Source organism: Hippopotamus amphibius, chromosome X, assembly GCF_030028045.1.
Source record: "Hippopotamus amphibius kiboko isolate mHipAmp2 chromosome X, mHipAmp2.hap2, whole genome shotgun sequence".
Lineage (NCBI taxonomy): Eukaryota > Metazoa > Chordata > Mammalia > Artiodactyla > Hippopotamidae > Hippopotamus > Hippopotamus amphibius.
In genome coordinates, this window is record NC_080203.1 from 92723758 (window position 1) to 93300473 (window position 576716).

The following is a 576716-nucleotide window of genomic DNA, read 5'->3' on the forward strand; positions in this document are numbered from 1 at the left end:
TGTGGAATGCATCCCTCTCCACAGATGCATTAGGAATACACCAAAAGACACAATAATTCCCACAGAGAAACAGCCAAACACCAGCAAACAACCTCAGACACCAGAAAGTGCTGCAAAGATCCTGACATAATCAGTTAGGACAGAGGGAAAAAAAAAGGAGAAAGAGGAGGAGAAGAAAGGAAAGGGACAGGTCCCACACCCTAGGGTGAGGGGATCTGAAACAGAGGGGAGATTGCTGAATTCTGGGAAACATCCCTTATCTGATGGGGAAACCCCTTCTCCAACAGGGAATTTCCTTGGGTCAGTAGGGAGGCATTTACAACTGTCCAAAGAGGGTGAAGCGGCTGAGCTGTGGCAGATGGGAAAGAGTGAGAAACACATGGAGGGTCTGCACCACAGCTCAGTGTTCCTGGACTGAAACGACAATTCACAGCTGAACACAGGGTCTGGGAGCGGGAGTATGGGAACCAGAGAACTGGTTCAGGGTGAGACACATTGTTGGCAGTGGGGAGATGGGCTAAGAGGACAGGAGGGAAGAAATCCACAGCGAAGAGTGCCTACAGCAGAAAGCTGCACAGCCATAGTGGCGGCTGGCTACTGCTGACTCACAAGCATGGGGGAGGAGCTGTGCGTGTAGCCTTTCTCTCAGCACCTGCAACGGACAGAGGAAGGACCCCTGTGGGCCTGGCTAATGCACTCAGGGATAACAAAGGTCCCTGGGCAGGGATGGCCTAAAATGCCTGCAGCTGAGAGCCAAAAGCCCACAGAGTGGCCCAGCTCTGGAGACATTCTGTTTACACTTGAGCCACCGGCATCCCTCTGCAACAGGCACCGCCATGCCCGACTGAACTGCCGTGACCCAGACAGGGCAACACTGCTCACTCACTCCCAGGGGAAGCAGCCACTATTGTACCCTCTCTATCCCCACACACCAGCGCTTATAGACAAACAATAAGGGAAGCTCTGCTGGTCACAGAGTAATACAAAAAACCCAAGGCAGGTAGAAGGACACTTACAGCTGAGACCCCAAGGAAACAGAAATATTAGTATTAATTCTATTGAACTGGTCCAATCTGCGGTCAGTTCTAGTTTCTTTTTTTTTTTAATTAATCACGATCTTAGTCCTAAGGGATCCATAAGTTTTACAACATATTTTTTAATCTATTTTTTATTCTATTTTTATTTATAGTCTTTTTATATACTTCTATTTCTAGTTAAGTTTTTTGTAGTGCTGACTGTATCTCTCCTACCTTCTTTTCATCTCTTTTACACATTTCTATTTCTTTCTTTTTATTTTCATATTTCCAGTCACACTATGCTCTTCTGTTGGCCCGTCTCCTATCCTTTTTTAGTTTATTTTATCTTAATATACTTATAAGCAACATTATCGGTTTGCTCAGTCTCCTTGCTTTATTCTCCAGATGACACACTGCTTTGGTATTTATTATTAGGTTTTTGTCATTATCTTTGTTCTTAGTATAATTGTCTGACTTCATTCTGAGAATCTTCAGTCTGTCTGGTGGTACTCTAGCTCATTATTATATTTGATCCTAGCTTTCAACATCTCCCGGGATTTCTGCTTGTGTGTGTGTGCTGTTATTTTTTGTTTGTTTGTTTGTTTGATTTTGCTTTTGTTTCTGTTTTGCTCTATTTTGGTTCTGAATTTCTGTTGGTTTTCTCTTTGAATATCTGATAGCACACTGGGGTTCTTCTGTCAGGTCTTTCTAGTGTCTTATGTTCTATTGGATTCAGTATTTGTGTGTCTTATACATGTATGTGTTTCCTTGACTTAGTATTTGTTTGGCTCAACACTCTGCTATTAGTCTGGGGCTTGGACAGTCTTCTTTAAACCCCTTTATTGCTGTGACAAGCAACCTCTGAATTTTATAATACCATGAGAAAACAAAGAAACACCATGCAGGCAAAGGAAAAGGAAAAAAACCCACAAGACCAAATAAATGAAGAGGAAATAGGAAAATTGCCTGAAAAAGGATTCAGAGTAATGATAGTAAAGATGATACAAAACCTCTATTAAAAAATACAGAAAATACAAGAAACAGTTAATAAGGACTCAGAAGAACTAAAAAACAAACAAACAGCAATGGACAACAAAATAACTGAAATTAAAAAAACTCTGGATGGTATAAACAGCAGAATAACTGAGGCAGGAGAACGAATAAGTGAGTTGGAAGACAGAATGAGGGAAATAACTGCCACAGAGAAGGAAAAAGAAAAAAGAATAAAAAGAATGGAAGACCGTCTCAGAGACCTTGGTGACAACATTAAGCACACCAACATTCGAATTATAGGCATCCCAGAAGAAGAAGAAAAAGAAAGGGCCTGAGAAAATATTTGAAGAGCTTATAGTGGAAAACTTCCCCAACATGGGAAAGGAAATAATTAACCAACCCAAGAAGTGCAGAGTCCCATACAGAATAAACCCAAGGAGAAATACAATGAGGCACATATTAATCAAACTAACGAAAATTAAACACAAAGAAAACACATTAAAAGCAGCAGGAGAAAAGCAACAAATAACATAAAAGGGAAAACCCATAAAGATAACAGTTGACCTTTCTACAGAAACTCTGCAGGCTACAAGGGAATGGCAGGATATACTGAAAGTCCTGAATGAGAGAAACCTACAGCCAAGAATACTTTACCCAGCAAGAATCTCATTCCGATTCGACGGAGGAATCAAAAGCTTTCCAGACAAGCAAAAGTGAAGAGAATTCCGCACCACCAAAGAGCCTTACAACAATTGCTAAAGGAACTTTTCTAAGCAGGAAACACAAGAGAAGGAAAACAACTACAGAAACAAACCCAAAACAATTAAGAAAATGGTAATAGGAACATACAATCCTTAAATGTAAACGGATTAAATGCTCCAACCAAAAGACACAGACTGGCTGAATGGATACAAAAACAAGACCCTTCTATATGCTGCCTGCAAGAAACCCACTTCAGACCAAGGGATACATATAGACTGAAAGTAAAGAAATGGAAAAAGATATTCCATGCAAATGGAAGTCAAAAGAAAGCTGGAGTAGCAATACTCATATCAGACAAATTAGACTTTAAAGACTATTACAAGAGACAAGGAAGGACACTACATAATGATCAAGGGAACAAACCAAGAAGAACAAATAACAATTATAAATATCTATGCCCCCAACATAGGAGCACCTCAATACATAAGGCAAATGCTAACAGCCATAAAAGGGGAAATCGAAAGTGACACAATAACAGTAGGAGACTTGAACACCCCACTTACACCAATGGACAGATCATCCAAACAGAAAATAAATAAGGACACACAAGCTTTAAATGACACATTAGAACATCTCGACTTAATTGATATTTATAGGACATTCAATCCAAAAATGACAGAATGCACCTTCTCAAGTGCACATGGAACATTTTCCAGGATAGATCACATCTTGGGTCACAAATCAAGCCTCAGAAAGTTCAAGAGAATTGAAATCATATCGAGCATCTTCTCTGACCACAACGCCATGAGACCAGTATCAATTACCAGAAAAAAAACTGTAAAAAATACAAACACATGGAGGCTAAACAATACGCTATTAAACAACCAAGAAATCACTAAAGAAATCAAAGAGGAAATCAAAAAATATCGAGAAACAAACGACAATGAAAACACAACAGCACAAAACCTATGGGACAGAGCAAAAGCAGTTCTAAGAGGGAAGTTGATAGCAATACAGTCCTACCTCAAGATACAAGAAAAATATAGAATAAAAAACCTAACCTTACACCTAAAACAATTAGAGGAAGAAGAACAAGAAATCCCAAAGTGAGCAGAAGGAAAGAAATCATAAAAATCATATCAGAAATAAATGAAAAAGAAAGGAAGGAAACAATAGCTAAAATTAATATAACTAAAAGCTGGTTCTTTGAGAAGATAAACAAAATTGATAAACCATTAGCCAGACTCATCAGGAAAAAAAGGGAGAAGATGCAAATCAACAGAATTAGAAATGAAAAAGGAGAAGTAACAACTGACACCACAGAAATGCAAAAGATCATGAGAGACTACTACATGCAACTATATACCAATCAATTGGATAACCTGGAAGAAATGGATAAATTCTTAGAAAAGTACAATCTTCCAAGACTGAACCAGGAAGAAATAGAAAATATGAACAGACCAATCACAAGTACGGCAATGAGACTGTGATTAAAAATCACCCAACAAACAAAAGCCCAGGGCAGATGGCTTCACAGGCGAATTCTATCAAACATTTCGAGAAGAGCTAACAGCTATCCTTCTCAAACTCTTCCAACATATAGCAGAAGGAGGAACACTCCCAAACTCATTCTACGAGGCCACCATCACCCTGATACCAAAACCAGTCAAAGATGTTACACAAAAAAGAAAATTACAGGCCAATATCACTGATGAATATAAGTGCAAAAATCTTCAACAAAATACTAGCTAACAGAATCCAACAGCACATTAAAAAAATCATACACCATGATCAAGTGGGGTTTATCCCTGGGATGCAAGGATTCTTTAATATACGCAAATCAATCAATGTTTTACATCATATCAACAAATTGAAGGATAAAAACCGTATGATCATCTCAACAGATGCAGAAAAAGCTTTGACAAAATTCAACATCCATTTTTGATAAAAACTCTCCAGAAAGTGGGCATAGAAGGAAATTACCTCAACATAATAAAAGCCATATATGAGAAACCAAAAGCCAACATCGTTCTAAATGGGGAAAAACTGAAAGAATTCCCTCTAAGAACAGGAACAAGATAAGGGTGTCCACTCTCAACATTATTATTCAACATAGTTTTGGAAGTTTTAGCCACAGCAATTAGAAAAGAAAATGAAGTAAAAGGAATCCAAATTGGAAAAAAAAAGAAGTTAAATAGTCACTCTTTACAGATGACATGATATTATATATAGAAAACCGTAAAGACTCTACCAGAAAACTGCCAACACTAATTGATGAATTCAGTAAAGTAGCAGGATACAAAATGAATACACAGAAATCTCTTGCATTCCTATACACTAACAATGGCAGAGCAGAAAGAGAAATCAAGGAAACTCTCCCATTCACCATTGCAACAAAAAGAATAAAATACCTAGGAATAAACCTGCCTAAGTAGGCAAAAGTTCTGTATGCAGAAAATTTTAAGACACTGATGAAAGAAATTAAAGATGACACAAACAGATGGAGGGATAAACTATGTTCTTGGATTGGAAGAATCAACATTGTGAAAATGACTGTACCACTGAAAGCAATTTACAGATTCAACACAATCCCTATCAAATTACCAATGGCATTTTTCACAGAACTAGAACAAGTAATCTTACGATTTGTATGGAAACGCAAAAGACCCCAAATAGCCAAAGCAACCTTGAGAAGGAAAAATGGAGTTGGTGGAATTAGGCATCCTGACTTCAAACTATATTACAAGGCCACAGTGATGAAGACAGTTTGGTACTGGCACAAAAATAGAAAGGAAGATCAATGGAACAGAATAGAAAATTCAGAAATAAGCCCAAGCACATATGGGCACCTTATCTTTGACAAAGGAGACACGAATATACAATGGAAAAAAGACAGCCTCTTCAAGAAGTGGTGCTGGGAAAATTGGATAGTAACGTGTAAAAGAATGAAATTAGAACACTTCCTAACACCAGACACAAAAATAAACTCAACATGGATTAAAGACCTACATGTAAGGCCAGACACTATAAAACTCCGAGAGGAAAACATAGGCAGAACACTCTATGACATACATCACAGCAAGATCCTTTTTGACCCACCTCCTAGAATCGTGGAAAGAAAATCAAGAATAAACAAATGGGACCTCATGAAACTTAAAAGCTTTGCACAGTGAAAGAAACCATAAAGAAGACAAGAAGACAACCCTCAGAATGGGAGATAATACTTGCCAACGAAGCATCTGACCAAGGAGTAATCTCCAAAATATACAAGCAGCTCATGCAGCTTAATACCAAAAAAGCAAATAACCCAATCCTCAAATGGACGGAAGACCTAAATAGACACTTCTCCAAAGAAGACATACAGATGGCCAACAAACACATGAAAAGATGGTCAACATCACTAATCATCAGAGAAATGCTAGGCAAAGCTACAATGAGGTATCACCTCACACCGGTCAGAATGGCCAGCATCAAAAAATCTAGAAACAACAAATGTTGGAGAGGGTGTGGAGAAAAGGGAACTCTCCTGCACTGTTGGTGGGACTGTAAGTTGGTACAGCCACTATGGAAAACAGATTGGAGGTTCCTTAAAAAACTAAAAATAGAACTACCATATAATCCAGTAATCCCACTCCTGGGCATATACCCAGAGAAAACCGTAATCCCAAAAGAAATAGGTACCATAATGTTTATTGTAGCACTATTTACAATAGCCAGGACATGGAAGCAACCTAAATGCCCATCAACAAATGAATGGATAAAGAAGATTTGGCATATATATACAATGGAATATTACTCAGCTATAAAAAGGAATGAAATGGAGCTATATGTAATGAGAGTGAAGTAAGCCAGAAGGAGAAAAACAAATACTGTATGCTAACTCATATATATGGAATTTAAAAGAAAATGGTACTGATGAACCCAGTGACAAGACAAGAATAAGGATGCAGATGCAGAGAATGGACTGGAGGACACAAGGTTGGGGGGCCAGAGGGTGAAGTGGAAGCTGGGATCAAGTGAGAGATTAGCATAGACATATATATAGTACCAACTGTAAAATAGATAGCTAGTGGGAAGTTGCTATATAACAAAGGGATATCAACTCGATGATGGATGATGCCTTAGAGGGCCAGGATGGGGAGTGTGGGGGGAGTTGCGGGAGGGAGGGAATATGGGGATATGTTTATAAATGCAGCTGATTGACTTTGGTGTACCTCAAAAACTGGTACAAGAGTGTAAAGCAATTATATTTCAATAGAGCTAAAAAAATAATAAAAAATAAAAAATAAATACTAGCATAATATCTTTTTCTAGCATAATATTTTAAATATTAGCATAATCCAAGATTTCATCTAAATCTCCCTGCATGAGATAATCCACTCCAAATGCCTTCGACTATACTCCAAATGTGTATTATCAACCACCATTCCTCTCCTGACGTGCAGTTTCCTATTTCCACTTGCCTACAGGGCTTTCCACCTTTTTACCCACAGGCAATTTAACACACTTTAGAGTGAATTTATTACTTGTCCATTGGTTGCGCGCGCGCACACACACACACACATACTGGGGGTGGGGGGGTGGGTGAGAGAGGGAGAGAGAGAGAGGGAGGGAGGGAGGGCGAAATACACCCCTGGACTCTTCTCCATTGCTTCATTTTTATGTTGTTCAGCTCCATCATTAAGGCTTTGTTTGCACATATAACTATGTTTAGCCATTTGCCAGGAAGTAGTCCCAGAATTTTCAAGCTGTAGAGGAACTTAAGAAATCAAGTAGGTCAATCTTTTCCATTTACATAGAGGGCCAGTGATCTGCTTAATATCACACAGCAATTTAATGGCAGAATCAGCTTAAAATCCAGGCATCTCACCCTCTACCCAGTACCCTTTCCATTACATCTTTCTATTACATAACCATGCTCCCACTAACTGTAATTTCAAGGAAGAACGAGATCCCTGCCACTAGCAGTGATTTTTATCAGTATAGAAGTAAGATTATCTAACCATTCGATGTTCAAAATGGCTATTGTGTGCTGTTTGCACCAGGGGCTAGGTAATTTATGTTCTTTTGCTGTAATAATGGAAAGGATAAACTGAAGAGTGCAACAAGACATCAAGTGTGGAGTAAGTCTTGCAATGAAAATAGATCGGTTAAAGCCTAGCTCAGTGCTTGCTTTCATAAGAAGGTTGTGAGGATTTTGACTCTTTCCTTACCAAAGTGTTTTCATATGTATTATTTCATTTTAGTCTTCAACAGGCCTGGGAAGGAAGGAGGTCAGGGCTTATTAGCTGAAGTTTACAGATGAAAAAAAAAATGGGACTGAAAACAGTTAGTTCAGTGATTTACCCAAGGTCACCCATCTATTTAGTGACAAGGCCAGGGCTCACATGTGTGTCTCCTGCTTCCCAATCTCTTTCCTCTAGTCTAGACACATAATTCTAGTAGACCTTGAGTGATGACTACAGATCCTATGAAGTGAACTTTATAGTTTTAAATATGCTGAAACTGAAATATGCTAAGTTCTCCCAAGTGACAATCATGGAGATAGAAGTCTTATCTCAAGAAGAAGAAGAAAAGCTCAGTTTCAAGGTGGGACAGAGTAAATGAGTGTTATGTCATAGGTTGACATGCAATCAAGAATCAAGAAATTCAGCTGCCATTTTCTCAAATTTTCTGCTTTCAAGTAGGAGAAATGCAAACAAAAAAATGGACATGATTGAAACGATTTTTGCAGGCCTAAAAATCTAAAAGATTGAAAGTGGTTCCCCATGTGAATCATCTCTAAAGACTCCTCCTTTTTTCTTGTTTTTTAAAATTTTTTATTGGAGTATACTTGATTTACAATGTTGTGTTAGTTTCTGCTGCACAGCAAAGTGAATCAGTTATACATATCTAAGGACTTTTAAAAAGCAGGTTATAAACACTGAAACTGCAGTTTTATTAAAGAAAAGTCAGGTGAGCCTCATATACTACAGACAATCCAGAAGGCCGAGAAAAAAGGATTGGGGGAGGGAGGAGAGCTTGTGAGAGAAGTGTCAGTGGCCTGAAGGGGCACACACAGGCTGAAGTGTGTTGAAGAGGCTGTGACAGGTGGGGAAATGGAAGCAAGGAGTGACAACCTTGTCTGCCAAAAGCTGAGTGTGGAAGTAAGTGTGTCATGGTGTGTGTTCTAGATGATGAAGAAGAAACCGCACAAGAAGAAGGCAAGAGACAGAACAGGCAGGAGGGCATTGGAGAGTCCTGTGGAGTCACAACTGAGTTGTCAAAACTTTCCCTGCTACTGTGAAGCTCTTTAAACACTCACTGCCTGCATGTGGCTCCAGAGTCACCTTAGAGAGGGGTGGTAACCGTGCCCAGGTCAAGACAGAAATCAGCCCAAGATTTAGTAACAAATTCACTTTTGGAGACTATTAGTGTGGGTATGTGTTTCTTTGGTCTGTTCTAAAAGCTCAGCTCAGACACTACAGCCTCAAGCATGAACAGATGAGCAGAGATGTTCTAGCCCCTGTCTAAAAACTGATTCTTCCAAAAGGCACAACATTGTTAATTGGCCAGCTTATCAATGGATGCTCTTTCCTGTAGGTTTGTTTAGGAGTGAAAACAGTACTGCTAGTCATAAAGTTTGCTGATTCCTGGCTTGGTCATCTCAGTGGGGCAAGTGCAAGGCCGTGCCAGGAACTCCAGATGACTGGAACATACACAAGCACAGTGCTACCCATAGACGCCAGCACTGAGCCAGGGTGCGGCTGAGCCTGGGCAGGGGGCATCCTCAAAGTGCTTCTTTATTTAAACTATGCTCTGGGGCAATGTTTCATAATAACCCCACACAACTAGCTCGTACACACAGAGCAGCCTACACACACAGCGCCACTGTGTTCGCTGGCCTGCTTGCTTGACTTTCCATCCCTCTCGGCAAGGTCCACAAATTAGCAGCTTTGTAACCCTACCAGGACCCGGTTCTCGGGACCTTCAGAAGAAAAAGGCAGTCAGTGAAACATGAACGCGCTAATCGGGAAACCAGCATTTCATCCCACTCAGCCTCGCGGGCCATCCACACTAACGACTTTCACCTCCCCTCGCCTCTGCTGGCTGGAGGGGCGGGGAACCCGGCAGTAAGGAGGAGGACCAAAGGGGGGGGGGTGCTTGAATGAAACAATGTAACAATTGATGTGAAGCCTCGCCTTGCTCCCACTCCCCAGCGATCCTATAGGCGAGGTCCCAGTGACTGCCCCTCCCCATTGCTCCGTTTTCTTGTCCATTACGCGCTATCCCTCCGCCTCTCTTTCTTTCTTTTCTTTTCTTTTTTTTTCCTCCTTCTCCTTTTCCCCCCTCTCTCCCCCTCTCTCCAGCTCCGTGTCATTTCCTCCTTGCGCTCGCTCGCTGCCCGAGCGTCTCTAGCCAGGAGAGTAGGCGGAGCAGGGCGGTGCAGGGTGGCGTAGCGCTGGAGGGCGATGGTGGCGGAGCGGCTGGGGGCGGAGGCAACATAGCCCCCGCGGAAAAGGAGCCCCGCGGCGCCTGAGCCGAGCGGAGGATGGAGAACCGGCCTGGGTCCTTCCAGTACGTCCCTGTGCAGCTGCAAGGGGGGGCGCCCTGGGGCTTCACCCTTAAGGGGGGTCTGGAACACTGCGAACCGCTCACAGTGTCTAAGGTAAGAACCGGCGGCTCTGTCCCAGCGGTGCCCAACTTTGAATGGGCGAGCGGGTGCGCAAGCTGCCGTGGGACGCGGCCCTCAGACCAACTTTGAAGCTTGGCCGGGGCTGGGGATGAAAGCTCCGCCGTGGAGCATTAGCTGCACTGGGGGTTGGGGGGGGCGGTCTGGCCACCAGCCCTGGCGCGGACACCCCTTAGGGGTGGCGGGAGCGTGGGATGAAAGTGCGGCCGGCCCCGGGCTAGAGCCCCACGCACAGACACCCTCAGGAGGTCTCGGGGGCCGATTCTGCTCCTCAGCGTCGGGGCGGCTGCTCCCCTCTGTTGGAGCTGGAGGAAGTAGTGGCTGTTGGGGGTTCCTCCTTGGAAGTTCCCGCGCCCCTGCGGGACAGCGAGGGGCTGAAGGGACAGTTAGGGCGCCTTGGCAGCTTTCTTCTTGGCGTCGGCCCCTGGATCGACCCGCGGGCCATCTCGCCCCGGGCAGGTTGCGGGGCGAGGGTCCGGTGTGGGAACGGAGATGAGGCAGCGGTGGCTTTCGTCAGCCTCACTTCCCACGGCCGGACGCGCGCACATCCATTCAGCCGGCGGGGCGTTGCTGCTGCCGCTTGGGCTCGGCCTTTCGCTCTCGCCGGAGTCCTGCCCCAGCGCCGGCGAGATTTCCTGCACGTTGAGGAGCGTGGAGGAAACTTTTGCGCCATGGAACGCAGCTGTGCTGAAGCTGCCGCCGCCGCCGCCGCCAGAGTTTGTTTGTTTTAGGAGGCTGTGGTCTGGTGGAAGCCAAGTTGCAGCTGAGGACAGGGTAGAGGAGCTCTCCAGACTCCCCCCCCCCCGCCCCCCTCCCCCGAGCAAGCCATCCCTCGGTAGGGGTGAGTGTAGGGGGTGGGGGCCATGGGGGCCGTAACTAGGAAGAGATATTTGCAGGACGACTCACCTTGAGGCGCCAGATGGCCAAGGGAGCAAACTTCAAGAACATTTTCTGGCTTTGTTTGTTTGTTTTATTGTTTTTGTTTCTCTGAAATGCTTAAATCTGAAAAGCCCTTCCCCTTCCAACCCACTCAAATTGCAGTTGAGGTGGAGGACGTGGGTTTGGGCTGGAGATAGAAAGATGTGGTTTCTCTGCGGGGAACAAACGTCACTTTATTGTTTTGGCTTCTTAACATAGGTCACGTTTCAGCAGGGGGCGGCGAATGCCCCCGCCACACCCCTGCAGTAACCTGTGCCCCTTTCGACAGGCATCGGAGCTGCTGGTTAACTTGTCCTGTAGGGGGTCCTTCAGCCCTTGGGGGCCACACTCTTAGCAATCCTGGGGTGTTTCCATGGGGTGTACCAATCAGCTTGAGTGCCTGAGGTATGCTGAGTCAAAACTTTGAGGTGCCGTCAGGGAGACCTGGGATCTTTAGCTTCCTCAAACACCAATAACCAGCCCAGATCTTCACCCAGCACCCACTTTCCCCATACTAGTCATGTATTTCTGACCAGACTAAGATGGCTTTGTCACCCACTGTCACCCCCCCCACCCCCCCGGGCACTATCCCTCTCTCCCTCCAGTGTTCTCTGGAGGGAGTAATAAGATTTTTTTTTAAACACTCTCAACCCATTTGAGGAGGGGAATCCTGGCCTTCAGGAATTTCTTCTAATCAAACTTCTCCTCTCCCCCCTCTTTCCACCAAGGTCAGAACTGTCTACGCAACCCTCCATGGTCTGGCGGTTCCTCCCTTTCTTTTTGTCCTGGCACCACCCACAGACTTTCCAGTCTGCCCAGACAACCTGCCTTGGAGAGATCATTTTTCACCTCTGCCCAGGGCTGACCCATCCTGAGAGGCACCCCAGAGAGTGGTTGCTGCTGTGGTCCTGGATTGTTTTGTGAGCCAGCAGGAGAGTGGCAGGGGGTGTTACTGAGTATGGGGCAGCCAACAATTTGCGGTGTGGCTGGGGGATTATTTGAGTGTAGATGAGGGTTTCCTTGGCCAAGCTGTTGAGGAAGTGACTCGTGTGTTGAGAGGCAGGGTGCCTTTTAATGATTCCCTTTCTGCTGAATGTACAGTTGACCCCTATTATATACGAGGGCTCATTATTACACACATTAGGATATGCAGGGGGTAAAATCATTTCTGCCATCTATCCCAAATAGCTTGATTCCTTACAATAAAAGCCAGCTATATACAACCTGGTTAGTCCTATTATTATATAAAGGGGCCATGGCATTTTTGTAAAATGGTTGCCTGTATTTTTTTCTTGCCAAGATAGTATGTGACATAGTTCATTAATCCCCTTTTAATTTTTCTACCTTAGTTTTGTTTCCCCTTATGCTTCAGAACAATACAGCTTTCTGCTTGAAAATAGCCTCAGTCTGCACCCATCGGTGGGGACGAGATGGAAAGGTGTAGAAAGAGAATTGTACTGGCAGATTGAAAACTTGGGTTCTAATCCTTGCTCTGCTACTCACTAGCCCCAGGATCCTGGGTACATCACTTGCCCTCCCTGGGCTTAGGTGTCTCCATGTCTACTATGAGGTTCAAGTCTTTAAATAAGACTATGACAGTCTAGTAGCCAATCCTTTATGCTAACTCTGGCCCTTTTCTCCCTAGAAGGGTTTGAGACTGATTAAGATGACACTTTGTTCTATTTGCATACCGTGGTACAGTTTATAGTGTGTCTTCACATCCCTTTTTTCATTAGCCTCTTACAGCCGCCCTGTGAGGCAGTATTGCACTGACTTGCTTGCCTAGGTATGTCATATGGTGAGCCAGTGTTAGGCTCCAAATCTATCATATTTTTTACTACTTGGAGGGTTTCTTTAAAAAAAAAAATTATATTGAAGTATAGTTGATTTACAATTTTGTATTAGTTTCAGGTGTACAGCATAGTGATTCTTTTTTTTTCAGGTTATATTCCATTATAGAATATTACAAGCTATTGGGTATAATTCTCTGTGCTACACAGTAAATCCTTGTTGCTTATCTATTTTTATGTATAGTAGTTTGTATCTGTTACTCTCATACTCCTAACTTGTCCCTCCCCCCTCCCTATCCCCTTTGGTAACCATAAGTTTGTTTTCTATGTCTGTCAGTCTGTTTCTGTTTTGTATATAGATTCATTTGTATTATTTTTTAGGTTCCACATATAAGTGATATCACACAGTATTTGTCTTTCTCTGACTTATTTCACTAAGCACAATACTCTCTAGGTTCATCCATTTAGCTGCAAATGGCAATATTTCATTCTTTTTTACGGCTGAGTAGTATTCCATCACACACACATGCGCGCGCGCACACACACACACACCTCCCAAATCTTTATCCATTCACCTGATGATGGAAACTTGGGTTGCATCCATGTCTTGGTTATTGTAAATAGTGCTGCTAAGAACATTGGGGTACATGTGTCTTTTTGAATTAGGGTTCTTGTTTTTTCTGGCTGTATACCCAGGAGTGTAATTGCTGGATCATATGGTAGTTTTATTTATTTTTTTTAAAGGAACCTGCATACTGTTTTCCATAGTGGCTGCACCAATTTACATTCCCACCAACAGTGCACAAAGATTCCCTTTTCTCCACATCCTCTACTTGGAGAGTTTCTTGATTCTTCTGGTAGTATGGCAGTTTGTGAAGGGGCATGAGGCAATACCACTGAGGGATGTATCCAGGCTTGGCATCTCCCACCCCAGTGACCCTTTGCATGCCAGCTTGTGTTTCCACTGTAGATGAGGACTGGGTTGCAGACACTCCCTGGTGGAGTCTGGGCTCAGGGAGTAGGAGAGTATTGTTTTGGTGACTCCAAATCACTTGTGATGGTCTCAGGTCAAGCAGAGACAAAGGTAAGGTGCCAGAACCATGGTGCGAAATATTGGTGAACCTCCTTTGGTGTCATGGGAAAAAAAAAGCAAAAGCGATTTGGATCTGGTGTGGTGTACATGCTTGGAGATAGCTTGTGGAACAAGTGGAGGCATCTTGTGAATGGAGAAATTTGAGGAAAGGTGATTAGTGGGAAAAGAGTGCCTAGAGTGTGAAAGTGTATTTCATATTTGTTATGGGGGAACCTTTGGATTAGGAAATGATCAGGTTGGGGAAATCATCAACTCCTACAGGCTCCTGTGATTTCTCTGAAAGTAAGGAATTCAGCTGCCGAAGTTGTGGAGACTGGTATAGTCTTCTCCTAACAAGTGACAAAGAAAGAAGAAATGTTAAAAACAAACAACCTACAACAACAAAAAACCAACTATTACTATTGATTATCCTGAGTGTTAAGGTATGGTTTATGATTTCCGCATACAATGTGGTGTTTCCAAAGAAATGTGACCCACTAGAGAATTGGGTCCATGCCCTTGGCATTATTAATTCCTTTGGTTAGCATCTTTTACTACCCCGTTGACTCAGGGGGCCTGTCTGGATGAAGTGGAGATTCTCTTCTAATCAGATTTGGCTATTTGCTACCTAGGCGCCCCCTCTACCCCCTCTACAGTTTAGACAGTCATCCATGAAGTTGGCTCCCTGAGCTGGAAAAGATCCACTGTGGGGGATGGGTGACCTTTTCAAGGTTCTGACGCCAATGATTATGCATCAAATAGGGCCTCTCAGAGGCCTAAGAGATTCAAAATGTATCCTCCTGTGGGTGTGTGTGTGTGTGTGTGTATGTGTGTGTGTGTGTGTGTGTGTATGAGAGAGAGAGAGTTGGTAAGCTGTAGTGTAACATTCCTATACTCATTTTGAGTTCTTGGAAATGTGCCCTGAGGTTGGTTGACGGTGGAGAAAAGAAAGGGTGGAGACCAGTGTGGGGGTGCAGGAGAAGGAGGAAAATTGGGGAGGATAAGACATTGCAGAAACAGGCTCACCCTACATATTTGTCCTTTTCCTGGCCCATTTTTGGTGGCAGTCTGCATCTGGCACAGTGAAGGAAGTGGATGCTAGTTACTGCCCTAGAACAAAGTAGGGTGGGGTGGGGCAGTAGCCTGGAGGAGAAAGAAGCTTCACCTCCTCCACTTAGTGTGCACTTATGTTGCTATATTGTGTTTTCCTCTTTGGACCCAAGATTTTATTTGCCAAATGGGGGTTGTTAGACCGTCTTTATTAGCACAGATGATGCAAAAATAAGTTGGGCAAACCCTGATACTGTGTGCCATCCTTAGCCTAGGAAATGGCAGCGCATGCTCTTTAAGTTGTTTTTAGCCCCTCCCCCATCCCCACTGTGACTTTATTTCTAGAAGAAGCACACAAAGAGGCAGTTGAGATTTCAAGAGGACGTGGGTAAAGTCAGATTCAGGCTTTGTGGCTGGCAGTAGATTTGGCTGCGACTTTGAGTTCTTGTTGGGTGTAGAGGTAGTGTTATGTGAGAAATGGTAGTTCTGTGGAACCTACTTAGGTATGTTACAGGCTGGGCCCACCCCCAGACCAGGGCTTGGTATTCACAAAGGGACCTTCGTGGGGTGTGCTTCTTGATAGCTTAGTCCAGCCTGGTTACTTAGATGAATTCCCTCCTCACCTGTGCTTCTAGAATCAGCAAAGATGTCTACTGCCTCAGTTCCCCAACTGCTTCTCTCTCTCAGAAAATAGGCTTTTGGGGACATGGGGTAGGAGTCCACCTGGAGAAATACGAAGAAGATTGGAGGGAGGTAGTGAAGCAAAGAGAGTGGGTGGTATGTCTGGTAACCCTTGGCTGAGCTTTGGGTACACACTACTTTGGGGCCTGCTGGGCTGTCATAATACACCTGGTAACCGATTGCAGTCCACATGTGTGCTCCCTGAAGTGAAAAAAGGCCAAGCCTGTTTGAGGCTTTTCCTTCTCTAAAACCTCAGACAAAGAAAATAATTCAACTCCAGCTAGAAGACGCTTGAATGTTGTCCCTTAAACAGAATTCACATGATCTTGTCCCTTGCTCTCCTCCATCTCCTCCCAGGAATTTTTTTTTTAAGAGAAAAGAGATACTCAGATTTGAGGTTGATGTTTATGGAATGATTATCTGGAGGGAACATCACAGTTTTTATAGTTAGGCTCCTTCAGAACCAGAGGGCAAAAAGATGCTGACCTGTCTGAGAAAAGTTAATGAAGAACAGCAGCGATTAAGTGAAGGGCTGCTCTCACTAAGCACCCTCCTCCTCCCCACCCCTCACCAAAGGGCAGACTCAACTGAGGCCTATGAACCAAATGCTGTTCTTTGAGGTGGCTGGAATCACAGATTCTCAGAGTGAGGAGGGCCTTGTGGAAGTCACCTGGTCTTAGTCTTAACTGATCTACAAGCCTCCTGTGCAGTAGCCCTGAGCTTGTTCTCCTGTGGTCATGGGGGAGCTCATTCCCTTTTTAACCAGTCCATTTCAGTGTTGAAAAGTTTTGACTGTAGACAGCTTTTTCTCAAATTGAGCAGCAATCATTCTCCATCTACCTATTCTATATGGGTCCTAGCTCTGCCTTCTGGGACCACACAGAACAAGAATGCTTTCTCTGACTTGGGACAACCCTTGGGAGGTCTAAAGACAAAGACTATGTCCCTTTGTCTCATTTTTCTAGGCTAAAGAGCCTTAGCTCTTTCAGCTGTTCCTTATAGGATCTGAAATCCAGCCTCCTGCTCCACTCTGGATGCCCTCTAGCCTGGGCATGGTCCTCTTGAGTTAGGGAGCCCATTGAATGCAGTAACTGAGAAGAGTCTGACCAAAGTTAGGTAGGAACATTCTTTAAAAAAAAATACAGCTCAAGACCACTTTGGCTCTTTCTGGCACCCATGCCATACAAAGACTCTGTGTCAAGCAAAGCTTTTTAGTGGAAGTATCTGTGCTGCTGCTAAGCCACACCTGCCCAAGGCCTGTACATAGACACCAGGGACAACTACCTAAGAGATTTGGGAGGGGCACATCTCTGTATTTAGAATTGTATTTAGAATTGCCCCTAGCCCAGGTCAGCCTTGGAAAAAATGTTCTAAGGGAGATGATGGAGAAGACATAAGCCCTGACTTCCAGGAGTGTATATTTTTCTACAAAGTTACAGACAAGGAATTTGTATAATAGAAAAAGGAAGTGGCATTTGGCGAATAGTGTCAAAATCAGACCTCCAGAACATCGGATTGATTTGATTTGATTTTTAACAAACCGTTGGCTTGAAATTTGTAGGAATAACGTCTCTGAACTTAATTTTCCCCTTCTGGAACAAATAGAGGTCTCCAAGATTGAAGATGCTGACCATACATGACATGTAAGCAGTCTCCAACTTACAGAACCCCTCAGTAGGAATTTAGACACAGCAGTCCCCAGCCCTGTCAAATGTTTATTTCTGTGCACATTGCCACTGGCATTGGCTGCAAACCTCCTATTGTTGCTGCCATTCCTGTGTTCTGAGGTCTTCTGCCTGTACCTGGAATACCCATGAGAGTCAGTCCTGCTGGAGGTCTTGCACCCACCGCATCGCCCCTCCCCCATGCCCTCATGTCTACCAGTTTGTCACCTGAGTTGGGCCAATGTGTTTTCTTACTACTAAAGCCCTGATTGGGGAGTGTATTGAAGTGGAGCTTAATCCTCATTATCACTGAAGGATGAGAGGCCTAGAGAAGAGAGAGTTAAAGTCTAGGAAACATGTCCCCCAACACAGTTATCGATAGTGGCCGTGTTCAGAACAGTTCTGGAGAAGCCTCTTTCATCCATAGTGTATTACTGATGAAATTACAGAACCTAACTACTGTTTATAATATTCTGTCTATAGGGAACTGCATTCAAAGCTCCAAGATGCTTATTTACAAAAGATAATCTTGGAAAACAATCCATAAGTCAGGGACAACAAGTGCTCTAGATATCTCTGTTACACAGATCTAGGTGGGTTAGAGGTTTCTACTGCTGTCACTGCCCAGGTGCTCATATCCTTGATCCTTGGCCAGATCTGTGTGTACATACAGTGTATGCATTGGTAAATTTCTTTCCAAAACGGAACTCTAGGTTTACCTGAGTTATCTTGTAATCAGCAAGTGACCCTTTTATATTGCTTATGCTGGTACCTAGATCACTTTCACTCAGTTTCTGTGGAGGCAATATTTTGTTTTCTGGTGCTCCCCTGAAATACCTGCTTCAGATAGACTTCAATTAAGTCATTAATGAACAAGTTGAGATATTATTTTTCCCTCCTAAAAATTGTGTTCCAAGGTCTGGGATGGGATAGAGATTTGTCTCCTTACACCCCTTCACCCAATCCAGTGTAAACAGTCCAAGTGGAAAGATTGTCTTAGGTGTTAGTTTTGTAAGGGATGATTCGTTCTTCCTCACATCACACTGGCATGTTTACTTGGGCACATAGCCGTCCTGGCTGGGCACTGAAATTGCAAAGATCAAGATGACTTGGTTTCTCAAAGAGACTAATCCCTCCCCATTGACTTCATCTCTACTCCCTCCTCTTTCGGTGCAAGTCTGTGACTATGCCGTGCCACGGAATGAGCACTGCCTGGTTAGCAACAGAGACACATTTTCCATACATCTAGGCTACCCTTCTTTCACGTCCAGCCTTTGGTTCCCAGCCCCAACCCATCAGCACCAAGTTGCTTGAGGCCTACATTTGGGATTGTCTCATTCAAGTGCCGCTGCTTCTTTGTTTATTAATTATCTTCCCTGCCTGCTGTCCAAAACCCAGCTTATTTCTTTTTTGGTACATTGGCCCTTTTAGTCTACTGTACCAGCTCTGTCCCTCTGGCTCAGCCATGCTTCTGGTGTGGGGGTGGGCGGGGGGAGAGAAGTTTACAGAGTTAAGGTTGATAAAGTTTGAAAACACTCAGCAAATTAGTAGCTGGATTGGGGGGAACTTTTCTCATACTGTCTCTCTCTATCCTGTTTCAGTGGAGGACTGAACCTTTGTCGCATTCCTGATATTGTCTTATCAACTCACTGAGTAATCTTGGCATCTTACTTCACGTCTCTGTACCCTCCTGTTTCTTCTCAGCCTCTCCGTGGGGCAAGCTTCTGCTTTACTGAAGGGATGCTAAGGGCTCCAGGATCTTCGCTCATGGTCTAAGCTGTGGAAGTCTAAAGGCTGACTGACAGCAGGCAGTTCTTCCAGGGCTTTGCTTTTCTCCACACTCCTACTTCCTATCTTCCCAGAAGTGGCCATTTCCTGGTATGGTCTCAGGGACCGCATGCTGCATGGTCTGTTAACTTTCACTCAAGTCTTTTAATGTTACATCTGTGAGGAATGCGGGAGGTGGGACTAATTTGACAGGATCAAGGGTTAAGCCCTTGACGGACAGACCCTTTGTGGTGTCTTCTGGCCCCCATCCTAATGCCACTCAGCAGATTCCCAGCTGTATGGTCTACTCTCTTCCTGAGCCTCTGGCAGGGAAGTTTTGAATGGTTCTCCTATACTGCCTTTCACGGTCCATCGGAAATTGATTTTTCTTTTGGGGGAGGGGGTTAAAGGTGAGATGAGGTAGACCTGGGAGGAAAGCTGGTTCAACTAGTTATTCTGGAAAGGGGTTAGAGTCTCATGGCTGCTGCCTTATCTTTGCTTATGAGATGACAAGCTAAAGCCTTGTCTTTGTTGGGCTGCCTTGCTGCTTTCCATTTCTTTTGTTTGTGTTTGATGTAAGTAAAAGCTCCTCTGAAAACTTCTGTAGGTAGGCAGTTTTTGATGGCATCTTATCTCTGACTGAGAGGGTGAGTGATGATATCTTGGAGCCTCAGGGGACAGTAAGTATCAGTTCTTGACTCTCATGTTCTTTGGAGGACTTGACTGAGAATTTGGAGCTCTGTGTTAATTTAAATTTGTAAACAGGCAGAAAAATGGACCAGGCAAGGACCTGGATATTCCACTTGTGTGATTGTGCCTCACTGTATGGAGGTAATGCTGTTTGGTTGGGTCTCAGCAACCTCTTGAACCAAATGGGTGATCCAGGCCTGATACGGTGGGATAAGAGAGATAGTGGACCTGCTGTGTGGTAATACTGCTACTTCTAGGTGTTTTTACATATACTCATTTAATTTTTACAGTAACTCTTTGAGGTAGATATTGATTTCCCCATTGTGCAGATGAGGGGACTGAGGCTCAGGAGAAGTTAAGTAACAGGCTCCATGTGGACGAGCTGGCATTCAAATTGACTTCTGTCTGATTCCACATCCCAGGCTGTTTCAACACTATCATGTTTACGTAAGTGAAAGAAAGAAAGAGAGAAAAAAAGAACTGGATAAGAATATGATGGGGGGAGGGTGGGGAATGAAAGAAATGAGAGAGAGAGATATTAGAGAAATGTAGCTTACTGCAAAAACTGGTAATATTACCAATACATATGCCTGTCTAAGGGTCAAAGGAAAGGTTTTGTTTTGTTTTATTTTGTTTTAAATCTCAAATCAGGGTAAGACGTATAAGCTTGGATTCAGAAGACTTGAAGTTCAGTCTTCAGTTTGCCACTCAATATTTGTTTATGATTGGGCATGTCATTTTCCTCTGTCTCCATTTCCTCATTTGCAAAATGAAAATAATGAAACTCGCACTTTTTTTCCCAGTAGGGAGGGAGATTGATTTTATCCTTTATCTCATATAAATACTAGATGTGTATGTGATTTAAGAAAGGAAAAGCATTCTACAGGTGTCCCTTATGAATCAGAAATTCTCTTAAGGGAATTCTGAACAAAAAATGAAGTGTATGAAGTTACCAAATCTTTGGAAGTTGTATGAAATGGCAGGACATCTTTAATGTGACATTTGCTGCTGGCAGAAGTTGGAAGACCAGACATGATTTCTAGCTATTGTTTGAAGAGACAGCAATTTGAAGGGCTATGCTAAGCCTTGTTTGGCTCCTACCTAAGAGCTCTCAATTAAGTCTCCAATCAATCAGTCAGTCCACCAGTCAACACGTATTTGTTGAGCACTATGTAAAGTGCCTTACCCTAAACTAGAGAATACAAAAGATAGCCACCGTGGAAGACCTGTTCCCTGGAAATGATGGTTTTGTTGAAGAGAGGCACTACTGCAAGCCTGGGGAACAAAAACCTTAATTTAAGTGCTGAAACCATGGGCGAGGATCTAAGAGCAACATTTAAAAAAATTTATTGAAGTATAGTTGATTTACAATGTGTTAATTTCTCCTGTACAGCAAAGTGACTCGGTTATGCATATACATACATTCTTTTCATGTTCTTTTCCGTTATGGTTTATCACAGGATATTGAATATAGTTCCCTGTGCTATACAGTAGGGCCTTGTTGTTTATCCATTCTATATATAATAGTTTGCATCTGCTAATCCCAAACTCCCAACCCATCCCTCCCCCACTCCCCTCCCCCTTGGCAACCACAAGTCTGTTCTCTATGTCTGTGAGTAAAAGCAACATTTATTCAGTGAGAAGAGATTTCATTGTAGGCTGATGTGGTTAGGGATGTTTGTGGAAAAAGGAAGAATTGAAGCTAGGCCTTGAGGGCTATATAGGATTTAGGTAGGTTGGGGAGGGAGAAAGGCATTCATTCCAGTTAGTACAAGTTCTGCATGTCCTAAGGGCACAGACAGGCCACAGGCCAGTTGGTTCACCCCACAGTGAACTAAGAATATGTGCTCCCCAAGGGCTGGGTATGTGTGGTGTCTTCATTTATTCACTTATTAACCCATGCATTAAATTTATTGAGTGCCTGTTCTAGGAGATGAGCTATTCTTCCTATGGCCTGTGAAACATGCATGGAGCCCCATAAATGTCACTTTTATTTGCTTTCTAAAAATACTTTCATAGTGTGTACCTTGGACCAGGTACTGGTTTTCTATTTTAACACATATTAGCTCCTTTATCAACCCCATTTTATAGATGAGGAAATTGAGGCATAGAGAGGCTAGGTAACTTGCCAAATGTTATACTGCTTGTGTGGCTGGATAAGTGGATCAGTGGAGATCTGCTTGACTGTTGCAGAGTAGTGAGATATAAGGGTGAATGGATTTGAGCCAGTTATTCTGAAGAACTCAGAACATTGGGCTATGGGATAGATTCAGGTTGGAAGTACGTAGCCATTTTGTTGGTTTTTGAAGGATTAGAGTTAATGTATCAAAAAAAATAAAGCACCTGACACAGTACCAGCCATATAAGTGTTTCCACGAGGAAAGATCTTTCTCTGAACAATTGGAGAGGGCATAATGAAGGAATCAGTCATCTTGGCAACATGCTGACTGTTGTTAATACATTAGTAAGTTGCCAGAGGTAGTGGTAATATACAACATTTGTATCTGAAGAAATGAGGGAGAGGCAGGAGTTAGAGATGAATCCAATATTTCTAATCTAGAAGGCTCTAGGTGGTGATGGAGATTGGGAGGGCTAACCAGGTTTAGTTCAGTTTTGGATCTTCTGAGACCATAGGACCATCAAGGTAAGACGTTCCATAAGCAGTTAAGAAAAAAAAAGAATTTATTTAAGGCCACTGGCCAGTTAAAACAACAAATCATTATTTTAGGAACATAATGGTTAACACAGATGACTTACTAATCTGCTGATTGTTGTGGAAATGACTTAATTGCCAGACAATCTCATGCTGCAACAGACATTGGAACAGGCTTGCATTGTTATTTAATGGGCTTTTCTGGTCATAGTTTGGTCTTGCTATCGCTTCCAATCTTCAGGCTGCCTAGTCACCTGAGGTATTACTGGCTGAAGTTCTTTCTGCCTTAGTACTTTCAAGTGATGGGGAAGTCCAAAAATCAAACAAACAAAAAATAGAAGAAACTGTCAAAACGCCAAAGTTCAGACATGAAGCTGGAAATGTTAAAAGTTTCGAGGCTGTTAAAAAAACATCAGTTGTCTTGCCAACATGTTTAAGGATTGTTTTCTCTATATGAAAAGTAAAATATGGAGGCTTCGAAAGGCAAACTCAACTGGAGTTTCAGGTCCGGGTTGCATTTTTGTTGTTAGTAGTTTTATGCTCTCTGCATAGTGCAGTATTATTAATCTGTGGATATTATTGTTCATATTTCTGCAGTAGCATTGGTTCTTAAAATGTGACCTTTGAAAAAGCATTGTTAAACTTGCAAGTATGATTTGTTTTCAGTGGTGTCCTCACTGTACTTTCATCCTGAGTTTTATATTAAAATGAAAAAAACTAACACAACACTAATGCAACTATACTTCAATAAAAATTAATAAAAAGAAAAGGATATAGGGATTTACTTCACAAATTCGTTGGCTGCAAATCTGGCTGGAAAACATCACTTTATTATTAAGAGACTTTGGCACATTTGTAGTGATTATGTGACCCAAACCCTAGACCTGATGCCCTGTGTACTTACAGAAAATTCTCAGGAAAGCTTAACTTTGTGTACAGATGGGTGTGCCAGTCCCTTGCCTACCTCCATCTTTCTTAGATTTGCTTTCTAGATCCATTACTTTTTTTTGTACAGCATCACATGCTTTTCTGCATGGTGAAAAACTGAAATTCAGAATGTTGTATAGATGCTTGTGCCATGGAACTTGGTCTCTTCACTCCCTCCCTCCTCGTAGACAAAACTCATTTCATGCTAACAATCTAATGGGCACGTGGGTTCCTTTACCTAACTCTTCTTTCTGACCAGGTGAAATAGCTTGTAATTTATATTTGAAACTGATTTGAGTATCTAGCTGCTGGGGGTATTTTTGTGAAAAAGACTACCCAAGTGCTCTGGCTTTTGCAAGAGCCAGCTTGCCAGTTTGTTTCTGCTGTGTGAGCTCTGGTGGGAGGATGATACTTTCCCCCCCCGGATGTAAAGGGTTAAATATGTAATTTTCATGTTTTCCCGTGCCTTTGGCTGGAGAAATGCACAGTTTTCTGAAACCTGCCCAGGCCCTGCACATACTGTATCTGCTTAAGGAAGGTTTTGGCTCTTAGCCCTTCTCAGCTGCATTAGGGTTCAGGTTTCATCCTTCTCCCCTTCCAGCCACTAATAAAAGCCAAAAGAATTAAGGATCAGGGAGAGTTAATTCCCACTGCTAAGACCCAGGTGGGGCCCTTCCACCTCCCATCCCAGCTCCTAGGTTAGAGCCCTAATTTAGGGCTGAGCTCTAGTCTAAGCCTGTAAGTGACAGTGATCTGGAACAGGCCCCAGAAAAGCACTTGACAATCAGGTTTTGCCTTATGCTGGCATCTCTCTCTCTCTTTCCCCTTTCTCCCCCTCTTCCTCCCTTTCTCTCCCTCTCTCTCCCTTCTCCCTCTTTTCCCTCCAGGTCCTCTGTTGGGATCTTAGAAAAGACCAGGGGCCAAGCCAACTGATGCTATTACAGAAATGGAAATGATGTATCATAGTTCGTTTCTTCTAAACTGGGAGTTTGGGATGAAGCTTCTACTTTTTTTTTTAAGTCCCTGACCCAACTTCAGTACAACATTAGGAGTCTCATTCAGAATAAGAAATGTCATTGATATCTCTCTCACCCAGCTTAAAACAGATGCATAGTAATGAGCTCTGAAATAGTGAGCTCAGAGAGGGCAGCTTTAAAGGAGGATCCTGCCTGTCCCAAGAGCTGGGACAGGCAGGAAGAAGCATCCTTCTGGAACAACTACACTATTGTAGTGGCCTCTTCAATGGTTTCCTTCCCTTTGATCATGCCCCTCCCACTTAAAATTATTTAATGTTTCCCTGCTACCTTCAAAATAGAGCTCAAACTACTTTAGCCTAGTATACAGACCATTGTCCATTGGGCTCAAATCATACTTTCTAGCACTCCTTCCAGGACTCATTTTCAGGCAGAGTGGTTTCCTCTCCACCACCGCCACCCAACACACCTGGGAAGTTCTGGCCTCCAAATTTCCCAGTGCGATATTCCTCGAGCGGCTCAGCTTCATCTTGTCGACTCGGCCTGCTCCTCTTTTCCCTCCCCTCCCACTTGGGCCTAACCTTCAAGCCTTACTCTATGCCCCAAGTGCATTATCTCAGTCTGCTCCTGGTGGATGTAATCTCTCTGTTTTTGGAATGCTGGACTTCTGATTTTCCAGTAGAAATTTTGGGGTACTTTGACTGCCCTGTGTCTGGTTTGCTGGACCAAAATCTTCTAGAGGACAATGGCTATGTCTTCTGTATCTTTACTATCCTCAGCCTAGAGCGGAGTAGACTCTCCATAATGGTTTGCTGGAAAAGTCAAGCAAAACTTTTGTACTCAAAACTGGTCACGTCCCCTCTTCTTCCCCCCATTCCAAATGAGAAAGAGAAAGTGACATGAAGAGCTGAATATACTAGCCAAGTTTTCCCGTCTTTCTGTGAAACCTAGTAAGTGGGGTGAACCTTGAATGACACACACATGTGAGCTTGGGACAGAGGGAATGAATAGAAGGAAATAGTGGTACCGGTGGACATGGAGAGGGATCCCAGGTGTAATCCTGGGTGAGAGGGGAGAGGGCGGCAGTGGAGGCTGGGAGCGTCTACATGCTTGTCCAAGAGCTGCCTGTCGTTGGGTTTGCAGTGGTTGGGTTTCTTTCCGCTGCAGCTCTTGTGCGTGAGCTGTGTTCCTGTGGCTTGCATGTGGCAGAGGCCTGCTGGCTGATGATTACAGCATTCCCTTGCTGTTGAGAAGTGTTGCTGTGAGACTCTTAAAACAGCAGCCACCCCTCTTGTTGCTATGTGTTCAGGGAGGGTAGAGTATGAGTCTTTTGCCTGACTCAAGTGTTTCATTGCTTCAGCTGAAAGGCAATAGCTTTATGTGAACCTACTCTGTGTGTGTGTATGTGTCTGTGTGTTTTCACTTTTGCTTAAGCAAGCCCTAACGTGTTCTGTCTGACTAGCCTTGGATGTGAGTCACCGTCTGGTATTTATACCCAGTGCCTTAAGTGTCCTTATTATTTGACCATGACATTCCTTTTCTCACTGTTTTACTCAAAGCTGAGAATGCTGAAAAGGGCCAAAAGGAACCTTCTCCGTCCTCCTTCCTAATGGGGGTCTCATCTAATTGGTGGCTGTCTCTGTGGAAGTCAATTAGGTTATGTCAGCGCACTAAAGGAAACACACTGAAACTCACACTGGCAGTACGGTGACAATTTAAAATACATTGTGGGGGCTTCTCTTAATTTGTTCCTGCCCAGACTAGTGCTGGAGAGTCTGATCATTGGAGCAAACTTTAGAAACAGGCCTCGAAAGGGACCCCAGGGAAATGTTTATCCTTATCAAGATCACATAGTAAGTTTGCAAGGAGTAAAACAATCTGAGAAAGTCGTAGAGGAGATAATTCAGTCTTTGCAGGCATTGGTAGAGAAACAGAATGTTAGCTTGCTCCTCACTGCTGCTTCCATTAAGGTCCTTCCATAGCTGACAATTTTGTCTTGGGAGCATGCTCCTAGAGTGTGGGAATGGTAACCCCATCAGGGGCACTGTTGTTATCAAAAGGACAGAGCCTCAGAGAGGAAGGACATGACTGCTAGCATGGTCATTTGGAGGCCAGGCAGCCAGTAAATCATTTGAGAATGAATTAAAAGTTCAAAGGGCAAGAGGGAATGCTTTGAGTGACTGCATAGGTGCTTGAAAAATCAAAGGGATAGCTGATGTGTTTTATTTTTTGAGGGCTGGTTGGAAGGAGCAAGGGAATGGAAGTACACTGTAGGAAATTGGTGATGCGGTTTTCATGTGCTTGGGAGCCTTATCTCTGGGATGGGGATGATCAAAGCTACCATTGATTAAATGTCAGTTACATTCTGGGAATTTTATGTGCATAATCTCTAATCTTCTCATTACTACTGTAATTTAAGTGATAGGTTTCCTATTTTACAGATGAAAAAAAGAGGCTCAGAGAGGCCAAACAACCTTCTTAAAGTAACAAAGCAAGTAAGTGGTAGAGTTATGATTTGAACCCAGCTCGGCCTGACCCCAAATCCTATGATTGTCACACTATACTTTGAAATTTTCTTTCAAATCTTCTTTTTTTGTGCCTCACATTCCCAGGCTTTCCTGGGAAGCTCTTAAATATGTGGATTAGACTCTTAGGATTAAATAATATAGTGTATGAGATGTACTTAGTAGTGTTCCTATTCTAAGAGGCAGAAATCGAGGCTGAGTTTCCCAAATCCATTGGACCAGTAAGTGGCAGAGCTGGTATTCAAAATTCGGATTTTAGAGTGCCTATTCTTCCCAATGCCTGTGATGCCTCTCACACTGGGACAGGGGAAATGGTAAACAAAAAACTCTTCAATTATCTGATGGACAGTGTCTACTTGAATAATTTTTCTCTTTTCTTTTTATCTCAAACCCCAGTATATCTAAAACGGAATTTATCTTCCCCTTGCCAAACAGGCTGTGTCCTTGGCCTCCTGCCTCCCACTCAGCCAGCATTGAAATCTTGGAGTCACTGCTTATTCATCCCCTATATCCAATCAATCACCGCGTGCTGTCAGTCCTTCTTCCTTCAAAATAGCCCTCATATCTACTCCCTTCCTTTCAAATCCTGCTACTCCCACCCTCTTCCAAGCTCTTATTTATTTCTGGATTTCTGGATTCCTGGCTGGCTTCCCCACCTCTAGGCTCACCCCTTTAAAATTTACCCTCTAAGTCACTTCATCTATCTGAGAATTTTAATTTCCCTGTCTGTACAGTGAAGAAGCCGCACTGACTGGTTGATCTTTGCGGTTCTTTCCAGCTCTGACATTCTAGACCAGCAAACCCGCCATTGACACTTCTGTATTGCCCTCTCTCACTTGAATAGTTGCTCTGGCTCCATGCTCCTAGCCTTGCATAAAACTGTCCTCCATATTGTCCCTAGAGTCTTTATCTGAAATCAACTTACAGTTGAAAGGAATCTTAGAGGCCTTTCAAGTTGGCCAACGCTGACCCTACTGCCTGACTGCCATTTATAAGACCCTTGAATTTGGTTGACCAGGCTGTGCTTGAACCCTTCCATTGATGCTAAAAACTCTTTCACGAGCAGCCCTTTGCATTATCAGGTAGCTAGAGTTGTAAAAATCTCCTACCACAAATTGAGAACAATTACTCTGCCTTTATGGCACTCTATTATTCAAAACTTCCTTCATTTTGATTTAAGTACCAACCTCTCAAGTTTAGCAACCCAGGTTCTCCATAATATGTCTTCTACCTTCTCTCCTAGCCTTAAATCCTGGATACTTCCTTTACACTTCATCCAAATAAAAATAAAATGGCTAACAGTTGTTGCACCCTTACTGGATGCCAGATACTGTTCTAAGTCATTTTACATGTATTACCTTATTTAATACATACAGTAACCATATAAGTTCCTATTGTTCTTCCCCATTTTGCAGAGGAGGAAAATGAGGCATATGGAATTCTAAATGATTTACCCAGAGTCTCACAGCTAGTAAATGGTAGAGCTAGGATGTTAATTCAGAAACTTCAGAACCAATGTCCATAATCCATGCCATACACAGTAAGACCAAATATGACAACTCACAATTTCCTAAACATACCCAGTTCATCATTTTTCAACACCTTCCTAGTCCTATCTACCTGACTAAATCTTGCCTAATCTTTGAGGCTCAACACAAATTATACTTCCGTCTCATGCCATTCTACTCTATCTTCCATCCCTGCATTCTTTTTCCATTTTCCTCCCACAAAATCCTTATACTTTTCTTTACCTCTCTGCTAGAGCTCATCATGTTCTTTCTAATGAGTAGTGTGAATCTATCTTATATTCCTCATGGAGAGTTTTTTTTTCATATTTTAAGTATATGAATCTTTGCTTTCTGAATCTGGTTTCTTTCTTAGGCTCAAAATTTCATTTCTCTCATTGACCTGTGCTTTGTACATTTGTTCCTAAGTACCATCAGTGATGGAGACAAAAACCAAACAGTTCAAGCATTGCTATCTGTAGTAATATTGTATAGTATATATTGCATAGTAATGTAATTTATACATTTATTACTTTTATATTATATTTATAAAATGTAATATGAATTTTATGTATTATGTTTATCAATTATATACTATATTATATATTATGATATTAAATATTTATTTTAACTGAGAGCTGAATGAGAAGCAACCTAAAAATGGAGGAATTTTCTTAGAACCTCTGTCCCCAATATGACTGCCTTAACATTTATTACTTCTCATTTTCCCTCTTCCTAGCCCTTAACATTTTTTGCTATGCTATCTACAAACTGATATAAATTTTGCTTTTTTACATAAATGGTTGGATGGAAGGATAGATACTTTGCCACTTGATCTAGAGATTGTGAATGTGTGTGTGTGTGTGTGTATGTGTGTGTATGTGAAGTGTGGGGGGAGTAGGTTGTGGTGGTGGTGGTTGGATGGTTGGAGGTGGATGGTTCTTTGGGCATGGAAAGTTTCCTTGTCTACTGTGTTTAGAAAAGAAACTTATTTTTTTCCCCAGCTTTATTGAGATATGACTGACAAGTAGAATTGTGCACATTTAAAGTATATGATGTGATGATTTGATATATGTATACCTTTTTGGTGAGAACGCTTAAGATCTACTCACTCAGCAAAATTTTTGTCACAATGCCGTACATTAGATCCTCAGAACTCATTCATCTTATAACTGAAAGTTTGAACCCCTTGACGAACATCCCATTTCTCCCACCTCCTATCTCCTGTCAGTGACCATTCTACTCTGTTTCTATGAGTTTGACTTTTATTTTTAGATTCCACATATAAATGATACCAGACAGTATTTGTCTTTCTTTGTCTGACTTGTTTTACTTAGCATAATGCCCTCCAGGTTCCTCCACATTGTCATGACATTTTCTTTATCCATTTATCTGTCAATGGACATTTAGGTTATTTCCATATCTTAGCTATTATGGATAAGGCTACAATGAACATGGGAGTGCAAATATCTCTGTGAAGTACTGATTTTGTTTCCTTCAGATATATTCCCAGAAGTGGGATTGTTGGATCATATGGTAGTTCTGTTTTTACTTTTTTTGAGGAACCTCCATAATGTTTTCTATAATGGCTGTACCAATTTATATTTCCACCAACAGTGCACAAGGGTTCCCTTTTCTCCAGATCATTGCCAAAACTTATTATCTCTTGTCACACCTTTTCATGCACCTGCTGGTCCTTTGTATGTTCAGGTTCTTTGCCCACTTTAAATTGGGTTATTTGGTTTTTGTTTTTGTTTGTTTTTTGCTATTGAGTTGTTTGAGTTCCTTATGTATTTTAGATATTAATCCATTATCAGATATATGGTTTGCAAATATTTTCTCCTACTCTGTAGGTTGCTTTTTCACTCTGTTGATTATTCCCTTTGCTGTCCAGAAGCTTTTTAGTTTGATGTAGTCCCACTTGTTTAGTTTTGCTTTTGTTGCCTGTGCTTTTAGTGTCATTTCCATGAAATCACTGCCAAAACCAATGTCATAAAGCTTTTTCCCTATGTTTTCTTCTAGGAGTTTTATGGTTTCAGGACTTATATTTAAGTCTTTAATGCATTTTGAGTTTATTTTTGTGAGTGGTACAAGATAAGTGTTCAGTTTCATTCTTGTGCATGTGGATATTCAGTTTTACCAACAGCATTTATCAGAGAGGCTATCCTATTCCCATTATGTGTTCTTGGCACCCTTGTCAAAGATTAGTTGACTGCATGTGCTCGGATTTATTTCTGGGCCCTCTACTCTTATTCTATTGGTCTATGTTTTTATGCCAGCATCATACTGTTTGGACTACTATAGCTCTGTAATATAGTTTGAAATCAGGAAGTGCAATGCCTCCAATTTTGCTTTTCTTTCTCAAGATTGCTTTTGTTATATAGTGTCTTTTGTAGTTCCAGATGAATTTTAGGATTTTTTTTTCTATTTCTGTGAAAAATGCCACTGGAATTTTGATAGAATTTGCATTCAATTTGTAGATTGCTTTGGGTAGTATAAATGTTTTATCAAATTAATTCTTATAATCCAATAACATGGTATATCTTTCTATTTGTGTCTTCAATTTCCTTTTTTTTTTTTGGATATTCAGCTCAGTTATTCCTTTTTTTAAAAAAATTGAAGCAGAGTTGATTTACACTAGTGTTACTTTCACATGTACAGCAAGGTGATTGCACTCTCTCTCTCTCTCTCTCTCTATATATATATATATATATATATACACACACATATATACACAGATTATTTTCCATTATACATTATTACAAGGTATTGAATATAGTTCCCTGTGCTATACAATAGGTCTTTGTTGTTTACCTATTTTATATATAGTAGTGTGTGTCTGTTAATCACATACTCCTAATTTATCCCTCCTCCCCTTTTCCCTTTGGTAACCGTAAATTTGTTTTCTATGTCTGTGAGTCTGTTTCTGTTTTGTAAATAAGTTCATTTGTATTATTTTTTAGATTTCACATATAAATAATATTTGTCTTTCACTGTCTGACTTATTTCACTTAGTATGATATTCTCTAGGTCCGTCCATATTGCTGCAAAGAGCAATATTTCATTCTTCTTTATGGCTGACTAATATACCAGTGTGTGTGTGTGTGTGTGTGTATCACATCTTTTTTTTCTTTAAGAACTTCTATTGAGATACAATTGACATACCATAAACTGCATATATTTAAAGTGTACAATTTGATATTTTCTTATTAGTAATGTATATATGGCAATCCCAATCTCCCAATTTGTCCCACCCCAAACCCCACCCCCACCCCGCTTTCCCCCGTTGGTGTCCATATTTTTGTTCTCTACATCTGCTCTATTTCTGCCTTGCAAACCAGTTGATTTGTACCATTTTTCTATATTCCACATATATATGTTAATATACGATATTTGTTTTTCTCTTTCTGACTCACTTCACTCTGTCTCTAGGTCCATCCATGTCTCTACAAATGTCCCAATTTCATTCCTTTTTACAGCTGAGTAATATTCCATTGTATATATGTACCATATCTTCTTTATCCATTCATCTGTTGATGGGAACTTGAGTAGCTTCCATGTCTTGGCTATTGTAAATAGTGCTTCTATGAACATTGGAATGCGTGTATCTTTTTGAATTAGAGTTTTTGTCTTTTCCAGATATGTACTCAGGAGTGGGATTACTGGATCATGTGGTAACTCTTTTTAGTTTTTAAAGGAACCTCCATACTGTTTTCCATAGTGGCTTTACAGTTTACATTTCCACCAACAGTATAGGAGGGTTCTCTTTTCACTATTTGCATCTTCAGTTTGTTTTGTAGTTTTCAGTACATAGGTCTTTCATTTCCTTGGTTAAATTTATTCTTTTTGATGCTATTGTACATGGGATTGCTTTCTTAGTTTCTTTTTCAGATAGTTCATTGTTAATGTATAGAAACACAACTGATTTTTGTATGTTGATTTTGTGTCTTGCAGCTTTACTGAATTTTTCAGTTCTAACAGTTTTTTGCTACAGTCTTTAGGATTTTCTATATATAAGGTCAGGTCATTTGCAAACAGACAGTCTTACTTTTTCCTCTCCAATTTGGATGCCTTTTATTTCTTTTTCTTGCCCAGTTGCTGTAGCTAGGACTTCCAGTTCTATGTTGAGTAGAAGTCTTGTGAGTAAGGAACCTTGTCATGTTCCTGATCTTAGAGGATAAGCTTTTAGCTTAATATTTATTACTTCTCATCTTCCCTCTCCCTTACCCATAATATTTATTGCTATGCTATCTCCAAACCGATATGAAGTTTTATTTTTCACATGGATGTGTGGATAGATACTTCACCATTTGAACTTGTAAAACTTAGTGTGTTTGTGAGAGAGAGTATGTGTGTAAAAATAGAGATAGACATAGAGAGAGAGTGGTGGTGCTGGTGGTAGAGGGGGTGATTCTTTTTGGAATAGAAAGTTACCGTGTCTTCTGTGCTAATAAAGCCCCCTTAAAATGCTACTTCCTACAAACTTCCTCCTCCCTCTCCTCTCCTCGCTTCTTTCTTCCCTCTTCTCTATTTCTTCCCTACTTTTGGTAGTTATTGTGGTTTCCCATTTGTATTTTATAAATGATTTCCATCTGAAGTTTCTGAGTTCTCTGCTTGAGTGAGATATGCTTATCTAACATATTAGACAAGAACATGATTTACTACCCAGACAGACAGACAAATTGAATGGCTAACACATTGTTCTCTAAAGGATCAGGATACTTTTGCTAATTCCCTGTGTGTACCAATTTATTTACATTTCAGAAGTCAGAAAAATTTAAGTAGTTCCAGTTGCAGTGTTCCAGATCACTAAACATTAACTATAAATCACTAGTGGGCACTTTAAAAAATCTGTTGATGGATTGGCTTGTATTTTACATGAGTATAAGCCACCTAGCCTAAGGGTCTCTAAGTTGGTTTTGCAAGGTAAAAAATGTGCTCTTGATATCTCTCTCTGGCCCCATAATATCTTTGTCAATCCCCACCCTATCCCTGTATACCTTTCATAGGGCCCCCTTTTCTTCTCTCTCCATATTTTTCAACAGAGTCTTTAAGGGAGTCATAGACTGGTTGTGATTATTACTGAACCATATGGGAACCACACATCTTTTTTTCTTCTACTTTCTTAAATTATGGTTATGTTTTCCTAAATGATTTTTTTAAAAAATAAGACTATTTTTTAACTATTGAAGAACTTATTAGCAAGTAGCCCAGTCTTAATTTCATCATCCAATAAGGCCAAAGTTAATAACCCATCTTTTTTTTTTCTTTTCTTTTCTTTCAGCTAATACCTGAAACCTGTTCCACAGGAGGGTGATACTAGTTATTGCAGTATATATTAGTGTGCAGCCTTCATGACCCCTTATTGTTTTGACTAACAATCTTCTGGATTAGAAGGGTCTGGGAGTCATCATTTAGACTCCTTTTCCAGAATGAACTATATATTCTGTGTAAAGTTTGGTTACAAATGAAGCATACTTATTTTTATTTGGGAAATCAGTCCCTATTTTACAAGTATATTAATTATTGTGTTGAGACAAATTTGACTTGACTTTATATTTTACACCTATATTGAGCAATGTAATTGATGTATAATAAATTATACATGCATAAATGCATATAAAATTTGATGAGTTTTGACAATGCCCATGAAACTATCACCATAATAAAGATAATAAACATATGCATCACACCAAAGGTTTCTTTGTACCCCTTCATAATCCATCCCCACAACCCTCAGACAACTTCTTTCTTTCACTATAGATTAGTTAGCATTTTCTAGAATTTTATTTCAATAGAATCATTTAGTGTGTATTTTTCTGCCTGCCTTCTTTTACTCATTATAAATATTTCTACATTTTTCCATGTTCTTGCATGTATCAACAGTTTGTTCCTTTTTATTGCTGAGTAATATTCCATTGCATGAATATACCACAGTTTGCTTATCCATTCACTTGTTGCTGAACATTTGGCTTATTTCTGGCTATAATGAATAGTTTTAGCAATTATGAATAAAACTGCTATGATCATTCATGTATAAGTCTTTGTGTAAACATATACTTTCATTTATCTTGGTTAAATACAAGTGGAATGATTATGTCATTTGGTAGATATATCTTTATCATTTTTAAAAGCTGGCAAATGATTTTACAGTCTGGTTGTAAATATCTTACACCAGCAGTGTAAAAGAGTTCCATTCCATACCAACACATATTATGGTCATTTAAAAAAATTTAGCCATTCTAGTAGGCATGCATTGGTATTTCTTTGTAGTTTTAGTGATGTTAAGCATCTTTTTATGTGCTTATTTGCCATATGTATATCTTCTTTAGTGAAGTGTCTATTTAAATCTTTCGGCCGTTTTTATTGGTTTTTCTCTTCTGATATTGAGTTGTAAGAGTTCTTTATATTCTAGATACAAGCCCTTTGTTGGGTATATGCGATTTGCAAATATTTTCTCCCAATTTGTGGCTTGCCTTTCCATATCTTAACAGTGTCATTTGAAAAGTAAAAGTTTTTTTTTTTTTAAATCTATATCTCTATCACCATCTCTATCTAGATCTTTCTCTCCATCCTAGTGGGTGTGAAGTTATATCTTATTCTGGTTCTTATTTGCATTTCCCTTAATGACTAATGATATTGAGCAGCATATTTTCATGTGCTTATTGGCCATTTGTATATCTTCTTTGAAGAAATGTCTATTAAATCATCTAAATATTAAAAAAGAGAAAAGTAAAAGGTTTTAATTTTGATAAAGTCCATTTAAATATTTTTAAACATTTTATAGTTTCAACTTTTTTGTCCTGTTCAAGAAGTTTTTACCTTATCCAAGGTAACTATGATTTCTCTCCTGTATTTTCTTTTAGAAGGTATATAGTTTTAGCTTTTGCACTTGGATCTAGGATCCATTTTGTGTTAATTTTTGTAAGTTGTGTGAGATAACAGCTGAGGGGTTTTTGGTTTGCTTTTTGTTTTTGTTAATTTGTTTTGCATTTGAACATCCAGTTGTTCCAGCAACATTTATTGAAAAGATTATCCTTCTTCTGTTTAATTGCTTTGGTACCTTTGTCAAAAATCAATTGACTCTATACACATGGATGCTCTATTATGTACCTTTGACCTATATGTTTATCTTTATGCCAAAACCACATTGTTTTGATTAATGTATCTTTATAGTGTCTTGTATTCAAGTAGTGTAAGCCCTCCAACTTTATGCTTATTCAGAAGTGTTTTGGCTATTCCCAGTTGTTTGAATTTCCATATAAAGTTTAGAATCAACATGTTAATTTCTGTTTAGAAGGCATGCTGGGATTTTCATTGGGATTATGCTGTATCTATAGGTCAATTTGGGGAGAATTAACACCTTAACAATACTGACTCTTCCAGTGCAGGAACAGGGTATATCTATTAATTTAAATATTCTTTAATTTATCTCAGCCATGTTTCATAGTTTCAGTCTACACCTCTTGGAAATCTTTTGTCAAATTTATCCCTAAGTATTTCATATTTTTGATGCTATTATAAATGGTTTATATTTTAAAATTTCACTTTCTGATCCTTGATTGCTAGTAATAGAAATGTGATTGATTTATGTATATTGATTTTGTGTCATGTAACCATGCTAATCTCTTATTAAATAGCCCTTTTGTAGATTCCCTAGAATTTTCTACCTAGCTGATCTTCTCATCTATAAGTACAGATGATTTTACTTCCTTTCCTATCCATATCCAAACCTGGTTTTAACCAGCAGTGTGCGAGTTAGATGTATTATGTAACTTCTCTTAAACCTTGGTTTCCTCATCACTAATATGGAGATCATAATAGTACCTACTCATAGGGTTATTGTGAGGATTAAATGAGATAACATAGATAATATTACTAGTGCAGGACCTGGCAGAATATATAACCCCTAAATGTTCATCTTTGGGCCCTCTTCCTAGTCAACATCTGTAGTAAGTGATATTCTCCAAACATTAATTTCCCTTTTTAATATCTGTCATCAGTGAATTTATTCAAACCTAAAAAATAACCAACATTATATTGTCAGGCTGGAGGTGATATGTTTTCTAAGTATACTAATTGATAAAGTTGGACTTTGTTTTATTGGCTATAAATTTACCATTTTAAGCCTTTTCCTGGACCTTCAGCTTGATGCTGAGATGGGATAACCAGACCTGCACACAGTATCCTAAATGAGGGCAAACCATGAAGGAAGGAATTGAGGGCAGGGTGAGGTGAGGGAGTGAGGGAAGGGAACATCTCAATTTTTTTTTTCTATTCCTGACATGCTTAGACCAACACTTATTTTGACTGAAAGAACAAATTAGGCTGGTGTCTTCAGTAAACAGTCTGCAGTGATTGCCAGATCTCTTTTCTTATTTAGAGCTGATAGCTTGGAGCTTATATTCCCAGAGGCAGAACCTATACTTCCCCCTGCCAAAATAAATAAATAAATAAATAAAACAAAAAACCTAAAACAAAACCCAAACCATAAGAAGCATTAATTACCTTATACTTGTCCCTTTTGAGACTGTTATCTGGAGTAGCTGGGAGGTCTCTTAGAATACAAGTATAAGTAGCCAGGGTCAGACGAAAGCCTCCTTAGAAGTGTCCAACCACCCCTACTCATTGCACTCCCATCTCTGTCTCTCTAAGTAAGAGCACTCACTGGAAATATATGAATATTTATAGAGCGGCCTGCCAGTTCTCCCTGCTCCCCTTTAACCTGCAGTGGGCTTCAGCTCTATTTACATGACCAGCGTGGAGCAAAATAAGAATTTCGGTTTAGAAAAATGGAGATAAGACGCCTATACCAGATTGTCCTTTCATGTTAACCTCCTATTATCATCGTAGTCTAAATTAGAACCTAAAACTGTAGAATGAAGGAAATTTGCAACTTAACTCGAAATAGTTTGATGAGCCTTGTGCTAAAGAAGACGTTATATCCCAGTGATTTTGAAGTAACTCTAATAGTTGGAGGGATTGGGGGGGGTGGGGGGGTGGGGATAAGGGAAGGAGGATCATGCCCAGGCATAAGTTCAATTTGAGGCTTTACTGTGGGGAGGACGAGAGGAATCCTAGTAGCCTGGCTATTTAAGTTGCCCCCAGTGATTCTGCATATACATAGGTAGGCCCCGTCTGTCTTCTAACTTATTTTCCCTCAAACTGCCTATGCATTCAGTAAACCAAAGTTTGGCATCTCTTATGTGTATGGCTCCTATTTCTGAAACTTAGGTAATTTCCTTTTCTGCCTGTTTCTTTGGTTTGTTCTGTTTCTTTTTTTCTTTTGGGGGGGTGTTTGTTTTTGGTTTAGCAAAGTGACTGTTTGAGATGATTACTCAATTTATCTCAAGTATAGAATTAGAAATGGAGAACATGTGTGGTCCCTGACTTCAGGGAACTTTATCGCATCCCACTCCACCCTCACCAGATTTTTAGTTCATGTAAAGCAAAATGCCCTATAGTCCACAGTTGAAATTGTTACTTATGTGATCTGCTACCTTGGGCAAGTTACTCCAATTCTTTAGGCCTCATTTCCCCCATCTGTAGTGAAGAGTTAAACTAAGGATACTAAGGACCCTGTCAGCCTCAAGAATTCTGATCCTAACCTTTGTTTTCCCTTTGTGAGTGTGAGATTGGGCTTAATAAATTATTTAGAATGGTAATGATGATGGTTTATTTTCAAATTAAAAATTTGTTTTAAACTACCCATTTGAATCTTAACTCTGTTGGGAGTTTTAGCTTTGCAGGCAATCAAATAAAACTCTTATAATATCCACTATATGTTCTTGAAAAGAGGTCAAGTGAGTTAGAGATGAAATAGCTGGATCTATTTGGGGTCAACACTTTAATATTTGTCTCTATAGTCATGGTTTTTATTCATATGAAACCCTCTGGGGACACAGACTCCTGAGCTGCCACTAGCTTATATAGTCCTTTTATGCCAATTACACAAAGATGCTCCTTTCTTCAGGGGGCATTCAGCCCTGTGTAGAGGCACCAGGCTTGCCAAGTGGAGCCCAGGTTCCAATTTATTCCCTCAGCTTAGGGACCTTATGCAGTGCTTGGATGCTCTGTGATTTCATTGATAGCACTTTTCATAATGTTCAGATAGGACTCATTTTTTCTTGTTTTTCTAACTCTTTAAAATTGAGTTTTCTACTCAGATCTTATTGCTGTCACAGACTCATTTTCAGCTGCAGCATCCTTTGAGGTTACAATGCAATCTTTGTTTCTTCCTCCTCACTTTCTTATCCTTCACCTGGAATACCATATTGTTGATTCTGGGCCCCGTGACCTCTGCCCACTTTTTGGTTGAGGTTTTAAAATTATCTTATTAATTTAGGTGGCTAAAATTCTCTTACCTGTATGCACAGAGAATTCTGTGTCTGTTTTCCTGCCCTTGGTATACACAGGGCTGACTCAGTACTCTTTTGCATACTTCCTTACCCAAGGGATTTATTACTCAACAGCCATACAAAGAGATTCTCGCCTATGTGCCAAACACCATACTGGGAGCTTGCTATGCCTCTGGCCCCTGGGCCTTTTCCCTTCACAAGTTGCTGTCATTGCTTGCTATGAGTTTGGAAGGCTCCCAAAGGCCCTCACTTGCCCCATCCCCCTTCCAGTCTTTTCAGCAGGAAGAGAACGTTATACTACTTCCCTAGTTTTGGCCCTAATCCCAGGCATTATCTGCCACTGACTTCTCATAAGAACAGTGTGTGGTTTGCCTTAAGTAGTGGTGGTGGTGATGATGGTGACCAGGTGAATCTCTAGGACAGGAAACAAAAACCAGAGATAGCAATGTCCAGGACAGGAGTGTTGCAGGCACATTGTGGGCCTCTCTCTTCTTCCCATGTGTTTCATATTCTCTGATTCCCACATAGAAATATCTGCACCTAATTCCTGTCCAGGGACAGTCCAGGTAACTGGGGATACAGACAAGTTTCCATTACCCATTTCTTGGCCTGGAATACTGAGGGAGAAATCCCAGAGACCCAGGTGATTGCCTTTGGCTTACCTTCCACAGACTGTTTGCTTCATGTTTAGGTCACTGAGTGCAATATTCACAATACTGTTTTAATTATTCGTATCTGTAAACTTGTGAGCTCTTAGCCAGATCTTGCTTTTCCAAAATCTGGGTTCCCCCAATAGTCAAGCCATCAACTTTTACTTCATTCTTTACTATCTCTTAAAACCATCAACTGTGTCTTTTCTCCATACTCTTTAAAGCCCCCTGCTTATACACGTTAGAGAACATGGACTCTCAAGTCCTTCAGGCCTGAATTCAAGTTTAGCTGTGTAAACTCTGTCTTCTGTAAGACTACTGTCAATCTCATTGAAGAGGTGAGAGAATTCAGAACAACTATCCATGCTAAATTCCCAGCACACACTCCATCATGGAAATAATTTGGTAGTTATGATTATTAATGGCCTAAATTTTAAAGTAGTTATCATAATGCTCTTCTAAGGCAACATTTGTAATACCTAAAACATATAGTGGTAACTGTGGCAGATGCTGTTTAAGAGCTTCCCATTGCTTCACTCATTTAATTCTCACTGCAATCTCTTGAATATCTGTTAATGTTTCCACTTCACAGATAAGCAAATTGAGGCACATAGAGGTTAAGTGCCCAAGGTCACTCAGCTGTAAAGTAGTGGAGCCAGGCTTTTGATCTCAGGCTGGCAACCCCAGATTCCATGTTCTTAACCACTGTGCCATAGTAAATAAATTTGATCATGATTACTTTTAAATATGGCTTTTAAAGCTATTTTGAGTTGATGATCAGTTACTGAGAGCCTCCTGGATAACAGGAGTTGGGACAAAGGAAGAGAAAAATGTAAGTTACATTTTTTTGGCTGAGAAAATTTTTTTCTAGAAAAATTAAATATAATTTGTCCTTTGTCAAAATTAATTGAAGAGTAGAAAACATTACCCTTCAATTCCACTTTGTTTTTTAAAAAATTTTATTGGAGTATAGTTGATTTACAATGTTGTGTTAGTTTCAGGTGTACAGCAAAGTGATTCAGTTATACATATACATATATTCATTCTTTTGCAGATTCTTTTCCCATGTAGGTTACTACTTTTAAACAGCCTTACCATCCAAGAAAGGAAATGGACAAACACACATGAAAGAGGCCTAAGGACAGCTTGGAAAGAGTAAATACATCTGTCAATTAATTACAGCTGTCAATGCTTCACTTTACCTTGACAGCTTTAGGGCCTCCTAGGCCAGTGCATCTCAAACATTACTGTGCATGCAAATCACATGGATACTCTTAAATGCAGACTTTGATAAGTCTGGCTGGAGCCAGAGATTCTGCCTGTCTAAAAACTCCCGGTTGAGGCTGATGACCACACTTTGAGTAGAAGGGTATGACACATTGAGGGTCTACTATGTAATACAGTGTTTTCTAGTTAAGCAAAGACATGTTGAAGACTTTTAAGCTGATTATATGGGAACTAGGATGATAGTTGGAGTACTCCGTAAAAGAATTGCTTTAAAAATTGGTGTGGTATGTGAAGAGTACTTGAGAGTCTGTGGAAGTCTGAGCAAAGGTGTAATATGGTCAGAAAGGTGATTCTTGGTGCTTTGTGGAGGGTGGATAGTGGGGGCCAGAGTCTGGAGGAGATCCAGCTAGGAGACTAGTGTGGAAGTTCAGGCAATGAGAGGGTAAAGGCCTGGAGTGTGATTATGTGGAAATGGGCAGGAAGAGACAGGGACTGGATCCAAGAGAGATTGGCTCCAAGAGAGATTGATTTCTGCAAACCACCAAAAATTTAGCACACTTAGGAGCACCTCGGTAATAGCATAGAAGTGAATAGTACTCTGATGTTTGAAAAATCACTTCCACATCCATTATCTCATTTCATCAACACAGCAGCTATAGGAGATTAGTATCTCCTTTCACCCGCATTTTACAAATGAAACAGAGATAATGTAGCAGCAACTTAAACTATGTCTGAGAAAAGGCAAAACTAATTGCAAGAGAAAAGACCCTGTGAAAAGGGTCACAATTATTCATCTTGTTTCTATAAGTTGATTTTTTTCTCATTAAGAGTAATATATTTTGATTATAAAAGTACTATATATTTGAGATCATACTACATGGCTATATTGCCTGTATCCTTCCCTCAAACCTTTCCACTTAACTTATTATGGCTCTTTCTCCTTGTCATTAGGAATTTTTTTAAACTTAATTTTAGATTACTGCATAATAATAGCCCCATATGGGAACATTATAATTTAATTTACTACTTCCATGTAATTGGCCATTTAGGTTTCCAGTTGTTTTGCTATTATAAATAACATTGTGGAGAACATCTCTGTACATACATCTTGGTCCAAGCATCTGATAATTTACTTAAAGATGTATCAACTATTTAAGAAGTCTTCTACTGATTTACAACTGGCTGATTTAATGCTTGATAAAAGATTGGGTCAGCCTAGGGCTTGAGGAGGTTACCCAAGCATCTCTCATTGCCTCAGATGACATAGTGAGCTCTTGCTGGGCTGCCAGATTCAGGAACTCATGTCTTGGAAAATTCTGCTGCATTCTGGTATCATCAGTGAGCTTAGCTCTCCTCATGGTGGTCCATCGGCAACAGGTATGACTACACAATGGGCTCTATGCTGGGGTTGGAGTGAGACAGTGGGGAGAAAAGAAGTAGAAGGTCTAACTCCTGCCTGCAAGGGGCTTATCAGCTCTTTGGGGACAGACACATGGGGGGTAATTAAGGAACAGATCAAATCAAAACACTGGTGTATGTAGCTTGAAAGTCTGTAGAGAAAAGCAGATATGTTTATGCTGTTATGGGTGATTTTGTTGTCTTTTTGCTCATCTCTGTTCTCTGTGGTATCTATATGGAAGAGTCAGGAAGGCAGTGTCGTATGGTTCTGGAGGCTGAGTTGAACTGAAATTCTGTCATTTATTTCTTGTGTAACCTCAGACAAGTTATTGAACCTCTCCAAGCCTAATTTTTCGTCTGTGGATTGTGGATAATATTAAGATTTATGTACAGATTTTCTGATGTGAAGAAACAATCTAAGCCACTAAGTGCTTAGTCCTGTATCTTGCACACAGTAACGCTTATTACTTGGTAATAAGTACTACCTAGTATTCTTATTAATATTATTAATATATAATATAACAATATTAATTAATATAAATATATAGATAGTATTTAAATAAAAGGTTAAAATATATATGTAATGATATATATGTATGTGTGTAAACATATATATAGTCCTACCTATTCTGTTCTCTCTAAACATAACTATACGCACACACACACACACATCCATATTTATAGTTATATTTAGAAAGAATAGAATAGGTAGTAATTTAAAGAAGCCTGGAAATCCCATTTCGATTGGTCCTACTTCAGGAAAGAAAGTTTTCTTAGACTGCCAAGGCAAAGTTGCTGCTGCCTTCCGCTCTTGCCACTGCCGGTGTTGGGGCCTTGGTTCCTTAACTTTACAGCACTGGCACTGTTCAGTGGGATGTGTTGAAAGACTACAAGTTGTGGAGCCACAGACATCTGGGTTCAAAGCCTGGAAGTTCTCTTTCCTACCCAGGTAATTACCCTGAGTAATTTCTGTGAAGCAACGACCCTGTGTCTCAGTTTCCTCATCTGTCAGATGGCAATCATTCTTAGGTCACAAGATTGTTGTAAGGACAAGTAAATTAAGTAATAATGATTGTGGTTAGTCGATGGTTGAGTGTGAATTCTATTCTTTTCCTTTCTTATTGGAATTTCTGCCTGGCTTTTGCAACACCCCATCCTCCACCTCTTCTCCTAGCCTGGACTAAGCACCGCTCCCCTCACATCTCACACTTCAATGAGACTTTGGCTCCTAACAATATCTCCTTTGACTTGTCACCCAAGTCAGATGTTGGTCTCATAATGTAAGTAAAAATGTCCTTTTCACTAGCTATTCAGAATTTTGCTTCCCAAACTCCGTTTCTTCAACCTCCCTTTTACCTTCCCTTGTCAGCATGCCATTTATTTCTCTTTCCTTGCCTCAGACTTGCCACACCTCCAGGTCAGTTGGGGTGGGGGTCGGGGGGTTTCCCATGACTAAAGCCAAACATTTTTTCCAGCTTTGGAGTCCTTGCTCTGGCACTGTTCCTAAAAACTGAACTGTCTACTGGTTAACACCCCCTCCCCTGGCCCCACTCTCAGTATTCACACGTAGAATTCTTTTCTCCGGAGTATGATCTTTAATCCAAACTGGGCCTGCCTCTGGTCTGGCTTACTTGCTGCTGATTTTCCTTTTTCGTGCTTCTGGTCCAATAGGAACATAAGCTGCAGTAGAAAGAGCCGCTTAGATACCACTGACTCTTCTACTCAAAGCCCAGTATCATTCCTAAGGAACTAGGCTGCTAGTTAAGGCAATCAACACCACATAGCCATAAACACATTCTAGGCCCAAACAGGTATTTTCTCTGCTTTCTGGCCTAGCATTTTTGAGATCCTAACCAAGTATCCAAGAACTTGGAGCAGATCCAAAGCTGCAGTTTCAGGAGGGCGTTGGCACTGCTTGTTTACAGTTACCTCAGTTAGAGTAGTGGGAAGCAAGTGAGGAAAAAGAAAAAAGATTGTTCACATAGCGAGGGTGATTAAGATGTGAGGGTCAATTTAAGAAAAGATTATATGACAAAAATACATTTTGCCAAAATGATGTTGAAGAGATCAGACTTTGTGAGTTTTTTCAGTTATTCCTTGTATAATTCATTTGTAAAATGAATATATTGGTTGGCAGGGCCAACGCCTCCCGACAAGTTAGCTTGTTTCCTTTTTTTTTTTTCAATCAAAATGCTGTTTATTATAAAAGTAATTCTTAATCAGAGAAAATTTGGGACATAAAAAAGAAAGAGAAAGAAAACCACTCAAGGGTTGCAACCCAAATATGATCATTCCTAACAATTTACTGTAGCTACTTAGAGCCTTTTTCCTTTATGCATACGTTTAAAAAAATTTTATTTTATATTGGAGTATAGTTGATTAACAATGTTGTGTTAGTTTCAGGTGTACAGCAAAGTGATTCAGTTATACATATACATGTATCTATTCTTTTTCTAATTTTTTTCCCATTTAGGTTATTACAGAGTATTAAGCAGAGTTCCCTGTGCTATACAGTAGGTCCTTGTTGGTTATCTGTCAGCCATAAAAAAGAATGAAATTGAGTTATTTGTAATGAGGTGGATAGACCTAGAGTCTGTCATACAGAGCGAAGTAAGCCAGAAAGAGAAAAACAAATACCTTATGTTAACGCATATATATGGAATCTAAAAAAAAAAAGATGGTACTGATAAACCCAGTGACAGGGCAAGAATAAAGATGCAGATGTAGAGAACGGACTTGAGGACACAGGGTGGGGGGTGGGCAAAGGGGAAGCTGGGACGAAGCTTGTTTCCTTTTATCAGATCAAAGTTTTAGAACCTATAGTGTTTGCCTTTATGCCTTGGCTACTAGGAAGCTTGGAGCAAATTTGAATTTTCGACTGAAGTATATATCAACAAAAGGTTTTCTTCTTTTTAAAATAAAATTATCTCCCCCTCTGTTTTTTTAAACCTCTTTTAATTTTATGGTCCTGTGATATAAGAATTTCTTTGTAAGGTACTTCAAATCTTTTGGGGTGTAAGTAGGGCACCTGGAGGGTAGGGATTGTCATCCTTGATTTTTTTGCTGTCCTAGGAAATAGGCAAAAGTATAAGAGAAATTCCTCAGTCTTCCTTGGATAAGGCAACAGACCTTACAGGGAGAAGCACCCTTGTAAGCTTAGCTTAGGTGGAGAGAGGAAGCTGTGCATGGTCTTTGGTGTTTTGCTTTGCAGGAGCTCTATTCTCCAGTCCCAAGTTGGTCTTTTGCGAATTAGATGCAGATGGTTCACATGAAAAATAGCACATTTTAGACATTGTAACGGGTGCTATTGCAACCTGACACCATTCTGAGACACTAGGGAGGCTGAGGTGTCTTCTTCATCCTGAACTTTGTAATATGCAATGACAAGGAACTGGGGTCCTGGCTTCCTGTATCACCTCCAAGAATGTGGTTGTGAGTCCTCAGTTTGGGAATTCAAGGAGACAAATGACCTTCAGTTAGCACCTTGGAGGCCTCCGCCAGAAAAGGGAGCTTGTTCTGTAGACTAGACTTTCTTGTCTGTATTCTACCTCAAATTAGAGACAACATTGCTTCAGGGGACAGGTGTCACCACCAACAGGTTCTTTTTCCTAAAGCCCAACTTTTCTTCTCACCACTTTTCCTTGGATCTGCCTCATGCTCATCCCTTCTGATCCATCTTGTTCATTGTGAACTGGTCATTCCTTTTAGCTAAAACCTAATTTATTTAACAGAAAGGAAGTACCTCTCATGAAGCTGTGCAAGGAGCTTTTGTATCAGTCAGACTTGGATCAGAAACTTTGGTTTTGTCACACTGAATTAGTGGGGGCTGACCATTTGTGAACCCCATTTGCTTACCTGTAAAATGAGGTCAAGGGTACTTCTATGATAGGGTTATTATGAAGCTTAGTACATTAGGGCAAGATCTCTCATTTACTGGGCATATATAATCTTCATATCATCAATATTATCTCATGTACCCTTTAAGTCAGGTACTAAAAATAGCACACAAGACAAAAAATCATGAATTATTGGAAACTCCCCCTGAAAATCCCTTGTATTGCAGTAAAGCACTACATCTATGTATAGAACCCTAGACAGTAATTCTTTAAGTATGTGAGCCTCTGATCTGGACTAAAGAAGGAAACAGGATCCTTATTCCCCTACTGGCTTTCAAGAAGTAAGCTGGCATGAATGTGAGTTACCTATGAAGAAGACCATGTGGCAAGCAAATGAAGGCAGTCTCTAGCTGACAACCGGCAAGACTCCAAAAGCCTACAAGGAATTGAATCCTGTCAACAGTCACATGAGCTTGGAATCAGATTCTTCCCTGGTTGAGCCTCAGATGAGACCCTAGCCCTGACCAACACCTTGATTAAAGCCTTACAAACAACCCAGCTAAGCCATGCCTGGGCTCTGACCCACAGAAACTGAGAGATAATAAATGTGTGTTGTATCGAGCCAAAAGAAAATAAAAAGGAACAAATGGAAAATGTTTGTAGAGTTGTCTGGATAGTCCAACCATTTTACCTCTATGTTGACCATTACATTTCTAGTGGTTAATAGGGGAATCTGTGGAGAACTCCACAGGTTTTGTTTGTTGGATTTGTTCCTTTATGTTTTCATATTAATCCTCTATCTTAATCCAAGTTAATAGAATTGAGGTTGTGAGCATATATGTTGTATGTAAAGCACTTAGCCCAGTTTCTGTCACTACCAGTAAGAACTTAATAAAATGTTAGCTGCTATTTTCCTTAGTAGTGGCAATTATAGTAACACTTGTGAGATATGTGACAGCACCCAACACAAGGCCTGGTACATAGTCATTGCTCAGTAATGTTGGATGGTTTGGGGTAATTTAATCCATATATTTAGTATTCTTTTAAAGTATAGTAAAGAAGGATCTGGCCACCTGCTTCCTATCTTTCCAAGTTTCCTGCTATGGCCCCTTGGCCACTGGTCACATTTCATCCTGAAGTTTGTTCTCAAGTAATTCTGAAGGCCAGGAGTCTGCCTTATTCATCTTTGCACTCCCACAGTTCCTGGCACATGATAAGTACTCCGTGAAGGAATAGATGGATGGAGGAAGCAAAGGTTTAAATCAAGCAAGGACTGTCCTTGCCTTTGTTTTCCTCTTTGATTTCTTCAGTGATCTCTTGGTTATATAGTAGTGTATTGTTTAGCCTCCATGTATTTGTGTTTTTTACAGTTTTTTTTTCCTGTGATTGATTTCTGATCTCAGCGTTGTGGTCAGAAAAGATGCTTGATATGATTTCAATTTCTTAAATTTACCAAGGCTTGATTTGTGACCCAAAATGTGATCTATCCTGGCGAATGTTCTGTGTGCACTTGAGAAGAAAGTGTAATCTGCTGTTTTGGGGTGGAATGTCCTATAAATATCAATTAAATCTATCTGGTCTATTGTGTCATTTAAAGCTTGTGTTTCCTTATTAATTTTCTGTGTGCATGATCTGTCCTTTGGTGTAAGTGAGGTGTTAGAGTCCCCCACTATTATTGGGTTACTGTCAATTTCCTCTTTTATCATTGTTAGCATTTGCCTTATGTATTGAGGTGCTCCTATATTGGGTGCATATATATTTATAATTGTTATCTCCTTTTCTTGGATGGATCCCTTGATCATTATGTAGTGTCCTTCCTTGTCTCTTGCAACTTTTTAAAAAAATTTTAAAGTCTCTTTTATCTGATATGAGTATGCTACTCCAGCTTTCTTTTGATTTCTATTTGCATGGAGTATCTTTTTCCGTACCCTCACTTTGTCTGTAGGTGTCCCTAGGTCTCAAATGGGTCTCTTGTAGCATATATATGGGTCTTATTTTTGTATCCATTCAGCCAGTCTGTGTCTTTTGGTTGGAGCATTTAGTCCATTTACATTCAAGGTAATTATCGAGATGTATGTTCCTATTGCCATTTTCTTAATTGTTTTAGTTTTGTTTTTGTAGGTCCTTTTCTTCTCTTATGTTTCCCACTTAGAGAAGTTCCTTTAGCATTTGTTGTAGGGCTGGTTTGGTGGTGCTGCATTCTCTTAGCTGTTGCTTGTTTGTAAAGCTCTTGATTTCTCCGTTGAATCTGAATGGGATCTTTGCTGGGTAGAGTCTTCTTGGTTGTAGGTTCTTCCCTTTTATCACTTGAAATATATCATGCCACTCCCTTCTAGCTTGCAGAGTTTCTGCTGAGAAATCAGCTGTTAACCTTATGGGAGTTCCCTTGTATGTTATTTGTCATTTTTACCTTGTTGCTTTTAATAATTTGTCTTTAATTTTTGTCAACTTGACTACTATGTGTCTTGGCGTGTTTCTCCTTGGGTTTATCCTGCCTGGGACTATCTGCACTTCCTGGACTTGGGTGCCTATTTCCTTTCCCATGTTAGGGAAATTTTCAACTATAATCTCTTTCAATATTTTCTCGGGTCCTTTCTCTCTCTCTTCTCCTTCTGGGAAACCTATAATGCGAATGTTGGTGCATTTAATGTTGTCCCAGAGGTCTCTTAGGCTTTCTTCAGTTCTTTGCATTCTTTTTTCTTTATTCTGTTCCGTGGCAGTGATTTCCACCATTCTGTCTTCTAGGTCACTTATCCGTTCTTCTGCCTCAGTTATTCTGTTGGTTCCTTCTAGTGTATTTTTCATTTCAGTTATTGTGTTGCATATCTCTGTTTGTTCTTTAATTCTTCTAGGTCTTTGTTAAACTTTTCTTGCATCTTTTCGATCTTTGCATCTAGCGTTTTTTTCAAAGTCCTGGATCATCTTCACCATCATTATTCTGAATTCTTTTTCTGGAAGGTTGCCTATCTCCACTTCATTTAGTTGTTTTTCTGGGGTTTTATCTTGTTCCTTCATCTGGTATAAAATCCTCTGCTTTTTCATTTTCTCTATCTTTCTGTAGCTGTGGTTTTCAGTTCCACAGAACAAAATACTGCTGATACTGCTTGAAACTGCTGTCTGTCCTCTTGTGGAGGAGGCTATCTAAGAGGCTTGTGCTTGCTTCCTTATGGGAGGGGCTGGTGGTAGGTTAGGGCTGGGTGTTGCTTTGGTGGGCGGAGCTCAGTAAAACTTTAATCTACTTGTCTGCCAATGGGTGGGACTGTGTTCCCACCCTGTTGGTTGTTTGGCCTGTGGCTACCCAGTGCTGGAGCTTACAGGCTATTTGGTGGGGCTAATGGCAGACTCTGGGAGGGCTCATGCCAATGAGCACTTCCCAGAACCCCCACTGCCAGTGACCCCATCCCTGCAGTGAGCCACAGCCACTACCCACCTCTGCAGGCAACCCTCCAACACCAACAGGTAGGTCTGGTTCAGTCTCCTATGGTGTCACTGCTCCTTCCCCCTGGGTCCTGGTGTGCATGCTACTTTTTGTGTGCCCTCCAAGAGTGGAGTCTCTGTTTCCCCCAGTCCTGTGGAAGTCCTGCAATCAAATCCCACTGGCCTTCAAAGTCTGATTCTCTGGGGATTCCTCCTCCCGTTGCCAGACCCCCAGTTTGGGAAGCCTGACGTGGGGTTCAGAACCCTCACTCCAGTGGGTGGACTTCTGTGGTATACCTGTTCTCCAGTTTGTGAGTCACCCACCCAGCAGTTATGGGATTTGATTTTATCGTGATTGCGCCCCTCCTACCATCTCATTGTGGCTTCTCCTTTGTCTCTTGATGTGGGGTGTCTTTACTGGTGAGTTCCAGTGTCTTCCTGTCAATGATTGTTCAGGAGTTAGTTGTGATTCTGGTGCTCTTGCAAGAGGGAGTGAGCGCACGTCCTTCTATTCTACCATCTTGAACTGTCCCGCAGTCTGTCCTTGCCTTTGTGAGATTTTAGGGACCAGACTTCAATTTGGACTATTACTGCTTTTCCTGGGCTTTTGGTACCAGGACTTCATGGTTCTGTATATTCTCGAAATCTTGCTCTGAGCTGGCAATGGTTATACTCTTAACAGGGTCTCTCTGACATAAGTACTCAAAAATATAAAATCTGGCTTTGGTACATTGAGCACTTCAAGGGAGAGATGGCCCTTGAGAAGGAAGGTGATAGAACAGCAAATAAGAATATGAGATTTAGAGTTAAGAGGAAACCTTAGTTCAAATCTTAGTTTTGTCACTTCTAGGTTTATGACTTTGGAAAATCCTTTAAACTTTATGAGCCTCAGACTCTTTACATGTAAGATGCGGGGCAGTATTACATAACTTGTAGTGTTGTTATGAGGGTTAAAATATGATATGTGTGAAGCTGTGGTACATAACAGTTGTTCAATAAATGGTAGCTACTATTCTTGTTGCATACCATACATATTTCCTCTCCTGTTCAGGATGAATATAGATTTATTTTCCATGTCATCAAAAACAATACTGTTTATTGTTTTAATATTAACTTAGAAGATACATAAATGTTTAAAGAAGAAAATGAAAATTACCTACATTCTACCACCTAGAGATAACCAGATTGATAATTAGGTGTATGTATAGCTCACGTTTAATTTTTCTCTGTTTATACACACATATTAAAAATGAGGTCATAGAATATATATGATTTTGTAGCCCACTTTTTTATACCTGACAATACATTTCAGAAATCTTTTCCAATCTACATAATCATTTTAATGGCTTTACAGTATTATACTTTATGACTATATGAATACTATAAATATTTTAACCAGAACCACATTAATTTAATTCACTTCTAATGTTTTGCTGTTATAAACAGTGCCACAGTGGCCACTTGTGTACATACATCTTCACACACTTGTCTAATTATTTTATTAAGAGATATTCATATAAGAAGCAGAATTGCTAGGTCAGGTGGAATATACTTTAAATATCAACCCCTTCGTTAACTACAGCGCATACTGGATTACTTTGTATTAAGTGGGATAATGAATGGGAGGAAGCTTTGTAAACTGTCAAGTGCTATATAAGTACGAGTTATTACATTGCAGTTGTTATTTTTGGAGGCAGGGCAGACTTATGACCTTAAGGACCAGAAGAGAGGAGAAAGCTCAATTTCTCCCTGATTCCCATGAATCACACCTATAGGAACATGCATGCATAAGTGGGTGGTTACTGTTTATCCTTAAGGACCTATATCTTCACTCCCTCCCCCAAATTTAAAAGATGAAGAAAGCCTCTTGATATATTGAATTGAAAAAAAAATTGCTTTTAAATATGGCTCTTTTAACCAAATGTTCAGACCTATTTCTTTGCCAACCTTTAATTCTAGGACAGCACTAAAATAAAGAAGGTCTCTAAAGCTAGTTCTGCCCTGAGTTGTTCTGCTACGCACTTGAGAACCAAGCCTGAGGTCCTGCCAACTTTATTTGTGTCTGGGGGGTGGGGTGGGGGCTGTGGTGGGTATTGGGGAGAGATACTTTTTTAAAGGCAAGGTTGGCATAAAAAAGAATGAAATAATGCCATTTGCAGCATAATGGATGACCTAGAGATTATTATACTAAGTGAAGGAAGTCAGACAGAGAAAGACAAATATCATAATGATATCACTTATATGTGGAATCTAAAAAATTATATAAATGAACTTATTTACAAAAAAGAAGTAGACTCACAGACATAGAAAACTTATGGTTACCAAAGGGGAGAGTTGGGGGGGGAGAGATAAATTAGCAGTTTGTGATTAACATACACATATTACTATATATAAAATACATAAACAACAAAGACCTACTGTATAGCACAGGAAACTATATTCAACATCTTGTAATAACCTATGACGGAAAAGAATCTGAAAAAGAATATATATGTATAAAATGACTGAATCACTTTTCCTAACAACTGAAACTAACAAAACATTGTAAATTAACTGTACTTCAATTTAAAAAATGGTTAAAAAAAAAAGGCAAGGCTGGTTTGTCAGTGCCAAGCTTAAGGATCCCTAGGTCACACCTTCAGTGGAGGGACTTAACTTTGCAGCGAGCCTGACATTCCACAGAGCTAAAGCCAGCCTAGATACACTAACTTACCCACGCACTCCTGACTTCCTGTTTTTCTAGCAGCCAGAGTGCCTCTTGAGTGTAACTTTATTGTAAGCATTGTAGGGGGAAGTGTGTGTTGAGAAGTCTTGAATCTGGATCTCCTCATCTAACAGCCTGAATTCTCTCTGACTTCAAAGGCTGGGCACTCATCCAGGAATGATGCTCTTGGCCCCTGCTAGAAGGTGGGGCCAGGTGTGGGAATGCAAACAGACTGTGGGGGCCTGTAGGAGGGTAGAAGGCAGCAGGAGAATATGTGACCATGGTGGGGAGCAGATGCCTGTGTGCTTGGCCAGGCTCCACCTTATAAAGGGTGCTTCTTGCAGGAATGTTTTCAGTGATGCCTGTCAGAGATCTTGGGCTCTTTGAACCTCGAAGTCTGAATTGGGTGATGTTTGCCATAAGCAGTAATGAGCATGGAAATGATTTATTTTGGGACCTTGATTATATTACTATGAAATCACTGGCATACTGATGGGGCGCATTGATCCTCAAACTGTTTCCCGAGTTCTCACTACAAATCCATTCTCTCCAATTCCACCAAATCAGTTGCTGCTGTCTTGAAAAGCAGCCATCTGTGGGTATTTTGGACTCATTCATTCTCCTTCCTATCCAAGTCTCCAGCTCACTGAGCTGTGAACTTTCACCATCCCTCCCCAATTTGTTTACTTTCTCTTCTGACTGTAAGCAAACCTGTGTACATACCTTTTTGTGTGTTCACATGCATTTCTGAGTTGCATGCTTGCCTCCCTGAGGCTATTTGTAAGTCTGTGTGGATGTGAGTAAGCCTGCTTGTGATTAAAGAGATCTCATCTGTGTGTACCTCATCAGGAACTTTGACTGTGTGTTCAGTAGAGGCAGGACAGCAGGCAGGAGAGGTATTGCACTACAGCGGAGTGATTGGCCCTTCTTTTGGACAAGCAGGCTTGAGTCCTTAATTGAACTGTGAACAGGGAACTTATCTCCCATTGTTGGGGAAAAGTTGGAAGATTACACTGACTCTGAAAGAGAATGTCTTCATTTTTTCTAGAGCTTGTGGGGGTAGACTCAGATGACTAATGCAGGGTCTAGAGTCAAAAGGCCTCTTCTGTTCAGGAAAAATGTGGGTTTTGAGATGTGCAGGTGAGCTTAAGACAAGTGAAGGTTTTGAATGGTTCTTATGTTCCCCATCCCCCTCTAGACTCAGCCCTTTGAAGGTTCAGTCTTCCTTATTTTTGTATTTCCTCTCTAGGTCTTGTACAACACAGATGCCTGATAGTGAATTGATTAAGTCAGAGGGTAGACTACTAGGCTTACTGAGACTGTCAATGGCCCTACAGAGTCCCACATAACTCCCCAGGGAGGAAGGCTTGAGCTGGGGAGGTCTTGTTTCCAGAGCTGGCCTTAGACAAGTGTCCCGCCCTCTGCACTTATGAAGTAATTGGCAGAATGGCTAAAACAAGTGAATGATTGTGCCATAATTAGTTTATGACCTGAGGGCATGCCAGTTTGTAGCGCTGCCAGTCTGCTAGCTGCCACCAGCACAGATATGCCTCATAAAAGTATAAGCGACAAAGCTATGGTACTATTCCCTGAGCCTGCTAAGCCGAATGACTCAGGCCTATGAACTGAGAGTAACTGAGCTAGTACGTTAACATTTCCTGAGCACTGACCTTTTATATTTTCATTTTATGCAAAAGTAACCTTTATTTCTTACAGTTGTTAATCCTTGCTTTAACTTAATTGTAATATTCCTCCCTCTCCCTCTCCCCCCTTCCCTCCCTTTCTACTTTCCTTCCTCCCTTTTTGTTTTGGAAGAGGGAGCACAGTGAGGCTAGGGCAGGACAGAGCATCTGGCCTATCCTGTGACAAGAATTGAAATCATTTCCTTCTGATATGCTTAGGAAATGGCTCAGTCAATATCTCCTGCAGGTCTCACCCTCTTGGCCTGCTGCTGGTATGATTGTTGCCTAAATATTCTCTTCCAGTGTCCTAAGAGTTCAAGAAACCCAACTTTGGTCATGACAAATCTATCAACCTGCCATTCTAATTCATATAAATGTGTACCAGAGTGTTGATGCCAGACATCAGCAAATCTGGATTCTGAAAGTGTGTTTTGCTTCTGCAGTTCCATGAGCTCTTCTTTCCTTTCCTGCCCATTAACCTGCATTGTATTTTTATTTCATATGGTCAACATATGGGAATCTTTGGATCCGTTAAAGTTGAATTAAAAGTGTACACAGTTTTTGTTGCTGGCCAAAGCACTAAGCAAACTCATGTTCATAGGTAGAGAAAAAGACTTACAGATTCACTAATAATAAAGCAATTTGCAGAATGACCAAAATTAAGGAATGGCTCCTATTCAGGAATTTCTTTCAGAACTATTAGGATGGTTGCTTCTATCACACAAGCAGAATTAACACCCCAGGCGCCATCCAGGGAACAGACCCAAGGTGGGAAATTCTTCACTATTTTTTATCTTCTTGTCATCACAGCCAAGTTTTCACAGCTTAAGTTTCTTCTGAGTGTTTTGTTTTGTTGGTTGTACTAGTCAAAATGAAGATATCATTCTCTTTTAACATTGCCAGCAATCACTTTTTCCACCTGAAATGTTCTTATTTCTATTTATTTTGAATTGCCCTTAATGTGTCTATTCACTGCTTTGGTAGGACTGGTGTGTAGATCTTTCACAAAAAGGCTGTAGTATGTTTATGTTAGGGTTTGTATTTGGTCCCTGTATTGATTTCAGATTTGAAGGCTAATCATATATGGCCTTAAATAAAGCCTATGACTCACAGAGAACTGACATTTTGTTTTTACAGATTAGTTTGAGATTGGGTCCTTGATGAGAAATGTTTGCAATTGGGTCTTTGATGGTAAATATAAGACTGTAATTTTTATATGTTTGTGAAATTCAAGCACATTACGTATTATTTCAGAGCAATAGTAAGCTGTAATAAACCAAAGAAACCTCAGTTTAAATAAATGTATTTTAGTTGATAATAGGCATATGAGCATGACTCTTAATAAATGAATTTGCTATTACTTGTTCCTAAGTTTCTCTTTAATCATAACATGGCCACATGTATTCTCAAGACTTATAATTTATAGAGTCTAAGGCTATTTTTCCTCATCAGAGGTGTTTCCATATGAAAATACTTCTGGTATGAACTGAAAGAGTTTTGTTCAAAAACATAGTGTTCATGAAATGCAAACAGTTTTACTAAAGTCCTGTAATTAAGGCAAAACCATTTGCAGTAATGCCTAACTTACCCTGAAGCTCAGAACATAGCCTGGACCCCAGTAATAAGTTAAAACAAAAAGAAGAAGGCTTTGAGATCTTGAAACAGCTGTCACAAAGTCCATGGTACAGGGGAAGAGGCCCTCATGCCTTGACTTCAGAGAGACCCACTGATCCTTAATTTAATGGGAACCTGTCATTCCCTCGGTTATATCAGAACACAAGCAGTAAATTAGAATTGGGGGTAGCAGGCTGCATAGGTTTCAGGAGGTAGTTTACCCTAGAAATAGGCCCAGTGACAGTTGAGTGACTACCTAATGACCAGGATGGAGAGAACACAAAATGAAAGATCTGGCAATATGGAATAGGTAGATAGCCTTCCACAAAAAATATAAGATTGTGGTATACTGTTGTACTGATATGCCAGATTTTGCTTAGCCATTCTATTATTATTGGAGATTTAAGTTATTAAATTTTTTTCACTCTTATAAAAAGTGATACAGTAAATGGTTTCTGTACAAATTGCATTTCTTCTATTCAGAGTTATTGCTTTCTGATATGTTACTAAACATATAATAACCAGGTCAAAAAGTGTGAGTTGTTTTATAGCTGTTGCATGTTGCCAGATTGTACTCCCAAAAGATAAAACTGTGTAAGTATGCCTATTTTCTCACAGCCCTGCAGCACTGAATGTTATCATTTTTAATATTTTTGCTAGCTTAACAGTATGTATGTATACTCTCCATTTGTTTTAATTTTTATTTATTTAATGAAGCTTTATATTTCTTAATGTCATAATTTGCCATCTGTTTCCTTATTCATTTTCTTTGAAAACTTATCAAGTAAAATCTATTGACCTTCCTATATTTGTATCCATTCCTAATATTTTGGATAGTTCAACTTTATCATTTATATTTGTCACATATTTTTCCAATTTTGTTGCTTTCATTTTTATGTGTGCTTTATTATATTTCACTATGCAAAAGTGTTCTTTTTCACATTTATGTATTCAGATCCATTCATCCTGTCTCTGATGTTCCTTTCATTTTTCAATATTCAGAAATTTACCACTCCTCCACAGCTGGGACAAATATGTGATTCTGTCCTCCCACTCCCCCAGGGTGTTTTTTCTTTTTTGTGTTTAATTCTTGGACCCATCTGGAATTTATTGAAGTGTATGGCATGAGGTATGGATCTAAAGTAAAATCTCCATACTGATATCCAAATGTTTTAGCAATTCAATTTGGCAAATATTTCTTGAACTCCTCCTATGTGCTAAACATTGTGCTAAGTACCACAAGAAAGCTTTTAAAAAATGAGGCAAAGTCCATGCTTTCCAAGTATATTATCCTTTGTCTATGTCTGTCTGTCTCTTGCTCTCCCTATTTCTCTGAAGAGTGGAAGGGTGGCAGTGGAAGTAATAAGGTAGATATTTAAACAATTATAACAAAGCACAAGGAAGACTATGATATAGGTATTATTAGAGAGGTTAAAAGCAAGAAGCTATAGGAATTTAAAGGAGTGAGAGATTCCACCTGAGACAAGGAAAGGCCTCAAAGTAGAGGTGACATTTAAGAAGGGCTCAGATGGCAGGATTTCGTTCATTAAATATCACGTAGGCTGAATATCTATTCTGCTATGCCTCATGCTGGTGCTAGGGCTAGAGATGAACAAGACATAATCCCTGACCTCAAGGAACTCTCAGACTAGTAAAACAGGGTGCAGATAAAGGAAACAAACATACTAGGAGGTAGTAGAAAGGGAAGCAGATGTGGTTGGAGAAAGTTACAAGTTGGGGAATAGTGGAGTTTGAGAATGGAAAGGAAGGTTGGGGCCTGAAATGTCAAGAAGAGGCACTGATCCTTCCTTTGTTTTGGCATGGAAAAGGTTTAGAGATATGAAAGTGCCATGATCAGAGTGGATTTCTAGGCCAGTCCATTTCATTAGGAAGGCTGCTATCATTTTGGACTGTTCTCTGAAGTATGAGTGAGGTAAATGTGTGCACAATTTTGATATTTGGGCTCCTTGGCAGTATCACATCTATCAATATGTCTGATACTGCTATACAATTGACAGAATTTGTGATCTCTTTCTGATATGTTGTAGCTGGTTCCTTTTTAGTAATCCTCATTCTCTGTTTCAGGTAGTTAGGATCACCTGCCTTTTGCTTAAGTTTTTTAGGAGACATTTTAGAGTGCGTACATCAAGATGGCTAAAATGAAGTGTCTTGTGCTTGAAGGAATAAGTTCAGGTATCAGGAAGATTTGGTTATGGGAAAACAGCTCCTTCCCACCTTCTGCTGGAAAAATGAGGGGCCAGTATGCATGAAACACAAAATTAACTCTAATGTGGCTGCTCACATGAACATACACCTAATTAATTTGAGAATTGTTTTATTTCTTGTTGTGGGCGTGAAGACTACAGTGTAGAAATTAAACCATTGTAAGTGGACGCAAGCCATCTGCGAATTTGAAAATGGATTGTTTTCCGGAGGCTAAGAAAAGCCTAATCAGAGGCTTGAAAATTAGTGGTTTGGGAGCAGAACTTCAAGAGAGGCTGTGTGAGGAGCTTGACAGACCCTCTTCCTAGTGAAACAACCACTTAACTGATGAAATTACCAAAAACAACCATTTAAAGTCTCTGGAAGTTGACCTAGGGGAATTCTATATATTGAGAAACATTTTTTCAAGGAAATCTACTAGGTTTCAGTGAGAACAATGGGAGCCTAGATGTCACATCTCTCCCACCCAGCTCCATGCTATGGATGTTTTACTCTGGACAGTTGTAGCCAAAATATGGGGCTTACTTTACCCCCAGCTCCCAGTCACAGGACAGTGGTTTCACCTCAGTGTGGACAGGCTGCCAACATCTCTCTTCCCACTCTCTCAGCTTCATGTTGTGGAAGCTCTCTTTTGGGCTGGCATGGGCAAGGAGACTGGGGTCCTCCCACCCTACTTCCCATGTTTAGGACAGAGGTTCCATGCTTCAACAGGCAACCATAGAAGACCATAGGCTACCAACCTCCCACAGGTCCTGCTTGTAGGGTGGAGATTCCATACCAGGAAGGGCATACCAAGAAGATGGGGGCTCCTGTCTCCACCTTCCAGCTGTTGCTTGTAGAGTAGAGATATCACTCAGGGAGAATCAGGCCATCACCACACCCTCATTCCAGTGAAACAGTATAGAAATTCTGTGCGTGGGCCTAGGCAAGACTGGAGGGTCAGCAGCTTTAGCGCTGTTTAGGGGCCTGATTTTATTTGGAACAGAGCATAGAGGCACTCCTCCATGAAGGTGTTGTCAAAAACAATAGAGATCTTTGTGTTGAACAGCTAGTAGAAGGCTAATAGTTCCATGAAACTAGGAGCACAAATGAAATGGCAAACCAGCCAGAAGTTTAACAGAACCAGAGAGAGAAAGACTGCTAAAAAAAGAGCCCTGTTAAAATCATACTTATCCCTGGGGGTGGGGAAGGCTATGCACGTATGCTACATTGAATTCTTTCAGAAGCAACCAGAGTGGGCACTTGAGAGCTACTAGCCACTTCTTGAACATGGAGTTGACTTAAAAGCATTTACCAAGCCACACAGAGATCCATCATGAAGTTTGAAGCCTTACTGGCTCAAGGGGCATACACACAACCTCTGACCAATCACTAGCTGAACATTAAGTTATGCTGACCCAGGAGCATCTCTGAGGTAGTTAAAAACAAGCAAACAAACAAGGAGGAAAAATTGAGCAGTAACATCACACGTTATACAATACAAAGGAATTAGACTTCACAAACTTATTTCAGGCAATCTACCAGACAGCAAGGGCCATAGTGATGGTGGTCGTGGTAAGACTAATCAGAATCTAGAATTGCCACAATATATTATCTAAAATGTTCAGTTTTCAACAAAAAATTACAACTGATAAAAAGGGTGACCATTGTACAGGGAAAAAGCAGGCAATAGAGACTAACCTTTGTGGGGGGTGGGGGACGGGGCAGATGATGTACTTAGCAGACAAACACAAACACTTCAACATAGCTATTATAAATATTTTAAAGAACTAAAGGAGTCGGTTTAAAAAATGATGAAAGGAAGATAACAATGAATCAGAGAGAATATTAGTAAAGGGATATAAATTATATTTTAAAAAACAATGACATGAAACTTCTGGAGTTGAAAAGTACAATAACTGAGATGAAAAATTTACCAGAAGGGCTCAGCACTAGAATTAGTCTGGAAGAAGGCAGAATCAGTGAACCTGAAGGTAAATAATTACAGATTATACAATTTGAAGAAAAGAAAAAAAAGTGAAAATAAAAATGAACAGAGCCCCAGAAACTTATGGGACATTATTAAGTGCACCAACATACACATGATGGGAGTACAAGGAGAGGAGAGGGTGAATGGAGTAAGGAAAAATTGAAGATATAATAGGTGAAAACTTCCAAAACATTGTGAAAAACATTAGTTTACACCTGAAAAAACCACCAAGGTCTACACTTAGGCATATCATAGTTGAAATATTGAAAGCCAAAGGGAAAATGATGGAAGCAGAAAGAGAAAGAATGACTCATCATGTATAAGTGGACCTCAATAAGATCAGTAGGTGACTTTTCATCAGAAAAAAATGGAGACCGAAGGCAGAGGGATGACATATTCAAAGTGCTTAAAAGGGGAAAAAAAGAAAGAAAACAGGAATCCCATATCCAGCAGAACTTTCAAAAATGTAGGCAATATAAAGACATTCTCTGATAAACAAAGATGGAGAGAATTCATTGATAGAAGACTTGCCTTACAAGAAATATTAAAGGAAGTTCTTCAGGTAGAAAGGAAGCCACATCACACAGTAATTCAAATCCACATTAAAAAAAACAAAACAAAACAGAGTGCTGCTAGAGGTGATTGTGTAGTAACTATAAAAAGTAATATAATTGCATATTTCTTCTTATCTTTCTTTAATTGATTTAAAAAACAATAGCATTTAAGATATCTGTATAATTGAATTTTGGGGCCTGTAACATATGGAAATATACCTAACAGTGACAGCACAAAGTAGCAGGGAGGGAAGGAAGCGATAGTAGAGCAAGAAGGCAACACCAGAGAGTACCTCAAATCCACAAGAGGAAGCGAAGAGTATCATAAATGGTAAATAAGAAGCTCAGTTCAAAAAATAATAATAATAATAAACTTTACATAGTTCTTCCTTTCTTTTCCTAGTTCATTCAAATAGCATAAGTTTATGTGTTTTTTTAGTTCTTTATTGAAGTATATTTGCTTTACACTGTTGTGCCAGTTTCTGCTGTACAACAAAGTGAATCAGCTATATTTACACATATATCCCCATATCCCCTCCCTCACACCCTCCCTATCCCACCCCTCTAGGTCATCACCCATTATCAAGTTGATCTCCCTGTGTTATGCAGCAGCCTCCCACTAGCTATCTATTTTGCATTTGGTAGTGTGTATATGTCAGTGCTACTCTCTCATTTCGTCCCAGCTTAGCCTTCACCCTCCCGCCTAGTGTCCTCAAGTCCGTTCTCTACGTCTGCGTCTTCATTCTTGTCCTACCACTGGGCTCATCAGTACCATTTTTTTAGATTTCGTATATATGTGTTAGCTTATGGTATTTATTTTTCTCTTTCTGACTTACTTCACTCTGTATGACAGACTCTAGGTCCATCCACCTCACTACAAATAACTCAGTTTCATTCCTTTTTATGGTTGCATAATATTCCATTGTATATATGTGCCACATCTTCTTTATCCATTCATCTGTTGATGGACATTTAGGTTGTTTCCATGTCCTGGCTATTGCAAATAGTGCTGCAGTGAACATTGGGGTACATGTATCTTTTTGGATTATGGTTTTCTCTGGGTATGTGCCCAGTAGTGGGATTGCTGGGTCATATGGCATATGATTATTTAAAGACAATTATAACACTAATGTTGGTTTTGTAAAATGTATAGACATATATGGCATTAATAATATAAAGGAGGAGGTAGGGGATAGAGCTATAGTGAAGCAAACTTTTTATATTTTTTTGGAATTAAGCTAGTATGAAACTGGAGTATGATAAGTTGTATATTGTAATTCCTAGAACAACAAATAAGAAAATAACTTTAAGAAATAGTGAAAAATTAAATAATTTAAATGATACATTAGAAAATATCCATTTTCTAGTGATAGCATAAATGATAGAAATTTATTATCTCACAGTTCTGAAGGCTAGAAATTGAAGATCAAGGTGTCAACAGGTTTGTTTTCTCCTGAGACTTCTCTCTTTGGCTTTACTGTTCTTACATGGTCTTTCCTCTGTACACATGCATGCATTTGTTGTCTCTTTGTGTCCAAATTTCCTACTCTTATAAGGACACCAGTCATATTGGATTGGGCCCCAACCCAATGGCATCATTTTAACCTAATTACTTCTTTTAAAGGCCTTATTTCCAAATTCAGTCATATTCTGAGATACTGGGAGTTAGGTCTTCAACATATGGATTTTGGGTTGACACAATTCATCCCATAACAATGGACAAAGCTTTAAATATATTGATTGAGAAAAAGAAGAATGAAATTACTGATATCAAGAACGATGAGGGAACATCACTATTGAACTTACAGAAAAGTGAATAAAAATGGTAAGAGAAAACTATGAACAGCTGTATGCCAACAAATTTGATAACTGAGATGAAATGGAAAAATTATTGGAAAAATTTAAATTGTCATGACTACTCAAGAAGAAATAGAAAATCTGAATAGTCTTATAACCAATAAAGAGACTGGATTAGTATTTTTAAATCATCCCATAAAGAAAAGTCCAGGCCCAGGTAGCTTCACTGTTGAAGTCTACCAAACATTTAGAGAAGAGTTAATACCAATCCTTCACAAACTCTTCCAGAAAATAGAAGGGGGGACAAATTCAATACATTCTACAAGTATTGCTTTGATTCCAAAGCCAAAGATATCACAAGAAACGAAATCTAGAGACCAATATCCCTTATGTAAAAATCGAGAACAAAATACTTGCAAACTGAATCCAACAGCATATAAAAAGGACTATACATCATGACCAAGTGGGATTTATCCTAGGAATGCGAGGGTGTTTAACATCCAAAAATCAATTGATGTAAACACTGCATTAGTAGAATAAAGTACGAAAATAATATGATCAGTTCGATAGATGAAGATAAAACATTTGACAAAAATCAACACCCATTCGTGACAATGCTCAGCAAATTAGGAAGAGAAAGGAACTCATCAAGTTGAAAAAGGGCATCTATCAAAACCCTACGGTAACGTCATATTTAATAGAGAAAGACTAAATGTTTTCCCCTTAAGATGAGAAAAAGATGAGGATGTCTGCTCTCACCAGTTATATTCAACATTTTACTGGAGCTTCTAGCCAGGGCAACCAGACAAGAAAAAGTAAATCTGTCTTCATTTGTAGATGACATGACCTTATATATAGAAAACCCTAAGGAATCCACTAAAAATACTACTAGAACTAATAAACAATTCATCATGTTTGCAGAATAGAACATCAATATTAAAAGGCACTTGTATTTCTGTATAGGAACAATGAACAATCTGAAAATGAAATTTTAAAAATTTCCATTTGCAATAGCACCAAAAATAATTAGGACTATATTTGACAAAAAGTGTAAGACTTGTACACTGAAAACTATAAAACATTAGTGAAACCAATGAAATAAAACCTAAATAAATAGAAAGACATCCCATGTTAATGAATTAGAAGATGATATTGTTAAGATGTTAGGACTCACCAAATGAGTCTGATTCAAAACATTCTGATTCAAAACAATCCCTATCAAAATCCCAGGTGACCTTTTTTTTTGTCAGAAAATGGCAAGCAAATCTTAAAATTCAGATGAAAATACAAAGGACCTAGAATAGCCAAAACACATTTGAAAAAGATCAAGCTTGGAGGACCTACAATTGCTCATTCAAAACTTGCTACAAAGCCACAGTACTCAAGTCAGTGTGGTACTGGCACAAGGACAGACGTATAGATTAATGGAGATCACTTGAGATACCAGAAATAAGCCCTTACATTTTTGATCAATTGATTCTTGACAAAATTGCCAAGAGAATTCAAAGGGAAGAAGTTATGTTCAGCTAATAGAATTTAGCCAGTAGTATTGACTAAAATTGGTATTTAGCGAATAGGCTATCCACATGCAAAATAGTGAATTTGGTCCTCGACTCACACCGTACACAAAGAATTAGCTCAAAATGTATAATAGGCCCACGTATAAGACCTTAAACTATAAAACTCTTTGAAGAAAACATAGGAGTAAATCTCCATGATTTTGGATTCCACAAAGATTTTTAGACATGACCAAAAAGCACAAGTGATAAAAGAAAAAATGATAAACTGGATGTAATCAAAATTAAAATTTTTTCACTTTAAAAGATACCATCATGAAATTGAAGTGTCACCCCGAAGTCCGGGAGACTCTACCTCTAAATGATATATCTTATAAAGTATATGGATTCAGAATATATAAAGACCTCTTACAACTCAGTACTAAAAAGACAAATTACCCATTAAAAATCAGGATAAGAATTTGAATAAATATTTTTCCAAAGAATATATACAAATGACCAATAACACGTAAATGGATATGAAAATCAAAACCACGAGATAATATTTCTAACTTTTAAAATGGCTATAATAATTATTTTAAAAGACAATAACTTGGTGAGGATGTGGAGAAGTTGGAACTTCCACATACATTGCTGTTGGGAATGTAAAATGTTGCAATTCTTTGGAAAACAGTTTAGCAGTTCCACAAAATGTTAAACATGGAATTTCCATATGAATCGACAATTTTACTCCTAGATACCTATTTACCTAAGAGAATGAAAACACATCTACATCAAAACTTGTTTGTGAATATACATAATATCATTATTCACACTTGTCCCAAAGGAAAAACACCCCAAATGTCCATCAAATGATGAATGGATAAATACAATGTGGTATATCCATACAATGGAATATTGTTCAACAACGAAAATAAATGAGGCACTATTATATGCCACTATATGAATGAACCGCCAACATATTATGCTTAAGAAAAGAAATCAGACACATAAGGCCAAACTGTATGATTCCATTTGTATGGAGTGTTTTTTTTTAAAGAAAATCTATAGAGACAAAGTAATTGCTGGTTGCCTGGGGCTGGATATGGGAATGGGGACTGACTGTAAATGGCACAAGGGCTTTTAGGATGATGGACATGTTCTAAAATTAGATTGGGGTGATAGTTGCACAACTCTATAAATATGCTTAAATTCTTTAAATTGTACATTTTAAATGGGTGAATTTTGTCATATGTTAATTATATACCAACAAAGCTGTTAAATGCAGTGGTTTGAGAAAGTAATAATTGTGATGATTTTTATAAAGAATAAGATCACTAAGACAAATTATAAAATCTATTCCCAGATAAAGTATAACTCCCAAATTTCTGTTCCTATTACCTTTTCAGGACCTGTTCCATTTGTTAGTTTCCTCCACGTACCCTTTCTGTACCTTACCATGGACCACTTCCTTTGGATTCTGTGCCCCACCTTTTCATTTGCCTTGAGCCTAAATACGTAAATACCCTTCTAGAACTTCTTTCTCTCCAAGCATTATGGTTTGTACTCTCATCTCTCGCCTAAACCCCTTTTCTCCTGAAGTTTTATTTCATTTTCAAATCATGAGTGTTTTTCTCAAACTGCTGGTTCTATTTCTTTGATGAAAAGTGGTAAATAATTTCTCCTGGGTTTATACATTTGAGAGATGTTTACTAAGCACCTGCTGTGTACTTGACCATGTGATGATACTTGTGGTGGCTTATGTTGCTGATCTTTATATTTGGGGACCAATAAGAATTTTTAATGTGGCATATAAAATATTCTGTGTAGAAGTTCTAAAGAGCTATATTTCATGGCAGTTTTTGTTCAACCTATAGAAAATTCTCTATTTCAAAATGGTAAGTGTGTAATTACACACTTCTCTTAGTCCTTCTCTTAGTCTCTGAGCTGTCCCTGTGTCTTGGGGTTTAAACCAGTGATGTGCTGGTAAATAGGATCTTCAGGGAAATTAAATAAATAAAACCTGATTTGTAGAATTTGTGATTTCCATAGTGGGTGTACTCCCACCATAGTCAGTTTCAGGTTAAGATGATATTACTGAATGTAGAGGTAGGAAGTATCCAGTTTGAGCCTTCTGGGAGGCAATTGCTTAGTTCTAATCCAACCAAGAATAGCTTTCATACTGTCCCTGAAATACTACCCAACTTACTTGGAAGGATTTTGGGAAGAAGAGAATTAATGGTTCCAGAATACCAATTCTGTGCTAGGCACTGTGCCCTTTAGGTACTCCTCATAACCCTGTGAGGGAGATTACCCATTTCACAGGTGAGTAGATGGAGGCTCAAAGAGTTAAAATGGTATGCCCAAAGCCCCACAGTATACTGTAGAGCTAGAATTTGAATCCTGATCATTTTGATGCCAAATCCCATGCTACTTTCATTGTACCATAGTACCTCCTACAGCAAAGCTAGCAGTGGAGAGAACGAGACAATGTACTTTTCCAGTGGTTGTGCCCTAGATATTGTTCACCTTCTGAGGATTGGACATAAGCACATCACTTGAAGTACATTTTGCTTACTAGAGGATGTCAGGGTAATCTCTCTGTGGGCAGCAGTCAGGGAAGGTGGTGAAGACCTTGGTGTGGGGCAGGGAACTTCTAAACCCTTTGATTGATTTGAGCTACGGAGGGGCTGAATTGAATAGCCAGGAGTTCCTAACTACTCCAGGGGAGTGGCAGAGATGCTGAAGTGGCACACAATCCTTTTGGGCCTCAGGCGAGGCCTAGAATTGTCCGTTTGAGAGGTCACTGCTGCCCCTGGAGGGTAGTGGTTTTCAGATCAGGTCAGGGAACATAAATGATTGAAGCAATTTTCTGAAAACAAATCTACGTCTATTTTTTAAATTAGAAATAAAACTCCGGGGACTTCCCTGGTGGTTCAGTGGTCAAGACTTCACCTTCCAATGCAGGGGGTGAGGGTTTGATCCCTGATCAGGGAGCTAAGATCCTACATGCCTCGCGGCCAAAAAACCAAAACATAAAACAGAAGAAATATTGTAACAAATTCAATAAAGATGTTAAAAATGGCTTACATAAAAAAAATCTTAAAAAGAAAGAAATAAAACTCCATAACAGCAGGAACCTTTATCTGGTTTGTATATTGCTAGATCCCCCTTGTCTAGAACAGTGCTTGACGCTCAATATGTTGGATGGATGAGTGGATGATTTGCCTCCAGGCCTGTAGCTCTTTTCTGGACCTGGCTACTTCTTTTTTTAAAAATTAATTAATTAATTTATTTATTTATTGGCTGTGTTGGGTCTTTGTTGCTGCATGTGGGCTTTCTCTAGTTGCAGTGAGTGGTGGCTATTCTTTGTTGTGGTGCACAGGCTCCTCATTGCCATGGCTTCTCTTGTTGCAGAGTATGGGCTCTAGGCATGTGGGCTTCAGCAGTTGTGGCACATGGGCTCAATAGTTGTGGCTCACGGGCTCTAAAGTGCAGGCTCAGTAGTTGTGGCACACGGGCTTAGTTGCTCCGAGGCATGTGGGATCTTCCTGGAGCAGGGATTGAACCTATGTCCCCTGCATTGGCAGGTGGATTCTTAACCACTGTGCCACCGAGGAAGCCCCTGGCTACTTCTTGAAAGCAATTTTTTCTCAGAAATCTCTGAGAGACCAACACTGAGGCTCCTCACTTTTTGCCAGATAAGTATGTCATTAGCAATTATGTAAAGACAAACGATGTCACTTGGTGATGAGATGTGTAACATTGCTTTAGGAAGTCCTCTTCACTGTCTTTGGGTAGAATAGCTACCAATTATTGAGTGTTTATGGTATGTTAGGTAGAGATATAAGTGTTTTACATGCATTAACACATTAATTCCTCATAATGACCTTATATGAAAGAGACGCTTAATTAGGCCCATTTTATGGTTGAGGAAATGGAGGCCTGGAGAGTTTAAATAGATTGCACCACAAGGCTGTACTGCTAGTTTGAAGAAGAGCCAGTAATCAACCCCAGTCTTCCCCAACTATTAACCTTATACTTGCTCTAATATACTACATTGCCTCTTCTTCTGTGCTACTAATCATTCATTGATTCAGAGAACATTTATTAAGTCCCAAGCTCTGTTGTATGCCAGACACTTAGGCCTTCTGAAGGAAAAGGGAATCTTGCTCTGCTGAAATGTCATTAAAAACACTTAGATTTTCTAACAGCATTTCTCCCTATTTCCCATAACTATGATGCCTGGTAATGTGGAGCTACCAAGAGACATCAAATAACTTTACCTCTTCTCTTCCCAAATGATTCAGCAAGTCCCCTGGGGTAAGAGTATCTTATTTAGTACCAGAAGATGAATACACGAATACAGCCTTTCCTTTCAACAATGTTCTTTCGAAAATCCTAAATCTATTTAATGCTAGTTAAAGGGCTTTAAAGGGACACATAAGGAGTCCCAGCAATACAAGTTCCCCCTCTTTGGCTTGGAGACTCAGAAGGAGGTAGAAAGGGATTGGATTAAACCCAGGGCTGAACCAACCATTCCTTGATACCTCTGTTAAAGTTCTTGTTGCTTTTGTTGTTGTTGTTCTTTTGTTCCTTCAACAAACATTTATAGAATGTCAATGATGTGGCAAGCTTGGTTCTAGGCTGGTGCTGTCTAATACAAATATAATGAGAGCTATGTATATGCCATTGTAAATGATCAAGTAGTCACATTAAAAAAGTAAAAAGAGTGTGCAGAAAATTATAAGACACTGATGAAAGAAATCAAAGATGAAACAAATGGAGAGATATACCATGTTCTTGGATTGGAAGAATCAGCATTGCGAAAATGACTATACTACCCAAAGCAATCTACAGATTCAATGCAATACCTATCAAATTACCAATGGCATTTTTTACAGAACTAGGACAAAAAATTACACAATTTATATGGAAACACAAAAGACCCCGAATAGCCAAAGCAATCTTGAGAAGGAAAAATGGAGCTGGAGGAATCAGGCTCCCTGACTTCAGACTATACTACAAAGCTACAGTAATCAACACAGTATGGTACTGGCACAAAAACAGAAATATAGATCAATGGAACAGGATAGAAAGCCCAGACATAAACCCACACACATATGGTCAACTTATCTTTGACAAAGGAGGCAAGAATATACAATGGAGAAAAGACAGCCTCTTCAATAAGTCGTGCTGGGAAAACTGGAAAGCTACATGTAAAAGAATGAAATTAGAACACTCCCTAACACCATACACAAAAATAAACTCAAAATGGATTAAAGACCTAAATGTGAGACCAGACACTATAAAACTCTTATAGGAAAACATAGGCAGAACAATCTATGACATAAATGACAGCAGGATCCTTTTAGACCCACCTCCTAGAGTAATGGAAATAAAAACAAAAATAAACAAGTGGGACCTAATGAAACTTAAAACTTTTTGCACAGCAAAGGAAACCATAAATAAGGTGAAAACACAACCCTCAGGATGGGAGAAAATATTTGCAAATGAAGGAACCAAAATACACAAACAGCTCATGCAGCTCAATATCAAAAAACAAACAAACAAATCGCTCAATTGAAAAATGGGCAGAAGACCTAAATAGACATTTCTCCAAAGAAGACATAGAGATGGCCAAGAGGCACATGAAAAGATGCTTACCATCACTAATCATTAGAGAAATGCAAATCAAGACCACCATAAGGTATCACCTCACACCGGTCAGAATGGCCATCATCAAAAAATCTAGAAACAATAAATGTTGGAGAGGGTGTGGAGAAAAGGGAACCCTCCTGCACTGTTGGTGGGAATGTAAATTGATACAGCCACTATGGAAAACAGTATGGAGATTCCTTAAAAAACTGAAAATAGAACTGCAATATGACCCAGCAATCCCACTACTGGGCATAAACCCTGAGAAAACCATAACTCAGAAAGACACATGTACCACAATGTTCATTGCAGCACTATTTACAATAGCCAGGACATGGACGCAACCTAAATGTCCATCAACCGATGAATGGATAAAGAAGATGTGGCACATATATAAAATGGAATATTACTTAGCCATAAAAAGGAATGAAAGTGAGTTATTTGTAGTGAAGTGGATGGACCTAGAGTCTGTCATACAGAGTGAAGTAAGCCAGAAAGAGAAAAACAAATACCATAGGCTAACACATATATATGGAATCTAAAAAAAATGGTACCAATGAACACAGTGGCAGGGTACAAATAAAGACACAGTGTAGAGGGGGAATGAATTGGGAGAGTGGGATTGCCATATATACGTTACTGGGAAGAAAAAAAACACCAAATTGTACACTCTAAATATATGTAGTTTATTGTCTGTTAACTGTATTTCAATTAAAGTTCTTAAAGAAAAAGATGCTGTGTAGAGAATGAACTTGAGGACACAGGGAGGGGCAGAAGGGGAAGCTGGGATGAAGTGAGAGAGTAACATTGACATATATACACTACCAAATGTAGAATAGTTGGCTGGTGGTAAGCTGCTGCATAACACAGGGAGATCATTGATAATGACCTAGGGGGGTGGGATAGGGGATGTGGGAGGGATGCTCAAGAGGGAGAGGATATGGGGATTCAGCTGATTCAGCTGATTCACTTTATTGTACAGCGGAAACTGGCCCAACAGTGTAAAGCAATTATACTTCAATAAAGAGCTGGAAAAAAAAAAGTAAAGTAAAAAGAAATAGATGAGGGAATTCCCTGGCGGTCCAGAAGGTTTGACTCGGTGCTTTCACTGCCAAGGGCCCAGGTTCAATCCCTGGTCGAGGAACTAAGATCCTGCCAGCTGCATGGTGTGACAAAAAAAAAAAAAAAAAAAATAGGCGACATAAATTTTAATAATAATGGATGGACCTAGAAATTATCATACTAAGTGATGTAAGTCAGATAGAAAAAGACAAATATCATGTGTTATCACTTATATGTGGAATCTAAAAAAGTGATACAAAGGAACTTATGTAACAAAACAGAAACAGACTCACAGACATAGAAAACAAACTTAGGGTTACCAAAGGGTAAAGCGGGGGTAGGATAAATTAGGAGTTTGGGATTAACAAATACACACTACTATATATAAAATATATAAACAAGAGAACCTACCATATAGCACAGGAAACTATATTCAATATCTTATAATAATCTATAATGGAAAAGAATGTGAAAAAGAATATATACTGAATCACTTTGCTGTACACCTGAAACATTATAAATCAACTATACCTCAATTTAAAAATTGGAAAAAACTGGACTTCCTAGGTGATGCAGTGGTAAAGAATCCACCTGCCAATGTAGGGGACATGGGTTCGAGCCCTACTCTGGGAAGATTCCACATGCCACGGAGCAACTAAGTCTGTGAGTCACAACTGTTGAGCCCATGTGCTGCAACTACTGAAGCCCACGTGCCTAGGGCCTGTGCTCCACAACAAGAGAAGCCACTACAATGAGGAGCCTGCGCACCACAATGAAGAGTAGCCCCCACTCACAGCAACTAGAGAAAGCCTGTGTGCAGCAACGAAGACCCAAGGCAGCCAATAAATTAAATAAATAAATAATTTTTTTTAAAAATGGGAAAAAATTTTAATCATATATTTAACCAATCATATATATACCCAAAGTGTTTATATTTCAACTTGTAATCAATATAAAACATTATTAATGAAATGTTTTACATTCTCATTTTCTTATTAAGTCTTTGAAGTCTAGTGTGCATATCAAACTTACAAACACATCTCAGTTTGGATTAGTCACATTTAAGTGCTCAGTAGTCACATGTGGCTAGTGGACAGGACAGCTCAGTGCTAGGCCTTGCTGTCAGGAATACTGGAATGTATTAGACACCTTTCTGTGAGGTGATGAGGAAAGGCACATCAGCGGGAATGAGCCTGATAATAATTTGTTCAGCAGAAAGCTGTTCTTTCAATTATTACCTACATGGGCTGCAAATCATGAGGTTAGAACCCCATGTAACATTAACAGTCCTTTAAGCTCCTTTCAAGTCTTCTCCACTGCTTTTGGGAGAGTAACTCTCTTAAAACATGACATCATTTTGATTCTGCAAATATTTTCCAAGGCAGAGAGGTCACAGATCTCTAAAAAGTGGCCATGAACTGAGGCAGGAAGTGATTTAAGTTGGGAACTTCAGAGTTATCAAAGAGGAGGCCCCTGGTATTCAAGTCCTTCAAATGATCCAGGGGAAATACCAACAAAGAACTACCTATTAGCCTGGGAATTCTCTCTCTTTTCTCTGTCTTCTACCTTTCCCCATTACTTAATCTCTTCTCTCAGGACAGTCCATCTCTCAGGGGCTCCCTGTCTCTCCTCTGTGCTCTGGAGGTTATGTAACTGTATGTGTTAGCATGTGTAGTAATGTTTATGGCTGTGTGGAAGCGTGTGACTGTCTGTGGGACTGTGTCTGTGCTGTCATGACTCAGCTGTGTAAGGGATGGATGGGTGAGTTTACAGCCCCAAAAGTATATCTAGGAATAATCAAGTAAAAAACAGTCTTCCTAGTTTATGTCCTTGCAGAAGGAGACACAAATTAATGGAGGCTGAATTTAGGCCCTGAGCTCCCCTGACAATTTCTAGCGACAGACTCTGCCTGTTGTTACAGGGGCTATCTGGCACAAAGGAGGATTCAAAACTGGGATGGGTTTTTCTTCTTTGGAAGACAATATTTTAAATCTACTTTCTCACATAAAGGGCTTTTGGAGTTATTTTAGGTTTTGTGTAATCTTCCTTGATTGGTGACTTAGAAATGTGTTTTTAAAGAGAGCCCTTAGAGAAGGCAGGTTTCTTTTTTTAACTTTTTGGGTAGAAAGGAAAGAAGGGATGAGAGAGTAGTACTTTTCAGGAGGAGCTCTTCCCAGCAGGCCTTAAGCCACATCAGGGGTTGCATCATACCTCTTGTAAAGGCAATCTGGCTAATGGGGTTAATCATCTGAAAAGTAAGACAGGTGGCCATTTTCCTGCTCTGAAACAGACAATCACAGATTGTCTGTTGTCTGCTTTCCCCAGGGAGAAGATGTGGCTCTAAGCCAGTGCATCAAAAGAGAAGAAAAAAGGCACATTCCTTAGGATTAAGGTGTGGGTGAGACTTACCCTGTCTGCTCTATCAGAATAGGAAGTGCTTACGGACCACATTTCCCAGAGGGCTTAGCCTGCTATTGAAGAACTGTGTGCAGCCAGAAGTGACTAAACCTGGGTTAAAGCTAGAGGGAGATCAGACAAGGAATCCTTGTAAATATTGGGCACATAAAGCATGGAATAAAATGTTTATCCTCTATTTAGTCAAGATTTACTGACACCTGATTAGAACATTCTGTGTTATCTTCCTAGATGTTGGAATAGTAGAGATGAAAGGGAAAGGTAATTTTCACTTACAGAAATGTGCCAAGCACTTTACATATTCTTAAGGCCCTCCTATGGGGTAGATGGTCTTTTCCCTACTTTATTGATGAGGGGGCTAATACCTGTAGGATTTTATGACTTATAGTTAGTGAGGAGGAATTCAAACTTGGATATGCCTTATTCCAAAGCCCATTCTTCCCACTGCCCTATGCTGCTGTCTTAAATCTTACTGTTTAGCTAAGGAGACATGACATCTGTTCTCAAGAAATAATCAGAGAAAAGAAAGTTCTATGTTAATGATAATTAAACACTAATAATATAAAGTAGATACATCATATATTTGACATGATGAGGGACAATTCTAAGGTCAAAGCAGACCCTGTATTTCCCTTATGATGTTGGGTAGTAGGAAAGATAGACAAAGAGCTGTCAACAATACAGCCCAATGTTAGTAAAGAAAATGGCTATGGTCACCCTTCCCTGAACCATCTCAAAAACAAACCTGGAGAGTTCACAGGAGGGTGGCAGAGGAGTAAGACGTGGAGATCACCTTCCTCCCCACAAATACATCAAGAATACATCTACATGTGGAACAGCCCCTACAGAACACCTACCAAATGCTGGCAGTGGACCTCAGACTTCCAAAGTGGCAAGAAAATCCCCACGTAACTGAGCAGAGCAAAAGAAAAAAGGAAAAAAAAGATACAAAGAAATAGGGATGGGATCTACCCCTCTGGGACAGAGCTGTGAAGAAGGAAAATTACCACACACTAGGAAGCCCCCTCACTGGTGGGGTCTGGGGAAGCTTCAGAGCCTCAGAGGAGAGGGCAGCAACAGGTGCATGGAGGGCAGAGCAGAGAGATCCCTGCATGGAGGATTGGTGCTGACCAGCACTTCCCAGCCTGAGATGCTTGTCTGCTCGCCTGCTGGGGCGGGAGGGGGCTGGGTGCCAAGGTTTGGGCTTCGGAGGTCAGACCCCAGGGAGCGGACTGGTGTTGGCTGCATGAAGACAGCCTAGGGGGGCTAGTGCACCACATCTAGCTGGGATGGAGTCTGGGGGAAAGCCTGGGCCTGACAGACAGGCAGGAGACCTTTGTTTCAGGGTGCTCAAGAGGTAGCCTGCCATAGGAGCTCCATGTTCCGTGTGCTCACAGATGACAGAGCAACACCTATGCAAGCACGAACCACGGCTGTTACCTCAGAACCCAGAGGCTGCTGCTGCTGCTACCAAGGGTCCTGTGTGCAAGGCAGGTCACTGTCCACACCCTCGCGACAACCTGTGCAGCCTGCCACAGCCAAGGATCCTGTGATCCGGGGTCAACTTCCCCAGGAGAACACACGGTGCACCTCAGGCTCTTATAACTTTATGCCAGATTCTGCTGCTGCGGGCATACTCTGCACATTTCAATTGTGAGTGTGTTATCCCTCCCTCCTCTTGGCCTTAGTGAGCAGGTGAGCCCTAATCAGCCACTGTTTTTGCCCCACTTGCCTGGGAGGGGAACAGACGCCTGAGGGTGGCCCACATGCAGAGGTGGGGCTAAATCCAAAGCTGAACCCCAGGGGCTGTGTGACCAAAGAAGAAAAAGGGGGAACATTTTCTTGCAGCCACAGGAGCATACCTGAATAGACAACAAGTGTTCCTGCAATTGAGGCTGTGGACTTTGGAGGCAGCTGTGGACTTTGAGGGCAAATACACATGGGAGTAAGGCCAGATCAGAGTCTGAGCTGGCCCTACAGTTTCCACAGCAGGTCCAGAGACCTACCTAGAAGTATTAGAGGACTTCCAGGGTAAGCAGGGATTGGCTGTGGCTCACTGTGGGGGCAAAAACATGGAGAGAGAACCAAGGCCACAGGAGAATATTACCTTTTTCTTGTTGTTCTTTGTTTGTATGTTTAGTTCTTTTTGATTTGTTCTGTTGTTCTTTTTCTATTATTCTTTTAATTTTAATTTTTTATATACTCTTCTTTTCCTTTTTATGCTTTTATTGTAATATGTTTTTTATTTTACTTATTTTTTCATATCTCTTGTTTTTTGGTTTGTTTATTGGTTTGGTTGCCCTCTTCTGCTTTATTTTCACTTTTTTTTTCCTTTTTGTGAGTGAGTGGATGTATGTTTCTTTGTGAGATTTTTACTGTTTAGTTTTGCTTTTACCATTTGACTTGGGGGGCTTGTCTCTTCGTTTTTTGTTTGTTTGTTTTTCTTTTCTCTTCCTCTGTTTCTTCCACACTGGCCTGCTTGTGGGGTCTTGGTACTCTGGCCACGGGCTGGGCCTGAGCCTCCAAAGTGGGAGAGTCAAATCCAGGACATTGGACCACCAGGGAACTCCTGGCCCCATGGAATATTAGTTGATGAGAGTTTGCCCAGAGGTCTCCGTCCAAACACTAAAACCTGGCTCCACCCAAGGGCCAGCAAGTTCCAGTCCTGGAAGCCTCATGCCAAACAACTAGCAAGACAGGAACATGACCCACCCATCAGTAGACAAGCTGCCTAAAGTCATACTAACCTCAGAGACACCCCAAAACAGACCATTGGATGCAGCCCTGCCCATCAGAGGGACAAGATCCAGCCACACCCACCAGAAGACAGGCACCAGTCGCCCCCACCAGGAAGCCTACACAAGCCTCTGGACCAATCTCACCCACTGGGAACAGACAACTGAAGTAAGAGAAACTATGATCCTGCAGCCTGCAGACAGGAGACCCCAAACACAATAAGTTAAACAAAATGAGAAGACAGAGAAATATGCAGCAGATTAAGGAGCAAGGTAAAAACCCACAAGACCAAACAAATGAAAAGATAGGAAATCTACCTGAAAATAATTCAGAGTAATGATAGTAAAGATGATCCAAAATCTTGGAAATAGAATGGAGAAAATACAAGAAACATTTAACAAGGACCTAAAAGAACTAAAGAGCAAACAAACAGTGACGAACAACACTGTAACTGAAATTAAAAACACTCTAGAAGGTGTCAATAGCAGAATAACAGATGCAGAAGAAAGGATAAATGAGCTGGAAGATAGAATGACAGAAATAACTGCCATGGAGCAGAATAAAGAATGAAAAGAATAGAAGACAGTATTGGAGACCTCTGGGACAACATTAAACGCACCAACATTCGAATTATAGCAGTCCCAAAAGAAGAAGAAGAAAAGAAAGAGTCTGAGAAAATATTTGAATAGATTATACTTGAAAACTTCCCTAATATGGGAAAGGAAATAGCAAATCAAGTCCAGGAAGCACAGAGAGTCCCATAGAGGATAAACTCGGTGTGTGTCTCCCAATACAAGGAGACACACCAAGAATCAAACTATCAAAAATTAAATACAAAGAAAAAATATTAAAAGCAGCAAGAGAAAAGAAACAAATAACATACAAGGGAATCCCCATAAGGTTAACAGCTGATCTCTCATCAGAAACTCTTCAGGCCAGAAGGGAGTGAAAGGGTATATTTAAAATGATGAGAGAGAAAAACCTACCACCAAGATTACTCTATCCAGCAAAGATATTGTTCAGGTTGGACAGAGGAATCAAAAGCTTTACAGACAAGCAAAAGTTAAGAGAATTCAGCACCACCAAACCAGCTCTACAACAAATGCTAAAGGAATTTCTCTAAGTGGGAAACAAGAGAAGAAAGGGACCTACAAAAACAAAAACAGAACAATTAAGAAAATGAAAATAACTGTAAAATAGATAGCTAGTGGGAATTTGCTGTATAACAAAAGGAGTTCAACTCGAGGATGGATGATGCCTTTGAGGACTGGGACGGGGAGGGTGGGGGGGAGTCGAGGGAGGGAGGGAATATGGGGATATGTGTATAAAAACAGATGATTGAACTTGGTGTACCCCCCAAAAATATAATAAATAAATAAAGAAAAAAAAAGAAAATGAAAATAGGAAAATACATATCAATAATTACCTTAGATGTGAATGGATTAAGTGCTCCAACGAAAAGCCACAAACTGGCTGAATGGATACAAAAATAAAACCCATATATATGCTGTCTATAAGAGACCCACTTCAGACCTAGAGACACATACAGACTGGAAATGAGGGTATGGAAAAAGAAATTCCATGCAAATGGAAAGCAAAAGAATGTTGGAGTAACAATACTCATATCAGACAAAATAAACTTTAAAATAAAGACCATTACAAGAGACAAGGAAGGACACAACATAATGATAAAGCATCAATCCAAGAAGAAGATATAACAATCATAAATATTTATGCACCCAACATAGAAGCACCTCAATACATAAGGCAAATACTAACAGCCATAAAAGGGGAAATTGACAGTAACACAATAATAGTAGGGGATTTTAACACCCCCACTTACACCAATGGATAGATCATTCAAACTGAAAATAAACACAAGCTTTAAATGACACATTAGACCAGCTGAACTTAATATTTATCAGACATTCCATCCCCAAACAACAGAATACACCTTCTTCTCAAGTGCACATGGAATGTTCTCCAGGATAAATCACATCTTGGGTCACAAATCAAGCCTCAGTAAATTTAAGAAAATTGAAATCATATCAAGCATCTTTTCCGACCACAACACTATGAGACCAGATATCAATCACAGGAAAAAAAAACAGTAAAAAATGTGAACACAGGGAGGCTAAACAATACGTTATTAAACAATCAAGAAATCACTGAAGAAATCAAAGAGAAAATCGAAGAATACCTAGAAACAAAGGAAAATGAAAACATGATGACCCAAAACCTAGGGCACGCTGCAAAAGCAGTTCTAAGAGGAAAGTTTATAGCAATACAATCCTACCTCAAGAAACAAGAAAAATCTCGAATAAACAACCTAACCTTACACCTAAAACAATTAGAGTAAGAAGAAGAAGAAAAAAAAAAAAAAAACCCAAAGTGAGCAGAAGGAAAGAAATCATAAAGATCAGATCAAAAATAAACATTTCTGAAAAAGAAATGAAGGAAACAGTAGCAAAGATCAATGAAACTAAAAGCTGGTTCTTTGAGAAGATAAACAAAATTGATAAACCATTAGCCAAACTCATCAGGAAAAAAAGGGAGAAGACGCAAATCAACAAAATTAAAAATGAAAAAGAAGTAAAAACCGACACCGCAGAAATACAAAAGATCATGAGAGAGTAGTACAAGTAACTATATGCCAATAAATTGGATAACCTGGAAGAAATGGATTAATTCTTAGAAAAGCACAATCTTCCAAGACTGAACCAGGAAGAAATAGAAAATAAGAACAGACCAATCACAAGCACTGAAACTGACTAAAATTCTTCCAACAAACAGAAGTCTAGGGCCAGATGGCTTCACAGCCGAATTCTATCAAACATTTAGAGAAGAGCTAACACCTATCCTTGTCAAACTCTTCCAAAATATAGCAGAGGGAGGAACACTCCCAAACTCATTCTGAGACCACATCACCCTAATACCAAAACCAGGCAAATATGTCACAAAAAAAGAAAATCACAGGCCAATATCATTGATGAACATAAATGCAAAAATCCTCAACAAAACACTAGCAAACAGAATTCAACAGCACGTTAAAAAGATCATACACCATGATCAAGTGGGGTTTATCCCAGGAATGCCAGGATTCTTCAATATATGCAAATCAATCAATGTGATACACCATATTAACAGACTGAAAGATAAAAACGATATGATCATCTCAATAGATGCAAAAAAAGCTTTTGACAAAACTCCACAACCATTTATGATAAAAAAAAAAAAAAAGAACTCTTCAGAAAGTGGGCATAGAGGGAACCTACCTCAGCATAATAAAGACCATATATGACAAACCCACAGCCAACATCATTCTCAGTGGTGAAAGACTGAAAATATTTACTCTAAGATCAGGAACAAGACAAGAGAACCAACCCTCACCACTATTATTCAACATAGTTTTGGAAGTCCTAGCCACGGCAATCAGAGAAGAAAAAGAAATAAAAGGAATACAGATTGGAAAAGAGGAAGTAAAATTATCACTGTTTGCAGATGGCATGATACTATATATAGAAAATCCTAAAGATGCCATCAGAAAACTACTAGAGCTAATCAAAGAATTTGGTAAAGTAGCAGGATAGAAAATTAATGCACAGAAATCTCTTGCATTCCTGTACACTAACAATGAAAAGTCAGAAAGAGAAATTAATGAAATTCTCCCATTTACCATTTCAACAAGAAGAATAAAATACCTAGGAATAAACCCAGCTAAGGAGACTAAAGACATGTATGCAGAAAAGTATAAGACACTGATGAAAGAAATCAAAGACGATACAAACAGATGGAGAGATATACCATGTTCTTGGATTGGAAGAATCAACATTGTGCAAATGACTATACTACCCAAAGCAATCTACAGATTCAGTGCAATCCCTATCAAATTACCAATGGCATTTTTCACAGAAGTAGAACAAAAATTTACACAATTTATATGGAAACACAAAAGACCCCGAATAGCCAAAGCAATCTTGAGAAGGAAAAATGGAGCTGGAGGAATCAGGCTCCCAGACTATACTACAAAGCAACAGTAATCAACACAGTATGGTACTGGCACAAAAACAGAAATATAGATCAATGGAACAGGATAGAAAGCCCAGACATAAACCCACACACATATGGTCAACTTATCTTTGACAAAGGAGGCAAGAATATATAATGGAGAAAAGACAGCCTCTTCAATAAGTGGTGCTGGGAAAACTGGAAAGCTACATGTAAAAGAATGAAATTAGAACACTCCCTAACACCATACACAAAAATAAACTCAAAATGGATTAAAGACCTAAATGTGAGACCAGACACTATAAAACTTTTATAGGAAAACATAGGCAGAACAATCTATGACATAAATGACAGCAGGATCCTTTTAGACCCACCTCCTAGAGTAATGGAAATAAAAACAAAAATAAACAAGTGGGACCTAATGAAACTTAAAACTTTTTGCACAGCAAAGGAAACCATAAATAAGGTGAAAACACAACCCTCAGGATGGGAGAAAATATTTGCAAATGAAGGAACCAAAATACACAAACAGCTCATGCAGCTCAATATCAAAAAACAAACAAACAAATAGCTCAATTGAAAAAATGGGCAGAAGATCTAAATAGACATTTCTCCAAAGAAGACATAGAGATGGCCAAGAGGCACATGAAAAGATGCTTACCATCACTAATCATTAGAGAAATGCAAATCAAGACCACCATGAGGTATCACCTCACACCGGTCAGAATGGCCATCATCAAAAAATCTAGAAACAATAAATGTTGGAGAGGGTGTGGAGAAAAGGGAACCCTCCTGCACTGTTGGTGGGAATGTAAATTGATACAGCCACTATGGAAAACAGTATGGAGATTCCTTAAAAAAACTGAAAATAGAACTGCAATATGACCCAGCAATCCCACTACTGGGCATAAACCCTGAGAAAACCATAACTCAAAAAGACACATGTACCACAATGTTCATTGCAGCACTATTTACAATAGCCAGGACATGGACGCAACCTAAATGTCCATCAACTGATGAATGGATAAAGAAGATGTGGCACATATATAAAATGGAATATTACTTAGCCATAAAAAGGAATGAAAGTGAGTTATTTGTAGTGAAGTGGATGGACCTAGAGTCTGTCATACAGATTGAAGTTAAGTCAGAAAAAGAAAAACAAATACTGTATGCTAATGCACATATATGGAATCTAGAAAAATGGTGCTGATGAACAGAGTGGCAGAGCAGGGATAAAGATACAGACATAGCAAATAGACTAGATGGGGTAGGAGGGAAAGTGGGACATAGAGAGTAGCATTAACATATATACACTACCAAAAGTAAAATAGATAGGTAGTGGGAAGCTGCTGCATACACAGGGAGATAAGCTCAGTCCTTTGTGATTACCTAGAGGGGTGGGATAGGGAGGGTGGGAGGAAGTCTCAAGAGGGAACAGATATGGGGTTATGTGTATTCATATAGCTGAGTCACTTTGTTGTACTGCAGAAAGTAGCACATCATAAAGCAATTATAGTCCAATAAATATGTATTAAAAATAAACAAACAAAAAGAAACCAAACCTCAGCCAAAATTTAACAACGAACCCCAGCTCTTCTTGGTATACAGAGTATCTATCATTAGCTCCTTAACTAACATTATTTTGCCATAGTGATAGAGAAACACCCTTTTGGCAAGGCCAGGTCTGAGTTATACCAGTGGGTGAAGAAATACTAGTTCTCTATGGTTCTCCCGGGAGATATAGATGGTGATTCAATTACTGATTGTTCTTGAAGATAAAAGTTCCATTATTGTTTTGTTCTATTGTCACATCGCCCTAGATGCAACAATTTCACAGTTGATCAAAGCAGTGGTACCACATGGGTCCATCTATATTCTGAACTATGTTTAGCATAGACTACATGATTTCTATTAGAATGATAGAATTCTCTCATTGCCTCATAAGTCTTAAAACCAACTGTCTTGTAAATGAGTAAAGATGGGTTCAATTAACAGTGTTTCTAAAAATACGTTATTCTATATGTATGTCTTTATGAAAACTTGGGTGAAGATAATGACATGTCTTAAAATTTCATCCCCTTTTTATTGAGCAAGAAAGACATAATGGAGTGATATATTAAATGATGCCTTAATGGCTTCACAAGTCTTAATGGCCAACCTCTTTTAGTAACCCATTTCAGAACAATCTTGACCAATCTGTGGTTGGAGAGCTTTTATTAAATGCCCAGCACTGTACTAATACTGTCTACCATTTTCCTACTTGATCATTTGCTTGAGGGTGTTGAAGGATGATGATGAACATTATAAAGTTTCTTTCCTTATAGTCCTTAAAATAAACTGAGGTCAGTAAAGTTAGAAATAATTCAGAGACTTGACTGCTTCAGGAGAGGTATAGCCATAGAAACAGGACTTCTTGGAACCATTTTAAGAAGGAAGCTACTGACAAATTCAGTTCATCCCTTTAGGAATAACAATAATAACAATAATCCTCATTGTAATAATAGCAATGAGGATTCCTGACTGAAACCCTTTAGATACTTTCCCCTGGAAAAGCATGGGCCTTTAGTAGCTGATGTTGGCCAGGTGAGCTGGCACATGGGGCACTCCTTTCTGGTCTCTCAGTATTCGAGTCTCATCTCAGGTGTATCAGGGCCTAGATTCTAGCAAAGACTTCCATAATAATCCTTCCCTTCCTGGAAGTGCTGCCTGGAGGAGGCCAAAATAATGAGGTGGCTTCCCGTGTTTGTTGGTGGCTTATGACCAGCTCCAAGTCCCAAAGAAGTGTCTCTATTGTCCAAGACCAGTTCACTGTGGCTTTGATAACCCTCAATAGATAGATGATGGAGGTCTTCTAACAACCAGATTTCTAGTGGCAAGGGCACAGCCCTGTCTGGGGTCAGCAGTGGAAGCCAGTTCAGGGTATCAGCGATTCGTAAGCTCGCTGAAAGTCTAGTTTTTTTTTTTTTAATTTAATTTTTATTTTATATTGGAGTATAGTTGCTTTAAAGTGTTGTGTTAGTTTCAGGTGTACAGCAAAGGGGTTCACTTATACATATACATATATCCATTCTTTTTCAGCTTCTTTTCCCGTATAGGTTATTACAGAATATCGAGTATAGACTTTCCTGTGCCATACAGTAGGTCCTTGTTGATTATCTATTTTATATATAGTACTGTGTATATGTTAATCCTATAATCCCCATAGCAAGAATATCAAGAAGTTGATTCGCCACTTCCTCACACATCCTATGCCCTAAACAATCCATATCTGACAAACTATATTCTTCAAGTACGCCAAGATCTTTCCCACCACTTTGTACATGTTGTACCCTTTCTAGAATACGCCCATCTTCTTTTTACACAGTAAACTCTCAACCATTCTTCAAGGTCCTGCTCAAATGATATATTCTCTGTATATCTTTTCCTTATCCGACCATACACTTTCTGTGGTCCCACAGCCTTTTGTATAGATCTCTATTCTAGCACTGCTAATTCTGGGCAGTAAATCATCTATGAGGAGATCTCTGTTACATTGTGATCTTTTCAAAGGTGGGAATTGTATCTTTTTATCTCTGTTACTTCCATTAGCCAGAACAGAGACTGGCATTTAGCAGGCTGAACCAGGTAAATGCTGATTAAGTAACTGAATTATTTATCCAGATGTGGCTGTGGCTGCATATTTCTGAATTCTATCATCAGTAGGCTTTATTTGGTATCATACCCTGTGTATGTGTATTTCAGGGACCTCTTGTTTAATGAAATAATTAAACTTTTTGACCTTTTTGGTTTGTTTCTTTGAGTGAAAGGTACATTTGTAGCCTTCAAGTGAATTGGTCCAATGCCCAGATTCCAGTGGAATACCACTGGCTCCCTCTTGTGAGGCAGTCTCAGAATTTTTCCCGTAATTAATTTCTTAGGAGGTCTGTGGACAAGTTCATCTTAGTAGAGTTGTTCTAATGGTCTGAATGCTTCTCAGTGTTGTGAACCAACCAGTTACTTCTTGGAAAACATTAAGACCTTCACTTGACAAAGGGAAAGAAGCTGTTCTAGGAACCTTGACTAGTTCAAAAATCTGAGCACCCTGGAGGTTAAAAGGCTTCCTGGAGGTCATCTTTATAACCTAATTTCACAAAGCAGCTCGTACCAGTTTTGAGTTGCTCTCCCTTCTAGAGGTTTCTCTGTCTTTTAGAAGATTATTCCTTTTAAGGAACTAAAATCTGCCTCCAACTGGTACATACAAAATAAGTCTATACCTTCTTAATAACTAACTCCTTTTTGGGTAATTAATGACATTGGTGGATTCCTTATGACATATTTTCTAAATTCAGTTTTTTCACCTTCCTAGCTCCAGGCATCCTGGTCTAATCTCTTCCAGGTCCCTCAACTGTTTCCCATGTGTCAGATTTCTCTGAACCACTGTTTCTATAGATAATTTTCACCTTGTCACTGGCTCCAAATTTTGGAACTTGTTACATGTTATTCTTGTTAAATGTTTCCCGTTGTTCCAGCCAGACCAGATCTTTAAGATCCCATCATATGTGAGACCTACCATGTTCTAGGTGAGTCTGCTCTTTAAATTCATCAGTATAAGTGCCCAGTTATAGGACTTTGGAATAGTACCTCACCCGAAACAGTATGGTATAGTTGAATTGGAGGGCATCAGATCTGTATTCAACTTATTTAACCTCTTTGGGACTCTTTGAGTGCTAATTATCCTTCCTTAATAGGGTCATTGTCAGGATTCATGAGATACTACCTATAAAGCATTAAGCACTGTGCTTGAGCACTTAGTGGGTACACAATAGAAGCTAGTGTCCCTTTTTCCTGCCAGCTTGGCCCTGCCTACCACTGCCCTCTACTGAAGAGAGTCTGTAACTGCTTTGAACTTGCATTTCTGGTTTGAGCCAAGTAGTTCTGTTCCATTCACTCTCTTTTTAGCCCTTTAAAGAATGGCAGTCTTCTATGAGATATAACACAAGCTGATGGACTGGACTCAATTTTGAGGAGTAATCCCTGTAAAAATATTGTAGTAGATATCTTTGCCAATTTCTGACACAGCACAACTGAATTAGAGTTCTATATTGCATGGATAGCTATTGATGAGACTTTATTTTTTAAGTATTATAAGATCCCAAGGTGCTAATCATGGATGTTTGGAATATAATCCAATTTCTGTTGTTTATTGTCATGTAAACAGTAAAAATCACAGCCTGAATATGAATTTCATTCACAGGTTTTCTGGACAATATGATTCCTGTGTTCTTTCTGAGAAGGAAGATTTATAGGAATTGGTATTTCAGTTTCTCTGAAAGGATGATGTAGGTTTGCATAAGAGCAATAAAAATACAGGGATCCAAGTGGTTGTCAGTGCCACACTGGTGAAAGGTCATATCATTAGAATTATCTTCTTTGAGAGGATTTTGGGGTGTGGAGGGAAATCCCTATGCCTGGCAATCAGACATTATAGTAGAGTGAACAGAGGGTAGTCTTAGTGTCAGATCTGAGTTTGAATTCCACCTCTGCCATTCACTAGCTGTATGATCTAGGACATGTCCTTTGACCTCACCTTACCTCTGCTGTATCTTCTATAAAATGGGGAACAACTATACCAACCTCTAGGACTTTTTGTGAGTATTATAAGTGAGGTTAACAATTCTGTACCACTTAGCACAGTGCTTGGCATATGGTAGGCAAGCAAAAAATCATTGATTTTAGGATCGATTCCAGTTAAAAGCAGTTAAGCCCCTTGGAGCTGCAGTATCATTTCCCTATTGGAGAGTGAAAGGAGCAATATCATGTACATGATTTGGGGATTCAATTCCTGGGTTTACGTAGAAACTAAGCCACCCTGAGTCCTTCAGATTCTGCTAGAAGTTTATAATCATTCACCTGAAGGGCAATGGGAATACACTGGGTTGTTTAATAGCCGTTGGCGGCATGTGGGCAAAAACAGTGAGAAGAATCCTGGGGAGTAAGGTGTTGCTTGTACTCTTGCCCATAATTCTTTAAATGCGAGTGCTTGGATTTACGAACCCAAGCAGGAGTGAAATGCTGCTGCCATTTTGGGATTCTGTAAATGTGTATTCATGAAGCTGGCGAGCCAGTCACCAAAGCTCCTTTTTGGGAGGAGGGAGGTTGCTGGAATCTTTGTTTCCTGTTGAGGAATCTTGCCCTGGAGACAAAAAGAAGATCCCTAAAATACTCTGTTCACAAGAAAAGAGCAATCTGGCTGAGCTGGGTTCCTTAGTAAAGGATAAACTTCACCACCAACCAGCTTTATAAATTAAAAATAGGCACAAAAATATATCTATAGTGACCAAAAGATGATCAGGCCTGTGGAGGGGGCTAGGGGAGGGTGGATGGCAGTTCAAGGGCAGAAAGAAACTTTTGGTGTTAATGAGCTTTGACATATGTATATGCACCATCTTGGTTGTAGTGATGGCACATACATGTCAAAGCTCATCAAATAATATACTTTAAACATGTGCAATTTAATGTATTTCAACTGTAGCTTAATAAAGCTTTTACTTAAACCCAGTGCCTATAATATGTGGCACATAGTAAGCACTCGCTAAGTATGTTATTGAATTAGGATAAATATTTGTGACAGACTAACTTCAGGAATGGCTGTGTGAGAAGCTCAGCAGACCCTCTCATTAGTGAAATAACCATTAACTGGTAAAATTTTTTTATCAAAAACAACTGTTTAAAGTGTCAGAAAATTGGTTTAAGGGCATGCAACAAATTGAGAAGCATTTATTTAAGAACATTTATGGAATCTTGGTAAGAACAATTGTTATATGTGGCATTTGATCCAGGATTTGCTCCTACTTCTCCTCCTAGCTTTATATTGCAGAAAATTTATTCTAGGTGGGCACAGCCAAAAACAAAACAAAATAAACAAAACCAAAACAAACAAACAAACAAACAAAAAACAGGGTTTCTCTTCTTCACTAGCTCCTGGTTATAGGGTTTCACTCCAGGATGCGCAAGATGCTAGTGACTCTAATTCTGCCCTCTAGTTTTATGTTGTGGAAGATTTATTCTGGGTGAAAATGGCCAAGAAAATGGAGAGCTCTCATGCTCTGCCCAGCTCCCACTCCTAAGATGAAGTCTGTTTCCTAGACAGGTACAGCAAACTGTTAGTGGCAGTTGGAGAAAACCGGCAACTCCTATTTTTTCCCTCCCAGGTCCAGGGCCTGGACCCAGATGTTGTACTTGTCAGACAAGGACTTCAAGGGCTCATAGGGCAGAGGTGTCACTCCAGAAAAAGTAGGCTGCCATATCACACTTTCCTCACCTAGCTCCAGCATAGTTGCACAGCCTGTGGAGTGTGACTTTCTTTAGAACAGAGCATGAAGGAATTCATGCCTAAAGCTGTTGTTAAAAACCATAGAGATTGTGGTAGTGAAAATTAGAAAAGCAATTATATATTAGTAACAGACAGAAAAGAGCAGACCAGCCAGATATTTTGCAGAGAGACCTGGGAAAAGAAACCATCAAAATGGGCTCTGCTAAGAAGAAACTTATCTCTAGTTTGGGCTGTACACATGCTGTAGGCAGGAGCAACCCATGCAGGGGCAACCAGAAATGTTATTTGTGAACTGCTGAATTCTGTTTGAATACAGGGTAGAATCAAAACCTCCCTGAACTGTGAAGGCACTCTACAAGCCATACAAAGATACATTGGCAAAGGGTAAAAGCTTTACTGGATCTGGATGCCTAAGAAAAACCTTTGACCATTTGATCACAGGCTAAAACTAACTATGCTGAACCAGAGGTGACTCCCAGAAAGCCAGATTTAAAAATGTAACAAGGGGGAAAGTGAGCATGACGTCAGAGGTTGCACACTGCAGAGAAAATAGACTTCAGTGAGAATTAGTCCAGGCAATTGATTAAACAAATAGAGTAAAACAAAATAAAATAAAAACAGAAATAAGACCCAAGACGGGGAGATAAGCAGATTCCAAACTCCCTGACTATCCCTTACCCCATCCTTCCCCCCTGGTAACCATAAGTTTGTTCTCTAAATCTGTGAGTCTGTTTCTGTTTTGTAAATAAATTCATTTGTATCATTTATTTTTAGATTCCACATGTAAGGGCTATCATATGCTATTTCTCTTTCTCTGTCTGACTTACTTCACTCAGTATGACAATCTCTAGGTCCATACGTGTTGCTGCAAATGGTATTATTTCATTCTTCTTAATGGCTGAGTAATATTCCATTGTAGATATATACCACATCTTCTTTATCCATTCCTCTATCGATGAACATTTAGGTTGCTTGCATGGCTTGGCTATTGTAAACAGTGCTGCAGTGAACATTGGGGTGCATGTATCCTTTCAGACCATGTTTTTCTCTGGATATATGCAGGATCACGTGGTAGCTCTATTATTTAAAATATCTAGTTTGCAATAAAAATTATGAGCCTTTAATGCCCCCTCAAAAAAAAAAAAATCCAAGAAAGTGTGACCATGGAAAGGAAATAGGTCAGGTAATAGAAATTACTTTTGAGGGAGCCAAGATGTTATATTTGTCAGATAAGTACTTCAAAGCTGCTATTATAAATATATTCAAAGAACTAAAGGAAAACATGTTTTATGATCTAAAGTATATATAATGGCAATGACTAATCAAATAAAGACTATCAATGAAAAGATAGAACACATTTTAAAAAAGAACCACATGGAAATTCTGGATTATAAAAGTATAGTAACCTAAATGAAAATTTCATAAGAAAGGGTCAACAATATATTTCACATGGCAGAGGAGAGAATTAGTGAACTGGAAAACAGATCAATAGAAAGTATACATTGTGAAGAAAATAAAAACAATCAAGAAAAATGAACAGACACATGTAGAACACAATGAAGTACACCAACGTATATGTAATGGGAGTAACCAGAAGAGGAGAGAAGGGGCAGAAAAAATATTCATAGAAAAGATGGCTTAAAAGTTCCCAAATATGATGAAAGATATCTAAACACCCAAGTTCACGAACTCCAAGTAGTATAAACTAAACAGATCCACACCTAGAATATCATAGTCAAAATTTTGAAATCCAAAGCCAAAGAGAAAATCTTGCAAGCAGCAAGAGATAAAAGACTCATCACAAAAAGGAAACCAAGTAAGTTTGACAATTGACCTCTCATCAGAAACAGTGGCTATCATGTGATGAGGGGATGACATATTCAGAATGATAAAAATCAACCAATAATGCTATATCTGGAAAAACTAACTTTACATTTGTAGATTAAATAAAGATGTTCCCAGATAAAGTATATATGAGGTGAATTTGTTGCTAGCAGAGCTAGTGTACAAGCAAAAGTAAGAGAAATCCTTCAGGCTGAAAGAAAGCAATAATGGACAGTAATTTGAATCCAAATTAAAAAAAACAAAGATTGCTTATAAAATAATTATGTAGTAACTATAAAAGACAGTATAATTACATATTTCTTCTCCATATTTTCTTAGTTTATTTAAAAAACAGTAGCATACTGAAATAGCAGTGAACACACAGCACCAAGATTTTAGATTTTAGTACCATTCTCCAATAAAAGGAACCAGGAATCTTTGGAGGAATGGCTGATTCTAGGACTGGGCTAAAATATATAAGATGATGGGACTTCCCTGGTGGTGCTGTGATTAAGAATCTGCCTGCCAATGCAGGGAACATGGGTCCTATCCCTGGTCTGGGAAGATCCCACATGCCGTGCAGCAACTAAGTCCATGTGCCACAACTACTGAAGCCCACGCACCTAGAGCCTGCGCTCTGTAACAAGAGAAGCTACCACAATGAGAAGCCCGCACACCACAACGAAGAGTAGCCCCCACTCACCGCAATTAGAGAAAGCCCACACGCAGCAATGAAGACCCAACACAGCCAAAAAATAAATAAATAAATAAATTTATCTTAAAAAATATACAAGATGAGCCTGGAGAATCTTGTAATGCCAGAAAGTAAGGAAGTGTTCAAAAAAAAAAAAAAAAGCCACACACAACACATACAGACACACACATACACACAGACAATAAAGGGAGTATGTGAAAGGGACATTGGAGTCAACTGAAAGAGGTCTTAATGGCCAAAGCTGAAACATCTTGAGCAGGGGGAAAAAAAGCAGTAAAGTAGTAATGGACTACAGCCCAAGGTATAAAATAAATATCCGTTAGTCTATATTTGTATAAATAAATGATTGAGTAAATATATAAACGAGGAGAATAGACAAATCTGTCATGCAGAAGAATTCCAAATAATTTATGTTGATACTCTTCTCTCAGGTACATGGAGTATAACTCTCCACTCTTCAAGTGAGGCCTGTGTATAGTGACTTCCTTGAAAAAATACAGTATGGAAAAGGGAAAAAAAAGTAATTTATAGTGAAGAAAGCTGACAGACACTACCTCAGCCAGGTGATAAAGGTTAACATCAACAGTGTTAAGTCAGGTTGATAGTATGTCCCTTGATATGATGTGATGAAAAGGGCATTGCACTTTTTTGACCTTCCCCTCAAAAACCCATAGCCCCAGTCTAATCATGAGAAAAACGTCAAATACCAATGGAGAAATGTTCTACAAAATACCTAACCAGTACTCCTCAAAAATATCAAGGTTGTCAAAGACAAGGAGAGTATGAAAAATTGTCAAAGGAAAGAAGAGCTTAAAGAGATGTACCAACTAAATGTAATGTATCCTGAATGGCATCCTGGAACAGAAAAAGGACATTAGGTAAAAACTAATGAAATCTTGAATAGTATGGACTTTAGTTACTAATAATGTACCAATATTGGTTAATTAGTTATTACAAATGTATCATATTAATGTTATACATTAATAATAGGAAACATTGTATGTGGGGTGTATGGGAAATCTCTGTACTCTCTTTGCAATTTGTATACCTAAAACTACTCTAAAATAAAAGTTTATTTAAAAAGCAATAGCACTAACATCATACTTCATGATGATAAGCTTTCTCATTAAGATCAGAAACAAGGAACTGATGTCCCCTTTCACCACTCCTTTTCAACACTGTACTGGAAGTCCTAGATAATGCAGTAAAACAATGAAAGTTATACAGTTTGGGGTGGAAGAAAGAAAACTATTTGTTTGTAGATGACATGATGGTCTATGTCAAAAATCTGAAAGAATGGACAAAAAACCTGGGAACTAATAAGCAATTATAGCAAGGTTGCAGGATAGAAGGTTAATATAGAAAAGTAAATCACTTTCCTATATATCAGCAATAAACAAGTGAAACTTGAAATTAAAAACATAATACTATTTATATTAGCACCCCCCAAAATGAAATACTTAGGTATAAATCAAACAAAATATGTACAAGAGCTATATGAGGAAAACTACAAAAAGTCTGATGATATCGAAAAAGAACTAAATAAATTGATAGATATTCCATGTTCATGGATAGAAAGACTCAATATTGTCAATGTCATTTCTTCTTAAATTGATATATAGATTCAATGCAATCCCAATCAAAATCCCACCAAATTATTTTGTGGATATCACTTAACCAATTCTAAAGTTTATTTGGAAAGGCAATAAACCCAGAATAACAAACACAATATTGAAGGAAAATAAAGTTGGAAGACACACTACTTAAATTAAGATTTACTGTAAAGGTACAGTAATAAAAGAAGTGTGGTATTTGCAAAAGAATAGAAAATAGATCAGTGGAGCAGAATGGAGAGCCCAGAAATAGGCCGACATAAATAGAGCTCACTGATTCTTGACAAAGGAGCAAAGGCAATACAATGGAGCAAAGATAATCCTTTCAACAAATGATGTTGGAACAACTGCACATCTGCATGCAAAAAACAAAAACAAAAACAAACAAAAAAACAAGACAAAGACCTTATACCCTTCACAAAAATTAACTCAAAATAGATCATAGACTTAATGTGGAATGTAAAACTATAAAACTCCTAGAAGATAATATAGAACAAAACTTAAATGACTTTGGGTTAGATGATGAATTTTTAGATGAAACACCAAAGGCATGATCCATCAAAGAAATAATTTATAAGCTGGACTTCGTTAAAAATTAAAAACTGCTATGCAAAAGACATTATAAAGAGAATGAGAAGACAAGCCACCAGACTGGGAGAAAATATTTGCAAAAGACATCTTCTTTATCCATTAATCTATCAATGGACACTTAAGTTGCTTTCATATCTTGGTTATTGTAAATAATGCTGTAGTGAACATATCTTTTCAAATTAGTGTCTCCAATTTCTTTGAATAAATGCTCACAAGTGGAATGGCTAGATCATATGATAGTTCTATTTTTAATATTTTGAGGAACCTCCATACTGTTTTTCATAGTGGCCAAATTTACATTCATACCAAGAGTGCACAAGGGTTCCCTTTTCTCCACATCTCCTCCAACACTTTTTGATATAGCCATTCTGACAGGTGTGAGGTGATATCTCATTGTGGTCTTGATTTGCATTTTGATTTGATTGGTTATCTTAACCATTTTTCATGTGCCTGTTGGTCATATGTCTCCTTGGAAAAATGTTCAGATCCTCTGCTCATTTTTTAATCAGTTTGTTGTTGTTGTTGTTATTGTTGTTTGTATTGAGTTGTGTGAGTTCTTTATATATTTTTAATATTAACCCCTAGTGGCATATTTCATTTATAAATATCTCCTCCCATTCAGAAGACTGCTTATTTGTTTTGTTGATGGTTTCCTTCACTGTACAAAAGCTTTTTAGTTTGATATAGTCCCATGTGTTTATTTTTGCTTTGTTGCCTTTGCCTGAAGAAACAAATCCAAAAAGAAATTTCTGAGACTGGTAACAAAGAGCATAGGTCTATGATTTCTTCTGCAAATTTTATGGTTTCAGGTCTTAAATTTAAGTCTTTAATCCATTTTGAGTCTATTTTTGCATTTTGTGAAAAAAACATGCCCCATTTTCATTCTTTTGCATGTAGCTGTCCAGTTTTCACAACATCATTATTGAAGAGACTGTCTTTTTTCCCACTGTATATTCTTGCCTCCTTTGTCATAACTTAATTGCCCATTTAAGTCTGGGTTCATTTCTGGGCTCTATTCAGTTCCAGCACTCTATCTCTCTGTTTTTGTGCCAGTACCATACTGTTTTGATTACTGTAGCTCTGTAATATAGTTTGAAATCAGGGAGTGTGATACCTCCTGTTTGGTTCTTCTTTCTTAAGATTGTTTTGGTTATTAGGGGTCTTTTCTGCTTACATATAAAGTTTAGAATTACTTTTTCTAGGTCTGTGAGAAATGCCATTGGTATTTTGATAGAGAATGCATTGACTCTGTAGATTGCCTTGGTTAGTATGGTCATTTTAACAATACTAATTCTTCCAGTCCCTGAGCATGGTATATCTTTCCATGTATTTGTGTCATCTTAAATCTCTTTCATCAGTGCCTTATCATTTTCTGAGTATGTCTTTTACCTCCTTAGTTAGATTTATTCCTATGTATTTTATTCTTTTTGATGCAATTATGAATGGGATTGTTTTCTTAATTTCTGTTTCTGCTAGTTTACTTTAGTGTATAGAAAAGCATCAGATTCCTTGATATTAATTTTGCATCCTGCAACTTTACAAAATTCATTGATGAATTCTAATAGTTTTTTGGTGGTATCTATTATTTCCTATGTATAGTATCATGTCATCTGCAAACAGTGACAATTTTACTTCCTCCTTTCCAATTTGGATTCTTTTTGTTACTTTTACTTGTCTGATTGCTATGGCTATAACTTCCAATACTATATTGAATAAAAGGGGCAAGGGTGGGCATCCTAATCTTGTTCCTGATCTTAAAGGAAATGCTTTCAGCTTTTCACCATTGAGTATGATGTTAGCTGTGGGCTTGTCATATATGGCCTTTATTATGTTGAGTTATGTTTCCTCTATACCTTCTTTCTTGAGAGTTTTATCATAAGTGGATGTTGGATTTCATCAAAAGAATTTTCTGCATCTACTGAGATGATCATATGATTTTTACTCTGCAATTTGTTAATGTGGTGTATCATATTGATTGATTTGCAGACATTGCAGAGATGGACAAGCTGAATATTCATTTAATTCATTCATATCTATTTAACGCTAATTCTAAAATACATATTGAATTGCATGTACCCTGTTTAGCCAAAATAATCTTGAAAAAGAGGAACAAAGTTGGAGGACTCACACCTGTTAAATTCAAACTTAGTACAAAGCTACAGTAATTAAGACAATGTGGTACTGGCATAAGGAAAGACATATATAGATAAATGGGATAGAATTGAATGTCCAGCAATAAAACCATACATCTATGGTCAATTACCACATGATCCAGCAATTCTACTCTTAGATATCTACCCCAAAGTAATGAAATCATATATCTACACAAAAACTTGTACATGAATATTCTTAGCAGCATCATTCCTAATAATCAAAATGTAGAAATGTCCCAAATGCCCATTAATGGTGACTGGATAAACAAACTATTATACATCCATATAATGACATACTTTACTATTTGGCAATAAAGAGAATTGAAGCACTGATACATGCCACAATTTGGATGAACCTCAAAAACATGCTAAGTGAAAGAAACCAGGCACAAAAGACCATACATTTTATCATTCTATTGATAAGAAAGGAAAATCAATAGAGACACAAAGTGATTAGCGGTTGCCTAGGGCTGGGGGTGGGAACATGGACTGACTGAATATGAGCTCAAAGTTTCTTTTTTGGGGGTGTGGACATGTTCTAAAATTAGATGTGGTGATGGTTGCACAACTCTATAAATGTGCTAAAAACCTTTGAAGTATACTTAAAATGGATGGATTTTATGGTATGATAATTTTATGGTATAAGTTGTATCTCAACAAAGCTATTCATTAAAAATTATAAATAATTATTCCCCTGAATGCTACACATTGTCGCAAGCCTTCAGTTGTATTTTGTCATTATATCTCAAGGGAAATGATAGAAAGGGAGTGAGATAGAAAATAAAATAAAACCTGTTCCCCTAGTCTTTTGTTTTATTGAAGTATAGTTGATTTACAATGTTGTGTTAGTTTCAGGTGTACAGCAAAGCTATTCAGATATATATATATATATATATATATATATATATATTCTATACATTGGGTTGGCCAAAAAGTTTGTTCGTGTTTTTCTGTAACATCTTATAGGAAAAACCTGAATGAACTTTTTGGCCAACCCAATACATATGTATATATACTCTTTTTAAGATTCTTTTCCCTTATAGGTTATTACAAAATATCAAGTATAGTCCTCAGTGCTATACAGTAGGTCCTTGTTGGTTATCTATTTTCCCCTAGTCTTTTTTATGCAATCGGAATTTCAAGAATAAAGTTGTCCATGAGTAGGAATCTACTGTTCTCAGACTGGGAGAGACATACACATGACCTGGCTTCTCATCTAGGCTCTATTTCAGAATTGTACAGTTATATACACAGGGAAACCTGGGAGGTTTTTTAAGATCCTGCGGTTCTAGGGGGAGTGTGGGCTTCCCAGGAGTGCATTGTTGGCTGTCTTTACCCATAAATGCTTTTGGTTCATTTTAGTGCTTTAATTTCCATGGTTAATGGGGAGAGCCCACACCTTGTGGGCTGTGCTGGTGCTGTAGCAGCTGCTGATGACCAGAGCAAAATCAATCTGAGTGCTGATTGCAGAGGAGTCAAGGGCTGCAACTGGTTTGCACGTCAGGGGCCACATCCCTTAAGTAGGCTTTTGCCTGACTTCTATACACTTGCCCTAGCTGAAACTCCACTGCTACCCCTCCACAGCCACATTCCCTGTCCTTCCCTGAACAATGCTGTGGGCCTCCACACTGGATTTCCCTCCCTCCTCTGGACTTTTCCAGAAACATCTTTTCTGCATTGCTGCAAACTTTCATTTTCTCTTCCCTTCTGCTATTACTTAACTCAAGGACAGAGGAAATAGCTGCAGTCCAGAAAGACACACATTTAAAAAAATGAAGAAAAAGAAAGAAAGAGAAGAAGCCCCAGACCCATCCCAAATCTTTAAGAAAACAATCCCATAGGATTTGGTTTTGAATTGCCATGCAATGTGGGGAATGTGAAACATGTGTTCAACAGGGCCCTTTCTGCTTGGAGCCTACCTGACTTCTCTCTTCCCTCCCCAGTCTGCTGGGCTAGGCTAGGGTCAGGGGAACTACAAAGCTGCCACCTTAGAAGATGGAGACAAATGGCAAGACCCCAAGGGACAAAGCAAGACTTGTTACTAGTTTTGAGGCCAAAGCAACACTAGCAGTGTTTAAAGGCTGTGGGGGTAGATGCTGCAAAGCCTGGAATCCAGCCTTTGAAGTTAGACTGAGGCTGACTTTCAGTGACTGTTCTGGAGGCAGCATTTTCTGAGCTGGGCCTCCATTTGCTTCACCACCCTGACTCTCACCTTGACTATTACCACACTTTTCCTCCTTGGTCTCCCTGTAGCCAGTCAGTGCCTCTTCCAAACTGTTTGCCCACATGGCTGCCTCAGTGCTCTTTCTAAAACATAGATGTGATCTCTACTCCCTCTCATCTAGTTTTTTTTCCATCTCCTCCAAGAGGAAACCACATTCCTTAACATGATAGATGAGACCCTTTATAAACTGGCCTCAACTGCTCTAGCTTTGTGTTTCATCACCTGTACTCACTCTCAAGTAAAACCCACAAAACTATCATTTTTCTGAATGCATTTTTTTCTTTCCTTCATCAGCTCCTTTGCGTCTGCTATTCCTTCAACCATGAATGACTACCCTTTTCCTCTCTTTCTTCATTGGATGATATCTCACTCATTATTTAAGACCAAGAGCTCACTGGGAGTGGTTTTCAGCTCTTTTCTTGTTGCCAGAGCTCACTGAATATACCTAAGGAAGGCAGAGTAGTGCAACAGAAAGAGCCCAGAATATGGAGTCAGTCAGAATGTGTGATGACAGGTAAAAGACATAATTTCTCTCTGAGCTTCAGTTTCCTCACCTGTAAAACGGGAATGTGAATCCCAACAGTACAAAGTAGTTGATGTTTATAAGTGCCAAGCGTAGTACCTGGTACATGGTAGGTACTTGGGCAATGTTGCACATTGTAAAAGAGATAGAAAAATTATTCCTTCATCCTCAGTTGGGACTCTATGGAGGCATTTCCCTCTGGCAAACTAGTGGGTGGTGTTTTCTGGGACCTGCTTTACCTAGTTGTCTTCTTTGGCCACCCTCATGTCTAAAGGACTTTTTGCATGTATCCTGCCTTCTTGGGAGTAGCCATCAGCTGCTTTCCCATTCATGTCCCTTAGAAATCTAAATGGGCAGGTATGAGAGGGGAGGGTAACATTTTAGTGCCTCTTTCTTCTCTCCCTCATGTCCTACTTTGTCCTCAAGCGTCAAAGAGATTGTCAAGCAGTCACTCCATGTTGCCCTCATTCTTTCCTGCAACCTGCTCCCTAGGTTTTTTTTTGCAATTGGAATTTCAGAAATGAAATTGTCCATGAATAGGAATCTACTATTCTCCAATTGAGACGGACATACACATGAGCTCGTTTCTCATCTGGACTCTATTTCAGAAATGTACACAAGATGTCAAAAATATACCACTTGGAACCAGAGCAATATTTATTTTTTAAAAAATTAGAGGGAAAAAGTTGCCTTGCTTCAATTCCTACTGGAATGTAAAATAACTATGTGCTGATGCTGCACTTTGACAGCATTGATTTAGTTACCCTCAGGGTCACTGGATGAGTGGTGCATGGATACACACACACACACACACACACACACACACACACAAACATATATTTCAGAGTGCTTTGTTGTGAACTGGGAATTTCAGGCATTCTGATGCCAGAGTGAGGCTTTATTGGATCCAGCCATTCATTAACAACGCTTTATTAAGTGTCCCCTTGTGTGCCAAGCCTTGTGCTAGGCTGGGAGAAGAAAAGAAGCCAGGGAACCAGAAGTCACAGATGGAGAAATCAGAACACAGTTGGAGAGAATAAAGAAAGTACTAAGGCAATAATACAAACTAAATATTAAAGGAGAAGGTGTTGAGGTTACCGAACTGGAGTCCCAGGGCAGATTTCCCGGAGAGGATGGTGAGACTTGAGCAGGGCCATGTAGGATAAGGTTGGAGACTCTGAGTCATTGGCAGATGACTTAGCAATGTGCATTAGAATTAGTATTTGTTTGCAAAAAGTGGGAGCAAGAATGATCAGGAATTATTCTGAAGGAGGCCATGTAGAAGGTTGAGAGGAACAGGAGACAGAGGCAGGAGAACAGAACAGGAACAAGAGTCATAAGGCATCTTAGTCCTAGCGGTACCACTGACCCATTATAAGTGACCTTGGGCAAGTCCCTTCTCTCCGAACCTCAGTTTCCCTATCTATACATTGGAACTAAATAATACCAGTCTTACTCACCTCCCAGGACCATTGCTAAGAAAACAAATGAGATAATTGTGTGACTCTGCTTGGAAAAGTAGAGAGGATAATGCATAACATAGGTTGGTATTATGAAGGTAGATGTTTATACTGTAGCCACTCTTCTGCAGCTGGGAATAGGGTATTTAAATGAATTTTTTTGGGTAGGCCCCTTACCTGCCATAATTATAGTCTGCCAGCCACTAGTTGAGTGTGTATACTTAGGATCTGTCACACAAGTGTACATGTATATGTGTTTGTGTGTGTGTGTGTTTGTATGTATAAGCTTGCATAGGGGTAGGATGTTGGACACATGACAGCAAAAAGACTGGAGAATTTTTAGGAACAAAGGTAATATATAGAGATGGGGTTTTGTGTAAACAGCTTTGAGCCTGCTTACAGAAATACATGCCCTGTTGCCACTGCAGTAAGCCCTGCTATCTATCTTCCTTGGTGTATTGCAAAGCTTTTCTACTTATCTCCCTGACTGCATGCTGCCCCAATCCAGTCCATCCTCCATATCGCTGCTAAAGTGCTCTTTCCAAGCAACATGGAATTTCTAGGCTCCTGGATGCCCATAAGGTAACATACATGTTCATTCACATGACATTGAAGCAGGGCACTGATATAGCCACACCTCTTGTTAAAATTGTGGAATGTTTTAATACCTGCTACTCCTTTCTGTCCCCTCAAGAACCCTCCTTCTGCCCTGTTTGCCACTCCTGGACCCATTTTTAACCATCTCAAGACCCAGCAACTAAAGGGGTAGTGCCCAGCAGAGCAGGGATCCTAGAGGACACTGTTTCATGCATTGATTTGCATCTGTTCTGCTTGGTCAGTGTTATGCTTTTTAAATATTTTGAGGATTATCTCTGCATTCGTGGTTCATCTCATCCCAGGCCATCTTTCTGGCCTCATCCCTCACAAGTTCTCCCCACAGATGGCAATAACACTAAATGCACATATTCCATGTCTGGATTGATACACCTGTCTCTTTCACTATACTGGAAATTTCATGAGGGCAGAGACGGTGGTTCCGTCATGTACTCCCAAAGCCCAGCTCAGGACCTGGCACATAGTAGATACTCAATACATGCTTGTTTCTTAACATAGAGAATGCTAGTAGATGAAACTGTTCTGTTTATAATCCTGTAAACTACTCCAGGGTCCAGATCTGAAGCTGGTACAAGGCACTTTCCTGGTCTTACTATATACCTCCTGAATATTATTCACATTTCCAATATTTTTGAGTTGGAGGGGAAGAGCAAATACTATTTCCATTCTCTTATGTGAAATGGAAATATTTCAAGAGTGTGTCTTAACCACACAATGAATGCTTAATAGAATTGAGACATAAAGTCATGTCTCTGGAACTTTCCCTTACCCACAGTGCTGTAAAGCCCTTTAGGATTTGAGGGTGAAAGCTGCTGCCCTAATGTGAGTAATTGTAGACCACTGCCTTCTGGGGAGGTGTTGGCTTGCAGTCTCTCTAAGTGGGGCCCAAGGCCTATCTGTTGGAAGTGATGTAAATGTTCTTGCCCCTTGTCTCCCAGCACTGCCAGGGAAGACACCAGTTTGTGGGGTTGGGGTGGAGAATACATTACAGCTCTCTTGATTTTGTTGCCAGCTTCTGCTTCATTAACATGGCTTCATAAGTGGTGGTCTCTTGAGCAACAAGCTAACTTTTGTTTCAGGAACCTCTCTGACAACCTTTCTCTGAGTTCCATCTTCCCCACACCCACAAGAATAGTCCACTGTTGCCAGCCAAGCTGTAAGGACTGTAGAGAAGACCAGGCTGGAAGAATGGCTGGGCCCCACCTTCAAAGAACTTAGTCTTACCTAGGAAGCAAGCCTCATCCATCAGGTATGACTTAGGCTGCAAGTAACTGAAACTGACTCTAACTGGAAATTAGCTCACATAACAGGAAGTCCAGGGAAAGGGCAGGCTTCAAGATGGGTTGATTCAGCTGCTCATAATGACTGTCAGCAGGTATTAGGGTTACCTTGTTCTCGTCCAGCAGGAGAGATAAAAATCTAATAACTAGGAAGTCCAGGAAACCATGTTGGTGCCCAACATTCTCAGTTCCATCTTATAGATAATAGAGAAACATGGGCTATGGGGAAGAGTAGGGTAGTAACAGAGTACCCACTGAGTTTACATTAGCTGTGTGGCCTTGCACAAGTTCATTAACTGCTGTGAGCCAGTTCCCTTATGTGTCAAATGGCAATTGTTATATCTGACTTGCTTCCTAACAAGCTCATGATGGGGATCATGTGACATAATGCAGAAGCATTTGGTAAGCCAAATAAAATACCATGTATCTTTAAGACCTTTAAAAATTACTTTTAGCAGAGAAGATAGACATGGAACACCTACTGTGTACAAGGTACTGTTATATTACAAGGTTAAAAATAAAACTCAGTTAATATCCTCAAGTTCCCCCAAACAGTCCAACAAACATCTACTAAGCATCCATAGGTGCTGGGGAAACAGATATGAGAAAATCCTAGTCTCTGCCCTCGAGGAGTTCCCAGTAGGGCAGAGGAGACAGACCCATGAACGGCAACTTCAGTACAATGTGGTAAGTGTATGGAACAGTAGAGGTGTGTGCGGAAAGCTCTGAGACTGCATAGGAGTTACTAACCTATCCAGGCTACACAGGGAAGGGATAGGAGTAGTGTGGGAGCTTATAAAGCAATGAGAAGATAAGAAAAGAACCATCTGGCATAGATACATATATAACAAAGCCCTCAAACAGCCTTCCTACTTAATACTTGAATAGCAAACTAAGGAGTAGAGTCTGTAGAAAACAATGAGTAAACAATGGGGTGATGAATTCTTTCCTCCCTCGTCTCCATATGTTGTGGTTAACCCACATATGCTCCCTAGAGGTTCCAATGCACATCTACAATCTGAAACCTAAGCATCTCCATGCATAATGGGGCCTCAAAATGTCACGGAACACTGACTCTCACTGATAGAACAATATCCTCCTAAGTTGCTTCATGATCTGCTATACCATATCCTCTGGGGGTTGCAGAAGATTGGACCCCTAATAACTGGTTGGGGTATGCGTATCAGCTTTTTCAGAAAAGATTATTTGGCTGTAGAGTCTCACATATTCTATCATTAAAAATTATAATTCTCTATCCTATGTTGCTGTCTTAACATACCTTAAACTAAAACTGTATTCATAAAGTGTTTATGTACATTTTTAAAACAACAAAATATTCTTTAAATATAAAGCAATCTTTTAGTGTTTTCTCACATGCTGTTTTCATCAACTTTATCAGTTCCCTGAACCTGCTGGTTGTGCTGTGGGGAGAGGGTATATAAGGTGTGTAGAATCTAATACTTTCTCTGTCTGACTTACTTCACTTAGTATGATAATCTCTAGGTCCATCCATGTTGCTACAAATGGCATTATCTCATTCTTTTTTAATGAAAGATTGGCATTATTTCATTCTTTTTTATACTTACAAATGGCATTATTCATTCTTTTTTTGTAATGTTGCTTATATGTGGAATCTAAAAAATGATACAAAGGAACTTACAAAACAGAAACAGACTCACAGATATAGAAAACAAATTTATGGTTAAGGGGAAAGGGGAGGAGGGATAAATTAGGAATATGGGATTAACAGATACACACTATGATATATAAAAGAGATAAACAACAAGGACCTACTATATAGGTATATTGTAATAACCTATAATGGAAAAGAATCTGAAAAAGAAGTGTGTGTGTGTATGTGTGTATCACTTTGCTGTACACCTGAAACTAACACAACATTGTAAATCAAGTATACGTCAATAAAAATAAAAATTAAAAAAAAGGACCTAATCCTTGAACCAGACTTCAGGGTTAGATGTTGAGTCTCAGTGACAAAGCCTTACTTGTCACCACTTTCTTGTGTAGAGATGTTTGCTGCCCAAGGCTTTCTGCCTCCTAAAATGCCTTAATTAGAGCCTGATTGGATTTGACCACAAGAAAGTCTGCTGTACTTTTGGTGCATGATTTCCTGTGCTCCAGAGAGCTCTGCTGTTCAGAGTCTCATAAAGCACCCTCCTGGACAGCTTCTCAGGCCCGGGTTTCTGCTCTTTGGCTGGCTCTGTGCTTTATTAGCTCCTGAGGTACTTACCCACTTGCCTGTTCTCAAGTTAATTCTCCAGGCTCAAAGTTTGACAGTGCTTTCCTAGGGGACACAGCCAGCCTCCCTGTTGCACCAAACCAGCTGGAGGACTTGCAAAAGCCCAAAGCAACCACTTGCATGGGCCTGACCTTGAAATGGAATGCTTTACCTTTCTCACACCAATTAGTGAAGGATGGGATCTGCATTAAGGGGAAGAATGCTGAGTGAATCCTTCCAGAAAATGAACAGAAAAGACAAGCAAGAAGGGCTGGGCATGTTCTCCAAATGGTAGGGCTCCTTGTTCTGTTGGGAATCATCTCAGAGCTGGAAAAGATGCCAGAGCTGTGGGAGAGGGTGAGATAGTGAGCTAATGATCAAGCATTTTGACCTTTGGTTCAAGTGAATGTGGCAGAACTACCTTAGACCACGTTCCAACTTCACTCTTTTCCTTAAATTTTACTTTATATTCCTTTCCAAAAAAGTTGCTTTCTAGTGTTTATTTGTTTGTTTATTCATTTGAAAAAGGGAGTTTGCAAACCCAAAACATGGTTGAATGTCAAGGGAGTTGGTTAAAACAGTTGAATCCTGTGCAAACACCATAATCTAAGATCTTGGCCCAAGCTGCAAACAATTTCCAAGAAACAAAAAATGCACAGCAATTAAGTTGAAGCTAACAAAAAAGGATTTCCACGGTTGAGACCCTATGGATCCCACAGGAGAGAGGAATAAGAAGCACTTCATTGAGAGTTCCTTACTCAACATAGCTCTCATTAAGTGCTCACCAATTTAAATGTAATTTCACTAATAACCACTCTGTGAGGAAGGTGTTATTATTCTCCTTATTGAACAGATAAGAAAGCAAGTTTCAGAGAGGTGCAGTGACTTGCCCAAGGTCAAACTGCTACTAAATGATAGAGCCAGGATTTGAACTCATGCCTAACACACAGTAGAGTCTCGGCTCATGCATATTGTTTATGGAATGAGTAAATTAATGAACAGTCTTTTTGACAGTTATATGCAGGAGCAATTTTGGGGCCTGTTGGTGTGTGTTTCTGACATTTTATAACAGAATTTTTCAGACATACAGAAAAATTGAAAGAATTTTACATTGAACATTCATATACCCATCATTTAGACTCTATTATTAACGTTTTACTATTATATTTATTTGATCACATATCTGTTCATTTATTGATTCCCTCTATCCATCCATCAATCCCTGTTATTTTCTGATGAACTTCAAAGTAAATTGAAGACATCAGTACAGGTCTCTATAAACATTTCAGCATGCATATCATTTATCCTTGTTTATAGTTCTCTTTTTCTTTTGAGGTAACATTTACATACAATGAGATATACAAATCTTTAGTGTACCATTGAGTGAGTTTTTACACACCCTGCACCTGTGTATACCAAACCCCTATCAATATATAGAATGTTATCATCAACACAGAGATTTTTCTCACCTATGTTACTTTTAACTGTGCTGTACAACTTCCTTAACTGAACCAGCAACTCCATTGAAGGCCAGACATCAACTATTCTAACTGGGAGGCCGTGTTGAGATTGCTTTTCCTTCATTGACTGATGCTCTGGGGGTGAACCAGGTGGCACTTAACAAGATTTGGTCCTCAGGTCCCGTCACTTTGATAAATTTCACCTGGAAGCACTTCTTCTCCTTTCAAGCAAACATTTGTGAGTGGTTGCCCCTTGATTACAGCAATTAACTTTATCAGTTTAAACTGAAGTGAAACAATGAATAATTTGTTTTATTGTAATTTAATGTCAGTAATGTATAAGGGCCTGCTCTTTTCAGCAGGGACTCTTTCATCTGTGTTTGTTTAAAAGTAAAAATAATGCTGCTAAAGATAAAATGTTCCTGGCTTGAACCTCAAAGTGAACTCTAGTCAGTTCATTGAAACTCAGATCAGGGCTAAGAGCTGAAATATACAGAAAACACCCAAAGGAGTGTGTGGGCCTGAGTAGGATTTAAATAACAAACCCAAAGGGCCTTTGCCCTATTTGGAAAAGGCCTATTGGACCAGATAAGCAGGGTTACCTCCTTGAAACCCAGGCTTTGAGTAATTTGGTATGTATTAAGAGTCAGGCTTTTCTATGATCCGGAGATTGTGAAAGGCATTTAGACTGAATTGGCAGAAATATTGATGGGCCTACCAAACATGCCTGTGGCTTTGGTCCTTTTGGTTAATGGTACTGTTGCTAGTGGGCAATGGGATCATCACCACTAGGACTTCTGATCCTGGAATTTTCACAATTTAGAGTTTATCAGAATCACCCTGAGGGACTGAAACACAGATGGCTGAGGCCCATTCTCAGAGTTTGTGATTCAGTACACCTAGGGTGAGTTCTGAAAATCTGCATTTCTAACAAGATCCCAGGAGACCCTGCTGCTGCTGGTTCCGGGACCACACTTTGAGGATCACTGCTTGAATGAATGAATACGATCTCTTGTACAAGCCTGCATTTTTCCCCTCTATAACCTTATGGTATTATTTATAGTTGAACACTATAAATAGGAACAGGCACACCCTACACTACACCACCCTACACTACACTACCATATAGGGTGTGTGCCTGTTCCTACTAAGTTTTAGAGTTGGCGGGGGATACTAGAGAAAACATATACACTTCTTCTTTCTCCAACCTGCACAGCAGGAATTTCAGTTTGTACTGGGCTTATTATGACCCTGGCTTTTTCATAGCCCAAACTGATCTTTCTGCAGATAAGGAAAGAACTCAGGCCTCAAACCACATGGCAGAGTTTTCACTCCCTCCTGTGTTGGGACCCTTAGAAAAAGATAATATGTGACTATGGAAACCATACGTCCCAGATTTCCTAGGACAACTCTGATTTCACATATTCTATCTTCTTGTCCCCATAAATATAATTGTCAGACCATGTCCCACTTTGGGTTCAGAAAATATTGTTCCCATATGCATGTCTTAGGGGCCCTGGGGAGCCAAAAGCAAGACTTCCTTTTCTTTCTTGAGATTGTGGGGGCCAGAGCATAAAGCTTGGCTCATAGAAAGGGCTCAAGAGTTGCGGTAAATCTGAACATTTGAGATCAGCAAGAAGCTGATTGTTGCTTCTTTTTTAAAAAAAAAAAAAAACACATCTCTCAGTGATCCCTGTTACAGATCCTTGAATGTTACGAATACGAGATTCTGAGTGCCGAGAGGGACTGAATTGGATCTCTGGCTGGCTCTCTCTCCTCCTTCCCCCGCCCTCTGGAAGGACCACACAGAAATAGCCCAGACAGAAGAGCCACTCCAAAGAAGGAAATTCCACATCCTTCATTGACCGACCACTCAGTCTAATATTTACCTACTTTCTCTGGCAGAAAGTTCTTCCTTCTTGCTAACATCAGTCCCTCTCATTGTGATTTCAGTTTATTTCCCCTTGTTCTGCTTTCAATCAGAATTGAGAACAGCTGGTCCTGACCCTCTACATTCTTTATGTGCTTAAAAGTCATATTAAACCATCCTTCCTGAGCCCAGGTTTAACCATCCTTGGGGCTCCTTTATCCTTCCTGCATGTATCTGACTTGCCAACCGTTTAATCATCTTTGCCATGGGGAAGCAGCTTTGGCAGTTTGGACCAACAGTGCAGCAAAGCCTAAAGCTTTATAACTTGTGCTAATGGGCATGCTAAATGTTTAGTAGAGACTATTTTCGAGCACGCAATTGTGAACAATTTAAAGTGGACTGTACATGGAACCCATTTCCTCTCCCCGCTCCCCCAACAGGGCCTCCCCTTAGCAGCTGAAATGAGTTAGTGGCAATCAGTGCAGAGCAGGAATCCTGTGGTTTCTGCCCTTCCCTCCTGCTGGTTCTATGGCAGCTAGTCTCTTAAAATAAGCTTTCTCCTTAGTATGGCCAGTAAATGTGACTTTGGAATCAGTTGGGCAAAGGGTCTAGGAATCACATTAGCCAAAGAACAGAGGGTGCTAGTGCTGAAGCTCCACGTGAGGTTTAGGAGAGGCTGGGGGCACAGGGGTGAACAGGGATCTGTGAGAGAGATTGGATCCAGAATGTTTGCTATCTACAGGATGATTGCACCTCAGAGCTGGGCATGCCTTTTTTTGCAAGTTTACGGGGGACTTGTCTGGCGTTTGTTTGTGTTCTTGGCCTTTGTCCACTGCACCAACTCTGTGAAAGTGATGCCAGAAATCTGTGGCAGAATCCCAGCCTCAGGGCCAGTTGAGTTCCTAAAGAGAAGAGGGTGACTTGCCACACTACACAATTCTCTTTGTCAGGGGGGTTACCTGCCTCCTGCGGGATGCATTCCTGAGCTGTTCATGTGGTGTGGGAGGGCTGCTGTCTTAGAGTGGGTTCAGGGCCTCTGCTGATCAGAATGAAATAGATCTAGTTGATGGCACTGCAGAGGAAAAGTGTAGGGCCAACTGATATCTGCCCTGTTATCTTCTCACTGTTGGCTCCTCCTTTCTAATAAAACCTTAAAACCTCTCCTTTTCATAAATGCTAGCCAGGCAGTTTGTTGCAGCAAAGCTACAGGAGCAGTTAATGTATCCGGCCATAAAGAAGGAAGAGAAAGCATCAGAGAAGAAAAAAAATAAGAAGCTGGCATTTGTGTGAGGGTGTCATTGAAGGCTTCATCACAGATACGCTCAAGACCGAGGAACAGAAATTGTCTTGGGGTGGGGGTGGAGAGTGCAGTTTGATTGAAGCATTAGCTGCCTTGGCTCTAAGCCAAGGCAAATTGCCAGAGAACCATTAAACTCTTTGTAATTCCATATAATTCACAGCAGCTACAGGTAATCTGAATCAGACCTGACAAAACTTCCCTATCACTTATTATCCATTAGTGCTGAATGCATACTACAGATATTTAAACTTTTTAAAAGTTTTATCATGATGGCCATATTTTCTAAAACCCAAATCAGGAAACCTGGCTTCACAAAGGATTTTTTTTTCAGACTTGTGAATATGTTTATATGAGAAACCTCACAAAAGTATAAACACTAAATCACACTTAGTTAAACATTGAACAAATGGCCTTTGAGGAGGGAACTATAGTCACATGAAATTGGGTCAAGGCTAATTCACATTCAAACATTGGTGAGGGTCCCACACACACACACCTTTTTAGGGGTCTGAGGGAATTGGTTAACTAAGCACTAAGTCAAATTAGAATCTGGTTTATGCCTATCGTCTGGATTTGCTCTTAAAATTTTCAGGGATGGTAGACTGAAAGGGCCTGTTGTAATTTCTGTACACAGGAAGGTGGAGTAGATGTTACTTTGAATTCCCAGATGCTGGGAGCAGTTAAATCTCTCAGTGTTCATGGTCTGTTTGTGAGGGCTTGTGTGTGTTTTAAATTAACTTCCTATGGCTGGGAATGTTACAGACTAAGGAGAATCATATATGGATACAAGGTGTTGTTGCCATGCACCTAAATTTACTTAAAAGTCTCACTCTTCGCATCGAATTGAGTCTAGCATTCACCTCTGGGCACTCACCAAGAAGAGATGTTTAGCTCAAAGCATAATAATTCTGAGCCAGTAATAATAACAATGCTTTTTAAAAGGCTTGAAAACCTAAAGTGCCTCCTTAACCAGAACTCTTTGTTTTCTAGTTAAGGATCATGAGTAGCAATATACCCATGGAAAACAAAAATGCTGTGTCACAACCTTGCAGAAGAAAATATCTGAAGCCTAACAGATTCTCTATCTTGGGCAAGGCGTGTAACATCCCTGAACTGCAGTTATATGATCAGAAAAGTGGAAATAATGTTACTTGTCCAGAATCAGGCAAATGAGTGGGGTGATATTCTGAGGTCCCTTCTAATTCTAATTTCAACAAAGATTTATTGAGCAAATACTATGTTCTCAATACAGACATTTGTTTCCCTAGGTCCAGTGATAGAACTGTAAAAAGACATTGTCTGTTTCTCCCACTGTAATGCAAGTATCCTGACAGAAAGTAAACACATATAGGAATAAATAAAATAATGCAAAATGATAAATTATGTGAAGAAAATAAAACAAGGTAATGTGATGGAGAATGATGGGGATTGGGGTGGGGGAAACAAAGAAGGAATCTACTTGATGTTGGTGGTCAGGAAAGGCCTCTTTGAAGAGGCAGCATTTGGGCTGATAACTGAATGATGAAAGGAAGATCTAAAAAAGAATGTTCTCAGCAGAGAGAACAGCAAGTGCAAAGGTCCTGAGGTGAGGATTGGCTTGACCTCTCTGAAGAACAGAAAGTTTGGTATGACTGCAGTGTATGGAGGAAGTGAGGCCAAAAAGGCAGACATAGCCAGATTGTGCAGGGCTTCTAATCTGCTGCTGTTTACACTGTAAGAATCATTCCTTGGTCTCTCTGTCTGATTCAATTAGTAAACATAAGTGCCAGATGTTAATGATAGGGGTGCTTGATATTTACCCATAAAAAACCCAGGAAGAGGCAATGGCTGCGGGTGGGGGTAGTGGTTAAAACAGAGAACCAAAGCCCAAATGCTTGGGGGAGAGAGAGGTGGGGATGGCTAGGGAGGGCTGGAGAAAGTTTGGAAGGAGGAGGAAAAACACCAGAGTGACCTTGGCTATGAGAAATACCCTCAGTGCCTAGGTTTGTGGAGTCCACTCTCAAGACGGGGTCAACCATTATAGGGGAAGGGGCAGGGCTCTGCCCTTGTAGTTAAGGTTAGAAAAGTACAGGAGTGCATAGGGACAGGAGGTTAAAGTCTGGTTCTTTCTTTTCATCGAGACTTATCTTGAAAAGCAAGCCTGCTAACCTGGAGAAAGGCTTCCACACCACTTTTCCCTTATTGATTCCTCAGACCTTAAACTCAAATGCCCATTATGTCCTCCTTATTTTCTTCCCCATTGAATCTGGCATTGCAAAAGGAAATGCTCTCTGATGTAAGAGTCCCCACCCAACACTAACGCAAGAACAATTGAGTACATTTTCTGTCCCTTTTGGTTTTTTCATTTGTGGAAACTCAGTTTTGTTTTCTGTTATTTGACACATCTCACTGAGCGGGAAAGAGATGGTATGTCACTTCTCAGTCACCACGTGAACAGGACAGTAGCTTGGAACAGAACAGTATGATGGCCTACTTGTTCCCAGATTTGCAGCATTATGTGAAAGCAGCAGCAAGTGTGCCAGTTCAAATTTGGATCTATTCTAGGGTCAGTAAGGAATGGTATTGTTATTACCTTTGCAACATACATATATGCCTTGATAGGTTATTTCTGTGGGAGTTGTTTGCTTTGGTAGCAATTATGCAGAAAGATAAGAGGAAATTAAACGCCTCTTTTCCCCCCTCTTTATCTAATACTGTTCCGAGGGCTAAATGAAGACCAAAGATTCAAATCACTGCTTGGGGAAGGGAACCTAGGCAGAGGCAAACAATGTTCTGGGAGCAGAATGCAGGGGCCCAGCTGTGGACAACATAAAGCAAGCCCCAACCCCTTGGTCCATGTCTGGTAGAGGGCACATGGATGCCTAGGAAGCTGGACAAGTGGATTCCAGGCGGTAGAGCAGGCCTAGTAATTTCCAGAGGCAGCCTTTTGTCCCTTCCCTGAAGGGTGTTAATCCTTTGGTCTTTTTCCAGTCAGAAATGACTAATGTTGGATATGTGTACTCTTTAGAAACTGTCTTTAGCTTTTTGCATAATGGATTATAAATAAATGGCTTCAGGGAACCAGAAATGAGTTACTGAGTGAACGTGGCTTTGGAATGGTTCAGAGTCCAGATAGTTAATCATATCCTCTTGGGCTGGAAGGCTGTATCTAACCCATTCACATTCAGCGGAAAGTTAAAAAGACACTTTTGATCAACTTGAAGAATAGTTTTTGCATCAAAAATAGGTTGGTAATAGAGAAAGAGAGATTATATTAATCCAAGTAGAATAATTTCCATCTCTGTGTAGTAATCTGGTGATAGAAGTAACACCCACGGTACTGATGAACCCAGTGACAGGGCAAGAATAAGGATGCAGATGCAGAGAATGGACTGGAGGACATGGGGTTGGGGAGAGGGGTGGCGAAGGGGAAGCTGGGACGAAGTGAAAGAGTAGCATAGACATATTTACACTACCAACTGTAAAATAGATAGCTAGTGGGAAGTTGCTGTATAACAAAGGGAGATCAACTTGATGATCGGTGATGCCTTAGAGGGCGAAGACAGGGAGGGTGGGAGGGAGTCGCAGGAGGGAGGGGATATGGGGATATATGTATAAATACAGCTGATTCACTTTGGTGTACCTCAAAAGCTGGTACAAGAGTGTAAGGCAATTATATTCTAATAAAGAGCTTAAAAGAAACAGTAACACCCACTTTTATTTTTAATTTGGGCATTTCTTACAAGCATTCATGCACAGTTCATAAATGCCAATAGGTTAATGTGTTCTGTTTGCAGTGTTTTTATATTAGGTGGTATATAAAAGGCTGTTGCTCTTTTCAGCCCCCTAGGCTCAGCCGCTAGATTTGTGCACTATGCTCTCCTAATGCTGGAGGTGGGGTGCATCATGGACTTTCTGGTTTGTTTTAGACTGTTTTAACCCTATACAAAGGAGCTTATAGCATGGTGGTATATAGTGAACTCTTTTGCTGGTAACTGCTCCTAGAAGTCAGGAGCAAAGTCTTTAACATGCTACCACATCCTTTTGTCAAGTTTCTTCCACCCCAGTCCTCTCTGAACTCTCTCTACCACATCAGCTTTGCAAGGTTCTTTGGTTACTTGTACCACTGAAATTCATAGCTTATTAGACAGCTAAGAAGCATAGGTAATCCAGTAGGAGGCAGTAATGGTACCCGAAGAAGAGATTGTTGCCTGTGTGACAATGGCCTTAGCTAAAGTTCTACTTCTCAGAGTGAGTTGCAGGAACCCTAGGGACCATGACAAAGAGAGGTACCTGGGATAGACAGGAAGAACAGAGGTGGATTAGATAAGGGGTTGATTCCGATTTTATGATATGTCAAGATAGAAATTGGTTGGTGATTAAAAAAAAAATTTTCATTTTTACCAGCTGGCAGGTAAAGAAAACAAAGTGTTTGTCTTCATTTTTATTTCCTACTGAAATCATCCACCTTATTGGAAGGGTGGTGTGGTAGTTGGAGCAGATGAATACTGTCTCAAAGTCCAGAGGAACAATGGGCAAATTCATAAATTATAGCCCTACTGTAAAGACTTACCCTTTAAGTGAGATGTTTTTGCCTTGATTAAAGATATGAGTATGTGCAAATAGTGCCCCATCCTTGGGCCCTACCTCAAAAATATAATCTGTATAGTGTAGAGTTCTTAATTTTTAAAATTCTTTCTTAGATTAAGGAATAAGTTACATATATATAGGGTTGATCAAAAGGTTCATTCAGATGTTCCGGAAAAACCGGAACTAACTTTTTAACAAACCCAATGTGTATGTGTGTGTGTGTGTATGTGTATGGAGATGCACATATCTTAGTGAATTTTTAGATGTGTATATTTCCATATAATCAGTTTCCAGATTCGCATGTAAAACATTTCCAGCACCCCTGAAAGTTTTGCTCATGTGTCTTCACAGTCAGTACACCCTCTCAGAGGTAACTACTAGTCTGAGTTTTATCACCACAGATTAGTTTTTTAATTAATTAATTATTTAATTTGTATTTATTGGCTGCATTGGGTCTTTGTTGCTGCGCGCAGGCTTTCTGTAGTTGCGGAGAGCGGGGGCTACTCTTCGTTGCAGTGCGCAGGTTTCTTATTGTGGTGGCTTCTCTTGTTGCAGAGCACAGGCTCTAGGTGCACAGGCTTCAGTAGTTGTGGAGCATGGGCTTAGTAGTTGTGGCGTTCAGGCTTAGTTGCTCTGTGGCATGTGAGATCTTCCTGGACCAGGGATTGAACCCATGTCCCTTGCATTGCGGGGCATATTTTTTGTTTGTTTGTTTAACTGATTTTAGTTTCTCTTTTCTTAAGCCCTTTATTGGAATATAATTGCTTTACACTGTTGTGCCAGTTTTTGCTGTACAACAAAGTGAATCAGCTGCATCTACACATATATCTGCATATCCCCTCCCTCCCATGACTCCTTCCCGCCTTCCCTATCCCAGCCCTCTGAGTCATCACCCATCATGGAGTTGATCTCCCTGTGTTATGCAGCAGCTTCCCACTAGCTATGTATTTTACATTTGGTAGTGTACATATGTCAATGCTACTCTCTCACTTCATCCCAGCTTTCCCTTCACATGCTCCCCCCCCCCCGCCCCCATGTCCTCAAGTCCGTTCTCCACAGCTGCATCTTTATTCTTGCCCTGTCACTGGGTTCATCAGTACCATTTTTTTAGATTCCATATATATGTGTTAGCGTACGGTATTTGTTCTCTTTCTGACTTACTTCACTCTGTATGACAGACTCTAGGTCTATCCACCTCACTACAAATAACTCATTTTCATTCCTTTTTATGGCTCAGTAATATTCTATTGTATATATGTGTGGCAGGTGGATTCTTAACCAGTGTGCTACCAGGGAAGCCGACCATAGATTAGTTTTGTCTGTTCTTGTCCTTTAAATAAAATGGAATCATACAGTATGTATCGTTTTAGTCTGGTCTCTTTTACTCAATGCAATATTTTTGGTAAGCATCCATTTCATTGCGTGTATCAGTATTTTCTTTTTTAATGCTATGTAGTATGCTACTTTGTGTATAGGTATGTCTTGATGGGTCTGTTGTGAATAAAGCTGCTATGAATAATCAAGTCTTTTTTTGTGGATACACATGCTGCTTTCTCTTGAGGATACGTAAGTATCCTCATAGGTGCTAGACTATGTATACAGATTTCCAAGGTGGTTGTACAATTTTACACTCCCACCAGAAATGTGGAGTTCATATAGCTGTACATATCTTTTTTAGTGAAGTTCCTATTTAAGTCTTTCGCCAATTGTCAATTGGTTGTGTTTTTCTTATTGATTTGTATTTCTTTTTATATTCTGAATATGTCCTTTGTCAGATATACGTATTATGAATATGTTTCCAGTCCATAGCTTATCTTTTCACTCTTTTAGTGACATTTTAAATGAATTTTATTTTGATGAACTCCAATATAACACTATCTTTTATGATTATTGCTTTTTGTATCCTGCCCAAAAAACTTTGCCCACCTCAAGGTCATAAAGATATTCTCCTATGTTTTCCTTTAAAAGCTGTATGGTTTTAGCCCTCTCATTGAAGTCTATGATCTGGCCAAAAATTTTTTAGTACGAATTTACATCAATAAAAATGTTTTGAGCATATGTCCCCAATATACATGATTTTATTTATGGATGATATAATCTACCACCACCAATATTAAATACTAATAAGGCTTGGTTTTTTAAAAGATTAGATAAACATAAATAGAACATCCATTATCACCCTTTCCAGCCTGGGATATATAAATCCATCCTGGAGACTACTGTTCTAAACCACCAAAGGCTAAATAACATTTTTGACAAACACTGATAACATTAATGTCAGCAAAAGACTTCAGTGTCAACAAATGGCTAGAGCTGACAAAGTGTGAACAGGACCCCAATGAGCATGTTTGCTGATAATGTAAGAAACTCTGAGTTTGCTCTTGCACAGTGATGTTTGTTCTCCCTTACCTGACTTATGGAGACAGCAGGACTGATCTGACTCAGTAGGAGCAAAGACAAACTCGCTTTTGGTCGCTGATCTAGAGTACAGAGCTCTTGACTCCCTATCCCTTTCCTCATTACCAAGTTCCTAGAGCTGAGCTTGGCTCTGGACTGACTGAGTTTTTGGCAAAGATACTTAGAATCTGACTTGGGGTAATCCCTAGGGAAATTTAATGATTTGGAGCTCAGAGAGCTTTTGTTGTGAGGATTAGTAAAATAGATGGTAATTAAGCAGCTGGGGAGGAAGGAGTTATCTGTAAGGATAGGTCATACTGTGGGGCACAGCAAATTCTCTTGGTCCAAGGTCAGGAAAGCCAAAGGGCCTGATCAACAGAACTTTACATTCTGGGGCAGCCCCTTGTAGGATTCTTATCTTCTCCTTTTGTGTCCACCTCCTCAGTCTAGTTCTATATAGGAATTACTACTTAGAACCATGCCTACTTACATCCTTTTAATTGGTTGATGTTTTTGAATTCTCATTTATTTAAGAGAGAGCTTTTTGTTTTCTATTTTGCCTTTTGGGAAGCTGGGGTAAGGTAGGAAAGATGAAATTAGGAACAGCAGTTTCTTGTTTTTCACATCTGGACTATGGAATTTGGGGGGGATTTTGTAGGGAGAGAGTTGCTAAAAGAAACAAGTTAGGGCAGGCAGTTTGCTGCAACCTGGGATCAGACTGTTGAAAGCCATTGCAAAGAGATTGCAGAGGTTTCAAAGCCTGTATCTCCCTTGTCCAGGTCACTCGGATTAATCTCTCCTAGCATGATCAGATACTAAGGGATACCAATGAGGTAAGAGAGGGCAGATCAGAAACAGATAGCCCCCAACTTGTGGTCTGCTCAAGTCAAACTAAGTTTCAGAATAAGCATGGACTTTATTATTTGATGATCCTACTTCCTAATAAACTTCTCAAAGACAGATTATGTCCATCTCTACATTTTCTCTCTATTGATTCCCCAGAAAAGGCCAAATTGCTGAATTAGTGTCTGGAGTGTTACTAAAAACTTGAAAATCTTTCAAAAAGTGATAAAAAGACATTCAGAGGATATACTTATTTTTTAAAGCAATATAACTGCTGTCTTCTGGGTGGACCTTTTCCATTTATGTAGTTTTAAAAAATCAGTTCACACAATTAGCTATGTTGTTTGCCTTCTTAGACTATAGACAAGCTGGTGAAGGTAGGAGAATGGGCGGGTACAGTCATCCCTAGGTATCCATGGGGGATTGGTTCTAGGACCCCCACATGGATACCAAAATCTATGGAAGCTCAAGTACCTTAGAGGTGGCCGTCCCTATGCACAGGATTTTGCACATGTGGATTCAACCAACCAGATGAAGCCAGGATGCCGGGGGATGTGGAAGCCACGGGATGCGGAAAACGCACCGTGGCATAATTTGGCTAAAAGCTCCTAGAACTGGCCAACAAAGTTCCACTTAGTCTGGTTTTTCCAATAAATTTCCTGTAGCCAGAAGAGCTATTCACAGTCATGCCATTGACTATTTTTTTCCTTTGTTCAGATTTTATTTTATGTTCTTCAGTTGAAGTTTCATCTTTTTTCCAAACTCTTTATTGGAAAATAATTGCTTTACACTCTTGTACCAGCTTTTGAGGTACACCAAAGTGAATCAGCTGTATTTATACATATATCCCCATATCCCCTCCCTCCCGCGACTCCCTCCCACATTCCCTGTCCTGGCCCTCTAAAGCATCACCCATCATCGAGTTGATCTCCCTTTGTTATACAGCAACTTCCCGCTAGCTATCTATTTTACAGTTGGTAGTGCAAATATGTTGGTGCTACTCTCTCACTTCATCCTAGCTTCCCCATCGCCCCCGCCCCCAACCCCATGTCCTCCAGTCCATTCTCTGCATCTGCATCCTTATTCTTGCCCTTTCACTGGGTTCGTCAGTACCATTTTTTTTTTTTTTTAGATTCCATATATATGTGTTAGCCTATGGTATTTGTTTTTCTCTTTCTGGCTTACTTCACTCTGTATGACAGACTCTGGGCCTATCCACCACACTACATATAGCTCCATTTCATTCCTTTTTATAGCTGAGTAATATTCCATTGTATATATATGTCACATCTTCTTTATCCATTCATTTGTTGATGGGCATTTAGGTTGCTTCCATGTCCTGGCTATTGTAAATAGGGCTGCAATGAACATTATGGTACATGTTTCTTTTTGGATTGTGGTTTTCTCTGGGTATATGCCCAGTAGTGGGATTACTGGATCATATGGTAGTTCCATTTTTAGTTTTTCAAGGAACCTCCAAACTGTTTTCCTTAGTGGCTGTACCAACTTACATTCCCACCAACGGTGCAAGAGAGTTCCCTTTTCTCCACACCCTCTCCAACATTTATTGTTTCTAGATTTTTTGATGATGGCCCTTCTGACCTGTGTGAGGAGATACCTCATTGTGGCTTTGACTTGCATTTCTCTGATGATTAGTGATGTCGAGCATCTTTTCATGTGTTTGATGGCCATCTGTATGTATTCTCTGGAGAAATATCTATTTAGGTCTTCCGCCCATTTGTGGATTGGGCTATTTGCTTTTTTGGTATTAAGCTGCATGAGCTGCTTGTATATTTTGTAGATTACTCCTTTGTCCATTGCTTCACTGGCAAGTATTTTCTCCCATTCTGAGGGTTGTCTTCTTGTCTTGTTTGTGGTTTCATTCGCAGTGCAAAAGCTTTTAAGTTTCATTGGGTCCCATTTGTTTATTCTTGATTTTATTTCCATGATTCTAGGAGATGGGTCAAAAAGGATCTTGCTTTGATGTATGTCATAGAGTGTTCTGCCTATGTTTTCCTTTCAGAGTTTTATAGTGTCTGGCCTTACATTTAGGTCTTTAATCCATTTGGAGTTTATTTTTGTGTATGGTGTTAGGCAGTGTCCTAATTTCATTCTTTTACATGCTGCAGTCCAAATTTCCCAGCAGCGCATGTTGAAGAGCCTGTCTTTTTCAAATTGCATATTCTTGCCTCCTTTGTCAAAGATAAGGTGCCCATATGTGCTTGGGTTTACCTCTGAGTTCTCTATTCTGTTCCATTGATCTTCCTTTCTATTTTTGTGCCAGTACCATACTATCTTGATCACTGTGGCCTTGTAGTATAGTTTGAAGTCAGGAAGCCTAATTCCACCAACTCCATCTTTCCTTCTCAAGATTGCTTTGGCTATTCGGGGTCTTTTGCGTTTCCATACAAATTGTAAGATCTCTTGTTCTAGTTATGTGAAAAATACCATTGGTAATTTGATAGAGATTGCATTGAATCTGTAAATTGCTTTGGGTAGTACAGTCATTTTCACAATGTTGATTCTTCCAATCCAAGAACATGGTATGTCTCTCCATCTGTTTGTATCATCTTTGATTTCTTTCATCAGTGTCTTATAGTTTTCTGCATACAGGTCTTTTGCCTCCTTAGGCAGGTTTATTCCTAGGTATTTTATTCTTTTTGTTGCAATGGTAAATGGGAGTGTTTCCTTAATTTCTCTTTCTGCTTTTTCGTTGTTAGTGTATAGGAATGCAAGAGATTTCTATGCATTCATTTTGTATCCTGCTACTTTACTAAATTCATTGATTAGGGCTAGCAGTTTTGTGGTAGAGTCTTGAGGGTTTTCTATGTATAATATCATGTCATCTGCAAAGAGTGACAATTTTCCTTCTTCTTTTCCAATTTGGATTCGTTTTATTTCTTTTTCTTCTCTGCTTGCTGTGGCTAAAACTTCCAAAACTATGTTGAATAATAATGGTGAGAGTGGGCACCCTTGTCTTGTTCCTGTTCTTAGAGGGGATTATTTCAGTTTTTCACAATTTAGAACGATGTTAGCTTTTGGTTTCTCATATATGGCTTTTATTATGTTGAGGTAATTTCCTTATGCCCATTTTTTGGAGCTTTTTTATGATAAATGGTTGTTGAATTTTAAGCTTTTTCTGCATCTATTGAGATTACCATATGGTTTTTATCCTTCAATTTGTTAATATGATGTGTCACATTGATTGTTTTGCATATATTGAAGAATCCTTGCATTCCAGGGATAAACCCCACTTTATCATGGTGTATGATTTTTTTTAATGTGCTGTTGGATTCTGTTAGCTAGTATTTTGTTGAGGATTTTTACATCTATACTCATCAGTGATATTGCTGTGTAATTTTCTTTTTTTGTGACATCTTTGCCTGGTTTTGGTGTCAGGGTGATGGGGGCTTTCTAGAATGAGTTTGGGAGTGTTCCTCCTTCTGCGATATTTTGGAAGAGTTTGAGAAGGATAGGTGTTAGCTCTTCTCTAAATGTTTGATACAATTGGTCTGTGAAGCCATCTGGTCCTGGACTTTTGTTTGTTCAGAAATTTTTAATCACTGTCTCAATTTCCGTACTTGTGATAGGTCTGTTCATATGTTCTATTTCTTCCTGGTTCAGTCTTGGAAGATTGTATTTTTCTAAGAATGTATCCATTTCTTCCAGGTTATCCAATTTATTGGCATATAGTTTCTTGTAGTAGTCTCTCATGATCTTTTGTATTTCTGTGCTGTCCGTTGTTACTTCTCCTTTTTCATTTCTAATTCTGTTGATTTGCTCTTCTCTCTTTTTTTCCTGATGAGTCTGGCTAATGGTTTAACAATTTTGTTTATCTTCTCAAAGAACCAGCTTTTCGTTTCATTGATCTTTGCTGTTGTTTCCTTCTTTTTTTTTTTTCTTTCATTTATTTCTGCTCTGATCTTTATGATTTCTTTCATTCTGCTCACTTTGGGGCTTCTTTGTTCTCCTTTTTCTGATTGTTTTAGGTGTAAGTTTAGGTTGTTTAATTGAGATTTTTCCTGTTTCTTGAGGTAGGACTGTATTGCTATAAACTTCCCTCTTAGAACTGATTTTGCTGCGTCGCATAGGTTTTGGGTTGTTGTGTTTTCATTGTCATTTGTTTCTAGATATTTTTTGATTTCCTCTTTGATTTCTTTAGTGATTTCTTGGTTGTATAATTGTGTATTGTTTAGCCTCCATGTGTTTGTATTTTTTACAGTTTTTTTCCTGTAATTGATATCTGGTCTCATGGTGTTGTGGTCAGAGAAGATGCTTGATATCATTTCAATTTTCTTGAATTTACTGAGGCTTGATTTGTGACCCAAGATGTGATCTATCCTGGAAAATGTTCCATGTGCACTTGAGAAGAAAGTGTATTCTATCATTTTTGGATGGAATGTCCTATAAATATCAATTAAGTCGAAATGGTCTAATATGTCATTTAAAGCTTGTGTGTGCTTATTTATTTTCTGTTTGGATGATCTGTCTATTGGTGTAAGTGGTGTGTTCAAGTCTCCTACTATTATTGTGTTACTGTCGATTTCCCCTTTTATGGCTGTTAGCATTTGCCTTATGTATTGAGGGGCCGCTATGTTGGGTGCATAGATATTTACAATTGTTATATGTTCTTTCTGGATGGATCCCTTGATCATTATGTAGTGTCCTTCCTTGTCTCTTGTAATAGTCTTTACTTTCAAGTCTAATTTGTCTGATATGAGTATTGTTGATCCAGCTTTCTTTTGACTTTCATTTGCATGGAATATCTTTTCAATCCCCTTCCTTTCATTCTATATGTATCCCTTGGTCTGAAGTGGGTTTCTTGTAGGTAGAAGGGTCTTGTTTTTGTATCCATTCAGCCAGTCTGTGTCTTTTGGTTGGAGCATTTAATCCATTTTCATTTAAGGTGATTATTGACATGTGTGTTCCAATTACCATTTTCTTAATTGTTTTGGGTTTGTTTTTGTAGTTCTTTTCCTTCTCTTGTGTTTCCTGCTTAGAAAAGTTCCTTTAGCACTTGTTGTAAGGCTGGTTTGGTGGTGCTGAATTCTCTTAACTTTTGCTTACCTGTAAAGCTTTTGATTTCTCCTTTGAATCTGAATGAGATTCTTGCTGGGTAGTGTATTCTTGGCTGTAGGTTTTTCTCTTTCAGGACTTTCAGTATATCCTGCCATTCCCTTCTGGCCTGCAGAGTTTTTGCAGAAAGATCAGCTGTTATCCTTATGGGTTTTCCCTTATATGTTATTTGTTGCTTTTCTCTGGTTGCTTTTAATATTTTTTCTTTGTGTTTAATTGTCGTTAGTTTGATTAATATATGCCTCAGTGTATTTCTCCTTGGGTTTATTCTGTATGGCACTCTCTGTGCTTCTTGCACTTGATTATTTCCTTTCCTATGCTGGGGAAATTTTCCACTATAACCTCTTCAAATACTCTCTCAGACCCTTTCTTTTCTTCTTCTTCTGGGATGCCTATGATTCAAATGTTGGTGCGCTTAATGTTGTCCCCAAGGTCTCTGAGACTGTCTTCCATTCTTTTTATTCTCTTTTCTCTTTTCTGCTCTGTGGCAGTTATTTCCCGCATTCTATCTTCCAACTCACTTATTCATTCTTCTGCCTCAGTTATTCTGCTGTTTATATCATCTAGAGTATTTTTAATTTCAGTTATTGTATTGTCCATTACTGTTTGTTTGCTCTTTAGTTCTTCTGAGTCCTTGTTAACTGTTTCTTGTAATTTCTGTATTTTTTAATAGAGATTTTGTATCATCTTTACTATCATTACTCTGAATTCTTTTTCAGGCAATTTTCCTATTTCCTCTTCATTTATTTGGTCTTGTGGGTTTTTTTCCTGCTCCTTTGCCTGCAAGGTGTTTCTTTGTTTTCTCATTTTGTCAAATTTATAGGATTTTCTGTCTCCTTTCCCTGTGCTGCCTAGTAGTAATTCCTCTTGTTTCTGCCCTCTGCCCCCTGTGGTGGGGTTTGTCCAGTGTCTTGAGTAGGCTTCCTGGTGTGGGGGGTTTGGTGTCTCTTCCCAGTGTGTAGCTCTGTGTCTTTTCTCTCTGGTGAGCAGGGCCGTGTCAGGTGGTATGTTTAGAGTATCTGTGAGGTTAATATGGCTTTAGGTAGTCTGTGTGCTGATGGGTGGGTTGTGTTCCTGTCTTGTTTGTAGTTTGATGTGAGATGTCCAGCAATGGCAGTTGCAGACTGTCGAATGAAGCGAAGTCTTAGACTCTGAGGCAGGGCTCCGTGAGAGTTCTCTGCAGTTAATCTTCCCTGTGTCTGAGGACTCCTAGTAGTCTAGCATCCTGGATTCAGTGCTCCCTCCCCAGGGCCTCCTACTTGACTTCTAATGGAGTAGTCCAGACTTCAGAGGCTGCTAGTCCTGGCAATAAAGGGGTTTAAAGAAGTCTGTCCAAGCCCCAGACTGATGGCAGAGTGTTCAGTCAAGCAAATACTAAATCAAGGAAACACATACTGGTATAAGACACACAAGTACTGACTCCAGTAGAACATAAGACACTAGAAAGACCTGACAGAAGAACCCCAGTATGCCATCAGAGAATCAAAGAGAAAACTAACAGAAATTCAAAACCAAAAAAACCCACAAAAAAACAAAAACAAAACACACACACACAAACACAAATCCAAGGAGATTTTGAAAGATAGGATCAAATATAATAGAGAGCGAGAGTACCACCAGACCAGCTGAAGATTCTCAGAATGAAATCAGACAATTATACTTAGAACTAAGATAAAGACAAAACCTAATAATAAAAACCAAAGCAGTGTGTCATCTGGAGAATAAAGCAAGGAAACAGAGCAGGCTGATAATATTGGTTATAAGTATATTAAGATAAAATAAAGAAGGATAGAAGACAGGGCAACAGAAGAGCGTAGTGTGACTGGAAATATGAAAAGAAAAAGAAAAGAGAGAAAAAATAGAAATATATAAAAGATAGCGAAGGAAAGAGGGTAGAAGAGATAAAGTTAGCACAACAAAAAACTTAGAAATAGAAATATGTAAAAAGTCTAAAAATAAAAATAGAAGAAAAAATAGAATAAAAGAATAAAAAATATGTTATAACACATGTAGATCCCTTAGGACTAAGATCGTGATTAATTAACAACAGCAGCAAAAAAAAAAAAAAAAGAAAAAAAAAGAAAAACCACACAAACACATATCCAGGGAAATTTTGAAAGCTAGGATCAAATATAATAAAGAGCGAGAATACAATCAGAGAGTGAAGATTCCTAAAACAAAATGAGACAATTATAATCAGAACTAAGATAAAGACCAAACCTAATAATAAAAACCAAAGCAGTGTGTCATCTGGAGAATAAAGCAAGGAAACAGAGCCAAGCGTTAATATTGGTTATAAGTATATTAAGATAAAAGAAACTAAAAAAGAATAGAAGACAGGGCAACAGAAGAGTGTAGTGTGACTGGAAATATGAAAAGAAAAAGAAAGAAATAGAAATGCATAAAAGATAGAGAAGAAGAGAATGTAGGAGAGATACAGTCAGCACTACAAAAAAACTTAGCTAGAAATAGAGATATGTAAAAAGGCCAGTTATGTCGGGATCTTTGCAGTCCTTTCTGGTGTCCGAGGTCATTTGCTGGTGTTCAGCTGGTTCTCTGTGGGAATTATTGCACCTTTTGGTGTATTCCTGATGCATCTGTGGAGAGGGATGCATTCCACGTCCTTCTACTTCGCTGCCATCTTTCCCCAGCCCATTGACTTTTAATACTACTCTTACACTATTGTAAAGAGCATTCAGTACCTGCTGGTTATTGTTGCAGATGATATTTCTCCTGCTGATGCATTTTTTTCCCCAAGATAAACCTGGTTTAACTTTTCTTTCTTTCACTTTCTCCCTAGTTTAGTCAAAAGACCCAAGCAAGTATCTACTAGCATCTTTTATTTAGTATAAAAGCTACTAGAAAGCCAGGAAGTACTGTTAAGTCCAGTTTTCTTTGCCTTTGCTCTCAAGTGGCCAACGTGTCACTTTGTTGACAATTATTAGAGCACTTAATGCTTCATTGAAGATCCATCAAAAATTTCCAGTTCACCAGCTCATTAGCACAAAATGGGGATTCAGGAATCTCTTTCTCTCAGTGTCCCAACTGTGCTTTTATAAGTGTTCCAGCCTTGATGGACTGCTCTAAAACAGTGGATAAAGACCACAGGCATGTGAGAGATGGTTGTTGATTAGTTAGTTTTGAAGGAGTGAAACATAGGTGAAGGCAAAGCACAGTGGGATTATCTGTGTCAGCAGAATGATAATGCATGACTTTGCTAACTGTACACAGGTCACTGAATGTCAGAGCTCCACAGGTCCTCAGAGACCATGTTTTACCAGTAAGGGTAAAAGAGGCCAAGAAAGGGGAAAGGGACTTGTCCAAAGTCAATCAGCTCTTCCCAACTTTGCAGAAACCAGCTGGCTTTTGGCTATATGACCTTTATGCAATCAATTTTCAATTACTTGGGCCACTCACTGCTAGTCCAGCAATCACTTGGATAATCCAAAATGACACATAAGTTAACCATGGTTTACATTGGGCTTTGTGGTGTGTGTTTATACTGACATTCCAATGCGTCTGGGTCCAATCTGAGAATTCACAACACTTCAAATGAAACAAGAAAGCCACCCTGAAGAGCTGATTCAGGAAGAGCTGGAAAGTTGACCAGCCTTACTGAATGGACAACATCAAATGATGCTATACAGCCCTCTCAAGCAGGACATGTTATTCTCAATGTGTTTGTTGATTCACACCTCTCCTGTGCCCCAGCCAGTGTTTTGAGTGGCACAGTGGGAAGGGAAAACCAAAATCTTTTATAGAATATATATATTGTTTTTCCTCCTTCCTTCCTCCTTCCCTTCCCTTCTCCTTGCTAGAAAAGTGAACAACTGCTTTATCTTCTATATAAACAAATATGTGGTTGAGCCATTGACCTGGAGAACTGGCTGTCAGGATGCCAAACAATAAATGGAAGACATGCTGGATCCCAGGAATCTAGAGGTGGAGGGAAGAGGAGGAAGACCAGTGAGCAATACTTTTTAAAACAATCCAGAAGTTAGAAGTCTAAGAAGGAATCTGTTGTATAGTTCAGTAAATGCCCTGGGTTTGGGAAAGAGCTAGTTTGGGGTATAGTCCAAGGGCTCTTCAACCAAATGGAGTTTCATTTCCTGATCTGGACCTGTTTATACTTTGGGATTGTGCTGGGTGCCCATAATTTGCTGGTTTGTTGTCTGCAAATCCTCACACTTGTGCTAACATGGAGTTATTATTATTCATGTTCTATAGGTGATGCTGCAGGTGACTAAGAAAAGGCATGGAACAGAAAAAGGAGCATGGACAATTGGCTTGAGGCTATAGTCCAAGAAAGAGCCCCTGCAAGGACTCAGATAGTGGCAGACAAAGTGGCAGTAGGGAATGCAAAATGCTTGATCTTTTGTTGCAGCCATAATTAAACATTTTAGTTTAAAAGGTACCCCTCTTTCATTTTCTGGTCTAGAATAGACAAATCTTGTTGATATAACAAAGTGCTTAATTAACCCAAGGTGGTGCTTAATATCAATACATATTGAAGGAAAGACTTGCTATGGTTAATGGTAATATGGATAATTGAGTTATATGAATTTAAAAATGGGTAGAGTGAATTAAGACTAATGTACATCAACGGGAAAAATCTATTAGCATTCATTAGACTCTTGTTTGTGGTTCTTTGTTAGCCTAAGGAAGCCCTTTCAGCCTGCTGATGCCTATTGAAAGTCCTGTCTGATGCTGAGGGCCTTCCATAGATGCCAAAGGAATGAGTCATTCAAATAGAACTTCTGAAATTCAAATACAGCACTTTGCTTCTTTCTTTTTCTTTTTTCTTTTCTTTTCTTTCTTTTTTTTGGCAGCAGTGACTGTGAAGTAATAATGATAATGACAATGGAAATAAGAATGTGATCCTAATTAATTTGCTGAGAGTTGTTCCCCATTTACCAATATTGGCTTCTTTTGTCTTGAGAGGTGGCCCAGGTGCTGGAACAAAGGTATATATATTCAGTGTCACTTGGCTAACCTATGATTTGTCAGACAAAGGTTAATTAAAAAAAAACTGTTGGGTTAGCAGCAATAAATTTAATATCAGTCTGTGATTTAACTCAGAATTTCAATTTATTTGATGGGATTTTTAAAATCCTGAATTAACATTTGTCTCTCAACTCAGGAGGTCTCATCTGCCAAATTGCACATGAGCTGGCCAACCTAAAGCTCAGCAATATTCTAACTTACACGGTGTGGGGACAGATTGGAGGGATGCTCTAAAAGACTGAAAGAAAGATTGAAACAAGAGTAGAAGTAAATGTAAAACCACCTGCAACAAAGACCAGTCCTTAGTTGCCTCTGAGAGAAACAACCAACCAACCATCTCTTCCTGATTCCATTAGTGGGTTGAACCTTTTTCACCTGCCCATTTCCATGGACATATGGACTTTAGAAAGTAACCCACCCCTGAATCTGGGAGCCATGGGTGCTTTGTTCATTTCTGTACCTCTAGCACTTAGCATGTTCTCCCCTGCATACTAGAAATTAACCAAAGACTTGAGGATGGATTAATGGATGGATGAGATGACGCCTACCACCATGGATAGAACTGATGTTCCAAAAGGTAGAGCACACCTTTGTGATAGAAGATATGTTACATACAAAAATAGCCATAAGCAAGGATCCTTGGGCGGCATTTTGTTTTGTTTTGCTTTTGCCTACCCCAGTGGCTATTATTTCATCCTTTGCTTTCAACGCCCACCCCCCAGCCTGACTACATTCCTGCCAAGATTGCCCTTGACCAATGGAAATTCTGTAGGCTATGGTGGAACAGTGAATACCCATGTTCCCAGCTTTTGGTCAGTGCCCACTGTGTGCCAGACACTGGAAGCACTGTGCTGGGCACTTGTTGAAGAGATATATGTAAATGATCAGTTACTTTGTATCTTTTAGATTTGCAATTCTACTCACAGAAGGTTGAGCTGGAAGCCATTTTCAGGGTCTTTAGAGTCAACCCCTTGCTATAATAATTAGAGCTCACGTTTATTGAGGACTTACTGCTCCAAGACACCTCATATACTAACAACCCTGTGAGTTAGGGACGCTTATTATCTGTATTTCACATATGTGGCCATTGAGACTTGGAGATATTAGGTAACTTGCTCGGGGTCACACAGCTAGGAAGTACTAGAGCCAAGACTCACACTCAAGTTTGTCAGATTTCAGAGTCTGTCCAAAGAGAGAAAAGGATTTGCCAAAGGTCATTTTGCTGGAGCCTAGTTCTTCTGGCTCTAATTTGTGTACACAATTTGCTATTCCATGCCCATACTGTGGAGTTCCTTCAAACATTGTTTTCTTATTTAGAAGCAAATGGACTGTTGATTCCTCTAGGGCAAAGATTGCATTATGTGTTTGTTGCTTTCTTCCTCAAGGGCTTTCCCAAGCTTTGCCTTCAGTAAATAATGGCCTGTAATCAGCTTCTTAGCTGCTCCCTGGAGCATCTTGGTGCCATCCCCCAGGACTACTTGTGGCTCAGAAATTGGGAGGAGCCAGGAAGTAGAATTTGGGGGAAGGAGTCGCCTCACCACCTGCTTTCTGTTTTGTTCTCTGCAACACAGATTGAAGATGGAGGCAAGGCAGCCTTGTCCCAGAAGATGAGGACTGGTGATGAGCTGGTGAATATCAATGGCACTCCATTGTATGGCTCCCGCCAAGAGGCCCTCATCCTCATCAAAGGCTCCTTCCGGATCCTCAAGCTGATTGTCAGGAGGTAAGGTACAGAGAGCTTTGCCGTAAGGTGCAGGAGCCGCTGAAACCATTTGGTTAGTAGTAAAACCTCAATAGAGGCATGTCTCTATCAGTATCAAGGAAAGAGGTGTTTCATGTGAACAGAATTTTGCAGACAACTGAAGCAGAATGGCATAAGATAAGGGGCCTTTGGTTCAAATCCTGGCACTGTCACATACTACCCATGTTGTCTTGGATAAATTTATTTTACCTCTGCAAGACTCAGTTGCCTTATTTGCTTTTGAGAGAACTAAATGACTCAGTACACACCAAGGACCTACCTAAACCAGAGTTTTTCTGTCCCTTCCTCATAAAAGGCTGCCACTGCTGAACCACATAGATTTAAAGAGACCCTTCTCCCAGCCATGGTAGGCACTCTGGAGGTTGTGGCAAACTCTAAGATAGGAAGCCTGCCCTTGAGGAGTGTACAGTCTAACAGGGGAGAAAAGACACACATATGACAAATTAATTAACAATACATTTTTTAAAGAAAGCCATAAAGGGGATTCCACAGGGTGAAGGGTGATTGTCAAATGGATTGTTCAGGTGGAAATTGCTGTTAGAGTTCAAGAGAAAGAGAAAGCACTTCAGAAGAGATGGTTAGGATAAGACTTCATAGAGTAGGTGGAATCTAAGCTAAAAGATGGGTAGATTTTGACAAAGAAACCATCAGGAGGGGAAAGGCTTTCCAGGTAAGTAGAGTGGCATAAGCAGGAGCAAAATAAGGACATATTTGGAAGACAAGGGCAGTCACTCTACTGTTGCCGAAGCATCTGCCTATTGGTGAGCTTTTCATAGGTCACCCTTTCATTTTGCTGCTGTATCTTTGTTCTGTACTACTGGAGCTCATACTTTTCCCTTTCTATTAGTTTGTTTCCTTTATCCTATACACATGCCTAAGTTTTTCCATCTTACTATTTTTATTAGAAAAAAAATTTGTGTCTTCCTGTAATCATACTTCCCCCTCTGGCTTCTGCCCCATCTTCTTTTTGTTCATATCCAGATACCCCATTTCCTTGTTCTTTTTCTATCTCTCTTTTCATTTTTTAAAATGAGATTCCTCTACCACCTGCTCTTCCTCTGCCCATCCCTTATAGGTTGGTGTTTCCCCTAGTTCTACCCTTTCTAATTTCATTAATATGCCATGGAAAATCTCACCCAGTCCCCAAGTTTCAATTATCATCTATATGTGTATGACTGTATCTCTTATGCTCCAGACCCCTATAACAGCTTCCTACTAGACATTTATACTTAGATGTCTCAGAAGCATTTCACACACAGCATGCTCAGAACCTAATACATCATCTTCTTTTCCTCTCAAGCTCTTTATCTCAGTGACTAGGACCTCCATGCCCTTAGTCAACCAAGACAGAAGCACAGAAGCCATCTTTAATTCTTATTGTTCTCCTGCTCTATATCCAAATGACTTATCCTGAGGAGAAAATACTTAGGGGGAAAGTTTTTGAGTTAGTAGGATCCCATTGATTTATTATATTACCTGCTGGTACCTTAAGACTAAGCCAGGCATGCCTATGTACCTAGGTAAGAGGTGACATGTTAAATAATGCCTTATAGAATAGACACATTGGCATTGATTCAATATTGGATAGGTCATAATTTAGGTTTTAAATAAGGTTTCTTGAAGGGGCAGCTTGGTGAATTTGGAAGTTTTGTTTAGAAGTAGACATATGTATGCTACTTCCTAGTTCTGTCACATGGGAAATAATAGTTCCTATATAATAGGATGATGATTAAGTGAGCCAATTTATGTAAAATGCCTTTAACATAAGTTCTCAGCGAATTTCAGTCCCATTCCTCTCCCTATGGTATAACAAAAACATAACTGGAGTAACTAACCACCACTATGAAGTAAGGAAAGCATCAAACTGTATTGTGCTTTGCAACCTAACCTTCAGAAACAGGATTTTCTGGGAAACCATTAGGGGTGAAAGAGATCTGACAGGAAATAAAGCCCCTTGAGAAATACTGGTTATGAGATACCAGCACTTAGAAGGACTGTAGACACGATCCACAGTGGCTTCTGATCCAGTCATAAGAATGAGAGTGTTCAGGTGTGTCACTCACATCCTCCCTTGGTGAGCTCCACGTCCTCTTTCTCCCTGTTGTGGTGACATCTGCCACTACCAGTCACTTAGGAGTGGCTATAATTATGGCCTTGGTAGTAGGGCCCTTTGGTTTTCATGGTGTGGCGGGTCCTGTGGCTCCATAAACCTATGTTGTCTACCCTTTCAGCTTCCCCCCCTCAACCCCTATTGGAGGAGGTGGTCAATGACATAATTTATTAGATGATGCTGCCCTCTTGTGGAAAATTTAACCTTCACCTATGGACTACCCTGGGGATGCTATAGGACATTTATTCCTTTCTTAGTCCAAGTTATTCTTCTAATTTATGAGAGAACTCTTAGCACATGAAAGAAATGTGATCTCCCTGAAATTTAATATTTAGCCTAGTGTTTTATAGGAAGGTAACAAGTCTGGTTTGAGTAAAGCAATCAACTGACAAAGATTCAACACTGAGCTTTAGGTCCAGGCTTAACTGTTTTGGGATGAATATAAAGAAGGAACTTCAGAAAATGACTTATTCTGAAAAGCCAGCCCATTATTCCCCCTATATTGCTTTTTAGATAATGGTTAACTAATTCAGAAATCTAGGTATTGTCCTCAACTCTTCTCACTTGCCTCAACCCACTTAAATCCAAGTTATTCCAAATCTTGATTATTCTACTTGCTAAAAGCCTCTCTGTAGCCTTTGTATTAATCCAGTTGTTCATTATTTCTTATATGAACTATTGTAATGGTCTTCTCACTGGCTTCCAATCATTCCATTCTCCAAATAAGCATCTGATCTTGTCACTTATCTGGAAAAAAAAAAAAAACAGGACCAATAACCATACAGTCATATTAGTCCCAAGAGATTCATTTTATATTGATAGAAGATACAAACTATATTAAGGATTTGTATTCATGAAGCATTTTTTGAAAAAAATGTATCTAAATATGTAAAGAAAGAAATCTGCAATACAAGAAGAAAAATTATAGAAATATCCACATGGGAAACTTGAACATAATTTAACTATAGCAGATAAAGTAGACCTAAAATATTTACTTCAAAGGTTTGCAAACCATAATTCATAAGGTCTAATTAATACATGTCAAAAATTATATTTTATAAACAGTGAATACACTATCTTTTCAAACATTCCAATAACATTTAAAGAAATGATCATATGTCACAAAGAAAACCTTTGCAAACTCTTGCAAGTAGATGCACTTTCTCTATTCTCTGATGATAATGTAAAACTTTCATAAACTTGAAAACAAATTTAAACAAAAGTCTTCAATTGAATATTTCAGAACACATTTATATGCAAGTATTAGCTCAAAGAAACACTGGCAGACTAATAAAAAATAATAAAAGCGAGATCACGACTTAAATCTTTGAGAGCAATATTCAGGAATAAATTCATAACCTTAAATATTTCATTATTAAAAATGAAGAATGAAATTATGTGACTAAGAATCCAATATAATATGAAGCCGGGGGTAGGGTTATTTTAATGAGGGAATGAATTAAGCAGATAAGCCTCTAGCAAATTTAATCAGGAAAACAAAGATGAATTATAAATAAAATTTAAATGATAAATGGAATTTAACAACAAATACAAAGGAGATTTCTTAAATTATAGGATGCTACTAAATTGTACCTTAATAAATTTGAAAATCTCAGAGAAATTTAAAATATCTAATAAAATGATAAATGGCAAGCATTATTGAGAAGTTGCTAATTAATGGACCTGTAATTATAGAAACATTGAAAACATTTATCAAAGAGAAACTTCTAAAAATACTTTAAGGTCAGGTGTATTTATCGGTGAGTTCCTTCAAACTTTCTAGGAATAGCCGAATTCAATTCTATAGCAATGTTATGCAATTGAAAATCCTGCGGAGTTATTCACATTGGATTTGAAGGTAGCATCACTCTGATACCAAAACCTGACAAACTGCTCCAAAAAGAACATTCACAATTTGTGAACTTAGATGCAAAACCTACAAAAGAAATTCTATCAAATCTACTTCAATAATATTAGACAATAACAATTCATTGAAAATGTTGAAAGATAATTTTTAAAAAGGTAAAATCTTAATTCTCATAGTGATAGAAAAATGAACATGAAGATTTTTATTTAACACTAATGAGGAATTGTAAGGTGTTACAACCAGTTCAAAGGAGAAGTCAAAGAAGCACAAATTTAATTTAAAATTAACACTAGACCACAGTAACCAATGAGGAGCTATAAGGAGAAATATATCCCATTCACAGTAGCAACCAAACACATATAATTCTTAGGAATGACCTTAATAGGAAATATGTATGAAAGAAAGAGGTTGTATATGCTGGACATTACAAAACTGTACAGAAAGAGAAAATGTGTAGATGTTATTTTTTAATCACATGGGTAAAGTCCCAGGGCACTGTTGTAATGATAAAATTAAAAAGCAAGACACAATTTGATGGATAGTATATACACGTGCTCTGGTTTAGGCATGCTCTCCACAGACAACTTCCAAACCATTATTCCTCTCCCCTCACGCAAAAATCCCTTTAGAAATTCAAGCAAGCAGGCTTTATTATTTTCATTCCCTTACCAATGTCATCTATCAGCCTCCCACTTTCGTTTTATACTTGGCACCTGCTTTACCATCATCTTCTCTACGCCAGTTCCTGCTGTTATATTGAAAGCTTTCATTGTTCTTGTAGAGAATCACAAACTTTAGTCCTGTGGGCCCTTGATCTTAACTTCGTAGATAAACTCTTCTATATCAGCAGCTCACTCCCCTGACTGTACCATGGACCATGCCAACATTTCAGTCAGGAAATATTTATTGAATGTCTAACGTAGGCTAGCGTCTGGTGACTCAGTCATGGAATCCTGACACCTTCCAGTCTGTCTCTATTGGAGTTCCTTATCTGAATCACAGAAGAAAGAAGGTTGAGTAACTATTATCTCAATTTTCCCAAGGATGGCACATAACTAGGAGTGTGCTAGATGCATAAGAGAGAAGTTAATTCATTACATATAATGGATTCTTCAGGGCTGTGGTTCTCATTGGTGAACATCACTTAGGAACTTGTTAGAAATGCAAATTATTGGGCACTTCCATAGACCTACTGAATCAAAACTCTGAGGGTGGTACTCAGCAATATATTTTAACAAGCTTCCCAGGTGAAAAGCTTACACTTTGAGAACCACTGTCTTGAGGCCTTAGGGCTTAATTCTCAGGAATCAGTTGAGAAAGACTAAATTCAACTCTCTGATAACAACTTTACCTCCTTCTAGCTTTCACACATACCCCATTCTCTTTACAGCTGCTCTTCAATATCATCAAGGCCTCAAATATAATTTTCTCCTATTCTGTCAGTCTTCTTTTGATCACCATTGACCATGACTGTATTTACTCTACTCACTCTATTCATTTATCTGAGCAACCACATTCATTCATGGTTTTAACTACCACCTCTGTGCTCATGACTCATCTCTCTAGTTCTGATCTCTCCCCAGAGCCCATATGCACAGCAGCCTGTTAAAAATCTCTACAGGAAAACCCAACAGAAATTGAAAGGCAGTGTGTGTAAATCTGAATCATTATCTAGCTTATAAAACTCTCTCCCCTTCCAATAGCAGTTGGTGGTACTTTCATCCATCTAGCCATCCAAGTGTGAAAGCTGAGTCATTTTTACTCCTTGTTTTCTCTCACTAAGCCATGTAGATTTGACCTCTTAGACACTTCCAGAATTTATCCTCCTCCCTCTATTTCACCACTATTGCCCGTATCATCTCTCCCCTAGACTATTTCAGTAGTCTCTTGGCTATCTCAGATCTGTCTGCCAAGGTGTTGCCACAGAAATAAATCTAAAATACAGATTCAGTTATATTAACCCCCTAGAAACTTGTCGGTGGCCTTCATCGCCCAGAGGCATGGTAAATAAGACATTGTATATCTTCATCCCTACCCATACCTCCAACTTCATCTGACCCTTGTCTTTTGTACTAGAGCAATACCATTCCCTAAGAATTTCATGCTGTTTGTTACCTCTGCTTTCTACTTGGAGAATAGTTTCCCCTTTCTTTCCTTAGTTAATGCCTTCATATTAACCTTTAAGATTCAGCTCTGGGGATGTTTCTATGATACTTTCTTTGATGCCTTGTGTTGAGTTAGGTGGACTTTCTGTGGCTCCCATAGGACTCTAGTAGCGTTTATCGTATTGTATTGAAGTAATCTGTTTCTACATTTGTCTTTCCTATTAGACCAGACCAGAAGTTGGCAAACTATAGCCCATGGGCTATATCTAGCTCATCACCTGTTTTGGGGTGGCCTACTACTAAGAGTGTTTTTAAAAATGTATTTTTAAATGGTTGGGGAAAAGTAACAAAAGAAGAATAGGATTTCATGATGTGAAAATTATATGAAACTCAAATTTCAGTGTCCATAATAAAGTTTTATTGTAACAGAACCATGCCTATTCATTTATGTATTGTCTGTAGCTGCTTTAACACAATGATGGCACAACTCAGTAGTTGTGACAGAAACTGTATGACCTGAAAAGCCTAAAAAATATCACTTTGCCCTTTATAGAAAAAAATGTGCTGACCCCTGGACTAGAACAACCATTAGGGAAAGGGCTGTTTTGGATTCATTGTTGTGTCCCCAGCACCTAGTACACCTTACGGCACATAAGAAAGACTTGGGATTTTTTTTTTTTTTACACATCCTGATGTAGGGAAATAGAGAATATGATTAATTGGTCCTCTTGATAGTTTTCATGGTCACCTAAATTGGCATATGAGATTGCAGTCAGTCTCTTATGAGTATGATTATTTGTGAGCCCGTTTTTAACTGATCAACTCTGGATACACTGATCCAAGAAGCCAAAAAATCTGGTTTTTGTCCCTGTAAACCTGATGGCCAGATCTTGTACCAACATGATTAGGAAAAGGAACTACCATATTTTAGGGCTTTGTCCAGGCTACCTGCCAACCTCCCTAACCAATCTTTCTCTGTCATGATTATGCCCCCACCATCTACAATTATTAAATGGAAAGGGTTAAACTGTTAAAATTCATTAAAACTGTATTTGTCCTGTCGTGTATTAATATATCAAGGATAGGAGGAGCTTCACAGTTGACATGGTGTTAGAGAAGTCCTGGAAAGGCAAGAGATGGGAGAATCAAAGTACTATTAAAAAGCAGGGATAGGTAAACTATGGTCTGTGGCAAAATCTGGCCTGCCACCTGCTTTTGTAAATAAAGTTTTATTGGAATACAGGCATGTTCATTCGTCTACGTGTTGCTTCCATACCACAATGGCAGAGTTGAGTATTTCCATCGGAGAACATATGGCCCTCAAAACCTAAAATATTTACTACCTGGCTCTTTATAGAAAAAGTTTGCTAACTCTTGGTATAAAGCATCCTCTCAAAAGATCTTGAGTCTATCTAAAGGTTAAAAGGACTGAAAGAGAACCACTCCTGTCTACAAGTGAGACTGAATACAAAAAAAAATCACAGAATGTTTAAACCAACAAATGTGAGGCAGACTGATGAATTCCTGAGATTCAATTATTCTTTTGCATTTGGGTGATGATGTGGTTGGTAATAAGGCAAAATGAATTGTATTTGTGTTCATACAAGTATGTGTTTGCTTGCTTGCGTCCTCCTATTCAAAAGATACACAAACTAGTATATATAAAATAAACAAGGACCTACTGTATAGCACAGAGACCTACCTTCAATATTTTGTAATAACTTAAAATGGAAAAGAATTTGAAAAAAAAATATATATATATACATGTATGTTTATATGTATGTATATACACACACAAACATATATAATATATATATGTATCTGAGTCACTTTGCTGTATACCAGAATGTAACACAACATTGTAAATCAACTATACTTCAATAAAAAAGATATTTTAAAAAAATTTTTATTGGAGTATAGTTGATTTACAGTTTTGCATTAGTTTCAGGTGTACAGCAAAGTGAATTAGTTATACATATACATTAAAAAGATATTTATTGAGTGCTTCTGTAATCTAGATACTGAGCTAACTGCTGGGGATACCATAAAGAATAAAACAGACACATTCCCTGCCCATATGGAGCTTATAGTCTATTGTGTTTGACCCTGGCATGACTTTGAACAAGTTTACATAACTTCTTTTAGCCATTCTTTTCCCTCCTGTATAATGAGAATGCTAATGCCTCTTTTGCAAGTTTGTTGTAAGGATTAAATGATATTTTATATATATATATATATATATATATGTTTCCCAAGTCATTCAAAGAATATTTGTCAAGTGCCAACTTTATACTAGGCACTATTCCAGGTATTGGTGATACAGCAGTTAATACAACAGATTTAAAGAGAAAATCTTGCCCTCATGGAAACTGCATTTTGGTCAAGTACATGAAAGTACCTGAAGCAAAGTAGGCATTTGATGACTGTTCTTTTTCTTTTCCTAAATAAATAAAAAGATTGCAATCCTTATCCTTCAGTACTAATTTTAGCAGGGAGTACAATACCAGCTAAAACTTCATTACACAAATTTCCTTTCAATGGCTAGCACTTTTGACCACATAAATGAGGTGTTATCATCAATCGTAATAATGTCAACCAGAATACTCATTAGGTTGGATAGCACACATTGCGAAAAACAACTAGTTCCAAACTGGTTTATTTCTCATTCCTTGAATGTGCCTCTTTGCCTTTTTTATGTTGTTCCTTGACCTAGAAAGTTTTTCACCCCTCTCTGCTGAACCAAAGACTGGCCATAAACTAAAGTCAAGCTACAGTCAAAGGAAAATATACTGTCAGAGCTAAAAGGGGTCTCTCTAATCACTGTATTCAGCAATCCCATTTTATAGGTGAAAAAATTGATGCCCAGGGTAGGAAAAGACTCTGTGTTCACATAGCTTGTAAATGACAGAGGGAGGACTAAATCAGCAGCTTCTGCTTACCAGTCCAGCATTCTTTTCACCATTTCTGGGATGTCTCACATTTGCTACCTCCTCTAAGAAACCTTGCTGCACTTAAGGGAAACATTGTCTTCTTACACTCAAAATACATTCACGATCCTCTCCTTTACCTTATCTTTTCCCTCTGCCAACTCTTTTATGAATTGATCCACATCCAAGTGCTTCACCTCTCTCCTAGATGCAAGAGACTGCCACATCCCTCTGCCCAGGTTTACCTTCTTTCTGAGCTGCAGACTTCCATTCCAAAGTGTGTATTACCCCTCACCCAACTTCCCCCACCTAGTGTCTCTATTTCTGACAATGGCATATTTCCCACCACTGTAAGTCAAGCTTACAACTGTAGAATCCTCTTCCATTCCCTCTTTTATCCGCAACAGTCCCCAGGCCCTTTCTGAGCTTCTTCTGCAGTGTTTCTAATATCCAACTCATCTATTTCCTTTGCCTTCTTCCCACTACTGCCAGGGACTCATTACCTCTTGTCTGGATGCCCTCCAACCCATTCTCTGCAATTCTGCCAAATGAATCTCCCTAAAACACATCTCTGTATTCATTTCAATCAGCAATAATTGTGCTCTGGGTAAACCTCATGAGTTATGAGATCTCAATTGTGCTTAGCCTGGGTCATGTCATTCCCTTTCTCAAAAAAAGCCCCAATTGCCTCCAGAATTAAGTCTAGCCACTTCATTCCAGCATTGAAGACCCTATATATATGGGTTTAAAGGATTTTTTTCTCTATCCTTACCTCCCTGAAACCCAAGGGATGTGCATTTGAAAAGTTTATCTCCTCACTTGGACATACTCAGTTCTTTCAGTTGTGGCCTAGTCCTCATTCACCTCTACTTGCACCTTTGATTCCCACTCTCCTTTTTTCATGTATTGTCAGCCTGAGTCTTTGCTCTGAATCCATCCTCTATGCAAACCAGCTCAGGTCTTTCCCATCTTGAAAATAACCTTTGTCAGACCTATGTTTATCTTTAGATATTACCTTTTTTTCTTTTATAGCTAAACTACCTTGTCTACACTTACTATTCCTACTCTTCCATTTGCAAGCACAACTCATAAGAATCTAATTCTGCCCCCCACCACGTTCCTCAAGTGACTCTGGCCAGTATTACCAGTGACCTGTTAGTTATTTAAAGCAATGAACTTTTTCCCGTTCTTATCTTACTTCACCTCTGCATTAGTGTGCTAGGGCTGCCATAACAAAGTACCACAAACTGGGTACCTTAAAACAACAGAAATTCTTTCACAGTTCCAGGGGCTAGAAATCTGAAATCAAGGTGTTAACAGGGCCATGCTCTTTCTAAAGACTCTAGGAAAGAATCCTTCCTTGCCTCTTCCTAGCTTCTGGTGGTCGCCAGCAACTCTTGGTGTTCCTTGGCTTATAGACGCATCACTGTAATCTTTGCCTCCTTTTGTGTCTGTGTCTGCATCTGCATGGCCTTCTTATAAGGACACCATTTATTGAATTTATGGCTTACCTTAATCTTGTATGACCTCATCTTAACTAGTTACATCTGCAAAGGCTCTATTTCCAAATATGGTTGCATTTTGAGGTTCGGAGTGCATATTAATTTGGGGGTGACACCATTCAACCCAGTACAGCCTTTCCTCAGTACTTAATACTGTTGAACACTGCTTCCTTCTCAAAATGTCCTCTTCCTTTGGCTCCAGTAACACTATATTTCCCACAGTTTTTCTTTGTTTTCTCTTTTCTATTCCTCCACTTTCCACTTAAGTATACATTCTCCAAAATTCTACACAAGCTTCTCTACTTTTCTCACACTATACAATCTGGGAGATTTTAATTCATTCTCATGATTTTACTAAGCAAGTCTTCTAAATATCTCATTGTATCCCATACTACTCTCTCATATATCCCACTGTTTTCTGGGCATTTGTATGCCCCCACAGATATCTCAAAAACTCCACATGTATGTATTAAATTTATTAATCTCCACTTCCAGCACCTGATGAAATCTGCTTCTGTTCCTACATACCTCTATGTAAGTAAATAGTTCCCAGTGAACTCAATTTTCTCAACTACTCACTTCTGTATATAATGGACCAAGTCTTGGCAATTTTTACCTACTGAAAATTTCTCACATTTCTCCTCACTTGTGTTCACTGCAGTAGTCCCTGAACTAGTTAATCTACCTCCAGTTTTTCCATGCTGTTCATCTCCTGAATTGAATCTGTTCTCCACACTATAACCAGTCGTCTTTTTAAACTTGAATCTGGCCATGAAACCCTTACTCACCACAACCCTTCAAGGTTCCCTATTGTGTTTAAGATAAAATCCAAACTCCTTAATTTGGTTGAACAAGGACCTTTAGAATATAACCCTATTTATCTCCACACAAGCTTCCACTCTATGCTATGCCCATGTTCAACTGCATGTAGTCCCCAACTGTAACATCATCTTCTATATCTCTGTGTCTTTTCACATTCTGCTCCTTCTTCCTGGCATGATGACTGCTCCCTCCTCTTGTTTGCTTAGCTAACTCAAGACTTGACCAAGGCTTTAACCATTTGTAAGACTCTTTCCTTAGCTCTTTCATCCCTGGACTGTATTAAGTTTCCTCCCATAAACAACACCCTCTGATTTCCTTTATATATAACTGCTTATTCTATATTGTAACAGCCTGTTTACTCATCCATTTCCTCCTGTAAATTTTGGGTGGTGTCCATGTGTTATTTATCTGTACCTTTAACATAGCCATCATAGTGCCTAGCAGGGATACAAGTTCAATACTCATCAAATAGCTAATTGAATTGAATGAATGTGTGCCAAGCAAGGGCAATCAGGGTTACCAGAGTGAGGATTAAATGCTGAGAATCCTGGGTTGTCAGATTTCCAAATACTTGAAAATTAAGCTGGTGGGTTCAAGAAAATAAATATGAGTCAAAGATGAGTCCAAAGTTTCTTGCTTAATAGGCTAGATGGAGTTACAAGAACTAGGATTTATTGAGTCCCTACTAGACACTTAGCATTTGACTCAGTATTTTATATACATTATATCAGAAGGAAGGAAAATAATGAGCTCAGTTTTAGACATGCAGAGATTGAAGCATCTATAAGACCTCTTTGTAAAAATGTCCAGCAGGCAATTGTAACTATAATTTTTGGGTATGGGAAGGAAACAAAGACTCAGTAATTAGATTGAGAGTTAGTTGGGTAGATGGTAATTGAAGCCTTGAGGGAGGTGGGAGGGATCTTCCAAAAAGGGTAGTATAGAGGGGAAGGGAAGAGGACTGGACAAAATCCTAGGAGACATATACTTAAGAGCTAAGCACAGGGAGAGGAACTCTTCCTTCATTCCTTCCCTCCTCTCTCATTTCCTCCCTCCCTCTCTTCCTTCCTTTCTTTCTTCCTTTCTTCCTTCATCAGACAAATATCTACTAGGGTGATACTCTGTGCCAGGTACTCTTATAGGAACTGAGGATACAGCACTGGACAAAATAGTTCTTTCTCTCATGAAGCTGATATTCTAGTGGGGATAGAGGAATTAGACGATAATCACAAACAAGTAAACATATCATATAATATCAGTTTGTGATAAGTGCTATAAAGGAAAACAAAGAAGTGTAAGAGCATATAAAATAACTGAGTGTATGTGTGTATAATGGGGGCAGAAGAGGCTTTAGCTAGTTCGGAGAAGGCTTCTCTGAAGATATTTGAACTAAGAATTAAATGATGAGAGAGAGGCAGCTATATAAAGATCTGGGGAGAAGAGCATTCCAGGCAGAAGGATATCAAGTCTAAAGGCCCTTAAACGGGAAAATATGATGTGTTCAGGGATCAGAAAGAAAGCTACTGAAACTAGAGTGTAGCAAGCAAAGAGAAGCATGAAAGGAGATTAAGTTGAGGTAGTCAGGAACAAAATCGCATAGGGCCTTGTAAGCTCTGGTAAGGAGTTCAGATTTATTCTAATTGCAGAGCAAACCTGTTCTAAGCAGGACAGTGCTATGATTTGTTTTGCACTTGGAGATGAACACCCTGGCTGCTGTATGGAAAACAGACTGTAGGGGGCAGAGAAGAAGCAGGGAGATTTGTTAGGAGGCTAATTAATTCAGGCAAGAGGTGGTTATGGCTTGGCTTGGATTTTAGTAGTGGAAATAGTGAAAAATAGTTGGATGTGGAATTTGTTTTGGAGGACTTGCTAATGGATTAGGTTTAAATTGGGCAGTGTTGTGGTATGGAGTGCGTAGGTAAGGAATAAAAGGTTCCTTGGTTTTGGCCTGAAAACCAAGGTGGGAAAACTGAGGTGGGAAAGACTGGAAGAGGAACAAGTTTGGTGGGTGGTAAGAAGGAATAGGAAATAAATAGCTTGGTTTTGTACATGTTAAGTTTAATATGTCCATTTGGCATCTACACGCTAATATTTACTAAGAAATTAGATGAGTCAGGAAATGTCAATGTTAACTATTTAAAATTTAGAATAACCCTCTGATAATTAAAGCTTTGAGACTAGATGAAATCTCTAATGGGTTAAGTGTAAACAGCAAAGAGGGGAGGTCCTTGGACTGAGCCTTGGGGTACTCCAATATTTAGAGGTAGGGCAGATGAGAAACCAAAAAACAAAACAAACCAACCAAACAAACGGAAAACAAAAAACAAAAAGCTGAGAAGTGGCCAGTGTGGTAGGAAAAAACAAGAGAGTGGTGTCTACAACCCAAGTGAAGAAACTGATTAAAGAAAGAGGGAGTAGTCAACTGTGTCAAAGGTTGGTGAGACATTGATTTGAGAATTGTCTATTGATTTTGGCAACATGGGAGTGATCGGTAACCTTGACAATGGAATGTTGGAGATAAAAGCCTGAATGGATTGTTTCAGGAAAGAATGGGAAGTGAAGATAATGTCTTCCTAGGAGTTTAGCTGTGAAGGGGTACAGAAAAGTAGAGTATTAGCTGGAAAGGACTTGGGATCAAGAAAAAGAGATTTAATCATAAATATATGACTATTAATATTAAACATCTGACTGCTAATGGGATAATCCAGTAGTGAGGGAGAAATAGATGGTATAGAAAATAAGAGAATTTCAGCAGCAAAGTCTTTGGGAGGTCAGAGCAGAAATAGGGGATTGAACTTTGATTTTAAAAAATAAAGATAATGGTCTATATTAAGAAGAGGTAAAGCAAGGTAGGTTGGTAATGAAGTGATGGAAAGATGAGGATGTTCTCTTTTCAATACTTCTCTTTTTAAATCAAATATAAGGGGAAGCTATCAGCTAAGAGTGAGAGGAGAAAGGGGGTGTAAAAGAGAAAGAAAGGACAATCAGAGATGTAGGCAGAGACATATGAGAGAGTGGAAACTAAGGACGGGGGAGGATTTCAAGAAAGAGCAGGCCATCAATCAATAGTGTTAAATGTTCTTGCTCTGGAGTTGTATGAATATTGAAAAGAGGCTATTGGGTTTGCTAATTAGATGATTGGGGCAGAGGCCGAATTTCAGTGAAGGATAAATGGGATCTAAGGATTTGTATTTGTAAACAATATTCTTTAGAAAAGGAGGTAGGCTTCTAGAGTAATGAAAATAAAAACAAAAATAAACAAACGGGGCCTAATTAAACTTAAAAGATTTTGCACAGCAAAGGAAACCATAAACAAGATGAAAAGACAACCATCAGAATGGGAGAAAATACTTGCCAATGAAGCAATGGACAAAGGATTAATCTCCAAAATATACAAACACCTCATGCAGCTCAATATCAAAAAACAAACAGCCCAATCAAAAAATGGGCGGAAGATCTAAATAGACATTTCTCCAAAGAAGACAAAGGCCAACAAACACATGAAAAGATGCTCAAAATCACTAATTATTAGAGAAATGCAAATCAAAACTACAATGAGATATCACATCACACCGGTCAGAATGGCCATCATCAAAAAAATCTACAAACAATAAATACTAGAGAGGGTGTGGAGAAAAGGGAACCCTCCTACACTGTTGGTGGGAACGTAAATTGGTACAGCCATTATGGAGAACTGTATGGAGGTTCCTTAAAAAACTAAAAATAGAACTACCATATGACCCAGCAATTCCACTTCTGGGCATATACCTAGAGAAAACCATAATTCAAAAACACATGCACCCCAATGTTCATTGTGGCACAATTTCAACAGCTGGGACATGGAAGCAACCTAAATGTCCATCAACGGAGGAATGGATAAAGAAGATGTGGTACATATATACAATGGAATATTACTCAGCCATGAAAAAGGAATGGAATTGGGTCATTTGTAGAGACATGGATGGACCTAGAGACTGTCATACAGAGTGAAGTAAGTCAGAAAAAGAAAAACAAATGTTGTATATTAAAGCATATATGTCAAATCTAAAAAAGTGGTATAGATGATCTTATTTGCAAAGCAGAAATAGAGACACAGACATAGAGAACAAATGTATGGATACCAAGGGGGGAATGGGGGGGTGGTGGGATGAATTGGGAGATTGGGATTGACGTATATACACTATTGATACTATGTATAAAATAGATAACTGAGAACCTACTGTATAGCACAGGAAACTCTACTCAGCGCTCTGTGGTGAGCTAAATGGGAAGGAAATCCAAAAGAGTGGGGATATATGTATACATATAGCTGTTTCACTTTGCTGTACAGTAGAAACTAACACAACATTGTAAAGCAACTATACTCCAATAAAAATTTTAAAAAAAGAAAAGTAGGTAGGGGATAATAAGTTGGAGAGAAAGACTTATTTTTCTTTATTGGACTGTGAATTCCTTGAGGAAGAGGAATATGTCAGATTCACATGGTATACCCGGTGACTTGTACAGGATATGACACTGCTGATTTTCAATAAAAGTTGAGTATGTGAGTGTGAATGAATGAATTCTGTACCCAGATAGAGTCACCGAAGGATTCTAAGATGTTCTTTTGAGAAATTGGATCTGTTTTACTACCCTTAGAACAAGTGGTTGGAAAAAATAGCCAGAGAGGTGCTTCTGTACCCTAGAGGAATAGAAGAATGGAGATGACAGAGGAGGAAGTTCAAATCCAATATGTGGTGTCTGGACACCCACACCACTGCCCAGTGTATAGGTGGACACCTGGAAGATCTGACCCCAGAACTGCAAGAAATTAGATGGCGTTTTCTGCATAGGATAGGAAATACTGAGGTGGCTAGAAGTTATAATGGGGTTGCAGAGTTTCCTCTGCCGATATGAGCTTAAGAGTCAGCCAATTGACTCGTGGAGAGGGGAGGAAATAGGGTGTGATAGCCATATAGTTATATTTGAAGGATATAAATACAACAACAAATCAGGAATTGCAGAGATTGGGATCAGGGTTGATCAGAGCATAATTAGATGAAATCAAGACAAGGGCTATTTTGGCTGACTATCAGAGAAACCATCTTGACACTGAAAATTACTGGACTGTGGGCTAACCTTTGAGAGGAAATAGTGGAAACCCTGCCACTGAGTCATTTATAATTATTTATAATTAGGCAGGACAATGTAGTTGAAAAATAATGTAGCATAATACAAGGAGTGGTTTTGCTCTGTTCCCAGAGGGATGGACTGGATGTGACCTAATAGCTTTTTCCTACACTAATTTGGTTGATTGTGTCAGAGAAAAAACTGGTTGATCGTTTTGTTTTCCCGCTGTTGAGTGACTCATACTCGAGTTGACCACAGGGATATAACAAAGAGAATGTCCATTGACTAGGCAGATGACAGAATATGGAATGGGGGGCCAAGAGGTTGGAGAAGACTCAGACCTCTTCAGAACTTGAAGAGTTGGTTAGGAACCGGTAAAGATGCCTAAAGTTAAGGCGTGTTGTTTACCATTGATTTCAGGGCATGGATCCAGAGCCTGGAATATAGTATTTGATGAATAAATAGCTGATGAATTAACGAATGGCACCTTGAGAAGAACACTTGGGAACACCAGTATAATATAAGCAGTGGACTGATAGATTGAACATGTTCTTTAACATATTTGAATCAACTTTCTCATTCCTTTTCAATGGGTGCTTCTGAGGATGAAATAAGAGCATGTAGATAAGATACTTGGCATGTAGCACCTTAAAAATTATTAGCTCTCTTTCCTCTTTATTTTTCCAGACTTAGTCTCTCCCAAGTCAAACTTTCTGCTTATGTTTTACCACGTTGGGAAGAAAGAAAATTACACCTTTTCTCTTAAAAAAATCATAGATATTGATGTTAAAACAGCTTAGCTTAACATTAACCAACATAGCAGGCAATTTTAGAGCAATTTTTAAAAACAATAAACAGCTAAGGCACTACCAGGTATGATACTCCTTCACTTTGTTTTTATCAGCTCAACCCCACATCTTAATGCAAACAAAATAAAAAAGCTCTCTGGCAACATGTCCTCATCCTTAGGACTCGCTCAGTATCCAGAACACCCAGGGCTGCCTCTCTCAGTGATTAATATAATTCACACTATGTTGGCCACAGATAAGCTGTTCTGCTAGCCTTAGCTGTTGGAGCTAACCAGTGGAAGAAATTCCAAATTTACCTTTTCCACCTCCTTGCTTCCAGATTTCCTTCTATCGTTTTTTTGGTCCTTCCACACCAGACAGAATTTATAGATAAAAGAATAGCTTCATTAAAGAAGTAATACCACTAAAAGTATAAAAATCTGTTTTCTCTCTTTTCCTTAAGCAGGAGATTATTTTCTGTTTTCCTCTTTTGTATTTCTTCTCTTCCTTCCACTTTGCTGCTTTTTGAGCTGGAGTTAGGAGACAGTGGTTTAATTTGGATAAAATAACTGAGCTTAATTAATATCCCAGGGCAGGTCATTTCCTTTAGCAACACTGCCTGACACTTTTTTTTTCTCTGAAATGTTTATTCCAAGGGCTTATATCCCTTGCACAGAACAGAATGTTTTAGACAATATTAAAACATAGTTTTTGATCAGAGAGTTAAAGTGATCCGATTATAACAGCTAATGATGGGTGCAAATAATTTGGTGAGCAATCAAGGAAGTGCGATAAAATGATTAATGGATAGAAAAGTCATTCATGTAAAAGGCCTTGTAAAAGAAGCTAGATTATTCAATCCAGAGAAGATACAATTTTCAGACCCTGAGAAATAGCCACTTACCATGGATGGTTTGAAAAATGAAACAAAACCAAAAACATGCCAACTTAACTCATTCCACAACTAATTTAATGTTCATGGAGGAGTTTTGCCTTGTAAAAAATAAGCTGTGTGTTGGATTCTTTATATATTTGTTTTGCAAGACAGGAAGACATGATTTAATAATTTTTTTAAGTATTGAAAAGTATACTCTAGGAAAAAAAATCTACTTTTCTAGAATGCTGGGAATTGAGTCCCCTGGTCTCCTCTATCTACCCCCTTTTCCCTGTCAACCCTAAGACTTCCCGTCAGCTACTTTATTTTGCTTTAAAAAAAATCTACTTTCCCATGCTGTCCATACCAGAAAATACATTCTGTGACACACACAACAGGATGTCTAACTGTTTTCTTTTTCCATTAAGGACAGCACAAGAGGAAATGGCATCATTTGTAGCAGAAGGGATTTTAGCTAGGTCTTCTAGAGGACTTCCAAATTACTTTCTTTACTCAGTGATAATTTACCAAAGAAAGCTATGGAATTTTCTTTACTGACCTCAGCAGATCCTTACCTCCCCAGAGATGCCATGCTGAGACAGAATAGGAGAAGGGAGTTGGCAGCAATGGCTGAGAAATGGATGAACTACAGCCTTTTCATGTCTTTATTTTATTCAAGCCAGAGTTCTCTAAGTGTTAATGCATCAAGGGGAATCTAAACTACTTTTGTGAAGACTGAATGGCAAGCAGTCAGAAAAGAACATTTGGACTTTGCTCCGTCAATTTCTTTTTGTCCCTCACACATACACATACACCCAGCTTCCCAGTCTGTCCTTTCAATATGTAATGTAATTTATTACCATGGCTTCAACTACCTGAATACTGATGACTCTCCCGTTTACATCTCTAGCCTAGAACTATTTTCTGAATACCAGCCTCATATTTCCAGTTGTCAAAGGACATTTTTGTCTAAAAACATAGTTACCTCAACATGTATTGATATTCCCCCTCCAAAAAACAAGAACCCCTCTTCCTTTCCTGTTCCTTATTTCATTTAATAGTCCTAGTCACCACGTAGGACCTAGAGGAACATCTTGATCCTTCCTTTCTCTTAGCTACCCATTTCACTTTTATCTAATCAGTTACCAAATCCTGTTGATTCTACCTCAAATATGTTTTCTTTCACATATGCTTTCAGCCTCTTTGCACATCTTAACCATTCCCTGAACACACAGTATCTTCTTTTTTTTAAATTTGATTTAATTTTTACTTTATATTGGAGTATAGTTGATTGACAATGTTGTGTTAGTTTCAGGCATACAGCAAAGTGATTCAGTGAGATATATATATATATATATATATATATATATATATATATATATATTCTTTTTCAGATTCTTTTCCCATATAGTTATTACAGAATATTGAGTAGAGTTCCCTGTGTTATACAGTAGGTTCTTGTTGATTATTTTATATATAGTAGTGTGTATATGTTAATCCCAAACTCCTAATTTATCCCTCCCCCGCCCCCCACGTTTCCCCAAAGTAACCAAAATTTTGTTTTCGAAGTCTGCGAGTCTGTTTCTGTTTTGTAAATAAGTTCATTTGTATCATTTTTTAAAGATTCCACATATATGTGATATCATATGATATTTGTCTTTCTCTGTATGACTAACTTTACTATCTTCTAATGACTCTTTGCCATTTACAGATACTATTCTCTCTGCTTGGAATAGTCTCCCATCCCTTCTTTACCTGGTAAGCCCCTACTCACTGTAAAGGGCACCACTATATATCACAAGCCATTCCTTTTTCCCACAGGAGAGCTCATGGTTCTCTCCTCTGTGCACTTACTATATCTCATCATACCTATCAGTTTAGGTATCTCTTTTCCTACAAAACTATGAGCACCTTGAAGGCAGGGACTGCATCTTAATTGTCTTTAAAATCCAAGCACGTAATGATCTGTGATAACAATAAAGAATGAATGATGTAACCTAAATCCAGTTTATCAACTTTTCTTTTAATGGATCAATCCTTTTGGTGTCAAGCTTAAGAATTATTTGCATAATCCTAGATTCCAAAGAGTTTATCCTATTTTTTTCTAAAACACTTATGGTTTTATGCTTACATTAAATCCATGATCCATGTTGAGATCTTTTAGGTATAAGATTTATGTTAAGGTTCATAAGTCTAATTGTTATAGCACCATTTGTTGAAAAAGCTATCTTTCCTCTGTTAAATTGTTTTTGCAACTTTGTCAGAAATAAATTGGGCATATCTGTTTGGGTCTATTTCTGGATTTTCTATCTTGTTCTTAGGTCTCTGTCTTTCTAGAATAATTGTGTCTATACCTACAAAAAAATCTTGATGAGATTTTGACAGGAATTGCATTAAATTTGTATATGAATTGGGGAGAACTGACATTTTTACTATGTTGAGTCTTCTAATCCATGAACACAGTGTGTCTGTTTACTTAGATCTTTGATTTCTTTTATCAGCGTTGTTGTCATTCTCAGCATACATATCCTATACATGTTCTGTTAGATTTATTTACACCTAAGTATTTCATTTCCTTTGCAGCAATTGTAAATGACATTTTTAAAAATTTGTTTCCTCATGTCTGTTGTTATGTATAGAAATGCAATTGCTTTTTGTGTTGCTCTTATATGCCTCAAACTTGTTGAACTTAGGAGTTCTAGGAATTTCCTTTATTTGTTTTTGTTTTTAGATTCCTTGAATTTTCTACGTATGTCATCTATAAATAGGGACAGCTTTATTTCTTCCTTTCCAATTTGAATGCCTTTTTATTGCTTTTACTTACCTTATTGTGCTGGCTATAAATTCCAGTGCTATGTTGAATAAGAGTGGGGAGAGTCAATATCCTTCCCTTCTTTCTAATTTTAGGGTGAAAGCATTGTCTTTCGTTATTAAGTATGATGTTAGCAGTAGGATTTTTGTAGTTGCTATTTATCAAGTTGATGGAGTTTCCCTTTAATCTGTGTTTGCTGAGAGTTATCATGAATGGATGTTGGATTTTGTGGATTACTTTTTCTGTATGAATGTATGACTGTATGAGTTTTCTTGTTTAGCCTGTTGACATGGTATATCACATTGACTGATTTTTGAAAATATGAGGGTGAGTCAAAAATTATCCTCACTCTGGCTGTACCCTCGTAGAACCAGCTTTACATCACAGGAATAAACCCCACTTAGCCACATTATATCATTCCTTTTATATATTGCCAAATTCTATTTTCTGATATTTTGTTCAGGATTTTTTATTACATGTGTCATTATTCATGACGTCTGTAGTTTATAAATCTGTCTTTATCAGGTTTTTACATCAGTGTAATACTAGCTTCATAAAATAAATTGGGAAGCATTCCCTCCTCTTTGATTTCCTGGGAGATATTGTGTAGAATTGGTGCTAATTCTTCTTTACGCATTTGGTAGAATTCTCTAGGGAAACCTTCTAGGTCTGGGGATTTATTTAGGGAGAAATTTTATTTACAAGTTAAACTTCCTTAATAATTATGGGACTATTCAAATGATCTATTTCACATTGGGTAAGTTGTGGTGGTTTGTAGTATTCAAGGAATTTGTCCATTTCATCTAAGTTATCATATTGATGTGTGTAAAATTTTTAATAGTATTCCCTTGTTGTCTTTTATGTATATATATCTGCAAAGTCTAAGTGACAGCCTAATATTTCAGTCCTAATATTGGTAACTTGTATCTTGTGTCTTTTTTCCTTTGTCAATCTTGCTAGAGGTTTGTCAATTATATTATCCTTTGCAAAAAAAATCAGCTTTTTTACCCACTGATTTTCTCTAAATTTTAAATTTAAATTTCACTGATTTTTGCTCTTATCTTTACTATTTCTTGCCTTCTGCTTGCTTTGGTTTTCTTTCACTTTTTTTTTCTAGTTTTGACATGGGAGATTAGATTATTGATTTGAGCCTTTTTTGCTTTTCAAATATAAGCATTTAGTGCTATATATTTTTCTCAACACTACTTCATCTGTGTCACACAAATTTTGATATGCTGTATTTTCATTTTCATTTAGTTAATGTAATTTGTATTTCTCTGAGGAGTTCCTCTTTGATCCATAGATTCCTTAGAAGTATACTGTTTAGTTTCCATTTGTTTTCTTATTTATTTATTTATTTATTTATTTATTTATTTATTTATGGCTGTGTTGGGCCTTTGTTGCTGTGCACGGGCTTTTTCTAGATGTGGTGAGCGGGGGCTACTCTTTGTTGTGGTGTGTGGACTTCTCATTGTGGTGGCTTCTCTTGTTGTGGAGCACCGGCTCTAGGTACATGGCCTCAGTAGTTATGGCTTGCAGGCTCTAGAGCACAGGCTCGGTAGTTGTGGTGCACAAGCGTTGTGGCTCTGTGGCATGTGGGATCTTCCCAGCCCAGGGCTTGAACCCCTGTCCCCTGCACTGGCAGGCAGATTCTTAATCACTGAACCACCAGGGAAGTCCCTCTATTTGTTTTCTACAATATTATTCATTCCTGGTTTAATTTCACTGTGGTCAGAGAATATACTGTGTATGACTTCAGTTCTTTTAAATCTGTCCAGGTTTATTTTATAGCCCAGCATATAGTTTATCTTGGTATATGTTCCATGAACACTTGAAAATAATGTGCATCCTACTGTTGTTGGGTGAGGTAGTCTATAAATGTAGACTGGATCTTATTGGTTGATGGTAATGTTGAATTCTTTAATATCCTTGATTATTTTCTGTCTAGTTCATTAATTGCTGAGAGAGAAGTGTTGAAGTCTCCAAATATAATTATGGATTTGTCTATTTTTCCTTATTGCTCTGTCAGTTTTTGCTCATGCATTTTGCAGTTCTGTTGTTTGATAAATACACATTTAGGATTATTTCGTCTTGGTGGATTTACCCTTTTATCATTTTTCAGTGTCCTTCTCTTTCTCCAGTAATTTTCTTTTCTCTGAGACCTGCTTTATCTGTTATTAATATGGCCATTCCTTCTTTGTTTTGATTAATATTCACATAATATATTTTCCTATTGTTTTGCTTTCAACCTGCCTATATTGTTTTATTTGAAGTGAGTTTCTTTTGACAGTATGGCACTGGGTCATGTGTTTTTATGCACTCTGCCAATCTCTTATCTTTTAATTGGTGTATTTAGGCCATTTACATTTAATGTAATTATTGATATATTAGGGCTTAAGTATAACATTTTATTTTCTTTGTCTGTGTACTCTTTGTTTTTCTTACCTTACTGTGGGTTACTTAAACATTTATAAGAATTGCATTTTTATTTATCTCTAGTTTTGATGTATACCTCTTCATGTAGACTTTTTAGTGATTGCTATAGGTATTATATTATATATACATAAATAATCTCAGTCTATTGGTATTGTCATTTTATCATTTTGAGTGAAGTAAAGAAAACCTTTCTCCCTTTACAACCCTTTATCTTCCAACATTTATAATAAAATTGTCTTCAATATTTATGCTACATACATTTACAACCATATCAGACATTGCTGTAATTTTCATTTCCACCATCAAATATAATTTAGAAAACTCAAGAGGAAAAGGAAGTCTATTGTTTTTACCCATTTTTTGCCATGTTTTCTTCCTTCCTGAAATTCCAGGATTTCTTCTTTTGTAATTTCCTTTCTTTTAGAGAACTTCCTTTAGCCATTATTTTAGAGTAGGTCTGCCAGTGATGAATTCTCTTAATTTTCCTTCATCTGGGAATGTCTTGATTTCCCCTTCATTTCTAAAGGATATTTTTCTCTGGATATAGGATTCTGGTTTGATAGTTTTTTTCCTCCTGCAGTTGAAAAATATTGTGCCACTTCTTTCTGGCTGCATTGATTTATGATGAGAAATCATGTCTTTCAAATTGTTTTTCCTATACAGGTAAGGTATTATTTCTCTCTCTCTGCTTTTAAGATTTTCTTTTGTCTTTAGCTCAGACTTTTGGCTAATATGTGTCTTGGCATGAATTTCTTTGGGTTTATCCTATTGGAGTTTGTTTAGCTTCTTGAGTTTCCTGGTTTAGGTCTTTTGCCAAATATGGGGAGTTTTCAGGCGTTATTTGTTCAAGTACTTTTTTTTAGTCGTGTCATCTTTCTTCACTCTTTCTAGGACTCCAGTACTATTAATGTTAGATATTTCATTATACTCCCAGAGGTTCCTAAGTTTCTCTTTATCTTTTAAGTCTATTTTCTTCCTCTTGTTCATATTGGGTAATTTTTATTGTTCTGTCTTCAAGTTCACTGATTATTTTGTCTCCTTCATTATGCTGTTGAGACTATTCATCTAGTTTATTTTGAATATTGTATTTTTAAATTGTAAAATTTCCATTTGGTTCTTCTTTATAGCTTCTATTTCTTTGCTAAGAATTCCTATTTTTTTCATTTGTTTCATGCATGTCTATATTCGCTCATTGAAACATTTTTATTATGGCCACTTTGTCATATGATTCTGACATTTTTGTCATCTTGATATTAGTATCTTTTTAAATTGAGTTGAGATCTTCCTGTGTTCCTTGTATGACAAGTGATTTGCAATTGAAATCTAGACATTTTGAGTATTATGTTATGAAACTTTGAGTCATATTTAAACTTTCTGTTTTAGCTGGCTTCTTCTGATACCACTCTGGCCCGGGAAAGGGGTTGCTGCCTCCTTGCTACCATGTGGAGGTAGAATTCCAGGTTCCCTGTTGGAATTTACTAATACTGAGGAGAGAGGCTCCTTTCTCCTGCTAAATCTGCCCTTGGTGCTCCCCATGTGGCCTCCTCTGACACCACAGAGAGCGGAATGGCCTCCTTACTGCTGGGTGGTGGTGGAAGTTCTAACTCTCCATTAGACCTCCTCTGACACCGCCTGAATAGGGAGAGGGATTGGCTCCTTGTTACCAAAGATGGGTTTACATGCCCATGCTCCTACATGGTCTCCATTGACAATGGCGAAAGGAGTGGATAGAGGAGGGCTTGTTTTCACCCAGCACGGATGAAAGTCCTTATCCCAGAATTCAGCCTTTTCTGCTACCACCTTGGCTGTGGTGATGTCAGAAAAGACCTCATTATAGCCTGGTCAGGCTATAATGGGTGGAAGTCTAGGCTCTCCACTCAGCCTTTGTTGGCATGAGTGGAGATGGGGCAGCAGTTTTCCTGTGGTATTTGGCTGGAATAGAGCAGTTACATCTAAAAGTTTTCTGTCTTGCTAGTCTACCCCTCTCCTGGTTTTCTGAATAAGAAGAGCAGGCTTCCGTTGGGACTTATTTTGTCTGTGCCCATTAGCATTTCCAGTTTGTAGTTTCTCAGCTCCAAGCCTGGGGTATATAAGGCAAAAAGAAAACCCAGGGAACTTATGACCATATTGTTCCTTAGAAAGCAAGGTCCCTTAGTCAGTCAGCTTTTTCTTTTTCTTTCTTTCTTTTTTTAAGATTTTTTTTATGTGAACCATTTTTAAAGTCTTTACTGAATTTGTTACAATATTGCTTCTGTTTTATGTTTTGATTTTTTGGTGGAGAGGCACGTGGGATCTTAGCTCCCTGACCAGGGATCAAACCCACACCCCCTGCATTGAAAGGTGAAGTCTTAACGACTGGGCTGCCAGGGATCAAACCCACACCCCCTGCATTGAAAGGTGAAGTCTTAACGACTGGGCCGCCAGGGAAGTCCCCAGTCAGCTCTTTTAATGTAATAGCTGGCTTCTTCATTACCTTAAGATTCTTCTAATTGGATTGTTTACTTTTTACTATTTAGTTTTAAATTTTCTCTATATAGTCTAGATACCAGTCCTTTGTTGGATGTATATTTTGCAAATATTTTCTCCTAGTGAGTGGTATCAGAGGAAAACATATGAGAGTCTTATGTTTGTTTTATATATAGCGTCCAAGAATTTTTCTTGTACTTAGTGGAAGGAATAAGGAAAAGTTCATCTACTTCATTTTCATAGAAGTGGAAGTCTCAATAATGTTTTTAATCCCTCATCCTGAGATTTTTAAGCCTTACCTCCCCATATCTTCAATTAATTCAAAATTAAATAAATGCCTAAATTGAATAAATATCTTTCTTAAAAATCAAATGTCTTGCAAAAAATGAATCTAGAAACAGACCTTACACTCCTCACAAAAATTAACTCAAAATGGACCATAGACCTAAACACAAAATGTAAAACTATAAAACTCTTAGGAAATAGCAGGAGAAAATCTAGATGAATTTGGGTATGGTGAGGACTTTTAGATACAACACCAAAGTCAGGATCCATGAAAGAAATAATCGATAAGCTAGACTTCGTTAAGATTATAAACTTCTGCTCTGGGAAAGACATTTTCAAGACAAGCCACAAACTGTGAAAAAATAGGTTCAAAAATACATCTGTTATCCAAAATATTCAAAGAACTCTTAAAACACAGTAAAAAACAAACAACATAATTTAAAAATTGGCCAAAGACCTGAATAGACAGCTCATCAAAGAAGATATACAGATGGCTAATAAGCACATGAAAAGAAGTTCCATGTTATATGTCATCAAGGAAATGCAAATTATAATAACGAGCTACCACTACATACCTGTTGGAATGGTCAAAATCTGGAACACTGACAACACCAAATGCTGACAAGGATGTGGAGCAGTAGGAACTCTCACTCATTGCTGGTGGGAATGCAAGATGGTACAACCACTTTGGAATATTGTTTGGCAGTTTCTTACAAAATAAATATACTCTTACCATAAGATCCAGCCATTACTGGATCCTTGGTATTTACTCAAATGAGATGAAAACTTACGTTCACTCAAAAACATGCACCTGGATGTTTATATAAGCTTTATTCATGCTTGCCAACACTTAGAAGCAACCAAGATATCGTTCAGTAGATGAGTGGATAATTAAACCATGGTATATCCAGACAATGTAATATTATTGTGTCATATACATATGAGCTATCGAGCCATGAAAAGACATGGAAAAATTTTAAATGCACATTACTTAGTGAAATAAGCTGATCTGAAAAGGCTACATACTGTAAGATTCCAGCTATATGACATTCTTGAAAAGGCAAAACTATAAAAACAATGAAAATATCAGTGGTTGCTTAAGGTTGGGGGGAGGAAGGGAGGGATGAAAAGGCAGAACACGGGATTTTCAGGGCAGTGAAACTGTTCTGATAATACTCTAATGGTGGATACATGTCATTATGTATTTATTCAAACCCATAGAATGTACAACACCAAGAGTGAACCCTAATGTAAACCATGGACTTTGGGTGATTATGTTGTATCTAGGTAGGTTTATCAGTTGAAACAAATGTACCACTTTGGTGAAAGATGTAGATAGGAAGGTTATGCATGTGTAGGGGCAAAGGGTATATGGGAAATCTCTGTACCTTAACTGTTAATCTAAATCTATACTAAAAAATAGTCTTTTTATATTTTCTTTTTTAAAAAAATTTTATTGGAGCGTAGTTGATTTACAATGCTGTGTTAGTTTCAGGTGTACAGCCAAGTGAATCAGCTATACATATAAAAATCCAATGTCTTTTTTAAAACAGCTAAACTAAGCAAACCTTAAGCACCAAAGGTGTTTCCTTTAGCTTATGAAAGAAATATATGAATCCTGAAGGCAGTCAATATTTTTCACCAGTCCTTATTACTCAACAGCTTCTTCAAGCCCCATAAACTTGGATCCTGATGAGCATGCCAACCATGGATCTTATTGCAAGTGTCGAGATCCCTTCTGGGGATTTGTGTCTGAACTGCCAGCTCTGAACTTCAGGCCTGTTTCTATTTTGAGTGAAAGCTTCAATCTAGCAAGAGTGCATTGATTGCTTTCCAGCTAATCAAAGGGAAAGCATTGGTTGGCCATTCTGGCATCCTTGTTCAACTAAAAATGATTATGTCTCTGGCTCCTGATGTAAAGATATATTCTTCCTTTTTTTTCCTGTGATGAGGGTGCAGAATATCCTTCAATTTTGTTAAGTATGAAGTTAATGTATGCCTTTGAATAGTCTTTGAGAAGTTATGCAGGGTAGTTTTTCTCTCTAGGGGAAAGAGCAAACCATCACCTGCCCTTCTCTTTCTCTCAGTCATAAAATTTGTGTGATTTAAATTTACATACAGTGAAAGTTACTTACCTGAGGTTATCCCTCTTTGCACTTCAAGAATAGATTTCTTAAAGTACCCGTGGTCCTTCCAACAGAATGGAACATTTGAAACAAAAATTCAAAATTAGTCTTGGTACATGAATCTGTATCAAATTAGGAGAAATTTCTCTTGTGATATCCTTCTTTCTCTCTCTCTTTCTTTGTGTGTGTGTGTGTATTGTGTGTGTGTGTGAAAGAGAGAGAGAGAAAGAGAGAGAGAAATTCTTTGCTAATCTGTACTTCTTGGGCTTTAATAAAAAAAAGTTTAAGGATGAGTGGTGGGAATTCCCTGGCAGTCCAGTGGTTAGGACTCCATGCTTCCACTGCAGGGGGCCTGGGTTCAATGCCTGGTTGGGGAACTAAGATCCTGCAAGGCCAAAAAAAAAAAAAGCTGAGTGGAAAAGGGCACTCACAGAGTGATGGAGAGTATGGCTGATCTCATATATGATTCAGGATCATGATTATGATGAAGCCCTCAGAACACAAAGAATTGCTAGAAGCCCCTTTTCATGCCACAGTAAAAAAGAATTTCTTCTTTCCTCCCTAATGCTCATCAGGATAAACACTTGTAACAGCCATTGGTTTGCCATAACTGGACAGGGAAAGCTCTGTGTTGCCTGTGTATTTTTTTTAAAAATATTTATTTATTTGGTGCACCAGGTCTTAATTGCAACACGTGGGATCTTCATTGTGGCGTGTGGGGTCTTTTAGTTGTGACATGCGGGGTCTTTAGTTGTGGCATGTGAACTCTTAGTTGCGGCATGTGGGGTCTAGTTCCCTGACCAGGGATCAAACCCGGGCCCCCTGCATTGGGAGCGCAGTCTTAGCCACTGGAACACCAAGTAAGACCCATGCCTGTGTATTATATCCCAGGATCTGAGTGGCTTGCTTGGCCTGAGACCTCATGTGATCATGAGAATTTAATTAGTGATAGCACCCTTACATCTATTGAGTTATCACCAAAGTTCTACAAAGTATGTATTATCTGAGGAAACCAGGGCTCAGAATGGACATGTCAGTTGTCTTAAGCCACATAGCTAATAAGTGTCAGAGCTGGGACTTGAATCCATTCTCTGTGTGTGACTCCAGAATCCATCTCCTTTTCCTGTATTAACATTGCTGTGAATTCCAGTCATTGGGACTATCATAGTTCTACAACTCACTGAGATAGTGCCATATCGGTTCTCTACCAACTAGTTCATTTGAAAATATTCAGACCAGTAAGGGATGAACTGAGTTCTCCATAGGGATTTGGATTCAGGCTGAAGGGTTTCTCCAAGGTGACTTCCCACCTGTTTGAAGTGGTACAGTCAGAACCACGATTACTTTCAGAATTAATAGACATTCTGTAAATGTTAGTTCTGTCCCCCTATCCCAGCCTTTACTGTGGGTCAGATGCAGTGCTTGGAGCTCTCAAGTGTATCACGTCATTTAATCATCACAGCTCTCTTATGAGGTATAGAGATGAATATGTCCCCATATTGCAGATAAGGAGACGGAGGTACAAAGAAATGAAGTAACTGACATGTCCACTATCTCATACCCAGGTCCATCTGACTCCATAGTATATAGTTTGCTCTCTATAATACCTCATTTTGTTCCTACCTACCTACCTACCTACCTATTTTGCTTCTGTCTCAGTAACATTTTGAGAGGCTTTAAATTGAATATATTAGTTAATATTAGTTGATCTTCAAGAAATCCTTGTGTGACTTTAAAAATCCTTAGGCTGTGCATGCTATCTCCCTCGCCTCACACTGTTAGTATTATCCTCAGCAGTAACCGTGCACCCCAGTAGAGCCCAGAACAAAAGAAAATGTGAGTTGGTCTGAGAGGACAAATGAATCCTTCTCAGTCACTCAGGTTTAGCTTTGCCTTGACCTGAGATATTTGCTAATCTCGACAGAAGAATAATCTGAGTTACTTGGCTCTTGGATAGGGTGAGAGTTCAGGTTCTAGGCATGGGTCTGTTTGCAGCTGAACTGAAGGGTTTTGGCATCTTAATTAAGACATCCAATAGCCATCTGCTGGATGAAGGCATCTTCCTTTCTCACCTGAAGCTGGGTCAGTCTCAGTCAGTGGGAAAATGTTGCCATTTGTATTCTGCATTCCTCCTGTTTCTTTGGGTTGTGCTATGTTTAATAAAGCATGCATTACGAAATCCTGAAAAGAGAGTTTTTAATCTAGTCTTTTTCTCCCAATAAGTTTAAATTGCCATCAGTGTGTGTGTGTGTGTGTGTGTGTGTGTGTGTGTGTGTGTTTTAGACCAAATATCACTGAAGACATTGACACCTCATTACATGTAGGTTATTGCATTTGTGGAAAAAAATCTCCCTTGAGTGATATATCTACTGTGTATCATAAAAAATTAATTCACTTGATGTGAGTGTGTTTTCATTTTGGGCATCTTTAATGGGGAAATATATGCTGGTAGATTAGTTTACAGTGTTTCTAAATAATCAATCATAAACATCAATTAAAAAACAGCTAAAATGTGCATATTTGAGAGTCGATTATATGTTGATTAACCTTATGTGTGTTTGCCATAATTCTTACTGTTGCCATTTTCTTTTGCTGTCAAACAATTCAATTTTGGGACATAAGATGCATAATTATGAATGTTAATGTAGCACCCTGCTGCATCTCATCGCTATTTGCATTATGGCACACGTTTACTTCTGGGACACACAGGTACTTTCTCTCATTATTCATTGTAACTGTAATTAGACACTAATCTTGATATATAAATATATTCTTTATTTACCTATTTTGTTAGAATTTTTTCTTAAATGAAGACTATAGAAAAACCATGTTTATAACTCAACTAAGAACTGTAGGAGCCTATTTAAAAATTAAAAATGAAAGAAAGGAATCTGTGTTATGGAGGGTAGAGCAATGGACTTGGGGGTTTTCATTGTAGGCTCTAAGTACTCAGTAGAATTACTGGACAAGTTTTTAACCATCTCATAGTCTTATATTTATGAATAATTCAGGGCAGTAATTCCCACCTGACAGGGATCTGGTAAGGATTACATAGGTAATTCATGAGACTGTGCCTACAATAGTACTTCATACTGGGTAATAGATAGTGAATGTGTACTGTTTTTAATATGACATTTGAAAGTGAAAAAGAAGGTAAGCATTTTCTAAACATTAATTCACCAAATACCTCTTTAAACACCAAGTACTCATCAAGCAGTTTCATTGATTCTATAAATATTTTTGATTTGAGTGCTTAGTGTAGTAGGGCTCACAGCAGGAGTGTGATCTAGCCCTGAACTCTAGCAGAGGGAGATAAGACATATATAGGGAAAATGGTTGAGAAAGGAAGTAGGTGATTGTCAAATGAGTGATACCAGCAGCAAGTGCTTATGAAAATCAGAAAAAGAAAATCACAAGGAACTTGAACAAAAGAAGGGGAAGACAGCTCAATTCCTAAATGGTATGTGTTAAGGCATAAAGAGAAGATGGAATATGACAACCAACAGCCAACATTGTTCTAAATGGTAAAAAACTGAAAGCATTCCCTCTAAGAACAGGAATAAGACAACGGTTCCCACTCTCACCACTGTTATTCAACATAGTTTTGGAAGTGTTAGCCACAGCAACCAGAGAAGAAAATGAAATAAAAGAAATCCAAATTGGAAAAGAAGAGGTAAAATTATCACTTTTTGCAGATGACATGATATTATACATAGAAAAAGCTAAAGATGCTACCAGAAAACTGCTAGCAGTAATCGATGAATTTAGTAAAGTAGCAGGAAACAAAATTAATGCACAGAAATCTCTTGCATTCCTATACCCTAACAACAAAACAGCAGAAAGAGAAATTAAGGAAACTCTCCCATTTACCATTGCAACCAAAAGAATAAAATACCTAGGAATAAACCTGCCTAAGGAGGCAAAAGACCTATATGCATAAAATTATAAGACACTGATGAAAGAAATCAAAGATGATACAAACAGATGAAGGGACATACCATGTTCTTGGATTGGAAGAATCAAAATTATGAAAATGACTATCTTACCCAAAGCAATTTACAGATTCAATGCAATCCCTATCAAATTAACAATGGCATTTTTCACAGAACAAGGACAAGAAATGTTACAATTTGTATGGAAATGCAAAAGACCCCAAATAGACAAAGCAATTTTGAGAAGGAAAGACGGAGCTGGTGGAATCAGGCTTCCTGACTTCAAACTATACCACAAGGCTACAGTGATCAAGACAGTGTGGTAGTGGCACAAAAACAGAAAAATAGATCAGTGGAACAGAATACAGCCCAGAGATAAACCCATGCATATATGGGCACCTTATCTTTGACAAAGGAGGCAAGAATATACAATGGAAAAAAGACAGCCTCTTCAATAAGTGATGCTGGGAAAATTGGACAGCTACATGTAAAAGAATGAAATTAGAACACTTCCTAACACCATACACAAAAATAAACTCAACATGGATTAAAGACCTAAATGTAATGCCAGACACTATAAAACTCCTAGAGGAAATCATAGGCAGAACACTCTATGCCATACATCACAGCAAGATCCTTTTTGACCCACCTCCTGGAATCATGGAAAGAAAATCAAGAATAAACAAATGGGACCTCATGAAACTTAAAAGCTTTTGCACAGTGAAAGAAACCATAAACAAGATAAGAAGACAACTCTCAGAATGGGAGAAAATATTTGCCAGCGAAGCAATGAACGAAGGATTAATCTCCAAAATATACAAGCAGCTCATGCAGCTTAATACCAAAAAAAGCAAATAACCCAATCCAGAAATGGGCGGAAGACCTAAATAGACATTTCTCCAGAGAAGACATGCAGATGGCAAGCAAACACATGAGAAGATGCTCAACATCACAAATCATGAGAGAAATGCATGTCAAAGCCACAATGAGGTGTCACCTCACACCAGTCAGAAGGGCCAGCATCAAAAAATCTAGAAACAATAAATGCTGGAGAGGGTGCAGAGAAAAGGGAACGCTCCTGCACTGTTGGTGGGAATGTAAATTGGTACAGCCACTATAGAAAACAGTATGGAAGCTCCTTAAAAAACTAAAAATAGAACTACCATATGATCCAGTAATCCCACTCCTCGGCATATACCCAGAGAAAACCATAATCCAGAAAGAAACATGTACCACAATGTTCATTGTAGCACTATTTACAATAGCCAGAATATGGAAGCAACCTAAATGTCCATCAACAGATGAATGGATAAAGAAGATGTGGCACATATATACAATGGAATATTACTCAGCCATAAAAAGGAATGAAATTGAGTTATTTGTAATGAGGTGGATGGAACTAGACTCTGTCATACAGAGCGAGGTAAGCCAGAAAGAGAAAAACAGATACCATATGCTAACTCATATACATGGAATGTAAAAAAAAAAATGGTACTGATGAACCCAGTAACAGGGCCAGAATAAAGATTCAGATGTAGGGAACAGACTTGAGGACATGGACAGGGGGGCAAAGGGGAAGCTGGGACGAAGTGAGAGAGTAGCATTGACATGTATACACTACCAAATGTAAAATAGATAGCTAGTGGGAAGCTGCTGAATAACACAAGGAGATCAAACTGATGATGAGTGATGACTTAGAGGGCTAGGATAGGGAGGGTGGGAGGGAGTCATGGGAGCAGGGGGATATGAGGATATATGTACAAATATAGCTGATTCACTTTGTTGTACAGCAAAAACTGGCACAGCAGTGTGAAGCAATTCTATTCAAATAAAGAGCTTAAAAAAAGAGAGGATGGAGAGGAATATAGATATAGGTTTGAGGAATATTAAGAAAGTTTGAACCATCTCATAGAAGGCCCAGAAAAGCAAAGTTTATCTAGTAGGCAATGAGGAGTTGTTACAGGATTGTGAATAGGTGAATAAGAATGAAATTGGTATTTGTGGGAAAGTGATGGTTCGGACTGGATGTAGTGAGGCCATGTGAAATGATTGCTTGTATAAAGTAGTGACAGTAGGAATGGACAGGACGAGTTAACAGGGGAGATATTTCAAAGCCGGGGCTTGGTAAGTGATTCAGTATAAAGGCCGAGGAAGAGAAGGAAATAATGGTTACAAGGTTTGACCCAATCAGTCCTTTAAGGATTTACGACAAAACGAAAAGATAAATTAGGAAGAGCTAGGCTTGGTATCTGTTTGTTTGTTTTTTGTTTGTTTTTGTTTTTTTGTTTGTTTGTTTTAGCAGTTATTTTCTAGGTTTTTTTAAAGCTCTTTATTGGAATATAATTGCTTTACACTCTTGTACCAGTTTTTGAGGTACACAAAAGTGAATCAGCTGTATTCATACATATATCCCCATATCCCCTCTGACTTGTGACTCCCTCCCACCCTTCCTGTCCTGGCCCTCTAAAGCATCATACATCATCGAGTTGATCTACCCTTGTTATACAGCAACTTCCCACTAGCTACCTATTTTACATTTGGTGGTGTATCTATGTCTATGCTACACTCTCACTTCATCCCAGCTTCCTCTTCACCTTCACCACCCCCCCGACACCAGCCCCATGTCCTCAAGTCCATTCTCTACATCTGCATTTCCACTCTTGCCCTGTCACTGGGTTCATCACTAACATTTCTTCAGATTCCATTTATATGTGTTAGCATACAGTATTTGTTTTTCTCTTTCTGGCTTACTTCGCTCTGTACAACAGTCTTTAGGTCTATCCACCTCATTAAATATAGTTCAATTTCGTTCCTTTTTATGGCTGAGTAACATTCCATTGTATATATGTGCCACATCTTCTTTATCCATTCATCTGTTGATGGGCATTTAGGTTGCTTCCATGTCCTGGCTAATGGAAATAGTGCTGCGATGAACATTGTGGTACATGTTTCTTTCTGGATTATGGTTTTCTCTGGGTATATGCCCAGGAGTGGGATTACTGGGTCATAAGGTAGTTCAATGTTTAGTTTTTTAAGGAACCTCCAAACTGTTTTCCATAGTGGCTATACCAACTTACATTCCCACCAACAGTGCAGGAGAGTTCCCTTTTCTCCACACCCTCTCCAACATTTATTGTTTCTAGATTTTTTGATGCTGGCTATTCTGACTTGTTTGAGGTGATACCTCATTGTGGCTTTGACTTGCATTTCTCTGATGATTAGTGATGTGGAGCATCTTTTCATGTGTTTGTTGGCCATCTGTATGTCTTCTTTGGAGAAATGTCTATTTAGGTCTTCTGCCCATTTGTGGATTGGGTTATTTGCTTTTTCGGTATTAAGCTGCATGAACTGCTTATATATTTTGAAGGTTAACCCTTTGTCCATTTCTTCATTGGCAAGTATTTTCTTCCATTCTGAGGGTTGTCTTCTTGTCTTGTTTATGGTTTCTTTTGCTGTGCAAAAGCTTTTAAGTTTCATGAGGTCCTATTTGTTTATTCTTGATTTTTTTCCATGATTCTAGGAGGTGGGTCAAAAAGGATCTTGCTGTGATATATGTCATAGAGTGTTCTGCCTATGGTTTCCTCAAAGAATTTTATATTGTCTGGCCTTACATTTAGGTCTTTAATCCATTTTGAGTTTATCTTTGTGTATGGTGTTAGGAAGTGTTTTAATTTCATTCTTTTACATGTTGCTGTCCAATTTTCCCAGCACCTCTAATAGAAGAGACTGTCTTTTTTCCATTGTATATTCTTGCCTCTTTTGTCAAAGATAAGCTGCCCATATGTGTGTCGGTTTATCTCTGGGTTCTCTATTATGTTCCATTGATCTACCTTTCTATTTTTGTGCCAGTACCATACTGTCTTGATCACTGTGGCCTTGTAGTATAGTTTGAAGTCGGGAAGCGTGATTCCACCAGCTCCATCTTTCCTTCTCAAGATTGCTATGGCTGTTCTGGGTCTTTTACATTTCCATGCAAATCGTAACATTTCTTGTTCTTGTTCTGTGAAAAATGCCATTGGTATTTTGATTGGAATTGCGCTGAATCTGTAATTTGCTTTGGGTAAGATAGTCATTTTCATAATTTTGATTCTTCTAATCCAAGAACATGGTATGTCTCTCCATCTGTTTGTATCATCTTTGATTTCTTTCATCAGGGTTGTATAGTTTTCTGCGTACAGGTCTTTTGCCTCCTTAGGCAGGTTTATTCCTAGGTATTTTATTCTTTTTATTACATAGGTAAATGGGAGAGTTTCCTTAATTTCTCTTTCTGCTGTTTTGTTGTTAGTGTATAGGAATACAAGAGATTTCTGTGCATTAATTTTGTATTCTGCTACTTTACTAAATTCATCGATTACTGCTAGCAGTTTTCTGGTAGCATCTTTAGCTTTTTCTATGTATAATATCATGTCATCTGCAAAAAGTGATAACTTTACCTCTTCTTTTCCAATTTGGATTTCTTTTATTTCATTTTCTTCTCTGATTGCTGTGGCTAACACTTCCAAAACTATGCTGAATAATAGTGGTGAGAGTGGGAACCGTTGTCTTATTCCTGTTCTTAGAGGGAATGCTTTCAGTTTTTCACCATTTAGAACAATGTTGGCTGTTGGTTTGTCATATATGGCTTTAGTTGAGGTAATTTCCTTCTATGCCCATTTTCTGGAGAGTTTCTATCATAAATGGATGTTAAATTTTGTCAAAAGCTTTTTCTGCGTCTATTGGGATTATCATATGGTTTTTATCCTTCAGTTTGTTAATATGATGTGTCACATTGATTAATTTGCATATATTGAAGAATCCTTGCATTCTAGGGATAAACCCCACTTGACCATGGTGTGTGATCTTTTTAATGTGCTATTGGATTGTGTTAGCTAGTATTTTGTTGAGGATTTTTGCATCTATATTCATCAGTGATATTGGACTGTAATTTTCTTTTTTTGTGACATCTTTGCCTGGTTTTGGTATCAGGGTGATGCTGCCTTATAGAATGAGTTTGGGAGTATTCCTCCTTCTGCTCTATGTTGGAAGAGTTTGAGAAGGATATGTATTAGCTCTTCTCTAAATGTTTGATAGAATTTGCCTGTGAAGCCATCTGGCCCCAGGCTTTTGTTTGTTGGGAGATGTTTAATCACAGCCTCAATTTATGTACTTGTGATTGGTCTGTTCATATTTTCTATTTCTTCCTGGTTCAGTCTTGCAAGATTGTACTTTTCTAAGAATTTGTCCATTTCTTCCAGATTATCATATTTTTTGGCATATAGTTGTTTGTAGCAGTCTCTCATGATCTTTTGTATTTCTGTGGTGTCAGTTGTTACTTCTCCTTTTTCATTTCTAATTCTGTTGATTTGCGTCTTCTCCCTTTTTTCCCTAAGTTTGCCTAATGGCTGATTAATTTTGTTTATCTTCTCAAAGAACCAGCTTTTCGTTTCATTGATCTTTGCTATTGTTTCCTTCATTTCTTTTTCATTTATTTCTCATCTGATCTTTATGATTTCTTTCCTTCTGCTCACTTTGGGATTATTTTTTTTGTCTTTCTTTCTCTAATTGTTTTAGGTGTGAGGTTGGGTTGTTTATTCGATATTTTTCTTGTTTCTTGAGGTAGAACTGTATTGCTATAAACTTCCCTCTTAGAACTACTTTTGCTGCATCCCATAGGTTTTGGGTTGTTGTGTTTTCATTGTCATTTGTTTCTAGGTATTTTTTGATTTCCTCTTTGATTTCTTCAGTGATTTCTTGGTTGTTTAATAGAGTATTGTTTAATCTCCATGTGTTTGTATTTTTTACAGTTTTTTTTTTCAGGTAATTGATATTACTTTCATGGTGTTGTGGTCAGAGAAGATGCTTGATATAGTTTCAATTTTCTTGAATTTACTGAGGCTTTTTTGTGACCCAAGGTGTGATCTATCCTGGAAAATGTTCCATGTGCACTTGAGAAGAAAGTGTATTCTGTAGTTTTTGGATGGAATGTCCTATAAATATCAATTAAGTCAACATGATCTAAGGTGTCATTTAGAGCTTGAGTTTCCTTATTTATTTTCTGTGTGGATGATTTGTCCATTGATGTAAATGGGGTGTTAAAGTCTCCTACTATTATTGTGCTACTGTCGATTTCATCTTTTATGGCTGTTAGCATTTGCCTTATGTATTGATGGACTCCTATGTTGGGTGCATAGATATTTACAATTGTTATATGTTCTTCTTGGATGGATCCCTTGGTCATTATGTAGTGTCCTTCCTTGTCTCCTTTAATGGTCTTTACTTTAAAGTCTAATTTGTCTGATATGAGTATTGCTACTCCAGCTTTCTTTTGACTTCCATTTGCATGGAATATCTTTTTCCTTCCCCTTCCTTTCAGTCTATATGTATCCCTTGGTCTGAAGTGGGTTTCTTGTAGGCAGCATATGTATATGTCTTGTTTTTGTATCCATTCAGCCAGTCTGTGTCTTTTGGTTCAAGCATTTAATCCATTTACATTTAAGTTGATTAATGACATGTATGTTCCTATTATGATTTTCTTAATTGTTTTGGGTTTGTTTTTGTAGTTCTTTTCCTTCTGTTGTGTTTCCTGCTTAGAAAAGTTCCTTTAACAATTGTTGTAAGGCTGGTTTGGTGGTGCTGAAGTCTCTTAACTTTTGCTTGCCTGTAAAGCTTTTGATTTCTCCGTTGAATCTGAATGAGATTCTTGCTGGGTAGAGTATTCTTGGCTGTAGGTTTTTCTCTTTCAAGACTTTCGGTATATCCTGCCATTCCCTTCTGGCCTGCAGAGTTTCTGCAGAAAGATCAGCTGTTATCCTTATGGGTTTTCCCTTGTATATTATTTGTTGCTTTTCTCTGCTGCTTTTAATGTGTTTTCTTTGTGTTTAATTGTCGTTAGTTTGATTAATATGTGCCTCATTGTATTTCTCCTTGGGTTTATTCTCTATGAGACTCTCTGTGCTTCTTGGACTTGGTTAATTATTTCCTTTCCCATGTTGGGGAAGTTTTTCACTATAACCTCTTCAAATATTTTCTCAGACCCTTTCTTTTTTTCTTCTTCTTCTGGGATGGCTATGATTCGAATGTTGGTGAGCTTAATGTTGTCCCCAAGGTCTCTGAGACTGTCTTCCATTCTTTTTATTCCTTTTTCTTTTTCCTGCTCTGTGGCAGTTATTTCCCCCATTCTATCTTCCAACTCACTTATTCGTTCTTCTGCCTCAGTTATCCTGCTGTTTATACCATCTAGAGTATTTTTAATTTTGGTTATTTTGGTATCTGTTACTGTCTGTTTGCTCTTTAATTCTTCTGAGTCCTTATTAACTGTTTCTTGTATTTTCTCTCTTTTGTTATCGAGATTTCGGATCATCTTTACTATCATTTCTCTGCTTTCTTTTTCAGGCAGTTTTCCTATTTCCTCTTCATTTATTTGGTCTTGTGTATTTTTACCTTGTTCCTTCATCTCTGACGTAGTTTTTGTCATCTCATTTTCCCCCCCACTTTGAATGGGTGCGATTGTGTTCCTGTTCCAATGGGTGTTTTGCCTGAGGTTTTAAACACTGGAGTTTGTAGGCTGTTGAATATAGCTGAGTTTTGCTGTTGAGGTGTGAACCTCTGGGAGACCTCACTCTGCTGAATATTCCCTGGGATCTGGGTTTTCCTGTTAGTCCAATGTTTTGGACTCAGAGCTCCCACCTCAGGAGCTTAGGCCTGACCCTGGGCTTGTGACTCAAGATCCCACAAGCCATGTGGAGCAGGAAAACGAAATAAATTTTTTAAAAAGTAGGAGAACAGTAGAACAGTAGCAAGATAAAAAATATGATAAGAATAGGAAACTAACAGATGTGTTTTAAAAATAAAAATTAAAAAATTAAAAAAAAAGATGGAGCAACAACTGGAACGTAAAACAACTGCAGTAGCCAAAGTGAGGAGATGGGAAGAAAGAAAAAGAAAATAAAAAGCCAGAAAAGGCCTTGGCTGTGACTGCGGGGCTTAGACAAGGTGGGGGGGGAGGGTGGTTAGGCAATGGGCAGGGCCTACACTTAGAAAAGGCCCTGGGGTTGGTGGGGAATGGGGCTTAAGCCCAATGAGGCAGAGGGGCCCAGGAATGCCTCTCGTCCTGGGGGCAAAGCACCAGGTCGAGGTACCCATAAGGATCTCTTGCCTTGAGTTGGTGGGAGAAATGCTAGGCACCTCCCCTAGTCCTCCAATCTTGGAGGGTCCCTCCCCCTTGGGTTCTCTTCTTCCTCACCCCCTCCCTCTTATTCCGCTAGGACCCTCACAGCTGGAGGGGGCACTGGAAGACAGGAGACCAGACTCTGACGCCCATCTGGCCTCCCAGGGCCAACTGGGCTAGGGTAACGCCTGCGGCACTTTCCCAGATCTCCCAGTCTCATAGGGTCCCTGTCTGCCTCTCCTCCTCTCCCCTGCCCCGCCCCCAGGTCCCAAGCAGCTGGAGGGGGACCTGGAGTGTGAAAGACCAGGTCCGTGAGCCGAGCAGCCTTTCCAGGGCTAGTGGGCAGGGGAAATACCTTCCCTGCCTCCCTTGATTCTCCAATCCCAGAAGGCCCCCTCCCCTGCCCACCTCTCCTCTTCTTCCCTGCTTTCCTTCTACACTCCTAGGACCAGTGAGATCTAGAGGGGCCCCTGGAAGACCAAAGACCAGGCCTGGGGGTGCAACAGGCCTCCCGGTGCCAAGCGGGTAGGGAGATTTCCTGCAGTGTCCCCCCTGATCCCTCCGGTCCTGCAAGGTCCCCCCCACCACTGTCTGCCTCTCTTCCTCTTCTCCTCTCCTCCCTCCCTCCCACGCCTGTATGACCTGCTCAGCCGGAGAGACCGAGGAACCAGACTCAGGAGCCCAGCAAGCCTGCCGGGCTCGAGTGGGCAGGGGAGAGGTCCTCCACACCTCCCCTGGTCCTCTGCTCCTGGAACGTCCCACCACCAGTCTGCCTCTCTTCCTCTTCCCCTGCCACGCTCCAACATCCCTGGGACCAACGCGTCTGGGAGGTGACCCTGGAGAGTTGGAGGCCAGGCCCGGGAGCCCAGCAGGCTTCCTGGGCCAGTGGGCAGTGCAAATGCCTTTCGCTCCTCCCCTAATCCTCTGATCCCAGAGGGTCCCTCCCTGCTTCTGCCTCTCTTCTTTTCCCCCCACTGCTTCCCTCCTGTACCCCAGGACCAACGGCCCAGAGGGGCCTTGGAAGGTGGAGGACCCGCCCAGAAGAAATACCCGGCAGTGCCTCCCCTATTCTTCTGACCTGGAGAGATCCCTTCCCACCCCCACTGTCTGCCTCTCTCCCTCCCCCTGTCTCCTTCCCACCCATGCCCCCAGGACCCTCATGCTGGAGGGGGGCCCGGAGAGCGAAGGACCAGGCCTGGGAGCCCAGTCAGCCTTCTTGGCCAAGAAGGCAGGTGAAACGCCCTCTTGCCTCCCTGTCCCCCCGATCTCAAAGCCCCCACCCCCACCTGTCCATCTCTCCGCCTACTCGTACCTCCTCCCTCCCACACCCCCCAGGACCCAGGCAGCCCGGAGGGGTCCTTGGAGGATGGAGGACCCCACTGGGGAGCCCAGCAGGCCCCCAAGCCCGGGAGCTCAGCAGGCCTTCTGGCCTCCCAGGCAGGAGAAACCCAGTTGCGGTTTCAGATCTCCCCAGCCCCCAACGGTCTCTCCAGGCGGGAACCTCCCCCCTCACCCAGCCACCCCCCAGGGCCACCAGTCCCTTCTGGCTTCCCCTTCCCCACCCCCCTGACTTCCCCCAGGTCCTACCCAGTTGCTCCGGAGTTCCTGCTGTCTCCTTTGGCCTCAGGTCCCCCACCGGCCTCCAGCAACCTATCTATTTGTGGGTAACGCGATCTCCATGTCTTCCCAAGATGCCATCTTGACTCCGCTCTGTTTGTTTGCTTTTGTTTTGTTTTGTCTTTAGTTTGAGGGGATTGATGGGATATGTAGATATTCAGCTGGCAGTTGTAGAGCATAGGTAGATCTGGTGTGATGTTTTGGTCCAAATCAAGACCACAGATTGTCCTAGACCTATAGAATGTTACTTCTAACCTAAACTGATCTCAATTACACATAAATATCTTCTGGTGGCCACTTCATCCTAAAAATATCACCTCTCCTTAACTTTCATCCTCCTCCAATTACTAATCTCTTTTCCTTCACTGCCAGGCTTCTTAGGCACTTGAAAAGTATCTTTATACTCATTGCCTCCTTTTTCTTCTTCCCATTTTCTCACTGCAGTCTGGTTTCTCCCACTACGGGACAGTCTTCTCTATAGTTCCAAGATGAATTAGTATCCTCCAGATTGAGAAAAAAATATCAAGGAGCATCTTTTTTTCTCCGTTTCCAGTGGGCAATTTTTCAATAGCAGTTTTTCAGCAGTACAGTGGAAGGAGTGCAATGGAAGGCATATAGCCACTGGTATATAATAGCACTGGTGTCAAATCACATATCAGCTGGTTGACCTTTTGCAAATTTACCAAAATTTTCTCATCTGCAAGATGGGAATAATGGTATCTGCCTTATAGAGCTATATGAATATATGAGGTGATATGTCATTGCTTAATAAATATTGGCCCTACTGAACATTTTTCCTGTAAATTTCTTCTCTTGATTATTTTTTTAAAGTCTTTTTAAAAATTTATTTATTTATTTATTGGCTGTGTTGGGTCTTCGTTGCTGCACACGGGCTTTCTCTAGTTGCGGTGAGTGGGGGCTACTCTTCATCGTGATGCACAGGCTCCTCATTGCCGTGGCTTCTCATTGCGGAGCATGGGCCTTAGGCATGTGGGCTTCAGTAGTTGCGGCACACAGGCTCAATAGTTGTGGCTCATGGGCTTTAAAGCGCAGGCTCAACAGTTGTGGTGCACGAGCTTAGTTGCTCCGCGGCATGTGGGATTTTCCTGGAGCAGAGATTGAACCCATGTCCCCTGCATTGACAGGCAGATTCTTATCCACTGCACCACCTAGGAAGCCCCGCTTTGATTATTAAATATATCTTTCTCCTGGTTTTCTTACTACTACTTATTTTCAGCTGTCTTAATTTGTCTCTTAACTATAGGTATACATTAGAAGAGTGGTCCTCAAACTTGAGTGTGCATTAGAATCTTCTGGAGGGTTAGTTAAGGAACATATTACTCCCCGCCACCAAGTTTCTGATGTAGTCAGGTCCAAGAAGTTCTCAGGTAATGCTGGTGCTCCTGGTCTGAGGACTGAACTTTGAGAACCACTAACCTAGAGTTCAGTCTCAAATCCTCTTTCCCATCCTATGAACTTTTCTTGAGAGGCTTCGGGTATCACTGATGACTCTCAGATTTCTATATCCAGAGAAGACCACACTCCTAGACACCAGATTATTATTTTCAACTGCATGTTATACTTCGCCACCAAGTTTTCTCCCAAACACATTATAATTCAACATGCCTGAGCTGATTCTAAAGTATGTATGGAAATATAAATCTGTAAGATTAGTCAAGAAAGGTCTGAAAAAGAAGAGTAATAAGGGAGAAAGGGACCAGTCCTGTTGAAACATATTATAAAACTACAGTTATTAAAACAGTTTGGTACTACCACATGCATAGACAGATCAATGGACCATAATTGAACCTAGGAATTGATTCAAAGGCATAGTTTAGATTTTTAACATATGATTTTATTATTAAATATTAAAGGTCTTTCTAAGCAAGACACAAAGGAAGCCATAAAGGAGAAAATTGTTAAATTTGACTACATGAGAGTTAAAATTTATAGCACCACAAAAACACATAAACAGTATCCAAAGACAAAAAACTTGGAAGCAGGATTTGCATCTGATATGGGTAAGGGTTGGTTCCCTGTATATATAAAGAGCTCTTTAGATTGAGAATCACTTAGAAAAATACCAACAAACCATTATTTTAAAAAGAGGAAAAAGGACCTAAGAAACCAGCCCAGGGAAAAAGGAAATTAGCTTATAAAAATAAATAGAAAGATACTCAACAACACTCATAATTAAAGAAATATAGGTTAATTTAAGCAGCAACTCTCACCTGAAGATACAACTTTCACCAATCAGAATGGCAAAAATCAGAGCATGTAATACACATTTTTTGACAAGCATGTGGAGAAATGCATACTCTTACACCCTGCTATATACATTGCTACTCAAATTGTGATCCTTGGACCAGCAGTATCTGCATAAACTGAGAGCTGGTTACAAATGCAGCCCCATCCCAGACCTACTAAATCAGAATCTGCATTTTAATGAGATCCCTAGGTGATTTGTTTGCACATGAAAGTTTGAAAAGCACTGCTCTAATACATTTTTGGTGGAAATGCAAATTAGCTTAACCTCTTTGGATTTCAGGAGACTTTATCACAATTGAACATTCATATGCTCTGAACCAGAATTCCAGTTACAGGAATTTATCTAACAGATATAATCATATACATATGTGAAGAGATGTTCAAAGATGTTCATTGCAGCATTATTTGTATTAACCAAAAATTGGAAACAACCTTAATATTCATTAATTGCATAAAGGTTAAATAAACTATGAAAAATTCACACAAGTGCAATACTAGGTGGTTATTAAAAATTTGTGAAAAAATACATGCAAATACAAAATTATCTCCAAGATATATTGTTAAACACTAACAGCAAGATTCTGAACAGTATTCTAGTATGCTTTTTTGTGTTCTGTTATTATAATTCCCATTTTACAGATAATGTGAGGCAGAGATGTTAAATAACTAGCCCAAGGGCACACAGCTAGCAGTGGCAGATTCAAATCTAGACAGTCTGATTCTGGAGCTTATATTCTTAACACTATGCCATACTGCTGCTCAGTGATAAACAAAACCCTGTTAATGATGGTTTCCCCCAGAGTATGGGGAACTCATTTTTCATTGTATATGCCTTTGCACTGTTTGAATGGTTTTCCTTTTGCAAGTATTGCTTTAAAAAATAAAAACTTAAAAATCAACTTGTCCAAAATTGGACTAATTTCCCTCCCCAGTCTTCTTGGTGACAGGCTCAATCATTTGGTGAAGTGAGAAATCTGGCAGACGCTCTGGGCTCTTTCTTTACCCATCACATTTTGTCCAACCAGGAACCAAGATTTATTGGTTCTACTTCCTAGACCATTCTCAGACAAATCTCACATCTGCCTCGCCACTTTATGCCTGAGTCATAGATCACTTTGGACTATAACATTCAATTCCTAACTGGTCCACTTGCTTCTTTTCTCCCTAAAAATGCTAGCAGATACATCTTCCCAAAATGCAAATGTGATTCTGCCATTGTCATGTTTACAATTTTTCACTGGTTCCCCAGTGCCTGTGGGAAAAGTCTAAACTCATTAGCATGACACCCTGATCTTCTGTGTTCTGGCCCAGCCTGCCTCTCTAGCCTTACCTCCCACCACCCCTTCTCATACGCCCTACCTTCAGGACACTATTTTTTCCTCATATTTCCATGATTTTTACATGCTACTCCTTCTATAGAAGTACCTTTCATCTTGGTCAATTCCTACCCTTCCTTCAAGACCAGACCTCAAGCGTGACCTCTTTTATGTAGGTTTTTCTGGCTGCAGGCTGTTAGACAATTATGTATTCTGTACTCAGCAGGTCAAGATATCCTAAAGTACCGTGGCCTCTCAGTTTCCCACAGGAAATGTCTCCACTATCAAAGCACTCCTGTCTGGATGATGTGCATTCACAATCCTCGTGGACCCTCAACGTGGATGCAGAATCCCACAGCCTGCTTTTCTAGCTCTCCCCCCAGCTAATTCAGTCTTCTCCCCAGGTCTCCCGTAGGCCCCAGAACTCTTCTTGGTCACCCACGACATCTGGGAGACTTTGCCTTTTATTCTCAGTTTTAGATTCATCATACCTCCCCTTCCCATCCTTCTATCTCTACCTGTAGATGAGGCAGGTTAAAATAGTGGTTAAGAACATGGGCTCTGGAGCCAGACTGCCTGGGTTTAAATACCATCACTGTGACTTTGTAGTTCTCTGATCTTGGGCAAGTTACTCAACCTCTCCAACCCTCTGATTTTCCTCTCTGCACAGTGGGGATGGCAATAGTAGCACCTGCTTCATAGGGTTGTTATGGGTATTAAATGTTGCAATATTTGTAAAACATAGTAAACACTCTAAGTGCTTTTGAGATAAAAAATGCCTAAAGTATGGCGTGGAAGAATCTTCTCAAATTGGCATAGGAAACAAGCCTTTTTCTCCTTTGGAGGTCTTTTCTACTAAAGATGGCTCATTAATGTTAGGAACAAGTATTCATGAGTCATCAAGAATTCCCATCCCTTTTCAAGTCTCCTGTAATTCTGGCTTGTTTCCCCAAATGGATTGAAAGCTTCTTGAGGGCCAGGATCATAAGTGCAGCCTTTTTCACACTCCTTGGCACCTATTAAAAACATGATAGACACAGGATTTATTCCCATCACTCTTACAATTAAATCCCAAGTCCTTAAAACGACCCACTCACCTGGCCCTTAGCTCTTTCCCTAACCTCATTTCCTACCCCTCTTTGTCTTATTCATTCTGCTCCAGCCACACTGGCTTTTATGCTGTTCTTGACCATGGCGAGCTGATCCTATCTTGGAACCACTGCCCTGGGTGATGCCTCTGCCTAGAACATTCTTCCCTCATATTCACCTGGCTCCTTCCCTGACTTTAAGTCGCTGATTAAATATCACCTCCTAACACAGGCCTTCCCTGACCACACTCTCTAAAATAGAATCGGCCCTTACATAGCCCTGACAGTTTACCCCTTACCCTGCTTTCTCTGTCTTCATAGCACTTAGCACTATGTGTCATATTATATATTTATTGAATTGAGCCCCATGAGGACTATCTTGTCCATTTTATTCATTAGTTTGTCCCCGGAACCTTGAACAGTGCTTTCTTGGCTCTCAGTAACTAATGATTAAATCAGTGAATGAATGAATACATGAACGAATTCAGTGCAAGTACCTGTGTAGAAGGGAAAATACAACAAATTCTGTTCACTCCTAGAATTTTGAAAACTTTATAATTTTCAGTCCGTGATTCTGTCTTTCAGCTTTAGCATTTTCAAATTAAATCCATATCCATGTGTGGGTTTTGTTTCAGTTTTATAAACATTACCCTGACAAAAATTAAAATCCAGTATGTCAAGTCCAATCTTCAAAAAAATTACTGATTTGTTTGTTCTCCATCCCATTGGGAAGGAATGTGCATGATTGAATGTGTGTGTGTGTGTGTGTGTGTTTTTGTGTATGAGAGAGAGAAACAGTTACCTACAGTGAGGAAATTGGGTAGGAAATGGGTTGGTGAGGCGGGAGTAGGGAGTCCAGGTTCCCCAGAAGAAAAATAATTTTGTTCAAATTGCTGTATATTTTTTCTAAATTGTTGCTTCCAAATCCATTAAAAAAAACCCAACTGAAATCCAAAGAAATGAAAAGCTTGATGAACTAGAGATTTGTAAACATAAATACATCAGATCAGGGAATTTCCCAGGGGCTCATGCAGAGCATTGTAAAATCATGTGAAAGCTTGATGAAGAGAAACTTCAGCAGGGGAGACAGATATATGGCAGCTGCTTGCCAGCTCATATCTCCACTCAGCAAGCGAAGTTGTGATGTGGGGACTGCCCTCTTGGTTCTGGGATGTGCCTGACCATGAAGTAGAATGTTCCTGCCCCGGAGCCCAAATTCTATTCAAGCAGCTGCCCTCTATTGGATACAGAGCCACTGGCAGTTGAAGGGAGGTTCCCAGGCTGCCTTGGAAGACAAGACCCCACAAAAGTCAAAGCAGCAGCGGCCAGTATTTTAAAGAAGCCCTTTGAAAAACTGTTCTCAAATGTTTAGTATCATTCTTTAGAGTGATGTGTCTCGAACTTGAGTGTGCATCAGAATGCCTTGGAAGGCTTGTTAAAAATCAGATGGCTGGGCTCCACTATCAGAGTTTCTGATTCAAAAAGTCTGGAGTGGGGCCCCAGAATTTCATTTATTACAAGTTCCCAGGTGATGCTGATGCTGATCTATTTGACAAACTTTGAGAACTATTGTTTAGGGAAAAAACACAGGAATTTGGAAGCAAAGAACTTGGATTCAAGTCTTGTATCATTGACTTCACCTCCGAACCTGAGTTTTTTCTTTTCTAACATGGAGTTTATGAGGTTGTTGGAAGGATTAAATGGAATGGATGCCTATGAAAATTCTTCACGAACTGTAAATATTAGCAGTTAAATGGCTTCACAAATAGTACTTGCTGCCACCCTCCCATCAGATTTTCCTATGCTTTGTCCCCTCTCCACACAACTTTGTCCCACCAAGTCCATCAGGCACCTAGAAAAAACTAAAGCCAAGAAGGCCCTGAGTAGTAACATTTTTTTAACCCATTGGGCATGGCCTTGATGCTGACCTTGACTTGACCTCCCTTTTCCTCTCACTGGCCTCTTCTCAACTTGCTCCTTGTTCTTCCAGCCCTGGGCACCTCTCACAGCAAAGAACAGCAACTAATGCTGACATTGGGATAAAAAAACTGTCAGATGGAATTTTTTTTTAATTAGTAGAATAAACAGAGGAATCCACTGCCAAGCAGGAAACCATTTGTTGGGGAAACCATTTTGCTAGGTTGGTGGGCTCTGAGCTGGTTTCCCTGAGGGCAAAATCCAGATGTTTGAAAGAGTTAAGTGGAATCATAAGTATAATTGCAGATTCCTAACTTAGGAATGTGTTAGACAGTTGTATTAGACACTTGCCAGGGTAAATGATATGTCTGTGTAGAAGGGTGTCCTTTTTCCTTGGAAACCTTTTTTCATTCGAAAATGATACACGTGTAGTGTAGAAAATTTTGAAATTTTCTAAAGGTATAAAAAATTAAAATGACCTTTAATTCTGCCACACAGAGATAAATACTTAGTGGGGTAAGATATTAGTACATTTTCATACAGCCTTTTAATATGTGTATGCTTATACATGAATAGGTATGTATGGATATATATTTTTTGAATTGGACAGGTACTACATACAGGTTTGTATACTGTTTTTTCACTTTTGTAATGGCAGACCATTATTCCTTCATGTAGATACACAGTACTTCACCTAACTTCCTGAATGTTGAACAGTTAGGATATTCCTAATTTTATATTATAAATAACCTTGCAGTCGATGACACTTCATGTACATAAATCAATGTGTGCATCTCTAATTGCTCTCTTAGGATAGAATCCTTGGAATGGAAAGATTAGATTAAAGGGTAGGAACATTTTTAAAAACAGATATAATTCACCTACCATAAAATTCATTACTTTCAAGTATGACTCAGTGGTTTTTAGTATATTTACAAGGTTGTGTGACCACCACCACTGTCTAATTCCAGAAAAAATATACAGTGCTTCACAAATTTGCATGTCATCCTTGTGCAGGGGCCATGCTGATACTCTCTGTATTGTTCCAGTTTTAGTATACGTACAGCTAAAGCAAGCACAGTAGGAACATTTTTATATCTCTTGATAACATATGGCAAGTTTCCTTCTAACAAATGTATACCCAATCCATTCCCATCCAGCAGTGTATAAGAATGCCTCTTTCCCTGCAACTTTGCTGACACTTAGTTAAAAAAATATATTGCTAATATCATTGAAAGTGGCATTTTATTGTTTTGTCTTTTTGATTAGCTCTTCTTCCTCTATTGCTGTTCTATAGAGATATGTCATCCACCTTCTTTCCTTTGCATGCATTTACCATGGGCAGTCACATCCACTGCAACAGCGTCAGCGGCCTTCTCTCTGTGGGTAATGACCACATGTCCCTACCCTACCCTAACCTCTTTCTAGCACTGCAGCCCAGATGTCAAGCTGCTTGCTGGGCATGACTGTCTACATTATTTGACAGCATATCAAACATGCTCATGTCTAAAATCAAATTCATGTCTCCTAAAGCCAGCTCTGGCTCTCAACTTCCTTATCTAGGTTAGTGAAACCACCATTCTCCTAGGTATTTCATGGTCAGAACTCCCCTCTCTCCTCCATATTTAATTAGTACTCCAAGCTTCTTGATTCTGTCTCTTATGTTCTTTCTCACATCCTTCCCTTCTGCTTCACCCTCACTATCATTGCTCTAGTTCTACCTTGTATTATGTATGTGTCTGTCTGTGTGTGTATATATGTGTGTGTGTGTTTGTGTGTGTGTATTCTTTTTTGGGGTTTTTTACCATTATAGGTTATACAAGATATTAAATATAGTTCCCTGTACAGTAAATCCTTATTGTTCTCCTTTTTTAAACTCTCATTTTGTTAGCATTTCCTTTATGACATGATATTCTGCCCTATTTAGTTACTTAGCCATTTTTATTCATCCCCTACCACACTATAAATTTTTTGAGTACAGAAATTATATCTTCATTTTGGCATGTTTCATAGTACCTCTCCAAGCACCTCAAATGTAGATAGGAGCTCCATAAATGCTTGAATAAAAGAATGGTAAAGACTGCGAACTTTTTTTTTAAGAACTAGTAATGACTCAGTTTCGGGAATGAATTCTATGCTAAGAAGGTACAGATGCCAGATAACCCAAATGTCATGGCTTCTTCTTTTTCCCTCACTCTTCACATCCAATCTATCAACAAATACTGTAACCTATACCTCTTCAAGATATGTCTAATCAAACCTCGTTGCTCTACCCCTACTGCTTCCTCCCTAGAACAAATCACTATCATCTCTTACCTATAAGAGCATTTTTTAACTGGTTCCCTGGCTTCTACATTTGTCCTGCCTAAATCTGTCAGCCAAGTGAGATCTTTATAAAACTTAGATCATGGTAGTCCCCTGCTTAACAACCTCCAGTAACTTACTTCCCACTACACTGAGGATAAAACACAAACTTCCTGTCTTGGCCTTTGAAAACTCCATGACCTGGCCTTGGCATTTCCCCAACCTCATGTCCCTGTACAGTCTACCTTGCTCACTGTGCTCTAGCTCTGCTGAGCATTGGCCATTCCTTATTGTCATGTTTGCTCAAAGCAGAGTAAATAGGTTCTCTTGGTTCTATTGAGGTCCTCACTGTTATTGGATGTTGTCTTTGGCCTTCATGTCTTTAGTAGTGGAGATGAATCAGGGAGTGGCCAGAGCTATTCTAAAGGTTTTGAGACTTGACTTTAGGCAAAACTTTTGTGGATTCCATCATTTTCCTGAAAAATGGTACTCCAATACTGAGTTAGAGCTGAAGGAGGTATTTGTCTTAAAGGGAAAAAAAAGGAAATCTTTTATTATTCCTGTAACCTTCTTCTCAAGGGATGCTACAAATATTACTGATAGAAATTGGAGCTGGAGGACAAACACCCTCCACCTTCTTTATCATTCTGGGTGTTGGTTTAGGAAATTAAGCATCACAGCAGAAGCTGACTCAACAGATGGTGTTCTGTGAACCTACTGTCATTTTCCCTATGTGCTCCTCTGAAGTCTCCCTCAGCCCTCTGGTGTTGCACCCTTAGCTTTTGTACATACAGGGAAGAGAGAAAGCCCTCTTGTTATTCAGATTCTTGACTTGCTCCCCTTGCTTCTAGAAGGAAGCTGTGAAACATGCACTATCCACCTCCTTGCCTTTAGAGTCATTGACAAGAAACAGTCTATGATGGGTATGTGTTACCAGACTGTACATAGATAAACTAGAGTATGCTTCACAGCCCACTCTGAAGGAGAACTCCAAGCACTGTGTTTCTAAACTACTAAGCAATTTTTAGCCCCTAATATTTGCAGAGCTCTCCCACATCATTCATATGGTTTCTTCCTTCCAACCTTCTTTAGAAAAAGAGATGTCCCCGTGTTTTAAAGATTCCAATGTGAAAAAATGAAGAAATGAAAGCAAAAGGCTCTAATCAGATGAGGGTATTGCTCTTTACCTAGAAAGCCAAAAGACACTCCTTGACACACAGCACAGCATTTTAGGGAGTCTTTACTCCCATCCCAACATCCCCTTCCTTTCTTATTCACTACCCTGAGTTTCCTTTTAGCCATTAATGGGTCCTGAGGTGGAGGCTGGAGAGGGGGATCCAGCAGATTTACATGAAAGGACTTGACCTGGTTATTCTGAGAGGTGAGGGGAGGTAGAGGAAATGGGGAAACGGGGAGGCAGAACTGGCTACCAAAAGTCCCTTCTATGTAAAGTACCTATGCCTCAGATGACTCAAATTGTAGCTCCCCAACTGACAAAAAAGGCCTTGTCCTAAAAGTTCTCTTTAAAATTATACATATATATATACACACACACACATATACATAGATATACACACAGATACACACATGCTTACCCATACATGCACACAGACATATACATTCACACATTTACATAGACATACATATGCCCCCTTTGTTGAGTCTGTATAACAAAGGTCTCTGGATCAGCAGGCTCCAGGGTCCCCCAGCTAGCAGTGTGAGGGTGTGAGGAGGCCTTCAGAGCTCTGTATCCCTCTACAGTGATCAAGTGGCTTTTGCCTCCTTCTTTCAGATAAACAAGCCATGCATTGTTCTGTCCACCGGCTGTGTGCAGGCTTCTCTTCCTGCTGAGCGGGTCAGAATGAGCTTGGATTCCTTCATGTGGGGCAGGTGGAATGTGCTGTATGGGGTGGGGGAGGCTGGAATTGCCACAGAAAGTAAACAGAGCTAATCAAAGACACTCTTTTGTGCTTCTCCTTATCTAAACACTTTCAAAAGAGGAAAGAGCCTGCAGTAGGTTATGGCCCAGACCTCAGGCTAAGCACAACCCCAAGCAACAGGGGCCATATTTTCCTTCTTGCCCTGGGTTGGATCAGGGCCACGGTTCTCTTTCTGCTGGCCTCCTGCCTTCCTTCCTCCATCCAAGTAGCTGTTGAAGAGTGTGCTGGGAGTCAGGCTCAGAGACCGGTAGTGCTGTCGGAAGGTATTGGCGTGACAGCCCACCAGAGCAGCTAGAGATTGACTCCTAGAATTGGTCCACCACCCTCCCCTTACCTCTCACAACAGCCTTTACAAGGCCTCTTCTGGAAGCCAGCTTCTGACAGATCTGCCACTTCTGCCTGCATGTGCCCACCCTCCTCGTACCCATGCCAAGTTCTTATCCTCTGAGTGCTTGGCAAAGTAGCAGTCATCTTTTCTTTCCCCTGAATATAGGAGGTGATACTTCCTCATGTTGTCTGGAACTTACCTCTGCTAAGTGAGAGGGTACCTCTTTTACCCCCACCCCATCTTCCAGCTTCCTTTCTAAATCCCAAACTGGCCAAACCACTCACATTCCTCTCTTATCATCCTATGACCAAGAATTTCTTGAGTATATGCTTTCTGTGCCCATTTTCCCATCATATCACCTCCTCTGGTGACTACCCAACTCTCATACTCCCCCCTGAGCCAGTCCCAAGAACATGCTTGCGCCTTTAGTCAAAACTTCCTCAGCCCACCTGGCCACTGACAGGGCCAAACTGCTATCAAATTTTCTATTATTTATTTTGTTAGGAAATTTTTATGGACTAGGTTACTGAGTGGAAGAAGGAAGGCACTAGGCGACCAAATGAGGGAAGGCTGGGTACCCAGACCTGAATAATGACATTAGAAGGGACTGTTTATTCTGATGCTGTTTCAGACCAGGGCTTATTCCCTAGTGTACTGCTAACACTAAAGGTATTGTATCCCCTAGTGTATCATCAGAATGTGGTTATCACACCTGCAGCATCAGCATCACTCTAGAGCGTGTTAGAAAGTCAGAATCTGGAGCCCAGTCTAGAGCTACTGAATCAGAATCTGATTCAAGATGGCCAGGTGATTAGTCTGGCCACTGAAGTTTGAGAAGTGCTGCTCTAGAGAACTAGGCTTGGCTTTTGAACCTTCTCTTAATTAGTCCTTTTACTCTCCTCATCATTTTTTCAAGCCACTTGAAGTGGCTAGAAGGCATTTGTTTTCTAACCACTAACAGTACCTTGCCCATTATTATTTGGGATAGAGGATAATATTGATAACAGGTATCATTCACTGAATGCCTATCGTGTGTCAGGCATGCACTGCAGATGAGGAAATTGAGGCTCTGTGACATGAGGCCAAACATCTAGTGGGTGGGAAAGCTGAGACTCTGAGCCAGAACCACATGTGCACAAAATCCCCAAATTTCCCCCTTACAGTACTTCTAACTACCAAAGGAGGGTTTATGGGCTTACTTGGATGGCACCTGCCTTTTGTGGAACAGACAGAAGTCCACTCAAACTTCCCTAGGTGGTACAGAGGAAAGAGAGGGGAAGGAGTCTCCCAGCATGATTTTGCTAGAAAGCAAAGGCCCCGGCATACTTCTTGTCCTGAGGAAGCTCACATAAGCCCTCTCTGGGGCCAGAAATGGCTAGAATTGGGACCAGAGGCCAAGGGAAACTGGAGTGGGGATCCAGGAACATTATGACAGGAAAACCCCAACTCTAAATCCCCAAGATTTGATATTAAATTCTGAGGCCTGAGCTTGGGCTTAGGGTGTACAACAAACTCCTGTGGGGCTGCTCTGGGTTCTGGCTATTGCGTGGATCAGTGAGGACATCATGTGGACCCCCAGCCTCGGGCCTGGGACTATTACATGCCATAGCTGGATGGGTTGTTTGTGACAATGGACTTTAATGTTTTATTTTGCAGAGAGGAAACAGAAGCCCAGAGAGGGGGAGTAAATTGCCAGAGGTCAGAGCAAAATCATGGCAGAGGCAGGGATGCTGACTCCAAGCAGCACTATTCTGGAGTTGGAGTTTCTGGTGTGAAATGCAGTTTTCTTTGGGTCTACTCAGGTGCCCATGGGGCGTGTAGACCCTAAAAATAAGGCCCAGAATGGTTTGTGAGTCTTTCTATAGCAGCAGGACATTCATCTTGGGAGATCTCCAGGTTACTCGCCCCCAGCTATGTAAAATCAGCTGTAGCGCTACTTGCTTTTCTGGACCTGGAGGCTGCTCGGCCCGGCTGATCTGAGCTTTCCTTTTCTGGGGCCCAGAGGACCTGCGGAGATGGCTGGGTGGGGTCAACCCAGTCCAGGAAGCACAGGAATTCTTTTAAGTGTATGTGTCTGGGGTATTTTTCTCTCTCACTTACGTGTATTTTTAAAAATTCTTTTTAGACACCCGCTTTATCTTTCCCAAACATCATTTCCTTGCTCCTTTCCTGAGTTCTAGCAGTGGCTGGGGGCCCAGCTTCCTTATTGGCCTCTGAGCTGTGGAAGGGGGCGGGCCAGGGCTCAGAGGAGGCTGGAGTAGGGAACAGGGGGGCTGTTTATGCTGCTGGAACTGCCTTTCATCCTTCCCTTTGCCACCAGGGTGCTGGCTGGTTTCTGGAGCAGTGTCTTCACTCCTATCCAGCTCTTGACACTGGCTTTCATTCCCTAAGGCTGTGGCCTCCTCTAGGCCCAACCAGGCTGATGATCATAGCTTGCCTTCAGTACTACTCTTTTCTGTTCTTGAAACTGGGACCTGGCTGTGCCTGAGCCCCTTGGATCATACTCAGGGGCTTGGGCTGATGGTCCCTCTTCTCAAGAGGACTTAAAGGACGGCAGATGGGTTTCTGCTAAAGAAGGATCCAACCTTCATAAAGAAGCTCTGGGGGCTGGCTGGAGGGGTTGTTGAGGAGCATCTGAGCTGGCTGGATACCCAGCTCTCTCCTAAGCCATCTCCCCATCCTGAGCAACTTCCATGGTAGGTACTACTGGTAGCCATGGCCATCATGGCTGCTGCCCCCTCTTCCCTGTTCAGCTTTTCTTTCTTCAATATCCCATTTTGCTTCCTAGAAAAGGAATTTTGGGGCAGTGAATGATAGGGTGTATGTTTAATGATAGTGCCTTAGGAGAAAGGGGTTGTTGCCACCACAGCAAGGCCTGGAGCTACATGGTTGGTGGTTGGCATTTTCTTACCTCTGTGCTTATTTCTCCTTATCCTCCTTCCAACTGCCTAAGGATGGGATGGTTTAAACTTCAGGACTACTGAGACTTTCCTTTTCTGACTGCTTCTTGAAGGAGTGGCTAGGAGAATCCTTAGGTGTATAAGCTTTTTGAGATAGATCCCTCTTTGGGGAGGTGGGGTTGTGTGGTACCCTAAAAAGGGTTGGAGGACCTGAGCCTCATTCTCAATTGCTGGTTACTAGCTGTGTGTTCTTGGCAAAGCAATTCAGCTTTCTGTGCCTCTGTTTCTGCACCTGTAAAGGGGCCATAATAATAGTGCTTACCGATAAGGCTGGAGTGAGGATTGAATCAGCTAATGCTTGCAAAGTGCTCGGTGTCAGGTACATCGTAAGTACCCAATAAATGGTCCCTGTTGTTACATTTTTTTTTTAAGTTAACAGTATGTCAGACACTATGCTGAGTGATTTCACACATGGAACTGCATTTAATCCAGACTTTAACTCATGAGTAAGGGATGGTGATCGTCTCCATTTTACAGATGGAGAATCTACAACTCAGAGAAGTGACTTGCCCTAGGTCACACAGCTAAGATTGGAATGTGAGTGTGGACTAACTCCAAGTCTAGGGCTCTTCAGGAATAATAATAGGCCAAGTATCAGTCCCTATAGATAGTTTCCTCTCCTTTCCCAATCTAGAGCTAGGCGGCTCCAGTTCTGGCTCCAATTGCTCTACTGGGATTTTCCTCTCTGCAGCTTGTGCCTTTCTTCCAGTGGTCCCAAAGCCCCCACTGCCTTGCTTCTGTCTCCTTTAGTGTTGTTTCCCACTCCCGGAGAAACCCTAGAGAGAGTAGGAGCCTTTGTAAGCTATCTTTCAAAGTGTGGCAAGGGAGTGATGCTAGTGGAACCTTGACAGTAGATGGACAAATCTGGGTGGAGGTAGTCATGAACCATAGAGAAGGACAAGTCTGAGCTGACGACCCTTACTATTGTACCTACTACTTATTGACCACATGCTATGCATCAGTCCCAGATGCTTTGAGAATATTCTCTCTCATCCCCACAATAACCTAGCCAGGTAAGGATTATTGTTTTTTGTTTTTTGTTAGTTTTTTTTTTTTTTTTTTTTTTGGATAAGAAAACAAGCTCAGATGGGTTAAGTGACTTACATAGAATCATACATACAAAATGGTAGTTAGGCTAGGAACCTAGCAGATCTGTCTCACTTGTTTTTGTCTCGTTGCTTGCTGGCTTGGTATAGTTGGTAGGATGAGACTAACATACATGAAATGATGATGAGCAATATCAAACATATTATGATGGGCTAAATTGTGGGGGCTAGATTACTAAGGGCAAGCTCCCTGGAGTAGACATTACTTGAGCAGTACCTTGAAGAACAGGTGGGATTTAGAGTAACAAAATGGGAGGGGACATTCCAGGCAGAGGGAACAGTCACAGTAACAACTGAAACCCTGTTCTAGGCAGTTGACATGCATTGTCTCATTTGATTTTTTACGTCCCCATTAATTAGGTACTGTTATCCCCATTTTATTATCATGGAAGCTAGAGCTCTGTGCAGTGAAGGCACCTGTCTAAAACAACAGAGCTTATAAGTGGTGGAGCTGGGATTCCAACCAAGGTCCAGTTCCAGAGCCTGTGCTAGATTCTACTAGAAAACCAAAAGCAAAGGCACAAAGCTGGTTGCAGGGTGTGATTGGAACAGAGACATGAGAGGTTGGGCTGGGTGGGTAAAGATAGCTTTGAAAGTCTGATCTGGTTTACATTTGCTGCAGGACAGGTTAAGAAATAGGCAGCCAGTGAAGATTCTTGAATAGTAAAGTGCCACAATCCAATTGATATTTGACATGATATGATCTAAAAGCAGTGACTGGAGATGGAACAAGTTGAGACTGGCTGGCAGACTAACACAGTACTTTAAACAGAAAATGTTAAAGGCCTGGACTAGAACAGGAGCTGTGGGTGGTGGGCTTTGTGGAGGAGAAGTATGATTATATGGAAGAGTCTCAATGAAAATGGTGGCGGGGGGTGGGGAGAAATAGAAAGGGGAAAAGCCAAAGAGATACTGTAAAAGAAGACTCAGTAGAACTCAGTAAGAGATTGGATGGTTGGGGAGAAGATGGTATCAAGGCTGACTGCCTAGGTTTTAAACCCTGGACTCAGAACTTCAGGAATGCTGGATGTGGAAGAAGGGCCCAAAATAAGAGAGGTGCCATGTTCTCCACAGTATCCTCAGTACCTAAAAGTGTGGTACATAGTAGATACACATGGTACCTAATACATACTAGTACATAGTACTTCCATGAGATACTTTATAAATCATTGTTAATGGATGACTTCCAGGTAATAGCCGCTGGAGAGATTTCTAGCATCGTGGTTTTGTGTGTGAAACTCTGGAGCAGGCACCTCCCCACAAGGTCTTCTAGTGCCTTCAGCCTCCCTGCTGGGCACTCTGAAATCCATAATAGAACAGTGTGGTTAAATGTGGGCGCCTCACCTCCTTTCCTTCCCATAAATTTTAGCCACTGCTGCTGACCTGTGGCTCTGGTTCCTGACCTTTGGCAGGCAGCTTCCCCTGCCCTTCCTCTTACACCTCCTTCTCTGTGTCTGGCCTGTTACCACTCAACACATGTTTTCCCCACAAGGCCATTCTCCTCAGTACTACCTTATTAGGCCTTAGCCCTCTAGAGCTCTGAACGACTGGGATTTTCTGTGTTTCCACTGGGGCAAGGGGCATTCCCAGCTAGGATGGAATCAGCTTGAGTGTGTCTACTACTGCTCCTGGGAGGTAGAGAGCTGATTTATCCCACTCTATAACAAGTGCGTTGAAAACACTGCCCCTTATCTTAGTCAACTCTGCTCCCTCAGTGTGTCTAGTATGGAATCTGCCACAGTAAATGAATGAATAAATTAGTAAATACGCTATCATCTATTTATCTCTCCATCATCTCCTTTATTTATCATCTGTTTCTCTTACTCTGTCATTTTCTTGTTCTCTATCAACCATTTCTCTCTATGTAGTTCCCTATACTCTTTCTCAGACATTCCTTCCTTTCTGTCACTTGTTTTTCTCTGTACCTTCTCTCCGCCTTATCTCTGTTATCTGCCTGGCCCTTCTGACATCTATCTTTCTCTCCTTGTTTCCTCGCCTCGCCTCTCCTCACCTTGCCTCTCCTCCCCTCTCCTCTCCCCTCCCCTCCCCTCCTTGTTCCTCCTCTTTCCTCCTCTTCTCTCCCCTCCCCTCCCCTTCCCTCTCTCTTTCCTTCCCCCTTCCCTCCTCCCTTTATCCCCTCTCATTTTCTCCCCCTCCCTCACTGATTCTCTCTCATGTCAATTGTCTCTTTATCTTCTGGCACTACCCATGCCCCACACAGGCTCTTCCCCATCCTGTTCTTTCCCACTTGTAAGGGTGGCATCTATTCATGTGAAATATACCAGAGCACAGAGATGGTACCTATAGAAGCCAGTTAGTGCAAAGGTTGTGGCTGCAGCCTCCAGCACCAGACAGACACTGTGGTTGCATCCAGAGCCTTGGCCTCAGACCTGTTTCCCTTTATTCACCCTTGTCCTGCTGAACAGCCGGTCTCCCTTGTCAGCCTAGCACCATACCATCTACCATCTTGTTCTATTCTCCGTGGCAGGAGTTGGAGCTCCTTGCCACCCATTTGCCTACAAATTGGGGACCTCACCTCTGTGCCCATCTTATCCTTCACTCTCTGAATGCCTTTACCATGCTTTATTTGAATTAGCTCTTTCTCTCTCACTAATCTGTAAGTTCTCAAGGGCAAAGCCTATGTTTGATTGATCTCTGTATCCCCAGAGCTATGCACAGATGGTACACAGGACACATACAACAAATGCTTATCAAATGAATAAACTGAAAATTGGCAGCCAATTGGTATTGACTTGTTCAAACTTCTCAATTCCTTTCTTAGAGATAAATGGGAATATTGGCCAGATTGATTTTTTTTCTCAGAGAAACCTTAGGGTGGGCACACTGTTCATTGGGCAGCAGCACTCACTTATTCTACAAATATTTATTGAGCATCTACTATGCGTCTGGTACTGCTATACATGCTTGGGATACACCCATGAGCAAAAGAGTCCTGTGATGCTAACATTCTGTATCTCCAGGGATTGTCCTTGGGGTGAAGGAGATTTTAGTACTGGGAGCTGAGGGGGTGGCCGCTAAGATTCCTACACCAGCTCCTTGCAAGATGAAGCTTCATTTAAGGGAAAGAGCGGGTGGGGCGGAAGCTGCCTGGGAAGTGATTTCAGCTCTGATTCCCTAAGTTGACTTCCTGTCCCTTTCTTGCTGTAGGAGAAACGCCCCTGTTAGTAGGCCGCACTCATGGCATGTGGCCAAGCTGCTGGAGGGATGCCCTGAAGCGGCCACCAACATGCATTTCCCTTCTGAAGCCTTCAGCTTGTCCTGGCATTCTGGCTGCAACACAAGGTGAGTCCAGAACCTTCCCCTCAAGACAGGCTGGAGGCTAGACCACCCAGCCACTCTTTCTCCTGTACTCTAGTCCCTGTTGGAGGCCATAGAGCCCAGAGTGCTATCCCGGAAAATGGAGTGGGCTTCCAGAGTGCCTGGCTTCTGGTCCTCATCTACTGCTAACTCTCTGTGACTTTGGGACAGTCCCTTTCCTTTTAGAAAATGTTTCCTTGAAATACCGACCTCACTTGACTTGCAAGACACCACTCTCTCCTGCTTTTCACCTTATTTCCTTTGCAGTCTCTTTCCCTGGCTCCTCCGCATTGTCCTAGTCTTTGATGTCGGTGGCCCTGGGACTGGGTTCTGGCCCTCTTCTCTAGCTACAGCAACTCACAGTGACCTCATCCAGTGTTCCTCTCATCCCAGCTCTGTCACAGAACCAGAGCTTTCAGGATGGGGACCTCCCTGAATATTACAGGGTCCTCCTGCAATGAGGATCTCTCAATTTAGGGAGCTTGGGATGGTCTGTAGTTGAAACAGCTGCCCAGCAGACTCAGAGAACTTTTTCAGCAAGCCCAGAGCCAGCAAAGCTGCCGGCCTCAGCTGCCTTTTGCCTTCCCCAACAAGATCTTCCCTCTGAGAAGGGATTTCTGTGAGGAGGCTCAGGGAAGCTAAGAGCTAAGCTTGCCCCAACTTGGTGTCTTTATTTGGCATAGGAAGCCAGGGGCTCAGGGCAGAGGCAGAGGCAGTTTTGTTCTGGAAGAATACACAGAAACATATTCTGAGTTTGGCTGCTCTTTGAGTGGGGGTTTGGCTGTTTTCAACAGGAAGGGTGGTGGGGTCGGTAGCAGATCTCCCAGCCAACAAGTCCAAGTAAGTGGAGTGGCTAAGGGGCAAGGCGGAGAGCAAGAATTAGGAAAGGCTGACTTAGGGGATCTTGTGGGCTCCTGCCACCGCTCAGCTCTGGTGTTTGGAACTGTGAGCGGCCTGCAACCTCTGGGGTTCTAGTCACAGGGAGTTACTGGCATGACTTGGCTCAGTTTGGCTTTGTGTGTGGGAAATGATATTAAAAATTCAAGATTGTGTCTGAGCCTAGTCCCTTCTTTGTTCTCCCCAGTTTGGCTTTGCCATGGGGGATGAGGGCGGCCTGAGTGGGCAGGGACCACTATAGTATCATTAGTCGTAGTAGAGAGGATGCTGATAACAATAGTTACGAAAACAGCAATCAAGCGAGTGGCAGCTACCAGGTATTGAATCCTCACTAGGTGCCCCGGCTGGGACAAGAGCTTCACTTTTATTGTCTGATTTCACCCACAAAGCAAACCTCTGATACAGATATTACTGTTATTTACATTTAACACACAATGTAGCAGAAGAGCTAGGACATTAGACTCACAGATGCCTGGGTTCAAATTCCAGGTCTGCTTCTCTAGCAGCTGTGTGAGCTTGTCAGTTTATTTTCCCTCCCTCAGTTTCAGTTTTCTTATTTGTCAAGTGGAGATGATAATCTCTCCCCTTCAGTTTGAAATGAGACGTGGTAAAGTTCCTGGCACGTTGTAGGTCCTCAGTAAATGCTGAGGATTACTATTATGAAGAAAAGAGCAGGGGGACGCCTAAATTCTAGCCCTGTCTGGGCCATGAACTAGAGCTGGGCAACCTTGAGAAAATCACCTCCTCCCAATCACTTCCCTTTGCAGGGCTTGCTTGACACCAGTGATTCTCAAAAGTGTGGTCCCTGAACCAACAGCACCAGCATCACCCGGGAGCTTGTCAGAAGTAAAAATTCTCAGGATCCACCCAGACCTAAAACTCCGAGCATACGGCCTGGTCACTTGTGTTTTGATGAGCCCTCTGGGTGACTCTAATGCATGCTCAAGTTTGAGAACCACTGATTTACAAAATGGGCTGGCTGAAATTAAATCAGCCCTTTAGCGCCCCTCTCAAATGCTAATAGTCTGTGCTTGTTTCTCCTAGCAGAGAGCTATAGCTGACTCCCTGGGGACAGCAATAGGCCAGAAGCAATTCTAGACTCACTGAAGGCAGAGAAACAGAACACAACCCTCAATGGAGTTCTCACACTCTTAGTCTTTGGGATCTTGCCCTATCCTTCTTCCATGTATCATCTTGTCTCCCATTTTACCACGTTTCATTGGCACCCCAAATGTCCATCTGTTCTTCTGTTTCCCTTCCTTCCTCTTTTGCCTTATCTCCCTCTCACTTGTGGCATGGGTGCCTCTGGGTTGTCCTGCCTTCTCCATGGCAGGGCTGGCCAAGGTGGGAAAGGGATTTGGTGACATGGCTAACTAACCATAGTGTCCTGTGTCTTGCAGTGACGTGTGTGTGCAGTGGTGTCCACTCTCCCGGCACTGCAGCACTGAGAAAAGCAGCTCCATTGGCAGCATGGAGAGCCTGGAGCAACCAGGCCAAGCCATCTATGAGGGCCACCTCTTGCCCATTGACCAGAGCACATACCCCAACCAGCGTGACTCAGCCTATAGCTCCTTCTCGGCCAGCTCAAATGCCTCTGACTGTGCCCTTTCCCTCAGGCCAGAGGAGCCAGCCTCTGCAGACTGCATCATGCAAGGCCCAGGGTCAACTAAGGCCCCTAATGGCCGGCTTAATGTGGCCGAGACCTCAGGAGGAGGCCGGCGTACCAGTGGGGGCCACCTGACTCCTAACTCCCAGATGTTATCTCATCCACAGGAGGTCCACCACTCAGGGCCTGCCAAGGCTGCCAGGGGTCCACCACAACCTCCAGTGAGGCGAGACAGTCTTCAGGCCTCCAGAGCCCAACTCCTCAATGGAGAGCAGCGCAGGGCTTCTGAGCTTGTGGACTCCTTGCAACAGAATGAAAAACCTAGCTCGGACACCACACTATCCCCAAGAAACGCTAACAGGTTCTGCTGCCTCAGCGGGCAAGACCAAGTGACAAATGAGGGCCATCAGAACTGTGAGCTCAGCCAACTTCCTGAATCCAGCCAGAAGGGCTCTGAGCATCTACTGATGGAGGCCTCGGCCAAAGCTATTGGATTCCCAAAAGCATACGACAAAGCTTCCAGCATAGATTCCAGCCCACTCAACCAGGCTTCAGCAGAGCTAGCTAAGGCTTCTTCTTTTGGCAATCCTCCACACATCACAGGACATCGCCATAGTGCCCCTGAACAGCTACTAGTATCCCATTTTCAGCATGTTCACCTTGATACTAGGGACAGCAAGGGGATGGAGCTCCCAGCTGGGCAGGATGGGCAGGAGTGGACTCTATCCCCTTTGCACAGTAGCCACGCAGGCAAGAAAGGCCCATGTCCTCTTGCAGGAGGAACCCAAGACCAGTCCAGCAAAGAGAGAAAGGCCAGACCAGTGGATGACAGACCTCTGGGTTCGGGACATCAGAACCCAAGCAGTTCCCCACATGGAGAGGCTGATGCACACCTTCCAGAAAGAAGTTTCCAGGACCCAAACAGGGCAAGCAGAGCTGACAGTGAATTGGCCAGCCAGCAGTCCTTTGCATCTGGCTCCCTTGCTCAACCAACCAGGGACTGTTCTTCAACCACTAAAGGAGCTGGCAGCACAGAGGCAACTGAAGAAGGGGACAGTGAGCCCAAGGAGTGTGGCCGGGTAGGGGGTAGGCGAAATGGAGGGACCCGGGGCCGCTCGATCCAAAACCGGCGGAAGAGCGAGCGTTTTGCTACCAATCTACGTAATGAAATTCAGAGGAGGAAGGCCCAGCTTCAGAAAGGCAAGAGTCCCTTGTCTCAGCTGTGTGACACCAAGGAGCCAGTGAAAGAGACTGAGGAGCACCTAGAAAGTCCTCCACTTCCTGCCTCTAACTCATCCCTTCTATCTTCCTATAAAAAGCCACCTAGCCCCAGAGACAAGCTCTTCAACAAGAGCGTGATACTCAGGGCTTGGTCTTCAGAGTGCCTCAGCAAAGCCCCTGAGGGCCATGAATCTAGGACGGGCTTGGAAGGACGAATGAGCCCTGGCCAGAGACCCAGCCAGTCCTCTTTGAGCCTGAACACCAGGTGGAAAGCATCTGACCCATCCTCCTCAGACTCTGAAAAAACAAATGTTCACCGCGGAGTCCGTGGAGGTCACTGGAGATGGTCACCAGAGCACAACCTGCAGCCACATGTGGCACTAGCCACGGAAGGCCCTTCCAACCCAGGTGACAAAGAATTGAAGGCTTCTACTGCCCAAGCTGGGGAGGAAGCCATCCTCTTGCCCTTTGCAGACAGAAGAAAGTTCTTTGAAGAGAGCAGCAAATCCTTATCTACATCTCATTTGCCAGGTTTAACCACTCATAGCAAGTCTTTTACCCAGAGACCAAAGCCTATTGACCAAAACTTCCAGCCAATGAGCTCCAGCTATAGGGAATTGAGGCGCCATCCCATGGACCAATCATATCACTCCACAGACCAACCCTATCGTGCCACAGACCAATCATATCATTCCATGTCACCCCTTCAGTCAGAAACTCCCACTTACACAGAATGTTTTGCGAGCAAAGGTCTAGAACAATCCATGTGTTGTAAGCCACTACACTGTGGTGATTTTGATTACCGCAGGACATGCTCTTACTCCTGCAATGTCCAGGGAGCTGTAGTCCATGACCCTTGCATGTATTGTTCTGGGGAAATCTGCCCTGCTTTGCGAAAGAGAAATATGATGCCAAACTGCTACAACTGCCGGTGCCACCACCACCAGTGCATCCGGTGTTCAGCTTGCTATCATAATCCCCAGCACGGTACCCTCGAGGACAGCAGCTTGGCACCTGGAAACATTTGGAAACCCAGGAATCTAACAGTGCAGGTGAGGACTTGGTTCTTGGATGGGTGAGCTTTATTATTCTCCTTGTAGGAGACAGCTGGGTAAATCATTTGAAAATATAACAATTATAATGCCTTAAAATTATATAGTGCTGGGTCCACCAGGTGGTAACTTCCTAACCTTGTGCAAGACATCAAAATTGCAGTTACCTCATCTTTAGAGGTAGAATAAAATAACTTTTGCTTCAGGAAATGGACAGACCTGGGCTTTATATCCTGACTGTATAATTGGTATCTGAGTGACCTTAAGCAAAGTCATCCAACCACCAAAAGTTATAGTTGTGTGATTTCTTAAAGGGAAAAAGAAAATAATTTTTACCTCATAAAATGGCCAGTATTCAATAAAGTCTTATTACCTCATCTCTAAAGTGGAGGAAAATAATGGCTGCCTCATGAATTAGTTGGGTGGATCAAATGAGATTGTATAACATAGAGTGCCAGGCCCAGTGCCGGATACAAAACAGCATGTATTCCCTTCCATTTCCTGCCTTAAAACTATTTGGAGCTGCAAATTTGCAGATGTCTCCCAGGCTTTGCTTGCAGAGACCCAGGTCTAAACTGGCTGTTGCTATACCCTGGTTATGACTTACAACTCTAATACAAGCCACCACCAACCCCCAGGGTATTTCTGGAAGGACTCCCTACGCTGTTGCCAGCTCACCGCCAGATTCCTTCCCCATAGCTTTCCTAGTGCCACCTTTTGGCTGGTGCGTTCATACCAGAAGTTAGTTCCTGTGTTGATCTGCTTTTGCATAGGCCTACACTTCTGAATGACTTAGTGTATGAAGTTGCTCAGTACATATTCTTGGAAGAAACGAAACTTAGGGGTAAAAAAAGCCTTACACAAAAGAGTACATACTCTACTATTCCTTTATATAAAATTCTAAAACAGCTATTCTGTGGAAAAATTTTCAAAACTGTGGTTGCTTGTGGCAGGTGACACAGAGATTAACTGGGAAATGGCATGAGGCAACTTTGTTGGGTGATGATCTATATCTTGATAAGAGTTTGAGTTACACAGGTGGTATACATTTGTCAGAACTCAACAGATGTATACTTAATGTTTGTGCATTTCACTGGAAGTAAATTTTGCCTAAAAATTAAGCAAATATAAGCAAATATTGAACTTTGATATGTATGCTCGAGTTTTTAAAGTATGTTGATCTACACAACTTATTTTCTACTTTTCAGTGTACAAATGTTGCACATATTTTGTTGTATTTATCCTTACGATTTCATGTTTTTGATACCATTGTAGATAATATTGATTTCTTAAGGTCAAGTTTAAATTCTTTACTATTATGCAGAAATACAATTTAATTTTGTATATTGTCCTTGTATCCTTCAACCTTGCCAAACTTGCCTCTCTTGGTAGATTTTAAAAGATTTTCTACGTAAACAGTCATGTCATCTGCAAATATAAATGATTTTGTCTTCATTTCTACTGTGTATGGCTTTTACAGGAAAGGGGGGCCCTATTGCACTATTTAGGACCTCCACCCAATACAGTGTTTAGTAGAAGTGATGAGAGCAGATATTTTGCTTTGTTCCCAATTTTCCACTATTAAGTTTGATGTTAGCTGTAGATTTTTTTGTAAATGCCGTATAACAGGTTGAAGAAATTCCCTTTTACTCCTGGTTTGTTGGGAGAACTTTTATCAAGAGTGGATGCTGAATTTTTTTCAAATGCTTTTACTGTATCTATAGAGATGGTCATACACTTTTTCTCTGTTGGTCTATTAATACAGTGAATTATGTTGATTGATTTGTGAGATAAGAACCAGCCTAGCACTGCTAGAACAAATCCCACTTGGTCATGACGTCTTATCCTTTTTATATATTACCAGATTTGATTTGCTAATATTTTGTTAAGGATTTTTGTCTATGTATATTAGGGATTTTAGTCTAGTTTTCTCGTGATGTCCATGTCTGGTTTTCATATCAAGATACTGACCTTACCGAATGAATTGGGGAATGTTCTCTGCTATTTCCGGGAAGAGTTAGTATAGAATTGGTATTTTTTCCTTGAATTTTTGGTAGAATTCATCATTGAAGCCATCTGGGCCTAGAGTTCTCTTTGTGGAAAGATTTTTGATAATAAATTCAATTTATTTAATAGACATAGGGTTATCTGGGTTATCTATTTCTCCTTGAGTGAGCTTCGGTAGTTTGCCTTTCAAGGAAGTTGTCCATTCCATTTAACTTTTCAAATTTATGGAGATAAAGTTGTACTTTGAAATGCATCAAGAATTTAAGAATGGATTTGTGGATGGATAGAGGAGTGAATATCTATTGTGATATATAGATATGTGATAAAGCAAATACAGTAAAATACTAATTGTGGGATCTCTACAATGGTGGATATATAGGTGTTCATTGTAAACTTGTTCAACTTTTCTAAGTGTTGGAAAATATTCATAATAAAATGTAGGGGGGAAGAAGAGGAGAGGGAATATAAAATAATAGTTTAAGGGTATGATGCTGAAACCAGACTACCTGGGTTTGAATTCCTAAGCATTCCAATCTTTAAAAAATGGGAATAATAACAGTACTTACTTCTTAAGTTGGTTGAGAGGATTAAATGATGTAACATGTGCAAAGCTCTTAGAACAGTGACTGCCAGATAGTAATCATCTTTTAAGGGTGAGTTATTATCTTTTAGAATAAAGGGATATTTGGGCTTACCTTGAGAAACTTTTGCTGAAAGAAGGACCTACAAGTAGACAATGCAGAAAAGGGGCTAAAGTTGGGGGTGGGGGTGGGGTAGGCAGATGATGGCTGCAGAACAGTCAGCCTAGGGCCATTTCCTCCATAAGGGAAGGAGGTGAAATTCGCAGGTTGCAGCAGCAATGCAGGTGTGCCTGTGCCCATACCATGCCTCTCCTTTTGTACTCTGAGGGAAGGACGCATTGGGTTCCTAATGTTTGTTAGACTAGCTAAGTAGGTCTGCTTAGACGCTAGGCTTTCAGACATGTGGACAGCCGTCCAGGAGCCACTTCATGCCCATTTCTATCCCTGCCACCTGAACTCCCCCTCCCCCTAGACATGGGGAAAACTTGTAGCATGGGCTAGGATACGCCAGCTCAGGTGGCTAAGGTAGTTGTGATGGTGGCTATCTGAAGTAAGGCCCCTAGAAGAGGTTGAGGAGCTAATTGGCTCCTCTTTGGTGCTGTTAAGAGAACTAAAATCAGCACACACCTAAATCCCTCATGCTTCATGTCAGTTAATTCTGCATATATTATCAAAGTATTTCATTTAACAACTCTATGAGATATAATAGGATCCCCATTTTACAGCTGAGAAAGCTGAGGCTCAGTGAGGTCACACATCTTGCAAGTGGTGAAGCCAGGATTTGAACAACATAATGATAACTAACATTTGAGTGTCTGCTGTGTACCAGGTGCTGTTCTAGGTGCTTTATATATATCAACTCATGTTGTCCTCAAAGCAATCAAGAAATAGATACTGTTATTATTATGATCACTATTACATAGCTGGGGGAAATGAGCTAAGAGAAACTGGGTAGTTTGCCTGAGGTCACACACAGTGTGGGATTGGAATCCATGTAGTGTGGCCTCAGGGGCCAAGCTCCTAGTTGTACTACACTGCCTCTCCAAAAGCTGATTGCAAAGCCCAGGCCCTCTCCTGTCTGGCAGGATGCCTAACTTCCACTAGGGCAACAAGTTCCTACCACAATCAATCCCCATCTGCAACAAGCCATGGAGATAACTGCCTCTTTGATTCAAAGAGCGCAGACAATTTACAGCAACCGAAGTGGCTCAGGGAAAGAAAAAAAAGATGATACTGGGGACTTGAGGAGATTGAGAGTTGGGACAGGACTTTGTTTGGTTTGGCCGCTGCTATCTACTGAGCACTTCCCACAGGGCTATACAGGGCATGGGCAGGAAATCCTGGCTCCCAGCGTGGCCAAACAAGTAATAGTCTTTGAAAGCAGGGACATCTCACAAGGGCGTCAATGCAGAATCTGAAGTTGAACAAGTGGTTTTTGCTGCTCTAACATGTCAGGTACAGGCAGGGACTGCTCTGGTCCTGTGAAAGCTGTGAAACCTCATCTTTAGCTTGGCCACTAATGTCCAGAGCCTCCTATGTGCTGAAGCTGTGCTAGGCATTCTTTACACACATCCCATTTTATCCTTGTGCCTGGGAACTCAGCAAGGCTAGATAGCCTAGTCCTTATTGGCCAGATAGGAAGCTGAGGTTCAGGGAGGTGACATCACTACCCTCAGATAACATGTATCTTAGCCAGAATGACTGACAACCAGGTGTCTTACCCCCAAAAGGTAGTAAAATTTTTTTTACTGAAGCAAAGGTAATAAAACTTTGAATGGAGACAATAATAGCATTGAAGAAAGAGGGATTTTGGAAGATCAGTGAGGTTTAGGAAAGACTGCATTCCTGTTGGGCTAAGCTCTGAGTCGCTAGGTAGTGGGTATGGAATGCAGAAATCAGGGAGAATATCAAAGGCAAATTTGCATTAGGCTTGGAGCTAGAATAGGAAGGCAGGGACATGTTATCAAATGGCATATGTGGCTTGGGCTGCAGGGAAAAGAATGCTTGCGCAAAGCCCTTAATGACAATATGCTCATGGTGAAGAGTGTCCTCCTGTAATATGGGGAATGTGGCACCTAGCATGCATGCTTCCCAGAAATGAGCAGACCTAAGCCACTGTCAATGGATCTGGGATGAGGAGGAAGGGCCCCTTCAGTACAGGGGTGGGCTGGCATGCCTGCTCTCCACCGGCCTCCCCGTGGGACACGGTTGCAGCAGCAGGAGCTTTAGGCCTCAAAGCCCGCTCAAGGGCTGCGGCTTCCAAGAAGATGCTTTCTGTGGTGAAAGAGGCAAGAGGAAGGAGCAGGTTCACTGGGCAGAGCAAACAAAAAGATTTTCTTTCCAAGAGCCAGAACAAACAGCAAACATGCTAAACTGGTTTTTAACGTGGTTTGGGAGGGGAGTGGAGAAAGAGAGGGAAACTGGGAGTTTCTATACCGCATTGTCCAGGTCCTTGATTGCTGTCTTAGACTCTGCATGCCCCCAGCAGCCCAGCAGGCCTCCTGACAGAAAGGCAGCCCTCTAGGTACAGAGCTATCTAGCCTACATGCGAGAGTAGAAGGAACCAGCTGTGGGGGTGGTGGGCCTGGCCCGGGACAGGCTCCTGATGTCTTCATATTTTTTAAACCATCTAGATACCTGGCTGCTCAGAGTTCCCTAACTTATCAGAATTTTGCTTTGCAGGACTTTCCTGGGGACAAATGGAAACCAGTACCAGGAAACAGGAAGACCAGCCAGTCAGGGAGGTAAGAGACCACTCTGGGAGTTGGGGTGAGTTAGTATCTCTGAGGCTTCTGTGGAAATTGGTAAGGTTTTCTATTTGCTCTATTTCCTTTGAGGAACCTGGTCTGGTGTCAGTACCAAAGGCTTGATGCCATAGATGTAATCCAGCCCCAGGCAGCTGGGCTATAGACCAAACTGATGGGTAGCACATTTTGGAATGCATAGTAGTCAGGAGTACTGTGGGATATTGTGACCATCAGCTTAGAGGCCTGAGGCAGGTGCCTAGGCACAAGGACATGGGGAGCAGACCATGCTAAAACACAGATGGGAAGGCATAAACTATGCTTGCCTTCCCAGCAGCCATTGGGTGGTTTGAGGGGCCAGAGAGGAGGTAAAACTGTCTAGCTACTGCTGTGCCTTTGCCTCAGAGTGTTTCTTGGGTTCTGCCACCTTTCTTTTTATAGGGTTTGTTGAGAGCTTAAGGTATGCTCATTAAAAATCCAAGGCAGATCATGCTAACAATAGGTTTGAATTCCTGAAAGAAGGCAGGGACATTTTTATAAATGGCATGTATGGCTTGGGCTAGAGTGGAAAGAGTTGCTTGGGCAGAGCCCTTAAGGAAAAAAATGCCCAGAGTGGAAAATCTGCTTCTGTAATGTGGGGAACATGGCACCTGACACTCATACTCCAAAGAGATGAGCCCACCTGTCATAGGTGACCATGAGGAGGAGATAGTTACCTCCTCCAAGCTGCTCTCCATCAGTCTGGTTGGAACCCCTATTTCGTGAAATTTTTTTTATATACTCTTTCAGTCAGTTCTTCTCCAGTTCAAGAGGCCCCTAAATTATATTAATTCTTTAACTCAAACTCCAGGAATAAAGGAGGGACAGGGAAGATGGCTCTTAGCTCTGCCTCTGTGGGGGCACCTAGGGAGAGGACTAGAATCTGGATCTCCTGACCTCTGAAAAGCCCAGGGTTCTTTTCAAGGGTCTACACTATCCCCTGTGATTTGGTGCTATAGTCAGGAATAATTTTGGCTTTCTTTTGACTCCAGAGTCTGGGAAACCTATCAATTTTCTGGTTGGCAATGGAAAGAGAGGAAGTCAACATTTATTGATCATCTACTAATTGTCAGTCACTGGGTTGGATCTTTTTATACCCATAATCTCATTTATTCTCCAAAACAGTTAATTTTACTACCTATTTTATTGATGAGGTCCAGGGAGGTTATATAACATAGTTGAGGTCACACAGTGATAGAGCCAGGGTTCAGATCCAGGTTAGTCTGGCCCCAAAGTTCATGCTTTTACAGTTATAACTGCTTCAATTAGGATCCCTAAGGAAACCCTTCAAATGGACTTCTCAGCATTATGTCTCAGGAAGCTAAGGCCTGGGTGGGGATACTAAGGGATTCTATGGCTGGCCTGGATTCCCCACTGTTCTTGGAGAAATCATTTCACTCTAGTGGACCTGCTGAGTTTCCCCTATTAGACTGAGACTGTTGAGAAAGGAGACCACACCTTGGTCATGGATGTATCATGAATATATTCTCTGTGCCTAGCACAGTGCCTGACACAGAGAAGTTGCTCAAGATCTATTTGTCATTTGCTTGCCAAATGAAGAAACAGAGCCTCCTCCACCATTGAATGGTGAAATGACACAAAAATAATGGTGCTAACTAACATTTCTTGAGCATGGTGCTCTATTCTAGGCACCATTCAAAGCACTTTACAAACATTTATTTATTACCATAACTTTCAGGGGTAGGTACTATTAGTTTCTCCATTTGAGCAAGAGAAGAAACTGAAGCATACATAGATAAATTCATTTGCCTAAAGTCCCACAGTTGACTAGACCTAGGTAGTCTAGCTTCAGAGACACTGTACTGTGCTATGGTGCTTCTCCAAAATGCCTCTCTTACTAATCAGCCAGTCAAGTAAGAGGACTTTATTTAAAACCTAGTGCAGGTACTGCCTGTTTCTAGGCAAGCAGGGAAATATTAGAGGAAGAGCATTACAAAGCATAATGCCTGCCCATCCCCAGCTTGAGCAAGGAAGACTAACCCACACAAAGTTAAGTAGCAGTAATAATAAATTACCACTTGCAAAACAACCTATGTGCCACTAGCTAAGTTACACATATTCTGTTTTATCTTCCACAAAACTCTGTCAGGTAGATATTATTATAACTAGGGCAGTGATTCTCGAACTTGAGTGTGCACTAGAAACACCTGGAGGGCTTGTTAAAAAAAACCCAGATACATGGTAGCGCCCACCCCGTCCCCAGGGAGTGTGATTCAGTAGGTGTGGAGTGGGGCTCAAAATGTGCATTTCTAACAAGCTCCCCAGGTGATGCTGATGCAGCTGGTCCTAGGATCACACTCTGAGAACCGTTGACTCAGATAAAGAATCTGAGGTTCAGAGGAACTAAGTAACTTACTCAAGGTCTCACAGATACTAAAGGGCCAAGCCAGGTTTTCAACTCAGGCCAGTTGCTAGAAGATGAAAAGTGTCAAATACATGGTTTAAACAAGAAAAGCCTGGCACATGGTAAGAGGCCAATACATGATAAGTATTATGTCCTATTTAAGTTCATTGGAGGGTAAGAAAACTAAAGGCTGGGGCTTACAGAAGGAAGGGCCCAGATGGGAGACGAAGCAGGCTGTACTCGAGAAATAACCCCTGCTGGTTGTTAAAAGTTCTGGCCTTATCGTTAAAAAGTCTAAAAGTAACAAATGCTGGAGAGGGTGTGGAGAAAAGGAAAACCTCCTGCACTGTCGGTGGGAATGTAAATTGGTACAGCCACCATGGAGAACAGTATGGGGGTTTCTCAGAAAACTAAAAGTAGAATTACCATGTGATCCAGAAATCCCATTCCTGGGAATATACCCAGACAAAACCATAATTCAAAAAGATACATGCACCCCTATGTTCATAGCAGCACTGTTCACAATAGCCAAAACATGGAAGTAACCTCAATGTCCATCGACAGATGAATGGATAAAGAAGATGTGGTAGATATATGCAACATAATATTACTCAGCCATAAGAATGAAAGAAATAATGCCATTTGCAGCAACATAGATACAACGAGATTATCATACTAAGTGAAGTAAGTCAGAAAGAGAAAGACAAATACCATATAATATCACTTATATATGGAATCTAAAATATGACATGAATGAACTTATCTACAAAACAGAAACAGACTCATAGACATAGAGAACAGACTTGTGGTTGCCAAGGGGTTTGGAGGAGGGGAAGAGGGAGAGGGATGAGCTGGGAGTTTGGGGTTGGTAGGTGCAAACTGTTACATTTATAATGGATAAACAAGATCCTAATGTATATCAAAGGGAACTATATCCAATCTCCTGGGATAAACCATAACAGAAAATAATATAAAAAAGAATGTATATATGTGCATAACTGAGTAACTTTGCTGTGCAGCAGAAATTGGCACAACATTGTAAATCAACTATACTTCAATTAAAAAAGGGGGGGGGTTGGTTATGGCCTTGAAGTTAGTCTACCTGGGTTCAAATTCAGGTTCTTCTGTTCTCTAGCTGTGTGAACTTGGTAAGTGGCTTTCTCTCCCCCCACCCCACCCCACCCCTGGCTCCACTCTTTCATCCCACCCCATCGGTTTCCTTATTTGTGAAATGGGATAAGAGCGCTTACCTCCCGTGACTGTTGTGTGGAATAATTGAGTTAATATATGTAAAGCATTTAGGACAAGATCTGGCACCATAAACCCTCAATAAATGTTTTTTGTAGTAAGGAGGAGGAAGAGGAGCAGCAGCAGTAACAGTAACAGTAGAGAAAAAGGGTTAAGAGTGGAGTATTGCGCCAGGATAGTTAGGCCTTGAAGACTAGATAGGATGGCAAATATGGAAGCAATTAAAGGTTATTGATCAGGTAAGTGGCATGGTAAATATGGCACATTAGATAATTTGGCAGCATTTGCAGCCTAGATGGGTTGGAAAGAGACCAATTAGGGGCAGTGATCCAGGCATGCAAGAGTGTGGCCCTGGATTGGGAAGGTGGGGGTGTGACAGGAATGCAGCAGAAGGGATAGATAAATATATGTGATATTTTGGGGGAAAACGTTTATTGTGAAAGCAATATTACAGGAAATTAAAAACAGAAGAAAAAGTAGCCTTATTCTTACCATTCTAACATCCTGATTGTTTTCATTTCTCTGCCAGCCTTTATCTATAGGTATAGAGATTTGCAGGGCAGGGGTCATGATTATAATAACTATGTAGATGTGATTTTGTGTGTCCTGCTTCTTTTTTCCCCTCTAAACATTATTTGGTAAACAATTTTTCCTGTTGCTATAAAGGCTTCCTCAATAGTTATAAATTTTAATGGCTGCATAATATTTCACCAGCTTAATATGCTCTAATTTGCTTAATCATTCCCAAATTGGTGGATAATTAGGTTGTTTCCAATTTCTTGCTTTTATAAAGTAATGCTCTGAAAAATTTTGAGCAGCTATAACCTTTTCCTCATTTTGAATTATCTCATTAAAAACAATTATACAGAGTTGGAATTACTAGTTGAAAGAAAATGAGCATTCTTATTTTTCTTGATATATTTTGCCAAACTGCTTTCCCTGGAGGTGTTTTACTCTGCCGTTAACAATATATGAGAATACCAGTTTCCCCTAAAATTTGCCATCATGGAAAATTTTCCTTTTCTAATATAATAGGTGTAAGTGGCACATATTATAATTTTAATTTGCTTACTTTGATTATTCTGGTTTGAACATTTTTCATGTATTTAATATTTGCATTGCTTCCCATGTGAATTGTTGGTTCAGATTACTTGCTCACAAATATATGACAATTTCTGAGAGAAAAGTGGAAAGAATTTGGTGATTGGAACTTGGGAATGAAAGGAGTTAAGCCAAAAATAATTCTGAGCCCCAGTGACTTGGAGAAAATTATTGACATAGTGAGGGCAGGTGAGAAGGGGACCTGGTTTGGTAGAAATGACAAGTTTCAGTTGCAATATGTTGAATTTAAAGTTAGTGAGGGAGACAAGGGGATGCTTTTGAGGAGGCCTGTCAATCACCCAGCCAGTGGGGGTAGCATGAAGAAGAACAGCCAGCAATGGAGACTGAAGGGACAAACATCTGAAGTGGTAAGAAGAAGTATGCCAGTGCACCATCATAAAAAATAAGGAGAGGATTGCTATTGGCTTTGACGGTTTGGACTCGTGAGTGACCTTCAAGAAAACAAACTTGGTAAAATGATGGGCATAGAAAGTAGATGGCATGATGGTCCATAAAGGGGATGCATAGAGAAGAAATGCACACAGCTTTACACATTCTAAATTCACCTGTTATAAGTGTACAATTCAGTGAATTTTGGTAAATTTAAATGCTATGCAATCATTACCACAATCCAATTTTAGAACCCTTTTGCTCATTTCCAGTCACTCTCTGTTCCCACTCTCAGCCTCAAGCAACCACTAATCTACTTTCTGTCTCTATGGATTTGCCTATTCTGTACATCTCATATAAATGGAATCATACAATATGTGGGCTTTTGTGTCTGACTTCTTTCACTTAGTATGCTTTAGAAGTTCATCTTTGTTGTAGCATGTATCAGTATTTCATTCCCTGTTTTTTGCCAAGTAATATTCCATTGTGTGGATACACCATATTTTATTTATCCATTCATCCATTAATGGACATTTGGGTTGTTTCCACTTTTTTAGTTTAACTATTATGAATAATGTTGCTATGACCGTTCACATGCTAATTTCTATATGGACATATGTTTTCAGTTCTCTTGGGTATATATTTAGGAGTAGAATTTCTGGGCCATACGATAACTGTTTTAACTTTTTAAGTAACTGCCTAACTGTTTTCCAAAGTAACTGTACCATTCTACACTTCTACCAGCAAAGTAAGAGGGTTTCAGTTTCTTTTCCTTAATTTTAATACAATGATTATGTGTTACTGTGTGATTTGGAAAATAGTTTGAGTGCTTGAAAAGACATTTAAACATTAAAAAATGTTTAAAAAGAAGTTGGCTAGGAAAAGGAAGAAGAAAAATGGGGTGGTAGTTAGAGGGGGAGATAGGGTTTAAGTTAATGGTTCTTAAAATGTGGTCCTAGGACCAGCAACCTCAGTATCACCTAAGAACTGAAGTAGAAATGCAAATCATTGGAACTACCCAGACCTACAGAATCAGAAACTGGGACATGGCCCAGAGATGTGTGCTTTAACAAGTCCTGCAGGCAGTTCTGATGCAAGCTATATATGAGAACCTCTGGTTTAAGTGAAGGTTTGATTAGGATTTGGGAAACTGGCTTAAGTTTTAAAACAGAAAGGAGAGGTCAATGGAAAGGGAAAGAATATTGATGCTGAATATGGAGCAGATCATAGTTTATGAGTTCAAGGAAGATGAGAAGTCCTGGGAAAGGTCAAGGGCAGAGATGACATTTAAAGAGGAGAAATCCTGATGGAGCTTCCGCTCACCTTCCCTCCACTACACACACATTTTTAACATTTCTTATGTCGTTTCTGTCACAATTGGAATGATGGGTGTAGGTGGGAAAATCAAACGTATATTCTTGAGCCACTCTCTACCTGGAAGCCTGCAACGAATTTTAATTCCAGGTAGTTACACTCCTGGTTGTCTCCCTCCACTGTTATTTAGTTTGTGTGCAGAGAATGCAAACACGTTTTAATATTAGCAGGAGAGAAAAAAAATTGGTGAGTAGATCTGCTGGGAGAAAAATCTACATAAATGTAAAGTATTTAAAAGCCCAAAGAAATTATTTTCTGGGTTATCTCATTTGGTTTTCTGTACTTACAATTGCCTCCTGTGATCTTTTCCATTTTTCCACTTTGCACAGACCTTTAGAATGTGTAGGGTGTTTTTACATATATATGGCCACAGTTAATCCTGACAAAAGCTCTGTGCGGTTAAGCCTTATTTTTCCCATTTGACTGATAAGGAAGCTGAGACTCAGGAAAGGTATTATTATACTATTATTAACAACAACAACAACAAAAGGTATAGTAGCTAACATTTATTAGGTGTTTATTGTTTGTCAGGCACTGCTCTAAGCATTTCACATAAATTGTTGTATTTATTACTAATCATGACCCTGTGAGATAGGTACCATTTATTGACCCAGCTTTACAGATGAGGAAACTTATAGATAGATTAAAGTCACTTGCCCAAGGTCAAACAGGCATCTGACTCCAGAGCCCATTACTTCTGGGATTATACAGCAAGTATGTGACAAAACTAGACTACTACCCAGGTTTTTCAGTTCCCAGCCTAGGGCTCTCTTCCATTTTATCATACCACATCATGAGCAGAGTGTGCAATATCCAGTACACATTTCCTATTTGCCAACTGAGTAAAACAAAATGGATAATTCAGAATTGAATCTCATTTCATTAGGAACAGTACACTTTTCAGGAAAGCTTTACCAGTTAAGAAGACTGCAACCTTCAGAGGCATGAAAGGATTTGTCAAAGAGTGTGACAAAGTGAATTTAAATACATAGGTATTAATTTAATCCTGGGCACACAAAACTTATTCAATGAAAATTATAAAACTCTAATGGGAGATATAAAGACATGAATAAATGCGTAGCTATACTCTGCTTCAATTTGAGAAGACTAATATAGTAATAATTACAATACTCCCTAAGTTAATAATATATAGATGTAATGCACTACCAATTAGAGTCACTGTGGGATACTTTATAGAACTTGTCAAATTCACAGTGAAATTTATCTGAAAGAATAAGTGGGCAGGAAGACCAAAGAATACATTTATTTAAAAAGGTAATGGTGGTAGACTTACCCTATCATATTTTTTAAAATTTATTTATTTATTTAATTTATTTATTGGCTGCATTGGGTCTTTGTTGCTGCACATGGGCTTTCTCTAGTTGCTGCAAGCGGGGGCTACTCTTCATTGTGGTGCGCAGAGTCCTCATTGTAGTGGCTTCTCTTGTTGTGGAGCACGGGCCCTAGGCTCGTGGGCTTCAATAGTTGTGGCACGTGGGCTCAGTAGTTGTGCCTCACGGGCTCTAGAGCACAGGCTCAATGGTTGTGGCACATGGGCTTAGCTGCTCCGTGGCACGTGGAATCTTCCCAGAGCAGGGCTCGAACCCGTGTCCCCTGCATTGGCAGGTGGATTCTTTATCACTGCACCACCTAGGAAGTCCTACCCTATCATATTTTAAAGTCTGTCATAAAGTGACAGTTATTAAAACCGTATGATAGTGGGGTTGAAAAAAAGTCAAACAGTGAAATTAAATAAAAAAGAGAGATTCTAGGAACAGATAACTGAGACTATAGAACACACTGGATGCAACCGTGAACTGTGGAAAGCAATCATCTTTCTTCAGTAAATGTTGGGAACTGTAGGTATCAACATGGAGAATAATTAACTTAGAGTCACAGTGCATACAATACTCTCTAGTAAATTTTAGAAAGCAGACCAGTGGAATAACATATTCATTCCAACTATGGATGGAAGATAAATTTGTGTCTGTTAAATGGAGGATATCATCAGAGACAAGATGGATGGTTTCAAATATATAAAAGTTGGGGGGAAGAAACCTTTGTACAACAAAATGTAATAAAAAGCTAAACAACAGAATGAGGACCATGTCTGGGGTCAGCATCACAGATAACCGTTGACTGTCCAAAAAATATAAAGAATGGATACAGATATAGAAGGTCGGCTTTAAGATTCAGCTTCATAAAAGGGCAAGGAAAATTAACAGCCAATTTACACATGAGGAAATAAGGTCAGTAAAATCACTGCCTGGAAAAGTACAGCCTCTACCAATTAAAGAAGTGCAAATAAAAACAACTTCAAGTTATCACAACCTGCTTATTAAATTATCAACAATTAATGGACGTTATAATTAGAAATTACAAAACCCTATCTTGACAAGACTTGAGGAAACAGTATGTGTTTCAGGGAGCAGTATAAATTGGTTCAGTTTTCCTAAAAGACAATCTAGAAATATATGACAAGAGTTACAAAACTATTTGTATGTATTCCTTGACCCAGCATACCCCCAAGGAAATAACCTAAAAAAGAAAAAATAATTTCTTTAAAGATATTTGTGGTAGTGCTATTTATAATCATGGAAAAGATTTACCAATTTAATATATCATCATGCTGGAATAGAATATAGCCGTTAACAGTGACAGGTATACAAATATTGGGTCTTGCACAAAAATGGCATTTTAAATAATATTAACAAAAAAGGCTAAATTCTGAATCACATGTTGAATCTGATAGTATCCATGCACAAACAAGATTCAGAAAGGCATCTGGTAAAATGTAAATAGCTAGAGTTGAATGCACATGGTGTTCTTTGGGTACATGTCAAGTTGCTGGAATTCATAATAAAAAAGAAAATCTGAAGAAGAGGCAGCCCACATTGGTTTGATTTAGGCCTACAAAGTTAAAGATCAAGGGCTTTGGAAAAATCCCCATACCAGTGACAGACAGTGTTACTTACCAGACATGCTTGAATTCTTTGTTAGCTAGAATTTGTTTTGCTAGAATTCTCCATCAGCCACTACTTCTGCTTATCTAAATCTGTGAGAACTTGACATTTCTGTGGGGGCACATCACCAGACCTTTGTGAAACTTCAAATTTGTCACCATCACTACAACATAGAACCTCTCCACCCCTACTAATGAACATTTTATTATCTGGCTCAGAACCATTACTTTCTCAAGACCTTTACATTTCTCTTCACTTCCATCATCAGCACTAGTGTGCAAATAGTTTGCATTTCAGTGCCATTATTCACAGAGAAGCACATATTCTCTCTACCCTGGTTACTGCGCACCTGTGTACTTGACAATAAATAGAGACCCATCAAGCCACATTGAGATGGGAGTGCCAAGTGGTTGACTAGGCTCCCTCCTTTGCTTGGTGATTTGCCCTACAAACCAGTAGTGTGATGCCTTGCAAGTCAAATTCATACCCTTTGCAAAATGACCAGTTACTACACTTCATAGATCTTTAGGGCTACTCTCAAAGGGTTAAAACCTCAAATGTTAAATACATGTGTGCCAAAGAATTACTCTATAATAATTGTCATTCATAATTGAGCACCCAGAATGCCTTTTGAGCTGAGATAAAATCATGTTCTTTATAACTTTGGTATTAAGTCTATTCCACTGTATTCTAGGTCTTTGAAATTCAGTACATTAACATTTGGTACATATGAGGACTCAAATATACAAAAATTGCTCTCTTCCCCTGGCACATCCACTGTTTAACAATGGTGGGGCACCAAATATCCTTAAGTAGCATCAGGATTCCCAGAGCTTTATGGACCTCCAGTATACCCATTATCTTATTTTGTAAATCTTCATTCCACTTGTCACATGGGTGGCATTATATAGTTAATTAAACTGCATTTCGTCTTGAGAGATTTTTCATGGCTTTATACCCCTTAAGATACCCTGGTGAGTTGGGAACCTGGTAGATAATGACTGTTTAGAGCAGTGGATCTCAAAGTGTGATCCGGGACCAGTAGTACCATCAATATCCTGAAAATTGCTAGAAATAAAAACTCTCCATCCTGCCCCAGACCTATCAAATCAGAAATTCTTGGGGTAGGACTAAGCCAACTGTGTTGTTTTTTGTTTTTTGGGTTTTTTTTTAAATTTTATTTATTTATTTATTATTTTTTGGGGGGTACACCAAGTTCAATCAACTGTTTTTATACACATATCCCCGTATTCCCTCCCTTCCTTGATTCCCTGACTCGAGTGGGGGGGGAATCAACTGTGTTTTAATAAGCCTTCCAGGTGATTCTGATGCATGTTCAAGTTTTGGAACCACTGGCTATGAGAGGATACAGCCTCAATAACTTTGGCCAGCCTGATCCTCTGTTAAATTGTTCTCATGGATATCAACCTCTCCAGGCCCCTCGATAATGTGTTATGTGCCCCTAAAATGTCTTTTATTAAATCTCTTGAGAAGGTTATGAGAATGCTGAAGAGGCAGCATGTTGCGCTGGCAAAAGCATGGGCATTAGAGTCAGATGGACCTTGGTTGTAACTTCTCCTGGCCACTTATTCTCTTTATGTTCCCTCAGTTGTTTAGCCTTCCTGAATCTCATTGCTAACATGGGCAAGAGAATACTCAGGCCAGAAGATTGTCTCAAGGGTGAAATGAGATGGAGTCTGTTAACTGTCCAGCCCTGTGTTGGACACATGATAAGTTCTCAGTAAACAAGAGTGATCATTACCAATCCTTAACACCATGTCTGTGACACTATGTAAGGTTCAGAGGAGTAATAGGAAGACCTTCTTGGAAACTCCAAGTTGGGGTCATTGGAGACAGGGATCTAAGCTTCACCCAGGATGGCCTCAATATAGCAAGGACTTCTCTGATTTCTTCAAAGGACACCTTGCACCAGGCTCCTGGGGGCTGTAGAAAACTCACGGCAAGTCCTGCCACTTGCATTTGCTGTTGCCAGACTAATTGTTCCTTACTTGAGGTTCTGTGGCCCCAGAGGTGGAGAAGGGTGGCAACAACAAGCTCTCTTGGCCCGTCTCCCCTCCCTGTGTAGCCTCCTTGTGTCTCACTTCCTGGATCTTGCAAATATTTCCTTTAGCAATAAGCTGGGAGTGGCTGTTTCTCTTGGAGCAGTCTTATCTTTTGGCTGCCAAGGAGAGGGGATGGGGAGAGGGGCTGGGACTGTGCACTCTGGCTGCTGAGATTCTGGTATGCCAAGCTATTGTGGTGAGGTTAAAAATAAAAATTCCAAACAAGAAAACTTCAAAAGGCCTAAGGAGGAGGGGGGAGGAGATTTTTCAGTCTCTGCAAATATTGGTTTTCATTTTCAATTACTATGAGCCCCCTCCCCCCAAAAAAGATTGTAACAAAAGGGGAAAATCTATTCATCAGAAGAACAGGCAACCTGTGCCAAGAGGAAAAGAGAAGAACAGCCCAGGACTTGGCACGCGATTTGCTTTTGTTTTTGAGATTCAGTCTCCTTGCTGGTGTCAACAAAGCCCTTTCTCAGACTTAGCTTTCATGCTTCCTCCCCTCTCTTCATCAAGGAGCTATAAAGTCTTTGAGAACACCTTGGGGATGGATGTAGTGCAAATACCTTTTGCCTCAACCCAGGAGTTCTTTCTTCAGTGGGATTGTCCCTTGGAGCCAGATAAGGCAAGTTCCAGTCTGGACACTACTACTTCTTAGTAGCTGGGAAAATTAATTACCCTTTCTAAGCCTCAGGATCCTCCTCTGCAAACTGGCAATAATGGTAATTACTCCAATGAGCCGGTGTGAAGATTAACAGAAATACATACATAGAAGTGCCTACAACAGTGCCTGACACATAGTGAGTAGGAAGTAAGAAACCATAGTTCTTTTCTCTTAATGAAGCTCTTTATCTTCCACTCTAGGGAAGAATCCTTACTTGGTCCCAAAGAAGAGTCATAGATTTCTGTGCATATAGGAGGCTTGAGCCCTTTGAAACTAAGGCCTCTAAAGACCAATTTCCTTGGCTTGAGCCTGCCACACTTCAATGAAAGCCTCCCATTCACCAGTCTGTTTCAGCTGTTAGTGCCTGGAAAGCAAGGGCTATGAGTTTTGCTCCAGTTAGATCTGGTCACCTTGCACAGTGTAATATTGAATGGCAGCTTGGAATGACTTGTATGCACATTGGCCCAGCTGATCCCATTGAGGGCAGTCCTTCCCTTTTCTGGAGTCTTGCCTACTTCTGCTCCTCTGATGTAAGTGACTCTGCAAGGTTCAGGCTGCCCTTGCATAGGCTGTGTTGGTGGGAGAGCAGTGTTTTTGAAACTAGGATTGATGCACAGAATAGCAATTTCCAGGTTACCTTGCTAGAGCCTAGGGCGTTTGGATAGTGTCACAGTGCCATAAATTGGGGCAGCAAATGTCCCTAGAAGAGTGTGTTCTTTTCTTCCTACTCATTCTGGAGTTGGCAACTTAGAGGTAAATTCTGTAACGCTGACATAAGTGATTAGTACCTAAACAAGACAACACAGAGTATCTAGTCTTGTTGATCTTCACACTGCTTTTAAGCCTAAACTTGCCTTTTTAGTAGAATGAGCCTAGGATTAAAATCCTTGGTTATCTAGGACCTCCTGGCTCAGTAGCCGTGTAGCTGAGCTGGGATCCAGGGTCTCATGGTTTCTTGGCTATTGAGCAAGGCTGAACATTAACTAGGGGATAGTGTAGTTCAACTCCTTTGATGGGAACAAAGAATGGGGCTGAAGCATACAGCAGTGAAGGTTGTACACTGCACAATTTGCACAACCACATGCAGTGGCTCTGAGTAAGGAACTTCACTCTAAGCATAGTTCTGTCATTTATTAATCACCTTTCCATGTACCCAGCATCATTGCTAGGTCCTTTTTATTATATATGGTTAATCCTCACAGCAGCTTTGTTAAGATAGATATTTTACTGAAACCGAGGTAAATTAAATACTTTGCTCAAGGTCATGCAGCTTTTGGGTTCTGAAGGCAGTTTTTAAAATTTTACTGGAATTCAGACCCAAGTCTTTCTAACACTGTGTTCTTCCCACTCTGCTCTGTTGCCTTTCCTATGCCCTGACAAGGAAAGAGTGGTAAATTTGGTGACTATCATGGAGCAGGGTTTTTCTCACCACAGCTACAGGACATTGGCCCAACTTGAGCATTTGGAGATGTTGCTTTCACCACCTGCATCTCATAAGATCTAGACTGGAGATGAAGGTGGGGAAGAGGGTTAGAGGCAAGGACAGAACGTAGGAATGTGTGTGCTGAGGGGTGGGGCACATACTGTATAGACTGGAAACCAACTTAACTGGAGTAAACAACTGTCCCTAAACCTCTACCCCCAAACCACAACACTCCCATCTTCTTCACCCTGGACCTTTGTCTCCATAGTATGATCCCTGAACCACTGGTATTAGAATCCCTTGTGGCAGTTGTTTAAAATGTAGATTCCTGGGCTCCACCACAGAGGTGCTAAATCTCAATTTCTAATAGAAGTGGAGCCCAGGAATTTGCATTTTAAACATCTTCAGGTAATTCCAATTAAGAGCTATTTTGATTAGGAGCAACTGCCTCAGACCAATGGTTTCCAACTTTTTGGATCATGTACCCTTCTCAAAAAGAATTTTTTTGAGCATTTGGCTTTAATATGTGTTGGTAGTTTGTTAATAAATTCCTAATATCTACTAATGTTCTAATATTTATGTCTTTAAATGCAAAAAAACGGTGAGTTTTGTATTAGTATTCTTCAATGAGAATGGTCTCTGGTTTTCCTTTAAGTATGTTCTAGTTGCTGGGTTTTGATATGTATGTTATGCAAGATTTTTTTCTTCTCCCTCTATTGTCTAGATTCCAGAATCTAGGAAGGATAAATAGCATTGGGGTTGTCTGTTCCTTGAAGGTTAGTAGAATTACCACAAGACCATGGGAGTGTGCTATGTTTTTGGTAAAATTTATCAATTTTTTTCCTATGATAACTGGTGGTTTAGATATTTTCATTCATCTGCAATCAGTTTTGGTAATTTTTCTTTTCCTAGAAAGCTATTCTAAGTTTTCAAATTTGTTTTCTTAGAGTAGAGCAAAGTTTTCTCTTACTCTTTTCATTTACTCTGTAACTGTGGTTATTTCTCCATATATAATTTTTTGTATTTAGGGTTTTTAATTAGATTAGTAAGTGGTTTATCTGTTTTACGGTTTTATATTTTCTTTTGAAGAAAGCTTTTGGCTTTAATTATTAGCTCTATCATCTGTTTTCTAGTGTATTAATTTCTGCCATTAGTTTTATTTCTGCTTTGCTTAGGTCTATTTTTGTGGCTCTTAACTTCTTTTGTTGAAAGCATAATTCATTTAAATTTGTTTTTATGTATTAATATAAGTATTTTAGACTATCAGTTTTCCTTTAACCATTGCTTTAATCAACTACATCCTTTTGCTTCTGATATTTTCATTGTTGTTATTTTCTAGGTAGTCTACAGTTTTAGATTAGATCTCCTCTTTGACTATAGTGGAGGATATTTTCTCCCTTTTATTTTCTGTGTGTTAGAAGTATTTGTTTTCCATTTTTGTTAATAATTTCTAGTGTTATTGTATTGTGACTAGATACAGTAGTCTCTACTACTTCCACTTTTTGGCTTTAAAATTAAAAATTAAAAAATTTTCAATGGGCCCTTGAAAAGAAAGTAGTTTTTAGTGTATGAAGAAATTTTGATTTTTTTCATTATCTTTTGACTCTCATATCTGTCATCAGCTGAAAAAGTCTTATATTTTGTTTCTTCTTTTTTCTACCTTTGCATGTTCTATATATTTGCTTTATGAATTTTGATGCTATGTTATTTGGTACATAAAGATTCAGGGTAATTAGATCTTGTTTTCTAATCATTAATATTATAGTACCCTTCTTTGTCTTGTTTATTGCTTTTTGCCTTTAATTCAACTTTTTTTATGATATGAGTATCATGGCCCTTGGGATTTTTTGGAATTAGCTCATTTATTAAGTATTTATTGAATGTCTACTATGTGCCAAGCACTAGGTACCAGGTGAATGGGACACACAAGATCTCTGCCCTTGTGGGGATGTATGCTCTGAGAAAGACAAAATAGAAAACTGATAACTAAGGATACGTTGTCTCTATTTTAGATGAGGTGCTCAGGAAAAGCCTCTCTGACTGATAGCACTTATCATCCTATTACTTTCCACTTACCATCTTGTTTGTTTGTTTCTTGAGGGGGGAAATGTCAGGTGGAAGAGTTTGTACACAAGGGATTATTATAATCTTAAGGAGCTATAGGTGGGCTAAGGTCCAATTGAGAAGAGAATGGGGATGTGTAGATACGAATTTCTGATCCACATGAGGGATGAGCTAGCCAGGATGGAGACTACAGATGAGGGGAGTAGGAGATTTTGCTTTCCATTCCATCTGAGCTTGGCCACCATTATGTGTATTAGTATTTTTTGAGGTAATATTCTCAGTCTTCAACATGACTACTGAATGGATATTCTGTCTGATGATTTAATTGAACTGCTGGAATTTCCTGTCACTAGGCAGTACTTAGCATGATGCTGATTGCTCACAGGCTACAGCAGGAAACCAGATCTTCCGGCTTAGAGGGCTTAACTCTTTAAACTCTGAGATTAAAGAGATGTCCTTTGCTTTGGTCCCTATTTATTATACAGAAGTTTAAATTTTTATACATATTTAAATAAACCTGGATTTCTTTTCCTTGGATATACTTTTCTATTACTTATGAGATGAAAGTCGTGTTTCACCTCACAAGTGATAGTTTTTAAGTTTTCTGATAGTTTTTCTTATAAATATATAATATATACATATATAGACATATAACATGTATGTTAAAATTTTGTACACACACACCCTTAACTCTTGAATCTGAATTTTATTTTGGTATATAATACACGGTGCAGTTCCAAATAACACTGTTCTGCAGTTGTCTCAAAAATATCTATTAAGTAATCTTTATCTTCTTGTTGTAAGGTGAATTATATGTGACATTTTTATGGATAGTTTGATATGTTTCTGGACTCTCAATTCTGTCCTATTAATCAGTAAAACACTGTTTTAATTATAATTGCTTTATATTATGCTCGATGCCTTACTTATACCCTCATTTCTTCTGCAGCAAAATATGTTTTTTATTATACAGTAGCTCCCCCTTATCTGTGGGGGATATATTCCAAGACCCCAGTGGATGCCTGAAACCACAGATAGTACTGAACCCTATATATACTATGTTTGTTCTTATAATACATACCAATGATAAAGTTTAATTTGTGAATGAGACAGAGTAAGAGATTAACAATAATAACTAATAATACAATAGAACATTATAACAATATACTGTAATAAAAGTTATGTGAATTCTCTCTCTCTCCTTGATCAACTTCCTCAACTCTGCCAAAACGTGGCAGTGGCTACTTCATTGGCATATGCAGCCTTTCCAGTAATTTTTCTGTTTTCCAGTCCAAACCTATTCCAGAATCTTTGTAACCATCCCTTACTTGCAGTAAATGGCTGAAGTCACTAGTTTCAGGGGATCCCTTGCTGAAGTCTTCGTATAGATTCCATGTTTGCTGGCGCAATACGTTGCTGTCAGTCATAACATGCTTTCTGTTCATGTCTTCCATCCAGAAATTTAGTGCCTTTTCATCTTAACTAAGCCCATATCATGCACTGTGGCCATAACTTTTGCAGTTTGAGATATGACAGCAGAACTAGCACAAATTTCTTTTTCCTTCTTCATGATTTGACGGATAGAAGATTCGTTCTTACCATAGATCTTAGCAACCTCAGCATATGATTTTTTTTCCTTTCCTTATTAAGTTGAGAACTTTCACCTTCTCACTTGAAGGAAGCACTTTACAGCTTCTCTTTGGCAGATCTAAATTGCCAGCATCGCTACTCTTAGGCCTTGGGGCCATTATTAAGTAAAATAAGGGTTACTTGAACACAAGCACTGTGATACTGTGACAGTCCATCTGATAACCTAGACAGCTACTAAGTGACTAATGGGTGGGATCTGCTGGATAAAGGGATGATTTACATCCTGGGCAGGATGGAGTAGGATGGTGGAGATTTCATCACAGTACTCAGAATAGCACGCAATTTAAAACTTATGAATTGTTTATTTCGGGAATTTTTCATTTACAGTTTTTTGGATTGTGGTTGACTACAGGTTGCTGAAACTGTGGAAAGTGAAACAGTGGACAAATGGGGACTACTGTATCCTGCTTTATTTTGCAAGTTAACAAAAAAAAATTCTGTAGTTAAAAATTCCTGTTGAGAATTCTGGTTGGAATTGCATTAGAAGGATATATTTTAAATCCAAAATAGCAGATATTTGTGAATGGCCTGCTTGATATTTTTTAGTACAAGTATAACATGGACAGAAAGTATACATGCCAAATTCATGATACAGCTTGCATGTAGAGAGGCAGCAGGAGAATAGAAGTGGGGAGTGAAACAAAGGATATTTTTATTTTAAAAATTCATGCAGCATAGATGGCAAAGTATTAAAATGTGCTAATTCTAGGCAGTAGGTGGGAACATGAATATTCATTATAGCAATATCTGTATGTTTTTAAACATTTGAAATGTTTCACGACTAAAAACAAAACAAACAAAAACAACAGATGTAGCAGGTTAACCACACTTGCAAGCCTCAAGAACACATCAGATTCAGTCTGAGTGGGGTGGTGTGTATATGCAGACTTTGGAGCTAGACTCTCCATGTTCAAATCCTAGCTCTGCCACTTACTAGCTTTATGACCCCGAGCAATGACTTAACCTGCCCATGCCTCAGTTTCCCCAGCTATAAAATCAGGGCAATAATAATAGCTACTTCTTAGGGTTTTTGTGAGCATTAAATAAGTTAAGAAAGCACTTAAAACAGTGTCTGGCACGTAGTACACACTCAGTATTAGCTATCAATATTATATATCACATATTAGTATTACTATTATTATTACTACACTTGCTACCTATATTATATTGTTTTGTGGCCGCTTTAAATTTTATGTAAATGATGTTATCAAAATTATGAGACCATCTGCAATGTGTTTGTTTTATACAACCTTTATATGCTCTTTTGCAGGGAAATGGCTCATTCCAAGGCTAGCTTTCCATGCGCAACCCCCTTCCATCCTTGCCTTGAGAACCCAGCACTGGACTTGTCAAGCTACCGAGCAATCTCTTCTCTTGACCTCCTTGGAGACTTCAAGCACCCCTCAAAAAAACCAGAGGAAACCTCGGTTTATGAAGAGGACAGCTCCCTAGCCTCCATGCCCCGCCCACTGCGCAGCCGGGCCTTCTCAGAGAGCCACATCAGCTTTGATCCTCAGAGCTCCAGGGCTTGGGGGCAGCATAGGAAGGAGCTCTTTACCAAAGTTGATGAGATCCAGCCAGATCCTCTGGGTGCCAGGAAGAAGGCCTTTTCTCCTCCTCGCCCTCCTCCTCCCAACTGGGAGAAGTATAGGCTCTTTCGTGCAGCCCAGCAGCAGCAGCAGCAGCAGCAACAACAACAGCAGCAACAGCAGCAGAAGCAGCAAAAGCAGCAGGAAGAGGAGGAGGAAGAAGAAGAAGAGGAAGAGGGGGTGGAGGAGGAGGACGAGGAAGAAGAGGAGGAGGGGGAGGAGGAGGAGCTGCCACCCCAGTATTTCAGTTCAGAAACCACTGGTTCCAGTGCCCTCAATCCTGAGGAGGTCCTGGAGCAGCCCCAACCACTGGGCTTTGGCCACCTGGAAGCCTCGAGGCAGGGCTCACAAAGCCTCCCAGCAGAGCAAGAGTCCTTTGCTCTCCATTCCAGCGATTTCCTGCCTCCAGTAAGGGGCCATTTGGGATCTCAAGCTGAGAAGGCTCAGCCCCGTTGCTATTATGGCATTGGTGGGCTTTGGAGAACATCAGAGCAGGAGACCACTGACTCCCCCAAGTAAGTGCTTAGGAAAGACATTAGGTCCTTGAAGATGTGGCAGCATGAGTTTGAATTCCACCTTCACCATTTGCCAGCTGCATGATCTTAGGCTGGTCAAATTATTTCCAGCCTCAGTTTTCTCGCCTGGAAAATGGGCATGATGACACCTATTCCACGTGATTGTTGTGAATATGAGGATAATCCATGTAAAGGACATAGCCCCCTACTTAGCACATAGTAGGTGTTCAATAAATGTCGTTGATGTTCTTATCCCTAAATATCACTATCAAGATACTATATTTATTGTGCCTAGTTTGTCTTTAAGGTATGCATCAGTTTCTGGCCCCTGAGCAAGAAGGCATTAAACACTTATTGCCTTGTGGCCTTTTCCAGCAGAAGCCTGGATTAGGTCCTTTTCTGCCTTTTCTGCTGTTTGCTCTCTAGAACAAGAAGCCAGCTCACAACCTAACCTGCCTCTGCTCTAGGACCTGCCTGGGCTTCTAAACTCTTCCCCTGCCCCCAGCATCAAAGGTTTTCCTGGGGTTGGATGCTTTATGCCCTGCCTGACCATTGCTTACAAGAGCCAAAAGCCTTCTTTTCGTCTTCTACCGTCTCCACACCCTTGTTTCCTCTGCTTCTTTGCATTTGCTTCAGTGGGCAAATGGTGGCACCAAAAGTGGTAGTTGACAGGGTCAGCTGTCTGGGCAGAGAGGCCAAAGCAGGAGTGTAGACTGGCCGCAGTACTGTTCTCTTCACTGTGCCAACGCTCATCAGTGTGCCTCACAATGTGTGGTTGTCCTTTTTGCTCAAAAACAAAAGAGCTTTGGCTTTCAGCTCTGCCAGTCCTCCTGTGGAGAGCTCCACCCACTCTCTGCTGAGGATGGGGATGAGGGACAGGTGTCTATCCTTTAAGTGCTTTCATTAAATACCTTTATAGAAGGAACTTGTCTGAGACTTGTTGCTATTAGAAATACCTTGTTATTGTGTCTTTTCTTAAAGCTCTTTATGGGGATATAATTGCTTTAAATTCTTTTTTTGTTTGTTTTCATTTGTTTTTGTTTTTGTTTTTCAAGCTCTTTATTGGAAAGTAATTGCTTTACACTCTTGTACCAGCTTTTGAGGTACACCAAAGTGAATCAGCTGTATTTATACATATATCCCCATATCCCCTCCCTCCCACGATTCCCTCCCACTCTCCCTGTCCTGTCCCTCTAAGGCATCACCCATCATCGAATTGATCTCCCTTTGTTATACAGCAACTTCCCACTAGCTATCTATTTTACAGTTAGTAGTATATATATGTCGATGCTACTCTCTCACCTCGTCCCAGATTCCTATTCACCCCCCCACCCCCCCCAACCCAGTGTCCTCCAGTGCATTCTCTGCATCTGCAACTTTATTCTTGTCTTGTCACTGGGTTCATCAGTGCCATTTTTTTTTTTTTTTTTAGATTCCGTATATGTGACTTAGTATTTGTTTTTCTCTTTCTGGCTTACTTCACTCTGTATGACAGATTCTAGGACTATCCACCTCATTACATATAGCTCCGTTTCGTTCCTTTTTATGGCTGAGTAATATTCCATTGTATATATGTGCCACATCTTCTTTATCCATTCACCTGTTGATGGGCATTTAGGTTGCTTCCATGTCCTGGCTATTGTAAATAGTGCTGCAATGAACATTACGGTACATGTTTCTTTTTGGATTATGGTTTTCTCTGGGTATATGCCGAGGAGTGGGATTACTGGATCATATGGTGTTTCTATTTTTAGTTTTTTAAGGAACCTCCAAACTGTTTTCCATAGTGGCTGTACCAACTTACATTCCCAGCAACAGTGCAGGAGAGTTCCCTTTTCTACACACCCTCTCCAACTTTTATTGTTTCTAGATTATTTGATGATGGCCATTCCGACCAGTGTGAGGTGATACCTCATTGTGGCTTTGACTTGCATTTCTCTAATGATTAGTGATGTTGAGCATCTTTTCTTGTGTTTTTTGGCCTTCTGTATGTCTTCTTTGGAAAAATGTCTATTTAGGTTTTCTGCCTATTTGTGGATTGGGTTATTTGCTTTTTTGGTATTAAGCTGCATGAGCTGCTTGTATATTTTGGAAATTAATCTTTTGTCCATTGCTTAATTGGCAAGTATTTTCTCCCATTCTGAGGGTTGCCTTTTAGTCTTGTTTATGGTTTCTTTCACTGTGCAAAAGCTTTTAAGTTTCATTAGGTCCCATTTGTTTATTCTTGATTTTCTTTCCATGATTCTAGGAGGTGGGTCAAAAAGGATCTTGCTTTGATGGATGTCATAGAGTGTTCTGCCTATGTTTTCCTCTAGGAGTTTTATAGTGTCTGGCCTTACATGTAGGTCTTTAATCCATTTGGAGTTTATTTTTGTGTATGGTGTTGGGAAGTGTCCTAATTTCATTCTTTTACATGCTGCGGTCCAATTTTTCCAGCACCACTTATTGAAGAGGCTGTCTTTTTTTCCATTGTATATTCTTGCCTTCTTTGTCAAAGATAAGGTGCTCATATGTGCTTGGGTTTACCTCTGAGTTCTCTATTCTGTTCCATTGAACTTCCTTCCTATTTTTGTGCCAGTACCATAATTTCTTGATCACTGTGGCTTTGTAGTATAGTTTGTAGTCAAGAAGCCTAATTCCACCAGCTCCATCTTTCCTTCTCAAGATTGCTTTGGCTATTCGGGGTCTTTTGCGTTTCCATACAAATTTTAAGATTTCTTGTTCTAGTTCTGTGAAAAATGCCGTTGGTAATTTGATAGGGATTGCGTTGAATCTGTAAATTGCTTTGGGTAGTACACTCATTTTCACAATGTTGATTCTTCGAATCCAAGAACATAGTATGTCTCTCCATCTGTTTGTATCATCTTTGATTTCTTTCATCAGTGTCTTATAGTTTTCTGCATACAGGTCTTTTGCCTCCTTAGGCAGGTTTATTCCTAGATATTTTATTCCTTTTGTTGCATTGGTAAATGGGAGAGTTTCCTTAACTTCTGTTTTTTTGTTGTTAGTGTATAGGATTGCAGGAGATTTCTGTGCATTAATTTTTTATCCTGCTACTTTACTAAACTCATCAATTAGTGCTAGCAGTTTTCTGGTAGAATCTTGAGGGTTTTTTATGTATAATATGTCATGTGCAAAGAGTGACAATTTTACTTCTTTTCCTATTTGGATTCTTTTTATTTCATTTTCTTCTCTGATTGCTGTGGCTAAAACTTCCAAAACTATGTTGAATAATAATGGTGAGAGTGGGCACCCTTGTCTTGTTCCTGTTCTTAGAGGGAATTCTTTTAGTTTTTCACCATTTAGAATGATGTTGGCTTTTGAGTTCTCATATATGGCTTTTATTATGTTGAGGTAATTTCCTTCTGTGCCCATTTTCTGGAGAGTTTTTATCAAAAATGGGTGTTGAATTTTGTCAAAAGCTTTTTCTGCATCTATTGAGATGATCATATGGTTTTTATCCTTCAAGTTGTTGATATGATGTATCACATTAATTGATTTGCATATATTGAGGAATCCTTGCATTCCAGGGATAAACCCCACTGGATCATGGTGTATGATCTTTTTAATGTGCTGTTTTATTCTGTTTGCAGGTATTTTGTTGAGGATTTCTGCATCTATATGCATCAGTGCTATTGGCCTGTAATGCTCTTTTTTTGTGACATCTTTGCCTGGTTTTGGTATCAGGGTGATGGTGGCCTCGTAGCATGAGTTTGGGAGTGTTCCCCCTTCTGCTATATTTTGGAAGAGTTTGACAAGGATAGGTGTTAGCTCTTCTCGAAATGTTTGATAGAATTCGCCTGTGAAGCCATCTGGCCCTGGGCTTTTGTTTGCTGGGAGATTTTTAATCACAGTCTCAATTTCCGTACTTGTGATTGGTCTGTTCATATTTTCTGTTTCTTCCTGGTTCAGTCTTAGAAGATTGTATTTTTCTAAGAATGTATCCATTTCTTCCAGGTTATCCAATTTATTGGCATATAGTTGCTTGTAGTAGTCTCTCATGATATTTTGTATTTCTGTGGTGTCAGTTGTTACTTCTCCTTTTTCATTTCTAATTCTGTTGATTTGCATCTTCTCCCTTTTTTTCTTGATGAGTCTGGCTAATGGTTTATCAATTTTGTTAATCTTCTCAAAGAACCAGCTTTTAGTTTTATTGATCTTTGCTATTGTTTCCTTCCTTTCTTTTTCATTTATTTACGCTCTGATCTTTATGATTTCTTTCCTTCTGCTCACTTTGGGGTGTCTTTGTTCTTCTTTTTCTGATTGTTTTAGGTGTAAGGTTACGTTGTTTATTCGATATTTTTCTTGTTTCTTGAGGTGGGTGTTATTGTGTCTTTTACTGAGGGGTAAATCCATTACTTGCCTATCTGGAGCTAATTGACAAGTTTTCCAGCCTAATGCCACAAGCACAGCACTTACAGGGCCTGATTCCAAGACACTGTGAGAATTTCTTATCAGATCCCTAGTGGCTGCTTCTCAAGCTGCCCATCTAGCTGGGGAGTATTCTTATTGTAATTAGAAAACATTTGTGGAAAGTGACTGTGGATTGTTACCTATCACAGCAGGGAGACGGGAAGGTGATCTAGCACATAGTAGGCACTTAATATTTCGGAAGAAAGAATGAATAAACAAATGAATGAACACGTGTTAATCACTTGCTATGTGCCAGACACTGCTCGTCATTTTGTATCTATTATTTCATTGAATTCTCCCAACAGCCCTATGGGCCATTATTATCTCCATTTGACAGATGAAGAAACTAAAGTTGAGTAAAATAAGGGACTATGTAACTCAGAATTACACAGAAAAGACTCAAAGCCAGATCTGACTCCAAAAGCCATGCTTCTTTTGCCATCCTAGGCTGCTTCTCTCAGGGAGATCTGGTTCTTGCAGTAGCCAGGCCTTTACTTAGACCTCCTGTCCTCCAGAAGGCAATGTGTACCAGAGGTGGTAGTTACAGGCCCCAGGCTTATCCCTCTCAGCCTCCTGGTCCTTCCTCCTTTGTGTACCTCCATTCACATTGGCACCTTGTCCATAGAGAAGGAAATTGCTATTGCTAGAGATCTTGTAACTTGTTCCACAGATTTTTTTTTTCTTAATGGCTTTGGGATGCGAGGGGAAACATTTGTTTGCACACAAGCCTGGCTCGTGGCTGCAAAGAAACCAATTATAGATGCGTCTTTGAGTGACTGAGATTTAAGGAACATCCTTCCCAACATAGTATTTTTTTACCTCTTTACTATGTGCCAAGTATTGTTCTAAGCACTTTTTTGTATTGACTGATTTAAACTTCACAAGCCTATGAAATAGATACCATTAGTCTCCTACATTTTTTTGATGAGAAAAGTGAGGCACAGAGATATAAAGTAAGTTGCAGAAGATCACAGGTAGCCAGAACCCAGACAGTCTGGCTCACTGTGCCAACTACATCACGCCAGGATCTCTGGGCTCCTCAAGAAGATCCTATTCCAGACCCTCAGAGAATACAGGGTTCTAACCAGCAGAAAGTGCCTTTAAGGTTTTGTAAGGGAAGGTAGTGTTAAGGGCAAGTAGATGTGTAATATTTTGAATCTAAAATTTTAAAAAAGACATCCTAATTTCAACCAAGTTAAACTAGAGTCTCTCTGTAACCCATACACTCTTTAGTTACAAAATGTCAGGATACATGTAGAAGCAGGTGAGTGGAATAATCAAGTGTTGGTTAAATCTAATAACTGTGATTCAAGTACAGGTATAATTTGCTTTATGGACTCTATGCATTTCCTCTCAGTGCCCTGGAGAAGGAATCTGATTTTTGCAACAAAGTTCATTATCAAAGTCAAATTATGTTCTCATAGATCTCCTGTAACCTCTGTCCTATTAATGGAGAGTATGAGGAAAGGAGCCCTAGAACATAGTGCCTGCTATGATACACTTTCAGTACTAACTATGAATTCACACAGATGCCCTAAATATTTTTCTTATAGATAGGAATTCCCTAAGTCCATATACTCATATTCCCTCCAGAATGTTCTCTCTTCTCTGCTAACATAGAGATAGTCCAATCAGAAAACTCCTTACATGCAGGGTTCTAGATGATGTCAAGTTGTCTTTTTGGCAGTATGGTATAGTGACTAAAAGCACTGATTCTGGAGTTAGGTCACCTAGGTCTAAATCACGGGTCTGCCATTTACCGTTTGGTGACCCCAAGAAAGTCACTTTACCTCTCAGTGCCTCATGTCTTTATCGGTAAAATGGTTGCCATGAGCATTACATTTTATGTCTATATTTACACACACATACACACGTATATGTATATTATCTTAGGACAGCTCCAGGGCATAGTAAGCAGTATGTGAATGTTAGCTAGTAGCAGTCTTTTATCAGTGCTGTTAGCTTAAAAACCTACATGTAAAATGAATACCTAGGATGAGGAATATTGGCATGCCCAAATTTCTTTTGTGTGATGAATTAGGAGACAGCATAGCATGAATCAGTAAATAGCTGTGGAGCCTTTTACCCATTATTTTTGACCTTTATCTAAGAGCTGCAAATAGCTGCAGAAATGACTAATGAGTTTCTCCTGTTTTTCCTTTCAAACAGCTAGAGGTTAGTGAAGGGGCAGTGACACAGACAGGTGGCTGGTAGGCAACAAGAACATAGTGGGGGTGCGTTTCCCCCTTGCATAAACCAAGGGTGGAATTATTTGCACCTCCATCACTGAACCCTAACGTTGAAGCATTTCTTTTCATTTCTTTCCTCACATCATACCAGAAGCTTTAATGGCAGAAGAGTCCAAAGCCAAGCCAGCATGGAGCCAGAGCTACTTCTTTCCTGAGGAGCAGTTCTCTTTCATGGGCTGGGGCTCTGAGAAGCAGCACCTCAACCCTGCAGCCTTCAGTGAACCCAAGACAACAGGGTCTGCTGTTATACTTGTCAAGCCCCTGGGCACCACTGGTTCCATTCCCCACCCCACCCCCCCATTTCATTCTGCAATCATGGAGGAGGCTCAGGCCATGATGATATGCCAGAAGTGGGGAGATGTTATCCCTTCTCAGGCCAAAGGCCTGCACCACATCAGGCAGTCTCAGAAGAGCTCATGAGAGATGTGGTGGGCCATGACAAGTCTCGGGCAGGGGTACTAAACTCAGCTTCCAACACAGTGACCACTGCTGAGGTCATGGGTGACCTCTTTGCTGTGGGAGAGCTGTAGTAGAGGGGTTATTTCAAGCAGAAGTGGAACCACCCGGAGAGATGAAGTGATGAGCATGTTCAGGAAAGCCACGGGTGCCTTTGTAAGCAAGCAGACCAGATAGAGCTAGGTTGGGCTGGCATCCAGGATGGATAGGCGGGAGGCCAACAGTTTTGGAGGACAAATAGCTAAGGTCTCAGACATGTCCCTATCACTTAGCCACTCCCATGGGATCCATATACTGGGACCATGAACCAAGAGGAATCATTGATGATCAGAAGCCCAGAACTTTAGGAGTCTGCTAGTTTTTTATGGATTTTATTGCGGTGTTAATGACCAAACCCATTGATCTCTAAAGAAGTCTCCCAGCTATGGAAGTCAGGGATATAGAAATAGCCTTCTAAGTTCTTAAAGCTGGCCTTGACTTGGTTTCTAGAGAGCCTTCATATGGTCTGTTTAGGTTTGAACAGTGCCGCCCAGTCCATTATTTCCTTATTTTACAACTCCTTGGTGAAGCAGGGTCCCATTTTACAAACAGGGAAATTAAAAAGCAGAAAGGTCAGCAGGCTGTCAACAGAGGTGCTCAAATGGTCATTTTTTGTTCCCACAGACAAGAGTTTCAGCACTTCTCACCTCTTCAAGGGGCCCCAGGGATCCCTACCTCTTACTCAACTTATTACAGTATTTCTGTGGCCAAAGCAGAGCTGCTGAACAAGTTGAAAGACCAACCGGAGATGGCAAAAATGGGCCTGGGAGAGGAAGAAATTGACCACGAACTGGCTCAAAAAAAGGTGAAGTTTTTGGCATGCCTTAAAAATTTTCAGCATTTAGCTTGAGTGTGTCTGTAGGTTGACCTGTAGTCTACACTCTCCAGAAAATCTTGGTGCAGTCCTGTATTTTCAGTATGGAAATCGAATAGCCTGTCTGGGTTTCTCACAAATGCAGCTCTAGTTTCTTTTTGATTCAGCCAATAATAGTAATAATAGTATAGAAATCATCATCATAATCACGGTGTCTCTCAAATGCTAAAAACAACTCTATAAGATAGATATTACTGTCTTCTTTTTACCAGTTGAGAAGACCAGGATTACCCAGGGTTACAGACTAAGTGTAGATCCAGGACTTGAAGTCAAGAATGTCTGACTTTCTACTCTGAAATAAGCCAGCCTTGTAAGTAACTCGCTACCCAAGGCACATCAGAGTTTTTGCCAGTGAGCTCTAACCAATGGCAGCCTTTGATTGTATTCTCTGTTTAACTTTCTGGAAGAGAGAACAGACTGACCAAGAAAGAAAATGAAAAATTATAGGGCAGTCAACTTTAATATTTATTTGTAAGGATAGTCAATTATCTCTTAAAAATACTAAAGTAGATAAATGGAGATGATGTTGTTGTTGTTGTTCCAAAGCCTCACCTTTCTTCCTCTAAGTACCACTAGCCTGGGCTTCTAATCAAATTCCTGGAATCACTTTGGCCTCCCTGCACTTACCCCTTTTATTTCATAAGCAAATAGGGTTTCCATGGCAACCTCAAAGGCCCAATTTGCCACTTTGTAGACATCTGAACTCAATGTAAATTGCTCTTCTGCACATATTTCTCATTCGGGACATGACCTGTACAAAAGCTCAAAGCCATTTGCAAGAGACCCCCACCACTTTCCAATCCAAAGCAAAATGTCAGGGAAAGAAAAGGAAGCGTGGTGGCATCAAAGTTTTATGGATCCAGGTGCCTGGTTCCTTGGATTCCATGTTTCCTCAGTATGACAGGGCTGCTCCTGGCTTACTCAGGACCTTTTTATTAGAAGCAAACCTAATAAATGTCTGATGAGGAGAAGAGAGACATGATCAGAAATGGCAAAGGGCAGAACAGCAGATAGTGAATTGAAGTTATTATGGGTGGGCTAAGACAGTTTTTGTCTCTGAGGAAAATAGATGAGGAAGGATACCAATTTGCAATATCCCAGAAAAGCCACTCAGCTCTAGCTGGGTCTGTGATGACTCCACAGCTCTATCTACTACAGTTTCCCCAGAGTTGAAGTTTAGGTTGCAAAGCCCAAGTGCTGAGAAACAAAGGGCTCTGTCCACTTTTATCCTTCCAGATCTATGGGACCTAAGAGCTGGGGGTAGGTAGGTGATTTTCCAAGTTGACCATTTGGCCCCTAGCCTTCCCTTGTCCCTGGCATTGAGTTTTGTTTGGGAAAGCAGAGGGTGCAGATATAACTGGGAGCTTCTTGGCATCTAATTGTGTTGCCTCATTCATATCATTGATACTTAATTTCCAGTGGGTTTTGGAATTTTTCCAAAATGTAAACCTATTACACTTTACACTAAGGTCATGATGATCTCCTGACTTTTGACCAGTTCTGAAATATGACAACTGGCCCAGACCCAGAGCAGGCTCTCTTGTCCTTTGTCACCTCAGACATCTCTAAAGAAAGGACTAGAAAAGAACATATTCTACATAACTACAAGCCTATGGTCCCAGAGTGCCTGGGCAGGAATAGTAATAAAACACTGAAGCATCTTCCTATATAGAAGACACTATTCTAAGCATGTAGCATGTTTCAACTCATTTCATTCTCATAACGACACTGTGAGGTAAGTAATATTGTTACCCTATCTTTTAGATGATGAAATTAAGGCACAGAGAGGTTGAGTAATTTGTTCAAGTTCACAGCATTACTTTGTGGCAGAGCTGGTGTTCAAACCCAGGTAGTCTGGCACTAGAATCCATGCCATTCACCATAATGCAATACTGACTGCAAAGGCTGGGAGCAACCTGGGACAGGTCTATTCTTGTCACAACCTTGCAGCTAGACAGGTATTCATTACTCAGAGTGCCAGGTGGTGGTGGTGGTGGTAGTGGTAGTAGTAACAGTATCAGTAAACATATTGAGCACTTAATGTGCCAGGCACAATACTAAGTATTTTACTTCTATGATCTCTTCTAACTCTCACAACAATGGAGATGGGGGGGGCACTTCTCCAATTTACACATTAGGAAACAGAAGTCTCAGTGGGATTGGGTACCTTGCCCAAGGTCACACAGTTTGGAGGAGGTGGAATTGGAATCCAGGCATCTTTGACTCCAAAACTCCACTCTACCACATTACCTTCCTGTGAGTGCAGTCCCACAAGTGGTTACACCTATAGGGCAGACACAGGTAGTGCTTCCCTTGAGAAACTTACAATCAGTAGTAGGAAAGGGATTAGATGCACACACAGGAAACAAAGTGATCAACTTCAAATTACACCCAAGTATTCTCATTCTAATATACTGGAGAGTTTAGAGAAGATAGATTGTTGAGAGAGGAGTTATAGGGGCAGGGGCTTCCAGCAGGGAGGGTAGGGGCAAAGCTGGGCTCTGAAGGAAGAATGTGAGTAGCCAAAGTGAAGGAAGAGATAAAGAGCTAGCAGAACTGCATGAGCAAATCAGGAATATAAGAAGGAGTGTTTTGAACATAGCATGAGGGGCTAATCCTCAGAAGTTCTGAGGAATGAGATTAGAATGGTTGAGTGAGGCCAGACTGCATTATAATCAAAGCAGCCACTTTTATTGAGCACTTAGTCTGTGCTAAACCCTTGGCATGCATTATCTCATTGAACCCTTATTACAATTCAGTGAAGTAGGTACTGCAGTTTTCCCCATTCTGCAGATAAATAAAAACTCCCTAAAGAAATTCACCTAAGGTCACACAGTTAGGAAGTAGCAGAGCTAGTAGTCAAACCTAGTCATTGTGACTCCAGAACTCACACTTTTATCCAAAAGACCTCAAAAGCCAAGCTGAGCAGGGGAAGATCTAGCACAGTGTCATCAACATCAGAGGTACTGAAATGGATTGAAGGAAAATGAATGAAGCAATAGGCAAATACTTGATGGCAGTGCTTTTCTCTCCTATGCTCTCACAAGCATTCCTGTGTATTAAATAGCCTCAGCAAGTATTTAGTAAGTTACATTTGGCAAATGAGAACTAGCCGATGGGTACCACTCATCTAATGCCAAGAAGTTTGGTGGTGACAGACTCCTAGCAGATCTGAAGAGATGGGAAAGAAGGAGCCTGTCCAGAAAACTGAAATTGCTCACGACTTGCTTAGGTTTCCTTTGTTTCCAGTGACTAGGGTAGAGCCTACCATCTGTTATTTAGATCTCAAAACAGAGGTTCCAGGCACAGATCCATTTCTATTGGTCCCCATTCTCATCCTTTGCTTCTCCTGTTATTTCTCCTAGATTCAGCTTATTGAAAGCATTGGCAGAAAACTTTCTGTCCTACGGGAGGCCCAGCGAGGATTGCTGGAGGACATCACTGCCAATTCTGCCCTTGGGGAAGAGGTGGAGGCCAATCTAAAAGCTGTCTGCAAATCCAATGAGTTTGAAAAATACCGTTTGTTTATCGGGGACCTGGACAAAGTAGTCAACCTGTTGCTGTCCCTCTCTGGTCGACTGGCCCGGGTGGAAAATGCTCTCAACAGCATCGATTCAGAGGCCAACCAAGAGAAGGTAGGGTTAAGGTCTCCAGAGTGTGGATGGAGGGAAGTGCCATCTGCTTCTTCCCAGGGCTCCCTATTTCAAGTTTGGTTAGTCTGGGAGGCAGTAGAGCACAGTGTGAAGAATGTGGGCACTAGCTTTTAAGTGGAAATTCTGGCTTTACCACTAAGTAACTGTGTGATTGTGGGCAATTCACTTAACCTCACTCTGTCTCCAACTCTTCAAAAATGGGGTAAACACACTACCTACCTAATGGGGTTGTGAGATTTAAATTAGATAATCCATGTTAATGACTTAAAACAGACCCTGGAACAAGATAAACACTAAATCACTGCTAGCTGCTGCCAGTAGTAGTAGTAATAGTAGCAAGTAGTTAAGATTGGGAGGCTGTCAGTTTCATAGGTTGGGGCACTCTGCCTAATTCCTGAACCCAATGGCATTACCTTTTCCTATCCAAGTGATTTTTGGATACAAATTTGAATCCACAGTAAAAGGCACATATGCTTGTGCATATGGATACACACACACACACACACACACACACACACACACACACAGACACGCACGCACACACACACACTGTTTTGAAAGCATCAACACAGCAATGGTTTTTTACCAGACGGAACATGTATGAGCTGGCTTTGTCAGAGCCTTCCCCCACCCCAACCCCGGTGGTGGTCCACAGACTAAAAATAGTTTACAGATGGAAAGAGGTGATTGCTCATCCCCCATCCAGAATTGCTGTCGTGTTTATCCTCCCCTTGCTACAGGAAAGAAAGGTTTTTGCATGAAAGTGGACTTCAGGGCAGAAAATCTAGGACTGATCACTGATCAGAGGGCTTACTGGCTTTGTGGGAGCATCACTGGTGGAGCACTGGGTTGGGCAGATGACTGTTCGTTGGGATGGCCCTTATTGGTCTTCTGCTTCCCCAGTTGGTGCTGATAGAGAAGAAGCAACAGCTGACAGGGCAGTTGGCTGATGCCAAGGAGCTGAAGGAGCACGTGGACCGCCGGGAGAAGTTGGTGTTTGGCATGGTCTCTCGCTATCTGCCTCAGGACCAGCTCCAAGATTACCAGCACTTTGTGAAGATGAAATCTGCTCTCATCATTGAACAGCGAGAGCTGGAAGAGAAGATCAAGCTCGGGGAAGAGCAGCTCAAATGTCTCAGGGAGAGCCTACTCCTGGGGCCCAGTAATTTCTAATCTCACCAGCAGACTGCCTACACCATCCCTGCCCCACCACAATGGGAAGTGCTTTCAATCCTCCTTAGCAGTTTGTTAGCAAGTAGATAGCAGTTAGTTATCAGTTTGTTCCATATTCTCTACCCTGGATGTCTCTCACTGCCCCTTAACCTAGCAGTGCTCCCAACCAGCTAAGAGGACCTGGGGAGGCCCCAAGCTTCTACCAAAGGAGTAGAAGCAAGAAATAGGAGCTGCAGCAAAATGTGATCATACAACCAAACTCTCCTTCCCACAGTTTGCACAGCCAAGCACTCACCACACACAGAAGCAACAAAGTGCTTTCATTCTTCTTTGTACTAGGACACCAGGAACATCATGCACTCACCACCCACCCACAGCATCATCAGCCTTTGAAGTCTCAGAGAGAAGTTGCCCATGCAGCTCCTCTCTGCCCCAAGGCTCGTGGCCCAGCCATTTCCCACAGAGATCTGGCTGTCCTTAGGGCATTCACCTACCACCAGCTTCAGGGCCTCACCCCAGCTTTGCAGTGAGAAGCACAGAAGGATAAATGACATTTAACAGAATGTGAGCAAGCGTTGGGAATCCCCTGATGCCCTGCTAGAAGGAGCTACACTTAAACAAACTGGCTCTACCCCTGCCTTCCCCAGCATCTAGTTGAGTGGGAAGAAGCCTGTCTTCAGCCCCAGTTAGTGTGGCCCTCCTCCTGTCTTAAGACTTTGGCCTACTTCCTGTTTCATCTTGCCTTTTCATTGCTGGGGGTTACAGGTGCCTACCCTAATGGCTTCACACTATGGGCCATAAATAGCTCTACTAAAGCTGACTTATGGATACATGTTTTATTATTGGAGGAGGGGTTGTTATTGTTATATTTTAAATGGCCTTTTGATTTTATTTATTTTTATGTCTTGATTGTTCTTTTTTTCTTTTTTAACTAATAAGGTAAGAAGAGGGGAGTTGGAGAGGGAAAAGTTAGCCCAGAAGGAAAGCATTTTCTGCAGATCAGCCTGAATTCACCATGGCTAGGTAAGCAAGTACCAAGGTCTTGAATTCTTCCCACCATAGCTGACAAGTGTCTAAGGAAGGAGTTCTCACTTCAAACTCAGAGCTTCCCCACTGTGGCCTGGCCATATACTTCCCTTGAAGTCTGGATGACCATGAGCTTAGAGTTCCCCAACAAGCTTCAACTGTTTCTTACTTATTTTTTCTTGAAACCAAAGAAATCTGAAAGGGACAAAGGTTCACCCATTTCTCTACCATTTCCAAGCTAAGAAAGGCATAGAGGTGAGCTCAGGAAGAGATCCTCTATCCAATTGTTTTCTTAGCCTGTGGCCTGGCTCAGGGAACCGAAATTCATGGTAGCTGGAAGCTCCAGCCACGGCCAGCGGTGCCCCCCCCCCGCCCCAGCACAAGTTATAATCCAGCCAGGATCTTAGGCACACAAATAATGAATGCTGCTGCTGTGGCCAAGGTCCTGACACTGGTAGCCAGTTTCTATCCTAGAAAAGCCCTCAGGTGGGTGATGGCAGGAAGGGTGTTGTGGCCAAACTCTGCCCTGTTATCCAGCTCAGTTCCCTGTTCCTTGTTAACTGGGGCCCATGCTTGGTGTTGCACAGCCCTGCTCAGCCAACCCAGGCATTGCTTCTAGTTACTGCTGAGTTCCTCAGGGTCCTTGGAGGTTAACTGTAGCAGCAGGGGTGCCTCATTCAACCAAAGAATTTGCCAAGGAACTTTACTGCTGCTACAAATACTGGTTGCTAGCTTCCGTTTCCTCTTCATTGTATTTGGAAACAATGGAAGAATCTTGGCCAGCAGGGTGTCCTGTGGGGAGAGGGGCCCTGAGTATGCTCTTAGTACACTGCTGCTGTCAGAACCACTGTTAAAATGTCAACCTGCCATTCTCCCATCAAGTGGAGGATTCTACTCTATTCATGAAAGCTGATGGCTTATAAAGGGCAAGGTTTACCTAAGCCAAGGTTGCATAAGATGGGGAATGTTTTGAATAGAAGCTGTGGTTGTCATTTTTTTTTTTTTGTAAACAGGCTCTTAAACAGTGAGCAGGCTGAGGTGTCCTGTACCGGGGGGGATGAGGCCAATGTAGCCCATCATTCTAATATTTTTTTTTTTTTGCCAGAACAACTTTTTGGGAATATAGCCCAGGGAAAAGAGTGGCCATTTACCTGGACACCATGACCATGGCTTGGGCTTTTCTAGTCAGCGTTACCATGGTTGTATCTTAAGTTTATCAGACTAAAAGTACTATTGACTTTGTTATCTGTGTCCCTTATCCCACCTCTAATTATTCTAAAGTTGGGATCAGAGTACAAGAATGCTCATTTTCACACAGAGGGACAGTTTCCAAAGCACTTAATAAAATAATCCCCAAACTATATTGAACAGTGAAGCTCGGCAGTCAAAGGTGAACTACCAGACAGGCATAGATGCCCCACACTGCTGACATGGCAGGCCCATGATGAGTGATAGCACTGCAAAGCCTCCAGTGTTACCTGAGATGCAGTATCTCTTGCCTGTTCTCATTTCCTGTGCTCAGCCCTCCACCAAGGCCTGCCAGGGCATAGCAGTTTGGAAGGCAGGGCAAGGGACTTCCCCGTACAGGCCACAGTGGGTAATGGGTAAGCACAGTGGTTGAAACATAGAGAGGAATCAGTGTAAGGGGCTCTGGGTAATTGAATTTCCTTGAGTCCCACCAGCTGCACATTCAGCCAGGGTAGAGCAGTAAATGCTCAAGGGGAATCCAAGAGAAAAGACAGAGACACCGAAAATAATGCCCTAGAAAGAGAGAGGCTGGAAGCCGAGGAATGGACAGGGTGAAAAGAATGAAAAGTCTCTTTCAAGACCAGGTTCAGATTCTGTTTTCCATTTCACCTCATGTGCCAAAAAGCTGCCGAGGGGCACCAGAGCCACAACCTTAACTCCAGCCTCCCTAAAGGTGCTGCTCTGCCAGTAGCAGGCCCCAAATGGAGGAAGCTGGGTACATTTCTAGCCACTCCCATCTGGAGTGTGATGTCTCCCTCTGTCTATGCCAAAGGAGTTATCTATGCCAATAATATTTCTGTAACAGCATATTGTATTCTTTGAAGATTAGTAGGTCTTTGGGGGGGGTGGGGCAGGGGGCAATTTCTATAGAGAAAGAACCAGTGTTTGTTGTACAAGTGTTGGGGGGGGGGCATCTAACCCATGTGAAGCTATTATTTTTCTGAATCTTATTGTCTCTGCATTTGTGTCCTCCACCACTCCCTTCTTGGCTGACATTGATATGCCTGCCAGATTGTCATCAAGGGTCATACTTCAATAAAAGGTGCTAAGGACAAAAAAAATTATCTCACGTGTTTTGACTAAGGTGATGGAAATTCCCTAATATTCTGCTGGAAAGGAATTTGGTCACCTATCCATGGTCCTTCATAGGTAGCCATATGATCAGAGCCTTACCCACATCCCTAAATCCTTATGCTGGCCCCTCAGGGATAGCATTGATGCTACACTAGTACAATAATTGAGAATTCAAGAAGAGTCAACAATAGGCATGATCTCAAGTGTAGCCCTCAGCAATATACAGAGTGCAGTTATAGAATTTATCCTGATCAGAGGTGAGCCACTTTCTAGACCTCCTCCAGTCTTGAGTTCTGTCTACTAGTATCAACTGACTTCTACCTGATAGTTCGGTCTCGCAACTCTACTCTTGGTCGCTGATCAGCTCTCCAAGGTAACCTCAAGATTTAGACCCAAATGCACTCCAGGCAGCAACTCTGACCCTGAAAAGCTTACTCACCACCCCCATCCATACATTATTCATACCCCAACTGATCTCCTCCTAGTCCAGATATTTAGTGCAGTAGAGTAGAAGGAGCCCAGTTTGAGTATTAGGGGGAACTGTCTTCAAATCCTGATATTGTCACTTATTCTATGAATCTGGCTTATTTGCTTAACTTCTGAGTTCATTTTCTTATCTGTAAAATGGAAACAATAATATGTATCTTACAGGACTGTTGTGGCTTAAAAAATAATAAATGATAGCCACCAGCTATATACTGAGATGTTGTCAGAAAGGCAGAATCCCAGGCTCCACTTGAAAGCCAATGACAATAGGCTACATTTTAACTAGATTCCCAGGAGATTCATGTGCATATTAAAAGTTGAGAAGCACCAGCTTATCACAGACAGGCTCAGTACATAGTAACTATCATTCTAGTCCTGATTTACTCAATTCATTCTTTTCTAACCCAGACATATTCTTGCTCTTTTCATACTGCTCACAACTACTTGCCTAAATGAGTTGTATCTCAGGATACAAGGCTGATATATAAAATTACTTCTGTTTCTATACACTAGCAATGAACAATCTGAAAAAAATTCCATTTACAGTATCATCAAAAAGAATAAAATAGGAATACATTTAACAAAAGAAGTATAAGAATTTTATGCTAAAAACTAAAAATATTGTTGAAAGAAATTTTTAAAAATCTAAATAAAGACACTGTATGTTCATGCATTGATAGACTTAATATTGTTTAGATCACAATACTCCCCAAACTGACCTACAGATTCAATGCAATCCTTATGAGAATCCCAGCTGGCTTCTTCACATAAATGGAAAAGTCAAACCTAAAATTCATATGGAAATGCAGGGGACCCAGAATAGTCAAAACAATCTTTAAAAATAACAAAATTGGACTCAGGCTTCTCAATTTCAAAATCAAATCTTAACTACAGAGCTACAGTAATCAAGACAGTATGATATATGTATAAGCATAGACACATAAATAAATGGAATAACATTAAGAGTACAGAAATAAACCCTCATATTTATGGTCAGTTAATTTTCAATAATAGTGCCAAGACAATAAAATGGAGAAAGAATAGTTTATCAACAAATGATGCAGGGATAACTGGGTATCCACATGGAAAAGAATGAAGTTGGATCTCTTCCTTACACCACACAACAAAATTAACTTGCAATGGATTATAAAGCAAAATGTAAGCATTAAGATTACAAAACTCTTAGAAGAAAAGATAGCAATAAATCTTCCTGACATTGATTAGGGTTAGGCAATGATTGCTTCAGTAGAACTCCAAAAGCACAAGTGACAAAAATATCAATAAATTGGAATACATCAAAATTTTAAACTTTTGTGCTACAAATAATATTATCAAGAAAGTGAAAAGACAATCCACATAATTGGAAAAGCATCTAATATTGGGCTTTTATTCAGAACATATAAAGAACTCTTACAGCACAAAAATAACCAATTAAAAATGGGCAAAGACTTTTTTATTAGAATAGACATTTCTCCAAAGAATATATGCAAATGACCAATAAGCACAGGGGAAAATGCTCAACACTAAAGGAAATACAAATCAAAACCACAATGAGATACCAGTTCACACCCACTATGATGGCTATAATAAAAAAGGCAAACAACAAAAGTGTTCGTGTGGATATGGAGAAATTGAAACACATGCATTGTTGGTGGGTAAAATGAAAAATGATGCGGCCACATTGGAAAACAATTTGGCAGTTTCTTTAAATGTTAAACATAGAGTTTCCATATGACTTAGCAATACCACTCCTAGGCATATAGCCAAGAGAATTGAAAACAGGCATTCAAACAAAAACGTGTATACAAATGTTCAAAGCAACATTATTCACAACAGCCAAAAAGCAGAAACAACCTAAATGTCCATCAGCTGAGGAACAGATAAACAAACTTTGTTGGGATATTATGCAATCGTAAAAAGGAATAAGGTACTGATACCTGCCACAACATGGATGAACCTTTTAAATGTTATGTTAAGTGAAAGAAGCCAGTCACAAAAGATCACATATTGTATGATTCCATTTATATGAAATGTCTAGAATAGGCAAATCTACAGAGGCAGAAAACAGATTAGTGGTCGCCAAGGGCTGGTAGGCTGGAGGAAATGAGGAATGACTGCTAATGGGCATGGGGTTTCTTTTTGGGGTGATGAAAATATTCTAAAATTAGATTGTAATCAAGGATGCCCAACTCTGTGAATGTACCATAAACCACTGAATTGTACACTTTAAATGAGTGAGCTGTATGATATATGAATTATTTCTCAATAAAAATGGTTTAAAAAATAATTTGGCCTATTTCTATCAGTCTCATTCCTATTGACAAAAATCTGGACTGATGGTAAGCATGTAGTTCATGCCTGAGCCTGAAAGATACAATATTCACACCATTTGTATTTTGGAAGGGAGCTTGTCATTACATCCTTCCCCTTGCAGAACTGGCAGACCCAGAAACACAAGGAGAAAGAGTAGTCTCAGTTCTATCTCATGACTTCAGCAGGAATAGTAGGGATGGGACCTATTGGGGGAGAGGGCAATCTTTCTAGGCAAGGAGTATGGTAGAGTGGATAAGGACTTCACCTCTTTAGGCAAATAAATCAGGTTTTAGATCCTGACTCCACCAACTTACTATGTCACCTATACAAGTTACTTGACCCCTCTCAAGCTTCATCTCTAAAAGAGGGCTCATAAAGAGCACTACCTCAAAGTGTTATGAAGATTAAATGAGATAATCTATATGAAGCACCTAAAATAATGCCTGCCATACAGTAAATATTCAATAAATGTTAGCTGATAGATTTATTATTTTTATTCAGGTGAGACTGGGGCAAAACCACATAAGGAAAAGAAAAGCACCCTCAGCTTTGGAATCAGACAGCTCTGTTAATGTGACCTGGGGAAGTCACTTCATTTATGGAGCTTTAAGCTCCTCTGTAATAATGAAGATAATAATCCTTCTCTAGGGTGGCAGTTTAAAGCCTAGACACTGGAACCCACACCACCTGTTTTTGAATACCGTCTCCACCACTTACAAGTTGTGTGACCTTGAGCATATTTAACTTCTCTGTGTCTGGATATCGTCTTCTGTCCATTGAAGGTAACAAAAATACTTATACCTCCTTGGATTGGTGTGAAGAATTATTGAGTTAATCCATGTAAAGTGCTTAGAAGAGTACCTAGCATAGAGTAAGTACTCAATGAATGTTAATGGTTGTTATAAAGCTAAAGTAGGAAACAAATGAGATCCCTGGTAAAGCTAGGCATGTAGTAGGTCCTCAGTAAAAGGTGGTTCCCTTCCTCACCCATCCTGCTCTGTGTACCAGGTCAAGATTTCCTTGGACTTGCAGAGAAAATATTTCAGACTAATGAGGTCCTCATGGTAAGTAGAATTTTCTGGCAGGCTCAAAACTACCATCTGATGGGAACAATGTCATCTATTAGCTGCCTGCAAGATGACCACCTGTATTCCTAAGAACATACCCCATTCAGAGCAGTAGGGAAAGACATTTTGCTGTGGACTACTTGGGCTCCAATTTGAGGATGGTTTAGGGAAATATACTTCTCCTCAAACTTCCTCTTTAGATTTTGTGTCAACTTAAATGTTCCCTACTCTAGGTTAGGCACTTTTACATATCTGCCACTATTTTTTTAGTTAGATATACAGTTTTTAAACAAAACTCTCATTTAATCCTTACAACCTTTCTGTGACTTTTAAACACTTTATTAAATAGAAATTCAGAAGTGAACAAAATAGGCAAATTGTCCACCTTCAAGAGGCTTCCATCCTAATGAGACAATAACATAACACTTTATATATAGAAATATACATAATCATTTTTTACCCTAGTAGAGCAAGACAAAACAGATTTTTCCTTGATTCCACAGCTATTATTAGCAATTGGCTAAATTCATGACTCTCTTTGCTACTGCAATAACTAAAATATTTTTATGTTAATTTTTAGCTGTGATGTTCTTATTTTCTGACTGAATGGAATTTGTAATGGGATTTTTAAAAAATGCCTAGCAAAAGGATGGTAAACGCTGTCCCTGGAAAAGTTGGATTTAAAGATGGTTTAGACAGAAATGTTGAATTCCACTATTAATAAAGACAACTAACTTATATTGCATGGAACTAGTGCCCATTTTGTACATGGTTCAAACATAGCCACAGGATAAAGGGTTCTAACGGAAGCCTCCCTCCTATTGGGCAATGTAAATCTTAAAAGACCATGCTCTGTTTGCAAACTGAGTTTCTTAAATATGTCCTGTCCCTTCATCCTGGATTTGCTCACTGCTGTTAATTGAATAAAACAACATGATTTGAATTTCCATTTTTATCCCAGCTACTGATTTTCCATCTAAAAAGGATAATTAATGGAACTCAAATAAAAAAAAATGGAACTCACTTCCTTGGGTGCTGAGTGTGTCATATTTTTTACAGAGGAAACAATTTGGGAAAAGGCCATGAGTGACAAATCTTTCCAACTTGAAAATGCATTAGGCTAAATGTGAATAAGTCAAAGTGCTGGAAAAAATAATCTGTACCCAGATTTGTCCACATTTTTTAGTGTGAGAAAGGTAAAATAGCAGAACAAACCCATTAGTAGATACAACAAATGATAATTGCGAGAAATCTCTTATTTGGGCTCAGCTTAAACAGCTACTGTTTAGCAGTTTCACATATCACTATATATTTAAACACCTTTTACAAATAGGAAAGCTTTATTTTTCTTTCAGAAAAGTAGGAAATGGTAAGAGTGAGGAGAGGCAGGGAGAGAAGAGTAATGAGACTGTGGACAAATTAGATAATGCAATGCGTTTAGAACATAATTTTGGTCACCTTCACACAGCCTAGTAGCTATTAAGTAAGCCTGTTGTAAGAATCAGACAAATCCAGTTTTGACAAACATAGCCTAAACCATATCCGTTACTGAACAATCTGAAAATAAGGAAAATCACATGTCTTCTGGACCTTGCTGTAATGGCACTCAAACCCCTAGACCTAGAGTCATCTCTGCCCTCCCTCTGAGACCTAGTGTTCCTTTGTCAGGTCTGTGAAGGGGATACTTTTGTGGTTATTAAAGAAGTAATACCCCTCCTGGCTCTAGGCTCTGAGTATAGAATGTATGTAACACCACTCTCCACACCTGGCCCCCAAATGGCATACAAGGCCAGGTCGCTCTAATTGGCCTCACTTCCCACAGGATCAAGTTCTGACTCCTTGCATACAACGCTGTTTGTGATCTATCTCCTATGTACCTATCTCTTCTCCAGTTAGGACTCCCGACATCTCCTCACATTCATCCTCAGCTCTAGCCAGTTCTCTAAACTTGTGCAGTCTCATCCCTCTGTGCTTTCAGAGAGACAGGTTCCTCTGCCTGAAAATCCCTCCCCTGAGCTCCCCCATTTAGCTAATTTCAGCTTGTCCTTTGATGTTAACTCAGAATTCACCTCTTTTGGAAACATCCCTTTATTATACTAATAAGAGTGTATCATATTTGGATAAGATAATTATTTATGCTTTCTCTCTCTTGCTTTAGGCTGTGGGCTTTTTGAGAGCAGAATGGAATTTATACCACTAACACTTATCGTAGTGGCCCTAGCTCTTTGTAAACACTTCAGAAATACAGGGTAGTAATATTTTATGAGAGGGAGGCATTCATGATGCCTTTACTGTGAGCTTCATATTCTAGAGATATTTTATGGTGGCTTCTTCTCCTCAACACAATTAATGAATATTGGAGTGTCTTAAAACCTGATGCCAGCCCCTCTTGTCTTCTCACTCTATTCTCTCTAGTCCCTCTTCTGTTCTTACTTCCCCTCTCTTCTATCATAAGATTCATCCATACCATGGTTACAGTTTACATCCCATATAAAGCTGCCTCCCAAATTTGTATCTCTGTTCAGATCTTCTCTTAATTCCAAAGTTTTATATCTATTTGGATGACTCAATGACATTTTAAGCCCCACATTTGCAACTGAACATGTAACCTTTCCCTCCCAAAACTGGTTCCCTCCAGTGCTCTTTATATTTCAGTGAATGATACCCCTATCCAACCAACCAGGAAAGCCAGACATCTTAGAGTGATCTTGGACATCCTCGTTGCTCTCACTACTCCCACATGGAATCCATCACCATGTTCTATCAATTCTATCTCCTAAATATGTCTCAAATCTATTCACTTCTATTTCCACAACTATTACCTTCTAACCTACAGCATTAGCATGCTGGCTCTTCTCCCTATATCATCTCTTGCACTCTATAGTCTATTCTTCATGCTGTACACAGGGCAATCTTGCCAAAATTGAAATATGACTGTGTCACCTCTTCTCCTGCTTAAGCCATTTTAGCAGATTCCAAATCCAGTTCCATTTCCAATGAGGCTCTGCATGCTCCAATGTCTAAGGATGCATTACTTTGGCTTCAGCCTCATTATCTGGCCAAATCTGCTTTATATATTCATCTATGGCTTTGCCTTTTGTCCTCCAGGTTATTGAGATATAATTGACATAAAACATTGTATAAGTTTAAGGTGTACAATGTGATTATTTGATACATGTGTATATTGTGAAATATTTACCACGATGTTAATTAACATATCCTCGACCTCATATGATTACCATTTTGTTCTTGTTATGGTGAAAACATACTCTCATAGCAACTTTCAAGCATGTGATCCAGTATTTTTAACTCTAGTCACTGTTCTGTGCCTTAGATCCCCAGAACTTATTCATCTTATAACTGAAAGTTTATACCCTTTGACCAACATCTCCCCATTTGTCCAACTCCCCATCCCCTGGAAATCACCGTTCTACTCTTTATTTCTATTAGTTTGATGTTTTTAGATTCTATATATGTGAGATCATACAGTGTTTGTCTTTCTCTGACTGACTTTTCATGTAGCATAATGCCCTCAAGATCCATCCATGTTGTGGCAAATGGCAAGGTTTCCTTCTCTCTTTTTTTGGCTGGGTATTTCATTATGACATTACAGAAAGATATAGATATATAGATATAGATATAGATATAGATATCTCCTAGCCATAGCAATTATGAAATTAAAAAAAGAAAAGGAAATAAAAGGCATTCAATTTGGAAAGGAAGGAGTAAAATTGTCTGTTTGCAGATGACATAATGTATATAGAAAATGTATTATATATATTATAAGTGTGTATATGTATATACATATATCACATTTTGTTTATCCATCCATCAATGAACACTTACATTGTTTCCATTTCTTGGCTATTATAAATAATGCTGCAGTGAACATGGAAGTGCAGATATCTCTTCAGAATAGTGTTTTCATTTACTTTGGATATATACTTAGAAGTGGGATTGCTGAATCATATGGTAGTTCTATTTTTAATTTTTTGGGGAGTCTTCATGCTGTTCTCCATAGTGACTATACCAACTCACATTCTCACCAACAGCGCACTAAGGTTTCCATTTCTCCACGTCCTCACCAGCATTTTTTATCTCTTATCTTTTTGGTAATAAGCCATCCTAACAGACATGAGGTGATATTTCACTGTGATTTTGATTTGTATTTCCCTCATGGTTAGTGACGTTGAGCACCATTAAATATACTTGTTGGCTATTCGTATATCTTCTTTGGAGAAATGTCTATTCAAGTCCTCTGCCTATTTTTTAATTGGATTGCTTGCTTTTTGGCTATTGAGTTGTATGAGTTTCTTATATATTTTGGATATTAATCCATTATCAGATATAGTTTGCAAATATTTTCTTCCATTCCGTACATTGCCTTTTCATTGTGTTGATTGTTTCTTTTGCTGTGCAGAAGACTTTTAGTTTGCTGTAGTCCCACTTGTTTATTTTTGCTTTTGTTGCCTTTGCTTTTGGTATCAAATCCAAAAAATCATTGCCAACATGTTGTCAAAGAGCTTACCACCTGCATTTCCCTCTAGAATTTTTATGGCTTCAGACCTTACATTCAAGTCCTTAATCCATTTTGAGTTATTTTTTGTGAGTAGTTTAAGATAGAGGTGTCCAGTTTCATAATTCTGTATGAGAATATCCAATTTTCCAGCACAATTTATTGAAGAGGCTATTCTTTCCCCATTGATTATTCTTGGTGCTCCTGTCAAATATTACTTGACCATATATGCATGGATTTATTTCTTGGCTCTTTATTCTGTTTCATTGGTCTAGATGTCTGTTTTTATGTCAATACCATACTGTTTTGATTACTACAGTTTTGTATTATAGTTGAAATAAGGATGTGTGATGCCTCCAGCTTTATTCTTTCTCAAGATTGCTTTGGGTTTTATGGGTCCTTTGTGGTTCCATATGAATTTTAGGATTGTTTTTTCTATTTCTGTGAAAAATTCCACTTGGAATTTTGATAAGGATTGCACTGAATCTGTAGAGGGCTTTGGGTAGTATGGACATTTTAGCAATATTAACTCTTCTGATCCATGAACATGGGATATCATTCCATTTATTTGTGTCTTCAATTTTTTTCATCAATGTCTTATGGGTTTTTGTGTATAGATATTTCATCTCCCTGGTTAAATTTATTCGTAAGTATTTTATTGTTTTTGATGACATTGTAAATGGGATTATTTTCTTTCTTTTTAAGATTGTTGTTAGTGTATTGAAACACAACTGATTTTTGCATGTTGATTTTATATCCTGAAATTTTACTGAATTTGTTTTATTAGTTCAAACAGTTTTTAGTGGAGTCTTTAGGATTTTCTATTACACAACATTATGTCATCTGCAAACAGAGACAATTTTACTCCTTCCTTTCCAAATTGAATGCTTTTATTTCTTTTTCTTTTTTTTTCCTAATTTCTCTGGCTAGGACTTCCTATACATTGTGGAATAGAAGTGGTGAGAGTGGGCACCCTTGTCTTGTTTCCTGACTTTACAGGGAAAAGCTTTAAACTTTTCACCCTTGAGTATGATGTTAACCATGAGTTTGTTATATACAGCTATTATTGCATTAAGGTATGTCCCTTCTATATACAATTTGTTGACAGTTTTTATCATGAAAAGATGTTAACTTTTTCAAATGCTTGTTATGCATCTGTTGAGATAATCATATGATTTTTGTCTTTTATTCTCTCAATGTGGTGTGTCACATTTATTTTTTTTTGTCACATTTATTAATTTGTGTATGTTGACCCATCCTTGCATCCCAGGGATAAATCTCACCTGACCATGGTGTATGATCCTTTCAATATGCTGTTGAATTCATTTTGCTAGTATTTTGTTGAGAATTTTTGCATCTATGTTCATTAGAGATACTAGTCTGTAGTTTGCTTTACTTGTAGTATCCTTATCTGGCTTTGGTATGAGGGTAATGCTGGCCTCATAAAATGAGTTTGAGTGTGTTTCCTCCTCTCAATGATTTGGAAGAGTTTGAGAAGAGTTGGCATTAATTCTTTTTTTTAAATGTTTGGTAGATTTCACCCACACAGGGCCATCTGGTGTTGGGCTTTTCTTTATTGGAAGGTTTTTGATTACTGATTCAATCTCCTTACTTGTTATTGGTCTGTTCAGATTTTCTATCTCTTTATGATTTAGATTTGGCAGTTTGTATGTTTCTAGGAATTTTTCCATTTCTCCTAGTTTATCCAATTTGTTGGCATATAATTATTCACAGCAGTCTCTTATTATCCTTCATAATGTCTGTTCTTTCATTTATAATTTTATTTATTTAAGTCTTCTCTCATTTTTTCTTAGTAAGTGTAGCTAAAAGTTTGTCAGTTTTATCTTTTAAAAAGCAACTCTTGATTTTGTTGATCTTTTTTACTGTTTTTCTAATTCTCTAATTTATTTTTGCATGATCTTTGTTATCTCCTCACTTCTGCAAGTTTGGGCTTAATTTTGTTTTGTTTTTCTAGTTCCATAAGGTTGTTTATTTGAGATCTTTCTTTTTTTTTAATGTAGGCATTATAACTATCAACTTCCCTTTTAGTACTGCTCTTGTTTCATCCTATAAGTTTTGGTATGTTGTGTTTCCATTTTCATTTATTTCAAGATATTTTTGATTTCCTTTTTTATTTCATCTTTGACCCATTGATTGCTCAGAAGTGTGTTGTTTAATTTCCACATATTTGTGAATTTTCCAGTTTTCATTCTTTTATTGATTTCTAGTTTCATAGCATGTGGTCAAAAAAGATACCTGATATGTTTTCAATCTTTTAAAATTTGCTAAGACTTTTTTTGTGACATAACATATGATCTATCCTGGAGAATGTTCCATGTGCACTTGAGAAGAATGTATTATGCTGGTGTTGGATGGAATGTATGTGTCTGTTAGGTTCATTTTGTCTGAAGTATAGTTCAAGTCTAATGTTTCCAGATTGATTTTCTATCTGGGTGATCTCCATTGTCAAAACTGGAATATTGAAGTCCCTATTATTATCATATTGTTGTCTATTACTCCCTTCAGATCTGTTAGTGTTTGCTTAATATGTTCAGGTGTTCTGATGTTGGGTGCATATATATTTACAATTGTTATGCTCTTGATGAGTTGACCCCTTTATCATGGCCTTCTTTGTCTCATTGCAATTTCTGACTTAAAGTCTGTTTTGTCTAAAGAATGAATTTTGCCATTTGCACCAACATGGATGGACTTGGGGGGTGCATTATGCCAAGCGAGATAAAACAGAGAAAGGAAAATACTGTATGATATCACTTACATGTGGGATCTAAAAAATACAACAAGCTAGTGAATAAAACAAAAAAGAAGCAGACCCACAGATATAGAAAACAAATAAGTGGTTACCAGTGGGGGGAGGGAAAGAGAGCAGGGCAATATAGGGGTAGAGGAAAAAAAGGGTTATTATGGGATTATATGAAATCATGTGTGTGACACATTAAAATCATAAAGCATTTTAGAATTTAAAAAATCTTTCATTCATTAAAAAGCAAAGTCTCTTTTGTCTGATATAAGTATAGTATCCCTGATCTCTTTTGGTTTTCATATCTGTGGAATATTTTTTTCACCCCTTCACTTTGAGCCTATGTGTGTCCTTGAAGCTGAAGTGAGTTTCTTATAGGCAACATATAGTGGGTCTTTTTTTTACTTAATCATTAAGTTGCTTTATGCGTTTTGATTGGAAAGTTTAATCTGTTTACATTCAAAGTAATTATTGATAGGTAAGGACTTACTATTAAAAGCTTACTAATTGTTCTCTGGCTGTTTTGAAGTTGCTCCTTTTTTCTTGTCTTACTGTCTTCCTTTGTGAATTGTTGATTTTTCCACAATAGTGTACTTTGATTCCCTTTTCTTTATCTTGTATTCATGTATTATAGGATTTTATTTTATGGTTACCCTGAGGCTTACTGGAAACATTTTATTGATATAACAGTCTATTTAAGCTAGTAACAACTTAATATTGATTGTATACAAAAACTCTATGCTTTTGCTCCCCCCATTTTATGTTTCTGATGTCACAATTTACATGTTTTTATATTGTGTGGCCATTAACAAATTATTATAGCTATTTTTAATACTTTTATCCTTTAACTTTTATACTAGAGTTATGTGGTCAACATACCACCATATTACAGTATTAGAGTATTTTAAATTGGACTATATATTTAACATTACCAGTTTGTTATATATTTTCTTATGTTTTCATGTTACTCTCTAGCATCCTTTCATTTCAGCTTAAAGAACTCCTTTTAGCATTTCCTGTAAGGCAAGTCTGGTGGTGATGAACTCCCTCACCTTTTGTTTTTTTTTGTGAAAGTCTTTATCTCATCTTCATTTCTGAAGGACAACATTGCTAGGTAGTCATCTTGGTTGGCAGTTTTTTCTTTCAGCACTGTGAATATATCATCTCATTCTCTCCTGGTCTGCAAGGTTTCTGCTAGTTTCCCTTGTATAAGAGATTTTTTTCTCTTGCTGCTCTTAAAGTCTCTTCTGTATTAGATTTTAGATAGTTTTTATAATGTTTCTTAGAAAAAATTGTTTTGGATTGATATTATCTGGTGACCTCCTAGCTTCATGAATTTGGATATCCAAATCTCTCTCTGGGGTTGGGAAGTTCTCAGCCATTATTTATTTAAACTTTCTCCTTCTCTTCTCTTTCTGGGATTCCAATGATACCATAGATTGTTTCTTTTAATGATGTCCCATAAGTCCTATAGACTTTTTTCATTCTTTTTTTCTTTTTGTTCCTCTGACTCAGTAATTTCAAATGATCTGTCTTTGAGCTCATTGATCTGTTTGGTCTAACCTGATGATGAAGCTCTCTATTGAGTTCTTCAGTTCGGTCATTGTATCCTCAGCTCCAAAAATTTTATTTTGGCTCTTCTTTATGTTCATTTTTGGACTTTATATTTTGGTTTTTCATTTTTCCTGATTTTTTAAAATTGTTTATCTGTGTCCTATTATAGCTCTCTCAACATCTTTAGAAAAATTATTTTGAATTCTTTTTCAGGTAATTCACGTAACTCCATTTTTTAAGGTCAGTTACTGGAAGTTTACTATGTTCCTTTGATGGTGTCATAGTTCCATGATTCTTTGTGATCCCTGTAGTCTTGCATAGATTCCTGCACATTTGAAGATGCCATCACCCCTTCCAGACTTTATGGACTGACATTGGTAAGGAAAGGCCTTCACTTGCAAGTGGGGCATGATGGAGCATGATATGGATCTAGTGGTGCAGGGCACAAATGCAGGGTCATGCGGTGGCTCCAGGTCTGAGGGCAGTTCATGATGTCATCTCAGGCTGTTGGGGTCCACAGCATCAATAAATGTGTGGTGAGCACTGTGGGGGGGGGGGTGGAGATTGCAGTGGCTACAAAGGTTGTTGGGGTCATCAGCTGTACCTCCAGGTCTAGCAGCTAGGGACCAGGACAGGCAGTGGTGGTGGCTGGAGTTGGTGGCATGCACATGCTTGGCTATGGGGGCCAGCTGCAGGTGCCTGTATAGTGGAAGGGCCTGCTTGCAGACACACACACAGTGGTGGGGGCCAGGGCCAACAGTAAGGGCCTGGGCCAACTGTTGGTTTACTGGCAGCTGTGGAGGACCTGGCTATCAGCATGCTCTCCTGCTGCTGTAGGGTCTTCCCATGAGTGCACACACAGCAGTGGAGGCCAGGGAAGTAAGTTAGGTAGAGTTATGCAGGTGCAAAGCTGGAGGGGCTAGCAGCAGGTGAGACCAGTGGTTCAGGCTAAAGACAGGAGACAGGACCAGAGCCAGGTCCACAGCAGTTTCAGGGGCCTTGTTTGTTGGTATGCACTATAGTGGCTACAGGGTCTCCACATGGGTATGTGCACAAAAGTGGATATGGGTGATGAGGGTCAGGCCAAGTGCATGCAGGTGCATAGCTAAGGGATGGGGGGAGGCTAGCTGCAGGTGAACCCATTGGTGCTAGCCAGTGACTGGATATAAGGCCAAATCTAGACCCACAAGGAGCTGTAAGGACCTTGACTACCGGATCTTGCCATGGGCACAGACATAGCAGTAGAGGCCGGTGATGAGAGGCAGGGTGGTGGTGTGCAAATGCACAGCTAAAGGCCCCAAGCACTCATATAGCAGTTAGGGTCAGCCACAGGGATCTAAGCTGGTGTCTTGCATTCATATGGCTACGAGGCCTGGGCTGGCTGCAGGTACAGATCTCAAGCTCCAGCAGGAGCAGGGAATAGAGAGATCTGGGAGGTAGCTGGCATCTGTGAATGCGAATACCTGTGGGGCAAAAAACAGTGAAATCTACAGGAGATCCACACAGGCTGTGCTGGCCATTGGTTTCTTTAGCGGCAAAAGCTGCTGGGTCCTCTATACAGCAGGCCACTGGGAACCATGGACTCTCCTGCTGCAATACTAGTAGCCCTGCTTTCTTCCTTGTTCCTTAACACCTTTATATGTCTCAGCTTTGCTGGGTAAGAAAAAACTGAAATGAGTCCTCCATGTGGTGGCTTGAAAGGCTGGGGAAGCTGGTCACTCACCCCATTCTCCCTTTCCCGGCAATGGAACTCTTTCTAACTGGAGAGTTACTTCTTGGCACTGAGTAATGTCAGCTTGGAGGATGGGATAATGCAAGCAGAATGAAGCTGTTCTTCCTTATTTTTTTGTGTGGTTATTCTTAGGTTCCACTGTGTTGCTGAAGTTTCTTAAGTGGACTCTTGTGGTCTCCCAGAGCTGTTTCTGTTTGTGTGATTGTTGATCTTTGTGGGAAGAGAGAGGCTTGGTCTTCTAACTGATGACATCACTCCTTAGCTTTGGCTTTCATATTTGCAGACTGAATAGTCAATATATTCTTCAACTTTGAGTTAATTAGCTTATGCTGCGGCAACAAACAATTCCTAAATTTCAGTGACTTACAACAACAAACATTCCCTGTGATTCTTACATGAGGGCTAATGATTAGTTACAGCTTTGCTGTTTGGCTGGACCTCATGAGTCTTCTCATTCAGTGACCCAAGCTAAAGGAACTGCCTCTCCCTTTTGCCTACTTTTCTATTGTTGGAAAGCTAAAGCTTGAGGGAGACAGAGCCGAACTATGAAGGGGTATTTAAAACCTTCTTTTCTGATGTGAGGTATACCATGTCCACTTATATGTTATCTATTGCTGTATGATAAATTACGAAAATCTTAGCGGCTTACAACAACACATTTATTGTCTCACATTTCCCATGGGTAAGGAGTCTGGACATTGCTTAACTGGGTCCACTGCTTAAAGGGTTCACCAGCTACTTGCTGGCTGTCAGCTGAAGGCTACCCTCATCTCCTAAATGTTGCTTTCAGATCCTAGAGGCTTCCCACTATTCCAGATGCTGCTTGCAGTTCCTAGAGGCCTCTCCACAGTTCCTTGCAATCTGATAACAGGGCTGACGACTTCATGAAGCTAGCAAGAAGAGTCTCTACAGTAAATCTGCTAACAAGACTAGATCTTATATTATGTAATATAATCATGGAAGTGACATTTCATCACCTCTGCCATATTCTATCAGTTAGAGGCATATTACAAGTCCCATCCACACTCAAGGGGTAAGGATTGCAAAAGAGTATAAACACCAAGTGAGAATCACAGAGACCATTCTAGAGTCTGTACAGCACATTTACTTACATTCTATTGACTGAAGTAATTGGCCAATTCCCAAAACAATGAGGCAGTAAGGTGTACTCTGCCTACAGGGTGGGAAAGAAATAAACAATGTTGAGTATGTAATACAATCTACTAAAACCTTAATTTCTGGCATTCTTAAGCTTGTGTGTAATCAATAATCATGTGATCACATGTCATATTTGTTAACATAATAATGATAGTAATATGAACAACAGAAGTCAGTAGGACATTGTGAATATCTTAGCATTAACTTTTAAACATAGATAAGCATTTTAGATGGAACTTAACGAGAACATATTGTCATATGTTCTATATGTTTTACTTCTATCAATCAGTTGAAGAATAAATGTTTATTATGGTAAAAGTAAAATATAACAAAATTAATGCTGATTGTAACAACTATTAGTTTTACCTCTATGAAGCTTAAGAACTTTCAAGTAGTTAAATAGAGAAGTATATTGGTGGTTAATACAAATTTTAAAAGAGTGTACTCACTAGATAACCTTAGGAAGAAGAAGAATATATCAATTTTGAGCTACAAAAACTTTAAAAATTTTCAGTAACAGAGATCCAAATATATTGCAATTCTAAACTGTAGACTTGCTTGAGGTATTAGCATTCATAATACTAAACAAAATAACCTTTAAGTACCTACTTAATTTTTAGTTATTAATTTCATTATTCTTTCAAGAAAAATCTCTTATTTGGGAATTGTTCACAGCTTATGAGGATGGTCTAAAACCAGTATGTCAACTTTGCCACTTCAAATTTTTCAAGGAAGGAAAATCTCAAAAAATGGAGGTTAAAGAAATCTTTCCAAAGGAAATGACAATTAAGCTAAAATCTGAAGGAGTTAGCCTGGCAAAAGTACAGTGAAGAAGGTGGAGGAAAATTCCAAGTAGAGGGGTGGTATATAAAAGAATGAGAAGGCTGAGTACATGTTAGAGGGGCTGAAGTGCTGTGAGGAAGGTATATTAGTTTACTATGCCACCACAAGTTAATGACCTAAAATGACATACATTTATTATCTCACAGTTTCTATATGTCAAAAACCCAAGCAGAGTTTAGCTGGGTTCTCTGTAAGGCTGAAATTAAAGTCTTAGCCAAGGCTGGTCTCTAATCTAGAGACTCAACTAGAAAAGGGGCCACTTCCAAGGTTAGTCCAGTTGTTGGCAGAATTATTTTCCTTGTGGCTCTAGGAATCATGGCAGGTTGTTTCTTCCAAGCCAGCAATGGAGAGAGAGAGAGAGAGAGAGAGACAGAAAGAGAGAGAGAGGCTGAGACTCTAGAAATGTCAGATAATGGTATGGCCAAGATGGCAGGGTAGGAAGACCCTGAGCTGACCTGCTTCCAAGGACATGCCAAAATTACAATTATTTAAGGAGCAACTATCTTGATAACTGAAGACTAGCAGAAAATATTTTCCACAACTAAAGATATAAAGAAGGAGCCGCAATGAGAATGATAGGAGGGAAAGAGACATAGTATAATCAAGACCCACACCCCCAGGCAGGCAACCCACAAATGGGAGGATACTGGCAATTGCAGAGTTTCTCCCCAAGGAGTGAGGAGTCTGAGCCCCACATTAGGCTCCTCAGCCTGATGGGCCCTGCACTAGGAAGACAAACCCCCAAAACTTCTGACTTTAAAAGGTTAGTGGGGCTTGCATATAGGAGAGCTGGAGAGCTATAGGAAATAGAGACTCTGCTAGTAAAAGGCACATGAAAATTCTCACATGCTCCACATTCCAGCCCAGAGGAAGTAATTTGAAAGTAACCAAGGTCAGAAGCATTTGCTGATCTTAGAGAGCCTCCTGGAGAGGCAGGTGGCAATTGAGACTCCCTCTGAAAACGTAGATGCTGGCAACACCAACTTTTGAGAACTCATTCTACCACAAGGACACTGGTGCTGGCAAGCATCATTTTGGAGTCTTCTCTCTAACCTAAGAGCACCAGGGACTTATTCATCCACTAGCAGGTTGGCACAAACCCTGGGAAACCCAGGCCCCACAGCCAGCCACTCTGTGTCCCCAGCCCTGCCCACCAGCAATTCAGTACCAACACCAGGACCCACTGGGCCACAGAGCGAGCCATGCTGGGACTCAGCCCTGTCCACTAGTGGGTTGGAAGCCCCCATTTAAGGCAGGGCATGGCAGCCAACCAGGCCAGGGTTCAGTCCTGCCTACCAGTGCACAGACAGTAGTCAGGCCCACCATAACAGAGCTTCCCACCCAACCCACATATCAGAAATCCCTAGAGCACATAGCCCTGGTGCCCAGAGGGGAATGCACATCTAGGCCCCATAGGATATCTCCTACATAAGGCCATTTCTCCAAGATCAGGAAATGTAAGTGACCTACCTAATACATAGAAATAAACACAGAGAATTAGGCAAAATGAGGAGGCAAAGGAATATGTTCCAAACTAAGGAGCAAGACAAAACCTCAAAAAAAAAAAAAAGACTAAACAAAAGGAAATAAGCAACCTACCCAATAAAGAGTTCAAGGTTATGATCATAAAGAGGCTTAGCGAACTTGGGAAAAGAATGAGTGGACACAATAAGTTTAACAAAAAGTTGGAAAATATAAAGAAAAACCAAACAGAGCTGAAGAATATAACAAGTGAAATTAAAAATACCCTAGAAGGAATCAGCAGTAGATTAGATGATACAGATGAATGTATCAGTGAGCTGGAAGAAAGAGTAGTGGAAATCACCCAAGCTGAACAGAAAAATGAATTTTTAAAAATGAGGATAGTTTAAGAGACCTCTGATACAACATCAAGCATACTAACATTCACATTATAGGGGTCCCAGAATAAGAAAATAGAAAGAGACAGAAAAATTATGAAAATCATTAGAAAAAATGAGATAAAAATTTCCCTATCCTGGAAAAGGAAACAGACATCCAGGTCAAGGAATGCACAGAGAGTCCCAAACAGGATGATGCCAAAGAGGTCCACACCAGGACACTTTATTTTTAAAATGGCAAAAATTAAAGAGAGGATCTTAATAGCAGCAAAAGCAATGAGTTACATTCAAGAGAACTCCTGTAAGACTATCAGCTGACTTTTCAGCAGAAACTTTGCAGCCCAGGAGGGAGTGGCAAGATATATTTAAAGTGATGAAAGGAAAAAACCTACAGCCAAGAGTACTCTACCTGGCAAAGCTATCACTCAGATTTGAAGGACCAATCAAAGGATTACAGATAAGCAAAAGCTAAAAGAGTTCAGCACCACTGAATTGGCTTTACAAGAAATGTTAAAGGGACGTCTCTAAGCAGGAAAGAAAAGACCAAAACTAGAACTATGAAAATTATGAAAAGAAAAATCTCGTTAGTAAAGGCAAACATACAGTAAAGGTAGCAAATTATCCATTTATAAAGGTAGTAAAAGAGTTAAAAGACAAAAATAATAAAACATTCAATCTACCATAAGTAGTTAAAGTGATTTAAAGAAAAACAAAATGATATATAACATTATGTCAAAACATTAAATGTGGTAGTGGGGGAAAATGCAGGGTTATAGAATACATTTGAACTTAAAAGATTATCAACTTAAAATAATATATACATACATATATGGTTGTGTATATATTATCAGGATCCTCATGGTAACCACAAACCAAAACTCTATACAAAAAAATAGAGAAAGGAATTCAAACATAAAACTAACAGTCATAAAATCACAAGAGAAGAGAGCAAGAGAAGAAAGTACTATAAAAACAATAAGAAACAATTAACAAAATGGCAATAAGTACATTCCTATCAAGATTTATTTTAAGTGTAAATGGACTCACTGCTCCAATCAAAAGTGGCCAAATGGATACAAAACAAACCCATATATATGCTACCTATGGGATACTCACTTCACATCTAAAGACACACACACTGAAAGTGAAAGAATTGAAAAAGGTATTTCATGAAAATGGAAACTGGGGTATTAACCCTTATATCAGATAAAATAGACTTTACAACAAAAACTGTCATGAGAGACAGAGAAGGACATTACAAAGAGACCAATCCAATAAGAAGATATAACATTTGTAAATATATATGTACCCAAAATAGGAACACCTAAAAAGATCAAATTTTAACAGATATAATGGGGAAAATTAACAGTAACACAATAATAGCTGGGGACTTTAATACCTCACTTACATCAATACACAGGTCATCCAGACAGAATATCAATATGGAAACATGGACCTTAAATAACACAAAGACCAGATGTACTTAATAGATACATGTAGGACATTCCATCAAAAAGCAGCAGAATACACATTCTTTTCAAATACATGTGAAACATTCTCCAGGTTAGATCATATACTAGGCCACAAAACAAGTCTCAATAAATTTAAAAAGATTGAAATCATATCAAGCATCTTTTCTGACCACGATGGTAAGAGACTAGAAATCAACTACAAGAAAAAAAAAAACCTGCAAAAACATAAATACATGGAGGCTAAACAATATGCTACTAAATAACCAATGTGTCACTGAAGAAATCAAATAGGGGAGATTGGTTCAAGATGGCAGAGTAGACGGACATGTGTTCACTCCCTCTCTCAAGAGCACTGGAATCACAACGAACTGCTGAACAATCATCCTCAGGATTACACTGGAATGCACCAAAAAAGATACACCACATCCAAAGACAAAGGAAAAGCCACAATGAGATGGTAGGAGGGGCTCAATTGCCTACTGCTGGGTGGGCAACTCACAAACTGGAGAACAATTATACCACAGAAGTCCATACACTGAAATGAGGGTTCTGGACCCCACATCAGGTTTCTCAACCTGGGGGTCCAGCAACAGGAGGAGGAATTCCCAAATAATCAGACTTTGAAGGCCAGCAGGATTTGATTGCAGGGCTTCCACAGGACTGGGGAAAACAGAGACACCACTCCTGGAAGGTACACACAAACTAGTGTGCACACCCAGACCCAGGGGGAAGGAGCAGTGACCCCATAGGATACTGAACCAGACCTACCTGCTAGTGCTGGAGGGTCACCTGCAGAGGCAGGGGGTGGCTGTGGTTCACCATGGGGACAAGGACACTGGCAGCTGAAATTCTGGGAAGTACTCATTGGCATGAGCCCTCCTGGAGTCTGCTATTAAACCCATCAAAGAGCCTGTAAGCTCCAGTGCTGGGTCGCCTTAGGCCAAAGAACCAACAGGGAGGGAACTGAGCCCCACCCATCAGCAGACAAGCAGATTAAAGTTTTACTGAGCTCTGCCCAGCAGAGCAACACCCAGCTGTTCCCACTGCCAGTCCCTCCCATCAGGAAGCATACACGACACTCTTAGATAGCCTCATCCACCAGAGGGCAGACAACAATAGCAAGAAGAACTATAATCCTGCAGCCTGTGGAACAAAAACCACAGCCACAGAAAGAAAGACAAAATGAAAAGGCAGAGGAGTTTGTACCAGATGAAAGAACAAGGTAAAACCTAAGAAAAACAACTAAGTGAAGTGCAGATAGGTAACCTTCCAGAAAAAGAATTCAGAATAATGATAGTGAAGATGATCCATGACCTTGGAAAAAGAATGGATGCAAAGATAAAAAAGACATGAGAAGGGCTTCTTAGGTGGCACAGTGCTTAAGAATCCGCCTGCCAATGCAGGGGACATGGGTTCGATTCCTGCTCCAGGAAGATCCCACACGCCGTGGAGCAACTAAGCCCATGCACCACAACGATTGAGCCTGAGCTTTAGTGTGCGTGAGCCACAATTATCGAGCCCATGTGCCACACCTACTGAAGCCCATGTGCCGAGAGCCTGTGCTCTACAACAAGAGAAGCCACAGCACACCAAAATGAAGAGTAACCCCCACTCACCACAACTAGAGAAAGCAGGTGTGCAGCAAAGAAGACCCAACACAGCCAATAAATTAATTAATTAAAAAATGCAAGAAATGTTTAACAAGGACCTAGAAGAATTAAAGAACAAACAGAGATAAGCAATACAACAAATGAAATGAAAAATACACTAGAAGGAATCAATAGCAGAAGAACTGAGGCAGAAGAATGGATACATGACCTGGAATACAGAATGGTGGAAATCACTGCTGCAGAACACAATAAGAAAAAAGAATGAAAAGAAATGAAGAGAGCCTAAGAAACCTCTGGGACAATGTTAAATGCACCAACATTTGCATTATAGGGGTCCCAGAAAGAGAAGAGAGAGAGAAAGGACTCAAGAAAATATGTGAAGGGATTATAATCAAAAACTTCCCTAACATGAGAAAGAAAATAGCCACCCAAGTCCAGGAAATGCAGACAGTCCCAAGGAAGAGAAACACACCACAACACATAGTAATCAAATTGACAAAAATTAAAGACAAAGAGAAATTATTAAAGCAACAAGGGAGGACTTCCCTGGTTGCACAGTGGTTAAGAATCTGCCTGCCCATGCAGGGGACACATTCAATCCCTGGTCTAGGAGGATTCCACATGCCACAGAGCAATTAAGCCCATGCACAGATCTACTGAGCCTGAGCTCTAGAGCCCATGAGCCACAACTATTAAGCCCACATGCCATGACTACTGAGGCCCGCATGCCTAAAGCCAATGCTCCGTAACAAGAGAAGCCCCCACACTGAGAAGCCTGCACACCACAACAAAGAGTAGTCCCCACTCACTGCAACTAGAGAAAGCCCACACAGCAGCAACGAAGACCCAACACAACCAATAAATAAATAAATAATTATATAAATAAATTTATTTAAGAAATCAAAAAAAGAAAAAACCAACAAAGGAAAAATGACAAATAACATGCAAGGGAAATCCCATAAGGTTAACAGATTATTTCTCAGCAGAAACTCTGCAAGCCAAAGGGAGTGACACAATATATTTAAAGTGAAGAAAGTGAAGAACCTAAAACCAAGATACTCTGCCCAGCAACAATCTCATTCAGATTCAACGGAGAAATCAAAAGCTTTACAGACAAGCAAAAGCTACAAAAATCCAGCACCACCAAATCAGCCTTACAACAAATGCTAAATGAACTTCTCTAAGTGGGAAACACAATAGAAGAAATGGACCTACAGAAACAAGCCCAAAACAATTAAGAAAATCATAATAGGAACATACATATTGATTATTACCTTGAATGTAAAGGGATAAAATGCTCTAACCAAAAGACACAGACAGGCTGAATGGATACAAAAACCAGACCCTTATATATGCTGTCTACAAGAAACCCACTTCAGACCAAGAGACACATATAGACTGAAAGTAAGGGGATGGAAAAAGATATTCCATGCAAATGGAAGTCAAAAGAAAGCTGGAGTAGCAATACTCATATCAGACACATTAGACTTTAAAGTAAAGACTATTACAAGAGACAAAAACAGACACTACATAATGGTCAAGGGAACAATCCAAGAAGATGATATAACAATTGTAAACATCTATGCATCCAACATAGGAGCACCTCCATACATAAGGCAAATGCTAACAGCCATAAAAGGGGAAATCTACAGTAACACAATAATAGTAGGAGATTTTAACACCACAATTACACGAATGGACAGATCATCCAAACAGAAAACAAATAAGGACACACAAGCTTTAAATGACACATTAGACCATCTTGACTAAATTAGTATTTACAGGACATTACATCCAAAAATTACAGAATACACTCTCTTCTCAAATGCACAGAAACATTCTCCAGGATAGATCACATCTTGGATCACAAATGAAGCTTCAATAAATTCAAGAAAATTAAAATTGTATCTAGCATCTTCTCCGACCACAATGCCATGAGACTAGATGTCAATTACAGGAAAAAAAAAAAAACTGTAAAAAATACAAACACATGGAGGTTAAACAATACGTTATTAAACAAACAAGAAATGACTCAAGAAATCAAAGAGGGAATCAAAAAAAATCGAGAAACAAATGACAGTGAAAACACAAGACCCAAAACCTATGGGATGCAGCAAAAGCAGTTCTAAGAGGGAAGTTTATAACAATAGAGTCCTACCTCAAGAAATAAGAAAAATCTCAAATAAAAAACCTAACCTTACACCTAAAACAATTAGAGAAAGAAGAAAAAACCACAAAGTGAGCAGAAAGAAAGAAATCACAAAGATGAGATCAGAAAAAATGAAAAAAAAAATGAAGGAAAGAATAACAAGATCAATAAAACTAAAAGCTGGTTCTTTGAGAAGATAAACAAAATTGTTAAACCATTAGCCAGACTCATCAGGAAAAGAAGGGAGAAGACGCATTTCAACAAATTTAGATATGAAAAAGGAGAAGTAACAACCAACACCACCAGAAATACAAAAGATCATGGGAGACTACTACAAGCAATATATGACAATAAATTGGGTAACTTGGAAGAAATGGATAAATTCTTAGAAATGTACAATCTTCCAAGACTGAACCAGGAGGAAATAGAAAATGTGAACAGACCAATCACAAATATGGAAATTGAGACTGTGATTAAAAATCTTCCAACAAACAAAAGTCTGGGGCCAGATGGCTTCACAGGCAAATTCTATTAAACATTTACAGAACAGCTAACACCTATCCTTGTCAAACTCTTCCAAAATATAGCAGAAGGAGGAACCTCCCAAACTCATTCTATGAGGCCACAATCACCCTGATACCCAAACTAGAAAAATACGCTAAAAAAAAGAAAATTACAGGCCAATATCACTGATGAATATAGATGCAGAAATTCTCAGCAAAATACTAGCATACAGAATCCAACAGCACATTAAAATGATCATACACCATGATCAAGTAGGGTTTATCCCTGGAACTCAAGGATTCTTCAATATACACAAATCAATCAATGTGATACATAATATTAACAAATTGAAGAGTAAAAACCATATGATCATCTCAATAGATGCAAAAAAGCTTTTGACAAAATTCAACATCCATTTATGATAAAAACTCCAGAAAGTGGGCATAGAAAGAAATTACCTCAGCATAATAAAAACCATATATGACAAACCAACAGCCAACATTGTTATAAATGGTGAAAAACTGAAAGCATTCCCTCTAAGAACAGGAACAAGACAAGGGGCCCAGTCTCACCATTATTATTCAACATAGTTTTGGAGGTGTTATCCTCAGCAATCAGAGAAGAAAAAGAAATAAAAGGAATCCATATTGGAGAAGAAGAAGGAAAATTATCACTCTTTGCAGATGATATATTATACATAGAAAACCCTAAAGACTCTACCACAAAACTGCTAGAACTAATTGATGAATTAGTAAAGTAGTAGGATACAACATTAATGCAAAGAAGTCTCTTGCATTCCTATACACTAATAGTGAAAGATAAAAAAGAGAAATTGAGGAAACACTCCCATTTACCATTGCTACAAAAAGAGTAAAATACCTAGGAATAAACCTGCCTAAAGAGGCAAAAGACCTGTACGCAGAAACCTTTAAGACACTGATGAAAGAAATCAAAGATGATACAAACAGAGGGAGGGAAATACCATGTTCCTGGATTGGAAGAATCAACATTGTGAAAATGAGTGTACTACCCAAAGCAATTTACAGATTGAATGCAATCCCTGTCAAAGTACCAGTGGCATTTTTCAGAGGATTAGAACAAGAAATTTTACGATTTGTATGGAAATGGAAAAGACCCCAAATAGCTAAAGCAACCTTGAGAAGGAAAGACAGAGTTGGTGGAATCAGACTCCCTGACTCCAAACTATATTACAAGTTTACAATGATTAAGAAAGTATGGTACTGGCACAAAAACATTGATTATTGGAACAGAATAGAGAGCCCACAGATAAACCCACACAAACATGGGCACCTTATCTTTGACAAAGGAGGCAAGTATATACAATGGAAAAAAGGCAGCCTCTTCAAGAAGTGGCCCTGGGAAAATTGGACAGCAATATGTAAAAGAATGAAATTAGAACAATTCCTAACACCATACACAAAAATAAACTCAACATGGATTAAAGACCTAAATGTAAGGCCAGACACTATAAAACTCCTAGAGGAAAACATAGGCAGAACACTCTATGACATACATCAAAGCATGATCCTTTTTGACCCACCTCCTAGAATAATGGAAATAAAATAAAAAATAAACAAATGGGGCCTAATGAAACTTCTGCTATGCAAAAGAAACCATAAACAAGATAAGAAGACAACCCTCAGGATGGGAGAGAATATTTGCCAATGAAGCAACGGACAAAGGATTAATCTCCAAAATAGATAAACAGCTCATGCAGCTTAATACCAACACAGCAAATAACCCAATCCACAAATGGGCAGAAGAACTATATAGACATTTCTCCACAGAAGACATGCAGATGGCTAACAAACACATAAAAAGATGCTCAACATCACTAATCATGAGAGAAATCCAAGTCAAAGCCACAATGAGGAATCACCTCACACTGGTCAGAATGTCCATCATCAAATAATCTAGAAACAATAAATGTTGGAGAGGATGTGGAGAAAAGGGAACCCTCCTGCACTGTTGGTGGGAATGTAAATTGGTACAGTCACTATGGAAAACAGTATGGAAGCTCCTTAAAAAACTAAAAATGGAACTACTGTATGACCCAGCAATTCCACTGGGATATACCCTGAGAAAACCATAATCCAAAAAGAAACATGTACCACAATGTTCATTGTAGCACTATTTACAATAGCCAGGACATAGAAGCAACCTAAATGCCCATCAACAGATGAATGGATAAAGAAGATGTGGCACATATATACAATGGAATATTACTCAGCCATAAGAGGAATGAAATTGAGTTATTTGTAGGGAAGTGCATGGACCTAGAGTCTGTCATATGGAGCAAAATAAGCCAGAAAGAGAAAAACAAATACTGTATGCTAACTCATATATATGGAATTAAAATAATGGTACAGATGAACCCAGTGACAGGGCAAGAATAAAGATACAGATGTAGAGAACAGACTCAGGACATGGGGTGGGTGGTGGGGCGAAGGGACAGCTGGAACTAAGTAAGAGAGTAACACTGACATATACACCCTATCTAATGTAAAATAGATAGTTGGTGGGAAGGTGCTGCATAACACAGGGAGATCAACTGGATGATGGGTGATGACTTAGAGGTCTGGGATAGGGAAGATGGGTAGGAGTCATGGGAGGGAGGGTATATGGAGATATATGTGTAAATGCAGCTGATTCACTTTGTTGAACAGCAAAAACTGTCACAACAGTATAAAGCAATTATATTCCAATAAAGAGCTTAAAAATAAAATAAACTGAAAAGGAAGAAAACAATAGCAAAGATCAACGAAACTAATCACTGGTTCTTTGAAGAGAGAAATTTGATAAATCTTTAGACTCATCAAGAAAAAGAGGGAGAGGACCCAAATCAACAAAATTAGAAATGAAACAGAAGTTATAATAGACACCACAGAAATAAAAAGCATGATATGAGACTACTACAAGCAACTATATGCCAATAAAATGGGCAACCTGGAAGAAACGGACAAAGTTTTTGAAAGGTATAGCCTCTGAAGACTGAATCTGGAGCAAATAGAAAATATGAACAGATGATTCACAAGTAATGAAATTGAAACTGTGGTTAAAAATTCTCCAATAGGGTTTCCTAAGTTGTGCAGTGGTTAAGAATCCGCCTGCCAATGCAGGGGACATGGGTTCAGTCCCTGCTCCAGGAAGATCCCACATGCCGCAGAGCAACTAAGCCCGTGCACCACAGCTATTAAGCTCGTGCTTTAGAGCCCGTGAGCCACAACTATTGAGCCTGTGTGCTGCAACTACTGAAGCCCATGCACCTAGAGCCCGTGCTGTGCAACAAGAGAAGCCACGGCAATGAGGAGCCTGCGCACCACAATGAAGAGTAGCCCCCACTCACCGCAACTAAAAGAAAGCCTGCACACAGCAAAAAAGACCCAACACAGCCAATAAAATAAATTAATTAATTAATTAAAAACAATTTTTCCAACAAACAAAAGTCTAGGACCAGATGGCTTCACAGGTGAATTCTATCAAACATTTAGAGAAGAGCTAACACCCATCCTTCTTAAACTCTTCCCAAAAATTGCGGAGGAACAATCACAAACTCATTCTATAAGGCCACCATCACCCTGATACCCAAACCAGACAAATATACTACAAAAAAAGAAAATTACAGACCAATATCACTGGTGAATATAGATGCAAAAATCCTCAACAAAAATACAGCAAACAGAATCCGATAACACATGTAAAGAACCATATACTGTGTTCAAGTGGGATTCATCCCAGGGATGCAAGAATCCTTCAATTTATGCAAATCAAACAATGTGATACACCATATTAACAAATTGAAGAGTAAAAATCATATGATCATCTCAATAGATGCAGAAAAAAGGTTTTGACAAAATTCAACACCAATTTATGATAAAAACTCACTAGAAAGTGGGCACAGATGGAACCTACCTCTACATAATAAAGGCCATATATGACAACCCCACAGTAAACATCATTCTCAATGGTGAAAAACTGAAAGCATGCCCTCTAAGATCAGGAACAAGAGAAAGATATCCACTCTCACAACTACTATTCAACATAGTTTTGGAAGTCCTTGCCACAGCAATCAGATAAGAAAAAGAAATAAAAGGAATCCAAACTGGAGAAGAAGAATTAAAACTGTCACTGTTTGCAGATGACATGATACTATACATAGGAAATTCTAAAGAGGCCACAAAAAAAAACTATTTGAGCTAATCAATGAATTTGGTAAATTTGCAGTCTACAAAATTAACACACAGAAATCTCTTGTATTCATATACACTAAAAATGAAAAATCAGAAAGAGCAATTAAGATAATAATCCCATTCACTATTGCAACAAAAAGAATAAAATACCTAGGAATAAACCTACCTGAGGTAAAAGATCTGTACTCAGAAATCTATAAGACACTGATGAAAGAAATCAAAGATGACACAAACAGATGGAGAGACATACCATGTTCTTGGATTGGAAAAATCAACATTGTGAAAATGCCTATACTACCCAAAGCAATCCACAGATTCAATGCAATTACCTTCAAATCACCAATGGCATTTTTCACAGAAATAGAACAAAAAGTCCTAAAATTTGTATGGAGACACAAAAGACCCTGAATAGCCAAAGCAATCTTGAAAACAAACAAACAAACAACAACAACAACAAAAAACGGAGCTGGAGGAATCAGACTCCCTGAATTCAGACTCTACTACAAAGCTACAGTAATCAAGACAATATGGTACTGGCACAAAAATAGAAATATAGATCAATGGAAGAGGATAGAAAGCCCAGAGATAAACCCACGCACCTATGGTCAATTAATCTATGACAAAGGAAGCAAGTATGTACAATGGAGAAAGGACAGCCTCTTCAAAAATGGTGCTGAGAAAACTGGACAGCTACATGTAAAAGAATGAAATTAGAAAAGTTCCTAACACCATACACAAAAATATACTCAAAATGGATTAAAGACCTAAATGTAAGGCCAGATGCTATAAAACTCTTAGAGGAAAACATAGGCAGAACACTCTTTGACATAAATCACAGCAAGATTTTTTTTTTACCCACCTCCTAGAGTAATGCAAATAAAAACAAAAATAAACAAATGGGACCTAATGCATCTTAAAAGCTTTTGCACAGCAAAGGAAACTATAAACAAGATGAAAAGACAACCCACAGAATGGGAGAAAATATTTGCCAATGAAGCAACTGGCAATGGATTAACCTCTAAAATATATAAACAGTTCATGCAGCTCAATGTCAAAGAAACAAACAACCCCAACCAAAAATGGGCAGAAGACCTAAATGGGCATTTCTCCAAAGAAGACATACAGATGGCCAGGAGGCACATGAAAATCTCTTCAACATCACTGATTATTAGAGAAATGCAATTCCAAACTACAATGAGGTATCACCTCACACTGGGTAAATTGGACATATCATCAGAAAATCTACAAACAGTGAATGCTGGAGAGGGTGTGGAGAAAAGGGTACACTCTTGCACTGTTGGTGGGAATGTAAATTGATACAGCCACTATGGAGAACAGTATGGAGGTTCCTTAAAAGACTAAAAATAGAATTACCATATGACCCAGCAATACCCAGAGAAAACCATAAGACATATGCACCCCAATGTTTATTGCAGAACTATTTACAATAGCCAGGTCATGAAAGCAGAATAAATGTCCATCAACAGATGAATGGATAAAGAAGATGTTGTACATATATACAATGGAATATTACTCAGCCATAAAAAGGAATGAAATTGAGTCATTTGTAGAGACATGGATGGGCCTAGAGACTGTCATGCAGACTGAAGTAATTCAGAAAAAGAAAAACAATATTGTATATTAATGCTTATATGTGGAATCTAGAAAAATGGTACAGATCAACCAGTTTGCATGGCAGAAATAGACACAGATGTAGAGAAAAACGTATGGACACCAAGAGGGGAAGCGGGGATGGGGGGGTTGGGGGGGATGAATTCAGAAATTGGGATTGCCATATATACATCACTAATAAGAAAAAAATATCAAATTGTACACTTTAAATATATGCAGTTTATTGTATGTCAATTAAGCTTAATAAAATTCTTAAGTTTTTTTCAAAAATTAAAAAAAAGAAATTGAATAGGAAATCAAAATGTATCTGGAGACATATGAAAATGGAAACACAATGATCCAAAAACCTATGGGATGCCACAAAAGCAGATCTAAGAGGGAAGCTTATAGCACTACAAGCCTACCTCAGGAAATAAGAGAAATCTCAAATAAACAGCGTGAACTTACACCCAAAGGAACTAGAAAAAGTGTACACAGCCCCCAAGGTTAGAAGAAGGAAAGAAATGACAAAAATCAGAGCAAAAATAAATAAAAATGAAACTAAAAAAAAATAGAAAAGATCAATGAAACTAAGAGCTTTCTTTCAAAAGAAACACAAGTGATAAATCTTTAGCCAGAATCATCAAGGGAAAAAAAGAGAAAAGGCCTAAATAAATAAAATCAGAAAGGAAAGAGGAGATGTTACAACTGACACTGTGGAAATACAAAGCATCATAAGAGATTCCTACTAAAATATATACATCAATAAAATGGACAACCTAAAAGAAACAGAAAAATTCCTCTAAATGTACAATTTCCTAAGACTGAATTGGTAAGATATGGAGAGTATGAACAGATTGATTGTCAGTAATTAATTGAATTAGTAATTTTAAAAAAGCCTCCCAAGAAACAAAAGGTCAAGACCAGATAGCTTCACAGGTGAATTCTACCAAACATTTTATAAAAATAGTTAACACCTATCCTTTTCAAACTATTCCAGAAAATTAAAGAGGAAGGAACACTTTGAAACTCACTCTATGAGGACAGTGTTATCCTTATACAAAAACCAGACAGAGACACCACAAAAAAGAAAATTACCTGCCAATATCACTGATGGACATAGATGCAAAAATTCTCAACAAAATATTAGTAATCTGAATTCAACAATGCATTAAAAAGATCATATGCCATGATCAAGTGAGATTTATTCCAGGGATATAAGGATGGCTCAATATCCACAAATCAATCAGTCATATACCACATTAACAAATTGAAGAGCAAAAATATGATAATCTCAATAGCTGCAGAAAAAGCCATTGACATAATTTAACATCCATTTATGATAAAAACTCTCCACAAAGGAGGTATAGAGGGAACATACATCAACATAATAAACCTACAGCCAACATCAGACTCAATGGTAAAAAGCTGAAAGCATTTCCTCTAAGATTGGGAACATTTCAAGGATACCCACTCTCACCACTTTTTCCAACATAGTATTGGAAATCGTAGCCACAGCAAAAAAAAAAAAAGAAAAAAAGAAAAAAAGAAAAAAAAAACAAAAAGAAATAAAAGGAATACCAAATTGGAAAGAAGTAATAGTATCACTGTTTGCAGATGACAATGATGCTATATGTAGAAAACCCCAAACACTCCTTCCAAAAACTATTAGACTAATACATGAATTTAGTAAAGTTTCAGGACACAAATTTAACACACAGAAATCTGTTGTGTTTCTCTAGACTAACAACAAACTATCAGAAAGAAAAATGAGGAAAACAATACCTTTTATAACTGCATCACAAATAATAAAATACCTAGGCATAAATCTAACCAATAAGGCAAAATACCTGTACTCAGAAAAATATAAGACATTGATGAAAGAAATTGAAGATGACAAAAATGAAAAGATATACTGTGCTCATGGGTTGGAAGAATCACTACTGCTAAAATGACCATAATCCCCAAGGCAATCTACAGATTCAATGCCATCCCTATCAAAATAACAATGACATTTTTCACAAAACTATAATAAATAATTCTAAAATTTGTTTGGAAACACAGAAGACCCCAAATAACCAAAACAATCTTGAGAAAGAAGACCAAAGCTGGAGGTAACATGCCCCCTGATTTCAAACTATACTACAAAGGTACAGTAATCAAAACAGTATGGTATTGGCATAAAAACAGACATAGAGATCAGTGGGACAGAACAGAGAGCCCAGAAATGAACCCACATGTATATGGTCAATTAACCTATGACAAAAGAGACAGGAATATACAATGGGGAAAAAGCCTCTTCAATAAATGGTGTTTGGAAAACTGGACAGCTACATGCAAAAGAATCAAACTGGACTTTTCTCACACCATATATAAAAGTAAACTAAATGAATTAAAAGACTTAAATGTAGGACCTGAAACCATAAAACTCCTAGAAGAAAACATAGGCAGTATGCACTTTGACATCAGTCTTAGCAATATATTTTTGGATTTCTCTCCTCAGGCAAGGGACAAAAGCAAAAATGAACAAACAGGAGTACAACAAACTGAAAAGTTTGCAAAATGAAGGAAACTATCAACAAAATGAAAAGGCAACCTACTAAATAGGAAAAGATATTTGCAAATGATGTATTTGATAAGGGGTTAATATCCAGAATCTACAAAGAACTCATATAACTCAACATCAAAAAAAAAAACCCAATTAAAAAGTTTGCAGAGGACTTGAATAGACCTTTTTCCAAATAGGACATACAGATGGCTAAAAGACACATGAAAATATGCAATATCACCAATCATCATGGAAGTGCAAATGAAAACAACAATGCGATATCACCTCACACCTGTCAGAATGTCTATTATCAAGCAGACAATAAATAACAAGTATTGGTGATGATGTGGAGAAAAGGGTACTCTCATGCACTCTTGGTGGGAATGTAAATTGGTGCAGCCACTATGGGAAACAGTGTGGAGGTTCGTCAATAATTAAAAATAGATCTACCATACAATCTAGCAATTCCACTTCTGGTTATTTGCCCAAAGAAAACAAAACCCACTTATTCGAAAAGATATGTGTACTCCAATGTTCAGTGCAGCATTATTTACAATAGCCAAGATATGGAAGCAAACTAAGTACCCATCAATAGATAAAATGGAATATTACCTAGCCATAAAAAGAATGAAATCTTGGCATTTGGCACAACATTGATGGACTTAGAGGGTATTTTACTAAGTGAAATAAGTCAGAGAAAGACAAATACCATGTGATTTCACTTCTATGAGAAATATAAAAAATAAAACAAATGAACAAACATAACAAAACAGAAACAGAGATACAGAAAACAAACTGGTGGCTGCCAGAGGGGAAGAAAGTGGAGGGATGAGTGAAATAGGTGAGAGATATTAAGAAGTACAAACTTCCAATTATAAAATAAATGTCAAGGGGATATAATGTACAGTGTAGGGAATATAATCAATAATATTATAATAACGTTGCATGCTGACAGATAACTAGACCTATCATGGTGATAATTTTGGAATGTATAAAAATATCAGAACACTATGTTGTACACCTGAAACTAATACAGTATTATAAGTCACATACTTCAATTCAAAACATAAAAATAAAACAAGTAGGCTAGCAAGACAGAGTCTTGCATAATGTAATCTATTCACAGGATTGACATCCTATTACCTTTGCCATGTTCTGTTGATTAAAAGCAAGCCACCTGTTCTGCCCACATTCAAGGGGAGGGGATTGCACAGAATTGTGAATACCAGGTGATGGGGATCTCATGGGGCTACCTCAAAATCTGTTCACCACACAGAGGCATGGTGCTGCCAGGTAGGTGTTAGAGGTTCACCTAATTCAGTTTGGACAAATGCTGCTTGGCCAGTTATGAAAAACAATATTCAGCCAAAGCTAAGGCCAAACCCCCAAATGCTCATTATATATTGAAATTCTTGTATACAAGAGTAAATTTGAAATTATCTCAAAATATTAATCATAAATTTATTACTTAAGTGTTAGTAGTTTATTTTTTAAGTTTATTATTATAATATGGGAACAACATTTCTAAGCACTATCACACTGCCTACCATACTGTTGCCCTCTCCTTCATAACATTTTTTTCTGCCACAACTTTACATTTATTTGTATGACTAGTTGATTAATGTTTGAGTATTATGCTGGACTCTAATCTCCAGAAGAACAGGAGCCAATGGCCAGTTTTGCTTATAGCAGTACTTTTGGTGGAATAGGGTTCTCCCTCACATCTCCAATAGTAGGAAAATTGTTAATTATAACATGGTACATCTAATCCATGCAGAAAGAATGGATACTATTATTTCCTTTATTAGGTGGTTACCCTTTCCAGATATACAGAATACAAACGAGACTGCTGCCCAAGCAATACCATCTGCACTTCCTAATAACAGGGTAGCGAAAAATTCTCCTACTTTGGAGTTGAACAGACCGAGGTTCAAACTCCAATTCTACCAATCTTGGATGGCAAAATGGAGGTCTACCTATCTTGAATGAGGTTTGCCTAAAGCAGTGGTTTTCAAACGGTGGTCCTTGAAGCAGCAATAGTAGCATCACCTGGGAACATGTTAGAAATGCAAGTTTTCTAGTCTCAACTCAGACCTACTGAATCAGAATCTATGGGGGTGGGGCCAAGCACTCTGTTTTAACAAGCCTTCCAGGTGATTCTGAGGCATGCTCAAGTGTGAGACCCCAAATTCAAGTCACATTTGTTGTACCTGTCCTATCTTGGTTATACTGGTCTCCAACCACAAGGTGGCAACCTCTGTCTAAAGTCCTATGGGTTGACCAACGGTTACAGTAAGTGTATCTGGTCTAGTCATCTAACTGTCCAAAAGGTAGTAAGTAGTAATATGACATAGGGATGTGAGAGAAGTGGGAGATGAGAGAAGAAGCAAGGAGATGGAATGAACAACAGAGCTGGAGGGGGCTTTATCTTCACTTTTGACATAGCAAGTTAAATAGGATGAGGTAGTAGCTGTGGTGGTGTCAGGGGTGTTAGTATCAGATAGCTTTTCACCTAACAATTTAGCTCATTCTGGGTACAAAAGAATTTGCTTGAATGTTGGAGAGTTTGTGGACAACCAATTTCATCTATGCTTTTCATCCTTTAATACACAGACACTACTCAAAGTCATGCACCTCCCCATACCATCACATACACTCTTCCTACCTTTGTACTCTAATCATGAATTCCTTATCCACTTTTCTTCCTATTATTGATTTCCCTCTTTTAAAACCTTTCCATAGTTCTACCTGGAACTCCATTGCGCAGTAAAGCAAGCCCAGCTCATGAAAATATACTTTGTTGTCCTCCTTAATGGTACTCCCCTGAAGATTATACTTTCCATATAGCCCTCTCTGGTGAAATCTGTTATTTTCTTATTCCGCATAAATTATATGGGTTGATAAAGAAGGTAAAGACTGGGAAATCCCAACAACAGAAGTCTCAAAGGAGGGTAAAATTTCTCATCTCTGGCAATGGAATCCATGCAGACATATCACCCAGCACCTTAGATTCTCAGTTCTGTTGATGCCTCAGTTCCATTTCACTTCAGCCACTGTCACCCATGACTACACAGTGGATCTTTTCAACACCTATAGGAAATCCACATTGTAAATCTTTTTTAACTCATTTATCTTTTTCTTCTTTCCTGCTTTCTATAGGATAGATGGAATTTTCTTTTCCTGGTTTAAAAGTTATACATTCTATTTTTGTTCTTATTGTGGTTTCCCTTAACATCCATGTTTATTTAGCCCTATTAATTTATCAATATATTTTTCTCTTAACAATACAAGTATTTGAAAATGTTCTTATGTCCTTTGTGTCCCGTCACACCTTCCCCATCATTTTGATAATGTTTAAAGCTTTAGTTCTGGGTTACTAGGGATATGCTTTTTCTTCTTTCTGCTCAGTATTTTTAATTTTTCACATCAGCAATAAACTATACCATGATATTTAATCACCCTTACTTCCCATATCTCTTGCATTACCTCTTTTTTCTCTTCTCATTTGAAGATCTCCTCCAAAATTGTCTTCAACAAGGATCTTTGTGTGGCAAGCCTTCTGAGACATTGTATGCCCCTGAATATTTGTATTACTCTACTACATTTAAATAAAAACTGACTGAATATAAAATTATAGGTTAAAAGTATTTTTAAACATGATAATTCCAGTCCCTTAAAAATATTACTTGATTGTTGTATTTAATTTTGCTAATTAAAAAGTCTGTTATCAATTTAATCATTTCCTTTGTAGAGAATTTTATTTTTCTATCTGGAAGCTTTGAGAAGTCCTTGATATTCTTAAATTCCATTATAATGTGTATGTATATGTTTACATACATATACATATACAGGTTTTACCTTATCTCTCCTAGTTTGTGTCAGCTATAATGTGTCTGAGTAGTGGGGGAAAAGAGAGCTCCAGGTACCACAGAACATGTTGATCATTCCCATTTGCTGCTGTGATCAAGGCTTCATCTTGATACTCTGAAATAAGCAGTACTGTGGAGGAGCCAATGTTCCCAGGTTGTAATCTACCAGCCTTGGGGATTTGAAAGGGATAGAAGAGTGAATGCCCAATGAGGTAGTCCCCACCTGTTTTCAACATCCCACTCAACCAAGCAGGGCTTTTTTTTGCTACCTGATATACTCTGATATATCCACAAATACTATTAACTGTGGTTTGGGATGTTTCTGTTGATTTCTATAGTGAAGGGGTAGGTAATGTAGGTACCATGACAATTAGAAGAAATATAAGAGTAAAACATCAAAACTTTCATTAAACTTATCCTCTTACTGCTGTCTCCAACTACCCTCTATTCTGGACTGCTAAAAACAAAACCAAAACAAACAAAAAACACAGCTATGCAGATTGAAGCCACCACAAACAAATGGCTTCTTTTCTCAGCTGGGCCCTTGGTACTACTCAGCTATCTCTTTATTTGTCAGCTTCCTCTCCCATTTGTTCAGTGCCTATGCAAATCTGCACCACACTCATCAAAGCCCTCCAATCCCTCTTCTTTTCAGCAAAGGGCTGAGAAACTGCACCTTACTCAACCCTAGAGGTACTCTCTCATATGTGAATGGCAGTCCTAGAACACAATATAGAACACAGTGAAAATTATACCTCTAGTTGTGCTAGATTTTGGCCCTGCAAGGACTTTGAATCCTATGTCAAAAGGAAATGGGGACTCGAAGGGGGGGAGTCAAGGAAGGGAGGGAATACGGGGATATGTGTATAAAAACAGATGATTGAACCTGGTGTACCCCCCCAAATAAATAAATTAATTAATTAATTAAAAAAAAAAAGAAAGCCATTTATTCTGTAGTGCAATACTTTAAAGACTTAGAGAAATCAGTATTTGTGGCATAGGTTATTATTGCACTACAGTCAGCTGTTATTGTTAACAAAGTTCTCCAGCAGCATTTTAAGAGAGGAAATGACAGAACTTGATGAAAAAGAATGTAAGAAATATAATGTATAAGAAAAGCAATTGACTTACATGAGTAAGTCAAAAGCATAGGAATAATTGATGGGTAGAGCATGATAAAGTTGTTTGATGGTTGTTAAGGGAAATATTTGAACCAGGAAGAGATAATTATTGAAAATTACCATTTTAAGTGTTTTCATGTATTATCTCAACTAGTTTCACAATAGCCCTGTTTGTTAAGTACTGTTGGTTATAGATGAGGAAACTCAGATACCCAAAGTAACTTTCCCAAAGTCACACAGCTAGTAAGTATTGCAGCCAGGATTTGAAATTAGGCAGTCTAATTCCAAAAGCCTAGGTTCAGACATTTAGGTGGATTTATAAGATACTAAGGTGCTAGGAAAAAATAGGAATACATTCTGAGTACCAGCTGCAAAACGTGAGTCCTGTTGCTGGGACCATATAGATTGGGAAAGTCTAGAAGTAGAGAAACTGGAGAAGTAGCTGCAGTACTTTAAGTCAGCTATGCATATTGATGAAGGGTTATTTGCAGAAAACTAGATCCACTCTAGTAAAAGCAGGAAGGAGTTTACTATGGGATATTGAATAGTTTGCAAAGTTGTTGGGAGTGCTGAAGAAGCTTTCGATTAACCTGACATAGATGACTCCCAAAACTATACCATAGAACTTGATCGTTAAAGGAGCTTCTGCCTTTTCTGCGATCACTGCCACAATCAGGAAACTGTCACTACTCCTACCATGCCTTCTAGAATTCAGACTAGCATAAGAGGCCACCCATACCCTATCTTTCACTTCCCTTGGAGATCACACAACAAGACACTGAGACCTCTAGTAGTTGTGCCACTAAAAAACAAAGCCTCCGCTACTGTGCTTGTCAGAAAAAATAAAGATAGCTCCCTGTCCACCTCATTTCCACCTTATAGATCACACACAAAGTGTATCTAATTGCACAAACCTAAATGATTTCTGGAACCCTAACAGTCAGAGATTCTGAGGACTGTTATTTTTAGTCTCCCAGCCTCTGCAGTATGTGCAGGCACACTAGGAAGAGAGTGGAATAGATGTCAGATGTCAGACCAGCATCATCAGTACAGGAGGGTGAAGGCCTTGGACTACTGTGTGCTGTTAGTTAGGGAGAATCAGGAGAGGGTGGACTTCGTGATTGGAAGAAGGTGGGGTGAGCTACTCAGAAGAAAAAAATCAGTATGGCTAGGTTCTCTAGGACGTAGCGAAATTATATATTTCTTGTTAATTGCTGAGATTCTGTTATTTTCTGTCCTTGGAATTGACTTGGAATCGCAGTTACTCTAAAATGTGTTCCTAACCCCCATTAATGTCAGTGAAAATCGTGAGATTCTTTAGAATAACTACCACCTCCAAAATAATTCCTTACTCCCTTTCCGTAACATAGATGAAAATGCAATAATGAATGTTTTAGTAAAAAAGAAATTGTTAGTAAATTAAAAAAAAAAAAAAAAGGAAATGAAGACAGTGAAATGACAAGAATGGAAAATCAGGCCAAATCTCTATATCTAGTGAACATATCCTTCAGGAATGAAGCAGAAATCCAAACATTCTCAGGCGAAGGAAAACTAAGAGAAATTTTCATCGTTGGCCCCTGCTGTGCCTAAAGGAAGTTCTTTAAGCATAAAAGAAATATAAAAAAAGGAATCTTAGAATATCAGAAAGGAAGAAAGAACAATGGAAGAATAAAATTATGGGTAAAGGTAATAAATTTACTTTTCTAAATTATGCTTGATGGTTGAAATAAAAATTATAATTTGTCTGATGTGAGTCTCAATGAATATAGAGGAAATAGTTGATAAAATTATATCATGAATGGGAGAAGATATATTAAATCTAAAGGGAAATACCTCACTGTAACTAATACGTCTATACAACCTGTACTCTTTGATAAGTTATATAATATGTACTATGTAAGTATTATATAATATCTACAGCAACCACTTAAAAATCTATATGAAGAGATGCACTAAAAACACTGGCTAATTCAAAATGGCATTCTAAAAAATCTTGAAGTAACCCACAGGAAAGCAGGAAAAAGGAAATAGAAATGAAGAGCAGAGAGAACAAAGAAAACATGAATCACCCCCCCCCACCAAGCACACACACACATACACACAAACACACACACAATAAAGGACTTAAGCCCTAACATATCAATAGTTAAATTAAATGTAAATTATCTAGGGACTTTGATCGGACAAGGGGTCATAGACTCATTTCTCCCTGCTCCTCTCTGCTAAGTACAACTGTAGCATGACATAAGAGGCAACCATGGGAGGACTCTGAATGATGGAGAAAGGAAAGTAGACTGGCTAAAGACCCCAGTACTGGAGGAAAGATATAGCAGATGGGCATCTTACGACTCTGCACTCAGCAACAGAAGGCGACCCAAGCCTGGCATCTCCTGACCCTAATATATTGGATGAAGGTGACTCAGGTAGGTTCATGCTTTCTCCAGATTAAATGGGAGTTATGCTGACAACTCCAGTCAGGCCTAGTGGCAATGGTAAGAGTGATCAAGTGGGAGCTCCAAAAGTAAAAGGTGGCCAAGGGAAATAATCTTTACTTCTGTGGGCCAGAGAGTTTATTCTTTTACCTAAAGATGCCTAGTGGCCCCAGCAGCACCAGCAGGGGTAATCCCACCACAACAAGTGGCCCAGCCTGGAAAGGACCCTTTGTATGCTGTAGTTTAAGACTCCCTTTGCCCACCTAGAGACACTGTCATGTCTGACAGCACTGGAAATGGGGAATCCCACCACCACAAGTGGCAAAATTCAGGAAGTATGAGCTGTGTTCTTCTTATATAAAATATCCTGAAAAAGCTAAATTATTAGAGAAGAAAGTGGTTTTGCCTAGGATTGGGGATGGGAGCAGGACTTGCCTACAAAAAAGGATTCAAGAAATTGGGGTTGGGGAGTGGTGGTAAATGTTCTAAAACTGGATTTGGTGATGGCCACATAACTCTATAAATTTACTAAAAATATTAAAAAGTATACTTACAATAGTTGAATTTTATGGTATGTAAATTATACCTCAGTAAAGCTTTTTTAAACTTGCAGCTAACTAAAACTAGAAAGAACTTCTTTAACCTAAAAACATGCATCTACTGATGCAATCATAATTAATATAAACGATTGAATTTCCATGGTCTTCCTTAAGACATGGAAAAGACAAGCATCCTTATTTTCATCACTCCTATTTAACACCATAGTGGAAGTCCTAACTGGCTTAATAATGCAAGAAAAAAAAAAGGCATACAGAATATAAAGGAAGAAATAAAACTATATTCACAGATAACATGATTTTCTATGTAGAAAATTCCATGAAATTTATTTTAAAAAAGCCACTAGAACTAATAAATGAGTTTAATAAGGTCTCTAATTGCATTTCTCTATTATTAGCAATGAACAATCAGAAGTCAAAGTTTTTTTTAAAAAAAACAGTATAACTTACAATTGCACCAGAAAAATGAAATTCTTAGGGAAAAAAAAAACTTAAAATATATTCAGGATATGTACATTGAAAGCTACAAAACATTTTAGAAAAATATCAAATAAAAGCTAAATAAGTGTGTATATGAACTATATTCATGGATTGGAAAACTCAATATTGTTAAGAGGTCAATTCTTCCAAAAACTGATCTATAGATTCAATGCAAACCCAATTAAAATCCCGACACTATTTTTTTCTAGATATTAATAAGCTGATTCTTAAATTCATATTGAAAGATAAGGAAATGAGAATAACCGAAAAAATTTTGAAAAAGAGCAAAGTTGAAGAACTCACGATCTCTCATTTCAAGGCTTAACTATTAAGCTACGGTAACGAAAACAGTGTAATATTTGGAAGAATCAGTCTACCCAATGTTAAGGCTAACTATATAGCCATAAAAATCAAGGTAATTATTGTATTGTCAGATACATACATCAATGGAACAAAACAGAGAACCGGAGATAATCCAACACAAATAGAGTCAACTGATATTTTACAAAGATAAGAAGGCAAGTTAATTGAAAAAAGATAGTCTTTTCAACAGATGGTGCTGGAACATTTGTATATCCACATATTAAAATATGAAACTTGACCTGTACCTCACACTTTATATAAATATGAACTCAAATGGATAATAAGCCTAAATTTTAAATGTAAAATTATAAGACTCAAAAGAAAATACAAGGGAAAACTTTTGTGAACTTTGATTAGACCAAGGGTTCTTATGTATCACACCAAAAGTACCTGCTATTAAAAAATTGATAAGTTGGAACTCATCACAATTTAAAACTTCTGCTTTGTAAAGGATACTGTTAAGGGAATAAAAAGACAAGCCACAGAAAATATTTGCAGAACTGATATCTAATAAAAGACTTGTATCCAAAAATATTAGGAACTCTTAAAACTCATCAATAAGAAAACAAATGACCCAATTTAAAAATGGACAAAAGAGCAAATATCTCACTAAAGACGATATACAGATGGCTAATAAACCTATGAAGAGATGCTCAAAATGATATGTTACCAGGGAATTGCAAATTAAAACAACAATGAGATATTACCACATGCCTATTTGAATGGATCAAATCCCTGACAATATCAATTGCTAGTGAGAATGAGGAGCAACAGACACTCTCATTAATTGCTGGTAGGAATGTGAAATGATACAGCCACTTTGGATGACAGTTTGGCAGTTTCCTACTATGCTATACTTAGTCTTATCATGCAGTCCAGCAATCCTGTTCCTAAATATTTACCCAACTGATTTGAGAATTTATGTCCACACAAAATCCTGCATGCAAATGTTTATAGCAGCTTTATTCATAATTTCAAAAACTTGTTAGCAACCAAGATGTCCTTCAAGGTAAATGGATAAATGAAGAAACTGCAGCACATCCACACTATAGAACACTATCCAGCAATTAAAAGGATTGCGCTATTAATTCATGCAACTACATGGCTGAATCTTAAATGCATATTGCTAAGTAAAAAAGCCAGTCAGAGAAAGCTATTATTCCATTTATATGACACTCTAGAAAAGTGAAAACTATAGAGACTGAAAATAGATGAGTGCTTGCCAGGGGTTTAGGGAGGAGCAAAGTTTGACTAGGTAAATCACAAGGGATGTATTAGGGTCATGAACCTATTCTATACAACACTATAGTGGTGGATACACTGCCCATTTGACAAAATTTATACGTTAAAACATAAAGAGTAAACTTTAATGTATGCAAATTTAAAAAGTCATCTAGGAAGTTGGGAATCTCAGGATGAAATGTAAACTATGACAAAATAATTTAACTGTGTTACAAAAGTATGATACAACCTCACCAAAGGGGGTGGGAAAAGGATGTGCTAACCTAGAAACTTTGAAAATTACTAGAAACTGTAAGATTAATGATAAAAGTAACTGTACATAAGCACTTTACCACAAGTTGTTTTTCACAGGGGTATAGGTCAACAATTCTGAAACCACATGTATACCAGATTTTCAACAAATAAATAAAGGGATGGTAGACAGTGGGAGCCAGTTTTCTCAATGTTGGAATAGGAAGTTATAGATAGACGAGAGAAAGGCTAGAATAACCATGTAGTACTGTGTTAATGTCAGAGTCATGAGTATAAACTCATGTTTAGCTTAATACAGATACTGATATAGAAATCATTATAGACATGTGTGTATACATGGATTAGTCTACATACATATATTCCCTAGCTCTGTCTGTTGAAAGGGCCTAGAAACAAAGATATCCCAGTAGCAACAAGTACACCTAGCACCCAGATCTTGGTTTTTAATAACACTCTCCAATAAAAGAAAGCAAGGATCCTTGCAGAAATAGATGATTCTAGGACTGAGGCATCTTGGAGGACCAGAAATTAAGGAAGTGCTCAAAAAAGCCACAATGATGGGGGTATATCAAAGGGACATAAGCACCAACTGAAAGAGCTACCTAATGGCCAAAGTTGGAACAACTTGAGCAACAGAATAAAATAGTATTGGATTATAACCCAAAGTACAAAAGCAATATCCATAAATCCATACTGACATAAATGATTGAATAAACAAATGGGAAGAAGATAAATCTTGCATGTATAAGAATTCAAAATAATTTCTGTAGATATTCTGCCTGCAAGGAAGAGGTACATAAGTCCCCTCTCTAAGTATGGGCTGTGTATCATGACTTCCTTCCAAAGACAGAAAGGAGAAAAAATATTAACTTTACAGTGGAGAAACCCGACAAACACTACTTCAACCAGGTAATCAAGATTAACATCAAATGTAATATGTCATGTTGACAGTATGTACCCTTGATAGGATGTTATAAGAATGACACTTTACCTCTGTAGTCTCCCTCCAAAAACCAATAACTCTTGTGTTATCATAAGAAAAACATCACAAATCCCAATTGAGGGATATTCTATAAAATATCTGACCAGTACTCCTCAAAATTTTCAAGATCATTAAAAAGAAAACAAAAACAAAAACAAGGAAAATCCGAGAAACTGTCACAACAAAGAGGAACCTATAGAGACACAGCAACTAAATGAAATGTGGTATCCTAGATGACATCATGAAACAGAAAAAGGACACTAGGTAAAAACTAAGGAAATCTGAATAAACTAACAACTTTACTTAATAATATGTCACCACTGGGTCACTAATTGTAACAAATGTTCCTTACTAACATAAGATGTTAATAATAGGGGAAACTGTGTGTGGGATATATGAGAACCCTGTAATGCCTTGGCAATTTTTCTATAAAGGTGCTTGGCAAAGTGAAAAAAAATCTCAATACCAGTAATTATTAGGGAAATGAAAACTAAAAGCACATTAAGATACCTCTATACAACTATCAGAAAGGCTAATTTTTAAAAAATCTAACAATATCAAGCACTGTCAAGGATCAAAACAACCAGAACTATTATACATTGTTAGTGGGAATGAAAAAATGGTACAGTTACTTTGAAAAACAATTTGGCAATTTCCTTTAAACATACACATACCACAAAACCCAGAAATCCCACTTCTGGGTAATCGCCTAGGTGAAATGAAAATCTATATTCGCACAAAAATCTGTATATAAATGTTTACTGCAGATTTATTCTTAATTGCCAAAAACTAGAAGCAAACCAACTCTCTCCCAGATGATTAATAGATAAACAAACAATGGCACATCCATATGATAGAATATCATTCATGAATAAAAATGGAACTAGTGATACATAAAAGGAAGCAGACATATGGCTACATACTGTAGGATCCTCTATATATATAATGTTCTGAAAAAGGCACAACTATAAGATTGGAGAATGTATCCATTAGTGACAGAGGTTAAGGATTGGGGAGGAAGTTTTAATTACAAAGAAGAGGCTGAAAGATATTTTGGGGTGATGGAATTGTCCTGCATGTTCATTGTGGTGGTAGTTAGACAACACTATACATTTGCCAAAATTCATATAACCAAACACCAAAAAGAGAAACATTAACTGTATCTACATTAAAAACAAAACCTAAAAATCAATTACACTTGGCCATCAAAATCCACAGTTCCCCATCTACAGACTCACCCAACCATGGATTGTGTACTGTTTTATTTTTGCTTGCTTGTTAGTTCCTTTTCTTTTTTGAAGTATAGCTGATTTACAATATTATATTAGTTTCAGGTGTACAGCAAAATAATCAGTACTTTTGCAGACTACACTCCATTATAGGTTATTAGAAGATAATGTTTATAATTCCCTCTGCTCTACAGTATATCCTTGTTGCTCATCTATTTTATACACAGTAGTTTGTATCTATTAATACCATACACCTAATTTGTCCCTCCCCCTTTCCCTCTCCCCTTTGGTGTAAGTTTGCTTTCTATATCCGTGAGCCTTTTTCTGCTTTGCATATACATTCATTTGTATTATTTTTTAGATTCCATATAAAAGTGATATCAAAGTATTTGTCTTTTTCTGTCTGACATTCCACTGAGCATAATATTCTCTAGGTACACTCATGTTGCTACAAATGGTAGAATTTCATTCTTTTTTATGGCTTAGTAACATTTCATTGTATATATATACCACATCACTTAACCCAATTGGCTGTCTATGGGCACTTGGATTGCTTCCATATCTTGGCTATTTTAAATAGTTGCTGCTGTGAACATTGGGGTGCATATATCTTTTCAACTTAGTGGGGTTTTGTTTAGCTCCTTATTGGAGTGTAATTGCTTTACACTGTTGTGCCAGTTTTTGAAGTACAAGAAAGTGAATCAGCTGTATTTATACATATATCCCCATATCCCCTCCCTCCTGCAACTCCTTCCCACCCTCCCTATCTCACCCCTCTAAGTCATCACCAATCATTAAGTTGATCTCCTTATGTTATGTAGCAGCTTCCCACTAGCTATCTATTTTACATTTGGTGGTATATATATGTCAATGCTACTCTCTCACTTCATCCCAGCTTCCCCTTCACCCCGTGTCCCACCCCGTGTCCTCAAGTCTGTTCTCTGCATCTGCATCTTTATTCTTGCCCTGCCACTGGATTGATCAGTACCATTTTTTTAGATTCTGTATATATGTTTCTCTCTTTCTGGGTTACTTCACTCTGTATGACAAACTCTAGGCCATAAATGACAAACCCACAGCCAACATCATCCTCAATGGTGAAAAACTGAAAGCATTTCCGCTAAGATCAGGAACAAGACAAGGGTGCCAGCTCTCACCACTATTCAACATAGTTTTGGAAGTGTTAGCCACAGCAATCAGAGAACAAAATGAAATAAAAGGAATCCAAATTGGAAAATAAGTAAAAAGGTCACTGTTTGCAGATTACATGATACTATGTACAGAAAACCCTAAAGATGCTATCAGAAAACTACTAGAGTTAATCACAGAATTTGGTAAAGTTACAGGATAGAAAATGAATGCACAGAAATCTCTTGCATTCCTATACACCAACAATGAAAAATCAGAAAGAGAAATTAAGTCAACACTTCCATTTACTGTTGCAACAAAAAGAATAAAATACCTAGGAATAAACCTACCTAAGGAGGCAAAAACCCTGCATGCAGAAACTTATGAGGCACTGATGAAATAAATCAAAGATGACACAAACAGATGGAGAGATATACCATGTTCCTGGATTGGAAGAATCAACATTGTGAAAATGACTATACTACCCAAAACAATCTACAGATTCAATGCAATCCCTATCAAATTATCAAGGGCATTTTTCACAGAACTAGAACAGAAAATTATGCAATTTATATGGAAACACAAAACACCCCAAATAGCCAAAGCAATCTTGAGAAGGAAAAACGGACCTGGAGGAATCAAGCTCCCTGACTTCAGACTACACTACAAAGCTACAGTAATCAAGACAATATGGTACTGGCACAAAAACAGAAATATAGATAAATGGAACAGGATAGAAAGACAGGAGATAAACCCACGTACATATGGTCACCTTATCTTTGACAAAAGAGGCAAGAATATACAATGGAGAAAAGACAGCCTCTTCAATAAGTGGTGCTGGGAAAACTGGATAGCTGCTTGTAAAAGAATGAATTTAGAACATTCCCTAACACCATACACAAAAATTAACTCAAAATGGATCAAAAGATAAATATAAGGCCTGACACTATAAAACTCTTAGAGGAAAACATAGGCAGAGCAGTCTATGACGTAAATGACAGCAAGATCTTTCTTGACCTACCTCCTAGAGTAAAGGACATAAAAACAAAAATAAACAATGGGACCTAATGAAACAAAAGTTTTTGCACAGCAAAGGAAACCATAAATATGATGAAAAGACAACCCTTGGAGTGGGAGAAAATATTTGCCAATGAAGCAACTGACAAAGGATTAATCTCCAAAATATATAAGCAGCTTATTCAGCTCAATATCAAAAAACCAAACAACCCCATCCAAAAATGGGCGGAAGGCCCTAAACAGACATTTCTCCAAAGAAGACATACAGATGGCCAACAAACACATGAAAAGATGCTCAACATCACTAATCATTAGAGAAACTCAAGTCAAAACCACAATGAGGTATCACCTCACACCAGTCAGATTGTCCATTATCAAAAATTCTAGGAACAATAAATGCTGGAGAGGGCGCAGAGAAAAGGGAACCCTCCTGCACTGTTGGTAGGAATGTAAATTGATACAGCCACTATGGAAAACAGTATGGAGGGTCCTTAAAAAACTAAAAATTGAACTACCATATGACCCAGCAATGCCACTCCAGGGCATATACCCAGAGAAAAGCATAATTCAAAAATTACATGTACCACAGTGTTCATTGTAGCATTATTTACAATAGCTAGGACATGGAAGCAACCTAAATGTCCATCGATGGATGAATGGATAAAGAAGATGTGGCACACATATACAATGGAATATTACTCAGGAATAAAAAATAACAAAATAATGTCATTTGCAGCAACATGGATGGACCTAGAGATTGTCATACAGAGTGAAGTTAATCAGACAAATATCATATGATATCACTTTTATGTGGAATCTATAAAAAGGATACAAATGAACTTATCTACAAAGCAGAAAAAGAGTTACAGATGTAGAAAACAAACTTATGTTTACCAGGGGGTAAGTGGGGGGAGGGATAAATTGGAAGATTGGGATTGACATATACACCGTACAATATATTAAATAGATAACTAATAAGGACCTACTTATTAGGTATAACACAGAGAACTCTACTCAATACTCTGTAATGGCCTATACGGGAAAAGAATTTTAAAAGAGTGGATATATGTATATGTATAACTGATTCACTTTGCTGTACAGCAGAAACTTACACAACATTGTAAATCAATTATTCTCCAACAAAGTTTCTTTTTATTTAAAAGAAGAAAAATTAGGGCAACTACACCTATGGACACACAGTTAAAAGAAAGTAACAGAACCAGGATTTGAATATCTACTCTTCTAGCCTAGTTACAAAGCCAAGCTTGTCCAAAGAATAAGGCTCAAACCCATTTTCATGAAGTGCAATAATTCAGCCCCAGCAGATCTTCACAGATCTCCACTTCTCCACCTTGTATTATCTTTAAGCTCTTTATTGGAGGATAATTGCTTTACAGTGTTCTGTCAGTTTTTGAGGTACACCAAAGTGAATCAGCTGTATTTATACATATATCCCCATATCCCCTCCCTCCCATGACTCCTTCCCACCCTGCCTATCCCACCCCTCTAAGTCATCACCCATCATCGATTTGATCTCCCTGTGTTATTCAGCAGCTTCCCACTAGCTATCTATTTTACATTTCGTAGTGTATATATGTCAATGCTACTCTCTCACTTTGTCCCAGCTTCCCCTTCACCCTCCTCCCACCGCCATGCCCTCAAGTCCATTCTCTACATCTGTATCTTTATTCTTGCCCTGTCACTGGGTTTATCAGCACCATTTTTTAAGATTCCATATATATGAGTTAGCATACGATATTTGTTTTTCTCTTTCTGGCTTACTTCACTCTGTATGACAGTCTCCAGGTCTATCCACCTCATTACATATAGCTCCATTTCATTCCCTTTTGTGGCTGAGTAATATTCCATTGTATACATGTGCCACATCTTCTGTATGCATTCATCTGTTGATGGGCATTTAGGTTGCTTCCATGTCCTGGCTATTGTAAATAGTTCTACAATGAACATTATGGTACATGTTTCTTTTTGGATTATGGTTTTCTCTGGGTATATGCCCAGTAGTGAGATTACTGGGTCATATGGTAGTTCTATTTTTAGTTTTTTAAGGAACCTCCATACTGTTTTCCATAGTGACTGTACTAATTTACATTCCCACCAACAGTGCAGGAGGGTTCCTTCTTCTCCACACCCTCTCCAGCATTCATTGTTTCTAGATTTTTTGATCATGGCCATTCTGACTGGTATAAGGTGATACATTGTTGTGGTTTTGACTTGTGTTTCTCTAATGATTAGTGATGTTGAGCATCTTTTCATGTGTTTGCTAGCCATCTGCATGTCTTCTTTGGAAAAATGTCTATTTAGGTCTTCAGCCCATTTGTGGATTGGGTTATTTGTTTTTTTGATATTGAGCTGCATGAGCTGCTTGTATATTTTGGAGATTAATCCTTTGTCCACCTTGTATTTTACAATATAGTAATTGAATCGTCCCTTTCTCATCCTTTTCTCCTTAACCAACAATTACACATTTACATGCTGCTGTTTCTCACTTCTATGCTTCATTCCTAATGCACGCAACTTGGCATCCTCTCCCTCTCTTATTTACATGGCTAAGTCACTTCTTGGAAATCTTCTCAAATCCCCAAAGTCCCTGTCTCCTTAATCTGCTCACCCTCACATACTCCCACTATGCTCTTTGCTTATTTACATTGAATTGCCATTGTATATTTACTTTTATGTGAGCTCCTTGAAGGCAAGAACCACTTCTTATTCATCTTTACTGTGTCTAACATGATTCCTGGCACATACTTGTTATCCAATAAATTTTTGTTCAATAAATAAATGATTGAGTGAACATTTAAATAACTCTAAACACTTTTTTCCCCACTTCAGCCATTCATCTATCTTGTTCTGAATTTTGGAAACATATTCTTGTGCCAACCACCTCCATGGTTATTATTTACTTAATATTTTTCTTTAACTCATCACTTTTCAATATTTTAAATCAACAGCCTTGCTCTAAGCAAAATCTGTGAAATCATGAGCTGTATGTATATACATATATATATATCTCTAATACATATTTCAATTACATTAAGGTGACTATTTAAATTTTTAAAATTCTTATCCATTTACTTCCTAAATCATCTTGTGACCCTTCAGAGGTACACATACCATGCTAAGGAAATAGTCACCTAATGTCACTGCTGCTGTTGCATGCAGCCTGGATCTGATGGGCACAGGAAGCTAGGGAGGTAAATGGCAGCTGGATACCTTTGTGCTAATATCACTAGGGCAGGTGACTGAGTCAATACTGAGACTATCTTGACTGAGGCAAGAAATCCCTAAATAGCAGCAGTTGCCCATGACACTGCTTGACCAGTCTCTGGAATATGTCATCCCAGACTTGACCCTGGGATGCCTATGTGGTGCAGGGGGTTAAGCCCAGCTATATCTGGCCCGGTCACAATGCACCTGTTTTGTTAAAATTGAGTTCTGGCCCCAAGTTCTGAGTTCAAGACTTCCCCAGGTGTGTAGTACTGAATGTGAGACAGTATAGACTAGTGTTGATTCTTAACAGGATGACCTGGAGCAAATTTTCTGAACTTAATTTTTCTCACCTATAAAATGTATATGTTATATATTTGTCTCATACAATGGTTCTCAATCCTGGCTGTACATTATAATTATCTGGGGAGACTTTTTAAAACTATTTTTGACAGAAATTTTGATTTAATTGGTGCAGTGGAGCTTGGCCCCTGATACTGTTTTTCAAGTTCTGCAATGTGCAGCTGAGGTTAAGAATCACTGAGTTGATTCAAGAATTAAATGAAAGCATTTGTAAAGCACCTGGAATACAATAAATACACAAGAAATGTAAGCTATTATTAATGTTATCATCATTACTAATAGGCTTGTTCATTGGTTATCCTAAAGTTTCCATTCTGGTAGCCTATCCACAACATGCCTTACTCTGACAAGCCCACACATCTCCTGCCCCAAAGACCAGGCCAGCTGTCTGAATCATGTTTTCTAATGATGGGTTTGAACATCATCCTCTGCCTTCATAGCACAACCTCTGTGCCTGGGACCACACATATTCCACACACCCTGGTTGAAACCACCCATGACCGAGTTTGTGGGTGATTGTGAATAAGCCCCTGTATCCTGCTTCTCTGTAGAATGAGATAGAGCCATGGCAATCACACATTGCCTCTCTTCCTGTCCCTCTTATCCAGGGACATCAGTTTACAAGAGAACAAGCTGTTCTTCTATCTTAGTAATGGGGTGGGGGAAGGGGATTGAGGCCAGCTGTATGCATACGAGTTGCATAGGAGCTGCCTATGAAACTTAGGTGAGTTTTTTGCTATAGAGGGTATTTTCCTTTTTATTCTCATACCATCAGTGACTGAAACTGGTTTTGAGCCTAAGGAAGGCTGTTAATGTGGCTACTTGCTAATGATCACCTTATAAGCAATAGTTAATATTTATTGAATGCTATGCAGTGTGTCAAAGTGCTTATATAAGGATGATCTTATTTAATCTCCAGAGCAATCCTTGGAGACAGGGTCTGTTTTTATCACATTCATTTTTCAAATAAGAAAACTAAAAGGCTCAGAGAGGTGAAGTAGCTTGTCTGAAGGTAGCAGGTGAAGGATCCAAAAAACCTGGCTCTAGAGACTGTGCTTTTTCCCTGATTTCTGAACTTAGACTTAGAGATGCAAAAGACCTGAGAGATCTCCCAATCCAACCCCTTTATGTTATCAATGGGGGCAACTGAGAACCAACTAGGGAAAGGAACATTTTCCTGAACCATGAGCATATTTTAAGAAATTAATTTAATGAATACTTATTGAGCACCTAATGCCACGCCCTGTGCTGGGTGCTGGAGATACACAGTTTTTTAAAAAAGCAAAAATCCTTGCCCTAATAAAGCTGATATTGTACGGGGGAGAGAGTCTACAAACAAACTAGTGAAATAAAGGTAGTATATCAGAAGTTGGCAAGTACTACATGAAAAATAAAACAGGGAAGAGGCAAAATGAGTATAGGGGTGACTGCAAATTTAAACAGAGCAGCCAGGGAAGATCTCACTGTAAAAGGGCATTATTTTAATTAAGATCTGAAGAAGGTGAGGGAGTGAATTATTTGCATATTTGGGAGAAGATTTTTCCAGGCAGAGAAAACAGTTAGTACAATGCCCCTGTGGCAAGGGCTTGCTTGCTTATGTCCAAGGACCAGCAAAGAAGCAAGTGTGGCTGAAGTAGAGTGAGTGTGAGGCAAAGTAGTGGGACCTGATATTGTAGAGCTGAAGAGGGGACAAATCATGCAAGGATTTGTAGGCCATTAAAAGACCTTTGACTTTACTCTGAATGAGATAATAAATCATTGGAGGATTTGAAGCAGAGGAGTGATATGATCTGACTTGCGAATTGAAAGTATCCCTCGGTGGACTTCCCAGGTAGTCCAGTGGTAAAATTTCTGCCTTCCAATGCAGGGTACGCGGGTTCAATCCCTAATCAGGGAACTAAGATTCCACATGCCGCAGGGCACCTAAGCCTGCGTGGCACAACTACTGAGCTCGGGTGCCTCAACTAGACAGCCTGCATGCCACAAACTATAGAGCCCACATGCTCTGGAGCCTGCATGCCATAACTAGAGAGAGAAAACCCACACACCACAACTAGAGAGAAGCCCGCGTGCCACAACAAAGAGTGTGCCACAAAGAAAGATCCCACGTGCCTCAAACAATATCCTGTTTGCCTCAACTAAGACCCACCACAGCCAAAAATAAATAAAATAAATAATGAATCTTAAAAAAAAGAAAGTATCCCTCTGGCTGCTGTAAGGAAAACAGGGAGGTGAGCACAGAGGCCATAGTGAGTAAATGGTGACTTAGAACAAAGTGGTAGTGGTGAAAAGGATAAAAAACATGATCAATTTTTGAGAAAATTTGAAGATAGACCCAGTTGTAAAGGAAGAATAGTTGTGAAGTGTGAGAGAAAGAGAAAAGTCAAGAATGTCTGGTTCAGACTCCTTCATCACACTCCCTGTTGGGCCCAAGAATTTCTTTAGCAAGGCAGCTGCCATTAGTTCTCATCCTTTCTTCCTGTCTCAGTTTTAATCCAACTCCTAGGATACTCTGGAGCATCTACTACCCTCTTAGGGAGTCATGGGAAAGAGATAAAGCCAGCAGAATTATTGAGCCACTATAGTGAAGGTGAGGCAACTTGGCTTGAGATACCCTGTTATGATCCAAATTACCTGCCCCAGGAACACTGCAAGAAAACAGAATATTCTGAAATTTGAGACCATTTGTGCTCATTTGCCTGCTGGATAAGGCAGTCATTATGGCCTGAACAGGAAATGGTGCAACTCCCGCGACCCCTCCTGCAGATGGTCAGCAAAGGCCTACTTGACAGCCTGCAGACAGAACCCCAGGGGGAGGAATCCACTCTACTCCAGTTAAAGGTCATCTTTAAGAAGTGCCTCAGATCCCATGGCAGACATTTGGAATCTAGAAGGGGGCAAACTCTATGGTTTTCTATTTTAGGTGACAACTGTAAATTAAGATATTTGCTGACATGTGAAAAGTAAAAGGTTTTTCTCCTTCTCCCCCTCCCTGATTTTTGAGTCCCGACTACCAGGATTTACAGTTTCAAGATTCTTGAGAATAGCAGCTAATCCTAGTTATCCTTTCAATTATGCATCTCTAACAACTGCATTTCCAGGAAGATATTAAACTCATTAACAGTTTCCTCAGCAGATCCAAAAAAAAAAAATAAAATGACACCTCCTTAGAGAGGAAAGAGGGTGTACGAGGAAATAAGGGGAGGTCAGAGTCTCACCAGGGTCCCTGGGCCATGCGTTTCCATAGTTATTCACTGCTATCTTCCCAGAACTGGACTGGGGTAGATGAAAGGGGTGAGGCAATGCAGACATCTCCAGAGTCTAGCAGTGACATATGGATCAATATCAAGAAGAGAAGTTGAGCTACAGCCTCCTTCCTTTCTAGCTGTCCTCACCACAGTGGTAACACCTCCAGAAGGATCACTACCCCCTAGGAATGGTGGGTACACATCTGGGGCAGTTTCCCTAGCCCAAGCCAGTCTTTGGTTGTACTTGCCAACTGCCAAGTCACCAGCAACCCAAGGCTGTAGGGTTTTCAGTAATATGAGCCACAGGCTACCAGGAGAAGAAATGATTTTTTTAAGTGAATGTTTTCACCAGAAATTCCACTTTGATGGGCCTTTGAGGAATCACTGACTAAAAAACTTTAAAATAATTATTCTGAAAGCTCTGCTGTGTACTGTACAAGTCATAAAGTAATAGTCATAGCCTCCATTAATGGTGACCTATTCTGTGCTGGACACATTATAAACTTTTATTCATTTAATTTTCACATCAACCTAACAGAATTAGCATTGACATACCCATTTGAAAGGTGAGGAAATGGAGGTCACCACTGACTTTGTTCTGTGTCACATAACTAATCAATGGCAGATTCAGGGTTTAGAGCTGGGTCGGCCATGCTTGTTCTACAATTGTTGTAAGTGTTTCTAGTGTACAAGACCCATTGAGGTTGACTCCTTACTTACCTATCAAACTCTCCTATCTCATGGCTACCCTGTTTGGGAATCTATTAGCACATACCCCCATGAAAACACTCTGCACACTCCAGGAAGTAAATAGGGTATTAGTTAAGACTGTAGGCTCTAGAACCAGACTGTCTGGATTCATAATGCCATTTTGGCCACATTCCTGTGGTGTGGCCTCAGTTCCCTTATCTGTAAAATTGGAATAATAATAGTCTCTACTTCATAGGATTGTTTTGAGGATTAAATTGGACAGTGCACATAAAGCTCTTAGAATGGTGTTTGGCATAGAGTAAGAATTCGTTAAGTATTAAGTAGTATTATTCCTGGCTCTGGGCCTTTCCTATTTCTGTTACACTTTCTTTGAAGAGTCCCCACCCTCTTCTTTCCAGGAATTTCTTAACTAACCTTCAAAGCCCAGCTCAAACCCCCCATCCTCGAAGATTTCTCTGACCATTACAACTTTCCAGTACTTAATGTCTGAACATGTTACCCACTCTGTGTTCACAGTCCCTAGCCTACGCTTTGAACCTAGAAGGGACTCAATAAGTCATTGTGGAGATGTATAAATGTGTGAATAAAGGAGTCATGTTGCTAGCTGTTTTTCTTTTGTGAAGACTCTTCCAAGCTGCCCTCCCACCTCCTGCCCAATTAGGCAATGCAGGAATTCCTGTTCTTTTATAGCTTAGCTTAACAAGGCTTGAATTTCAGGGTAGGATTTTTTTTTTTGCCCAGGCAACTTGCTTATTTCTTACTCTCTGCCTGGTCTCCAGGAGACAGATTAACCTAACTTGCTAACACTTTGCCTTCCTGACTGCATGCCTTAGCTATATAGTGAGAAAGTGTATATTTCCTCCTTTTTTTAAAAACGGGTTTGAGAATTTGAGATTATGGGGGATTTTGATTTGAAGTTTTGAAGCTTCTCTTCCTAGTCCAATTCATGCCACTCGGTACTTACTCTACCTGGGTGATCACATCCGTTTACATAATTTTAATTACCACCTCTCTGTTAATGGCTCCCATGCAGTGTTGTGCTGGTAAATATTTAACCATTGGTTCTCTGAGAGAAAAAAAAAAAACTTCTTGATTTGTAGTGTTTGCTAATTTCCCTTGTGTAAATACTTCCACCATGGTGGATTTCAAGTTACCAACAGAAAATCACTGAACACAGAGATGGGAAGGGATACAAGATAGTATACCATCATATAACATTTCCACCATACAAATCCAAAAATGTAAATAACCTCAAGAGCATAGAAAATAATAAAATAAAGTGGTGAGTTTCGAGTATTTACCTTTGTTTTTAATAAATATATTTAATTATAAGTTATATAATTTAATTTTTTTTAATTTTTTTTTATTTTTTATTTTTCGGGGGTACACCAGGTTCAATCATCTGTTTCCATACACACATCCCCGTACTCCCTCCCTTCCCCGACACCCCCCTCGAGTCCCCCCCACCCTCTAATTTAATTTTTAATAGCTGTTATGTTTAATAACCAGCTCATTAAATCCCTGAAAATTTAGCAGTCTCTCATGAGCCATTACAAGCTGGCTCCAGCCCACCACTGCTCCCATGTGACAGTCTCCCAAACATGTCTGCAGCCCAGATTGCTCTCCTCAATTCCAGACCTATGTACACAATCGACAATTCAACTCTACTCTACTGATGTTCAACAGACATCTCTAACCCATATCAACAATTATATTCTCCATCAGTTCTCACTGTCTGACGGCTACTTCATGCTTTGTCTTCCCTATCTCAGAAAATGGCACCACTAGTCACCAGTCACCCAAGCCAGAAACCTGGGAATCATCTTTGGCTTCTCTCTTTTTTTAAGCTACTCAATATCCCTGAGCCTTTGCAATCCTAACCTATTAGCCCCTTTCCCCCTGCTATTGCCTTAGTTTAGGCTTCTTCATCTCATGCCTAGAACATGACAACAACCTCTTAACTAGTCTCCCTGAATTTCAACCCTTTCTCCCTACTAATCTATCCTACACAAAATGACTAGAATGAAATTCAAACCTCACTACGTCATTATCAAGCTTAAAACTCCTCAGTAGAGATTGATTTCTAGCATGACAATGTGAGGAGCTCCACTGACCACTCCCCAGTGAAACTGGTGAGAAGTATTTTAAAAACAATAATTTAAATCTCTGGAAATGGCCTTAAGGGCAAACAGCAAATGAAGAAACATGTATTCAAGAAAAGCTGCAAAAATTCAGTAAAAAAAAGGTGAGAATCTGTGGTATTTGAACCAAGACCACACCCTCCATCCCCCTCCCAGCTCAGTAAGGTTGGTAACTGCACTCCAGACTTCTGCAGCTGATAACACAGGGTTCCCTCTCCCCCAGCTCCCAATTAAAGGGCTTTCTTCCCACAAGAAGCAAGACTTCAGCATTTCTCATCCTGACCTCAGCTACCTGTTGCAAAGGCTAAGTCCTGCATGAGTGTGGTCAAGAGGTGGTGTCTCACTTCTTCCACCCAGCCCCAACCCATGGCATGGAGACTCTGCCTTGATGAGGCATGCTGAGAATACTGGGGCCTTCATCATCCTTTCTCTGCCGCATGAGGTGGTAATCACATGGCAGGAGAGGAAAGCCAAGAGGACTTCAGGTTACTAACTGCCCTCATCCACGAAGAGATGAGCTCCTGGAGTGGGAGTGTTACTCAGAAAGAAGCTTGTCATTTCCTCATCAGCTCCAGAGCACTGGCTCAGGGATTTTGCCTGGGGGAAGGGGGTGGGGGTGGGGAGAAGCAAAACATAAAACAGACAGATCCTAATCTCTTACCAAAGGAACTGATTTGCAACAGAGCTTGAAGATGTACAAGCCTAAGGAAACTCTCAAGAGCAGTGGAGGTTGCAGTGAAAAGTGATTGGGAGAAGGTTCAAAGATTTTAATAAAGACACAGTCTAGTCTGTGGGCAGGCTAGTTTGCAGAAGAGAACTGGGGAATAAGACAGCTGTGAGGAGCTCTCTTAGGGCCAGAACAAATATCAAACATTGAACTCAGAAACTATTGCTTCTGAGAAAATTCAAATCCTGGAGTTTAAAAATATAATAATTAAACTTCCTGCTTCTGGTTCCACATAAGGAGATGGGAAGTTGCCACTCCATCCTAAAACAAGTAAGAAGCTGAACAGACTGAAACATCAACAAATCTTCTTGGATCCATAAGAGAAATGAAGACACAAGGCAAACTGCTGCTGCCAAGATTAGAGAGGCAGAGAGGCAAATAATGGTTATCACAGATTACTGCAGCAGAGACTCGCCAGCAAAAAGCTCCAGGGGAGCCAGTGCCAGGGTAGGAAGTTCTGAACTGTAATTGACAAATTGCTGGAGTCTGAGTGCAGAAAATTCTGAAAGTTAAAAACTCCATGGGGACCCAGTTGTGGTAGGGTCCCACAGTATTGTGGGATTTACCTCCGGAAGCTCAACCAGCTTCCAAAGTATCAGAGAAAAATCCCCTCAGGCTTCCAGCAGACTGAAGGGAAAAGGAACCGTTTTGAGATATACCAGAGAACTGTTCTTCACAAAGCCTGCCCTCAGGGGAACCTAATTAACCAGTGCCTAACCTGCTGGAGTATTATCAGAACTTTTCAGGGGAACACAAATCCAAGTCTAGCTGCCTCTAGCCATCCTCTCCCATCTAAAGAGGAGAAAAAGACTGAGAAACACTCGTGAAGTTCTAAGTCCATAGGGTATAGGCACACTAAAAGACTGGGACCTAATCATAGAACTATAGAATGCTTCCCCCACACACACTTCACCACCTCATTACTAAAGGCCTATTTGCAACATTTTTTTAACCTGGTATAACGTGTCCAGCTATCAAGAAAAAATTACAAGGCAAGTCAAAAATGAAAAACACAGTTTGAAGAGACAGAGTAAGCAACAGAACCAGACAGGGCAAGGATGTTGGAATTATCAGACAGGGAATTTAAAACAGCTGCAACTAATATGCTAAGGGATTTAATGGATGAAGTAGACAACAGGCAAGAATACATAGGCAATGTAAACAGAGGGATGGAAATCCTAGAAAGAATCAAAAAGAAATCCTAGAGATAAGAAAACACCATAACAAAAATGAAAAATTCTTTTGATGGGCCCTTTAGTAGACTGGATATGGCTAAGGAGAGGATCTCTGTGCTAGAGGATATACCAATAGAATCCTCAAAAACCTAAAAGAAAACAAAGAGTGAAAAAAACAGAACAGATATTCAAGGACTATAGAACAACTTCTGTATTGGAATATCAGAAAGAGAAGAAAGACAGAAAGGAACAAAAGAAACATTTGAAACAGTAACGACTGAGAATTTCCCCAAATTGTCAGATACCAAACCATAGATGCAGGAAACTCAAAGAACATCAAGCAGCTTAAATGTCCAAAAATCTATACCTAAACATATCATTTTCAAGTTACAGAAAGTAAAACATAAAGAAAAATCCTAAAAGAAATCAAAGGGGAAAAAAACTACCTATAGAGGAACAAAGGTAAGAATTACATCCAATTTCTCTTCAGAACCACACAAGTGAGATGAGAGTGAAGTGAAATATTTAAACTGTTGAGAGAAAATAACTATCAACCTAGAATTCTGTACCCAGCAAAATTATTCTTCAAAAGTGAAGGAGAAATAAAGACTTTTTCAGACAAAGAAAAATTGAGGAAATTTGTTGCTAGTGAACCTACCTTGCAAGAAATGTTAAAAGAAATTCTATGGAAAGGTAAATAATATAGGTCAAAATCTTGGATCTACACAGAGAAAGAAAAAGTATCAAAGAAGGAATAAATAAAGGTAAAATTAAAAGTTTTATTTTTCTTAATTGATTTAACAGGTAACAGTTTATTCAAAATAAAAAATAGATATAATGTATCAATTATATATGCTTATGTATGTATCATGTGTATATATGTATATATATATGCTTATGTATGCTTATATGTAAAATGAGTAACAAGAATGATACAAGAGACAGGAAGAAGGATTTTGTTATTATAAGATACACTACCTTTGAAGAGGTACAATGTTATTCCAGCGTAGACTTGGATTAGTTACAAATGTATATGGCAGACTCTAGGGCAACCACTAAAAGAATATAACTGCTATGCTAAGAAAGGAGATAAAACAGAATCTTATAAAATGCTCAACTAAAACAAAGGCACAAAAAGAGTGGAAGACAAGAATAGGAACAAAGAACAAAGGCAACAGATTGATAATAGTAATTAATACAGTAGATATTAATACAACCATATCGGTAATCACTTTGATTTTTTAATTGAATACTGTTGATGTACAATATTATATTAGCTTCAGGTGTGCTACATAATGATTGACATTTGCATACATTATGAAATGATCACCACTATAAGTCTGGTACCAATCTGTCCCCATACAATGTTATTACAATATTATTGACAATACATTTTATGCTGTATATTACATCCCCAAAACACATTATATAATTGGAGGTTTGTATCTCACCTACACCTATTTTGCCACAAACCCCTGCACTCTGGCAACAGCCTGTTTGTTCTCTGTATCTGTGACTCTGTTTCTGTCTTGTTTGTTCATTTGTTTTGCTTTTTAGATTCCATATATTAGTGAGATCTTGTGGTATTTGTCTTTCTCCCTCTGACTTATTTCACTTAGTATAATACCCTCTAGGATCATCCATGTTGTCACAAATGGCAAGATTTCATTTTTTATGACTGAGTAATGTTCAATTATAATATATAACACATCTTTACCCATTCATATATTGTTGGCCACTTATATTGCTTCCATAGCATGACTATTGTAAATTATGCTGAAAAGAACACTGAAGAACATATAACTTTAGGAATCAGTGTCTTTGTTTTCTTTGGGTAAATACCCAGAAGTGGAATTGCTAGATCATATGGCAATTCCAATTTTAGCTTTCTGAGGAAACTCCATACTATTTTCCATAATGGCTGCACCAATTTACAATTCCAACAGTGCACAAGGGTTCACTTTTCTCCACATCCTAGCAAAACCTTGCATTTGTTGTCTTTTTGATAGCAATTCTGACAGATGTGAGGTGGTATCTCATCAGGGTAATTTGCATTTCCCTGATGATTAGTAATGTTCAGTATTTTTCATGTGTCTGTCGGCCATCTGTATGTCTCCTTTGGAATAATGTCTATTCAGGTCCTCTGCCAATTTTTTACTAGTTTTTTTTTTTTTATGTTGAGTTGTGTGAATTTTTTGTATATATTGGATATTAACCCCTTATCAGATATACCTTTTGCAAATATCTTCTCCCATTCAGTAGGCTGCATTTTCATTGTGTTGATAGTTTCCTTCACTGTGCAAAAGCTTTTTAGTTTGATTAGGTTCCATTTGTTTATTTTTGCTTTTGTTTCCCTTGTCTGAGGAGACATAGTCAAAAAAAATATTGCTAAGACTGATGCCAAAGAGCATATTGCCTATATATTCTTCTAGAATTTTTATGGTTTCAGGTGTTACGTTTAAGTCTTTAATCCATTTTGAGTTTATTTTTGTGTATGGTGTTAGAAAGCAGTTTGATTCCTTTACATGTAGCTGTCCAGTTTTCCCAACACCATTTATTGAAGAGGCCATCTTGCCTAATTTTTCATAGGTATATAGATTTATTTCTGGGCTCTATATTCTGTTCCATTGATCTATATGTCTGTTTTTGTGCCAATACCATACTGTTTTGATTACTGTAGCTTTGTAGTATAGTTTGAAATCAGGGCATATGATACCTTTAGCTTTGTTCTTCTTTCTCAAGATTGTTTTTGGTTATTCAGGGTCTTTTGTGTTTCTATACAAATTTTATAATTATTTGTTCCAGTTCTGTGAAAAATGCTTTTGGTGTTTTGATAGAGATTACACTGAATCTATAGATTGCCTTGGATAGTATGGTCATTTTAACAATATTAATTTTTTCAATGAGCATAGTGTATCTATCCATTTGTGTGATCTTCAATTTCTCCCATTAGTGTATTATAGGTTTCCAAGTCCTCTTTGCAAGATTTATTCCTCGGTATTAATATTTTATTCTTTTTAATGCAATTGTAAATGGGATTATTTTCTTAATTTATCTTTCTGATAATTTATTGTTAGCCTGGAGAAACACAACAGATTTCTGTATATTAAGTTGTATCCTACAGTATTACTGAATTGATTTATTAGTTCTAATAGTGTTTTGGCAGCATCTTTAGGCTTTTCTATATATAGCATCATGTCATCTGTAAACAGTGACAGTTTTACCTCTTCCATTATTATTTGGATTCCTTTTATTTCTTTTTTCTGTCTGATTGCTGTCACTAGGACTTCAAATACTATGTTGAAAAAAAGGGGCTTGTCTTGTTCCTGATCCTAGAGGAAATGCTGTCAGCTTTTCACCATTGAGTATGATGTTGGCTGTGAGATTGTCATATGGGACTTTAATTATGTTGAGGGATGTTCCCACTTTGTTGATAGTTATTATCATAAATGGATGTTGAATTTTGTCAAGAGTTCATCTAGAAGCACACATGAGCCTCCTAGATAGCTTCCTCCACAAGAGGGCAGACAGCAGTATCAAGCAGTATCAGCAGTATTTCATCTTGTGGAACTGAAAACCACAGCCACAGAAAGATAGAGAAAATGAAAAAGCAGAGGACTTTGTACCAGATGAAGGGACAGGATAAAACACCAGAAAAACAACTACATGAAGAGGAGATAGGCACTCTTCTGGAAAAAGAATTCAGAATAATGATGGTGAACATGATCCAGGACTTTGAAAAAAGACTGGATGCAAAAATCAAGAAGTTTACCAAAGACCTAGAAGAATTAAAGAGCAAACAAACAGAGATATGCAACACAATAACTGAAATGAAAAATACACTAGAAGGAACCAATAGCAGATTAACTGAGGCAGAAGGGCGAATAAGTGACCTGGAAGACAGAATGGTGAAAATCACTGATGCAGAAAAGAATAAGGAGAAAAGAATGAAAAGAACTGAAGACAGCCTAAGAGACCTCTGGGACAACGTTAAACGTACCAACATTCACATTATAGGGGTCCCAGAAAGAGAAAAGAGAGAGAAAGGACCCAAGAAAATATTGGAAGAGATTATAGTTGAAAACTTCCCTAACATGGGAAAGGAAATAGCTACCCAAGTGCAGGAAGCGCAGAGAGTCCCAGGTGGCATAAACCCAAGGAGAAACACTCCAAGACACATAGTAGTCAAACTGACAAAAATTAAAAACAGAGAAAAGTTATTAAAAGCAACAAGGGGAAAATGACAAATAACATACAAAGGAACTCCAATAAGGTTAACAGCTGATTTCTCAGCAGAAACTCTGCAAGCCAGAAGGGAATGGCACGGTATATTTCAAGTGATGAAAGGGAAGAACCTACAACCAAGAATACTCTACCCAGCAAGGATCTCATTCAGATTTGATGGAGAAATCAAAAGCTTTACAGACAAGCAACAGCTAAGAGAATTCAGCACCACCAAACCAGCCTTACAACAAATGCTAAAGGAACTTCTCTAAGCGGGAAACATAAGAGAAGAAAAGGACCTACAAAAACAAAGAAAAAACAATTAAGAAAATGGTAATAGGAACATACATATCGATAATTACCTTGAATGTAAATGGACTAAAGGCACCAACCAAAAGACACAGACTGGCTGAATGGATACAAAAACAAGACCCATATATATGCTGTCTGCAAGAGGCCCACTTCAGACCTAGGGACACATACAGACTGAAAGTGAGGGGATGGAAAAAGATATTCCATACAAATGAAAATCAAAAGAAAGCTGGAGCAGCAATAGTCATATCAGATAAAATAGACTTTAAAATAAAAAATGTTACAAGAGACAAGAAAGGACATTGCATAAAGATCAAGGGATCCATCCAAGAAGAAGAGATAACAATTATAAATATATATGCACCCAATATAGGAGCACCTCAATATATAAGGCAAATGCTAATAACTACGAAAGAGGAAATGCAAGGCAGAAATAGAGACACAGATGTAGAGAACAAACATATGGACACCATGTGGGGAAAGCGGGGAGGGTTGGGGGGGATGAATTGGGAGATTGGGATACCAAATTGTACACTCTAAATATATGCTGTTTATTGTCTGTTAACTGTATCTGAATAAAAGTTCTTAAAAAAAAGAGTTCATCTATTGAGATGATTATATAATTTTTCTTCTATTTGTAAATGTTGTGTATGACATTGATTACTTTGCAGATACCGAATCATCCTTACATCATTGGGATAAATCCCACTTGATCATGGTGTATTATCCTTTTACTGTACTGTTGAATTTGGATTGCTAACATTTTGTTGAGGATTTTTTGTATCTATATTAATCACTGATACTGTCCTTTAATTTAATTTTTTTTTGTAGTGTCTTTGTCTGGTTTTGGTATCAGGGTGACATGGGCCTTGTAGAATGAGTTCAGAAGTGTTCCTTCCTCTTCAATTTTTTGGAATAATTTCAGAATGATTTGTATTAACTCCTCTTTAAATGTTTGGTAGAATTCAACCATAAAGTGGTCTAGTTCAGGACTTTTGTTTACTGGGAATATTTTTTCATTACAGATTCAATTTCATTACTGGTAATTGTTGATGTTTTCTATTTCTTCCTGATTCAGCCTTGCAAGATTGTCCATTTCTAGGAATTGTTCCATTTCTTCTAGGTTGTCCATTTTATTGGCATATAATTGTTCTTAGGAATCACTTATGATCATTTGTATTTCTGTGATGTCCATTGTAACTTCTCTCTCTCTTCTGATTTTATTTATTTGGGTCTTCTCTCTTTTTTCTTGATGAGTCTGGCTAAAGGATTATCAATTTCACCTATCTTTTCAAAGAACCAGATCTTAATTTCATTGATCTTTTCTATTGTTTGTTTGTTTGTTTGTTTGTTTTAGTCTCTCATTTATTTCTGGTCTGATCTTTATTATTTCTTTTTCTTCTACTAAATTTGGGTCTTGTTTGTTGTTCTTTTTCTAGTTCCTTTAGGTGTAAGGTTAGGTTGTTTATTTGAGATTTCTTTTATTTTCTGATGTAGGCTGTCACTGTAACTTCCCTCTTAAAGCTGCTTTTGTTGCATCCCATAGGTTTTTGGGTTATTGTGTTTCTCTTTTCATTTGTTGCCAGATATTTTTTAATTTCCTCTTTGATTTCTTCAGTGGTGCATTGGTTGTTTAGTAACATATTGTTTAGCCTTCATGTGTTTGGGTTATTTGCAGTTCTTTTCTTGTAGTTGATTTCTAGTCTCATATTGTTGTGGTTGGAAAAATGCTTGAATGATTTCAATTTTATTAGATTTATTGACACTTGTTTTGAGCCTAGCATGTGATCTATTCTAGAGAATGTTCCATGTGCACTAGAAAAGAATGTATATTCTGCTGCTTGGGGATGGAATGTTCTATATATATATATATATATATATATATATATATATATATGTATGTATGTATTAAGTGCATCTAGTCTAACATATCATTTAAGGCCAGTGTTTCCTTATTGATTTTCTATCTGGATGATCTGTCCATGATATAAGTGGAATGTTAATGTCTCCTGCTATTATTGTGTTACTGTCAATTCCTACCATTGTATCTGTTAATATTTGGTCTGTGTATTTAGGTGTTCCTATTTCAGTTGTATATATATTTACAAATGTTATATCTTCTTGTTGGACTGATCTATTTATCATTATGTAATGTCCTTATTTGTCTCATTACAGTCTTTGTTGTAAAGTCTATTTTATCTGATATAAGCATTGCTACCCCAGATTCCTTTTTGTTTCCATTTGCATGAAATACCCTTTTCCATCCCTTCACTTTCAGTCTGTATGTGTCCCTAGGTCTGAAGTGAGTCTCTTGTAGGCAGCATATGTATGGGTCTGGTTTTTTTTAATCCATTCAGCCATTCTATGTCTTTTGATTGAAGCACTTTGTCCATTTATATCTAAAGTAATTCTTGATAGGTATGTACTTATTGTCATTTTGTTAACTGTTTTCTGATTGTTTTGTAGTTCTTTTTTGTTACTGTCTTCCCTTATGAGTTGATAACTACCTTTAGTGTATGTTTGGATTCCTTTCTCCTTTGTGTATGTATCTATTGTAGGATTCTGGTTTGCAGGTACCATGAGGTTCATACATAACAACCTGTACTTATATATGCATAATTATTTTAAGTTGATGATCTCTTATTTTTGAACGCATTCTAGCAACTCTGCATTTATACTCCCTCATCCATGTTTAATGTTTTGATATCATATTTTACATCATCTTGCGTGTGTGTATCCTGTAACTACTTATGGCAGACACAGATGACTTTACTACTTTTGTCGTTTAACCTTCCTACTAGCTTTATGAGTGGTTGATTTACTGTCTTTACTGTATGTTTGCCTTTACCAATGTGATTTTTCCTTTCATAATTTTTGTATTTCTAATTATATCCTTTTCTTTTCTGCTTAGAGGAGTGGTTTTAACATTTCTTATAAAACTGGTTTTGTTGTTCTGAACACTTTTAGCTTTGCTTGTCTGTAAAATTCTTGATTTTTCCTTCAAATCTGAATGATAGCCTTGCCAGGTAGAGTATTCTTGGTTGTAAGTTTTTCCTTTCCATCACTTTAAATATATCTTGCCACTCCCTTCTGGCCTGCAAAATTTCCACTGAAAAGTCAGCTGATGTCTAATAGGAGTTCCCTTGTATGTAACTACTTGCTTTTCTCTTGCTACTTTTAAGAGTCTCTCTTTATCTTTAACTTTTGCCATTTTGATTGTAACGTGTCTTGGTACAGACCTCTTTGAGTTCATCCTGTTTGGGACTCTCTGTGCTTCCTTGACCTGGGTGTCTGTTTCCTTCCACAGGTTAGGGGATTTTTCATCTTTTATTTCTTTAAGTAAGTTATCTGCCCCTTTCTCTCTTTCTTTTCCTTCTGCTATGCCTATAATGCAAATGTTAGTATGCTTGATGTTGTCCCAGAGGTCTCTTAAACTATCCTCATTTTTTTCATTTCTTTTTGTTTTTTATGTTCAGGTGGGTGTTTCCACCACTCTGTCTCCCTGTTCACTGATCTGTTCCTCTGTATCATCTAATCTACTTCTGATGCCTTCTAGTTTATTTTTAATTTCAGTTATTGTATTCTTCAGCTCTGTTTGATTCTTCTTTATATTTTCAACTCTTTATTAAATTTCTCACTGTGTTCATCTATTCTTCTCCTGAATTCATCAATCATCTTTATGATCATTACCTTTAATTCTTTATCATGTTGATTGCTTATCTGCACTTTGCTTAGTTCTGGGATTTTTTCTTGTTTGCTTTGAAACTATTTTCCAATCATCTCATTTTGCCTAAGTTCCTGTGTTTATTTCTATGTGTTACATAGGTTAGTTACATTTGCTGATCTTAGAGAAATGGACTTATGTAGGATATGTTCTACTGCTCTCAGCAGCACACTCCCCTCTGGTCACCAGAGATGTATGCTCTAAGGTTGCCCTCTATGTGGGCTATGTGGGCCCTTATGTTTTAGTTGGGCCATCTACTGTGGGTGCACAGATGGATGTGACTGGCCTCTGGCCCTGTGAGGCCCTGCCTCATGCTTCAGGCCCACTGGTGGGCAGGCTCAGGTCCTGGTACATCTGGTTGTGCAGCCAAGTAGATCTGGAGATAGGTGGCTGCAGGGCCAAGGGAGCCCAAGGCTGGTGCCAGTTTGCTGGTGGCACGTAAGCCCCCAGCACTAATAGGCTAGAGGAAGGACTCCAAAACTGTGTTTGTCAGCACCAGTGTCTTTGTGGTAGAATGATTCCCTTAAATTGTTTCCACTGTGTCTGTGTCTCTAGAGTGAGTCCCAGTTGCCTCCTGCCCTTCAGGAGGCTCACCAAGATCAGCAAGGATGTGTAACTCAGATTCCTTTCAAATTACTGCTGCTGTACTGGAACTTGGAATGTGTGAGAATTTACGTGTGCCCTTTAAGAGCAAAGTTTCTGTTTCCTATAGCCCTCCAGCTCTTCTGCATGCAAACCCTACTGGCCTTCAAAGTCAGACATTCTGCGGGCTTTTCTTCTTGGTGCAGGACACCCATGCTGGGGAGTCTGATGTGGGGCTTGAACCCCTTGCTCTTTGGGTAGAATTTCTGCAATTGTGATTATCCTCCCTTTTTGTGGGTCACCTACCCAGAGGTGTGGGTCTTGACTATACTGTATCTCTACCCCTTCTTCCCATCTTGTTGTGGTTACTTCTTTATATCTTTAATTGTGGAAGATCTTTCCTACCAGTCTTCAGTTTGTTCCCATAGATAGTTGCTCTATAAATAGTTATAGTGTGTCCATTGTGAGGAGGTAAGCTCAGGATCTTCCTACTCCAAAGTTTTGGCCACACCTCTCAATAATCACTTTGAATATCAACGATCTAAATTCACTAGTTAAAAGATAGGTTATCAGAGTGGATTAAAGAACACAACCCAGCTATATGTTGTCTACAAGAGACCCACTTTAAACATAAAGATACATGAAGATTAAAAATAAATGGGTGGAAAAAATATACAACGCTAACACTAACTAACTAACTAGCACTTCTGCACAGTAAAACAAATGCTAAACAAAACGAAAAGACAACTTATGGAATAGGAAAACAATTATATTTAAGCCATATTTTTGATAAGGGGTTAATATCCAAAATATATAAAGAACTCATATAACTCAACAGCAAAAAAAAAAAAAAAAAAAAAAAAACAAGACAAACACTAATAATCCAATTAAAAATGGGTAAAGAATCTGAATAGACATTTTCCCAAAGACATACAAATGGCCAACAAGTACATGAAAAGATGTTCAACATCACTAATCATTGGGAAGTGCAAATTGAAACTACAATGAGATATCACTTCATGCCTGCTAGAATGGCTAGCATTAAAAAAATAGAGTTATCAAATCTGGTGAGGATGTGGAGAAAAGGAAACCCTAGTGCACTGTTGGTGGGATTGTAAAGTGTTACAGCCACTTTGCAAAACGTTATAGAGGTTTCTCAAAAAATTAAAAATAGACCACCACATGATCCAGTAATGCCACCTCTGGATATATACCTAAAGAAAGTGAAAACACTGTTTCAAAGAGATATATGTACTCTCATGTTTATAGCAGCATTATTTACAATAGCCAAGACATGGAAACAACCTAAATGTCCATCAACAGATAAATGGATAAAGAAGTTGTTATACACACACACATACACACACAATGGATTACTCATCCACAGAAAGAAGGAAATCTTGCCATTTGTGACAACATGAATGGACTTTGAGAACATTATGCTGAGTCAGAAAGACTCAGCATAATGTGTGATCTTACTTATATGTGGAACCAAAAGAAAAAAAGCCTCATAGAAAAAGAGATCAGCTTTGTAGTTACCACAGGCAGGGGTCAGGAAGTAGAATTGGAAGAAGATGATCAAAAGGTACAAACTTCCAGTTAAAAGAGAAATAAGTACTAGGGATGTAATGTACAATATGGTGTACAATGTATAAAATTGCTGTATGGTATATATGAAAGTTAGTTATAGTGTAAATTATAAAAGTTCTCATCACAAGGGAAAAACTTTTTTGTTTTGTTTCATTGTTCTGTTTTTTAAATCTATATGAGGTGATGGATGTTAACTAAACTTATTGTGGCAATTATTTCACAATTTCACAAGTAAACCTTCCTTTTCCATGGGGGATACTGTTCCAAGATCACCAGTGGATGCCTAAAACCATGGATAGTACTGAAAACTTTATATACTATGTTTTTTTTCCTATACATACCTATGATAAAGCTTAATTTATAAATTAGGCCTAGTAAGAGATTAACAAAAATAACTAATTATAAAATAGAACAATTATAACAGTATAATGTAATAAAAGTTATGTGACTGGTCTCTTTGTCTTTCTGAAAATATCTTGTATAAATTTAATGCCTTTTCCATCTTAACTATGCACTTATCATGCACTATCACCATAAATTTTGCAGTTTGATGTATGACAGCAAACTAGCATGAATTTCTTTTTTCTTTTTCACAATTTCACAGATAGAAGATTTGTTCTTACCGTAGATCTTAGCAACCTCAGCATATGATTTTTTCCCTTATTAAGAACTTTCACATTTTCACTTAAAGGAAGCCCTTTCTGTCTTCTCATTGGCATATACAAATTGCTAGCATCACTATTCTTGTCCTTCGGGGACATTACTAAATAAAATAAAGGTTACTTGAATGCAAGCCCTGTGATTACTTCAACAGTTGATCTGATAACTGAGATGGCTACTATGTGACCAACAGACAGAATACACTGGACAAAAGGATGATTCACATCCCAGGCAGTAAGAATCTGGATGGTGTATCAGAAAAATGGATAAAGAAGACATCGTTCATATATATATGTAATGGAATATTACTTAGCCATAAAAAATGAAATTCTGTCATTTGCAGCAGTGAGGATTGACCTTGAGTATACTATGCTTAGTGAAATAAGTCAGACAAAGACAAATACTATATGTTATCACCTGTTGTGGAATCTAAAAAATAAAACAACAAAAGTATATAGCAAAACAGAAACAGACTCAGAGACATAGAAGACAAACTTGTGGTTACCTGTGGGGAAAGGGAAGGGTGGAGGGGCAAGACAGGGGTATGGGATTAAGAGATACAAACTACTATGTGTAAAATAGACAAGCAACAATATATATAGTATATTGTATAACACAAGTAATTATAGCCATTATCTCATACTTTTAATGGAGTATAATCTTAAAAAAATACTGAATGCTGTACACCTGAAACTAATATAATATTGTAAATCAACTATACTTGAATTTTAAAAATTTCATCACACTACTCAGAATGGCATGCAATTTAAAACTTGTGAGTTACTTATTTCTGAAATTTTCTATTTAATATTTTCTGACCACAGTTGACCACAGGTAACTGAAACCATGGAAAGCAAATCTGCAGATAAGGGGTAATACTATATATGTAAATCAAATTATTCTGCTGTGCACCTTAAACTTATAGAGTGTTATATGTCAATTATATCTCAATAAAACTGAAACAAATGTAAACTCCCTCTGCCAATGAATATTCCCACCCAACTTTCTTTCCTCTTTAAATGGATTAAAACTTTTCCATTACTTTTATTCCCTAGCACAAATTGATCTCTATATCTAAGCATTTTTATCTCTTTCTGTTCCACTTCTTTCTCTCCAGTCCTACCATTATCATATTTTTCTTTACTTTCAATAGCTTATTCTTGATCTTTTGCAACAGTCCTCCAGCTGCTCTCTCTACATTCATCACTCTCTGTCCTGTCACCAGTTCCAACTATCCAATGAAGATTACTCAAACAAAAATGTAATCACATTTACCAAATGACACACACAAGAATGTTTATAGCAGTGCATTTCTAATAGCTCCAAACTCCATACAATATATCAATAGTAGAATGGATACGTATATAGCGGTACAATGTAATAATACACTGATTATGAAAATGAATGACCTATACCTGCAAGCAATATATGGATGGACTGCAAAAAAAAGTTGATTAAAACCTACAAGACATAAAATAATGTTACATATTGATAATTCCACTTATATAAAAGTTCAGTAATGAGCAAAATTAATATATGGTGACCAAAATAGGATAGTGGTTTTCATCAGTCAGTAATAGTGGCTGGAAAGGGCACAGGAGGCCTTTTGGGGCTGGGAAATGGGGGGAAGATAATGTTCTGCTTCTTGATGAGTTTTGATTACATGGAGAGGTTCAGTATGTGATTATTTACTAACCTTATTACCCCTGTGCTTTTCTGTGTGCACAGTATAATTTAATAAAATGTTTAGAAAATAATAAAATTCTGGAGTCAGCAAATCTCTAAATGAATCTGATTGTATCACTCCTTTTCTGAGCTAGGTACAATAGAATGAGCACAGGCTTTTGGAATCTGACAGACCTGAGTTAGAATACCAACTCTTCCAGATAATTGTGTACAACCTTGGACATGTCATTTCATCAATCCTCAGTTTTCTCATTCATAAATTGGGAATAATAATATCTACCTTGAATAATATTCCATTGGCTGGATGCACTACAGTTTATTCATTCACCTACTGAAAGACATCTTGGTTGCTTCCAAGTTTTGGAAGTTATGAATAAAGCTGCTATAAACATCCAGATGCAGGTTTTGTTGGGAACATAAATTTTCAGCTCCTTTTAATAAAGACCAAGGAAGAATATTGATGGATCATACGTTAAGAATATATTTGGTTTTGTGAGCAACTACCAAGCTATCTTCCAAACTGGCTATGCTATTTTGCATTCCCACCAGCAATGAATGAGAATTCCTGATGCTCCACATCTTCTCCAGCATTTGGTGTTGTCAGTATTCTGGATTTTGGCCATTATAATAGGTGTGTAGTGGTTTCTCATTGTTGTCTTAATATGTATTTTTCTAGTGACATATGATGTGAAGTACTTTTATATGCTTATTTGTCATCTGTTTTTATACTTTGGAAAGGTGTCTGTTAAGGTCTTCACTCCATATTTTAATCAAGTTGTTTATTTTCTTTTTGGTGAGTTTTAAGATTCTTCGTATGTTTTGGATATCTCTCAGGAGTTTTTAACTCTCAAGATAGTCCATACTGAACCTCTAGCAATTCACTGAAATTACCATTCAAGTGTTCCTCCCATTTCCTTGCTCCAGCAGCTTCTGCTCCTGGTAAGCTGTGGTCCTCTGTATGTCCCTATCTCTCCAGATTTGGGGATAGCAGTTTGTCCTGTCACCTCAACTCTCTGATAGATCTAAGAAAAGTCATTGATTTTCAGTTTGTTCAACTCTTTATTCTGGGGGTGGGAGTGACCATTTCTAAGCTTTTTACATGTTGAGACTGAAACCAGAAGTCCTCTCTTCAAGCATTTTTATAATATATGCTTTGTTACATAATTCTTATATCTGTGCCATCTTGTTTGCTTTTTTTCCCAAGTAAGTTGAGATTTTCATTGTTCTTTGTATATTAGTAATTTGGGATTACAATCTGGACATTTTAATTACTCTGCTGTGGAACTCTGGATCTCATCTAAATCCCATGTAAGAGATTGATATTTTATTTAAGCAGACACTTGACCTTGTTAAGTTCAAGCCACAATTTCCAATCCACTTCCTGTAGGCTGTGGTTGAAAGGTCAGTTTAGTTTTCAAAGCCTTTGCAGTGCTATTTGGATCTGTCCTATGTGTGCACCACCCAGTGGTCAGTCTAGAACCTGGGCTGCAGTCTATTCATTAGCTCAGTTCTCAAAATCTGTGTTATACTAATGAAAATAAAACGCATGCATGGACAAGTCAGGATTGAGCCCAGGAATTCAAAAACCGTTCTATGGGATCATTTTCACATACTCCTTCTCTGCTATCTCCCTAGTGCTTTCTGGTTCCCTGGCTCTCCTCTTTTCTGTCTCTCATCTTCAAGCTGCCCATTTCTGTGATTGCACCCAGGTCCAATCAACAGGAGAATCAAGAGCATGTAGAATAATCAATGAAATTTGGCCCGGCTTTCTTAGCGTCACAGCTCCACTGAACAGAAAACTTTTGTTTTCTTATAGATTTGGATCCTATGATTTCCTGTTGCCTTTTGCATTCACTGCTACCTTCTCTGCCACTGAGGAACCATTTGCGGGCTGGGGCATGAGAAAATGAAGAAAAAGGAAAGAAAAAAAGAACCAGGGGATTTCTTCTTCTCTCTCATTTCTAAGAGTTCCCATTTTTCTTTCGTTGATCCAGGAGTAGAGTGTTTTTTTTCCTATATCTCTCTGTCTGTACTACAGTGCTCACTGTTAGGTTTTGAGTTGCATTGACTTTAGGCCAGAGGATTCCAGAGGAGGAAAAATGGTAAATTTGCAACTAGTTCAGTGTTACTTTCATTTTGGGCAGTCTTCCTCTGCTGATATTTACTTTTCATAGTTCTCAAATAACTACACGTGAATTCTTTCCAGGTTTTATAGTTATACTCAATTGGAGAGAAAGGCTGCCATATATTTCCTCAATTCTACCTGGAATCATAACTCCCTGAGGCAAAATTTTGAAGCATAAATCAGATTATGTCACTCTCTTATTCTAAATCCATCACACTTAAAATAAATTTGAAACACGTACTTCTAAATGTAGTAACAATACATTCAGCTAGTTTCCCAGGATGCAATGTAGAAACAAACAGAAACTTCATTTTATGTATATCAATATCAACCCCAATCATCAAAAAGACTATTAACAAATATGAATTATTGCTGTTCATATGATACACCTTCTGATTTCAAGTAGAAGGGGGAAGAAAGAAACAAATATAGTAAAACTAAATGAAAATCACAGAAATGAGACAAGAGTTTTCCTAAGGAGAAAGAGCTAGCTGCTGAACAAGTGAGCTCAGACGTAATTCTATGAAAAGTTTCACAAGAAATAGAGCCCTGTGACCTGGAGTCGTCTTAGAAAGCCTCATGGAGGAGATAACACATGTGAGAACCTCATTCATTCAACAAATATTTATCAATAAGTTTTTATGTGCTAGCATTCACCCTGACATTTCATTTTTCTGTCATTCCCACTTTGACTTTTGGATGCCTTGACCTATTTAACCATAACCTTTTAAGCACTCAGAGACTATTTATGAAATGCAACAGTAGAATTAGTGTTTAAGAGCATAGGCTAAAGATTATATAATGCAGGCAGAGTATTAAGTATAACGTCTGGTATGTAGTAAATTCTTAATACATGATAGCTGCTATTATTGAGATCTAGTATAAATAAATATACATTAGATATATGCTAGGCAATGCCTTATTATTTAAATAAATGGAAAAATGAGACGGTGTATTGTGTATGTTGTGGTAAAAGGGGGCTGTAGAGGGAGCATGAAAGATGGCATGGGTGCAGAAAAATTGAATTCATAGTAAGAGGCTGATGAAATATGTCACTTTGTTTTAAATGAAAACTTTGCAAAAGTTAGTAATAAGATCAGAAGGTCAAGAGCTTTGAGTATTGGGCCAGGGATTCTTAACTCTATCCCATGGTCAGTAAAAGGACAATAAAGAAACACCTCAACTAAAAAAAGAAACAAAGAACAAGTGCAACAAATACAAAAGAGTTACAAATATGGTGGATTAGTGCAACATATACAGAAGCATTACAAATATGGTAGATATTAATCTAATTATGTCAATAATCACTTTGTGAATAGTTTGCCTACATGAAAGGACACCATCAACAAAGTGAAAAGACAATCCATGGAACGGGAAAAAGAGTTTTCAAATCATATACCTGAGAAAGGACTTGTATGGAGATTACAAAATAAATTCTTAGAATTCAGCACTAAGAAGACAAATAACCTAATTTTAAAATGGGCAAAGAATTTAAATAGGCATTTCTCCAAAGAAGATATACAGATGGCCAATAAGCATATAAAAAGATATTCAGCATTATTAGTTATTAGGTAAATGCAAATCAAAACCATAATAAGGGACTTCCCTGGTGGCACAGTGGATAAGACTCCATGCTCTCAATGCAGGGGGCCCAGGTTCGATCCTTGGTCAGGGAAATACATCCCACATGCATGCCACAACTAAGAGTTTGCATGCCACAACTAATGAGCCGCTTGCCGCAACTAAGTAGCACACCTGCTGCAACTAAGGAGCCCACCTGCCACAACTAAGATGCGGCACAACCAAATATATAATGTTTAAAAAAAAACCCACAGTGAGATAACACTTCACACGCACCAGTTACCTATAATCAAAAATACAAAAAATAATAAGTATTGGTGAGGAAATAGAGAAATTAGAAAGTGCATACATTACTAGTGGGGATGTAAAATGGTTCAGACACTTTGAAAAACGTTTGACAGTTATACAAAATGTTACCATATGATCCAGCAAACCCACTCCTAGATATTTACCTAAGAGAATTGAAAAAAGTCCACTCAAAAACTTGTACATATTCTGTAATAACCTAAATGGGAAAAGTATTTGAAAAAGAATTTGTATAACTGAATCACTTTGTTGTACACCCGAAACTAACACAACATTGTAAGTCGACTATACTCCAATATAAAATAAAAATTTAAGAAAAACTTGTACATGAATGTTCATAGCAGCATTATTCATAATAGCCAAAAAGTGGAAACAACCCAAACTTCAATCAACTGGTGAATGAAAAAAAAATGGTATTCTTCTGTTACAGAATATTTGGCAATAAAAGAGAATGAACAATTGGTTTATGGTACAATGTGGATGAACCTTAAAAACATTATGCAGATATTCTTTCACATAGTGGAAGAAGCTAGTCACAAAAGATCACATATTTTATGATTCCATTCATATGAAGTGTCCCAAGTAGCCAAATCTTTAGAAACAGAAAGCTGTGGAAGGATAGGGCTGGAGGGAGGGAAAACTGGCAGATGGGGAGTGACTGCTAATGTGTAATGGGGATTATTTTTAACATATAAAATTTAAAAAAACTAAAGATTCACAGGAAGTTGCAAAGATAGTACAAATATATTCCATATACCTTTTACCCAGTTTTCTCTGATGTTTATAACTTACAAAATTATAGTGCAATGTCAAAACCAGGAAGTTAACATTGCTACAAAGTGTATTTTATACACTTGACCCTTGAACTACATGGAGGTTAGGAGAGCTGACCATCCATGCAGTCAAAAATCGAGGAATAACTTAGAGTTGGCCCTCAATATATGCAGTCCCACCACATCTGTGTTTCCTTCATATCCACGGTTCTGCATCCTTGAGTTCAACCAAATGCAGATCATATAGAACTGTAGTACTTACTATTGAAAAAAAAAATCCACATATATGTGGACCTACACAGTTCAAACTCCTGTTGTTCAAGGGTCAACTGTAGTTCTGTATCATTTTGTCACATGTGTAGATCCCTGTAAACACCACCACAATCAACATATAAAACTATTCCATCACTACAACTATCTCCCTTGTGTTACCCCTTTATGATTATACCCACCATCTCTATCCCCCAAATCCTTATTCTCTGGTAACCACTAGTCTGTTTTCCATCTGTATAGAATGTTGTATAAATGGAATAAAGCAGTATGTTATCTTTTGAAACTATCTTTTTTCACTCAGTGAAATACCCATGAGATCCATCCATGTTGTTGCATACATCAGTAGTTCATTATTTTATTAACACATAGTATTCCATACTATTGATGTGCCAGTTTGTTTTACCATTCATTCATTTGGGCATTTATTTCCTTCTTTTTGGTTATTACAAATAAATCTAGCATGAGCAATTGTGTACAGGTTTTTGTGTGGATGTAAATTTTCATTTCTCTGGCATAAATACCCAAGAATGAAATTAATTTTCTTTTGTTTTCATTTTTTTGACTATGTTTATGATTGTTCATTGAAGCATCTTTATGACAGTTGTTTTAAAATATTTGTCAAATAATTCTAACATCTGTGTCATCTTGTTAGCATCTCTTGATTCGTTTTTGTCATTCAAGTTGAAATCTTCTTGGTTCTTGTTATGTTGATGATTTTCAATTGAAACATGGACATTTGGGGTATTCTGTTATGAGTCAGGATCTTATTTAAATCTTGTGTTTTAGAAAGCCTCCTCTGACACCACTCTTTTTGTGCCACCTCATTACTGCCAGATGGGTGTGGAAGTCCAGGTTCTCCACTTGGTTTCTGTTAACACCTGCTGGGAAGCGATTCCTTGTTACTTCTGGGTGGAGGTGAGAATTCAGTAACATGATGTCATTTCTTGGGTCCCAAGGGTCCGTAACTGCTCTACCTTTTTTATTCCAACTTTTCAATACATCTAATTTTTATTTTACATATAACATCCATGATTTTATCTGTACTTGATTGGAGGAATATGGAAATGTATGTCTATCTTTCCTGAAGTATAAATCTGAGGCATTTCTTTTGGGGGTGATGAAAATTTTTTAACTCTGCATATACTAAACATTGTATTGTACCCTTTAAAGGGTGATTTTTATGGTATGTAAATGGTATCTCTATAAAAATTGAAGAAAAAAAAACAAAAATCAAAAGAAGTGAGGAAGTTGTTCAGTAGCCAGAGGCATAAGTGATGTGGTTTAGTTTATTCCAGAGTAGATGTCAAGGGAGGCACAGCCTCCCAATATTCCATTTGTCAATGACTAGCTCCAATGTCACAACCTTTATGTCACCCTATCCACAAAACTTTTCTTCATGGCATTTGTTGTGTGCCAACCTTACCATTATGGCAGGCATTATGATAGGTATTGTCACATTCAATCATCCCAAAGATCCTGCATAGTAAGTTGTGTTATCCCTATTTTAAAGTTGAGGAAACTATGGTTCTATGAGGTTAAGTGACTAATCCAAAGTCAAACAAATAAGAAGTGAGGAAACTGGGATTTCCACTTGTCTCTTTTACAGTGTTCTTCATTTTCTGCCCTACATTACAGTTATCTGTGTATTTATACCATTATCTCCAGTAAGTTTCAAACTTCTGGAATAAAGGAATCATGTCTTATTCACATTTGGATGTTTTGCACTGCCTAACATGTAAGTGTTGTAGTTGATATTGAAATGTTTGTTAAATGAATGAATGTATGGCTATAGTAAAGATTATTAAATGAAAAATACTGTACAGCTGATGCTATTATCTTCCCCTGCTAAGTAAACAGGAAGACTTCTTTGAGAGGCCCCAAATAAGTGCTCCTGCTCAGTGCTTCTACAGCCCCCAGGGTTTAATTCCATCATATAAATCTTTTCACACTAGACTGTAAATCTCCCTTTTTATGTCTGTCTCCCACTAAACTGTGAGATCCTTGAAGACAAGAACTTTGTCTGAATGATCTATATATTGGTAATTTCTGGGCCTTCAACACCCTGGACAGTGCTTGATAAAGAAAATTTGCCCAATGGATAAATGCTGAATAAAATAATGAAGTCAATCAATCTCTGTAATGCAGTTCCAAGGAGGGTAATAAAAGGAAATGCAATTCCACCCCCCCCCCCCCAATCACTCCATCCAATTCATCATCCTGTCCTACTGGCTCCACCTCCAAAATATATCTCAAATCCAATCAAATTTCACTTAGCCCTCCACTGCTACTACCATAGTACAACTTATCAACATTTTTAGACTGTACTATTTTAGAAGCTTCCCACCTGCTCTCCCTGCTTCTATATTTGATTCCTACAATCAAACCTTTAAACAACAGCCAGAGGAATCTTGCTTTTGTTTTTGAAGGATTTTGCTTATTTTTTAAAAAATCAATTACCGTCTTTGTTCTTCTACTTTTTAAAAAGTTCTCCACCTACCACCACCACAATCAGGATATTAAATGGTTCCATTAGCACCAAAAATAAATTCAGCTTCTGGCTTTATGTATACACACACACACACACACACACACACACACACTCCCTGGAAACCATTGATCTATTCTTTATTACTATAGTTTTATCTTTTCTAGAATGTCATATAAATGGAATCATACAGTATGTAACCTTTTGAGGTTTGCTTTCCTTCAGTCAGCACAGTGTCTTTGAGATTTATCCCAAGTTGTTGCATAGATCAATAGTTAATTCCTTCTGATTGCTGAGTAATATTCCATTGTTTGGAAGTACAAGAGTTTATCTCTTCATCTGTGGAAGGCCATCTGAATTGTTTCCCTTTTTTTGGAGACTGTGAATAGAGCTGCTATAAACTCTCATGTATAGATTTATATGTGAACATAGTTGTTTTTTCATTTCTCCAGGAATGGGATTGCTAAGTCATGTGGTAAATCTATATTTAATTTTATGATAAACTGCCATACCATTTTCCATAGTGGCTGTATCATTTTGCATTCCCATAAGAATTATATGAGAGCTTCAGTGCTTGCCACTTTCACCAATAATTGGTATTGTTGGTAATTTTTATTTCAGCCATTCTAATACGTGTGTAGTAGTATCTCATTATGGTTTTTAACTCACATTTTCCTAATAGCTAAAGATATTGAATATCTTTTTATGTGCTTATTTGACATCCTCACGTCCACTTTGATGAAGTATTTATTCAAGTTTTTCCCCCACTTTTTTTAAAGTTAGGCTGTTTGATTTTTTTGTTGAGTTTGAGAGGTTTTTTTTAATATATTCTGGATACAAGTCCTTTGTTGGATAAATGATTTGAAAATATATTTTCCCAGTCTGTAGCTTGTTTTTTCATGCTCTTAGTAGTGTCTTCTATAGATCGAAAGTTTCTTATTCTGATGCATTCCAATTTGTCTACATTTTCTTTTACAGATCTCACTTTTGGTACCATGCCGAGGAACTTTTCATCTAATCTCAAGTCACTAAAATTTTCACCTATGATTCCTCCCGAAAGTTTTATAGTGGATCTATGATCTACTTCGAAGTAATTCTTATGTAAGATTTAGAAAGAGGTCCATATTTGTTTATGGATGTTCAATTATTCCAACGCTGTTAAAAAGACTATCCTTTCTTTATTGAATTGCTCTTTATTGGAATGATTTGTCAAAAATCAAATGGCCATATTTCTGTTTATGAATTTCTGGACTCCCTACTCTATTCCTGTCTATTGCTTTGACCCTTCCACATTGTCTTAATTACTATACCATTACAATGATTATCTCTATTCTGTTCCATCAATCAATTTATCTCTTCATTTTCTAATACCATGCTATCTTGATTACTGCAGCTTTATAGTAAGACTTTAAGTCAGGTAGTGTCAGTCCTTTGACTTTGTTCTTCTTTTTCAATATTGTATTATCTATTCTGTGTCTTTTGTCTTTCCATATAAAGGTTAGAATCAGTTTGTTGATAATCACAAAATAACTTGTAGTTTTTATTGAAATTGCATTGAATTGGGAAGAATTGACATCATAATAATATTGAGCCTTCCTATCCATGAATATGGACTGTCTCTCCATGAATTTATATCTTCTTTGATTTCTTGCATCAGAGTTTTATAGTCTTCCTAGTATATATCCTGTATGTATTTTGTTGGCTTTATGCCTAAGGTTTCCTTTTTTTATTATTCTTTGGTATTATTCACATATACAATCATGTCTATCTGCACACAAAGACAGTTTTATTTCCTTCTTCCCAGTTTGTATACCTTGTATATGTTTTTCTTTTCTTGATGCATTAACTAAGACAGTGCTAAATAGGAGTATAATGCTGAATAGGAGTGGTGAGAGAGGCATCCTTGCCTTGTTACCAATCTTAGAGGGAAAAGATACAGGTTCTCATTTTTAAGTATGATGTTAGCTGAACATTTTTGTAGATTTTTAAAAATCAAGATGAGGGAGTTCCTCTCTATTTCTAGTTTGCTGAGAGTTCTTGTCATGAATTGGTGTCAGATTTTGTCAAAGGCTCTTTTTGCACCTATTGATATAATCATATGGTTTTTATTTTTAGCTTACCCATATGATAGTTATATTAATTGATTTTTGAATATTCAAGAAATCTTGCATACCTGGAAAAAATCCCATTTTGTCATGGCATATAATTCTCTTTATATACTTTTGGATTCACTTTGTCAGCATCTTGTTGAAGATTTTTTGCATATATATTCATAAGATTTTTTGCATATATGGTCTTCAGTTTTCCTTTCTGTTAATGTCTTTATATGGTTTTGGTATCAGGGTAATGCTGTCTTCATAGAATCAGTTAGGAAATGGTCACTTCTGCTTCTGTTTTCTAGAAGAGATTATAGAGAATTGATATCATTTCTTTCTTGAATGTTTGGTAGATTCACCAGTGAAACCATCTTGGCCTAGTGCTTTCTGTTTTGGAAAGTTATTAATTATTGACTCAATTTATGTAATGGATATATGCATATTCAGATTATCTATTTCTCATTGTGTGAGTTTTGGTAGTTCCTGTCTTTCAAGGATTGGTCCCTTTTATCTAGATTATCAAATTTGCAGACATAGAGTTGTTCATATTCCTTTATTATCCTTTTGATGCCCATGAGATCAGCAGTAATAACCTCTCTTTCACTTCTGATATTAGTAATTCATGTCTTCTCTCTTTTTTTTCATGGTTAGCCTGGTTACTAGTTTATTAATTTTGCCAATATTTTCAAAGAATCAACTTTTTATTTTTTATTTTTAAAATTTAATTAATTTACTTTATTTATTTGGCTGCATGGGGTCTTAGAGGCAGCACATAAGATCTTCATTGTGGCATGTGGGATCTTTCCTTGCAGTGAGTGGGCTTTTTGTTGCAGTGCATGGGCTTCTCTCTAGTTGTGGCATAGCAGATTCCAGAGTGCCTGGGCTCAGTAGTTGTGGCACACAGGCTCTGTGGTTATGGCACACAGGCTCCAGAGCACATGTGCTCAGTAGTCGCGGTGCATAGTCTCTCTAGTTGTGACTCACGGGTTCCAGAGCACAGGGGCTCAGTAGTTGCAGCATGTGGGCTTAGTTGCCCTGGGGCACATGGAATCTTAGTTCCCCAACCAGGAATTGAACCTGCGTCCCCTGCATTCGAAGGCAGATTCTTATCCACTGGACCGCCAGGGAAGTCTCTCAAAGAATCACCTTTTAATTTTGTTAATTTTTTCTATGGTTTTCTGTTTTCAATTTCACTGACTTCTAGTTCTTTTTTTAAACTGAGGTACAGTTGGTTTACAATGTTGGGTTACTTTCTGGTGTACAGCAAAGTGATTCAAATATATATATATATACACACATATATATACACACACACGCATATATGTATATATACTCTTTTTCAGATTCTTTTCCATTATATGTTATTACAAGATATTGAATATAGTTCCCTGTGCTATATGATTACCAAAGGGGAAAGGGAGATGGATAAATTAAGAGCTTGGGATTAACAGAAACATAATGCTATATAGAAGAAAAACAACAAGGTCTTTTTTTTTTTAAAGCTCTTTATTGGAATATAATTGCTTTACACTGTTGTGCCAGTATTTGAGGTACACCAAAGTGAATCAGATGTATTTATACACATATCCCCATATCCCCTCCCTCCCGCAACTCATCCCACCCTCCCTATCCTGGCGCTCTAAGTCATCACCCATCATCGAGTTGATCTCCCTTTGTTATACAGCAACTTCCCACTAGCTATCTATTTTATATTTGGTAGTATATACATGTCTATGCTACTCTCTCACTTCATCCCAGCTTCCCCTTCGCACCCCCCAAAACCCTGTGTCCTCAAGTCCGTTCTCTACATCTGCATCTTTATTCTTGCCCTGTTACTGGTTTCATCAGTACCATTTTTTTAGATTCCATATATATGAGTTAGCATACGGTATTTGTTTTTCTCTTTCTGGCTTACTTTGCTCTGTATGACAGTCTCTAGGTCTATCCACCTCATTACAAATAGCTCAGTTTCATTCCTCTTTATGGCTGATGGGCATTTATGTTGCTTCCACATCCTGGCTATTGTAAATAGTGCTGCAATGAACATTGGGGTACATGTTTCTTTTTGGATTATGGTTTTCTCTGGGTATATGCCCTGGAGTGGGATTGCTGGGTCATATGGTAGTTCCATTTTCAGTTTATTAAGGAACCTCCAAACTGTTTTCCATAATGGCTGTACCAACTTACATTCCCACCAACAGTGCAGGAAAGTTCCCTTCTCTCCACATCCTCTCCAGCATTTATTGTTTTTAGATTTTTTGATGCTGGCCATTCTGACTGGTGTGAGGTAATATCTCACTGTGGCTTTGACTTGCGTTTCTCTAATGATTAGTGATGTTGAGCATCTTTTCATGTGTTTGTTAGCCATCTGCATGTCTTCTTTGGAGAAATGTCTATATAGGTCTTCCACCCATTTGTGGATTGGATTATTTGCTTTTTTGATATTAAGCTGCATGATCTGCTTGTATATTTTGGAGGTTAATCCTTTGTCAGTTGCTTCATTGGCAAATATTTTCTCCCATTCTGAGGGTTGTCTTCTTGTCTTGTTTATGGTTTCTTTCGCTGTGCAAAAGCTTTTAAGTTTCATTAGGTCCCATTTGTTTATCTTTGATTTTACTTCCATTATTCTAGGAGGTGGGTCAAAAAGGATCTTGCTTTGGTTTATGTCATAGAGTGTTCTGACTATGTCTTCCTCTCGGAGTTTTATAGTGTCTGGCCTTATATTTAGGTCTTTAATCCATTTTGAGTTTATTTTTGTGTATGGTGTTAGGAAGTGTTCTAATTTCATTCTTTTACATATTGCTCTCCAATTTTAACAGCACCACTTATAGAAGAGGCTGTCTGTTTTCCATTGTATATTTTTGCCGCCTTTGTCAAAGATAAGGTGCCCATATGTGCATGGGTTTATCTCTGGGCTCTCTATTGTGTTCCATTGATCTATATTTCTGTTATTGTGCCAGTACCATACTGTCTTGATCGATGTAGCCTTGTAGGTCTTAATCTAGCTTTTATTATTTCTTTTTTTCTGCTTGCTTTAGACTTATATTGCTTTTCTGTCTCTAATTTCCTAAAGTGGAAACTAAGATTATTGGTTTTATATTTATCTTATTTTCTAAAATATTAATTCAATGCTATAAATTCCCCTCTAAACACTGATTTTGGTGCATCTCACACATTTGGGGGGGGGTACACCAAGTTCAATCATCTGTTTTTATACACATATCCCCGTATTCCCTCCCTTCCTTGACTCCCCCCCCTTGAGTCCCCCCCACCCTCCCCACCCCAGTCCTCTAAGGCATCTTCCATCCTCGAGTTGGACTCCCTTTGTTATACAACTTCCCACTGACTATCTATTTTACAGTTGGTAGTATATATATGTCTGTGCTACTCTCTCACTTCCTCTCAGTTTCCCCTTCACCCCCCGCCCCCTCCCATACCTCGAGTTCTCCAGTCCATTCTCTGTATCTGCATCCTTGTTCTTGTCACTGAGTTCATCAGTACCATTTTTAGATTCCGTATATGTGAGTTAGCATACAATATTTGTCTTTCTCTTTCTGACTTACTTCACTCTCTATGACAGACTCTAGGTCTATCCACCTCATTACATGTAGCTCCATCTCATCCCTTTTTATAGCTGAGTAATATTCCATTGTGTATATATGCCACATCTTCTTTATCCATTCATTTGTTGATGGGCATTTAGGTTGCTTCCATATCCTGGCTATTGTAAATAGTGCTGCAATAAACATTATGGTACAAGTTTCTTTTGGGATTATGGTTTTCTTTGGGTATATGCCCAGTAGTGGCAGCTCATGAAGCTTCATACCAAAAAGGCAAATAACCCAATCCACAAATGGGCAGAAGACCTAAATAGACATTTCTCCAAAGAAGACATACAGATGGCCAACAAACACATGAAAAGATGCTCAACATCACTAATCATCAGAGAAATGCAAGTCAAAGCCACAATGAGGTATCACCTCACACTGATCAGAATGGCCATCATCACAAAATCTGGAAACAACAAATGTTGGAGAGGGTGTGGAGAAAAGGGAACTCTCCTGCACTGTTGGTGGGACTGTAAGTTGGTACAGCCACTATGGAAAACAATTTGGAGGTTCCTTATAAAAACTACAAATAGAACTTCCATATGATCCAGTAATCTCACACATTTTGATAAGTTGTATTTTCATCTTCATTTAGTTCAAAATATTTTAGGATTTCTTGTAGTATTTCTTCTTCGACCCATTTGTTATTTAGAAGTGTATTACTCAATCTCTAAATATTTTGGAATTTTCCAGCTTTCTGTTATTGACTTCTAGTTTGATTCTATTTTAGTCTGAAAGCATATTTTGTACGATTTGTATTCTTTAAAAGTTTTTTTTTTAAGTTTTAAGATGTATTTATTGCCCAGAATGTGGTCTATCTTGGTGTTGGTCCATGTGAGATTGAGAATAATGTGTATTCTGCTGTTGTTGGATGAAATAGTTTATACATGTCAGTTAGATCTAGTTGATTGATATTGCTGTTGAGTTCAGCTATATCCTTACTGATTTTCTGCCAGTTGGATCTGTCAATAGAAGGGTGCTGAAGTCTCCAAGTATAATAATGAATTTCTCTATTTCTCCTTATAGGTCTATCACTTTTTGCCTCACATATATTGAGGCATACTTTATGCCTTTATGTGCATACTTTTTTAGGATTTTTATATCCTCTTAGAGAATTGACCCCTTTATCATTATGTAATGCCCCTTTTTTGGGGGGGGGGTACACCAAGTTCAATCATCTGTTTTTATACACATATCCCCGTATTCCCTCCCTCCCTTGACTCCCCCCCCCACCCTCCCTCGAGTCGCCCCCACCCTCCCCGTCCCACTCCTCTAAGGCATCTTCCATCCTCGAGTTGAACTCCCTTTGTTATACAACAACTTCCCACTGGCTATCTATTTTACAGTTGGTAGTATATATATGTCTGTGCTACTCTCTCACTTCGTCTCAGCTTCCCCTTCACCCCCTGCCCCCCCAAACCTCGAGTTCTCCAGTCCATTCTCTGCATCTGCGTCCTTGTTCTTGTCTTGTCACTGAGTTCATCAGTACCATTTTTAGATTCCGTATATGTGAGTTAGCATACAATATTTGTCTTTCTCTTTCTGACTTACTTCACTCTGTATGACAGACTCTAGGTCTATCCACCTCATGACATATGGCTCCATCTCATCCCTTTTTATAGCTGAGTAATATGTAATGCCCTTCTTTATCCCTGATAAATTTCCTTGCTCTGAAGCCTGTTTTGTCTGAAATTAATATAGCTACTCCAGTTTCCTTTTGATTAGAATCTTGGCATATCTTTCTCCATTCCTTTACTTTTAATATATTTGTTTCTTTATTTTTATATTACATTTAGACAACATAGAGTTGGCTCTTATTTTTTATTTCCTCTGACAGTGTCTGTCTTTTAACTGATATAGTTATATTATGCACATTTAAAGTGATTATTGATATCGTTATATTTATCTTTATCATGTCTCTAACTCTTTGACATTTATCAAACTTGTTCTTTGTTTCTTGTTTTATCTTTTATTTTTCTGCCTTCTCTGATTTTAATTGAGTATTTTGTATGATTCCATTTTCTTTACTTTCTTAGCATATCAATTATACTCCTTTTATATTTTAGTAGTTTCCCTAGAGTTCGCAATATACATTTACAATTAATATAAGTCCACTTTAAAATATTGTAAAATAAAATAATATTGATTCACAAGATGTGTGGCTACTTTATAACAGAGTATTCCCAATTCCTCCCTCTCAGTTCCTCATAACATTGCTGTCATTCATTTCACTTATCCATAAGGTACAATCACCAAATACATTGTTACTATTATTATTTTGAATAAACTGTTATCTATTAGATCAACTAGGAATAGGAAAAATTCAATATTTTATTTTATTTTCATTTATTCCTTTTCTAACATTCTTCTTTTATCTGTTTCTTATCTATATCTTTTTCTTCTCAAGAAATTCTTTTAACATTTCTTGCAAGGAAGGTTTAGTAGTGACAAATTGCTACACTTTCAGTTGGTCTGAGGAACCAACTTTTACCTTTCTCTCACTTTTTAAAGATGACGAACTCTAGGTGGAAAGAAAAACTCTATCTAGATTTTTCTCTTTCAAAACTGTAAATATTTCACTCTGCTCTCTTTGTGCTTATATTATTTCTGAAGAGAAGATTGTTTTATTTTTCTCTAGCTTCTTTCAAAATTTCCTGGAAAAAAATCTGTCTTTGATTTTCTACAGTATGAATATATGACTAGGTGCAGATTGTTTGATATTTATTCAGCATGGTGTTCTCTGAGCTGCTGGGATCTGTGGTTTGGTGTTTGTCATTAATTTTGGAAAATTCTCAGCCACTATTACTCTAAATATTTCTTCTTCTTTTTCTCTTTTCCTTCTGGTATTCCCATTACACACATTTCTAATTGTCCCTAGTTCTATTATGTCTTTTTTTATTCTTTTTCTCTCGTTGCATTTCAGTTTTGCAAGTTTCTATTGACACACCTTCTGCCACATTTGAGTCTTGTTCTAATGCTTGCTTTGTCCCCTCATATTGTTTTAGTTTTGTTTTGTTTGACTTTTACTACTCCTTGTAAATTTTTGTTGAAAACTAGACATGATGTATTAGGTAGTAGGAACTGCGGTAAGTATGCCTTTAGTGTGAGATTTTATGTTCGTCTGGCTAGGAGTTAGGCTGTCTTTAATGTTTTCTGTAGGAAAATTCAATTTCCTGTAGTGTCATTATTTTTGTCTCCCCTATTGTCTTTGAGTTTGCCCAGAGGCTCCTTCCTAGATAGAGTCCTAGATAGAGATAGAGTTCTTTCAGCTATAATCCACTGTTGTTATAAAGGAACACTGTTGTTGTGATTAGGTGTGAGGGGAAGGAAAATATTCTGTAATCTTAGGATTAGATGCCATTCTTTTAGTGGGCTTGTGTGTTTATACAATTTGATAATCTCTCTTTTTGATTGAATTTTTAATCCATTAACATTGAATATTATTATTGAGAGATTGGACTTGTGTCTGTCTATCATTTTACTTTTGGTTTTCTGTATGTCTTGTGTCTTTTCTGTTCCTCCTTTAATGACTTTTTCTTGCCTTAAGTGAATATCTTTAGTGAAACAGTTTAATACCATTAATGATTTTTTCACTATATTTTTTAGTTATATTCTTACTGGCTTCTCTAGGGATTTCCATATACATCTTAACTTACCAGAATCTACTTTGGAATTATACTAACTTAATTGCAGTATGATGTAGAAACTTTTTTCCTATAAAGCTGTATCTTCCCCTGTTTCGCCCTATTATTGTTATATTTATTATATCTATATATGATAAAAACCAATATAGATTGTTGTAATTATTACATTGTATAAATTTATATATTTTAAAGAAACTGAGGGAAAAAAGAACAGCAAGAAAGAAGAAAGAAAGAAAGAAAGAAAGAAAGAAAGAAAGAAAGAAAGAAAGAAAAGAAAAAACTGTATATTTTATACAGTTTATTATAGTAGCCTTCTTAACCATTTTTGTTTCTCTTTATTTCTTCCTGTGTATTCAAGTTACTATCTGGTGTCATTTTATTACTCCAAATCAGATTTTTTTCCTACCTCTATCCTTTGTCCTTTTATTATCAAGTGGATCACATTCTATATGTCATAGACCCAAAATATGATTATATGATTGCTTTTTTTAATATCAACTAACCAAGACATAAGCTTTATTGGACAGTTCCTGTGTACTAGGAAATGCTGGGATAAGAAAAATTCTTGTAAGATCATATGTCTATGTCTTACACTCAAAAAGCAGCAGATCTACAATGAGAGGGATTTCACGGAAGATACTAAGGCTATGTGTACATAAATACTAGATGGCAGTGGGGATTAATGAGGAATAATAACCACAAGGAACAAAAGACTTACTGTCCACTTCACTACAAAAGACTGTTCAAAAAGAAAGGTCTTTTTGGTGAGCAAAGTACAAAGTTAAGCAAAGTAATAGTCTCAAGGATCCTACAGTGAGTGTGAACTCAGCAGTTTCTCGGTCCTGAGGTTATTTGACACCCTCCATGCAGTTCTTTCATAATTCGTTTAAAAAAACCCTACATTCAATCTGTGATGGATGCCATAGGGTTATGACTTTCTTCTCTAAAGTAAAGATGGAGAGCATCTGCTTATTTTTATCATCATAAGCGGCACCTGTGTTTGTAGAGGACATAAATGCTCCTGTTTGGGAGGTACTTTTGATGGAGTTGTAACTTGCTGTCCTCAGGTCTCTCCTGCACATAAGGGACTGACTTACAGTGAGGAGTATGTACCTCAAGGACACGCCAGCACACTTTACTGACTGTAGGAGGGTCAGGAAGAGTTGTTCGCACCAGGCTTCATTGCTTCAAGGCAGTTCTCCCTCTGGACTTGCTTTAGGTAACATCATTTCCCCAGATAGAAAAGAAGTATTGAAACAGTGCCTTACCTTGGGCTGGCAGTGTTGACTCCTGAACAATAGCTTAGGACAGAAGAGTCCTTGACATTCAAGTATCTTATAATGGAGAAAGAAAATCACTGGAGTACTACCTGGAAATCTCATGGGCCCATGACAATTTCATATGTACAGTGTCCCACATGTGATGTGAATACAGTCTGTATGTTTCTTGTGTCATTGAGAGGGCTTTAGGTCACTTTAGGCTTCTTCCTTGTAATTTATTTAGTTCTTGTTTGCCACTAGATTTGTGTATGATCTTGCCAGAGCTCTGGGGTAAGATATGTGGTTGCAAGCTGATATTTAAGATTTTGCATATCTGTTGGAAAAATTGCTTTTTAAATCAGCTATACTGTTAGAATTTCTTACTTAATTACATTTATCAGTGTTCATTGTTTTTCTTGTGGATTTTAATTACTGTCTGGTGTCACTTTCTTTTAGCCTGAAGAACCTTCTTTAGTATTTCTTGAATATCATGTCTGCTAACAACAAATTCTCTCGGGTTTTGCTGATCTTAGAACGTCTTTATTTCCCCTTGCTTTCTGAAAGATAGTTTTACTGAGTACAGTTGATCCTTGAGCAAGGCAGAAGTTAGGGACGTCAACCCTCCTTGCCATCAAAAATCTGCATAAAACTTAAAGTCAGCCTCTGTATATGCGATTCTTTTGTATCTGCGGATACAGAGGAAACTTGGATACAGAGGAACCACGTATTCAGATCCCTGGGTTCAACCAACCATGATTGTTTAGTACTACAGTATTGACTACTGAAAAAAAAAATTACATATTATTGCACCGGTGCAGTTCAGACTCATTCTGTTGAAAGGTCAACTGTATAAGATTATTGCTTGACAGTTTTTTTCTTTTTACCTGTTTTAAGATGTCATGTCACTGCTTCCTGGCCTCCATTGTTTCTGATGAGAAACCATTCATTCATCTTATTGTGTCATCCTTGTACATAATGAGCCATTTTTCTCTCACTGATTTCAAGATTTTCTCTTTGTCTTTCAACATTTTGACTATGATATGTCTGTATGTGGCTCTCCTTAAATTTATTCTTCTTGGAGTTTATTGATCTTCTTGCATGTGTAGATTAATATGAGTACTTTTCATCAATTTGGGAAATTTTTAGCCAATATTTCTATAAATACTTTCTTGTTCATTTCATTCTCTCCTCTCCTTCTGGTATTCCCACTATGCATATATTGGTATGTTAATGAGGTCCCATGTTTATCTGAATCCCTATTCAATTGTTTTTCACTCTTTTCCCTCTCTGTTCAGATTGCCTAATATTTTTAATCTATCTTCAAGTTCACTGATTTTTTTCTTTTGCCAACTCAAATCTATTGTTGAGCCCCTTTAGTGACAATTTTTTCATTTGGTTATTCTTCTTTTCAAATCCAGAAATTTCCTTTGGTTCTTTTTTATAATTTCTCTCTATAATCTCTCTACTTTGAGATATTGTCAATACACCTTCTTTTAATTCTTTAAGCAAGGTTTCCATTAGCTATTTGAACATCTTTATAATGAATCTTTGCCTACTAAGTCAATATCAGGGTCCCCTCAAAGGCAACCATTTTATGCTTTTTTCCTGTGTATGGGTCATACTTTCCTGTTTCTTTGCATGTCTCAATTTTTTGTTAAAATGGAAATTTTAGATAACATATTGAAACAACTCTGGATATAGATTCCCTCTCTCCCATCTAGGTTTTTATTGTTTGACCGCTTATTTGTTTGTTTGTTTTGTGACTTTGCTAGACTATTTCAGTGAAGTTTATTTCTCCCTTGATACAGAGCTTCTGTTGCTCCTCAGAAGGTACAGACTTAGGCATGCACACAGTTTTCCTGTCCACCAGGAATGACTGTGATTTTAGTCTCTCTCTCTTTGACTATCTCTTTCCCTGATGTTCTTGTTAAGCTTCTGGCTAGTCTGCCCCTATTAGTATTATACCCAGCTGTTTGCCTCTATTAACTGCTAGCTGATTGCTTTATTGTTTTCAACAATGCTCTATAGCATAAATTGCTCCATGGTGTGTGATCTAATTGTAGTTGGGCTCCTTAGCAGAAATACAGCATTGCCAGTCTTTTAGGTTTGCTCAGTCCTGCCTCTGGGAAGATATTCTGCATTACAGATCAGGAGCTGGGGGGTGGGGTGGGAATAAGAAATGGGAAACTCATTATTCACTAGATGTCCCACCTAGATCCTCCTCCGGTGCAGGTGATGTATGTGCGTGCTTGTGCATGAGCATGCAGGAGGCACTGGTGTCACCCCCAGCTGCTGACACAATGTAGTATGAATTATTTGCAGTTCAGAGCTGGGAAGGATGTGATCTGTAGTGTTCACTGGCCACTGATTCTATCTGGAATCGGTCTTCTATGCTGGAAATTTTGGCATGATGGAAGCTACCACTCAACAGCCAAGTGCATTGGAAGAGCTCTCTCATAAGACCGAGCTCTGCAGGAAAGAGGGACTGTTTTCTTCATCAGCTGCCCTGTCTGGATTCTCCCTGTATTGTGGGAGTTGGGGTTGGGGAACAAGTGCCTCCTGGCTACTGCCACCCATTTTATATAGATCTTTCATGTAACAGAGCTGTGGAAAATGGGATCTGATGGTGTTTACCAACTCCTGAAAGCACACAAAATAGCTTTTCCACCCCAGGGGTCTGGGCAGATGAGAATTGCCACTTGGCAGCAGAGACTGCTGGAATAGTTCTGCATGGCAGAGCTGTCAGGGATGGCTGCAGTCTCTAGTTAAAAACCATGGCCACCCACTGTTCTTATTGAGTGTCTATATATTTTTAAAATAAATGTTCCTGAACTGTTTTAAATTAATTAATTAATTAATTAATTTTATTGGCTGTGTTGGGTCTTCATTGCTGCACACGGGCTTTCTCTAGTTGCGGCGAGCGGGGGCTACTCTTTGTTGTGGTGCATGGGCTTCTTACTGTGGTGGCCTTTCTTGTTGCAGAGCATGGGCTCTAGGCAGGTGGGCTTCAGTAGTTGCAGCACATGGGCTCAACAGTTGTGGCTCATGGGCTCTAGAGCGCAGGCTCAATAGTTGTGGTGCACGGGCTTAGTTGCTCCGCGGCATGTGGTATCTTCCTGGGGCAGGGCTCAAACCTGTGACCCCTGCATTGGCAGGCGGATTCTTACCCACTGCGCCACCTAGGAAGTCCATTTCTGAACTTTTCGTAAGCCCTTTGGTCAATCTCCACAATCTCCAGAGACTTTGATAATTTTGACCAGCTTACTAAATATTTTTCTGGGGGAGAGATTTCCTTGAGCTCCTTACTTTGCCATTCTGGAAGGTGGAAAATCCTCCTTTTTCCCTTTGTAGCCATTCTTGTAGAATAAGTTGTTTACACTTCGTCTCTCCACTTCTTCCATTCATTCCCTCCTAATCTATTGAAGTCTGGCTCCTGCCCCTGTTATTCCCATGTGGTAAGGTTCCTGGTGACCTCCTATCTGTCAAATCAATAGACACTTTTCAGTTCTAATTTCACATACAACTCTTAGCAGAATTTGACTTTTGAACTCTCTCCCATCATGTTTTTTGTGATGCCATTCTCTCCTGAGTCTCCCCCTACTTTCCAACTATGCTTCGATATTCTATCTTTTAGAATCTTCTTTATCTACCTTCCCCTTCAATGATGGGTGTTCCCAGACTTCTCTTCTTGTTGCTTCTTCATCTATAAACTCTCCCTAGGTAATCAAATTCACCTCTTTGGTTTGAAACTACTGATATTAAAGTGCCTCCCAAATCTACAACTATATTTCCTTACCTGGAACTTGATACTTGTGTATTCAAAAGCCTGCTGAACCTACCTCAACATAATAAAGGTCATATATGACAAACCCACGGCAAATGTAATTCTCAATGGTGAAAAACTGCATGCATTCCCTCTAAGATCAGGAAAAAGACAACGATGTCCACTCTCACCACTACTATTCAACATAGTTTTGGAAGTCCTTGCCACAGCAATCAGAGAAGAAAAAGAAATCAAAGGAATCCAAATTGGAAAAGAAGAAGCAAAACTGTCACTGTTCACAGATGACATGATACTAGACATAGAAAATCCTAAAGATGCCACCAGAAAACTACTTGAGCTAATCAATGAATTTGGTAAAGTTGCAGGATACAAAATTAACACACAGAAATGTCTTGCATTTCTATACACTAAAAATGAAAGATCAGAAAGAGAAATTAAAGAAACAATCCCATTCACCATTGCAACAAAAAGAATAAAATACCTAAGAAGGAACCTAACCAAGGAGGTAAAAGACCTGTACGCAGAAAACTATAAGACACTAATGAAAGAAATCAAAGACAACACAAACAGATGTAGGGACATACCATGCTCTTGGATTGGATGAATCAACATTGTGAAAATGACTATAATACCCAAAGCAATTTACAGATTCAGTACAATCCCTATCAAATCACCAATGGCATTTTTCACAGAACTAGAACAAGAAATTTTACAATTTGTATGGAAACACAAAAGACCCCAAATAGCCAAAGCAATCTTGAGAAGGAAAGAAGGAGTTGGTGGAATCAGGCTTCCTAACTTCAGGCTATACTACAAGGCTACAGTGATCAAGACAGTATGGTACTGGCACAAAAACAGAAATATAGATCAATGGTACAGGATAGAAAGCCCAGAGATAAACTGTGGTCAACTAATCTATGACAAAGGAGGCAAGGATAGACAATGGAGAAAAGGCAGCCTCTTCAATAAGTGGTGCTGGGAAACCTGGACAGCTACATGTAAAGGAATGAAATTAGAACACTCCCTAACACCATACACAAAAATAAACTCAAAATGGATTAAGGGCCTAAATGTAAGGCCAGACACTATAAAACTCCTAGAGGAAAACATAGGAAGAACACTCTTCGACGTAAATAACAGCAAGATCTCTTTTGATCCACCCCCCAGAGTAATGGAAATAAATTAAAAAATAAATAAGTGGGACCTAATGAAACTTTAAATCTTCTGCACGGCAAAGGAAACTATAAGCAAGACAAAAAGACAACCTTCAGAATGGGAGAAAATATTTGCAAGTGAATCAACAGGCAAAGGATTAATCTCCAAAATATATAAACAGTTCATCCAGCTCAATATCCAAAAAACAAACAACCCAATCAAAAAATGGGCAGAAGACCTAAATAGGCATTTCTCCAAAGAAGACATACGGATGGCCAAGAGGCACATGAAAAGCTGCTCAACATGACTAATTATTGGAGAAATGCAAATCAAAACTACAATGAGGTATCACCTCACACCGGTAAGAATGGGCATCGTCAGAAAATCTACAAACAGTAAATGCTGGAGAAGGTGTGGAGAAAAGGGAATGCTCTTGCACAGTTGGTGGGAATGTAAATTGATACAGTCACTATGGAGAACAGTATGGAGGTTCCTTGAAAAACTATAAATAGAGTTACTATATGACCCAGCAATCCCACTACTGGGCATATTCCCAGAGAACACCATAATTCAAAAAGACACATGCACTCCAATGTTCATTGCAGCCCTATTTACAATAGCCAGGACATGGAAGCAACCTAAATGTCCATCAACAGATGAATGGATAAAGAAGATGTGGTACATATATACAATAGAATATTACTCAGCCTTAAAAAGCAATGAAACTGGGACATTTGTAGAGACATGGATGGACCTAGAGACTGTCACACAGAGTGAAGTGAGTCAGAATGAGAAAAACAAATATCGTATATTACCACATATATGTGGGCTATAGAAAAATGGTACAAATCAACCGGTTTGCATGGCAGAAATAGAGACACAGATGTAGAGAACAAAATATATGGACACCAAGTGGGGAAAGCGGGGAGTGTTGGGGGTGGGGAATGAATTGGGAGATTGGGATACCAAATTGTACACTCTAAATATATGCAGTTTATTGTAAAAAATAAAAAATAAAAAAAAAATTTAAATTAAAAAAAGAAAAAGACACATGCACTCCAATGTTCATTGCAGCACTATTTACAATAGCCAGGACATGGAAGCAGCCTAAATGGCCATCAATATTTGAATGGATAAAAAAGATATGGTACATATATACAATGGAATATTACTCAGCTGTAAAAAGGAATGAAACTGGGACATTTGTAGAGACATGGATGGACCTAGAGACTGTCATAAAGAGTGACATGAGTCAGAAAGAGAAAAGCAAGTATCCTATATTAACACATATATGCAGAATATAGAAAAATGGTACAAATCAACTGGTTTGCAAGGCAGAAATAGAGACACAGATGTAGAGAACAAACATGTGGACACCAAGTGGGGAAAGCAGGGAGGGTTGGGGGGGAATAAATTCGGAGATTGGGATTGCCATATATACATTACTAATCAGAAAAAAAAAACCAAATTGTACACTCTAAATATATGCAGGTTATTGTACATTAATTGTATCTCAGTAAAAGTTTTTAAAAAACAAACAAACAAACAACAACAACAAAAAATAACAAAGGCCTGCTGACAATCTTCACACCAATATTTCCTGGGCTCTTCAAGTTCAGCATCTATAAGCAAGCCTTATCATCTACCTCCCCTCAACCTGTTCCTTAGTCCGTATTTTCAGTTTCAATAAGTTGCACCAATATCCACCTAGCCCCTCAGGACAGAAACCAGTAAATCATTCTTAATTGCTGTCTCTTATTCCCCCAGCAATCCAATCAAGTCACCAAGTCCTATTGATTTTATCCCCCAAATAACTCTCAAATTTATTCTTTTGTCTCTAATCTTACTGCCTTAATTCAACAAATATCATGTCTAGCCTTGACCTAACAGTCTCCATGTTCTAATCTAGCCCCAATACCTCCCCATTCTTCACAGAGCAGCCATAATGATGTATATATAATACACAAATGATGTTGTCATTACCTTTGTAAAAACCCTATGACAGCTCGTCATCACAAACAAGATAATATTGAAATTTCTTATGTTCTATAAAGCCCTTCATGACCTTGCCCCTGATCACTTTTCTGGTTGTATTTCTTACCAATTTCTGCCTTCCTCCATCCCTTCCCATCACATATCCCCCCACCCTTTTTCTAGAGATTTATTTTATTATTTATTCATTTATTTACTTATTTATTTATTTTTGCCTGCATTAGGTGTTTTTTTTTCAAAGCTCTTTATTGGAATATATTTGCTTTACACTCGTGAAAACACCAGTTTTTGAGGTACACCAAAGTGAATCAGCTGTATTTATACATATATCCCCATATCCCCTCCCTCCTGCAACTCCCTCCCCCACCCCCCGTCCTGGCCCTGTAAGGCATCTCCCATCATCAAGTTGATCTCCTTTTGTTATACAGCAACTTCCCACTAGCTCTCTATTTTACAGTTGGTAGTGTAAATATGTCTATGCTACTCTCTCACTTCATCCCAGCCTCCCCTTTGCCTCCCACCCCAGCGCCGTGTCCTTAAGTCCATTTTCTACTTCCGTATCTCCACTCTTGCCCTGTCACTGGGTTCATCAGTACCCTTTTTTTAGATTCCATATATATGTGTTAGCATACAGTATTTGTTTTTCTCTTTCTTACTTAACTCTGTATGACAGTCTCTAGGCCTATCCACCTCATTACATATAGTTCAATTTTATTCCTTTTTATGGCTGAGTAATATTTCATTGTATGTATATGCCACATCTTCTTTATCCAGACATGGAAGCAACCTAAGTGCCCATCAACAGATTAATGGATAAAGAAGATGCATTACGTTTTCTTTGCTGCAAGCAGGCTTTCTTTAACTGTGGTGAGCGGGAGCTACACTTTGCTGTGGTGCGCAGGCTTCTCATTGCAGTGGCTTCTCTTGTTGTGGAGCACAGGCTCTAGGCATGTGGGCTTCAGTAGTTGTGGTACATGGGCTCAGTAGTTGTGGCTTGCAGGCTCTAGAGCACGGGCTCAATAGTTGTGGATCACAGAATTAGTTGCTCTGCAGCATGTGGGATCTTTCCAGACCAGGGATTGAACCCATGTCCTCTGTATTGTCAGGCAGATTCTTAACCACTGAGCCACCAGGGAAGCCCCCACATATCCCCCTTTTAACAAACGTCTTTTCTGCTTTAGGTTAAGTCTCTGTTCCTTAAGATAATAATTCCAATCAATCCATGATGTCTTTGTGTTACTCAGCAAATGAACCAGGCTTTTGATCACTTCCTCATCTTCTCAGAAGCTCTTTAAAAATTTAGAGTACCCCACTTACATATCTCCACTGCCTGACAATAGCTACAAATTCTTCAAGATTCATTCCAATACCAACAGCTCCATGATGCCATCCTTGACACTCCTATACTAAATTAGGCATTTTCTTCTTCACTAGACCTGTGGGTTTCCAAGTGTAGTGTTCATCTCTGTATCCATGAGTTCTAGCACAGTGCCTAGTATATAACAAGTGTTCTGTAAATGTTTCATAAGTACATGAGTGATAACCACCATTTACTGAGTTTCCATTATGTGCAGGGTGCTCTACCATAGCTTTTTTATATCTGTTAGTGCAACCCTGTCAATAACCTTGCACAATCTGTATTATTATTATTATCTCTCTTTTATACATAAGGAAACTGAGGCACAGAGAAGCAAAGCCCCTTGCCTAAGATGATATGGCTGATCAGTAGCAGTGTCTGAATTGGGGCTCAATTCTTCAGGACTCTGAAGCCTACACTTTATAAACTTCTGGAATGAACCTCAGGTTGGGGGTATAGTGAGTAGCATAAACAAAGGTGCAGAATTGAGAAGATAAAATGCCTATATGGGAAACAGTAAAGAGTCCAGCTGGTTTAGATTTGCAGAAGCTGGCATAGTAGGAAGAGATCTTAATGTGGATGGCCTCAAATGCCAAACAGAGAAGCATAGACTTTATTTAGCAGACATGTATAGGAGTGACATGATGAATGTGTCCTTTTGAAAATATTAATCAAGTGCCACTGTGCAAGATGGATTTGAGGCCAAGAAACTGAAGGACAGGAAACAAGCCAGGGCCCTTGATGCTGTTAAAATCTTGTTTCTCAGTACTTTCCTCTCTCCTTCTCAGCAGGTGCCAAGCTTTTTAACACTTTTACTCAGCCTATTATCTGCCCCCATTCCTTGTACTTTCAGCAACTTCATTACGAGGAAGTTAAAGGACTTAGGTAGGGATGCTTTCCATTCTTGATTCTCTACAGCCAAATTTATCTCTAGCTTGTCCCTATCCTATCTTCCTTAGTAATAATAGCTACCATTTTGAGCACTTCCTGTCTTACGTAATCTTTACAACTACACTGTGAGGAAGGTTTAGTTATCTTCAATTAGTAACTGAGAAAATCGAGGCCTGGAGTGGTTCAGTGCTTGTCAAGCTCACCCAGATAGCAAGCAAGTAGCAGATTTGGGACTTGAACCTTGGGCTATTTGATTCCAAGATCACCTTATTACTATTAAAGCCTGGGAGTGAAAGGTGTCTATACCACTCTCTTCTTGGGCTCCATTCTATCCATCTCCTTCTTTGGGGTTCTTTTCCAACAACTATCCCCTGTCTTTCTTCAGTAAAGTCAACCTCTCTATTTCTGTGGACTTTTTCCTCTCAGTGAATATATACCCTAAAGTCTCATGCACTAAAAAACAATATCAAGGCAACAAAAATGCTAGTTTCACCCATATTTTCCCTGTAAACATCATTCTAGTTCATACTCTTTATTCCATGTGCCTGTAAATATTTGTCCATCCTGTCTCTACTTCCTTACCTCCCACACTGGAATATGGTTTCAGTCTCTATCACTACCTATCACTTTTGCTAAATCCACCAAATTGACAAATCCTAGTTCAGTCCTCATATTAACTAGTCTCTCTGTTCCAGTCTTTTCCTCCTTGTCCCTCTTCCACTGTGTCCTCTATTCTCAACTTCTGTACCACTACTTTACTTCAGATTCTTCAGATCTCTCATCATTGTTTGTCTGGATAAACCTTTCTCCACTCTTACCATCTTTAATCCATTCTCCACACTGGCCATAAGAGTAAACTTTCTAAAAAGTAAATCTAACCATGTTATTGCCATGCTTAAAATCCTTCAATTAAAATATAAAACTACATAGTTTGTTATACATGGCTCTTGCAGAATTATGGCCCTTCTTTGGCTTTCAGTTCACCTTTCTCCTCTCCTTCCTGCACACTCTGTGTTCCAGCCATATTTAGTGTCTTGTTTTTCCATACCCTCATGCCTTTACATGTGTTTTGCTCACTCTTTTTTCACACGCTTCTTTTCCCTGGTCACTAGTTGAACTTCTCTTTCTTTAAGACTCAGTTCGAATGTAGTTTCCTGTGTCCTGACTCCCCTTCCTGAAATCTCTCCATTCCTGCCTTTTCCACATGTCCCAATCTGCCAGAAACAGTTTGTTGCTTTGCCCTCTATTTCAAAACAGTACCTCTAATAGCACTAACAGATTCCAATAACAATCATTATAGCCCTAATGATATTGGTAATTCCTCAAAGACGAAACTGGGTCATAAACATTATTGTATCTTCAGTGCCTGGTACATAGTAGGTGCTCAATAAATGCTGAATTTAAAGAATGAAAAGAATTATATATATATAAAAAATTTTAAAGAATATATATATAAAGAATTTAAAGAATATATATATATATATATAATTTAAAGAATATATATATGATAAATGTCCATATATATAAAATAACAGAGACCCAGCCTATGATAACAGCCATAGGAATATAAAATAGAAGAGAGAATAGGCCTTGACTAGGTACAGAAAAGAGAAGCTGAACAAAACAGCAAAGATAATTGGAACTATTGGAATCAATGGCAGAGAAGGCTAACAGGATTGAAGCAAAAAATGCTGAAATAGGACTGGTTACATTGAATGTAAGTATGGTACATCCAGGTAGCAATTCGGAGCCACTGGAAACAGAGGGACAAAGTTTGGGAATAAAGTTGAGGTTTCCAATAACCTGGAAATAGCCTTCTCTTATAGAAAATAGATGTCATAACAGGACTTAGTTTGATTGAAATTTCCCTGTATCACTTTCTTATCTCCCACAGATTTGGGGAAGATAGTTATTAAGACCTTCCTATTTGTAAACCAGGACCAGATTACTGTGGTTGCATGTGTGTGATAAATGAGTGATGAGGACAGTCATCCAGGTTCCCTTTCAATCACCCATTTATTCAACAAATATTCAGCAAGGGGATATGGGGATATATGTATAAATACAGTTGATTCACTTTGGTGTACCTCAAAAATTGGTACAACAGTGTAAAGCCATTATATTTCAATAAAGCGCTTTAAAAAAATATTCATCAAGCACCTACTTTCTACCAGACTCTGTGCCAGGTGCTGGTCTGAACAAGACAGATTAAGTGCCTGCCTTCATGTGATACATGGGATTGTGAACAAAACACAATAAAAGAAATAATCATGTGGATGTATATACAAGAAATATGTTAGAAATTATGAAAACTATGATGACATAAAAGTAGAGAATAACTGGGGAATTCCCCCCAAGAATTTTTTAAGGAAGTGATATTTAAGCTGAGACCTTAATTTTCATTGACTTTCTCAGTGGTCAGCTATTTATAAAGAGGGCAAAAACCATAAATTAGGAATTGTTTAATGCTGGGGAGCTCAGCTGCACATCCAACTGATCCTTTCAACCTCACTCCCATGCATACACACCACCACCACCACCACCATCATCCCCACTCCCACAAATCTGCCCAGTTGTGGTTGCAGAGAAGCAAATACTTTTGGAATCAGGGGATAGGAAGTGCTCTGTGGTGGCTTGTTTCCAAAGATGACCCCCCAATGAGCCATACTTCCCAGTGCTCAAACCCTTATATAGTCCCCATCCCACATTGATTCTGGGCCGGCACCATGACTCATTTTCACCAACAGTATGTGGCAGAAATAATGCTTTGTAACTTCTGAAGTTGGATCTTAAGGGATCTGAAGTTTTTGTTTACACCACTCTCCTACCTGAACCCAGCTGTCTTGCTGTGAGGAAGCTCAAGCAGTCTTGTGAAGAGGCCTGAGTGAAGGAAAACGAAGCCCTCAGCCAACAGTCCAGCTGAGTTCCCAGCCAACAGTTAGTAATGTGAATGTCATCCCAGCATATCAACTGATAGCACATGAAACAGAACTGCCAAGTCAACACACAGAATAATGAAATTTAATAAACCATTGTTGTTTTAAGCCACTAAGTTTTTCAGCAGTAACTGAAATAAGTCCTAACATCCATGAAAGACCAAAAGTAAGATAATGTGTTAAGCCAAAGTTGCATAAGTTATATTCTTTGTGATTTGGGGGTTTTATCTTGTATTATCCAAACTTTTTTTCTTTTTTAAAGATCAGTAATTGCCTTTGTAATTGGAAAAAAATAAACATTTTAAGAATTTTAAAGCAGGAGCGTAATGGGATAATTTGGGTGTAGTGTTGGCCAGAGGTTGAGTGGTCAACTTGATAGATGACTGCCCACACGATCCCTTTGCTGACTCTCTGTTGACTACACGAATGAGAATTGCATGTTTTTTACCTAGTCGGTGCAGTGTTGGTAAGGTATCTTCCTGACTCATGAGTCCAGTCCACTGTTAGAGGTTGAATAAAAGGCACTCCCAACTATTTGGAGATTTGGAATGGAATGAAGTAAAGCAAGGAAATAAATTCAATAATATAGAAAAACATCATGTAGCTAAAAGAGGCTGGAAGGTTTGGGGTCTTGGGTGGAGAATGGCTGGACATTTCTGGAAACAATTGAAACCCTGCTATTGGGAGAAAAGTCTGGAGAAGACTTTTAAGTATCTTGACAGGACTCTTGTCCATCTCAGTCCTCACCTTCCTTTTGCTGAATTTCTTTGGCAAGAGATATGCAGATAATGCAGGTAAATGTCAACTTTCCAAATAAGCAGATCAAAATGATAGTTGCCCAACTGATCTTCTCTATCAGACAAGAACCCTTCCTTCTCTTGGAAAGAAGACATCCCAGTTGGCACCCAGAAGCTTTACGGCAGCAAAACAATGTAAAGGAATTGGATACAAAAATGCATTTTCACGTCACTTGCCACAAAAGCAATGAGTTGAAAATTGCCATTTCAGCTTTTAAAAAAGACATTTTTTAAAAAGCTTTCTTCAGATTTACCCCTTTGGCAATATAGAGGTAAGTTTTAGATCTTTCCTCCTCTGTTATTTCATTCAATTAGCAGGTGACAATCCATTTCCATCCAATCTGTTGATTAAATGTGCATCAACTTATTCAGATTCAGTCAACCAAAGATGTAGCATAAACAGATATTCACAGCTTGATTATAAATATTTCTGCTTCAACAACACACAAATGCTATTTACTGCTCACCTCTAAATTAGAAATAAACTAAATCAAAGCCAAGTTCAACATTCAAAATAAGACCCAGGTTATTATGAAACAGCAGAATGAGAGAAGAAATGCTTTAACAATTTCAAGACAAATCATCAGTCCCAAATTTGTTGTTTTGGAAAAATCTTTGCTAAATCCCACTTGTTGAAAGAAACAGCTAAAGAAATGCACAAAGGGATGTGATTAGTAAGTTCCCTTCTTATACCTTGATAGCGTGGGTGTTGGACTGTGCAGGAGTTGATGGTGCAAGAAAATGGACTTGACAGCAAAAAGTGCTCTACTTCTTATTCAATCAACTATGGTTTGAAAATAGTCTTCTTTTTATCTAATACTAGAATTACAAAATGAAATTAATATGTAAATGTGTTTTGTTCAGGCAAATACTGTGCGTGAAAACCAAGGTCTGTAGGAGTAAGAACCCTTGCTTTAGTGATACCTAGAAAGGTTGGTAAAGAGGAGACGGAGAGATGAGAGCTGTTGGAGAAAGTGTGGGTTTTGAAATTAATGATGAAAGCTTTAAAACATGACCAGTTACTTTCAGGGGAAGGTATATAGGGAAGAGGCTTTGTTCTAGGTGATTCTGTAGACAGCATCTGAAGAACCTACAATATTTAGAATTGTACCGAAAGGGCCTCATTTTTTCAGTCATCAGAAAAGCTGTAAGAAAAAGCTCTTGTTTTAAATGAAAAGTGGTATTCATTCACTGATTTATCCAAAATATATTTATTGGGTTACTACTCCATACCATGCCTTGTTATAAGTTCTGGGGATATAGCAGTGAACGAAACAAAGTCTCTGCTCTCACAGAACCTAAATTTTAGCAACGAAATTGAAAAGGGCAGTGTACAAAATTTTTAAATGGTTGTAAGAGCAGGATCCAGCTGTGAGTGATGTCTGTAATTTCACTTGTACAAACTGTGTCTGACTCCTGAACTGATTTAAATTCCCTTATGGGCATCTCTACATCAACATCAGAGAGCCACCCCCACCCACAAGATTCTTCCCTTTCTGCTTTTGCTGGTGACTTTGCATCCTTCAACTCCCTGAGACTGACTTTTAGGGGAATCAGGATGCATTAAGAAAGAATGTTAACACCACGTTATGGAATAGGCCCCTCAGCTTGTTCTAGCCTCAAAGGAAGGTCCTAAGTGTCCCAGTCTGTTGGCTGAAGATCATACTAGATACGAGAAGCTAGTGATTGTGAAGGCAGGCCAGAAGGTGGGGGATGGATCTGAATTCTGAGTCTGGTTGGTTAATTACTTCTAAGAGACACGTTGCTGTGGGACTATAAAACCAAGAGTACATGATACTGCCCAAGAGTAGTCAGAAAGAGATAAACACAGAGAAGGACCATAAGCAGATAGAAAGAATCTGAGATAAAATACAAATAACTGTACTTTCTAGGTTAAAGAAATTTTATAACTTCCTGAATAAAAAACTGTATGCATTTGCTGCCTTTGTGAGCCAAGGATAAGTTCAAACTAAAAAATAAAGCAACCCTAATCATAGTCAATACACATAAGTGTAGTGTTAAAACACACCTGCACCAGGATAACTTTTGAATAAGTTTTGAAGTGAAATTAAACATAATAAATAACTAGCATCATCAGGCTCTAATGCTCTTGAAACTTTCCAGAAGTCCTCTACAGAATTTCCACAAAACTCTCAATCTACTTCTTCATCCTCCTCTAATTAAATCTGATTTTCCTCAAGCACTAGCATTCCAAATACATAAAATAATTTCATATTCAATTTTATTGTTTTCTCATTTACTCATTTGAGTACCACTTTCTTTTCTTTTGCATCACAAAAGTTTCCATAACTGTCAATTATAAAAGATTTTCTTTCTTTTTTTACACAGACATATTTATTACTATATAATTCAAGAAATATTTTAGATTATTTTCTTTGATAATGGGTTTTAAATTTGAGTACTTTTAGTCTTTTTCACCCAGATTTATTTAGGAATAATTGACAAAATTATAAGATATTTAAAGCGTACAACATGATGATTTAATATACATTTACATTGTAAAAGGATTCCCTTGATCACCTCACATATTTACCTTTTTATGAGAACATTTAAGTTCTACTCTCTTAGCAGGTTTCAATTATACAATAGTCAAATATATATTAGATATAATCACCATATTATACATTAGATCCTCAGACCTTATTACAGCAAGGAATAGAAGTAGTATACAGAATTTATATGATCTCACCTGTTAGTACTCTCAACCAAATCGAACACATGGCAACACACAGTTCTGCACATATGTGTATGGAATTCATTACCTTCCCCTCCACATTATGGCCTATCCTTTTCTTGTACTCCTAAACTCAATGAATATTACCGCCACCCATCTATCTGCACCAGGTGAAAAACCTGGGAAATTTTCCTTGATATATCCTATCTCCTTTCCCACTTTATTCAGTGAATCCTGTAAGCTCAACCCCACAAACATATTCTGATTTCACCCACTTCTCTCCTGCTATACAAGCTTCCACTGCTGCCTCCATAGTCCAAGGCACCAACATCTCTCACCTGGCTGCCTCAGTATCATCCCACATACATACTTGCCACCTTCAACCAATCCACTCCATACTACAGTCAGAGTGACCTTTACAGAGAACCAATCTGATCGTGACACACACGTTTTAAACTACTCAGTGGTTTCCCACTGCTTTTAGAAAACAAAACTTAACATGGGCTTCCATGATTTGTCCTCTGCTATATCACCAATCACAACTCAAAGCATACACCCCCTACTCTCTACACTCAGTCACAATAGCCTTCTTTCAGACCTTCGTCCTTCCAATGTCTCAACTGTCATGGGGTCTTTGAACTCGTTCCTTCAGCCTAAAGTGTTCTTCTTTTTCTTCGTTCTTCACCTGCTTAGCTTTTATTCATTCTTCAGATCTCTACTACCTAGCAATTCCCCTGGGAATTCTTACTTGATCTGCCAGTCTCAATTAGGCCCTTATATTCTCTCACGGTACGTGGAAGGTTTCCTTACCAGCACTTTTCAGAGTTGGACCCTTAGATTTGCCTGAGTGATTATTTAACTGATGTCTGTCTCCCTCATTAGACTGTAAGCTCTAGGGGGCAGGGATTGCATTTGTTTCACTTTCCATTGTACTACTGTTGCTTAGCACAGTGAGAAACATACAGTGGGTGTTCAATAGAAATTTGAATCCAGTCTCCTTGATTCCTTGCATTCCAGCCATACTAGCCTCCTTTCTATTCCACTAACCTGTTCCTTGAACACTCCTATGCAGGGAGTGTTTGGCATTTGCTGTTCTTGTACCTGTAAAACCCTTCCCCCTCTCTTACATTATTCAGGTCTATGCTCAAATGTCTCCTCTTTGAGCAAATATCCATGGTGTGAACCCCTGCATAAAGTGTTGCAATAGGTGATGGTGAGGATTATTAACACAGTCACAGTGGAATGTAAGCTTCATGAGAGCAGAGATTTTCACCCATTCTTTTTCACTCTATATCCCTGACTCCTAGAACAGCACCTGAAATACAGTTGGTACTCAACAAATATTTGTTGAAAAAAAAAATGGGTTATTCCAGGCAACTAACCAAACCTGTCTATAGTATGCAATAACACAATTTGAAAGACCATTGAAAAATGAAAATCATTGGAAAATTAGTGAGTGGGAAGCCATCTGAAACAATTTGTATGAGGGAGAAATGTTTGAAGATTTACCGGTTCTTGGAGATTCTCTTGAACTTAAATTCTATTAATGAAGGACACATCTTGAGGTCTCTCAGAGAGTCAAGTTTGGGTATGAAGAATTTCTCAGCTTATATTGTCTTCCTCCCAGAATTATTGAACACTGACTTAGAAGTTGTTCTCATAGGGATCAGTCTGATCTTCCTAACTACTATACAGTGTAAATTCCTTGAGGCAAGTGACTATATTTCTCTCCTTGTCTCTAGGAGAGACTCCATAGTTGCCAAGATACATAGAGTGAACCCCATTTAGGGAGATGCTTATGAAGCATCCTCTTTGCCTTTAGTTGGACCAGTGCTCCCTTGCCCTTTGTCTTCCCCTTTTCCAGAAATACTGGAAGTCATGGGGAGAGAGGAAGGGAACTGTAATTATTACTACAGAAATAATCTCTGCGTGCTCTCAGATGAATAAGAATACTGGTTTTTTTCCCCGCATGTGGTCAAATTAGTATATTACAGAAATAGAATATAGATGTATTTCTTAATATAGTTAAGAGAACTATAGCTTCTTCTCAGTGGATCCCAAAGGATAATGGACTTCATAACTAAAATCATTTGCTGGAAAAAAATGATGGAACCAATTCACAACTCTGCAGCAAGATTCATAATTCATATCATTGAGAGAGGGAACTGTATGATTCATCTAATCAGAGTCACAGGGCTTTGAGTATGGTTCAAACATCAGAGACAAAATACAAAGTGTGCTAAAAGGTTTTCAGTTTTCCTGAGGTTACTTAACAAACCTAAGATTTTCTTTGTTTATTTGCTCTTCCATGAGTTGTGTGTCCTTTCAAGCTTCTTAAACAGAATATTAACAGAATAATAACTATGGACTGCCAATAGCCAGACTTTGAGGTTCTTAGGTGAATATGACCTCAAACTACCCCTAACTATTCTTCCTAATTATTTCAACAACAAGAGGAAAGACCATGGATGTCTTTTGCTTTATTCGTGTAAAGATAAGACATCAACGGAGCCAGACTGTCTTTGTAGAGCTGACAGGCAGTTACACTAGAGAAAGAACCAAATACCACAACATATACCATTCAAAGCCTTCTAACTACCAGGCCTATTTACAGTGGCCCTAATGTGTGGGTAGGAAAAAGGTACCAGGCAGGGGCCTGTCTTGGCACTGTGAATTGGTTCTTGGAAGCTTCTAATCTCCCGTAGAAATGACCCCATCCACATGCTAGTCACCTATAAGCTTGTTCTGACACATGAGGCATGTATTAAAATCACCCAAATATATGGACAAGGAAATGTTCGATGTGTAATCAGGAAAGGGAAATGGACTATGAAACCAGAACAATCGTATAGAACAAGAAACCAACTTCATCATCTTTAATAATTGTTTTGTTTTGTTTTTTTCAAAGGTAACCCCAAAACCCAACCTCTCTGTTATTAACTATCCTGCCTTATGACTCAGTTAGCAGTATCTAGAACCAGGCTGCTTCAATTCAAATTTCAATTCTGCCATGTGAGCCTTGGGCAAATGAGTTAACTCTCTGTGTCCCTGTTTCCTCCTCTGTAAAATGGGGAGACTAACAGTACCTACTTCCTAGGGTTTCTGTGACAAGAAAATATGTTTATAAAGGACTTAATACAGTGCCTAACTCATAGGACTTTGATGTTCAATAAAGAGTAGCTATTATTATTATTTAACTAAGGGGTAGTGTAATTAATCAGTTGTATCTGCCAAGACAAACTATGCCTAAACTTAAGATCAGACAGCCATGATTTGTAAGCTTATTTCTTTCAATACACTGGCATGCTACTTGCTTTCCCCTTAGCTTTCAAATTTGAAAAAAAAAAAAAAAAAGTCTTGAGTTCAACTTGCATTCCTACCACTTACTATCTGTGTGATATTCATTAAGTTACTTAACCTCTCTATCTCCATTTCTTTGCTTACAAAAAGAGTATAATAAGAGCACCTTCATGATAAGGTCATGGTGAAGGTTAAATGGGCTATATCACATAAAAGCCTTAAAACAAGGCCTTCTAGGAAGACTGAGTGGGACAAGGGAAAGATTAAAGAAAGCCCAGGAAAGTGCATTTTAAAAATGAGGAAACTGGAATACAAAGAGATTTAAGTAACCTGTCTAAAATCTTACAGCTAGAAGCGGTGAATCCAGGATTTGAGCATAGTCTGAATGTACCTTTTTCCTAGAGTTTTTTTTTCCCCTTCCCTTATTGCCCAGTTCTCCCTTACATGAATTGCCTTCTTCGGAGTAGCATATCCACTGGTCCTCAAATGTACCTTTCCCTAGCACACTTTTGCACACATTGTATCCCCTGCTTGGAATGTCCTTTTCCCTTTCTTAGCATCTCTCTTAATCAGAGTCTAAGTGAAATTCCACTTCGCAAAATGGAGCCACAGTGACGTGGTCTCCAGCCCACACTGATCTCTTTGCCTCTCAACTCTGGAATTCTCAGCATCGTCATCAAACCACTGACATTACTACTAGTGACTAACGCTTACTGAGTACCTAGTATGCGCCCAGGTATCATGCTAAGCAGTTAAATGCATGATCTCATTTAATCTCCCAAGAAGCTCAGAGCTAAGTACTTTGATTAAGAGCCTCATTTTATAAATGAGGAAGCTGAGGCTCAGCAAGGCTAAGTTATTTGTTCATGGCTAATAAGTGGAGGAGACAGGGTTCCCATCCATGTTATGTGATACCTAAGACCACACTTTTCCCCACGTAATTCCACTGGATGGTGCCCTTAGGCTTCTCTTCACAGGTTTCTCTCAGCTCCCTAGCTTGGTTCTGAGCTAATTGGGGGGAACAATCATGCCTTATTTATCTTTATAGTTCCAGTGTGCCTAGTAGCATAGTGCTTGGCAAGGAATGGGTACCATAAATATCTATTTAATAAGAATTGGCTTCCAACTTAATCCACAATTTCACCTTGAATATCAAACAGAAACAAACATGAATCATGTTTATGGATGAAATTAGGCAAGGGAGTGTGGCTTGATCATCAATTCCATTAGTCATTAGTGGCAGGGTGATGTCTGCATATTCTGGAACCTGAGATAAGCTTCTTTTTGTCTTTCCGTCTTTCTTTCATCACTCACTCATTTAACAAACTGTAACAGAGGTAACATCATGCATAGGGTGCTGAGGGAGCACAGAGAAAAGAACTGACTGGGGGATGGGGTGGGCAAGGGGAGGGTGTTAGAAAAGGTTTCTCAGAGATGGTGGCATAGCCTTATTCAGCAGCCACTGCAGTGCCATTTCAATAAGTGGATGCATAATAAATGGCAGTAATAATACCATTGCCTAAATAAATAATGGAAATGGAATAGAGTTTGGCAGAGATCACTTGATTTTAGAATTCTTAGTGAAAGCAAGTTAGGGAAAGGATCTTGAGGCTTAAAGGCATGGGATTTGCCAGGGCTTAAAGCATTGGTTCCTTATAAGAAATAAAAAGATGAGGGAATAAAAAAAGAATCCCCAGGTACTTAGTGCCTCTTATATGCCATATAATTGATGTATATTATTTCATTTAGTACCCAAAAGAATCATAAGAGATGAGTTTTTCCTCCCATTTTATAGTAATAACTCTGAGGACAGGAAAGTGAAGTGATTTATAAATGGTGAAGATCAGCTTAATTTCAGTTTTAGTGATTCTTCTGTGAATACTGGGAGCAAACTCTCATATAGACCCTATTAATTACAAAGCATGTTTCTTAGGGTGTTACATTTATTAAGTTATTTAATCCTCTCAACATCCCAATGAGGCAGGTACTAATATTACCATGTTATTTTGCAGAAAATGAAATTGAGACACAAGTAAATTAAGAAATTTGCTCTAGATCATACAGCAAAAAATGATAGAGCCAGAATTCAAACACAAGTTATCTGTCTCTTAAATCATGCATACTAAGCTGTTTCCACTATGTTAGGCCTAGTTATCTAGGAGGAGGCATTTGCCTTCCTAATTCTACCAGACCATTAGCACAAATTCTTCCTGTGAAGGTGAATGACTGGGGTAGGTATGATAGAGAGTAGGAGAAGAGATCTGAAGTCAACAGGGGAAATCATTTCTTGCTACCTCTTTTCTTCCCCTGCTTTACTCCAAGGTCAGAGAGGTGGTGGGTGGGTGGAAGCCAAGGTGCACAGAGGTCACAAACCTCTCCCTCACCCTTGTCACTGAATCTAACAAGGGCCTATAGTCAGTCTTTTTAGAGATACTCCATGATGAACCCCCTCAACCTCATCCTTGAGAAGTGCACAATGATTGGCGCTAGATCCTTAAATTTCTCCTCAGTTTGTCCTATTTTCTGCTCAGAATGTACCGTGCCAAAGAGAAACATCAGAGTTAACTCATGATGGGAGTGTCCCCTTTAAGGAAGTTTGAGGGGAAGCATGACATTTTCTAGTTCTGAACTATAGAGACCCAAGATAAATAGTGAAAGAATGATCTAGACCAAAGCAAGCCCTGTGAGAACTCACTGTCCTTCCAGCAGCGAACCTATTTGTCCTGATATGGGTTGTCAAAATTAATGTCTTCCCTGACCCCCTCACTGTCCAACTTACCTTTCACTCCTGTTGCCTTGGTTTTTGACAAAGTAGCTGACTATATGTCATCTACTGTGACCAACATTTGTCAGGTCCCTTTGGTGAATGAGTTTCAATAATGTTTGTTAGTTGGTTTTAATAGATAGCCAGGTAGAGCAGACAGGAGAGGTTGGTCCCGACTGTGCCTCCTAAGGCACTTCCACGTGATACACCAATCACACACTGCGTGCCAGTCAATGACATTCAACTCAGGTTCCCCCACACATTAGGAATTGAGTTCATCATGCCAGAGTCCTAGTAAGCTGACTGGGACACCCTGGCTTACAGAAAGGCATATGCTAATTGAAAGTGGGCACTCCCCAACCCTATCATGAATAAGAAATGGCTCATATATTTGATCACACCCTCCCCCAAGTTTCCAAACTGCAAGAGCAGTTTGTAACAAGCCAGAGAATTACCTTTCTAAGTGCTTTCTGCAGCTTAACTTTATTACACCTTGAATTAAGCCAATGTTGTGGCAACTACACCTGGTAGAGGTGATGAATGGAGGTTAGCGCCAAGAATTTCTGAAGAAATAAAGAGCTTCCCCAACCTTTAGGTAGAAAGAAGTGTTGGCTGAAACCAAGCCTGCAGCAACTGTCATGTGAAAGGAAAGGGGTAGAGGAAGGGAGAGGGGAAGGGAGATAAGAGGCGCATAGAGAAGGGTGAGAGTGAGTGGTATACTGGATAGCTAAGACCAGAGAGAAGCGAAGGATGCAACAGCTGCTAATCAAGCCCCATACCACAGAGCCAATATATCTGGAAGTTTTTTTTTTTTCTCTAGGAAATAACCAGATCAGTGAGCATATTAAGAACCTCATTGAGCAGAACTGTGGCTACAGCTGCTTGGAGCTATGGTTCGGGGAGAGCAAAAGACAACCTCCTAGATGTGGGAGTGACTTGAGGGGGTCAGGGGTAGAAGACAATAGAGAATAGAGGAAAAGATGCAACAATCTGTAAAAGAATAGAAAAAAAATTAAAGGTGGGATTCAGATGTTGACATTTTCTTTATTGTTCAGTGTCAGAATCTCGCAGGGGAAGAAAGAATTACACAGTCCTCAAGGTGAAAGAAAGACACGTGCAGAATCACTGAGGGGAAGAGAAAACATCAGTAAACCATTCAAATGATGATTTGTTGTCAGGATTAGATGCCCAGTGATATAAGTAAATATTCACACAGAGACTGTGTGGTGGGAACATTAATAATTCATATATTGGGATGCTTCCCAGGGATCTCTTTGCTACGATTCAAACCTGAGGCATGACAGAATTTGATGTAAGTTGGAGACCCCAGGGACGACTGCCTATTGTGGGGTTAGAAATAAAGCTACAAAGGAGAAAATCAGATACATTTTAGAACTAAGAAATCTGCTAATTGAATCCTCCCCTTGACAGATAAAGACACTGTGGTTCAGAAGGGAAAGGCATTTGCCTAGTGAATTACTGTGGTATCGGGGCTTTTAGGCCAGGAATCGGTGCTCATCCCCATAAAATTGGTCACTGGTGCTAGAATTGGGGCAAAGAGACACTAGAACCAAATGCAGTCTCCCACTCCCAAACTCATCTACAGTAATCAGGAAGTGGATAGATCCTGAAATGGGTGTAAACAAAAGAGAAAAATGCCTGTGAGAAACGTTGGGCCATCATAGCAAGAGAGAAATGGGCTTTTTGTCTCATATCTGAATTAATTAAATGAAAACAGCATCAAATAACATGCATTCAAAATGACATTCTAGCATCACCTATAAATTGAAAAGTATTTTTTGAGATGCTTCTATATATTCCATACTGTGTAAGGCTGTGAGAGATGTAGGTGAGACACAATACTTAGTTTGCTCTCTCAAAGGAGATCTCCATGTGGCTGGGGGAAACCAGCTCTAGCAAGTAAATCTGGCTACCAAAGGCCTGGGTTTTCCAGATCAGCCCTTATTTAATATATTCTGCTCCATGATTCCTGTTGCAAAACAACATTTTAAATGACTTGTTTTAGAAATTTTGGTCATTCAGTCATTCGGCATATATTAATTGGGTGTCTGCTGCATGGCAAGCAATGTTCAAGGTGCTAGGGATACAATGATGAACAAGACAAAGTCTCTGGCTTCATGGAGCTCATAATCTGGTGAGAGACACAGACAAGTAAACACACAATTAGTCATGGGGTACGGGTTATCATGGAGTAAAACAGTGCTACAGGAACATAGAGGAGGAGACACTTTTATGCTTCCTGGAGGCTGAAAAGACTTCTGAAAGGTGGTGATGGCTAAGGTAAGGACTGAAGGACAAGCAGGAATTAACAAGGCAAAAGACAGCATGAGGAAGGGGTTGGAAGGATATTCCTGGCAAAGGAAATAGCATGTGCAAAGTCCCCAAGGCAAGAAAGCAAAATATGGAAATTATTTAAGATCAACTAAATGTCAAATCGTGGGTTGCAAACATTAAATATATCACAAGGTAAAAAAGGGGGGGAAACTAAGGGTGTTTTGCAGGGGAGGGGGTGGTGAGTAGGAATGAAGTCTGGGAGAAATTCCAAAATACTGGATATTGGCAAATATAATTTTTAAGAAGGATTCTGCAAACTATTGACCAGTGTGTTTGACGTTAATCCAGATCCATATTCCATATTTCTAAATGTATTGTTAATGGACTAGTTTAAAAACATATTTTTTTAAAAAAAGAAAAAAACAGCAGATCTCACCAAGTGTTACCCATGGCAGGCTAACTTCATTTTCCCTACTTAACGGGATTATTAACTCATGGAAATGCTACAAGTAGGGCATGTCTGTGTGCCAGACAGACTTTCCTGATATTTTTTTTTCAACAGTTGGAGAAATGAGGCTGGATGATAGTAGAATTTGATGATCCCCAAAAGGGTGATAGAGCATCCCCAAACATGCAAATGATAGGATATCAGATGTGATGAAAAACAGAATAAGGAGGTGCAAAAATCTTTCTTCTTAACCAGGCCATAAGTATTCTATAACTAGAATGACCATATAATTTATCATCCAAACTGGAACATTTTGAGAGTGACAGGGGTCATTTTTAACAATTATGTCAGTAAAATATGCATAAACCTGGACTGTCCCCAGGCAGACCAGGGTATACACTCCCTAATCTGTAAATAATTTATCAAATGAATGAATGAACAAATGCACGAGTGAATCTCATCTAAGAACATCACTTCTCCTTAAGTCCTTTTAAGCATGCCACAGTCAGGACACAGTATCAAGTATCTTTCTAATTCTCCACTGCTGCTTCCAAAGAATTACTCCTCATGTAAATATCCTCATTTTTTGAGGTTCATGTTTTCATCAGGTGATCAATACCATGTAAAAACCTTCTGGTCATTCTTCCACATTTATTGAAGACTTTGGAACCTACCCCTAATCTCTCCCTCTCTCACACAAGGTTCACTGCCATCCTCAGGGGACTTCAATGGTCACTAACCCATTCATCCATGTGGTCTCACAGTACTTTTCTCTCCTTAATTCTGGTGACCTTCTCTTTTCTGCTTCAATTGTAACCACACCTTAGACTTCGTTGGCACTTGGAACTGCTCCACTTCTGAAACTTGAACTTGAATATCCTATTATCTGACCATGCTTTCCTATCCTTCTAACTCTCTCATCCCCTTATTCCTAGGACATCAATTCTTCAGTGTCATTGAGACTGTTACTTTCTTTAACCAGCATAGAAACCCTGAGCAATAACTTCACCTCTTTACTGTCTTCTCTTTGCTACTCCCTTTCCATCTTGTCCCTCCACTGTACCCTAACAGCCAAACTCTTACAGGGTCACCTGCCCTTTCTTCACCTATCCTAGGCTGAGTATGACTGAAGAAAAGTCACACAAGTGTGTGGATTACTACCACTATACTTGATCACCAACCTTTGCCTGATCTTCAAATGATCAGAAAATCTTCCTATGTGACCCTAATCAGATTCTTTTTTCAATACCCTCAGTGGCTATTTGAAACTTTCACCAATGACTTCAAGTCCCCTACCCACTATATCTCCCTATACATGCAGTAGATGACCTTGCCTCCTATTTCACAAAGAAAGCAGATGTCATTAGGACAAAAACTCTTTCAACTGTATTCCTCTACCTAGAAACTTATCTTTACCTGCAACTATTCTAACCTGATCCCTCATGCCTCAGAGAAAAAAAGAGGTGTCTCCTTCTAACCAAGGTTTATTTCTCCATCTGTGCTCTTTACTCACACTCTATTTCCTCAAGAACCTTGCTCCATTATCTTTTCTCTCTTCTCTACTTTCAACATCTCCCTTTCTACCGAAATGGCCCTTTTCAATGTCTCCAATGACTACTTGGACACAGTCATTTTTTTCAAAATTTGTTTAACTTATTTTGAAAAAGTTACAGATTCACAGGAAATTGCAAAGATAATACAGAGTGGTCCCATGTACACTTCACCCAGTTTCTCCCAATATACAATATCAAATATAGGAAATTAGAGTATAATATCAAAATAGGAAATTGACATTATAGTACAACATCAAAATAGGGAATTGTGCATTGGTACAATGTGTGTGGATAGTTTAATGTCATTTTATCATATATGTGGATTCCTGCAATAACCCTTGCAATCAAGATATAGAACAATACATCACCATAAGATTCTTCATCATGCTACTCTTTTACTCCAAACACCCCCTTACCCCCATTATCCTTAACTCTAGTTAACTATTGAACTGTTTTCCATCTCTATAATTTTGTGATTATGAGAATGTCATATAAATGGAATCATACAGTATGCGACTTTTTGGGATTGGCTTTTTTCACTCAACATAATTTCTTTGGGATCCATCCAAGTTGTTGAATGTATCAATAGTTCATTCATTTTCATTGCTGAGTAGTATTCAATGATATAAATATACTATAGTTTACCCATTCAACTGTGTAGGACATTATGGTTGTTTCCAGTATGGAGATATTTTTTTAAAAAAGAGTTTTTTAAGTCTTTTACACATTTTTGGATTGGGTTGTTTTTTGATATTGAGCTGCATGAACTGCTTGTGTATTTTGGAGATTAATCCTTTGTCAGTTGCTTCATTTACAGATATTTTCTCCCATTCTGAGGGTTGTCTTTTTGTCTTGTTTATGGTTTCCTTTGCTGTGCAAAAACTTTTAAGTTTCATTGTCACGCCAGTCAGAATGGCCATCATCAAAAATCTGGAAACAATAAATGCTGGAGAGGGTGTGGAGAAAAGGGAACCCTCCTGCACTGTTGGTGGGAGTGTAAATTGATACAGCCACTATGGAAAACAGTATGGAGATTCCTTAAAAAACTAAAAATAGAGCTACCCATGACCCTACAATCCCACTACTGGGCATATACCCTGAGAAAACCATAATTCAAGAAGATACATGTACCACAATATTCACTGCAGCATTATTTACAATAGCCAGGACATGGAAGCAACCTAAATGTCCATCGACAGATGAATGGATAAAGAAGATGTGGCACATATATACAATGGAATATTACTCAGCCAAAAAAAGGAACGAAATTGAGCTATTTGTAGTGAGGTGGATGGATCTAGAGTGTGTCATACGAGTGATGTAAATTAGAAAGAGAAAAACAAACACCATATGCTAATGCATATATATGGAATCTAGAGAAATGGTACTGATGAACCCAGTGGCAGGGCAAGAATAGAGATGCAGATGTAGAGAAAAGACTTGAGGACATGGTGGGGGGGGGTGGGGAGGCGGGAAGGGGAAGCTGGGACATAGTAAGAGTAGCATTGACATATACACACTACCAAATGTAAAATAGATAGCTAGTGGGAAACTGCTACAGAGCACAAGGAGATCAGCTCGATGCTTTGTGAAGACCTAAAGGGGTGGGATAGGGAGGGTGGGAGGGATGCTCAAGAGGGAGGGGACATGGGGATATATGTATACATATAGCTGATTCACTTTGTTGTATAGCAGAAACAAACACAATACTGTAAAGCAATTATACTCCAATAAAGATGGGGAGAAAAAGATAAAATTAGCCCTGTAAGCACGGGCCAGTATTGTCTTAAAAAAAAAAAAAAAGAGTTCTTTAAGCTATTCTAGAGCTTGTTCATTTCCATATAAATTTTATAACAAATTGGTCTAATGTCTACAAACGATCTTGCTAGAATTTTGATAGGGGCTGCGTTAAACCTATATAACACTTTGGGGAGAATTGTCATCCGTACTATGTTGAATCTTCCAATCCATGAATAAAGTGTATATCTCCATTTAAATATTTTTTTTACATCTTTCATCAGCATTTTGTAATTTCAACTTACGTATCTTATACATGTTTTGTTAGATTTACACCTAAGTGTTTAATTTTTATTTTTTGAGTGATGTAAATGATATTGTATTTTAAATTTTGGTTTCTACATGTTCATTGCTAATATATAGAAATAAAATTGACTTTTGTAGTTGGTTTCATATCCTGAGACTTTTCTGAACTTACTCATCAGTTCTAAGAGTTTTATTGTAGCTTCCTTGGGATTTGATATGTAGACAATCATGTCCTCTGCAAATAGAGACAGTTTTATTTCTTCCTTTCCTATCTGTATACCTTTTATTTTCTTATTGAATTGGTTAGAACTTCCAGTGCTGTGTTGAGTAGCAATGGTGAGAACAGAAATCCTTGCCTTGTTTTAGATCTTAGGAGAACATTGTCTTTAACCATTAAGTATGATGTTACCTGTGGGTCTTTTGTATATGTTCTGTATCAACCTTAGGATGTCTCCCTCTATGCTTAGTTTGCTGGGAGTTTTTGTTATGAAAGAGTGTTAAATTTAGTCAACTGTATTTCTGCATCAGTTGATATGATCATGTGATTTTTGTTCTTTAACCTCAATATGGTGGATGACATTGACTGATTTTTGAATATTGAAGCAGTCCTGAATCCCTAAAATAAATACCACTTGTCTTTCTGTTAGTGATTTCTAGTTTGATTCTATTGCAGTCATAGAACAAACTCTATGATTTCACTTCTTTTAAATTTGTCGAGGTTTGCTTTATAACCCAGGGCATGTGCTCTCTTTGGTATATGTTATTTGAACTCTTGGAAAGAATGTGTATGCTGATGTTTTTGGGTAAAGTGCTTTATAAACATCAATTAGATCCTGTTGAGTTCTTCTATATCCTAGTTAATGTTCTGATAAGTTGTATTGATTGCTAAGAGTTGTTGTATTGATTGTTGATGTCTCCAACTATAAGGGATTTGTCTATTTCTTCTTTCAGCTCTATCAATTTTTGCTTCACATATTATGTACCTTGTAAGTTTGTTTATATACATTTAGGATTCTTATGTCTTCTTGATGAATTGACCCTTTTGCCATTATGTAATATTCCTCTTTGTTCCTGGTGATTTTCTTTGCTCTGAAGTCTACTTTATACAAAATTAATTTAGCCACTCCTGCTTTCTTTTTATTAATGTTTGCATGGTATATCTTTTTCCATACTTCTACTTTCATCCTATGTATATAATTATATTTAAAGTGAGTTTCTTGTAGACAGCATTTAGTTAGAACATGGTGGTTTTTTTCAATTCACTCTGTCAGTCTGTCATTGAATTGATGTATTTCGACTATTTGCATTTAATGTAATTATTGATGTTAGGGCTTAAGCTGACAATTTCATTTTTAACAAATCTGGTTTTCTGTTATTTGGTTTTTCAGTTCTAATTTATCTCTTTGTATAGCATTTCAGTGATTAATCTTAGTTCTCCACTATACGTGTATAACAGCACATTCTCCTGGCCTCAATGTTTTTCTAGTTACAATTATGTATAGAGACCTTACTTCCCTTTATGTTCCTTTGCTCTCCTCCATTTATAACACAATTGCCTTAAATATTTGCTCTATATGCATTGAGCACAACATCAGTGTTATCATTTTCTTCAACTATCAAATACAATTTAAAAACTCACGAGAAGGAAAATGTATTAGTTTACTTGGGTTGCCATAACAAAATACCATAAACTGGGTGGTTTAAACAACAGAAATTTATTTTCTTACAGTTCTGGAGGCTAGAAGTCCAAAAGCAAGGCATTTTTCAGGTTTGGTTTCCTCTGAGGCCTCTCTGCTTAGCTTGCAGATGACCATCGTTCCTGCATACTCATATGGTCTTTCCTTTGTGTGCATTTCTGTGTCCTAATCTCCTCTTTCTATAAGATCACCAATCACGTTGAATCAGGGTCCACCCATATGGCCTTATTTTACCTTAATCACCTCTCTAAAGGCTCCATTTCCAATATAGTCACATTCTGAGGTCCTGCGGGTTAAGACATCAACACACAAATTTGGGGGAGACACAATTCAGTCCATAACAGAAAGCTTATTGTGTTTACCCATATGTTTGCTCTTTTGTCTGTTCTTTCTTCTTTCCTGATGTTTCAGGATCCCTTATTTTATTATTTTTTAAATATTTATTTATTTATTTAGGCTGTGTTGGGTCTTAGTTGCAGCACACGGGATTTTTCAGAGCGGTGCATGGGCTCTAGTTGTGGCACGTGGGCTCTGTAGTTGTGGTGTACAGGCTTAGTTGCCCCACAGCGCTTGGGATCCCAGACCAGGGATCAAACTGGCATCCCCTGCATTGTGAGACTGATTCTTAACCACTAGACCACCAGGGAAGTCCCAAGATCCCTTATTTTATCATTTCCTTTCTGTTTTGAGAACTTCCCTTGCCATTCCTTTAAGGTAAATAGGTCTGCTAGCCACAAATTCTCTTAGTTTCCTTCCTCTGAGAATGTCTTTATTTCTCCATCATATCTAAAGGATATTTTACTAGGTAGAGAATTCTGATTCAGAAGTTATTTTCTCTTCGTTCTTAAAAAAATCTTCTGCCATTTCCTCCCAACCTTGATGAGAAATTCACTATTATTCTAATTGTTTTTCTCCTATAGGAAACATCATTTTTCTATCACTGCTTTCAAGACTGTTTTTGTCTTTAGTTTTCAAAAGTTTGACTATGATGTGCCTTGGCATGGATTTCTTGGCATGGATGTTTTGAGTTCATTTAGCATCTTGAATCTGTAGGTTTGTGTCTTTTGCCAAATTAGAGGAAATTCCAGCCATATTTTCTCCAAATAATTTCTTAGTCCCATCCTTTTTCCGCCTCTCCTTCTGGAACGCCAATGACATGGAGGTTAGTGAGGCTTTATTTTTTTTTCAACCTATTATTCACATTGGGCATTTTCTATTGTTCTATTTTCAAGTCCACAGAGTCTTTTCTCTGCCCTCTCCATTCTGATATTGAGCTCATTCAGTGAGTTTTTGAATGTGGTTATTGTATTTCTCAAGTTCTAAAATCTCCATTTGCTTTTTCTTTATATCTTCCATTTCTTTGCTGAGAATTTCTATTTCTTTGTTGAAATTTTCTCTTTTTTCCTGTGTTTCAAACATTTGTGATTGTTCATTGAAGCACTTTTACAATATCTATTTTAATTTTTTTGATAATTCTAACATCTGTGCCATCTTATTATTGGTGTTTGTTGAAAGTCTTTTGTCATTCAAGTGGAGATCACAGTGGTTCTTAGTATGATGAGTCTCTTTTTTTATTATTGAAACCTAGACATTTGGGGTATTTTGTTATGGGACTCAGGATCTTACTTAAATATTTTGTTTTACAGGCCTTCTCTGATAGCACTCTGGTGTGGGAAGGGTGGCTGCTGCCTCATTACTGCCATGCTGGAATTAAAGTCCTGGTTCTCCATTAGGCCTCCACTGATATTCAGTGGGGGGCACATCATTGAAACCCTCAGCTCTCCAAAGGCTTCCTCTGACATCACTCCAGCAAATAGAGAGTAAGGTCCCTCATTACCACCAGGTGGAAATGAAAGTCCAAGCTCTCCCTGTGATTTTTACCGACATCATAGAAGGGTGGTCTTATCACCTCTTGGTGAGGATGAAAATCACAGCTTCCCACTCACATTCTCTGACATTTCCCTGGCAGGAGGTGGTGTGGGGTTTGGTGCCTTGTTACAGCCTGGCCAGGGTGGAAGTCTGGACTCCCCATTTTGTCTTTGCTGACAATGGTGCCGAGGTGGTCCACAGATTTTTCTATGGTGTTTCGTTGGAGTTTTCTGTCTTGCTACTTTCCCCTTTTCCTGGTGCTTTGTCTGGAGACAACAAGCCTTTCTAGACCTTTTTATTTTCTGTGCCTATTGTTGGCCTCTCCAGCACCCAATCTCGGATGTATGAAACACAAAGTAAATCCAGAGGTCTCAGCTCAATGTCATTCCTTGGGATCCAAGATCGCTAGCTGGCCTGCCTTCTTCTCTTTACCTTGTAGTCTTATTTTTCTTCTATAGAAAATTTCCAGGGTATTTAGCTACATTTAGTGGGCAGAACAGGGAAAACTGTGTCTACCCAATCTTACTTGAAGTATGAGTCCAATAATCCCAAATGATCATCCTATATCTCTGACTTATTTGACCTCCTTGTGGCATTTGACTCTGCATTTGTCAGCTACATTTGTCAGTTACATGTTCCACCTTGAAATTATCATATTTTGATTGTTATCCTACTCTCTGCTTTTCTTCCAGATCATCTTGCTGCTCATTCTTAGTCGACATTACAGGCTCCTTTTCCCCACTCATCTGATAGATTTGGGGGTTTCCCAGGTTCCACATCAGATTTCTAACTTTTCACTCTATGCCCTATCAAGATTGATTTTTCCGATCTACCTATAAAGCTTAGGTTTTTTTTAGTCAAACTCCCCATCTGCATATCCAGTTGCCTATAGGACATAAACACTTGAGTATCTCACAAGTATTGGAAACTTAACATGTCAAAAATTAGGCTCATCATTTTGCACCTGAAACCTGATTTTTTTGCTCATATTCTTGGAGAGGTAGTTAAGGATAAAGTGGTTAATCATACATACTCTGTAGCCTAGATTCCCAAGTTTAGTTCATTACTAGCTATATAGCTATGGGCAAGTTATTTAATTTTTCAGTACATCAGCTCCATCATCTGAAACGTGGGATAGCAATTATCTCATAGGTTGAAGGATGGATCATTATGACTTAAAAAATTTTTTCAAAGGCTATCCCCCTCCTTCAGGATCCAATTCAAACCCATTTCCATAGCAAACAAGATTCAGTCCCATGTTTTGACACCCTCCCTGTCACTTCCTCCTCTGTCATTGCTAATATGGTCTAATACGCTACTAAATTTGCAGTTTTCAGAATGTACCATGTTCTTCATATCCCTACTGCCCGAAAGGTTTTGTCCTGCCCTTTTAAAATAATTCTTCTCATCTTTTAAGAAACTACTCAAATGCTCAAACTCAAACTTCTGAAGAGCGTTCCTTGATTTTTTAAACATTTATGTAACCCTTACCATCCCCTAGGAAGTATTCTAAAAGCTCCATATGCATTAACTCATTTTATTCCTACAATTCCATGGATGGGTGATGTAATTATCCTCATTTTATTGATAAAGAGAATGAGGCACAGAGGGATCACACAACTAATAAGAAGCTAAATGAAGATACCACTCCAGGCTCATCCCTCCCAAACCCAAGCTTAGACTTGTCACCCCTTTTATGTGCTTCTACATAGCTCTAAATACACTTTTTAAAATTTTTTTATTGCAGTATAGTTGCTTTACAATGTTGTGTTAGTTTCTACTGTACAGCAGAGTGAATCAGCTATACGTATACATATATCCCCACTTTTGGATTTCCTTCCCATTTCGGTCACCACAGAGCATTGAGTAGAGTTTCCTGTGCTATACAGTAGGTTCTCATTAGTTATCTATCTTATACATAGTATCAATAGTGTTTATATGTCAATCAAAATCTCCCAATTCATCCCACCCCTTTTCCCCCTCCGTATCCATACGTTTGTTCTCTACAGCTGTGTCTTTATTTCTGCTTTGTAAATAAGATCTTCTATACCAATTGTTTCAGATTCCACATATATGCATGAATATACAATATTTGTTTTTCTTTTTCTGACTTACTTCACTCTGTATGACAGTCTCTAGGTCCATCCATGTCTCTACAAATGACCCAATTTCATTCCTTTTTATGGCTGAGTAATATTCCATTGTATATATGTACCACATCTTCTTTATCCACTCCTCTGTTGATGAACATTTAGGATGCTTTCATGTCTTGGCTATTGTAAATAGTGCTACAATGAACATTGGGGTGCATGGGTCTTTTTGAATTATGGTTTTCTCTGGGTATATGCCCAGTAGTGGGATTGCTGGGTCATATGGTAATTCTATTTTTAGTTCTTTAAGGAACATCCATAGTGTTCTCCACAGTGCCTGTATCAATTTACATTCCCATCAACAGTGCAAGAGGGTTCCCTTTTCTCCACACCCTCTCCAGCACTTATTGCTTAAAAAAATAAACACAGTTTTAACTTTCCATTTATCTATCAGTCTTTTTATTGTCTATTCCTCCCACGGTCTTTTTATTGTCTATTCTTCATAACATGGAAGTTATGAAGCTTTTTTTGTATCCCAGCCCCAGCACAGGACCTGGCCCACAAATGCTTTCTGAGTGAATGAATGTGATAATGGGTTGAATGAAACAAAATGAAATTTAACAGGAATGAATGTAAGGAACTGCCCTTGAGTACCAAGAACCAGCTATACAATGTAGGATGGACAGCACGTCTTCACACCAGCCTGTATAAGAACGATATAGATGTGTGGTTTGACAGTGACCCCCATTCCAGCCAACAGTAGGATGTAGCTGTCAAAAAATCTAAAGAAATGGTAACCCTCATTAGCTCAACCCCTCACAGCAAGAATCACTGCAACTCAGCTCTGTCCTCATCATGAGCCTTCCTGACTTAGGCAGGGCACAGTAGTACATTTCAAGTCTAAGATGGCATCAAATGGAAGCTACTTCCAAATTTCAAAAACAACAAAATGGAAAACGGCTGAGGGCCATTGTAAGATGCTATTGACTCTAAGACCCATTTTCTCTTCAAAGGAAAGAAAAGCATGCATCTTACGGATAAAACATGAATAGTTGCAGTCTTAGCCCCACCACTTAAAGAGAACGTCACTAGCAATCCACTGGCAATGTTAAGGCTAAACACAAACCTTTTGTATAACCTCTGAGTTACAGCACTTTCTTAAAATTTATTTCCCTTTTCCCACTTCTTCCCACTTTTCGTTATTAGTCCAGGCACTACAACAGGGTGTCTGTCCTTCTCCATTTCTTTCTTAAGATTCTATTCCTCTGGTCCTAAGGCCCTACTCCAAACCCAAAGTTCATGTGGTTGAGACTGAACCCAGATCTCTGAATCTCCCAGTCCCCAAATGCAATCTACAGTTAATACGTTAATTTTCAGAAGACCCTGACTTTGAGGAACCCTATATACCCTTTGGGCTTCTGACACTCAACCAGCTTTTTCTAGTGGCCTGAAGCTTGCCTTATCCTTTGGACACAATGCATTAGACCCACTGTTGGCCCCTCAAAGGCTGGCCTATGCAGCCCAGTTAGTGTTTGCAGTACTGCTCTGCTCCGCTATGAAAAGTAGTCTCAGAGCTGCAACAAGAGCCGCTCCAAAAAACACTTCATCATGGCTTGAAGCCTGGTGCAGTGTTTAAAGCACATTGGCTGCTTGATTATCAGCCTGTGGATCATTTATTTTGCGAATTATCTGTGGTCATTTAGAGCCTTTGTTTTCTCCTCCTCCCAATTGCAGAGGCTGCATCCAGGTGCCTCCACTCCCAACCACCAGGCTCCCTCCTCCCTTTGCCAACAATTCATGTGTGCTCAAGAAATGCAAACTCATTCTAATATTGGCCCAAGAAAAACAGAATTAGGAACAGAGGTGGCTATAAAAGAAATTCTTAAATCCATCTCTAAGCCAAAAGGAGAGATTTCAGAGTATATCAGTACCAATGATAACCTCGAGTAGTGCATATAATTAAGAGTGGGCTTGATTCTCTGAAGGCATGCTGAGGTACATACAAATGTATTCTGATGAAATAATGCAGTGAAAATAGGCACTGTATATATTGTAGCTATCCAGAGGTAGATCACATTTGATATTTGGCTGAGAATAGACTAGAAATCAGAGAACTGGATAAAACCCCAGAGAAAAAGATTGGAATGGTCTGAAAGCTCATTGCCAGTGAAAAATAAAAGATTTATAGATGCTAAAGAGATGGGGGTGGGGAGATGAGGAACTAACAAATAGGGTAGAGGAAAGGAGGGGAAGAAGAAAAAGGGATGGGAGAAAACTTGTTGACACCCTGGGGATGTTTGATGGTAACAATGATGAAGATGGGGAAGAAAATCAGCAGTGCTGACTTTCTGCCTGTTGCAGACTAGGGTAATGAAGGGGACTCCAGTGTAGTACACAGTCTGGAGTGACTGTAGTTAGCAAGGGGAGGCTCAGGGTCATCTACAGAGATGAGCTATAGGTATTTGCATTCATTTTTCAACAGGCTTAAAAATTTAAAAAGACAAGCAAGAGATGGGAAAAATGATAAAAAGAAGTTGTGAGGAAAAGGAAAACGAGAAAATGCTGCCCTAAAAAGGCTGGGACCAAGAAAAAGAGAAGCATGTGGCGAAGATTCAAGCTAAAAGGTACTTGAGGTCCAGCTATTTTAAGAGGTGCCTGATGTGGAGAGCCAAATGAGACACAGCCTTAGTCATCATTGTGCCGTCAATGCCTAGTTCAATGCCTGGCACATTGTGAGTGTTCACAAGGATTTTGTATAATTCTGGATAGGTATGTGTAAGCATGTGCACACACGTACACATGCATACTCCTGTAGAAAGTTAGTGTGAGCTAAAAAATAAAATTCTCTTCCGAGATATGACAAACCTAGCAGAGTTTATTCCTATCTCTATATGCATGAATGCTTGGTCCTCCAGATCACATCAAGCCTCAATCATGCCCCCCTACTTGGGACTCCAACTGCCCTGTTTATGGTACCCATCTTGCTCTGAGAGTCTGATTATACGGATTGTTACCTTTTCTGTACATTGAGTGTAGAGAGGAGTTGTCCACAGCACTTCCTGGAACAGAGTTAGACACATAGTAGATGCTCAAGAAAAAAAAAAGCATACAGTGAATTAAATAAGTGGAAAATCTCAGTATTCTTCAACTAAATAGCAGATTGATCTTATTCTCCAAGAAACTGTCTTAAGGTAGAAAGGAATGGCAACTTCCCAGCAATGGTGGCTGAAGGCTACTTACTGCTTCAGAGAACATGGCAGATGGGGCTGCTTGCTCTCTCCCTCTCCCTTCTCTTCCCAGAGCATCCTGATCCCAAAGGTCATATTGGGAATCACAATACTCTGTTCTTAGTCAGCCTACCTTCTTAGAACAACCCCTTAGTATATTCCTACTACATAACGATAGCTCTGCTGCATGCAAAGTGTGACCTCACATTTTAGGACAAAGGCCAATTTTAAGGCATTCTTATTTTTATTTTTTCAAGAAAGCAAATATATCTGTGTGTTATGTTAGAGAGTTTCTATGCAGTTTGCAGGGATAATGTCATCTTGCACACAATCAAAAGGGTCCTTAGAAATGCCTTAACAGAAATAGGACTAGGAGATGATAATGATACCTAACATTTGTGTAACACAATCTAGTTTGCAAAGGCTCCTCATGTCAATTGTCACATTTAATTCTCACAGCAAGTGTGAGGTACAGTTTACACTACCATTTTACACATTAAAAAAAACTGAACCATAATGGAAAAGAATATGAAAAAGAATATATATATATCTGTATATATATGTATGTCACTTTGCTGTACAAAAGAAATTAACACAACATTGTAAATCAACTATACTTCAATAAAATAAAAAATATATTTAAAAAAATGAGGTTTTGGAGAACTGTGACTTGCTGGTAAATGGTAGATGTAGGACCTGAACCTGCATTATGTTGCAAGGATCAACTCTATCTAGAAACTTTTGCTGCCCAATCCCACCTGCAAGAGCAGCTTGTCATGCCCTTCTTTTTTTTTATGCTGTTCTTTAATCTCTATGTCATGCTTTGTAGTCTATAAGCAATTTTTTCTTTTTCTTTTTTTTATACATCTTTTTTGGAGTATAATTGCTTTACACTGTTGTGCCAGTTTCTGCTGTATAACAAAGTGAATCAGCTATATTTATACATATATCCCCATATCCCCATGACAATGCCCTTCTGATAACTATGATTTAAAATTCTTTCCATCAGAAACTCTTCTATCCCTCCATAAGAAGTCTGAGCCACAGCCTGGCTTATCCCCTTCACCCACTAGCCTTCTTTTAGAGGGCCCACTCTTTCTCTTGGATGCAGGTGGGTTGTCTATGTAAGGTCTAGCTGGATGAACATGAACAAGTCGCTTAACCACTATGAGCCTCATCTCATCTCCATGGGGCAGTTATGAGGATAAAGTGTGACAATGCATGTCAATCTTCCAGCACAGTATTGACAGCAATGACAACAATTGTTGTCAGACTATGTGATCAGCCATGTTTCATTTAAGAAAATATGACACACACAGAAACACATGCTCACTTATGTGCATGCACACGTACACATACACACATGCATACATATTCCAAGTTCATATTTCCAATGGTTTACTGGGTAGGGGTTAGCCAGTTGTTTACATTAAAATAATGTTAAGCTGCCTATGTTTCATGCATTTTTCTATATGTATGCTATATTTCACACACAAAAAAAGTTTTTTAAAAGTTCTGCCGTTTCCAATTGACATGGTAAAGTATGTATTTGTGGAGATTGAAGTATTAAAATGTAGTAAATGATTATAACACAGTGCTTCTGAAATATATAAAAGTAATTGGTGGTATTTATTATCTCTGGAACAACATGTCACAAATGATAAGACCTCCATTAACTCTGAAAGCCCCATAAAAAGGTCTACTTTGCCCCTATTAAATGAAGGCAATCACCTCTAGCAGATCCACAAGGATTGGTTTGGGGTACAAATCTCTGAAAAAAAATTGTGTATGTGTATGTGTTGCTGTCCTCTAGGTTTCTGTTGACATTATCTGAAGCCAAATGACTAATTCAATACAATGCTGCCATGGAAAAAACAAACATCCAAGAATGGTCATCTCATCTCTCTTAGCCAACCTACCTGGGACTAGTTGGGAATATAAGAATAGTGATAGGCTACTGCACTATTTGTTAATTGATATTTGTCTTAACCAAAGACAATTCATTTAGAGTGGCTAGTGGAAAAGAACCTGATTGCTAAGGAGCAGCTGTACAAAATCTCCTGCTGCAGGTTCAAACTATGGTAACACAATAAAATATCAGGAAATTATTGTCTTCAGCCATCATACCCTCTCTGTCTCTGTCTTCCCCTCCCTGTATACACCTCCAATCCTTACCACATGCTGTTTCCTTTGCATAGATCACTGTCCCCCATTCCCACCCCAGCTCTTACTTGGTTAACCTGTATTCATCTTCTATCTCAGCTTAAATGACACCTCCAAAAAGCCTATTCAAGGCTACCTGAGGCTAGACTTAGTGCCATTCCTCTGTACTCCTATAGCACCCTGTACTACCCCTCGCATATTCCTGATCACACTAGATTGTAATGGCTTGCTTATGGTCTGGTTCACCATGGTAGTCCCAGCATCCATCACAGTTTCTGGTACATAGTGGGTGTTCAATGAAGGCTGTTGAATGAATAAATGAAAGAAAATTCATTTCTATGAAGCCTTCAGACCTCTTCCAGTCAGAGCAAATTGCTCTTCCCATGTTTCATAGCACTTTTTTACAGACCACTATTCTAGGCTGTCTCACGTTATAGCTAGTTGTTTAATAGATGTCTTCCCTCACAGTGTTTCATGCTTCTAGGGGACAAGGAATTAACCTTATTTATCTTTATATTTTCTCTAGGACCTCCCCTCTTCCCTATTTTCACAAAGTAAACCTCAATATATATTTGTTGAATTGAATCGAATTTCTCTGCCCTCTAGCCCCACTGTCACACAGTTAATGATAAGTAATGATTGGTTCATAATCTGTAAACAAAAACTTAACTGCACTAGAGAAATTGCTATTTAAAAGAACCAGTTAGCAAATGTTCTAGGATAGCAAAAAAAAAAAAAAAATAGTGTGAAATGTGAATAATTATCTTTTAGTTTATCTGGTTTGTAAATCCAAGATTTCACAAACAGGTTTTTCTTCTTGCAAGCAGAAACATACTCCTGTGATTACTTTAAATTTTTCTATTTTACTATTTTACTATTATATGTGTGTGTGTGTGTGTGTGTGTGTGTGTGTATTAGGGAGGGCCAGAATTCATTTTAGAAAACTAAATGAGAACATACTGAGATGTCATACGCATACACACACACACACACACACACACACACACACACAGAGAGAAAGGGTTATAAATTAGAGAGAACTTCTTGGTCTCAGCTCTAACCTGAGAGGGTCCAAATTAGCTGAGATGAGAGGCAGCATAATGAACATAGCCTGACACTTTTGCAAGACACTAATTTAAACTCAAGGCATGCATATTCAGTCTTTTTAATTTGTTGCTTATATTGCACACTTGTCTGGTCACAATTTGGAAAAATTAAATGGAACATTGCCATCTCTACTCCACTGTTCCCCTAGTAGAAACTTTCCCTTGCACAGTCCATTTTCCACATAGTTTGCCAGAGTATTCTAATGAAAACGTAAATCATATCATATATGTATACTGCTTGCAACTCCCCAAAGGCTTCACATAACATGAGAACAAAAATCCAAACTCCCTATCTCAGCCTAGCAGAACTTGGATGACTCAACCTCTGCCTACCTCTTGTAACTAGTCTCCACTTCACTCCAATTTTTGTTCAGTTCCTTGAACAAGCCAAGCTATTCCCAGCTTAGAGACTTTGCAAATACTGTTCCCTTGTCTGGAATGCTCTTCCCTTAGATCTTCCCAGGGCTGGTTCCTTTTCATCTTCCAGATCTCAGGTCAAATACCATTCCCTGACCACTCTATTTAAAGAAACCCTACAACCTCGCTATCCACGGCTGCTAAATTGAAACACAGAGCCTGTCGCCTGCCGGCTGCCACTGTCACTGCCAATGGTTCTGTGTGCAAGGCAGGTCATTGGCCACACCCCGCCAGCAGGCGGTGCAGCCCACCAGGCCGGGGTCCTGCGTTTGGGACCAGCTTCCCTGGCAGAGCACCTGGCATACCTCAGGCTCACGCCGACCTCTGCTGTTGCAAGCACTCCTGCAAATTTCAATTAGACTGCCATACCCCTCCCTCCCACCAACCTGAATTTGCAAGTGTGCCCCAATCACCCTCTTTCACCCCCTATTGCCAGGGTGGGGAACCGACTCCTGAGAGCAACCCACACGCAAAGAACGGGCCAAAACCAAAACTGATCCCCAAGGACTGTAGAACCAAAGAAGAGAAAGGGAAACAGCCACAGCAGGAGCAGATTTAATGCCCACAATAGGCTTGACAGAACCTGCATCTGTGGATCACCTGAATAGACGAGTGTTTCTACAATAGAGGCCATAGACTTAGGGGGCAACTGTGGACTGTGGGGGCAAATACACACAGGACTAATACCAGATTACAGTCTGAGCTCTCCACAGTCCTCCCCACAGCAGGTGCAGAAACCTACCTAGAAGTATTGGAGGACTTCCTGGTATGTTTGACTTGTTCCTGGTTTCACATATTTGTTAGTATACTCTTTACTGTATACATTTGAAGGTGGGTTTGTAAATGAGTTTGATTACTCGCTTCTTAGTATTCACTCTTTCTCTTTTCTTTGTTTTCTCTTCTTCTCTTTTTGCAAGTGCAAGTGTGCACATCTCCTTGTGTGATTTTGATTGTTTAGAGTTGCTTTAACCACCTGTCTTTGGGATTTTTCGCTCCTTTCCCTTTCTTCCCTTTTCTTCCCTTTTTCTTTTCTCTCTTTCTATCTCCTTTTTCTCCATGCTGTGCAGCTTCAAGGGGCTTGGTGCCCTGGCCAGGAGTCAGACCTGGACCTCTGAGGCAGCAGAGCTGAGTACAGGATTTTGGACCAGCAGAGAACTCCTGGCCCCATGGAATATTAATCAGCAAGTGCTCTCCTAGAGGTCTTGTTCTCAACACTAAGATCCAAATCCAACCAAAGGCCAGCAAACTCCAGTGCTGGATACCTCAAGCCAAACAAATAGCAAGACAGGAACATAACCCCACCCATTAGCAGACAGACAGTCTACAGTCATACTAAGCCCACAAACACACCCAAACACACCAACACACGTGGCCCTGCACATCAGAAGGATAAGATCCAGCTCCACACACAAGAACACAGGCACCAGTCCCCCCACCAAGAAGCCTACACAACCCATTGGACCAAACTCCCCACTGGGGACAGATAACAGAGTTAAAAAGAACTAGGACCCTGCAGCCTAAGGAAAGAAGACCCCAAACACAAAGTTACACAAAATGAGAAAACAGAGAAAGATGCAGCTGATGAAGGAACAACGTAAAACCCCACAAGACCAGGCAAATGAAGGTGAGATAGCCATTCTACCTGAAAAATAATTCAGAATAATGATAGTAAAGATGATGCAAGATTTCAGAAATAGTATTGAGGCACAGATGCAGCAAATGAAAGAAATGTTTAACAAGGAGCCGGAAGAACTAAAGAGCAAACAAACAGTGATGAACAACACAATATCTGAACTCAAAAATACTCTAGAAGGAATGCAGAGCAGAATAACTGAGACAGAAGAATGGATAAGTTACCTGGAAGATAGAATTGTGGAAATAACTGACACAGAGCACAATAAAGAAGAAAGAATGAAAAGAATTGAGGACAGTCTCAGAGACTTCTGGGACAACATTAAATGCATCAACATTTGAATTATAGGGGTCCCAGAAGAAAAAGAGAAAAAGAAAGGGTCTGAGAAAATATTTGAAGAGATAATAGAGGAAAACTTCACCAACATGGGAGAGGAAATAGTAAATCAAGTCCAAGAAGTGCAGAGAGTCCCATACAGAATAAACCCAAGGAGAAACACACTGAGGCACATATTAATCAAACTAATGAAAACTAAACACAAAGAAAGGATATTAAAAGCAGCAAGTGAAAAGCAACAAATAATATATAAGGGAAAACCCATAAGGATAACAGGTGATCTTTCTGCAGAAATACTGCAGGCCAGAAGGGAATGGCAGGATATACTTAAAGTCTTGAAAGAGAAAAACCTACAGCCAATAATACTCTACCCAGCAAAAATCTCTTTCAGATTCGAAGGAGAAATCAAAAACTTTACACACAAGCAAAAGTTAAGCAAATTCAGCACAACCAAACCAACCTTACAACAATTGCTAAATGAACTTCCCTAGGCAGGAAAGACAAGAGAAGGAAAAGACCTACAAAAACAAACCCAAAACAATTAAGAAAACGGTAATAGGAACATACATGTCAATAATTACCTTAAATGTAAATGAATTAAACACTCCAACCAAAACACACAGACTGGCTGAATGGATACAAAAACAAGACCCTATACATGCTGTCTACAAGAAACCCACTTCAGACCTAGGGACACATACAGGATGAAAGGAAAGGGATGGAAAAAGATATTCCATGCAAATGGAAGTCAAAAGAAAGCTGGAGTAGCAATACTCATATCAGACACATTAGACATTAAAGTAAAGACTATTACAAGAGACAAAAACAGACACTACATAATGATCAAGGGAACAATCTAAGAAGATGATATAACAATTGTAAACATCTATGCACCCAACACAGGAGCACCTCGATACATAAGGCAAATGCTAACAGCCATAAAAGGGGACATCAACAGTAACACAATAATAGTAGGAGACTTGAACACCCCACTTACACCAATGGACAGATCATCCAAACAGAAAATAAATAAGGACACACAAGCTTTAAATGACACATTAGACCATCTCGACTTAATTGATATTTATAGGACATTCCATCCAAAAATGACAGAATACACTTTCTTCTCAAGTGCACATGGAACATTCTCCAGGATAGATTACATCTTGGGTCACAAATCAAGCATCAGCAAATTCAAGAAAATTGAAATCATATCAAGCATCTTCTTTGACCACAACTCCATGAGACTAACACTAATTACCTGAAAAAAAGTGTAAAAAATACAAACCCATGGAGGTTAAACAATACACTATTAAACAACCAAGAAATCAATGAAGAAATCAAAGAGGAAATCAAAAAAATATCTAGAAACAAATGACAATGAAAACACAACAACCCAAAACCTATGGGAGGAAGCAAAACTAGTTCTAAGAGGAAATTTTATAGCAATAGAATCCTACCTCCAGAAACAAGAAAAAGCTCATGTAAACAACCTAAGTTTACACCTAAAGCAATTAGAGAAAGAACAACAACCAAAAAAATCCCCAAAGTGAGCAGAAGGAAAGAAATCATAAAGATCAGATCAGAAATAAACAAAAAAGAAATAAAGGAAACAATAGCAAAGATCAATAAAACTAAAAGCTGGTTCTTTGAGAAGATAAACAAAATTGATAAACCATTAGCCAGACTCATCAGGAAAAAAGGGAGAAGACGCAAATCAATACAATTAGAAATGAAAAAGAAGTAACAACGGACACCACAGAAATACAAAAGATCATGAGAGACTACTACAAGCAACTATATGCCAATAAATTGGATAACCTGGAAGAAATGGATACATTCTTAGAAAAGTACAACCTTCCAAGACTGAACCAGGAAGAAAGAGAAAATATGAACAGACCAACCACAAGAACTGAAATTGAGACTGTGATTAAAAATCTCCCAACAAACAAAAGTCCAGGGCCAGAAGGTTTCACAGGCAAATTCTATCAAACATTTAGAGAAGAGCTAATACCTATCCTTCTCAAGCCCTTCCAAAATAGAGCAGAAGGAGGAATACTCCCAAACTCATTCTACAAGGCCACCATCACCCTGATACCAAAACCAGGCAAAGATGTGACACAAAAAAGAAAATTACAGGCCAATATCACTGATGAATACAGATGCAAAAATCCTCAACAAAATACTAACAAACAGAATCCAGAAGCACATTAAAAGGATCATACACCATGATCAAGTGGGGTTTATCCCTGGAATGCAAGGATTCTTCAATATGTGCAAATCAATCAATGTGATACATCATATCAACTACTTGGAGGATAAAAACCATATGATCATCTCAATAGATGCAGAAAAAGCTTTTGACAAAATTCAACATGCATTTATGATAAAAACTCTCCAGAAAGTGAGGGATAGAGGACACGAGGTCGGGGGGGTGTGGGGGGTGAAGGGGAAGCTGGGACAAAGTGAGAGAGTAGCATAGACATATATATACTACCAACCGTAAAATAGATAGCCAGTGGGAAGTTGCTGTATAACAAAAGGAGATCAACTTGATGGATGATGCCTTAGAGGGTAGGGATGGGGAGGGTGGGGGGAGTCCAGGGAGGGAGGGAATATGGGTAATGTGTATAAATACAGCTGATTGACTTTGGTGTACCTCAAAAACTGGTACAAGAGTGTAAAGCAATTATATTCTAATTAAAAAAAAAAAGTGCCCTGAAGAATGGAAGCAACCTAAATGTCCATCAACAGATGAATGGATAAAAAAGATGTGGTGCATTAAAAAAAAAAAAAACTCTCCAGAAAGTGAGCGTTAGAAGGAAGTTACCTCAACATAGTAAAACCCATATATGACAAACCAACAGCCAACATCATTCAAAATGGTGAAAAAACGAAAGCATTCCCTCTAAGAACAAGAACAAGACAAGGGTGCTCACTATCACCACTATTATTCAACATAGTTTTGGAATTTTTAGCCACAGCTATCAGAGAATAAAATGAAATAAAAGGAATCCAAATTGGAAAAGAAGTAAAATTGTCACTCTTTGCAGATGACATGCTATTATACATAGAAAACCCCAAAGAAGCTACCAGAAAACTGCTAGCACTAAATGATGAATTTAGTAAAGTAGCAGGATACAAAATGAATGCACAGAAATCTCTAGCATTCCTATATACTAACAGCGAAAGAGCAGAAAGAGAAATTAAGGAAACACTCCCATTTACCATTGCTACAAAAAGAATAAAATACCTAGGAATAAACCTGCCTAAAGAGGCAAAAGACCTGTATGCAGGAACCTTTAAGACACTGATGAAAGAAATCAAAGATGACACAAACAGATGGAGAGACATACCATGTTCTTGGATTAACATTTTGAAAATGACTATACTACCCAAAGCAATTTACAGATTCAATGTAATCCCTATCAAATCACCAATGGCATTTCTCAGAGAGCTAGAACAAGAAATCTTACAGTTTGTATGGAAATGCCAAAGACCCCAAATAACCAAAGCAATCTTGAGAAGGAAAGACAGAGCTGGAGGAATCAGGCTCCCTGACTTCAAACTATACTACAAGGCTACAGTGATCAAGGCAGTATGGTACCGGCACAAAAACAGAAATATAGATCAATGGAACACAATAGAGAGCCCAGAGATAAAACCATGCATATATGTACACCTTACCTTTGACAAAGAAGGCAAGAATATACAATGGAAAAAAAGACAGCCTCTTCAATAAGTGGTGCTGGGAAAATTGGACAGCTACATGTGAAAGAGTGAAACTAGAACACTTCCTAACACCTTACACAAAAATAAACTCAAAATTTATTAAATACCTAAATATAAGGCCAGACACTGTAAAAGTCTTAGCGGAAAACATAGACATAACAGTCTATGACATAAATCAAGGAAAGATCCTTTCTGACCCACCTCCTAGAATAATGGACATAAAATAAAAAATAAACAAATGGGACCCAATGAAACTTAAAAGCTTTTGCACAGCAAAAGAAACCATAAACTAGACAAGAAGACAACCCTCAGAATAGGAGAAAATACTTGCCAATGAAGCAACTGACAAAGGATTAATCTCAAAAATATACAATCAGCTTATGCAGCTTTATATCAAAAAGGCAAATAACTCAACCCAAAGATGGCTGGAAGTCCTAAATAGACATTTCTCCAAAGAAGACATAGAGATGGCCAACAAACACATGAAAAGATGCTCAACATCACTAATCATTAGAGAAATGCAAGTCAAAGCCACAGTGGGGTATCACCTCATACCAGTCAGAATGGCCATCATCCAAAAATCTAGAAACAACAAATGCTGGAGAGGGTGTGGAGAAAAGGGAACCCTCCTGCACTGTTGGTGGGAATGTAAGTTGGTACAGCCACTATGGAAAACAGTTTGGAATTTCCTTGCAAAACTAAAAATAGAACTACCATATGTTCCAGTAATCCCATTGCTGGGCATATACCCAGAGAAAACCATAATCCAAAAGAAACACATACCATAATGTTCATTGCAGCACTATTCACAATAGCCAGGTCATGGAAGCAACGTAAATGCCCATCAACAGATGAATGGATAAAGAAGATGTGGCACCTATATACAATGGAATATTACTCAGCCATAAAATGGAATGAAATGGAGCTATATGTAATGAGGTGGATAGATGTAGAGTCTGTCATACAGAGTGAAGCAAGCCAGAAAGAAAAACAAATACTGCCTGCTAACTCATATATACGGAATCTAAAAAAAAAAAAATGGTACTGATGAACCCAGTGACAGGGCAAGAATAAGGATGCAGATGCAGAGAATGGACTGGAGGACACGGGGTTGGGGGAGTGGGGGACGAAGGGGAAGCTGGGACGAAGTGAGAGAGTAGCATAGACATATTTACACTACCAACTGTAAAATATATAGCTAGTGGTGCATAACAAAGGGAGATCAACTTGATGATGGGTGATGCCTTAGAAGGCTGGGACAGGGAGGGTAGGAAGGAGTTGCGGGAGGGAGGGGATATGGGGATATACGTATAAATACAGCTGATTCGCTTTGTTGTGCAGCAAAATGTGGCACGACAGCGTAAAGCAATGATATTCCAATAAAGAGATTAAAAAAATAAAAATAAATAAATAAATAATTAAAAAAAGAAACCCTCCATCCCAACATTAGTCACTTTCTAAAGTCATTATCTTCATAACACTTATCACCATCTAATATCATTATCTTGTTTATATACTTATTTTTTTTCTTCAAGAAAGTAAGTTCTATTAAAGCAGAGGCCTTATACACTGCTGTATCCTCTGCAGCTAGAATAGTGCCTCATACAGAGTACGTGCTTAATAAATATTCATGAAATAAATTATTGTGAAAATCAGTTGGGATCCTTTTCAGTAGTGAGCTAGTTCAGCGTCTTGCCAAAGGCTGAGAAATTTAATCTGATTCGATTTAATTTAGTTCAGCAAGCATTTATTTGTGCTATTCACGTCTGAATCTCCAGAACCTACGAACAGGGCCTGGCACATTGTAGATGCTCAACTAACAATGGTTAAATGAAAGAATGAACAGTGTACCTACTGTGTGCAGCATTGAGATGGGGTAGCCACTGGGAAAGGGAGTCACAATGATGAGGAAATCAGCTCAGGAGCCATTTGTTGGCTACCAACTGGCCAAAGACAGAGGCTGAGCCTGGTTTCCATGGCAACCTCTCAGTACAAAGCATAGGAAGGAATCTATCTTATACCTTTTCTCCAGGCCAAATAGGAGCTATAAGAAAGATGAAAAAAGGAGCGGAATTTTTTCCAAGGCTCCACGTCACCTCTCCTTTCCGCTAACAAGGTGTGGATCTTAAAACTGCTTGCGGGGTTGGTTTGGGGAGGGACCTCTCCATCAATCTTGTTCCCACCAGAGCTCACTGATGGAGGAGTACACCACAGTGCCAGTTTCCTAGTAAGGGGATCCCTTGAGGCCTACCTGAATCACTGCAGAGGAGGAGTTTCCATAGAGAGGGCTGCTTCCCTTAGCTCCATTAGGCCTAGGTGAAAGGTGGGGATGGCAAGGGGGAAGGGGCCTAGCCTAGATTAAAGCTGCAACTTGGGAACCAGGAGACAGGCTCTGTGCCACCTCTGGGGCTCTTCCTACAGCTGCATCTCTCCCCTGCTGCCCTAGTTACACTATTGGTGACATCTTTCAGAAAAGCACCATCTATACTGTACATTCTACAGAAAGGTTCTTTCTAAAAGCACCAGTTTGTCAGGTCTGAGCTGGACTACTCATGAAGAATTCGCCCCAAGATATATTACTCTATTTCTCCAAACTCTCCAAAGCAGGATAATGCTGGCGTCATTTTACAAGGGAGAGAACTGACACTAAAGTTAAGTAGAAGTTTAAAAGCTCAGACTCTGCAGCCAGACTACCTGAGCTGAGCTCCATCACTTAACCCTTCAAGGCTTCAGCTTCCTCATCTCTAAAGTCAGGATAAAAATGATACATAACTCCACAGGTAGTACACACACACACACACACACACACACACACACACACTAATCCCTTGAAAGTGCTTAGCACATTATCTAGTAAATAGTACATCATTGCTCAATAAATATTAGCTACTGTCATTATCCAAGGTTACCTAAGTAGTTTAGAGCCCAGATTCAAACCCAGGTCTGTCAGGCCCCAAAGACCAAATTCCTCCCATTATACCAGGGGCTTTCAAATCTTAGCATGCATCAGAATGACTTAGAACACTTGGTTAAAGCACAGGTTACTAGGCTTTACCCCTAGAGTTTTAGGTCTGGGTGAAGCCTGAGAATTTATATTTCTAACAAGTTCCCAGCTGCTGCTGCTTCTGCTGCTGCTGCTGCTGCTGTTGCTGGTGGTGGTGGCCTGGGGACCATGCTAAGGACCACTGCACAAAACCCCTAAACTGGAGCTTTGCTTTCAAAGAACTTCTAAAAATCGGCTCAGGAGATTTTAGATGATAATAAGTTATGAATGCTCTCAGAGCAACTGCATTTTTAAATAGGGGATTATGAAAGCTGAGAGACTGCGGCTCTGCCTACAGAGAAGCACAAAGTGGGGTGGCATTTTTAGAGCAAGGAACTTGCCCCTCCAATCACAAAAAGCTGTAAGCCTGCTCTTCATCCAGAGACTATGCAGCTACTGTGTGCAACATAAGAAGGTCCCAAGGGAGAATCTTCTCATGACTGTTCATCGGAGCCACAGTGGCAAACAGCCAACCCTGGAGGGGAGGTGTTTGCGGCTATTTTAGCCATGTCCAAACCACATTGTTAGCACTGGTTCAAGCCCAAACTCACACCTTGGGGATATGGGGACTAAAGGGAAATATGGAGCCTGTAGGTCTGTTTTAGCAGTGAATCTACTTGGCTGGGATGGGCTTTTCCTTTCAGTGAAACAGCTATAAAATACTGCCTCACCAACAATTCTTTTCAAAGAGGATAGAACTTGGATACATAGGCCTTCTCAGTTCTCCCACTTACTAAAGTCCCTGCTTAGGAATTCTTCACCCTGGAACATCCATATCAACCTTTTTAAACTCCTATCTCTAGTCCAGCTACCATTAGAGGTAATAATGCATCACATAGGGCTTACGCAAAACCCCTCTCCTCACTGCTTCTTAAGGCCCTCTGTCTTATGCTTAGGGCCCAAAGCAGCTATGCACTTCCACTGTAGACTCTCAATTATTTAGTTTGCCTTAAAAACACCATCATAGGTATCCAAAAACCAGATTTTGATCTCCTGATAGACAATATTTCCCCAAATTTTCTCAAAGACATTGGTTCAAAATGTAGTTCTTCGGCATAGGCTCCTCAAAATGCAAATATCCCTGGCAGATAACACTCCAAAACACAAGTCTTAATACCTGAATGCCAGGGATTCTGGGAGTCCTTTCCAAGTGTCAGAAAGCTAGGAAAAGATGGGGCATACAACACAAGCTTCTGGAGAGCTGAGCCTATGATCGACATTATCTCCATATTCATGCTCCCAGGAAGGCCCTGCTTTTATTTTGCTTTGTTTCTTTTCATATTTTGTTATTTCTTTGGAAAGGCAGTTGGGTGTGCGCGTGCATTAGCTACTAAGTCTTTCCAAACATATCTGTACATTGAAAATGTAGAAATCTTACATTACTGTCCCAGGTCCCCAATTTTGATTTTTATAAACAATAGATAGCTTGCTTTCCAGAGAGTGAAAGTCCCCTCTGGCTAGCTGGTGCGCTCTCTCTCTCTCTCTCTCTCTCTCTCTCTCACACACACACACACACACACACACATCTCCTCATGTAATGTTACAACTAGAAGTCCCTTAACAATCAACTATTGCCATTGTCTCTCAATTGGAGGTATGTATTAGAATCAGCTAGGTCACTTTTTAAAACCACAGACACCTAGGCACTACTCCATATATATTGAGGTTCAACAAGCGGACCCGGGCAACCAGATTTTCAAAAAACATACCTCCTGTTGCTTCTCATGCACACACTTTGTTGATCTAGTTCAAGCTCTTCATTTTGAAAATGTAGAACCTGAAATCCAGGGAGGGAAGGCACTTGTCCAAGGTTACATAGCCAGTTAGTGGCAGAACTGACTCCTCAGTCCAATCTTGAAATAGCCAATTCATTGATTTGGCTCACAACTTTGTCCAGAACTGCTCTGTCTCGTGGTGGATTGCAAACTTAAGTGTACCCAGCAAAAGCTATAAAAGAAAGGACACAAAGGGAAGGCATAAAGGAAAAACGAGGAGAAGGAAAAAGAAAGCACAGTGGCTTTCAAATGATTCAAGGGCTTAGATGGGCATAGGACCTGGTAAGGTCTAAAATTTCCAGTACTTACTAACTGGACAGAATCTGCACAGAAACTATTTGAGAGTCACACTGCAAACACTATTGGGAATTATATGATCCATGAGCTCAGTTGCTGTCATCTTTGTATTGCTGTTAGTCACCTTGGCTTGATCTTCTATTCTCCAGTATAATCTCTTCAACTGTCCTAATCCCCAGGCTGTGCTATGTGACACTTTCACCCCACACTGAATCCTACCCAATCATCTGTCTCTTTGTGGGTCAGACAGGCTCCCATCTATCCCTTCTGTGTTAAAGCCACTTATGGATGGGCAGAGACAATGTCCCCATGGACCTACTTACATGAGTTAGTTTTCTTTTCAGATTTATTTGGGGAAAGGAGGGAACTGAAAGGCTCCAAAGCTTTTTCTACCAACACATCAATGACATCCCAGTGGAGGGGAGGGATTTTTTGGCTGTCACAATTTCTGAAAGAAATCAAGCTATTATAAATTCAAGATTAAGGAAAATGGCTAGGTGGCTGGTAGCATCAATTACTCAACCACCTTAACCTTCTGCCAATACACAAGTAACCCCTACCATGTGCATTTGTATATTCTGCCCTTCTGAGGCTTTATAAAAGAGGTCATAAAATTATGCTGAAGTCATTTTATAGACAGATTTTGGCTCCTCCATTGCATTCCCTAGAGGATCTGTCACATACCGTCTCTTCTCATTCAAGCCTGCTCTACTCAATCTTGCCTCCCACCTTACTGAAAACACAAAGTCATTCTAAGTGAGTGCCATAGAATTCCATTCTCCCTACATTTCTACCCTACATTCTGTACCCTTCTTTGTATCACCTACCTTCTCTGCAACAATTGCCTACGTCCATCCACTGGAAATCCCTTTCCTTAACCTCCAGCCCTCTGGCTTCTTAGTCCCACCACTCTCCTATACTCTCCTACTTTCATCAGTAAACCCGTGAAATGAAATAATAATTGTAGAGCATATAGCACAGTTCATGACATAGAATACATGCTTGATAACATTGTAGGTTTTCTCAAACATAAGCAAGCATATATGTGCACCCGGGCATACACATACACACACACACACACACACACACACAAGGTCAACTCCAATGACTTTCCGTCTCTCATTCTTTACCTCTTTGTGGCATTTGACACTGTTGACCACTCTCCTTCCATTTCTGAAAGTTTCTCTCACTTGACTCCAAGAACAATATCCATTAGTTTAGTATCTTTATACTTTTTTTTAAATTTTATTTATTTATTATTTTTGGGGGCGTTCACCAAGTTCAATCATCTGTTTTTATACACATATCCCCGTATTCCCTCCCTCCCTTGACTCCCCCCCCCACCCTCCCCGTCCCAGTCCTCTAAGGCATCTTCCATCCTCGAGTTGAACTCCCTTTGTTATACAACAGCTTCCCACTGGCTATCTACTTTACAGTTGGTAGTATATATATGTCTGTGCTACTCTCTCGCTTCCTCTCAGCTTCCCCTTCACCCCCCACCCCCTCCAAAACCTCGAGTTCTCCAGTCCATTCTCTGCACCTGCGTCCTTGTTCTTGTCACTGAGTTCATCAGTACCATTTTTAGATTCCGTATATGTGAGTTAGCATACAATATTTGTCTTTCTCTTTCTGACTTACTTCACTCTGTATGACAGACTCTAGGTCTATCCACCTCATTACATATAGCTCCACCTCATCCCTTTTTATAGCTGAGTAATATTCCATTGTATATATATGCCACATCTTCTTTATCCATTCGTTTGTTGATGGGCATTTAGGTTGCCTCCATGTCCGGGCTATTGTAAATAGTGCTGCAATAAACATTATGGTATGTGTTTCTTTTGGGATTATGGTTTTCTTTGGGTATATGCCCAGGAGTGGGATTACTGGAACATATGGTAGTTCTATTTGTAGTTTTTTAAGGAACCTCCAAATTGTTTTCCATAGTGGCTGTACCAACTTACATTCCCACCAACAGTGCAGGAGAGTTCCCTTTTCTCCACACCCTCGCCAACATTTGTGGTTTCCAGATTTTGTGATGATGGCCATTCTGAACGGTGTGAGGTGATACCTCATTCTGGCTTTGATTTGCATTTCCCTGATGATTAGTGATGTGGAGCATGTTTTCATGTGTTTGTTGGCCATCTGTATGTCTTCTTTGGAGAAATGTCTATTTAGGTCTTCTACCCATTTGTGGATTGGGTTAGTTGCTTTTTTGGTATTAAGTTTCGTGAGCTGCTTGTATATTTTGGAGGTTAATCCTTTGTCCGTTGTTTCGTAGGCAAATATTTTTTCCCATTCTGAGGGTTGCCTTCTAGTCTTGTTTATGGTTTCTTTCGCTGTGCAAAAGCTTTTAAGTTTCATGAGGTCCCATTTGTTTATTCTTGATTTTATTTTCATAATTCTAGGAGGTGGGTCAAAAAGGATCTTGCTTTGATGGATGTCATAGAGTGTTCTGCCTATGTTTTCCTCTAGGAGTTTTATAGTGTCTGGCCTTACACTTCGGTCTTTAATCCATGTTGAGTTTATTTTTGTGTATGGCGTTGGGAAGTGTTCTAATTTCATTCTTTTACATGTAGCTGTCCAATTTTCCCAGCACCACTTATTGAAGAGGCTGTCTTTTTTCCATTGTATACTCGTGCCTCCCTTGTCAAAGATAAGGTGCCCATATGTGTTTGGGCTTACTTCTGAGTTCTCTGTTCTATTCCATTGATCTTCCTTTCTGTTTTTGTGCCAGTACCATACTGTCTTGATCACTATGGCCTTGTAGTATAGTTTGAAGTCAGGAAGCCTGATTCCACCAACTCCATTTTTCCTTCTCAAGATTGCTCTGGCTATTCGGGGTCTTTTGCGTTTCCATAAACATCGTGAGATTTCTTGGTCTAGTTCTGTGAAAAATGCCATTGGTAATTTGATCGGGATTGCACTGAATCTGTAAATTGCTTTGGGTAGTACACTCATTTTCACGATGTTGATTCTTCCAATCCAGGAACATGGTATGTCCCTCCATCTGTTTGTGTCGTCTTTGATTTCTTTCATCAATGTCTTAAAGTTTTCTGCATACAGGTCTTTTGCCTCCTTAGGCAGGTTTATTCCTAGGTATTTTATTCTTTTGGTTGCAATGGTGAATGGGAGAGTTTCCTTCATTTCTCTTTCTGCTCTTCTGTTGTTAGTGTATAGGAATGCAAGAGATTTCTATGCATTAACTTTGTATCCTGCTACTTTACTAAACTCATCAATTAGTGCTAGCAGTTTTCTGGTAGAGTCTTTAGGGTTTTCTATATATAATATCATGTCATCTGCAAGGAGTGACACTTTTACTTCTTCTTTTCCAATTTGGATTCCTTTTATTTCTTTTTCTTCTCTGATTGACGTGGCTAAAACTTCCAAAACTATGTTGAATACTAATGGAGCGAGTGGACACCCTTGTCTTGTTCCTGTTCTTAGAGGGAATTCTTCCAGTTTCTCCCCATTTAGAATGATGTTGGATTTTGGTTTCTCATATATGGCTTTTATTATGTTGAGGTAATTTCCTTCTATGCCCATTTTCTGGAGAGCTTTTATCATAAATGGATGTTGAACTTTGTCAAAAGCTTTTTCTGCATCTATTGAAATGATCATATGGTTTTTATCCTTCAATTTGTTGATATGATGTATCACGTTGATTGATTTGCATATACTGAAGAATCCTTGCATCCCAGGGATAAACCCCACTTGATCATGGTGTATGATTTTTTTAATGTGCTGTTGGAGTCTGTTAGCTAGTATTTTGTTGATGATTTTGGCATCTATATTCATCAGTGATATTGGTCTGTAATTTTCTTTTTTTGTGACATCTTTGCCTGGTTTTGGTATCAGGGTGATGGTGGCCTCGTAGAATGAGTTTGGGAGTGGTCTGCCTTCTGCTATATTTTGGAAGAGTTTGAGAAGGATAGGTATTAGCTGTTCTCTAAATGTTTGATAGAATTTGCCTGTGAACCCATCTGGTCCTGGGCTTTTGTGTGTTGGGAGATTTTTAATCACTGCCTCAATTTCCGTACTTGTGATTGGTCTGTTCATGGTTTCTATTTCTTCCTGGTTCAGTCTTGGAAGATTGTATTTTTCTAAGAATGTATCCATTTCTTCCAGGTTATCCAATTTATTGGCATAGAGTTGCTTGTAGTAGTCTCTCATGATGTTTTGTATTTCTGAGGTCTCCATTGTTACTTCTCCTTTTTCATTTCTAATTCTGTTGATTTGCATCTTCTCCCTTTTTTTTTGATGAGTCTGGCTAATGGTTTATCAATTTTGTTAATCTTCTCAAAGAACCAGCTGTTAGTTTTTTTTATTTTTGCTATTGCTTCCTTCCTTTCTTTTTCATTTATTTCTGCTCTGATCTTTATGATTTCTTTCCTTCTGCTCACTTTGGGGTTTCTTTGTTCTTCTTTCTCTAGTTGTTTTAGGTGTAAGGTTAGGTTGTTTATTCGATAATTTTCTTGTTTCTTAAGGTAGGACTGTATTGCTATAAACTTCCCTCTTAGAACTGCTTTTGCTGCGCCCCATAGGTTTTGGGTTGCTGTGTTTTCGTTGTCATTTGTTTCTAGATATTTTTTGATTTCCTCTTTGATTTCTTTAGTGATTCCTTGGTTGTTTAATATTGTATTGTTTAGCCTCCATGTGTTTGTATTTTTTGCAGTTTTTTTTCCTGTAATTGATATCTAGTCTCGTGGCGTTGTGGTCTGAGAAGATGCTTGATGTGATTTCAATTTTCTTGAATTTGCTGAGGTTTGATTTGTGACCCAAGATGTAATCTATCCTGGAAAATGTTCCATGTGCACTTGAGAAGAAAGTGTATTCTGTCGTTTTTGGATGGAATGTCCTATAAATATCAATTAAGTCGAGATGGTCTAATGTGTCATTTAAAGCTTGTGTGTCTTTATTTATTTTCTGTTTGGATGATCTGTCCATTGATGTAAGTGGGGTGTTCAAGTCTCCCACTATTATTGTGTTACTGTCGATGTCCCCTTTTATAGCTGTTAGCATTTGCCTTATGTATTGAGGAGCTCTTATGTTGGGGGCATAGATATTTACCATTGTGATATGTTCTTCTTGAATGGATCCCTTGATCATTATATAGTGTCTGTTTTTGTCTCTTGTAATAGTCTTTACTTTCAAGTCTAATTTGTATGATATGAGTATTGCTACTCCAGCTTTCTTTTGACTTCCATTTGCATGGAATATCTTTTTCCATCCCTTTCCTTTCAGTCTATATGTATCCCTTGGTCTGAAGTGGGTTTCTTGTAGGCAGCATATAGAAGGGTCTTGTTTTTGTATCCATTCAGCCAGTCTGTGTCTTTTGGTTGGAGCATTTACTCCATTTACATTTAAAGTGATTATTGACATGTGTGTTCCAATTACCATTTTCTTCATTGTTTTGGGTTTGTATTTGTAGGTGTTTTCCGTTTCTTGTGTTTCCTACTTAGAGAAGTTCCTTTAGCACTTGTTGTAAGGCTGGTTTGGTGGTGCTGAATTCTCTTCACTTTTGCTTGTCTGGAAAGCTTTTGATTTCTCCCTCAAATCTGAATGAGATTCTTGCTGGGTAGAGTATTCTTGGCTGTAGGTTTCCCTCTTTCAGGACTTTCAGTATATCCTGCCATTCCCTTCTGGCCTGCAGAGTTTCTGTAGAGAGGTCAGCGGTTATCCTTATGGGTTTTCCCTTATATGTTGTTTGTTGCTTTTCTCTTGCTGCTTTTAATATTTTTTCTTTGTGTTTAATTGTCGTTAGTTTGATTAATATGTGTCTTGGTGTATTTCTCCTTGGGTTTATTCTTTATGGGATTCCCTGTGCTTCTTGGACTTGGTTAATTATTTCCTTTCCCATGTTGGGGAAATTTTCCACTATAACCTCTTCAAATATTTTCTCAGACCCTTTCTTGTTTTCTTCTTCTTCTGGGATGCCTATAATTCGAATGTTGGTACGCTTAATGTTATCACTGAGGTCTCTGAGACTGTCTTCTATTCTTTTTATTCTTTTTTCTTTTTCCTGCTCTGTGACGTTTATTTCCCCCATTCTATCTGCCAACTCACTTATTCGTTCTTCTGCCTCAGTCATTCTGCTGGTTATAGCATCTAGAGTATTTTTAATTTCAGTTATTTTGTTATCCATTGCTGTTTGTTTTTCTGAGTTCTTATGAACTGTTTCTTGTACTTTCTCTATTTTGTTATTGAGATTTTGTATCATTTTTACTATCATTACTCTGAATTCTTTTTCAGGCATTTTTCCTATTTCCTCCTCATTTATTTGGTCTTGTGGGTTTTTTTCCTGCTCCTTTGCCTGCATGGTGTTTCTTTGTTTCCTCATGGTTGTCCAAACTTTTGGGGTTGCTTGTCCTGGCAATAGAGGTGTTTATAGAAGACAGTCCAAGCCTCAAACTAATGTCCAAGTATTGGATTAAGCAAATACTAAGTCTAGGAAACACCTACATGTATAAGACTCACAATTACTGAATCCATTAGGACATAAGGCTCTGGAAAGACCTGACAGAACCCCAGTATGCTACCAGATATTCAAAGAGAAACCCAACAGAAATTGACAACTGAAACAGAACAAATCAGAGACAAAAGCAAAAGCAAACAAACAAACAAATAACACCTTACACATACAAACACTAATCCAGGGAGATTTTGTAAGCTAGGATCAATTATAGAAAAGAGCTAGAGTACCACCAGACAGAATGGAGATTCTCAGAATGAAATTAGACAGTTGCACTAGGAACTAAGATAAAGACAAAAACCTAATATTAAATACCATGGTGGTGCGTCATCTGGAGAATAGAGCAAGGAGTCTGAGCAGATCGATAGTGTTGCTTATAAGTATGTTAAGATAAAATAAACTTAAAATGGTTGGAAGAAAGGGGAACAGAAGAGCATAGTGTGGTTGGAAATATGCAAATAAAAAGAAAGGAATAGAAATGTATAAAAGATAGGGATGAAAGGAAAGTATGAGAGATATATTGTCCATACTACCAAAAACTTAGCTAGATATAGAAGTATATAAAAAGGCAAAAAAATGAAAATAGAATAAAAAATATAATTTAAAAAGTATGTTATAAAACTTGTAGATCCCTTAGGACTAAGATCGTAATTAATAAAGAAAAAAAAGAGAGAGAAAAAAAAATCCAGAACTGATCCCAGAATGGACCAGTTCAATAAGATCGATACTAATATTTCTGTTTCCTTAGAGTCTCAGCTGTAAGTGTCCTTCTTCTCGCCTTGGGTTTTTTTGCATTATTCTGTGACCAGCAGATGTTCCTTTATTGTTCGTCTGTAAGCATCGGTGTGTGGGGAGGGAGAGGGTATAATAGTGGCTCCTTCCCCTGGGAGTGAGTGAGCAGAGGTGCACTGTTGTTTCAGTCGGGCTTGGAGGTGCCTGTTGCAGAGGGACGCCTGTGGCTCAGGTGTAAACAGAAAGTCTTAGAGTTGGGCCTCTCTCGGGATTTTTTGTTTGTTTGTTTGTTTATCTCAGCAGCCTCCCTGCTGCCAGCGTTCCAAGGGGTTTTAATCCAGCCCCGCCTGAGTGCCTGAGGGTGCTTGTTATCCCTGAGTGCCTTAGGTGGCCCGCAGGGCGTCTCTCCACTGCCTGCTGCAGAGGTGACGAGAAAGAGAGAGAGGCTACACGCGCGGCTCCTACCCCCACCCGTGAGCCCGCAGCTTCCAGCTGCCATCATGGCCGGGCAGCTCTCAGGGGCAGGCCCTCCTCACCGCGGACCTCTTCCCTCCTGTCCTCTCAGTCCGTCACCTTATTGGCAACAATGTTTCTCACCCTAAACCAGCGCTCCGGTTCCCACGCTCCTGCTCCCGGACCCTCCGTTCAGCTGTGGATCGATGTCTCAGTCCGGGAACACTGTGCTGCAGTGCGAACCCTCCGTATGTTTCTCACTCCCTCCCGTCTGCCAAAGCTCCGCCGCTTCACCCTCTTTGAGCCGTCGTAGATGCCTCCCTACCAGTTATGTCGGGCTCCTTGCAGTCCTTTCTGGTGTCCGAGGCCATCCGCTGGTGTTCAGCTGGTTCTCTGTGGGAATTATTGTGTCCTTCGGTGCATTCCCAATGCATCTGTGGAGAGGGATGCATTCCACGTCCCTCTACTTCACCACCATCTTTTTCCCCCTATACTTCTTTCTCTTTTCCTCCTATTCCTTCCAAATATAGTCACAGTCCAAGATTCACAATGGAAATCCCTTATCTCTCTACATTGTCTTTCCCATAGAGCACTGCTACTCAAACCATAGTCCGTGTACCAGTGCTGATCTTCAAACCGTTAGTTACTAGTCCACAATGAGATAAGAAGCTTCTCCAGAATGTTAATCACTCACATTACTAAGTACATAGATTTGTTCAGCTGGTATTTTTTGATAACAAAGCTTTCTCGATGACAGAAGCAGTACATTGATTTACATTCTGCCAAAAGTGTCTCCTCTTGTCACAGTCTGGTACTTTGAGGAGTATTGCCTTTGAGGTCCTTTACATTGTTATGGCTTCAGTATTCACCTGTAGTCAACATCTCTAACCCCAGCTTCTCCCCAGAGCTCCAAACCTGCATCTCTAGCTGTCAACAACAACCTGGATATTACATTAGCTCTTTAAACTCAACAAGTCAAAAACTAAACTCATACCTGAAATCCTTTTTAAAAAAAAAAAATAAAACTACACATTTCCAAATATGCCTTTTAATATAAATTTTAATCATATGCATACTATATAAATTCATTTTCCTTATGAAATATTTTGAAGTTATGTTTACATTATGCTGTAGTCTATTAAATGTATAATAGAATTATGTCTAAAAATAACATATATACCTTAATTAAAAATACTTTATTGCTAAAAATACACTAACCATCATCTGAGCCTTCAGTAAGTTGTAGAAATAACATCAAAGATCACTGATTATCAATCACCATAACAAATATAACAATAATGAAAAAGTTTGAAATATTGTAAGAATTACCAAAATGTGACACCAAGACATGAAATGAACAAATGCTGATAGACTTGGCTCGACACAGGGTTGCCACAGACCTTCAATTTGTAGAAAATGCAGTATCTGCAAAGTGCAATAAAACAGGGTGTGCCTGTATACAAAAGTGCAAAAAATCAGTGTTGAAACGTTGTTGTTTTACAGATGTAAAGACTGAGGCCTAGTCAGCTGTGCTCCACAAACATTCACTGACACTTTATTTTAAACCTTGTGCTAGGAGTTTGAAGGACAGAGATGATTCACACAGGGTCCATGTCCCAAGGAGTTCAACAATATAAAAGAACAACATAAACGTGATTTCTGTGATAACCTATATTGAATATCAACTGCATACTCAAGTCTTTACACTTGTTATTTTTCAAAGAGCTGTGAGAAAAATACTATTATTCCCCTTCTGCAGTTGAAGAAATAGGCTGAGTTAGGCAAATTAGGTAGTTAAGTGGTGGATCTCAGATTCATATCCAGGCCTACTGAACTCCAAAAATGGGCCTTTTTCCATTCACCATGGAAACACTGTTTATGTTACAGTTGTTGAGATGTAGATGTCATTCCTGACAACAAAGTCATATTCCTGACAACACAGGAGGACACTTGGAAAATCCAGGAACTCACAAGGTTGTAGAATCCCTCAAAAGCCTAGGTCAGAGTTCAGAGATCTATGCTGAAACCAACCAGCCTGGGGTCCAACTACCTGACATTTTTATACATCAGAAAAGATTAGGCAGTTTGGACAATGGCAGAAGCTCCCCTAAGGGCCCTCCCTCAGGATAATTTTAAAAGCTTGGGAGCTGGAGCTGTCCCTTTTGTCATCACTCCTTAAGTGACTGTGAGAAAGCAGTTCCTTTGGTACAGCTATTACTTAGGAAAGGGAGGGTGAAAGGCCTACCTTAGATCCCTGTACCACTCACTGATGGGCAGAATTTCATTTCCATAATTCTTCTCTGGGGAACCACCAGGAAAATACAGAGAGGTGTCCAGCAGTCTTTTCTTGGAAGCTGCCTCCTGATCCAAGTCGATTAACTTATGTGCATATTTTAATAATTGACGGGCAAGGAGAGCCACAGGAAGTGATCAGTAAAACCTGAGATCATAAGAGAACAAGTGCATGGGACCACAGACTGGCAGAACTAGAGAGGACAATTTATTACTACCACCACTAATTCTGTGACCTTGAGTAACTTATCTTCTAAGACCTATATGCTTATATGATTGCTTCTTTCACTAAGATGTTTGATCTTTGAAAGGTAGGGCTTTGAGTGATTGGTATTTGCATATCCAGCAAAGTACACTTCCTGAAATCTAGCAGACGTCAACAGATGTTTAGTTGAATAATTAATTTATGGTAATAACACTCATTAGAGAAATAGCCCTCTTTCCAATTGAGTCAGTACAGTAGATCCTATCTGCCATATGTAACTATATGTGAGATCTTTTGTATCAGGGAATGTGGAATTCTCACATATTTTTCTACATCGACCTACACACACACTAGCAAAATTACCCATACACACCATGACTTGAGCAACAGTTTTTTATACCTCAGTCATTCTTATACTACCCCTAGGGTTTTTGTCAGTTACATAGCTCATTTAATTACATACCTAATAATTTTATATAAGATTGACATAATTACAATGAAAACAAAACATAGGAAAATTTTGAAAACTTAAATTACAAAAAATGCAGGAGATTTTAAATCTGGTTGTGTCTCATACAAGCTATTTCAATTGCACTTCACATTGTTTCCTCAATGAACGTGTTATTGTTCCCTAATATACCCGTGGCAGAGCCAGAATTCAATCCTATGACTATTTTATTCTAAAGTCCCAGTGCCCTGTAACTTAGGAAATCCCCAACTTACTCATGCTTGAGCAATTCCCACTCTTTCCTTTGCCCTTCCTCTGTTACAGCTCTTCACAGTTTTCATCCCATCTCCTAACAGTTTCAGATGCTCCTCATTCCTGAGCCTTCCCTCCAGATCCAGTGGCTAAATACTGTGCACACCCAACACTGACTTCTTTATTCACCCTCTGTGATATATTACAATACTGTACATGGATTTTCTACCTGCTGGGAAAAGCAGTCCACCATGGGCCCCGAGTGTCTGCACATCCAAACTGCAATGCCTAATTGTCCCTTGATACTGAGCAGTTTCTGTAGCTAGTCACATAGGCCATTAAATAGGTCAAGGTGACCTTAGCTTAACTACTATGTGACTGCTTACTCCCTGGGAAAGAAAACTTTCCTGCTTGCTGCTTACTACAAAAGGTGTGGAGCCCTTGCTCTTTGATTCCTCAGCTGTGGTGCAACCTACTGTGTGTGAAGCCACCTTCTGGGCCCTGTGGGACATGGGGACAGGGAAACCAGTGCTATCATACCGATGCTCCTGCTATTGCCATGCTGCGTGTATAAACTGTCTTGCTCTGATTTATTAAGTCTCATTAACTACTCTCGGCACTTAAGAACTTTTGGCGAGCCAACCTGATTGCTTGCTTAGTTTTCTCCTTTGGAATCTTGTTACTCCATACCATCTTCTATAGGGTTAAGTATCTTCCCTGAAACTAAACCTTTGTAACAAACAACTTTGCTTTTAAGTACTTTTGGGATGAAGAGATAATTGGTATTTATATTTTTCTTCCATTCACTAAGAACTGTGGTTTGTGAGGAGAATTTGCAGTGCAAAGCTGTTAACTTAGAGAATGTAAATAAGAGCTGAGAAACCATATCGTCATCTTTATGAAACAATATGAGGGATGATGGGTAGAGGCAGGAGGTTGGAGAGGCCACTGGAGTTAGAGGAGGTGGCCAGCAGGCAATGGAGCTTTGGACCCAACATGGGGTGGTGTCTAAGGGAAGATCTTTATGCAAGAGATTGATTTGTCTATTGAAGTTTTTAAAAATATATTGTATGGTGTTTATCATATGTCAAGCACTTATCTAAGAACTTTAAGTCATTTAGTCCTAATTATAATCCCACATGTTAGCTCCTATTATTACCTTCATTATATAGATGAGGAAACCGAGGCAGAGAGCAGTTAGTAAAATGAAGAATACACATTTAGTAAGTGTTGGGGAAAGAAGAGAGACTTAGAAATGTTGTGTGTAGGTGTGAAGTACCAGAGCATGTAGGATTTTGATTGGGTAACTGTTGCCCCATGAAGAACATCTGGAAAAGAAGTGTTATATTTAGAGGGGATTTAAGGAAGTTTTCCCCTTAGTTTACACTCTGGAAATGCTCTTGTTCATTTCCCATAAAGTCCTGTCTGTTGATTAAATCTTATTTTTAAAATAATAAACAAATATAATTAAACAACAAACACAACAACTTTGTCCATGTGCCAGTAATGACCTGTTGGGCACCATCTATGGCTTGCATTCCACATTTGAGGCAGCACTGACTTTGTGAAAAGACCATGGTCTTTGATCTTTGGCAGGGCGGTGCTGGAATTTCCAGTCTGCCACCTAATGCCATCCAATTTTGTAATATCTATAAAAATGCTCACTTAGGCTAATAGTGAAGATTCAGTGAAGGAAATGCACATAAATCAACTAGCATATTGCCCAACATGCAGTAAATGTTTGTCATTCCTATTGTATCCACTCTCCCTTATTTCCCATCTCATCCCAACCTGTCTTTCTTTTTCTCCCTTCAGCTATATTGAACTACTTTGTAGGATTCCTAAATCAGATACACTCTCTTTTATTTCTTCATCTTTGTGCATGCTATTCTTTCATCTCAGAACTCCTTCTTGCTCTCTGCCACTTCTTTGCTTGTCAGTATCCCATTCACCTTGCAGATCCTAACTTTTGTCTCCATGGAAGATTCCCTGATTCCCTCAAGCAGTTTGAGGTGACTCTCATCTGTGCACTCATCCCTATGTTTCTCAAATGTTTCTTCCTTGGGTGGGGACTTCTATCCTAGTTATGTTACCCATGACTCAACCTGTCCAAGTTCCCTTTCTAGACATGTGGAACTGTTATTGGGCTAGGGTATCAGAAGGTACAGTTGAGTCTGGAAAGGATAAGACAGATTTTGGAAGTTGTAACACCAGTTGCAGAGCATGAACATTGGGAGAATCTTGAAGTGTTTTGTTCAACAGCAATGTTGTGTTGGTGTCAAACAGTTCTGTCAATGACCCATTTGAAAGGTCAGGTCATTGAGGTGAGAGAATTGGGATTGAGGGCTATAGTAGGCTGAATGGACTCCCAATGAGATCCACATTCTGATTCCCAGAACCTGTAAATATATTTCCTTACATGATAACATGGACTTTGCAGGTATGGTTAAGGATCCTAGGATGGGGAGATTATCCTGGATTATCTAGATAGGCCCAATGTCATCACAAGAGGAAGACAGGAGGGTCAAATCCAGGGTCAGAAAAGGAGACCATGGAAACAGATGTCAGAGAAGAGAGGGATCTGAAGATGCTACTCTGCTGGCTTTGAAGATGCAGGAAGGGGCCATGAGCCAAGGAATACAGGCAGCTCTAGAAGCTGGAAAAGGCAAAAGAACGAATTCTGTCTCAGAGCCTCCAGAAGGAACACATCCCTGCTGACCCTTTGATTTTTTTTAAAATTTTATTCATTTATTTATTATTTTTTGGGGGGTACACCAAGTTCAATCATCTGTTTTTATACACATATCCCCGTATTCCCTCCCTCCCTTGACTCCCTCCCCACCCTCCCTCGAGTACCCCCCATCCTCCCCGTCCCAGTCCTCTAAGGCATCTTCTATCCTCGAGTTGAATTCCCTTTGTTATACAACAACTTCCCACTGGCTATCTACTTTACACTTGGTAGTATATATATGTCTGTGCTACTCTCTTGCTTCGTTTCAGCTTCCCCTTCACCCCCCGCCCCCTCCCAAACCTCGAGTTCTCCAGTCCATTCTCTGCACCTGCATCCTTGTTCTTGTCACTGAGTTCATCAGTACCATTTTTAGATTCTGTATATGTGTTAGCATACAATATTTGTCCTTCTCTTTCTGACTTACTTCACTCTGTATGACAGACTCTAGGTATATCCACCTCATTACATATAGCTCCATCTCATCCCTTTTTATAGCTGAGTAATATTCCATTGTGTATATATGCCACTTCTTCTTTATCCATTCATTTGTTGATGGGCATTTAGGTTGCTTCCATGTCCTGGCTATTGTAAATAGTGCTGCAATAAACATTATGGTACATGTTTCTTTTGGGATTATGGTTTTCTTTGGGTATATGCCCAGGAGTGGGATTACTGGATCATATGGTAGCACACTGGGGTTCTGTCAGGTCTGTCTAGAGCCTTATGTCCTAACGGATTCAGTAATTCTGTGTCTAATACATGTATGTGTTTCCTAGACTTAATATTCGTTTAATCCAATACTTGGACATTAGTCTGAGGCTTGGACGGTCTTCTATAAACACCTCTATCACCAGGACAAGCAACCCCAAAAGTTTTGACCACCATGAGGAAACAAAGAAACACCATGCAGGCAAAGGAGCAGGAAAAAAACCCATAAGACCAAATAAATGAGGAGGAAATAGGAAAAATGCCTGAAAAAGAATTCAGAGTAATGATAGTAAAAATGATACAAAATCTCAATAACAAAATAGAGAAAGTACAAGAAACAGTTCATAAGAACTCAGAAAAACAAACAGCAATGGATAACAAAATAACTGAAATTAAAAATACTCTAGATGCTATAACCAGCAGAATGACTGAGGCAGAAGAACGAATAAGTGAGTTGGCAGATAGAATGGGGGAAATAAACGTCACAGAGCAGGAAAAAGAAAAAAGAATAAAAAGAATAGAAGACAGTCTCAGAGACCTCAGTGATAACATTAAGCGTACCAACATTCGAATTATAGGCATCCCAGAAGAAGAAGAAAACAAGAAAGGGTCTGAGAAAATATTTGAAGAGGTTATAGTGGAAAATTTCCCCAACATGGGAAAGGAAATAATTAACCAAGTCCAAGAAGCACAGGGAATCCCATAAAGAATAAACCCAAGGAGAAATACACCAAGACACATATTAATCAAACTAACGACAATTAAACACAAAGAAAAAATATTAAAAGCAGCAAGAGAAAAGCAACAAACAACATATAAGGGAAAACCCATAAGGATAACCGCTGACCTTTCTACAGAAACTCTGCAGGCCAGAAGGGAATGGCAGGATATACTGAAAGTCCTGAAAGAGAGAAACCTACAGCCAAGAATACTCTACCCAGCAAGAATCTCATTCAGATTTGAGGGAGAAATCAAAAGCTTTCCAGACAAGCAAAAGTGAAGAGAATTCAGCACCACCAAACCAGCCTTACAACAAGTGCTAAAGGAACTTCTCTAAGTAGGAAACACAAGAAACGGAAAACACCTACAAATACAAACCCAAAACAATGAAGAAAATGGTAATTGGAACACACATGTCAATAATCACTTTAAATGTAAATGGAGTAAATGCTCCAACCAAAAGACACAGACTGGCTGAATGGATACAAAAACAAGACCCTTCTATATGCTGCCTACAAGAAACCCACTTCAGACCAAGGGATACATATAGACTGAAAGGAAAGGGATGGAAAAAGATATTCCATGCAAATGGAAGTCAAAAGAAAGCTGGAGTAGCAATACTCATATCATACAAATTAGACTTGAAAGTAAAGACTATTACAAGAGACAAAAACAGACACTATATAATGATCAAGGGATCCATTCAAGAAGAACATATCACAATGGTAAATATCTATGCCCCCAACATAAGAGCTCCTCAATACATAAGGCAAATGCTAACAGCTATAAAAGGGGACATCGACAGTAACACAATAATAGTGGGAGACTTGAACACCCCACTTACATCAATGGACAGATCATCCAAACAGAAAATAAATAAAGACACACAAGCTTTAAATGACACATTAGACCATCTCGACTTAATTGATATTTATAGGACATTCCATCCAAAAACGACAGAATACACTTTCTTCTCAAGTGCACATGGAACATTTTCCAGGATAGATTACATCTTGGGTCACAAATCAAACCTCAGCAAATTCAAGAAAATTGAAATCACATCAAGCATCTTCTCAGACCACAACGCCACGAGACTAGATATCAATTACAGGAAAAAAAACTGTAAAAAATACAAACACATGGAGGCTAAACAATACAATATTAAACAACCAAGGAATCACTAAAGAAATCAAAGAGGAAATCAAAAAATATCTAGAAACAAATGACAACGAAAACACAACAACCCAAAACCTATGGGGCGCAGCAAAAGCAGTTCTAAGAGGGAAGTTTATAGCAATACAGTCCTACCTTAAGAAACAAGAAAATTATCGAATAAACAACCTAACCTTACACCTAAAACAACTAGAGAAAGAAGAACAAAGAAACCCCAAAGTGAGCAGAAGGAAAGAAATCATAAAGATCAGAGCAGAAATAAATGAAAAAGAAAGGAAGGAAGCAATAGCAAAAATAAAAAAAACTAACAGCTGGTTCTTTGAGAAGATTAACAAAATTGATAAACCATTAGCCAGACTCATCAAAAAAAAAGGGAGAAGATGCAAATCAACAGAATTAGAAATGAAAAAGGAGAAGTAACAATGGAGACCTCAGAAATACAAAACATCATGAGAGACTACTACAAGCAACTCTATGCCAATAAATTGGATAACCTGGAAGAAATGGATACATTCTTAGAAAAATACAATCTTCCAAGACTGAACCAGGAAGAAATAGAAACCATGAACAGACCAATCACAAGTACGGAAATTGAGGCAGTGATTAAAAATCTCCCAACACACAAAAGCCCAGGACCAGATGGGTTCACAGGCAAATTCTATCAAACATTTAGAGAACAGCTAATACCTATCCTTCTCAAACTCTTCCAAAATATAGCAGAAGGCAGACCACTCCCAAACTCATTCTACGAGGCCACCATCACCCTGATACCAAAACCAGGCAAAGATGTCACAAAAAAAGAAAATTACAGACCAATATTACTGATGAATATAGATGCCAAAATCATCAACAAAATACTAGCTAACAGACTCCAACAGCACATTAAAAAAATCATACACCATGATCAAGTGGGGTTTATCCCTGGGATGCAAGGATTCTTCAGTATATGCAAATCAATCAACGTGATACATCATATCAACAAATTGAAGGATAAAAACCATATGATCATTTCAATAGATGCAGAAAAAGCTTTTGACAAAGTTCAACATCCATTTATGATAAAAGCTCTCCAGAAAATGGGCATAGAAGGAAATTACCTCAACATAATAAAAGCCATATATGAGAAACCAAAATCCAACATCATTCTAAATGGGGAGAAACTGGAAGAATTCCCTCTAAGAACAGGAACAAGACAAGGGTGTCCACTCGCTCCATTAGTATTCAACATAGTTTTGGAAGTTTTAGCCACAGCAATCAGAGAAGAAAAAGAAATAAAAGGAATCCAAATTGGAAAAGAAGAAGTAAAAGTGTCACTCTTTGCAGATGACATGATATTATATATAGAAAACCCTAAAGACTCTACCAGAAAACTGCTAGCACTAATTGATGAGTTTAGTAAAGTAGCAGGATACAAAGTGAATGCATAGAAATCTCTTGCATTCCTATACACTAACAACAGAAGAGCAGAAAGAGAAATGAAGGAAACTCTCCCATTCACCATTGCAACCAAAAGAATAAAATACCTAGGAATAAACCTGCCTAAGGAGGCAAAAGACCTGTATGCAGAAAACTTTAAGACACTGATGAAAGAAATCAAAGACGACACAAACAGATGGAGGGACATACCATGTTCCTGGATTGGAAGAATCAACATCGTGAAAATGAGTGTACTACCCAAAGCAATTTACAGATTCAGTGCAATCCCGATCAAATTACCAATGGCATTTTTCACAGAACTAGACCAAGAAATCTCACGATGTTTATGGAAACGCAAAAGACCCCGAATAGCCAGAGCAATCTTGAGAAGGAAAAATGGAGTTGGTGGAATCAGGCTTCCTGACTTCAAACTATACTACAAGGCCATAGTGATCAAGACAGTATGGTACTGGCACAAAAACAGAAAGGAAGATCAATGGAATAGAACAGAGAACTCAGAAGTAAGCCCAAACACATATGGGCACCTTATCTTTGACAAAGGAGGCACGAGTATACAATGGAAAAAAGACAGCCTCTTCAATAAGTGGTGCTGGGAAAATTGGACAGCTACATGTAAAAGAATGAAATTAGAACACTTCCCAACGCCATACACAAAAATAAACTCAACATGGATTAAAGACCGAAGTGTAAGGCCAGACACTATAAAACTCCTAGAGGAAAACATAGGCAGAACACTCTATGACATCCATCAAAGCAAGATCCTTTTTGACCCACCTCCTAGAATCATGGAAATAAAATCAAGAATAAACAAATGGGACCTCATGAAACTTAAAAGCTTTTGCACAGCGAAAGAAACCATAAACAAGACTAGAAGGCAACCCTCAGAATGGGAAAAAATATTTGCCTACGAAACAACGGACAAAGGATTAACCTCCAAAATATACAAGCAGCTCATGCAGCTTAATACCTAAAAAGCAACTAACCCAATCCACAAATGGGCAGAAGACCTAAATAGACATTTCTCCAAAGAAGACATACAGATGGCCAACAGACACAAGAAAAGATGCTCAACATCACTAATCATCAGAGAAATGCAAGTCAAAGCCAGAATGAGGTATCACCTCACACCGATCAGAATGGCCATCATCACAAAATCTGGAAACCACAAATGTTGGCGAGGGTGTGGAGAAAAGGGAACTCTCCTGCACTGTTGGTGGGACTGTAAGTTGGTACAGCCCCTATGGAAAACAATTTGGAGGTTCCTTAAAAAACTACAAATAGAACTACCATATGATCCAGTAATCCTACTCCTGGGCATATACCCAAAGAAAACCATAATCCCAAAAGAAACATGTACCATAATGTTTATTGCAGCACTATTTACAATAGCCAGGACATGGAAGCAACCTAAATGCCCATCAATAGATGAATGGATAAAGAAGATGTGGCATATATATACAATGGAATATTACTCAGCTATAAAAAGGGATGAGATGGAGCTATATGTAATGAGGTGGATAGACCTATAGTCTGTCATACAGAGTGAAGTAAGTCAGAAAGAGAAGGACAAATATTGTATGCTAACTCACATATAAGGAATCTAAAAATGGTACTGATGAACTCAGTGACAAGAACAAGGATGCAGATACAGAGAATGGACTGGAGAACTCGAGGTACGGGAGGGGGCGGGGGGTGAAGGGGAAACTGAGACGAAACGAGAGAGTAGCACAGACATATATATACTACCAACTGTAAAATAGTCAATGGGAAGTTGTATAACAAAGGGAGTCCAACTTGAGGATGGAAGATGCCTTAGAGGACTGGGACGGTAAGGGTGGGGGGCACTCGAGGGGGGGGGGGAGTCAAGGAAGGGAGGGAATATGGGGATATGTGTATAAAAACAGATGATTGAACCTGGTGTACCCCCCCAAAAGAAAAAAAAGTTATAGGTGAACAATGTGACTAGTTCTGGTCAATGGAATGTGGATGGAAGTGATACATTCTACTTCTAAGCCTTGGTGCTAAAATATCAATACTACAAGTTCCTCTGCTCTCTCTCTTTCCCTTCTTTCAGCACCATGGGGACCATATGTGGAAAATGGTGGTATTACAAAATGGGAGAACCTGGACCGCTGAATGATTTTGAGGAGCAGATGATCTGTCACTGACTGCATTGGACCATCTGAGTGAACAATATATCATTGGCCATATGAACAAACAATATATTTTTGTGGTGTTAAGTCACTGAGATTTTAGGATTATTACAATATCTATCACTTATTATCTTGATCAATGTATACCTTTAGGTTGTTTTTAAATTTTTGCTACTTCGAACAATGCCACAATGAAGAACTTTTGCAAATGTCCAGTTGTTTTCTGTGACAAATTCCTTTCTACAATTTATCCTCCACTCTGGCTCAAACCTAATGGTCATTGTTAACAATTCCCATTTTGCCCTCCTTCCGATCCAATTAGTTACAAAGTTTTGGTAATTTCTACTTGGTAATGTCTCTTGCATTTCTCTTTCTCCCACCCCCTGTAATGTCAACCCAGGTCAAGGCCTCAACCTCCTGTCTGGTCTCATTGCCTCAGTCCTCTACCCACTCTAATCAATCCTCACAACCATAGATGATCTAACTTTCATAAACCTCCACTTTGATCAAGAAATGATCATTAGCTCCTCATTCCATATAAGATAAAATATAAACTCCTTGACCTGATACTTAAGGTCACAATCTAGTCCCTTTCTACCTTTCCAACTTTAACATTAGTTACTTCCCCAAAGAAACTGCATTTCAATCCCAAATACCTCCCCTTAAATCTGAATTTGCTGCCTATATTTACAATGCTGATTTTGTTTAGTCCCCTTCTCTATTTATCTGAGTCCTACTATCTTTTAGGACCAAGATTATACCCTCTCTCTTTTGTGAAATCATTTCTGACCAGTTTACCTCACTGGAATCTCCAAGTCCACAAATTCCTTCAGCACCTTTATTTCCTCATTTGGCTCATGGACACTCTCTGGTTTTTAACCTTTCAAACAATGTTTCATATCACCACCCACATCAAGACCTTTCTGTAGAATAATACAGCTTTCCTGCCTCAGGATATCATCTATTCTGAGATTTTCTACCATACATCTATTTTCTTCCCAATTAGGGGTCCTGTATTACCTCCTTTTTGTCTCTCTTCCACTACTCGTATTTCTCCTTTTGGTATTTTTTTCATAAATATTCCCATATCTTCAAGCACAGCTGCTCTTTCTCTTCTGGCTCTTTCCCATTAACTCAAAAAGACTCTCTCGTCTTCTTTTGTCCAAATTAGGGTCAAAATGGGTAAGAGCAGAAGATTACAACTGTTGCTACTTCAAGGAAAGCAGGAGCAGCAAATATCTTGTGGTCATGTTGGGCAACTCTTGGGAATTTCATAAAAGAGGCCAGAGGATAGGTACAAAAATGGGTGGAAGTCACCCCAGGAGTTCCAGATAAAAGAAATGGATGAAACAGTCTGGGGGAGAGAAAAATCAAGGCAGAAATTGGAGCATCTATGCAACTAGTTCTTACATTGAGAGAACAGGCTGGATGGAAACTAAGGACCAAGTGTTTAGGATGTGAAAATCTTACCACTCCTAGGCATCCAAGAATCTATGATGGCCTTTACATTTTCTTCTTTGTTACATTCATGATTCAACCAAAAGCTGCAATTATGGTTGATGAGTGTAAAAGCAGTGCTGATGCAACCAAATTAACAAATTGAGAGCCATGTGCTTTAAAGTGAAATTAAACTTGATAAAAAAAAAAAAAGCTTGTGCATCATCTTCTAAAGTCCTTGAAAGTGTCAGAAGTCCTATTCAGAATCTCTACTGAGGCCTTCATCATATTTTATCCCACTCCTAATTAAACCAGCTTCTCTTCAAGTACAACCATTAAAACCCACATCTTATTCAACTTTATAGTTGATTTTATTTAATTGTTAGTACACTATTTCTCATATTAATTTTTATAACAAATACACAGCATTTCAGCTATATCATGGGACAAATTGGATTTATGGACACACGTATAAAAGTGCCCATCTTTAGCAAGTTCCTGATAATAAAATGCACTCTAAGTTCCAAGCAACTGCCTTACAATCCACCTTTAAAAAGCATCACCTAAGGGGCTTCCTAGGTGGCGCAGTGGTTGAGAATCCACCTGCCAATGCAGGGGACATGGGTTTGATCCCTTCTCCAGGAAGACAAAAATAAATAAATAAATAAAATAAAAAGCATCACCTCGTCTGTATTTTTCTATATGTTTGTTTCTTGCCTCATCAAATAGTCCATTTGTATCTCAAAGTTAGGGAACCTGCCATTTTCATCTCTTATCCCTCTCCAGTGTTTGCTCAACACTGGGCCAGGCACACAGCCTACATCTTCTCCAAAGAAGAGGACAGGGTTCAAATAAGAATTCAGCTAAATGGCAAAATAAACCTACATTCTCCATAACTGTTCCTTTCACTTTCTTTCTTCACCATCACACTTCTTAAAAGAGTAGTCTGTCAGGACAAGTCATTCAACCTCTCTGACTTAATTTCTGCACCTGTATCCTGGACACACAGTAGTTTACTTAATTGATGTAAAATGTTGTGGACAATGTCTGACTACTTAATAAAAGTGGTCCATCATTATTATCTCTCTTCTTGGCTATCACTGAATTACTATTACCGATAGTGCAAGTCAAACTACCTCCCCCAGGTGTGCTAGAGTGAGAAAAGGATTAAGCGCCACTGTCTGAGATGATGCTTCCATGGATTTCAGAGTTTGGTTTTCATAACTGCCTTGAGGATCCCTGATGGACTCAGGAGTGTTCCCCAGTTTTGATTTGCAGAGAAGTCTTTATGCCCAGTAAAGGCACACAGAAAGAGGAATATTCCCAGCATGCATTAATTCGGATGCTCCCAGGAAGGATTCATACCCTACAGGATAACATTCCCTCTAGGCTGGGGCTGGGGCTGTTTTTAAGAAAGTAGGAGCTTTTCCAAAACCAAAGGAGTCAGTAAATCTGTGGACCTTACTCTCCAGATGGGAGCTCCTAAACTGTAATTGATTGCATACCCTATCGGAAACAAAAGACACTCTCTCTCTCTCTCTCTCTCTCTCTCTCTCTCTCTCTCTCTATATATATATATATATATAAAATCTTCATTTATGTGTATATTATATAAACCACAGTACAATACACAAAAATAAATAACTAAATATGGGATACAGATAAAAAAGCATCTGTTACTAATCATTGTACCTCAGTGTGCAACAGAACCTCATGGCAAGGTTCATTGTTATTGCAATGTTTATAAATCCATATTTCAAAATAAAAACAAAAGGGGATTTCTTAGTCTTCATTTCCTTCCCTCCCATTTGTGTCTCTGCCCCCTTGGCCTGGGCTGCTTCTGGTGCAGTTCTATTGAATATGCTCTCTGTAAGGTCACCAATACCCGAAGTAGTGAATCAAGTGGGTCCTGCACCTATCATCATCTTTCTTGACCTCTATGCAGTATTTGACACTGTAGACAAGACCTTTCATCTCTCCAGGTTTTCCATCTCTCTCATTATTCATTCTTCTCCATCAACAACTTCTCTTCCTGTGCCTATCCCTTAAAGTTTGCTGTTTCTGGAGGTCCTATTCATAATGTCCTTTGCATATATCTGCAAACTTTCCCAGGGAAATCTTCTCCATTCCCATACAGATGATACATACATTTTAATCTCCAACCTACACAACTTTCCTCTACTCTAGTCTCATGTGTTCAAATATCTACTGGATCTCTTCAACTGATCTCTATTAATGGTCTTATCATCTACCAAGTCTCCTAAACTGGAAATCTGGGAGTCATACAAAACTTTTTCTTCTCCCCAGTAACCACATTCAGTTGGCCACAAGATACTATTACAATCTTCTTTAGAATTGCCTCTTAATCACATTCCTCCTCATTATTTCCACTGTCACTGCCTTTGTTCTGACACTTATCACCTCTCATTTGGATTTTTATGACAGCCTTCTAATCAGTCTCCTTGCATTCATTCTTATTTCTTTCCAAACTCCTCTATATAGTTGTTGGAGTGACTTTGTCAATTGTCAGTAATATTAGGTCATGCTTCTGTCCACAAACATTCAATGCTAAATCTAAGTTTTAAAGGAGGTCCTTCATGATCATCCTAATTTTCCTTTCTAGCACGATCACCTGACATTTCTTCATTCAAGCTGAACTTCTTGCAGATCCTTCAACACTCTATGGCCCTTTACACTTCTGTTTCTTTACAAATACCGTTTCTTATGCCTACAATGACTTTTCTCTTTTTCTCTTTCTTCAAAACATAGCTCAAATGTCACCTCCTTTGTGAACACTTCTCTGGTTCCCCTGGAGCAAATATAGATTATTCCTCTTCTGAGTTAGCCTTTTGTCTAGGCATCTAATCATCACACTTATTACTCTGTATTTCAATTATTTGTGCGTAGTTTTGTCTTAAAGAGCAATCTGTCTGTAGAGCTGTAGTTGCATTGAAGACAATAAATTGTATCTTATGTGTCTTTACACCTTCAATACTTATTACAGTGCCTGGCACAGAGCAGATGATCAATAGATGTTTGGTGAAAGGATGAATATGATTAGCTGCCTCAAAAGGCACTAAACAAACAAACAAAACAGACCATAATAAAACAACCCCTTACCCAGAATTGTATGCATGCATTGAGACCCATGAATTAGTTGGAACTCAAAAATCTGGGGTAACAGTCAGTGGCTATATGAACTCTATTTTAAACGTGCCTAGGGCAATAATGGAAGATTCTATAGCAGCAACCAGAACTACAATAACCAAAAACTAAGTTACTTAGTTACTCATGGCACTGTGATATTCATTTTTATTCTTTAGTACATTCATGCTGGGCGCTGAAGAAGAAAAACACTAACACTTAGGCTAGTGGTGGAAGTGGGAGTGAAGGGAGGAGTGAGGATTAGCTGCCTTCTTCAGTCTCATTCACACGTTTCAGTTTCCATGGTGGAGAGAGAGAGCACAGGTGTGATGTCGGCAAGACTGCAAAATCTTCCCTAGTCATTCTTGTCTCCAAAGAATTCAAAGCTCTTTTAAGAACTCTATCCTCTGACTTACACTCACCCACCTTCACTAGTCACACAAAAAAGAACCTTTATCAAGGGAGGAAATATATGATATTTCAGTATGTAGTCAGTCAATCCAGTTACCTCTTTTATCATCATACCAGAATTATGTCTTGATGAAGCTTAATATAGCACAGAAGAAAGAGATTTACATAGAAAGAGTAAAAATCTAACCAGAATTCAGCAGAAAGAAAATGGTTAAAGGCAAAGAGTGAGTCATCTCTACAAACACACAGCTAGTGGTACCTAGGAAAACATGGACATCCATGCAAATCTCACCTATGTTTGCTGAATGACTTTGTTGTCAATGCCCTATGTTCTCACTATATTGATTAATACTAGAGGGAAAGTTCAGTGAGGACCCAGCAAAGCAGAATTTGATCCTCTGCCGTGGATTGAATTGTGTCTTACCGAAATTCATATGTTGAAGCCCTAACCCCTAATGTGATGGTATTTGGAGGTGGGGCCTTTGGGAGGTAATTGGGTTTAGATGAAGTCATGAGGAGGGATTAATGTCCTTCAAAGAAGAGACACCAGAGAGCTTGCTCTCTCTTCACCATATGAGATCACAGTGAGAAGGCAGCCATCTGCAAGCCAGGAAGAGAGTTCTCACCAGAGCCCAACTATCTTGATCTCAGACTTCCAGCCTACAGAACTGTGAAAAATAAACTTCTATTGTTTAAGCCACCCAGTCTATGGCATTATGTTATGCCAATCCAAGCTAACTAAGACATCCTCCTAGGCTTTCCCAGGGGTCGCAACCCCAAGTAATTAGCGGTGGGTTAATTTAGTGTGTACTGTGTGCTCCCAGTTCCCCCAACTCTTCCATTCCTCAAGAAGCTCAGGAAAAGCTTCAAACTGTATTAAAATCACTTCTTCTTGATCCCCTTGTTTGTCCTCCTCCAGGCTATGTTCATATAAACAATTTAAGACATATCCATTCTTATGCCTTTTATTTCCAGAATTGTACAGAAGTTTGCAGATTGGGCAAAGTTCCCTTTATCTCCACTCCAAGCCTCTATTTCTTCTATGAAGAAGAAGTTGTGGAGTAGAATAAGGCTGCAGTTCTGTGTTGCAATTGGAATAGAGTATAAGAGAAGATTTTAAAAGGAAAGGATGGCAAGGCAAGAATGGGAGGAGGTGGTTAATGGGAAGGGGAGGCAGTATTGATAAAGAGCAGATGTCTCCTACCACAGGTTTGGAGTTTACAGCAAATGAGTAGGAATGGCAATGGCTAATGTAATGCCCTTCTATCACTGCTAGAGACCCTGCCACACTTTTTAGTGAAAATTATTCTCCCCAGAACTTGATTGATTTAGAAAGTATCCACTTGAAGGATCCAATGGTAAGGAACCATAGTTGGTGTTTACCTTACAGGACTGTTGGGGAAATTAAATGAAATAATATATGGAAAGGGTTTAGCATGGCTTATACTAATCACTACATAAATTGGAGTTGTTGTCATAGCTGTTGTTGCTGGTGGTGGTGTTGTTTAAATTAAGGTTTCTTTATCATGGTAACTATGTTCCTGGCAAGGTTAGGTTTGCTCTGAGACAGTTTTGTGGTAACATCAATTGTGGAAGTGAGGGGAGACAAGTGAGTTGATAGCAGTCCTGGAAAATAACCTGACAAACAGTGAATCAAGAAGTAGATGAAATGTACCATCCATCCTGCTACATGAGCTTAAGAGTCATCAGTTACAAAACTCTCTCTCTCTCTCTCTCTCTCTCTCTCTCTCTCACACACACACACACACACACACACACTCAATCTACCAGCAGGCTCTATTTATTTCTCCTCTTAAATATCTCTTGACTGGCTACTTAACTGTTCTCCCAACTTCTAGTATTCCTCCCTCATAGTCTATTCTTCACAAAAAAGGGCAGTGTAATCTTAGCATGTAAATTATGACATCCCATTGACCATAAAAATTTGGACACATGCATTTACCTCCACTCCTTTGGCAAGCTCACTAAAATGACAGTAATTTGGGTACAGATGATGATAACAATATAATTTTTGAAGCTGGAAAATAGAAATACAAGTAAAACTGCCTTAGCAGACCTGAGGAAATTGAATCCAAAGTGGGGAAAGTTGATAAGCTACACAATTTAAAACAAAGAACCTCCAAAGGCTCAGCCATTGGTTGTACCAGTACTTCTGTAAGTGAGGGTGAACATGAGGCTGGAAAGAAGAATATTGCTTGAAATTTTTAGCAAGCAGTTAGATTCCAAGATCCCTCTATAACTTCACATAGTTGAGTGATTGTCTCTGCCCTCCTCCCCACCAAAAGATGTGAGGTTTATTCTCTGGAGAAGAGTAAAACAGAGGTTCTCTGGACTGGGGAAACATTGAGCACAGTTGAGGCAGAGGTAATATATGGAAAACAAAAATTAAAAATTTTACATATTGATTGTTGAGACTCCTAACCCTTTATCCCACTTGGTTCTCAGAATGCTGGCAGTCAGACTTACAACCGCCAGGCAGGGTATTGGAATATTATCCTTTGGGAATATGAGAAATCCAAGAAATGACTTAAAGATTCTTGCATAAGGGGTTGTCCAATGAAATGACTCAGCTAGATCATCTTGCAGTGAAGCCCCTTGTGGTAGCCAGACCCTAAGGTAATCTACAATAAGTCCCACCTCCTGATATCCATGCCTCTGCATAATTCTCTTCTCTTGAATGCTGTTGGACCTGTGACTTGCTTCTAACCAACAGAATATGGCAAAGGTGATAGGATTCATTCCCATCATTAAGTTATGCTACATAAGTTTCTGCTGAGCTAGGGTCTCTTCTTCTGGGCTAGATGAAGTAAGAGGTCATTCTGGGTAAGCCCACATGACAAAGGATTGCCAGTAGCCTTAAGGAACTGTGAGTAGCCTCTAGGACCTAAGGGTGACCCTCAGTCAACAGCTAGCAATAAGCTAGGGCCCTCAGTTGTATGGTCACAAGGAAATAAATTCTGCCAAAAGCCTGAATGAGCCTAAAAGCAAATTCTTCCTGAGTCAAATCTTTAGATGAGAATGCATCCTGACTAACACCTTGATTCAGCCTGTGACACCCTGAACAGAAGACCCAGTTATGCCAGGCTCCTGATGCATAGAAACTGTGAGATAATCAATGTGTCTTATTTTAAGCCACAAAGTTTGTGATAATTTGTTACACAGCAATAGAAAACTAACACACTCATAGTCTACAAGTCTCAACTAAGCACCATGATCTTCTAATCACCTACTCATAAATATGAGCAGAAAGCCAAGGATGATGAGGTACCTGAGGAAAGCCTCTAATATCAAGGATAGAGATCTAAACAAACAAATAAGCCAAAAACTTAAAAGCAATAGAGAGGAAAAAAATAACCATTTTTATCCTCAAAGAGATTCAAGAAGCTATTGCACCCACCAACCAAGAATGGGATGATATACAAAGTGGAGAAAAGGATACTCAGAGAACAAAAAATTACTCTTAAAAACTCCTGATCTTGAATTTCTTATTAGAGAGTGTTGTTTAATAAGGAATTTGTCTGATCTCTAACCCAGGTTCCTGGGATGGAGTTTCTAAACCCTTTGGATTTCTTGAGTAATAGGAGTGTCTTCGTTATTCATGGTAGACCTCTGGGACTCTGCCTGAATTTATGCTAATGAAGTGACTGATGGTGGGCCCCTAGATAGTTTTAGGATGGGAGCTGACCATGCTGGAATGACCAACCACATGATTAGAGAGGTAGGGCTTTGAGTCAAATTATATAAGGCCACCTTGATATCTGGGGAGGGAACAGGGAGCTGGAGATTGAGTCCAATAACTCAATCAAACATGTCTACATAATGAAACCACAATAAAAACTCTGGACACCAAAGTTCAGGTGAGCTTCCTGGTTGGTGAATACATTGATATGCCAGGAAATTGATGCATCCTGATCCCATGGAGTCAGGGGAGGGAGGGTATGGAAGCTCCACTTTGGGGACCCTTCCAGACCTCAACCTATGGGTCTCCTCATTTGACTAGTACTGATTTGTATCCTTTATAATAAAAATGTAATTGTAAGCATAGCACTTTCCTGAGTTCTGTGAGCTGTTCTAGGGAATTACCAAATCTGAGGGGGTACTGGGAACCCATAAGTTTGTAGTCACTTGGTCAGAAATGTGAGTCACCTGGGGACCCCTGAATTTGTGGCTGGCATATGAAAGGAGGGCAATCTTGTTGAGAACTGTGCACCTAACCAGTGAAGTCTGTGCTAACTCCAGGTAGTTAGTGTCAGAATTGCATTGTAGTATTGCAGAAGGGTTGGAAGATAAAACTGAGGAAATCTCCCAGAAGTAGAGCAAACAGATACAGAGAAACAGAAAATAAAATGTAAGCAAACCACAGGATCAGCCTAGGAAGTCTAACATAAGAATAATATGACTTCCAGAAAAAGAAGTCAGAAAACTTGGAGAGAAAAATACGAAATAAATAATTCAAGAAAATGTATCAAAATTAAAAGACAGTTTTAAAATTTAAAGGGCCCACAAAGTGCCCAGCACAATGGAAATAAGTAGACAAGCACTAGGGTATATCAGTGTGACACTGAACATTAAAGGCAAAACAAAGAACCTAACAACTTCCAGAGAAGAAAAAAATTAAAGGTCACTTATAAGAGATCAGATATAAGAATGGCTTTAGATTTCTCAAAAGTTAGGAGCTAGAAGGCAATGAAGCAATGTCTTCAAAATTATTAGGGATATTGCAGGATGAGCACGGTGCCACAGATTTAGAGAGCAAATAAGTCATGTTGGAGAAATTCTAAAGGATGTCTCCCAGAAGATGAAATTGGTAGAAGAGCCAATGTTCTCAGTGCTTTCAATCTTCACATATTTGGAGAAGATTTATTCAGTTGGAGAACAGGTTATAGATGAAGTATTGTTAAGTATATAGAAAATTAAGAAATTGAATAAACAAGACAATTATCAGCTCCATCAAAAACAAACAGATGTGCAAGAAAGGAAAGGTAATCATAGCATGCTTCATAACTCTACTGTGACTAGAATTTCCATAGTAATAATAATGTAAACACTGAATATGGATATAATCAAATTATGATGTAACTATATCGGGAGAGTGGTGAAATGGAAAGTTTGTGTTTGTGTGTGCATGGGAGCTGATAGTGATAATGAGCTAAACTCTCCTTTTCCATAGAATGCTTTAATCTGAAAATTATTAGCTTTAAAAGTATGTTATTTGGCTAAAGGAGTTTAAAGTAATTGCCTTTGGTGAGTAGATAATGGGGGGAGGGGGCACTGACAGCTATGATAAATAACTACTTGTTTCTTTAAACTACATATAAAGTAAAAATTTCAGAAAATAAGAAATAATTTTAAAAGAAAATTCAGATCAGATCATGTCACCAAATTGCTTAAAACTCCTAGTAGTTTACCATTGCAATTAGAACAAAATCCTAACTCTTCCCCATGACATATATGGCTCATTATGATCTGAATCATGCCTAATTATCTTACTTCATCTCATACCATCCCCCTGCCCCACCAATATCTAGACTGCAGCCCCTCTGGTCTACTTTCTCTTCCTCAAACACAACAAGCTTATTCCCATCTCAGAGCCTTTGTGCTTGCTGTTCCCTCTGCTGGGAATCACTCTCCCAGATCTTTGCATGGCTAGATCCTTCTTTTCATGCAGGACTCAGCTGAAAGCTGCCCCTTTAGAGATGCCTTCCACAATCAGACAAACCTCAGTTGAGGGACAGTCTAAAAGTCAACCGACCTGGACTCTTCAGAAATGTCAATGTCATGAAAGACATAAAAGCTGGGACTAGTCTGCAATAAAGGAGACTAAAGAGACAAGAACAATTACATGCAATTTATGATTTGACTCTTTATTTCTATTTTTAAAAAGCGATACAGAGCATTATTTGGACAATTGGAGAAATTTTAATATATATTGTATATTAGATAATATTAATGAGTGTTAAACTTCCTGAGTTTATGGTAATTATGGTAATGATATTGTGTATGTACAAGAATGTTTTTGTTCTTATGAGATTTATGCTGAAATGCTTATGGGTGGAGTGTCATCTAGTCTGCAACTAATTTTCAAATGATTCAAAGCAGGGAGAGAGAGAAAGTTGATAGTTTCTAGATATCAAGTAAATGTGGCTAAATGTTAACAACTGGTGGATATTAATGAAGAATATATGTGTTCACTGTTTTATTTGTGCAATTTTTCTGTAGAATTGAAAATTTGCCAAATCAAAAGTTGGTGCAAAAAATCTTGAACTTTATTTAGTAGGTTTGTTAATAGTAGTATTGGTGAGGTAATTCCAAACTGTTGACATTTTGTATATGTTGTAGGATTAGGCAAATGAGTAAAAATATTGACCAAAGTAGCCCTTTAGCACTTTCTATCACACCATCCTGTTTTTTCTTCTTCACATTTATCATCTCTAAAACATTTATTTTGTTTGTGTATTTGCTTGTCTGTTTAATGTCAGTCCCTACCCTATAAATGCTAATTGAGCAGAGATGGTATCTGTCTAATTGTGAGTTCCCAGAATTCAAACAAGTGCCTACCTAGCACGTAATAGATGTTCAATAATTACTTGTAGAATGAAGGAAGGAAGGAAGCAATCCCCAAAACCCTTGGGTAGAAACAATGGTCAGGCAGCTGCAATTTTGCCCCTAGGGCCAAGTTAATGCTCTGAGGCCCAGTTGGGAAAGGGTCTTGTTATTTCAGAGACCAGTGAAGTTGAGAGAGGAAAAGGAGAGGGAACTCAGCCTTGTTCTGGCATTTGGAATGTGGTTAAAGGGAATAAAACCTACCTGAAATGGCAGTGACCCCAAAGGCTAGAACTAGAGGATAGGGACTTAAAACTAAAGGGTGAATGATGACGGGGAGGTCCTGGAAATGACTTTTGAATGTTTTAATCTCCATCGAAGACAACTGAGTTTTGTGACACCTTGTCCTTGCAAGACACTTCAATTGTGTGAAGACTCTTCCCTGAAATTCCCTCTTCCCACAGAGCCAATGAATTGTGCATTTCGAACTAACTTTCAGTAATAGAAGAGAACTACAGGGGAACAGAAAACAAGGCACCTAAGAACACAGTAGGTAATTCTTTAGAGGAAAGGAAAGCTCCCTTATTCTGCAAGTATTCTCATCACAGCAGTTCTGCCTACCAATGTCTCTCCTCTCTCTCTCTCTCTCTCTCTTTCAGGATCTTAGTTCCCCGACCAGGGATTGAACCCCTGGGATCACAGCAGTGAAAGCACCACACTCTAACCACTGGACCGCCAGGGAACTCCCCAACCTCTCTTTTTCTTAATTTCCTTTCTCTACCTGTTTTTCCTTATTCCATCATGCCTCCCCATCAGGTTGGTGCCTGAAAGAAGTGTCTGTGGAGAGTTGTGGGGTAATAAAATAATTTTGTGCAGGGACAATCCTTATTAGAAGAATCTTTTTTCATTTTTGGATAAAGACACACACATGTACATTCAAATATTGAGAATGAGTAACGCAGTTGTCTGTCTGCCTCCACTATTGACATCACACATGAGGATTCTAAGACAGAATCTTTTCCAGTCTTTCTAAACACCATCACCTCAGGAATACTATCAGCTCTATGCTCTCCCTCACCCCCAGCCTACCCTCCCACACACCTGTGACCTGTCACACCAAATTCTACCACTAATTTCTTTATGGCATTAATCTGTTTTCTCTTATAGCTCCAAGCTCAGTTTAGATCCTTGGCAGTTCTTGACTGGATGGCTGTTTCTCATCAGTTTTCCCCATATCTAAACCATAGTAAGTCAAAGATTCTGCAAAGATCCATTTTTCTTATCTTCCTTCAAATTGTCCTCCATCTCTAAATATGCTTTCAGTTCCACAACCATCCCACTCCTGCCCGCCTAAGAAGACTTTTCTCTCATCTCCTCCATTCTGCTGGCCATCCATCATCAGTTAGAATTTTAAATTAGGAATTCTACTAGCATGTTGAGTTCATTTAAGCCAAATGACCCATTAGGACTGAATCCAAATGTATAGGCAGGTGGTTAAGCAGGTCAAACCAGCAGCCCTGGCAATGCAGACCTGAAACTAGAGGTTGCAACAAAAATCAAGAAAGAATCATAATTTGACAAATGACCCCAAGTTAACTGGATACCAGCTCAAGGGGAACAAAGTAGATTTGTACGTGCTTCCAAAACCAAGTACACTGTCAAGGATAATTTTTCTTATTAGTTAGTTTTACCATTTTACCATGTCACCCCTATACTCAATATTCATTGGCTCCCAATTACCTTTAAAATCAAATCTTCACACCCTTCAGCTTGGCATTCAATGCATTTTACATCTTTCCATCTTCCTACGCTTACTGGGCTCTAACCTCATCTCTCATCAATCCTTGGTCTGGTTCCCCTACCTCAACCAGCCTGGGATATTCTCACCACCAGGTTTCAATTCTTGATCCTCTCCTTTCCACTTGCTTCTTACTTATTCATATTAACTGTATCATTCAAGACCCACTTCAAGTATGCTCCCTTCCAAGAAGATTTCTCTGAATCACTCACAGTGTCACTGATATTTTACGCTAGAAAAGACTTTAAAGCTAGCTGATCAAGTTCAACTTTATTCCCCCACCCCCATTTTTCAGATGAGAAAACTTGAGGCCCAAAGATATTAAATGATTTGCATAAGTTCATGATGTGAGTTTAGTTGTAGAAACTTAATCTGAAACCAGAGTTCCTGACTACCTTTGCAATTTCCTTTCCACGCTGTCACACTTTGTTCCCACTGTCACACCCCCCACACACAATACAAAGCATGGTGTCATAATCTAAACTAATATCTGTGTTTGGATTGTTTTTCACCTGTATTTGTCTTATCTCAACCACCAAGTTCTAAACTTCTGCCCCATCTTCTCCTTCTCCATGGCACCTAAAAGGGCTGTATACACATCAGACTGGCAGTAAATGCATCTTAACTGTGGAGTGCTTCACTTCAAGAAAATATAAAAAGAGAACCAATAAAACAAGTACACTCTGGGTGGACTATCATATTATATACATATTCAAAAATGTTCCTCTAAACAGGGACCTCCTATAGTGAGCTTGGTTACAGATCATTAACTACCACTGAGAAACCTCAGGGTAAAAATGTAAGAAGCACTGCTCCTCTTACAGGCTCAAGAAATAGAAGTGCATTTAGGCATGCTTCCCACTTTGCAATGGATAGAATTTACACAGCCCCTGTCTCACAACCCTTAACTCAGCATTACGCTCAGGGAGTTAAGTGACACAAGTTCTAAGTATCTGTTCCATCACTAATTATCTGTGACCTAAGACATATCACTTAGTCTCAAGGGAGCTATGTTTTCTCATCTGTAAAATGTTAGGGTGTGGTGGTGTGCAATGGAAGTCCAGACTCACTTTGCCTCACACATTTTTTGTGAGGCTCAAGAGAGATAATATATGTGAATGTACTTTAAAAAGCAAAGGCATTATATGAATACAAGGTATTAATTTTTAAACTCCCAATCCTGGATCAATTAAATCCTAGGAGACTAGAGCAAGTGAAGGATAACGGGTTTGCATGTTAATCCCATCAAAATTAATTGTCTGAATCCTCTACATTCCTCGGTAAATGCTGTTCTTCATCCCATCTCTTTATTTTATTCAGTAGAGTATTATAAAGGTTGCTATTTTGGCTTTGCACATTGCCAAGGTGGCAGAAGTGGGGGAGGTTGGCAGCTGTTAAGACTCAGGAGAGGCACCTATTTCTTCCCTAAATTGCTCTAAAAGGGAGGGTTTAGGAAAATTGAAGCTATTGGTCAAGGAAAAAGGGGCTTGCACGTTAGCTCTGCAGTGTCACAGTCTCATTCAAAAGTGAAAAGAAAATGAAAAAAAGGAGGAATAGCACTTTAATTTTGCCACATTTCTCGGGCTTTCTCTCATTTGCTTCTCCAGAACTCCTAACACGCCTGAAATCAAGGATCTCTGTTCTGACTTAGATGAACTTTATTTTGGGTGGAATCAGGATAAATGCTAGTGGTGGGTGTGAGATAGCACATTGCATACTCAAAGATATGAGCCCACTGTACTGATCTATCCTTCATCCAGCCCAAGTGGGTAACATATATAACATGACAAAAAGTCCCAGGTTAGGGACCATGTGTGCCCTGGGACATCCAGAACCACGTCCATTCATGCCTCCATGGAGATGGTCATCACTCTTACTTTTATGTAGCTCTTGGCCCTATGTCAGTATTGTTCAACTAGAAAAAGAGCCTCTTAGGAGATCATCAATCATCTGAAATATCAAATACTGTTTAAAAGTAATGCAGAAAGAAAAGACACCCTAACCAGTAACCTGCAATGAATCATCCATTTAGCAGACATTTCCTGAATCCCTACTATGGCCTCAGCCCTGAATTAGGTTTTGAAGAAAATACGCAAGCATCCAAGTAAAGCTTTCTCTGTTAAGAGACCAGTAGACTATGGAGGAGAGGAAGGTATGGATAAGATATGGCAAAAGTGTCTCCATAAGTCAGGCACCAATCAATGTATTCTAACCATCTTCCCCCTTCTCCCTCCTCCTCCATGCCATGGTCCCATGCAAAGCATTGTATTAGACACTGGTCTGAGAAGAGACTAAAAAGCAAAACAAAACCTTGTTGTAACATAAGGCAATAAGGCAGCTTGTGATGTGCTGAGAATTTTTTAATTAAATTAATCATATTACAATCTAGCCAGTATATCTTTAGTAACGCACCCTAATGGAGAAAAAGCCACACACAAACAACTATTTTAATATTCACCCTAAAACTGACCTTGCAGCAAGAGTTTACAGTGTATATTTTGGACTCCTTGTGATTAAGTATAGAATTATAGACAAGAGTATCAATGAACATATATAAAGCAATAGCTCCAAGTTGTCCCCTGGTGGTATCCTGCTTGATGACACCAGGTCTATACCAAACCCCACCCCATCACTCTCTAACCCAAGAAGCCATTCTACCCAGTGACTCCTCTACCTTCAGCCCTTCTAACTAATATACCAGAGCTTAGTGAAAATAAGATTTAAATGTGAGATAATGGCCCCTTCTAAGGACAGAGATTTCACCAAAGTCTTAAAGCCTGAGAAGTGAGCTCCAAGCATAGGCTTACTGGATGGTCAGATCTGGCATTGGTATGTTTCAGTCCTGAACCCTTAGGATTAAAAGCAGATTGGCTGCTTGAGTGAGGGATAGAAGAGAGGAGAAAAACCCCAAAAAGGATGAAGAGGATGAGCTCTTCATGTGGGTTTACTGGAAGGAGGCCTGCCATCGGTGAAGAGCTTGATAGACAGGGTTCACCTCCCCTGGACTTCCCCAGCACCAGAGGTTAGGGATGGTCCCCACACTAGCTTAGTAGCTGCAAACCAGTGTAACCCTTCTCCAGAAGAGTGGGCTTAGGCTGAGATGCTGCAGTGGGAATCTGGGAAATGCAGATCTCATCAGAGATTCTGGTCTTTGGAGGGAGCTAGGTGAGACTGTCTTCTGCGGTGTTGTTTACTGTTGCAATATAATGTATGAAACAAAAAAAATGCCACAAGTTCTAGAAAATTCCATGTGGGTCACTGTCATTTGGCAAAAGAAGAGGAATTATTGGAGGATATGGTCTGAGAGGAGAGGATGAAAGGAGGGGCTGCAGAAGGAGGGCTGCCATCCACAACTGCAGCATTATGTACGACAGAGATAAATTCACTTGTCATATTTCAAATTAGGTTTATAGGTGCTCCCCCCACCCCCACACAGCAGTGGCTCAATGGCTGGTCTTCTCAATTTTTAATTGCAATTTTGCGGTATATTGGTGTCTAAAGTCTAGGTCTGACTGAGGGGATGGTTTGTATGTATGTGAACGTGTACCTGACTAACAATCGAGAGAGCGTCTAAAGTCTTCCTATGTGGTGGGAAGGGTGCTGCAGCAGGGACCAGCCGTTCTCTTCACAAGAGAATCTTCCATCCCTAATGTCAGAGTGCTTCCGAGGTTTCAGGAGGTGAAAAAGGTGTGGGTGTTGCAGTGAATTTCTCCAGCCCAAGATACGCGCACACACACACACATACACACACATACACACACATATTAGCAAGTTCAGTAAAAAGTCCTCCTGATGCCTAGGAAGTCCAGCTAAAAGCAAAAGACAGTCTCCCATGGCAAAGGCGAGCCAGACAGACGCCCGGATTGCTGCAGAGACCGGGGTAGCTTCAGCTCTGGAGCAAGCAACCCAGCTGCAGCTACCCGGGCACTCTTGCCTGGCTCTCCGGGCTACATCTGCAGGCTGCGCAAAGCCAGGGCTCCCGCCCACCCTTCATCACACACCTTTTCCGAAGCACTTCCAAAACCCTTTAGCCAACAGCAAACCTCTGGGATCTGGCAAAGCTCAGAAATGCAAAAACTGAGACGGGGGACAAATTTTACTTCAATCCAAAGGACTGAGCACACAGACACAGACACACACAAATTTTACTTCAACCCAAAGGATTGGAGACACACAAACACACGCACACACATACACACAGAGACACCATACCCCCAACCCCGTGCCATTTAATTTCTTTTCCCAGGTTAGAAAAAAGGATTACTTGCCCACAGAGGCTTGGAGATGGGGGGCAAAAGGTTGGTCCGATGCTAGGTTCACCTGCTGCTGAGGTGAGAGAGCAGACACAGGATGGAAGCTGTTCTGAGCAGCAGCTCACAGCTGAGTGGTTAGGGGGATTGCAAAGACCCTCAAGTTCGCCTCTAGCTTTTTTTTTTTTTTTCATTTGTGTCACTAAAGGGTTAAACGCGGCCGGGCTCCAACCGCCCCCCCCCCCTCCGCCTCCCCACTCCCCCTCCCCTTTTTGTCTCCCTCGCTCCCCTCCCGCGCGTCGCTAGGAGGTCATCAAGCGCTCTGTCCATTCCGCGTTCGCAAGCCCCTCTGCTTCCCGCCCATCGGGCCCGTGGCTGCTTACGAAGAGGTGTGCGCTCACCGAGGGGCGTGTTCCAGCACTGCGAGATGCCGAGCGCCCCCGGGTTAGACCTCAGAGCGCAGCCAACCATGGAGCGGGGCGGGGGAAAGTTTGGCACCCTGGAAGGGGTTGTCAAACTGGGATGGGCGGGGCACCCGAGGGTACTTTAGCCCTCCGAATTCAGGGGCGCCCGCTGCCCGGACCTGAGGCGGTGTGCGGCCATGGACTGCGGAGCTGCCGCGGCCCAGGGCACTGCCCCGCCTCAGGATGGAGAGCAGCCCGCGGAATCTCCGGAGCCGCCGCCGCCGTGGCCGCCGCCGCAGCCGCCGCCGCCGTTGCCGCCGGCTCGGGCTCCTCAGCTGCTCCACGCGTCTTCGCAGGAACTGGCACTGCAGTTCTGTCCAGAGCCTGCTCCAGAACCCCGTCCGGAGGCGACCCCAGAACCAGCCTCAAAACTAGACACGGAACCGACCCCAGAACCAGATGTAGAACCGGCCCCAGAGCCGACCGCAGAACCAGCCACAGAACTAGACACAGAAACGATCTCAGAACCAGCTACGGAACCGGCCCCCGAGCCGGCCCCAGAACCAGCCCCAGAACCGGCCAACGAGCCGGCCCCAGAACCAGCCCCAGATCCGGCCGCTGAGCCGATCCCAGTACCAGCCGTAGAACCGGCCCCCAAGCCGGCCCCAGAACCAGCCACAGAACCAGCCACAGAGTCCTGCCCTGAGCCGGCTCAAGTATCCCGTCCGGAGCTGAGCCCAGCGCCACATCTATTGCAGTGTCCAGTGATCGCTCCAGAGAAGGGGTTAAGGACCTCGCCATCGCCGCGAACGCCAGTGCCAGTGCCGCTGTCCAATATAAAGGTAAGAAAAAGACCCCCTGGGGCGGGAGGGAAAGAAGCCAGGTGAGGCCAGATGGCTATCCAGCTTGCGGGACTCTGGGCACCCTTAGCATCCCATTTGGTTGCCACTGACTAGCAAAGAAGCTCGGAAAGATGCGGGGATGGGGGAGCCCAGGGGAGTGGGAAGCGGTTGGGAGGCGGGAAGCAACATGTGGAAGTGAGAGTGGGCTATTGGGGGCTCGAAACGGGGGTGACAGCATCGGTTGGGAGTCGGAGCAGTTCTCCTCTTGAGAAGTGACAGTGCGGTGAGCACCTATATCTTGAAAAAGAAGAGGAAGACGGCCCAGGGAGCGCAAGAGACCTAGAGAGGTGTTAGGGACTGGCCCAGGGTACACAGGGATGGGATTCAGTGGGGGCGGTGGGATACACCTCTTAGCCGCGGTCACTGCCGCAGAGGCCCAAGCTGCGGAACCGCAGCGGTCTGCTTGGCCCCCTCCCTGCCACTGGGGAAGGGGTCCTCAGCTGGGGCGTAACTGGCAGCGCTCCAGAGAGGGACCCAGAGCCTCTGCTGGCTGCTGGGCGCTGGTACTCCGGGTGGGGATGAGGGGTTGGGCGGCGCCCACGCGCACTGCAGGGGAAGGGCAGGGTTCGCGGGGGAGGAGGGGGAGAGCATGCGTGTGTCGAAGCCACCATTCCATCTGTCTGCAGGATTTCCCGGCAGGTAGATGCAAACACGGTGATACAGTGATGGGCCGCGCGTCACAAGCGGGCGACTGGCATCCCGCACTGGTGCCAGCTGGAATGGTACAGGAGTCCCGGTTTAGAGACACGAAAATAGGAGTTGGTATGTGAGAGCGTGTGAATGGGAACCCTCATCTCTTCCAGTCTTCAGAGATGGCTTCGTAAACGTTGCACTTAGCCGGGAGAAGACCAGTGGAGAATCCTTGGGCATCCACCCGGGAGGGGAGGGAGGAGGAAGAAGGTTTTCGGTCTTTGCCTTGGACCCTGAAACCCCGAAACCCTGTCTGCTCTTCAGAAAGAGTCTTTCTTGCTTTCTCTGTGCTCCCCCTACTCTTCGTTTTTCCTAAACTTCGTTCCATAAGATTGTGAAAATCATAATAATGTATTACTATGTATTATGTATTATAATGTATTATTATGTAGTATACACCTTCATTTAGCTTCCATCAAAAGAAAAACAAAACAAACCAGAAACAACACACCACATCAACAATGCCCGTTTGTCCTGCTGCTTAGCAGGACAGGGTTCAAAATCCTTGTGCTCTGGACTTAACACTTGTAGAATGTAGGGGAAGGGGGCAGAGGTTGGCATCTTGACATCTAAATGGAAGCGCTAGTTGCTTCCTGAGTGATGAATAGAGAGGCTTGAATTTGCAAAATAAGTGCAATGATAAACGACTGAAAAGGAGAAACGCTAAAGGGAAAAGTTTCACAGGGAAAAAAAGTGCAGAGGTTTCAAAAGAAATAAAATACAATTGTAGGAGACTAAGATATTTTTTTTAATCCAACAACCCGGCTCTCACCAGAGTGTGGATCTCTACCCCTACACACACACACACACACACACACACACACACACTTCCTGCAGCAGAGCAGCCCTTCCCTTCAGTGATCTCAAGAAGGGAAAGGGTGGGGCAGCTAGACCTGGGAGGACACCCCAACCAGGTGCTTGCTCTTATCTTTTTGGAAGAGTTTGTATAAAGCTGGTGAGAGGGAGACCAATAAGGACCAACCAACTTGTGGCCTTCTTAAGTAAGGTTCCACTAAAGCGACTGAGAAACACACCTGAGGGCTTAATTACCAGGATAGTCCACGAATGTATGGCCTCTTTAGCCTCTGGAAGACTGACTGGAGGTCAGGAGCTCCAGGGATGAGCCCTGTGACAGTGGGAAAGCATCTCCCACCAGCTTGACAAGAAAATTTCTATTGCCAGACAGATAAGGAAGATCAAGGTAAGGGGAAGCAGGTTAGCTTCCTCTACATTCAGATGTGCTGGTCAACTGACCCACTGGCACTTGGCAGCTCTGGCAGGGGACCAGGACCACCTCCCCCGGGGCTGATTTTGCCAGGTAGAGCAGGTCTTTTGTTCAGTCACTTAGCTTGCAAAGTGGGCTTCTCTGCAAAAAGGGCCATATAAATGAACCCTAGAGAGTCTGAAGGATGCAAAGATCTAGGTAAATGCTAAAATTGCTAGGAGCGAACACTTCTCCAACACTCTAGGTGTTGCTATGCAATTGTTCTCTGATGCAGATGAGAACATCTGATCTTCAGTGATAGGACCATTCTCTGCTGCATTCTCCCCAGGCAAAAAGCACCTGTAACCAGCTAACTTGCATCTTAACGTTCAAGGCAAACAGGTTGCCATCTTAGCTAAGATTGCATTATTTGCAGACACTGCCTCATTGAGGCAAGCTTGGAGAATGACGTATGTGCGCACGCGCATATAGATGCACACACACACAATCTTAGAGATCAATACAAAATATAGCTCTCATCATACAGTGAAATCCTACACGGTAAGACACAGTCAGTACCAGTAGAGTGAAACTAGCCTGATAAGTCAAAGGGTAAAATGAGCAAAATCAAGGATTTGAATGGGACTACAGATTTCTCCCAGATAATTTTACCAACCAGCACTGCAGTAAAAACAAAACAAAACAAAATGCCAACATCTTCCAGTATGTGGTTTGCTCTCTTTTGGGGTTTCAGAACCTGCTGGTTGCAAATCTATGACAAGCATGAGGGTAGGGACTGAGAAAAGGGGGCTCTTGTTTTCTTTCCGAATAGATACCTGGATAACAGTCTGTGAACCAAACCTGTCTATTTTCTTCCTTTCTGAAATGGTTTAATTTCCAGGAAATGAGCCATGGTCTCCCACCTGGTGGCAGCAAGTGTAAGTAAAGATGTGTGAATTGGTTCTTTAACAATGCTATAACCCTCTTGGGGAGTGGGGGGCTTACAGGTGGACCATATTTGCTTCCCTTCCCTCAGCTGTGGTTGAAGAAAGTTTATATTTTTATTCATTGGTTTTTGACCGGCTATGAAATTATAATCACACCATACAGGTGACTGATGAAATACACTTTTGAGGCTTTTATTTCTGGGATAGAGAGGGATCTATCCCTCACTAATGACTACACAGCAATTACCATTATATCCCAAACCATAACAGAACAGTTTCCTGGTATTTTTTGCACACATTTTCTTGCAAAGTAGGAAGCCTTTGCTTATATGACATCTGGTAATTCTTGCCTGAATGCTTTATATCTTACCTACATTTGAGCTTCTCAAAGGTAGATAATGTCTCTCCTTCCCAGTGCCTAATACCATTCAGCCCTCCCTATTTTTGCTCAATACATACTTGCCGAAGTTTGAAACCTATCAATTCCATTTTCAACAACGATGTAGAGACTGCTGCTGTGAGTGAATAAAAAAAGGCATTCTCATTAGTTTCAGAGTGAGAAGTAAATGCTTATTTAAATAGCCTGGAATATATGGCCCTTAGGGAAATTCAGTCAATCTTTCCATTTTCAGAATGGATGTTAGAACCATAATTAAGAAGCAAATTACTAACAATTAAAAAAATGATTTGGAAAGTGTCCTTATCCCCTCTAGTCCTAGCAGCAGCAGACTAATGATGATGTTGGTTTCAGGGGTAATAAATTTTTTCTAAGTGAACAGAATATCTGCAGTGACTGTAAACAGCTTCGGGATTGTAGATTCTAATGTTTAACCTGTTGAAGATCAGGATGAAATTACTTTCTTTCCTCGTAGGCTCTTTCCCCCCTCCTTGCCAGGCTTTGATGATACCATCTGATTTATTTGGTATATTCTGAGAGCTCCTGAGCATTTGCCGCAGGATATTCTAAAAAAGATAATGAGATATTTGGGCAGTGGTCTTTCTTTTCTAAGAATACAGTTCTTATGCGTTTATTAAAATCTCTGATTGCGGCTTCTGAAGATCTGAAGCCCAAAAGGCAAGGCTGAGCCATCAGTTACCCAAAGTGCTTCCAAGAAAAGGAGAAAAATCCATAGAGGACAGGAAAGCATTCAGGGCATTATAATAAGAATTATATAATCCCTACTGCTAGTATGGCACTTTACAGTTTGCAGAATGCTTTCCTCTGCATTATTAACTCTTTTATTCCCCTGAAGAGGCAGCAGGGTGGGAGAGAGCAAAAATGGAACTTGACACCTAATAGGATATAACTTAATTTATCTACTGTGGATTTTAAAAAATACCCAACATATGGCTTTCTGTGACAAATAGGATCCTCATTTGTCTAAGAACAATCTTTAAGCTGACATTCCATCAGCCTTGATTTTTTTTCCAAAGCAGTGATTGCTGTTCCCTGTCTGATGCTCCCAGAGGGGGGCATCATAGAACAGGAGCCTGAGAAGGAAGGAGAAGAGGCATAAGACCCTGAACCTATTACTCCCATACAAGCCCTTTTTTTAGAAAGAAAATAAATAGAAATTCTGTTAGGAATACGGTTCCCAACCTTTCCAAAGTCCGTCAACTGTAATTCTCTCAGTGGAAAAAAAAAAATTAAAGCATTTAAAAAAGAAAACAGCCATTCCTAAGGGGCGATGCCCCCACCCTCACCAAAGCAAATAAACCTTATTCTCAAAATAGAAAAACAAATTTACAAAATTTTTTAAAACAGAAAGGGACAGTGACCCCAGATGAGGAAACTATATCTCCCCTGAAAATTATTTTAAGAAAAAAAAATTCTAAAGGGAGGAGCTCCTTGCCCTTGCCAAAGCCAATGAAAGTTATATCCCCAAGAGAAAAATTTTTAATGAAAAGAATGAGAAATCATCTCAAGGTAAACAATATTTTTAACCCTAAAATTTTTCTTGGAATTTATAAACTTTATTCACACCTTATGGCCCATGCCCAATCTCTCACAAAAATTATGGGGGCAAAAATGTCTTCCAAATGTTCACCAGTCTCACCAAAGCTCCATACAGTTATTTCTTCCAATTATATGAAATGTCCAAAATAGGCAAACCCTTACAGACAGAAAGTAGATTAGTGGTTGCCAGTAGCTGAAGGAAGGGGGGAGGGGAAGTGTGAGTGATAGCTAAAGGGTACAGGGTTTCTTTGGGGGATTATAAAAAAGTTCTGAAATTAGACAGTGGAGATGTTTGCACGACTTGTGAATATACTAAAAACCACTGACTTGTATGCTATAAAATGGTGAATTTTATGGTATGCGAGTTATATCTCAATTTAAAAAATGTCAGGAAGCCTAATTCCACCAACTCCGTCTTTCCTTCTCAAGATTGCTTTGGCTATTCGGGGTCTTGTGCATTTCCATACAAACCGTAAGATTTCTTGTTCTAGTTCTGTGAAAAATGCCATTGGTAATTTGATAGGGATTGCATTGAATCTGTAAATTACTTTGGGTAGGATAGTCATTTTCACAATGTTGATTCTTCCAATCCAAGAACGTGGTATGTCCCTCCATCTGTTTGTTTTGTCTTTGATTTCTTTCATCAGTGTCTTATAGTTTTCTGCATACAGGTCTTTTGCCTCCTTAGGCAGGTTTATTCCTAGGTATTTTATTCTTTTTGTTGCAATGGTAAATGGGAGAGTTTCCTTAACTTCTCTTTCTGCTTCTTTGTTGTTAGTGGCACATATATACAGTGGAATATTACTCAGCCATAAAAAGGAATGAAATGGAGCTATATGTAATGAGGCAGATAGACCTAGAGTCTGTCATACAGAGCAAAATAATCCAGAAAGAGAAAAACAAATATCGTATGCTAACTCATATATATGAAATCTAAAAAAATGGTACTGATGAACCTAGTGACAGGTTAAGAATAAAGATGCAGATGCAGAGAATGGACTGGAGGACACGGGGTTGGGGGGGGCAAAGGGGAACCAGGGGCAAAATGAGAGAGTAGCATAGACGTATATACACTACCAACTGTAAAATAGATAGCTAGTGGGAAGTTGCTGTATAACAAAGGGAAATCAACTCGATGATGGGTGATGCCTTGGAGGGCCAGGACAGGGAGGGTGGGAGGGAGTCGCAGGAGGGAGGGGATATGGGGATATATGTATAAATACAGCTGATTCACTTTGGTGTAACTCAAAAAACTGATACAAGACTGTAAAGCAATTATATTCCAATAAAGAGCTTTAAAAAAAAGTAAAATGAGATTGTTCCTCCAACTGTGTAATGAACTGATTACCTTCCCACAAATAAGCAAACGAACAAATGAATAAATAAGGGAAAAAAGAAATTTTAAAAGAAGTGAGCCTCCAACCTCACAAAGAAAAATAACTTTTATTCACCCCCAATTCTTTTTCTTTTGAGAAAAACAAACAAAAAAAGAAATCTCTTCAAGGGCAGAAACTTTTAAAATCATCAAAATCAATGAAACTTAATCCCTCCACCCAGATACACACAAACATTTTAACTTAACAAAAAGAAAGAAATATTAAAGGATAGGGTCCCTGATCTTACCAAATATCCTGAATTTTTAATTTCCATAAAAGGAAGAAAAAAGGAATAAAAGAAATAAATACCCCAACAGGAGATGCCCCATCCACACCACAGCACATGAATATTATTTCAATTTCTTTATTGAAATACTATACAATTTCTTTAATATTTAAAAGAAAATGATGGAAAGGCATATTGTGTTGGTGGAGGGGACGATATCAATGAAGTGAAAACAAAATCCTCTTAAAAAGAAATGCTCCAACCTCAAAAGACACATGAACTTTTTTGTCAAAACACAAGGAAAATGATGCAAACTATTTTTTAAGAAGAAAAAAATAAAAGGAAATCCTTCTAATGAGAGGTGACCTGAATTCATCCAAATCCAAAAGCTTTATCTTTAAGATAGGAAAATTTTAACTTGGAAGGGAAAGGTAGCAGAGAAACAGAAACAAAACCAAGAAAGCCCTCTTAAGGAAAGATGTCCTCAGTCTCCACAAAGCTCCCTTTTCTCAAAACAAGTGCATACATTTAGAATTAGAGGGGAAAGAGGAAGAAAATGAATATGATATTTTAAAAGAGAAACCTCCTTTTTAGGGAATGAAGAAGCCCCCAAAGTCACCAAGTCCCTGAACATTTTTTCTCCAAAAAAGAAAAAAGAAAGAAAGAGAAAGAGGGAGGTGAGAGAAGAGGAGGAGGAAAGGAAGAGAAAGGAAAGGAGGGGGGAAATGAGGTAGAAAGGGAGGGAGGGATGGAAGAGGAAGAAGAAGAAAACTAAAGGGATAATTTTTAAAAAGAAGAAATTCTCAGGGAAGATGAACCAATGCCTTATTGAAAATAATGAATGTTATTCCTGATAATCAAGGCACTCCACCCCTATAAAAAGGAGAAAAAAAACACAAAATCTTTTAAAGCTTCTCCTAAGGGAGATGCACCCAATCTCACCCAAACCCAGGTACTTTATCTATCTTCCAGCCTTTAAATAATTTTTTTTTAGTAGAAGGAAAGAAAAAGAAATTCTTTCAAAGAGAGATGTTCCCAATCTTATTTCTTTCAAATAAATTATTTATTTTAAAGAAAAGAAAGAACAATTCTCCTAAGAAGGGCACCCCAACCTCATTAAAGCCAGTGGCCCTTATAGCTCCTCTCCACAAAATCTAGTTTTTAAAAAATGGAAATCCTCCAAACCTAAAGACAGGTGTTCCCTCATCCCCACCAAAAGCAAGGAACCTTTTCCCCAGAGATGTTTTTTAAAGAAAAATCCTTCCATCGTAAGAGATACCTTCAACTTCACTAAAATTAATAGACCTTATTCCTCTCCACACCCAAAGCAAAAAAAGAAATTTAAGAGGAAAAAAAGAGAAACCCTCCTAACCTAAGGCAAGTTGGTCATAATCTCACCAAATCCACTGAACTTTATTCCCCTACAGAAATTTTTTAAAGAAAGAGCCAAAGAGGGAAAAAAAGGCCGATCTTTTAAGAAAAAGTATGCTTTCCACCCACCCCTCTAAAGACTAGAAAGTATTATGCAAAGAAAGGGTAATATCATTCTAGAACAGTACCAGTGAACCTTAAATTCAGCAGGTGAGGCTGTAGGGTAGTCAACGTTTAATCCCAGGCTGGCTTCCCTCTGCCCCCAGCCCATTTCTGGTTACCTTTCCCATCTGTCAGTCAAGCTGTACACTCAAGAAAGGCAAACCCTGTCCATGGAAAACAGAGTTAAGAAGGTAAAACTTCTGAGGAAAAATCATATACTTCTTTTCCAAACCAAACAGACATGATTTGGGAATTAGCTGCATCATCATTCCTCTCTAATACTATAGAAACTCAAGAGATGATGATAAACTTTAAAGCAATGACACTCTTACTATTAAATTTCAAATTAGACACATACCCCTACCTAGCACAGAAGGAGCTTAGCCAATTGAATAATGGTGTTCTGAGAGTGATTGTCTAATCATGTGCTCACTTAAATGTTCTCATGTAATGATAAAGGGCTTGACTCTCACAAATAAATACAATTTGCAAGTCAGATTTATAAGCAGAGTTATAATATTTATAACTCAATGTTTTCCAAATTTTTTAATTCACTTACTCATTTAAAAATTAAATTGAAGGACCTACTGTATAGCACAGGAAACTATGTTCAATATCTTGTAATAACCTATAATGGAAAATAATCTGGAAAAGAATACATGTGTGTATATGTATATATGTACATATATATGTATATATACATATATGTAATAAAACTGAATCACTTTGCTGTACACCTGAAAGTAACACAACATTGTAAACTAACTATACTTCAATTTAAAAAATAATTTAAAAATTTTAAAAATTAAATTGAGTACCTGCTCTATGTCCTACATGCTTAACACTAAGGAATCCACGGTGGGCAAAATCACATAGATGAGACTTCCTTTAAGCAGCACTGGTAAATGAGGGACCCAATTACCAAAACAGATATACAAAGAGTGATCATTTGTTTCACCAGATGTGCTTTACTGAGGTATTCACTCAGTCAATTCTCTCAGCGTACATCTTCCTAAACAAAAACGTAATGTAATAAAATAATGGAATATATGCTAATTTCAGAGAATGTGGAAAATCATGAAAGCTTCCAAAAAGTAAATAAAAATTATATAGAACCCCACCGTTCAAGAGGTAATTGCTGTTAATATTTTGATATATTTTTCCATTTATTTTCTCTGAGTATATGCTTATAGTCTACAATAGTAAGACTTTAGGGAATGTGCAATTATGTCTCAGGCTTCCCCCTGCCCCAGTCACCTCCCCCACTTAATTATTAGATCATGTACATTGTTCTACATTGTATTTAGGAAACACTAATTGTATGATCTCCTTGATAAGGGTGTGCTTGAAATATAACTGTTTGGGGATATATTTGCAGTTTAAAGCAATGAGAGTATACATTTTATGTAGACACAATTGTTATATCTACACAAACAAATGTCCCATATATAAATAGCTGACTAAGTTCATGTTTACTAACTGCACTTTCTTGGTCATCTAGATTTCATTTGTCCAGCTAGCTTTTGTGACTTTGGTTTGGAGAATGAGACCTGGAACAAAATCCATCTTCTTCCCACTGTTAAATTCCCAAAAGGAAAATCTAAATTTCTGAGACTCTATTGGGTCACTTTTAGCCATATGCAAAGATGTACTGATGGCTTTGTCTCTTTAACACAAAGTTACAGAATCATGCTCTTCTGGGTGCCTCCTACCCATGTGTGAGGACATTATCAACAATTATTAATGTGTGAGGACATTATCAACAATTATTAGGAGATAGACTATTCAATTTATCCAGCTTTCATTAACCAAATGTGGTAGAAAATTGAGTTAACAAACTGTATACAATCCAACCAGGGTTGAATCAGTAATTTAAAAGGTGAGTGTAATGCAGTTTTAAGATCAAAATCTTCATCCTTGTCTGTAGCAGAGATATTCATCTTCCAAAGCATTACAGGTATTTGCTATTTAAGCCTTTTGCTTTTAAAGAGCCTGTAAAAGAGTTATTGGCCCCTGAGAACAGGGATTCCCATCGCCTTGTTTCCCTCCTAGCAGCACAGGGCAAGTCATGTGATACTGTGGGATTCTGAGAGATAGGGCAATACTCCCACCCTGATCTTTGTGAGTTCTTCTGAAATGAGAGGTGATGGGCGTGGGGACTGAGCCTGGCCCCTGCCTCCAGGAGTGGGAGAGGGCTGGAAGCACTGCTTGCAGGGCTCAAGTAAGAACATTCAGGATCCTGAATGTTCATTCATTTGCTTTCTCCTGCAGCTAATATCTATACCTATTCTCTTCTGGGATTTTGGCTTGAGGCAGGAAATGAAAGGTACCTGCTGAGTAAAATTTGTTAATCTCCTTGGCTGTGAGTAGAGACACTTGAAACCAGGAAAATTTTTATTAACCCTGTGCTTTGTCAGTTGAGTCCCCATTCTCCTGAAGTGGCTCCAGCATCACAGCACCATCCTCCAAACCCCAACTCTAACAGTAGTCTCTGCATCCCATTTTAGAATTACCTTGATTGTTAACTTGCCCTTAATAAGTGTCATTTGCATCTATTATCTACCTTTAACATATTATTTCACGGTTTACTTACATCACTGTACATCTCCCTTGCAGTATAAAAGGAAAGTGTGATGTGGCTTTATTAAAACAGCTAAGCGTAAACAGCAGCGAGGAAAGTAAATGAGGCTACAAAACAAGATAATTGATTTCAGAAAATTAACAAGTTGGTGCCCTTCTCACTAACCTCAATTAATGCTTACTGTGACAATTTCCCTCCTGCCAGGCTTGAGTAGAACATAACTTTTCTCTTACCCATAATTTGGATATTGTTGTCCCTTTCTCCTTCACCTTAATCGGCTTGACTGTTAAGACTAATCAAAATGATAATTTTGGCGTTTGCTGTGGTCTCCTTTGCTTTAATATACTCAACTTGGTGACAAGATCTCCAGGGAATTTTGCTTGTTTTTGGCTTCACTTTGGTTTCACATGGAACCAAAGCACCTGTTCAGGGGCTCTCTTCATGGTTTTCCTACTATACTGCTTCTTGCTAGTGAGTCCTCTGTCTAGAAGTTCTTGGAAAAGCCTCATTTTGTCTTTCCATCATCCCTCATCAGAACTAAACTTTTAATGGTGCAAAACAAAGATAGACATTCCCAGGCAGCTTGAAAGCCTGCTTTTTTGTTTGTTTGTTTGTATCCAGTATAGTATAAGCATCATTGTGAGCTACACATATCTGCTAATTAGTTCATTAAGTGTTAATAATTAGGCACTGGTGTTTTAAATGCTTTAAAATATGATACATATTCGGAGGACTGTTACATAAGTAGTTTAGAGTGTTTTTTTTTTTTTCCCAGAGATCTTTTTTTTTTTTTAATTTATTCAGTGGGAAGTTGTATAACAAAGGGAGTCCAACTCGAGAATGGAAGATGCCTTAGAGTGTTTTAATGATATTTGAGGAAATCAGTTGGGGGTTTAAAAGGTGGAATGGGAAGGCATTATCACTTTTTCAATTGAGAAGAATGGAATAAAGTTGCCCACTATCTGAAGTTCACTATCCAATGTTTTCAGGGATGGATTAGATTCAGATATGAGGGATTGGCTGATAGCAAATTCACTTTGATGTAAGAAATTTAGGGGAAAGAATGAAGCTGTTGAGATAAGTGGGAACCATATATCTTCCTCAAACCTAGAGAAAAGTGGAATTAAGTTAAGCAGTGACAGTGAAAGTATCGGGTAGAAGTGTGGTTATGCTTGAATTGGGCAGGTGAGGCCAGGGCCTACAGACAGAAGAGTGAGGTATATAAACTTAGAAAAAAAAGGCCACTTTGATAAAATTGTAGAGTGCAGATTGAAATCTTGTGGAAAATAAAGTAGATTGAGGAAAGTCCCATTGAAACTTTGAAGGCAACCTACAAAATTGTATATATCATCCAACTAATGTGATATAATCTTTGAAGGGCTGCTGATTAGTAAACTAATGACTGAAGCAGAGAGTTGGCTGATAGGGCATATAATTAAACATGACAAAACTTTCAATTTCCTTGTATACCAAATTCCAAATTAAATCGCTAGAGCCAAAAATGGAAGAAAATAATTATATTATCTAGTGTCCCTTTTCTACCGTTTTGGGCCTTCTTTGACCACGTTCCACTTTTGTGAGAATCTGATCTGCTTTCTCTTTGATATTTTTCCTATTTCATACCACAGGGTTTTCTATAGCAAAAGTAAGAAACCATGATGGGAATCCAGTGAAGCCTTTTATCTTCAGTATTGTAGACCCATAGACTGTCCTGAAAGGGACCTATGGAGATCAGCTAGTCCAGTGTTTTAAAAACCTTTTTAGCAGTAGAATCTTTTTATGTTTTTCTCAATGAAATCAAATGAAAGCCTAATATTTAACAGAAATACAAGAAATATTTCATTAGTCCTTCTCTAGCTAGTTTGGGTTTGTAACTGACATCCCTTCCCAACTCTTTATTTAAAGCTAATAGGAAAGTGAGTTTGCACTCCCTGTTTATTACTGGCTTCTTAGCAAGGATGCTGGTGATGTAGGAACACACTGTATAAGAAATAGAAGCAAGTCAGAGTTTAAAATTTTGCCTAAAATATTCCAGGATGTAGATAATACTGTCCTGGAAACATGTCATTCTAGAGAGTTCTTCCCTCTTCACCCACCCCAGGAATGTATTACAACTATCTTATAAAGTGGGTTGTCATAATGTACACTGTCTTTGCTTGTAGGAACATTTTTATTATTGGGGATTGTGTTCCTGACTAAGGACACCACACCAAGTGAATTGTAGATAGAACTAAAAATATGTAGTAAAAGCTAATATATAACTGTAAGCTTCTGTAACAATTTAAAACAGCAAAATTGTTCCAAGACCTATAAAATGGGCATAAATGTACCATACACATTGACTTTGTAAGGGACCCCAGTGTACTATAAAATGTACGTGCATCACATAAAAGAGCTAATTCTACATAAATTTAATCTATCATTATTATTTATTTAGAATTTGCACTCTGCCCACATCCAAAAAGGATATAAAGTATCCTACAAAATTAAACACATATAAAATAGGACAGTTGAGCACAAATAAAAACAAGACAAAACCAATTCAAAGCAGTGGTGAATGAGACTTTAAACTAATATATGCTAGTTGTAATAAACCCTAATTACACATTTAATTAGCAGTACTTTTGTTCGGTATCCAAGGAAGTTTGAGCTAATTCCTCATTTTTATGCAATACATCTTCCTGTAGCAAGCTGCAGCAACCACAGAATGAAGAACTAAAGGTTGCCAAGATTGTGGTATAGGTGTTAATTAGCTGCCCTAGAAAGCTACAGATTTGGGTTATTTTAGTGTGCTTGAATTTTTCTAATATTCTAATGCATGTATATGACTGTGAGACGTAACTATGGAACTTTCTCAAATAAAATATTATTTCAAATAAAATTTATTTCTGAAATAAGTCTAAATGGTACCTTGTAACTAGACATTCAATAGTTTGGACTCTTTCTTGGATTGGGAGTTACTTCACATTGATTCTAGACCCAATTCCACTTTACATAGCTGCGTAATATGGGGTCAATTGCTTAATCTTTCCATGGCTTAGCTTTTGTTTCTCGTAAATGAAGCCAATAATGTGCAGCTGACTCAGCTCAGTTCAGCAGTCTCCCCCAGCAAGTCTTCACTGGTATCCCATCTGGGCTGAGTGCCCTTCTTCTGGGCTCCTGTACCACCCTGTACAAAATTCAGCTTCTCAGAAACTGAGATTATCAGCTTGAGTATCCCATTAGGGCTATAAGGATAAGGGCTATAAGGCTCTTAGGGCCTAACATACTACCTGCCACTCAATACATGGTGACTGAAGTACTTTATGAAAATATCATGAAGGCTGAATGAGAAATTAGATTTAAACCGTATATTTCAAAAATAAGAAATATGCAAGTGCTAGGTTATTTTAGTATCATTTGTATACGTGCCATGATATTTGCTATCATCACTTTCTCTCTTTCGGTACGTAGGTCAATTTTAATATACTCACCCCTCAAAAAATGGGTTTGACAACTCAGGCGCATTACCAGTAGGTGATGGTAGGCAGCACTGCCTCATATCCTCCCAGAGGGCTATAGTTTTTTCTGATTCACACAGAGGGACAGTACACATTCGTAGCAGCCGTGTATTGATCATGTGAACTTGAATTACTAGTCTTTGGCTACATTCATAGCTAATCTTGACAGAAATGAGAATGATGAGTTATCTAGTCAGTTCTTTTAAAAAACGAAATGCAAATTTATTACAACACCCAAGTATAGCAACACTAAAGAATATTATACTTAATTATAGTATATAGAGAGCAGGGTTAAACACATAACTAGGTACCACTTGGTACTCTTTTCACTAATCTTAACTGTTAATCAGAATTTAATCTATTTATGATATTCTTTTCACCATAATTGAAAAACTCCTGACTCATCTTGGTGTCAAATTTCTTCTGTAGCTGGCACTTGAATTTGGAGCTGGGTGTCAATGTGACTATTCTGAGGTTCTCCCTTTCTTGTGAGGAATAAGAAGCAACAACTAAGCTTTGATATCCCCTTGGCAGTCCAAGTTTTATTCAAAATAGCTTTCTACTAGTTACAGGGAAAAACCTTAATTTGTTTCACTAGTGCCTGAGCACCCTGAGCTTGAAAATGGTCTGATCAGGAAAGCAAATACGGAGTCTCTACTAAGCAGGAAACTCTAATGACCATCTTGTTTCCAATCAGAAGGAACTTTTCCATTAAATGAGGTCATAAACTTCTACCCTTTCTAGAATAGGTACTGGGCAGGATTGCCACATAAAGTTGTGCAGGTGGTACACTAGATGAAGCTGCCATGTCTAAGGGAACACCTTTCACAAAGTAGACATCATATAGGTAGATAGATAGATATAGATATAGATATAGACATAAATATAGATGATATAGATAGATATATATTCTAACAGATTTCCTGAAGATGGCAGTCAAGTGCCTCACGCTAACAAAATCAGCTGACCCCTAACAACTCTGGGGTTAGGGGCACCAACCTTCCACACAGTCAAAAATGTGCATATAATTTATAGTTGGCCCTGTATGTCCAGGCTTCCTCCTTATATGCACTTCCTCCATCTCCAAGGCCACATCCATGGATACAACCAACCACAAATTGTGTAGTACTGTAGTATTTACTACTGAAAAAATTCCATGTGTAAGCGGACCCACACAGTCAAACCCATGTTGTTCAAGGGTCAACTGTATTATGACAATTTTCTGACAAATGGAACTAAAATATCTTTAGCAACTGGTGCCTTTTCCTGATGTGTCTTATGGGCTGATCCTGATACTAATTCCTTACATTTAAATAAAATGGCTCCCTTAGCAACTCCCTAGAAGTCTATAAAACATATGATCAGAACTGATTTCCAAAAATTCCTATTTTATTTCATATCACATTTTACCTGTTCATCATTTTATGGGCCCAGCATGCTTCCGCGCTGTGCCACTCTGCTAGGTGTGAGCATCATTTTAAAACAGAAAACTGTGACAAGGATTTGAACCAGGAATTTATAGGGGCACAGTTATGGGCAGGCATACAACCACAGGTACACACTGGTACATTTGCTCCCAGGAACATACTCAAGTATACATACTCCAGTAGCTGAATAGCCTGGTAGGTAGGTGTGCACACACACATGCGTGCACACACACACACACACAGAGAGAAACAGATTTGGCTGGACATTGAAGCATATAAAGTAGGAGGCTCTGGCTGCTCATTGCGGTGCCAAGCTCTTGCCCAGCTTTCCTGTTTAACCTATTTTCAACCTGTTTCACTCCCACAAGGCAATGAGTTCCCTAAGTTTTACGTGCTCTCATGTGAGTTCAATTCAACAAACCTTTCTTAGGGTGTACTAGTGACAAAGAAATGTGCTAAGTAGATATGGGAAGCCACTCAGTCCTGGAAAGTTGTTTGAGGGAGGTTAGATATGAACTGTGTCTGAAGTTTCAGTAGGACTTTGATAAGTAAACATGGGGAAAGAGACAGGAGGCAGAGGGACTATCTTAAGCATAGACATGGAAGAAGTAGAAAGGGCGATGCTCTGAGAATCCCACAAAGACTAGACATATTTGGAACATTTAGTGTATCAGGAGGAAAGGCTAGAAAACTTAGTTGGGAGGTAAATTGCAGAGGGCCTTGAATGCCAGGTGAAGGAATACATGTTTTATTCCATAAGCAGTGGAGAATCATGGAAGGTTTTTTATTGAGAGTTACATAACTAGGTTTAGATTTAAGAAAACTGTCAATATATAGGATGGGTTAGCCAGGAAGACTCTAGAGAAAGGGACATCAATATAGGCAAGAGATACCGAGTACCTAAGGCAATTAGTGTGGGGAAAAGTGGATAGAAGAGCTGCTGTCGGGATTTGGTTTGTAACTGATTAGGTGTGGATGGTGGGGAAAGAGAAGAATGGAAAATGACTCTAAACTTTCTAGCCTGGAGTTGTTAACATTATAAAGAAGATAGGAGCAAGAGCAGGCTTAGGTAGCAGCCAGAGAAAGATCATGAGTACAGTTTTGGAAATTTTGAGTTTGAGGCGTTGCTTACGCTCAAGACAGTGATTAGAGAAGGATGAGAACTTAAGAGTTAAAGGACCAAAATATATATGTTTTACCAGGAAAAGTAAGCAGTGTGGAAAAAGTTTGTTTCTCCCCCCACCATATACACACTAATTGAAACAATGAACAAAATCAATAGAATCAGAGAATAGAAGAGAGATGAACATGGACAAATAATGTTTGGGGAAATAGGCAGAGAAAAAGATTGATTTCGAAGTTGAAGTATTGAGCAAGAAGGGAGAAAGAAGAGAATGTGTAATTTTTTACAGGAACATTTTCTTTGAAAGTGTTGATCCTGAGTAATTTTTTTCAACAACTTTTCTATCTTCTCCTTTGGCTGTTTTCTCTTTGTTGAGAAAAATCCTCTGAATGGTCTTGAAAGGAGAAGGGTTATTGTTCATGTGTTGTCCTCAGATAGAATGCAAGATGCTTTTCTCTTATTACCCAAGTCTTTATTTGTAAGCCTAGGAATATACTGTGTTTTGGAAAACCAGTAAGTAAGGTTAATAGTTATCTAGTTATTAACAGGAAGAGCATGAGAACATTTCTCTTGTGTTAAAGAAGGATATATTGTTCTCTATATCAAAGATTCTATTTTAAAGCTCTTCACATATAGTAGGCACTTAATAACGTTGAATTTATAAGAAATAAAAGTTATATATACATATATATATAAAACTAAGCTAAGATACACTTAGGGTATTATAAGATTGGCTCTGAAAATGTTGAGGGGAGGTGGGGACTTTCTTAAAGAAAACTGTTCTTGCCAGGTAAATTTTGTCTTTTAGATAGGAACTGAATAATAAGCCCCTTAAATTAGCGGCAGACAGTAGAGGAAACAAAGGGAAAGTCAGATGGAATAAACTGACAAATATATGAAAATGTGAACTGAAGGCCAGGTAGGTCCCCAGCCTTTTGCTAGTTGGTGTTAAAAGAATAAGGGTGGATGTGAAGTCCACAGTCTCACTTGGAAAACAAAACGTACACCAGAGACAGGTACATAGCAATACAAGAAAATATATGATTAGGTTACAGCATATGTAGGTCAGAGAGTAATACTGTAGAATTATAAAAGAGAAATAATAAAGGATGGAGTAGTTAGGGAAGGCTCCCTGATGGAGGTGAGATCAATTGAACTTAGATCTGAGAGCAACATATATAAAGATTTGAATGCAGCAAGGACTCTATTCAAATGATATCAAAGAGTTTTAAGAGAAAGGCAGGAGGATTTGGACTTTATCCTGTAGAGCAGGATATTATTTAAAGTTCTTGAGTAGGAGAGTAACAATGAAAGTAATTTTATGAGATATATATTGTGAAAGTGAGAAGGAGAGATTTGAGGGGGATTAAGATAGGAGGCAGGAAGATTACATAGGTTGTTGCAAAAATCCAGATGAGAAATGATGGTCACCTGCTTATCGAAAGCAATGATGATCATCCGTTCATCACCTAAAATCATTTCTTGAACACTTACTCTGTGTCAGGCACTGTGCCAATAACTGTAAATTAACTGAAGGAAATTGTAGCAAAGTAAAGAAAATAAGACCAAGTATACAAACAACTTCAACCCCAAGTAGAAAATGATAATGGTCATGAGAGAAGCTCTGAGTTCAAAGGAGATGAGAACTGATTGGAGCCTAGCAGGATGGGATAGACTTGGCTTTGGAGATGAGTAAAAGGGCATTCCAGAATTTTTCTTATTTGAGAAGAGATGCTGGAAAAAGTGATAAGAAGGGAATTCTAGGCAAACAAAACAGTATGAGCAAAGGAACCAAGGTGAGAAAATGCTGGGTAATTTTTGGAGACAAGAGGATGTGAAGCTTGAGGGTGCAGACAGAAATGAAGAGCTAGCAGAAGATGAGGGTAGGACAAGTGAATGGGCGTGTACGGGTAAGGAGGAGGGGAAATAGTCAGGGAAGATAGCATAGGACATTAATAATTTCTAATGTTCTTTCTGCTTTGCAATCCACACTTTGCTCAAACTCTGTCTGGATTCTTTCCAAGGGTCTGGGATGCTTTTATTTCATTCCTGGCCTGCCCACTTCTATGCACCATCTTCTCTGACATGAGAGCATAAGGTCCTGACTGATAGAGGTACCCTGGTCTGAGAAGGGAACTGATTCCCCCATGCATCTCATACAAGGCCAGTTCCAGCACTAAGCAGCATCCATATTCAATCTTTGGTGTTCAAGGACATCGCTCAGTCTCAGTTTTGCTGCCTGTATATACCTGTTTGGCATACCTTTTGAATGCCTTGTCATGCATGTGAGAAACACTATTCCTAATTTGTTTCTCAGTACATATCAAACTGAGCCTTCAGAGACACTTCTCAACCAGGTAGTTATAGCCATAAAATGTAGTGGTCTTTCTAGACTACTACTTGTTATTTGTATCATACTCTACAGTCTTCTAAAATGCTTCCATATTTCCCATTCCCTACGTCCTGGAATTCTCACCCCAACTCTGTATGTGGTATTGTTTTCATCCCCATTGTGCAGATGAGAAAAATGAGGCTAAAGGATAATCAGAGTCAAGATTCAAGCCTAAGGCTCCTGACTCCAAAACCAATCCCTAATCCATATCAGGCTAGTTAGTATCAGGTTTTCAAAGCAGCCCTCTTGAGCCCAGAAATTATCTAGCTTCCTCTAAACAAAATAGGATAATGGGGGCCATCTGCCTTTATCTGAGGACTAATTACCTTCCTTAAAGCTAACCAAATCCACAGGCTTAAGATGAGACACAGATTTAAGGTGGTTGTAATGGTTGTTTCCTAAAAAACTCTTTTGGATGCTTCTAATGATGATTCATTGTGTAAATAGTTTGGGACTTCCTGAGATCAGAATTCTCAAAAGGTTCTACAATTCTTAAGAGATTAAAAACACACCAGCCTAGAGGTTTGGGCCTAGAATTGAGATTTAAGAGGCTGATTCTGTTCCCAGCTGTGCCTTTGTGATTTGAGGTAAATCCTTTAACCTCTCACTTCTTAGTTATCCATTGGTAAATAAGCACAATTCCCACAATACATCTGGGAAGCACTTTAAAATTCTAAGCTGAAAGGTGTTTTAAAGCCTTAAAATTCTGTAAAGCACTTTGCACAGCTTTAAAACGACTGTGACATCAATACACAGTGGAATTAGTTCATTAAAAACAAGTGTATGGAGACAGGGTTAAAGCACAGATTTCTGCCTGCCTACTACTGTTTTTTAATAGGCCCAGCTCAGGTCTGTGTTCCCCTTTCATCTCTGCTACAATGTGATGTTGCCACAGCAAGTTGGCTCATCTTGCATGCCACCTCCTGCAGGGTTGTATGTCACTACGAACAGTATCCCTGGGTAGAGATTTCTCTAAGGTAGAAGCCTAGTGAAAAAGGCTAATTCTCTATTTCATTTCTCCCCTTTGAAGGTAGGATTGTGTGGAAGGGAAAATGTTTTAGACTCTTTGGAATAACACTTCTCTGTCCTATGCCTTAATGTCCCTGTCTATAAAATGGAGTTATTAAGATCTGCTTCCACCTGCAGAGGCAATATATAAACCTAACCGTGGGAGTTTCAGTGTAACATAGTGGGCTTCAGAGTCAGACACATTTGGGTTGAAATTCCAGCTCCGTCATTTCCTAGCTCTGTGACCTTAGGCAAAGACCTTCGCTAGCCTCTCTAAGTATCATTTCCCTCATTTATCATATGAGATTAATAATTCCCATTTTGTGTGGTTGCTTTAAGGATAAATTGCATAGCAAGTGTTTAGTTCAGTGCCTGGTACCTAGTTAGTTCTTTAAAAAATGGTAGCTGCTATGATATGAAAGACACTGGTTTCATTTCAAGTGCTTACTATACTTGCTCACTGTCTCTGCTCCCCTTCCCATTCAAAAGGGGTGAATGTTCCATGTAGAATAAGGAAAACATGGGAACAACAGGGTGGTTGTCATTGCTTTTTAACAATACATCTTAATATCACAGTCATGGACCCCTTCTACTTACTGCTGTTTTCTTCTGGTTAAAGGGGCATGTCAAGAGAGAGACTTGCAATTCAATTCAACAAGTATTTTTGAGCACTTAGTAATCGCATCTCTGACTTCTTTCATAATAAGTTCTCTCTTCTTTCCATAATTTATTGGTAAAAAGCAGGTATTTCATTCATATTAATTCATTATAGAATTCTAAGTTTCTAGTTAATTATTTCAATCCTTCCTGACATTTGAGCTACTGATATCTCTCAGGATTTTTTTTTTCCCAGAAAAGCAGCAATTTTAATTTGAAAGCAATTTTATGTGTGAGTGAAAGAGAGGAAGAAGGAACCCCCAAAGAGCTGCAGGGCAAAAATCATGCAGCTGCAGCACTATCTCTGGAGACCTGCAGAGACAGTGAGATAGATAGATGATGATAGATAGATAGATAGATAGATAGATAGATAGATAGATAGATAGATAATAGATAGATAGATATAGATACATACACACATAGATGATAGATAATAGATAGGTAGATAATAGAAGATGATAGATATAGATAGAAGATAGATTATATAGGATAGATAGATGTAGAAGATAGATAGGCAGACAGACAGATAGGTGATAGACAGATGATAGAGAGATAGATACACATATAGAGATGATAGATATAGATAGATAATATATAGATGATAGATACATAGATAGATCTAGATAGATACATGATGATAGATGATAGATGATAGATATAGATAGATAGATAGGTAGAGATAGAAGATAGATTAGATAGATTGGATGGATGGATAGATAGATAGATAGAGAGAATCTCCAGGTTACATAGAATTGACACCAGTTTAATTTGCGCTGACCTCCAACAAGAATGTCAGTAACATCTGAGTGATCTTCCTTCAAACATCAAAGAAGATGATGAACTTTCATGATCAAGGAATGAGAATTTACAAAGTCTAGTGTTAACTTTATTCCAACTTTTGAAGAAGTTGCTGCAGAAACCTAAGTCCTAAAAGAGACTTTTTTCATTTGGAGACTCTCCTAGTGAGATTTTTCAAGCAGATAGGATTTTCCTAGTACTGCTTTGCAATTTGAGGTTGCAGCATAGCAAACATGGCAGGCACAATCTCTGACACATGGATTTATATCTACAAGAAGAGGTGGAGGGAACAAGGATGTTTATGCACTGATATTACTACAATATTTGCTATTAAGAGACTTGAACTCTGGGACTTCCCTGGTGGTGCAGTGGTTAAGATCCATCTGCCAATGCAGGGGACATGAGTTCGATCCCTGGTCCAGGAAGATCCCACATGCCACAGAGCAACTAAGCCCATGTGCCAAAACTACTGAGCCTGTGCTCTAGAGTCCGTGAGCCACAGCTACTGAGCTCAAGCGCCACAACTACTGAAGCCCGTGTGCCTAGAGCCAGTGCTCTACAACAAGAGAAGCCATGACAATGAGAAGCCCACACACCACAACAAAGAGTAGCCCCCGCTTGCCACAACTAGAGAAAGTCCACATGCAGCAAATAAGACCCAATGCAGCCAATAATAATAATAAAATAAAAAAAAAGACCTAATCGCCAGTATCAAGTTTGGCTGCTTTGACAAGGTCTCCAAGTGGATGATATCATGTATAACCAACTCTTCCCATCTCTAGGTGAAATGAAGACAGATTTAGGCATTTAATCCATGATGCCAAGTTACCTTGATATTTAAAGGAGGAGGCTCATGGTGGAGCACGTCTCCTGTCTTCTGAGAAATTCTTGGATTCAGTAGTTTAAAAATAACATTTGAATTCCAAAGACAGTCATTTAGATACTGCTGTGGTTCAATGGTTGTATTTGCTAAGCACACACCTCTGAAGACAGGCAAATGATTATAAATGACAGTACAGAGGCAGCACTGCACTTCTGGGAAGCATGAACAAATCCAGCTTACGTGTCATCCTGCAGCAGGATCAAGTCCTGTCCACAGATGACACTCAGTGGAAAGCTACCATTTAAATCCCACCAATGGAACAAGGAGGGCCGTATCAAAAAGTCAGGGCAGCAAAATCTGAGTTCCCATCACACCTCAACTCCTCTGAGTTGGCACTCTGTGTATTATAAGTAGAAGCTGGAAATTCAACAACTCGTATGTGATGAGGTGAGGTAATCAGAAGCCTACAGGATAAAGAGATGCTTCCAAGACACACTGAAACAAAGCATGACTTGACCTTGGACTTCTAGCAAATGACAGTGTATGTACGTGCCATTCTACTCAGGAATTCTCAGAAGTAGAATATCTTTTTACATATTGATATTTTCCATTACAAATATAAATCTTGGTTGCAAAGGTATGAAAAACACCTGGCATGAGTAGTGGATAAGGCCAGCCTCAAGGATAGGGTTTGTGTGTAGAACATGGAAGAGATTGCCCCCCACACTAAATATTTATAGCCATGTGTATACATGACTAGTCATTACTCTCACCTGTGCCACCTTTCAGCATGAAGGACAACTATGTGTGCCTTTTTTTTTCCAAGTCCACATTTCAGAAGGCTGATACACACATTTTCCATTTTCTATGATTTGGGGGAAGTGGAGAGGAAGAGAAAAAGAAAAGAAAAGAAAAAAAACACCACACAAACCTAGTCATCCTTTCTAGACTGAAGTCAATCCTAGGAACTGACTCTTGGTTGCCAGGGGGAGTTTTATGGAAAAAGTTAAAGTAGTGTAGCTAGAGAAGTCAGGCATGAAAGCTTCAACTCACTGTAGGAGCTGTTTAGTCACTCTAACCTCTGTGTCTGAGCAGGGGTGGGCATCATACCAACAGCGTAAACAGTAGCACTGGGGTGGTTGTAAGCCAGCTCAGCTCTTCTGACCAGAGTGCTTTATTATTGGTTTGTGTCTCTAGGGAGCCTGGTAACTGGAGTATATGCATGACCCATTGCATTCTTTGCTCAGTGGCAGCATAGTATATCTGTTCCCTGGCATGTGGCTTCTTTCCAACTCTGGGGTGGAGAGAGGAAAAGCAAACAATTAAAGTAGTAGTTGACCTTCTCTTTCCTCAGTGTCTTCTAGTCCTGTTGGTGTTGAACTTTGTCTTAGCTGTTTTAATCAAGGCTTCCATCACAGCAGACATTTCCTTTTTGGGATGGCTGTTGTGGGGCATTTGCATATGTAGTCACCTTCAGACAGGCCTTTCTCAGTTTCTGCTTGAGGAAGGGAAACGTGGGAGGAGTGAGGGAGGAGTGGAGGCTCCAAGTGGGTAATATCTCAGATTCTGTTATTTCCCCCTTCTGACCACTCCCTGGGCTGCCATCCTAAGAAGCACATAGTTCCTGGGTTTTAGTGTCACCATGTGGTTTAGCATGTTACTCAGGCTCCGGAGCTTGGACTTCCTGCGTAGCAGCAGCAGTGTAGTGGTGACCTCAACAAAGAAGGAAGTTGATGTTTTTTGTAAGGAACAAAACTAGTATGGGCACGCTGCTGATGCTATGAGCGGATGACAATGACCTCTGCCTTAACTGGCCCCTGCTCTAAGAAAAAAGGGCCCGAAGAATTATTATAGGTAAAGATACCACTCAGTTCATTCTAATATTCTGACAATTGTTTTGTCAGGGTGGATACAGAGGCACCTCCCCATCTCTCCCAACTTCACAGGTCCCTGCAGTCCCTCTGGAGCAATGAAGACCATTATTTGTAGTGAATCCTGCAGGAGAAGTTGCAGGTCAGGGGGCAGGATGGAGCCCTTAGTTTTTATGGAATGCAGCTTGGTTTGCTGTTGGGGCACCATCACTGTAGTGACTCATAGTAGGCGCCTGATCTTCTGAGTCACCACTATTAAGGGAGCATGGTCATTCAGTGCTCATTATAAGCCCCTGATAACTATGCAGACATTACAGATCCTACGAAGTACAGGAGAATCTATTTTGAAGCTCACCACCCCCTACAGCACCCCGTCTATGCATTATTGAGTCCATTTGTGGCTTGCTGTATACTTATGCAAATTCATAAGGATTTGCCCCTGCTGATGTATGTGTGTGCTTCTCTTCCTATCAGTGTGAGTTAGTATTTTTGTGTAGGAGTCTAGCATTATATTTTTAAGTCAAGTCCTATGAGGGGCATTCTCAGGAGAATTAATAGAGCAATTTGTTTAGAAAGAACTTCCCACATCCAGATGTCCCTAAGTAGAACAGGCTGATTACAAAAAGGACCAGTTCAAATCAGAACTCTTTGAGGAGTTCCCAGAAGATCAAATAGCCCAATATCAGATCAGCCATTTGTGGTCTAGGGAAAGATATTGGGACTAGAGTATGCAAGATGGAGATACTGAGGATGGGATGGAAAAAGAGGAGTAGAGAAAGGAGTATCGGTAAAAGGTTAAAAAGAACAACAACAAAAAAGGACATAGCCCCTGCCAGATGTCTAATTTCTCTTTCAATGTTTGGAAATACCACACAAATAGCTTTTGCATTTGAGTTGTCCAGGTGGCTGGAGATGTATTTATTTTGCATTTAACCAAGGGTCAAAGGATCTTTGCTGATGTTTTTGCTTAAGGGTTCCAAATAAACTTTCCACCATGATTATCTGGGAGTGGACCAAGGTAGAGGTGGTTTATTCAGTACTTAAGTTATTTTTAGATCACCCTTAAGTCACTCTTTTGGAAGAAAGCAAGATTTCTGTCCTGAAGGATTTCAAAAAGAATACAGAAAAGCTGAGTTACTGCCCCCTCATTCCTGACTCTGAAAGGATTTCCCACTGGGAATCCGAGTAAGTCACTTGGACTCTCTGTTTGCCCTGATCTCAAAGGGTTATTGTGCACATAACTGGAACTGGGCAAATAGTGGTAAAAACTAAAGTGTCCGGCCTTACATTTAGGTCTTTAATCCATTTTGAGTTTATTTTTGTGTATTGTGTTAGGGAGTGTTCTAATTTCATTCTTTTACATGTAGCTGTCCAGTTTTCCCAGCACCACTTATTGAAAAGGCTGTCTTTTCTCCATTGTATATTCTTGCCTCCTTTGTCAAAGATAAGGTGACCATATGTACGTGGGTTTATCTCTGGGCTTTCTATCCTGTTCCATTGAGGCAGAACGCTCTATGATATAAATGACAGCAAGATCCTTTTTAACCCACTTCCTAGAGTAATGGAAATAAAAACAAAAATGAACAAATGGAACCTAATGAAACTTAAAAGTTTTTGCACAGCAAAGGAAACCATAAATAAGATGAAAAGACAACCCTCAGAATGGGAGAAAATATTTGCAAAGGAAGCAACTGACAAAGGATTAATCTCCAAAATATACAAGCAGCTCATGCAGCTCAACATCAAAAAAACAAACAACCCTATCCAAAAATGGGCAGAAGACCTAATTAGATATTTCTCCAAAAAAGACATACAGATGGCCAACAAACACATGAAAAGATGCTCAGCATCACTAATCATTAGAGAAATGGAAATCAAAACCACAATGAGGTATCACCTCACACCAGTCAGAACGGCCATCATCAAAAAATCTAGGAACAATAAATGTTGGAGAGGGTGTGGAGAAAAGGGAACCCTCCTGCACTGTTGGTGGGAATGTAAATTGATACAGCCACTATGGAAAACAGTATGGAGATTCCTTAAAAACCTAAAAATAGAACTACCATATGACCCAGCAATCCCACTCCTGGGCATATACCCTAAGAAAACCGTAATTCAAAAGATACATGCACCCCAATGTTCATTGCAGCACTATTTACAATAGCCAGGACATGGAAGCAACCTACATGCCCATCAACAGATGAGCAGATAAAGAAGATGTAGCACATATATACAATGGAATATTAGCCATAAAAAGGAATGAAATTGCGTTATTTGTAGTGAGGTGGATGGAGCTAGAGTCTGTCACACAGAGTGAAGTAAGTCAGAAAGAGAAAAACAAATACTGTATGCTAACACATATATATGGAATCTAAAAATATGATACTGATGAACCTGGTGGCAAGAGAAGAATAAAGACACAGATGTAGAGAACAGACTTGAGGACACGGGGTGGGGGAAGCTGGGACAAAATGAGAGAGCAGCATTGAAATATATACACTACCAAATGTAAAATAGATGACTAGTGGGAAGAAATGGCATAACACAGGAGATCAACTCGATGATTGGTGATGACCTAGAGGGGTAGGATAGGGAGGGTGGGAGGGAGGCTAAAGAGGAAGGGGATATGGGGATATATGTATCAATACAGCTGATTCACTTTATTACACAGTGGAAACTGACAAAACAACGTAAAGCAATTATACTCCAATAAAGATCTGAAAAAAAAAAAAAAAACGAAAAAACTAAGACAACATATCAGAGATCTAGCCCTACCTTACAGTAAGTTGAGCTTCACCGGCTGCTAATGACAACTAGTCAGTGCTTGGCGATATAAACTCATGGAATCTGACTGTCCTCATATGGAACACCTAAAACCAGTGTCCTGCTGTGAGTCCCATTTACTCAATTTTGATTCATGTTTGTGACTTACTAAAGTAGGTGTTTCAAGCATTTGTTGTACAGTAGCCCTCAGGTCTCGATTTCTGTAAAAGTATACACTGCTTCTCCTAGAAGCTAAAGAATTTTAGATTTTATATTTTTTGCCTATGTCTGACCACATAATTTTCAAGATAGAAATTTCACAGATTTATATAACATTGTATATATACTAGTCATGCTTCTCTACTTTTTCCAAATTGAGGAGAGTATAATTCAAAGAGGAATTGTAATTTTATGAGCTCTTTCCTCCCCTGCTCACATCAGGTGTGGTAAATAAACTCTCAGAATTCACTATGTGTATTTAGTAGCATTATTCTCAGCTCCAGGAGCTGCATAGTAGTACAAATGTGTTAGTAATTATGCATAAGCAACAAGCTCAAATTCTTCTAGTCAGGCTAGTCAGCATGTGCGCGTGCGCGTGCACACACACATACACAGAAAAGCCTCCAAAGGCATTAAAGATAGCAGAAAGTCATAGTGAATGTTTCTCCAAAGGTGTTATGCAATAGGCATATGATAATATGATACAAAAAGCATGATCCATAAAAGTAAAAATTGATATACTGGACCTCATCAAAATGTAAAAGTTTTGCTCTGTGAAAGACCTTGTTAAGAGGATGAAAAGGCTAATTATAGACTGGGAGAAAATATTTTCAAATGATATATCTAACAATGGACTTGTGGAGGGGATATGGGGGTATATGTATAAATACAGCTGATTCACTTTGGTGTACCTCAAAAATTGGCACAACAGTGTAAAGCAATTACATTCCAATGAAGAGCTTAAAAAAAAAAGAATGTACACAGAACTCTAAAAACTCAACATTTTAAAACCAAAAAAATCCAATTAGAAAATGGGCAAGAGACATACACAGACATTTCATCCAAGAGAATATACAGATGGCAAATAAGTACATAAAAAGATGTTCAATATCATTAGCCATTAGGGAAATGCAAATTAAGACCACAGTAAGTTATCACTACACACCTATAAAATAAAATAGTAGTGATACCATCAAACGCTAGAGAGGATATAGAGAAACTAGTTCATTCACACATTGCTGGTGGGAATGTAAAATGGTACAGGCACTCTGAAAAACATTTTGGCAGTTTCTTTTCAAACTAAAAATAGATTTACCATATGGCCCAGCAATTGCACGCTTGGGCCTATATTCCAGAGAAATGAAAACATGTTCACGCAGAAATGTGTACACATATGTTCATAGCAGCTTTATTCATGATAGCCAAATACTGGAAACTACCCAGATGTCTTTCATTAGATTGAATGGCTAAACAAATTGTGGTACGTGCATACCATAGAATACTATTCAACAACTTTGATGAACATAGAGGAAACTATCCTACATGTAAAAAGCCAATCTTAAAATGATATATACTGAATGATTCCATTTATGTAACATTTATGAAATATCAAATTATAGAGATGGAGAACAGATTTATGGGTGCCATGGGTTAAGGACAGGGGTGGGGATGCAGGGGAAGTATGTGTGGCTATAAAGGAGTAACATGAGGGAGTGGTGATGGTACCACAATAATGATGATGGCACAGTTCAATATCTTGATTGGCATGATGTTTACTCAAAGCTACAAATGTGATAAAATTGCATAGAGGTACACACACACATACACACACACACACATACAAAATGGGTTCATGTATAACTGGTGAAATCCAGATAAGCTCTATGGATTGTACCCATGTCAATCTCCTGCTTTCGGTATTGTACTGTAATTATACAAGATGTTAACATTGGGGGAGAATGGGTGAAGAGTACACAGGACCTCCCTGTACATTTCTTTGCACCTTTTTGTGAATTTGTAATTATTTCAAAAAAATTTTAATGCTTTTAAAAAATACAAGAATAATATTTTTTGGATACTGTATATTTGCTTTATATGTAAGGCACAATTAATTTCTTTATTTTGTGCATTACAAATAAATCCTGTGTATTAAAAATAATTTTGTCTCTTTGTGCCAAAATATAGCATAATATATTTTTTAAAGTAAGTTTCTAAAGTAAAAATATGTTAATTCTCTGGCGTAGGGATGTGATGGTGGAAATGGGCGATATCTAACACAGCCAAACTCAGAGTTTTACAGCCCATTGTTAAGCTGTAATTGACAGATTTAATAGGATTGTTTGTTTAGGATTTTGTAATAATCAGTCCTCAGTTGTGATACAGCTAATTAAAATACATTTATATTTGGCTTTTAGAATTGGTTTTACGCTTTCACTTAAATGTGCTTATATGAGCCTGAGTGACTTCGTAATCCATTCAGAAAATAGATGGCAATAGATTACATCTTAGATTCATGCAAAGTACAGAATACTTTCTTGAGACTTGAAAAATGTGCATTTCACGTATTTCTTAGCTCTTAGTTGCTCTTAGTTGTTTATGATGTGGAGAAATGGCCTTGTGACATTTACCTTGAGGAAATTAATCAAACATTTTGATTCCAGAAGCCTCTTTGGTGGCTGTAGGTTGCATTAGAATTCAAGAAGGGAATAGAGAATGTTATCAGTAAACTTTCTGAAGACTCTTTGTTGAATTTTATCAATGAGCTCCTGAAAGCATTTGGGCCTAGGAGAATGAGATCATTTTTATTTATTTATATCAATTTACTAAAAGGTTTATACCTATGACTAATATATATCTTCACACATATTCTGAAAAAAGCATATAAGTGGCAATACTACAAAATCACCATGGTCTATAACACACTTTGATGCTCTTAGAAACAGATGCTATTGAGAAAATATGACATTTTACTGCACATCAAACTTGAAGAAGGAAAAGCACTAAGTGTACCTATTGAGGCAATGAGTTACGAAGATGGTAACCCTACTTCCTCATTGCCTTTGTATGATGTTGTAAAGATAAATCAGGCAGAGTGTGTAAAATATTTTAAGCTTCATGTAAAATGTATGCTTGAAACATTTTTCCATACTGTAAAAGCTTTTACATACTGAATTCTGCCTTCTTGAAATCACTTCACTGTCACCTTTTCCTCTAGTTAACATTTCTCTCTTTAATTCTCCTATCCACTCACTCCAGAACTATCTTCTTCCATCCAAAAGTCCATATACCCACCCTAGTTTCAAGCCATCAATCCACATGTCCTATTACCTTTGAACATGCTATTTGGAGGACGTGTATATGTGGGACTCAATTAGGAAATTGAGAGAGACCAAAGGGCTTCCGAAGGCACCCCGAGTCCTTGAATGAGATGACGTGTATGTACTTTACACATTTGAGGGTCAAAAAGATTGTCTTCTTTCACACTTACTCAAGGTTCATGAGGTTTTCAGTTTGCATTTCCCTTGTTATTTTTCATTATGTAATTTTCTTCTCCTGGCTAAAAATAGTTCAGTGAATCATGAGCCTGGAAAAGAGTCTTACCATATCTCCAGGTGAGAAAGACCTGGGAAAATCAAAAAGCCCATCAGTTGGGAATACCAAGGTGGAAGTTCTGCCCATCAGGAAAACCCCAGGGATTGTAGGCAGACATGGAGTTCCCTTATAGCTCATTTCTCTATAATAACCAGAGAGAGTTCTTTGGCATGGGCAATCTCCATGTACTCTACACTCACTTCTCTGCACAAAAAAAAAAGTGCTCTTGGTTTTCCACTGATCTCATGTTAGTAGAGCAAATCTTCAACTGCTCCTGCAGAATTGAGAGCTAAGAAGAATGAGCATCTCCTTTCTCTGCTTCAAGGGTAAAAGGAGGAGAAGGAACTTTTAAGAAAAATAAGAACAGCCATTTGGAGGGGATAACTTAAGTATATTGTCATCTCACATAGCCATGGGCAAGGAGATGGATTTGTTGACTGTGAAGTCCATTCCAACCATCTTAAGCTTTTGAAAGGAACACAGAAAAATGCAAAGATACATTTGCCAGTTTTCACTGCATAGCTGTACATTTAGACTTGAAAGCCCAAGGCACATGAATGGCAAAGTAGAATAAGAAGGGATTGGAATTTTGCTTTAGGATAAGTACATAGCAGAAGATGTTATACTGGGTTCTGTGCATTGTAAAAGATCTTGTCAGTTGATATGATAAAACCCTGATTTTAGTTATTTATGTGGAAAAAATGGCCTTGTGATAGTTACCTTTATTTCATTTAACTAGTTTTAAGTTTGTAAGGTTAGCATTTAAAAGCAAATGATTTCCTCCTAGACAACTGGCCCAGAATTTGGAATACTATCAGTAGAATAAAATGTCACCAAGTAAATGGTAGTGCTTTCGTTATGGCAGATTATAGCTGCTCTTGAATCTATATTTCCCATAGTTGTGGTTAATGGAATACGACAGAAGAGGATGTTTTCAACTCAGTTATCCTTTTTGTCCTTCAAAAATTGCCTCACTGTTTTAACAAACTAGAGAGGATTAGATTTGAAATGTCTATGTTCTAAATTTAAAGAGATACAAACACTTGGGTTCACTAATCCTAACTGTTCTAAACACCACCTGTTCTCACACTGCTTTCTCTTCCAGGCTTGAATAGAACATTCCACTTAATTTGCCTTAAATATTCAGACCTACAATAAGAAGCCATTCTGATGTTCTAAGGTTCTTTTTTTGGGGGGGGGGGGGAGAGAAGTTCAAAAGTCCCAGAATTATAAGTATCTTTATGGGGACAGCAGGCACAGATTCTTCTCCAGACTTAAATTTGATTTTCTATTTATAGTCTTTATTTTCTTTTTCAGCCATCCCTGTTCTGTTACTCATGGGAAGGAGAGAGTCTGTGCTTGCATGGACTAACCCACAAAAATCAAAAGCGCACTAATAGCTGGTATTAAAGACCCACTGGGCTTAGATTATTAGTATGTAAATTATGCTCCCAATTTGGGGGCAAATACTGATCTCAAACTAATCCCCCAATACCCCATTGCAACCACGTATACACTTACACTTGATAAGTCTTGTGGTCCAATTTAGGGGTCAAAAATATTGCCACCATATCCACAGAAGGAAAGAAGAAATATGTATTGAATTTCTACTTGGCACTAAGCACTTTCATGTATTGCCTTGATCTTTATTAAGAGTTGAGTGTCATTATATGTGGTTTTGCAGATAAAAATGCTGAGGTTTCTAGGTTAAATTACTTGCCCAAAGACACACACATAATATGTGATGGAGATGAGTTTCAAATCCAGGTTTATCTGATTCCAAAATCTACACTCCTTTTCACTGTGCCAAACTGCCTTTTGCCAATTGTGCTTAGAAATATAAGGATCTGGGACTTCCCTGGTGGTACAGTGGTTAAAAATCCACCTGACAATGCAGGGGACATGGGTTTGATCCCTGGTCCAGGAAGATCCCACATGGCACAGAGCAACTAAGCCTGTGCACCACAACTACTGAGCCTGCGCTCTAAAACCCACAAGCCAAAACTATTGAGCCTGTGTGCCACAACTACTGAAGCCTGAGCGCCTAGAGCCCGTGCTCTGCAACTAGAGAAACCACCGCAATGAGAAGCCCGCACACCGCAGCAAAGAGCAGCCCCCGCTCGCCACTACTAGAGAAAGCCCGCGCGCAGCAACAAAGACCTAATGCAGCCAATAAATAAATAAAGAAGTTTATTTTTAAAAAATCTTTTTAAAAAAGAAAAAAAAAGAAATATAAGGATCTTCATGTATTTCCTACAACAGCAACTGGCTTTTGGGAGCCAAGTGATAGGATATGGATCCCCAAACATTTGAGAACCTTTCTTCATTGTCCTCCCCAGATGTGTTTTACCTCACTCACTTTCACTTTATAAACATTTGTCAAGAACCTACTATGGGTAAGTTGTGGCACTCTGGGCACTTTGCCTATTGGACATAACTTGGCTATGAAATATATTTGTGATTTACCAAGAAAAATTTATACTGAGGTTTGCCTTTCTGACCTGCTCAGTTTTGAAGCAATTTCTGTTCATGGACCCAGGGCCTATACTTTGCTTCCATCTTTAATTTGGTAGGAAGTTACTTTATGGCAATAGACCTGAACAACATTAGTAGTTTTTTTCTGTTATGTCTTGGTTATTCCCTAAAGACGCAAGTGCCAAATTTTAGCGTCTTTATCCACAACTCTTAGCAAGGAGATGGCAGCTTTGGGAAGTGGCATGACTTGCTTACATAGCAGTTTACTGCAGTTGTCCAAACTGTATGGAATTCATAGTCCACTAATCCACTGTCTTTTCCTGGTGCCATACTGCTGCTCATACTGCACCCATGTGCAAATATTTCTGCGAAAACTCACAAGTTGGATCATTCAGATCTCCTGTGGTTTTGCAAACTCTCCACCCTCTCTCTCAGCCCAAATCAATCCTCACCTTGCAGGAGAGAGAGAGAGACTAGGTGTACAGTATAATCAATAGAAATGTGTGTAGGCTTTAGAATCAGACAGACCTGGGTTCAAAGTCATCCTCCCTTGGAAAAGTTGCTTGACCATTCTGAGCTTCAGTGCCTCATCTGTAATATGAGGCTAATAATACTTACCTTGCAGTATTGTTGTGAGTATTAGCACTAATGGATACAACTTGCTTAGCAGGATGCCTAACCATAGTGGACATTTCAGAAAAGGTGTGGATTTCAGACTTATGTCTGTGAGTATGTTACTCATTAATCATATTATGAGGGGCAAAAGGGGTTAGCTGTGTCTCCATATATCTCTGTATCAATTTTGGTATATGCATATTGCTATTAGTGAGTCTGTTTTACACTGACTCTCCCCTGCCATCTCCTCTGCCCCTTCCCTTTCTTAAGCAATTCTAGTTTTTAAGACCTGTTTCCAATTAAAGGACAGTCCCCTCCCCCCCCACCAGAGGACAATTTTGTCTACTGTTTATTTTTTGTGTGACTCAGGTCTAGCTGTCCCCCAGATCTCAGTTGATAATCCTTCTCTTCCCGTTTTAGTCAGCATTGCCCTCTGCCCAGCAAACTTAGAACAGAGAGTTGCACGCATTGATTAGGACACAATCTTAGAGCCATGAAATGGTAGTTGAAAGATGGTTCTAGGACCAGTGAGAGTACTATGCATCACTGGTGGGGAAATGAGCCTCTTGTGCCATCTATAAGTCTGTAAGTGTTTTCAGCCACCTCCAGCCACCCCTCCATGTTCATCCTAGTCTTATTTCTTTTCTACTCCTCCTCTCTTCACCCTTTCCAGGCCTGTCAGCTTGACTTAGAATACCACTGATCTCTTTCTTCCTCTCTCTCTTTCCCTCTCCCTTAGTGCATGTGTACATTTTGGTGGCCCCTTCTGGATAAGCTATCAAGAGCTAAGCCTCACAAAATCCAGATGGTAACAGTCAGCTTTGCTCTAAGCCCTGGCCGGTGGGTGTTAGAATTTGATTACTGTAGTTAGTAGCTATTTAGGAGTTGAGCAGTCTTAATCCCTTAAACATAGCCTGGCTAGAGAGGGTGGCATTGTTTCACCAGGTGTTTGCCTGCAGGGAGAAGTTGGAGAAGGATGCAGGTCTGGATGGTGTTTCAACAGGGAAATAAATGAAGGTCTAAAACAATGAAAAGAGTAGCAGTAGGTCTTAGGGTAAAGCATATGAACAAGCTGTGGGAAGTGGTCACTGGGAAGGGAGAGGAACAGTAATAGCAGTGCTCTCACTCTTGCCTGGTAAGATCCTTGTAAAATGCTTTTGTACAGTAGTTGCACGGCCAAGTTAATTTTTCATTATTGCTACTAGGAATCATGCAGGTCAGAGAAGAGTTTCCCTTTGGGCCCAGCGTGGTACTACCTTCATTAACCATGAGGATGCCTGCCAATGGCACACTTGACTATGCCCATACTTCTTTACCAGCAGTGATGGCAGAGAGTTATATTGCTGGATGGCAGAAAAGGGATAAGAAGGCAAAATTGGGCTTTGAAAATCCAGACTACTAATTAAAATGATATGAAATCACACAGAAAACATAAAATACAGAGATAAAGTGAAAAGAGCCTTATGCCGGAATTCAGGAGGCCAGAGCTAGTTTACCACATAGTGACCTTGGGCAAATCACTTCACTTCCTTGAGTCACAGTGTTCATATCTGGAAAAGAGTCCATGGTATTACCTACCTCACTGACTCCTCACAGTTGTTTTCAGAGTCGAGTGAGAATCTTCAAGATCTTTATAGCTGATAAAGAGGTGTGTAAATTAAACACATTATTGTCTTAATTACTTTAGCATTTAATATTTAAAAACAAAACAAAACCTGAACCAAATACCTGCAATTCACACCACCAATCTCTCCCTTCCATCCTGCCTCCTTCTGTCCATTGACACAGGATAGGATATAACTTGCAATAAGACCAGTGGTTTAAACCTTACTCTTTTTCTTTCAGTGAAGGAATAACTGGTCTTCCATGTCCTGTAAAACTCCAAGAGAGATTTTAGCTCTGCCATTTATTAACCTATTAGGGGAGTTACCTAATCTCTCTAAGCCTCAGTTTCTCAATCTATAAAGTGAAGATTGTTATGGCACCTACTTTTTAGAATTGTTATTAGGCTCAAATGAGATACCCCATGTAACATGGTTTAACGCAGTGCTTCCCACATAGTAAAAAACTGTTAGTAATTCATATTACTACTACTACTACTACTACTACTGCTGCTGCTGCTGCTACTGCTGCTACTCCAGAAAGCTTGTCCCTGCTGGCCTCCTTTTACCAACTGGCACAGCTTTTCAACTTTGTTACCTGGTCAGTAATTTCTCTATAACCAAGGCCCACAACATAGTCTCTTCCTTGACAGATTAGTGTCTCTTGCAATCACAGCTCTTTCCTCTATTTTCCCTCCAGATTTGGTGGGCTGTCACATCACCATACCTCCTGCCTCCACATGGGGCAGTTTTGCTCAGCCAGGGACAGTCCTCTGCTCAGAGGCAGCAAGGCTATCCACAGCTTTAGGAGCTGGGTGGAGTCCCTCATTGTTCTGGCCCTCACCCTGTCCTGAAGCCAATCCCACCCCTGAGGTGCCCCCACCTGAGACCTTGCTCCTGCTCTCACCTACCACTGATGGGGCACAGTGGGCAAGCACACACACACACCACATGCACACAGGTCTCCCATTCCCCCCAACACACAACCACTAGTGAAACAGTGAATTTCATCTTCCCTGGACTACTATTGCTGCAAGAAGCAGGCAAGAAGCAAGCAAATCAACTGGTTCTAGCATCAGTTTCTGTCTTCCAACCTCATGATTCTTGTCAATACCACTTCATAAGCCTGAGAAAAAATTAAAATGAAAACTCACACATTCCCTCTTTATTATTTAACCACTTCATCCCCAGAGGACCTGTTAGAGAATGTAGTTTTAGGTCCTGTGCACATCTTCAGATGCCTGTCTGCATGGGGCCAGTTTGGCAATAAGGCAATTTCCCCAACTTCCCAAGAACATGTGATATGGGCTCACTGCACCTACTTTATTGAAGGCATTTGAAGCCATGATTGAAGAGAGGTATTTCTAAAGACCAAAGCACAGGAAACACCAATAGAGTCTTCATTGCTTTGTTCATTGAGTAAGTTGTAGCCAAATGAGCTACATATTTGCATACCTGCAAGGTTCCTTTTGGCCTTAGGTTGCAAGCATTTTATAATACCTCTAAAGGCTAAAGTCCCCAGGTTTAGGAGCTCCTTCCTAGACATGGTCCAGCATATTGTTACAAAGTATCAAAATATGCAAAATATGACATTATGACATTCCAGGCATCTCTCAAAAAAACTAATTTTTTCCTCCCCTTTGTGAAATCATTTGCAGTACATGGTCTCCTTCAGCTAAACTAGTGGGAAATCTGCAGACATTACTGGCCATGGCTTTCCCTCTTAGATGAAATAGTGGCCCCTGGGGGAAGAAATAAGTGGACTGAATAGATCCTCGGGTTGGATCTGACACCCAAGCCAGATTCTGATGACCATCATCCTGTAGATGCTTAGGATTTGGAGGGGAGAGGCAGTGGAGTCAAACAGACCTGGCTTTAAACACCAGCTCTGCCACTCACTGTGACTTGGAACTAATCACTTAATCTCTCTAATCCTCAACTTCTCCACTTCCCCAACAGGACTGTTTCTGTGGGCATTAAATGAGATAATGCATATAAAGCAAGGGCAAATAGCAGACATTTGTCAGCCAGAAACAACTCTCTTCCTCTGGAGTGGGATGATTGAAGAGAAACTTAGAGAAGATGGCTGCTTCTATGAGGACGTCAGAGTCTGAACAGGAGCCACTGGTCTCACAGAAGGTGGTTAGGATAAAGAAAGCACGTGGCCTGGTGGTGGGACCCAAGGGCTAGAAGCAGTGGCGGGGGCGGGTGGAGTGTCCCTGAGAGAAGAAACATCCACAGGATGTTAAAAGAACATATCCATCTCTGGCAGCTGATGGTCAAGTGAAAGGATGGGAAAGAAAGCAGTTGGAAGCAGGCATGTTTTGTCATTCTTTGTAATTCAGTGGCACTAGGTATGATAATTGGTGTCCTAGCCTCTGTGAGCTTGGTTAAGTTGAAGACCAGTGTCCAAAATTCCCTGATATCTTTCCATTAGGGACTTTGTGTGACCACAGAACTTCCTTTTCTAGGCAGCAGCAACTGCTGCTGTAGCAATAGGGGACTTCCGCTAAGCTTCTACTTATACCACTCCTTTACTAGATTTCCTACTTCCAAGATTTTGGTTCTCACGAGGCTGAAAAACAATCCTCCTCCCCTTAGTCAACACCTTTCATCTTCCCTGCATTTGCAGATCAAAACCAACCTTTTGCAGGAAGCCTTCCCATAAGCTGCTCTTCTCAAACTTCCAAAATTCTGACCCAGTCTGTCTTCTTGATCCCAGTCTTGGAATCAAGTCATGTTCCTGCTGCTCTCCTCTCACCCCTTTGCATGCTCTTCCTCTGAAGCCCCCCAAAACTAGCCACCTGTTCCAGGAGGCACAGCCAATACAGAGCAAGCTCAATGGCTGTGTTTATAGGGCACCTCCACTCACATTCAGGAGGTCAGAGAGGATTCCCCACACCACTGAAATGAGTGGCCAGAAGCCAAGTCCTGGTTCTGTCACAAATTTGCTGTTTGACTTGGGTAAGTGTAGCCCCTCTGGGGCCTTATTTTCATCATCTTTAGCACGGTGGGGAGGGAGATTACTCATTGCTAAGGTCAGGTTAGCTCTGGAAGTTAAAAGGCAGTTTTGTGGCAAGAGCACAGACTTTGAACTACATAGACCAAAGCTTGTATCCCCACCCAGACCCAAGTTACTTGTAGTCTCTCTTAGCAGTGAAATGGCTTGTTCAAGGCTGCACAGTTGAATGCAGCAAAACCAGCATTCAAACCTGTGTGTAGGTCTGGAAGGACTCAGTCCAGCTCTTCCCACTTTGTGGCTGGTGCTAGTCCCAGGGCAATTACCAAGAGCCAGGTTACTGATTTCTGCATTTTGTCAGCTTGGGTCCAAATTGCTCACCTCCTCCCCAATCCGCAAGCAATTAATGGTCCTTACCATTCCTAGGAAACTCCAATAATAGAAAAAGAAAAACAAGAGAGAGATTTGAGAAGACATATGTTTTTAGGCTTTATGGTCCCAGTGGACTAGTTTTAAAGTTACCTACCCTTGATATTTATATTATCAATGTATTCACACCAGTGCAAAATGACATGTATATACACAGAGTCATTGCAGTATTGTTTGTAATAGAATATGATTTTAAACCACTGTCCATCAATAGGGAACTGTTTAAATAAATCATATTATATCCATGGAGCGGAATGCTATGTAATTGTGAAAATAAATGAGGCAGCCCAATATGTACCAATATTGAAAAGACTCCATGATATATTATGTGTAGAAAGCAAGAGACAAAACATGCGTAGAATGTTGATTTATGTGAAGAAAGAATACATGTGTATATATGTTTGTGCATGCGTATAAAATATCTTTGGAATGATATGGAAGAACTGGTTAAAGTTTTTACATATTTAGAGAAAAATGTAGCATCATTTTTAACTGTCTCTTATTTCACTAATAGAGAACAGGAATGTGGTTGAGCCTCTACAGTCCTTCCTTAGCACAGGAAGCAGTGGGAGAGATCTGCAGCTATAGTCCTTGCAGACCTGAGCAGTAGGAAGACCTGGCTCCTGAGTGCTAGGGTAACCAACAGGTCTCAGTTTCCCCATGACTCTTCTGATTTTAGCATTGAAAGTCCTGGGAAAACGGCAACAGTTGGTCACCCTATTCCTCATTCTTCTACTTTAGCCTTTAGCTAGCCAGGCTTGTTAGTGCCAGAGGGGGAAGCTCCCAGAGATAAATGGAGTGCTTGCCTCCACAATTCACAAGGGACTCACACTTATAGAATGGGTGGCAGGCACATGCTCTGCAAGGTATTCTCATCTAACAGACAAGGAAATTGAGGTTCAGAGAGGTTAAGTGATTTGCCCAAGGTCGCACAGCTAGTAAGTGCTGGAGCCAGTCTGTCTGACTCCTGCTACGTCAACAGGACCCTGGGGAATGTAAAGCTTTCAGGAAAGCAGCGGGCCTGGCCTTTCTTAAAGCCTAAAGCACCCGTAGTTGCATTTTAACCAAATCAAACATTGTTTCTCTGAATCAACTTTGGCAGTCCTGTGTTAGCAAATGGCTTTCTTCCCATCACCCCAGCCCCCAAAACAAAGAGAATAGATGTTCCAGATTTTGGACTGAAGGAGCCATAGACAGAAAGCTGGCTTCTCCAGCTGTGCTCATAGTGGAAGTCTGGTTTTCTCTGGAGGAAAGATAACCTACTCATCCCAACTTGATCCAGCCTCTCTCCCAAGAACAGCATGAGAAAGCAAAACAGAAGAGCAGTCAGCTAATAACAGGTAGTGGTGTATGTCATTATGCTTGCTTACTTTTTGATTGGGTGGGGGTGGAATTCAACTTAGCTATGTAATAGGGGCTTCTTTTGCTAGGAAAGGGTAAAAGAATCCTCCAAAGTCTCATACATCAAAAACCCACTGAGCCACAGAAAAACAGACCTAGCAGAGCTTTGGGGGATTTTGGAGGAACAGAGGAAAATGTCATAGAAGCAGCTGTACTTGCCCTTTCCCAATTAAGTAGCAGGCAGGTGTTAATTATATATAGGCAATTGGGCTGCTTTATAGATCCTGTTGAGATATTTTATAGAGTATATTTTATAAATATGGAGCAAGGGAAATGCTTACCATCACCGATGGCAATTAATTTGTACATGCTGAGTTGTAGAGCATCGGGGAGAGAGATCACTGATACCAGAGTGCAGGAGTTTCTGGGAATGATTAATTTGGGGATTGGCTTATTAAAGAGGATGCAAAAGGAAACTGCTTTCTCTGCAAGGGCTGCCACAGATTAGGCAAAGACATTTTGTGTGAACACTGTACTCAGGACCCTGAATTAACTATCCATTGATAAATCCTGCGCTCTTAGATTTGAATGAAGTCAGTTGATGTCTGTGGTGGTTGAACTCAGCACCACACTCACTCCCACTACAAAACATCCAGCCTTGAGAGTTTAAGAGTAGAAATGTTAGTGCTATTTGGATTTTAATGTCAGATAGAACTGCCTGCAACGTGTTCTGGTTTAAGAAGCATTAGGTGGGTCACATGGCATTTCAGTACGAACAAGGATCCAATGACCCTTCCTAACTTCTTCCTATGTGCAGCATCACAAATATTGCCATAGGAATGTGGCAGCTTGGACCAAGAGGATTACAGGTGCGCCCCATTTTATGAACTAGCTGTGTGCCTGTAAACGTGACCACCAAAAAACAATTCCCAAATGGAATCCTGTTCTTCATTGCCTTCCAAAATAACACTGGAGATGCCTTCTTCTGAGAAGTATTGTAGCTCCCAAGATGCTGCAAAATCTCAAAAATGTCAAACATTGACAATCTTACTTGAGAGCAAAAATTTCAAATATCTTAATAATGTCTTAGAAGTAAAAGTATAAGCCACTTGAAACCGGAGTTCAGGGTGTCTTTCACAGGACAGAATTGAGTTACCTGCCTTTCACTACCTACTTCACAGGGCTGCTGGGAAGATTCAGTAACAAAAGTAAAAGCACTTTATCCACTGCAAAGTGCTGTATACATGTGAATTCTCCCTACTCTTCTAGTTATTCTTGGACAGTCACTTTAAAGAAACAGAAGTTGAAATCTAGATCTAGAAATTAGAAGTAATACTCCACATGGTTGTGGCAAGGGGTCAATGAAATGGTTATCTGCAAGAAACCAGGAACTGGAAAGCACTCTGAAAATCCTGTTACAGGACAGACAAGGGCTCTTCTGCTAAAGCCTCACTTTATGGGATGTATATGGTTGTTTGTTTGTCTCTTCCAATTTTTGTCTCATGTCCTTGTTGAGCTTAGTGACTGTAGGAAGGCAAAGATTCGTTTACATGCACATATTTTATTGACTTGAGGTAACCTATCGATTGAGTGATTCTTAGCTTCTGCTTGTTTAAACTGGCTTCTGGGGGATACTTATTGGCTTTTTAAGTAAACCATGGTTAGTTAAAAGCATAGAAACATCTCCCAGAGGGGGACAGAGTTTAAAGGGAAAGAAACTACAGGAACTTTACCTTCTCCCAACCCAGGTTTGGATATTTGTAGAAGTTCAGAGTTGACAATATAGAGCCTGTGTTTAGAATTTAAACTCTTGTATGGTCTAAGCTTTCTCCCTACAATACATAAATCACACAAACATTTATCTGCTACCAACTTGGTAATATACATCTCACATGTACAGGCTCCTCACACACAAACTCTGAACTCATATACTGCAAACTCTTTTATGGCCAGGAATACCCACCACTCACTTACTTTGTCATCTAGAGAAACTGACGATAGTTATAGCTCAGAAATTGCAAATTGGTTGCCTATGGGCTGATTTTGGCCTCATCCATGTTTTGTTTGGCCCTCACAAGTTTTTTGTTTGTTTTAATTTAATTAGTAGCTAATATTTCCATATTCCAAAACTTCACACGAATTTTCACCTGGATTGCCACCTTGTCTTGAAAAATGGGATGAACTGGTAACACCAGTCAGCATTCAATCATAGTCACCTAGAACCTAGCAGCAACTAGGCTTGGGCTCCCCAGTTCCCCTGCTAGGTTGTTGACTCTTCTCTTACCAGCTAGCCTTCTACGGGCATTGAGTAGACAGCCCTGCACTTAAAGCTAGTGCATTCAAAGTGGCCAGTTTGATATCATGGAATGGAGAGGAGATAACTGTGATTTGGCTGGTGTACCCAATGGCAGAATAGTGGATAGCCACTATCTTAGTGGATAGCCACTATCTTAGTGGAATCTCTCATTTGAACCAGAAGGTAAACATTTAGTGCAATGAACATGAAGCTCCCAGGGCTCCTTCAAATGGTTCTCTGAGCTCACATAACTTCGTGTTTGTCTACATGCATTATCAGTCCCTCCCCCTCCACTCCCACTGTCCATATCTTTGAGACAGGGAATATGCCTGCAACTTCTTTAGCTGCCCTGAAAGGCTTAGCAAAAGGTGGAGTCAATAGTAGAAGCTCAGAAAATACGAATGAAGCACTCTATCCAATTATAGATGCACCATGAAGTCTTTGTCTTCTTTACTGTGACAAATACTGAGCTCATGGAATGAGAACTGAAGGTTTCGGTGACTTGCTGTGTCCTTAGATTAATGGATTAATTAAGTAATTAATTAATTGGTTTGCTGTGTCCTTAGATGGATAACAGGATATTATTAATTAGCAGGGTACAAGTAAGGGAAGAAAAGGGAACATTTCTTAAGTACCAGGAAGGGGAATTAAATAGTGATCATTACTACATGTTGATGAAAGAAAGGAGCTGGGGAGAAGAGGCTGAATTCTACTTATTTAGTATGTCAAATCACCAGGGTATGGGAATTTTCTGAAGGAACTAGAAGGCCCAGGGTTCTGGGAATCTTCTGGAGAAAAAAATCCCCCTCCTTGTTTTATCATTGCCACCTCACCCCATCATCCTACCCCTGAAGGCAACAGGAGGAGACGAGAGCTGGGTATGGCAGCAGGGGTAAGGAAAAGCAGTTGAAGTTAAGGGAGGTTTTAAACTGGAAAAGGAAGGAAGGGGAAAATATCCAGCCAAAAACTGTAAATGAGCTATTACAAGGGATACTATACATGATAAAATAAGAACAATGGGAGCATTTAGTAATTGACAAAGTAGAATAACATGGAAAAGGGGCAGAAATAATGGGTGTGGCTTCAGTTGTACAAAGTTGGAGCACTTAAAATTTCAAACTTAAGTCTTTAGCATAAGTGGGTAAATATGACAGCCTAGGTATCATGAAGACTTAGTGTAGAAGAATATATGGCATGAAGGTGAGAAGGTTGGGATAGAGAAAACCAAACACCATTGCTGAGTGTGTATTCCATGTGCTATTTGACCAGAGAAAGGAAAGAGTGATGTAATCACAGTGTTTACATAAGAGTTGTTTTCTCTTTGATGACTCAATTTCAACAATTTAAATGTAATTTCTCACTCTCCATGCCACCTTCCCCCTTCCCACAAGATCTTATTGATCTCTTGTCTTGACTCCTTGGCAGCATTCTTTTGTAAACCTCTCAAGGGTGGTACAATAACCTTGGAACTCCCATAAGTTATCAAGACAATTCATGTAAACCTTGATTACTATGAACTGATTTTTCAATTGATGTGCAGAGGTTCTGTCCATTAGTACTAACTTACTGGTTAAAGAATTGAACATATAGTGTAATAGATGTGTGTATATTTGGGAGAATGGGAGTAGCAAAAGATTGTTTAGACAGGGTCCCAAACTTAAATACCTGCTGGAGTCGGGTGCCCCATCTGAGGGGAGCAGCTGCTACTCTGTTCCCGCAGACTGTTGCCATGTGAGAAGATAGGTCCACTGTAACCAGATGTTCTGATAAAAAAAAGCAAACAAATGGAAACTTGGATTTTTATTTAAAATTTTCTGTCTCTTAAATATTATCAACTAATTAAAAACTGAAAAACACTAGGTGGGCCAAACAAAACACTTCCACAGCCACCAAATGGTGAATTTTATTGGGTTGACCAAAAAGTTCATTTGGGATTTTCATAACATCTTACAGAAAAACCTGAACAAACTTTTTGGCCAGCCCAATAATTTAGATGATGGTTGGAATTCATGGTAGAATTTTGATTTGATGATTTAAACTAAGTCTGTCTCTGTCTATTCAACATGTGCTTGGTTCCAGCTTGGTGGGTGTGATTACTTCTCCCAAATGGTAGTCTTCCATATTGATTTGTATCCTATAAATGCAACTGAGAACCTCCCCAATGGTAACAATATTAAGTAGACTCTGTGCTTGGTCAGAGCCAGTCTGTTCAAAAAGTAACTGAAAAATCAGTTGGTCAGACTATGAGATACATAAAGAAAATAATCAGATGGTAGTTACTTTTTGATGCCATTTTTGCACTCACCAGATCATGAATCCCTTGAAGGCCATGGTAAAGACTTGGGATTTGGTTCTAAAAGTGTTGGGAAGCCATTGGAGGCTTGTGAGCATGGAAGGGATGTGATCCAACTTAATATTCTAAAAGGAACACTCTAGCACATAGGAAGGCCCTGCCTAGGACTACAACCTGGAGGCTTCCAGAAAAGCTGCCTTTACTGAATTCAGCTTCTTCCCCTACCATTTGTTCTTGCCTAGAAATGTAGTTCTTATATTTATGTGTTCTGTCCCTCCTCCCCACCTCCCACCACCAATGGAGATGTTCTCCATGGTACTTGGGCCATGTATTCTTAGAAACTTAGAGCCAATATCATCCTGAATGTGTTATCCAAGGATAACCAATGCCTTTTCTGACTGAACTAACTTCATTGTATTCTTGCCTAGTCCTCAGGCCATTCCTCAGATATGTGACAGAGACAGAGCTTTCCAGATATCTGATCTTCTTAACTGAAAGGACAAGTGATATGGTCTTGCAAATTTATCTAATTACTCAGTGATATGCTTCTATCTTTCAGAAAATATTGAAGGAAGGACCTTTGCTGAAGAACTGTAACTCCTTCAAGAGGTGGAAACTCAGATATTTTCTGGTTCGAGGACAAAGGCTCTGCTTTGCACACCATCCAGCGGTAAGAGAATATATAGATAGATATTCTTGTCAATTGGGTTAGTGTGTGGGTACCAGGAAATGTTTTGTGGGGAGATGGGCCAACATGTTGGCAAGCATTAAGGTGGGTAACCCTTACCTTCTCCACTAGGCCCCTAGATTGACCATATCCCACTACCTTTTCCAGTGTAAACCTTTAGTTTTGAAAAATTCTAAACTGCCTAAGCCTTTCTATAAATCCACATAAAAGTTTTGGGAAGAGTTGTGGTTTTGGTTTAGTTTGATTTATTGTTTGTTTGTCACATGATACATCAATGAAAGCCATGATGCTAAATAAATCCCAGCTCAAGCAAAAGAAATAATGGAATCATGACTGCCAAAAATGCCTATTAGTTTCCTGTGTGTGTGTGTGTGTGTGTGTGTGTGTGTGTGTGTGTGTGTTTACCTTTCAGTGTTTCTTTGCCTCATTAACCAGACGGTTCCTTTTCCCTCTCCCTCTTATACCTTTCCAGTTTGCACGCTTTGAAACAATTGATCTGTCTCAAGTTGCCTTGGCAGAAAGCAGCTGTAGAAACCTTTGCCACAGTTTTTGCGTAAGTAAGATTAGGAATGACTGAATGGGCATGGGTGGCAGCTAGCTGCGAAGAGGCGTTGCCATAACCACCTGTTGCCTCTTTGGAGTTCAGATTTCCCAAGTCTCCTTTGATCCCAAACTGTGTATGGAAATCCATTTAAAGTAGCATTGCAAATGAGTGCTAAAGATTATTCACGTGAATATTTTCTACCAGCCCACTGATGGGGAAAAAAGTGATGGCCCTGTTCCCTATTAGCAGCCTGATATAAAGCTTAGCTGATTTCAGGGTGGGAGGAGTGACTATTACAAAAATCAATCCTCCAGATGAAAATAATTTAAGTGAGTATCATTGGGAGGCTTTCAAGAGACTGCTGCTATGTTGTAGAATATATCAGGATAATCAAGCTACCTGACATTCTCTCCTTTGATGAAATAGATAAGAACCTAAATCCAAAGTGAAAGCTATCCTATGCTGAGATTACTGATGAGAGTACCTCAGAGAAAGCAGAGGATTTTCTAGGGAAGTATTCAAGGGCTTGTCACTGCTGAAATGTCATAAGGCTTTGGTCATTCACATAAATCCAGAACAGAAAGCTCACTGAAAAATAACAAGTCCATTGGCCCAGGAATTCTCCTACCCAGCTCCTCCCAGAAATGCTGTTTCTCAGCCTCAGTGGTGGGTTATGGAGACCAGGATTCCTACTCAGGCAGGTGGAGAGTGATACTTAGCAGACTAAAGAGCCATGGACCCAATACCCTGCTTCCATGGCTGGTCCACAGTCTATTCTCCTTTGAAGGGAGAGCAGTTGGATAAAATAGGAAGATCCTATTCTCATTTCTCTCTCATTATATCATACTGACCCAGGATAAAGCTGAGGGTTCTGTTGATCCAGTCCCAAAAATCTTAACCTTTGGGTGATGAGCATGTAAGATAATATTTTTGATCTTCATTCTACGAAGAAATTCCAAGGGCTAGGTTGCCCATTAGCCTCATTAAAACACAGAAGCACTGTTCACCAGCCCCACACAAGAATAGGTTCAGACCAAAGGAGGGCTATTGTCACAATTCCCATTAGTTCCTGTTGCCATTTATCACCGAATCATGCTGTGCTACATGCACAAGGAGAAAGAAATTGCTTGTTGGTGTGGTGAGCTCTAGCTCAAGATTTTGGCTTGGGGTGGGGGGCACTGGTAGTGAAGGCAAGTAGGGCCATTGAAACAATGGCTGATGCTATAGCTATCCATGCTCCCTCCTGCCCTCTGAGAAAAGATGAAGTCTTGATCATGGTCTGCCTCTGCTAGACCCTCAGCATGGCTTTTTCATTGTTCCTGCAAGATTCTTGCACCAAGCAGGATTAGGAGAGGTGATAGTAAAAAGTCTCTTCAGATTGTGCCTGACCATAAGAAAGAAAGAAACTGGGTTTGTAGTTTCCTCACTCCATTCTCACTCTCCCCTCAAACAGAAAGAGACACACCCTGATGAAAAATATACCCTTTTACCATTTTCAAGTAGATAGAGCAGCAGTAAACAAGTAGGATTTTCAGGCAACCTCATTTGAGTAACAGATGGGTGCATGGCTTAGTGTTTAAGAGCATGTGTGCTGGAGCAAAGAATCTGGGTTCGAATTCTGGCTTAGCTTTTTACCTGCTAGGTGGCCCTGGGCAATTCATTTAACTCCCTTTGCCATGGAAAACTGTCCTGACTATGAAGTAGGAAAAATAATAATGCCCAGCTCAAGGGGTTGTAAGGAAGATTGAAATAAATAATATACATGAAGTATAATAGAACAGTGCCCAGCACATAGCCAGTGCCATTAAAGTGTCATTTATTACTATTATCATTATTATTTGTTGGGATGGTTATCTAGGTAACTGTGAGTGGCTCTGGGAGCTTCTGTCTTATATTTAAGAAGTGGCTTGCAGGACATGGAAGCAACCTAAATGCCCATCAACAGATGAATGGATAAAGAAGATGTGGCACCTATATACAATGGAATATTACTCAACCATAAAAAGGAATGAAATTGAGTTATTTGAAATGAGGTGGATAGACCTAGAGACTGTGATACAGAGTGAAGTAAGCCAGAAAGAGAAAAACAAATACCGTATGCTAACTCATATATATGGAATCTAAAAAAATGGTACTGATGAACCCAATGACAAGGCAAGAATACAGATGCAGATGTAGAGAACGGACTTGAGGACACGGGGTTGAGAGGGGGCAAAGGGGAAGCTGGGATGAAGTGAGAGAGTAACATTGACGTATATACACTACCAAATGTAAAATAGATAGCTAGTGGGAAGTTGCTGCATAATATAGGGAGATAAACTCGATGATAGATGATGACTTAGAGGGCCAGGACAGGGAGGGTGGGAGGGAGTCGTGGGAGGGAGGGGATATGGGGACATATGTATAAATACATCTGATTCACTTTGGTGTACCTCAAAAACTGGCACAAGAGTGTAAAGCAATTATATTCCAATAAAGAGCTTAAAAAAAAAAGAAAAGAAGTGGCTTGGGTTGTTTTTAGTAGACCTGTCTAGTTTGTTGGAGAGTTCAAAGGCTCTGTTTGAGAGCAAAGTTTTGGAGTGGGAATGAACTAATAATGTGACTTTTTGTGTAGGTGATCACACCACAACGAAAAGTTACACTGGCTGCACCCAACCGGAAAGACATGGAAGAATGGATTAATGTCATAAAAACCGTGCAACAGGGAGAAATTCGTAAGGTAAGGGAAATAATAGAGAATCCACACAACTCTCACAGATAAACACTTACTTGATTGCATTAGCTAAGCCACCTTTCAAACAGGGTAATAATAAGATGGAAACAGATACCATCTTGTCAGGAATTATGGGTGGATATGATTAGGAAACCTGTTTATAAATAGGAGTAATTCACTTAGACTCAAACCTTGGTGAGTATGTGGTTTAGATACCTCTGTACACACCCACTTGATATGCAGATGTCACTGTATGCTTAATGTATGAGGCACTCAAGATGTATATGAGCAGCTAACTTAGATGTTCTTAGGTTAGCATAGCTTCAATCAGCAGTCTTGACTTGGGTCTGCTGAGTGACCACAGTAACAGGTAAGGAAACTGAGGCTCACAAAGGAGAAGGAACCAAAACAAGATGAAATAATTACTCAGTAGCAAAGCCAAGATTTGGACCCAGGCTGTGTGACTCCAAAGTCTATGTCCTTAACCATTATGCAATTCTGCCTCTCTGTTTACTGTCCATAACAAAGGAAATGCAGAAGGAAGAGCAAGCAGCAGTCCTCCCCAAAGCATGGCAGGGTTCATTTTCTCCTTAGCAATACCAAGCCCCTGGCTACTGCTCCCTGCAACAAGTGGTATCACCATTTAAATGCTGGGCTATGCCCTCAGCTCACTTTTCTAGAGACCTACCACACTTTGAAGTTATGTAAGTTTCAAAAGGGGAGGGATTTTGTCATTTATTCACTTAGGGCAGTGTCTGGCACATAGCAGAGGCTCAATAAATATTTTTTGAATGAATAAATGAATCTGAGGGTAATCTTGGAGTCAGGGTTTAGAAAGAGAATGATACATGGTTCATCCTAAAGCAAAGTTGTGCCGTGAAGGTCTTAGAGATAAAGGGGAAGATGAATCCACCCTTAAAAAGAACCTGATGTCGTAAGTAACTAGCAAAGGGTAGAGGATTGTTATAGACATCTGGGGTGGAGCAGTGTAAAATAATGGGTAATAATGGGTTTTAGAAATTTAAAAAATGCCATGGAGAAAAACCATCTGTCCTCACTCCCCCAGGATTTCTCAGGCTTTTGACCACTTACTTTCATAACTATTCATTCTACAACTCATGGCTATGAGTACATGACAAGTTAACTGAACTAGGGAATAGGCACCTCTCCGCACATCATTAAGACCTCTCCTGGGCCCACATTGTAAATGCTTAATTGCTTAGAATCTGATGATGGTCTTTACATGACTTAGCACTCAGCATTTCACTCATCTGTTATTTTCTTCTTTTCCTAATGGAGAAGCACATCCTGTCCCTCCTGCCCACCCCCAATAAGGTCAATATGGCTCAGCATTAGAGGTAGCCACAAAAAGTTGTGATTTCCACACTCCTCTCCTATTTTCATCCCTGTGGACCAATCCCTTTCATTTCCTTGGCTTATCTCTACCCAAACTAGAGGACTTCTCAGTTTCAATTTAGCATAAAAGGCCACATAGAATATTCTGAATTTTAATTATCATTCCAGGAATGCAAGAACTTCTAGAGAAAGCCATCAGAGCATTGATATGCCATTCCTGACTCAACTGAATTAAACACCTTCCTGTTGACTACACAGCAAAAACTAGAAAGGAAAAATTCTGCCTGTTAACTCTCTTGAAAGAGTTGTGAGTTTCGAGCTATAATCACAACCTCGGTGGAGCTGCTCCAGGGACCTAAATCTATTAAGGAACACTTTTAGCCAATAGTAAAATATCTCACCACCCGTATCTTAGCAATTTGTCTTGCTTGAGGCTTGAAGAGTCAAATATGCACCTTATCCCTAATTGTCATTACCAATGCCTGACATGGGGTGAAAGGTTAATCATGGACTTGGTGATCTATTAAAGTCACTACAAAGTAATGGGGTAACCTATCTAAAACCAGGCAGTACACATTAAGGAGTGAGCCCCTACTAGGTGCCCAGTCCTGTTTCATAGCGAGTTGAAAACTTTGAGTCCTGATCTCAATGAGCTTTTTAGGTAGTTGGGGAGATAAGATACACACAAAAGAAACAGTTAAATGAAAATATTTGAGACAATTAAGTTTTCAGAGATGTTACAAGGCAGTGCATGATTGATTGCCAGATGAATGAAACAGACAGTATAGTGGAATGGGAGTTCAGAGGAGGAAGAGATAAGTATGGTCTGGAGTCCCCTGGGAAAAGTTAATAGAGGAGAGAGTTGAGAGTGACCTTGAAAGATGAAGAGGATTTTATTGGTGGCAGGGGATTAGGGGCAGGAGAAAGTCCTGAGCAGGGGAATTGGTATAAGCAAAAGCTGAGTAACAAAACAAAACCTTTTTGGAATAGAGTAAAAGGGGAACTCAATTTGACCAGAAGAGTTTGGGAAAGTTTAAATATGTATGAAGATCTAGGTTGGGCCTGATTGTGGAGGATTAACAATGCCAGGATAGAGTGGGGAAGAACTTCGTTAATCTGTCTATTTCTATATATTTACCTTTACCTGTAGATTTTTGCTTTCATATACTTTCATGTTGCTGTTTACCATGTTTTTATTTCAATTTCAAGAACTCCCTTAAGGATTTCTTGCAAGGTAGGTCTAGTGGTAACAAATTCCCTCAGGTTTTGTTTGTTTGGGAGAGACTTTATCTGTCCTTTATTTTAAAGGATAATTTTGCCAGGTATAGTATTCTCAGATGTAAGATTTATTCTTTTAGTAATTGGATTACATCACCTCACTTTCCTGACCTGCAAGGTTTCTGTTGAGAAAACTGCTTATCGTCTTATGGGGATTCCCTTATATGTGATGAGCTAATTTTCTCTTTTGATGCTTTCAACATTCTCTCTTTGTCCTTGACTTTTGACAATCTGATTATAATGTGTTTCAGTGTAGTCTTCTTTGGGTTGATATTGTTTGCAGAATTTTGAGCTTCATGGATCTAAATGTCCATTTCCCTCTCAAGATCTGGGAAGTTTTTAACAATTATTTCTTTAAATAGATTTCTGCCCCTTTCTTTCTCTCTCTTCTCCCTCAGGGTCTCCCATAATGGGTATATAGGTTTGCTTTCCTTCACACTTTTTCATTCTTTTTTCTTCTCTAACTAGATAATTTCAAATGCCCTGTTTTCAGATTCTTTCTTCTACTTGATCAAGTCTGCTGTTGAAGCTCCCTTTTGCATTTTTCATTTCATTCATTGTATTCTGCAGCTCCAGAATTTTGTTTGGTTCTTTTTTATAATTTCTGTCTTATTGTTGAACTTCTCATTTTTTTTCATGTCTTGTTTTCCTGCTTTCATTGAGTTGTCCATCTGTGTTCTCTTGCAGTGCACTGAACTTCCTTAAAACAATTATGTTGAATTCATTTTCAGGAAATTCATAGATCTCTATTTCTTTGAGGTCAGTTACTGGAAAATTATTGTAATTCTTTGGTGGTGTCATGTTTCCTTGAATTTTTTTGTGTGTTTCTGGTAGCCTTGTGTTGATGTCTGTACATTTGAGGAAGCAATCACCTTTTCAAGAGGTTATGAACTGTCTTCAGGTGTAAAGACTTTTACTTATAGGTGAATGTGAGAGTACCAACTGGTTTGGATGTGGTGGCTCTGGCCCAGGGTGTGCAGCAAGAGTTCTGGCATCAGGGAGGGCACACAGATATAGTTCTTTTAGAGCTGCATCAGCTGAGGTCAGTGTCGGCGAAAACTGCAGGAGACATCAGCAACCAAGGTGTGGGCTTCCATAGTGACAGTGAGGGCTATTGGGTTCCTTGGTGGTAAAGACTGTTTTGTCCTCCTGTTTCCTTTTCCTCCACAGGGGGAAGTCATTGCCAAGGGGATCCCTCTTGTTGCTGGGTCCAATGCACAGTTATACATGTGGTAGCAATGGTACCGGGATCAAGGGTACAGACACATTCGTGGTGGCAATGGTGTTGGTGTCTGGGGTGTGGGCACCTGCAGAGTGGCCATGGCACCAGAGTTGGAGCTCAAGGGCATCTAGAACAACTTTGGTACCTGGGACTGGTGGGCAGGTATATTCATCATGGTGATAGCCCTAGTATGTGATGCATAGGTGTGTGCTGAGCAGCCATGGAATTGGGGTCCAGGGTATGTACATGCTTGCAGAAGGGGGAAGGGTTGTGGCTCTGGCAGGGGAAGCAAGATGCAGTGATTTCAGCTTTGAGTGGGGGGATGCATCGGCACTTTCCCTGTGGGGGTGCACTGGTGGCAGCTTCTCTGGGAGAGGGGGCTGCAGTAGCTCTTCCTGGGGGATGGTCACAGCATTTTGAGCTCCAGGCAGCTACATCACCTGGTTTCAACATCAATGAAGAATTCAGGGCACCACCATGGTGAAAGCTGCTTGTGTCCACAGCATTGATGTAGGCTACTGGAGTCCTATTGCTCTTCTTTGCCCTTGTTGGGGGAGGTCAGGCCAAGGGGATTCCTCTTGGCCCCAAGATCTGCTAGACTGGGGAATGGGGCAATGAAGTTAAATTTCTTACTATACTTTTCCACGTGACCATTCTGTCTCTGTGCTCCAAAGATCTTCTGCAGCTTTTTTGTTGTATTCTGGAGGTATCTCAGCTCCAGGATATTCTAGTTGGCATGTAGTTGTTTATTTGTTGTTTTCGTGGGGGAGGGGAAGAGCACTGGGAACTTCTAGTCCACTGATGTCATTATGAAAAATTAATTTTCTATACAACATTCTCAGAAGCAATTTGCTTTAAATATTTCCAACGACAGGGAGATTTCTACCTCAAGAGACAGCTGATGACATTCTTGAAGCTCACACTGAATGTTAGAAAGTTCGTCTAGTAGGCCAAAGATTGGGAAAAGAACTTTATAAAATTTAGAGCTTTAGGAACATTGAATGGACTCTTTTGCAAGAAACTTAGTCCCCCACCTTTGGAAGCATTCAAATAAAGAGTACATGACTTGATCTAAAGATGCTTTAGAGTCTAGAATCTGGAGTCTAGATGACTTTTTTTTTTTTTTGCCATGCCTCGCAGCTTGTGGGATCTTAGTTTCCTGACCAGGGATCAAACCCAGGCCCTCAGCAGTGAAAGCTCAGAATCCTAACCACTGGACACCAGGGAAGTCCCTAGATGACTTTAAGTTTCGTTCCTGTTCTCATAGTTAATGGTTCCATTAGAATTCATTAGAAAGAGCTAACCTTTTAATCTAGTCTTCTAAGCAGCTCCTTATTTCCAATTTTCTCCTTTTTATTCTTTCTTTAAGTCTCCAAGGCTCAAACCTTTCATCAGTCTGAAGTGTTTTATTAATGATAATGGTGCATGAATTACTTTTAACCCTAATATAAAAGTTAGTAGATAAAAACTTGTTAGTGGATACAAAATATAAAAAGATCAAACTCTGACCACAAGAACATAAAGTACAAGTGCTGGGGGGAGTAAAATTATTTTTGTATGCTATTAAATTTAAGTTTTTAACAACTTAGAAGGTTATAACTAAAAGATATTTTATGCAAGCCTTGAGATAACCCCCACACACACAAACAAAATATATAAATAAAAGATATAGAGAATAAAACCAAAGCAGACCACTATAAAAAATCATCAAATAACAAAGGAAGCCAGCAAGAGAGGAAGAGAGGGTCAAAACAAATGCAAGACATACAGAAAACAATGATCAAAATGGCAATAGTAAGCCCTCACTTATCAATAATTACCTTAAATGTAAATGAATTAAACTCATCATTCAAAGAGCATAGAGTGGCTGAATTGATTTAAAAAAAAAAGATCAGAAATACTCTGTCTACAAAAGACTCACTTTTAGAATTAAATAACTATAGGCTGAAAATGAAGGGATGGAAAAAGATACCGCATGCAAATGGTAACCAAAAGAAACAGGGGTGGCTATAATTATATCAGACAAAATAGACTTTAAATCTAAAACTATCTCTAGAAACAAAAAGGTCATTATATAATGATAAAAGGATCAATTCAACTGGAAAATATAACAATTATAAACATATATGCACCCAAGATCAGAGTACCTAAATATATAAAGCAAACAATGACATATTTGAAGGCAGAAATTGATAGCAATACAATAATAGTAGGGGGATTCAATACTCCACTTACAATAATGGATAGACTATGCAGACAGAAAACCAATAAAGAAACAGCTGATTTGAATAACAATATTGACCTAACTGACATATACAGATGTTTCTGCCCAACAGCAGCAGCAGAAGACACATTCTTCTCAAGGGCACATAGGACATCCTCCAGGAAAGATAACATTTTAGGTCACAAGACAAGTTATAACAACTTTAAGAAAATGGAATTAATTCCAGTATCTCCTCTGACCATGACAGAAAATGAAATAGAAATCCATAACAGCAAGAAAATAGAAAACTTCACAAATACATGGAAACTAATAGTACACTCTTCAACAACCATTAGATCAAAGAGGAAACACAAAGGGAATTTAAAAAGTATCTTGAGAAAAACAAAAATGAAAACACAACATAATAAAACAGAGGTGTAGCAAAAGCAGTTATAAGAGGAAAGTTTATAGCAGTAAACACCTCCACTAAAAAAGAAGGATCTTAAATAAACAACCTAACTTTACATATCAATGAACAGGAAAAACAACAAAATAAGCCCAAAGTTAGCAGAATGAAGGAAATAATAAAGATCAGAGCAGAACTAAATCAAATAGGGAAAAAATTATAAAATGTCAACAAAATTAGAGCTAATTATTTAAAAGATAAATAAAATTGACAAACTCTTAGATAAAGAAAAAAGAGAGAAGATTCAAATAAACCAAGAAATGAAAGAGAAGGCAATGCAAAAGATGCTTCAGAAATAAAAAGGATCATAATAAACTGTTATAAACAAACTAGATAACATAGAAATGGATAAATTCCTAGAAACATACAAACTATTACGTTAAATCAGAAAGAAACAGTAAGCCTGAACATACCAATAACAAATCAGGAGATTGAATCAGTAATCAAAAATCTCCCAACAAAGAAAAGCCCAGGACCTGATGGCTCCATGTGTAAATTCTACCAAACATTCAAAGAAGAATTAATACCAATCCTTCTTAAACTCTTCCAAGAAATAGAAGACAAGGAATACTTTCAAACTCATTTTATGAGGCCAGCATCATCCTGCTACCAAAACTAGGCAAGAATACTAAAAGAAAAGAAAGCTCCATGCCAGTATCCCTGATGAACATAGATGCAAAAATACTTAATGAAATACTAGCAAAACGAATTCATAGCACATTAAAAGGATTATACACCATAACCAAGAGGAATTTATCCCAAGGATGCAACAATGGTTCAATATACATAAATCAAACAATGTGTTACAATACATTAACAAAATGAAAGAAAACAAAACACATGATCATCTCAATAAATGCAGAAGAAGCATTTGACAAAGTTCAACACCCATTCATCATTAAACCCTACCCATTAAACCATAGGTATAGAAGGATCTTGCCTCAACCACATATGAAAAGCCCATAGACAACATCATAATCAGTGGGGAAAAACTGAAAGCTTGCCCTCTGAGATCTGCTACAAGGCAAGGCTGCCTACTCTCACCACTTCTTTTCAACATAGTAATGGAAATCCTAGCAGAACAAGTGGGCAAGAAAAAGAATTAAAATGCACCCAAACTGGAAAGGAAGAAGTAAAATTGTCTCTGTTTGCAGACAACATGATCATATACGTAGAAAAACCTAAAGACTCAACAAAATAATTGTTACAACTAACAAACAAATTCAGTAAAATTGTAGGATACAATCACTTGGTTTTCTATACACAAACAATGAACTATTTGAAAGGAAAATTAAGAAAATAAGCCCATTCACAATAGCAACAAAAAGAATAAAACACTTAGGAATAAACTTAATCAAAGAGGTGAAAGACATACACTGAAAAAAGATTGATGAAGGAAAGTAAAGAAGACATGGATAAATGGATAGACATCCTACGTTCATGGATTGTAAGAATTAATATTGTTAAAAAGTCCATACTACCCAAAGTAATCTACAATCCCAATCAAAATCCAATGGTATTCCTCACAAAAATAGAAAGAGCAATCCTAAAATTCATATGGAACCAAAAACAATCCCAAATAGCCAAAACAATCTTGAGCAAGTAGAGCAAAGCTGGAGGCATCACCTTTCCTGATATCAAAATGTATTACAAAGCTATAGCAATAAAAACAGTATCATACTGGCATAAAGACAGACATACAGACCAATGGAACAAAATAGCACAGAAATAAATCCATGCTTCTATAGTCAACTGATTTCAAGAAAGGTGCCAAGAACACAAAATTGGTGAAGGATAGTCTTGAATAAATGATGTTGGGAAAACTAGATATAAATATGAAGGAGAATGAAATTGGACAATTACCCCACAACATATACAAAAATCAGCTCAGGCTGAATAAAGACTTAAATGTAAGGCCTAAAACTATGAAACTACTAGAAGAAAACAGAGAAAAACCTTCTTGACATTGTTTGGGGCAATGATTTCTTGGATATGACACCAAAAGCACAAGCAACAAAAGCTAAAACAAACAAGTGGGATTACATCAGACTAAATCAACTGAGTGAACAGACAACCTAGGAATGGGATAAAATATTTACAAACTATATATCTGATATGAGGTTAATATCTATAATATATAAGTAACACCTACAACTCAATAGCAAAAAAACACCCACAAATAATCTGATTTTAAAATGGGCAAAGGGACCTGTATAGATATTTTTCCAAAGAAGACATAAAATGGATTATAAGTTAAGTGCTCAACACCATTAATCATTAGGGAAATGAAAATCAAAACCACAATGAGCTATCATTTCACCCTTGTTAAAATGGCTATTATTATCAGAATAACTAGCATCAAAAAGTGTACAAATAATAAGTGCTGGAGAGTGCTGGGGAATAAGAAACCCTCCTACACTGCTGATGGGAATGTAAACTGGTGCAACCACTATGGAAAGCAGTATGGTGGTTCCTTTAAAAACTAAAAATAGAACTACCATGTGATGCAGCAGTCCCATTCCTGGGTAGATGAAAACTCCAATTCAAAAAGATACATGCACTCTAATGTTCATTGCCGCACTATTTACGACAGCCAAGACATAGAAACAACATAAGTGCTCATCAACAAACTATTGTCTTAAGAAGATGTGAGATATATATACACTGGAATATTACTCAGCCATAAAAAGACTGAAATATTGTCATTTGCAGCAACATGAATGGACCTAGAGAATATTAGTGAAGTAAGTCAAAGATGTATATCACTTATATGTAGAATCTAAAAAACAATACAAATGAATCTGTGTACAAAACAGAAACAGACTCAGACGTAGAAAAAAAAACTTATGATTATCAAAGGGGAAAGGGAGTGAGAAGGGATAAATTAGAAGTATGGGATTAACATATACACTTTACTATGTATAAAATAGATAACCAATAAGGACCTACTGTATAGCACAGGGAACTATACTCAATATTTTGTAATAACCTATATGGGAAAAGAATCTGAAAAAGAATGAATATATATTATTATATATAATATATACATAATATATAACTGAATCACTTTGCTGTACACCTGAAATTAATATGACATTGTAAATCAACCATACTTCAATTAAAAAAGTAAATCAGTCTTTAACTATTAATAACTTGGCTCTCAAATTTAGCTGCACTTTATAACTTTTAGTAATCAAATAAATCATAGGGCAAAACCAATATATAAGTGTATTTTTTTCAAAAGATTGTGTGATGTAACTCTTTTCCTTAAAGAGATATATTCTGAATCATTGCTAAAATAAAAAATATATATAATTATTTTTAAAAGATCTGAAAAATAGATATATATGTATGTATAACTGAATCACTTTGCTGTACACCTGAAACTAACATAATATTATAAATCAACTGCACTTCAAATTTAAAAAAGAAAAGAGAAAAGAAGGACTTCCCTGGCGATCCAGTGGTTGAAACTCCGTGCTTCCACTGCAGAGGGCTAAGGTTCAGTCCCTGGTTGGGGAACTAAGATTCCACATGCTGTGTGGCACAGCCAAAAAAAAAAAAAAAAAAAAGACAGGAAAAAGAAAAGAAAGGCAAGAGACAACAAGTGCTGGTAAGAATGTGGAGAAAAAAGAGAAAACTTGTGCACTTTGGTGGGACTATAAATTGGTACAGCCATTATGGAAAGTAGTATTGAGGTTTTTTAAGTATGAAAAATATAACTACCTTATGATTCAGCAATCCCACTCTTGGCATATATGCAAAGGAAATGAAATCAGGATCTTGAAGAGATATCAGCACTCCCATGTTTCTTTCAGCATTATTCACAATAGCCAGGATGTGGACACAACCTAAATGTCCCTCAATGGATAAAATGGATTAAAAAGTGTGGTGTATATATATATATATATATATATGTACATATAGATATATACATACACAAATATAATGGAATATTGTTCAGCCTTAAAAAAGAAGGAAATCTTGCCAGTTGTAACAACACGGATGAACCTGGAGGACATTATGCTACATTAAATAGGCCAAATACAGAAAGACAATACTGCATGTTCTCATTTATATGTAGAATCTAAGATAGTTGAACTCTAGAAGCAGAGAGTAGAATGGTGGTTACCAAGTTCTGAGGAGAGGGGGAAATCGGGAGATTTTGGTTGAGGTACAACCTCTTAATTTCCTTCACTTATTCAGGAGATTAAGTTCTGGAAGTCTAATGTACAACAATGTGACCTTAAGTAACAATCATTTATTTTATACTAAAATTTGCTAAGAGGGAAGATCTTAAGTGCTCTAAACACACACACACAAAAAGGGAAAGAAAGTGGTAACTATCCAAGTGATGTTAATTAGCTTGATTGTGGTGAATATTTCACCACAATCATATATGTATATCAAATATGTATACATATAAAATCATATATGTATATGACATATATGTATATCAAATCATTAAAATCAATATGTACAATTTTAATTGTCAAATATACCTCAATTTTTGAAATTCACTTTAAATAAAAAGAAAATTAGTTTTTCTGGTAGATAGACTAAATGAATTCAAACATTACTTTCAACTTGAAAAGCTTATGATTCTAAGATTTCATTAAATGGGTGAGAAAACAACTTCAGAGGAGTTCAGTTACCTTGCCTGAAATCACATAATTTATTGTGGCAGAATTGAGATCTTAGATCTCCTAACTCTTAATCCATGCTCTTGGAAGGATATCTTAAATATTGCCTAATTGTCTTCTTTCTCTCCTGTAGTCCCCACCCTTTGTGACTATGCAGTAGCCTGATAGAGAACTAAGTGGTACTAAGCCAACTAGGCTGTATAGATCAACAAATAGATTTAAATTGGCTAAATGACTAGCTCATGCATAGTGTCTCCATGGCTAGTGGTTTTTCTCAGGATGAACACAATTTACACTTATTTTCCTAGCATAATTACATATTATAGCTCCCCCTTTCACTGTTCAAAGTGTCCTGATTTTGGATGATATGATCACCCTACCAATGGCCAACCTGGAAGGACCTATCATTCAATAGTTTTGAAAACCTTGATATAACAAAGAAGTTGGCTTCAAGTTACAGTACAAACCACGAATTTTGTTTTATATCAACAGAGCCTTTCATCACATAAGCCATCCCAAATAACATCCTTTTCAGGAAACACATCATTAGAAGATTTTGTGCTTTATGGGATGTTTCATCTGAGACTTTTAATGCACTTCGCAAATACTTAATATTATTAAGTCCTCACACTTGGACAGTGCTTTAAAGTTTACAAAACACCTGGCATGACAAGATCTCCTTTAATGAATAGACAAATAATTAATGTGGCTATCTGGGTTTTGGATTATGCTGAAAGGGATTCAGGAGATGGAGAAAATAGCCTTTGCTGCCCTAACACAGTGAAGAATCATATTGGAGTGATGGTCTCTGCATGAATGTATTAACCTAAGTATTTTAGAGAACATAAAAATCAAACACAAACCCAACAACCACACATTCAAAGCCTTAACATTCAGAGATCAGTGGTTTGTATACATGCCACAGTTCTTCATGTCTTCAAAGTCAATTTTTAATCTGTGTCAACTACTAGAAAGGCATGTAATGACATACTGTTTTAGTTTCCCAGGACTGCCATAACAAATTCACAAACTGGGTGAATTAAGATACTTCTCCCACAGTTCTGGAGTCTAGAAGTCCAAAATCAATGTGTTGGCAGGGCCATGCTCTTTCTGAAGGCTCTAGAAGAGAATCCTTCTTTGCCTCTTCTTAGCTTCTGGTGATTGCAGGCATTCCTTGGCATTCCTTGGCTTGTAGACACATCGTTCCAGTCTCTGCCTCTATCATCACATGGTGTCTCTCCTGTGTCTGTGTTCAAATTCTCTTCATTTTTTAAATTTTTATTTATTTATTTATTTGTGTATTTATTTATTTATTGGCTGTGTTGGGTCTTCATTGCTACACGTGGGCTTTCTCTAGTTGCATCAAGCGGGGGTTACTCTTCCTTGCAGTGTGCAGGCTTCTCATTGTGGTGGCTTCTCTTGTTGTGGAGCACGTGCTCTCAGTGCGCAGGCTTCAGTAGTTGCAGCATGCAGGCTCAGTAGTTGTGGCTCTCAGTCTCTAGAGCGCAGGCTCAGTAGTTGCAGTGCACGGGCTTAGTTGCTCTGTGGCATGTGGGATCTTCCCACACCAGGGATCGAACCTGTGTCCCCTGCATTGGCAGGCAGATTCTTAACCACTGCACCACCAGGGAAGTCCCAAATTCTCTTCTTATAAGAACAGCAATCACTGGATTAGGGCCTACTCTAATCCATTATGACCACATCTTAAGTTGATTACATCTGTAAAGATTCTATTTTTAAATAAGGTCACATTCACAGGTACCACGTATTTGAACATATTTTGGCAGGAGACACAATTCAGCATACAACATGTTTCTCATCCAGGTTTGTATGCATCAAAGTTTCCTTATACAATAGGATGCTCTTAAGGAATATAAATCCCATCTCCTCCACTGCTGAACCAAAACAATGTCCATTTTATATACTTGTATATTTTGTAGCTAACTGAACCATGAAAGTCAATATTCTACCCAGGTAGAGTTCACCATTTCTTCCATTTGTCCTGTAGAATCTTGAACATTATAGGAGAGCTCACTTGTCACTCTATAGTGGAATCATCTGTTTAGGAAGTTGTCTCCTACAGTAGACTATTAGCTCCATGAGGGCAAAAACTATGGATCATTCATTTCTGGATCTCTCGTGCCTAGCTTCATAGATGACACAAAGTAGGCCTTAGTAATTATTGGAGGAGAAAAGGATGTTGGAAGGAAGGAAGGTCTTATAGAGTTATAATCTAGTGGCAAGGGAGGTAGAAAGGTGCTAGTTGCTTAGCATGTCAAAGCCAAGACTATGTCACTTTCTCAGGACTTTCCACTCTCTTACTCTGATCTTCTTGGAAGTTGGCCAGGGTTTCAGTATGCAAAAAATAATACAATCACATAGTGACTCCATACTAGGTAAACCCTTAGCTCATCAAAGTAGCTTTTCCTTCCAGAAGCTTCCTGGTCATTCCAATAACAGCTTAGCACACAAACAGCATGCCAGAGGGGGAAGGAGGGACCATGTACAGGCTATGTTTTAGATGACCAGTTCCTATAAATTGATCAAAGTTGAACACTAAATATGCCAGATCCTTCAATAGCACTCTCTCTCTCTCTCTCTCTCTCTCTCTCTCTCTCTCTCTCTAGTGGACCACTATCACCTAGTATCAGGAAGAATATATAGTTCGTTTTAAAGTCTTATGCCTTTACATACCCAACCAATTATAACATGGAGAATAAAAAGCTGAATGCGTACACATGTCTATGTTCCAGAAGAAAGCAGAGAAGAAAGAGATCAGACATTCACAGGAATTAGAGAAAAGGTGGAAGTTGTTCTGTGGAATACACACCCAGAACAAATTTGGGAGTCTCTGGTGCCTACTCCTCCCTTCTCCTTTTAACCCCAAAACTGGTTGCTGGTATACCCTGTGCCTGCCCCACAGTCATGAGAGTCAGGCTGTGATAAACAAATGTAGCATTTATAGGCAGGTTAATAGTAAATGTCAAATTCAATACCGTGAAAGAAGACACCAAACAGAATGCTGTTCCATGAGGGCAGAGACTTTGTCTTGTTCATTACTATATCCCCAGTGCCTTGAAAGCGCCAAGCACATAGCAGTTACTCAGTAAATATTTAATGAATTTTGAATGAATTAAATTGATTAACCAGGAAACTGCTATAGGCAGTCAGAGCATGTTGTTCAGAGAAGAATACTTGGACCAGAAGCCTCTGAAATGAAACTCTTGTCCCAGCAATGCAACGCTCTTCTCACTTGGCAGCAATAAGGGCAGGAAGGGTAATGTATATCTCCAGGAGGTAACTAAAGCCTGACGAACGTTCCTTAGCCCAGAGTCAGAGGCCCTGCCTCCTTCCTTTCTTGCCTGGCAAGAGGACTTGAATATCACTGAATTTCCAACTCACCACCTCCTCTTGCTGACTACTCAAAGAGAGCCAAGGTCAAGGCTAAAAGAACTAGTTTTTCTTAGGCTAAATCAATGCAGTAGTTTAGCCAAGCAGTATAAAGATCATTGCTCCTGTCTTCAGTCCCTGTTCCAGGATCTACCACCCCCTCATTCCTTTTTCCTTTCCAAAGCCACTAGGAAAAAAAACAGAGAGGGGAGATTTGTTAAGTATTGGCTCAACTTTGATTCTTCCTCTTCACATGCTCTGACACCTTGTGTAGTTGGCCATTTCAGCCTTAGCATCAGATTTTCTGGCCTTCCCTAATCCGTCTCTGTGATTAACTCTCTATTCTTTTCTCTCTTTTCTCTCTTTGATTTGTTTTAGATACCTGCAGCAGAAAACAACCCTTTTCTTGTTGGAATGCACTATTGGTACTCAAGCCACAGTCCCCGGACCCAGCACTGCAATGTTTGTCGGGGGAACATTCCTGCCTTATCTCGAAATGCTATCATCTGCGAAGGTACGTTTCTGATTCCTTTAGCAAGTGGAGCTCAGTGGGTGGAGATGGGGGTGAAGGAGCTCATGTGGCTTTAGTATTATTGACTCGCACTAGGTCACTTATTCTAGTGTAAGGTTAACCCTGACACTTAACAGACTGGGGAAAGCAGTTGGGAGGAAACTGGCATGAGGGGGAATTCTCATGAATCAAAGGAGGGTTGGGTCTGGGAGGATTGCACAATACAGTCACAGGTCTGGAAAAATAGAAATCACCTCATTCTTACCATCAATTTCCATTCAAGTCGGGTAGTGGAAAATTTGGCAAGGAAGTATACAAAGAAACTGAAATGTGTGGAAAATAAGCCTTTGGAGTTAAGTCATAACTACTCAGATGCATCTAGGTTCTAGCTTTTACAGCAACTTAGGGAAGGAAATTAGAATCTTCATTGTCACCAGATTCACATCCATCTTTTTTCTTCCTCTTTTCACAGTGTGCAAAGTAAAGTCCCACAGATTATGTGCTTTAAGAGCAAGCAAAGATTGCAAATGGAATACATTATCCATTACTGATGACCTCCTCATGCCTGCAGATGAAGTAGTGAGTACCGGCCATGCTTTCTCATAGTCACCCTTTTCCATCACCCCTTCAGTCACGACACACAGGGAAAGGAAGACTTCTTCCTGTTTCCAGACAACCCAAGTAGGCTTCTTCCCCAGGCTCATGATCCAACAAATCTAGAAGAATGAAAGCCTCCCCCCAACTCCCACCTGTCATTGATCACTAGCATTGGAGTGGGGAGGGCAGGATGATGGAGAACTTCCTTGGGGTTATCTAGTGTCCTCCATGGGGTAGTACAGTTATTCCAGCTGGCCCTTCCTCTTCTTATATCTCTAACTTCTACCTCGTCTCTTTTTATCCTTCAGAAAACTATGCCTCATCAGTGGGTAGAAGGAAACATATCCGTCAGTTCTCAGTGTGCAGTATGTCACGAGAACTGTGGCAGTTACCAGAGACTTCAAGATTTCCGGTGTCTCTGGTGTAATTCTACGGTAAGACTCTTCTCATCTCCTTGTTACTTAGAGAGTTGACTTCTAGAGAAGGGGTGGATTGGAGCTTGATTGTGGCTACACATAGATAGAAATCTCAGAGACCCTTGCTCAAAAATAAATTGTACAGATTCCATAGTATAGAGCTCAGTAGCCACAGAATTGGCTGTGGAATCTTTGAGGGAAAGATTTAATACTCCCTCTTAGCTTTTATGGGTCTTAAATGGTGAGGCCTACTAGCAAATGGGAAGAGCTAAACTCTCTTATGATGGTATGTGCAATTAAAAAATTAGTTCTGAGCATACCCTTAAGAAACCACCTCCTTTCCTCATGCACCATTTCCTAGGAAATTTTAATCTTTGTTAATTAATAAAGGTTAATAACATTAGCACATTATTATTGCCACTATGTTTTGAGTGTTTTATGTACGTGATCTCATTTAATCCTTACAACAATCCTAAACCAGGCCTCACTGTCCCCATTTACAGAAGAGAGGAAAGTGAGGTTCAGAAAATTGAAGTGATTTGCTCAAGGTCATGCAGCCAGTAAGCAAAAGAGTCTTGATTCATACATAATTGTGTAAAAACTGTGCTCTTACCTATTACATTACCATGCCTTTAAACCAGTGGTTCGCAACTGGGGGTATTTTCTCCCACCCCCAGGACACATTTGACAGTATCTGGAGATATTTTTTTAACTAATAGTATTCTGCTGGAATTTTTTTATTTATTGAGGTATAGTTGATTTACAATATTATGTAAGTTTCAGGTGTCCATTTATACATATTATAAAATATTAGCTATATTCCCTGTGCTGTACTATATATCCTTGTAGCTTATTTATTTTATACACAATAATATGTACCTCCTAATCCCCTACTCCTATCTCACACCTTCCCCAAACTAGTAAACACTAGTTTGTTCTCTATATCTGTGAGTCTATTTTGTTTTGTTATATTCACTAGTTGTTTTTTATTTTACTTTTTAGATTCCATATATAAGTGATAACATACAGTATTTGTCTTTCTCTGTCTGACTTATTTCACTTAGTATAATACCCTCCAGGTCCATCCATGTTGTTGCAAATGGCAAATTTTCATTCTTTTTTATGGCTGAGCAGTATTCCATTCTATATAAAACACTTGTTTTTTATCCATTCATCTGTTGATGGACACTAAGTTTGTTTCCATGTCTTCACTATTAAGAAGAATGCTGCTATGAACATTAGGGTGCATGTTTCTTTTTGAATTAGTGTTTTCATTTTCTTCAGATATATACCCAGGAGTAGAATTGCTTGATCAAATGATAGCTCTATTTTTAGTTTTTTTAAGGAACCTCCATACTTCTCTATAGTGGCTGCACTAATTTACATTCCCACCAACACTGTAGGAAGGTTCACTATTCTCTACACCCTCTCAATCATTTATTATTTGTAGACTTTTTGGTGATGACCATTCTGACTGGTGTGAGGTGATAGCTCATAGTGGTTTTGATGTGCATTTCCCTAATGATTAGCAATGTTGAGCATCTTTTCATGTGCCTGTTGGCATTCTGTATGTCTTCTTTGGAAAAAAAAATCTATTTAGGTCTTCTGCCCATTTTTTAATTGGGGTTATTTTTTTAATATTGAGTTGTATGAGCTGTTTATATATTTTGGATATTAACCCCTATTGGTCATATCATTTGCGAATGTTTTCTCTCATTCTGTAGAGTGTCTTTTCATTTTGTTGATGGTTTCCTTTGCTGTGCAAAAGCATTTTAGTTTAATTAGATCCCATTTGTTTATTTTTGCTGTTATTTCTTTGCCTTAGGAGACATCCAAAAAAAATTTTGCTATGATTTATGTCAAAGATTGTTCTGCCTATATTCTCTTCTATGAGTTTTATGGTTTCAAGTCTTATATTTAGGTCTATAATCCATTTTGAGTTTATTTTTGTATATGGTATGAGAAAATGTTCTAATTTCATTATTTTACATGTAGCTGTCCAGTTATCTCAGCACTACTTATTGAAGAGACTGTCTGTTCTCAACGGTATAGTCTTGCTTCCATTTTTGTAGATTAGTTGACCATAAGTGTGTGGGTATATTTCTGTGCTCTTTATTTTGTTCCATTGATCTATGTGTCTGTTTTAGTGCCAGTACTATACTATTTTGATTACTGTTGCTTTGTAGTAGGTCTGAATTGTGATTCCTCCTGCTCTCTACTTCTTTCTCAAGATGGTTTTGGCTATTTGGGGTCTTTTGTGATTCCGTACAAATTTTATATTTATTTGTTCCTGTTCTAGAAAAATGTCATTGGTATTTTAATAGGGATTGCTTTGGATCTGTAGATTTCCTTGGGTAGTATGGTCATTTTAACAATATTAATTATTCAATCCATGGAAAAAAGGTATATCTTTCCATCTGTATCTTTCCATCTGTTTGTGTTGTTTTTCATCAGTATATGAGTACAGGTCTTTTACTTCAGGTAAGTTTATTCTTAGGTATTTGATTCTTTTTAATGTCATTGTAAATGGCATTGTTTCCTTAATTTTCTATCTGATAGTTCACTGTTAGTGAATAGAAATGCAACCAATTTTTTGTATACTAATTTTGTATCCTGCAACTTTACCTAATTTATTGAATAGCTCTAGTAGTTTTTTGGTGGTGTCTTTAGGGTTTTCTATGTATAGTATCATGTCATCTGCAAACAGTGACAGTTTTACTTCTTCCTTTCTAATGTGGATTCCTTCTAATTCTTTCTTTCTTTCTTTCTTTCTTTCTTTCTTTCTTTTTTGGTCTGATTGCTGTGGCTAGGACTTCCAATACTACGTTGAATAAAAGTGGTGAGAGTGGGCTTTGTTGCTTTTTTCCTAATGTTAGGGGAAATGCTTTCTGTTTTACACTACTGCTGAGTATGATGTTAGCTGTGGGATTATCATATGTGTCCTTTATTATGTTAAGGTATGTTCCCTCTATACACACTTTCTGGAGAATTTTTATCGCAAATGGATGTAGAACTTTGTCAAAAGAGTTTTTTGCATTTATTAAGATGATCATATGGTTTTTAGTCTTCGATTTGTTACTGTGATATGTCACATTGATTTGTGGATATTGAACCATCCTCACATCCCTACGATAAATACCACTTGATCATGGTATGTGATTATTTTAATGCATTGTTAGATTGCTAATATTTTGTTAAAGAATTTTGGATCTATGCCCATCAGTAATATTGACCTGTAATTTTCTTTTTTGTGTGATATCTTTGTCTGGTTTTGGTATCAGGGTGATACTGGCCTCATAGAATGAGTTCAAAAGTGTTCCTTCCTCTGCAACTTTTTGGAAGAGTTTGAGATAGGTGTTAACTCTTCTTTAATGTTAGGTAAAATTCACCTGCGAAGCTATCTGGTCCTGGACTTTTGTTTTTTGGGAGTTGTTTTATTACTGATTCAAGTACATCACTGGTAATTGATTTGTTCATGTTTTCTATTTCTTCATGGTCCAGTCATGAGAGATGGTACATTTTTTTCTGATCTTTATTGGAGTATAATAGCTTTATACTGTTCTGCCAGTTTCCACTGTATAACAAAGTGAATCAGCTATATTTATACATCTATCCCCATAACCCCTCCCTCCCATGACTCCCTCCCACCCTCCCTGTCCTGGCCCTCTAAGTCATCATCCATCATCGAGTTTATCTCCCTATGTTATGCAGCAACTTCCTGCTAGCTATCTATTTTACATTTGGTAGTGTATATACGTCAATGCTACTCTCTCACGTCATCCCCACCTCCCCTTCACCCCCCCCCCGTGTCCTCAAGTCCACTCTCTACATCTGCATCTGTATTCTTGCCTTGTCATTGGGTTCATCAGTACCATTTTTTTAGATTCCACATATGTGAGATAGTATATGGTATTTGTTTTTCTCTTTCTGACTTTGCTCTGTATGACAGACTCTAGGTCCATCCACCTCACTTGAATGAAATAACTCAATTTCATTCCTTTTTATGGCTGAGTGATATTCCATTGTATATATGTGTTACATCTTCTTTATCCATTCATGTGTTGATGGGCATTTAGGTTGCTTCCATGTCCTGGCTATTGTAAATAATGCTGCAATGAACATTGGGGTGCATGCATCTTTTTGAATTATGGTTTTCTCAGGGTATATGCCCAGGAATGGGATTGCTGGGTCATATGGTAGTTCTATTTTTAGTTTTTTGAGAAACCTCCATACTACTTTCCATAGTGGCTGTATCACTTTACAGTCCTACCAACGGTGCAAGAGGGTTGCCTTTTCTCCACAGCCTCTCCAGCATTTATTGTTCCTAGATTTTTTGATGATGGCCAATCTGACTGGTATGAGGTTGGTTTTGACTTGCATTTCTCTGATGATCAGTGATGTTGAGCATCTGTTCATGTGTTTGTTGGCCATTTGTATGTCTTCTTTGGAGAAATGTCTATTTAGGTCTTCCGCCCATTTTTGGATGGGGTTGTTTGTTTTATTGATATTGAGCTGCGTGAGCTGCTTATATATTTTGGAGATTAATCTTTTGTCAGTTGCTTCATTGGCAAATATTTTCTCCCATTGTGAGGGTTGTCTTTTCATCATATTTATGGTTTCCTTTGCTGTGCAAAAACTTTTATTTCATTAGGTCCTGTTTATTTTTTATTTTATTTCCTTTACTCTAGGAGGTGAGTCAAAAAAATCTTGCTGTCATTTATGTCATAGAGTGCTCTGCCTATGTTTTCCTCTAAGGATTTTATAGTATCAGGCCTTACATTTATGTCTGTGATCCATTTTGAGTTTATTTTTGTGTATGGTGTTAGGGAATGTTCTAAGTTCATTCTTTTAAAAGTAGCTGTCCAGTTTTCCCAGCACCACTTATTGAAGAGGCTGTCTTTTCTCCATTGTATATTCTTGCCTCCTTTGTCGAAGATAAGGTGACCACATGTACGTGGATTTATCTCTGGGCTTTGTATTCTGTTTCATTGATCTATATTTCTCTTTTTGTGTCAGTACCATACTGTCTTGATTACTGTAGCTTTGTAGTATAGTCTGAAGTCAGGGAGCCTGATTCCTCCAGCTCCATTTTTTCTTCTCAAGATTGCTTTAGCTATTTGGGGTCTTTTGTGTTTCCATACAAATTGTAAATTTTTTTGTTCTAGTTCTGTGAAAAATGCCATTGGTAATTTGATAGGGATTGCATTGAACCTGTAGATTGTTTTGGATAGTATAGTCATTTTCACAATGTTGATTCTTCCAATCCAAGAACATGGTAGAGAGAGATGGTACATTTCTAGGAATTTGTCCATTTCTTCTATGTTGTCTATTTTTTTGGCATACAATTATTTGTAGAAATCTCTTATGCTCCTTTACATTTCTGTGGTATCAATTGTAACTTCTCTTTCATTTTTGATTTTACCTATTTGGGCCCTCTCTCTTTTTTCTTGATGAATCTGGCTAAGGGTTTATTGATTTTGTTTATCTTTTCAGAGAACTAACCCTTAGTTTTATTAATCTTTTCTATTGCATTTTAGTCTCCATTTCCTTTATTTCTCCCCTGATCTTTATGAATTTTCCTCTACTAACCTTGGGGTTTGTTTGATTTTCTTTTTCTATTTCCTTTAGGTGTAAGGTTAGGTTCTTTGAGATTTTTCCTTTTTCATGAGATAAGCTTATATCACTATAAAATTCCCTCTTAGAAGTGCTTCTGCTGTATCTCATTTATTTTGGATTGTTGTGTTTTCATTTTCATTTGTCTCCAGATGGCTTTTTTATTTCTTCTTTGATTTCTTCAGTGATCTATTGGTTGTTTAGTAACATATTGTTTAGCCTGCACATGTTTCTGTTTTTCACAGATTTTTTTCTTATAGTTTTCTTGTAGTTGATTTCTAATTTTATAACATTGTGGTCAGAAAAGATGCTTTATATGATTTCAATTTTCTTAAATTTACTGAAGCTTATTTTGTGGCCTTGCGTGTGATCTATTCTGGGGAAAGTTCCTTGTACACTTGAAAATATGTGTATTCTGCTGCTTTTAGAAGGAATATATATAGTCCATTTTCTCTGTGTCATTTGAGGTTAGTGTTTACTTATTGATTCTCTTTCCGGATAACCTGTCCATTGATGTAGTGGGGTGTTAAAATCCCCTCCTATTATTGTGTTACTGTCAGTTTCTCCATTTATGTCTGTTAATATTTGCTTTATGCATTTAGGTGCTTCTGTGTTGGGTACATATATGTTTACAATTGTTATATCTTCTTCTTGGATTGATCCCTTTATCATTGTGTAATATCCTTCTTTGCCTCTTGTAATAGTTTTCACTTTAAAGTCTTTTTGTCTGATATAAATATTGCTACCCCCCTTCTTTTCATTTCCATTTGAATGGAATAACTTTTTCTATCCCCTAGCTTTCAGTATGTGTGTGTCTTTAGATCTGAAGTGAGTTTCTTTTAGGCAGTATATATATATATACAGCCTAAAGACATATACATATATGTCTTTTTTTTATCCATTCAGCCACTTGATGTCTTTTGATTGGAGCATTGGACCCTTTTACACTGAAAGTAAATATTAATAAGTATATATTTATTGCCATTTTGTTAAATGTTTCTTGTCATTTTTGTAGTACTTTTTTGTTCTTTTCTTCCCTTGCTCTCTTCCTTTGTGATTTGATGACTATCTTTAGTGTTATGCTTGGATTCCTTTGTCTTGTGTGTGTGTGTGTGTGTGTGTGTGTGTGTGTGTGTGTCTATTATAGAGTTTTGGTTTGTGGTTACCATGAAGTTTATATATAGCAATATATATTTTTGTATATAAATATATGTATGATTGTTTTAAGTTACTGATCTCTTAATTTCAAATGCATTTTAACAACCCTGCATGTGTACACTCCTCCCCTCATGATTTACTGTTTTTGACATCCTATTTTATATCTAATTGTTTTGTGTAACCCTTAACCATTTATTGTGAATATAGATGATTTTACTCCATTTGTCTTTTAACCTTCTTAACTAACTTTCTGTGTGGTGGATTTTCTACCTTTACTATATATTTGTCTTTACCAATGAGCTTTTTCCTTTTGTAATTTACATGTTTCTAGTTGTGGTTGTCCCTTTTTCAGTTAGAGAAGTCCCTTTGGCATTTCCTGTAAGACTTGTTTGGTAGTGCTGAACTCTTTTAGCTTTTGCTTGTCTGTATAGCTTTTGATCTCTCCAGCAAATCTGAATGAGACTCTTGCCAGGTAGAGTATTCTTGGTTGTAAGTTTTGCCCTTTCATCGCTTTATATTTTTCATGCCACTGCCTTCCAGCTTGCAGAGTTTCTGCTGAAAAATCAGCTGATAGACTTATGGGAATTCCCTTGCATGTAACTTGCTGCTTTTCCCTTACTGCTTTTAATATTCTCTATCTTTATTTTTTTTCTTTAATTTTTGCCATTTTACTTACAATGTGCCTTGGTGTATTCCTCTTTGGTTTTAACCCTATATGGGACTCTCCACACTTCCTGGACTTGGATGTCTGTTTTCTTTCCCAAGTTAAGGAATTTTTCAACTATTATGTTTTCAATTATGTTCTCAGTGCCTTTCTCTCTCTCTTCCCCTTCTGGGTCCCCTATAATGCAAACATTAGTGCTCTTGATGTTGTCTCAGAGGTCTCTTAAACTGTCCTTATTTCTTTTCATTCTTTTTTTCTTTTTCTGTTCAGCATCAGTGATTTCCACTACTCTGTCTTCCAGCTTGCTGATCCATTCCTCTGTATCATTTAGTCTACAGTTGATTCTTTCTAGTGTATTTTTTATGTAAGATATTGTATTCTTCATCTCTTTTCAGTTGTTCATTATATTTTCCAAGTCTTTGTTAAAAACTTCTAACTTCTCACTCTGTGCATCCATTCTTCTCCTGAGTTCTTTGATCATCATTATGATCACTACCCTGAACTCTTTTTCAGGTAGATTGCCTGTCTCCTTTAGCTTTTTTCTGGGATTTTGTCTTGTTCCTTCATTTGCAACATGTTCCTCTGTCACCTCATTTTGCCTAAGTTGCTGTTTGTATGTTTATGTATCTGGTAGGTTGGTTATGTTTTCCAACCTTGGAGAAGTAACCTTTTGCAAGAGGCATCCTATGCCTCCCAGCAGCACATTGCCCTCTTGTCATCAGAACTAAAGGCTCTCAGGGTGCCCCCTATGTGGGCTGCATGGATCTTTCTGTTGTGGTGGGCTGACTACTGTGGGTGGTCTGGTAGGCATAGCTGACCCCTAGTCCAGTTGGTTTCCTTGTGCTGATGCCGCCATCTGTGGGTTGGCATGGTCAAGTCACTAGGCAGCTGGCTGTGAAACACCAGGGGGCCCTGGGGCTAGTACTGGCTCACTGGTGGTCAGAGTCAGGGTCCAAGAGATCCTAGGCGCCATCCCACTAGTGGTTGAAGCCAGGTCCTCTGGCTAGTGGTGACCCACTGGCAGAAAGAGCCTAGTCCTTAGGTCTGACTACAGGGGCCTGGGGTCCCAGAGCTTGTAAGTTGGCCTACCGGTGAGTGGGACCATTGTCTCACTGATCACCTGGCTGGTGCTGGCTGGTGCCGGCCTCGACCTGTAGGCTGAGTCTGCAGGCTGTGGAGCCGCAGTTATCCTGTGGGTGGTGTCTGCTCACTGATGGGTGAGGATGGTCCTGAGGCTAGAGCAGGCTTGCTGGTGGGTGGGGCCAGGCAATCTGGAGCTGGTGTCTGCCAACTGGTGGGTAGAGCTAGGTCTCAGGTCTCTAGCTGCAAGGCTCTGGGGGCCCCTGTTCTAGTACCTTCACACTTGTGTTGGGGGACAGGTCCTGAGCCCTCTGGTAGGCAGGGGCATGTCCAGGGGTGGCTGTGGGCTCAGAGTATCTTAAGGCAGCTTGTCTGCTGGTGGGTGGTGCTTGGCCTGAGGCATTCTGGTACTGATGTTTACAGGCTGTTCGATGGGTGTGAGGCTGGGTCCTGAGGTTAGTAAGATGAAGGGATTATTCCAAAATGGCACTTTCTACCTCCAGTGTCCACATGGTAGAGCAAGCTCCCAAAAATGACTGCCACCATTGTCTGTGTCCCCAGGGTGAGCTCCAGTTGCCACCTGACTCTCCAGGAGATTCCCCAAGATCAGCAGTTAGGTCTGATCCAGGCTCCTTTCAAATTACTACTTCTGCCCTGGGTCCCAAAGTATGTGAGATTTTGTGTGTGCCCTTTAAGAGTGGAGTCTCTATTTCCCACAGCCCTCTGGGACTCCTGAAAGTAAGCCCTGCTGACCTTCAAAGATAAACATTCTGGGGGCTCATCTTCCCGGGGCAGGACCCCCAGGATAGGGAGCCTGATATGGGACTCAGAACCTCTCTTCTTGGGGAGAACCTCTACAATTGTAATTCCTGTTTGTGGGTTGCCCACCCAGGGGTATGGAACTTGACTATACCACAACTCCACCCTTCCTACCCATCTTGTTGTGGTTCCTTCTTTAGCACTTTAGTAGTAGAAGATCTTTTCTGGTAAGTTCCAGTCTTTTTCATGGATGGTAGTTCTGTAAATAGTTATAATTGTGGTGTGCCAGTGAGAGGAGGAGAGCTCAGGGTCTTTCTACTCTGCCATCTTGGCTAATATCCATGTCTAGGGACTTTTTTTATTATTACAACTCAGGGGGAAATGGTGTACTGCATACTTCTAGTGAGTAGAGGCCTGGGATTCTGCTAAACTTTCCACAGTACACAAGACAGCACAAAAAACTATTTGGCCCAAAATATCAATAGCGACGATGTTGAGAAACCCTGATCCAGACTTTCTAGCCTTTTAGATGCTTCCTTAAAACTGATCGTTCTAGACAAGAAGAAACAAAAGTATGAGCTTCTTCTTAGAAGATTCTGGTTCCCTCTGCCTTGCTTCAACCAGCGGACATCATCTCTGTGCTCTCCTTCTGATTTGCTCCAGCTCACCATTATCTCCTGGAAAGAAGTTTGAACCCTCATCAGATGCCCTGATTTTTGCACCTGCCCCCAGGGGACACCTCTAGATCACCTGGATCTGATGGCCAGCAGGGCTTATGCTCACAGGTCCCAAAGAATTGTAGCAAGTGAAGAAAGAGTTCTTACAGCTACCACTCCCAGGGCAAAGCAAGAGACAACAGTCTGAGGAACCCAGTTTTTCTGCAAAAGAGGCCTCTTAGCTTATCATCATCATTGCAACCTGAGGATCAGGATTTTAATTAAACATGTATCTAAGGGCCAATTCTAACCCTTTCCAGAGACCTCAGAAGGCAGGTGCTATTTCATGCTCTCTTTCTGCTATGATTTAAAATGATAGTATCTCCTGGAGGGGAGCTGTTACACATTGCTTGTGCCCTGGTGTTTTGTGGCTGCTGCTCAGGGGATGCCCTTTGATCCTCTGGCTCTGGTGGCCAGTGGAGCTTGCATTTTTTCTGTCCCATGGGACTATAACAGAGCGAGAACAAGAGAGAGAGAGAGAGAGTTCTTGGCCAACTACCACCCCAAGGGCACAGACTGACAGTAGGCTGAAATACAACCCATTGTTCTATGAAAGAGGCCTGTTTACTTGTCCTGGAACTTTGGCCTGAAAGGCAGACCTCTCATTTCACACACTTTTAAGATGCTCTCTGAGGATGGTGGATGCCATAATTGTACTCTACCTCTGACTTACAACAGGTCATGGACATCTACTGGAAAGGAGCACGTACACTCATCTGGAACCCCAGTTTTTGCAACTGCCACACAGGTGACACCTCTAGGTCACCCAACTCTGGTGACCAGTGGAACTTACACATTCAATCTCACAGAACTATATATATTGACATATTCTAAAAGCTGTGACCTGAAGATCCAGCTACCAATTAACCTGAATCTAGGTACTGATTGAGGTCCTCCTCTTTAGGACACTGATGTTAGGACACCCTCAAAAACTGGGAGCCACTAAAAATAAAATAGGCTGCTTGGAAAATCACAAAAGCTTTTTCTCAACAACTAAGAGCTAGGGCAGGATTGAACAATAAGATTCATCTCCTATGAGACCACTCCCTCAATATTCCTGCTATTTCATTATTAGTGCACAAAAATGCAGCAGATTTCTGTGTATTAATCTCATATCCTAGTACCTTGCTGAAGTAATTTATTAGTTCTAATAGCTTTTGTGTAGAGACTTTTGTGTACTCTATGTAGAGTATCACGTCATCTGCAAATAATGAGAGTTTTACCCCTTCCCTTCCAATTTGGATACCTTTCATTTCTTTTTCTTGTCTCATTGCTGTGGCCAGAACTTCTAATACTGTGTTAAATAGAAGCAGTGAGAGTAGCCATACTTGTCTTATTCCTGTATTTGGTGGGAAGGCTTTCAGCTTTTCTCCATTGAGTATTATGTTTGCTGTGAGTTTATTGTAAACAGCCTTTATTATATTGAGATATGTTCCCTCTATACCCACTTTGATGAGAATTTTTATGTTGAATTTTGTCACATGCTTTTTATGTATCTATTGCAATGATCATATAGTTTTTGTCCTTCTTTTGTTAATGTGCTGTATCACATTGATTGATTTGCATATGCTGAACCACCCACGTGACCTTGGAATGAATCCAAATTTATCATCATGTATGCTCCTTTTTTATGTATTGTAAGCTTTGGTTTACTAATATTTTGTCGAGGATTTTTGCATCTATATTCATCAAAATCATTGGCCTGTGATTCTTTTTTGTAGTGTTTTGTCTGGTTTTGGTATCAGTGTAATGGTGGCCTCATAGAATGAATTTGGAGTGTTCCCTCTTCTTCAATATTTTGGAATAGTTTGAAAATATAGGTGTTTACCCCTCTCTAAATGTTTGGTAGAATTCACTTGTGAAGCCATCTGGTCCTGGACTATTTTTTGTTGGGAGTAATGTTTTCTTACTGATTCAATTTCATTACTAGTAATTGGTCTACTGATATTTTCTATTTCTTCCTGGTTCAGTCTTGTAAGATTGTACGTTTCTAGGAATTTGTTCATTTTTTCTACATCATCCATTTTATTGTCATATAATTGTTCATAGGAGTCTCTTATGATCCTTTGTATTTCTGTGCTGCCGGTTTTAAATTCTCCTTTTTCATTTCTGATTTTATCTACTTGGACCCTCTCTCTTCTTTTCTTTATGAGCTGGCTAAAGGTTTATCAATTTTATCTTTTAAAAGAACCAGTTCTTAGTTTCATAGATCTTTTCCATTTTTTAGTCTCTACTTCATTTATTTTTTCTCTGATCTTTATCATTTATTTCCTTCTAGTAACTTTGGGTTATGTTTGTTTTTATTTTTCTAGTTCCTTTAGGTGTAAGGTTAGATTGTTTATACGAGATTTTTTTCTGTTTCCTGGGGTAGCTTTATATCACTATAAACTTCTAAGAGGGAGAACTGCTTGTGCGTCATCCCATAGATTTTGGATCTTTGTGTTTTGATATTCATTTGTCTCCAGGTATTTTTTAATTTCCTCTATGATTTCTTTGGTGATCTATCAGTTGTTTAATAGTATAATGTTTACCTTCCACATGTTTATGTACTTTGCAGTTTTTTCATGTAGTTGATTTCTAGTCTCATAGCATTGTGGTTGGAAAAGATATTAGGTATAATTTCAACTTTCTTAAATTTACTGAGACTTCTTTTCAGCCTAACGTAATCTATTCTGAAGAATTCTCCATGTACAGTTGAAAATAATTTATTTTCTGCTGCTTTTGGATGGAATATATATATATCCATTTTGTCTGATGTGTTAAGGACAGCATTTCCTTATTGATTTTCTATTTTCTATCTGGATGATCTGTTTATTGATGTAAGTAGGTTGTTAAAAACCCCTCCTATTATTGTGTTACTATAAATTTCTTCCTTCATGCCTGCTAATATTTGCTTCATGTATTTATTTGCTCTTATGTTGGGTGTATATATACTTTGAATTATTATATCTTCTCCTTGGATTGATTCCTATATTATTATGTAATGTCCTTCTTTGTCTCTCATTACAGTCTTTGTTGTAAACTCTATTTTGTCTGATATAAGTATTGCTACCCTGGCTTTCTTTTAATTTCCATTTGCATTGAATACTCTTTTCCATCCTCTCACTTTCAGTCTGTGTGTGTCCTTATATCTGAAGTGAGTTTCTTGTAGGCGCGTATATATGGGCCTTGTTTTTGTATCCCTTCAACCATTGTATATATTCTGTTTGGAGCATTTAGTCCATTTAAATTTAAAGTGACTGGGACAGAAAAGATGGCAGCAAAGTAGAGGGATGTGGAATGCATCCTTCTCCACAGATGCATTGGGAATGCACCAAAAGACACAATAATTCCCATAGAGAACCAACTGAACACCAGCAGACGACCTCAGACACCAGAAAGGATGGCAAGCCCAACATAACCAGTAGGGAGGCATCTACGACAGCTCAAAGAGGGTGAAGCGGCTGAGCTGCAGCAGACTGGAGGGAGTGAGAAACACACAGAGGGTCCACACCACAGCCCAGCGTTCCCAGACTGAGACGTCAATTCACAGCTGAACAGGGGGTCTGGGAGCAGGAGTGTGGGAACCAGAGAACTGGTTCAGGGTGAGAAACATTGTTGCCAGTAGGGAGACGGACCGAGAGGACAGGAGGGAAGAGGTCCACAGCGAGGAGTGCCTGCCCCTGAGAGCTGCTGGGCCATGATGGCAGCTGGATGCTCCTGGCTCATGGGTGGCGGGGAGGAGCCACAGGCATAGCCTCTCTCTCTCTCTTTTGGTGCCTGCAACGGGCAGAGGAAGGACCCCTGAGGGCCAAGCTAAGGCCCTCAGGGATAACAAAGGCCCTCAGGCCCTCAGGCGGGGCTGGCTTAGAGCGCTGGCAGCCAAGAGCAAAAAAGCCCAGAGAGAGGCCCAAATCTGAGACATTCTGTTTACACCTGAACCACTGGTGTCACTCTGGAACAGGCACCTCCACGCCCAACTGAAGTGATGTGACCCAGACAGTGTGCCACTGCTCACTTACTCCCAGAGGAAGGAGCCACTATTGTACCCTCTCCCTCCCCACACACCAGCACTTACAGATGAACAATAAAGGAAGCTCTGCTGGTCGCAGAATAATACAAAAAAGCCAAGGTGGGTAAAAGGACACTTACAGCTGAGACTCCAAGGAAACGGAAATATTAGTATTAATTCTATTGAACTGGTCCATTCTGGGACTTAGTATTTGTTTGACTCAACACTCTGTCATTAGTCTGGGGCTTGGACAGGCTTCTTTAAACCCCTCTATTGCTGGGACAAGCAACCCCTGAAGTTTGGACTACCATAAGAAAACAAAGAAACACCATGCAGGCAAAGGAGCAGGAAAAAAACCTGACAAGACCAAATAAAAGAAGAGGAAATAGGAAAAATGCCTGAAAAAGAATTCAGAGTAAAGATAGTAAAAAGGACACAAAATCTCGATAACAAAATAGAGAAAATACAAGAAACAGTTAATAATGACTCAAAAGAACTAAAGAACAAACAAATAGCAATGGACAACAAAATAACTGAAATTAAAAATACTCTAGATGGTATAAACAGCAGAAAAACTGAGGCAGAAGAATGTATAAGTGAATTGGAAGATAGAATGGGGGAAATAACTGCTATAGAGCAGGAAAAAGAAAAAAGAATAAAAAGAATAGAAGACAGTCTCAGAGACTACAGTGATAACATTAAGTGCACCAATATTCAAATCATAGGCATCCCAGAAGAAGAAGAAAAAAAGAAAGGGTCTAAGGAAATATTTGAAGAGGTTATATTGGAAAACTTCCCCAACATGGGAAAGGAAATAATTAATCAAGTCCAAGAAGCACAGAGAGTGACATACAGAATAAACCAAAGGAGAAATACACCAAGGCACATATTAGTCAAACTAATGACAATTAAATACAAAGAAAAAATATTAAAAGCAAGAAGAGAAAAGCAACAAACAACATATAAGGGAAAACCCATAAGGATAACAGATGACCTTTCTACAGAAACTCTGCAGGGCAGAAGGGAATGGCAGGATATACTGAAAGTCCTGAAAGAGAAAAACCTACAACCAAGAATATTCTAGCCAGCAAGAATCTCATTCAGATTCGACAGAGAAATCAAAACCTTCCAGACAAGCAAAAGTTAAGAGAATTCAGCACCACCAAACCAGCCTTACAACAATTGCTAAAGGAACTTTTCTAAGTAGGAAACACAAGAGAAGGAAAAGACCTACAAAAACAAACCCAAAACAATTAAGAAAATGGTAATAGGAACACATATGTCAATACTCACCTTAAATGTAAATGGATTAAATGCTCCAACCAACAGACACAGACTGTCTGAATGGATACAAAAACAAGACCCTTCTAAATGCTGCCTACAAGAAACCCATTTCAGACCAAGGGATACAAATAGACTGAAAGTAAAGGGATGGAAAAAGATATTCCATGCAAATGGAAGTCAAAAGAAAGCTGGAGAAGCAATACTCACATCAGACAAATTAGCCTTTAAAGCAAAGACTATTACAAGAGACAAGGAAGGACACTACATAATGATCAAGGGATCCATTCAAGAAGAACATATCACAATGGTAAATATATATGCACTCAACACAGGAGCACCGCAATACATAAGGCAAATGCTAACAGCCATAAAAGGGAAAAACAACAGTAACACAATAATAGTGGGAGACTTGAACACCCCACTTACACCAATGGACAGATCATCCAAACAGAAAATAAATAAGGACACACAAGCTTTAAAGGACACATTAGACCATCTCAACTTCATTGATAGTTATAGGACATTCCATCCAAAAACGACAGAATACACTTTCTTCTCAAGTGCACATGGAACATTTTCCAGGATAGATCACATCTTGGGTCACAAATCAAACCACAGTAAATTCAAGAAAACTGATATCATATCAAGCATCTTCTCTGACGACAATGCCATGAGACTAGATATCAATTACAGGAAAAAAAACTGTAAAATATACAAACACATGGAGGCTAAACAATACAATATTAAACAACCAAGAAATCATTAAAGAAATCAAAGAGGAAATCAAAAAATATCTAGAAACAAATGACAATGAAAACACGACAACCCAAAACCTATGTGACGCAGCAAAATCAGCTCTAAGAGGGAAGTTTACAGCAATACAGTCCTACCTTAAGAAACAAGAAAAATATCGAATAAACAAACTAACCTTACATCTAGGACAATTAGAGAAAGAAGAACAAAGAAACCCCAAAGTGAGCAGAAGGAAAGAAATCACAAAGATCAGAGCAGAAATGAATGAAAAAGAAACGAAGGAAGCAATAGCAAAGATTAATGAAACTAAAACCTGGTTATTTGAGAAGATAAACAAAATTGATAAACCATTAGCCAGACTCATCAGGAAAAAAAGGGAGAAGACGCAAATCAACACAATTAGAAAAGAAAAAGGAGAAGTAACAACGGACACCACCAGAAATACAAAAGATCATGAGAGACTACTACAAACAACTCTATGCCAATAAATTGGATAACCTGGAAGAAATGGATACATTCTTAGAAAAATACAGTCTTCCAAGACAGAACCAGGAAGAAATAGAAAATATGAACAGACCAATCACAAGTACGGAAATTGAGGCTGTGATTAAAAATCTCTCAACAAACAAAAGCCCAGGGCCCGATGGCTTCACAGGCGATTTCTATCAAACATTTAGAGAAGAGCTAACACCTATCCTTCTCAAACTCTTCCAAAATAGAGCAGAAGGAGAAACACTCCCAAACTCATTCTACGAGGCCACCATCACCCTGATACCAAAACCAGGCAAAGATGTCACAAAAGAAGAACATTACAGGCCAATATCACGGATGAATATAGATGCAAAAATCCTCAACAAAATACATGCAAACAGAACCCAACAGCACATTAAAAAGATCATACAGCATGATCAAGTGGGGTTTATCCCTGGAATGCAAGGATTCTTCAATATACGCAAATCAATCAATGTGATACATCATACCAACAAATTGAAGGATAAAAACCATATGGTAATCTCAATACATGGGGAAAAGCTTTTGACAAAATTCAACATCCATTTATGATAAACACTCTCCAGAAAGTGGGCATAGAAGGAAATTACCTCAACAGAATAAAAGCCATATATGAGAAACCAAAAGCCAACATCATTCTAAATGGAGAAAAACTGAAAGAATTCCCTCTAGGAACAGGAACAAGACAAGGGTGCTCACTCTCACCATTATTATTCAACATAGTTTTGGAAGTGTTAGCCACAGCAATCAGAGAAGAAAAAGAAATAAAAGGAATCCAAATGGGAAAAGAAGTAGTAAAATTGTCACTCTTTGCAGATGACATGATATTATACATAGAAAACCCTCAAGACTCTACCAGAAAACTGCTAGCCCTAATCAATGAATTTAGTAAAGTAGCAGGATACAAAATGAATGCATAGAAATCTCTTGCATTCCTATACACTAACAACGAAAAAGCAGAAAGAGAAATTAAGGAAACACTCCCATTTACCATTGCAACAAAAAGAATAAAATACCTAGGAATAAACCTGCCTAAGGAGGCAAAAGACCTGTATGCAGAAAACTATAAGACACTGATGAAAGAAATCAAAGATGATACAAACAGATGGAGAGACATATCATGTCCTTGGATTGGAAGCATCAACATTGTGAAAATGACGGTACTACCCAAAGAAATTTACAGATTCAACGCAATCCCTATCAAATTACCAACTGCATTTTTCACAGAACTAGACCAAGAACTCTTACGATTTGTATGGAAACCCAAAAGACCCCGAATAGCCAAAGCAAACTTGAGAAGGAAAGATGGAGTTGGTGGAATTAGGCTTCCTGACTTCAAACTATACTCCAAGGCCACAGTGATCAAGAGAGTATGGGACTGGCACAAAAACAGAAAGTTAGATCAATGGAACAGAATAGAGAACCCAGAGGTAAACCCAAGCACATATGGGCACCTTATCTTTGACAAAGGAGACAAGAATACACAATGGATAAAGACAGCCTCTTCAATAAGTGGTGCTGGGAAAATTGGACAGCTACATGTAAAAGAATGAAATTAGAACACTTCCCAACACCATACACAAAAATAAACTCAAAATGGATTAAAGACCAAAGTGTAAGGCCAGACCCTATAAAACTCCTAGAGGAAAACATAGGCAGAACACTCTATGACATACATCAAAGCAACATCCTTTTTGACCCACCTCCTAGGATAATGGAAATAAAATCAAGAATAAACGAATGGGACCTCATGAAACTTAAAATCTTTTGCACAGCGAAAGAAACCATAAACAAGACAAGAAGACAACCCTCAGAATGAGAGAAAATAGTTGCCAACAAAACAATGGACAAAGGATTAATCTCCAAAATATACAAGCAGCTCATGCAGCTTAATACCAAAAAAGCAACTAACCCAATCCACAAATGGGCAGAAGACCTATAGACATTTCTGCAAAGAAGACATATAGATGGCCAACAAACACATGAAAAGATGCTCAACATCACTAATCATCAGAGAAATGCAAGTCAAAGCCACAATGAGGTATCACCTCACACTGGTCAGAATGACCATCATCACAAAATCTAGAAACAACAAATGTTGGCGAGGGTGTGGAGAAAAGGGAACTCTCCTGCACTGAATGTAAGTTGGTACAGCTACCATGGAAAACAGTTTGTAGGTTCCTTAAAAAACTAAAAATAGAGCTACCATACGATCCAGTAATCCCACTCCTGGGCATATATCCAGAGAAAACCATAATCCCAAAAGAAACATGTCCCTTAATGTTCATTGCACCACTATTTACAATAGCCAGGACATGGAAGCAACCTAAATGCCCATCCACAGATGAATGGGTAAAGAAGATGTGGCACATATATACAGTGGAATATTACTCAGCCATAAAACAGAATGAAATGGAGCTATGTGTAATGAGGTGGATAAACCTAGAGTCTGTCATACAGAGTGAAGTAAGCCAGAAAGAGAAAAACAAATATTGTATGCTAACTCATATATACGGAATCTAAAAAAAATGGTACTGATGAACCCAGTGACAGGGCAAGAATAGGGACGTAGATGCAGAGAATGGACTGGAGGACTCGCGGTTGGGGGTGGGGGTTGAAGGGGAAGCTGGGATGAAGTGAGAGAGTAGCATAGACATATTTACACTACCAACTGTAAAATAGATAGCTAGTGGGAAGTTGCTGTATAACAAAGGGAAATCAACTTGATGATGGGTGATGCCTTAGAGGGCCAGGACAGGGAGGGTGGGAGGGAGTCGCGGGAGGGAGGGGATATGGGGATATGTGTATAAATACAGTTGATTCACTTTGGTGTACCTCAAAATCTGGTACAAGAGTGTAAAGCAATTATATTCCAATAAAACAAAAGAATATAAAGATCAAAAATAAATATACTTTAAAAAGAATATATTTTAATTGATTATTGATAGGTATGTACTTGTTGCTAATTTGTTGATTGTTTAAGGTTTTTTTTATAGTTCTTTTTATTCCTTTCTGCTTCTTTTGCTCCCTTTGCTTGTGATTTGAAGACTACCCTTAATGTTATGTTAATATTTCTTTCTCTTTTTTCTATGTATTTATTATAGATTTTAAGCTTGAGGGTACCATGTAATTTAGATAAAGCTGTATATATATTACTGTGTAAATATATACACACATATATATGTGTATATATATGTATATAAGTGTATGTATATGTGTATATATACACTTATATGTGTATATGTACACTTACATGTGTATATAAGTTTCTGATCTCTTCAGCTCAAATGCATTTTAAAAACCCTGCATTCTTACCCTTCAAGTTTACTCTTTTTGACATCATATTTTACTTTTTTTGTTTTGTTTATCCCTTAACTGCTAATTGTGGATATATATATGGTTTCCTAATTTTGTCTTTTAACCTTCCTACTACCCTTATACATCATTAATACTACTTTTACTATATATTTGCCTTTACCAATGAGATTTTTCCTTTTGTGATTTTCGTATCTCTAGTTGTGGCCTTTTCTGCTTACAGAAGTCCCTTCAACTTTTCTTATAAAGGTGTTTTTGTGATGTTGAACGCTTAGCCTTTGCTTGTCTGTAACGCTTTTAATCTCTCCCTCAAATCCGAATAAAATCTTGGCCAGGTAGAATATTCTTGGTTGTAGGTTTCCTTCTTTCATCACTTTAAACATATTGTGCCACTCCCTTCTGGCCTGCAGTTTCTGCTGAAAAGTCAGCTGATAGCCTTATGGGAGTTCCCTTGTACATAACTTATTGCTTTTCCCTTTCTGCTTTTTATATTCCCTCTTATCTTTAATTTTTCCATTTTAATTACAATGTGTCTTGGTGTGGTCCTCTTCAGGTCAATCTTGTTTGGGACTCTGTGTGAATCCTGAATTTGGATATTTATTTCATTTCCCAGGTTAGGGAAGTTTTTAACTATTATATTTTCAAATAAGTTTTTTGCCCCTTTCCCTCTCTCTTTTCCTTCTGATACCTCTATAATGTGAATGTTACTACACTTGATGCTGTTTCAGAGATTTCTTAAACTGTCCTCATTTCTTTTTATTCTTTTTTCTTTATTCTGTTCAGCTTCAGTGATTTCCATCCCTCTGTCTTCCAGCTTGCTGATATGTTCCTCTGTATTGCTTAATCTACTGCTGATTCCTTCTAGTGTATTTTTTATTTGTTATTGTTTCCTTCTTCATCTCTGTTTGGTTCTTCTCTCTATTGTGTAACTCTTTGTTGAATACTTATAACTTCTCACTCTCTTCATCCAATCTTTTCCTGAGTTCGTTGAACATCTTTATGTCATTACCTTGAACTCTTTTATCGAGTAGATTCCTTACCTCCACTTCATTTAGTTCTTTTTCCTGGATTTTATCTTGTTCCTTCATTTGGAACATGTTCCTCTGTCACCTTATTTTGCCTAATTTGCTGTTTTTATTCCTGTGTATTTGTAGTTTGGTTATATTTCCCGACCTTGGAGAAGTGGTCTTTTGTAGGAGACATCCTATGTGTCCAAGCAGTACACTCTGCTCTGGTCACCAGAGCTATATGCTCTTGGGGTGTTCCCTATGTGGGCTGCATGGGTCTTTCTGTTGTGGTGGGCTGACTGCTATCAGTGGTCTGGTAGGCTGGTTGGCACCTGATCTGGTTGGTTGCCAGGCCTCACATTGTGTGCAGGCTGCCAGTTGCAGGTGGATGGGGCCAGGTCATGAAGCAGCTGTCTATCAAGCCCTTTGTGGGGGGCAGGACTAGTGCTGGCCTACTGGTCAGCAGAGCTGGGTTCTTTGGTGGTAGGTTGCAGGATCAGTGGTCCTTGGTCTAGTGTTGGCTTGCTAGTAGACAGGGCTGCTTCCTGACACAGCCGACTGCAGCATCTGGGGGGTCCCAAAGCTGGTGTCAGTGTGCTAATGAGTGTGGCTGGATCCCAGGGTGACTGTCTGAGGGATTCCAAGGTGTCTTGGAGCTGGTGTTTGTCTGCTGGTGGGCAGGGCTGAGGCTCATGGGGTTCTGGGGCTAGTGCCAATTCACTGTTGGGTAGATCCATGTCCCAGGGTCTCTAGCTGCAGGGCCTTGGGGATCCTGGAGTTGGTGTTTTGACCTCCTTGTTGGGCAAAGGTGGGGCCCAGGGTGTCCTGGGGTTGCTGTGTGCCCACTGGTTGGTGAGGCTGCTCCCAGTGCTAGTGCTGGCCCACTGATTTGCAGAGCCAGTTCTGGGGTCTCTGGATGCAGGGCCCTGGAGTTCCTGGAGTTGGTGTTGGTCCACTGGTGGTGGGGCTGGGTCCCTATGGCTAGCTGTGAGGGCCTCCGTTGGGTCCCATGGCTAGGTCCAGTGCACTGGTGTGTGGGACCCTCTGATGTAAGGGTTGGGTCACAGGGTGGCTGTGGGCTCAGGAGGTCTTAATGCAGCCCCCCTGCTTTTGGGTGGGGCTGTATCCATGCCCGGCTACCTACTTCTTCTGAGGCATCACAGTACTGGTGCCAAGAGGCTGACAGTTGGGGCTAGGTCCCTATGCTAATAAGCTGGAGGGAAGATTCCAAATGGCCCTTGCCAGCACCAGTGTACATGTGGTAGAATGAGCTTCCAATAATGGGTGCTGCCAGTGTCTATGTCCCCAGCATGAGTTCCAGTTGCCCCTCTCTGGGAGATCAGCAGGTGGGTCTGACCCAGGATGCTATCAAATTACCACTTTTGCATTGGTTCCCGGAGCATGTGAGATTTTGTGTGCACCCTTTAAGAGTGGAGTCTCTTTCAAACCCCACATTCCTCTGGCTCTCCCAAAAGTAATCCCTGCTGGCCTTCAAAGCCAAACTTTCTGGGCACTTGTCTTCCTGCTGCAAGACCCCTGGACTTGGGAGCCCAGTGAGGGACTGAGGCCTCTCATTCCTTGGGGAGAACCTCTACAATTATAATTATCCTCCCATTTGTGGGTCACCCACACAAGGATATGACTCTTGGCTATACTGCATCCCCACTCTCCTACCCATCTCATTGTGGTTTCTTCTTTATGTCTTTAACTGTAAAACTTTCATGCTAGTCTTCTGATCTTTCTAATCAATAATTACTCTGTAGATAGTTGTATTTTTGGTGTGCCTGTTCGAGGAGGTAAGCTCAGGGTGTTCCTTCTCTGCCAAATTGACTACTCCTGACTGTTGACACAATATTATATATAGAAAACCATAAAGACTCCACCAAAAAACTGTTAGCTTTAATAAAAAAATTTAGTAAAGTTGTAGGATTCAAAGTCAATATACATTTAGTTTGCTTCCATGTCTTGGCTATTATAAACAGTGCTGCAATGAACATTGGAGTGCATGTATCCTTTTGAACCATGTTTTTCTCTGGATATATGCCCAGGAGTGGGATTGCTGGATCATAGGGTAGCTCTGTTTTTAGTTTTTAAAGGAACCTTCATATTGGTCTCCATAGTGGCTGTACCAATTTACATTCCCACCAACAGTGTAGGAGGGTTCCCTTTTCTCCACACCCTCTCCAGCATTTATTGTTTGTAGATTTTTTGATGATGGCCAATCTGACTGGTGTGAGGTGATATCTCATTGTAGTTTTGATTTACCTTTCCCTAATAATTATCGATGTTGAGCATCTTTTCATGGGCCTCTTCGCCATCTGTATGTCTTCTTGGGGGAAATGTATATTTAGGTCTTCTGTCCATTTTTTGATTGGGTTGTTTCTTTTCTTGATATTGAACCTCATGAGCTGTTTGTAAATTTTGGAGACTAATCCCTTGTCAGTTTCATCATTTGCAAATGTTTTCTCCCATTCTGTGGGTTGTCTTTTCATTTTATCTTTGGTTTCCTTTTCTATGCAAAAGCTTTTGAGTTTAATTAGGTCTCACTTCTTTATTTTTGTTTTTATTTCCATTACTCTGGGAGACAGCTCAAAAAGGATATTGCTGCAATTTATGTCAAAGAGTGTTCTGCCTATGTTTTCCTCTAAGAGTTTCATAGTATCCAGTCTTACATTTAGGTCTTTAATCCATTTTGAGTTTATTTTTGTGTATGGTGTTAAACAATGTTCTAATTTCATTTTTTTACATGCAGCTGTCCAGTTTTCCCAGCACCATTTTTTGAAGAGACTGTCTTTAATCCATTGTATAGTCTTTCTTTCTTTCTTATAGATTAATTGATCATATGAGTGTGAATTTATATATTTCTGGACTCTCTGTTCTGTTCCATTAATCTACACATCTTGTTTTTGTGCCAGTACCATACTGTTTTGAAGTCTATAGCTATGTGGTATACTTTCAAGTATGGGAGTGTGAAACCTCTAGTTTTGTTCTTCTGTCTCAAGATTGCTTTGTCTATTAGGAGTCTTTTGTGCTTTAATTAAAAAATTATATTTATTTTTTCTAGTTCTGTGGAAAATGCCATCGATATTTTGATAGGGATTGCATTGAATCTGTTGATTGCTTTGGGTGGTATGGACATTTTAATGATACTGAATCATCCAATCCATAAGCATGGTATATTTTTCACTTTTTGGTGTGTCATCTTCAACTTCTTTAATCATTGTTTTATTGTTTTGAGGCTACAGGTCTTCTACCGCCTTGGTTAAATTTATTCCTAGGTATTTCATTGTTTTTGATGCAATTATAAATGGGATTGTTTTCTTAATTTCTTTCTGGTAGTTCATCATTAGTGTATAGAAATGCAACAGGTTTCTGTATGTTAATTTTGTATCTGCAAGTTTCTGAATTCATTCATTAGCTATAATATATTTTTGGTGGAGTCTTTGGTGTTTTCTCTATATAGTATTCTGTCATCTGAAAATAGTGATTTTTTTTACTTCTGCCTTTCTGATTTTGATGCTTTTTTATTTCTATTTTGTGCCTCATTGCTGTGGCTAGGACTGCCAATACTATGTTGAATGAAAGTGGCAAGAGTGGGCTCCTTGTCTCCTTCCTAATTTTAAAAAAAATGCTTTCAGCTTTTCACCATTGAATATAATGTTAGCTGTGAGTTTGTCATATATGGCCTTTTATTATGTTGAGGTATGTTCCCTCTTATGATCCTTTGTATTTCTGCAGTGTCAAGTTGTAATTTTTCCTCTTTACTTTCTGATTCTATTTATTTGGGTGCTCTCTTTTTTTCTTGATGAGCCTGGCTAAAGGTTTCTTGATTTTGTTTGTCTTTTCAAAGAATCAACTGTTACTTTCATTGATCTTCTTTTTGTCTCTATTTCATTTATTTCCTCTATGATCTGTTATTTTCTTCCTTCTTCTAACTTTAGTCTTTGCTTATTCTCCTCTTTGTAGTTCCTTTCAATGTACATTTAGATTCTTTATTTGAAATTTTTGTTTCTTGAGGTAGGCCTGTATCAGTAGGAGCTTCCCTCTTAGGACTACTTTTGTCGTGTCCCATAGATTTTGGACAGTTGTGTTTCCATTTTCATTTGTCTCAAGGTATATTTTTATTTCTTCTTTGATTTCTTCATTCACCATCGGTTGTTTAGCAGCATGCTGTTTAGTCTCCATGTGTTTGTGTTTTTTCTAGTTTTCTTCTTGTAGTTGATTTCTAGTTTCATAGTGTTGTTGTCAGAAAAGATGCTTAATATGATTTTAATCTTCTTATATTTAATGTGACTTGTTTTGTGGCGTAAAATGTGATGTATCTGGAGAATATTCTATGTGTATTTGAAAAGAATATGTGTTCTGCTGCTTTTTGTTGGAATGACACGTGTGTGTGTGTGTGTGTGTGTGTGTGTGTGTGTGTGTGTAATCTCACCTATTGTGTTAAGACTAGTGTTTCCTTATTGACTCTCTGTCAGATGATGTATTCATAGGTGTCACTGGGGCATTAAAGTCCCCTACTATTATTGTATTTATGTCTATTTCTTCAGTTATTTCTGTTAATATTTGCTTTATATATTTAGGTGCTCCTCTGTTGAGTGCATAAATGTTACAAACGTTATATGCTCTCATTGGATTGATCCCTTTATCATTGATCCCTTTATCATAATTTAATGCCCTTCCTTGTTTTGTTAGAGTCTTTGCTTTGAAGTCTATTTTTTTCTGATATAAGTATTTCTACCATAGTTTTCTTTTAATTTCTATTTGTATTGAATACCCTTTTCCACCCTATAGCTTTCAATCTGTATGTCTTAAGATCTGGAGTGTTTCCTGTAGGCATCATATATATGGGCCTTGTTTTTGTATCCATTCAGCCACTCTATGTCTTCTGATTAGTCCGTTTAAATTTAAAGTGATTATTGATAGGTATTTACTTATTACAATTTTGTTCATTCTGTTCTGGTTGTTTTTGTAGTTCTTCTCTGTTCTTGTCTTCTCCTCTTGGTTTCTTTCCTTGCTTTTTTTTTTAACTTCATTATTAGAATATAAATGCTTTACACTCTTGTACCAGCTTTTGAGGTACACCAAAGTGAATCAACTGTATTTATACATATATCCCCATATCCCCTCCCTCCCATGACTCTCTCCAACCTGCCCTGTCCCTGCCCTCTAAGGCATCACCCATCATCGAGTTGATCTCCCTTTGTTATACAGCAACTTCCCACTAGCTATCTATTTTACAGTTGGTAGTGTAAATATGTCTATACTACTCTCTCACTTCGTCCCAGCTTCCCCTTCAACCCCCGCCCCCAACCGCGAGTCCTCCAGTCCATTCTCTGCATCTACGTCCCTATTCTTGCCCTGTCACTGGGTTCATCAGTACCTTTTTTTTTTTTAGATTCCGTATATATGAGTTAGCATACAATATTTGTTTTTCTCTTTCTGGCTTACTTCACTCTGTATGACAGACTCTAGGTTTATCCACCTCATTACACATAGCTCCATTTCATTCCGTTTTATGGCTGAGTAATATTCCACTGTATATATGTGCCACATCTTCTTTACCCATTCATCTGTTGATGGGCATTTAGGTTGCTTCCATGTCCTGGCTATTGTAAATAGTGGTGCAATGAACATTAAGGGACATGTTTCTTTTGGGATTATGGTTTTCTCTGGATATATGCCCAGGAGTGGGATTACTGGATCGTATGGTAGTTCTATTTTTAGCTTTTTAAGGAACCTACAAACTGTTTTCCATGGTAGCTGTACCAACTTACATTCCCACCAACAGTGCAGGAGAGTTCCCTTTTCTCCACACCCTCGCCAACATTTGTTGTTTCTAGATTTTTGGATGATGGCCATTCTGACCAGTGTGAGGTGATACCTCATTGTGGCTTTGACTTGCATTTCTCTGATGATCAGTGATGTTGAGCATCTTTTCATGTGTGTGTTGGCCTTCTGTATGTCTTCTTTAGAGAAATGTCTATTTAGGTCTTCTGCCCATTTGTGGATTGGGTTAGTTGCTTTTTTGGTATTAAGCTTCATGAGCTGCTTGTATATTTTGGAGGTTAATCCTTTGTCCGTTGTTTCATAGGCAATTATTTTTTCCCATTCTGAGGGTTGCCTTTTAGTCTTGTTTATGGTTTCTTTCGCTGTGCAAAAACTTTTAAGTTTCATGAGGTCCCATTCGTTTATTCTTGATTTTATTTCCATTATCCTAGGAGGTGGGTCAAAAAGGATGTTGCTTTGATGTATGTCATAGAGTGTTCTGCCTATGTTTTCCTCTAGGAGTTTTATAGGGTCTGGCCTTACACTTTGGTCTTTAATCCATTTTGAGTTTATTTTTGTGTATGGTGTTGGGAAGTGTTCTAATTTCATTCTTTTACATGTAGCTGTCCAATTTTCCCAGCACCACTTATTGAAGAGGCTGTCTTTATCCATTGTGTATTCTTGTCTCCTTTGTCAAAGATAAGGTGCCCATATGTGCTTGGGTTTACCTCTGGGTTCTCTATTCTGTTCCATTGATCTAACTTTCTGTTTTTGTGCCAGTCCCATACTCTCTTGATCACTGTGGCCTTGGAGTATAGTTTGAAGTCAGGAAGCCTAATTCCACCAACTCCATCTTTCCTTCTCAAGTTTGCTTTGGCTATTCGGGGTCTTTTGGGTTTCCATACAAATCGTAAGAGTTCTTGGTCTAGTTCTGTGAAAAATGCAGTTGGTAATTTGATAGGGATTGCGTTGAATCTGTAAATTTCTTTGGGTAGTACCGTCATTTTCACAATGTTGATGCTTCCAATCCAAGGACATGATATGTCTCTCCATCTGTTTGTATCATCTTTGATTTCTTTCATCAGTGTCTTATAGTTTTCTGCATACAGGTCTTTTGCCTCCTTAGGCAGGTTTATTCCTAGGTATTTTATTCTTTTTGTTGCAATGGCAAATGGGAGTGTTTCCTTAATTTCTCTTTCTGCTTTTTCGTTGTTAGTGTATAGGAATGCAAGAGATTTCTGTGCATTCATTTTGTATCCTGCTACTTTACTAAATTCATTGATTAGGGCTAGCAGTTTTCTGGTAGAGTCTTGAGGGTTTTCTATGTATAATATCATGTCATCTGCAAAGAGTGACAATTTTACTACTTCTTTTCCCATTTGGATTCCTTTTATTTCTTTTTCTTCTCTGATTGCTGTGGCTAACACTTCCAAAACTATGTTGAATAATAATGGTGAGAGTGAGCACCCTTGTCTTGTTCCTGTTCCTAGAGGGAATTCTTTCAGTTTTTCTCCATTTAGAATGATGTTGGCTTTTGGTTTCTCATATATGGCTTTTATTCTGTTGAGGTAATTTCCTTCTATGCCCACTTTCTGGAGAGTGTTTATCATAAATGGATGTTGAATTTTGTCAAAAGCTTTTCCCCATGTATTGAGATTACCATATGGTTTTTATCCTTCAATTTGTTGGTATGATGTATCACATTGATTGATTTGCGTATATTGAAGAATCCTTGCATTCCAGGGATAAACCCCACTTGATCATGCTGTATGATCTTTTTAATGTGCTGTTGGGTTCTGTTTGCATGTATTTTGTTGAGGATTTTTGCATCTATATTCATCCGTGATATTGGCCTGTAATGTTCTTCTTTTGTGACATCTTTGCCTGGTTTTGGTATCAGGGTGATGGTGGCCTCGTAGAATGAGTTTGGGAGTGTTTCTCCTTCTGCTCTATTTTGGAAGAGTTTGAGAAGGATAGGTGTTAGCTCTTCTCTAAATGTTTGATAGAAATCGCCTGTGAAGCCATCGGGCCCTGGGCTTTTGTTTGTTGAGAGATTTTTAATCACAGCCTCAATTTCCGTACTTGTGATTGGTCTGTTCATATTTTCTATTTCTTCCTGGTTCTGTCTTGGAAGACTGTATTTTTCTAAGAATGTATCCATTTCTTCCAGGTTATCCAATTTATTGGCATAGAGTTGTTTGTAGTAGTCTCTCATGATCTTTTGTATTTCTGGTGGTGTCCGTTGTTACTTCTCCTTTTTCTTTTCTAATTGTGTTGATTTGCGTCTTCTCCCTTTTTTTCCTGATGAGTCTGGCTAATGGTTTATCAATCTTGTTTATCTTCTCAAATAACCAGGTTTTAGTTTCATTAATCTTTGCTATTGCTTCCTTCGTTTCTTTTTCATTCATTTCTACTCTGATCTTAATGATTTCTTTCCTTCTTCTCACTTTTTCCTTGAGTTTGATGGATTACTTTAGTATTGTGTTAGGGTTCCTTAAGAAAGTAAATCTTATAACCAACAAGGGCCTACTGTAGAGCACAAGGAACTCTGCTCAATATTCTGTAATAACCTAAATGGGAAAAGAATGTGAAAAAGAATAGATACATGTATATGTATGACTGAATCACTTTTCTGTATACCTGATACACAACATTGTTAATCAATGTTACTCCAATATAAAATAAAAAGCAAAAAATGAAAGTAAATCTTAAAAGTTCTCATCACAAGGAAAAAAATGTAACTATGTATAGTGATGGATGTTAACTAGACTTGTGATGACCACTTCACAATATATACAAATAGCAAGTCATTATGTTGTACATCTGAAATTAATGTAATGCTTGTCTCAGTTATATTGTAATAAAAAGGAAGACTCTGGTTGCCCTCTCGATCTCTTTTGTTTTGCCTAATTAGGCCAGGTTCATGTCATCTAGGAACTATGTAATTTTCCAGGAAGTGATGCTTGAAGATATCAGAAATCTGGGAAGTATGCCATTAGTGGGGAAGGCAGCAGAGTCTCAGCCTATTCACTTCCCAGTTGTTTAACCTTGAACAAGATCCTTTACCTCTCTGAGCTTTGGTTTCCTTATTTCTAAAACAAACTTAATAATGTCTTCCCTACTGTACACAGTTGTTGTAAGGAATGAAGTATAACAACATATTTTCAGGATTAGCATTTCTATACTGCAAGTAAACTCCCCATTCTGTAGGCCACTAAAATTGTGCCCTAGGACTGGCATCTACTCAGTGCCTGTGCTAGGTATCTTCTGAAAGCCACCTTTGAAAGGAACAGAGTTCAGAGGTCACACTCAGGGATGGTGCAGGCTCATGGTGGAGAGAGACGTTGAGTCAGGGGTATGTGCATGGCACGAAATCTCAGAAAGGGAGTTTTGAATACTGAGCACTTAAAGTTTGGAATTGGAACAAAATGCTGATCTATATTATCTTTTCCTTGCCCCACTCATGTGTTTTTCTTTCTTCTCCTGTCGTTCCAGGTGCATGATGACTGCAGGAGACAGTTTTCCAAGGAATGCTGGTTTGGAAGTCATCGATCATCAGTCATTCCTCCCACTGCCCTCAGTGACCCCAAAGGTGATGGTGAGTAGCTAAACTTTAATCTCAGAAATACATTGGGGAGGGAGGAAAGGTGCAGAACCTAGGGAAAAGCACTGCAATTAATCTGGTCAGCCAGTCAAACATTCCTGGGAGTACGAGTGTGCATATGTGTATAGACAGCTCATGTTTTTCTTTAGACTTTGGGATGGTGAATATTGATGTTTTTGGTGTATATGTATGTGGGCATGTTCTTTGTAGCCTCTGTCAAAATTGTTTCCAATGATCAGAATTGATTTCAGCTTTTTCATGATTTCCAGATACTAGATAATCTATGAAACAATTTTGTTTGCTTGCTGCCTACTTCATTGCCAAGGAAAAGCCAGCATTATATGGGAGCAAAGAAAGGAAAACAAAGAAGAGTATACAGTTTCCTTAGAGAACAGAAGGGGACAAGGATTCCTATAACCATTACAGCAGTTTTAGAACTAGACACAGCACATGTGTTCATGTGTGCACATACATGTAGATACACTCTGAGCCACTCTAGTCTCTTCCAGTTCATTTCCCAAGCCCAACAGAGATACAGACAGACGTTGGTACATGGAATGAGCCACTCACACAATTTTCTGAAGGCAAGCATACTCATATGTCCCCATAATGACATGCACAGACACACATCCCTCACTTAGGGATGCATGCATATATTATTCGCAAATCTACTCAAATATTTATCCACATAGAGTCACCTACCAGATAGCTGACTAGAGAGATGATGAGATTGATGACTTGGTAAATAAGAGACACCTGACTGGCTAGGAGAAAGAAGGGACTGGGGGAAGATGGGGTTAATAAAAGAGGAAAAGTAGCAAGCTAGTCAGCCAAGCATACTCAGGCTGCTAATAAAAGTCAATGAAGTCTTGAATCTGAGACTTTGCTCACTCCCACAGGGACCTGGGGAAGATGTCTTTGGGCAGACTGAAGGATGGTCACCTCAGCATCTCATAAATCACCCCCAAATAGATGTTAAGGGGCAGCCACCTCTCCTTTGTAACTGGCCCAGCAGGTTCTGTGTTTCCTGTCCTTATGAAAGTTGGCTTTTTTAGTTTGTTTTTTCCCATCCGATATCATTTCTTATTCTTGTTACAGATGGTCAACTAACAGCATTTCTACTTTCTTTTGCTTTCCACCAGTGACATATTATTGCTTAGAATCACCTGTGCTAAGGCGTTCTTTTTGTGTAGTGTCTCATATAATGCCCCATGGGTTAGCTTTTAGCCTTTCATCCTAGTCATATGCAATCTTGATCCAATTGAATGTCACTCTTGAGAGCCCTTCTTTTTATCCTGCATTACTTGGCCTGTGGTTTCTTAGGAGTATCTTTTGAAACCTCCATACCTTCTTGACTCTGGCTTCTTGGCCTAGGCAAATATTCTTTAATGGATAGGTTCCCTGTTGGGAAGTCCCACTCATCTTAGAGATGATAAGGTCATTAAAGATGATCTAGTCCAACACCTCTGGCCACACTAGGGAATCCCTTCTCCAGCATCCAGGGTGGAGGCATCCATCTGATGACTTTCTGAGGAAGCACATGCCATTGTTGAGTAGCACTCATCCATTCATTCATTATTTATTCAGTTAACAAACTCTAATTTCTGAGAATGTCTTCTAATTTCCCCTTTTTCCTGCCCAATCTGCTTGGTAAATTTCTTCTCTCATTCTAGAGGGTGAGAACAAAGTCAAACATTATCTCCTGTTTAAAGGCTTCTGTAATTGCCCTTCCCCATTTCTCCAGGCAAATAAATTACTTCCTTTGCTATAAACCCAGAACATATCTCAGAGCATTTAACACACTATATTATAGTTCATCACATGTATGTCTCCCACTCCAGACTGTGAGCTCTTCTGTCATTAGCACTTAACTCAAACCTGGATGTATGGTATATGCACAGTCAAGATTTGTTACATGATTTCATTAATACATTTACTGAATACTGCATATATATAAGGCTCAGTGATGAAATGTAGAGAATAAGATATGAATAAGACAGGATCCCTGATTCATATGGGGCAAAACAGCATAATGCAGTACTTGTCAAATGTGAGAATGCCTCAGAATCATCCAGAAGCCTTGTTAAAACACAGATTTCTAGGCCCTATACCCCTGCCCCAGAGCTTTTGATTCAGTAGATCTGGTTAGGGCACAAGAATTTCCATTTCTAACAAGAAATGATGCTGATACTATTCGTCCTGGAAGCATACTCTATCATTTACTAACTGTGTGACCTTGGGCAAGTTACTTAACCTCTCTGTGCCTCATGTATCATTTGTTTTCTGCCAATAGGGAATGAAAGTTTTACTCGGGTATGTTATAAAGGTTAAAGAGTTAGCATTTGTAAAAGAGAATTATAAAATACAGGAAGGAGAACAGAAAGCCAACCTTATGTTAATTTAGCATCCTTCTGTGGTATGAACTGAACAAATTTGAGAGGGACTGTTGCCTCCTTGCTTTTGGGCACTGTGATTATATTAATGTAGCTCAAAGAGGCACGATCTTTTTTTTTAAGCTCTTTCAGACTGTTGACTCATCTGGAGCTTAAAGACAAGTAAATCCCCTAAGCCCTTTTCACACTTGATGCTGCCAAGCCAAGTTCCTATTGTCCTGTTCTGCTGCAATTTATGTCCTTGAGCCTAAAGGCCAAGCTTCACATTTATCCCCTTTTCAGCTTGTTGACTTTGACCCAACTGCCTGTCTAGGTCATTTTTCAATCTTGAATCCGTTATCCAATGGCTCTCCCTCCAGCTTTAGGTACCTCAAAGTTGACAAGCTAGCCTTCCATGTTTTTATTTGAATTGGTTAAAACTGTTGAATAGTACAGGACATTCCCTTACAATTAACATTAGCCTATTCAAAAGCAACCTTGTGGACATGATCATTTACCTGGTATGAATCTGCCTAACATTGCTATATTCCATCCATTTTTGTCACCTTGTTCACAGGATTCATCTAATATCTTGTCATTTTACCTGGGCCCGGTCACCTCTCTCCCTCACTCACTCCACAGCAGCCGTGCTATTTTCTTCACTGTCCACAAACATCCCAGGCAGTCTCCCTTCTCTGGGTGGCTTCTTATTCTTCCTTTTGACCCCCCCAAAAACTCTTCCCCCAGATATCTGCATTGCTTACTACCTCACTTCATTCAAATCTCATCTCAAATGTCATCTCCCCAGAGTAGCCATCCCTGACCACCCTGTCTAAAATAACACCCCCTTCAGTCTCCATCCCCTTTTCTGGCTTTATTTTTCTTCATATCACGTTATTTTCTATATTTATTTGTTATGGTCTGTATCCTTCCATTAGAATATAAGTTCCACAAGAGCAAAGATCGTTTCTATCTTGTCCATCACTGTATATCGGAACATAAGAAGGACAGGCATAAAGAATGCCCTAAATACATGTATGTTGAATGAATGAATGAATGAATGTCTTAACTACCATTGTGTGAACATATTTTTGGTAAAAAAAAAAAAATGTTGAAAAAGGATAACATGTTCAGGGAGGGTAACTACTTCCAAGCTATTCTACTGAAGGAACATAGCAGATTCCCCTTGTAGCTATGAGCCCTGGCAAGCCCTGAAAGTTTGGTGCATGACAGGCTAGCTGGCTTAGGATGCTTTCAAACTCCACTGGCCAGTAAGTAGAAATTGGCCCATAGAGGACGTCTGCTTTAGATTTTTCAGGCAAAACAGCCACGAAATCTGCTTAAGCCAGCAGTCTTCCTCTTCAGGCTCCCTTTTACCCAGGCTATAACAAATGAGACAATTTCAACCTGCCTCTCTCCCCCGGACCCACACCATTCAGGAGCAAGCCACATGCTTTTTTTCCCTTTGCATTTATTTTTGCTGGGGCATCCCTGGCAAGCCAGAAGCTCAGAAGTTTGGGGGCTCACAATTTGTCTGCTATCTCCTATGAGACCATTGCTCACTGCCTGTCTCCTTGCCAACAGGCTCTACAACTCAGCATGAGCTGGCAGGCTTTGGCAATTTAGACTACTATAACTCCACTTCTCTATGGGGAGCTTCAGTGTTGGGGATTATTAAAAGCCTCTCTTGTCCAGACAATTTCCCTATTGTCTTGTTTCCCCTGATAGTTGGTATGATAACTTAGATTGCTCTGCCAGAGCCTTAGAGGAGTGATTAAGGCTCCCTGCTTCACCCCACGTTGATATGCTCTGTCGTTAGCGCCTGGCTGAAAGGCAGCCTTTCCTCCCCATCTCTCCTGACCTTGTATCTTCTCAGTGTAAGAACTGAGCTATCCCAGGCAGAGAGAGGACTAGTTGGGTGTGCTGATCCTCCTCCTGGGCTCTCAACCTTCTCCTTCCTCAGTTTTCCCTTGACATTTTATTGATCTATGCTTGTGGCACCAATTTTTTTATTCTTTGTATTCCAATACACTCTTGTGTGTGAATCTGTCTCCCCCACTTGAGGGCAAGGGCTAGACCCCTAGCAGTATCTAGCATGATGATTGTCATGTAGTAGTTGCTCAGTAAATGTTGGTTACCTGGCAACAGCTGGGCAAAGACCAGCTGTTGCTTTTTAAATAAAAGCCCCTTTGGGTTGCATATGACTTCCCCTCTGTTCCTCAGTCTCAGAGGCACAAGGAAGCTGTGGGAGGTGTTGGATGTCTATTATCTTCTTGATTGTGGTGATGGTATCATGGGTGTTTGCATATGTCTAAACTCATTAAATTGTACACATTAGATATATGCAGTTCTTTGTATATTAATTATATCTCAATAAAGCTGTTTTTAAAAAGTCTTTGCAAAATTTGATGTTGTCATGTCTTGCTTCCATCTAAATGGCCCTTTTCTTTTTTCTCTTTTCTTTCTATTGTGTACATTATTAGGCCAATTAGTAGTATCTCCAGACTTCTGGAATCTTGATTGGTCTTCAGCCTGTTCATGCCCCCTTCTCATCTTCATCAACTCCAAAAGTGGCGATCACCAGGGGATCGTCTTCCTCCGGAAATTCAAGCAATACCTTAACCCGTCTCAAGTGTTTGACCTTTCTAAGGGTGGACCTGAAACCGGGTAAGCATGGGGTAAGGGATGTAGTTGGGTATATAGAAGGGACTCCCTCATCTACACATTCTAGACTAGGATAGGCTTCCTGGAATTAGTTCTAGTACCTGGGCAGGAAAGATTTATTTTCTCAAGTCAGGACTCAAACACAACTCCAGAGCATATTGAGTTGGCTGGCTGGAGGACTTTTAGCCCTCTGCCAGAAATCCTTTCAAGTCTATGTCCTGCTCTCAGATTTGCTTCACCTTTTCCCGTTGGAAGTGGTAAAACTATGTCTTTTGACTTCAGAGGAGAAGGCAAATGGATATTACTACCCAACTTTTCCTGGCACTCACTCTTTTTCTTGGGGGCAAGTAGATATATCTCCACTATAGGACTGTTTTATTTAGAGACCATCTGGCTGTTCATCCCTAGTTTCTGTGAACCCACTGGTAACTGTGCAAGACATTCTTCCTGGGCAAGTAGAATTGACTAGGTGACTAGTAGCTTCCAGAACAACGTTGGGCAAAGAAGAGTGTGGGTTGAGGCAAGGCCTGATCTCCCGGACTGCCTGTGGGAACATTCCCTATGATCTTAGGTACACAGAGAGGTAGAGGTTAAGGGAAAGGAAGCAGGTAGCCTGATAGCAGGGTGCAGAAGCAGCAGTCCTTAGCTCCTGGCACATTGTAGGAAAGTGCTGTAAAACTCATCAGTTCATGAAATGACTCCCATTTCCCGTCTTCCTTCCAGGCTCTGCATGTTCAAGAACTTTGCTCGCTTTCGCATTGTGGTTTGTGGTGGAGATGGCAGCGTGAGCTGGGTCTTATCTCTGATTGACGCCTTTGGATTACATGAACGGGTGAGTCCCTAGCTGACTTAATTTGGCCATTGCTAGGGAGACTGGGGGTGTGGAGCTGCTTATCTCAAGAAGTCCCTGGTCTTTTCTCTCCTTGTCTATAAAATACACATTTCCTACTGGTTACACAGTCAACCTGACTGGTAGATTCCCAATCTAAGCATGCTTACCTATACCATTTTCTGGTTGTCTAACAGTGGGAAGGAAGAAAGAGGAAGTTAGCAGAAAAAAATGAGCAGTGCTCTATTCACCAAGCCACAAAATGAAGATGTGAAGGGGAGGAAAGCAAGCCAAAAGAAGCGGTGTCAGGCAGCATTCAGCCCCCAATTCCCTACACCTCCTAAGCCCCCTGCTCTTCTTCCCTGAGTCTCTAGAGTAGCAGAAATGTTCCTCTACCTTGCCCCCCTCTCCCTAAACAGCCCCCTGCTCTTCTGACTGCAGTAGTTTTGTCTCCTTGAGGCACCTCACCTCTTTGGCCCAGCCTAGCTAGAAATTTGTAGCTATATTTCTCTTTTATAAGCATGGCTACAAATATTGGCATATTCCAGCAACTTTTCCCCTTACTGCATAGGTTCTGTATTGCCAAGAGTGGGACACAACTCCTTAGGGTTCACTCAACTTCAAACTTCTTCCTATTACACTTCCTAAAATCATAAGTCCCTTATTGCCACTAGCTCTGAGACTATATTCTCTCCCAAAAAGCACCCTCTGGGTTCTTTTATGGGTGAATCTTAGTAGGATTATCTGAAAAGGGTGCCTGATTTTGTTCTTGCAGTGTCAGCTGGCAGTCATCCCTCTTGGAACTGGTAATGACCTGGCCCGTGTCCTCGGCTGGGGTGCATTCTGGAACAAAAACAAGTCACCCCTGAACATCCTCAGCAGAGTGGAGCAAGCTGGTGTGAGGATTCTAGACAGGTGAGTGGCTGAAAGATCAGGTTGTTGCCGCTTTTCCAGTCCCTTGCCATTTACACCCAGTTACATCATCTCAATCAGGAATGTTCTAAACTCCCTCACAGAGCCTCATTGCCTTTTGGGCTTCAGTGCAGGGAAATTTGGGGAAACTTGTCTATTAAGAAGCCAGGGTCAGGGACTGGAAAAAGATGATGGAGGAGTAGGACGTGGAGATCACCTTCCTCCACACAAATGCATCAAAAAAACACATCTATTTGGGGAGTGCCACCTGGAGAACACCTTCCAAATGCTGGCAGGAGACCTCAGACCGCCAAAAAGGCAAGAGAATTTCCAAGTAATCGGGTAGCACAAAGAAAAGAAGGGAAAAAGAGAGACAAAGAATTCTGAGGAGACCAGCCCCTCTGGGAAGGAGCTGTGAGGGGGGAAGGCTTCCACACACACGGGAGTCTCCTCACTGGTGGGGAAGGACAGGGGGAGCTTTGGAGCCCCCAGAAGAGAGAGGAACGGCAGGTCTGCCTAGGGCAGAGCAGAGACATCCCCTCACAGAGGAGTCAGGCAGCACTCCCCAGCCAGAGAAACTAATATGCTCACCTGTGTCAGCACTGGGGGCTGGGCACCGAGGCTTGTGCTTTGGAGAACAGACCCCAGGGAGAGAGCTGGGGCTGGCTGCATGAGAACAGCCTGGGGGGCAGATGCACCAGCAAGCTAGGAGGGAGTTTGGGGAAAATCCTGGGCCAGATGGAGAGGCAGGGGACTTTTATTTCAGAGTGCTTGGAGGAAATTCCCTCGAAAAGCCTGCCATCCCGCACCCCTGCTCACCCTGTGCACCCACTGAAAGCCCGCCCACCTGCCTGCCCGCCCCTGCTCTCCCGCCCCCACCGCCTTGCTGCCGGCCTGCAGCCCACTCACCCACAGCCGCCAAGGGTCCTGTGTGTAAGGCAAGTTGTTGGCCACACCCACCCATGAGCAGGGGAAGCCCACCAACACCAAGGGTCCTCATTTCAGGACCAACTTCCCTGGGAGAATGCACAGCACACCTCAGGTCCACACTGACTTCTGCTGCTGCAAGCAATCCCACAGATTTCAGTTAGACTGCCATATCCCTCCCTACCTCCAACCTGAAGTTGCAAGTGAGCCCCAGTCACCCTCTTTCACCCCCCTTTCCTGGGTGAGGAAATGACTCCTGAGAGCAACCCACACCCACAGTAGGGACCAAAACCAAAACTGATCTCTGAGGACTGCAAGACCAAAGGACAGAAAGAGAAACAGCCACAGGAGGAGCAGATTTAATGCCCACAATAGGCTTGAAAGAACCTGCATCTGTGGATCACCTGAATAGATGATTGTTTCTATAATAGAGACTGTAGACATAGAGGACAACTGGGAACTGTGGGGACAAATACACACGGGACTAATACCAGATCACAGTCTGAGCTCTCCACAGTCCTCTACACAGCAGGGGCAGAGCCATACCTAGAAGTATTGGAAGATTTCTTTGTATGCTTGTTTCTGGTTTTAGGTATTTGTTAGTTAAATTTTTACTGTATATATTTGTATGTGGATTCTCTTGTAATTGGTATGAGTACTCTCTTCGTTCTTTTCTTTGCTCTCTCCTTTTCTCTTCTCTTTGGTTCCTTTTCTTCTTCTCTTTCTGCAAGTGCAAATGTACACATCTCCTTGTATGATTTTGAATGATTAGAGTTGCTTTTACCACCAGTCTTGGAGATCTGTCTGTCCTTTCCCCTCTTCCCTTTATTTTTCTTTTTTTTTTCTTTGCTCTACTTCTACCTTCTTTTTCTCTGTGCTGTGCAGCTTCCAGGGTCTTGGTGTCCCAGCGGGGGGTTACGCCTGGACCTCTGAGACAGCAGAGCGGAGTCCAGGATATTGGACCATGAGAGAACTCTTAACCCCATGGAATATTAATCTCCAAGTGCTCCCCCAGAGTTCTCATTCTCAACACCAAGCTCCAAATCCAATCAAAGGCCAGCAAGCACCAGTGCTTGACACCTCAAGTCAAACAGAACAGAGATAAGAGGAATTTCTACTAGGCAGCATAGGGAAAGGAGACAGCAAATACAATAAATTAGACAAAATGAGAAAACAAAGAGACACCTTACAGGCAAAGGAGCAAGTTAAAAATCCACAAGACCAAATAAATGAAGAAGAAATTGGCAACTTTCCTGAAAGAGAATTCAGAGTAATGATAGTAAAGATGATCCAAAATCTTGATAACAAAATAGAGGAAATACAAGAAACATTTAATAAGGACCTAGAAGAACTAAAGAGCAAACAAACAGTAATGAACAATACAATAACTGAAATTAAAAACACTCTACATGGTATAAACAGCAGAATAACTGAGGCGGAAGAACGAGTAAGTGAGTTGGAAGATACAATGGGGGGAATAACTGCCATGGAGAAGGAAAAAGAAAAAAGAATAAAAAGAATGGAAGACAGTCTCAGAGACCTCAGGGATAATATTAAGCACACCAACATTTGAATCAAAGGCATCCCAGAAAAAGAAGGAGAAAAGAAAGGGTCTGAGAAAATATTTGAGGAGATTATGGTGGAAAACTTCCCCCACATGGGAAAGGAGATAGTAAACCAAGTCCAAGAAGTGCAGAGAGGACCATGCAGAATAAACCCAAGGATAAACACACCAATGCACATATAAATCAAACTAACAAAGATTAAACACAAAGAAAAAATATTAAAAGCAGCAAGAGAAAAGCAACAAATAACATATAAGGGGAAACTCATCAGGATAACAGCTGATCTTTCTGCAGAAACTCTGCAGGCCAGAAGGGAGTGGCAGGAGATAAAGTCTTGAAAGAGAAAAACCTACAGCCAAGAGTACTCTACCCAGCAGGAATCTAATTCATATTTGACCGAGAAATCAAAAGCTTTAAAGACAAGCAAAAGTTAAGAGAATTCAGCACCACCAAACCAGACTTACAACAAGTGCTAAAAGAACTCCTCTAGACAGTAACACAAGACAAGAAAAAGACCTACAGAAACACAGCCAAAACAGTTAAGAAAATGGTAATAGGAACATACATGTCAATAATTACCTTAAATGTAAATGGAATAAATGCTCCAACCAAAAGACACAGACTGGCTGAATGGATACAAAAACAAGACCCTCCTATATGCTGTCTAAAAGAAACTCACTTCAGACCTAGGGACACATACAGACTGAAAGTAAGGGGATGGAAAAAGATATTCCATGCAAATGGAAGTCAAAAGAAAGCTGGAGTAGCAATATTTATATCACACATATTAGACCTTAAAGTAAAAACTATTACAAGAGACAAGGAAAGACACCACATAATGATCAAGGGACCAATCCAAGAAGAAGATATAACAATTGTAAATATCTATACACCCAACATAGGAGCCCCTCAATACATAAGGCAAATGCTAACAGCCATAAAAGGGGAAATTGACATTAACACAATAATAGTAGGATACTTGAACACCCCACTTTCACCAATGGACAGATCATCCAAACTGAAAATAAATAAGGAAACACAAGCTCTAAATGAGGCATTAAACCATCTTGACTTAAGTGATATTTATAGGACATTCCATCCAAAAACTACAGAATACACTTTCTTCTCAAGGGCATATGTAACATTCTCTAGGATAGATCACATCTTGGGGCATATTTCAAGCCTCAGTAAATTCAAGAAAATTGAAATCATATCAAGCACCTTCTCTGATCACAACACCATGAGACTAGATATTAATTACAGGAAAAAAACTGTAAAAAATACAAACACATGGAAGCTGAACAATACACTACTAAACAAAGAAGAAGTGACTGAAGAAATCAAAGAGGAAATAAAAACATACCTAGAAACAAACGGCAATGAAAACACGACGACCAAAAAACTATGGGACACAGCAAAAGCAGTTCTAAGAGGGAAGTCTATAGCAATACAATCGTACCTCAAGAAACAAGAAAAAATTCAAATAAACAACATAACCTTACAACTAAAACAATTAGAGAAAGAAGAAAAAAAAAACACCAAAGTGAGCAGAAGGAAAATAAATCATAAAGACCAGATCAGAAATAAATGAAAAATAAATGAAGGAAACAATAGCAAAGAACAATAAAACTAAAATCTGGTTCTTTGTGAAGATAAACAAAATTGATAAACCGTTAGACAGACTCATCAGGAAAAAAAGGGAGAAGACGCAAATCAACACAATTAGAAAAGAAAAAGGAGAAGTAACAACGGACACCACCAGAAATACAAAAGATCATGAGAGACTACTACAAACAACTCTATGCCAATAAATTGGATAACCTGGAAGAAATGGATACATTCTTAGAAAAATACAATCTTCCAAGACAAAACCAGGAAGAAATAGGAAATATGAACAGACCAATCACAAGTACAGAAATTGAGGCTGTGATTAAAAATCTCTCAACAAACAAAAGCCCAGGGCCCGATGGCTTCACAGGCGATTTCTATCAAACATTTAGAGAAGAGCTAACACCTATCCTTCTCAAACTCTTCCAAAATAGAGCAGAAGGAGAAACACTCCCAAACTCATTCTACAAGGCCACCATCACCCTGATACCAAAACCAGGCAAAGATGTCACAAAAGAAGAACATTACAGGCCAATATCACGGATGAATATAGATGCAAAAATCCTCAACAAAATACATGCAAACAGAACCCAACAGCACATTAAAAAGATCATACAGCATGATCAAGTGGGGTTTATCCCTGGAATGCAAGGATTCTTCAATATACGCAAATCAATCAATGTGATACATCATACCAACAAATTGAAGGATAAAAACCATATGGTAATCTCAATACATGGGGAAAAGCTTTTGACAAAATTCAACATCCATTTATGATAAACACTCTCCAGAAAGTGGGCATAGAAGGAAATTACCTCAACAGAATAAAAGCCATATATGAGAAACCAAAAGCCAACATCATTCTAAATGGAGAAAAACTGAAAGAATTCCCTCTAGGAACAGGAACACGACAAGGGTGCTCACTCTCACCATTATTATTCAACATAGTTTTGGAAGTGTTAGCCACAGCAATCAGAGAAGAAAAAGAAATAAAAGGAATCCAAATGGGAAAAGAAGTAGTAAAATTGTCACTCTTTGCAGATGACATGATATTATACATAGAAAACCCTCAAGACTCTACCAGAAAACTGCTAGCCCTAATCAATGAATTTAGTAAAGTAGCAGGATACAAAATGAATGCACAGAAATCTCTTGCATTCCTATACACTAACAATGAAAGAGCAGAAAGAGAAATTAAGAAAACTCTTCCATTTGCCATTGCAACAAAAAGAATAAAATACCTAGGAATAAACCTGCCTAAGGAGGCAAAAGACCTGTATGCAGAAAACTATAAGACACTGTTGAAAGAAATCAAAGACGATACAAACAGATGGAGAGACATATCATGTCCTTGGATTGGAAGCATCAACATTATGAAAATGACTGTACTACCCACAGCAATTTACAAATTCAATGCAATCCCTGTCAAATTACCAACTGCATTGTTCCTAGAACTAGACCAAGAAATCTTATGATTTGTATGGAAACCCAAAAGACCCCGAATAGCCAAAGCAAACTTGAGAAGGAAAGATGGAGTTGGTGGAATTAGGCTTCCTGACTTCAAACTATACTCCAAGGCCACAGTGATCAAGAGAGTATGGGACTGGCACAAAAACAGAAAGTTAGATCAATGGAACAGAATAGAGAACCCAGAGGTAAACCCAAGCACATATGGGCACCTTATCTTTGACAAAGGAGACAAGAATACACAATGGATAAAGACAGCCTCTTCAATAAGTGGTGCTGGGAAAATTGGACAGCTACATGTAAAAGAATGAAATTAGAACACTTCCCAACACCATACACAAAAATAAACTCAAAATGGATTAAAGACCAAAGTGTAAGGCCAGACCCTATAAAACTCCTAGAGGAAAACATAGGCAGAACACTCTATGACATACATCAAAGCAACATCCTTTTTGACCCACCTCCTAGGATAATGGAAATAAAATCAAGAATAAACAAATGGGACCTAATGAAACTTAAAATCTTTTGCACAGCGAAAGAAACCATAAACAAGACAAGAAGACAACCCTCAGAATGAGAGAAAATAGTTGCCAACAAAACAATGGACAAAGGATTAATCTCCAAAATATACAAGCAGCTCATGCAGCTTAATACCAAAAAAGCAACTAACCCAATCCACAAATGGGCAGAAGACCTATAGACATTTCTGCAAAGAAGACATATAGATGGCCAACAAACACATGAAAAGATGCTCAACATCACTGATCATCAGAGAAATGCAAGTCAAAGCCACAATGAGGTATCACCTCACACTGGTCAGAATGACCATCATCCAAAAATCTAGAAACAACAAATGTTGGCGAGGGTGTGGAGAAAAGGGAACTCTCCTGCACTGTTGGTGGGAATGTAAGTTGGTACAGCCACTATGGACAACAGTTTGGAGGTTCCTTAAAAAACTAAAAATAGAGCTACCATACGATCCAGTAATCCCACTCCTGGGCATATACCCAGAGAAAATCATAATCCCAAAAGAAACATGTCCCATAATGTTCATTGCACCACTATTTACAATAGCCAGGACATAGAAGCAACCTAAATGCCCATCAACAGATGAATGGATAAAGAAGATGTGGCACATATATACAATGGAATATTACTCAGCCATAAAACAGAATAAGATGGAGCTATATACAATGAGCTGGATAGATGTAGAGTCTTTCATGCAGAGTGAAGTAAGCCAGAAAGCGAAAAACAAATACCATATGCTAACTCATATATATGGAATCTACAAAAAAAAATGGTACTGATGAACCCAGTGACAGGGCAAGAATAAAGATGCAGATGTAGAGAGCAGACTTGAGGACACTGGACGAGGTGGGGCAAAGGAGAAGCTGGGACGAAGTGAGAGAGTTGCACTGGCATGTATACACTACCAAATGGTAAACAGATAACTCGTGGGAAGTTCCTGCATAATATAGGGAGAGAAACTCAATGATGGGTGATGACTTAGAGGGCCAGGATAGGGAGGGTGGGGGGGTGTCTTGGGAGGGAAGGGATATGGGGATATATGTGTAAATACAGCTGATTCACTTTGATGTACCTCAAAAATTGACACAACAGTGTAAAGCAAATATATTCCAATAAAGAACTTAAAAAAAATGAAAGAAGCCAGGGTCTACCATCCATCCCTAAACATCACTGAAGCCCCTCTTTAAACTTAAAAGATCTTATAGATGGGCAAGATGGCGCCGCGGGAGTCCCTACCGCAGGCTGTGTGAGGGAACGCCGAGCTCCTGCGTCCGCCGCCGGGTTCCAGCCGCGCGTTGCGCCACGAGGAAATGGAGGTCGAGGCCGAGCCCGGGCGGGTGCGATGGCCGCTGTGGCGGCCAAGCGGGAAGGGCAGCCGTTCATCAGCGAGGTGGCTGTGCGGGGCAACACCGCCGTCCTGGATTACTGCCGGACCTCGGTGTCGGCGCTGTCGGGGGCCACGGCCGGCATCCTCGGCCTCACCGGCCTCTACGGCTTCATCTTCTACCTGCTCGCCTCCGTCCTGCTCTCCGTGCTCTTAATTCTCAAGGCGGGAAGGAGGTGGAACAAGTATTTTAAGTCGCGGAGACCTCTCTTTACGGGAGGCCTTATCGGAGGCCTCTTCACCTACGTCCTTTTCTGGACATTCCTCTACGGCATGGTGCACGTCTGCTGAAACGGGGGCAGGGATGAGTTTTTAAAAAAACAAAAACAAAAGACCGGATTGCAAGGACTGTTGCCAGAAATTAACACAGGGTAGACTTAACCTGGTTTTTAAATTGTTGGATTCGCTGCTTGTTCTGTAACGTTAGAAATAATTTATATCTGAAGACGAAGAGCCTGTACTGTTCTTCAGATTAAATGAAGCGTGAGACCCTTTGTAGAGATTTTTTTTTTCTTTCCTTTTCCTACCTTAACGCATACCCCCTGGCCGCAGTGGGCGCAGAATCGCCGGGTACTGACTCCCGGGAGCGAGCACTGGGCCTGCGCCTTCGCTTTCTGTCATTTCCTGGCATTTACACATCGGCCACCCAGAGAGGGGCCACTAGGGCCTCAATAAGGAGATAACGTACCTTTAACATCCTGAGAAGGAATGACAGTTAACATTTATTAAGTGTGCCCTATATGCCAGGCATTGTACCTTGTACCTTTTCCTCGTTACTTCATTACTTCTAGCAGTGTCCTTAGGGAGTAGATGAAGATTATTATTCCCCATTGATGAACCTGAGGCCCAGTGAGGTTAATTAAATACCTCTGCTGGAGGAGGCACAGCTAGGAAGAGGCAGAGCCAGGATCCAGATGTAGGTCTCTTAATTGCGCTTCGTGTATTGGCTGAGTGTACCTTTTCAGAACCCAGCCCTCCCTCCTGCTAACCACTGCTCTCAGGTATGAGTGGTGTCATTTCAGTTCCATTTCACCTGGTTAGAGCTCGCTGTCGTTTCCATTTTTTAAAAATCAAGCTCTTTTTTTCTAGACTCTGTCTATGAAAATTAAACAGACTGGATGATTAAGCTGAACTGTGGGCTTGTCTAGAGTGTAAATACCTCTGTCTATATGCTAATCCATGATCCCTTCTTGTCAGGAAGCTTATGTTAGAATAAAATATGTACATTTAATTGAGAAATAAATATTGCATTAGTGTTAAGTAAAAAAAAAAAAAAAAAAAAGATCTTATAGATGGAGCCCTCACTGGTAAATTTCAAGGGTTCTGTAAACCTCCTTCAAATTGCATAGCTAATTATCCATGTAAGCATATTTTTTCCTTGGGGAAGTTTCCATCTTTCTATTCCATTCTAGGATAGTATAGAAGCTATTCTATAGCTTCATCATGTTCTGAAAGAAACTAAAAAAAAAAAAAATAAGAGGTCTCATAAACAATTGGCCTGGATTATCTGTGCCCTGAAGAAGAGACAGTATTCCCCTCCAATCTTCTGAGAAGAAAGACTTTCTACGTGAGGGCATAGTATTTGATTTGTGGCTGCTCATAACGATATTCTGGGGAGATTTTTTGAGGTACCAAGCTGGGCCCTATCACAAATATTCTTATTCAGTAGGTCTTGGGTAGGACCCTGTTATGTGTATTTTACAAAAACACTTCAGGTGGTCTTGATAGTTACCACTGCTTGAGAAGCACTGCTCTCTGAGAACCCTGTGGTGGAATTCCTTCCGTCACACTGGGCTTGAGAAGTCATGAAGCAGAGGTCCCTCTTGGGGTATACCTTGAGATCAGGTGACCTGAGGTAACTTGGACATCCCCTTCAACTCATTCCTACCCACCACATAAACATTTTGACCTCTTTCATGACATGTGAGGCATTGATGCCAACCTGTAATGAAACAGCCCTAAATATCTGTCTTTAAACTTCATTTCAGATGGAGTGTGATGATCCGTGAGACTCCCAGACAAACCCCATTGCTAAGAGGACAAGTTGAAATGGATGTACCCCGATTTGAGGTAACGACTGCCTAGCTATAATTCAGGCCAATATCTTTATTATACATTGAAATAACAGGCTATACCCAGCAAGAAGCTTTTGTATTGTCTATGGGCTTGATGAGGATGAGATCATTCAGGATTGGGGACATTTCAATCAGCAGTTATTTACCAAAAACTGTGTTAGGTGTTGGGGATATAATTCAGTCACCCATTTACTTATGCATTCACTCAAAATATTTATGGAAAGTATGCATTAACTACAGTGTGTGAAATACTGTTCTAGGAGTTGTTCTTATATGCTAATTGGTAAAGAAGAATGACACAGTCCATGCTGTCATAGTGCTCACAGTCTACTTGCAGTGGCAAAAATATAGTTTAATAAAGTAGTGTGAGTATTAGTATATAAGGAAGTAGAGGGGATAGGGAATACCCAGCAGGTGTATCTAACCCAGTCTAGGGGAAAACAGGGAAAATGCAGGTGTCATTTCAGAAGAGATTCAAGGAACAGAGGGAGTTAATCAGGATAATAAGAAAGAGGAGGCCTGTCCCACACAGATGGAACACTATGTTACAAAGGAAAAAGAGCCTGGAATACTCACAGAACATAAATGCATTCATAATGGCTGAGGCATAAGGCCAGGGAGTGGGTATACAGGGAAAGTGGCCAAAGATGAGGTTGGAAAAATAATCAGGGGCCAGGCCAGGAAGGACCTGGTAAACCATGTCAGGAAGTTTAAGTATAATTGATTTACAATATTATATTAGTCTCAGGTGTACAACATAGTGATTCAATATTTTTAAAGTTATTTAAAGTTTAAAGTTATTAGAAAATATTTCCCTGTGCAATACAACATATCCTTATTGCTTATTTTATAGATAGTAGCTTGTATCTTTTAATCCCATACCCCTGCCTTGCCATTCCCACCTTCCTTCTCCCCACTGGTAACCACTAGTTTGTTCTCTGTATCTCTGAGTCTGCTTCTGTTCTCTAATATTCATCCTTTTGTGTTATTTCTTAGATTCCATATATAAGTGATAACATATAGTATTTGTCTTTCTATTTTTGGCTTATTTCACTAAGCATAATACCCTCTAGGTCCATCCACATTGTTGCAAATAGCAGAATTTCTTCCTTTCTGTGGCTGAGTTATATCCCATTTTGTGTGTGTACACACACACACCCACACACACCACACCTTCTTTATCCATTCATCTGTTGATGGATATTTAGGTTGCTTCCATATTTTAGTCATTGTAAATAATGCTGCTAAGAACATTGGGGTACATGTGTCTTTTCAAATAAGTGTTTTCATTTCTTCAGATATATTCCTAGGAGTGGAATTTCTAAATAATATGGTAGTTCTATTTTTAGTTTTTTGAGGAAGTTCCATAGTGTTTTCCATAGTGGCTGTACAAATTTACATTCCTACTAATGGTGTACTAGGGTTTCCTTTTCTCAACATTCTCACAAACACTTGCTATGTGTTGTCTTTTTGATGATAACCATTCTGACAGGCGTGAGGTGGGATCTCATTGTGGTTTTTATTTGCATTTCTCTGATGATTAGCATTGTTGACCATATTTTCATGTGCCCATTGGCCATCTGTATATCTTCTTTCAAAAAATGTCTATTCAGGTCTTCTGCGCATTTTTAATCAGGTTGTTTTATTTCTTTTTGATATTGAATTGTATGGGCTGTTTATATAGTTTGGATATTGACCCTTTATTGGTCATATCATGTGTGAATATTTTATCCCATTCATTAGGTTGTCTTTTCATTTTGTCAATGGTTTCCTTTGCAGTGTAAAAGCTTTTAAGTTTAATTAGGTCTCACTTGTTAATTTTGTTTTTGTTTCTTTTGCTTTAGGAGGCATATCCAAAAAAATATTGCTATGACATATAAAACTGTATAATGCCTGTGCTTTCTTCTAGGTTTTTAGGTCTTTAATCCATTTTAAGTTTATTTTTGTATATGGCATGAGAAAATTGTTCTAATTTCATTCTTTTACATGTAGCTGATCAGTGTTCCCAGCACCATTTTTTGAAGAGATAGATTTTTTTTTTCTCCATTGTATGTTCCTGGCTCCTTTGCTGTAGATTAATTGACCATAGTGCAGGGGGTTATTTCTGAGCTCTCTCTTCTGTTCCATTCATCTATTTGTTTTCATGCCAGTACCATGCTGCTTGATTACTGTAGCTTTGTAATACAGTCTGAAGTCAAGGAGTGTGACACTTCCCACTTTGTTCTTTTTTCTCAAGATGGCTTTGGCAGTTCGGGTTCTTTTGTGGTTCCATATAAACTTTAGGGTCATTTGTTCCAGTTCTGTGAAAGATATCCTGGGTATTTTGGTAAGGATTGCATTAAATCTGTAGATTGATTCAGATAATATTGACATTTTAAGCCATATTAACTCTTTCAACCCATGAACAAGAGATACCTTTCCATTTCATTATATCATCTTCAATTTCCTTCATCAAGGTTTTATCGTTTTCAGAGTATAGGTCTTTTGTCTCCTTAGTTAAGTTTATGCCTAAGTATTTTATGTTTTTTTGATGTGATTTTAAACAGGATTGTTTTGTTGCTTTCTTTCTCTGATAGCTCATTATTCATGTATAAGAAAGCAACAGGTTTCTGTATATTAATCTTGTATCCTGCAACTTTACTGAATTTTTTTATTAGTTCTGATAGTTTTTTGGTGGACAGTTTAGAGTTCTCTATATATAGTATCATGTCATCAGCAAATTGTGACAGTTTTACTACTTCCCTTCCAATTTGGATGCCTTTTATTTCTTTTTCTTGTCTGATTGCTGTGGCTAGGACTTCCAATATGTTAAATAGAAGTAGCAAGAATGGGTATCTGTGTCTTATTCCTGATTTTAGAGGAAAGACTTTCAGCTTTTCACCACTGAGTATGATGTTGCCTGTGGATTTGTCACAACGGCCTTAATTATGTTGAGATATATTCCCTCTATACCCACTTGGAGGAAAATTTTATCATTAATGGATGTTGAATTTTTTCAAATGCTCTTTCTGCATCTATTGAGATGGTCATGTGATTTTTTTCCTTCCTTTTGTTAATGTGTTGTATCACATTGATTGATTTGCAAATACTGAATCATCCTTTCATCCCTGAAATTAATATGAGTTGATTATGGTGTATGATTATTTTAATATATTATTAGATTCAGTTTGCTAATATTTTGTTGAGTATTTTTGCATTTGTATTCATCAAAGATATTGGCATGTAATTTTTTGGTGTATGGTGTCTTTATCTGGTTTTGCTATCAGGGTGAAAGTGGCTTCATACAATGAATTTGGAAGTGTTCCTTCCTCTTCAATTTTTAGAATAGTCTGAGAATAGGTATTAGCTTTTCTTTGTATGTTTGTTAGAACTCCTCTGTAAAGTCATCCAGTCATGGACTTTGGTTTGCTGGGAGTTTTTTAAATTACAAATTCAATTTCACTGCTAGTGATCAATCTGTTCAGATTGTCTGTTTCTTCCTGATTCAGTCTTGAAAGATTGTATGTTTCTAGAAATGTGTCCATTTCTTCTAGGTTGTTCAGTTTGTTAGCATGTATTCATAGTATTGTGTTATGATTTTTTGAATCTCTGTGGTATTGGTTATTATGTCTCCTCTTTAATTTCTTATTTTATTTGGGTCCTCTCTCTTTTCTTCTTGGTGAGCTTCACTAAAGGTTTATCAATTTTATCTTTTCAAAGAATCAGCTGTTGGTTTCATTGATCTTTTCTATTGTCTATTTTATTTACTTCCCCTCTGATCTTTATTATTTCCTGCCTTCTGATGACTTTGGGCTTTGTTTGCTCTTTTTCTAATTCTTTTAGTTGGTAGTATAAGCTGTTTATTTGAGATTTTTCTTATTTCTTGAGGTAGGCCTGTATCACTGTATCCCTCTTAGAACTGCTTTGCTGCATCCCACAGATTTTGGAATGTTGTCTCCATTTTCATTTGTATCGAGGTATTTTCTGATATCCTCTTTGATTTCATCATTGTCCCATTGTTTTTTTATGCTTTTTTTTAGTAGCATGTTGTTTGGTCACATGTTTGTGTTTTTCCATTTTTCTTCCTGTAATTGATTTCTATTTTCATACTGTTGTGGTCAGAAAAAATATGCTTGATGTAATTTCTATCCTCTTAAATTTGTTGAGACTTGTTTTATGGCCTGCTATGTGATGTATCCTGGAGAATATTCCATGTACACTTGAAAAAATTGTGTATTCTGCTATTTTTGGATGGAATGTCCTGTAGATATCTATAAGTCCAACTGCTATAATGTGTCATTTAAGACATCATTTCCTTATTGATTTTCTCTCTAGATGATCTGTCCATTAATGTAAATGGGGCATTAAAGTCTCCTACCATTTTTGTATTATTGTCAATTTCTCCCTTCATGTTTGGTAATATTTGCTTTATATATTTAGGTGTTCCTGCATTAGGTGTATATATGTTTAAGAGTATTATATCCTCTTATTGTATTGATCACTTTATCATTATAGAATACCCTTAATCTTTTGTTATAGACTTTGTTTTGAAGACTATTTTGTCCTATATGAATATTACTAACCCCCATTTTTTTATCATTTCCATTTACATGAAATACCTTTTACCATTCTCTGACTTTCAGTCCGTGTGTGTCTTTAACTCAAAGTGAGTCTCTTGTAAGCAGCATATAGATAGGTCTTCTTTTTTTGATCCAATCAGCCACCCTATGTCTTTCAATTGGAGCATTTATTCTATTGACCTTTAAAGTGATTATTGTTAGGTATGTATTTATTGCCATTTTGTTACTTATATTCCGGTTGTGTTTGTATTTCTCTGTTCTTTTCTTCATCTTTTAGCTACTTCCCTTGTGGTTTGATGGTTTTCTTTACTGGTGTGCTTGTGTTCCTTTCCCTCTAGTTTTATATATCTACTGTAGGTTTTTAATCTGTGGTTAACAAGGGGTTCCTATATGCTGACCTACAACTGTATCTACTTTTTAAAAACTGTTAGTCATTTAAGTTCAAACATATTCTAAAATATCTACTTTTTTACTCCCCTCCCCGACATTTTGTGTTTTTGATGTCGTATTTTACATCTCCATGTTTATCCCTTCACAGTTTATTGTAGTTATACTTGATTTACATTTTTTTCTTTAAATCTTTGTACTAGCTTACTTAAGTGATTGATCCTCAGCCTTTACTATATATTTGTCTTTACCAGCGGAATTTGTTCCTTTCCTATAGAAATTTACTTGCTGTTGTAGCCTTTTCAATTATAGAAGACGCTTTAACATTTCTTTTAGTGTAGGTTTAGTATTGCTCAATTCTTTTAGTTTTTGCTTGTCTGAGAAGTTCATGATCTTTCCTTCAATTCTAAATGATAATCTTGCTGGGTAGAGTATCCTAGATTGCAGGTTTTTCCCTTTTAGCACACTATATATATATATATATATATATATATATATATATATATCATGTGCTCCCTTCTGGCCTGCAAGTTTTCTGCAGAGAAATCAGCTGATAGCCTTATGGGCATTCCCTTATATATGACTCTTTGATTTTTTCTTGATGCCTTTAGAATTCTTTATCTTAAACTTTTGCCATTTTAATTATTATGTCTTGGTGTGTGTCTGTTTGGGTTCATCTTGTTCGGGACCCTCTATGCTTCCTGTACCTGGGTATTGGTTTCCTTCTTCAGGTTCAAGAAGTTTTCAGCCATAACTTCATCAAATACATTTTCAAACCCCCTCTCCCTCTCTCTTCTTCTGGGACCCCTATAATGCAGATGTTGGTATGCTTTATGTTGTCTCAAATGTCCCTTAAACTGTTCTCATTTTTAAAATTTTTGTTTTTGCTATTCTGATTGCATAATTTCCATTATTCTATCTTCCAGATCACTTATGCATTCTTCTGTATCACCTATTAATTCCTTCTAGTGTGCTTTTCATTTCACCTTTTAAAATTTTTTATTTCATTTTTAAAATTCTCAGTGTTCCTCTATTCTTTTCCCTAATTCAGTTAGCCTATCTATTACTAATGCTTTGAATTCTTTATCTAGTAAATTACTTATTTCTGTTTCTTTTTTCAGGGGTTTTCTCCTATTTTTACAATGAAACAAATCCTTCTGTCTTCTCATTTTTCTTAACTTTCACTTTCTCTCTTCTATGAAATTAGATGAAACAGTTACCTTTTCCAGTCTTGAAGGGATGTCCTTGTGTATGAGCATCCCCATACAGTCCACATGTGCCCAGTGACTTCGGTGGGAGAGCTAGATCTGACTTCAGCACAAGTCATGTCTTTCCCTAGAGTGTTCTGGCAGCTATCACCTTGGTAGGAGGTGGTGCTGCAGATGAAGCAGCAAGAGCCAGAGTCAGGTGTGAGCCAAGGCTTCTCCCTTCTTCAGTGGCCAACACCACCCTCTTGGGGGTGGGTGCAGGTCCCAAATTGCTGGAGCAGAAGCCCTGCGGGTCAAGTCCAAGATGGCTCCATTCCCTCTAAGTGTGCTCTTTACCCCATCCCAGCACCAGCACACTTGCCCCAGAGGAGGATAGTGCTGGAGCAAGAGGGGCTGGAGCGGGCATTTGGCATGGGCCTGGATGCAGGCTGTGATGTCTCCAGTTCCACTTAGAATCCTGGAACACTTCTGATGTGGTTCCTCCATATACTCCAGGTTGCTGCCCCTGCCCCATTCAGATGCCATTTTGGGTCTGGGCTGGCATAGTCCCTAACATCTGAGCACTCCCCTCAGCCACCCTCACTGTAGCGTAGAGCTGCTATTGTGAAGCAAGTTGGGTAGAGCAGGTGCTGGCTCAGGCTGGCTATGTGCCAGAGTGGTTGCTGAAAACCAGCCAGAGTCCCATTCAGTTTCAACTTGTTTTTTCTGCCTTGTTTCAGGTGTAAGCAAGTGTGTGTGTGCTCTCCACTAGCAGAGTGTAGGTTTCTTTGTTTGTTTGCTGTACAACATGTCCAAGTTGCGTATTTATTTTATACATAGTGCTTTGTATCTCTTAATCTGATACCCCTATCTCACCCCTCCCTGTTACCTCTACACTGATAACCACTAGTTTGTTCTCTACATCTGTAAGTCTGTTTGTTTTTTAAATATACATTTATCTGTTTTATTTTTCACATTCCACAAGTAAGTGATAAAATTGAGTGTTTGTTTTTTCTTGCTGACATATTTCACTAAGCATAATACCCTCAAGGTCCATCCACATTGTTGCAAATGGCAGAATTGCATTCTTTTAGGGGGTTGAGTAGTATTCCATTATATATATAAACCACATCTCTATCCATTCATCTGTTGATGGGCACTTAGGTTGCTTCCATATCTTGGCTATTGCAAATAGTGCTGCTATGAACATTGAGGCACATGCATCTTTTCAAATTAGTATTTTCATTTTCTACAAATATATACCCAGCACTGAAATTGCTGGATTATATCATAGTCCTATTTTTAGTTTTTTGAAGAAACTCCATACTGTTTTCCATTGTGGCTGGAATGGTGTACAACCTCACCAATAGTGTGCTAGGGTTCCCATTTCTCCACATCCTCTCCAGCATTTGTTATTTGTAGACATTTTGATGATAGCCATTCTGACAGGTGTGAGGTGATATCATTGTTTTGCATTTCTCTAATAATTAGCAATGTTGAGCATCTTTTCATGTGTCTATTAGCCACATGTATGTCTTCTTTGGAAAAATGTCTGTTCAGGTCTTCTGCCCATTTGTTGATTGGGCTGTTTCTTTTTTTAATATTGAGTTGTATGAGCTGTTTGTGTATTTTGGACATTATCCCCTTGTCGGCCACATCATTTGCAAATATTTTCTCCCCTTTCATTGGTTGTATTTTCATTTTATTGATACTTTCCTTTGCTGTGCAGAAGGTTTTTAAGTTTAATTAGGTCCTATTACTTTATTTTGCTTTATTTCCTTTGTCTTAGGAGACTAACCCAAAAAAAAAATATTGCTACGATTTTTGTCAAGGAGTGTCTTGCCTATGTTCTGTTCTAGGAGTTTCATGGTGTCATGTCTTACATTTTGGTCTCTGAACCACTTTGAGCTTATTTGTATATGTGGCCTGAGAGAATGTTCTAATATCATTGTTTTACATGTGGCTGTTAAAGAGACTGTCTTTTCTTCATTGTATAATCTTGCCTCCTTTTTCATAAATTAATTGATAATAGGTGCATGGATTCATTTCCAGTTCTCTATTCTGCTGCATTGATCTATGTGTCTGTTTTTGTGCCAGTACCATGCTTTGATTACTTTTTAGTATATTCTGAAGTGTAGGAGGGTTATGCCTCCAGCTTTGTTCCTTTTTCTCAAAATGACTTATGCAATTTGGGTTCCATTTGGATTTTTACTTGTTCCCATTCTGTGAAAAATGTCATGGATATTGTGATAGGGATTGCATTAAATCTGTAGATTTCTTTGGGTATTATGGCCATTTTAACAATATGAATTCTTCCAATCCAAAGGCATAGGATATCTTTCCATTTCTTTGAATCATCTTCAATTTCCTTCATCAGTGTTTTTACAGTTTTCAGATTATAGGTCTTTCACCTCCTTGGTTAAGTTTATTCTTGGTATTTTATTCTTTTTAGTATGATTTTAAACAGGATGATTTTTTACTTTTTGTTTCTGAAATGTTATTATTAGTGTATAGAAATGCAACAGATTTCTGTATAGTAATCTTGTATCCTTCAACCTTCCTGAATTCATTTATTAGTCCTAATATTTGGGGGTGGAGACTTTAGATTCCCTATGTAAAGTATCATGTCATCTGCAAATAGTGACAGTTTTACCACTTCCCTTCCAATTTGGATGCCTTTTATTTCCCTTACTTCTCTGATTGCTGTGGCTAGAACTTCCATTACTATGTTAAACAGAAGTGGTAAGAGTGGGCATCCTTGTCTTGTTCCAGAATTTAGTGGGAAGTCTTTCAGCTTTTCACCATTGAGTATGATGTTGGCTGTGGGTTTATCGTGATGGCCTTAATTATGCTGAGATATGTTTCCTCTATAGCCACTTTGATGAGAATTTTTATCATGAATGGATGTTGAAATTTTTCAAATGCTTTTTCTGCATCTATTGAGATGATCATGTGATTTTTATCCTTCCTTTTGTTAATGTTGTGCATCACATTGATTGATTTGTGAATGTTGATCCACCCTCTTGACCCTGGAATAAATCCAACTTGATCATGGTGTATGATCCTTTTCATATATTGTTGAATTCAATTTGCTAATATTTTGTTGACGATTTTTTGCATCTATATTCATCAAAGATATTGGCCTATAATTTCTTTTTTATTTTGTAGTTTCTTTGTCTGGTTTTGGTATCAGGGTAATGGTGGCCTTATAGAATAAATTGGTGAGTGTTCCTCCCTCTTCAAGTTTTTGGAATAGTTTGAGAGGGATAGGTATTAGCTCTTCTCTATGTGTTTGTTTGAATTCCACTCCAAAGCCAACTGGTCCTGGACTGTTGTTTGCTGTAAGTTTTTTATTACAAATTCAGTTTTACTTCTAGTGATTAGTCTGTTCAAATTGTTTCTTCTTGAAATCAGTCTTGGCAGGCTGTATGTTTCTAGAAATTTGTTCATTTCTTCTAGGTTGTCCAATTTGTTGGCATATAACTGTTCATAGTAATCTTTTATGATTTTTTACATTTCTGTGGTATTGGTTGTTATGTCTCCTCTTTCAGTTCTTGTTTTGTTTATTTGGAGCCTCTCTTTTTTCTTCTTTATGACCCTGGCTAAAGGTTTATCAATTTTATTGATCTTTTCAAAGAATCAACTCTTGGTTTCATTGATCTTTTCTATTGTTTTTTGGATCTCTATTTTATTTATTTCCTCTCTGATCTTTATTATTTCCTTCCTTCTGCTGACTTTGGGCTTTGTTTGTTCTTTTTCTAATGCTTTTAGGTGGTAAGATGTTTATTCAAGATTTTTCTTGTTTCTAGAGGAAGACCTGTATTGGTATTAGCTTCCCTCTTAGAACTGCTTTTTCTATATCTCATGGATTTTGGAAAGTTGTGTTTCCATTTTCATTCGTCTTGAGGTATTTTCTGATTTCCTCTTTGATTTCATCATGTCCCATTTGTTTTTTAGTAGCATGTTGTGTGGTCCCATGTGTTTGTTCTTTTCCCATTTTTCTGTCTGTAGTTGATTTCTAGTTTCATACTGTTTTGGTCATAAAAATACTTGATATAAATTCTATCTTAAATTTATTGAGACTTGTTTTGTGGCATAGCATTTAATCTGTCCTGGAGAACATTCCATGTGCACTTGAAAAGAATGTGTATTCTGCTGTTTTTGGATGGAATGTCCTATAGATATCTATTAAATCTAACTAGTCTATTGTGTCATTTAAGTCCACTGTTGTCTTATTGTCTGTCTGGATGATATGTCCATTGATGTCAATGGAGTGTTAAAGTCCTCTACTATAATTGTATTATTGTCAAATTCTCCCTTTTTATCTGCTAGTACTTGCTTTATATATTTAGGTGCTCCTGTGTTAGGTGCATATATGTTAACAAGTGTAATATCTTCTTCTTGTATTGATCCCTTTATCATTATATAATGCCCTTGTCTTTTGTTATAGCCTTCATTTTAAGGTATTTTTGTCCTATATGAATATTGCTACCCCTACTTTCTTGTCATTAACCATTTCATGAATTATCTTTTTCCATCCCCTCATTTTTATTCCATATGTCTTTGGCCCTGAAGAGATTCCCCTATAGGCAGCATATTGAAGGTTCTTGTTTATTAATCTAATCAGCCATTCTATGTCTTTTGATCAGAACATTTAATCTCTTGACATTTAAAGTAATTATTGATAGGTATGTACTTATTGCCATTTAATTACTTGTTTTCCAGTTGCTTTTGTAGTTCTTCTCTGTTCATTTCTTCTTTTTGTTTTTCCCATTGTGATTTAATGATTTTCTTTAGTACTATGGTTGGGTTCCTTTCTTTTTGGTTTTTGTGTGTCTTTTACAGGTTTCTGATTTGTGGTTACCATGAGATTCAAATATGTTGACCCATAATTGTATCTATGTGATTTAAAATGATAGTCATTTAAGTTTAAACACATTCTAAGAGATATACATTTTTTATTCCCCTCCCCATTTTATGTTTTTAAAATCATATTTTACATGTTCATGCCTATCCCTTCACTGTTTATTGTCTTTACAGTTGATTTTACAATTTTTCTTCTTTTAATCTATGTGCTTACTTATTTAGGGGATCTTAAATCCTTACTATACATTTGACTTTCCTATGTGGGAATTTCCCTTTCCTATATATTCTTACTTCTTTTTCATTTAGAGAAGACACTTCAACATTTCTTTTAGAGCGGGTTTAGTATTGCCCATTTCTTATAGTTTTTGCTTGTGTGAGAAGTTCTTTATCTCTCCTCCTAGTCTAAATGTTAACCTTACTGGGTAAAGTATCCTAGGTTACATGGTTTTTTTCCTTTCAGGACTTTGAATATACCTTGTCATTCCCTTCTGGCCTGAAACGTTTCTGTGAAGAAATCAGCTGATAGCCTTATGGGGGTTCCTTTGTAACTGCATATTTTTCTCTTGCTGCCTTTAGAATCCTCTATCTTTCACTTTTGACATTTTAATTATGTGTCTTGTTGTAGGTCTGTTTGAGTTATCTTATTTGAGACCTCTGTGCTTCTTATATCTAGATATCTGTTTCTTTCTTCAGGCTTAGGAAATTTTCAGCCATAATTTAATTTAATACATAATATTTAATTCATTTTCAACCTCCTCTTCTCTCTCTTCTCATTTTGGGACCCCCTATAATGTGAAAAAGTATATATATATATACACACACACACACACACACATATATGTATATGTGTAGATAGATAGATAGATAGATAGATAGATACACACACACATATACACATGTATATATGCTTTTTGCTGTTCTGATTGTGTGATTTCCATTTTCTATCTTCCAGATCACTTATGTGTTTTTCTGTATCACCTAGTCTGCTGTTAATTCCTTCCAGTGTGTTTTTCATTTCAGTTAGTATTCTTCAGTTCTGACTAGTTCTTTTTTATATTTTCTAGTTCCTTGTTAAAATTCTCACTGTGTTCATCTATTGTTTTCCCTAATTCAGTTAGCTTTCTTATTACTAGTGCTTTGAATTTTTTATCTAGTAAGTTATTTCTGTTCCATTAGTTGTTTTTTCAGGGCTTTTCTTTTTCTCTTTCAAATGAGACAAATTCCTCTGTCTTCTCATTTTGTTTGTTTTTCTCTGTCTCTGTGAAATTAGGTGAAACAATTACCTATGGTGGTTCTGAATGGATTTCCTTATGTGGGAATGTCTCTATACAGTCTACATGGGCCCAGTGGCTTTGGTGGCAGAGCTGGATTTGATGTGAGCGCAAGTCACATATTTCCCTCAGGGTGTGCTGGTTATCACTTTGGTAGGAGGTGGGGCTAGAGATGGAGGTGCTAGGGCCAAAACAATGTGTGAGTCAGGGCTTCCCCTCTCTCAGTGGCCATCACCACCCTATCAGGAGCAGGGTCAGGTCCCAAGGTGCTGGAGCAAAAGCTCCAAGGTTTGGGTCTGAGCTGGCTCAGTTCCCTTTAAAGTGTGTGTTCTTTCCCCTCCCAGCACTGACACCCTCACCTGAGAGGAGCAGTGTTGGAGAAAGAGGGGCTGGTGTGGGTATTCAGCAGGGGTGGGGCATGGGCTGTGGTGGTTTGACTGCTGTCAGAGACCTGGTCTGCCTCTGAAGCTCCACCTGTGCAACTACCAGTAATGGCTGCCACCTCCCTAAGATGCCACTTAGGGTTTGATCCACCATAGCATCTTTTTCTAAAATTGATGTATAATTGATTTACAATGTTTCAGGTGTACAGTAAATATATATATATATTCTTTTTCAGATGCTTTTCCATTATATGTTGTTACACCATAGCATCTTACAGCCAAGTTTTTTCCTTATTGTGGCAACCCTTAGTCCCATGTGGAGCTGTCATATGAGGTAAACTGTGCTAGAGTGCTTGTCTGACTCAGGCTGGGGTGCATGCCAGAGTGGCCACAGGAAATCAGTCAGCCAGCTGGGTGGTTTCCATTCACCCTTTCTGCCCAGTTTCAGGACCTAGCAAGTGTTCACAGGCTCCTCCCAAGCAGAGTCCAGGCTTCCCACAGCTGTCCTATTAGTCTCAGTGGCCCTTTAACCAGACTAGGGGGTTGGACCTTTGTTGGACCCAAGGGCTGAGGCACCCAATCTGTGGCTCAGACCACCACTCCCCAGGGAGGATCTCTACCTGTGTAATCCCCCTCCTCTTCTGAGTCCCCTCCTAGGGGCACAGGCCCCACCCTGATCATTTCTCTTCCCTTCCTATCTGATTCTGTGTGGATCTTTCTTACAGCTTTGGTTGTATAGCAGTCATTCTGCCAGTCTCCTGTTAGTTTTCAGTGAGAATTGTTCTACATGTAGATGTAATTTTGATGTATTCATGGGGGAAGGTGAATTCAACTTCCTCTTAATCCACTGTCTTGATTTGAGTCCCTCTGAGTCTAGGTTTCTTACAGCCCTCCTGTTGGTCCCACTGGTTTTCTAACCAGTTAAGGGGATTTGTTTTCCTGGTGTCAGATTCCAGGGCTGTGGTGCCCAATATGTGGCTCAAACCACCATTCCCCAGGGAGGAGTGTGTAATCCCTCTCCTCTTCTGTGTCCCCTCCTAGGGGCACAGGCCTCACCCTGATCACTTCTTTTCCCTTCCTATCCAATTCAGTGCGGATCTTTCTTACAGCCTTGGTTGTACAGGAGTCATTCTGCCAGTCTCATGTTAGTTTTCAGTGATGATTTCTCCACATTTAGATGTATTTTTCATGTGTTCATGGGGAAAATGAGTTTCGTATCCTCCTAATCTGTCATCTTGATCTCTTCCCCCAGGAAGTTTGAACTTTTATCCTAAGAGCAATAAGAATTACAGGAGGATTTCTTCTTATTTGATTATGAAATTTTCAAACATATAGGAAATTTTAAATGGTAGCTTCTACCATTAATATTTCACTATACTTTATCACATATCTATCCATCTATCTATTATACTATCTAATAGAAAGGTTTTAAGCAGAATATTTCCATGGTGTGTGGAGAAACAATTGAAGGAATAAAAACTAGAGGCAAGGAAAAAAGATAGGCAGTGCCGTAATTGTCTAGGCAAAAGATGATGGTGATTTGGACTGGTGAAGTGGTAATAGGAATAAGAAGAAGTGGACATATTTAAAATATATTGAAGAGGTAGAATCATCAGGACTTGGTAGATGTTTGAATGTAGGGGGTGATAAAGAGGGTTGAGTATAAATTGTAGTTAGGAGTGCAGACTCAAGAGCCAGACTACCTGGAATCGAATCCTGGCTCTGCCACTTATCAGCTCTCCCTTTCCTATGCCTCAGTTTTCGGTTCCATGAAATGGGGATAATAATCTTTATTTCATAGGATTGTTATAAGGGTTACCTGAAAAAGAAACATGTGTGTGTGTGTGTGTGTGTGTGTGTGAACAGCGCCTAGCACATAGTAAGTTCTATATAAGTGGATGCTATTATTATATTTAGTATTATATATAAGAGGTGACAGTGGTTGGAAAGATGTGCGTTCAAATCCCAGATCTATGATTTACTATGTAATATGAGATTGTATTTTCATTTGAAACATGGAACAAACAGCACCTCCTTCATATGAGTTTTTGAGTATTAATCTAAATGAGAGGAAACAATATACATCTCTTATTTTTAGAATGACCACAGACCTAAGATTATCTGTGGAGATCTTCAACAAGAGTTCTTTAATTGTGATTATTCTCAGAGAGACAGTGGGGTTGCTGGTAAAGCATCGGTAGGAAATAATGAGGGGATGAGGATGGGTGTACACTATGTCACAGTGCTAAGATTTCAACACTCCTTTTCCCCCTAGGCTGCTGCCATCCAACACTTAGAATCCGCAACCACTGAGTTGAACAAAATCCTGAAGGCCAAGTACCCGACAGAGATGATCATCGCAACCAGGTCAGTCTTTCTTTGGATCTCAACCTTTGGTGTGTTTTTGCCCCTCATGGGCTGTTCCTCAGTCAGAGGTGGGGTTCATTTTAATAGCTTGGGGAAAGCATATGTTTACCTTCCCAAATCGAATTTCTCCCAACTCAAACCTCCTGAATGGAAAGTTTACCAAAAAAAAAAAAAAAAAAAAAGATGAGATTGGTATGAGGGCTCTTGCTACTCCAAAAAGACAAAATTGTAAGCCACAGATTTAGAAGGAGGGTTACAGAAAGGAAACACAACATTCCATACCATTCAAGAGCACAGCATAGCTCCCTACAGTAGGGACACCTTGTTTTCCATTTAATACCTGGAAAACTCTCTGTGGTACCTATTACAGCTGCTTTCTCATAGCTGAGCAATACATTCTCCCCTTCTAAATATGTGGGTCATTCTTTCCTCCTGGGACTCTGGTGGGTTCCTTCCAAGGCTACCACATTCTCTTTTGAGAAACAGTCCCTACAGGGACCATCATCCCAAAGTCATTATGTTTGTACTAAATTAGCTGGGCCCTTGAACCATAGCTGATTTGACCCAGGGTGAAATCCAGACCCAAGTTGGACCAACTAAATTCTGTTTTCTGGAAATTTGGAATGTGGGCTAAGAGATGCTAGTTAAACTTTCTTAGGTACCATATGCACATGAAGAATCAGAATAAACAGAGGGGAGAGGGAGTGAGGGGAGAGGGGCAAGGAGAGGGATGGAGGAGAGATCAGGAAAGAGAGGGAGAAGGAACAGGAGGAAGATGGAAACTAATGACATTATAAGAGAGAAGGGCTCTGGACCTCATGGTCCATGTCACTTTGTGCCATTTATCTTATCTTTCCAGATTCCTATGCTCAACAGTGGAAGATTTTGTGGTTGATATTGTAAAGGCCTGGAGCCGGATAAAACAGAACAATACAGCAATAGAGTCTGTGATTTTGAAAGTAAGTTTCCATCTTTTTGTCTTGTACTCTTTGTGGTACCAGGGCCACATTTTTAATAAAAGCAAATGTGCCTCTTACTGGGAATTGTAAAAGAGCAAGAAGGAGTAGCTGGTAAGCCTCCCTGATGGGGAAAATCCTCATCAAACTTCCACCTATCACCAAATGAAGAGTGGCACTCTACATGCTTATCCATGTACCATGTCCCTAAGCATATGCCAAGCATCTTCTGTCCACACCTAGACACAAGTGTACACCAACATGTATGCACATGGTTGTATACCAGAACATTCTTGAAAATACATGCAAATACATGATAGAAATACACCCACATTGACCTCTATAACAACCACAGTAACAATAACAGCTAATGCTTATATAGCACTTACTCTGTGCCAGGAACTGTTCTAAGCACTTATAATGTGTTAACTTATTTTTTAATAATTTTTATTTATTTATTTATTTATTCATTTATTTAGGCTGCGTTGGGTCTTTGTTGCTATGCATGGGCTTTCTCTAGTTGCGGCGAATGGGCTTCTCGTTGTGGTGGCTTCTCTTGTTGTGCAGCATAGGCTCTAGGTGCATGGGCTTCAGTAGTTGCAGCACACAGGCTCAGTAGTTGTGGCTCATGGGCTCTAGAGCACAGCGTCAGTAGTTGTGGCGCACGGGCTTAGTTGCTCCACAGCATGTGAGATCTTCCTAGACAAGGGATCGAACCCATGTCCCCTGTATTGGCAGGTGGATTCTCAACCACTGCACCACCAGGGAAGTCCTGTATTAACTTATTCAACTTTCACATGTGCCCTAGAATATAAATGCACAAAGAGATTAAGTAACTTGCTGAAGTTCACAAACTATTAAGTGATGGAGCTGGGAATCAAGCCATAATCATGCAGTACACCCCCAAACATACACACAAAGGCAGACACCAGGCACCCATACAGAGCCACATCCACATCCATAGGAGCATGCCCATGAAAACACCAATCCAGAAATGTTTATCTTTCCTCAATTTCACCATGTTACACATAGTTTTACAGGCCACTCTGACATGAGAAACACTAGGCAACATATATTGATGCCTGCAGCTGTTTAGAAACAAATGGTGTCCCTCTGATCCCCTAACACACTTTGGTTATCTTATCACTTCTACCCAAGTAGTTCTTTCCCTAAACTTTTTTTTAAGCTCTTTATTGGAATATATTTGCTTTACACTCTTGTACCAGTTTTTGAGGTACACCAAAGTGAATCAGCTGTATTTATACATATATCCCCATATCCCCTCCCTCCCACGACTCCCTCCCAACCTCCCTGTCCTGGCCCTCTAAGGCATCACCCATCATCAAGTTTATCTCCTTTTGTTATACGGCAACTTCCCACTAGCTATCTATTTTACAGTTGGTAGTGTAAATATGTCTATGCTACTCTCTCACTTCATCCCAGCTTCCCCTTCACCCCCCACCCCAGCCCTGTGTCCTCAAGTCCAAGGCCTAAATGTAAGGCCAGACACTATAAAACTCCTAGAGGAAAATGTAGGCAGAACACTCTATGACATACATCAAAGCAAGATCCTTTTTGACCCACCTCCTAGAATCATGGAAAGAAAATCAAGAATAAACAAAAGGGACCTAATGAAACTTAAAAGCTTTTTCACAGCAAAAGAAACCATAAACAAAACAAGAAGACAACCCTCAGAATGGGAGAAAATACTTGCCAATGAAGCAACAGACAAAGGATTAATCTCCAAAATATATAAACAGCTCATGCAGCTTAATACCAAAAAAGCAAATAACCCAATCCACAAATGGGCAGAAGACCTAAATAGACATTTCTCCTTAAACTTTTATCTCCCCACATGTAGCTTTCTACGCTCAGTGTTCCTGGCCAGCTACTACCCGTCCCTACCTCTCCCCATACCATCGGACTCCTCATTCTGACCTTTCAAGCACAAGTCCCTCACAACAATGCCCTATCTCCTTCCCCATATAGAGCGACTTAATGTATGACAAGCTCAGTGTCCTGATTGATATCCTTGCTGAGGATGCAACAGTTGAGAAGAGTACCACAGCACATGCAGACAGTGCCAAGGCAGATGGAAAGCCCTTCGTCCCTCAAGTAGACCACATAGCCAAGTGCAAGTTGGAGCTGGCCACAAAGGCCCAGAATCTCCAAAAGTCCTTGAAACTCATCATATTCCAAGTTGAACAAGGTAAAGCCCCCCCCCCAGGGTTGTGGTGATTGAGATAGGGGAAAGAGAAGCTTCCTGTGGGTGGTTTACTGGTCTCCTTCACTCTGGATCTGCTATTTGACATCACTACTAAAATTTGACTAGATTCTGCATTCATAAAGCATCCAAAGTCAGTCCTCAGACTCCCCTGCTTTGAAAAGCCTCAGTCCTGATAAGCTGCCCCTTTGGCTCCTCATACCTCCCAGGCACTCAAAACTTGCTACTTATTTATTTTTCGAACTAACAATCATCCTAAACAATTAGAGCTGCTAAGTGGCTTGGCTCAAAGGTCTGTTAGCTTCAGCCTCCAGCCATGGAATTTTTTTCCACCTGCTCCTGTCCCCTTCCAACCACTGAGCCTATGACGATTTTAGAAAGAAAATAGTGTTCATCTCTGCATGTCTTACACAGTGTTAATCAGGCACAAGGGCTCTGAGAGTGGTCCTGGCAGCTCTGGCATTGATTACTATTTCCCATAACTGATGACAATCCGCAAGCTTCCAGCTCTTTCAACTCCTCCAACTTCTTAATTTAACATCTCAGTTCCCACCTCTTCTCCACAATGCTTCTTTGAAAATCAGATTAGAAAATGTAACATCAAGTATATTCTACCTGACCTATTGGAATTGAGCAGAAGTCCATGTAGCACAGAAGTCCCTTTGGCTGGCCTTTGACCTTTAGCTATGGTACCTTCTCCTGCCTTGGTACCTTTAGCTGAAACCTTAGCCAAGTTTCTAAGATAGAAAGAAAATATCCCTTCTGCACTGTGAAATCATTAAACAGTCAGTTTGCCTCTATTTCTGTGGGTAGTTTCCAAGTAGCAGGGATCAGATCAACCTGATGTAGTCATAACTCTGTCACAACTAATCCTCAGCCTGCTCCATCAATACAGAAGTCAGATTTAGAAGTGCAGCTTGTGGCCATGGGACAGAGAAAGGCTCCCTTGGTAGGATACAGATTGAACGTATGAGCTTTGGCATAGGCTGAGCACCTAAGCTATACAATATATAGGCTGGCAAAAGGAAGGAGACTTCTCAAATATTCAGGGTATTGGTGAGATATTTGGTGAAAGAACAGCATGGTCCTAGAGCCTTAAGTTTACAACAAAGGTCACATGCATAAATGAATTAACGAAGAGGCAAGAATGGAGGTAGAGGAGCAGAAGGTTTCCCACCCTGCTCCCCCTACCCCTGGCCCCAAGCTTCTACTCACACCACATTTAACAGATGATAGAAAAAGAGTAACAAGTAAAACAGAGAAAGCTCAGGCACGGATGTGAAGAGACATGACAATACTGTCAGAAAGCTGAAGCCACAAGCAGCATCATGGAGGAGAGGTGATGATCAAATGGGAATCTCCATCGTCTCTCCACACACTGACTGTTATTAACTAAACAAAAGAGATGCTCAAAAACGTGACCAATCCTCCCTCCCTCCTTTCTTCCTTTCCTTCCTTCCTCTCCTTCCTTCCTTCCTTCTTTCCTTCCACCTTTTCTCTACAGTTCTTGATGAGCAAAGCCGACAGACAATATCAGTTAAGAACTTTAGTTCAACTTTCTTCCTGGAAGATGACTCAGAAGATATTAACCAGATGAGCCCAAGACACCGTAAGGATATTTCTCTTCTCCTTCCTTTATTCGAAGCTTCTTCTCTGTCTTCTAGTTCCCAGAGAATAAAGATGTATTTTCATGTATTTCCTTAAGCCATAATCCTACTCTGTAGTGGATATCCCCTCCCTCTTCTCCAGAAACCCCACACTATAGGACCTCATGCCTATGTCCAGAAGTAATGACCCCATTAGATACTTTGCAAAAGCTGGCCTGATGAAACCCAAGATTTGAAGCTGTTTCACTGCCAGCAAGCAAGCAGCCCAGCCTTACTATTCTGTCAGTGAAAGTCCCTGTCCATCCAAGAAGATCCCTCTTTTTAATGAGAACCCTGAATATTATCTAGGAGAAAGTCATTGAGCTTGACTCTGCTCCAACAGAGAAAGTGGGGTGAAATACAAGAGGGGGGAAGGGCTTTCTTGTTTGTATCTGACACTAAGGTGGTCTTTTGTGTCTAGGTTCTCGTCTTGGTACTCTGTCTTCTATATCTTCTCTCAAAAGTGAAGACCTAGATAACCTCAGTTTGGAGCACTTATATTTTACTCCTGAAACTATGTAAGTATTTAGGCCTATCACCTTTCTATGGCTTCTTCCTTTCTCTGGTTAAGAGAATAGTCTAAGGATACCCAGAATCAAATGCTGACTCTGCTTACTAGTTGTGTGACCTTATACAAGTGATTCAAGCAAACCTCAGTTTCCTCATCTATAAAATGGAAATAACTGTAGAACTTGCCACATAGGTTTGCTGTATTTATTGACTTCATCTACCCAAAGTACTTGCGTTGGGCAGTGTTTGGCACATAGTTAGGTGCTATATGTGTTACAGTTATTATTATTATTATTATTATTAATCATTATTACTATTAACACAACTTCATTTCAAAGGACCTGGTTGTCACTGTTGCCTATAACAACAAATGATTGGAGTTGCTAAGAAATAAGTGGGCATTTAGGGGTCTAGGTAGCAAATTTAAAGACATCTTTCTCAGTAGCCCTACCTCTTTAGAATATTCCCAGTAGCCAAGTTCCATCACATTCATTCATTTTGAGTTCCATTAAGAAGATCAGTCACACCAGTTAGAGAAACCCCAATTTCTGGACTGTGGTCAAGGGAGGCAAATCTCATGTGAGAGATGTAGGGTCAGTTTAGTAATGAATAAAAAAATCTGTGATTAAGTAGCTAAACTGTACCTATTTTCAGTTTCTCAAAAGAAAGACAGAGCTAGTAATTATTTTTTTCTGCAGCTTCCCATTTATTCCTATCTTCAACCCCCACTCCCTTCCACTTTACCATTGGCTTAAACTCTTGTATGAGGCCTCAATGGACCTACCTAATGAGTTTTGATCAATGGTGTGTTGGAGAATGTTTAAGAACCAGCTCTTTGGAGAGGGAAAGCCCTGATTTATTCCTGGTGTAAACCCTCCCATCATGGCCTATTTCAAGCTACTGATATAAGGTCATTGAATGTAGAGTTGGGAATTATGGGCATAATCAGCTTACATAATCCGGTATGAACTGGCTCCCACACATCACTGGTTTTCATGGATGGATGCAGGAGAATAAAAAAAAAAACTGCTTGGTTTTTTGTTGTTGTTTTTGCTGTTGTTGTACGTACATCTACCCTCTTTTCTCAGTTTTTTTCCCCCTCAAGTGTGTGGTCACTTTGCCCTTTGATGTGAAAGTGCTGCAAAGGAGTTCAGACATCTCTGAAAACAGTAATGCTGACTTTACTGTCATCATATATTTTTATCTGAGATATTTAAATGTGTTTTTTATGGGAATAAGTCACTGACTCTTATTTCCCTTTATTTTATGTGGAGAAAATATTGGCCACTCATATCTGAGAGCCTCCAAAGATGACTTCTTTATTATGAGTCCCAATTCCACCGAGTCCTCCCAAATGGCTGGGCGTCCTTTCTTATAGCTAAGTTAGTTGTTAACACAATAGGACATCTACATGTGCCTCTCAAGAACATTAAGCCTTGTGTCCAATGTAGAGGGGGCCTTTCCTCAGTGGTTTTTGATCACACAAAGTCTGCAGCCCAATGATAACAGCACTTCTTTCCTGCACCAATGTCTATACTCTTCTTCCCTTTGGCTAATTTCAGACGCTTCAAAGAAAGGTGTGTCATGAACAACTATTTTGGGATTGGACTAGATGCTAAAATTTCTCTGGAATTCAACACCAGAAGAGATGAACACCCAGGACAATACAAGTAAGGAAAAGAAACTCCACTCCCTACATGCAAACACACAATCACAATACACATATGTATTCCCACATCCCCTATCTCACAGACAAGCAACAGAGGAATCTATCCTTTGGAAGTAAAACACATTAGTCCCAAGGTTAGTCCAGTGGGATAGCTTGCCCCAAATGTTGACCAGATCTATGATGACTTTGCACTGGCATCCTGAACTTGGAGCTGCTTTGATAGTCTTGACCTGTGGACTGCTGTGTTACTGTTACCAAAAACAGATTACATTGACTCAATTCGGACAATTGCCCATTTTTGTTCTGTCTCTAAGAACTTGATGAGGTCCTAGGAGTGGTTTTAGATCTGTTCTTGCTTGGCAAGGCTACAAAGTATCAAAGATCACCCTACTGATTCTTAGTAGGGTTCCCCTGGACCTACTGATTTTACTCTATCCAGTGTTAGCCTACTTAGCACCTTCTGGTACTTTTGTACTACAGACATACCCTAAGGCAGCCTCAGAGTTCTTGCTGTAAGTTGAAACTATGAGTAAAAAGAAGCACACCCTCCATCCACCATCACCATCCCTGCCACCTACCACCAGAACTTCTTTCTCAGAGCAGGCCTGAGCTGAGGAACAAGTACTTTATCAGATATGTGTTTTACAAATATCTTTTCCCAGTTAACTCGTCTTTTTTGTTGTTATTGCTTGTCTTTTCATTTTTAACGGGATCTTTGAAATATAAAAATATTTTTATATCTTTTTAATTTTGATGAGTTCCAATTGATCTTTTCTTTTTTTTTTACAGACCATGCTTTTGATGCCATATTTAAGAAATCTTTGCCTAACACAAGGTCTTAAAAATTTTCTATGTTTTCTTCAAAAATTTTTGGTTTTGCTCTTATATTTGTCTGTGATCTGCTTTGAGTTAGTTTTTGTGTATGGTATTAGGTAAGAATCTAAGTTCACATTTTTCACATGGATATACAATTACCACAGCACCACTTTTGAAAACTATCCTCTCCCCCAATGAAATGTGTTGGCATCTTTGTTGAAAATCAATTGACCATCAATGTAAGGGTTTTTTCCCTAGACTCTCACTTATGTTCCATTGATCTATGTGTCTATCCTATGCAAGTACCACACTGTCTTGATAACTGTAGCTTTATAGTAAGTTTTGAAATTGGGAGAGGAAAGTTCTCCAACTTTGTTCTTTTTTCAGAATTGTTTTGGTTGTTCTAGATATTTTGCATTTCCATATAACTAAACTCTGATTTATAATAGATGAGAAAACTAAAGTGCCCAGAGAACTTATGGTTTAAAACAGAGTGCAAATAATTTTGTGCTATGTGCTAGCCTTCTTACATTTCAAAACCCATGCCCTGTGGTGGCTCATTTCTATGGCTCTACTTTAAAAGCTCATGGTAAACTCTATCTAGCCTTTCCAGTGATCATAAGTACCCTGCCTGTTTTTATCAAAGACTCTACAGTCAACAGGACTTTGCCCTTCCCACCTCCACCACAAGTCTCCTGATATCCTTGCCTGTCCCATATTCTCTCCACTGGCTCCTACTCTACAGTCTGCCTAGTAAGCTTAGTTCTATTCTATAGCACTGAATTAAGTCTTTGCTATACAGATCTTGGAAAATCCCTTCACTTTGCCAGAAAAGTTATGCTTCAAAGACATTGTAGTCTAAGAGTCACATGTTTCAAATGAAATTGATTCTGAGTGGCTGAAATCTTGAGCTCCCAGAGTGATACTTGCCAGGGTAGCTGGTATGTACTAGCCAGTTATGTTCACAGCTTTTTATGAGCCTTATGTTCTAAATATAGCCTGTCTCTTCCAAGCCTGAGTATCAGCAGCAAGTAAAAGTCACAAGTCAATGGGATTCTGAGGCCTCAGGGAGACCCAGGAACCCATTGCAGCTGGTGTTCACATGAGGATACCACTTACACTATCCTAGCATTCCCTCTTGTGTCCAGTTACCATCCAACATGACTCCTCTCTATAAGAAGGCACTTGAGGAATAAGATGGTGTCTCCTCTTACTTTTCTTCATCCTTTTATCTTTATATTATTCACCCTATGACTACCTTTCTCTACCATTATCTCCCCATAGTAGCCGCCTTAAGAACAAGATGTGGTATGGTCTTCTGGGAAGCAAGGAACTTTTTCAGCGCTCTTACAGGAAACTGGAAGAACGAGTACACCTGGAGGTTAGTGGAAAAGAGGGCGATTCTTCCTGGACATGAAAAAAGGAGATATCATGACCTTGGGAATCAACTTTCCTCTATATCCTCAGTGCTTCCCAAGCTTTAACTCTGATCCTTACTCATTGCTCATGGGAGGAAAGCATGAAGATAGATTTCCATTTTATGGACAAGAAAATGATAGCATGAGGAGAAGACAGAGCCCTTACCCTATCTCTGTAAATGTCCCTTCACATTGGTATCCAAAGAGCCAGCCGATAAGGACTACTCTTTTCTTTCAGTGTGATGGAGAAGCCGTCTCCTTGCCAAACCTGCAAGGCATTGTAGTGCTCAACATTACCAGCTATGCTGGAGGCGTCAACTTTTGGGGAAGCAACACAGCAACCACAGTGAGTATGGAACAAGGAAAAGGAAAGGAGAAAGGCTTGACCCCTCTAAAGTCTATCAGAAAGGGGAGCTGAACTGACTGGAGTATGGGGGAAGAGGAGGTGGACTAGGGACCTTTATTAGCAGCAGCTGTATGATTAGGTTTTTTTAAGGCAATTACCACCCCAGAGCACAAGAATCAACCAAAAACCTCAGGATCAGATCAATTCTTCAGTGTTGCCTGGCCTTTGAATTTTCCATTCCTCATGTCTGACAGATCCTTGAAAGGTTACCTAGGCCATGCTCTTTTCTCTAAGGAGGTCTGTCAATAAAATCTCCTGAGAAACTGGCCATGAATCCTTTCATCTGAGTTCACCCAAGAAGGCCATGAGACCAGTGGACCTTGGGGATTTATGATGCTAGATTGGACAGGGAGCAAACCAGCTAAGAGTTGTGATCTCAAAATGGACTGAGTTTTTATCTCAGTGCCCTTTTCCCAAGTTGGCTTCCTGACTTCATCCTTCTCCTTTTAATAATGTAGTAGTTTCTCCACTCTTCATGAGCTAGAAAAATGTTCACCACGAGCTTTCAAAGCATACCTGCTTGTCATAGACAAGGTAAGGTGTGGATTCTCAAGGGTTAGATGTGTGACACAGTTCTTCCTCCTCAGGAATATGAGGCTCCTGCAATAGATGATGGTAAGCTGGAGGTAGTAGCAATCTTTGGTTCTGTACAGATGGCAATGTCCCGTATCATCAACCTGCATCATCATCGCATTGCCCAGGTAGGCACGGGCCAGGTGGGCACCAGAAAGGGTTTGATCTCTGTGGCTACAATCGATGATGTGGGGTAGTCCCAGGAATTAACCAGGTATAAGAAGGACAGAGTGGAGGGAGCAGATTATCTGGTGGGCAGCAAGGTGTTGGCTGAGGTTGGAAACAGAGGTGGTAGGGACCAAAGGAGCAAAAAGCCCACAGCAAACATGTGTTTCTTCCCTGGGATAATCTGATTCACATTTTTGCCAGTCCTGTTCAAATACACATTTAGGCCATAACTGTAAGATTATCAGATTTGTCTATAGTCATTACCTCATTTTTCTCCCACGTTCTCCCTCCTCCTCTTCTCTGGCAGTGCCGTGAGGTGATGATAACCATTGATGGTGAAGAAGGTATCCCGGTACAGGTGGATGGGGAGGCCTGGGTTCAGAGTCCAGGCCTTATCAAGATTAGATACAAGAATGCTGCCCGGATGCTGACGAGAGATCGGGTAAGAAGAGAAAGGCTCATCTTGGGTTCCTACATTGTCTCATCTACAGCTATCACTTGAGTACTGAATATTTCCAGTCAGGAAGAATTCCTCAAAGGGAGATCTGCATGACACTTATCTCAGAGTCACCTTGGGTGCTTGTTAGAAATGCACATTCCTGGGCCCCACACAGACCCACTGCATCAGAATGGAGATCGGTATTTCCTGGGAACTTGCATTTGTAGACACGCTCCCTGAGACATTCTGACATACACAGACATTTGCAAAGCACTGTCCAAGAGAGTGAGACAAGAAGCTCCCTCCTGTAGTTTTCAACAAAGTTGTCCTCCTCTCTCCACTGCACAGAGAGCTAAAGTCTTCAGGTGGTTATGGAGAAATCTGCTCCCTCAACAAGAGATTCTTCATTGAATATGCTCTTTAGGTTCCTCTAAGGCATCTTCAAATACTGCATTCACAAATGTCACCCACCTCAGCTAAACCACCTAAAGCTAGAAAGGAGCCATTATTGACCAGATGTTCAATGCTTAGAGGTTTTCTTCTAGTCTCTCCTGTAGACAGTCCATTGACACAGCAATAGAGAAGGGATGGGATGTCTAGTTTATAAACTACCTACTTTGTGTTGGGCACTTTACATGTATTCTCTCAAGTGGGTTCTCTCAACAATCTTATGAAGTAGATACACTCATTCCCATTTTATAGGTGAGGAAAATGAGGACCAGAGAGGTTAAATACTTTGCTAAAGGTCACATAACTAGTAAATGACAGAAGCACAATTCAAAATTAAACTAAATATGTCTGGCTGTAAAATCCATCAGAACACATTGCCTAGATTTGGCAAAGAAGGGAGCTGAAAAGGGCTCTACTTTCTTACTGATCATGACGCCTTCCTATAGGAGCTTCTGGAAGGCAAACATCTGTCTGATTCAAGCATGTTGTCCCAAGACTTGGCATGGTAACAGCAACAACGAAACAAGACAAAACAAAAACACCTAAAAGTGCTTAGTATGAAAGAGACAGTGAATAAAATGTTGGACAGATGTATAGGTGTGGTGATGGGTGTATGAGGGAATGGATGAGGCCCTCTTTCCACTTTCTCCACTGTACCCACAAATGTCAGACTCACAGACAAATCTCTCACATGCCCTCTTAGATACAGCAATCATTAGGATCTGCCACTGTCTTCATCTCCAGGACTTTGAGAACTCAATGAAAATGTGGGAGTACAAGCATTCTGAAATCCAAGCTGCCTCTCAACCCCAGCTGGACTCCCAGGAATCTCAAGATAGCCTCTCTGGTGAGGAGTATGCCCAGATGCGGCACTTAGCTCAGCTTGCAGAAAACCTCATCAGCAGGTAAGTGGGCTGGCCCAGATACAGGACTGGGAATCCCAAGAAGAGATAGGGAGAAGCCAACTTGTGTCTGTTGGCTACTGGGGAACCTAGCCTCAGAAAGGAGTCTTGCTCAGAGCTCTGAAGATTGACAGGGACCCTGACATTCCAGACAGGAAATAGTCTTCGTAATCAGCAGTAAGCCAGCTTCAACTTCTCCCATTAGGCCCAGAGATACATTTTGATCTCCTCTTGCTTTCCCAGACCCAGCAGGACTGAAAATGTTTATCCTTGCCTTTAAATATCAGGAGGACCTTAGAGTTTCTGGAGTCGGTTCCCTCCTCTATTCTAGCCTTCCACTCTCCCAAAGCACCCAGAGGCTAATTCAGGTGAGACAAGGATGGACAAAAGTGAATACCTAGAGAAGAGTAGAAACATTTTCTGGCTTAGGTGGCTACCTAGAAACCAGTAGAAATAACAGGAGGGAGTAAAGAATACAATTTGGGTACCCAGGGCTTTCATTTTTACCCTTAATCCCAACTCTCACCAGCACCTCAGGCCAGAAGTCCTTCAGAACTCTCGACTCATTTATCATGTCCTTGCTTTATTACAGACTTACTGACCTGAGCAAGGTCCACCAGCATGTGTCTGTCCTCATGGATTCTGTGAATGCCAGTGCTAACATCCTGAACAATATATTTTACATCCAAGACAGTAGCAATGAGGCAGGTGCAGCTTCCTGCACTCCCATTGAGGTAAGGGGGGAAGGGGCAGATGAAGGAAAGGAGTCAAACCAAATAGCAAAGGGAAGGAAGGGGAGACGGAGGCTGGGTAGAGAAACTGGGCAAATGACATGGCAGGAAACTAATGAATAGAGTAGAGGGGGAGGCAGATATTCCTTGACTTGTTACAGGTCCAGAGTGGTTACTAGGAGAATCCCATAGCAGATTTCATCATCCTGATAGCAATCTATCACAGTGGCCTCAAGGAGATATAGCCTGTGAATGGAGAGGAACTTGGCTTTGGCCCTTCCTCATCCCAGGTGGATCCCTGTATAACCTGTTAAGGTGATGCTTATAATTGAAACCTGCGCTCCAGGCTGCCTTGGTTTTCCTCTTGAGAGGAAGGTCCAGATTAGGATACTTGATGTTATACATGCCATCCTGCGACTTTATCCACTGGCAGAAGATTTTTAAGTGATGCTTTTAAAAACTAACTTTAGTGCTAGGCAAACAATACAAAGGGGCCACATACAGGGTCAGGGCCTCCTAAAATGTAGGTTACCTATTTATTTGGGGCCAGATCTTAGTTGGAAGAGGCCTGGAGCTCCAGGCCTGGAGTTTCAAGAAGAGAGATGGTTAGGCCTAACTCCACCTACCACGTTAAGGTGGCTTTAGCCTAGTGGTGACAAGTGGCCTTAAACTTATTTTCTGGTTTCCATATTTCCTGTTTCCCTATACCCATAGCACTCAATCAGTGATGCCAAGTGCCAAGTTGTGCTGTGCCACTATGTAGGACACACCAATACAGCTGTACTGGTAGTTGATAGCTGGCATCCGTTTTGACTGATTGGTGCCCATGCTGAATTACTAGTTGTACTATATTGTGAATATTACTTTTTCACTTACAGCCACATCCTACTAGCCTGCTCCTACCTTCCCACAGAGAAGCTGGCTGCATGCTTACTAACCAACAACTCCTCTGTCTTTGTCCTTTCCCTTCCTTTCTTTTCCTTTCTTCTCCTCTCAGACTCTAACCAGAAATGACGCAGTAGATGTTACATTTAGTCTTAAAGGGCTCTACGATGACACCAAAGCTTTCCTGGATGAAAACTTGGTGAGTGGATGGGGTTGGAACAAGGGCGGGCAAAGTATCCCATCTGAAGATGGTCATGGCCTGTGCTTGGTTCTAAGGTATTGGAAGACAATACAATAGCATTTTGGCCGGGTGCTTACCAGGCGATCCCTGCTGTGTCATCTTTGCCCAGAGTTGTCATTGATCATGTCACTTTATAAGTTATGTGAATCCATAGGTACTACCATATCCTTGAAGAAAAGTCTCTCCCTCTCATTCAGCAAACGTCTCCTGGGTCCAGACCAGGCCAAACAAAAGCAGCATTTTCTCATCATACCTAATAGTTTCAGTAGAAAAGAGTGAGCTCTTTTGAGCTTCTCTGCATCTCCCAAGTTTCCACATATGTCTCTCAGCATGTGGGAAGACAGTAAGGAATAGTAGGAAAAGGTAGGGGTCTCTGAATTTAAATCTCAAATCTTCCAATTACTAGCTATATTAGTTTCCTAAGGCTGCTGTAACAAAGTACTAAAACCTGGGTGACTTAGGACAACAGAAAGTTATTGTCTCACAGTTCTGTAGGCTAGAAGCCTGAAATCAAGGTGTCAGTGGGGCCATGTTCCTTCTGAAACCTGTAGGGAAATCCTTCCTTGCCTCTTCCTAGCTTCCGGTAACTTGCTGGCAGTCTTTGGCGTGTTCCTTGGCTTGTAGATGCGTTACTCCAATCCTCCATATTCACATGGCGCTCTCCCTATGTCTCTGTCTTCCCATGGCCATCATCTCCTAAAAGGATACTAGTCGTACTGGATCAAGGCCCACCCTACTCCAGGGTCCAGACCAGGCCAATGATCTCATCTTAATAATTACATCTGCAATGACCCTATTTCCAAATAATTGAGGTACTGAGGGTTAGAATTTCAAGATATCTTTTTTTTGGAGGGGACATGAATCCATAACAGTAGCTACGTGAGGTAACTTCATTTCTCTGGGTCTCAGTTTCCCTACCTACAAAATAGGAATTATAATCTCTACCTCTCCAGGTTGTTGTGAGGGTTAAACAAACTACTGTATATTAAGTGCCTAGCTCTGCCTAGCAGCTTGACAGATGGTAGATTTTATTAGTGTTAGGGAAAATGGACTGAGGCTCAGTTTTTGAGCTACAAGAAGAGTTGCTGTTTCTCATAATGCAAAGCCCATAGGCACACCTGGTGAGTGTGCTCTAATGAGTCAACTGATCATGACCACTACACTTTGAGGTTTGCTGCTAAAGCCCTGAGGAAGATGCTGTTCTTGCCTCTCATCTAATTAAGGTTTATTTGAAGAGGGGCCTCTGAGTTGATTTTTGCAAGAGTGCAGCCACTTCCCCTTTTCCATTTGCACATTTAATTGGCACACTGCACAGGTGGCAGAGTGGTTAAGGCAATCAGGCCAGGCTGTCCCAGCATCTGAGCCCTAGGCTAGAGTCTTTCAGCCTCTGGTGATAGCAACAGAAGTATCTTCTATATATAGGCAGAGCTCAATGGCCTTGCCAATTTGGGCGGCAGAAAATATGGGAGCTTGGCCTCTTATTGCCACTCAGGCTTTCTTGAGGCTCGTGGGCTCATGAAAATTGGTTTGTGCCAGCCAACAACCCAAATTGAGCACATATCACACGTAATATAGAACCTGGTAAGGACACACACACACATACACACATCCAAATGAGACCTAGGTGCAAATGGCCACTAAGAATGACCATGTATCTCCAGAAAGGCCATATCATAATAGAGGCGGCATGGTCGTAAGGCTTATTTAATTTGAATGTTGTTATTCCTCCCCTTGAAGGAGAAAAGTCAGTGTTGGGAGAGGGATGTAGCCTTTTTTATGAAGAAAATCCCACCCAATAACTCCCACTTCCCTTATTTGACAAACTGGCTTAGTGATGTGTTAGAAACAAGGAAGTGAGCAACAAAGTCCCCTGAGTCAGTTTGCACATTGATCTCGGAGAAGAGTTCTGGACAAGGTCTCTATTGGAGCCAGAAGGACAAGAGAATAGAGCATAAGAGTCAGGCCCACCTATACACTATTTTTCAGAGCCTGAGCCTCTAAGTGCCAAATAAGAAGTCATTAAGAAGCCACTTTATTCCTCTCCTATTATGATTAGGAATCATTTTCTAAGGCCCCAATTCCTCTTTCTTCTCCGTGGCTTTGGGTTTGACTATCGAATTCCTTTTGAGCACTGCTGGTAAGTATGCCCCTAAGAACTCCCTGCCCCTTTCCCCCTTACATTGAAGTGATGGCCATTTCTACCTGACACCGCTGTCTCCCATCCCACCACCATGTGCACACACATGTCCTGTGCATCCGGGCTACTCTCTACTGTCCTAAATCATTAGTTGTAGAGCAAAGGCAAGAGATTATGCAAGAGGGGAACATGACTTGTTCCCCTCTCATATCCCATCCTGATTAGTCATAGCCTCCAATCCCATCCCTCACTTATTCACGTGCCACCCATTTGTGACATTTGGCAAGGTTCCACTTAAGGCTGGCCCATGTACAGCAAGAAGCTGCATAAGTACCAGATTGAAAGTAGAGCACATGCCAGAGAGGAGAGATGACACCAAGTTAGGTGGGCTGGAAAGCACGTCAGGGCTGATGATATCAGAATGCACCTGTTCTTCCAGATCACTATTTAATGGAATATGAACTATCTCACCTATGTTGTTGGTCTAGAACTTGGTTCTTCGGAGTTGGAGATGGTCCCAGAAGAATCTATTTTAACTCTCCCATGGAGCGTACAAGTTCATCCTGTGGGTGCTGGGGGTTACTAGGGAATGCTTAAGCTTTGTTTCCTAAACCCATGGGACAAGCCATCTGGAATTATTTCTTAATTCCTACACTTGATCTTAGCCAAAAGGCCGAGAAGGGATATTTCTTAATTCCTAAGAGTGAATAGCTAGGGGCTAAAAACACAGCCTGGGAAGGCAGACCCTCTTTGCCAGGAAGGGAAAAATTGAGCCAGTCTCTCTCTAGCCCTCCCCTTGCTTCACAAAGCAGTCTTTAAATTATGGTAACTGTGTAATAAAGATTCCCCCACCCCCAAGCCAGCATCTGGCCACCCCACATACCCTTTCTGGGATGGTGTGGTATAGAGGGTAGGCTATAGAGTTAAATAGATCTGGATTTCTGTCTAGTCATGTGATCTTGAGCACTAAACCTCTTTGAGTCTGTTTTCCCACCTATAAAATGAGAACAATAATACTTTGTAAGGTATTATCAAGCTATTGGGAAGATGGAATGAAACCATGTATGCACAGTGCCTGGCATATAGTATGTGCTCAAAAATTGGCACCTATTATTAGGTGGACACTTAGATGTCTCCAGAGGCTTGAGGGTCAAGGGTAGGACCCTTATCCTGGACCCTAAGCTGTAGGGGTAAAACTCAGCGTTAATTGGTACTGGTCAAAGGGCCTCTCTGCTTGCCAAACTGTGATCATGCCAAGCCCAAAGGAAAGCATCACTAACTGGTTGTCTCCTGGATCTCCCTATTGAGAGAGTAAAGAGCTGGCTATCCTTTTCACTGACCCCATGGGCCAAAGGAGATATAAGTTGGCACCCTGTGGTCTCATGGCCACTAGCAGGGACTGGGAGTTGGGGGAGAAGGCAAGAGTCTATGAAGGTACGTTGCTAGGCATTGGATACTCACTCTTTTTCCTGTTATTACCAGCTGAGAAATGCTGAGTATGAGGCCACACTGCAAACTTCCCTGGATGCCATGAATAAGGAGTTTGAAAAGCTATCCGAGATTGACTGGATGAATTCAATTCTTTTTCCGGAGGTGTGTGACCTATGGATTGGGAAATAAAGGAGAAGAGGGATTCTTCCTTGGTGCTTTGCCTTCCAGTGTGGGCCAGGATACAGTGACTGATGTAGCAGAGAGAGGCCAGTAGTGGCTTTCAGCTTGAGCTTAATGGAGGCTCCTCCTCCCATCTCCTCACCATAAATATACAGGACAAGGCAGAAGGCACATCGAAAAACTAAATGACCATAGGAACATAACTAGAAAGAAGAACCACTCTGTAGCAGAAGACTGGGAAAGAATAAGCAACAATGATCTTTTTCTGTGCCGTTCTCCTGGTTGCAATTCCCCTCCCCTGCTCAGTACCTTCTGCTGGGACTGAATTTCTTCTGGTACATACCATTATAGCCAATACCAGGTGTTTACAGCCAACAGCTGTTCTAAATGGTTGGTGCCCAGGCCATACTGGTGGTTAAATCTACCAAATGTCACCTCTCCCTGCTGTTTTCTGTCCCTCCCACTCTGGGAGGAAAGTAGGCTATCTCAGTGCCTTCCCCTAGCAGGTGTGTGGCTTAAAAGAAAATCAAGCATGGCAGCTGTAGCTATAATACAGCTGTGGGGATGTCATCTTTTGACAATTCTGAGTGCTTTCCTAAGATTGAAAATTGGCACCATTTCATAAATCAAATGACTCAAAGATGTCCACCTATCACCAGGTGAATTATACCCTTTAACATCTGACAGGGTTTTTCTTTCAATTTCTCCACCATGAACTGCTCATTTCAACCTGTAGGAACGCTTGGTTCTCCTACTCATTATACCTGTTTTCTGACTTCATACACCAGTTATATGCAGGTGAGCAAGCCATACAAGCATGTTTGGACTAGTGCAACAATTAGGCTACCATTTAAGAGAAAAAGCCATAGGCAAATTCAGGTCTTAAAGCATTTAATAACTTTGTCATATGCCTTTGCTGCTCTTGACCAGTAGCCCTCTGGGAAAGAAAAACATGCTGTTACATAGAAAAGGAAGCAAACTCTTGGAGTACTCCCTTCCTATTATTACTCAGTTCAGCTATCTTGCACCAAGCTCCTGACCTAGGCAAACAGACTGGATATTGAGAGAAATGAGACATATAGTCCATGCTCTGAGGTCTCAGAATGTAAGTCAGCCTGGCCTGGGCATAATCTCTTTTCTAAACTTAATTATTTCCATAAAGATGAAGAAGTGAGGCTCTAAAGAAAGGCAGAGTAGATTGAAAGAAAGACAGGAAGATGTTGCTCATTCACTTGACACCAAAGTTGTTCACCTTAAGGCCACAGAAGATGCAGGTTTACTTTGGTGGGGAAAAGCAGGAGGAGAGTCAAGTATTCATTGGGCTTTCCAAAGCTTTGGTTGCGAGGGAAGGTCCTATGCCCTTCTTTTAGGTTTCTTCTAAAAGGCAATTCAGAAGAGCATTTATTAACATGAGAGCACTTGTTAAAGCATTTAGGAAAGCACCTGGCACGGAGTAGGATCTTGGTAAAGATCAGATGCCTTCAAGGGCATGGGACTAGTGAGTAGGTGTGTCTCCCATACCTGGATAGATAGCAGATCTGCCTGCTTCTTGCAGCCATCCTTGTTTACCACCTTGCCAGTCCTCAAGGAATTGTTTCTGACTATTAGGCAACTAACATTTTGACCTTCCTCTTGTTGTGCTTTGCCAGGAAAAGTCTTCAGACACTGACAGTAGAAGCCTCAGATTGAAAGTTAAGTTCCCCAAATTGGGGAAGAAGAAGCCAGAAGAGCAAGACAAACCTAAATCAGGCCAAGGCATCCAGGGTTTTATTGGTAAGTTTCCCCCACAGGCATCGAGGTCATGAAGACTTCCCCAGCAGCCTGGGTACCTTCCAAAGATCTGGAGCTCCCATTAGAAATGTGCATGGGTAAGGTGGTAATGGAGGAGGCAGCCAGCAGGGAGTCAACCTTAGGTGATGCCAAGCAGTCTTTTGGAAAAGGTGTGAGTTAGAAAGTGATATGGAGGGAATTCCCTGGCTGTCTAGTGGTTAGGACTCTGCGCTTCCACTGCAGGGGCCACAGGTTTGATAACTGGTTGGGGAACTAAGATCCTACATGCTATGCGGTGCAGCAAAAAAAAAGGGGGGGGGGCTTTAAAAAAAAGAAAGTGATAGGGACACTGACAGGGAGAGAATCTGAGAGGCGCCTTTGCTAGGTGGTCTCTGTGATATAAACAGCTGAAGAGAAAAATGAGAACAACCAGTTACCTTTCTGCCTGACCCATTCCTTTCCTCAGTGGATAAAGTATGGCAAAATAGTCATACTTAGATCTCTTTCCCAGTCAAATACAACTACAAGCTTTTGGTCCTGCTCCAGAAAGCAGTATATTTGAGATGGGTTGAGGATGTCAGTGCTGAGCACCTACAGGGTCAGGAACAGATTCGACAACCTATCTAAACACTCTTATTCTTTATCTGTTAGAGTAAGTCCCTGGAAATGCAAAATTTATTTCATTATTTGAATTTTGGTTCCACCCTTTCTTCAGAATTGGACTTAAATGTTCTCAATATGTCAGTGGGGCTCAAAAGAAGTTTCCTTTAGAATTGTTAGTTATGCCAATTCTGATGTCAATGGTCTCTCCTAAATTCTGAGCCTAGATGACCTGGAAGCTTGAGAGAGATAACAATAGTGGACATGGGGGATAAGGGATGGAGAGTGGCAGTTTCTTTTGTTTTTTTTTTGAGGAACTGAGACTTTGCACAAATGCCATGAGAGAATCTCCTGGACCAAGTTGTGTTTGGTCTAAGTGGTTTGAGTCCCTAAGAATCTGCCAGTTAGACCCATGGTGCTTGAGAGTCTTTCTGAAGACTCTGAAGGGGTTAATAGCCGTTTCATGGACTATCAGGTTCTGAGAACTCATCCCATTTGTGTTTGGCTCACATGGTATCAGCTGGTTTTCTAAGATGGTTCAGAGATGGTTGGTACAATAGGAACAAAACCAGTCTGCCTCCTAAAGGACTCTTTGTTTGCTCTCTTTAGGGTCTATACATTTAGGCATCTGGCAATGTGCTAACCTCATTATTTCTATACTTGATTTTTTCTCTATAAAGGAAATTTGTGGCACCACAGACATCGTGAAGATGAAGCAAAAGATGATGATCCTGCAACACCATCAGGATCTCAACTATAACTCTTGAAAGCTGGAAGGAGAACTCACAACATTTAGGATTCTACTAAAAACTCTTGAAACCTCAATACAGGCTAGACTAAATTATTTCAGAACAAACATGAGCACCACCAAGAAAGATCCTCCAATTATTTACACTAATACATTTTTTTCCTGGACTCAATCAGGTCTCCTTAGAGGTTTACATTTTCTCATTGGCCAAAGATTCTTGTTCCGAGTTGTCTTGCTCAGTTCTCCTTCTCTTCGTGCATCTTGCGCAACTACAGTATTTAATTGAACTAAGTTTTTTATGAGTGGCCTGGGATCTACAAAGGATTCAAGGAAGTTCACCTTTTCAGGGAGGTGGGGAATGTTTTTCTCTGACTGGCAGAGAAACTATTGATGCTAGGGAATAAATGAAAGAAATACTCTCAGGGAGATGAGGAGAGGGGTCAGGACAGCCAGTCTTGGTGGTGTGTCTTCCCCAATCCCTGCCAATTGCAACTTGTGACTTCAAGAAGTCTCTTCTAGTTGGCTTATTACGATGAAAACTAGGTCCTGGGGGCTTGTCTTCTTGCCTCTTACAGTGACCATGTGAAATCTTTTCTTGTGGTGACTGCTCTTTCTGCAAACACTTTCTGTTTTTTCCATGTGTGCATGTATGTCTTTGCACATGTCCAGGTGGTGCTCTGGTGGCTGGGTGGGCCCATTGGTTGGAACTTACCCCTATGGCAACCATACAGGCTCCCCTCCTACTGCCTTGATCCTAGCCTGCATGCCTCCATGGAGTGTTTGCCTGCATTCTTGCTGGATTTTTTAACTAAATGTTTTGCCGCTGTGCTGCAGTATAGTTATGTATAGAGACATATAAAGATGTATATATATAAATATATATATATATATTTTTAAGAACTGAAAATACAACTCGACCTCTAAATGACCCTGTAATTTATTGTGCTAACCCAGGAATCCCTCCCCACCCTGATTCCATCCCCCACCCCCATTACCCTACACACATAAATGCCTCTACCAACTGCCCTAGTTCTTGGTGGAGCTTCTAATCTTTTGGTGCATTTTCAGCGTCTTAGAAGCAGCTGGGATCTACCTATGGCCCAGCTTATTCTGACGCCCCCTTAAAATTCTGAGCCAGGCCACAGAAAGGGGAACAAAAACACCAATGCCCTAGAGAAGGGGGCTAAGCTGGCATGCTGCCTTTTTTGCTCTATCTGTCCTGGACTCTACATCAGCAACTGCCCTAACCTGTGCTGTCCCCTTCCCCAATAAACACTTTATGGAGCAACCAGGCCTTGAGCTCTGTGACTTAGATGTCTGAGCTAGGGACTGCCTGACAATCAAGTCACAGCCTAGGCCCTTCCCCACAAGCTCCATCTTGGCCTGCATCTTTTGGGCAGGCTGTTAGTTAAGTCCCCAAATCACCTTTGAATCTCCTTTCTTGCTCCTTTCCCTTGGTTACAGAGGGACATTCAAAGTGACCAGAAGGAACATGGGCCCGGGAAAATGGAGGCTAAAAGCTTCTGCTTCTCCCATGGTTCTTCCAAATTTCTCATGAAAACAAACCAGGCCGAAATTGCTCCAAATTCCAATTAGCATTTTTTTTTTGAATGCCTGCCCCCAGTCAGGCAAATCTAATCAAACTCCAGTATTTCTCCAGTGATTCTCTCATGTCTGCCTTGTATCCCCACCCACCCTCAACTTATACCTTTGGGTAAGCGTCCCTTCCCACTTATCAAAAGAAAGTCAGGAAACTGGCCTCTCCCCACTTCTCAGACCAACAGCGTGCTCAGTTACCTGACTCAGTCCAATGGCTGGTTCATCGAGGTGCACAATCCAACTCTAAGCACTGGTTCTCAACTCTGGAACTCCACCAGCCTAGCCCACTTAAACCAGCCACCTGTGTTCCACCTCTGCAGGGGTGAGGAGAAAAATACTAACAAGGGGATAGTCCCCAGATGTCTGATTGCTGTGCCAAACAAACAAAAAAGTCCTAGCTCTACAACTAAAGAAGAAAGTTAATAGAAAAACACTGAGAGAAAACATTTAAAACTTATTTAAGCATCAGAATATGTTAACTTACTGTATGTATTTAAGTGGGGAATGTGCTGTTGCTGTGTCTTTGGCTTTCTCCGCATTACTTTTTTCTTCCCAGGAGGAGGTATTAGATCAAATCAGTAAGGTCAACGTTGCAGCCCAACATGGCTCCTCCGTGGCTGCACACATTAACAGCTGCACACACACTCACTCGGAGTTGGGAACCAAGTTGCATTTTTTTCAGAAGAGCCTTTTTCAAAATGAAAAGTTTCCCAATGAGCAAATTTAAGGAAACAAAAGGAAGTCATGGGAGAGGGTAGCTTTTACTTGGCAGTGCCTAAGCAGAGCTGTGTCTTGTAATTATTTTTATCACTGATGACAGTAAATTGTAATAGTACTCCATCTCTTGTGCTTACTTTGCTGACTTACTATACATCTTTGTATGTTGTGCTATTGTTGCTCTGTTGTACCATCTGGATTCCCTTTCACCCACCCTATCCTCCCACCCTGAATCAGAATGATATTGAATGAAACCACTAGGATTGGATACTGGAGTCAGCTCATGGAGCAGAACTGATAGGGGATGAGGCCCAGGAGCAGGTGTGGCTTGCTAAATCGCTTGGTTACCCCCTAATCTGCTTAGTTACCTGTTGTTTCCCAAAAAAGGAAGACAACTTTGCTGAGCACCTGTTCTTGCATACTAGCTTGAAAACAAAGCAAGAGGTGGTCATCTCTTTCTCAAGGGAGTTGGCCCAGCCCCTGGAAGCATAAGCTCCTTTCAGGACTTCATGGTTAACTGCTTGCAGTAATACAGTTGTTTAGGTTGTGGGACCAGACACCAAATATCCATCTCAATTATGTTCAAAGTTGCCATCAAGAGCCAAAGTTCCGGGGTTTGGTTGCATCTTTGAAGCACTTTCTGAGGGACTGATTGAATGGGCAATTCCTAGCAAGAACAGTAGAGAAGAAGAATGCCAGTGGATTTGGACTGCCATCAACTGCTTTTGGTATGAATACTACAGGAGGTCAGCAGCTATCAGTCCCCTCACCAAAAAAAGGTTCTGTGTTGCGTCTAAAGGGTCAAGGGAAGAATAAGGAAGACATTTTCAATTTAATAAATTAGGTTAAAGTTGATCAGAAGAAACAGCTGCGGTCAACGTCATCTTCCCTCAGGACACAAGTAGAAGAATTTTAGTTTCATAAGTAGAAACTAATACCAAAGCTACCAAACCCATTAGCACCATTCCATCCTGTAAAGGACCTTGATTGGCTTTATGGTTTGTGGAATTGCATTTGTCTATTTCTCTGCTAATCTTTAATCTGTTTTTTTCTGTTCTGTTTCTTGTTTTGGTTTTTTTGTTTTGTTTCGTTTTATTTTGTTTTGTTTTGTTTTGTTTCCTCAGAGGCCCCTGCAAATATGCAGCAGGGCCAGGAGCTGGTTGGGGGAGGAAACTGGGGTAGTTATGGGGTAACAGAAAAAAGCAGAAAAAAAAGGTCCACAAAGTGTGCCTCTTCCTCCTCCCCACAAAATGGAACACGAGTCTTCAAAGTTAATAAAGTTTTGCTTCTTAAAGTATTTTAATAAATTGATAAATATAATCAACACCAGTGTCTCATCATTTACCTCAGCATGGGACGAGTTGAATGGCAGTGGAAATGGGGGAGTGGGCTTGGGTCGTCATCCAAGCTCTAAACAAGCCACATGCATGTAGGGATGGTAGGTAGCAGAGGGTGGGGAACAGCAGCAGCAGCACAAACCAAGACTCTCCATCAGGGTGATCATAACATGAAAAGGGCTGCCACAAAAAGTTCTAAAACCTAAAACAACTCAGGACAATCCTAGGGGGAAATACCTGTCACTGTACTTGTTCTAGAAGCCAGTTCTCTGCAGGATCCAGATTCCAATGAAATGAATTAGTTACAGGGGAAGTGAAGTGAGGTAGAGGAGTACAGCCCAGATTGCTAACTAGATGCATAAATGCAAAACGTACCTTGAAAAACTTTCAACAATGCAATCTGCTCCTCTAAACCATACATCACATACTCCTCTCCCCTCCAGAAGTGGGAAGGAGTGTGGCTAGTCCTGGGTTCAAAAGTGGTTCAATTTCTCCCTACTAACAGTGACCCTGGGGGAACCAGTTATTAGTCACATTTGATAGGGAGGCAACTGAGTCTGTACTAGAACAGGATTCCACAAAATGCTACACCAGCGTGAGAACTCAGATATTCTAAATCCTTGACTTTCCAATACTGAAAACTGTCTCTTACTTAGAGACAAAAATGTTGTGACCTTCAGGACCACAGTCTACCTCCATAAAAATGACATTTTTATGCTTTAAAAGGGAAACAGCCCTGTAACTGAGGAGCTACCACCAGGGTGGGCCCTGTAATAAATGCTAAGAAGTTTAGACTACATCCTATAAAGCTAGTAAAGTGCCATCAGAATTGAATTTGTCTGGTTTCCCGAGGTCTGACCTCTGCATCACTCCAGGGAGATGGTGGGACCTTCTGGGAGCGGGGCTGAGGAACAAGGATGGGGCTGTGGTGCGAGGAAACGGAGAGGGTGGTGGATGGCCACCAGGTCCCCTGTCACAGGGGCGGCTGTGCCTGGCGTCCTGGCTGGGGCACAGGAGCCTATAGGGTGGGGCTGAGGTCTCTGTGATGGACAGAACCCAGGTGGGGTCCAGGCTGCACCCTACCGTCTGTACCCACTCTATATCACTGTCAGCTTTGCTTTTCCTGACTGGTGGGTTTTCTGGAAGGTTCTTCCCAGAGGCAGAGAGGGGGCTCCCAGCCCACACTTGCTGGCTGTGAAGTGTCCACGGGAGCTGGGGTTTAGGAAAGGAATGTTCTGAGTTTTGCAGGGGAAGGTGGGCCATCTCTGGAACCAAATGCTGCAGAGGAAGGCTGACCGTGAGCCCGACACGCATCCCCACCTCCCAGTGCTACCATGTCTGCATGCCCTGAGGGGACAGGACTGTAGGGATGTCCCCACCAAGGACTCCAGAGCAGGGGGAGCCCTCGCCTCCGGGGTGGAGGTCCCAACCCCTTGGAGCAGGAAGGGTGCGGGGATGGCATGAGGAGGAGGAAGGTGTTGGGACCACTGACCTCAGATGTGTGTGGACCTGGCCTGGCATCCCTGGAGTTGCTGAGTTCTGGGCCAAGCATGGTCGTGATTGCCTTGTGACTTGCAGAGGCCGCCGTGCAGGATGGCTGGTGGGGGGAGTGGAGAGGAGACTCAGCTGGGGTGTGGGTGGAGCAGGGCTGAGACCCCGCCTCCCCAGAGGGCAAACGCAGGAGGTCAGAGGCTGCTTGTCTTCTAAGATGGTTCCTCCTGTTATGGAGCTCCCCTGTGCCCCCACCGCGTAGTTCCTGGGGCTGGCGGTCCTGTCCTGTGTCCCCTTCCTTTTCCAGCCATCCTGCCCCAGGCCCATGATGGCCCCTCTGCAGCCTCATAGCTCTCTGCCTCTGAAGTAACCCTGACACCCCCAGCAGCAAGATCTCTGAAATGAAAGCACGGGATAGTGCATCAGTCAGCTGTTGCCACGTGACAAACAAGCCACATCTAGCAGTGCAGGCAGCACACATTTGTGCTGTGGTCCAGCAGCCAGGAGAGGCTCAGCTGAACGCTTTTGCTCAGGGACTCCCTGAGGCTGCAGCCATGCTGTCTGCGGGGGCTCTGGGTGCCTGATGGCTGGACCGGGGCCGGAGGAGACACCTCCCAGCTCCCTAACATGGCAGAGTTTTGGTGGAACTTGCTGGAAAGCCATCTGGTTCTGGGGTGAGTGTAGATTTAAACAAACCACTTTTTCCAGTCCTGATCTAGTAGAGTTTTCTGTTTCTTCAGTTTCCTTTAAGTATCTCTGGGAAATTGTCTGTTATAGTTAAGGTTTCAGTTTTGGGTACAAAGTTGCTCCTCCTATTTTTCAGGCCTTTAATCTCTGGCCTGCTGTTTTTTATCTAATGTGAATAATCAGATGTGCGTGGCTAGAAACATTGTAAACAAATCACAGCAGCTGACTGCTGAAAAGCATCTTGTGAAGAACCATCCCCTCTTGCCAGTTCCAATCCTCATTTTGGGGAGTGAGGGCAGGTCTGGGCCGGGTGCCAAGGTTAGTGCCCAAGTCGGCCCCTCGGCTGGGCTGGCAGCCCCTCCGCCCTCACCCATAGACACGACTGTGATCTGTGTGGACTCACACCACCTGTGATGCCAAACGCCTGGGTTTCCCCACCACACGCCTCCCGTTCTCTGCAGACGCCAGCCGAGGTCCAACGACTCAATTCACGTCTAACACAAACTACCTGGGGTTAGTGCAGACCCTGCAGTCAAGGCTCAGCCCCACAAGATGGCCCCACCTCAGGCACCAGCCCCAAGTCCCGGGCCTCCTGCACGTCCGACCAAACCGCTGTAAATGGGGGGTTCCCATGACCCCTCCTCAGGGTCCGTCATTTGCTATAACGGCTCACAGAACCTTATTTACAGACACCTGTTTATCATAAAGGCTACAACACGGGAACCGCCAGATGGAAGAGACGCACAGGGCAAGGCATGGGGTGGGGGCGCAGAACCTCCACACCCCCTCCAGGTTCACCCCTCCCAGCACCCTGACGTGCTCACCTAGGAAGCCCACTGGCTAGGGGCTTTTATGGAGGTTTCGTTACGTCGGTGTGATTAAGTCACCGGCCACTGGTGGTTAATTGGGTCCCTGGAGGTGAGGGTGGGCCCAGTCTGGCCCTGGGACCCCAGGCAGGGTTGGTTCCCCTGGCAACCAGCCCCCATCCTGAAGCTGTTGAACTCAGGTGTGGTTGGGAGGGGCTCCCCCACCCCCGTCACCCAGGAAACCCCCGCGGGGTTTAGGAGCTCTGAGCCAGGCATCCACGCCAAGACCAAGTATGTTTCTTACTACGTCACAATATTACGACGTGCCTAGAAAACACGATTATTTCAAACATGGGGGGGGGGGCGGGTAGGTGACAGCGGTCAAGTGGTCACAGGGTCTGTGGTGAGATTCAGGCCTGCCTGTACTTTGGGTGGGGCCAGCGGCAGCTTCCCTGGGGGCGGCGGGCACCTTGAGAATTGCTGTGTGGGGACCAAGCGGAGGCTGTCGTGGGTGTTCGCGTGGGGCTGCGAGCGGGGGTGTGGGGGGAGCACCGTGTGGAGGGCGCTGGGCGGAGCTCCCAGGGGTGGCTTGAGTCCCTGGTCCCTCGGGCTGGCTGTGGTGGTCACTGGGCTCTGCGGGCGGCTGGGGCGCAGAGGACCCGCCATCACCCGGCATCCCGTCCGTCCAGGACATCCCTTCAGGGAAACGCCCGTCGCTCAGCCTGGGAACCTGGTGAGTTCTGTCCATTTGAACCTGGAGACCCTTCGGTTTCCTGGCCCTGAGGCTGCCTCACCTCCCGGGAGCGGGTGGAGCAGGCTGGAGCAGCCCCGGGAGATGAGGACACACAGGCCGCCGGCCGGTGCTGGGGTGCTGGGGCTCCACGCCTGCCCGAGGCCCGCAGCCACCGGGCCTGGAAGCACGTCGATTCACTGGCTTCCCGCTGATTTCTCAAATAAGCAGCCTTTTGGTTCTCGTCCTTATTTTTGTCACACACACAATGCCTGGGAGTTTGTGATGGGGATGTGGCTGTGGGCCTTCTCTGGGGAGGGTCCCGCGAGGCCAGGGCACCGACGTGCCTGCCCGGTGGCCATAGGGGCGGCCGGGCCGACACCCCAGTCCTGTGTGGGTGCCGCTGGGCAGTGGGAGGGCGGGGGGCCGAGACCCCGAGGGCGGGGCGTTCTCGGCCTTCCACGGCCTCCTGCACTGGGGGGGCAGAAGGTGAGCAGGTGGGTCTGGGCAGGCCCTCGTCCTGCCCGTCCGCCTGTCGTGCACGGGGGCGGCCAGCGCGGGGTGTGGGAGGGCGCCGCGAGTGGGTCCCGCAGGCCAAGAGGCGGCCTGACCCTTCGCCCGGGCCTCCCTGCGGGGCCGCTGCTGGGGCGGGAGGGGAGCTCGGGGCTGCTTCGGGGGCCCCGCAGGGCGGTGGGCCTCCTGGTCCGGGCCGAGGCAGGGGGCGCCCGGGGAGTCGTGAATCTGCAGCCTCCGTTGCTGTGAGGCTTCTTCCCTGTCCACGGGTTTAAGGTTCGTTTTCCGAGCGGCTCGTGTCTGCGCGTCATTTTGTTCTTTCTATTTGTGCTTTGGTTTCCCCCGAGTTGAGTAAACAGACGTCTCGTGGTAAAAAAAAAAAAAAAAAAAAAAAAAAAAAAGAATTGAATTTGTCTGTTTTTTAAATTATCATACAATAAAATTGCTTTTTTTTTTCTTTTGGTGTATAATTCAGTGAATTTTAACACATGTAGATATCCATGTAACCACCACCACTATCAGGATACAGACGTTTCCACTACCCCATAAATCTCCTTTATAGCCACACCTTAACCCTACCTGTAACCACTGATCTATTTTCCATCCTTACAGTTTATTCCTTTCAAGAATGTCATAGAATATGTAACCTTTTGAGACAAGCTTCTTTAACTCACCATAATGCCTTTCAGATTCTTTTAACTTGTTTTGTGATCAACGGCTTATTCCTTGTTATAGCTGAAGAGCATTCCACTGTTTTGATCTACCAGTTTGTTTATCCATTTAGCCACTGAAGAACCTTTAGGGTGTTTCCAGTTTTTGACAATTATGAATAAAGCTGTTATTAACATTCATATCCAGGTTATTGTAGCCACTTCTCTAGGATAAATACCCAGGAGTGTAATTGCTAGATTTTATGGTAAATGCATGTTTAACTTGATAAGAAACTTCCAAATTATTTTCCATAGTGGCTGTACTATTTTGCATCCAAACCAGCAATGCTTGAAAGTTCCACTTGCTCCACATCTTCACCAGCTCTTGGAATTCAGTAATTTTTATTTTAGCCATTCTAATAGGTGTTTAGTGCACCTCATCATAGCATTTCCCTAATAGCTAATGATGGTGAACATCTTTCTATGTGCTTATTTGTCACACTTAAATCCTCTTTGATAAAGTAGCTGTTCAAATTCTTTTCCCTCTTTTGTAATTGTGTTTTTCATTTACTCATTGTTGAGTTTTCAGAATTCTTTATATATCTGGGATCCAAGTTCTCTGTCAGATATATGATTTACAAACATCTTCTGTCAGTCTATAGTTTGTCTTTTCATTCTCTCAACAATATCTTTCAGAGGGAAAGTTTTACATTTTTTAATTAATTTATTTATGTATTTATTTATTTATTGCCATGCCATGCATCATGCAGGATCTTAATTCCCCAACCAGGGATCGAACCCGTGCCCCCTGCACTGGAAGCACAGAGCCTTAACCACTGGACTGCCAGGGAAGTCCCTAGTTTTACATTTTTATAAAAAGAACAATTCATTCATCATTTTTTTTCTTCCATGGTCTGTGCTTTTTTTGTGTTATATCTAAATTTCTTTCTCTAACTCAGTGGTTCTTAACCAGGAGGAACTTTGTCCTCAGGGACATTGGGCAATGTCTGGATACATTTTTGGCTGTCATGACTTGGGGGGCATGGTGTTACTGGCCTCTCATGGCTAAAGGCTACGGATGCTACCATACATCCGACAATGTACAGCAAGGCTTCCATGACAAAGAATTATCAGGCCCAAACTGTCAGTGGCGCTGCTGGTCAGAAACCCTGATTTAACCCCAGGTCACAAAGATTTTCTTTTATATTGATTTCTAAAGGTTTTATAGTTTTATGTTTTAATTTTAGATCTATGACTCACTTTGAGTTAATTTTTGTATAATGAATGAGGTTTAGGTGAAGGTTCATTCTTTAGCACATGGATATCCAATTGTTCCAACATCATGTATTGTAATAAAAAAAAAGACTGCTTTCATCAGTGAATTGCTTTTTACACCTTCCCCAAAAATCAAACAGCCACAATTGTGTGGGTCTAATTCTGAACCCTCTACTCTGTCACATTGTTCTGTCTCTCTCTTCCCCAATAACCACACCACATTCATTACTTTATAGCTTTATAGCAAATTTTCAAATCATATGGTATGATTCTTTCAACGTTATTCTTTTTCAAAAGTGTCTTAGCTATTCTATCTCATTTGCCCATGAAATTTGAGAATCAGTTTGTCTATATCTACAAAAAAAAATCCTACTGGGGTTTTGACTGGTATTGAGTTCAATCTACAGATCAAATCAGAAAGTGACATCTTTACTCAGTTGACACTTCCATTCCATGAGTACTATGTTTCTCAATTTACATGATTTCTTTTACCAGCATTTTGTATTTTCTCCCACATAGATTTTGTAAGTGTTTTTTTAGATTTATACCTAAGCATTTCATTTTGGGAACCTACTATAAATGGTAATTTACAGTTTTAATTTCCTTGTACACTGTCAGGATATAGAAATGTGATTGATTTTTTTAAGCTCTTTATTGGAATATAATTGCTTTACACTGTTGTGCCAGTTTCTGCTGTACACCAAAGTGAATCAGCTGTATTTATACATATATCCCCATATCCCCTCCCTCCCGTGACTCCCTCCCACCTCCCCACCCCAGCCCTCTAAGTCATCACCAATCATCGAGTTGATCTCCCTATGTTATGCAGCAACTTCCCACTAGCTATCTATTTTACATTTGGTAGTGTACATATGTCAATGCTACTCTCTCACTTCATCCCAGCTTCCCCTTTTGTTAACTCGTTAAACAAACATGTTAATTCTAGGAGTATCTCTCTCTCTCTCTCTCTCTCTTTTTGAGAGCTCCCTTGATATTTTCTTTACATATGGTCATGTGATCTGCCCAAAAAAGTCAATTTTATTTATTCTTTTCCAATCTGTATTCTTTTTACTTCTTTTTGTCTTATTGCACTGGATAAACTTCTAGTATAATGTTGAATAGGACTGGTAAAATTAGACATCCTTGCCTTGTTCCTAATCTTAAGGGGTAAGTATTCAGGCTTTCACCATTAAACATATTACATGTAGATTTTTGGACACAACATTTATCAGGTTGAGAAAGCTTCTATCTTTTCTTAGCTTATTGATCATTTTTATCATGGATTTGTCAAATGCTTTTTTCATATCAATTGATATGTGATTTTTCTTCTTTATACTGCTAATATGATTGATTACAGTGACTGATTTTCAAATATTGAACCGGCTTTGCATTCCCAGGATGAACTTCATTTGTTTGCGTTGCACTATTTCTGGACTGGATTTGTTAAAGATCTTTGAGTCTATGTTTATGAGAGATATCAATCTGTAATTTTCTTTTTTAATACTGTCTTTGTCTGGTTTTGGTTACATGGATAAAGCAAGCCTTGTAAAATGGGTCAAAAAGTGTTCCCTCAGCTGGCAAGCCAGGGAGGGCTGTTGTTGCCTCGGCTGTCGCATCCCCAAGGGAGTTGTGTCAGCAACCCCCCTGGCCCCCAAGCCTGCTGATCACCCTACAGGCTCGTGTGCACTCCCAAACTCGCTAGCCACTCACCGCTCATCCTGCCGACCATGCCTACTGCATCATGTGCGGTATATTTGCTTACTTAAACTACCATATTCCTCACACGAGACGAGAAACCTTGGAGACCCTAATGAAAGGCCTTCAGAAACTGGAGTACAGAGGATGTGATTCTGCTGCTTCTTCCCTTAACTGTATGGGAGGTCCCCAAGACCATCCCCAGTTTCAGTGATTCCCTAGGAGGACTCAGCATATAGTTGTACTCATGGCTATGATTTATTACAACAAAAGAATATAAAGCAAAATCAGCAAAGGGAAAAGGTGCATGGGATGAAGTCTGGAGGAAACAAGACATAAGCTTCAGAATTCGCTCCCTGTGGAGTCACACAGGATGTGCTTAATTCCTCCAGCAAGTTGGACAACATGTGTGAAAAATGTTGTGTACCAGGGATGATCATAAGTAACTCAGTGCCCAAGATTGTCACTGGGGGCTGCTCATGTAGATGCCTTCTGCCTAACATGTACCAAAATTCCAGGCTCCTAGAAGGGAAGCGGACATTCAACATAAGCCACAATGTTTGCACCAACAGTGTAGGTGTGGTAAGCCATTCTTAATCAGTTAGCGTGGTGGGAACCCTCCTGAAATCCAAGTTGACAGATGCCAGCCAAGGGCCATCTTTGTAAGCGGGTCTTTCTATGATAGAAGTCTTCAGCCTGCCATATTAACTCTTTTCTGTACACTCACCATTGCTGGATGTAATGGGCATTTATCTTCCATGACTCTTCCTCTAATGTAAAGTTAATGCCTCAAATGTTTTGTTCTTTTTTTTTTCTCGAGGGGGGGAAGTCAAGGAAGGGAGGGAATATGGGGATATGTGTATAAAAACAGATGACTGAACTTGGTGTATCCCCCCAAAAATAATAAATAAATAAAGAATTTTATTGAGATATAATTGACATACAGTAAACTGCATATATTTAAAGTGTAAAAACAAAAAGTGTTCCCTCTTCTGTTTTCTGGAGAAATAGTGTAGAATTGGTGTTAATTCCTCCTTAAATATTTGGTAGAATTCACCAATAAAACCACCTGATAATGGAGACTTCTCTGCGAGGAGGTTTTCAACTATGAATTCAATTTCTATATTAGTTATAGGACTACTCAGGTTATCTATTTTATCTGGATGACATTTGGTACTTTGTAGTTTTCAGGAAATTGGTCCGTTTCATCTAAGTTGTCAAATTTATGTGCATAGAATTGTTCTTAGTATTCCCTTAATAGCTTTTTAATGAAAATGAAGTCTGCAGTGATTTCCCCTCTTTCATTCCTGATATTGATGACTTGAATCTTCCCTCATTTTCCTTTGTTTAGCCTGGCTAGAAATTTACCAATTTTACTGATATTTTCAAAGAAGTCTTTGGTTTCATTGATTTTCTCTATTTTTTCTTGTTTTCAATTTCATTGATTGTTGCTGTTTGTTTCTGTCCTTCTGCTTGATTTATTTAGTTCTTTTTCTAGTTTAAGGGGGAAGCTTGAGTTATTAATTTTGGATCTTTCTTGTTCCCTAATATGAGCATTTAATGCTATACAGTTCCCTCAAATCACTGCTTTTTCTGTATTCAACTAATTTTGATGTATTTTCATTTTCATTCTGTTCAAAATTTTTCTAATCACTCTTGGGACATCTTTTTGACCCATAGATTATTTAGAAGTATATTATTTAATTTCCACGTGTCTGGAAATTTTACTATTATTTTTCTGTTATTGATTGCTAGTTTAATTCCATTGTGATTAAAGAACACATTCTATATGATTTCAATTATTTTTAATTGGTTTAGGCTTGTTTTATGACCTAGGATATGGTCTATCTTGGTGAATGTTCCACATGCACTTGAGAGAATGTGTATTCCTGCTGTTGCTGGGGGGAGTAAAATAATCAGTTGGATTCAGTTGATTGATGTTGTTCATTTCTTCAATATCCTTTGATTCTGTCTGCTTATTTCCATCAATTACTGAAACTATAATTGTAGATTTTTCCCACTTCTTTCCACTCTGTCAAGTTTTGCTTCTTGTATTTTGAACTTCTGCTATTTGGAGCAAATACATTTAGAATTATTAGCTCTTCTTGGTGAATTGACCCTTTTATCAATATATAATGTTATTCTTTATCCCTGGCAATTTCTTTGCTCTAAAGTCCATTTTGTCTGATGTTAATATAGCCATTCCAAGTTTTTTAACATTAGTTTTTTTTTCTCGTTTATTTTTTTAATTGAAGTATAGTTGATTTACAATATTAGTTTCAGGTGTACAACATAATGATTCAATATTTTTATAGATTATACTTCAATAGTTATTATATAATATTGGCTATATTCCCTGTGCTGTACAATATATTCTTGTAGCTTATTTATTTTATACATAGTAGTTTGTACCTCTTAACTCCTTACCCCTATCTTGCCCCTCACCTCTTCCATCTCCCCACTGGCAACCACTAGCTTGTTCTCTATATCTGTGAGTCTGTTTCTGTTTTGTTATATTCATTCATTTTTTACATTCCAACATATAAGTGATAACATGCAGTATTTGTCTTTCTCTGTTTGAGTTATTTCACTAAGCATAATACCCTCCAGGTCTATCCATGTTGTTGCAAATGGCAACATTTCATTCTTTTTTGTGTATTTTCATTCATTTTTGAATAGTATCTATTTTCGTCCTTTTGCTGTCAAACTACCTATAAAATTATGTTTGAAGTGAGTCTCTGTAGGTGGCATGGAATTGGGCTCTGTTTTTGTTTTTGTTTTTGTTTTAAATTGTGATAGACTCACTGTTTTTTGTTGTTTTTTGTTTGTTTGTTTTGTGGTTTTTTGTTTGTTTGGCTCTGTTGGGTCTTTGTTGCTGTGTGTGGACTTCCTCTAATTGCTGCTAGTGGGGCTACTCTTTGTTGTGGCACGCATGCTTCTCACTGCAGTGGCTTCTCTTGTTGCAGAGCATAGGCTCTAGGCATGCAGGCTTCAGTAGTTGTGGCACAAGGGCTTCAGTAGCTGTGGCTCACAGGCTCCAGAGCATGGGCTCAGTAGTTGTGGCACACAGGGGCTTAGTTGCTCCAAGGCATGTGGGATCTTCCCAGACCAGGGATTGAATTCATGTCCCCTGCATTGGCAGGTAGATTCTTAACCACTGCACCACCAGGGAAATCCAGTTGGGTCATTTTTAATCCATTTTAATTTCTGTCTTTTCATTGATGTGTTTAGATCACTTAATATAATTATTGATATGACTGGATTTAGGTTTGCCATTTTACTATTTATATTGTTTGGTCCCTCTGAATTTTTATTCCTGTTTCCCTTTTCCTGCCTTCTTTTGAATTAAACATTTTTTAGTATCCAATTTTAATTTATTTATTGTAACTTTGACATCTCTTTGTATAATTTTTTTAGTAGTTGCTCTGGGGATTACAAAACACTTTTCACAGTCTATTTAGAATATTTTACGACTTTAATTGCAATGTAAAATGCTTTCCAGCATTTTGGGCCCTTTACCCTCTCCACCTTATGTTGTCATTGTCTTATGTAGTACATCTACATACACTGAAAATATCATCAGAAAATGTTGTAATTCGTTTTCAATCAAAACTCGAGAGGAAAAATAATCTATTATTTTACCCAGATTTTTTACCATTTCTGTGTTCTTCCATCATTTGTAATGTCCCACTTTCTCTTCTGGTATCATTTCACTTCTGTATGAAGAAATTCCTTTAGAAATTTTCAGCAGGTCTGCTTGCTATGAATTTTCTTAGTTTTCCTTTATCTAAAATTGTTTTAAATTTTACCTTCATTCCTGCAGGATATTTTTTGCTGGATTCTCTGGATTGATAAATCTTTCAACATTTGAAAAATTGTTGCTTTTTTCTGATTTAGAGTTTCTGATGAGAAACCTGCAGTCATTCAAATCATTGTTCCCCTATACATAATACATCATTTCTCTCTGAATGCTTTCAAGATATTTTTCTCTGTCTTTATTTTTCAGCAGTTTTCTTATGATGTACCTATCTATGGGTTTCTTTTGGCTTATCTTGGTTGGGATTTACTCATTTTCTTGGATCTATAAGTTGGTGTCTTTCACCAAACTTGGAAATTTTTCAAGCCATTATTTCTTCAAAGATTTTTTTCAGCACTGTTTCTTTCTCCTTTCCTTCTGGATCTTCAATGGCATGACTGATAGACCTTCTATCATTGTCCCATGTGTCCCTAAGATGCTGTTTTTTTCTAATCTTTTTTTCTCTCTGTTGTTCACATTACATAATTTCTATTTATCTACCTTCAAGTTTACTGACTCTTTCCTGACATCTCACTTCTGCTGTTAAGTCCATCCAGTGAGGGTTTTTTTTTTTAATTTCAGTTACAGTATTTTTCAATTCTTAAGTTTCCACTTGGTTTCTACTTCTTTCTATCTTCTATTTATCTAATTAGACTCTGTATTTTAACATTTATTCCAAGAGTATTTGTGCTGTTTGAGTTTTTAATAGTAGCTTTTAAAGTCTTTGTCAAATGAGTGCGACCTCTGCATCCTCTTCTTGTTGATATCTGTTGACTGTCTTTTGCCATGCAACTTGAGATGATCGTGGTTCTTTATATGCCTGGTAATCCTGCAGTATATCCTGGACAGTTTGAATATGACATTATAGAACTCTAAGTCTTGCTTAAATTGTATGGAAAATGTTGATGTTTTGCTTTAGCAGTCAATTTGATTAGGTTCAGGCCACACACTCCCATCAGCCTTCCGTGGGCTGATGGTTCAGTATCAGTTCAGTTTTCAAAGCTTCTGAAGTACTATTAAGATCTGTCCGGGGTGTGTGTGTGTGTGTGTATGTGTGTGAGAGAGAGAGAGAGAAAAAAAAAGAGAGAGAGTGACTAAGTGGTCAGTCTGGAATCTAGATGGATGTCTGTTATCTCAGTTCTCTGGTATGCTCACTGGGATCTGATCAACATAGTTAGTGCTGGGTATCTAGGAACTCATTAACAAAAAAAAACATTATGGGGTCACTTTCCTGAACTCCTACCCCTCCACATTCTCCCCAGTGCTACCCAATTCCTAGGACTTCCCTGTCAGTCCTCCAGTTGGGAATTGTTCACTTCTGCAATTGCACCACATCTGGAAACAAGCAGTGGGAAGACAGAGATAAAAAAGCAACAGTGTGTGGCTCTGCTCTCCTGTGGCCAGAGCTCCATCAAACAGAGACTAAGTGTTCCTCTCTCCAAGAATATTGGTTCCTGAAGGCTCTCACTGCTGCCACTGTTGCTGCCACTGCATGATTGCATGAGGGTTGGGATATGAGAGAAGAGAAATAAAGGGAAAAAAATGGAGGATTCCCTCCCCAACCCTTCTCTCACTTCTCAAGCAAGAAATGGAGGGCTTCTCCTGGAGTTCCCTGCCTGTACTACAGTACTCACTTCCAGGTTTCCAAATGCATTAAGTTCAGGTCAGGGAATGGGGTGGGGGGAGTGGGAAACTGACCATTGGCTTGTTGGTTTCTCAAATTCTGGTGTCCTTCTTCAATCTTCCCACAGCTATTTACCTTTTAGAATTCTCAAACAGCTGTGCCATGAATTCTGTACAGGTTTTATGATTGTGTTCAGTGACAAAGAGTAGCAAGTAGTTAATCATCTTACCCAGAACTGTAATCTAGAATTGAATTTTAAATAAATCACTCTGGTGGTTATATGGAGGGTAAAGTAGAAAGGAACAAGATTGAAGATGGAAAGACCAGTGAGGAAAGTACTATAGTAAACTAGGCGATAGATGAGATCTCAAACTTGGACGGTGGTAATAGAGATTATGATGAGAAGGCCAATTCAAAAAATATATGGGAGGTAAAATTGATGAGACTTAACAAGATCACCCTCTTACAAGGCTATAATTGAAATATGTAAGAAAGGAACAGAAAGTGATCAAGACTGATGGCTCCATTAAAAAAATAAAATACTTCAGAATAAATATAATAGAAATATAAAACATACTCTGATAACTATAAAACATTGTTGAAAAGAAAGACTTAAATAAATGGAAAGACATACCATGTTGTAGTATAAGTCCTGACATTTGGATTTTCTCTTTTTTGTAATGCAAATGTCTGACTT

At 39.4% G+C, this 576716-nt stretch overlaps 3 protein-coding genes and 1 non-coding gene across 11 annotated transcripts; 3 read left to right on the top strand and 1 right to left on the bottom strand.

The window, feature by feature from the left end:
* The first annotated feature begins 10165 nt into the window (after positions 1-10165).
* Positions 10166-405527, top strand: SHROOM4 (shroom family member 4). Of its 8 annotated transcripts, none has more exons than XR_009050305.1 (10): positions 10166-10359; positions 126040-126191; positions 186550-186684; positions 188997-191475; positions 196746-196807; positions 215422-216255; positions 224037-224217; positions 227652-227921; positions 228843-230135; positions 405428-405527. XR_009050305.1 is itself a non-coding variant. In XM_057718525.1 (9 exons), the coding sequence occupies exons 1-9, from the start codon at positions 10243-10245 to the stop codon at positions 229110-229112; spliced, it is 4500 nt and encodes a 1499-aa protein (XP_057574508.1). In that variant the 5' UTR covers positions 10166-10242; the 3' UTR covers positions 229113-232209. The 8 variants fall into 8 exon arrangements, 4 of the variants coding, with proteins under 4 accessions (XP_057574508.1, XP_057574512.1, XP_057574511.1 ...); XR_009050303.1 differs by lacking the exon at positions 405428-405527 and adding an exon at positions 247677-248013; XR_009050304.1 differs by lacking the exon at positions 405428-405527 and adding an exon at positions 235908-235997.
* Positions 175716-175822, bottom strand: LOC130842844 (U6 spliceosomal RNA). The gene has a single exon (XR_009050617.1). It is a non-coding gene; the product is annotated as a U6 spliceosomal RNA (small nuclear RNA).
* A 5890-nt stretch (positions 405528-411417) lies between the features above and the next one.
* DGKK (diacylglycerol kinase kappa) lies at positions 411418-559111 on the top strand. The gene is made up of 28 exons (XM_057717650.1): positions 411418-412062; positions 457158-457268; positions 457759-457839; positions 460445-460549; positions 475480-475615; positions 476085-476188; positions 476518-476643; positions 506740-506842; positions 511704-511887; positions 512608-512716; positions 513489-513628; positions 523093-523174; positions 538108-538199; positions 539059-539158; positions 541145-541364; positions 542884-542988; positions 543447-543543; positions 545098-545205; positions 547305-547401; positions 547677-547784; positions 548432-548545; positions 548893-549027; positions 550219-550379; positions 550969-551110; positions 552105-552191; positions 555853-555963; positions 557631-557754; positions 559032-559111. Exons 1-28 carry the CDS (start codon positions 411418-411420, stop codon positions 559109-559111), a joined length of 3807 nt encoding a protein of 1268 aa, XP_057573633.1.
* Positions 520945-521395, top strand: LOC130842193 (ER membrane protein complex subunit 6-like). The gene has a single exon (XM_057718844.1). It carries the CDS (start codon positions 521063-521065, stop codon positions 521393-521395), a length of 333 nt encoding a protein of 110 aa, XP_057574827.1. The 5' UTR covers positions 520945-521062.
* Positions 559112-576716: the final 17605 nt, after the last annotated feature.

Bases quoted from the DNA above. Each gene is read 5' to 3' on its own strand.
- SHROOM4 (XM_057718525.1), top strand. From the start codon at position 10,243: ATGGAGAACCGGCCTGGGTCCTTCCAGTACGTCCCTGTGCAGCTGCAA. The intron at 216,256-224,036 runs GTAAGTGCTTAG...TTGTTCCCACAG, and splicing joins GAGACCACTGACTCCCCCAA to ACAAGAGTTTCAGCACTTCT. The intron at 224,218-227,651 runs GTGAAGTTTTTG...TATTTCTCCTAG, and splicing joins ACGAACTGGCTCAAAAAAAG to ATTCAGCTTATTGAAAGCAT.
- DGKK (XM_057717650.1), top strand. From the start codon at position 411,418: ATGGACTGCGGAGCTGCCGCGGCCCAGGGCACTGCCCCGCCTCAGGAT. The intron at 511,888-512,607 runs GTAAGCATGGGG...TCTTCCTTCCAG, and splicing joins AAGGGTGGACCTGAAACCGG to GCTCTGCATGTTCAAGAACT. The intron at 549,028-550,218 runs GTAAGAAGAGAA...CTTCATCTCCAG, and splicing joins GGATGCTGACGAGAGATCGG to GACTTTGAGAACTCAATGAA.
- LOC130842193 (XM_057718844.1), top strand. From the start codon at position 521,063: ATGGCCGCTGTGGCGGCCAAGCGGGAAGGGCAGCCGTTCATCAGCGAG.